Source organism: Tachypleus tridentatus, chromosome 7, assembly GCF_004210375.1.
Source record: "Tachypleus tridentatus isolate NWPU-2018 chromosome 7, ASM421037v1, whole genome shotgun sequence".
Taxonomy (NCBI): Eukaryota; Metazoa; Arthropoda; class Merostomata; order Xiphosura; family Limulidae; genus Tachypleus; species Tachypleus tridentatus.
The window spans coordinates 6587229-7163944 of record NC_134831.1 but is presented as its reverse complement, the minus strand read 5'-3'; the positions used below and the strand labels follow the sequence as shown (position 1 = coordinate 7163944).

The 576716-nt window shown below is 34.3% G+C and overlaps 8 protein-coding genes, 2 long non-coding RNA genes and 2 other non-coding genes across 20 annotated transcripts; 5 read left to right on the top strand and 7 right to left on the bottom strand.

Annotated features, from left to right (window-relative positions):
- The first annotated feature begins 3296 nt into the window (after positions 1-3296).
- On the top strand, positions 3297-27931 carry LOC143255049 (clusterin-associated protein 1-like). Of its 2 annotated transcripts, XM_076510088.1 has the most exons (11): positions 3297-3511; positions 6981-7092; positions 12250-12334; positions 12421-12600; positions 13732-13827; positions 15846-15929; positions 17287-17420; positions 19071-19212; positions 20760-20934; positions 23929-23993; positions 25794-27931. In XM_076510088.1, exons 1-11 carry the CDS (start codon positions 3490-3492, stop codon positions 25950-25952), a joined length of 1254 nt encoding a protein of 417 aa, XP_076366203.1. In that variant the 5' UTR covers positions 3297-3489; the 3' UTR covers positions 25953-27931. The 2 variants fall into 2 exon arrangements, with proteins under 2 accessions (XP_076366203.1, XP_076366204.1); XM_076510089.1 differs by lacking the exon at positions 12421-12600 and having other exon boundaries at positions 3316-3511.
- Positions 27932-54509: 26578 nt separating this feature from the next.
- On the top strand, positions 54510-112150 carry LOC143255048 (uncharacterized). Its single transcript, XM_076510087.1, has 3 exons — positions 54510-54853; positions 79371-79889; positions 105841-112150. The coding sequence occupies exons 2-3, from the start codon at positions 79440-79442 to the stop codon at positions 106861-106863; spliced, it is 1473 nt and encodes a 490-aa protein (XP_076366202.1). The 5' UTR covers positions 54510-54853; positions 79371-79439; the 3' UTR covers positions 106864-112150.
- A 9343-nt stretch (positions 112151-121493) lies between these two features.
- Positions 121494-151787, bottom strand: UQCR-C2 (Ubiquinol-cytochrome c reductase core protein 2). The gene is made up of 14 exons (XM_076510086.1): positions 151631-151787; positions 146726-146812; positions 144322-144471; positions 141635-141699; positions 141189-141245; positions 138715-138839; positions 135966-136063; positions 135453-135609; positions 131184-131247; positions 130740-130878; positions 126655-126735; positions 125200-125273; positions 122846-122999; positions 121494-121862 (listed from the first exon to the last, which is right to left on the bottom strand). Exons 1-14 carry the CDS (start codon positions 151676-151678, stop codon positions 121776-121778), a joined length of 1386 nt encoding a protein of 461 aa, XP_076366201.1. The 5' UTR covers positions 151679-151787; the 3' UTR covers positions 121494-121775.
- A 29993-nt stretch (positions 151788-181780) lies between these two features.
- Positions 181781-344190, bottom strand: LOC143255043 (BAI1-associated protein 3-like). 3 transcript variants are annotated; one of them, XM_076510077.1, is made up of 33 exons: positions 343990-344190; positions 251507-251594; positions 244689-244772; positions 241559-241726; positions 237211-237277; positions 231261-231519; positions 230766-230810; positions 229746-229823; positions 227463-227544; positions 225641-225847; positions 224100-224203; positions 221366-221489; positions 220510-220634; positions 219528-219618; positions 218768-218824; positions 218093-218190; positions 213186-213237; positions 212354-212386; positions 211106-211266; positions 209763-209886; positions 206065-206133; positions 203915-203989; positions 200583-200684; positions 199310-199525; positions 196467-196535; positions 193779-193919; positions 192563-192676; positions 191349-191432; positions 189255-189336; positions 187931-187969; positions 187430-187553; positions 185410-185603; positions 181781-183159 (listed from the first exon to the last, which is right to left on the bottom strand). In XM_076510077.1, exons 1-33 carry the CDS (start codon positions 344052-344054, stop codon positions 183074-183076), a joined length of 3507 nt encoding a protein of 1168 aa, XP_076366192.1. In that variant the 5' UTR covers positions 344055-344190; the 3' UTR covers positions 181781-183073. The 3 variants fall into 3 exon arrangements, with proteins under 3 accessions (XP_076366192.1, XP_076366193.1, XP_076366194.1); XM_076510078.1 differs by lacking the exon at positions 343990-344190 and adding an exon at positions 336649-336801; XM_076510079.1 differs by lacking the exon at positions 212354-212386 and having other exon boundaries at positions 343990-344189.
- TRNAT-AGU (transfer RNA threonine (anticodon AGU)) lies at positions 199783-199856 on the top strand. The gene has a single exon. It is a non-coding gene; the product is annotated as a tRNA-Thr (tRNA).
- LOC143255046 (uncharacterized) lies at positions 295500-309463 on the bottom strand. Of its 2 annotated transcripts, XR_013030427.1 has the most exons (3): positions 309327-309463; positions 307075-307246; positions 295500-296149 (listed from the first exon to the last, which is right to left on the bottom strand). It is a non-coding gene; the product is annotated as an uncharacterized LOC143255046 (long non-coding RNA). The 2 variants fall into 2 exon arrangements; XR_013030426.1 differs by lacking the exons at positions 307075-307246; positions 309327-309463 and adding an exon at positions 298169-298587.
- Positions 344127-397698, top strand: LOC143255044 (epithelial sodium channel subunit beta-like). 3 transcript variants are annotated; one of them, XM_076510081.1, is made up of 13 exons: positions 344127-344265; positions 354142-354421; positions 374478-374547; positions 380365-380498; positions 383781-383902; positions 386140-386300; positions 388216-388311; positions 389912-390014; positions 393225-393291; positions 393584-393641; positions 394112-394161; positions 396776-396851; positions 397236-397693. In XM_076510081.1, the coding sequence occupies exons 3-13, from the start codon at positions 374542-374544 to the stop codon at positions 397371-397373; spliced, it is 1011 nt and encodes a 336-aa protein (XP_076366196.1). In that variant the 5' UTR covers positions 344127-344265; positions 354142-354421; positions 374478-374541; the 3' UTR covers positions 397374-397693. The 3 variants fall into 3 exon arrangements, with proteins under 3 accessions (XP_076366196.1, XP_076366197.1, XP_076366195.1); XM_076510082.1 differs by lacking the exon at positions 344127-344265 and adding an exon at positions 352414-352638; XM_076510080.1 differs by lacking the exons at positions 344127-344265; positions 354142-354421 and adding an exon at positions 370901-371327 and having other exon boundaries at positions 397236-397698.
- An 18-nt stretch (positions 397699-397716) lies between these two features.
- Alr (Evr1_Alr domain-containing protein Alr) lies at positions 397717-424021 on the bottom strand. 2 transcript variants are annotated; one of them, XM_076510085.1, is made up of 4 exons: positions 423834-424021; positions 419849-420048; positions 408304-408498; positions 397717-399489 (listed from the first exon to the last, which is right to left on the bottom strand). In XM_076510085.1, exons 1-3 carry the CDS (start codon positions 423984-423986, stop codon positions 408336-408338), a joined length of 516 nt encoding a protein of 171 aa, XP_076366200.1. In that variant the 5' UTR covers positions 423987-424021; the 3' UTR covers positions 397717-399489; positions 408304-408335. The 2 variants fall into 2 exon arrangements, with proteins under 2 accessions (XP_076366200.1, XP_076366199.1); XM_076510084.1 differs by lacking the exon at positions 397717-399489 and having other exon boundaries at positions 406110-408498.
- LOC143254922 (protein FAM200A-like) lies at positions 398438-398986 on the bottom strand. Its single transcript, XM_076509833.1, has one exon. The coding sequence runs from the start codon at positions 398984-398986 to the stop codon at positions 398438-398440; it is 549 nt and encodes a 182-aa protein (XP_076365948.1).
- Positions 424022-483193: 59172 nt separating the features above from the next.
- TRNAI-AAU (transfer RNA isoleucine (anticodon AAU)) lies at positions 483194-483266 on the top strand. Its single transcript has one exon. It is a non-coding gene; the product is annotated as a tRNA-Ile (tRNA).
- A 25416-nt stretch (positions 483267-508682) lies between these two features.
- LOC143257934 (uncharacterized) lies at positions 508683-510681 on the bottom strand. The gene is made up of 2 exons (XR_013032034.1): positions 510615-510681; positions 508683-509606 (listed from the first exon to the last, which is right to left on the bottom strand). It is a non-coding gene; the product is annotated as an uncharacterized LOC143257934 (long non-coding RNA).
- Positions 510682-520423: 9742 nt separating this feature from the next.
- Positions 520424-535216, bottom strand: LOC143255042 (uncharacterized). 2 transcript variants are annotated; one of them, XM_076510075.1, is made up of 2 exons: positions 534636-535216; positions 520424-523267 (listed from the first exon to the last, which is right to left on the bottom strand). In XM_076510075.1, exon 2 carries the CDS (start codon positions 523132-523134, stop codon positions 521878-521880), a length of 1257 nt encoding a protein of 418 aa, XP_076366190.1. In that variant the 5' UTR covers positions 523135-523267; positions 534636-535216; the 3' UTR covers positions 520424-521877. The 2 variants fall into 2 exon arrangements, with proteins under 2 accessions (XP_076366190.1, XP_076366191.1); XM_076510076.1 differs by having other exon boundaries at positions 534631-535213.
- Positions 535217-576716: the final 41500 nt, after the last annotated feature.

Sequence of the window (576716 nt, the reverse complement as noted above, 5' to 3'; positions counted from 1 at the left end):
TTTAAACAGTTTAATCGTTTTTAAACAGATAATGTTGCTTAGTGACTAACGTAAAAGACTGGAGATACAAAAGTCTCGGATTCGAAACGTCTGTATCTCAATCTAAGGATGGCTGGTAGATCTCACATGTAGGATTTATCTAGGGTGGTTAATGTTTCTTCAATACTGAACTTAATTATTAGCCATGTCATGATCTTGGATGTTTCCATGTTGTCTTTCTTACGTTTCTACCAGCAAAGCAGGTGTTAGTAGCACACAGGTTTTTTCCTTACACAGACTTTTAGCACTCGCCAGCCACTTTTCTTGATGTTAGTAATTCTGTGTTTGAAGAGATACCGAGCTGTTTGTCATAGCTACTCCCACTTCTGGCTTTGAATTCGTTGAGTGTTATAAGATTCTCACTTCTTATATAAAAAATCTTTATTTCAATGATAGCTTGGACGATAGTTGTGTAGACGGTAGACAATACAGTGAAACCATTTTGAATGTGTTTTTGAGCATCATTAGTCGAATAGTTACAGCAACGAGGCTTTAATAGTAAATAAGTAATTTGTTTCCTGTAGCAAATCCAACTCCACCCTCTCTTCTTTCTCCTACTGGTTTCCTATGCTACAATATAGTGTACTCATTCTATTGAATAAAATCTGTATTTAAGAGCCGAGTTTTTGGTGATTCAACAATATCAATTCCAAATCTAACTAGTTCATAGATTAGTAGTGCCTTTTATTGAAAATCAAAATCAAAATTGAGTCCGAGAGGTCAGAGTCCAAACATTTCAAACATTATAAGTTGTTTTAGTTCATTTTCGGGCGAGATGAATATGGTTGATGTACAGCTTTTCGACCCTTCTTTTCTATGGTCTTCCTCAAAAGATTCAAGTAGGCCACCTCTAAATAATGCTCCTTGAACGACTTGGTGACTGCCTCAGTTTTCTTTTGACACTTGCAGATCGAAACCTTCGACATATCGGCCTAACCAAGAATATGAATGAAAGGCTGCTGCCCTTAGTTGGATCCACTCCTTTTAGACCATTGAGACAGCTTGCAAAGGTCCGATCAAATCCAGATGTTCAGTATTCCAGCAGCTGTATCTTCTGTTAGAAAGTAACAGATTAAAGCTGCTGCTAACTGCCTATCTTCTCAGCGACGGCACCATTCTGTCTGAGTGATTTTTAACCTGACCACCATTCTGTTAGGTTGATGGGTCTTAACTTTACTTCTATTCTGTCTGGATGATGCCTCTTAGCCTTACCACCATTCTGTCTAAGTGATTTTTAACCTGACCACCATTCTGTTAGGTTGATTGGTATTAACTTTATTTCTATTCTGTCTGGATGATATATCTTAGCCTGACTACCATTCTGTTAGGTTGATTGGTCTTAACTTTACTTCTATTCTGTCTGGATGATATATCTTAGCCTTACCACCATTCTGTCTAAGTGATTTTTAACCTGACCACCATTCTGTTAGGTTGATTGGTCTTAACTTTACTTCTATTCTGTCTGGATGATGCCTCTTAGCCTTACCACCATTCTGTCTAAGTGATTTTTTAATCTGACCACCATTCTATTAGGTTGATGGGTCTTAACTTTACTTTTATTCTGTCTGGATAATGTCTCTTAGCCTTACCACCATCCTGTCTAAGAGATCTCTTAACCTGACCACTATTCTGTCTAGGTGATGTTTTAAATTTACCGTCATTCTGTCTGGGTGATGTCTCTTAGCTTTAATGCTATTTTCTCTGGGTTATGTTTCTTAGCCTAACCGCCATTATGTCTAGGTGATGTCTTTTAGCTTTACCGCCATTGTGTTAAGGTGATGTTTCTCAATCTCACTCCTATCAAAGAATTCCCACAAGACAGGGGGCGTTTGAAGTTAAAGTTGCCCTATACTTGACTTATTCTGTAAGTTGCAGTTTTTAGCCATTTTATATGAGCTTCCCTTGCACGAGTATTCTCACAGTATTGCCTCTAAGACCTCCAGTCGAATGCAATTAAACAGTCGTATCATAAGACCAACTAGTTATAATCATTTGTCTAAACTAATTTAAAAAATGCTAGCAAGTTAACACTTTTGTATATTTAAAAAATATATTTGTTACACTTTCTAAATAACAGTAAACGTATTTACGAATTGCAGTGAATAAAATTTCAACATACAGAAACAGTTTCAGATATAAAACTAGACATGAATGCGAAAAACAGTTTATAGTATAACCAAAATGTCCTATTTTATTATGCAAGTGCTGCTATCTGCTGTTTTCTTTGAAAATTTAAAATTGTGTCAAAATGTCCTATCTCTTTGGAATTCAGAATTATTGAGTTTATTAAATCCATCAAGCAAGACGAATCGCCTTTTTGTCTTTGGTTGTTTTTGTTGTTGTTTTTTACAAATTTTAAATATATGTGTGAAAGTGTTTTTCCACCAATTGATGCATATAAACACCCCTCTGCCCCAAAGCATGTAAATGCAAAAAAAATATTTTAACTTAAGTTGGTTACATATTCATTACGATAGTTTAAAAGAGGGAAAATCAAGTGTAAAACAGCACTATTAGATGAATATAATAGTTTATACATATAACTACTTCGCAGGGTGTGGATGGATCTTCAACAAATTTGATATGGAGGTATATTAAGTCCATACGGGGATACAAACAAATTTTTGTGTTTTTCGGTTTTATAGGCGTTTTTTTTTATTTTCACTACTTCATCCCATTTGAACAGATCTTCACCAAGTTCGGCATGAAATTTTGTTATATCCGTGTGAAGATACATGAAAATTTGTCATTTTGAATTTTGTATTTTGCAATTTGTGCGTGTTTGTTTTCTTCAATTATACTACTAAATTAGAGACAACTGGCGCTGATATCTCTTGTGTAGACTTACGCAAAATTCAAGACAAACAAACTATTCAGTTTTTATGAAGGAAGATACAAGTATTATGCCTCAACTAGAGCACTTAAAGTATGGGACAAATACTAATGTAAAACATCATCTTATGTTTTGAAATTATAAGAGAAAAGTTAGGAAACCTAAAAATTGATAACTTCCCTAGATCAAACAACTTTTATCCTAAAATTTTAAAGGAACTTAAAGATTTTATTAAACACACATGTGTAGAAATATATATATATATATATGTTCCTCAGTTAGTCAGATAAACTTGATAAGGACCGTTTAGAATCCTTGGAATACTAGCTAGAATTTTTGTGAAGGTCTGGTCAGAAATTTTGCGAATTGCGGACCTTATGTTAACTTTTTTTTTTTTTTCATTTGCAGTATGATTTCATTATACACCTGCAGATGGCGAAGGAGTTATCTGGCGAATATTTTGTTTTGATTTAGATTTAGACATTTTTTTTACTACAATATATGTATGTTACTTATTACATAGTTGCATATGTAACAAAGGCTAAATTTCTAATTCATTGTTTTCTGTGAAGTAATATGTTTTGTATAGAGAAATCTGATTGATAAGAAGAAAAAATATGTCGTATCGAGATCTTCGAAGTAAGTGTGGAATGTTGACTTAGTCGGTTTGATGGCTGGCTTAGTCTTATCTTACGGTCTTATTGTTTACTTTAGAACAATTTAATTGTTCGACGTTACCTCAGTTGCATGCATTATGTCAAAAAAGTACAGAGAAAAAAATCCCAACTTACTTCAGTCTAGCATATTAGATCTGTTAATTGTCATGTTTTATGTCTTCAACAAATAATTTAAGTTTAAAATTATATGTAAGAAGTTTAACAATGGTTGTAACATCGTTGTCTAAAATATTTCCTAATGGAATTATATAGGTTGAAAATGGTATTTTCCTCGCTTATTCTGACGTCCCGTTGTGGGACAGTGAAAAGTTTATGGATATACAACTCCCAGATACAAGGCTCGATTCCCTATGGTAGCCACAGCAGATAGTTCAATGTGACTTAGCTTTAAAACATACAAACAAATTCTAATTATGAAACGTGAAAACCTAGTGAGTTTGCATAGTTGAAACTTTCTTATCACAGTACTTTATCAATTATGGATTAATTATTTAACATGTCTTGCTTTGTGCCATCCTGTTGAGTTTTGAACCAAGTACCTTGAAATGTGCTGGTTATGGCACGCTAGGCACGCCACAGGTTTAAACTTTTTTGTGTGTGTATCTATTGAATGTTTATTTTGGTTCTTTCAGAGGTCACTGTGACAGATGTTAGTATATTTCACTTTCAAAATGTAACAGACACGTGTATTTCATTTCGTAGATACATAGCTTTTTATTTACACTGTGTTCAATTAAATAACCTATTAATATTTAAGCATAATATTTAAGAAGCCAAATGGCTCAAGTAATTGTATATGTAATCAGTTGCACATTTGTTAATTTATTTTATTAAGGATGTTAGGTGGCCATACTCTTTTGTATGTACTCCATTTTCTTTATGGCCTCTGTACATTACATGATTTCTCTAATTTGGAACTTTTAGAAATTAGATGTATTGATAATATGTAAATAGTTTTTTGTTTCAGTTAGGTAAGAAATATGATAGATTTTTAAACAATGAAAATAATTTTGTTTTTATATTTTGTGCACACTAATACCATGGATTAAAAGTTGTAATTGTTTGAAGGCTGATATTTTTCATTTTTCTTTAGTTGGCTGGTATTTAAAATAGACCATTGATTTTCAGGTATTCATAAATTTTTATTTTTTCTTCCTGGATGTTCACATCACTTTCAAGCACTATACAAAATGGAAAAATATAGTTTCTATCTTGAATTGCTTCAGAATTGAAAAACTTGCATATGTACATATATATGTATGGCCAGGTGGTTAAGACACTCGACTTGTAATCCGATGGTCTCAGGTTCGAATCCCCATCACACCAAACATGCTTACCCTTTTAGCCATGGGGACATTATAAAGTGACAGTCAATCCCACTATCTGTTAGTAAAACATTTTCCTACCATCCTCTCTTGGAACTTAATATTTTCTTCATACAAAAAAACAAACAAAATGAAACACAAATGATTTAAATATTGGTAACTATTAGGAATTTGATTAATTCTATAAGAACATTTGTTTCTGAAGAGAAAATGTTATCGGTGACTTACATAGCAGGCTTTAAGACTATATTTTCAGAATCATAAATTGTGTTTTACATAATTTTTCATAAAAAGAGTTGCACTCAGCTCAAGTGGATACTGTTCACTGTGTGCTTAGCCTTAAGTTAATAATTAATTATATACCTTTACCTACAGGATCAGGGTTTGTCAATTCAATGCACTGTTGTACAGATAAATAAAATGCTTGATCAAGTAGCCCAAAACATCAAAATTTTTACTAAAAATTATGTAGCTTGTACAGATAAACTGTTTTTATATGTGATATTTTTATGAATTTGTAGTATAGAAGTATTTAAAAGAATTTATTGTGGTATGATTATTTTAAGAAATAAAAGTGCTTACCTTTATGTTTTAATTTATTCCATGTCTTCCTACATGCTTTTAAAACATTCCTGTTGAGATTTTATTTTAAAAAACTGTAATTGTTATCTTTGTTTTGATTTCAAAGGCTTGCACTGTTTCACTGTGTTTATTACCACTGAAATACAACAAATAACATATTTTTTTACCATACCATAAGCCCCCCCATTAGTACAGCAGTAAGTCTCCAGATTTACAATGCTAAAATCAGGGGTTCTATCCCCCTCAGTGGGCTTAGTAGATAGCCTTATGTGGCTTTGCTATAAGAAAACATGCAAACATACATCCATACCATAAATGTGATTGAACCAACCTTTTTATGTTGTTATATATATTAAACCTATTTTATATTTATTCATATGTTTTAATTTAAAATTCCTTTTGCCAATTTTCTTTACCCTTTCAATCAGTTACTTACACTCATATGGCCAAATTGTTAACCTGAAGATGGCCTAGGAAGGTCAAAACATTGTTCTCTGCTTATCAGTAAAAGTATTAGTACCTGTACCAGCTGTTCTGAGATACAACGATGGTATAAGACAGGAGCCTCACTGTTGAAATTCAATTTGATACTGATACAGTCAGTTGTAAAATGATTTAACAAAACCTACATCACCTAGTTCTATGTAAATACTTTTTCTTTCATACATTAATGTTATAATTCAATAATTCAAATGAATTATAAATGATAAACCAAGAACTTTAATAAAAGTCTTAAACATCAGGGCTGTAATTATAGCAGAAATAGTTCACACCCTATTTTTGTTTTAGTAATATATCACCACTTTACTCACATCTCTCTGCCAATATGGAAGTCTTACTGGCTTTCACAGGTCAAAGAAACAGAAAAAAAATCTTTGATGATGTGCTCAGATCAGTAACCTATGACTTCTTCAGTCTGAGATATTGGCAGTAACATCAAGTTCACAACAACCAAGTTTAAGAAACAGTTATTGGCTAGAAGTTGAGAAAACTATACTTGTATTTATGCTAATATGAAAATTCAACTTATTTTTATAAAACTTATGAATTTTGTCCATATTAGGCTTCAAAAAAATTCTGGAAATTCTCAGATACAAATGATACAGGTGGTGGAACTAAATCTGGCCTAAATGAGTATGGTTCTTGAAACTAGAAGGGAAGTATTTACTGAACATAGAGGAGAGTTTGTTAAAAATTTGTTTTTAGTGGAGCCGATGAAGTGACAGCTGAGAGTTTGTTATAATGTGTCCCCCCACTGGGACAGCAGTCATTGCACAGATTTACAATGCTAAAATCAGGGTATTCATTCCCCTTAGTGAACACAGCAGATATCGTGAGGTGATTTTGCTGTAAGAAAAACACACAAACGCTTGTTATAATGTACTAATTGTGAGCCTTGTATACAGTGTGGTGTTGAAAGTAATAGATTTTCTTTTACTTGTATTTACCACACTATAATGTTGTTATACTCTTGTGACAGTAGAAATGTTCATGTCTTCTTTCTTTTTGTCTTTTTCCTTGCAGATTTTACTGAAATGATGAGAGCCTTAGGCTACACAAGACTAATATCGATGGAGAATTTCCGCAATTCCAATTTTCCTCTTGTGGCTGAAATTCTTAAGTGGTTAGTAAAAAGGTGAGCAGAATTATATACAGATATTTCACATTTAGAATTTATTAAAGGTGTCTTGTGAGTGAAACAAGATGTATATTAAAAAATACAAATAATGGGTTTATTTTAATGTTTACATGTCTAAACAATAAAGTATATACATATAAACAATATATATATTGTTTACATGTCTAAACAATAAAGTATATACCAATTGGAAGAATAAAAACATAAATAATTTATTACAGTGACCAAAGTTGCACACAAACTCAAACACTTGATTGTTGCCTTCTACATGTGTTAGCTTTAATTTCAACATTCAACAATTTATCACTATAAAGTATAGCTGTCTTGGTTATCTCGTGTGATTTTGTGGATTAATGTTTTTGTTACTGCCTTTGTCTGATTAATTTTTAGAAGTCTGGATTAGATTTTTCCAATTAAATGTACAAAAGGAAAACTTTTTTGTGACAGCTACATGCAGTCTGTGTGGGTAGAGGGATAAGAAAGTGAAATACATTCCTGAATATTAGGGTTAGTTTATTTAGTTTGGGAAGCAAAGATGCTGACTTATTTGACATTTGTCTTTTATTATTGGGTCATTCCATGTCAAATCATCCAGGGGGTTGCAGATGACCCCTACAGGTTGAACACCATTCTGATTTTTTTTGTAGATCATATTCAGAGATGTATGAATATATGGTACAAATCTGAAAAGACTGAATAACTGGTGAGATGGTCAAACTGTGGCCTGAAGTAGGGCTATTTTTAGCTATGTCATAAAATGTTGCATGCAACTAAATTTTTTTACAGGGATCTAACAGACTTTTACTTACAACAATTGCTGATTTATCAACTGATGTGTTATAGGAAATTTGAAAAAAAATTCAACTTTGTATCATAATAAGTCTTAGAGTTATGGCTTATTAAATAAACCAATGTTTTCTGCAAATTTGGGTTTTCAGGTAATTTTACTGCCTCACTATGAAACTTCTAAGAGAGATAAACTTGGTTTGAGACCATTTTTGAATTCTGTGAGGTTAATTCAGTCAGTGTAGCAAATTTCAGCCTTCTACCACCATTACTCTTGCAGCTTCAAGCAGCCAAAGTTGCCCAAAAATGAATTCGCCAAAAATAAACAAAAATAAACTAAATTTTACAGTGCTGTAAATCAGAAACTATTAGAGATACTGATCTAATATTTGGTAATGTTTCATTATATGGGTAGATGAGCACATGTGAATTTTTTCAAAGCATTCTGAGGGGGTCACCTGAAAAATTTTCCAAAATCTGGATGATTTGACATGGAATGACCCTGTTATCGAAATTGCAACTTTGCCTAATGACTTGCTTCATAAAGTAGAATGTACAGTTAAGTTGTAGCTTTTGTTCTGCCTAAGCCTATACAGGTAAAAGACTTAATTTCATTGTATTTTGATTCTCGTATTAAAGGGTTACGTCAACAGGTCCAGTATTCTTTTATTACTGTGCTCTCATGTACATTGTTAAATAATTTTCTTGGACATATAAAGGTAAAAAAGGATTAATGTGCAGCCAGTTATTTTAACACCAGATGTCTCTCTCTACATTATTCTTTATTTGTCTATTAATGAATGAAAATGAGGGGCATATATAAAAATAGCATTTCAGTTCTATCATTTGTTACCTGCTGCCGAAGAGGATTTTTGTTCGTTACCACAACACATCATTTGGGCTGGACAGTAATAAGCAAGATTATCTGAAACTTTATTAACATCATAGATTATTATAAGTGTTGTGGTTTAAATCCAAAAACCTGGCAAAGCATTAGAGACCAGTAAGCCTAAAACTTGTGTAAACTATTTAAACTGCAGATGTTTTGTTCAAATTCTTCTTAATTTTGTTTGTTGTGTATTCAAAACCAGTGGCTTAATTTTTATCACAGATTTTAGTTGTATTGGTTCAAGTATTTTGCCAGTTTTTTCACTATTTAAGCTGTAACATACAATAAAGTAATTTACATAATTATCATCCATTATATAAAGATTTGTGTGAGAAGATTGCTGTTGAAAGTATGTTTTTCAATGTAAGATTATTTTTGATAAAGCCTATGGATATTTGTGTACCAGCTTGAAGGTAACGCGAATGAGTATGGGTCATTCCATGTGAAATCATTCAGATTTTGGAAAATTTTCTAGATGACCCACTCAGAATGCCTTGAAAAAATCACTTGTGCTCATCTACCCATATAATGAAACATTGCCAAAGATTAGATCAATATCTCTAATAGTTTCTGATTTACAGCACTGTAAAATTTAACTAATTTTTTGTTATTTTTGGCAAATTCATTTTCAGACAACTTTGGCTGCTTAAAGCTGCAAGAGTAATGGTGGTAGAAGGCTGAAATTTGCTACACTGACTGAATTAATCTCACAGAATTCAAAAATGGTCTCTAATTAAGTTTATTTTTCTTAGGATTTGGATAGTGAGGCAGTAAAATCACCTGAAAACCAAAAATTGTAAAAAACATTGGTTTATGTAATAAGCCATAGCTCTTAGACTTAATATGATACAAAGCTGAATTTTGTTTTCAAATTGCCTATAACATATCAGTTAATAAATCAGCAGTTGTTGTAATTAAAAGTCTGTTGGATCTCCTGTAAAAAAAATTAGTTGCAACTTTTTATGATCTAGCTAAAAATATCCCTACTTCAAGCCACAGTTTGACCATGTCACCAGTTATTCAGCCTTTTCAGATTTGTACCATATATACATACATCTCTGAATATGATCTACAAAAAAAATCAGGATAGTGTTCAACCTACTTTTTGAGTTATAATTTTTTAAAGTATCCTCTGACAATACATTGTTTACATGAAAAAGAAACTTCAATTCAGGTGTGTTATTGTGTGCATATCCTTACAATTTGAAATAATTTATGAATCCCATTGAAATATTCTAATCAGCCTTTACCATATATTCTTACACATCTGAACATGATCTTCAAAAAATCAAGGTTGTGTAAAATAATAAATTATCAAATATTAAGTGTCTCTGATATGTACCATTGGGCAAAGGACCACATTCAGGGCATTCAGTTCTTTGTTGTCAATCAGGAATCAGTCCTGCAGAATTGTGTAAAGTTTGATTCACTTGAGTGCTGTGAAAAATACAAAACTGTGGCAGGTATTATGTCACATCATAGCTTTATTCTACCAACAAATTGTATATAAGAAGGCTATCAGATGATGATGTGTACACAGTTGTAACTGTTGGTAGTAACAGTGAAAGTGATGCTGCAGCAGCTCAAATAGGTCTAATGATAGCAATGACAATTATCAGCCAGGGAAATATGTGGCATGCATATATGGTCATGAATGGTATGTGGGAAACATAAAAGATAGGTCAGATGAACATTCCGATGTGTTGGTGTCATTTGTGAAGAAATTAAGAAACGAACTGTTCCTCATGGCCTGCAAGGTCACGTAAAGATGAAAGCTAGATTCCTTTCCAACATATTCTTTGTCTGATAAGTGCACCTACTGTCTGTACAAGGCAGTAGTGCTTGCCACTATGTTCTAAGTCAAAGTGATCTCAACATAATCAAACTTGAATTTCAGAAATTTATTCAAGCTATCTGAACAAAGTAATGTTTATTTGATGTTGTTAAGGCTAATTTATCACCAAAGCAGTTTTTGAAACATTTCATTGTCACGATTATTGCAGTTTGGTGTGACTATAATCTTTCTCAGTTATCCCCTGTTGTAGCACTGTGCTTTTTGTGTCTGATTTACCTTTGTATTTATTACATTATAAATCTTAAACTCAGCCATATCTGCATAACTTTAATGCATACACAATATATTTGCATTGCCATGTGATCTAACTAGTTATGCCAATAAACTTGTTCAGAAATGAATTAATTCTTTCTTGTTTTTAACAACTTCATTATTTAACATTGTGAAAAGCTGGTTAGAATATTTCAGTGGGATTCATAACATTCTGACAGGTATTTTTCAAAATTGTATGGATATATTTGCACACAGTAACACACCTGAACTGAATTTGTTTTTAAATAAAAAACGTATGGTCAGAGGATACTTTAAAAATTATAACTCAAAATGAAAGTTGAATACCATCCTGAATTTTTTTTGTAGATCATATTCAGAGATGTAAAAAGATATGGTAAAAATCTGAAAAGGTTGAATAACTGGTGACATGGTGAAACTGTGGCCTGAAGTAGGGCTATATTTAGCTATGTCATAAAATGTTGCATGCAACTAAATTTTTTTACAGGGGATCTAACAGACATTTACTTACAACAATTGCTGATTTATCAACTGATATGTTATAGAAAATTTGAAAAAAAAAATTCAACTTTGTATCATAATAAGTCTTAGAGCTATGGCTTATTAAATAAACCAATGTTTTTTACGATTTTAGATTTTCGGGTGAATTTACTGCCTCACTATGCAAACTCTATGAGAGATAAACTTGATTTGGGACCATTTTTTAATTCTGTGAGATTAATTCGGTCAGTGTAGCAAATTTCAGCCTTCTACCACCATTACTCTTGCAGCTTTAAGCAGCCAAAGTTGCCCGAAAATGAATTCGCCAAAAATAAACATAAATTAACTAAATTTTACAGGGCTGTAAATCAGAAACTATTAGTGATATTGTTCTAATCTTTGGAAATTTTTCATTATACGGGTAGATGAGCAGATGTGAATTTTTTCAAGGCATTCTGTGGGGGTCACCTGCAGTCCCCTCTATGATTTTATATGGAATGACCCATATGTGATTTAGGCAGTTGTAAATTGTGAATAAAATAATTTTCAATAATCAGTATTTCTTAAAAATTAATGTGAGTTTATGCTAATATATGAACAGTTCAACTACTGAAAATATGTGTAAAAAAAGTGTGAAATGAAAGTTATATGTAAGTAAGCATTATTTTACTGGTTAAATGTACAGTGTACAGGGCACCAAAATGTAATAGGACTTATTTCTGTAAAGCAGTTTTTAACCATGAAATAGAATGAGCCAAGTGAAAGAGATTTATTTCTTTGTGAAAATTGTTGCCACTAAAATTTCCTGTACTGAGTGAGAAGACATAAATTGCTATTTAAGACTTTTGTTAGGGTTTTGTTACTTTTAGGCTTTCCTCTACATTTTTGTTTCTCTCTCTCTTCACACCATCAGGTACGATCCTAATTCTGATGCTCCAACTGACGTGGACACGGAACAAGATCGTGTTATATTCATAAAATATGTTGTACAGTTCATGGTGAGTAGGAACATTAAATTCTGTACATGTACTTTAACATACAAGTGAACCAAAGCTAATTTGTACACAAATTTATTAAATTTCAGGTAACTAAAGCTCACATCAAACTCAACACCAAGAAGCTCTACATGGCAGATGGATATGCTGTCAAGGAGTTGCTTAAAATATCCACCATCCTCTACAATGCCATGAGAACTAATGAATCAGGGGAAGGAGATGGCTCTGAGGAAGATACTTCTAATTTTAATGTAGATCTGTCATCAAAGGTACCTTTTCCTGTATAAATAATACAAAATATGACACCATCTGTAAAGGGTAAGATTGTAATGTATCTTGTTTGGTGGTGTGATTTTGTAGGAAAATGGATTTATTGAAAGTAGAAGTAGAGAGAATCATGTGTTGTCATGAAGAGTTAACACTAGGTGTTGGGTAGAAGTGGGACATTATGTTTTTATGGAGAGTTAACTCGAGATATTGGGTAGAAGTGGGACATCATGTGTTGTCATGGAGAATTAACACTAGATATTGGGTAGAAGTGGGACATCATGTGTTGTCATGGAGAATTAACACTAGATGCTGGATAGAAGTGGGACATCATGTGTTGTCATGGAGAATTAACACTAGATGTTGAATAGAAGTGTGACATCATGTGTTGTCGTGGAGAGTTAACACTAGATGTTGGGTAGAAGTGGGACATCATGTGTTGTCATGGAGAATTAACACTAGATGCTGGATAGAAGTGGGACATCATGTGTTGTCGTGGAGAGTTAACACTAGATGTTTGAAAGAAGTGGGGCATCAAGTATTGTTATGGAGAGTTAACACTAGATGTTGGGTAGAAGTGGGACATTATGTGTTGTTATGGAGAATTAACACTAGATGTTAGATAGAAGAGGGACAATGTGTTGTTACAGTTTGTTATTTAAAGCAAAGCTACATTGGACTATTTACTGTATCCACTGTGAGGAACTGAACCCTGGAATTTTGCATTGTAAGTTCATAAAATTACCTCTTTCTTACTAGAAGACACCGTTACAGAGAGTTAATACATCTACAGTTGGTGGACGGAAGTTATACGTTATGTTGTTACAGGGAGTTTTTTCAAACAGCAGTAATATAAGTAACAGAGTAGGAAAGGTGTAGTGTAATTTTTCATATATGGAACTAGCCTGAGTTTAACTTCAAATTTATACCTTAGACTCTCTCAGGTTAGTCTGTGTATGTAAATAAGTGGAGTGTTTTATTTAAAGAACATTGTTGATTTTTTCTTTTTTTGTATGTAGATAATAATATGTCAAGCATTACAGAGATTTGTTACCTTATTTAAAATACATGTTCTATGTTTACTGTCTGTACCAATGTACTGTACGAATGATACAGCTGCATTTGTTGTTTAGCTTAGTGACTTGAAAAGAACGAGACAACTGGCTTCCGAAATTACTACAAAAGGAGCTTCATTATACGACCTTCTGGCAAGAGAAGTTGAACTGAGGGTAAGCATTTGATGATTGAATATTTTGTTGTTTCAAGAACTGTTATTTTGTGCTAATATTCTTAATGGTTATTATAGTATGTGTCTCATAGTGTTCCTCACTGGGATCTGTACTACATACTAAAATACTATTGCTGTGTGAATCTTAGAGATTTTCTTCAAAATTATGTTGAAATTAGAATAGTTTGTTTATTCACACTTCACACTATCATTTAGATATACACATTAATTAAGATGGTTTTCTTCTACAAAGGTTGTGTTTCACAAACCTTGCCAAAACACTGAATTGAGTGAATGTTTTTGTTTCTCCTGTCATGATCTGCCAGTTAATTTAACTACTGTTACATGTGTTGTGTTCCTCCGACATCATCAGCTGGTTTATTTCACTTATATGCGTTCTGTGATCTGTTCTTAATGTAATCAAGAACCTCAATAGCTGACGATTTTAAACTTTCAACTGAATTTAGTTGTTATTTTTTGCCTTTTTAAAATCATATCCCCTGGAAAAATTTTATTCTTTCAAATTTGTAAATTTTGTCACTGACTCATACTGCTTTGAAAGCCTTTATTGAAATTTACACCTGTCTTTCCATCTTTCTCATGATGTTGTTTCTTTGCTTCTAATGTTTTAGATGAATGGATATGTGCAAGTCTTCACGTCACAGTTTCATTCATTCTCAACATCCCAGGTTCTAAGTTATTCCATCGGATACTCATGAACTCTGTTTGCTAGAAGGTTTTACGACTATTCTCATACTGTAACAATGTGTTAAACAAATATACATCCGACTATTCTCATACTGTAACAATGTGTTAAAAAAACATACATCCGACTATTCTCATACTGTAACAATGTGTTAAACAAACATACATCCGACTATTCTCATACTGTAACAATGTGTTAAACAAACATACATCATAGACAATCAGAGTTGATAGTAAATTTTGGAGTTAAACTAAGATTTTGTAAAGAGACGGTTGATGTAGTAAAGAACTTTTTTGGGCTAATAGCCCTAATTTTTATTGTCATTGTCTTAGGGAACACTTACCTTTGTTAAGTGTTATTATCTGTGAACATGTGAAGAAAAAATAGATTATTCATCAACAGTGTTGTGGTTATTACTAAGGTTTAGTTGGAACTAAATTATTGTTTTGTTTCTCTAATGTGTTTTTTCTACTTTTAAAATAGTTTTCTCCTGGTAAGAAATACGATTTTAACAAGGTGTATGGTAGATCTTGGCATTCAGCTTCATTAATAAACATGATATATTACCCAGGAATATTAATTACAGTGTTTCATATTAAATGGAATAATTGATTAATTGAAATTATGAGGAATTATATTGTCTTCTAACTGACATTAGTGTTTCTGGTTACTACTACTTTTTTTATTTATTTTGAGTATCAAAGTCTTGTGTAGTATTATTGATTAGTTGACTCCAGTGGCTAATGTCTTAATATGTAGTCTACAGTATATTTACCATGCTCACTAAACATATTTTTAACAAGATGTATGGTCTATGGTATGTATACTATATTCTTCAAACCCATCTTTTATCAGGATTTATGATATACAGTTTGTTTATTATATTATTTAAACTTATGTTTTAACAGGAGGTATGACACAATTTGTTATATTATTTAAGCACACCTTTTTAACAAGACATACACCATAAAGTTTGTTTATCACAGTCTTTAAACATGTTTTTACAAGATGTACAGTCTACAGTATGTTTATAATATTTGTTAAACATGTTTTTACAAGATGTACAGTCTACAGTATGTTTACAATATTTGTTAAATATGTTTTTACAAGATGTACAGTCTACAGTATGTTTATAATATTTGGTAAACATGTTTTTATAAGATGTACAGTCTACAGTATGTTTATCATATTTCTTAAAGATGTTTTTACAAGATGTATAGTCTACAGTATGTTTATCATATCTGTTAAGCATGTTTTTACAAATGTTTGATCTACAGTATGTTTATCATGTCTGTTAAACATGTTTTTTACAGGATGTACGGTCTACAGTACTCTCCAAGCAGCTAGAAATAACAGAACTTGAAAGAGGCTTGCGTAATGCAATAAGAGATGTTGAAGTAAGGAAGCATGTCTTTAAAATACATCTGTCTCTAAAGTAAATATACCTTTAAAATAAATCTATCTCTAAAGTAAGTACACCTTTAAAATACATTCACTCTAAATGAACTAAACACATATATTGTGTTATGTCTGGTGTGTGAATTATTGATTTTGAGAATTGTCTGATTTACTTTACAATGAGGTTCACATATTTTTTAGATATATTAACTGTTTTAAACAATGAAATGAGATCTCAGGTTTTAATGTTTTCTCAGTCTTTTGATAAAAAAAGAGCTATATTGATAGTTAGTACAAACTTTGTTTTCAATCATGAAAGTTGCTTGAAACGTGCAAGTACAATATAAGTTGTTTGCTAATATTTTTAGATCTTAGATACAAACTTGAAATGTTCTAATTAACACTTTTAACTCTGGCTTTGTTTTAGTCGCTTCTGTATTTGCTTTCATAAAAATTAACTGTTTGGTAATGAAACTTTAAAACACACTTCAGACATAGACTGTAATAAGTACTGAATTGTTTTGAGCTTGAATTTGATTTTTTGTTATAAAATAAAACTTACTATGTGAAAAAATTGTGTAATTCTAGAATAACCTGAAAACAGTTTCAATATTCTTATTTCCAAAATGAAATTGTAATAATTTAATGCAGTAATCTATTTTAATGAATAGAAATTTTGTAATAAAATGTATGTCATTAAAAGTAATATAAATAATAATTTTTATAACTATGTTATTTATAAACACAACCTTACGAAACCTTTAAGAAATGTACAGCTTTTTTAGGAATACCTTACTATATCTAAGATCATGCCAAAACTAAGTCTGTTCTAGTACCATTAATTTTTAATTACAAGAAGAAGTTTTTTCTAAAACAACAAAGAATACTAAAGTACTTACTTCAACAAAATAAATAAAATAGGGTAATCAGATAATTTATATATTAGTCAGTCTTTTAGGGTTAATGATTATTTCAGTTTTATAAGCTTGAAAATTGTAAAATATAAATAAAACTGTAGTCAGTTTGGTTTTTGTGAACATTATTTTCAAATATTCACTACTTTTAAGTTTTAAGTAAGTAACATTCCTGTGAAAAGATTGCATTGTGTTTTGTATTTTACACGTTTTATCTGTGGAGATATGAAGTCTGAATGCTTTTCTCCTGAAATAAAAAAGTACAATTTTTTTTGGAGGGAGGATGTAAATTTGGTTAAGCACTTTGGGTTTGTTTTTGTTACTTTATTAAAAATAAGTGCTAATAACTCACATTCAGAGTCTGAACACTGTAGTTATAACTTTATGAAGTGCATGATTTGCAAGAATCAAAAGAAGTTACATTTTATTGGTTCTTTTTCAGGAAGAAATTCAAAAAACAAACACTATGATAGAAAACGTAGCATCAGATGAAGCTAATTTAGAAGCAAAGATTGAAAAGAGGAAAATTGACCTGGAGAGAAACCAAAAACGTTTACAAACCTTGAAGTCTGTAAGGTAGGTATATGTGTTGTGTTTTCTCTTCTAAGAGTTCTGTTTTTTGGGTGTTTTTTTTTTTTTACTTTTCAAGGTCAGTTGCTTGACCAAACTCTACCCTTTGTTAAAATGCCCCCCCCCCCAATGACTTACAAAATTTAAATTCAGTGCACAGCTTTGTACTCAACAACAGCCAAGTCACTTACAAAATTTATAAAACTTAAGGTTAACATGATAAGAACTGACAAAAATATGTTGTTAACATAATACACAGATAATCTGTGTCACATAAGCTAAACAACAATAAATGTAACAGATGACAATAACATTAACATGATAAGAGCTGACAGAAATGTATAGCTAACATAATATTCAGATAATGTGTCACGTAAGCTAAACAACAACAAATGTAACAGATGACAATAACATTAACATGATAAGAGCTGACAGAACTGTGTAGCTAACATAATATTCAGATAATATGTGTCACGTAAGCTAGACAACAACAAATGTAACAGATGACAATAACATTAACATGATAAGAGCTGACAGAACTGTGTAGCTAACATAATATTCAGATAATATGTCACGTAAGCTAGACAACAACAAATGTAACAGATGACAATAACATTAACATGATAAGAGCTGACAGAACTGTGTAGCTAACATAATATTCAGATAATATGTGTCATGTAAGCTAGACAACAAAAACTGTAACAGATGACAATAACATTAACATGATAAGAGCTGACAGAAATGTGTAGCTAACATAATATTCAGATATGTGTCATGTAAGCTAGGCAACAACAAATGTAACAGATGACAATAACATTAACATGATAAGAGCTGACAGAAATGTGTTGCTAACATAATATTCAGATAACATGTGTCACATAAGCTAAAAAACAACAAATGCAATGGATAATAATAGGGAAAAAAAGCTATAAATATAGAAACTGAAATGTCTGGTTTATTTTCAGTAGAAAATTGTGTACATAGTTGGAACCTTGCAGCTTGGCCCTTATGTTTCTTGTTTCCTTCATAAAGGTATATATTTACTATTTATTTTTTACTTTAGGGAACTGAGACAATATTAAACATCTCTTGTTTTGGATAAGAGACTCATTTTTTTATTTGTACCTGTTACCAGTCCTCAAGATAACACTCAGACATTTGTTATTGTTATTTTAGACGTGATTATGATCTTCATTGTGTTGTAATAAGTAATCAATAGATTTGTGGTTTTATATTAGGTTTCAACAAGCAGCTATTAGCATTGGAAAGGTAGTTAATTGAATTTTCTTTATGCTAATGTTATATGGAAATTTTATTTTTCTGAAAGTAGAAAATTCTACATTATTTTTAACAATTCAAAAACACTCCATTTAATTCATAAAACATATTGTATGTTATATATCAGGCTGCTTCATCCATCACTACTGTAATGTCAGCTGTGGCTGTGTTGGTTTTGTTTTTCTTATGAAGAAGGATATTTCAGACAATGTTATCTGAACACTTCAATTATTTTATGTGTATAGAAAAACATTTAGCACAAGATTTTCCAAAGGATTCACTCACTTTATTTTATCAACAATTTATATAGAGAATGATTTAGCTAGTGAATAAATAATTGAGCACTATTGGTTCACTTCCTATGTCATTACATTTTAGGCCTGCTTTTATGGATGAATATGAACGCCTAGAACTGGACTTGGAGAAAACATATGAGCAGTACTTGATAAAGTTTCGCTGTCTTGCATTTCTCGAACAACACCTGGAGGATTTAGAAAAAATAGAGCAAGAACAAATTGAGGTGAATAGTTTTTTATTTCTGATGTAAAATTTAAAAGATATATTAATCAATTTAAAAAAAACTGAATTTGTTGTTTCTCTTAAATGATGTTAAACATTCCAATTGTTGAGCATTTTATATTTGTGTAAACTTTCTGACTATTATGTACATAAGGTCTCTGTAAATCTTCTGCTATTGTGCACATAAGGTCTCTGTAAACCTTCTGCTATTATGTGCATAAAGTATTTGTAAAGTTTCTGACTACTGTGTACATAAGGTTTCTGACTATTGTGTACATAAGGTGTCTGTAAGGTTTCTGACTGTTGTGTACAATTTAAGAATAACACAGTTCAAGAATTCTAATTAAATCTCTGTTAAAGGTTAGAAACTTGTGTACCATTGTTATTTAGTAATGAGTTTATTTTCTTTTACTATCTGAAAATATTTCTGTTGGGCTGTTGGCAAAAGATTTTGAATCACATTTTGGCACTTTTAATAGAATGTGTTTGATTAGGTTTAACAGTACACATCACTACCAACAGAAGGACAATACTTAATTATTTTATGCAATTATCACCTTCAATTGTACAAAGTGTATTCTGTGTAATAGAAACAGTCTCTGTTCATGAGTGAACAATGTTGTTATAAGAAATAGGTATAATGATAAAAACATATGATTTCAGATGACATAGTAAATCAAAAGTCATGTCTTTTTCAAAATCTTCTGAAAGTTAGTGCTTTTAAATATCTGCATCATAAGTTCATGAATTTGTTTTGATCAAACATTTGCACCCTATCTGTTTATTGACTTTTGATCAAACATTCACACCCTATCTGTTTATTGACTTTTGATCAAACATTCACACCCTATCTGTTTATTGATTTACTTATCTACTGTACACATATTTTATCTCTGAAGTGCCCAGAAATACATATAGTCACTAGTTATGTGTAGAATACATGTAGTCACTAGTTAGGTGTAGAATACATGCAGTCACTAATTAGGTGTAGAATACATGCAGTCACGTGTTATGTGTAGAATACATGCAGTCACTAGTTATGTGTAGAATACATGCAGTCACTAGTTAGGTGTAGAATACATGCAGTCACTAGTTAGGTGTAGAATACATGCAGTCACTAGTTAGGTGTAGAATACATGCAGTCACTAGTTAGGTGTAGGATACATGCAGTCACTAGTTAGGTGTAGAAATACAGTGCAGTTAGGTGTAGAATACATGCAGTCAGTTAGGTGTAGGATATAGTCAGTCAGTTAGGTGTAGGATGCAGTCATTGGTGTAGATGCAGTCAGTTAGGTGTAGAATACATGCAGTCACATTAGGTGTAGAATGCAGTCATTGGTTAGATGCAGTCATTAGTGTAGAGTGCATGCAGTCATTAGTTAGGTGTAATCACTAGTTAGATGCAGTCATTAGTTATATGCAGTCATTGGTTAGGTGCAGTCATTAGTTAGATGTAGTCATTAGTTAGGTGTACAGGGAATTTTTAATTTCCACTCTTATGTGTTGCTTCAGTACATTGTGTGATTACATTAAAATATTTCTTTGCAGGAAAGAGAAATTCAGATGAAGAAAATGGTTGAAAAGCTCCGTCAAGAAGAACTTTTGCGAGTGGATGATCCAGGCAGTCTGGAGAACATCACTAATGTTGGAGAGGAGGAAGAAGAGGTGGATCCTGGAGTGAGCCCAGAGGTTCGTGAAAAGCCTAAACGACCTCAACCTGCAGGTAAATTTAAAAAACAAAAAACATGGTACGATTAATTGTTCAGCTTAATCTGTATATCACCTTGTGTAAACTGATTAATTACACTGTTAATCTGTCTAGAGTAATTTTTTAAAGCTAGGTGTAACATTTTTTCGATTGATGATAAGTTAATGTTGCACAGTTTTTTTCTGTTTTCACTTTTCTCACTTCTTTGATAGGTCCTCAGAAAAATTAAAGACCTTTCACCCAAAAATCTGGAGTTTGATTCTCTCTGGTGGACATTCTGTTGATAGCCCATTATGGGTTTGCATTAAAGCAAAGAAACGAAAATTTTTCATGTATTTGTTTTAGTTTTCTTTGTCTGTTGCATTACATGACTAATATAATTTTACAAAAACTCTATACAAGTTTCTAACCTAAAGTATATCATGTTTTAAAACTTTCAACAATATGAAAACTCCAATTTAAATTGTAAAATCATTCTCATAAGTTGTGAAATGTCCTACAATACAACTAATGGTTATGTAGTTGTGATCTCTAGCTTTTACCATCTCAGTCATTTCAAAATGTGTCCAACTATATCACAAACAACAGGAGACAATTAGAGGGAGAATGAATGGGATTTGGCTAATTGTTGACAAAGACTAGGTTTCCACAGTGTATTTAGAAACATCATTGGTTAACTTGACTGAAACTTCTAAGTGACTCTGAAGTATGTGTAACTAGTTGAAAGCGACAAGGTGGATATTAGCCGAAAAGTTAGAAAGTATGTGATTTTAGTAACTTGTGTTTCTTCCTAAGCTCATGTAAAGTACATTAGGCTTAGCATGACATGAAACGTGTCTAAACTGAAAACGTTAAGATTTTAGTTGTACTGAGTAAGCTAAGAAAATTTTAAAAACTTATGAAAACCTAATCAAACTAGTGATGTAAAATATGTAAATCTTTGCTACTAAAAGCATTAGGCTAAAAATGTTTATTTTTTTGTCTTCTTCAAGTTTAAAATTATCTTTATATTAATGTTGACAGTGTAGTTTATGCAGAATTTGCAAGAACTTTGTGGTTTTACACTGAAACTTGTTTTACAGGTTTTAATTTCTGTGGGAAAGTGAAATTAAAAATGCATCAATTTTCCATTACATAAGTTTAGAAAAATAAGTTTTAGACATCATTTTGTTTCTCTGGGCAATATTTCTTCACAGGAGATTCACTTGTTGAAAGCAATGAACTTGTCTGTGTGCGTTACAGCCAGCACTTAATACAGCTTTGTCACCTTATTGTTTGCTGTTTACAGGTTATTATCAGCGTATAGCTTATTGAGAACAGTTACTGAAATCAAGATTTATTGGAGCATGTTTTCAGTGATTCTCATTCATACGTTCCCATTGGTTGTTGTGTGTAAATAAACCTGGTTTTCTAATGAACCCACACATGTCATTTACTTAATACTATACTTAATGAATGCAGTATATAATAAATAATATTTGTGTGAATATATCTGTTTCGATTTTATTTGTTACTTATGAAAGCTTTTTATTTCATTGGAACTATCGTTCACGGAAACATACGTACTGTGAAAATATCAGAAGTTAATTTGATGTGAATAATAACTGATTTTCAATATTGAATAGACTCAGTGTAAATGTTTGTGTTTCTGTGCTTATATACATGTTTTTATGGATTTTTTTTTTTTCATAAAATAAAAATACCAGTTTTGTTAAGCCTAGTTTGTACAAAAAATTCTTATCTTTGATATTTTCTTTCATTTAAAAAAAACAAACAGAAATGTGTTTTTCTTTTTAGTTACTGTTAAATTTGTAAATCTGAGTTATAGGAAGACAGTTTTATATGAAATTTATTATCCTGATTCATCATTGTTTTTGAAACTTTCAAACTCTTTAATAGTACTTTCTAAATGTAGGAAATCTTCAAACTGATTAACTATATATATAAGTCATTACAATTAAGTTTCCATTGGCCTGTGAGCATTTTCTTAGTTTTACACTATTTAGCCAGGTATACACGTCATTACAGTTAAGTCTGTATTATCTTACTTATAAAATTGTTTAGCCAGATATATGTCATTATAATTAAGCCTATATTTTTCTATAAGCATTATCGTAGTTTCAAACTGATTAGCCAGATATACAAGCCTATGAGTATTATCTTAGTTTAAAACTGATCAACCAGGTGTGCAAGTCATTAAAATTAATTCTGTGAGAATTATCTTAATTTCAAATTGATTAGCCAGATATACAAGTCATTACAACTTAAGTGTTGTTAGTATTGTTTGTTTGTTATTAAACAGTAAGTTACACAAGGGCTATCTTTGCTGCTCCCACTGTTGGTATCAAAACTTGATTATCAGTATTATAAGTCCTTATTAGACTTCCAGCTGAACTGCTGGTTAAAATCATCTTTGTTTCTCAAAGGAATATCTTAGTTTTATTTATTGACTAAAGAAATATGTTATGTTTTAAAAAGAACCAACATAACTGTGTTCATTATAGAGAACCTCAGATATCTGCTAAAAAAATAGAACACATCATAGTAAACCATGGTGTAGTATGATCACACCATAATGTTACAACTTTGTTATAGAGAGCCTCAGATATCTGCTGAAGAAATAGAACAGATCATAGTAAACCATGGTGTAGTATGATCAAACCAGAATGATACAACTTTGTTATACAGAGCCTCAGATATCTGCTGAAGAAATAGAACAGATCATAGTAAACCATGGTGTAGTATGATCACACCATAATGTTACAACTTTGTTATAGAGAGCCTCAGATATCTGCTGAAGAAATAGAACAGATCATAGTAAACCATGGTGTAGTATGATCACACCATAATGTTACAACTTTGTTATAGAGAGCCTCAGATATCTGCTGAAGAAATAGAACAGATCATATTAAAACCATGTGTAGTATGATCAAACCAGAATGATACAACTTTCTATACATAAAACAGAATATTTCTAGTTTTATATACTTGTTCCATCTTTTCTTGTAGCTTCAGGAGTAAGAAGAGAGGCAGCAAACAGACGAGTGTTTGGGTCAATGACAGGAGATGGAAAAGTTAGTGAAATAATTGTTTGACATGCTTTAAAATTCATTGCATTCATTTACAGAAGTAATAACCTAAATACAGATGATATTGAGTGCTTTTTATTAGAGTTAAATTATTTTATTTTTCTTGTAGTGATGATTTTATCTGTTACCTTTTGATATGTCATTATGTTTTGTTTACTTACTAAAATAACAATATAGAAACAGGTATAAGTTTCACTGTGTACAGTGTTTGGATTAAAAGTTTTTGAACATGAGTTTAAAGCTAAAGAGTAAAGTTTAAATTTTTTCTTCTTGACTAAAACAAACAAAGTTAACATTTGTATCATACTTTATTGTAAATTAACACAAAAATTGAGATTCATACTGACATAAGTATAAGATGTTTAAGTCTTAAATGTTTTTCTGAAATATACTTGTTTTAGTGCTACTCACATGACTTTTTGACTAAATGCTTATATGAGTAGGGTCATGATTCTGAAATGTATCGTTGAGTAAAACCTGTTAGTTTATTTGAGAATTTTAATAGTTATATTAGCTTGTTGACTGCCAAGTATTTCAGCTGCTACGGCAACTCCGAACCAAGTTCAAAATATAACTCTAATGCTTCTTCATTTTGTAACTTTATTCATGACACCATTTTGGATTGAAAGTGACACAATATGTAAGTCGGTCAAATGCATGTATGGTGCTGACATCTAGCGTTGAAGTTAGGTAGTATTGAGAATGAATTAACTCGTCCATGGCACTGTGTTACCGATTGGCTTGGACGAGTTATCTCGTCTACGGCACTGAACAGGTTAAAGCCAACAGATATATAGAGCGTCATTTATTGTGGTTTTTGCATGCTACTGGTATGAAAAGCTTGTTGTAACTTGACACTTACATAAAAGTGAACTTTGAGATTACATAGTACCTGAATGTTTAGACTGCCAGTCATTTTCAGTTTGAACTTTGGCTGGCTAAGTTGTGAATTCTGAGAAGTACACACATACACTTAGTCTAATTTCCTACAGTACTAAATCTTTCAACATTTATGTGAACCAAAGCAATCCTTCAGTCGTATTTAACAGTTCCTTCACAATACTTAACAGATTCTTTTAATCAATGGATGCTCTGTATTTGTGTTGCCTCAGAGTGTGATAACATGATTTGTTTTTATCACAGGGTCTCTGAAACAGTCTCAACTTCTCAATTCCATAACGTTTGTTTTTTTTTGCTGTTAGTATCTTTATTTATACAAGCTGTTTTGTACTTATGTTCCTTTAGGTTTGTTAGGTGAATAAAACATGAAAACCTGATATTTTGATAGAGATATAAAACTGTGACAGTCGATTTATTGTAAGTTGTATGACTGAAGTGAACAATGTGTGAACTTGAAAGATCTGAAATGTTTATTTTACCATAAAATAACCAAAGCTCTGACTCTGCTAAGTTTTACTCTAGTAACTTTCTTATTTACATACACAGTTGTTTGATGTTACAGATCAAAACAGTGTGGTCTAAGCTTAAATGTTAAAATAGTGACCCAACTTCAGTGATGTCGAGAAAACCCACTTGTAGAGAAATATATATGCAAACAAGCCATATTTGCATATATAGTGACCTAACTTGCTAAGCCTAAATGTCTGAAACTAAAAACTGTAACCTGTTAAAGACAGATTCACTATTTTTTAAAATACTTTAAAGATTAAAAACAATCTTTAAGAGTTAAAGTTAATAACAACATACTCTGAAATTTATCTGCTACTTTGTGTTTCTCGTGGGTCTTCCTGAAAAGTGCATATTTCCATTTTGTGTCAAATATAGGACAGTTTAGACACCGACTCAGATCTTGACCTAGAGGGTGAAGACGATGATGCATCAGATGCTTCAAGTGACGAAGAGATGGAGTTAAACAAAACACCTGGAAACAAGAACAAGGGTGCTCAGAATCCTCTTCTGCAGGACAGTGATAATGACTTTTAAACTTGGAAATTTAAAAGGACTTTCTTTCTCCTAGTCATTGTTTGAATGTTCTAATAAATATTTAAAAAAATCACCATTACAAAGTATTAAGTAAGTATTTGTAGTGAAATATGGTCATTCATTTAGAAATTGTTTGTCACATGATATTTTGGCTCACTACACAGATTTTCACAATGTATGGAAATCAGTACTTTTGTAAAAGCAGCTCCATATTGATTAAGCAGTTTCAATTTCTACCTAAGGAAATGTGTTACAACCAGAGCTATTTAATGTGTTATGTATTAAATGAGTCTGAGTCACTTGATTGACAAATGTTTTGATTTTGCCTTTATGTCCATGTGATAAATTATTAAAGAAAAACAATTTTGAAGTTAATTTGTTAAGTAATATAAATGGAAACATTAAGAGGTGGAAAGTAAGGCAATTTGAAGATTAAACTTGGTAACCTTCTTTCTAGTGGTTGTATCTGAGGAGATGTGTATATGTTTTGGTGGACCAATCTGTGGGATCAACTGTCAAGACAGGTATACTGTTTATCTTAGTATGGCTAGACTAGCTGTGTGGATCTATTAGTAAGACACATATTTGTGGCTGAACTTGTTAAGAATTATAATACTTTTTAAGTTAGCTGTTTTAAAAGAAAATATTAGTTATTAAAACAAACATTCATTTACTTTTTAACAATGAACCAATCCTGTAATAATACGTAGGAGATTTAATCAGATTAAGATAACAGTATCTTGAAGTTGTGTTTAATTGTTATGGTATGAATCCCAAATAATCAATACTATATGATCAAACAAAGTTTGGAACAAGAGTCACAACATACACTAATAATTTGTTTTTTTCCAAATCCAAGCTTGATGAGATCTAAATATATGTGTAACACAACGTTTATTTATTCCTTTTTAATGTGATTGTATCATTTAAAATATCCGTGTTTTCTGAATGCCTTTTTCCCTGATTTATGTAAGAATGGTCTTGTGGTTAGTTTGTAGACCTTTGAATTTCTAGATCCATGGTTTGCAGCTCTTTACATTAAAATATATTCTGTACGTAGGAGTTGTGGGTGGATTATATTGTTGACTGGCAGTAAAATTCCATTGTCTGACGACAGGTGATTTAATCTGTCTTTCATCTATCAAATGAATATCATGGATGGTTAGTGCAGTCAGCCTTTGTGTAGCTTTGTAAACGTTCCAGAAACAAGCAACGTAAGAAAAGTAGAATAACAATTATCACATGATGTTATGTAATTATAAACATGTTTAAGGAACAAAGTTGGATAAAAAGTTTGGTTACAGACATCATGACATTCTCAGTGTAAAGTGATTGAGAAAAGTAGAATTTATATCTTGGATTTATTTTTAATAATAAAAACGAATTTTTTTAAAGTTACTACAGGTGTGGGTCTTCACTCAATTTTTAGGCCCATTTTAACTGTTAGCACTGAATTTAAAACCTTTTTTTGAAAGTTTCGACAGGTGTGGGTTTTCACTCAATTTTTAAACCAATTTTAGTTGTTAGCATTGAATTTAAAACTCTTTTTAAAATTACTACAGGTGTGGGTCTTCACTCAATTTTTAAATTAGTTCTAGCTGTTAGCACTGGATTTAAAACATTTTTTAAAGTTAGCACAGGTGTGAGTCTTCACTCGATTTTTAAAGCAGTTCTAGCTGTTAGCACTGAATTTAAAACGAATTTTTACATACTTGAACTTTGACACCATCTAAACTTGATCACAATGAAGCTTTACCATTAACATCTTACGTTTTTTCGTGTAATTCCAAGGAACTCAGAACAGGTGTTTTTAAATATTGCAAAAGTTAAACCAAGTGATGGTTATGGTATTCTGATGGAATTTAATTATTATAAAAAATGTTATATGCTAATAGCACAACTTTGTTATATAAAATACAATGTATGTACATTCTTGTTTGTTGAGTAGAAAAATAAATGCAGACCAAGTAATCCTAAAAGATTTGTGATTATTTGATAGCTTTGTTGTAACAGATCAATCAAACACACAAAAAACACATGTAAAAGTAGAGAAATGGAAATGTTTAAAGTAAAAAACAAACAAACAATAGTTTGTTAATGAAAACTGTTTAAATCTCTGCTTATGAATAACTTTCATTATTTAAGTAGTATGTTACATAACTACATTGCTAACTTTTTGAATGAACCAGTTATTTTCTTGCATTCCAAAATTTTTCCCAGAGTTATAATGCTAAAATCAGGGGTTCGATTCCCTTCGGTGGGCTCAGCAGATAGCCCAATGTAGCTTTGCTATAAGAAAACACCCATGCACCTACCCAATATTTTTCATCTCAAGAACTACGTTATTTTTAAGGAAAAATATTCCACAGTCAATTGTTTTGTCACATTCAAGGAAAACACAAATATTGCAACTCATTTTATTTGCAAGGGTTGTTTGAAGACAACTAATGTAAGTAGTTTTATCTCAGCTGTGATCAGTGTGTTTAAAAAGTTCTTTCAAAAATGAAGTTTGATAAGCATGTGAATTGGTGTTAAACAGATGGTACAAGTAGGGAGATAAATTTGAAGATGGCTTCAGTGGATAATGTTCAGCAATAGCAAAATGTTTTGATGACATTTTACCATCCTAAGATACATTAGAGTGTTCTGTCACATCAGTGGTTTACACAATTTGGAAGAATTGGTTTGTGCTCCTAAGTAAATAAATTTTCCTCAACAACTCACATACCCTGTATAATATTTCAGAGATGGGGAGAAAAATGCCCCATGAGGGATGGTTTATTAGAAAGACTAAGTCCCCTCAAGGCTGTTATACCCACTAGTTCTGATCAGGCAGAAGTCTCAAAGTGGACTCATCTTTATCAAATATAAGAATAAATTGTATTTGAATAATAATGTTCTTAATGACTTTTTCTTCATGATGTAATGTTGTTCATTTCGGGTGTTTAGCCATAAGTCGGAGAGCTTGTAAATCAAATTTGGGTTTTCAATACGTCTGGCAGACACAGTACATCTGTGTAGCTATGTGCTTAACAATAAATAATTATTCTTGGTAAGAGAACAACGTGTTGTGATTTGTAGGAATGGTCATTCACTTTAGTAAGAGAAATAAAATATAAGGCTCATCATATCCACTTGTTCTTCTTTCTAAGAAGGGAAATCTTCATATCTCTTCATTCTTCTATGTAAGAAAGGAAATCTTTATATCCACTTTTTCTTCTCTACAAGAAGGTTTGGTTTGTTTTTAATTTCGCACAAAGCTACACGAGGGAAGGATATCTGTGCTAGCCATTCCTAATTTAGCAGTGTAAGAATAGAGGGAAAGCAGCTCATCATCACCTTCAAGTCTTGGGCTACTCTTTTAACCAACGAATAGTGGGATTGCCCATCATATTATAATGTTCTCACAATGGAAAAGGTGAGCATGTTTGGTGTGATGGGGATTTGAACCACGAACCTAGGATTATGAGTCGAGTGCCTTAACCACCTGACCATGCCGGGCCCTACAAGAAGGGAAATCTTTATGTCCAATCATTATTTTTTATGGAAAAGGAAATCTTTATATCCACCCCTTCTTCTCTGTAGGAAGGGAAATCTTTACACCCACTCATTCTTCTCTGTAAGGAGGGAACTCTTTATACCAACTCATTCTTCTCTGTAAGGAGGGAAATCTTTACACCCACTCATTCTTCTCTGTAAGGAGGGAAATCTTTACACCCACTCATTCTTCTCTGTAAGGAGGGAAATCTTTACACCCACTCATTCTTCTCTGTAAGGAGGGAAATCTTTACACCCACTCATTCTTCTCTGTAAGGAGGGAAATCATTACACCCACTCATTCTTCTCTGTAAGGAGGGAAATCTTTACATCCACTCATTCTTCTCTGTAAGGAGAGAAATCTTTATACCCACTCATTCTTCTCTGTAAGGAGGGAAATCTTTACACCCACTCATTCTTCTCTGTAAGGAGGGAAATCTTTATACCCACTCATTCTTCTCTGTAAGGAGGGAAATCTTTATACCCACTCATTCTTCTCTGTAAGGAGGGAAATCTTTACACCCACTCATTCTTCTCTGTAAGGAGGGAAATCTTTATACCCACTCATTCTTCTCTGTAAGGAGGGAAATCTTTACACCCACTCATTCTTCTCTGTAAGGAGAGAAATCTTTATACCTGCTCATTCTTCTCTGTAAGGAGGGAAATCTTTATACCCACTCATTCTTCTCTGTAAGGAGGGAAATCTTTACACCCACTCATTCTTCTCTGTAAGGAGGGAAATCTTTATACCCACTCATTCTTCTCTGTAAGGAGGGAAATCTTTATACACACTCATTTTTCTCTGTAGGAAGAGAAATCTTTATACCCACTCATTCTTCTCTGTGAGGAAGGAAATCTTTATACCCACTCATTCTTCTCTGAAAGGAAGGAAATCTTTATACCCACTCATTCTTCTCTGTAAGGAGGGAAATGTGTGAGGTTCTTTCAATGCAGTCAATCTCTGTGATAAAAGGGAAAATGTTTTACTTAATGTACAGTCATTATTCATGGAAAGAATTTTTTAGATTATTTTTATCTTCGAGGGGATAAAAGTAAGCAAATCTGAGAGTTTGTAGTACTGAAAATTGATTTTCAATACTTACAATGGGCACAGCAATAATAGTTTGTGTCTATATAATTTTGTGCTTAGTACAAATGCACAGTAGATTCTTGCATGGCATGATGATATAATTTTCTTTCTTAAGGGTAAAAAAGAAAAAGTGAGATTTCTGGATGTTCTCATCTGTAAAGGAAGAAATGTGATATGACATTTATATCTGTTTAGCTTGTGTTTTGAATTTCGCGCAAAGCTACTCGAGGGCTATCTGCGCCAGCCGCCCCTAATTTAGCAGTGTAAGACTAGAGGGAAGGCAGCTAGTCATCGCCACCTACCGCCAACTCTTGGGCTACTCTTTTGCCAACGAATAGTGGGATTGACCATCACATTATAACGCCCCCACGGCTGGGAGGGCGAGCATGTTTGGTGCGATCGGGCTTCGAACCCGCAACCCTCGGATTACGAGTCGAACGCCTTAACACGCTTGGAATGCCGAGCCTTCTGTTTAGCAAAAGTAAACAAGATTCTGCCCAACTGGTAAATGCTTAATATGCATTGATAAGTTACAAGTAAACCATGTAAGCAAATTATGTAGATTCTAGACGTAAAGCACAGTATATCTGAATACAATGGTAGAAAATGTCGACTTAATATTCGTCATGTTTATTTGGTATTATATTTTGATTCTTTTTTTTTAACTGTTGAAATTATAAAGGTGAAATTTATAGAATCCTATTGTAGTATTTGGTACTAGATGGCGCTACTAAAAACAGCAGGAATCCTACGAATATAGAAATAGTCTTAACTGTTTATGTAATGAATTCATGGTTAAACACTATAAAAAAAGGAACACCTTTGTCAGGTGTCCTCCCGGCAGATCGGCGGTCATCTTCAAGGTTTACACTGCTAAATCCTTGGGGATGTTTTCCCCGAGATGGATACAACATAATGTGAGTTTGCTTTTGAAACAAATTTTCTCACATTACTATTTGAAATCGATAATTTATAGCAGAAACTAGGAATAACAAGTATTAGTTGTATATTATCGTAATAAAGTTAATTACAGAAAACAGTTTTTCACTGATGCAAAATGGTAAAGACAAATCATATAATTAACTCTAATTAGCAAAGGCATATCATACAATTAACTCTAATTAACAAAGACGGATCATACAATTAACTCTATTCAGGAAAAGTTATTTGTTAATTTTAAACAAATCTGTTACCACAAACAATAAAAACTGTGGTTCAACGATATACCTAGATTTTGTAACGTTCAAGTTTAGGGTAACAATACAGATATTGTTAAAGAAGAGGTTTTAAAACATATTCGTTGAAGAAGCAGACACAGTATGGCAGAGCCAGACGATGGAAAATAATCGTGTTTTTATGGTTTAAAATTATCGAAATAACTGATCTGTAGTCATATCTTTACAGGTAAGCTTTCCATCGAAAGGTAGCCACAAGTTTAGTAGCGGTGTTTATTTACTGACTCTATACGTACGTATAAATGCTTTTATATCTGAAGTGAGACTTTTGTCCATTTTCTACCCTTACTGAAAATTGAAATAATTAGTTTTAAGATACGAGTGTAAGATTTACCAATTCTTAAGTTCATCCAACGAACGAGGGGAAGTGGAGACGAAAGACGACGAAACTTTCATGCGTAACTTAAGGAATGACTTACAGACGAAATGGCAATTGTCGAATCGATATCATTATGAAATATTGGAACACTGAATGGATCGATATGGTAAGTCAAGATGGCTAATCAATCAGGCTTCTATATTAGAGCAGAGTTAAAAAATCCCTGCATTTATACATTTAAAGGAGATTAGGTTTACATATTCAAACATGGGTCCCTAGATTTTTTTCCCCCCAACATCCTGACTAAAGCCCTCCACCTAATTTATCTATAAATACTTAGTGCCTTAACAGTAATTTATCTATAGATACTTAGTGCCTTAACAGTTGTTGGTATTTGTTGCCCCTTAATCTTACAGACTCTTATCTGCCATTGTACTTCGTGAGTTATAACACTATATCATTACAAAAGTTTTTTGTTTTGAATTTCGCACAAAGCTACTCGAGGACTATCTGTGCTAGCCGTCCCTAATTTAGCAGTGTAAGACTAGAGGGAAGGCAGCTAGTCATCACCACCCACCACCAACTCATGGGCTACTCTTTTACCAACGAATAGTGGTATTGACCGTAACATAATAACGCCCTCACTGCTGAAAGGGCGAGCATGTTTGGTGTGACAGGGATTCAAACCCACGACCCTCAGATTACGTAAAAATCACGTAGACTCTACATTTTTTTCATATTATTTTATATTTGTTGATTTCGGATTCAAATTCATGGATTTGTAAAAATATCATTTCAAATTTATCTTTCGTTTCTCACAAGTCACTGCCAAGAAGCCTTTCAGTCAATACCAGAACTCATCAGTTGGGCTAGATGATGATTTACCAAAGGATCTAGAGATTATATGTTCCACGTTCTCTGAAACGCTAATAATTCATATATGTATCATATAATATCCAGCCCATTACTGCGGTTGAAGTCTATCTGCACTATTCTCCCCAATAGTCTGTAAGACCAGAGGGAAGACAGCTAGTGAACACACCTCAACCGCCAACTTTTGGGTTACTTTGTTTCAGACCGAATAGTGGGGACTGACCGTCATATTATAATGCCCCAACAACTGAAAGGGAAAAGCACATTCGGTAAAGGGTTTGGATCCCACAACTACCAGAAAGCTAATCTGATGCCCCAGTTTGCGACGATTTACGTCTTGCTTTATTCATTTATGAACGACTTCACGATGAGGGGGTTCCAATGGTAAAACACGGGTAACCTTGGAAATGTAATGATGGAGCAGGAACAACTTGTTTCCTACTACAGTGATCCCCTAATTACGGGACTATAACAGCAAGTTTTATCCATCATTATTAATCGTTATTGGGAGCTGATAAGTAATGGACAGCAGATCTTTCAACAGTCGTTTTAGGACTGTCAATCGCCTCAGTTTCGATTCGATGGGTTAAGGGTAAAACAGCCGGTCAACAGTACCCACCGCCGACATTTGTTTGATCAAATAATGAGATTGTACATGTGCGGAACGTGATTGTTGTTGTTGTTTTTTTGCGACAACTGAACGCGTATGATGTTCAGATATATCCATAGTCCAACACGAGGTTAACCACCGAGTGATGGAGGCAGTGAATAGAAATATTAATTTTTTTGTTGTTTAACACAAAGCTACACCGTAGGCTATATGTGCTGTGCCCACCACTGATGTCAAAACCTGATTTTTTACCGTTATAACCCCATTGACTCACCGCTGAGCCAACGGGAATATTTTGTCTTGTGAACCATTGACAAATCAGATATCTAAAAACAAAGAAAATCAAGATGCCTAACTTGTTTTCTTTTTTTTTTTCAGTAAAGTTCATGTTCGAATCAAAAGAGCATGTGCTTTGTGTTGCACAACAGAAACACGCGTACCTGAAAGTAGACTACCTTTCGGGGGAAAATTACACTTAGTTCCAATCTCTCGTCTCGTCAGGACTGTTTGAAACTCCCTATTTTATTTCTCGTTTCTTGTTTGAACACGAACTTTGATAGTTGTTTGATTATTCTTGTCACGCTACAAACTAAACCTCATAAAGACAGATGCCGGGTGTTAGTGCTAATGGTGCTTACCCAGGCGGGAAATTTTGGGTTTTAGGATTATTATATAGTATATATTATTCTATTATATTTTAGGAGTATTATGTAGTTGTATTGATGATAAATTAAGAAAAACTTAAAACAAAACGACCTCTACTCTTCAGATAATAATAAACTTGTTATCCTAGTTAATGTTTCTCCATTGCAGCTAAGGCCTGACATGGCCAAGCGCGTAAGGCGTGCGACTCGTAATCCGAGGGTCGCGGGTTCGCGCCCGCGTCGCGCTAAACATGTTCGCCCTCCCAGCCGTGGGGGTGTATAATGTGACGGTCAATCCCACTATTCGTTGGTAAAAGAGTAGCCCAAGAGTTGGCGATGGGTAGTGATGACTAGCTGCCTTCCCTTTAGTCTTACACTGCTAAATTAGGGACGGCTAGCACAGATAGCCCTCGAGTAGCTTTGTGCGAAATTCCAAAACAAACCATTGCAGCTTCGACATTACGAAAATTGTTAGCCCTGATATTGTTGTTGTTTGTAATTAAGCACACGGCCATCGAAACCCGATTTTTAACGTTGTAAGTGTGCAGGTATGCCATTGTGAAACTGGAGGGACTGTTAGCCCTGATGAAGTTATGTTGTCCAAAATATAAAAAACATTGTTTTAAGAACAGCCCGAAATGTTTATTTTTTAAAAGGCTACCTTCATAACTTAACCTGTTTAAATCTGCAACATTCAGTCGCGGGTTTGAATCCCCGCCATACCAAACATGTTCGACCTTCTAGTCTTGGGGCGTTATAATGTGACGGTCATTCTCACTGTTCGTTGATAAAAGAGTAGTCCAAGAGTTAGCAGTGGGTGGTGATGACTAGCTACCTTCCCTCTAGTTTTACACTGCTGAATTGGGGACGGCTGGCGCAGATAGCCTCGTGTAGCTTTGCGCGAAATTCAAAATAAACTAGCAAACCGAAACATTCACATGCAAAATCTGCAAATTTCCAGACAGGCACTTCTTAATACTGTATGGAAAATATTGGACAACTACAGTAACAAACACAACACAGCAATTCCATTAAGCCATACAAATAACGTAAACTGTGCTTATTGGAGAAAATGCTTATCGTGGCTTCACGAAACTAAGTACATTTAGTCTTTGATTACACTATGTATCTGAGATTGACTCTTTGTATTATTATCTGAAGAGTAAAAACGGTCGTTTTTCTAACATTTCTAACATTTAATTATAGTTATTAATTATAATTAATTAATCTTTTCTTTATATAAATACGAAAGCCTGAAGTCTGACTCACACGACTTCAGTTCATACAGACATGAAAGTTTGAAGCCTGAGTTGTACGGCTTCTGTGCATTTAAGTATTCAAAATTTGAAGTCTGAGTACGAGAGTTTTCTCGCCCAGTTGTCAAATAGCTCAACTAGACCTAATTTCTCACTCTAATCTGTGTATTGACTGATTTCACGTTATTAAGCATCTTGTATTAACGATTCACGCTTTCTTGGTGTGTGTTTTTTTCAAACTTAAAAGCATATTGACATATATTCGGGTTTAGTGTTAATTGCTAAACTTCAACGAAATAAAAAACAAAACGGCGCATGTGTTTCACGTTCCACAATCAAAACGTATTGTTGAGTATCAGAAAATTGCACACACTTCGTTGGTTCGTTGTCAGAAATAGGGCAGTAAACATACAACATATACATAAAATAGAGTTTCCGGAAATTGAAACCTGTAAACAGAAGTTCCAGGAAATATTTGCAGCACACAACAGTGGCGATGTCTTTCTTTCCTGATTATGCGCAAAACATGTTTGTGTCCACCTAGAGTTTTTTTTGTTTTTTTTTCCACTTCCATGTTACGGCGACTTGATTGCTTAACCCTATTCACAGCTCTTCGTATCTTGACTTTACCAACTGTTAAAGGAAGATGATTCAATATTTACCAGGACGTTTCACTTAAAAGCTGCACTAGTTTATTGTACCAGGCTTTTGCCAACAAATCTATAACCGGAAGCTAATAAGAAAAGCCGGCTATGGCTGGAGTAAATGTATCGACTTTGGTATGGTTCGACCTTCTTGTCTACGTCGGTGGATGTTGGTTGTTTATGGATTCGATCGACTCACGTCGTAGGTAGATTTAGAAAACTGGGTCACTTCAGACCTGCCTGGGTATAATAACTAGAAATTTACATCAACAAAATTATAAACAGCGTTTAATGAATAGAACACGTATCTGGTTTTAATATCTGGACTTCAACTTAATGCGTTAATTATTACAAGCTAGGGGTATGGGAACACTTAAAAAGTGTTAGGTTTGGATTGGTTTGAATTTCGTACAAAGCTACACGAGGGCTATCCACGCTAGCCGTCCCTAATTTAGCAGTGTAAATTAGAGGGAAGGCAGCTAGTCATCACTACCCACCGCTAGCTCTTGGGTTACTCTTTTACCAACGAATAATGAGATTGACTGTAACATAATAACGCCCCCACGGCTACACAAGGGCTATATGCGCTAGCCGTCCCTAATTCATCGTTTTCCAATATTCAACCGTTCATCTAATCCGTTCTTTTATTTGTAAATAAGCAAAAGTACCCGTCCCCAGTGACGAGACAAGGTTACGTTAATGTACCAGTTTAAATTAGTTCATAGACTTTATAAAGGTTAGTTGTGTTTTAATCATTGGTTGTACTCAGAGACAAATCTCTAAACAACTCATACCACCCACTAAAAATGTAATTGTTGAATATTTCAATCATGCTGAGAGCCGCTCAGCGATAACATACAGTAAATCTACACTTTTATTCTTTATGTTACGTCATATTTTGATATGTGAATTATGGTGTAATTAATTCTTAACAAGTTGCTATCGAATATCCTGCTGTGGAATAGAATTTAGCTTCAACATTATTCACGTTTGTTTTCCCGTCACTTTAAAAGTGAATGTTTAGCTTTGTCTGCGTGCACAGCTTTTCAAACGGAAAACATACAAACTTTCTGATAGATGCCACGGTTTGCAATATATGCACGATTTAACCCTGTTTCATTTAATGGCCAACTAGACCTTTTCTCTTTAGCCCCAGTTTACTTCTTAATGAATATTTTAAAAATGTTTTTATTGTTTAAGTATTTCTCTTTTCCTAGATGCGCCTTCTACAGTTAAGATTTTTGTTTTACTTCTACGTTTTTTCAGTTTGATGGAAGGGTCGAAAATTTCCAAATAAGTCTTTCGAATGTGAAGATTAGCCCGATAAAAACAAGTTGTCCAGTTTCATTCTGCATTAATTATTTAGATCTCTGACAGTAAGTTGTCCAGTTTCATTTTGAATTAATTATCTAGATATGTGACAGTAAGTTGTCCAGTTTCATTTTGAATTAATTATCTAGATATGTGACAGTAAGTTGCCCAGTTTTATTCTGTATTAATTATCTAGATCTCTGACAGTAAGTTGTCCAGTTTCATTATGCATTAATTATCTAGATCTCTGACAGCAAGTTGTCCAATTTCATTCTGCATTAATTATCTAGATCTCTGACAGTAAGTTGTTCCCTTTCATTCTGTATATAGTTCTCTGACGGAAAATTGTTCAGTTTCATTCTGTATTAATTATTTAAATCTCCGACAGCAAGTTGTCCAGTTTCATTCTATATTAATTATCTAGTTCTCTGAGAGCAAGTTGTTCCCTTTCATTCTGTATTAATTATCTTGATCTCTGACAGCAGGTTGTCCAGTTTTATTCTATAATAATTATTTATGTCTTCGACAGCAAGTTGTCCAGTTTCATTCTATATTATTTATCTGGATCTCTGACAAGAGAATGCTCCCTTTCATTCTGTATTAATTATCTAGATCTGCGACAGCGAGTTGTCCAGTTTCCTTTCATATAAACTATATAAATCTCTATCAGAAAGTTATCCAGTTTCCTTTTGTATTAGTTTTCTTGATCTTTGACAAAAAGTTGCCTTCGTGTAACATTTCCAAGTTTAATGGTTATTTATCGTGTATGTTATTACGGGCTAATTACTTTGCTTGTCGTCTCTGTTTTGAAAGTGATAAGAACAGCATGCAGACACAGTAGTCGACACTACATCTTGGGTTTATGTGTTCGAGTTATCAACAGTCTCCCTATAGAAATATTTGTTTGTTTTTGAATTTCGCGCAAAGCTACACGAGGGCTATCTGCCCTAGCCGTCCCTAATTTTGCAATGTAAGACTAGAGGGAAGGCAGCTAGTCATCACCACCCAACGTCAACTCTTGGGTTATTGCTTTACCAACGGATAGAACGATTGACCGTCACATTATAACGATCCCACGGCTGAAATGGCGAGCATGTTTGGTGCGACGGAGATTCGAACCTGCGACCCTCGGATTACGACTCGAACGCATTAACCCACCTGCCCATGCCGGGTTCTCTAGAAATATTGTTGTTTCAAATTCAATATAAGGTCCAAACCTAAATCATATTCTGCATTTCATAACGGACATTTGTAATATTTATTTACTGTATTGTTGTAAAATATAAAGCATTACTCAAATTTATCTGTAAACAAATGCGGCACGTTTAACGAGCTCACTGAATCCACCGTAAATGCGGTACGCCTCTCGTGGAATAAACGTGTTAGAAATATGTTAGTTTTTCATTCATGAGTAAATTGAGATTGCATCTAATAGCATCCGATTTAAGCAAAATTATATTTTCTTCTACACGTTATCAGTACTTGAAGCTAGAAATAATATCTGATATTTTTCCTAGAGTATTCACTTGTTTTAATTTTATGTATTTCTCGCTAAGATATTACAGTATGTGTGGTTATTCTTATATTATTCAAAGAAATTTTAGCAATTTGAAAGGCATCTATTTTAAGTTGGATAATAACATCCATACATACAGAAGTTATTAAGAATCTGCAATCATATTTTAACTCGTAAAGATTGTTACAATAATGCATGCATTTTCCATCTGATAATATGGAGCCAATATTTGTTGAGGTATTTTTTTTAATCGAATAAAATTGCAATTGAAAGTTATTCATTTCAGGCATGTACGTCCCATTAATAAACCGAACAAAAGGTGAATGACTCACATTATAAAGTAAATTCTCCGCTTTTCCGTGAGCAAACATTTCTACTTGATTAGAGAGACGGCGGTATATGGCCGAACTCGTTGAAAGGCACGCTTAGTTTGATACCACGTTCTGTATTAAGGCCGTGTAACATTCTACGAGAACAGACGGTTTTTTTTGTTTGTTTGATTTTGAATCTGTTGATATGTTTTGTATTTGTTACTTTCCCAACTGCTACAAAAAATCAAGATCGTCTAATGTTGTCAGTCGAGGCAGTTCGTTCACAACCGTTTGCTTTATTTTCATCGATTTAATCAAAGTGTTTCGTCATTGGCCAAAGCAGTTGTTTTCATTATTAATATTTCTGCCTTTAGAGGGCTTTTGACTGCACGCAAACGGTACAAGCGTTTGTTTGGTAGCGACAGCATTGGACCAAAGGTGTGTTGTACTAACACTGTAATAACTTTATTAACAATTAACATTTTAAACTGGTAATGTACTTTTTATTCAAAACAATGTAAAGGCATGTTTAGCGTGTTGTGAGAAATTATTTTCATATATTTTATGTAAAAAAAAAATCCGTTCTTTTTACCAACGAATAGTGGGATTCACCATCGGGGCGTTATAGAGTGACGCGCACCTCCGCTTTGGAGTCCAACGACTTAGCCCATCTGGACATGGCGGTCCTTACAATTTCTTTTAACCTATATAATACATAGAAACGTTTCTCTAACCTAAAATAATTAAACACCACACGTTTATTATAATATATAAAACACAATCAACCATAATAACCACATAAAATAATTAAACATCACACTTTTATTATAACATAAAACACAATCAAAAATAATAATTACATAAAGTAATGAAACATCACAAGTTTATTATAACATAAAACACAATCAACCACAATAACCACATAAAGTAATTAAACATCACAAGTTTATTATGATATAAAACACAATCAACCATAATAATTACATAAAGTAATGAAACAACACAAGTTTATTATAACATAAAATACAATCAACCATAATAACCACATAAAATAATTAAACATCACACTTTTATTATAACATAAAACACAATCAAAAATAATAATTACATAAAGTAATGAAACATCACAAGTTTATTATAACATAAAATACAATCAACCATAATAACCTCATAAAATAATTAAACATCACACTTTTATTATAACATAAAACACAATCAACCACAATAACCACATAAAGTAATTAAACATCACAAGTTTATTATGATATAAAACACAATCAAAATAATAATTATTAAAGCATGAAACAACACAAGTTTATTATAACATAAAACACAATCAACCATAATAATAACCACATTAAAGTAATTAAACATCACAAGTTTATTTTAACATGTTATATAACACAATCAACCATACATAAAAATTACATCAAAGTAATCAACCATAATAAACATCACAAGTTTATTTTAACATGAGACACAATCAACCATAATAACTACATAAAGTAATTAAACATAACAAGTTTATAATAACATAAACCACAATCAACCATAATAATTACATAAAGTAATGAAACATCACAAGTTTATTATAACATAATATACAATCAACCATAATAACCACATAAAATAATCAAACATCACACTTTTATTATAACATAAAACATACGTAATTGTATTAAATACTTCTGGACAATTTGTGTGTTGGATCACTCGTGACCTTGTGGCTACTGTTTCGGTTTGTAGTCAAACTTCAAGAGGTGACGACACCTACTTATGGCAACAAGGCTTATTGGATAACTGCCCGTCTGCTGGTCATAGTTTCAAAATTCGTGAGGGCTATACTGAACCCTATGGGATGAAGGTACTGGTAGCTTATCTCACTTGTGCCTCAAATTCTGTTACGGTAAGAAACATATTTCTGGTTTCTAGAATATTTTATATCTCATTTGTGCCGTATTGTTTCTACGTATTTGGAATTATGGTGTTACGAATCGTATATATATAATAATTTTGTTTTTTTCGTACCTAACGCAATATTAAAGGAAGCCAAACATATCGATTTTTGTTTCTAATTTTAACAATCGAAATATTTTTATATTATTGGGTGTTGAGAACGCTTAACATACGTCAGAGCAGTTTCTCTTTAAAAAGTCATTGATCTGTAGTTTGCACGCCTTAGGAAACGCCAAACGTCTTAAAGCTTTGAATAATAACTGACATAGATTAGTAGAACGTAGAAGAGAGGAAGGAAAGACGAATAATTTAACAACACTCGTTGTAGGTTTTCATTCTCTCAACTGAGTCTGTTGCTTTCGGTTTTGTCATTCTCTTAAACTTTTCGTAATTCTAGTGTCTTGAGGAAAAGCTTTCATTTTCTACTTCTTTGGGAATCATCCAGAGAAAAGAAAGAAAGTTCTCAGATTTATCGATTAAATCGTATCGATTTTCGTGGAAGAAATAAGCGGTGCTTTAAGATCAAATAACACTAATTCACATTTTATGTAGATTCACATATATGTTTTCAAGTCATTTTATGTGGATTGGGCACTTCGAAATCTGTTATATAATTTTACTTTGTTTCAATTCTAAGTGGGAACTGTTACATATTTTTACTTAATTTTATCGATAAGTGGTAAATTTTACATAATTTTAAATAGTATTCTCAGTTGATGGTAACTGTTACATAACCTTGCGTGGTATTTACAGGAAGTGTGAGTCGTTATGTGATGTTTATTTCGTATCATAACCTCGCGTAATATTTACAAGAAGTATGAGTCTTTATGTGATGTTTACTTCGTATCATAACCTTGCGTGGTATTTACGGGAAGTGTGAGTCGTTATGTGAAGTATATTTCGTATCATAAGCTCGCGTGGTATTTACAAGAAGTATGAGTCTTTATGTGATGTTTACCTCATAACCTTGCGTGGTATTTTCAGGAAGTGTGAGTCGTTATGTGATGTTTATTTCGTATCATAACCTCGCGTGGTATTTACAAGAAGTGTGAGTCGTTATGTGATGTATATTTCGTATCATAACCTCACGTGGTATTTACAAGAAGTATGAGTCTTTATGTGATGTTTACTTCGTATCATAACCTTGCGTGGTATTTTCAGGAAGTGTGAGTCGTTATGTGATGTTTATTTCGTATCATAACCTCGCGTGGTATTTTCAGGAAGTGTGAGTCGTTATGTGATGTTTATTTCGTATCATAACCTCGCGTGGTATTTACAGGAAGTGTGAGTCTTTATGTGATGTTTACTTCTTTATGTGATGTTTACTTGCATCATAACCTTGCGTGGTATTTACGGGAAGTGTGAGTCGTTATGTGATGTTTATTTCGTATCATAACCTCACGTGGTATTTTCAGGAAGTGTGAGTCGTTATGTGATGTTTATTTCGTATCATAACCTCGCGTGGTATTTACAAGAAGTGTGAGTCGTTATGTGATGTTTATTTCGTATCATAACCTCGCGTGGTATTTACAAGAAGTGTGAGTCGTTATGTGAGTCGTATCATTATGTGTATGTTGACGTTATGTGATGTTTATTTCGTATCATAACCTTGCGTGGTATTTTCAGGAAGTGTGAGTCGTTATGTGATGTTTATTTCGTATCATAACCTCGCGTGGTATTTACAAGAAGTATGAGTCGTTATGTGATGTTTACTTCGTATCATAACCTCGCGTGGTATTTACAGGAAGTGTGAGTCGTTATGTGATGTTTATTTCGTATCATAACCTTGCGTGGTATTTACAAGAAGTGTGAGTCTTTATGTGATGTTTACTTTGTATCATAACCTTGCGTGGTATTTACGGGAAGTGTGAGTCGTTATGTGATGTTTATTTCGTATCATAAAATTGCGTGGTATTTTCAGGAAGTGTGAGTCGTTATGTGATGTTTACTTCAAGAAGTATCATAACCTCGCGTGGTATTTACAAGAAGTATGAGTCTTTATGTGATGTTTACTTCGTATCATAACCTTGCGTGGTATTTACGGGAAGTGTGAGTCGTTATGTGATGTTTATTTCGTATCATAACCTCACGTGGTATTCTCAGGAAGTGTGAGTCGTTATGTGATGTTTATTTCGTATCATAACCTCGCGTGGTAGTGTGAGTCGTTATGTGATGTTTACTTCGTATCATAACCTTGCGTGGTATTTTCAGGAAGTGTGAGTCGTTATGTGATGTTTATTTCGTATCATAACCTCGCGTGGTATTTACAAGAAGTATGAGTCTTTATGTGATGTTTAGTATCATAACCTTGCGTGGTATTTTCAGGAAGTGTGAGTCGTTATGTGATGTTTAGTATCATAACCTCGCGTGGTATTTACAAGAAGTGAGTGTTATGTGATTTCGTATCATAACCCTGAGTCACGCATCATAACCTCGTGGTATTTTCAGGAAGTGTGAGTCGTTATGTGATGTTTATTTCGTATCATAACCTCGCGTGGTATTTTCAGGAAGTGTGAGTCGTTATGTGATGTTTATTTCGTATCATAACCTCGCGTGGTATTTACAAGAAGTATGAGTCTTTATGTGATGTTTACTTCGTATCATAACCTTGCGTGGTATTTTCAGGAAGTGTGAGTCGTTATGTGATGTTTATTTCGTATCATAACCTCGCGTGGTATTTACAAGAAGTGTGAGTCGTTATGTGAAGTATAATCCTCGCGTGGTATTTACAAGAAGTATGAGTCTTTATTGATGTGTATCATAACCTTGCGTGTCAGGAAGTGTGAGTCTTTATGTGATGTTTACTTTGTATCATAACCTTGCGTGGTATTTACGGGAAGTGTGAGTCGTTATGTGATGTTTATTTCGTATCATAAAATTGCGTGGTATTTTCAGGAAGTGTGAGTCGTTATGTGATGTTTACTTCGTATCATAACCTCGCGTGGTATTTACAAGAAGTATGAGTCTTTATGTGATGTTTACTTCGTATCATAACCTTGCGTGGTATTTTCAGGAAGTGTGAGTCGTTATGTGATGTTTACTTCGTATCATAACCTCGCGTGGTATTTACAAGAAGTATGAGTCTTTATGTGATGTTTACTTCGTATCATAACCTTGCGTGGTATTTACGGGAAGTGTGAGTCGTTATGTGATGTTTATTTCGTATCATAACCTCACGTGGTATTCTCAGGAAGTGTGAGTCGTTATGTGATGTTTATTTCGTATCATAACCTCGCGTGGTATTTTCAGGAAGTGTGAGTCGTTATGTGATGTTTATTTCGTATCATAACCTCGCGTGGTATTTACAAGAAGTATGAGTCTTTATTATGTGATGTTTATTTCGTTATGTGATGTTTATTTCGTATCATAACCTCGCGTGGTATTTTCAGGAAGTGTGAATCGTGGTATTTTCAGGAAGTTAGTCGTTATGTGATGTTTATTTCGTATCATAACCTCGCGTGGTATTTACAAGAAGTGTGAGTCGTTATGTGAAGTATATTTCGTATCATAACCTCGCGTGGTATTTACAAGAAGTATGAGTCTTTATGTGATGTTTACCTTGCGTGGTATTTTCGGGAAGTGTGATCATAACCTGCGTGGTATTTTCAGGAAGTGTGAGTCGTTATGTGATGTTTATTTCGTATCATAACCTCGCGTGGTATATTAACCTTGCGTGGTATTTTCAGGAAGTGTGAGTCGTTATGTGATGTTTATTTCGTATCATAACCTCGCGTGGTATTTACAAGAAGTATGAGTCTTTATGTGATGTTTACTTCGTATCATAACCTTGCGTGGTATTTTCAGGAAGTGTGAGTCGTTATGTGATGTTTATTTCGTATCATAACCTCGCGTGGTATTTACAAGAAGTATGAGTCGTTATGTGATGTTTATTTCGTATCATAACCTTGCGTGGTATTTTCAGGAAGTATGAGTCGTTATGTGATGTTTATTTCGTATCATAACCTTGCGTGGTATTTTCAGGAAGTGTGAGTCGTTATGTGATGTTTATTTCGTATCATAACCTCGCGTGGTATTTACAAGAAGTATGAGTCGTTATGTGATGTTTATTTCGTATCATAACCTTGCGTGGTATTTTCAGGAAGTGTGAGTCGTTATGTGATGTTTATTTCGTATCATAACCTCGCGTGGTATTTTCAGGAAGTGTGAGTCGTTATGTGATGTTTATTTCGTATCATAACCTCGCGTGGTATTTACGGGAAGTGTGAGTCGTTATGTGATGTTTATTTCGTATCATAGCCTCACGTGGTATTTACAAGAAATGTGAGTCGTTATGTGATGTTTATTTCGTATCATAACCTCGCGTGGTATTTACGGGAAGTGTGAGTCGTTATGTGATGTTTATTTCCTATCATCACAGTGCATCTGACACATAATTTAAATAAAATTAATTTTTAAACAGAAACTTCTTTTTTTCCAAATGCCATTAATATGGTGGTGCCTGCTATACAACCAACCAAGTTATTTACCTCAACCATGTTATGGTGGTGGTTATCTTGTACTCAACCAAGTTAGAAAAAACTAAAAAAAAACTGTAAAAACATGTTTCATTTTTCTCTTCTTCACAGTTACCTTTTTTTAGTTTACCGTCATGAAGCTTAGAGATCTGGTCCAGTTTACTAAAATAATTTGTTGGTGTGTTTGAGTCAACCTCCTGTTCAGAATTCAGGAGATCAAAAGTGAAACATCTCAAAAATACGTTTTGGCCTGCTGTTCCTACATACTCTTTCAACCAAGGCTTAAAATTCGCAAAAATTTCTAATCGGTCCTTCACGAAGATTCTAACCGGTCCACTCAGAGGAACGTTTGTATGTTATTTCCTTTTTATCGACTGCAGGTATGAGTTAGAGAAAAAAACAACATAATATTATATACGTATATCCATATATTGTAACACTAAAGAAGACTATCTGAGTTAAAACGTCAGGTTTTTATCATATCACTCTTAAAGTATACATAACTATTATATAAACCCAGATAAATACATTAAACCAATATGGCTTGAAATTATTATTTTAATACTGACCAAAGAACAAAGCATTTCTCTACCGAGATATTTATACTCATCGTATTGATCGATCCCAGTGTTCCACGAACCTTCTTTTCATTTCCCATATCAAAGGGATTTTCCATAATGTTTAGAAACAGGCCAGGAATCCCCATAACCGAGGTTAAAGGGATTTCTCATAATGTTTAGAAACAGGCCAGGAATCCCCATAACCGAGATCAAAGGGATTTTCTATAATGTTTAGAAACAGGCCAGGAATCCCCATAACCGAGGTTAAAGGGATTTCTCATAATGTTTAGAAACAGGCCAGGAATCTCCATAACCGAGGTTAAAGAGATTTTCCATAATGTTTAGAAACAGGCCAGGAATCCCCATAACCGAGATCAAAGGGATTTTCTATAATGTTTAAAAACAGGCCAGGCATCCCCATAACCGATATCAAAGGGATTTTCCATAATATTTAAAAGCAGGCCAAGAAAGAGATTTCTCATAATGTTTAAAAGCAGCCGAGGAATTTCCATAAAGCTTGTGGGTCTATTTCGGATTTTGAAGTAAAAAAAATTCTTTCACCAGACGAAAACGCAAATATGATTTAATGGATGGGCGAGAGCATAAAAAAAGACATGATTCCCTGTCACACCAAACATGCTCCCCTTTCAGCCGTGAGGGCGGTATAATGTGATGGTCAATCCCACTATTCATTGATAAAAGAGTAGCCAAAGAGTTGGCGGTGGGTGGTAATAACTAGTTGCCTTCCCTCTAGTCTTACATTCATAAATTATGGACGGCTAGCGCAGATAGCCCTCGTATGGCTTTGCGCGAGATTCAAAGACAAACAATCATATAATACATTAAATCGGAGATACCGTTTGAGAAGAGACCTCGCGCAGATAGCCTACTTGCTTTGCGCCATAAAACACCAAACCAACCAAGAAGAGACCTTATTCGCCAAAAATGTTTTTGTAAAGTTTTCGTCATTGTTAATAAATCTATTTAGCTTGGGAGATTAATTTCTTATGTATTATAAATTAGTATTCTCCAATACAGAAGTTACAAGTTGATAATATATTAAGTGTCCATCGCTTTGGAATATACATGTTGTGCTTTATGCCTGGGCCTTCCATAAATACTATTCTGTCATAAAACGCATTCTGGCGACCTTATCGAATGACACTGATTGAGCAAAATATTGCATTTCTTTTCAAATGTTCGTCTTTATATTGATAACTTATATTCTACTTGCTGGGAATTCTTCGCTTGAACGAGTAACTACATTTTTTTTCACATGATATTCGTAAAGAAGTCAATAGTTTGAAACTTTTCTCACCAGGTGTTCACCTTGGATTATTAATATGAACTGTTCCATTTTAAGGTTATGTTGGTTTCGAATATTCCGATTTAGGTTTTATCATTTCCTTATACATTCGAAATATTAGACAAAATGTTCTGATATAAGTAGTCTCCCAGTCCAAGCGACCTTTCCACCTTTGACCTTTAACATTCTTGATGTAACATTTTTTTGCGAATAGCAACTCTTTCAAACGTGGTTTTATCGTGCTTCCAGCGACAGTATGTGTTGTGCTTGGCAAAACAGCTGTTTGTTTGACATTCTGAAAAATCCAACTCTTCCGTAACACGTATCATAGTCTATCTACTGGCAATGAAATTCTTTTGTATAAAATATATGTAGTTTCCCTGTATAAATGCTTTTTCTGCATTACAGGAAAGTAATACATTAAAGTATCAGTTATATAAGCAGGTTTGTTTGTTTGTTTTCTGCGGTTGTTAGCTCGTAATTTTAGATTGTGAAAATTTCTTTGTTATCAAGTACAAAGCTACCCAGTGGGCTATCGAGACACTTGCACGTGTCAGTCAGTTCCTAATGAAATGTTCTCTCTTCTATTTTGTCGAAACGAGTTGTTTTATTTCATAAGTATCTTGGTGACTTGCATTATCGTTTTTGCTGTGGTGACATAACAAGAGAACTTAAATAATTCACTTTTGAAAACATGTTCGAATAACTATTTTATTTACAGCGAACATAGAGAACATTGTGAAATTTAAAGGTTAATACGCGACATTTTATCGCTTGAATAAATTTTGTCTTCACTGTTATACACAAAACCAGCAACATGGTTTTCCGCTAGGTCGAAGTATTATGGTCTAGGAGATACTTACTCAAACCTAAACTCTCCACATCTGTTACAGTTGTTTTTTTTATCGATTATCGATAGGCCCGGCATGGCCACGTAGTTAAGGCACGCGACTCGTAATGTAAGTGTCGCGAGTTCGAATTTCCGTCACACCAAACATGCTCGCCCTTTCAGCCGTGAGAGCGTTATAATGTTACAGTCAATCCCACTAATCGCTGGTAAAAGGGCAACCCAAGAGTTTGTGGTGGATGGTGATGAGTAACTACGTTCCCTCGAGTAAGCTTACACTACTGAATTAGGAAAGGCGAGCGCGAATAGCCCTCGTGTAGCTTTGTGCGAAATTCAAAACACACCAAACTACATCTATAAATATTTGTTTTCTTTTTATTTCCGTTACTAGTAAACTCTCTGGAGTATTAAGTTATGATTTTAAGTACATAGGTTGAACACCTTTGTTAACTAAATTAGTTACTCAAGCTTATTTCATAAAGCTTCAAGCATAATGAATAAGACACACGTAGTTAATAGTTAGCATGAAGTTTGTTGTAGTGACTCAAACACACGTAGTTAATAGTTAGCATGAAGTTTGTTGTAGTGACTCAAACACACGTAGTTAATAGTTAGCATGAAGTTTGTTGTAGTGACTCAAACACACGTAGTTAATAGTTAGCATGAAGTTTGTTGTAGTGATTTAAACACACGTAGTTAATAGTTAGCATGAAGTTTGTTGTAGTGATTTCAAAAACACGTAGTTAATAGTTAGCATGAAGTTTGTTGTAGTGATTTAAACACACGTAGTTAATAGTTAGCATAAAGTTTGTTGTAGTGATTTAAACACACGTAGTTAATAATTAGCATCAAGTTTGTTGTAGAGACTCAAACACATGTATTTAATAGTTAGAATGAAGTCTGTTGTAGTGACTCAAACACATGTAATTAATAGCTATAGTTAGCATCAAATTTGTTGTAGTCATTTAAACAAACGTAGTTAATAATTAGCATCAAGTTTGTTGTAGTGATTTAAACATACTTAGTTAATAGTTAGAATGAAGTCTGTTGTAGTGACTCAAACACAAGTAATCAATAGTTAGCATCAAGTTTGTTTAGTGATTTAAACACACGTAGTTTGTTAGTCAAGTTTGTTGTAGTGATTTAAACACACGTAGTTAATAGTTAGCATCAAGTTTGTTGTAGTGATTTAAACACACGTAGTTAATAGTTAGCATCACGTTTGTTGTAGTGAGTTAAACACACTTTGTAATACTTAGTATCAAGTTTGTTGTAGTGGTTTAAACACACGTAGTTAATAGTTAGCATCAAGTTTGTTGTAGTGATTTAAACACACGTAGTTAATAGTTAGCATCAAGTTTGTTGTAGTGACTCAAACACACGTAGTTAATAGTTAGAATGAAGTCTGTTGTAGTGACTCAAACACAAGTAGTTAATAGTTAGCATCAAGTTTGTTGTAGTGATTTAAACCCACGTAGTTAATAGTTACCAAAAAGTTTGTTGTAGTGATTTAGACACACGTAGTTAATAGTAAGCATCAAGTTTGTTGTAGTGATCTAAACACACGTAGTTAATAGTTAGCATCACGTTTGTTGTAGTGAGTTAAACACACTTTGTAATAGTTAGAATGAAGTCTGTTGTAGTGACTCAAACACAAGTAATCAATAGTTAGCATCAAGTTTGTTGTAGTGATTTAAACACACGTAGTTAATAGTTAGCATGAAGTTTGTTGTAGTGACTCAAACACACGTAGTTAATAGTTAGCATGAAGTTTGTTGTAGTGACTCAAACACACGTAGTTAATAGTTAGCATGAAGTTTGTTGTAGTGACTCAAACACACGTAGTTAATAGTTAGCATGAAGTTTGTTGTAGTGACTCAAACACACGTAGTTAATAGTTAGCATGAAGTTTGTTGTAGTGACTCAAACACACGTAGTTAATAGTTAGCATGAAGTTTGTTGTAGTGACTCAAACACACGTAGTTAATAGTTAGCATGAAGTTTGTTGTAGTGATTTAAACACACGTAGTTAATAGTTAGCATGAAGTTTGTTGTAGTGATTTAAACACACGTAGTTAATAGTTAGCATCAAGTTTGTTGTAGTGATTTAAAAACACGTAGTTAATAGTTAGCATAAAGTTTGTTGTAGTGATTTAAACACACGTAGTTAATAGTTAGCATAAAGTTTGTTGTAGTGATTTAAACACACGTAGTTAATAATTAGCATCAAGTTTGTTGTAGAGACTCAAACACATGTATTTAATAGTTAGAATGAAGTCTGTTGTAGTGACTCAAACACATGTAATTAATAGCTATAGTTAGCATCAAATTTGTTGTAGTCATTTAAACAAACGTAGTTAATAATTAGCATCAAGTTTGTTGTAGTGATTTAAACATACTTAGTTAATAGTTAGAATGAAGTCTGTTGTAGTGACTCAAACACAAGTAATCAATAGTTAGCATCAAGTTTGTTGTAGTGATTTAAACACACGTAGTTAATAGTTAGCATCAAGTTTGTTGTAGTGATTTAAACACACGTAGTTAATAGTTAGCATCACGTTTGTTGTAGTGAGTTAAACACACTTTGTAATACTTAGTATCAAGTTTGTTGTAGTGGTTTAAACACACGTAGTTAATAGTTAGCATCAAGTTTGTTGTAGTGATTTAAACACACGTAGTTAATAGTTAGCATCAAGTTTGTTGTAGTGACTCAAACACACGTAGTTAATAGTTAGAATGAAGTCTGTTGTAGTGACTCAAACACAAGTAATTAATAGTTAGCATCAAGTTTGTTGTAGTGATTTAAACACACTTTGTAATAGTTAGAATGAAGTCTGTTGTAGTGACTCAAACACAAGTAATCAATAGTTAGCATCAAGTTTGTTGTAGTGATTTAAACACACGTAGTTAATAGTTAGCATCAAGTTTGTTGTAGTGACTCAAACACACGTAGTTAATAGTTAGCATCAAGTTTGTTGTAGTGATTTAAACACACGTAGTTAATAGTTAGCATCAAGTTTGTTGTAGTGATTTAAACACACGTAGTTAATGGTTAGCATCAAGTTTGTTGTAGTGATTTGAACACACGTAGTTAATAGTTAGCATCAAGTTTGTTGTAGTTATTTAAACACAAATGATTAATAGTTAGCATCACGTTTGTTGTAGTGATTTAAACACACGTAGTTAATAGTTAGCATCAAGTTTGTTGTCGTGATTTAAACACACATAGTTAATAGTTAGCATCAAATTTGTTTTAGTGATTTAAACACACGTAGTTAACAGTTAGCATCAAGTTTGTTGTTTGACTCAGACACACGTAGTTAATAGTTAGAATGAAGTCTGTTGTAGTGACTCAAACACAAGTAATTAATAGTTAGCATTAAGTTTGTTGTAGTGATTTAAACACACGTAGTTGATAGTTAGCATCAAGTTTCTTGTAGTGATTTAAACACACATAATTAATAGTTAGCATCAAGTTTGTTGTAGTGATTTGAACACACGTAGTTGAAAGTTAGCATCAAGTTTGTTGTAGTGACTCAAACACACGTAGTTAATAGTTAGAATGAAATCTGTTGTAGTGACTCAAACACAAGTAATTAATAGCTATAGTTAGAATGAAGTCTGTAGTAGTGACTCAAACACACGTAGTTAATAGTTAGCATCAAGTTTGTTGTAGTAATTTAAACACACGTAGTTAATAGTTAGCATCAACTTTGTTGTAGTGATTTAAACACACGTAGTTAATAGTTAGCATCAAGTTTGTTGTAGTGATTTAAACACACGTAGTTAATAGTTAGCATCAACTTTGTTGTAGTGATTTAAACACACGTAGTTAATAGTGAGCATCAAGTTTGTTGTAGTGACTCAAACACACGTAGTTAATAGTTAGAATGAAGTCTGTTGTAGTGACTCAAACACAAGTAATCAATAGTTAGCATCAAGTTTGTTGTAGTGATTTAAACACACGTAGTTAATAGTTAGCATCAAGTTTGTTGTAGTGATTTAAACACACGTAATTAATAGTTAGCATCAAGTTTGTTGTCGTGATTTAAACACACGTAGTTAATAGTTAGCTTCAAGTTTGTTGTCGTGATTTAAACACACGTAGTTAATAGTTAACATCAACTTTGTTGTAGTGATTTAAACACACGTAGTTAATAGTTAGCATCAAGTTTGTTGTAGTGATTTAAACACACGTAGTTAATAGTTAGCATCAAGTTTGTTGTCGTGATTTAAACACACGTAGTTAATAGTTAACATCAACTTTGTTGTAGTGATTTAAACACACGTAGTTAATAGTGAGCATCAAATTTGTTGTATTGACTCAAACACACGTAGTTAATAGTTAGCATCAAGTTTGTTGTAGTAATTTAAACACACGTAGTTAATAGTTAGCATCAACTTTGTTGTAGTGATTTAAACACACGTAGTTAATAGTTAGCATCAAGTTTGTTGTAGTGATTTAAACACACGTAGTTAATAGTTAGCATCAAGTTTGTTGTAGTGATTTAAACACACGTAGTTAATAGTGAGCATCAAGTTTGTTGTAGTGATTTCAAACACACGTAGTTAATAGTTAGCATCAAGTCTGTTGTAGTGATTTAAACACAAGTAATTAATAGTTAGCATCAAGTTTGTTGTAGTGATTTAAACACACGTAGTTAATAGTTAGCTTGAAGTTTGTTGTAGTGATTTAAACACACGTAGTTAATAGTTAGCATCAAGTTTGTTGTAGTGATTTAAACACACGTAGTTAATAGTTAGCATAAAGTTTGTTGTAGTGATTTAAACACACGTAGTTAATAGTTAACATCAACTTTGTTGTAGTGATTTAAACACACGTAGGTAATAGTTAGCATCAAGTTTGTTGTAGTGATTTAAACACACGTAGTTAATAGTGAGCATCAAATTTGTTGTATTGACTCAAACACACGTAGTTAATAGTTAGAATGAAGTCTGTTGTATTGACTCAAACACAAGTAATTAATAGTTAGCATGAAGTTTGTTGTAGTGATTTAAACACACGTAGTTAATAGTTAGCATCAAGTTTGTTGTAGTGATTTGAACACACGTAGTTAATAGTTAGCATCAAGTTTGTTGTAGCGACTCAAACACACGTAGTTAATAGTTTTAATATTATTGCAATACAATGTTAATGTGTGTACGTCCGACTCCGCTGTTAAATTAATTGGTTTTAACATTCATGTGATAGTTGTTCTTAGGCTTAGTGAGGAAACATTCAGTGTTACTTATAATATTTCTTCAATGATCCTAGAAGGAAAATAAAACTAAAAAGAAGTGAGATTATTTTTTTAAGTTCAATTATTTTTGTTTGAAATTAAAACAGGCAACGTTTTTTAAATCGTTAGTTCAAAACTTTGAACTCGACATTCCTGTTACATTTGTTATGTTTCAAATTAAAGTTCATACGTTATATATATATTTTTAAATCGTACCTAAATATTTAGTCATGACAGGAAATACGTTTTTCATTCGAGTGAAGACAGAACATATTTTGTGTCTGCCTGACGATACCTGACTATGGGACAGGAACTCTGGATCTTTCTGCAGATAGATAGAAAGTTAGAATAAGAAACAGATAAACTAATCAGTCTCCTTTTCTTTTCTTTTGTTTATTTAGCCCTAATTCCTAGGTTTTTGTGTCAACTATTAGAACAACTTTTACCATTCATTTATCTCCATAGCTATCTCCTTGTTTGAGTTTCATGTGATAGACGGACACTTTGAAAAGGAGCAAAATGGCGTGCTAACTCTATTTCTCAGGGTAATTCAGCAGCATGGCAGCTAGAGCTACGTTAATGATAACATTTATTTATATATAGAACACATGGATAACGTACACACACATATATGTATGTATATATATTGATCAAGCAAGCAACAACGTTACCAGCCGAATATCGGGTTTACACAAGCTGTCAGGTCGATTCGATAAGGTCGATATTTGGCGTCATGGTCCAATTCTCTAGCGGACCCTACAGCCTATCACAAAGCCACACGCTGCACGTGCCTGCTCTGCCCCTACGTTGCAGAAACGTTTCGACTCCCAAACAAACTGGCTCGTTTGCCGCGGTCTTCATGAAACGACGGCGTTGTCCACCTGTTTGGCAGTCGTGACGACGCTTACGTGCCATCGGCAAAGTTTCTCAACCGTCCAGCCCGTGCCTTTCCCAGCTTTTGAATGTATGGCGTTTTAAACTGAAACTTCGTATTTGGACTTTAAATAACTTAGCTGTGATTAGAAGTTAGAATGTAATTAGCAACACACGGGAAGTATGAATTACCCAACCAATTAAAGTTACGTAACTATTTCTAAGATCAATAGACTGTAACTAGCAAAAGCCGGTATTAATTACTAATGAACGTGCGATAAAATTAAAGGTACCAAAGGTAAGTCATTATCTACGTGTTCAAGTGTCTAGAATCATCTTAATGGCTTATGTGTACTTCAAATGTTAACCTTTAATTAATGTGTGATAACTCCATTAATAGTTTAACATTTCTTTTTTGTTAAGTGAACTTGGAACATGAATTATACCTCGACCCATTCCTAACGCAATGAAACTGTCATTACGGCGTTGAAAACTCAAGGGAAACAGGACAACGTAATGAAATATTGAATGTGTTTGTCACGATTTACTGTTAAAACATACTTATAGTTGAAAACTTTTAAAGAGTTTGTTTTGTTTTTGTTTTGCGCAAAGCTACACAAAGGACTATTCGTGTTCTGCCCACCACGGGTATCGATACCTAGTTTTTAGCAGTATAAATAAGTCCGCAGACATACCACTGTATCACAAGGGGCAACTATTAAGAGACAGCATAAACAATATAGTGTCAAAAATGTAATCGTAATGGTATTTCACTAGCTTAGAAAAAAAAACGCGTTCACACCATAACAGTTATTGTCTTCCAGTATAACCTCGGTGTTTGCTTCCTATTTGTTCCATACGTTTACCTGGTAAATGATAAAAAAACACCTAAATCTTATATTTTCGGTGAGATTTGGTTTACTTTTACTTTGGCTAAAATACTGAAAGTAATCTATCGTTTACCTCTGGTTGAATTGCTCAATGCATTACTTGTTACTTACCATGCAGGCCCAGCATGGCTAGGTGATTAGGGCGCTCTACTCGCAATCTAACGATCGCAGGTTCGAATCCTCATCCCAGGGTCAGTCCGAAATGCTCAGTTCTCAAAAATATACCTTCATAACTTAATGTGCTTGAATCCGAAACATTCAGTCACGGTTTCGAATCCCAGTCACAACAAACATGCTCGATCTTTCAGCCGTAGAGCGTATAATGTAACGGTCAATCCCACTAATCGTTGGTAAAACACTACCCCAAGAGTTGGCGGTGGGTAGTAATGACTAGCTGCCTTCTCCTTAGTCTTACGCTGATAAATTAGGGACAAATAGCGTAGATAACCCTCGTGTAGCTTTGCGCAAAATTCAAAAAACAAGGAGGAAAGAATAATTACAAGTGTACATGTTATTAAGCACGAAACTACACAAAGACTATCTGTGCTCTGCCTATCACGGGTATCGAAACCTGATTTTAACAGTATAAGTTCGCTGTGCAAATGAAGAGGGGGCGTATATGGGAAAAGAATGACTGAAAACACTTAAATGAACCACTGTTCGCTTTCTCATGGTATTTATAAGTAGTTTATAGTTTCTATTTAAATCTACTTGATTAAATACATGTATATGTTCTGAAAATTATCCATTTTAAATAATTACAGACTGAAATATTTGCTCGTTTGTTTCGAAATAGGTTTTAAGTCATATTAAAGGAAAATATAATACCAGACGGCTTAACAGTTGCACGCTCTACCGGCAATACGTTTGTCACTTTGTGATAAGAAAAATGTGCATTTTCTGTAGTGTAGAAAAGCATTCGTTTTCAACAGACCGTTACTAGGGGACTTTAATATACGCACGAGTCCAAAGATATTTCATGATATATATATATAATATACAACATGCAATGTCGTTTGACATGTTAAGTCATAAAAATGTTATGTAAAGTGATTACCAGCGTTGCCCTGCCTTATTCACTCTTCCTATGATTGGTAGATTTTCTGATAGATCTACTAATGTAACTTGTGTTCAGTTGAGCACCTATCTGTGTTTTAGTAGCTAATACACAATCATTAAGATCTACGTTTTGCTAGGCTTAGATTTCATTAGCTCTTCATTGTGGATATGATTAAATAATGGATCACAAACGTTACTTGTTGAAGTAAGAGTAATGGTACATTGCTAAAAACAATGAAAACAAGTTAAATACAACAGCTAAACAGAAAGATATTAAACAAGTTTTAATTTATAAATGAATACTGGTTACTGCTACACATTTGTCCTTCATTGAAAATTTCTTTGTTTCATCTCGCATTCGTGTTATTCTTTCTGCCAATGATTTCAACATCGAGTGAAACACGTTTTGAGCCACGTGCTAAAACAGAAAGGTTTGGTTTGTTTTAAATTTTGCACAAAGCTACACGAAGGCTATCTGCGCTCGCCGCTCCTACTTAAGCAGTGTAAGACTAGAAGGAAGGCAAGTTCGTCATCACCACCTACCGCCAACTATTGAGCTACTCTTTTACCAACGAATAGTGGGATTGACCGTCACTTTATATCGCCACCACGGCTGAAAGAACGAGCATGTTTATTCCCACTATTCATTGATAAAAGAGTAGCTTAAGAGTTGGCGGTGGATGGTACTAACTAGCTGCCTTCGCTATAGTCTTACCCTGCTAAAGTAGGGTCAGCTAGCGCAGATAGCCCTCGTGTAGCTTCGCGCGAAGTTCAAAACACAAACAAACATCCCTTTATGAATAAATAATTTTGATTACTGGTTTTTACTGATAATATTGTGTACCCCAGCCCATTACAAAGACAAGAAGTTAATAATTTTCTTCAAAACTTCGAATTAAATTTCATAAGCACTATGGTCATTAGGTTATTGCTAACATATGAGAAACTATTTCACAAACCTCTCACTTATTTATTTTACTTTTATCTAAGTCTTAAGAAGCTCCTCACGAAAGCATTTTTTTCGTTTGTTTCGATATAAACTTCCAAGCGGTATTTGCTTAACATGTTATGTTATAAGTCTCTTTTTCGGCCCACTTTCCTCGATTTTTCAGTCTTTTAATCAATAACGTAATAAACTCATCACTGTATCAGTAAATGAATTCACTCAAATTTTGATTGCAATAAAGACATCTACCTATTCATTATTACGAAACATATATTAAACGAATTTGATAATTTAGTAGCGTTTCGAAATTACAACTTTATTTTTCAAAAAACTCATATGTCCATTTCATTGTGCGTATATTTGGGAGATTATTTGAATATGTTTCAAAGTCGAAAAACCGTTTCTTATTCTCCTAATATGTATAACAAAATCTATAAACTCCTTGTTTGCTTCAAAACTAAACAAAAATGACAGTTTTAGTTTTGGACAGAATTAAACGTTTCTCTGTATAAATACACAAATACTTTGTCCGAGTACGTCTTATCTAATAAATCTATAGAGCTTAAATTAATGGTTATCCAAACTAAACGTCTCTGATAGAGGTTGCCCCTGTGGTAAAACTCAGTTCCGAATCCGTGTAGTATTTCAAAATTTTTCCTGCAGTGGAAAACCGTGGATGCATCATGAAAGTGATAACCGACCAATCCCTTAACGTGAAGGGTATTACAATACAAGTACAGTTGTTTTCATTAAAAGATTTAACTTTTAAAATTTAAAACAAATGTAACTGTTATTAATGAATTAGCCACTATAGAAACTGCAAAAATGTTGAGTTTTGTGTGCCGCGTGGCTATTCCAAGTCTGGTTCCGTGCCAAGTCTCGTAAATTCTCGTGCAACTGGCTCACATATTTTATCCTAATATACGATTGTTATTATAGTCAGTTCAAGCATCCATCAGTAGCTCCAATTAGTAAAAATAAAATGTATCTTGGCATTAGTTATACATTCATATCTTGACGTGGTTCTAAGTGTCCACTTGTGCTGGCCTTGTTGTGGTTCTAAGAGTCAATAGTTTTTATATTTTGTTGTTTATATGTATATTTAATTTTTTGGTTCTAAGAGTCAGTTTAGTTTTGTATATTGTTAGCTCTATGTCTAACTGTTGTTGTGGTTCTAAGAATCAATAGTTTTTATATCTTATTGTTGTTTATATGTATATTTAATTTTTTGGTTCTAAGAGTCAGTTTAGTTTTGTATATTGTTAGCTCTATGTCTATCTGTTGCTGTGGTTCTAAGAGTCAATCCGTAGGTGTTATCTTAATACGATTACCAAAAGCTATTCTTAGGTTTAATAGAGAGCTGTATAAAAACATTTAGGAATAAATAAGTTTCTGTGTATGTCACTTTTAACTAATTAAATAAAACTACCTGTTACGTCATAGCTGACGTAATGAGACCAACACATCTTTGCTTTGTTTCGTATTTTACCATATATCTTAACTGTGTGTTTTATTTTGAAGCCATACTTCTACACTTTGTGTTTCGTATTGAAGACACACACCTTAACATAGTGTTCGTTATTGGAACAAAACATCTTGTATTTCGAATGGAAACACATATATTATACTTATGTTTCATCTTGAAACCACATATATATATTAACTTTACGATTCATGTTGAAACAATATACTAACTTTCATTTTATATTGAAACCACATATATTTATGTTTCGTATTGAAACCACATATATATATAAATTTATGTTTCATGTTGAAACCGTATGTTAACATTGTGTTTTGTAGTGAGGCCACACCTTTTAATCCTGTTTTTTGTTTAAACCACGCATTGAAGCCACAGTTCTTCTTAGCTTAAAGTTTGTTTATGTTCACACCATACAACTAAACATTGTTTTCACTTATAAAGTTATTAAAATTCGATTCGTTTTAAAATGAAACACTGACACGTACTAAATGTGTTAACTAAGTATTGACAGATCACACGGTTGCGGGTCATTCTTAAGCTAGTCACGTGTTTTTCGGACTGAATCATAATGATTCATTTGTCAATTACAGCAAAAACCTGCGGTGTGTTCCGTTAGCTAGGCTCTGACGGATAGTTATCTTGTTAACAATGAGACTTAATTTTCTTATGCAATAATCAATACGAGTCGTCTTCTTACTGGAATGTTGTAATTAAAATGTCTTCACTGGTGATTTAAACCAGCAACTTGAAATTAGCAAGAAAAGTACATTACCTTTGACTCTGTCAGAAATACATTCTTTTCGGTAAAGACATTCACACACGCTATGAGCTTTTAAGCAACGGAATTTTTAAAGAAAGTTTCAATGCTAATATAAAAGCCGAAATGCTTAACGATTAGTGTTAAATAAATAGTTATTCAAACCAATGTTTATATAATATTCACAAAACAACTCTATTAAAATGTAAACCATTGTATAGTCATCATATATTCGTGAGAGAGACAAAAAGAAACCAAATTCTAGAACGTTTTATCATTCTGTTGTCTGGATGAGCGTGGTCTAGTGGTTGAAGTGCCTGGATTGTGATTTCGAGAATTTTCTGTTCGTGTCTCGTTACCGCTTAGAAGTTTAGTGGCGGAGGTGTGCTAGAAGAGTGACAGTCAAATTCTACTATTCGACAAGACAAAAGCAGTTAGTAGTGGATGCTGTGACTAGCTACCTATAATTTCGACAACGTTTTCCTCTCACGTATGATGATTAAAAGATGACGTGTGACCATCAGGGATGGACATTTTAAGTTTCTTTCGTCAAACAACCCCTTGGAAACGAAAGTTTTGATTCGGATAAGTATTGATCATTTGAGAGAATTTGTCCCGAAGCTCTTTAGTTCGTAAATCAATATTTAGTCTAATTTTTAGGCCTAATTATTTGTCTATTTAGCCAATGTTTAGGCTTATCTTATGCCATTTGGCTAACTTTTAGAATTCTGAAGTTTTTCTTGAGAAAACAACATAAATAATTGAATAGTATGCGATATGTCAGATGTTTATAGCAATTCTACTCATTCTGATTTTGGTACTTTCAACACAAACGGTATCTTATTGGCTAAGTTCAATTTTAGCCACTATTATTTTTAAATACTGACCAGAGAGTGTGCAGCCAATCAGAAGCAAATATCGCTTACGCCTTTACTCCAATATAAATAACGGGGTCGATTGTAGAAAACACACATAAATGAAAGCGTATGACATGTTTGGTGGATCAAGGCTCGAACCTTGGACTTTCTGATCCGTATCATTCCACGAACTTGCCACTACTTTAAAGTAATTTTTCACATTAAATTTTTACATATTTTATACTTTTGAAGTTAAGTTTAAATTAGAATAAATCTACATTATTTGCAAATTCGGCTCTGACAAAGCACAGAGACTTAACTAAGGGCCTGCCAAACATTTATAGTTGATAGTACATCTAAGAATATTAATTTATTTTGGAAAAAATTGTTAGGTTTATAAATTCCTAATATGTGCTTCGAGTTTTCTTTTTAACTTTATTTTTCAGTTTATGTTTTATAATAAAAATGACATAAAAAAAACTTTCCTAGACTTAAACCAGGGGTCAACGGTCCTGAAAAGTTCATGAATAGGAAGTGGCTATCCGTGGTCAGTCACACCCTAAGTGACATAGGAGGGGAGCACGTACTCACGCCAACTAATAATGACCATATTGACAGCCGGAAGTCCCGAGGCACACAGCACGTCACGAACCCTCTCACGCTATGTTGTATAACATGCCACTTTCCTATTGAGTGAGGAAATGAACTTGAGAGTTTACTCCGATAACTCCCAAGTGGACAGAAGATTAAACAGTTTAGTGTCTCACATGATTGAAAACGTTCGCCTGGGATAGCTAACACTAATCGGGTACTCCGAGTAGGAAATCGTCTGCCTGGAGAGGGCGGGGACTTCGGAACTGGTGATCAGAGCTAATTGGTGATACGGTATGCCTTAGCATCCTCCTCAGAGCCATAGGAAACTCAGGATTAGGTAGAGGAAGAGAGGCGGAGCTTTATTTTCTTGAATGCTGTATACCGATAAACATTCAGTTAACATATTTAGCATAAATCTACTTTCGCGGGTATTTTTATTCACGTGTTGTTGTATTCCAATTTGTTTAATTCAAAATGTTGAATACTAAACAGAAAAAGGCTAAAGGAAACGCACCTATAGGCATGGCTAGCTCAGCTGTACGTAACACTAGCTAGAAATATATTCAACACTGATGTTGTGGGACGTCTTCCCAACATGACTCGTTTTCTGTCGATCTATCAGAGAATTACTTGCTTTTAGACGTGTATTCTGAGTGTAACGGAATTGTAATAGATCGAGTCACCATTACGAAAGATGAGTCTTACGACATACATGTAAAGTGTTATAATATTAGTATTATAATTGTCATGCATTATTCACGAAGTTAACTAACTTAACAGTCCACTCCTGTCTTTGGTCACAGTTTCGGTTCGAAATAACACGCCTCTATTCTCATTTGATTTTATAAGTAATTCTCTAAATATATATATTCTGGCCAAGTGGGTTAAGGCGTTCGACTCGTAATCTGAGGGTCGCGGGTTTGAATCCCCGTCGCATCAAACATGCTCGCTCTTTCAGCCGTGGGGGTGTTATAACGTGACGGTCAATCCCACTATTCGTTGGTAAAAGAGTAGCCCAAGAGTTGGCGGTGAGTGGTGATGACTAGCTGCCTTCCCTCTAGTCTTACACTGCAAAATTAGGGACGGCTAGCGCAGATAGCCCTCGCGTAGCTTTGCGCGAAATTCAAAACAAACAAACAATATGTATATTCACAGATTTTAAAGCCAATCACATGAAAATCAACTCCTTCACTATGTTGTGTATACGTTACATAATAATTTATAAATTATTTTATCAGTAGGAATTATGTACAACCGTTTATGCCCAAACTTATTTTTGTCTTTTGCTATTACTGGAAATGGGCAATTTAAAACGCTTGTGCTTTGTTTTTGGTGTATGAAATATATTTCGACAAACGTTTTGATTCTCTAAACTTGAAAATCTCAAACACTTATTAAAATACACAGTTACAATTTCAAATTTTTCAACAAAACCAACATGACGTTGAACACATAAAAATACACCCAGTATTACCCGTTGGCGTTCAGTGTTTAAATATCCAGTACTATATATTTATATATATATATTGTTTATACACCCAGTATTGTATATAGGATATTTGTAATAAAATTTAACTTTTATTGGTTATTACACTGACTTGAAAACAGAGATATAAAGCTCTAATAGAGGGCCAAACCCCGCACAATGATGGCTCGTTATTATTTGATAGAAACAACAAGAATAACGTGAGACTAAGAATGTATTGAGATAAAACATATCAGAGAACTAAGTGTCAACTTGATCAAATTAACATTTTTAAAGAAGTATTACGCGTAAACATTATATTTTAAAACTCAAATTATCGACTTTATTTCCAGCAACCACCGCTAGGTTTCACGTTTTGCATCTCGCGGTTTTGTTTTTTGTTGCTTATTACAACACAATCAACGAAGCAACTGATAAAAATGAATGAAATCAGTCATTGCTATGCAAATTACATAGTCCTAGTAATAATTAGTGGAATTCATTGAAATATTAACATTATTTTAGTAAATATTTTTGTGTGTTCTTAAGGATTTTGTACACAACGCAGCTATTAAACTGCAAACAATTTGGAACATAATAATTAAAAAAACGTGTTTAAAAATCCGATAAGAACTTGTTTTAAATTAAAGTTGTTTATTTGTTCAATATGTTTCAACTAAGAACATGGTTTAGGCTTATATGGATATTAAGTTCTTATAGTATGTGTTTAGTTGGTTTGCTATAACTATATACTTCTTAGATGAGACTCGATCGGTCAAAGGTTAAATTCTTTCTTGGAATTATTAACTCTTTTGTATTCTGTTATTGTAAATGAAGTTTTCCCCATTCATATGTCAAGTTTATTTAAGCTAGAGGTTGTGTGTTATTTCTTATAACCGGAATGTTACATTGTATTTATATTTGATGAGTTATGTTTTCCAGTCATTCGTCTTTCTGCTTCATTTCTTCGGTTATGTACGTTTCGTTAAATACGTTCGCTATACGGATATAAAAGTCTTTTGATTCCAAATATACCGATAATGAATCTTTTTACATGTATTCATGTCTATATTATTTGGATTTTTAGATCATTAGAATCTAAAAACGACGTAAGAGCCACGTTTAATGTAAATTTTCATTTGACACAAACCAAGTGTCGATAGATCAAACGTGCTCATTACTGACACAAACCAAGGGTTGATAAATCAAACAATATTCTCATTACTGACACAAACTAAGTTGTTATAGATCTAACAATGTGCTCATTACTGACACAAACTAAGTTGTTATAGATCTAACAATGTGCTCATTACTGATACAAGTCAACTGGTGATATATCCTGTTTAGATTTAAATATGTTTCAAACATTGGGCACAGGGAAGTTGTCAATTACATTGACATTTCAATCGATTTAATTATCATACGGTCGACAAAAATCGAAAAACATGATCGTATATTTGTACTCTTATCTCCTCATTACACATATTTAATTATTTTAAAGTATACTCACTTAATTGTTCAAAAAACAGAAAAAAAAATTTGTTTCTCGAAACACGTGAGATGCACGATTCTGATTCAAATCTAATAAAACTAATTTCACACTAGTTTAAACTACGAATTATAAATCTATAAATTTCTTTTGTTGTAGAAGTAGATGGTTCTTAGTATTTTGACTATCCGACAGTTTTTTTCGAGAGGTTACATAATAAATTGATTTATTATTGTTTAAAATCGATCTTGTTGTCAATGATTGGTTTGTTTGTTTGTTTTGAATATCGCGCAAAACTACACGAGGGCTATCTGCGCTAGCCGTCCCTAATTTAGCAGTGTAAGACTAGAGAGAAGGCAGCTAGTCATCACCACCCACTGCCAACTCTTGGGCTACTCTTTTACCAACGAATAGTGGGATTGACCGTGACATTATAACTCCCCCACGGCTGAAAGAGCGAGCATATTTGGTGTAATGGGGATTCAAACCCGCCTTAACCACCTGGCCATGCCGGGCCGGTTGTCTATGACAAATACGAAATGCTGTGATGTTAGTCGTACTTCCGATATTTGGATGTATCCTTTACAGAACATACACTTAAAAATACAAGTAGTTCATACTATCTTTAATGTACGTTCGGTTTACAAGTCAACCACGCTCTCTATCTTTGACGCTCAGTAAGTGCACGTTGAACCTGGACAAGTGTAGTATTGATTCTAAATTACCTCGCAAAGTTTAACGATCATTTACACGACTACTGCTGTCTCGTGCGCTTCTGGAACCTCGCGGATTTGAGCACGAGGGTCACCAGGTACCAATAGCATTAGGGAGAGATATACAGACTTTGGAATACATGTAGTCTCGAGCGATGTTAACATTGTTAATGTTTTAATACATGTACCATTGACCGATGTTAACATTGTTAATGTTTTAATACATGTACCATTGACCGATGTTAACATTGTTAATGTTTTAATACAAGTACCATTGACCGATGTTAGCATTGTTAATGTTTTAATGCAAGTACCATTGACCGATGTTAGCATTGTTAATGTTTTAATACAAGTACCATTGACCGATGTTAGCATTGTTAATGTTTTAATACAAGTACCATTGACCGATGTTAACATTGTTAATGTTTTAATACAAGTACCATTGACCGATGTTAACATTGTTAATATTTTAATACAAGTACCATTGACCGATGTTAACATTGTTAATGTTTTAATACAGTGTTTTGTCTTATCAAAATACACACGTTGAAAGTTAAGTTGTTTTAAACATTGTAGGTTTGAGTAAAATGCACCTCTAAGCCTACTGATTTCTAATGCTTGGCCAGCTTACAGTGTTTAAACCGTAATGATGGTTTAACAAAGTAAAGCTCCAAACAATTTAAAATTATAACTCATATCAATTACCAAAGCACAGGAGAAATGTTAAAGAGCTATATATATGTATCACATAACATTAGAAAAATCAGGATTTACAACTAGCCGTTTTAAACGTTACTTACAATTCATTTCTATATATCATCTAATCAAAATACTTTCGTATCGATCTTACAATGTGTGTTGTTGTTTTTTTATTTTCGCGCAAAGCTACAAGAGGACTATCTGCGCTAGCCGTCCCTAATTTAACAGTTTGAGATTAGAGAGAAAGCAACTAGTCATCACCGTTCACCGCCAACTCTTGGGCTACTCTTTTTACCAAAGAATAGTGGGATTGACTGTTACATTATAACGCTCCAAAGGCTGAAAGGGCGAGCAAGTTTGGTGAGATGGAGATTCGAACCCACGACCCTCAGATTACTAATCGAGCACCCTAACCACCTGGTCATCCTTACAATGTAATTTGTGAAAAAGTAGGGTTAAATGAATAACTTTTTAATTCAAAATGCATTTGTGCAGGAATTCTCACCCTGCCCACCTGGTCAAAAAGATAATAAACATCTGTCCCCACATCCTTTCAAGTGGACATACCCCCCTCAAACATACAAAAAACAAGATAATTCCATTATTATTCCTTCCAAGATGCAACAGTAGATGTCGTTCATGATAACAGAAAAAAAAAAGAGAAAAACTGAAGGAAAGAGTCTGAATGTTGATCAAACTCAAATGGCTTTTCAGATCTCTGATATCTGGAATCAGCTGTTCACGTAACTAAATGGTCATGTACAAATAGAAACGCTGAGATTGTATATAATGTTTCGTAAGATCGACAGCCAGGGGGACAGAATGATGGATCAATGAAGGTCTAAGATTCAGATGTGAAAAGCCCACTCAAGCAGTAAAACACAAGGTCTTTCTGTTGAACCCATCACGGTAAACCCAAGTTTTAACCAGCGATCAGCAATCGGAAACAAGCAGTTTAACTGTAAATGGATCTTAACGTGAACATTGTTTCATTACTTGGGTACTAGCATTGTTAACAATATTTTCACAAGAGGGCCACCACGAAAGCATTAAATCAGAAAAATAGTTTGTTACTATGCATTAGTCCTTATAAATATGAGATTAAGTGTCATATAGGACTCACTAACCACGTTTAAGATGGGATTCACCGAGTATGTTTAAGGTAAGGTTCATTAAACATGTTTAAGGTAGGATTTGCCGAGTATCTTTAAATTAGGGTTCATTAAACACGCTTAAGGTAGGATTCACTGAGTATGTTTAAGGTAGGATTCGTTAAACATGTTTATGATATGATTTAAGGTATAATTCATTAAACACATTTAAGATAAAATTGATTAAACATGCCTGATGTATCAGGATTCAGTAAAGTAATTATTAATCAATGAGTTTTTCACCAGTTAACGCTAAAGTTATAATGAAGAGAACTATTGCTCTGTATTTAGATGTGAGAATATAAGATTTACACTCTGAAGTTTTGAAAATTTAAGTCGCAGTATTTTCAGTATATGGAAGTCTGTAGCCGATTCATAACATTTCATCATCGTGTCTCTGGAATCAATAGCTTTTAGTATATTTAGTCATTTTTAAACATTAGCAGCGACCTCTGTCCACAAAACCTGAACGTCTTCTTCGTTATTTAGTTCACTGAAACGAAAATAAAAGAAACGTAAGAAACAGCATTTATTTAAAATGTTACTTTAAATTATTTTTGTTTTTTTTACCGCTAGACAATAATAGTAGAGTAATTGTTTGTTTGTTGTTTTTTTTTGGAATTTCGCACAAAGCTACTCGAGAGCTATCTGTGCTAGCCGTCCCTAATTTTGCAGTGTAAGACTAGAAGGAAGGCAGCTAGTCATCACCACCCACCGCCAACTCTTGGGCTACTCTTGTACCAACGAATAGTGGGATTGACCGTCACATTATACACCCCCACGGCTGGGAGGGCCAGCATATTTAGCGCGACGCGGGCGCGAACCCGCGACCCTCGAGTCGCACGCCTTACGCGCTTGGCCATGCCAGGTCCACAGTAGAATAATAAAAGCTAGGTTAGGTGGTGTTTGTTCTATAGATTTACGCAAGATAACAGGAGAGTCATCTATGAATAACCGTTCCTGATTTTAAACTAATAGACTCGACAGAATGACAGTGCTAATCGAAAGCACCCACCGCCAACTCGTGATCTATTCGTGCTTGACCGAAAAACAAAAGGGATTTGACTAAACTCTTATAACCACCGTCCCTAAGTAAATAATATGTTTTTCTAGCAGAGAAACGAAAACTATGGATCGAGCACGCTACGTCATAACTGGCCGGCCCCAGCTGCACAGAAGTTCTATGAGACAAAGCCACGCGTATCTCCTTAATGCATTATATGATAGTCTACAAAACTCGTCGTCATGGGTTAGTAGGTTTTCTACTTTGTCATCTCAGTCGTTCACGTGACGCTTTAATTCATTTTATCTTTTTTTTAATGATAATTTATCTTCTTTTTTCTTCATTTCTACGCAGCTACGATAACCATTATGAGAATGATTATGGTTATGGCTCCAACAGATAGGAACTGCGCGTGCACGCCTCGATACCGGACTAGGCGCGTGACAAGTCTCCACGTGAGACAGTGAAAGCAAATTGGTTATGTGAAAATTCAGATGTGAGAATATGGGCTGTAAACTCATAGGTAGTCGAGTTTGGTCCTGTTCATCAAGTGAAAAGCTTAGTTCAGATTATGCATTGCTTACTGGCAGAGTAGAGCTCCCCGCGAACCGTTGTATGTAGGCGGCTTTGTTGAAAAAATCGAATCACGATGTATTATACTTCAAATCGTATTTAATGATTTGGGTATTGAGAGAAATACGCTAATGCTATTACACTGATATCTTTAGGACTTAATTTGATTGGGTTTAATCCTGTTTTGAACTCTATCAAGCACTGCTTTAGATTTTTGTAGCATGCTTTAAAAGCTATGTTTAACAATGTATTGGTATATTCATATACAACTTTTCTTGCTTTCCTGTATTAGGAATCGAACGAATTAAAGTATATATTTAGATGAAAACAGTAGTTTAATTACCAGTTTCCAGAGGTCGCTTTCTTTATATTTTTGTTTTATGTTCGAACAATTGCTGGTCATTACATATGATTATTAAAAAAAACATGTAGGGTCAAAAAGGCTGGAAATCCATCAACTTCAAAAATCCAGTGAAAATAGTTTTTTTTCAAGTATATGTTGAAAGTACTATGATTTTATTGTACTTGATTTTACTGTAATTTGAAAGTTTCAAACATGTTTAACCCTATATTTTAGTTTCAGAAAACAAACTCCGCAAATGTTTAATTGTAATAAGTTTTACAAACCAGACTTTCCCCAGTTAATGACTAGAGTGTTACATCGTGGATATGAAAGTCCAAGCTTGAGTCTCCTTGCCACAAAAAATAAACGATTGTGTTTTGCATTTTGAAGCCATGAGTGAGTCATAAGCGTAACAATCAAATCTCACTATTCTATTATAGTAGCGAATGCCTTTGACTCGCTACCTTCCTGTATATCAGTTCAAAATCAGCGTTGTGTAGCGCAAATGCCCTTTTTCTGAGCCAAAAATCGAAACAAGCGAATACCAATAGTACTGAGAAAGAACGAAACGTGCAACAAACAATACTTTTATAGGGTATTATCCTTTGTCATCTCATCTTTATTTTTAAAGATATTTTTATATGATATACGAATTAGCCACAAAAATGTTTTCAGACCCATTTACTTTGTCTACTATGTTTTAGATTATTCAAGATAATGGAAAACTAAATCAAAATTTCCTGGCTGCCAGTGACGTCTTTCCCTTTGGTGAAACAGAACGTTTTGTCTGCTCTCTGGACTTTGACAGCAAAAAAAATCTTCGACCAAATTTGCTTATATATGTGAATGTTCCTGCATGTGTCCAACGGATTTTCTTCTCTATTCAACAATAGGCAGTAAAGCACGAGAAATAAAGCATTCTCGAACTGAAACTTTGTATTCGAATGTAAATCTATCAAAACGAGGCTAGTTTCCTCCGCAAGCTGGTATTCAAAATAAATGTTCGATAACCTGCGGGTTAGCTCAAATTTGTTTTCTGAAAAATTATTAATGTTTGCTGTTCTTCTATTTGTGACAGAGACCCCCATTTATTGTTGTATTTAATTTTGTAAAAATTATAACATGACTGCTAGTCCTGTTACGCGTATACAGACACTACTTATAGTCGAAATTTTAGTTTAAAAATTGTTATATTTAATTATATTTTGAAACAAACAACAACAATAAAAACATTTCTTGGTTCTCAATATAATTTTGTCAGAGAAAATAGTATAAAAGCAGGAAAACAAACAAAGCTGTGCATAATAATATTTCATATGAAAACTTATTTCCATGTACCCCACATGTGGGTGTTTTCGAAAGGCTTACACACGCATATATCCTACTACATGACTTCAGCAACTTCATGACATCGCTGTATGTATATCTGTTTTCCCTTTCAACTCTCAACTCCTAATCCGAGGGTCGCGGGTTCGAATCCCCATCACACCAAACATGCTCCGCCTTTCCAGCTGTGGGGGCGTTATAATGTGACAATCAATCCCACTATTTGTTGGTAAAAGAGTAGCCCGAGAGACGGTGGGTGGTGATGACCAGCTGTTTTCCCTCTAGTCTTACACTGCTAAATTAGGAACGGCTTGAACAGATAACCCTCGTGTAGCTTTGCGAGAAATTCAAAACAAACCAAACCTCTTCAAGTTGTAAAGTGTAGTATGGCTCTCAGTAAACCTTTGAAACACGCACTTAAACACGTGCGCTAAGCTGTTTCTTCGTAAAAGTAGTGGGTTAATCCTTGCAAACAGCGATATACGGCTTTGTAATAAAGGAGCCTATTACATCCTTTCTTGGAGCACCATACAGAGAGTACTAGCTGGAACCCTAATAACGGAATATCGCCACGGAATAAATCTATAACTCAATGGGATCTGCAGCTATTAGGACCAGTACTTAACATTCTGAGCACGTAAAGTCGAACACGAAAACTAAAACCCATAAGGGATTTGGTGTGGAAGTGAATTACAGGGCAAACACATGATACAAGTATCATGTAACAGCATAATCGTGTTTGTCATCATTGTTATTACGACAACAGATTCTGTACCAACACCACAGGATATCAGGATTTATCTGACGTTCTAATTGCTATCTAACTGGTTCTGTGGATCGAAGACGCTAGAGGGCGTGCTCACTGATCAAGCCACCACGTAAATACATTACCAGTTTAAGTGCTATTTTTTTCCCTCCTGTGCAGAAAGATTTATGCAGGAAAAGTCGGTCATTTGGAGCGTTATACATAAATATAACTGGTTTATTGATTTTGTTATAGTCTATGTGAAGTATACGGTGTGTTTTGGTGATGTTGTACATGCTATAAGTTCTTTATGAACTAACGCGATGTTGCTGTGTTTTTTAAATATGAATATTTTTCTGTAAAGTTTTGAAATATACGGTTTTGAAAATAAAACTTTAAAACAAAATGAAAACACTCTAGATAACACTTTAATATTAAAGGAATCTGTAATTTATTGCTAATCAATAAGTGAGAAGGTCACACCTGAGGAGGTAAATAGTGTGGGGAAGGAAAAGTTGGGTCAATTTCTCGACTGTATGGATTTCCAGAAATCAGGTTTTTAGCGATCAATTAACTGCTAACATCCAGCGATTTTCACCTGATTAATTAACGTGTTTTACAGAGGAAAACTAGTACTATTGTTCAATTGAAATATCGATATTCGTGTGATTTTATACCAAGTAGGTTGTAGGCCAGGTTTTTAGCGTACCAGGCTGCGTATCATAATTTTCAAGGTTTAAGGCCGTGATACATTAGCTCTAGAGGCGTTATGAATGTGACAGTCAATGAGGATATCCAAACAATAAGTAAGAAGTTTCACTCCCTCTAGTCAGTTGTTGTAAAACAGCAGTGGCTATGTTCCAAGTTTGACCTTACGATTTAGCCTATTTGTTGCCTAAGGTGCCATTTACGTTGCAAGTATGATGCCCTCTATTATGTAACGTATATAATTACATAAACTGGTTATTAAGGAAATATAATACGTTATGATAAAGTATGCAAAATATCCTTTAATTTTAGGTAGGTAGAATAGCATTCGTCCCTAACACTTCTGAGAACCACGGTACATTTAGACCACTTGTATAATAGCATTCGTCCCTAACACTTGTGAGAACCACGGTATACTTAGACTCCTGTATAATAACATTCGTTTCTAACACTTGTGACAACCACGGTATACTTAGACTTCTGTATAATAACATTCGTTTCTAACACATGTGAGAACCACGGTATGCTTAGACCACTTGTATAATAGCATTGTCCCTAACACTTGTGAGAAGCACGGTATACATAGACCACCTGTATAATAGTATTCACCCCGAACATATGCTTCTAACGTTGACCTAACGTTCAGGAAAAAGTAATAAATTGTAGAAAGTTTAAAGTTTCTGAAAAGATAAATTTATCAAAGCGATAACAGAAACTACCCTCCCTAATACACACAAGTCTATATATATGTAACTTATTTCTGTGTTGAAACGAGCAATTTGGCAAACGGGTGTGTGTTTTTCTTGTAGCAAAACCACTTCAGGCTATCTGCTAGGTCCACAGAGAGGAAATCAAACCCCTGATTTTAGCATTGTAAATCCGTAGACTTATCGCTGTACCAGCGGAGGTCATTTAGGAAATTATAATTTATTCATGAGATATTCAATACACTGTAGCCAATTAGAAATTACACAGTTTGGATGCTTAGAAATTACTATCTTATGTATCTACGTATTCATCAAAGTTATGTAATCACTAATATTGTAGTCTTCAACTTGTTTGGTACCAACAGAAAAACATAATAAACTTCAGTGGATCTCATGCCCCTCCGCTACCCAGCTTTCATTATGTTATACACTAAAAAATATGAAATGTGTCCGTACGTTCACCATTTTCAACTGATACCGATCATGTCATGTAAGGCAACGAGAGATAATATTCTCCATGTATATTCCAAGTTTCATCAAAATCATTTCATTTTTGAATGAGCTATAAAGAAAAACAGTCCCGATGGTAATAGGCAGAGAGTTTAACCAATGATAGGGATGCTTTAACCTTGGCCCTTAAAAAACTAATCACTTTTGTGTTGGGTCATACTCCAAATGTATACCAATTTTCGTCAAAATCCATTCAAACGTTTTCGAGAAGTCATCATGACAAACACAGGAGCATAACATGTACCATTCCTCTTTGATAGTGGAGGTAGGAAATTATATTAATTAACAATCGTGTTTGTAGAAGTCGCTTGTGTATGGTAAATTTTGTTTTCATTTAACACAGTACCAAAAATTGTTTATTAGTATGTAACTTTCTTTGTTTTAGAATTTCACGCAAAGCTACATGAGAGCTATCTGCACCAGCTATCTCTAATTTAGCAGTGTAAGACTAGATAGAGAAGGCAACTAGTTATCACCATCAACAGCCAACTCTTGGGCAACTCTTTTACCAACGAATAGTGGAATTGACTGCCACATTATAACACCCTCTTTGATAGATTATTTAAGCAGAGTATTCATCCTTTCCTTTTGTTTGCCATATTTGAACTTTAATTCAATTTCAGTCTTGGAATTTAATGGGTCTGAGTGGTGACGTCAGACTGATAACATCTTCCATTAGAATAAATTAATAAAATATTCCTGTTATGAGTAGGATGTCAACACCTAGGGTGTTTATAACAAGGATAGCAATTAATGGACGTGTTGCTGGATCAGCATTTCAGGTATGTATCAGTGCTTAGGAACTAATATGTGTACCACTAGGCTAACAATTAAGACGTGTCCCTTTGACCTGGGCCCGGCATGGCCAAACGTGTTAAGGCGTGCGATTCGTAATCTGAGGATCGCGGGTTCGCATCCCCGTCCCGCCAAACATACTCGCCCTCCCAGCCGTGTGGGCGTCATAATGTTACGGTCAATCCCACTATTTGTTGGTAAAAGAGTAGTTTAAGAGTTGGCGGTGGGTGGTGATGATTAGCTGCCTTCCCTCTAGTCTTACACTGCTAAATTAAGGACGGCTAGCACAGATAGCCCTCGAGTAGCTTTAAAAAAACAAAAGAAACAAACAAAAAACAAATCCTTTGGCCAGAAAGTAAGAAATATTTCACTAAGCCTTAAAATAAAGAGTATATCCTTAGGCCAGAAATTAAGAAATGTTTTACTAGGCTAGAAATGAGGGTGAATCGTTTTGCTCAATACAATAAACAATGTTACATTCTTAAGATCTATATAATAGTCAGAGAGAAACAGTAGAATGTGTGTTAATGTAATAAATACCAATTGAAATCTGCAGACCAGTGTCGTTACTATAGATCTTGGTAAGTTTTCCCAAGCTTCAAGTATAAAACTGTATTAATATTAAAATTTCCAGTAAGTGTAAACCACTCTCCCATCAGGTCATACTGTGCTGTTCCCACGATGCATAGCTCTAACCCTAGTTTTAGTTTTCTGTCACGAACGTGCAGTACGTTTCTTCAATGTTTTGCTTGTTCTGGTCGTTAGATTTCATGAAAAAATAATCGAAATTTTCAAAATGTTTTTGAGACAAGTTCTTTTATTCTTTGGTGTCGCTGATAATTGAGAAAATACCTGCACGAAAGGTTGTGTGTGCGCCCTCTTTACAAGTGTTTTGTTATTGATAATATATTTGTTTGTTTTGGGTCAAAACTACGCAGTGCACCCACTGCGATCTGCCCGCCAGAAGGAATCGAATCTCTATTTATAACGTAGTAATTCCGTAAGTTTATGGTTTTGTGTTTGGTATTTCATTCGAAATGTAGGGGTTATAGGTTCGAATCTCGACACTAAACGTGCTCGCACTTTCATTCGTGGGGCGAGTTATAATGTCATTATCTATTCTACTATTCTTTAGTAAAGAGTAGCCCAAGAGTTGGCGTGAGGTGATGGTGACTATCTGCCTTCCTTCTAGTTTGTCACCTCAAAATTAGGGACTGCTACAGCAAATAGCCCTCGAGTATACTGCACGAAATTAAACACACAAACAAAAACTAAACTTATCGCTGACATAATTATAGGACAAAATTCGTGAAAAAGAAGGATTCGTTAATCCAAAACCCGACATGGCCAGGTGGCGCTTGACTCGTAATCTGTAGATCGCGGGTTCGAATCCCAGTCACACTAAATATGCTCGCCTTTGAGAGCCGTGTGGGCGTTATAATGTGACGGTCAATCCCTCTATTCGTTGGTAAAAGAGTAGCCCAAGAGTTGGTAGTGGGTGGTGATGACTAGCTGTCTTCCCTCTACCCTTACACCGCTAAAGTAGGGGCGGCTAGCGCAGATCGCCCTCGTGTAGCTTTGTACGAAATTCATAAATAAACAATCCGTCAGTCCATCAAGAAAACTGACCCCTTTGTATTATAAAGTAGTATAAACATCTACTTGTGGGGGTAAATGAGAGATAGGCTGAATAATAAAACTCAGGTTAGATAAATTGGAATATTTATCTACTCTATTACATAACACCGTATACAATACGAATGTCATCCTGAACACTATGTAACACAAATTTTTTCCTGGATGGTATGTGTTATTTCTTAATTGCTTGTGTTGTAAAAGTACAGAAAATGGTCATTATTCCCTTCAAACTTTGCTTTTGTGACCTGGATAATGAAATTTAAAAAGTAACCTATTTTCTATGTAAAAACGGGCAAATTTTTACATTTTCATTTACGTAAGGTCTGAATAAAACAACATATGAATCAAGATTTACATGTATTTATACTAAAATTATACAAAAGTGTCTAAAAGTGAGTAGTTTCTCGAGATTTGCGACTGTAATGTAAATAACTTTTACCTATCAGCTTCCAAATATAATCTCTCATCATGTTTTCGTTACACACTTCTTGGTAGCGGCGTTCAAAGTCCAGTATATTTTGGTGGAAGCGCTCGCTTTGCTTCTCTGAGTATGCTCCTATATTCTCCTTGAATTTATCAAGATCAGCGCCAAAGATATGGACTTTCAGGGACGTCCTGCAGCCCATTTTGCCATAGTTCTTCACCAGAGCCTCACCCAATTCCACATAATTTTCGGCCTTGTGATTATCCAAGAAGCCCCAAACCACTGCGACAAAGCTGCCCCAAGCTTTTTTCCTTCCTACTGAGCTTCTTGGAGAATTCTGTGCACTCTAGGATCTTCTCTATTTGTGATCCAACAAAGACACCAGCTTTGACTTTTGCCTTAGACAGTTTAGGGAAGAAGTCTCGAAGGTACTTGAAGGCTGCAGACACCTTATCAAGAGCTGTGACAAATTGTTTCATCATACCAAATTTTATGTGCAATGGTGGGAACAACAACTTCTGGAGGTCCACTAGTGGTCCACACTTGACATTGTGCTTCCTCATAGAGAACTCGGTTCGTTGTGGCCAGTACTTCCTGTTGTAGTGTGCTGCGGTGACCCTGCTGTCTCAAAGGTAAAGATAACAGGGGAACCTGGTAAAGTCTCCTTGGATACTTTATTAAAACTCCTATGTGTTTGCTTAGGCAGCTAGAACTAAACTGAAGTGGTGATCCCCTGTATATATATATATATTACTATGGAAAATTCTAGAAAATTCTAAAACATTCTTGAAAATTCTCGTAAGTTCTACAACATTCTTGAAAATTCTTGTATGTTTTACAATATTCTAGAAAGTTCTTGAAAATTCTTGTCAGTTTTACAACATTCTAGAAAGCTCTTGAAAATTCTAGTAAGTCCGAGAAAATTCTCTATCAGCTACTCAGCACTGAATCTACCTGGAATGTTCTGGAAAATGGGCAAATTTGAAACTTTCATTATACAGGTCAGAAAAACAAAGTTTGAAGAGAAAAACAGGTCTTTTCCATTTATTTTAGGTATAAGCAAATGGGAAATAACACTTTCTGCCCAGGAACAAAATAAAAGTAAAAATTTTGTTTGATAGTGTAATCTAGAACGTTACTTTTCAAATGGTTGTTACAACAAAGACCAGATAACTGCCGTTAGATCACTAGCATATTGTGGCATGTTTAGAGTTTGACCCTTTTATAAACATGATAGTTAAGCTAGGAAACAAAATGCTATATTTTCCTATTTTCCTTAATAGGAACTCAGAAGGTTGTTACTGTCCGAGTGTAAAAATAGTTCTCGGAATGAAGCCTCTATCGCAGGTGCCAGTCTAGATATCTCTGTCATTTCAGTGATGAGTCTAATATTGATCGTTCACAGATATCGAAACCACCTGCCAGCTTTCTTGTCAGAAGTTCTTTTAACTTTAAGAAAGACAGTTGGTTCTTCGACAGAGGTTTCTCCACATTCAATGACCTCTTTCCTAAAAAAAAAGAAAAAATTACTAAAAGTGACTTTTTTGTCTTTTGTCAATCATCAACCGCTCTCCTTTTCTTTATCTTTCAATTTATTTATTATTTGGTTTTAATTGGTCTGTTGGTTTGGTTTATTTTATATAATATTGCTTAGCAGTCATGATACATGTATTAGTGTTTTTTGTCCTGTCCCATTCTTCCTCATCAAACATGCCTTTTTTTGCACCTATTTCCATTCGACAAATCTTTGATTTTTCTTTGATCAGCTGGGCCTACTTTTCATTCTCTAACTGGCATACGCCCCTTAGCGGTTCAGCGGAGTTTCTGTGGAATCACAATAGTAAGCTGGTTTCATTATCCGTTGTGGGCAGAGCACAGACAGCGTATTGTGTAATATTGTGCTAAATTGCAAACACATTAATTAGGATACCACTAATTTAAATGAAAAGATATAAATTTTAGATATAGATTTTACCCAACTGTTCGTCTAAAGTATGTAGAATTGTTTTAAAATGACGTTTAACTTGGTTTAGTGTTTAACGTAGTGGAATGTGAGTTTGAGGATCTATGGTCCGTGTTCTACTCTTGGTCTGTGGATGTGTTGTAACAGTGAAGGTTACGTCCTGTTATTTGGGACTGTGGACTAGCTGTCTTTTCTCCAATCTATCTGTTAAAAATTTAGGACGGCCAGTTTCCGAAACAAACAGTAAAAAGCGTTTCAGCAGTTAATTGTTTTTGCAAATTGTATGGACGTTTATTACAAGCGTGAAAAACATATAAATTCGCGTTAGTTGAAAAACCAAAGCACAGAACTTTTTGGAACACGACAAGTCTAGGAAGGTGCAAAGAAAGGAAAACACAGTTAAGATTTGTTTAATTATAATTATTAGAATAATTATGAGCAAGTTGTTCGTTCTCACACTTAAAAGTACAATTTTCATATAAATTATAAATAATTCACTGTCATTACTACAAAAAATGTAATAAAGAACAGAAAAATTCGTATAGAAATAAAAGCTTATACTTCTCTTCACTGTACGCCATCCAACGATGCCGCTGAACGTAAAACTATGAGTTTTGATCGATGCCGCTGAACGTAAAACTATGAGTTTTGATCGATGCCGCTGTACGTAAAACCACGAGTTTTGATCGATGCCGCTGAACGTGAACTATGAGTTTTGATCGATGCCGCTGTACGTAAAACCATGAGTTTTGATCGATGCCGCTGTACGTAAAACCATGACGTTATGAGCGATGCCGCTGTACTTAAAACTATGACGTTATGAGCGATGCCGCTTTATGTAAAACCATCAGTTTCTAAAACACGCCACTATATTATACATCATACAATGACTTCAAAAAAGTGAGAGATTGTTAACCATCACGAGATAAATTTTCGAGATACGTGAATGTACCTCGTAGATGAAACTTGTTTAAGACTTATTTTTGAAGATTTATTACTTCTTTGGTTTTAACTCTCACTGTTTGTCTGGATAATGTTACAGAGATTGTCTGCCACGGATTTACAATAAATAATGGGGGTTTGAATGCATAAAGCTTGAGTGATTTCTTATGGATTTATAATAGGCTTAAGTAACAGAAAAGTGTGTCTTTGTGTCTTTTCTTACAGCAAAGCCACATCGGGCTATTTGCTCAGCCCACCGAGGGAAATCGAACTCTTGATTTTAGCGTTGTAAATCCGGAGACATACCGCTGTACTAGCGGGGTACAACAAAAAAGTATTTTATCCATGACTAAATATCTTACTTTAATCCTTTATAAATCCAAAATAAATCCGAAAAACTAGTCTTAATCAGAATTTTTTAAAATGTATATAAAATGTTTATAAAGTTTAGTTTTGAGATTAAAATCCATAGATTCATTTTAATAAGCTTGAAACTATAATAAAAACCAAAACTGTTTTTGTCTTTATCAATTTCTAATATAGTCAAATATTTTAATGGTTGTACGTTTCTTCTTCACTCTTCTAAAATGGACACACCTGGGTAAACGGTGGCTCTTTGTTTATCAGTGGGTATTGCTTGTTTTGTTTGTTTGTTTTTCAATTTCGCGCAAAGCTACTCGAGGGTTATCTGCGCTAGCCGTCCCTAATTTAGAAGTGTAAGACCAGAGGGAAGGCAGCTAGTCATCACCACCCACCGTCTCTCGGGCTACTCTTTTACCAACGAATAGTGGGATTGACCGTCACATTATAACGTTCCCACGGCTGAAAGGGCGAGCATGTTTGATGTGATGGGGATTCGAACCCGCGACCCTCAGATTACGAGTCGAACGCCTTAACATGCTTGCCCATGCCGGACCGCGGGTATTGTGTTTCCATAAAATAATAGCTTATACTTTCCAGTAATGACAGCTGTCAACAAGTGATTTACTCATGAAGTAATTGCATTAATGGATCTATTACAATTTCATATTTCAGCGTAGAATCTTCTTGGAGATGTGTACACCCGTCCAACCAAGTGCACTGATTTAGTAACCCTCAGAAGCCATGGATCCAAATGCCACGACTTTGTCCAAGGATGAAGTAGCCCTGCGATTCCAAGAGAACTGGAGAGCTAATAATCCAGAGGATGCTGTTTTCGAAGGGACCTCGCCTCACGTGGACGATGGACTAACCAGTTTAAACTGGTTGCAGAATCTCAATATTATGACCAAACTCGGAGCTCCGACTCCACCAACACCTCCTGCCAGCCCCGTGCCTCAGTTTATCACTAGAGAGAGTGATAAATCCGGTTATGACGAAAATAACTGGAAAGCTGATAAAGGTGGTGAAGAAATTGATTACAAGTCGAATGGATCTTTAAAGCCTCCATTCTCTTATGCAACTCTTATATGTATGGCAATGAAAGCAAATAAAAACAAAATGACACTGTCTTCGATTTACAAGTGGATACGAGAAAACTTCATGTATTACAAAAATGCTGATCCAAGCTGGCAGGTAAAATTCCAGAATTTTATATTGCTATAAATTTATCTCATAATGAATATAAGAACGTTTTATTTTGATGTTAAAGCTATGAGACTCCAGATGGTGTATAACAAAAATAGAAATAATATTTTCATACAGACTAACTTAAGTTTAACGTGAAAACGAATTTAAACGTCAGTATATAGTCCAAAGTTAGCTAATATTACTGAAATAAAACTGTGTCCAATAAAAACTAAGCGTATGTTATTAGAATTACACTACAATGTGGCTGTTTTAACATGTAGTCTTATATTGTTGAGAATGTCATGAAGTGTGTCTGTTTCTAATTTTACTTGTTTATTGTTATAATTACACTAGTAAGTGATTGTTTTCACACGTAGAATCATGTTTTGAGACTATCATGAAGTGTGACTGTTTCTATGTTTACTTGCATATTGTTAGAATTACATTACTAAGTGGCTGTTCTAACATGTAGAATTGTGTATTGTTGAGACTATCATGAAGTGTGTGTTTCTAAGTTTACTTGTATATTGTTATAATTACTCTAATAAGTGACTGTTTCCACATGTAGGATCATGTATTGTTGAATCTGTTATAATTACTCTACTAAGTGAATTTTTTCACATGTAGAATCGTGTATTGTTGAGACTATCATGAAGTGTGACTGTTTCTAAGGTTACTTCTATATTGTTATAATTATTCTACTAAGTGAATTTTTTCACATGTAGAATCGTGTATTGTTGAGACTATCATGAAGTGTGACTGTTTCTAAGGTTACTTCTATATTGTTATAATTATTCTACTAAGTGAATGTTTTCACATGTAGAATCGTGTATTGTTGAGACTATCATGAAGTGTGACTGTTTCTAAGGTTACTTCTATATTGTTATAATTACTCTACTAAGTGAATGTTTTCACATGTAGAATCGTGTATTGTTGAAACTATTATGAAGTGTGACTGTTTCTGAGGTTACTTCTATATTGTTATAATTACTCTACTAAGTGAATGTTTTCACATGTAGAATCGTGTATTGTTGAGACTATCATGAAGTGTGACTGTTTCTAAGGTTACTTCTATATTGTTACAATTATTCTACTAAGTGAATGTTTTCACATGTAGAATCGTGTATTGTTGAGACTATCATGAAGTGTGACTGTTTCTGAGGTTACTTCTATATTGTTATAATTACTCTACTAAGTGAATGTTTTCACATGTAGAATCGTGTATTCCTTGTCTCATGTTATGTGTAGGAATGAAGTCGTTTTTAAGTCAAAATCAATAATACCGTCAAACAACCAGATGTGTGTACATTAATAAAGATTCTGTAATTAAAATAAAGTACCAGCGATCAATTTTGTTTTTGATCACGAATCTCTTTACTCTGCAGGTCAATATCGTAATATCTGAAAATGTATTAGTAGAGATTTATTGTATTACAAATTAATACTTGATTTATTTTTATGTTGTTGTCGTCGCTACACGTTTCCCATCCCTTTTTTTATTTTCGTCAATTCGTTTTAAATTCCTGATGTGTGGGATTAATACATTTTCCGTTGTATTTCTGTAGCGCGACACCACAAACAGGTACGAACTCTGTTGCCTGTTTCAAAAAACTGAAGACGTTTCTCTGTGCTATGTCGTCCCAGTGCGCTTGCGCGTTCGTGTGATGAGTGAGGAGGTTTCGATTTGTTTAAACTGTGTGAACCAGCAGGTGCTATCTGCGTGCACCGTTCTTCTGGCGCTTTTCTATATTTTACTCTGTTTTAACTGGATCCCTCTTTGAAAAAAAGAATGGTGCTGTGAAAGTAAACATAGGGGAAGTAGATCGAGGAAATAGGATGTATCCTTGCAGTTTTCTGCGTGAAGAAATATATTCGACACGAGGAAACGTGGCATGCTTTTAGGGCGTGGCTCCCGAGTAACTGTGTTTATGATGTATTTTCCGGAGAAGGTTTTACGATAAACGATACATACCTTGGTCAAAAACCCATGACGTCATATCCAGTTAGCGAATATATTATTATTTCGTTATTTTTCTACTATTTTCCAACGTTTCTCAGTTTTTATCATTATGACTGGTTTCTTACATAATGAACCACGTAATTAATGTCACCTTATTGGACTTCTTTGATTCCTTTCGAATTTCTTACAAAGCTATTTAGGGGCTATCTGTACTATCCAGACCTAATTTAGCAGTGACAGACAAGATGGAAGGCGCCTAATCTACAGCAATCACTGCTAAATCTTGGGCTGCTTTTTAACCAATGAATAATTGGATTGAAAAAGCTCCCAAGACTGAAATGGCGAGCATGTTTAGTGATCAAGGTATAAAAGTTATTTCTATATCATTAAGTTCTTAAAACTACATGCATGCATTTCACATTTGTTTGTAACAAATTGATCAGCTAAACAGGCTTATCTTGCTAAAACTCAAGCATCGAAACCCGTATTAGACAGAGTACAGACAGTTCATTGTGTAGTTTTCTCTTTAACAAAATCATGTTCAACGGAGTAGTTTACTTTGAACTGTGTTAACTTCCACCGATCCAGTTAGAGCAATATTAAATAATGGACTATTTTAACTCTCATCAGCCCAGCTAGAGCAATATTAAATAATGGACTATTTAAACTCTCATCAGCCCAGCTAGAGCAATATTAAATAATGGACTATTTAAACTCTCATCAGCCCAGCTAGAGCAATATTAAATAATGGATAATTTTAACTCTCACCAGACCAGTTAAACCAATATTGAAGAATGGACTATTTTAACTCCCATTGGAGCAGTTGGATCAATATGTTATACAAATAGCCATTCTATGTTTTTAAATGAAATCTACATCAGAACAGAAACTGCTACTAATATCTAAACGTATTATTTTGATCTTTGACAAATTGTTCACTACAGACCTTCTAGTTTATATTGTTAGCGTACTTCCAAACAAGTCAGTGCTATTTCAAATATTCAAACAGAATAAGATAACATTCATTTATACTGGCTATATCGTCTAAAAGTTTTTTGTGTTTTTTTTTTGCTGTATAGTGTTTCTATATCTGAAGCAGAAAAACAGTGATTTTTGTCGTCTGCTTGTGTGACATACTTCAGAGAAACGATTATTTCAAAGTAAACTTCGAGAAGGCTTAAAACTAAATGTACTTTTTTCTACACATATTTTTCTGTAAATGTAAAGATAAAAAGCAAAGCAAGTTAATCAAACAATAACAAATTATCACAAACACTGAAATTTATACAGTAATTGGAACAATATGTATTTATTTGTGTCACTTTATAGGTTATTTGTGTCGCTATAGAAGGCCCGGCATGGCCAGGTGTGTTAAGTCGTTCGACTCGTAATCCAAGGGTCGCAGGTTCAAATCCTCGTCGCACCAAACATGCTCGCCCTTTCAGCCGTGGGGGCGTTATAATGTGACGGTCAATCCCACTATTCGTTGGTAAAAGAGTAGCCCAAAAGTTGGCTGTGGGTGGTGATGACTAGTTGCCTTCCCTCTAGTCTTACTCTGCAAAATTAGAAACAGCTAGCGTAGATAGCCCTTGCGTAGCTTTGCGCAAAAATTTAAAAAACAAACAAACGAATCGATTTCCCGCTGTGGACAGAGCGTAAACAGCCAGCCATGAAGTTTTCAGATTTAAAAATGTATATATATATTTCTAACAGTATTCAATATATTTTCATATTTTGTGTTACAACACTTAAATCAGGGGTTCGATTCCCTCGGTGGACTCAGTATATAGCCCAATGTGGCTTTGCTATAAGAAAACACAAACTCACACACACTTTGTATACTCTGTTTCTCATAATAATGCATTGCGTAATTTTTAATATACATAGCTAACAGTGTTTAATTTACTTACACATTTCTACACTTTACCAATAATAATTAATTATGTTTTAATTATTTCTTACATTTCATCAGTAACGATATATTTGTTAAAATAAAAGTTTTTTTGAACTTTATTTTCAAAGTTAATCAGTTTTATTTCGGTTCCAACATATTTTTGAAGGCTTTTTTGTTTACTAGAATCTGTGTTCTAAAATTGTGTGTGTGTGTGTAATTTTTTTTCTTATAGCAAAGACACATCGGGCTATCTGCTGAGTCCACCTAGGGGAATCGAAGTTTCAAAATTGAAGAGCGTTACATGGAAGAAAGTGATTTTATGTAAAGCGTGAACTGTAAGTTAACAAAAGCACTATGTTGATGGGTGCGCCCCCCTGTGACTCAGCAGGAAATCTGAAGATTTATAACGATAAAAACCGGGTTTTATTATCGGCAAACAGGTATATTTGTGTTTAATCTCAAGCAAACAAACTTAGTACTGGCAGATGCGACTGAAATACTCTAAAACCTTTGTTAAATTCAACATAATTTGTAGATGGATATTTGTATACGCAATTTTTGGTATAGTTTGTTTGTTCGAGATTTCGAGCAACTTTGCGCTAAAAGCTACCTGCTCATAGCCGTCTCCAAATTTTAGTTCATAGAATAGAGGGAAGTGTCCTGGTGAACAGCACCCACCGCCAACTCTTAGGCTACTCTTGTCTGATCAAATAGTTGGACTTCATTGTCAGTATCGTAGCGTACCCATAACAAAGCGCATTTTTACAACAACGAGTTCTCAACCATGAATCCTTGGATTTGTAGTTCGCGTATGCTAACACATCAGACTCATCTCCGTACAGAGACATAACAACCAATGTTTCTTAACCTTTTCTTAATAACTTACCAACAACATCTAAGTATTTTCTGGAGATATTTTTTTTTCTGAAATGATTAGGCTTGAATCAAGGCGTTTATACTTGTCTGTATATTTCTTTAATGTAAACTTATACGTAGGATAAGCCTAGCTGACTAACGAAGCTTTCTTTCTCTAATATCCTAATTGAACTGTCTGTCTCGGTAACAAAGTTCACGTGATTGATTGGATATAAATTACTTTTTGATTATCCGAAAACTTTTCGTGACGACATTGTACCTTTCTAGAATGAGGATTCGACCGGACTGAACGACGCAATTTTCCCAGACACGTGTTCAAAATGTAATTCACTATTTGAGTCACAAACTCCATTAGAGACCAGCGTCAGAGCTGACGATTGTTTCAGAGTAAAACCAAAACACTATCATTATATTTCTGTTAAATTTCCACCAGTTACTCGAAATATTTTACTAACAACTTAACAGGAAATACTACACACATACATAGAATCCCAAGTATTTGCAACTTACTTTCAACAATCTGTATGTAAACAGTGCGCATGAGTATAACAGCTTACGTCAAACGTGATCGGAATTCAGCTATTTATTTATAACCAAAATACACAATTTTTAGTTTGTGGTTACAGATATTCAATTAATCTCGTCAGAAGGTATTCTTTGATTATTTTACCAATTTCGTGACTTCAAAGGAGTTACAGTAAGAGTACTAAACGTTACTTTTAAAATTACACCCTGAAGAGTCACATCCTATAACGTCATGAAACCGGTAAAAGAAAATACAGAAGGTAAAATAAAAAAAAGTCAAATTTGTTTTAAAATATATAGTTTTATCTTGTTTATTTACTTCGCTTATAAACAAGAAGACATTTTTAATAAAGTTATTGTTTCGTAGATGAAATACTAAAATTTTGAAACATAAAGCTATCTACGGGATTCACACAAACAATATATAAATAACTTTTATTTATTATCCTTATTTATTATTATTATTATATTTTATTATTATTTATTATTATAACACGCAACATCAAATGGGGAAAAAAGAGCAAAACTGGAAACCGTGTGACTAAGCAAATATTCTTATGAATAATTAACACTTTTCGCCTGTGTCTGTTTTTCAATGAAACAGTACGTAGCTATTTTAGTTTAAGAGTTTAAAACTACAAACATTTCACGTAAAGTGGAGGCAAGTAAGGTGTTACACATTTTCATATATTTGACGGCACGTTATTTTAATAATGTACTAAAACAAGGATTCTAAAGATGGAACTGTTATCCGTTTGAGTCCAAAATCCCGTTTATTTATTTATAACTTGATTATTGTTACAGAAATGGTATTATTAGAGTAAGTTATATGTCTTATACGTACGTTAGTTAAATATTTAAGCATTACTGTTGATTAAAAATTAATTGTTGGTCTACAAATCACTTAAGATTTGTCGTAAATAACATGCCTGTTGAAAATTAGTCGCATTCAAATTGTTGCTTGCAGTCATGCACAAATCTACAGGACGGGCTATCTGTGCTCTGCCCACCACGAGTATCGTAATCCGATTTCTAGCGTTGTAAGTCTGAAGAAAGTTAAAAATATAACTTATTTTTAGTGCACCGTATTTAGTTACTTAAATATTCATCACCTAATACTATAGTTTCCTATTATTTAACACTAATAAACTTGAACGATAAAGCCGTTATTCGCCTAATATCGTGTTTTATCCCAAACAACGTTAGGCTTAATGTTTCACCTACTTTCGGCATTTAAATCTTGGATCCAAAAACTCACTCCTCACATTGGAGTTATATCAGTCAAAACCAACAAGTTGATTAATGCAGGACCCGAAAGTTGGTGGTGGGCGCTGTTGAATAGCTGCCTTCCCTCCAGTGTTTCGGTTCCAATTTAGGAACTGATACGCGCATGTAGTCCTTTATACCTGTGCGCGAAATATCAAAACAAATGAACAAAGTCATAGACAAGAAACTCGCAGAAAAAATCAGATCTTCGTTATTTGTGTGAGAACTTACTACCATTTAATGTTCTTTCAGTTTGTGGTATATGGCAATATAAACCATAGTTTATGTTCTTTCAGTTTGTGGTATATGGCAATATAAACCATAGTTAATGTTCTTTCAGTTTGTGGTATATGGCAATATAAACCATAGTTTATTTTGAGATATATACAAATATATCTTCTTATCAACAGCTGTAAAAAGTACAACCAAAATAATGCGATTCGTCTAATTACTGTTGGATTATTAAACCAGACATCTACGAAACCTTTGCGTTAACTTTAAAAATTTTCGTATAAAAGTATGCTGAACTACAGTGGCACTCAGTTAGGCACTCACTTCACCCCACAGCATTGATTACATTCGGATCTCAAAAAATACACTAATGTGTCCGTCCATCCGTCATTATTAACAAACTCAAACCGTTTGTATCAGAATAATGAACAGTAATATTCTACGTATGTCCACCAAGCTTCATCAGAATACGATCATTTGTGACTAAGTTATGTAACAAAAATACTTTGAAACATCGGCCCACTTCTAAACACACAGGATTTTTATTCGTTACCTTGAGCTTCCAAAAACTAATAACTTTTTAATTGTGTCGTAGTCCAAATGTATAAGAACTTTTGTACAAATTAATTCAGCTGTTTTCGAGAAATCTTGCTGACAAATGTACAATCAAACAATTCACACTCACAAACGCAAGGGTGAAGACCTAACGTCCACCTTCGGTGATGGAGTTAATTTAATATCATAATAGTACTTTACTATTAGAAGAGTATTAGCTTTATTATTAAATATTTTTAACTGTTATTTCGTAAGTAACATAAGAATCGATAAATGTCAAGTACAGACGATGACGTGCTTGGTAAAAGTTTGAATCTATCAGATGTGAAATTAATGTAGAGCTCAAAGACAGTTTATTATTTTCAAACCGAACAGCGCCTTGCACGTGGGTTAAACAGTCAGGTCAAATATTTCAAAGCTCAGGCATAAATAAACTTGAACTGAGAGCCATAAGAGACCAATCAGTTAACAGCACTTGACGCCCAATGGCGACTTTTAACCAAATAGGTAGACTGATATTGGCATAGTTCAAAGGATGGGGCGTGTTTGGCGACATATAACATCTCTGCAAGTTAACCAATGAGTCAAAACATAGGAAAAAAACACACTTTATTAACAAATGGAGATGAAGAAACGAGTAAAATTGATAATACTTGGTCATTCTTATTTTAAAAATTTAATAATCATTCCCAAAAATTATTGTCTGAACGGAACCATCATTGATTGGTAAATTTAAGGACTTACGTTGCTAAAATCAAGGGTTCGATTCTCCGCGATGGAGAAAACACAATATGGCGTTTTTATAAAACGTGGAGGAAAGAACCCAAATAATCCGAGGATTTCAAAAAGTTAAAGACTTCATTTCAACAGTTTATTATATCTTTGATTTAATTAATTGTTTTTATGGTTAATAAAAAACGTGATGATGCTATTGTCAATCATATGTATTCCATGTTGTTGCCTTTTTATGAATTCATATTGGATTGCCAAGGGTCGCGGGTTCGAATTCCGGTCGCACCAAACATGCTCGCCCTTTCAGCCGTGGGGGGTGTTATAATATGACGGTCAATCCCACTATTCGTTAGTAAAAAGGGTAGCCCAAGAGTTGACGGTGGGTGGTGATGACTAGCTGCCGTCCCTCTAGTCTGACACTGCTAAGTTAGGGACGGTTAGCGTAGATAGCCCTCGAGTAGCTTTGCGCGAAATTCAAAACAAACCAAACCATACTGGATTGGATGCTGGTGTTGATAAATGCAAAGCTTCACAATGGGTTTTCTGTGCGTTGCCAACCACGGGTATCGAAACCCAAGTTTTAGACTTGTGAGCCACAGATGGATATTTATATATGGATGTTTATTTTATTTTGTAAATTATTATTAACTGTTTACTGTTAGAGGGAGGGCCTTTTCATGAACATTCTTCCTGCGTTTATTCTGTATTCTTTTCATATACAAGATTGACTTTAGTTAATACTGATTACTTATTTACATCATGCTGTGTTATCCAGTATGGGAATAAAATCATTTCAAGTTAAATCATTTAAATCAATTACTTTCTAGAACGAATCCAATTTGTATACGGAAACATGGTTGAAATATTCATCTTCGGTTTCTAGGTAGTGATATCTAGATATTAATTCGCCACTTTTGGTCATACTTCTAAATTCTTTCTCCGAACCAATGTTTAGAAGAAACAATTGTATGCTCCAGTTATTAATCAATATTGAAATGCTCGCGTTTAATATTAGTTATGACAAAGATAAAAAAAAAGTTCAAGAGAACTCTTGAATCAATATAACTCAGAAGCCTTTTCACCAGCAATCCAAGATGGCGGACCTAGGTTCAATACTGGCTCTTCTTCTGCCATCTAAACAAATCTTTATTTTCCTCCTCGCGCCCACGCTCAACGTGTTCATAAATTATCGTGTTCTCCGAACTTATGTGGGTGACGTAGTTAAACTTTCAATTCTATCAGTTATGAGAGACATATTTGTTTATTGAGACTTTATATATACAGACATGCTATACTCTTTCCAAGAAGAGAGCCCGGAACACGGCATATATGTATACAAAATAATTGAGGCGGTTCTACTGTAGATTGTATTGGTTTTCTTTGTAGGCCACCATCTTCTACGAACGTAATAGGAGCATGTTTATATTTCATATATGTATACATCCCATACCGAGTTTACGGTTCTGTTTGTACATTTCATGTTCCTGCGTGTATGTAAATAGTTTTTGGAAATACCCGTGCACTGCAACCATAAAGTGATATTGCATCTATCTGTCTATCATTCTACACGCGCGCGTGTCTTTGTTTTCAGGATAATTAAATGCTGTTCGCTATTTCTTTCTATGCATATATATTCATTTTTTCTGCCTATTTATTCTAATGTCACAACCAATTACTTATTTCCATTTATAAAGACGTATGGATTGATGGCTACACAATAGACCCAAAATGTGTACGTTATAGGATCGAATCTCTTTATCATAAATGCTTGCCCCTTCGGCCGCAGGTTCGTTATATGTTTCGAACAATCCTACTGTTCGTTTGTAAAGAATAGTCCAAGAGTTGACGGTGGAAGGTGTTGACTAGCTGCCTTCCCTTTAGCCTAAAATTTTAAAATGAGAGATGACTTCCCGTGACTGTCTGAAACATAGAATCTATCCATTTTAAAGTTTCTAAATATTTGGTTCCCAGCTCTACATTTTGTAAATATTGTGACTTGTGTTTATTATCTCATGTCTTAAAGTTCTCTACAACGATGAGCGGCAGTCAATTCAAAGTAGGTAAAGTCGTGTAAAAATATAGATAGAACGCAATATTAAATTACCACGAAATAATCAAAAATAAAACCAAAGCACGCGACGATAAGCACCAGGTATTCTGTTAAGAGCTCTTCACGTCATATGCATAAACACAAACACGCATGCGCTATTGCTTCGAAGAAAACACTGGCTATTTAAGTTAGAAATGTCTACTTGAAAATAACACAACAAATTTCCAATTTAGAAAAATAACAAAAAAATAGGTTGAAGTAAAGTATTTGCTGTCTCCATCGCAGGATAATCGAACCCCGAATTTTAACGTTATAAGTCCTTAAATTTTCCACTGCCCAACCTGTAAGAATATTGTTTCAGAGCAGCTGGGAGGGAAAACACTAATATTTCATAAGTTGCACTAGTGACTAAATATATCCTCCACTGTCGATGATGAAAGCTATGGGCCAACATCGCGTTTTGTTTCACTGTAATATTTTGTGAAGAATTTGGCTAACTTTAGGCTACGCACCGTGACAATCTTTCCACATACGCCTATTGTATGTGGATATTTCAGCTTCATGTTGAAGCAGACCAAAGAGTAAAAACCTATTGAAGCCAAATCAAAGGACTTGACAAATATGTGACCAAAAGAAATTGCTGTCTTTTTTATTTCTTTTTTAGTAATCTTTTCCGTGAAAATAGCCGTTGATTCAGAAATGTGACTGAAGTATGTAAGCTTTAGGCTGGTGATCCGTCCTCACCTTCAAATTTTTATTTGTTAACGGTATCAAGAGGTACACGTTCACCACTATGAATATTTGGATTGGAAGGTCCTCTTGCGTACCCACAGTCTCATAAGAATAAGTGACTTACTCTGTATTAGGTTCAGATATGATTTTGTCGTCAGATATTTTGTTTAAAGCTCCGATTTGAGAATTTGTTTTCTTACTTAGATAACACTGAATATTCATTCCTTTTTGTGATACGTTGACTTTCGACTTAAAGTTATTTAATAGCACTGACCATCTTACCAAATTATAACCACCTCTGTTAGCAATAGATTTGCAATGTGAACTAAATATATAAACGTGGCGCCATAGCTAATATCTGCGCGACACGCAACTTACACTATTATCACATCATTAATATTAAGTGAAATTTACCTTTTATATTATGTTCCCCATGAGAAATTGTCCGACGAAAATTTTAAGGTTTTATCGCATGTACTTCTCCACAGAAATCGTACCGCATGTAAGTTTACAGTTATCCTAAACAAGGAATTATTTTACGTTGAACTGTGCACGATATTATGCTTTTAAAGCTTAAATTATATTTAACTGTAGGCTAAAAACTTATATATTAAATCAAAATGAACTTTCTATAAACTATATTTTTCATTTCTCTTAGAAACAAGTGTTATCAATTTTAAAATTAATAAATTAAAAAAGACTAACATCGATTATATTATTTAAAGAAGGCGCTACAAGCGTGTTTGGCATTTTTTACTTATAAAATTTATTACAAGTTCGTCTGCATAAGGTTCATTTTTCCGCGGGACTGAATTAAGGCATTTTTAGAACTTTTCTTTTTATATGAGAAATTCTAGGTGATGAAAACAGTTAATAACTAAAAGACACACATCTGATTCCACACCTTAATTTCTGCGAGACATTATCAACACCAACCTATTTTATGGACACTATAAGTAATGTTTGTTTGTTTTTTGGGCAAAGCTACACGAGGGCTATCTACTAGACGTCCCTAATTTAGTAGTGTAAGACTAGAGGGAGGGCAGCTCGTCATCACCATCCACCTCCAACTCTTCGGCTACTCTTTTACTAACGAATAGAGGGACTGACCGCAACTTTATAACGCCCCTACGTTTGAAAGGACGAGGATGTTTGGTGCGACTGGGACTCGAACCCACGACCCTCAAATTACGATTCGAGCGCACTAACCACCTAGCCATGGTAATGATCAATACCAACCTGTTTTATCGTTAGTAATGGTAATGATCGCTACCAATACTTACACACATGTTACGTCATAAGTCTGTAGCTTTTGTGACGTATTCGAGCCTTCCGTTATTTTACTTTAAAATATTGTCCTATTTCCACGATGTACTTGCAACTTCGTGTTTCACTAGCATTGAACTTCGAAGAAGATACCTGAACCGTGATAGTCAGTTTCATAATAATTTCTGGGAACCCTAATGAGAACAAATGTATCCACGTTTATGGAACGATTGTTCAGTTAGTAAAGCACCAGAGAATACAGAGAGACGTATGAACTTCGATCATTTCATTCGTTTTCCAGATATAAGTCCCGAGTGATTTACGGCGATGAATTATTTCTTGGTACAAGTGAAGAATAGACTCCAGTTCATTCGTATCAAATATCAGATATTTCTACTTCAACATTAATTTTTATAAAAATACATACGAAGATATTTCGTTAGTTTTAAAGAAGTGTGTTAAAAACACTGATCGAAGACTTCCTCGATATTCCAAAAACAGGTCAAATATATCAAAGTGTTTCCGGAACTAATCAGACAAATCAGTCTTAACTGGCCCACAGAGAAACATACAATAAGATCAAAGTGTTGATCGCTGGTATGAAAATGTATCAAACAGGTCGAAATATTGTTCATTATTTCAGAAATAGATCAAACAGACATATAAAGGTCTTCATTGGTGTTTCACGAGAAGACCAACTGTTTGTTTAGTCACATTCAGTGGTTGTTGTGATAAATTATTTTACCCTACTTCTAAATGTGTAGTTGTATCAAATTTACAATTACAAAAAACAAACTTTCTTTCTTCCTGTTACATTTCAATTTCATTCTTACATCTTTATACAAAATTACGAATTTATTTGAATTAATAATCAAAATCTGCGGACTTACAACGCTAAAAACCGGGTTTCGATACCCGTGGTGGGCAGAGCACAGCTAGCCCATTGTGTAGCTTTGTGCTCAATACAAAACAAAAAACAAACAACTTGATGACAAGAAACCCACTTGAAACAAACATGTATCTCAGAATGGCTGGTATGTGTATTAACACTTTTACTGATTAAAAGAGAACAGCGTTTCGACCTTCCTAGGTCATTTTCAGGAAGGTCGAAACGTTGTTTTCTCCTAATCAATAACATTATATACCTATTTTATATTTAATGCCTATACCAACCGTTCTGAGACAACAGTGTTTCGTTTGTTTCTGGCCCGGCATGGCCAGGTAGGTTAAGGCGTTCGACTCGTAATCCGAAGGTTCGCGGGTTTCGAATCCCGATCGCACCAAACATACTCGCCCTTTCAGCAGTGGGAGCGTTATAATGTGACGGTCAATCCCACTATTCGTTGGTAAAAGAGTAGCCCAAGAGTTGGCGGTGGGTGGTGATGACTAGATGCCTTCCCTCTAGTCTTACACTGCTAAATTGGTGACGTAGATAGCCTTCGAGTAGCTTTGCGCGAAATAAAACAAAACAAAATACTTAATGGGCTGTCAGTGCTCTGCTCAATACGGATATCGAAACTCGGCTTCTAGCGGTGTGAGTCTGTAAACATACTGCTGTATCACTGGGATAGTGAGAAACATACTGCACTGGGATAGTGAGAAACATATTGCACTGGGATAATGAGAAACGTACTGCTGTATCACTGGGATAGTGAGAAACATACTGTTGTATCACTGGGAGATTTAGATAAAAACTATTTTTCGTTTGTTTTGCTTGTTTGTTGACTTTCGTGCAAAAATTACTCGCCATTCATAGTTTGTGGTTGATAAACTAGAGAAAAGGCAGCCAGCATTACCCGTTGCCAACTCTTGGACTGCTTTAATCGAATGTGGATTGGTCGATACATTATAACGCCCCCATGGCTAGAAAAGAAAGCGTAATCGCTAACGGGATTCGAAGTCTCAACCCGCAGATTGCGAGACGAGCACCTAGTCTCTAGGTCTTGCCAAACTGTTTCGAACATTTCTTAAACAATGGCCAGGATGACGTGAAGAAGATCATCATCGGGTAGATCCCACCATCTAACTTCATATTTATAGATTTCTTGCAAGCATTATGTTACTCGTTTCAGTATTGGTTCCTTTATGTATCTTTAACATTGTTGTTTGTAATTAAGCACAATCCTACACAAAGAGCTATCTGTGCTCTACCCACCACAAGTATCGCTGTGTCACTGGGGGTAATTTTTGTTACATTTTTAGTATTTATTATGCGAAGAAAGAAAAATGAAAATACAATTTCCTCTCCTTTGTTAGAAACTAGATTTCTAGATTTTATTTCACTTGTCCAACGGACTGGTACTCTAGCTAGCTATTTATAAAGTTTATGTGCAAAGGCATTTTAAAACATCTATGAAATTATCTTGTAATATTATGTCTATATGAATTGGCAAACAAAACTGTACTACAAATTTAGTGTTTAATGATGAACAGTTATATATTTCATTTTTAAATGGTTAATTTTACATGCAACTCTATGAAACACACTTGCCGAACATTTTTTGCACTTGTCAATTAATTTCCACTTTTTACTTGTTAAAGGAGGTGTTTGTCATTCATTCCTTTCTTTAAGGCAACGTGTCATTAAAATTAATGTGAATAAAAAAAAAATGTAATTTGTTAAGGCAGCCATAACGTTCTACTATTGGCTACGCGGAATGACGTCTCAGAAGGCCGCGTTTTATGATGAAGATAAATGAAAGTTAAAAGAAAGGCTATTACTCTGTCACCTACAACAAACAGAAATGTTGATTGTCTAGGTTATTATGTTACTAAGAAAGTTGCCTAAAACGTCCTTAAGCCATCGTTCACATGTACATTTTATATACTTTATTTATGTATATATTTTCCAACTACTGAGTATAATTTTAAACGTTCGTGTCATCAATATACATTTACGTTCAATGTTTTCTACGGATGTGCCCTACAGAGTAGAATATTTGTGTGTGTGTATATATATACATACATATATATGGTACCGTATCATGGTTCATATGTAGTATTTAATTAGATAATTCATTAAGACTTATACAAAATATTGCGAATACCTCTACTGGTTCGTGACCTTCTTATGAAAAACCAAAAGCTCGCAACAAATTGAATTTATTCGAATAATTTTTTAGCTTAGGTTACGAGTATTTAGGAATAATAATATGCTTGGTTAATATTTATAAATTAGGCTTTTCAAAAGAAGATAAAAGATGAAGTCAGTACGATCTCGTCTGATATGAATCTACTCTGACAGCTCCTCAGCAAGCATGTTGTACAATAACTTAAATGTCATTTGCCGTTTCCATTATTGCTAACAAAATAATGCTTGCGAGGAAATGTTTGGAGAGTGAAACGTATGTCTGCTGACTTAGCATCATTAAAGCAACTACATATAGTTGTACAATTGCACTGATTCTACTAAATATGCTCCCCACATTAACCAACAATTAACTTGGTTTTTAGTTTACTTTTAGCGTTTGTTTAATGCAAAATTATTGTTAAAACTCAATATCGATCTAATCAAGAATGCCCCCAAGTGGCACAGCAGTGTGTATGCGGACTTACAACTCTAGAAATCGCGAATTTGATATTCGTGATGGGCAAAATATATACAACCCATTGTGTAAAGTTTTGTATTTAATTACAAACTGTCAAACAAATTAACCAAGGACTGACAAATAATGTAGTTAAATTCATAGTACATATTACGTTGGTGCCAGTGAAGGTGTACTTTCTTCGTTATATGTTTGTACAGGTAACAGACACTTACTATATATCCAAAACAATAAAAGCAATGCCTCGTATTTTGAAAACCATAAAAATAATAATTATCTGTTTCTAACATGAAAAAATGCCAGAAGGTAAAAATATAACTATGAAAGAACTGGAACATTGGTCTGAAAATACGGGTTTGAAATAATAATGAAAACAAACTTTTCATTACCAAATAATTACCAGCAGAAGCGTAATTTTAAAACTCTCCCTTGATAACTATGAGAGCATATAACACTAAAAATCGAGTTTGCATACCCGCGGTTGAGCAGAGCACAGACAAACCATGGAGTAGCTTTGTATTCAACAACCAACAACCAGTTTTAGAACGTCATTTAAAAGTTGAACTAACACTAAAATAATATGGTTGACAAAAATACTCTTACAGAAAAGCACCACCTAAATTAGCTTAGGTAAACAACCACTAAACCAGACCACTAAAGAGAGAAAGAATGAAGGAAACGACTAGTTATTTTAAACACCTTATTGTAAATAATAATTATAATTATTTTCTAAATTATGCAACTGTGCTAACTACAGGTGATTTAAGATAGTACTACATTTCTTCTTTGCGACTACAAATTTCTGAAAATTCTAAACTTTGTTCTGAAAGACGTCTGTTATTTCTGGCAGTGTCTGTGTTTCTAAAAACTAAAAATTCCTTGCAAGCTGGAGGATCAGGAGCGGTTCGATGCTTAGTTTGCTGCACTATCAATTCAAAGGTTCAAGGCTTTAGAAGCAGTTGTCCTTAGAAATGCACAACACATTGTAGAATGATGGATACATAATAAGAGTGATCGTATACTTCCACCTTTTGGTAGTCAGATAAGATTTTTCTTGGGTGGAATTGACTATATCCTCATTAGTTTCAAATAAACAAAAGAACTGCAAGTGTAACGTCACAGCAAAGTATCACGTGCCTTTATTCCACATGTAGGATTTTGGAGAGAGAACTTCCAGTATGTTCCAGCGTTTCTTTAATGAGCAGTTCTTAACATACTATGAATTAATCGTATATCACTAATCATGAAATAATCCAAGTTGAACTGATTCAAACAAGTGCATTATGAACACATTTACAATCACGTAAGACGGAGATAGAAAATAATTCATTTTCATGTAGCATACTCAGTTACACCCTTAACATAGTAACAAAAGTTTTAAGTGCTTCTATCTAGTTTTAACTCAGCAGCTGAGAAGCTGTGTTTAAAAGAAAGGTGATATTTAACTTTCTACAGTAGGATTCACTCACGCATGACATATACTACCTCATGACATATGATACTTCATGATATATACTACTTCATGACATATGATACTTCATGACATATGCTACCTCATGACATACGATACTTCATGATATATGCTACTTCATGACATATGATACTTCATGATATATGTTACATCATGACATATGCTACTTCATGATATATACTACCTCATGACATATGATACTTCATGATATATGTTACATCATGACATATGCTACTTCATAATATATACTACCTCATGACATATGCTACTTCATGATATATACTACCTCATGACATATGCTACTTCATAATATATACTACCTCATGACATATGCTACTTCATGATATATACTACCTCATGACATATGCTACTTCATGATATATACTACCTCATGACATATGCTACTTCATGATATATACTACCTCATGACATATGCTACTTCATGATATATGCAAATTCACAACATACAGAGCTGGTGGGCCACTAAAGGGTTACGTTTGGGCCTATAGAACTAGGAGGTCACTAAAGGGTTACACCAAAATACCCAAGGTTAAGACGCTGTTTATACTAGCAATGTTTAACAGCAACCATTATGGTGTGAACTATATTAAGTTGGTGAAGAACAATTTTTCAGTGGTTGTGTTTGTGTCACAACAAATCATAATTAGAACGTGAAGTTTTACGATGGTATCATTGATTTATTTTAATACTATAAAATTTTCGTTTCACATCACGTTTTACCTCTTTCGTTCAACCACCTACAAACTACTACTCAACTGCGTGTCTGGTCCACGAGCTACTTGTTGCGGTGATCAAATGGCTGCGTGTTTCATGTACTCTGGGTCTCGGATTACAGAGTATGCTAGGATCACAGAGTACGCATACATTTATTTCAAGACACAAGAACTCAACAAACCTAACTGTCAGTACACTTGGTCAATATTTTCTTTCAGAAGCACAGTGCCTGCAATATAAATGAGACCCAAAGACATATAAACATATCTGTTTTCACTAGCATGTTCTAATGTGTGAAAAGGTTTGTCCTTCAACGCCTTTTCTAAGTAGCGTTCTCAGCCACATTTGCTTTTAATATAAGGTATAATGATATTTCGATTACGGCCGACAATGTAATAACATTCAGGGTGATCAACTGATGATTAAATACATTCTAATCAGTATAAACTGTTGTTCTATGACTGTTTGAACACGTACTTAGAACGGTATATTAAGTTAGCTATTTTAGTAACTGGTTTAATATTTATTTCTCATCTGTCTAGGTTGGGTTTTTAGATGAAACGTCAATGTTTGAGACAAATTTTCTTAAAACAACGAATTTTTGAAACAATTTCTGTCGAATGAATTAAGTGTCTTACTGAAACAAACGTTAAAACAACACACCTTGTATGTTTTATTAGGTTCTCTCTTTCTGCGCTGATGTACTGTATTAGGTTCTCTCTTTCTGCGCTGATGGACTGTATTAGGTTCTCTCTTTCTGCGCTGATGGACTGTATTAGGTTCTCTCTTTCTGCGCTGATGGACTGTATTAGGTTCTCTCTTTCTATGCTGATGGACTGTAATTCTATACTTTTCGTCAATAATGATAGGTCCATGTTGTCAAAGGTTTTACCAAAAACCTTAAAAGTAGGCCCATATACAAGCGTCCTACTTCTAAAATAGCGTGATGACTACATTAATATCCTGCTTGTGAATCAAGTATGGAACTACACCGTTTCACAAATCATTAACGCCAAGTAAAAATAAAACATGTAATGATTTTCCTTTCGCCCATCATGAACTTTCCTCTGTTCCATGTGAGCAGTTAACGATACTTTTAAACAAAATACAGTTTTCAAATGAGTCACTAAAACATTAATAACACAAGCAACACGTATATATATATATATATATAGATAAAACATCTTTCCCAATCTATCGATACAACCCTCTACAGAGTTAGCCAAACAGCACGTGCTCTAAGTCAATTTCGTCCGTATATTTTATTACTGGTTTTTACGCCCTTCTTCTGGGAGTGTATGAATAATATTTTACAAAGTTTGACATTTAAACCTGCGAAGTTAAGATCGAAATATTAACAACTGACAATAACAGTTAAAAATAGTTTAGTTATTATACTATGAATAATAGCTATTATAGCGGTAAGTCTAGGGATTTACAACGCTAAAATCAAGGATTCAATTCCCCTTGGTGGGCTCAGCAGATAGCCCGATGTGGCTTTGCTGTAAGTAAAACACACACAATACTCTGAAGAAGTGTTTAAATACTCAACACGACACTCCTAGAAAAACTTGTAGACATTGGAAACTAATCACCAAACACTTTTCATGAAAAGTGGACGTCAACATAGAACCTTCTTTTGATAAGTACGTAATAACACAAAGAACCTTCTCTCGTGAAAGATAAGAACATGCAGAACTTGTATTGTGAAATCGGATAACAACACTTAAAAGTGAAACTGAATAGCAACACAAAGAACCTTTTATTGTGAAAACTAGATAGCAACACAAAGAACCTTTTATTGTGAAAACTAGATAGCAACACAAAGAACTTTTTATTGTGAAAACTAGATAGCAACACAAAGAACTTTTTATTGTGAAAACTAGATAGCAACACAAAGAACCTTTTATTGTGAAAACTAGATAGCAACACAAAGAACCTTTTATTGTGAAAACTAGATAGCAACACAAAGAACCTTTTATTGTGAAAACTAGATAGCAACACAAAGAATCTTTTATTGTGAAAACTAGATAGCAACACAAAGAACTTTTTATTGTGAAAACTAGATAGCAACACAAAGAACTTTTTATGGTGAAAACTAGATAGCAACACAAAGAACCTTTTATTGTGAAAACTAGATAGCAACACAAAAACCTTTTCTAGTGAAAAAGTAGATACAAACACAAATAACCTTTTCACGTCAAAGTGGATAACAACACACAAATTTTTTTTGAAACTGGACAACAACACAAAGAACCTTTTTTTATGAAAAACTACATAACAGACAAAATACGTTTCTTGTGAAAGACAAACTGTACCTTTCACAATAAAACCAGCGAACAATGTTTTAAAAATTAATAATGCAAAACACAATTCCTGTGATAACCATGGTAATTGAAGAATCTCTCTTAGTCAATGTTTATGGAAACAAATGGAGAGGTAAATATTTAAAAAAAGTTTAGTTTGTTTGGAATTTTCGCGCAAAGCTAAACGAGGGCTATCTGCGCTAGCCGTCCCTAATTTTGCAGTGTAAGACTAGAGGTAAGGCAGTTAGTCATCACCACCCATCGCCAAATCTTGGGCTACTCTTTTACCAACGAATAATGGGACTGACCGTCACATTTTGACGCCCCCACGGCTGAAAGGACGAGCATGTTTGGTGCCACGGGGATTCGAACCATTGACCCTCAGATTACGAGTCGAGTGCCATAACCACCTGGCCATGCCGAGCTCTTCAAAAAAATATTATTTAAGATTATATACTGTAAAATTACATTAATAATATATTTCATAACGTAACTGCTATTCTATCTCGAAATAGACTTTGAAGCTAGAAACGTTCGAATAATTACAGCTCATCCGTCGAAAGACACTATAATTTTTCACGTAAAAGATCTGTTTATATGTTTTACTTCGAAGTTTCCTTTTTCACTAAAATTTCCGAAATAATTAAAAAGGTTTATCTTTTAAGTTCTTTTAAGCTAGTAGTTTTAAACATATTTTGCATATGAACACAATGTGATTTGAAGAGAAGGTCCCTGAAGTCAGACAAATCAATAAACTTTCCTTCCTCATGTATCCCACCATTGTTTTACATCTGCTTTTTATACCATTTCATGGGTATGTTTTAGTAAGACCAACATTCTATAAGCACATAAAATTATTCCTTTATTATTATTATTATTTTAGTAGCTGAATACGTAGATCTTAATGCACGTGTGCCATAGTTGCACCTGTGTTTCTAGCGCAGCACGCAATCATAGCCAAATAAGACTCGTGTGACCAAGTAATTGCCTACTTACTGCAATGCCTTCCAGCACCATTACCAACGTCTGGACACAAGTTATTCCACAGGTCATACAGAGTTAGTTTACTACGTTACATGAGGAGTGCAAGACAATGGACGAAAATAACTAAATTAAAATGCAAATTGAAAAGAAACACATACACATAGATGTGATTATTAACAGCCAGCATGTCTATCACATCTCATCTATCCTTTACCTTTCTCAAGCTAACATGTCTATCACATCTAATCTAACCTTTACCTTTCTCAAGCCAACATGTCTATCACATCTAATCTAACCTTTACCTTTCTCACAGCCAACATGTCTATCACATCTAATCTAATCTTTACCTTTCTCACAGCCAACATGTCTATCACATCTAATCTAACCTTTACCTTTCTCAAGCTAACATGTCTATCACATCTAATCTAACCTTTACCTTTCTCAAGCCAACATGTCTATCACATCTAATCTAACCTTTACCTTTCTCACAGCCAGCATGTCTATCACATCTCATCTATCCTTTACCTTTCTCAAGCTAACATGTCTATCACATCTAATCTAATCTTTACCTGTCTCATGCTAACATGTCTATCACATCTCATCTATCCTTTACCTTTCTCAAGCTAACATGTCTATCACATCTAATCTAACCTTTACCTTTCTCACAGCCAACATGTCTATCACATCTCATCTATCCTTTACCTTTCTCAAGCTAACATGTCTATCACATCTAATCTAACCTTTACCTTTCTCAAGCTAACATGTCTATCACATCTAATCTAACCTTTACCTTTCTCAAGCTAACATGTCTATCACATCTAATCTAACCTTTACCTTTCTCAAGCTAACATGTCTATCACATCTAATCTAACCTTTACCTTTCTCAAGCTAACATGTCTATCACATCTAATCTAACCTTTACCTTTCTCAAGCTAACATGTCTATCACATCTAATCTATCCTTTTACCTTTCTCAGGCTAACATGTCTATCACATCTAATCTAACTTTACCTTTCTCAGGCTAACATGTCTATCACATCTAATCTAACCTTTACCTTTCTCAAGCCAACATGTCTATCACATCTAATCTAACCTTTACCTTTCTCACAGCCAACATGTCTATCACATCTAATCTAACCTTTACCTTTTCAAGCTAACATGTCTATCACATCTAATCTAACCTTTACCTTTTCAGGCTAACATGTCTATCACATCTAATCTAACCTTTACCTTTCTCAGGCTAACATGTCTATCACATCTAATCTAACCTTTACCTTTTCAAGCTAATATGTCTATCACATCTAATCTAACCTTTACCTTTTCAAGCTAACATGTCTATCACATCTAATCTAACCTTTTGCTTTTCGAGCTAACATGTCTATCACATCTAATCTAACTTTACTTTTTCAAGCTAACATGTCTATCACATCTCATCTATCCTTTACCTTTCTCAAGCTAACATGTCTATCACATCTAATCTAACCTTTACCTTTCTCAAGCTAACATGTCTATCACATCTAATCTAACCTTTACCTTTCTCAAGCCAACATGTCTATCACATCTAATCTAACCTTTACCTTTCTCACAGCCAACATGTCTATCACATCTAATCTAATCTTTACCTGTCTCACAGCTAACGTGTCTATCACATCTAATCTAACCTTTACCTTTCTCACAGCTAACATGTCTATCACCAATAATCTAACCTTTACCTTTCTCACAGTGAGCATGTCTATCACATATAATCTAACCTTTACCTTTCTCACAGCCAACATGTCTATCACATATAATCTAACCTTTACCTTTCTCACAGCTAACATGTCTATCACATATAATCTAACCTTTACCTTTCTCACAGCTAACATGTCTATCACATATAATCTAACCTTTACCTTTCTCAAGCAAACATGTCTATCACATCTAATCTAACTTTTACCTTTTTCACAGCCAACACGTCTATCACATTTAATCTAACCTTTACCTTTCTTATGTATAATAGAATTGACAGTCATATTATAACGCCTCGGTGATGGAGATTCGAACCTGCAACCCAGAAATTGCGAGTAGAGCGCCCTAACCATCAGTCCATACTAAGCCCTTATTTATCAAAAACATTATACACTGCTGGCCAAAATTTTAAGGCCAATGAACATAAAGAAAAAATATGCATTTTGCGTTGTTAGACTCAACCACTTATTTGAGTAGAGCTTCGAAAGATGAAAATAAGAAAAGGAAAAATAAAAATAAAAAAATAAAAAAAACTTTTTTAGCATTTAATAGGAAAATGTGAACACTATAAAATTAGCCTAAATATTAGCTGGTCAAAAAGTTTAAGCCCACACTGAAACGAAGCGTTAATCGGTAAACACATAATGAAATTTAGTCATTTGTGTTCAAGCATTAGCGTTGTCAACATCTCCCACTGACATTTCCTGTGTTGGATTGAGTAAAAACGTGGCAAAGGTTAAAAAGTTGACAGAGTTTGAACGTGGCAGAATTGTCGAGCTGTAAAAGCAAGGTCTCTCTCAACGTGCCATCGCTGGTGAGATCGGGCGTAGTAAAACTGCTGTTGCAAATTTCTTAAAAGACCCTGAGGATTACGGAATGAGAATTTCAAGTGGTCGGCCCAAGAAAATTTCGCCGGCGTTGAGCAGAAGGATTCGACGAGTTCTCCAGCTAGACACCAGCCGATCGTCGAACCAGATTACGGTCCTTATGAACGCACAATGCAGCTCAAGAACAATGAGACGGCATCTACGAGAGAAAGGCTTTAAAAACCGTAAACATCTTCAAAGGCCACGCCTCCTTCCACATCACGAAACATCTCGGTTAAACTTTGCTGAGAAGCACCAAATATGGGACGTAGAAAAGTGAAAGAAGGTTTTGTTCTCTGAAGAGAAGAAATTTAACCTGGATGGTCCAGATGGCTTCCAACGTTAATGGCATGATGAGGATATCCCACCGGAGACATTTTCTACACGACACAGTGGAGGAGATTCCATCATGATCTGGGGTGCTTTCTCCTTCCATGGAACAATGGAGCTTCAGGTTATACAGGGGCTTCAAACAGCAGCTGGCTACATTGCCATGTTGGAGAGAGCATCCTTATTGACTAGAGGCCCTCGCTTGTGTGGAAATGACTGGATTTTTCAGCAGAACAACGCTGCGATCCACAATGCTAGCAGGACAAAGGACTTTTCCATGGCGAATAACGTGCTTCTTTTGGACTATTCACCGTGTTCGCCCAAACTGAACCCCATAGAAAAGGTTTGGGGGTGGATGGCAAGAAAAGACTATAGAAATGGACGTCAATTCCAAACAGTGCACGATCTTCGTGAAGCCATCTTCACCACTTGGAATACCATTCCAGCTAGCCTTCTGCAAACCATGCCAAGGCGAATGTTTGAAGTTTATCGCTATGACGGCCATGCAACTCACTACTGATACCTCTTGTTGGACATTTTCTACCCTGTTTAGGACATCTTTTTGGTATGGTCTTAAATTTTTGACCAGCTAGTATTTAGGCTAATTTTATAGTGTTCACATTTTCCCTCTTAAATGCTAAAAATATTTTTTTTTTATTTTCCCTTTTCTTATTTTCATCTTTCGAAGCTCTACTCAAATTAGTGGTTGAGTCTAACAACGCAGCCCCCCGCTAGTACAGCGGTATGTCTCCGGAATCAGAGGTTCGATTCCCCTCGGTGGGCTGAGCAGATAGCCCGATGTGGCTTTGCTATAAGAAAAACACACACACTAACAACGCAAAATGCATATTTTTTCTTTATATTCATTAGCCTTAAGATTTTGGCCAGAAGTGTAATGGTGTTTCTCTGCAAAAGGAGCCATGTAAGAAATTAAATAATCAAGAATAATTTACTATTTTATCTAAAATTCATACTGTGTTCACATATACTATCATTATACCACCAATAAAAAAAAAAACCTTTACCTCCAATTGTTAAAGAATAAGTCGTCAAGTTAATTAAGTTTATGCTGGGTTAGAATTTTTTCTAATGCTAATAAACCAACAAACAAAACAAAATAAGCCCTATTGTAAGTCGACGATAAATTTACGGACTTTTAACGTAAGAATCAGCTAATAAGTTTCCCTAGGTTAACAGAGAGCACAAATTCCACTGTTTGGGTTTGCGCTAAAGCAAAAGAAAACAACATGTTTAAAACTCCAAAATAGGTTAACTCTTTAAATAATAATTTAGTCAATTAACTAGATCAAGTATCCGTTGTAATGAAGGTTATAAAATAAGTTCATAAGATTAATATGACAAACACAACGTTTTGTTTGTCGAATGTTAAGTTCACCAATGGTAAACTGAAGGTTTTTTTGTTTTACTTAACAATATAAATTTGTTGTTTAAGGTATTATGAATCTTCTATAACTTTTCAACGGCCCGGAATTGGCCAGGTGATTAAGGCACTGGACTCGTAATTCGAGGGTTTGAATCCCCGTCGCACCAAATATGCTAGCAAATTTTAGCCATAGGGGCATTATAATGTGACCTTCAATCCTACTATTCGTTGATAAAAGAGTAGCCCAAGAGCTAGCGATGGATTGTGATGACTTACTGCCTTTCCTCTGGTCTTACACTACTAAATTAGGAACGGCTAGCGCAGATAGCTCTCGTGTATCTTTGCGCGAGATTTTAAATATTAGAATGTGTAGTTCCACCAGTTGGTACCCTTGCTGTTAACGAGATTTTCGGCCGTAATTTCGGTATCATAATAGTAAGTTTCTTTATCATCTTAAGTAAAGAAGAAAAACGTTTAGCTGACATGTTAATTATTCCATTTTCTTTCTTTTTTTATTTTCAGAATTCTATTCGACACAATTTGTCTCTGAACAAGAGTTTTGTGAAAGTACCTCGCAGTAAGGACGAACCTGGAAAAGGAGGATTTTGGAAATTAGATCCAAATTACGCGAAATCACTGGTAGATGGTGTCTTCAAGAAGCGTCGTTCTGCCCAAAAGCAGACAAACAGCGTGTTTATAAAGAAAACCCGAAAAGATAGAAGCATCAAAAATTTGACTGAGGTCCGAAAGCGATCATTACCAGACTCCGTCCAAGACACTCCTCCAGCGTCGGCAGGGACAAGTGGAGAAGTCGATAAACTCGTTCTCAGTATAGGAGGTTTAACAGCAGCGTCTACACCTTCACTTTCTCCTGCAGTAAACGTGGAAACTATTAACTACAGTATAGACATTTCCAACGGACCAGAGACTTCACAACATAAGAACGTTGGAATTTCTTTTCTAAGCCAAGGCAAGACAGATATGTACACCATAGATGAGAGTGTACAAGATGATCTCAACGTTCTTTTAGATTACCAGTACTCTGACGTAGAAGCGCTTCAGAAGTTCCAGTCCTCAGAAGATGCAGTTGGCGAGAATCAAACACGGCCACTGATCCTAGATGACGACTTCCTCGAGATAAACGATTCACCTCTTCCCAATGATCTAGACCTTTCATCTACGCCAACAGCAGAGACGTTTCAGTTCACTGACCAGGTTACAAATCTCTTTTCTTCCGACTGGTGGTCAAGCTTCCAGCAAACTCAAAATGACCTTCTGTGTCTGACACCATCTTTGCTCAATTTCCCTCTGCCGTCCTCATCTTCATCCAAACCCAGTCAACAACAACAACTCGGTGATGGTTCAAACGTCTTATATCCAACAGAGTTGTGTCTACCAGCAAGCCCTTCCTGTGTAGGTTTCGACCATCAGATGGCGCTAGAGGAAACGAGTAATCAACCCTGGGCTGACTGCAAAGCCGCTCTAGAAGCTGCCGCCCTCGACCTCGAGAGATTTAATGATTATGATGCTAGTCAGGTCTTTTAATGTCTTCTTCTGAAGCAGTTTTAAATATTATAAGTAAATTTTGTAACTTTGTGAACCAATTGAGTGAATATTACTTTGACAGTCATTTCACCTCAATTTTTGCAAGAGCATATCGTTGTCAGATGTAAAGAGCATGGAAGGCACGAGCTACATAAGAACCTTTACGTAAGTATTGCCAGGTTAAAACTAGGAAAAAATGGACAAAACAAGGCAAGAAAAACATTTTGATAGGATTTACAGAAAAAAGAGAAATTATTTAGCTTAATCGTGATATTCCGTTGTGCAACTTACATTAATGTCTTGGTAACCTTTTGAGTAAACACTGGTGAATTGTGTATATATAAAGACAGGTATGCACTAAAACTACTGAAAAACATTCGTAGATAACTTATGTTCACAATTATCTTGTTAGTGTAATTTTGAGAAAACTTGATGCGATACTTTTCTTATTCATTTCCAATTTTATTATTATTTGAAATCAAATAGTTGATTAAAGTAGAACTAAAATCGATATCTAGCAAGGAATTTTTTGGATAAACTTGCATGTTTAGAAATATGGAAAAATGAACAGTTTTCACACAAGTTTTTATCAGTTATACTTAGTAATTTTTTATTTATTTTATTTACAACATTTTACCAGATTTATCTGGTGTTATCTTGTACGCCACCTGGTGACACCAGATGAACCTGGGGAAAGGTTATGAATGAATTAAACAAAAGTTTTACTATGTACAACCGAAAGAAACTGGTGTGAACTTTAAAAACATAGTTATATTTAATATTTACTATCAGTTTTTGTTGTTGTTTTTTTTCAAAGCAAAGCTACATTGGGCTATCTGCTGTGTCTACTGCAGATTATCTTATCCTGGATTTTTGCGTTGTAAGTCCGTACTCTTACTGCTGACACACGTGATACGAAGAGAGGAAAAATTTGTTTTGTTTGTTTGATTTTTGAATTTCTTCCAAAGCTACACTGGGGTTATCTGCGCTAGACGTCCTTTATTTAACAGTGTAAGACTAGAGAGACGATAGCTCGGCCCGGCATGGCCAGGTGGTTAGGCTATTCGACTCATAATTTGCGGGTCACAGGTTTGAATCTTCGTCACACTAAACATGCTAGCTCTTTCAGCGGTAGGGGCGTTGTAATGTTACAGTCAATCCCACTATTCATTGGTAAAAGAGTAGCTCAAGAGTTGGGGATGGGTGGTGAAGACTAGTTGCCTTACTCTACTAAATAAGCTCTCGTGTAGCTTTACGTGAAATTCCAAAACCAAACCGAAGACAACTCTTCATCACCACCCACCACCAACAGGAAAAGAACGAATATTTTAGGAGACCTTATTAGTTTTTACAATAATTAACAAAAGTAATGCATACAAAAATTAAAACTCGTGTATGGTTTCAAAACGTTGGAGCCTCATTGTTAATTTGTATCTTTAGTTAAGCTCAATATTATTTTTTCTAACCTGTAATTGGATAAAATAAAGTAGAAAATAGAAGAAACCGAAATATATAGAACCATAATATTTGACAAAGTTACCTAAAACTCAATCATTTACTTTCTGATTTCATTACTAGAGCTTTGGTTTAGATAATTTCAAAATAAATTTATAATCAACTTTTGACTAATTATAAATTTGAGCTAATTATGGTAGTTGTTCTATGTTTTGGTGGATTGTAGAATGCACACCACTTTTGTTTGCTAAATTGAGGATTCGTGCGTTTAACGAATTGTACTTACAACAAGTTGAGAATCCACACGTAAAATGGACTATAAAACTTTCAGCCCTTACACTGACGCATCACATTTTCAATGTCCTATATATAGAGTTTTTCTCAACCCAAACTAGCCGTTTTTACACATATATCTTTCTCTACAAGTGGGTTTTCTCATAATCACGAATTTCAATGCCATACTTTTCGAACTTCCACTAGCTAATGGGGCTAAATAATGGCGTAGGACCTCCAGATCTCTTCCGTACCCCATGGAGGTTAACTTTACTGATCAAAAAGGAACTGTTGAAATAATTTTAGTGATTCTCAAGTATACATAGACCATGTAAAAAGAGGGTCGCTACTGAATAATTATAGGGCAGTATATGGGGCTAATTGAAAGCCTGGCATGGTCTATTGGTTAAAGCATTCGATTCCCAAACTGCGGTTGGTGTGATCGAATTCCCTCACCGATCTAGTCTATGGCTTCCAAATTAGGAACGACAACGAGTATTCCTCGAGTAGCTTCGTGCGAAATTCAGAACAAATTTTTCTCGTGGTTTTGTCACGTACATTTTAGCAGATGCATAACGTTACTTATTAATGCTATTTTGCCTTCTAACGAAATTACGTAAACATTTTAAAGCAACTACAGTTTGTTTTTGTTTAAGAATTAATTGAAAGTTTTTCAAGATAAAGGATTTGGTTGGTTTGTTTTGAATTTCATACAATGTTGCTTGAGGGATATCCATTGCCGTACCTAATTTAGCAGTGTAAGACTAGAGGGAAGGCAACTAAACAGCGCCACCCCCGTCCACTATTGAATTGTTATTTTCCAACGAATATGGGGATTGTCCGTAAAGTTATAACGTCCCCAAGGCTGAAAAGGCTAGCGTTGTCAGTGACGGGAATTTGAACTCGCGATCCTTAGATTGCAAGTCAATTTATTGCCTTAACCTCCAGACCATGCTAAGCCTACAGGGGGTATATGAAAAACAATACACCCATACCTATATAATAAGGTACTCACGGCGAATAAACTTAAAATATTTGTGTTACTTTTAGTGGAATACTTAGTACATTAAAATCTATAACATTGTTGGTACATACTTTGACAGAAACCACTGTGTATGTAGCGTAAACGATTTAAGGTTTGTTTTTTACTGGATAACAATATTTACTTGTACTAGTCCTAACACATTGTATAGTCAATCTGATGTAATGGTTAAGGCAGAGAGTTTCAGTTACCCCACGATTGAGGGACTGTTTATAAACATTACATGTTTAAACACTGGCTCAGATAGTAAGCCTAACGGATTTCTTTTTATACCTGCAAGGGGAAGCAGCAAAGATAGCCCTCTGTGTAGCTTACTAGTTAACAACAATTAAACATGATTAATTATAGAAAAATAAGGTAGATAAAGTAATAAGATTTTGTCAGATTGAAGATAAGTGTAAAGGTTGATTTGAGATAAAAATTTACCTGGAGAGCGAGTTTAACCGTGATTGTTATGTAAATATATACAAAAAAAATGTTCCTTTTGTCTGATGAGTTATGGATAAATGTTAACACATGAAACTATTTTCCAAGTGATTTGACTTTCCTATGACACTGTAAGAAATAACCTCATCCTCAGGTCTCCTTCCTTTCTGTAAAGTAAATCTTTTATAAAGCAGTAGATGGATACTACTCATATATGATATTTTCATTGATAGAAACGTTACTGTTTATCCTCAAACTTTATCATTTTTGTTATTTTAAAAAAAGTTTTGAAAAATTCGACTTTTTTCATACCGAATAACAGAAAAATTCCCAAACATGTATTACAATTTTATTTTTTAGTATGGATAAAATTAAAAAAAATAATCTGTGACGTAAAGGGCTATTGCTTTTTCTGATTGGCTATACTCTGTGTTGTGGATTGTAGTTTCGCCGTCAGAAGGCTTATTATAGCTTGTGTCAGTAAACTAAAGAAATGCAGTTAGGCCTCTTATAATGGTGATGAATATATAATATTTATGAGTATGTAATGCATATAGTTAATTAAAACGACTCATAAACTTCATAAACAGTAAAAATCATTTAGTAGTTAGTTATCTATGAATATGCGTGTGTATACACAACAACCCGTCCAAAAACTAAAACATCCGTCCTATGGTCTCTAGATATTATTTTATGAATATTTTAATATATAAATGTTAACGGAGAGAAATCTGTCTCTGTGAAAGCGTATTGGGAATAATATTTATAACAAACATTTCAGAAAAAACACATTCGAACTTTTCATATTCGAATCGTCACTGTGTTTGGCTTCAGCCAATCAAAAGTCAGTTTGTAGTGTTTTGATGTCTTGAATGCTATTTTCTAAAAAAATATTTTTGTCTGCTACTGTCATTTTATTGTAAATAGCTATGCTGTTTGTATACAGTATACTAAATATAACGTAATATTATATTTGGTATTGTACTTAAGGAAAGACATTGTATGTATTAGCTAATTACTGTTTCCTTAATTCACTTGACGTCCATGTTAGTCTTAACGACACATCAACAGAAGGAGAGCATTATATGCTTTTAGAACCTTCAGCACGGTTTTTATTCTTCTCTAACAAAGTTAAAATTGTTAAACCTAGTAACTTAATATTGCAAAAAAAAAAAAAGGTTTGTGTTGCAAACACGCTAAATCTCGATATTCCCGCTAAAAATATAATTGTCCGGTGACTAAAATTTAAATATTAAGGTGTTTATGTTATTCACTAATTAATTTCTCGAGAACTGTGATGTGAAAATATTTGGTGAAACAATACCGATTATATTGTGGTGTTTTTCATAAGATTGGAACTTTTCTAACACAAAGTCCGTTTGTTCTTTTATGTTAAGAAATTTTACTATAAAAATTAGAATTCAAGTTTTGAACTAAACTTCACACGAGTGTACGTAGAGCTCAGTAATTATTGTTTTCATCCTAAACATCTACTGCAAAAAACAAAACAAAATTGCCCTAAAATGTGTTACATAAAAAATGAAGAAACTATAGAATAAAGATCACAAAATCTAAATATCACCCATGAACATAAGCAGTACATATACATTTCATATCGCACGTTGGCAGAAGGTGGATGGCAAACAATAACCATGGGTCATAAATGTACTTTCTGAGAATATATTCTTGATGTCACATTATCACGCAATGCCATTTAACTCGTTGAAGTCATGAAGTACTTAGACGAATATTAGTTTTTTTATATCATATAATCACCAAGATCCATATCACTCTGTTTTACATAAATTTACAAATAACATACGATCCGAGCTGTCCTTAGGCTTAGCTATATCCAACCAACAGGATACAATAAGCGTGTATATACCAAATACCCGTATGTTCTGTAGATGTGCTTGTCTTGCTCTTCTTACTTCCGTCCTTCTGTGTGGGTGTTAATGGAAAATCCATTGTATGGAAAGATTCAAAGTTTTATGTAGAATCTAGGTTGTAGATAAACTGTAAAAGATTATTGTTGCGTGGTTTGAACTTGAGTGCTTTTGGTGAATATTGTATATTTCAAATAAAGATCCTAAAATGAAATATTTATTCATTGAATAGTGTGTTTTTTGATTGCTCTTTTCTGTTTCAGTCTCTTACAGAAACTGACTCTTCTTCACCACTTTCCAATAGCCTACATCTTCTCACTGCCGTCATACTAATTATTATTAAGCCTTTCCTTTAATGTTGTGCTCCCGCTGGTACAACGGTAAGTCTGAAAATTTACAACGCTAAAATCAGAGGGGTCGATTACCCTCGGTGGACTCAGCAATTAACCATAGGTGGCTTTGCTATAAAAAAACACACACACCCTTTAATGTGTCTCTTCATTACTGGTTGTGGCAAAGACTTAGTTTTAGTGAAATATTTCCAGTACATTTAAGAACAATAACACACAATAATTCGGTCTTTAAGTTGTTTGTCCGACAGTGTGTAGTATCATAGTATTAGTGTTACAAGAACATTTCTACACAGGTACTGTCCAACTTACTGCCAAAATTTACAATTAAAGTTGCAAGAGCCACCTGTTTAAAACTGATTTGATAATTATTATGACGTAAGAGTTATTTTGCTAATACACCAATCAGCGTTAAAGGTTTTACGAATTGCGACACCTCAGCTACAAATTACAAAGTTATTTATTACTTTTCTTTACACGACATTCAATAATTCACGTTGAGTATCAAAAATGATGTATTTTAAGATGGTTATATTTTTCTTCACTATTTTTATCAAAAACAAGAAATAAGCCGTTTAAATGACAGTTTCTATTTCATGTCAGACACGTAACAATGCTTCTTTATCTCTACGAGTATCTACGTGGTTTGAAAGATTTCGACCAACTAATTTAACTCGTTTTCTACATATCTGTGTTCCAACCAACTCTCTCGTTTTCTACATATCTGTGTTCCAACCAACTCTCTCGTTTTCTACATATCTGTGTTCCAACCAACTCTCTGTATATTCATCTCAAGCGTCGCTACTTGGATGATATTTATTTATTTACTTCAAACAAACAGACGAATATGATAACAATGTTAAAAATATGGGAGTAACAGAAAAACAAATAGGATAAAAAATTTAGAGGAATGCTGTTGTTACTGGTGGCGGCGTGTGTCCTAAAAATGTTGAAAAACTCGATAACAGGGCCCAAAATGATACGTTAAAATTCCGATACTAAAAAAACGTATGAAAATGATAAAAGAAGTGGACAATACTTGAAACATATGAGTAGTGGCTGGAAAGAGTATAACTGATGTAAATGCTAAGGGATTTACCGTCACTTTTATAACGCACTTACAGCTTAAAGTATTGAAAACACTTACTGGTACCACAGAGATTCAAAATCGATTCTCCAACTCCAAATCACAGTGCACTTTTTTTTTTTCTTGTGGAATCCACATACATAGGGATCCTATACTAATCTACGTTTGGCAGATTGATGCATAAATAGCAAATAAAAATGTATTTAATACGCTGATAGGTCTGGAACCCATTTCAGATAAGTGAAAATTTTGTTTTGGTTTCCTGAAAAATGCCATGATTGTGACGAAAACACCACTTGCTGTTATTAATTATTTTGTTTCAAAATTGCGAGCGAAGTTACACACAGGGCAATATTTGCGAAGTCGTATCTAATTTTGAAACTGATAGACCATACTCTTATAGCCTCAAAGTAAGAAATGTATTTTTTACGGGAACGGGTCGTGAACCATGAACCCTCGGATTCTTAGACCGGGTATTCTAGATAACAGGTTCTACTTACCATATTGCAGTGTCAACATTCTCTTTTAATATGACGTTTTAGAACGTAGTTATGGACCAAAAGTTGAACAAGTGAAAAGTGGTTGAATTTTGTTAATTGTATAAATTTATGTCTACGAAGTTCAGGCACTATCCTGTGGTTGTTAGGTGTCTACGTATTAAATTCTCGTTTTCCTGCTAATGTAAAGTATCCGCAGTTATACTCCAAAGAGTTATGTCAACTAAATTGGTCGTTTTGCTATTAAATCTACGTTTTTATATTCCAAAGAGTTAATGTCTACGAAGTTGGTTATTTTTTGTTAATGTTAAGCCTATGTACTTGTACTCCAAAGAGTTGATGTCTACGAAATTAGTTATTTTTTATTAATGTTAAGCCTATGTACTTGTACTCCCAAGAGTTGTTGTCTATTTTTAGTTAATGTTAAGCCTATGTACCTGCACTCCAAAGAGTTAATGTCTACGAAGTTGGTTATTTTTTGTTAATGTTAAGCCTATGTATTTGTACTCCAAAGAGTTAATGTCAAAGAAGTCGATCGTGTTCTTGGTATGTTACGTATTAAATATTAACATATTGTCAGATTTAGATTTATATTATTTATGAACTCATGTTAAGGATAATTTACTTTTTATTACTCAATTTACTATTAACTGTAGCTTTGTTTCGATAATTACTTTACAAAGCTGTATGAGAAAAGAAAAGAGAAAACAACATAATTTTTTCAATATGACACTTTTCTGACCAACGAATTTTTGTAAACTACATAAGATTTTTGGTTTCATGATAACTATATATCTCACAAACTACTTCCACAGCCTTTAAGTGCAATTTTCTATGTTTCAAATTGATCAAGAACAGCGGCTGGTCTTTCTTTCTTTTTTAATGCTTGAATAATTTTTATTATCAAACTGTTCTTGAGAAATCGTATTTTAAACGATTCAAAATATTCCAGAATAACTTATGTATTTTTGCATTATATAGGTTCATTCTCATTATGTATCGTAAGCGCCTAACACATAGGGTAGAGGGGGTACTTACCTCCTTTTTTTTTACTTTAACATACACATATTACTCTTAATGACTATGTCAGATTTAGTACGTTTCTCCCCACTTTCCAACAATGGCATTCACGTCATGTACAAAGATTAAAACATTCTGTACTTATCTTACGAAAATTGTCTTTCTAGGAAATCAAAGTGTTACACTACCCAAATGTGATTATATCTTTTTGAATGAACCTAAGTGACTCATCTCAAATGTGTTCGATTATCCATTATTATTAGTGCAAAGATGTAAGAGAAATAGTGTAACACCCTTGGATGCAAATTATGTAACACCATGCGTTGCCACAGTTACCTCACAGGAAAATTCACTCCTTGGTAAAAGAAGGTATAGTCCAGAAAATTTCGCGTAATTTAACTGGAAAAATAACTTTCGCAAAGATGAAATCGATTACAGTAAAAATCGTAATACATATCACACAGGATTCCATTTAAGTAAAGTTGATTGGTTGACTTGTTGTTTTATGGCACAAAGCAGCTAGGCTTTCTGCGCCCCATTCAAGTAAAATTTGATATACAAATATTTGCCTTAAAAAACTTATCACACAGCACCATGAAAACAACAATTTACGGAACTGACGACCATTATTGTTATTTATATTTGTATCGGAGAATTTAGCCAATTAAACAGTCTTATCATTTATTTGTTATCAGGAGTCGGTGTTTCTACATCGTAAGATTAAATCACATTGTTGTATTGTTTGTTTGAGAATTTCGTGTAAAGCTACACGAGTCCTATCTGCACTAGCCGTCCCTAATTTAACAGTTAAAGACAACTAGTCATCACCACCCATTGTCAACTCTTAGGTTACTCTTTTTCAACAAATAGGGGAATTGAGCGTCATATCATAACGCTCCCACTGCTGAAAGGGTGAGCATTCTTGGTGTGGCGAGGATTCGAAGCCATGACCCGCAGATTACGAGTCAAGTCCCTTAACCACTTGGCCACATTGCTGTATCAGAAATCGATATTTATAGATTGTAAGTTTAAATCGCATTATTGTATCAAAAATTGGTACTTTCAGGTTACAATAACAAATCACATTATTTTATCAAAAATCGATATTAATGTATTGTAAGATTAAATCACATTGTTGCTATCAAGAGACGGTGTTTATACATTATTAGATCAAACCATACAGTTGCTGTCAGAATTAAGACTTTATAGAAAGTAAGATTAAATCACATTATTGGTATTTCAACATTACAAAATAAATCAAATTGTTATAAATATACTTGAATCAGAAAGGGAAGGTTTGGTCTTTCTTGTTCATATTAATTTATTTCTTCTTATAATTACAGTTTGTTTAACGAGAGTATTTTAAAGTTACGAGTTTATTTGCATGAGAATGATAGTTTAGTTTGTTTCTGGTTTTGTTTTTGCACAACGTTTAATCGAAGCAACACAATATTTTGGGAATTACTAATATTGGTTTGGTTTGTTTTGAATTTCGTGCAAAGTTACACAAAAGCTATCTGCGCTAGCCGTCCATAATTTAGCAGTGTAAGACGAGAGGGAAGGCAGCTAGTCATCACCACCCACCGCCAACTCTTGTGCTACTCCTTTACCAACGAGTAGTGGGATTGACCGTCAAATTATAACGCCCCCATGGCTGAAATGGCGAGCATGTTTGGAGTTATGGAGATTCGAACCCGCGACTCTCAGATTACGAGTCGAGTGCCTTAACCACCTGGCCCCTACTAATATTGACTTAGTGTACACACCTTACACTTTCTATCCATCAGTCATATATGAACAAGACTTCGTTCTGTCGGATTTGGAAAGAAAGAAAACACAAGAATAGAAATTTGTCATCTTATCTACAATTTAAAATTAACTCATCAGATGAGTCAACATACAAAATTGATAATAAAACATAGCGACTTATTACATTTTAAATTGGAGTTTGTAGCGCCTCTATTGACAACCCGTGGAACTAGAATGAAAACAACAACAATTAAAAGGTCCAACTGGATGAAGTACAGTCAGACACACATGGTATGATGCTAGCTATATAATCTGAACATACACACACTTACTCCTTTAGATAAGAAATAATTTTAACAAAGTTTCTGTTTATGAGTGAAACCTTTCATGAGATGTAAGTCACAGTTTTCTAGCAAGAACTGGCCTGTCGATTTACCAACTATTTTTACCAAACCCAACCCAGAACTCAGATTATGTCTTCTGGTAATCGTTTCAGAGTACTAACTGGTTACATCTAGTTTCGTGGACAATATATCAAAAAAAATTTAACCTATAGTTTGTTTCACGTTATGATGGTTTGTTTGTTTTTTTTTTGTAGAAAAAAGTCAATTTTCGAAATTATTTCCTTTCTCAAACTAATCAATTTCCATTCTTTTCAACAATCAGAAATTCAATATCGCGGTATTTGCGATTTATCGGAAAGGCCTTTGTGGACAAACATTTTTTACATCGTAAACACTGCCTATCTGATTCCAGGTTTTCCGAACAATTTTATATTGAAAACTTTCTTTTCTAAAAATATGGCTTTCGTTTCCGCTGGAAATTCAAAGAACTGGTCATTAAATCGGAAATCGAGTTATCTTACCCCTAATAGTTTTTATTTATTGATACTAACACAGATTCTAATAATTCTTAAGTCCAGAGGGCTCTGTATTAATTCGTTTTATATATTGTTGTGAAACAGTAATCGAAATCTTTAAAATTTAAAATATTTCTGCTTAAAAACGCTTAAATGAACAGTAGATTTATATTTAAACTTTTAATTTATAAAATTATTAATATTTTCGATGATGAATGTTTACTACAGAAATATCTTCCACCACCAAAAAAGGAAATTATATTGTATCCTATGCGACTAAACCCTTTTCATTAAAACAAGATACATAAATATGTATTATTATAGTACTGATCTAAACAGCAGTATGTATTACAACTGCCAGCAACGTTTTAGTATCAGAAATAGTCGTAGAAACCAACTTGAGAGAATGACATATTTACATCAATAAGCAATAGGATTACTACTGTCCATTGTTCTCTCTATTTAACTGTATGAGTACATGATATTTGACACGATTTTGTTTGAAGTTAAGAAATGTTTGAATGAAATTAAAAAAAAACTCGAATGAAGGCTTAGTGCTATCAACAAATGAATGAACAACCGAAAAAGGGAAAAATTAAACAATTGTTGAAATATATTTACATAAATATATATGTAAAGTAAAATATGCGAGTTACTTAATGTAAAGTAAAAAGTTCAGAGAGAGGAAACTAAAGTAAGTCAAAGTGAGACTTGGTAATGTTGTAGTAATTATTGTCTATGTATAACTTTTATTGTGACACCCTTTATAACGTAACGATAACGTTATTGACCACATACAGCTTTTATTGTTGAGCCGTTAATAACGTAATGATAATGTTATTGACCACATGCAGCTCTTATTGTTGCACCGTTTATTACGTAACGATAACGTTATTGACCACATACAGCTTTTATTATTGCATCATTTATAACGTAATTGACCACATATAGCTTTTATTGTTGCACCGTTTATAACGTAATGATAACGTTATTGACCACATATAGCTTTTATTGTTGCATCTTTTATAACGTAACGATAACGTTATTAACCAAATCTAGCTTTTATTGTTGCATCATTTATTACGTAACGATAACGTTATGTACCATATATAGCTTTTATTGTTGCATCATTTATATACCAATAAAAATGAGTTCAGTTGTTAGCACAAGACTTTCGTTGTTGTATTAATTTCAACACTGGTAAATAATGCCGTTGGAGAATGTACGAGGCATTTAGTTGTATTGTACGGTTTTTAGCTCAACGGATAAAAATACCAATTAATAATGTTTATGTTAATGGTATTCCAGAAATTTATTTTTAAAAATTCTTATTCTGTCATAACAAGTAGGTAGATAAACTGCACTTGGTAAATGAAATATGAAACATGCGCGATATACCACACACAAAAAAAATCGATATTTATAACTTAGTAGTTGTATTACAAGTATACTGAGTGGTGTATAATTTCCTGCTTTTGCATTTTATAGAAGCATTAATCGGAAAACAGAAAATTAGCTACAATTATTCTTAAAAGGCAATTGTATTAATTTTATTTTATCTGTCGCCGAATATATCAGATTCATCTACGCTGCTTTTACACATTTGTTCTAATAGCCGCAAATTTGACTTTAGCGTCACGTACAGTAAACGGGTTTGGAATTATAAATAGAACAATTTATTGTAACTATAAACAAATCCAATAATTTGTCTGCTGTTAACTACAATTTATTTGGTGGTTAGAAACTCAAACCAATTTTTACGACACATTAACGTCGTTCTTTAAAACATAATTGTGATAGAAAAAAAAGATAACAAAACTATCTTTAATTAGTTGCTTATCCCAACAGATAATATCAAGTTCAGTTTGCTCTATAAAACATGAGTCTAAATAACCAATGATTTCCAATTGCAAGGTATATCACATTTGTACAAGATCGTTCGGTAAAGCTCGCTACGACGAATCTATCGCCGTCTAGTATCGATAACATGAAATAAAACAAAGATCGTTTAAATCTAAACAAGTTATAAACATCAATTGCAGCTATTTACGAAATTTTGAAAAAATTAAATACTGATAATTAATGTGTAGTTTCAATTACTTGTTTCTGACGTCTTTGTCTACTAATAATTGTAAGTTTATTTTAAGAGTTCTTCTGTTAACCAAATTTACATTTAGAGGGTTGTTTTTGTAATATTTATTGCGCAATAGTTTCAAAATACTTAAAAGTCGACAACTCTTGCATGGCTATTATATGGAAAGTTATTTTATGGGAATTTCAGTTATTAGTACAAATGTTGAAAAATAAATTACCTTTGTAGGAACAAATCCCATTAAAAAAAAAAAAAAAGGTTTGTTTTGTTTTGAATATCGCGCAAAGCCACAAGAGGGTTATCTGCGATAGCCGTCCCTAATTTAGCAGTGTAAGACAACAAGGAAGGTACCTAGTCATTACCACCCACTGCCAACTATTTTACCAACGAATAGTCGGGTTAACCGTCACATTATAACACCCCACGGCTAAAAGCATGTTTAGTGTGACAGGAATTAGAACCCGCGACTCTCGAATTACAAGTCGAGTGCCTTAACCAATTGGCCATGCCGGGCTGTTAAAGAAAGGAAGACAACAGCAGAAGATTATTTCTATTAATAAGCAATAATAATAGTTCTTATTTGGGTCATAACTCAATGTATTTTATATTTCAACACTGATGTTATTTGGGTCTAATATTACAACCTACACAGGTAAGGTGTGTATTTTTCTTACAGCAAAGCCACATCGAACTGTCTGCTCAGCCCACCGAGGGGAAACGAACCACTGATTTTAGCGTTGTAAATCTGGAGACATACCGCTGTACTAGCGGGGGGCACACATGTAAGGATACTGTTATAAAAGGAATTTTCAAGACCACCATTTCGCATTTTTTGGTTTGATGTTAAGCTCAAAGCTACACAATGTGCAATCTGCGCCGTATCCACATTCCTGTACTTCTGCGTTGAAAGTTTGTACATACTGTGCAGTTTATTGTGTGTATATAAGTGGTGACCTGGATGTCACGCAAGAATTTAAATAATGAAACATACTTATCTCGATTATTTGGATACTAAAATTTCTTCTACATCGGGGCTGTTTGTTACAAAAGCATGAAGACTATTTTGATAACAGTCCTGGAAAACGTCAGATATTTTATGAAAAACAAAATTTCAGCCTTTCAAAAAAAACCAAACATGAGTATTTTTGTGCTTGGAAAGCAACCACAGTTGAAGATATTTTTTTATTTGTTACAGTTTGTGATAAATTATTTTAAAACTAATGTTGTTCCTAAAAACATTTGTTTCTTTTCTACACAAAGTCAAGTTGATAGAAGAGGTTATACTTATTAAAGTTGGTGGAAGAGGTTATTCTTGTTAAATCTGCTAGAAGAGGTTATACTTGATAAAATTGGTGGAAGAGATTGTACTGGCTAAAGTTGATGAAAGAGGTTATACATGTTAGATCTAGTGAAAGATAGTAGTGATATACACCTGTGGTTAACGTTTGCATTTTCTTATAGCAAAGCCACATCGGGCTATCTGCTGAGTCCACCAAGGGGAAATGAACCTCTGATTTTAGCATTGTACCAGCAGATTATGTGGTTAACGTGCAAAAAAAGGGCAGATGTGACACCCACTGTGAATACCACAGGTAGGTACACCGTGCTTATCATGGTACACTGATCAAGTGTACAACCACAAATGGTTTGAACTTGTTGTTTCCAGTATACTGAATATTTAACGGTTCCTTACCTTAAAAAATTTCAGTAACATAACTGGTTTTAAATATTTTTCAGACCACTTTATATTAGTGTTGTATAAACTGCTTAACACTACATGTAATAAAATACTGTATGTATGTAAGGTCAAAGTACTAAAGCTTTGAAGATTTTGGTTTGGGAACTTATAATTACAAAAAACGTTTCTTTAAGAAATTGTTCCAGATTACAGATGTTACATGTAATGGAAGCTTTACTTCTCTTTATTCAAGTATTAAACAAAGAAGGATAATTTATAAATACCTACAATAATTATGTGAAATTCATTAAAAATTCGTGTTTCTGTTACTAATCTTAACACTGTGATCTCATGTTTATCCATACAGATGAAAGAAGTGGAAAACAAGTTACATCTGTTAATACTCCTTTTACTGTTAATGCTAACAAACTTCTATTTCTGTGGCAGATCCTCCTGTTATAAATCAAACTAATTTCCAAGAATGTCCCTAATGTATCTTTACAAAAGATCCACTAGATGCGGGATATAGTGAAGACGACCTACGGCAGCCATGCTTGGTTTTGTTTTCATCACTTTTGCTGCTACCTAAAAAAACATGATTTAATATTTCTTTAACAAATTCTGATGTATGACACACAAAAAAACCCCGAAGGGAAACTAATAGTTCACATTTACTGTGACTGCTTGCATTATTTTGTTTAAATCTCAAAATGTGTTTTATGTTAAAAATATCAAACAAAATTAAATAACTCAGAGAAATCAGCTTGCTGTCCTAGAAACTAAAAGAAAACACTTTTAATGTTGTTTTCTTAAATCTATCTACTATCAGTTAATTAAATAAGCTATCTAAGTACCAGTGGATTGAGCAATAATTCTTTTTTCAAAACATTTTAACTTTTAAGCCAAATTCTTTCCTTTGGATAAACTTCATTTGCCAATTTTATTAAGTATGTATTTAAAAGAAACTTGTGAGAGACAAAAGACAGATTGGAAGTGTTATTTTTACCCCTGATTCTGATTACTAAATGTAGAAACTTAGGGGAATGTCATAACACATATGAAGTTTGATTTTTCCAACAGTTTTAGGTATATTGGCTTCTAATGTGTTACTATTTACACCACAATTTTTGGAATAAAAACTTGTGTTTATGTAAGAAACGTGATGATGAATACAACAAAGAGATTTGGCTGTTCAAGTAGTATTGAAGTAGGTTTGTCTTGCTTTAAAATTAATTGTTTGTTGATTGAATGCAGAGAATGTCCTAAGGATCATTTTTAAACAATATATAATGCACGTTTCATGTTACATCTTTTACAGTAAGGTTTGCTATAATATCAGGTACATTTTGATCACCAGTGTAATCTTTCTCAAAAACAAGTGTTCAAAATGTCGTACCTGAAAACAAATAATTTTAACAGTGAAACCGTAACGTGTAACATAATTAATCAGCAAGTAAACTCACCATGAAGCGACATGTAACACAGAACAGATGTTTACGATTAGACACGCAAAACCAAAACAATCAATGTGTGCAAGAGTCATGAATAAAGAAACAAAAGAAACATACATTTGCTACATCCTGAGTTGTGATACCATTCATGACCTTCATAAGGTCATCATGGTTGGTCAGCTTCCCTTGGACCAATGTCTGAATGCCCATATCGTGCAGAATATTAGCTTGGTTTTCTTGTGCCATGTTTAGAGTAGCTTCTAGCTGGTGTCTGAAATATCAGCAAACAAATATTACATATTTCATATGTACAAGTTAATAATTCCAGTTTCATTTTATATTATCTAAGTTTCAGTTTCAAGAGGCGATATTTAAAATGATTCTCGGTCCTTACTGCTGTCTTACGTGAAGTGTTTGATTTTCCCCTCTAGGTTTCATATCTTCCTTGATAAAGCTTTTAATAAGAGACACAAATAAAACACAAAAGCAAGAATATAACAGTTGAGCCTCCCAACTCCTCGACTAACAGAAACATCACTAAATCTGTCAAACTCACCAGAGAAATATCTCTCACTTCCCTCACTGGATGGACACACTGTGCACCATATTAATGTACTGAGTTACTTTGTCTGCAGTTGTTGTAGTTCAACAACAAGCAGCTAATCAGCTCATTCCAAACCTATTTATAGTTTAGTAAAAAAGCCAGTTAAACTACAGTACTTTTGAAACATTCTATTCTTGTACCTTATATGTTTATTGTGCACTTTTTATTTGAACAGTTGACTCATTGAAAATAACAAATGAGATCGAGGACAGTTACATCTGTCAGTGAAAAGAACTTACACATCATGCACTCTGCTCGTGGTGTTTATGACAGAAGAGCCCTCATCGTGACTTACAGTTCTGATGGAGGACAATGGTCCAAAGTACAAGTAATAAAATAACATTTGGTTTGTTTGTTCACCACTGGTATAAAAAATTATCAAACCAACTTTTAGTGAAAAATATTCTATCAAAAAGAATAAAATTTTTCTAGTGTACAATCAGTTTGTTAAGATGACCAAATCTTCCAAACAATGCACTTTGTAACTTCACAGTTATAGTACAACATCACAGAAACAGGTGTTGGTCCAATGGATTCAACTATTACTATTTGCCATGTTGTATACACAATAACCACTAATGACACTCAAACGTTTTAACTACATTACTATATATGGATAACATGTTACAACTACATTTTGATATATATATATATACATACAAATGGTTGGTCTTAAGTTGTTCTTTACTTCAACCACTAAATCTTTAAACACATACAAACAAGAGGTTGGTGTTAAGTCATTCTTTAGTTCAACATCTAAATATTTAAACACATACATACAAGAGGTTGGTGTTAAGTCATTCTTTACTTCAACATCTAAATATTTAAACACATACATACAAGAGGTTGGTGTTAAGTCATTCTTTACAACATACATACAAATGGTTGGTGTTAAGTCATTCTTTACTTCAACACCTAAATCTTTAAACACATACATACAAATGGTTGGTGTTAAGTCATTCTTTACTTCAACATCTAAATATTTAAACACATACATACAAATGGTTGGTGTTAAGTCATTCTTTAGTTCAACATCTAAATATTTAAACATACATACAAGAGGTTGGTGTTAAGTCATTCTTTACTTCAACACCTAAATCTTTAAACACATACATACAAGTGGTTGGTGTTAAGTCATTCTTTACTTCAACACCTAAATCTTTAAACACATACATACAAATGGTTGGTGTTAAGTCATTCTTTACTTCAACATCTAAATATTTAAACACATACATACAAATGGTTGGTGTTAAGTCATTCTTTAGTTCAACATCTAAATATTTAAACATACATACAAGAGGTTGGTGTTAAGTCATTCTTTACTTCAACACCTAAATCTTTAAACACATACATACAAGTGGTTGGTGTTAAGTCATTCTTTACTTCAACATCTAAATATTTAAACACATACATACAAATGGTTGGTGTTAAGTCATTCTTTACTTCAACATCTAAATATTTAAACACATACATACAAATGGTTGGTGTTAAGTCATTCTTTAGTTCAACATCTAAATATTTAAACATACATACAAGAGGTTGGTGTTAAGTCATTCTTTACTTCAACACCTAAATCTTTAAACACATACATACAAGTGGTTGGTGTTAAGTCATTCTTTACTTCAACATCTAAATATTTAAACACATACATACAAATGGTTGGTGTTAAGTCATTCTTTAGTTCAACATCTAAATATTTAAACACATACATACAAGAGGTTGGTGTTAAGTCATTCTTTACTTCAACACCTAAATCTTTAAACACATACATACAAGTGGTTGGTGTTAAGTTGTTCTTTACTTCAACAACTAAATCTTTAAACACATACATACAATAAGTTATAAGAAGACATAAATAACTTCTTACTTAGCATTCATTAAATCCTGATCAGTGACTTTCTTGACTGTACTACGCATCTCAGTCACGAGTGACTTTAATAACTGTTTAAGAAACAAAAGTATGATTTCTAAGGTTGCATAAAACAATGAGACTTTTAAATATATAAATATTTAGATAAAATTACAAAACTTACATTTACAATTTCTGTAAAAAGCTTTTCTTAACTATGATATAGAATCACTAACTTATCTGTTTTACAAAACATGTTCCGTTATTGTACATTACACGTACAATTGAATTTCACAAATAATGTAAGTGTGACATTCATTTAACCTATTATGAACATACAGTACTTTACAGAGTTGAGGAAGGAGAAGACAATATCACATTTCACAAGTACGTCGTTCATTACAACCACGGTTTTTCCACTAAAGGCATCATGAGGTCAAAAGCATTTCATACACTTTGCTATTGTTCCCACTGGAATGTCTTTAGAATTCTATTTCATAATACTGTATCATATACCACTATAAAATAATACACTTCCCACAAAAACCTGTATAACTTTAATATGATAAAAGCAATACAATAAGAGTAGAAAAGATAAACCAAAGGTAATTAAAACTCAGGGTAGGTAATCACTGTTTACAGAAAACTTGAAAAGTCTGGTATCAACAAAGGTTCATAATAATATGTGATGTAAACATACAACATTACTTAATTTTGTAAGTACAATTATATATATATGAGCCTTCAATATAAGGTTATGTTTGTTTTTAAACATTGAAATATCACTCAAACATCACAAAACTTGGGAAAACTACTGTAATTTATTGTATTTCATTTATATTAAATGAGTTCTTTATGACACTTTTATTTTTCAGATGTATTACTCTGTAAATGAGCCTGTAAGGACAAATCAAAAACAAAGTTTGTTCTGGTAGTGAATGACATGCTCTAAAAATCAATATTCAAATACAACATTATGTCTGAAACACTTCGAAACCAAACTGTGATAACTACTGAGTGTTTTAAAACAATAAGACTGTTTTAGTAAACTTAGTACTACTAATGAAGTACAAAACACAAAGTGACATATTGTACATTATACTGTTGCATTACATGCCTGTAACAGCTGATCTTAAATGCAGTTTATGCTCTGAACCACTTTGTTCTTAGAAATTATGCAACATCCTATATATTATTTCGAACAAACAGAGATAATATTCATCTGAACATATATTATTTATAAACTTTTTAAAAATTATGTACACATAAACATGTTTTATACTTCACACTATCACTTGTACAAAATACAAGATACAGGTATGGAAAGGGATACACAAATTTTGAAAAAAACTTTCTTTGCAAGTTTTTAACACTTGCACAGGTGTTAAAATTATACTTAACATTGCATAAAAGTCAAAGTAAAGTGAAACTATAAACAAAATGTACAACTGAAATATAAGTTAGAAACTTTACCTTATCCATACAGCTGTGTTGTCCAGTTACAACAAATCCAAACAGACCACTGTCCGAGTAACTGACATTTAAACTGGACACCTGCAACATTAAAAACTCATAGCATTACTTTGTTTATGAACACAAAACTTCTCACGGATACCGAATATTCTGGGATGTGAGTAACAAGTGAGTAAAGTGTCTACAAAGATTTAAGTATCATAAAAATTCATTACACGAGTTCTTACGACAATGAAAATCAATTTATTGCAGTACAATAGTGAATAATAAATAATGCCAAAACCTGCCAAATACACAACAAAATTATACACTGCTGCACTGAAATAAATGAACCAACAAGTAACGGAGACATTTGTTAAATGCTCAAATGAAAAAACTAATTATTTTCAGTGTATGACAAAAAGCACAATAAAAAAACAAGGTACCTGAAATGAACATGCATTCCTATAAAGCTTTAATTTAACGGGGAAAAGTAGCCATTTCAAAAATAATAAATGTACCTTATTCTTCTTTGTATTACTGGTTTATCGATTACCTGTGATTGCAAAATGTATATAATAAACAGAACCTTTTGATAACACATGGTCCATGGAACAAACATCACATAAGTTGGTACCTTACTTTATACATCGAACTACAGCCTATGAACCTCCAATTCACCATCCAAGCATGTTAATCATTAAGCCCTGCTGGGCCAATTATAACAACCTGTAACAATTTATATCTCATTCATAATGGTATAATAGCAATTTATTATTAAAAATATCAAAGTATATTTTACAAAGCACACATTCTTAATATAACCACAAACATAACAGTTATAGACAATGATTAGATCTACTTTAATGAAATACTCTCTGATCACAAACAAACATCTCCATAAAACTATTTGCTGGAAAAACAATCTTACAGTTTTTATACAGGATGTTCTACAGTTATTGGATTTGAAAATATTTTTACAGCTTAAACAACAATTACCTGACTGAGATAAGTACTACACAAATTACTAACATTCATTCATTTTACATAAATGCTCTTAGTTTCTCATTCCGATTGTAAATTTGTATACAACATCTCAGTTATCTCTCTCTCATCCTTCCTTCCACTGTATCATGGCTATTAATCACTCTGATTTCCTCCCACCATTTATATACACTGTATCTGTTATTTCTCACCCTGACTTCCTCCAACCTTTTATACACTATATCTGTTATTTCTCACACTGACTTCCTCCAATCTTTTATACACTGTATCTGTTATTTCTCACACTGACTTCCTCCAACCTTTTATACACTGTATCTGTTATTTCTCACCCAGACTTCCTCCAACCTTTTATACACTGTAGCTGTTATTTCTCACCACTCTCACCTCCAAATACACTGTATCTGTTATTTCTCACTGACTTCTCCAACTTTAGATACACTGTAGCTGTTATTTTCACACTGACTTCCTCCAATTTTTAGACTTCCTCCACACTTTAGATACACTGTATGTTATTTCTCACACTGACTTCCTCCAACCTTTTATACACTGTATCTGTTATTTCTCACACTGACTTCCTCCAACCTTTAGATACACTGTATCTGTTATTTCTCACACTGACTTCCTCCAACCTTTAGATACACTGTATCTGTTATTTCTCACACTGACTTCCTCCAACCTTTAGATACACTGTATCTGTTATTTCTCACACTGACTTCCTCCAACCTTTAGATACACTGTATCTGTTATTTCTCACACTGACTTCCTCCAACCTTTAGATACACTGTATCTGTTATTTCTCACTGACTTCCTCCAACCTTTAGATACACTGTATCTGTTATTTCACACTGACTTCCTCCAACCTTTAGATACACTGTATCTGTTATTTCTCACACTGACTTCCTCCAACCTTTTACACTGTAGCTGTTATCTCACACTGACTTCCTACCTTTAGATACACTGTATCTGTTATTTCTCACACTGACTTCCTCCAACCTTTAGATACACTGTATCTGTTATTTCTCACACTGACTTCCTCCAACCTTTAGATACACCTGTTATTTCTACACTGACTTCCTCCAATCTGTATCTTATTTCTCACACTGACTTCCTCCAACCTTTAGATACACTGTATCTGTTATTTCTCACACTGACTTCCTCCAACCTTTTTTACACTGTAGCTGTTATTTCTCACACTGACTTCCTCCAACCTTTAGATACACTGTATCTGTTATTTCTCACACTGACTTCCTCCAACCTTTAGATACACTGTATCTGTTATCACACTGACTTCCTCCAACCTTTAGATACACTGTATCTGTTTTCACACTTCCTCCAACCTTTTATACACTGTAGCTGTTATTTCTCACACTGACTTCCTCCAACCTTTAGATACACTGTATCTGTTATTTCTCACACTGAGTTCCTCCAACCTTTTATACACTGTAGCTGTTATTTCTCACACTGACTTCTTCCAACCTTTAGATACACTGTATCTGTTATTTCTCACACTGACTTCCTCCAACCTTTTTTACACTGTATCTCAGTCAGTTCTGACTCTGACTTCCATCTAGTGTAGACTCTTCAAGATCATGATTTCACCACTGTTTTTGATTCTTGCCACACATGGACTATATGTATAACTACTACTTAAAGCAACAAGCATGCCACCTCTATCACAATGGTTCATTTAGTTGAGAGTGAATGGTAAACAGAAAAATAAAAATGATCCTTAAAAACAATGGGTTAAGCACAAAAATCTGTCAATAGTACTGACATCTGAATGACTGGTTCCACCTTCAACTACTACCAAAGATTACTCTGTTTGAAAGATACGTTTAAACTCTTTCCAACAATCTGACCTTATTCAAAAATACATCAAAATGAAAAGTAAGTCTTCATTTGAATAAAGAAAAAGACATGAACCACAAAATGATGTATGTGATTTAAGAAGATGCTGGAAAATATACATCTATTTAATGACTGAAGGTTAATATAAATTATTTATTGAAAACCACCCAAGGTAATGGGATTAAGAAGTGCCATAGCTATTAAAAAAATATTCTGGTTCTACAGCTTAAACAAAACTTTAGTGTTTGGATTAAAACAGATTTCATTTTTGATTTTACAAACAATATTAATATTTACAACTAGAGAAACATAAATAATTTTTATATCTCTTCTGTATTTGTGTTTGGTAACAATATATTTGTTCAGCAGGTTACATTCAATTGTGAATGAATTAATCACATGCGCTTTAGTACAAAAGTCACAAAGCGTAGCTTTTACTTTCATATCGCATCCCAGTCACAGATGCTTGAATTTCCAGAAGTCTGTTAATTTACATAAACTTGACATCTGTAATGCCTTACGTGTTACCTTAAGTTGTTGCTGACTGTTTAACAAAGTTCTTGACAGGTTTTTTTTTAAATGTTGGGAAAGTTTCACCGACTAAGAAACCAATGGTGAATCGTAGAAATTATTGACTGCAAAGTATAGTTTACTCTTTCCCACTAATGTGAATTGCTTTAATTTTATTGTCAGAAACATCAACTGGTTTAAGTAAATTTTCTCACATTCGACTGTTGTTTTTGTTAACAATTACTGAACTTAGATTGGGAGAAGTCACAGAAGGATCACACGTGAAATCATATTGTTCCATATGTGCAGTGATAATAAAAACTCATTAGACATAAAATCTAATGATTTTCATTAGTTCTTATACCATTTGATATGATATCCTTAGTTATGTATTTTACACCCTTAATTATTTTTATTACCTAGGAAGATGACACTTGTGCAGCATGATAAAACTGACAAGTACTTGAGACTTCACCTGTACAGTAACTAGATGCCATGTTTTAACTATGACGTGAATGAATCACTGACATTCAAATGTCATAAAATGTAATTTCATTGAAGCTAAACGCAACCACCGAATACCAGAACCTGATTTTTAAGTCTTGAGACAAATAAATATATTTCATGCTAAATTAAAAGCACAGGAAGTAAATTACTAACTTAGATAGTTCAAATTAAAACCTTGAGTAACAATGATTGTATTTTAATGACCAAACATACATCAGAAACATGATGCTACTTACAGCAAATGGCTCATTTGTGACTTTAGCTCCTGCACTGCCGAGCTTCGAGTGCAGTCCCTCACTGTACTTTACAGATGGTGCTACTCCAAGGATCCTTTGGAGCAAGGCTAAACACAACATCTCTTTCAGATTTGTCAGACTAGAAATAATCAAATATTTCGTGTTTTGAATACTGCCTTATTTATCAATATTTGTGTAACAAGACAAAGAGGAAGAAGGGCTTCATTGGGTTTTTGCACATTATGGTAACGTCTTTTCAAAACACAGACAACTAGAATATAAATATAATAAATATTTATTAATATAATTTGTATCTTAAAAACCTTTCCCATTTCTTAAATACAAAATATAATTGTAATCAAAATAAAGCACGCTGTATCAACCAAAAACATAGCAGGCTATCAGGATAACGTATACACACACACACATAAAAAAGTAATTTACCTTGCACCTTCTGCTACGACAGCAGCATAACTAACAGGACCTGGAAACTCCAGACGGACTTCCCCTGTAAGTAATGTAGTAAAATGTATTCTAAACTATTAGGATATAGGATGGTCTGATGAAACATCTTTATATTCTAGATCATTTCACAAGTTTTCATAATATAACATCCCAAAGTACTTCTTTAAAAAAAAAAAAAAAATCAATGAACACTTATTTACATTTGTCTTAATATTGTGTAAAAACTAGCTTTGCCTGACCTGTAAAAAAAAATAATGGATTGGAGTTTTGTAACCCCCCCTTCCTTCAGTAAGTTTTGTTCATCCAGCATTCCCTTCATCATAAAACAAAAACAATCACACACTGAAGAAGTAAAAACAATTTTCAAATACGGTCTGAAAAAAATCAACAACAGTGGTACAACTACAATTAACAAATGACTCAAAATACAACCACAGATCTCCAAGTAAATGTGAAGGACTTTAATATTTGATTATTTTAAGGGTACATCTTTCCATATCTAACTATTTCGGGGGTTATTAATTATGGGAAGTTTAAAATATACCATAAAACAAAAGACAATTGTTTCATAAATCGCTGCATATTTTGAGAAGGTGAAAACTGTGATATGTTTTCTCCCAAATAATACATGCACTACAAAATATACTTTACATACAAGAAGCTTATTCCTGTAGTGTGGATATTCAAATGAGTTTGTAAGTGTTAATTATTTATTAAAAATAACAAAAATGATTTTATTACCTGAGTTAACCACTTGAATAATATTAGGTTACTATAAAATAAATAACATTGGTATAAAAAAAGAAAATAACACTTGGTATTATTAAGTTTAGAGCAGAACACTTAAGTTTGAACTTGAAAATTCACAATCACTGCTATGAAATGATGACTTCAATCCTTGAACTAATATATTCTTAGATTATACTTTTTTCAATGAACTGCTGGTATGTAATTTAACTTACAATTATCAAAACTGAAAATAAAACAAACAGAAACAAATCAATAAAAGAAATTGAAGAACCACAGATTATACAACCAACACCAGACTTGTTTTACTGTTATAAATAGTCATCAACTAACTATGTTAACAAAGTCTAAAAATCTTTGTGTCTACACTAATGAAAAATATCTACAAATAAAATATGTTGTATTGAATGTAGTATAATAATTTACATATAGCAACAATATTTCATTTATGATGGAACAGGAAATTTCATAACAAAGATGGCTCCAGTATTTAGTGTGACGAAGTCAAAACTAAATTCTGATTCTATTTGAGTTAAAAAATTTAATAGATAACAGATAGTGTAGGAGTCTAATCTAGTAAGGGTGGACAAGCAACTGGTATACAAAAAACAACTATACTTACACATACAGTTTATTATTTTGTATGTTCTCAAAAATTAAATAAACTGGAGTATATGCCACTATTTTCATGTAAATTAGTTTGTTAAAATCAGTGACTTGCTTAAAAAATACAAAATACAGAATTCATGCACTGCTTTCTTAAGTAAACAAACATCATGTTTTAATGCTGTCAATATTTTTACATCTATTTGTTTCAGAGTGGTGTGGCTTGACATGTTTCTAGTGTCACTCATACTAATGACCCATTTATATCTGTTGTAGCTTATATGTGTATGTACCTGCTAGGAACCTTGTTCTTATTGAAACTGTCATAACTTGATGCCCTCTGTGTGTACATGTGTTTCGTGTTCAACAATTATTAATTTGTTTTCTATTCCAATTGACTCCTACTTGACTCTTGTAGATTCCTGTAAAAATTACTATGGAAATATTTTTCAGGCTTAAGAAACATCTGTCTGAATTTTAAACATAAGTACACAAGTTCCAAATTATATTTATAGTTGTGAAAATCTTTGTGTAAGAACAGTATCTGAACTGTCCATGTCCAGATTAACAGGATTCACTGAATATAAACTGTACGTACTAAAGGATTATGTATTACGTACGTTGTGTAAGAACAGTATCTGAACTGTCCATGTCCAGATTAAGAGGGTTCATTGTATATAAACTGTACGTACTAAAGCATTATGTATTACTTACATTGTGTAAGAACAGTATCTGAACTGTCCATGTCCAGATGAACAGGATTCACTGTATATAAACTGTACGTACTAAAGCATTATGTATTACTTATGCTGTGTAAAAACAGTATCTGAACTGTCCATGTCCAGATTAACAGGATTCACTGAATATAAACTGTACGTACTAAAGGATTATGTATTACGTACGTTGTGTAAGAACAGTATCTGAACTGTCCATGTCCAGATTAAGAGGGTTCATTGTATATAAACTGTACTTACTAAAGCATTATGTATTACTTTATATTGTGTAAAAACAGTATCTGAACTGCCCATGTCCAGATTAACAGGATTCACTGTATATAAACTGTACGTACTAAAGCATTATGTATTACTTATATTGTGTAAAAACAGTATCTGAACTGCCCATGTCCAGATTAACAGGATTCACTGTATATAAACTGTAGGTACTAAAGCATTATGTATTACGTACATTGTGTAAGAACAGTATCTGAACTGTCCATGTCCAGATTAACAGGATTCACTGTATATAAACTGTACGTACTAAAGCATTATGTATTACTTACATTGTGTAAAAACAGTATCCAAACTGTCCATGTCCAGATTAACAGGATTCACTGAATATAAACTGTACGTACTAAAGGATTATGTATTACGTACGTTGTGTAAGAACAGTATCTGAACTGTCCATGTCCAGATTAACAGGATTCACTGTATATAAACTGTACGTACTAAAGCATTATGTATTACTTACATTGTGTAAAAACAGTATCTGAACTGTCCATGTCCAGATTAACAGGATTCACTGAATATAAACAATGCATTACTAAAGGATTATGTATTACGTATGTTGTGTAAGAACAGTATCTGAACTGTCCATGTCCTGATTAAGAGGGTTCATTGTATATAAACTGTACGTACTAAAGCATTATGTATTACTTACATTGTGTAAGAACAGTATCTGAACTGTCCATGTCCAGATGAACAGGATTCACTGTATATAAGCTGTATGTACCAAAGCATTATGTATTACTTACATTGTGTAAAAACAGTATCCAAACTGCCCATGTCCAGATTAACAGGATTCACTGTATATAAACTGTACGTACTAAAGCATTATGTATTACGTACGTTGTGTAAGAACAGTATCTGAACTGTCCATGTCCAGATTAAGAGGGTTCATTGTATATAAACTGTACGTACTAAAGCAGTATGTATTATTTACATTGTGTAAAAACAGTATCCAAACTGTCCATGTCCAGATTAACAGGATTCACTGTATATAAACTGTAATGCATACTAAAGGATTATGTATTACGACGCGTTGTGTAAGAACAGTATCTGAACTGTCCATGTCCAGATTAAGAGGGTTCATTGTATATAAACTGTACGTACTAAAGCATTATGTATTACTTACATTGTGTAAGAACAGTATCTGAACTGTCCATGTCCAGATGAACAGGATTCACTGTATATAAGCTGTATGTACCAAAGCATTATGTATTACTTACATTGTGTAAAAACAGTATCCAAACTGCCCATGTCCAGATTAACAGGATTCACTGTATATAAACTGTACGTACTAAAGCATTATGTATTACGTACGTTGTGTAAGAACAGTATCTGAACTGTCCATGTCCAGATTAACAGGGTTCATTGTATATAAACTGTACGTACTAAAGCAGTATGTATTACTTACATTGTGTAAAAACAGTATCCAAACTGTCCATGTCCAGATTAACAGGATTCACTGTATATAAACTGTACGTACTAAAGGATTATGTATTACGTACGTTGTGTAAGAACAGTATCTGAACTGTCCATGTCCAGATTAAGAGGGTTCATTGTATATAAACTGTACGTACTAAAGCATTATGTATTACTTACATTGTGTAAGAACAGTATCTGAACTGTCCATGTCCTGATTAACAGGATTCATTGTATATAAGCTGAACGTACTAAAGCATTATGTATTACTTACATTGTGTAAGAACAGTATCCAAACTGCCCATGTCCAGATTAACAGGATTCACTGTATATAAGCTGTACGTACTAAAGCATTATGTATTACTTACATTGTGTAAGAACAGTATCCAAACTGCCCATGTCCAGATTAACAGGATTCACTGTATATAAACTGTACGTACTACTATATATTTCATAAAACACAAAGAAATCTTACCTCCTCCATATTTTGATGAGCCCACATCAATAGATCCTCTTCTATTCTCAAAGTGAAACAAATTTTCCACTTGTTCAACAAACAAATCGTGATCCACACCTAGGCCTATCACTGTAGCTCTTTCTGCTGTAAATGTATCTTTTACATAGCTCTGAAGCTGGAAAAAACAACAACAAAACATTCTGAACTACCACAGGACAGTGTTACATCACAAATTATCATGTTAGTTTGGTGACATCATGAATGCTACATGTGTGTTATGTTATGAAATACAACGTCTTTGTTACATTCTGAACTACTACATATCTGTTACATTATGATTGCTACATGTCTGTTACATTGTGAAATGCTTATAGATTTATGTCAGCAGTAGATAATAAAATGACTGGCTTCTCATCTCAATAAATTAAACTCCATCAGAATTTATTACATTTAGTTTAAAACTAGTACTATGTCATCCAAAATCACTTAATGAAGACCATTAAAAATACAATAAAGATGAAAAATTCTCACCATTTCAGAATTGTGTTTTCCTATCATAAAATCTGGAGAATACAAAGAATGACTCAAACCTCCAACAAAAGCAGCTTGGTGGAGAGCTTCCATCAACACTATTGTAACAAACCAATGATTATTAGTAATAAAACACTTAACATTATCAGTAACAAACCAATGATTATCAGTAATAAAACACTTAACACATATCAGTAACAAACCGATGATTATTAGTAATAAAACACTTATCACTATCAGTAACAAACCGATGATTATTAGTAATAAAACACTTATCACTATCAGTAACAAACCAATGATTATTAGTAATAAAACACTTAACACTATCAGTAACAAACCGATGATTATTAGTAATAAAACACTTATCACTATCAGTAACAAACCAATGATTATTAGTAATAAAACACTTAACACTATCAGTAACAAACCGATGATTATTAGTAATAAAACACTTATCACTATCAGTAACAAACCAATGATTATTAGTAATAAAACACTTAACACTATCAGTAACAAACCGATGATTATTAGTAATAAAACACTTATCACTATCAGTAACAAACCAATGATTATTAGTAATAAAACACTTATCACTATCAGTAACAAACCAATGATTATTAGTAATAAAACACTTATCACTATCAGTAACAAACCAATGATTATTAGTAATAAAACACTTAACACTATCAGTAACAAACCAATGATTATTAGTAATAAAACACTTAACACTATCAGTAACAAACCAAAGATTATTAGTAATAAAACACTTATCACTATCAGTAACAAACCGATGATTATTAGTAATAAAACACTTATCACTATCAGTAACAAACCAATGATTATTAGTAATAAAACACTTAACACTATCAGTAACAAACCGATGATTATTAGTAATAAAACACTTATCACTATCAGTAACAAACCAATGATTATTAGTAATAAAACACTTAACACTATCAGTAACAAACCGATGATTATTAGTAATAAAACACTTATCACTATCAGTAACAAACCAATGATTATTAGTAATAAAACACTTAACACTATCAGTAACAAACCGATGATTATTAGTAATAAAACACTTATCACTATCAGTAACAAACCAATGATTATTAGTAATAAAACACTTATCACTATCAGTAACAAACCAATGATTATTAGTAATAAAACACTTATCACTATCAGTAACAAACCAATGATTATTAGTAATAAAACACTTAACACTATCAGTAACAAACCAATGATTATTAGTAATAAAACACTTAACACTATCAGTAACAAACCAAAGATTATTAGTAATAAAACACTTATCACTATCAGTAACAAACCAATGATTATTAGTAATAAAACACTTATCACTATCAGTAACAAACCAATGATTATTAGTAATAAAACACTTATCACTATCAGTAACAAACCAATGATTATTAGTAATAAAACACTTATCACTATCAGTAACAAGCCAATGATTATTAGTAATAAAACACTTAACACTATCAGTAACAAACCAAAGATTATTAGTAATAAAACACTTATCACTATCAGTAACAAACCAATGATTATTAGTAATAAAACACTTATCACTATCAGTAACAAACCAATGATTATTAGTAATAAAACACTTATCACTATCAGTAACAAGCCAATGATTATTAATAATAAAACACTTAACACTATCAGTAACAAACCAAAGATTATTAGTAATAAAACACTTATCACTATCAGTAACAAACCAATGATTATTAGTAATAAAACACTTATCACTATCAGTAACAAACCAATGATTATTAGTAATAAAACACTTATCACTATCAGTAACAAACCAATGATTATTAGTCATAAAACACTTAACACTATCAGTAACAAACCAATGATTATTAGTAATAAAACACTTATCACTATCAGTAACAAACCAATGATTATTAGTAATAAAACACTTATCACTATCAGTAACAAACTGATGATTATTAATAATAAAACACTTAACACTATCAGTAACAAACCAAAGATTATTAGTAATAAAACACTTATCACTATCAGTAACAAACCAATGATTATTAGTAATAAAACACTAAACACTATCAGTAACAAACCAATGATTATTAGTAATAAAACACTTATCACTATCAGTAACAAACCAATGATTATTAGTAATAAAACACTTAACACTATCAGTAACAAACCAATGATTATTAGTAATAAAACACTTAAAACACTTAAAACACTTATCACTATCAGTAACAAACCAATGATTATTAGTAATAAAACACTTATCACTATCAGTAACAAACCAATGATTATTAGTAATAAAACACTTATCACTATCAGTAACAAACTGATGATTATTAATAATAAAACACTTAACACTATCAGTAACAAACCAAAGATTATTAGTAATAAAACACTTATCACTATCAGTAACAAACCAATGATTATTAGTAATAAAACACTTAACACTGTCAGTAACAAACCAAAGATTATTAGTAATAAAACATATATATATATTACTGCAATACTTATTATTATTACTGAAACTTTGATAAATTCACAAGTGGGTGTATAAAGTTTCTAAAAAGAGTTGAAAGTTTTAAACACAGAATGAGTTGTGTACACAAACATTTCTGCTACTATTATTTACCGATCTCCTAACATAACAAAAAAATCAGAATGAAAAAATAACTTTATTATGTCTCTTATGATACGAACACTAGAACTTGGGGAAAAATAAGGAGCTTGCATTAAAACCTACCAGCTTGGGGTTGATCTTTAAAAAGAGTCAAATCTACTTTCATTCTCGAGGCAAAGTCTCCAAGCTCCCACGGCTTGAACACATGTTGAGAAGTAACTTCAGCTAGATACCACAGCCCTTTCTCACTAATGAAAACACATCAAGCGCACGCAAAGATAATATATAATGTGAACAGGACATACACAGAGTTTAACATTTTCTTAGCTGAACAAAATGTATAACAGTTATCTGTTAACTACTTCCTCCTCACAATAGAAATACTTTGCCAAATTTCTAGATATTTTTACAGAAAGTCACATAATTTGAGTCTTTGCTCTTTTTTATCATTTTTTTTGGTGTAAATAATTTGCCAAATTTCTAGATATTTTTACAGAAAGTCATATAATTTGAGTTTTTGCTCTTTTTTATCATTTGTTTTGGTGTGGAATTTGATATATTTTGAACACTATTCTGGAAGGAAAAACATTATGAGTAGTCTCTTGTTCATTAGGAAGTTCCACTTCATACATTCAGTCAGTTTCATTAAAATATTTCTTTTCAAACCATAAATTACTTCTCACAACATTTTATTCACTCTACACTATTGTAAACAGTTTATAATGTGCTCTATTCACTGGTACTAAAACATTCCCTGTAACCTTTTTCCAGGCAGTTTTAATTTATACACTTTTAAGACTCCACAGCATGTGATGTGAATCAAGGCCTGTAATAACAATACTGAGACAGAAAAGGAAAATAACAGAAAAAAGAGATATCTTTAGTTGTATTTTGAAGGAACAGTTTCTTAGAAAATAAATATCTATGGTCTGAGATAGGCACAAAATTTCTAAAAAAATCACTTTGTTGTTTACTGGTTGTGCACAAGTATATGGATGAATTTTTTTCATTTTGGTTTTAAAGTACTCTGTTTTTTAGTTTCTCACAAAGCTACACGAGGGCTATCTTCACTAGCCGTCCCTAATTTGGTAGTGTGAGACTAGAGGAAAGGCAGCTAGTCATTACTACCCACTGCCAACTACTGGGCTGCTCTTACCAGCGAATAGTGTGATTGACTGACACATTATAATGCCTTCACAGCTGAAATGACAAGCATGTTCAGTGTAACAGGGATTCGAACCTCTGACCCTTGGATAATGAGTCGAGTGCCTTAACCACCTGGCCATGCTGGGGCCTATTTCTCAGAGTATGTGTTACAAAATAACAAGATATAAATTCTAAAATTTTTTAAATAAAAAAACTTGTTGAAATAGAGTAAGAATTACTATTTTTACTTTACAATAAGGGGTTATAGGGTTTTTATTTCATTTCTATCAAGACATCTTCAATCTGTGTGTTTTTCCAGCATTGTGAATGTTTTTATTTAAACTTTGTACTTTGATATGCAGGTATCCACTAACACTTGAAAACACTGGTCTAGAAAAGGGTGAACCATATTTCACATGAACAAAACCACAAATTACAGAGGAAGTAGTTCTGCAGATGGCTCAAAACCTGGTAAATAATTTTAATAAAGTGTAATCACTAAGTGCATTAACTGACATATAGACTTGGGCTTAATAAGTCAATGTGAAAGAACTATGATCCCCAGATAAAACATAAAAATCCACTTCATCTGTGCCATTTGGATTGCTAAGACTTACCATCATATTCATTAGAAATTTAATACAAGTGTGCAGTGACAAGTTTATTTTATAAAATGTTATTACTTACGAATTTCGTTCTAAAAAAAGCATATATATTCAAACCCTTCATAGAAAAAACAGTTATCCTAACATCATTCACACAGACACACAAGTACACTTATACCATGAGGTCTTCTTCATCTAAGAGAAGAATTATACATTAAGTTATGGAGGTATCTTTCTGTATCTATTACCACAAATACCAGTGTTATAAATATTTTCATATGTTTATCCATAAGTTAAGCAGAGAGACAGAAGGAAAAGCTTTCACTTGAATAGCACTGTTTTTAATATTTAAAAACAATGTCAACTATACAAGTGTTGCTACAACTCAAACAGTGTCTATCTTTATAAAACAGAATATCAGTAACAAGTCCAGAATGTTAAATAACTCTTATTGTCATAAACACCATCAAATAAAACAATGCACTGTTATAAAACAGCAGCCACACTGTTAACACAGTACTGTTATATCATAATAGCCACCCATTTTCATTATAAAATAAGCCTTTATAACATTGTAAGGTTAAGGTACTATTTTCTAATTAAGTGTATCTATTTTTAAGACATGCAGTACATTCATATAGAACAGAGGTTCCCAACCTTTTGGCACTCGCAACTTGAAAATGTAATTGATGATATAAAATTAATGTTATCCCAAGCTACTTCTAACAAGGCTTTGTGACCCCCCAGGTGGTCATGACCCACCGGTTGGGAACCCCTGATACAGAAGTATCACAATCTTAAGATGTGGATTTTTTTTTTATTCTTAATAGAAAGATAAGAACTCACAGATTATCCCTGATGCAGTCCAAAGTGTACACCATATGTTCCCTTGAGGATGTAGCACTGTTTAAAGAGAACAAATGAGAAGTTTTGATATCTTATACAAATATTTATATAACAAGTTTAAAAACCTCTGTGTTTAAATACTATGTACTCAGAAGAATTCAGTCAAGCTCACAATGGCAGAAGGCCAGCAATAAACTGGACAAGCTACAAATGTTTTAGTTTTTAAGATACTGCTTTAAGTGGACATATTAACATATGTCTGTGCATAAGTAAATAAAAGACAAACAGATCTTTATCCACTGTCCTTGTACTCCAAATCTGTTTTAAGCTACTAACTAATTTTGCCACAAACAATGCTTTTGATTTATATCAATTGCTCACTTAGGAAAAGTTAACTTGTGTTTGAGGCATTGACAGTTATGAGTGTTAAATGATAAAACACTTACGCCAGGTTTCCACCCATCTGCTCTATGTTTCTTGTGATGCCAAAAACTGTTAAATTTTTTGTCGACTGAAAAAGGTAAGAGAAAGAAATATAGACAGCAGATAAACAAAAGGATTCTGTATAATGTACAAATATTATTTTAACTCGATAACATTACTTACATAAATTTCATAGTTTGAGTGTAATTGATTTTCTTACCAATAACCTTTAGATATGACAAAATTCTTTAATCAAATAATCAGGTATGGTGTTAGAAGTCTTGAAATATTCTTGCCTTCTTTAGATGTTTTTGTTATAATCACACTCGCTTCTTTTACTGCTTGCACAGATTCTCAAACTCGCACAGTAAACATTACAAATTGGTTTCTTCTTCATGTTAACAAAAGCTGAACTCAAGCATGTCCTGTAATTTTCTGTCCCTGTAAAGACTTTAGTGATGTAACAATCAATAAAACAAGGGTTAGTGAATTGACCTGTACAGTCACATGTGGCATGACAAGCATATGATCTGTTAACTGGACATGTCTGACTAGTTCACTCTTCATGTTAACACAGTTTGTAATGAGATAAACAATACTTTACTATCAAGCAGCTAACAGGACATGCCTAACTACTTCACTCTTCATGCTAACACAGTTTGTAATCAGACAAAGAAGATTTTATTATCAAAAATCTTACTGGACATGTCTCACTAGTAAACTCTTCATGCTAGCAGAGTTTGTAATCATAGAAACAAGATTTTATTATCAAACATCTTACTGGACATGTCTGATTAGTTCACTCTTCATGCTAACACAGTTTGTAATAGACAAACAAGATTTTATTGTCAAACATCTCACTGGACATGTCTGATTAGTTCACTCTTCATGCTAACACAGTTTGTAATCAGACAAACAAGATTTTATTATCAAATAGTTACTGGACATGTCTGATTAGTTCACTCTTCATGCTAACACAGTTTGTAATCAGACAAACAAGATTTTATTATCAAACATCTTACTGGACATGTCTGATTAGTTCACTCTTCATGCTAACACAGTTTGTAATCAGATAAACAAGATTTTATTATCAAACAGTTACTGGACATGTCTGATTAGTTCACTCTTCATGTTAACACAGTTTGTAATCAGACAAACAAGATTTTATTGTCAAACATCTTACTGGACATGTCTGATTAGTTCACTCTTCATGCTAACACAGTTTGTAATCAGATAAACAAGATTTTATTATCAAACAGTTACTGGACATGTCTGATTAGTTCACTCTTCATGCTAGCAGAGTTTGTAATCATAGAAACAAGATTTTATTATCAAACAGTTACTGGACATGTCTGATTAGTTCACTCTTCATGCTAGCAGAGTTTGTAATCATAGAAACAAGATTTTATTATCAAACATCTTACTGGACATGTTTGATTAGTTCACTCTTCATGTTAACACAGTTTGTAATCAGATAAACAAGATTTTATTATCAAACAGTTACTGGACATGTCTGATTAGTTCACTCTTCATGCTAGCAGAGTTTGTAATCATAGAAACAAGATTTTATTATCAAACATCTTACTGGACATGTTTGATTAGTTCACTCTTCATGTTAACACAGTTTGTAATTAGAGAAACAAGATTTTTAGGTGGTCAATAACAGACACTTCTTACACTCTTGGCAGTAATCAATGTGCCTGATATAATATGAAGCTTCACCTTTTGAAACTGACACAGACAGGAATTTCATCTCTAGTTGAAAATAATTTGGAAAATCCCACTTTATGTGGTAGCACTGTCTTTTATTTGAAAATATTGATTCACTTCTTTCTACTGGGGGTTCTGTACTAACAAACATCTACTCAGAGTAAGGTGTTCATGCTGTCTATTGCTATCTAGAGTAAGCACTGCTTCCTCTGCTACAGAATGTGTTGTTTGTGAGGAAGCTTCAGTACTTTTATAGCTAAATAAAGTCCATGAAGTATCACTTAATATTAGTTTCAATGATCAATTACCCTTGATCAGAAACAGAAGACACAACTCTATAATTTCTACACAGTTTTAATACTTACATTTTTAAGTTAATGAGTACAATTAAATAAATAAGAGCAGAAATAACTGTTTGTTATTCATGTATTAAACTAAGATATTTTCAATCACAATTGTCTATTTCTTGCATGTAATGACAAGACTGGTCAAGGTAATGAAATTAAAGCAAAACTAATGTCAAATATAAACACAATAAACCTACTAGCATCCATCTTATGCTCAGATATTATACTACACACTGGTTTCATAGGTACTGAGAATATCAGCCTAAAAACCTTTCTTAGTACTTATCAGCACAGAAACACTTGGCTTAAAAGCACAGAATTAGTGACTGTCCTTAAGCACTTGTCCCACATTCGAATAGTGTGACATTTGTATACACACCATTTTGTACACAAATTGTCGAATGTTCTGTATCTACGAGTGGACGTGTATGAAATGAAGCATCTATGAAATTTTTTAATGGACAACTGTTTGGACTAAATATTTTTTTTTAAGATACACTGTCAACATACCTGTTTCCTTGTGAAACAAATTTTTCTAATCTATTCAGCCATACAACTTGAAAACATTCAGAAAAGATACTTGTAAAAAAACAACAACATATCACTATGTTTTTAAGTCACCTTATAAATAATAATTACTAACATACACTTACCAAACCAGCAGAGTTACGCAAACAATGAGTAATACCAATATTTTCACCACTTTCATATCTGGCACCGGCTTTCACAAATACCCCAAGTCTAGTAACAGGTGAATAGTTCTCTACAGATGCAACAATCAGTCCATTGGATAAAGTACTTGTCTGAAAAACAGTTATCTGATATCTTTTTAATGTAACCTACAGAAATATTTAACACACTACTATCTCAATAACTACCCTCAAACTACATCTGTTGTTCCCTCTCACTTATAAATCTAAGTTTAAAGTAAGAACTTGATATTAACACATTGTTTCATATTTTACAAAATTTCCTAAAAGCTGCGATTACAAGTTATGAGATTTCTATATGACTGCTTTCTTGCAGAAAAGGAACGCTTCATATGAACAGCCAATATATTATTATATGTATGTTTTTTAAAGATGGATTACCTGAGAGACTGCTGATAAAAGAAGTACAGACAACAAGAAAATATGATTTTTTTACATAATAGATTCAATATCTATGAAATTAAATAACAGTATTCAGTAGAAAAAAGCAGAGCTCAGAGCTTGTTTCATTAAAATAACAGAGGAAAAATATAACTGTACTCAACGTTTTATGTAATGTAAGAGGTATTGTAACAACTTATTACTATTTGTTTTAAAACAAAAAATATTATGTTCTACAACATACACCAATATTAAAATCATGGAAGTAGTTGTGACTTGTTGGAAATGAGGGATACAAAGAAACCAAAAACTGTTTCAAAATATAAGCTTTCTTTGAAAACAGGGAAGATGAATGGTGTAAAGAAACAATTACAGTGTAAGTTACGTTACCTCTGAGCCTATTCCTATGTTCACAGAGATGCCAAACATTACAATTTGAGCATAATCATTACGATTTTGGTGTATACATTACGACTATATGCTCATACAGACAAATATTACGACTTGTTCTAACTCCCAAATTATTATATATTATATAGGCCTATACAATAAAGTGATAAATTGTTTCCCCAGGGTTTGAAAGGGGTGAAAAGAAAATTTCTAGTGAGATACAAATAAATTTTGATAATAAATAAAAGACAATAGTCCAAATGGCTACTTGTGATAAACATGTTTGTGCTTGAAATAATCAAAAATATTTATATCTCCAACGTCTACCAATAGTTTGCGTGTGGTGTTTCTCCATACTAAGTACATGGGGGAATCCATAGTTACGTCATCAGTGCTTGTCAGCCAATCAGCACTCGAGTAGATGGGTATTTCTCGTTTTCTAAGCTGCATAAAAACACCAATGTGATCGCTCACAAGATGGAAAAAAAGAGGCCTCGTTCACCAGATTGTCTTGTTTCTGGCAAATCTAACAGGACTAAAACTGTGAAAGGGCTCTGTCTACTGTCATTATGCTCAGTCATTTGAAATAGTTGGCATCTCTGTGTTCACATGCATTAGTGAAAAAAGGTCTCACACTTTGGTCCAATTAGCAGCTTTCTACAATGTACTCTGGATCACTGACCAGTAGGTCCAGGTCAAATTCAACATTACCTCAATCCAGAAAATACCAGATACCACAATTCTGATTTAATGAATAAAGAATTTTCTGGGAATGCATGCCTCAAGATCCCACCACCATCACCACACACACTCAGAGTCAAAGGACAATCCCATTCTGGTGCTCACAGGACTTTACTGGGCACTGAAATCCCATGTTTTCAAAATTTTTATATAAAGATTCCTAAACATTGTCTGCCTTGTATTAATCAAATACATATAAAAATGTAGCTTTTGAAATAAATATCTCTATTAAATTTTACTGTTCTACAATTCCTTTATCCTGTGATTAAGTCACATAATTTCTTAACTTTTAAAATTTCTATTTTTAATTGTAAAGTTGCTTTGTATACTTAAGATGTTTAACATACTGTTATGCAAGTTTCCCATTCCCCCATAAAATGTTGTATTTTTTTCCAATTCTTTGTTGTAAAAATCATTGTGGTTTGTTCCAGTAAAAGTGAACTGCATAGCATCTATCCATGACACTGGAATGATTTTTGTCTGTTACAACTAGTTTGTCTCAGGTTTTGAAACCCTAACATTAACATAACCAAACTTATGAACATTTGCATGCATTAAAACAAGTCCCCCTCTTGAATTATTATTTTTATTAATACTTGTAAACATAAAATTACAAATTGATAGCTTTCTATTCCTAACAGGAAATTTTATTCCTTAGAAAAACAAACAAACAACTTAAGTCACAAAAACTTTGTTTCAAAATTACTTGAATTTAAATTTAAAGGATTATCTCACTAGAATGTAAACTACTTATTTAACTGAAAAGTTAATGTTAACATTTGCGTACATTTTCGGTTTAAAATCACTGTGGCACACAAGACCTAAACATACTGACCTTAGCATCTTGTTTTGAAAGGATTACATGATCTGATTTTTGACCAGATTTGGCAGCTGCAAATGCCTGAGCAGAGTATGCTCGATACTGCAAACAACAACAAAACAAATCACATGAAATTTTGTATATACAAACTAAAATTACAAAAAGTTTTGATAATCGATAACAGGTAATACAAAAGAAAAGTTAAGAATGGGAAACCATCAGCATGTGCTACTAAATAAAGTAGAATCTAAAATTATTTTTTATGAATATTTTTTTAGATTTTATCTGCATTTTTTGAAATGTTTGGAAAGTTATGTTACTTCCAGTTTTTACAGTCACCTTTCTCTCCAACCATTCCTATTGAAACTTCCTTCTTACTGATATGGAAGTCTTGTTGTGAGAAGAGGAAATCCACTATACACTTTGGAAAAAAGTTCAGAGGTACAGCTTTTGGGTGAATTAAATGAAAATTACATAAATAAAAATGTCATTCGAAAGCTGTACTTTTGAACTTTTATTTGACACGGAGGTCTTTTAAGCTACTTTGCTTTGTTTTCCAGAAATTTTGTTATTCTCGTGAAGTGCACGAGAGGCTACTTCATCATGAAATATATAAATATGATGCTATTATACATTTTGATATAAATTATAAACTTTGCTCTTGTCTAGTTCTGGTGCAGCTTTTAAAATAAACAGGAGTTGGTATTTTAATTTTCTAAGAGAAACGTTTCCTGTGATAATAGAATATTTAGCTGTGGAACAGCAGCTAATAGAGTGGCTCCGAGTTTTTCATGTACAAACTTATAGCTCATAGCTCTGTCATCTTCTGACAAATTTGAAATCTAATTACAGTTCTGGACTCAGGAGGTCAAACTCTTTCAACTAAAGTATTTGACCATCATTTGATAATTTTTTTTTCTAATCCTGTCTAAAAGAATTTCAATTTGAGGGTAGACTAGTAGAGATCATAATTAGTATTCAAACCAAATTGAGTATAAGCACCTTTCATGCTTGGTATCACTTGCATACAGATATATAACTCATTAAAAATAAGATTTCACAGTATAATTTACTTTAATTCTGCTTGAAATAATTTCAAGTGTCTTAGCTACTGAGGATTCCCTCATGTTTTTATAAATAATTTCAAGTGCCACAGCTACTGAGGATTCCCTCATGTTTTTATAAATAATTTCAAGTGCCACAGCTACTGAGGATTCCCTCATGTTTTTATTAATAATTTCAAGTGCCACAATAACTGAGGATTCCCTCATGTTTTTATAAATAATTTCAAGTGCCACAGTAACTGAGGATTTCCTCATGTGTTTATAAATAATTTCAAGTGCCACAGCTACTGAGGATTCCCTCATGCTTTTATATATAATTTCAAGTGCCACAGCTACTGAGGATTCCCTCATGTTTTATAAATAATTTCAGGTTTTTTGCAATTTTTTTAAATATGCAAATAATTCTACAAGATAAAAATAGAATTCCACAGAAACCTTGTCTGTATCATGACAGAAAACTCTTAACAAATCAGACAGCTAAACTGACTACTTGATGATGCTATTACTACTGTGGATTAAAAACAATTTTGTGCCATGTGTGCTAAGGCCTAACAAAGTCAAGCAGCAACAGAGAACCATATACACTTTTCACCAGAAGTGTTGCAACGTATACACATCAAAGTGAATAGTGGGGTTTGAACCTTTTAGGAGTGTGATGTGACTAAGTCATATAATTTTAACAGAAATTAGTTTATGAAAGAAACACATATAAAGTCCAATAAGATTAATAAGATACTAATTGTATTTTACTGTCTTCTTCAATGTAAAAAATTGCAGCAACACTAGTAAATTTATGACACTAGTAATTTTATTTTTTCAAATTTAGTAAAACTAATACTGGCTTTTTAACTCCAGGAAAGACATGAAAATATAAACTTTTGGAGTTAAAAATATTTATAATCTGTACAATTATTTAGGTAATTACATATACAATAGTCTTCTGGTACCCATAAATAAATTAGAAAGAAAAAATATTTTAATACCTTCATTTCAATGAAAATTTATTCCACAGAGATAAATCTAAACAGGCCTAATATTTATAACATATTTATAAATCAAACACAGCCTCAGGTTTGGGACTGTAAAAGCTAGAATGACTATTAAAAGACCAAGAAGAGACCAAAAAAAAAAAAAAAAAAAGACTATAAAGTTGTTGGTACAAAAATACTTTTAAATTATAAAAAGTAAAAATTAGGGATAATCTGCTACATTTAAACAAAATGTAAAAATTAACCCTTCCTTTTTTTACTACCTGACCTACACTTAAGGTATCAATATAAACACTATCAAAACATCAAATTTTCAGATTCACAATTAAAAACTTGTGCATTTTTTTTTCTTCAAACAAAGTTCACTACACACGACTTTCCAGATGTTATTAACAAACTGAGACACTGGATTTATTTTGTCATTCATATAAAGCAGAATGTCTTACTGAGAAAGGCTAACATATAAAACATTTGTTCTGAATGCCAGACAACATAACAAACAGAAGACAACATTATATACACAGCCACAATACTTCTAACTTGTTCACTAAAAAAATATTACTAATGTAAAGATTACTTTAATTCAATCATTTCACTATTAGATTTCATAAAAGAAATTTCCAGTACTGTCTTAACATGCTTTTGGTATTGAATAAACCTACATGGTTCAGTTATATCTGCTGAGACTCTCACACCCAGAGAGCCACTGTTTATGTTATAGCTACCTAAACTTATCTTTTTCAATAACATTGCTCACTGTGAGATTAACAGTCAGGAGCTCTAAAGTTTGCTGTAAGAGATAAATTATTAAAATTCAATTTTTTATTAATGGTTTTCCCCAAACACTTCACCGAATTTTGTATATATACAACTGAAAGAAATACAATAAAAAAATCTTACACAATAAATATTAAACGCAGGAACTTGACCTAAAAGAGTGCATATGTTTCAGTGTCTATATAACACTCGTTTCAGATACACACATTTTAATAAAGGATGTTGTTTTTAGATATATAAGCCAGTAGGTAATGTAAATAAAATACAAAACATCATAAAATTATGTTATAAAACCATAGTTGTAGTTTAAACTTTAAAAATGAAATAAAGAACAGAGAATCTGAGAAAACATTTTTTTACTTGATTAATCATACTTTGTGAAAGCTACAGCCACAAAATAGTGCCAACTCTTAAATACTATAGGAACAATTAAATTGGCAGCCGCATGATAAAAATTTTAAATGTTTCTCTACCACAATAATATCTGTCATATTTCATGTTAATAAAATCACAGTTTCCTTTGAGAAGACAAATGCTTTGAATTTAAGAGCTATACACTGTCTGGTTCCACAAAGCCAGTGTTATAATACCATTCTAAAAACTCCAATGTCCAAAAAAATGAGAAAATATCTGAACTTGAACTACCTTCTTATTTACAAATATTTTTTTTATGGCATATAGACACTTTAGATTGTCACATTATAACACTTTCATGAACAAAACATGTTCAGTGATGGGTTATGAATTTGCAACCTGCATGTTGTGAATCAAGCACCCTAACCAACACATCCCCAAGAGAGCTGGTAAAACACTGAAATTTAAAAAATTTTTGCTCAGTAAATAAATGTTATACAGAATTTTAATCAGAAAATAAATTATATAAAAAATAGAAACTGTAGAATAATGCTAGAGATGTTTAATTTCTTAACTAAATGATAAACAATGTAGTTTAAGATGTTTTTATTCTTTTGTACATAAGTTTTCTATACTTATTCAAACATTAAACAATAAGCAAAAATCACCTCAAGATTGTCAATTTTGTGAAAACTTTCACCCATGTTTGAAAACATAAACCTGGTTAGATACGTACTAACAGCTATAGTGGTCCTTTATAAATATTTAACAGAGGCAAGAAATATGTGATATGGATTCCAAATGGGGTCAAAGATCAGATCTACAAGTCTATCTCTTTCTTTTTTGGCATGCTAATAAGCCTGATTATGTGCATTAGGGTTGAAACTGTAAGGTTGTTTATGTTATTCATATTATTAAGAAGTGGGAGGGAGGAGATAAGAGTTGATCTAGAAATTATAGGCAACTTAATTTTACCTTTGTAGTGTTTGTAAAACTTACTCAAAAGATCTTTAAAGTTGATGTTAAACTCCTATGTATTTCTAGAACTGTACTGATGATCTATTTACAGAATGACTAGGTCTATTAACAAGTTAGATAAATACTTGGCAAATTGTATATTAACTCAATCTGAAACTTTGTTTGTATGTATTTCCAGTTAACACCTTCTCTTCAATCTGAAGTTAGCAGGTTCAAAGTGTACTTGGTTTGAGCTACAGAATGTCTTTATGGGTTTATCTGTTTGGTCTAACCTTCCTGCCAAAGAGAGGTTAAAATGTCCCTGGGAGACCACCTGGTCATGATGGAGATTCCAGAGAAGGTTTTTATGGTAGCTTAACCTGGATCTGGAATTGGATGTTGTGTTACGGTCCTATCATCACTCTTAAAACTAAAAGTTAAAAATAACGTAGAATTTCACTGCTGTTTTTGTCTAACAATAACTTTAATACTTACAAAATATAAGACTTAATACTACACTTAAAATACCAATATTGGTACAAGTTATCTGACGCACTACGTAAACAAAATCGTCCTTAAATTATATCAATACGATTCGCAATATTAATAACTACTTGTGGTAATAGTACTATTACTATTCCCGTATGAATTCAAGCGTTAGGCCTATCTCATTCGGTCTTACTCCCTAACTGAACAGATCATTGAAATATACGATTAATTTAATATAGAAAAATTAAAAAAACATTTTAAAGTTATAAAGAAAACGAAAAGAATCATACCGAACTATTCCTGAAAAAACATGCATTAAATAATTTTGAAGTAGACATTATACCCCAATCTACAACACAAAACCCTCAGGATCTAACTTGAGAAAGGTCAAACTGTTTCAAATATCCCATAATTCTCTGTAGTACAGTGAAAATCGAAGTAGTTTTGTTACCGTCGAAGTGAATATGTGGCAATTTTATAAGAGATGCAGGTTACAAAGAAAGAAATACTCTAACGCCAAATTTTATATTTCAACAGTGTTTATTCTTTGAGGAAAGGGATGGATAGGTAATGCTGGCTATGTTTTAGGGTAAGTTTATAAGAATAAAACAAATATAATAAGTGTGGGACTTATAATATTAAAAATCAAGTTTCGATACCTACTGTAGGCAGAGCACAGATAGTCTATGGTGTAGCTTTACACCTAAAAACAACAAAACGAAAATCTCATTAAATAACAGCTGATGTTTAAAGGAGAGATACTGTGCAAATAACTTGAATTAAAATATATCTCATTAATACTTTACTTGAAAACTTAAGAATGAAGAGAAACAAGCTGCAGTCGTAATAATTATTAATTTTACCATTCCATAACTAGTATAGTGTATATCAGTTTAAGGGTATATTTAGTTAATATTTCTAAATATCTAACAGATGTTCTGCATTTACCTATGATATTCTTATTAATAGGATATTGCAGGGTCCTAAACCCACCTGGTCATGCCGGGTTAAGGCGTTAGACTCGAAATCTGAGGGTCGGGTCGCGGGCTCGAATCCCCGTCCCACCAAACATGCTCGTCCTTTCAGCCGTGGGGGCGTTATAATGTGACAGTCAATCCCACTATTCGTTGGTAAAAGAGTAGCCCAATGGGTGGTGATGACCAGCTGCGTTTCCTTTAGTCTTACACTGCTAAATTAGGGACGGCTAGCGCAGATAGCCCTCGAGTAGCTTTGTGCGAAATTCAAAATACAAAGAAAAACAAACAAGCAACCTTTGCTTTTAAATCTCAAGCTATAATGTATGAGTTTCTGGATGTACCTTTAGCTGGCCTGAGATGGCCAAATGGTTAAAGCGTTCGACTCCTCCTCTAAGGATTGCGGGTTCGAATCTATGTTATACTACACATATTCGCCACTTCGGTTTCGGGATATTATAGAGTGACGGTGAATTCTACTATTTGTTAGTAAAATGTAGCCAAAGAATGGATGTTAAATTAGGTACGACAAGCGCCCTCCGGTAGTTTTGCGTGAAATTCATTAAGCAAACAAACATTTTCAGCTGGGTTTGTTTGTTTGTTTTGGAATTTCGCACAAAGCTACTCGAGGGCTATCTGTGCTAGCCGTCCCTAATTTAGCAGTGTAAGACTAGAGGGAAGGCAGCTAGTCATCACCACCCACCGCCAACTCTTGGGCTACTCTTTTACCAACGAATAGTGGGATTGACCGTCACATTATACACCCCCACGGCTGGGAGGGCGAGCATGTTAAGCGCGACGCGGGCGCGAACCCGCCACCCTCGGATTACGAGTCGCACGCCTTACGCGCTCGGCCATGCTTTAATCTGTGTAAAGTCAAACAGAAGATTCATGAATGGCTTTTACAAACTGGCCCGAACGGTTAGATTTGTAGGTAAATTAATGGCTGAAGAATTTATCCTGTTGTTTGTTATACATCACACTAAAGCTGTGGTATCTAATTATTTCTATATTTTTATTTCTTCCCGTCTTTGTTCTTTTAGCATGGCCAAGCGCGTAAGGCGTGCGACTCGTAATCCGAGGGTCGCGGGTTCGCGCTCGCGTCGCGCTAAACATGCTCGCCCTCCCAGCCGTGGGGACGTATAATGTGACGGTCAATCCCACTATTCGTTGGTAAAAGAGTAACCCAAGAGTTGGCGGTGGGTGGTGATGACTAGCTGCCTTCCCTCTAGTCTTACACTGCTAAAGTAGGGACGGCTAGCACAGATAGCCCTCGAGTAGCTTTGTGCGAAATTCCAAAACAAACTTGTTCTTTTAATATTGTTGCAAACCATAGGTTTATCGTTTAAATTTATATATTCCTACAGAGGACGCCTGAGGTTAAGACTTAAAGAATTTTGTTGGTCAATATAGAGATGTACAAATATGAAAATCAGTGATCACCGAACTTAGTTCTCTGCTTGACAATCGAAGAGAAATATTTAGTGCGAAGATCTCGGATGTTCAGCAATATTAATCATCTATATTCTTCTATTAAATCACGTATTTGTTTACTGATCAAAATTAAGTAGCTGAGTTAGGTCTATGTCTTTGAATTTAAAATTAAACGTTCTTCTGGTTAGGCCTACTTTTAATTGCAGAGTTTAGGTTATTTAAAGTTCAGGTATCTAAACTTACGTGAAGGTAACCTATAGAAACTTTATACAAAGAAATAAATTAACTCGTTATTGTCACGCTGACTGGACTTCGCATTCTTTTCACCAAGTAATTTTTAGGAACCTTCCAAGCAATAGAAGATGTTACAACAATAAGTAAAGGAAATCCCCTTCCTTGCTTCAACGGCCAATAAGAGCTGAACAGCAGGTGAATAAATATTTATGCTATCTGTTCAGTTGTTTGTTTGTGATTAACTTGAAAGTTTTAAATTTATCGAATAGATGACAGTGCACCTAAATATCACAAGTTTAGTTCTACATTAAATTGGTATTCCGTCAAAATACTTTTTCAGGAAAATCAAGTCGTTGATTCTAAAAAAAAAACGGCTTTTTGAGAAAGAAAAAATATAAAACAACTAGGTTTGACAATACTGAGGTATTTCAATAAAATAAGAAAAAATTACAAAGCATCAGTAAAGCTCAAAGTCTGGTGAAAGAAATGGATGGTTAAACAAAATGATTATTTTCGTCTCTGCATTAAGATGTGCCGCTTCACTTCTGTAAGTTAAATATTCCATCCCATTCAAATGTTTGAAGCCAAAATGACAACAGAAGTGGTTGACAGTAGGACAAATCAACATCGGACAAGTAAGCACATTTCCATTCTTTACGGAGTGTAATGCCTAAAGTAATAATTCATAGGTCAGAAAATAGCGGTTATATAACTTAGTGAATATTTTTTTATTTGCTCTCTGCTGTGTGCTCTTTGATAGGGAAGTAGTGACATCTAGGACTGGTCTTTGTTATTAACTCTTTGTATCAAACCATAGTGCTGTAATTCCTTTTAATTCATTATTTTATTTATTACTTAATGTTTTGGACGTAATAATTGGTCATTTTAAAACCTAAATACCATAAGAGTATGTTAATCAAATTCTGCTTTGGTAACAAAGGCTGGTGTGTAGTAAGTTTAACTTTAATTATATATCGAATAAATAAAGATGTTTTTTATTAATTGTTTTTTATTTAATTATTTTTTTTCTGTTTTAGATCCTTTCAGTTTTTTTTGCATGCTTCAATAATATTACAAAAAAGATCAAACAATTTTAAGTTGACCGAGGAGGTAAAAGGCATTTCATTACTTCTTTCTCATGGTTTTGGAAGTTTAGAATATTAAATTATAGTTTTCAAAGTGTAGTGATATAAATATTATTAAATCAAACATTTGATGTTAAGGCAATGGCTGCTTAATGGAGTGATGTATGAAAAAAAGAAAATTTTCAAATAATTGTCGAAAGTCAAATAAGAAAAATTTAGAAACAAAACTGGGCTGAATACATCACGACATTTTTGTGAACATTTTAAGATAACCCCATTTCCGAATTTCCTAAACCCATCAAGAACCGCATTTTGTGGTTGCAATTCAATACATTTTGAATAATTTAGTTATTACAAAGTAATGCTTATACTATATATCAAGTCCCAAAAAATACACCATTATGATGTTATTGTTAGTGTGATAATTTTTGTTTACTTACATATAGCCTGCGTAATAAATTACACGGTTATTACTGCAAACATTTGAAATCAGTAACATAGATGATGATGAATTAACGCCCACTAATACCAAAAAAAAAAAAAAAAGTTTCGTTTAGTCTACAACAGAGTGCGGTTTAATCAATCCAAAGAAACTTTCAAACCATTTTTAATTTGTTTAATTTGTTTCTAAACAAACAGTTTAGAAATAAGCCCAAAACTACACACTGGCCTGTCGGTGCTCTGCCCACCACTGGTATCGAACGCTAGTTTTTAGCGGTGGGAGTTCACAGACATACCGTTGTGCAAATGGGGGGAGCTTTCGTCTTGTTAAGCGTAAGTTTACAAAATGTGTTGTCTCTGCGCTGTTTACCTGTATGAAATAAATTGCTTATTGATAAATTCGAGCGTTTTGAATGAAACGTGTTTAATTTAAAAGATTTTTGTTATTGAACCTCAAAGCAGTTTTTATGAAATTGCTACAAGAAAGAACGCGAAGAAAGTTGGTTCCTTATATGTATTGAATAAACAAATGCAAAATTGTTTGTAGTTAAGCACAAAGCTCCACAAAGAGCTATCTGTTCCGGTTTCTAGCGTTGTAAGTCCACAGACATACTGCTGTTGTCACTGGGAGGCTAAGTGCAAAACTAATATATTAATTACAGCTAATTAAATGAGCCAATAAATAAGAAACTTGTACTAAAGTTGGAGGGATTGAAAAGCGCCTTGCTGCATGTTAAGTATTTTAATTTAAATTCTTCCAGGATACACCACTAGGGAGCGCTAGTAGATATGTCCCTCCTTCCCCTAAAGGATAAAATTTCCAAATTAGTACTTAGATATTTCGACTCTTCGAGACACCGTAGTTCAATTGAAACAAATTTTTATTGTTAGGTTCTTATTAATTATTTATTTCAGAGTAAAAATCTTTCTTTTCGGTCTTTTCAAGTTTTTGAGGGGGCTCCAAAAATATATATAATTTTGATAATAATGCATATTTTAGAATATATTCGGTTTCTCACATTTAAAAACCGGAACTGATATAACCCAGGATAATTAATAACACCCCTCCCCGTGGTACAGCAGCAATTCTGAAGGCTTATAACTTTAAAAACCGGTTTTCGATACCCATGGTGGGCATAGAAAAAATTGGAATCAGCAGATACCCCGATGTGGCTTTGCTATGTGAAAACACACACACATAGAAAAGACAGCCCCTTGTCTCGCTTTATGTTTAACTACAAAAAAATTAACAACAAAATATTTGTCATCGGACATGGGAAATTGTTTGTTTGGTTTGAATTTCGCGTAAAACTAGACGAAAGCTATGAGCGCTAGCCGTCTCTAATTTAGCAGTGAAAGACTTACAACACACCTCCTCGGCTGAAAGAGCCCCGCATTGGCCAGGTGGGTTAAGGCGTTCGACTCGTAATCCGAGGGTCGCGGGTTCGAACTACCGTCGCACCAAACATGCTCGCCCTTTAAGCCGTGAGGGCGTTATAAATGCTACGGTGAATCCTACTATTCGTTGGTAAAAGAGTAGCCCAAGAATTGGCGGTGGGTGGTGATGACTAGCTGCCTTCCCTCTAGTCTTACACTGCTAAATGAGGGACGACTATCGCAGATAGCTCTCGTGTAGCTTTGCGCGAAATTGAAAAACAAACCCAAACAAATGAAATTTAGTGATAATGAAAAACTGCACAAGAGATTCCGGGTTCTGCAAATAAAAGAAGTAGAAAACTATAACGTAATATCATATAACTCAGTCAGAAAAAAAGAAGTAGGAAACTAGAATGTAATATCATATAACTCAGTCAGAAAAAAGAAGTAGGAAACTAGAATGTAATATCATATAACTCAGTCAGAAAAAAGAAGTAGGAAACTAGAATGTAATATCATATAACTCAGTCAGAAAAAAGAAGTAGGAAACTAGAATGTCATATCATATAACTCAGTCAGAAAAAAGAAGTAGGAAACTAGAATGTAATATAATATAACTCAGTCAGAAAAAAAGAAGTAGGAAACTAGAATGTCATATCATATAACTCAGTCAGAAAAAAGAAGTAGGAAACTAGAATGTAATATCATATAACTTAGTCAGAAAAAAAGAAGTAGAAAACTAGAATGTAATATCATATAACTCAGTCAGAAAAAAGAAGTAGGAAACTAGAATGTAATATCATATAACTCATGTCAGTAGAAAAAAGAAGTAGGAAACTAGAATGTAATACAATATAACTCAGTTAGAAAAAAGAAGTAGAAAACTAGAATGTAATATCATATAACTCAGTCAGAAAAAAGAAGTAGAAAACTAGAATGTAATATCATATAACTCAGGGAGAAAAAAAGAAGTAGGAAACTAGAATGTAATATCATATAACTCAGTCAGAAAAAAAGAAGTAGGAAACTAGAATGTAATATCATATAACTCAGTCAGAAAAAAGAAGTAGGAAACTAGAATGTAATATCATATAACTCAGTCAGTAATATCATATAACTCAGTCAGAAAAAAGAAGTAGGAAACTAGAATGTAATATAATATAACTCAGTTAGAAAAAAGAAGTAGAAAACTAGAATTAATATCATATAACTCAGTCAGAAAAAAGAAGTAGAAAACTAGAATGTAATATCATATAACTCAGTGAGAAAAAAGAAGTAGGAAACTAGAATGTAATATCATATAACTCAGTCAGAAAAAAGAAGTAGGAAACTAGAATGTAATATAATATAACTCAGTTAGAAAAAAGAAGTAGAAAACTAGAATTAATATCATATAACTCAGTCAGAAAAAAGAAGTAGAAAACTAGAATGTAATATCATATAACTCAGTCAGAAAAAAGAAGTAGGAAACTAGAATGTAATATAATATAACTCAGTTAGAAAAAAGAAGTAGAAAACTAGAATGTAATATCATATAACTCAGTCAGAAAAAAGAAGTAGAAAACTAGAATGTAATATCATATAACTCAGTCAGAAAAAAAGAAGTAGGAAACTAGAATGTAATATAATATAACTCAGTTAGAAAAAAAGAAGTAGAAAACTAGAATTAATATCATATAACTCAGTCAGAAAAAAGAAGTAGAAAACTAGAATGTAATATCATATAACTCAGTCAGAAAAAAGAAGTAGGAAACTAGAATGTAATATCATATAACTCAGTCAGAAAAAAAGGTTTGAAATTCGTGGTTAAATCTGTAAATTTACGACAAGTGTTGTAAAGCTTTATGACGAAAGTAAAACGTATAGATGCTTGGTGAAGCATGAAATTAACATAGAATGAGTCGCACCACAGAGTTCAGCGGACAGGTTATTCTTATAAGCCTTCAAGCTTACTACTAAACCATCTGAGGCAAATTTCATTCATATTTAGTTTTTAACCATGGTTGATTATGAGACGCAATACCATAAAAACAAAACTTCATAGAACACAAGTGTTAACACTGAAGTAATAAATGTAACTACTCATCCTATGATATTATACCATTTAAAAAGGCTTCAAACTTCGTGTCTGTAGGATCACACAAAGTGCTTTTGTTTTATATATAGAAATGTTTAGGTTTTATTTTTTTCAGATTTTTTTTATGAACAAAATATATCTGTCGTTTTTCTAACAAATAACTTCTTAGCCCTAACTGATAGAATAACATCCAATATTCAGTTCCCATCGTTTTGCTATTTTTGGTCAAAGATGTATTCTGTCTTGATTGAAGAAGTCTGTTTCGTTTTACACGCATATCTGTACCTGTCCAACGCTTTTTATTACCTTTCATTACGATAAAGCTATGTACCAGTTTTTCTTTTTTTATACAACTAAATACAAGAGGGCTATCTGTGCTAGCTGTCGTCCGTAATTTAGCAGTGTAAGACTGTAGCTAGTTTTGTTTTTTATTGGTGTGTATTTTTTTCTTATAACAAAGCCACATCGAACTATCTGCTGTGTCCACCGAAGGGGAATCGATTTCCTGATTTTAGCGTTGTAAATCCGAATACCCAGCAGGGGACCTGTAGCAAGTTATCACCACTTATCGCCAACTATTGGGCTGTTCTAACATCTTTATATATTTATACATCATTTAAACTTTTATAAGTTTATTTGTTTGTGTTTGAATTTCCCGCAAATCTACATGAGGGCTATCTGCTCTAACCGTCCCTTATTTAGCAGTGTAAGACTAGAGCGAAGACAGCTAGTCATCACCACTCACTGCCAACTCTTGGGCTACTCTTTTACTAATGAATAGTGGGACTGACCGTTAGGTTATAACGCTTCCACAATTGAAATAGCGAGAATGTTTGGTGTGACGGAGATTCGAACCCGCGACCTTCAGATTATGAGTCATTAGCGTTGTTTGTACCGTGAGAGGATTTGAAGAATGTATTATATAAATTATTTTAGCCTGCGACAATGTTCCTAATTTTTCTTGTTACCAAGTTAAGTGGTGGTGGGGGGGAAGAATGAAACCGAAGAAACACACTCCGTCTTTCATCTTCGTTTTTTTTTTATAGCCAATGACAAACGATTTATCATTTTTTCTTTCGTAGATTCCCTTAAGGTTTACATATACTGATGATCCGTTAATGGTACTTGCGTTGAGAAGTCGATAAATGCACTTCCATTTGTACTTTCATGTTCCCATGTTATTTTATTCCACTTACACTAAAGAAACTGGCAGGCCAGTCAGTGGTTTTGGTTTTATTGTTTCTAATCTTATTTCATACCAGCCCATTAGAGCTGATAGAATGTTTATCTCGATAATATGATATAACTAAAAAAGAAACATCGTAACTACATTTTTTTATTTCTCTTTCCGAACAGTGTATCTTTACTAAAGTAGTTTAATCTCGTTTCTTAATAAAGTGGTAGGGTTAAGTTTTATGATTGTTTCGTTCATTACTAAATCTCTTCATATTAAGCAGTTGTTTGAAAATAAGTAGTTTAACTCTTGTACCTTCTAATACATACTGCATGACATGCTTTTCTAATTAGTTGTTTAAATTAGTGTCCTATTGGATGGAATATGTGCTGTTTGGTTTTGTTAGTTTGCTTGCTGTTAAGCGCAAAGCTACACAATATACTACCTGCCCTGTATCCACCCACGACCAAACAAGAGTCAGCAACAATCTTCGAAAACATTAAAAACGCGCTGTCCTAAAATATTAAAAATCAGGTAAAATAGAAAACAGGAAATGATGTTGTAGCTCTCATTACCTATACAATGTTAACCTTACAAGCTTTAAAGAATCACATTTTTACAATAATCACACGATTTTACTACAAAACTTACACAATGCATACAACTCCATAATTTCTTCGTAATGGAATTTTTCTTTCTCCTAACAGTAATACTTACATCAAGGTTGTACTTTATTGCTCGGTACACGGAAATGCTTCGGTTTCTAGAAATACAAACGTTAATTTTCAGATAATCGTCAAGTAATGACAGTCCGAGGAAATTCTTAAGAACATTAAACGCAGCATATAATTTTTAAGTAATTCACTTGATGACGTGCTTGCACGTGCTTCCAATAATATCACATGAAGCCTCGTATTTTATTGGATAGAGACTGAACGCAGTGAACCATTGATAGAAAATGATACTGCTCAGTAAATGTAATAACCTGTTCGTACCTGTTGTGAGACTCCTACGTATAAGAGTGCTTTACTGGTTCCCAACTTAAAGTACCTGTAACCATATGCCACAACTTATGATTGACATTTATGAGACTCTAGTGCGATATTTCTACCTGAATTATTACTTTCTCAGATATTAAGTGAATACTTACACGTGAATTACTTTTATGTTTTTGTTTTTTGTAATATTTGCACCTATTTTTTTCTAAAATACATAAAGCTAACGTGGATGTACAATTTTACTGGTATGATTTATGTAATGACTTCAATAAAATTCATAGTTATTTAATCTAATGATTTAAATTACTATGTTATTATGTATTTTAGTCAGACTGTGAAATCTGGTGTTATACGAAAGGGCTCGTCGGCTCTGAATATGGCACATGTATTGTGGTTAATATATTATAATATATTCAGCTGTGTTCCATCCATAAATTATTGAACTTTTTTCCTTCAAAAGTTTTAAAACGAATATTTGTTTTTCAACAAAACGAACTATTTTTTTCAATTTAATCAGGAATTTTACGATCAGGTTAAGGGAATAATTGTTTGTTTTGAATTTCGCGCAAAGCTCCTCGAGGGCTATCTGCGCTAGCCATCCCTAATTTAGCAGTGTAAGACTAGAGGAAAGGCAGCTAGTCATCACTACCCACCGCCAACTCTTCTACCAACGAATAGTGGGATTTACCGTCACATTATAACACCCCACGGTTTAAAGGGCGAGCATGTTTGGTGCGACGGGGATTCGAACCCGCGACTCTCAGATTACGAGTCGAGCGCCATAACCACCAGGCCATGCTAGGCCTGATGATAGAAAAAGTATGGGCAGTCCATTAACACGTTTTTTAACTATTATCTTGATAAATATCCTGGATTATAAACTTAAAAACGGTTAACCTGAGATTATGTTTTGTTTTGTCATATTTGTTGACGATACATTTGTTTCTAAACTGAACAGTTTTAGTATTTTTAAATTTACTACACCCTAATATTAAATTTACCAATGAGAATGAGGCTTAGCTATCTTTTCTCAGTATCAGGGCTAGCAGGAATAATAAAGCTTTTAAAACGTAGTTATTTAGAGAGGAAACTCCTACAGATTTGTTCTCGAACTAGTTGGTCGTTAGGTCGTCATAAATCTCAAAAAATAGGGATTATACACACTTTAATGGTTATTTCAAAAACTAATTGCAGTTTGAGAGAAAAGTTGGATAAGGAAGTGGATTATCTGGTATATGTATTGGTGAAGAACGATTATCCTGTTAATGTAGTTAAAATGTACTTAAGAACTGATAAGATGACAGAAAAAAAGTAACAACCACTCAGATAATTTGGTTTATTTTGTAATTTCTTATATACCATTCCAGTTACCCGAAACATGCTTGCCCTTTCAGCCTTGGGGTCATTATAATGTGACGGTCAATCTCATTGTTCTTTGGTAAAAGAGTAGCCTAAGAGTTGGCGGTAGGTGGTGATGACTAGCTGCCTTTCCTCTTGTCTTACACTGCTAAATTAGGGACGATTAGCGCAGATGGCCCTCGAGGTGCTTTGCGTGAAATTCAAAACAAACAAACCAAACAATTCTGATGTACCTGATCTATCAAATGCAATAAAAAGACTTTGGAGAGAAATAAAAAAATATGTACAAACTTCCAGTTGTAGATAAATTTGCTTCTTTACTAAGAAAGAAACGTTGAATATAATCGTAAAAAATGAAATTAAGTCGACCACTGTTGAGAAATTAGTAGTTTACATTGTAGAATGTATGGACTGTAATAATCTATAATGAGGGAAGACAGGTGAAAATGATGTGCTAAAGTAGCAGAACAAGGACGTGCTCAGTTACATGTCTACCAACATCTTAAAGATGCGTTAACATTGTAATGAAAATAAATCTGTTAAACCTATTTGTCGAGAACCTAATTTCAGTAAACGTAAAATAAAAGAAGGCATTTTAACAAAGGTATAGTAAGCTTTAATACATAAAATACAAGAAGCAGGTTTATACTTATGTTAGCTCAAGGTTATATGGTTGAAATCACCAACAGGGTCTAAGTTAACAGTGGCGAAACGTTTTCTTTTTAATCCTGTAATATTTTTACTGTTTTAGGTGTTTTTGGAATTAAAATTTTGTGGGGTGTGGGATACCGCCAACATTGATATTTACAGAACTCTGTCCACTCGAGTTAGGCCTGATGAGTCGATACGAAATTTAAAGGGTGATACTTGCATTTTTCACATTAAAATTAATGAGATAATGGGACTCACAATGATTTGGTGACAGATCACGTTGTTAATCTTTTTTTTATCTCTTCTCATAATGTCCAGCGGTCAGTTCATGAGACAAACCGTGACACTCAGAACCCTGGTATGTTATATACTCATCTTTTTATTCATTGTTTTGTGTTTCCCTTGATCTTAGATTGATACTCGCGAAGTAAATTATCTGGGTAGATTCGTTTTGAACATCGAGGAAGCAGGAGCAAAGAAGTGCCCAAGATAATTCAGTAACTCTTAAGAGCCTATACAGTTTTTGACTGTTGTGATCTTTTCTCAGTTGTTTGGTATAGTTATAGGAACAACAATCAGCAACGAGTACGGAAGGGGCAGCTTTGGAGGCCCTAAGGCAGATGTTGTCCAACCACTCCAAGAACTAACTAAGTCTGTCGTAACTTGAAATGTTTGTACAAATGATGAGAGTATTATAGAAAACTATATAAATCCAATTAACACCAAGCTCAAATTCATATTCCTTGACAGAGGAATTTACTGAGCGTGTGGAACAAGCAAATACTGAAATATGCACAAAGAAGTCAGCTTTAGCCTCTCATTTTCTACACCTAGCACCAATCCAGTGTGAGTGGTCACATGATGAAGTTTCTAAGTCACTTGTGCATGTGATTTTGCCACCAGGTGTTGCACCAACATCGCAGGGGCTCTTTAGGTCAGTCGTGACTATGCCAATTTCACGGTTAAATATCAACAAAGACACTTCAGAAGACCAGGTTTTGTTGTGCTAATCATTAAGTTATACATCAGCACCAACAAAGACACTTCAGATGACCAGGTGTTGCTGTGCTAATCAATACGTTATATATCAGCACCAACAAAGACATTTCAGATGACCAGGTTTTGTTGTGCTAATCAATACGTTATACATCAGCACCAACAAAGACACTTTAGATGGCCGGGTTTGATTGTGCTAATTGAAAAGTTATACATCATCACCACAAAGACACTTCAGAAGACCAGGTTTTGTTGTGCTAATCAATACGTTATACATCAGCACCAACAAAGACACTTTAGATGACCGGGTTTGATTGTGCTAATTGAAAAGTTATACATCAGCACCAACAAAGACACTTTAGATGGCCGGGTTTGATTGTGCTAATTGAAAAGTTATACATCATCACCACAAAGACACTTCAGAAGACCAGGTTTTGTTGTGCTAATCAATACGTTATACATCAGCACTAACAAAGACACTTTAGATGACCGGGTTTGATTGTGCTAATTGAAAAGTTATACATCATCACCACAAAGACACTTCAGAAGACCTGGTTTTGTTGTGCTAATCAATAAGTTATACATCAGCACCAACAAAGACACTTTAGATGACCATGTTTTGCTGTGCTAATCAATACGTTATACATCAGCACCAACAAAGAAACTTCAGATGACCAGGTTTTGTTGTGCTAATCAATAAGTTACACATCAGCATCAACAAAGACACTTTAGATGATCGGGTTTGATTGTGCTAATTGAAAAGGTATACATCATCACCACAAAGACACTTCAGAAGACCAGGTTTTGTTGTGCTAATCAATAAGTTATACATCATCACCACAAAGACACTTCAGAAGACCAGGTTTTGTTGTGCTAATCAATGAGTCATACATCAGCACCAACAAAGACACTTTAGATGACTGGATTTGATTTTGCTAATTGAAAAGTTAGACACAAGCGCAAATAAAGCTGTTTTTTATAAAACGGTGTGTAAAGTTTTGTCAAGTTTTCATTTACGGTGTGTGGATATGGTTAATTCTTTAGTCTGCCAAAACTTGTAATACGATTTCATTATATGATAATATATGTATAAAAAAACTTGTTTAACACGCGTCCAGAACCATGTATCTTGTCCTTGATTAACCATTTCAAGTTGTGATTACCATATAACATTAATAGTATATTAAACTATTTCTTTATTTAAAATATCTCAAATCAAGAGCTAAAACTGTTTCGTCTTTGATAATTTCCTTCGTCACGTTGAATAAAATTAGAATAAACCAATATTAAAATACAACAGCTGTGAGGAGTCATCAAAATTTATAATTACCTCTGCCAAGGATGATGGATGGACGTAATGCTTTTACCCCTATGTATCTGTGTGTTTTTCAGCAAGATGTTTCGAAAATGGCTGAATGGATTTGAACGAAAGCTGGTATATACTTTTGGACTATGGCCAACTTAGAGGTCATTAGTCTTTGTAGGGTCAAGGTCAAAGCAAGATCATGAAAAAAAATCCCTATCTGTTAACAAAGGGACCGAATTTTCACACTGTAAGTAATTAGATTTTGATGAAACTTGGTGGACATATGTAGAATAATACTTTCCATTGTTCTGTCAAAAATAGTTTGTGTTCGGGAGTAAAGACAGAGACATTATGGTATTTATTTGAGAGCCGAATATGATCAACGCTACCCGGCGGAAGTATGCCTTCTAGTGAGTATCCCTGTAGTTATTATTATACCAAGCTAATTTATTTGAGTTGTCCATATTTATAATAAGACAACCATATGGGTACTTAAAGGTAGATTAATGTGTTTAGCTGAATTATTTTCTTCTGTATGTGTTTACATTTTGGTTATCTCAAGTGATTAAAGACAGACATTTTTTTATAATGGTGGTTAGTATTTCAATTAATGTTTCCTAGACTGAACAAAAAAGTATTAGGCCACAACGAAACACAATTAATATGAAATGTATTTCTTAAATCTAATAAGTGTATTGTCAAATTGTAGTTCATTCTGTGTTACCTCGTAGTGGTGACAATGGTACGTCTGCCGATACTTCTGGCGGACAGAGCATAGAGAACCCATCGTGTAGCTTTATGTATATTTACAAACAAATAAATCGTCCTATGCTTAAATCAATATTTAAGTTGTGAGAAATTATCCACGCTTAAGAAAACATATAATATGTGAAACAGTAGAGTCCGATAATTGATTTAGATATTAGTATCGGAGTGACTGTTAAGTATGACTATTCTTATAACAGTGATCAAACTCGAAGAACACAAGAAGTAGAAAGAATTAATTGTTCCCGTGGGTGACGGAGAACCGATTTCTAAAACCATCTCTTGCGCTCATCTTTTCTTCTAGAATTTATTCGGAGGTTATTACGATGAAAGTAACTGGCGATTATAATATGAAAAATGGCTTTTTAAATGAAAGAAGGTACCGTAGGTTTTCGTGAAATAGACAAATTACTGATCTTACATATACTTACAGGATAGGCCTGAATGTATCTTATCTTTCCACAAGAATAGTTCTTTCCATTTACTTCCTTTCGTAGTCACGTAAGTTTTAAAACTATATAAAAGCTATTTGCTGCAACTTTTTGATCACAGATTTATTTTTCATAACACTACTGAGGAAACTAAACAGGCGCGTAATGTTTCAAATTCAGTTTAACATTTTTACACTTCCCCCGTGTAAAATGTTTGTAAAGAAATTATCAGCGTAATTTACCAAACGAGCCTGAAAATTCAGTTAACTTAGATCTTAATAGAAAGCTAAGCCTAAAAATTTAGTTAAATGAGATCTTAGTAGAGAGATAAAACCTGAACATTCAGTTAAATGAGATCTTAATCGAAAGCTAAGCCTATAAACTTAGTTAAATGGGATCTTAATAGGGAGATAAAACCTGAAAATTTAGTTAAATTAGATTTTATAGAGGGACGAGCCTAAAAATGATTTAAATTAGATCTTCACAGAGGGACGAGCCTGAAAATGTAGCTAAATTAGATCTTTACAGAGTGATAATTTAAAATAATGTGTTAAAACATTCAAAAGTTCTACTTATAAAATGTATATTATGAATTTTAATTATTCACGTAGTTCTTAAAACGGTTCAACCATTTGCATCACATATTTCAAGAGGTAAATACTGACCAAAAAATGACAGAGTAAACAGAATGCATTAAATTCTCAAAATGTAGTAACTTTGTCCAGTAGGTATTAGTAAGATTTCTTGAGTCACCACTTATAAACTACATATCATTTTATGACTAGAGTATAGTTCGTCAAATTGACAGGGCAAGTACTACCACCCCATAGTATGCTTTAAAACCTCCAATTTCATTGCTAAATGCAATAAACAAACTTTGCAAAATCAAGCTTGACCAACAAAGAGGCAAAAGAATGCAGTCTAGCCGGTAAAACGTCGATAAATTCCTTAGTAAGCCAGTTAAAATTATTAACATTTTCGAAATTAATTCGTAGTGTATTCATTGAATAATTATGGTAAAAATCGGTTAGATAAACAACTTATAATATATACAGGGTGGCCCGTAAGTCCCTACCCATTCATATATTTTATGTATTCAGTGTATCTATGTGCTCTTCCTCATTCTCGCTGCATGATATTATGCGACGCCATGTTCTGTGAGACATTTTCCTCAACATAGCAGGGGATATTGTTCCCAAATGCCGCGGTAACAGCTGCCTTCAACTCATCATTAGTATTATAACGTTGTTTAGACACAAAATGGATGGGTAGGGACTTACGGGCCACCTTGTAAAAAAGCCAGTGGGGTTTGGTAACACTATGTTCCAACAAAGACTTTTATGTCATGTTGCTTAGTCATAAAATGTATAACCTAATAATATTGTTCGTCTATGTGCTGAAATTATAAAATAAAATGACAAAACTGGAAAATATTTGTTGATTTTTTTAATTGAGTCTTCGTTCATTAAAGAGGTTTTTTTATTAAAACATTAGTAATATAATAGTAAGTAGCTTAGTTCAGAAACGATTTAAGTTTAAAACTGAATCGATGTTTTTATTTTCATCATCAATTTTATGCACTTGGTTTTTGACTAGGTGATCCAACACTACGTATTTTCGTTGCACTAATATTCATCACTCTTATAAGGCTTCACGGCACCCATAACTCGCGAACCCCTTGTATCTCTGACACGAAAATTGCAATAAATATTCGAATTGTTCTATCTGGATATGTGCATTTTAGCTTTTGTGACTCCTCCTATTTCAGAAAAATCAACCTCTTCACTGGCTTCTATACAAATTAGATTTATGTAACTTTTAACCAACTTTATTCGAAAAAGCCAGTGTCAAAGATGTTGTCTGGCCACAACATAGCAAAGCTAAATTATTAAGGATTTTTCGAAAAACTGTTTGGTTTGTTGTTTTGCATTTCGCGCAAAGCTACTCGAGGGCTATCTCCGCTAACTGTCCCTAACGCCCACACGGCTGAAAGTGCGAACATATTTGGTGTGACGAGGATTTCGAACTTGCAACCCTCAGAATACGAGTCGAGTGCATTAACCACCTGACCATGTCGGGTCATTACCAAAGAAAGTGAAAACGTTTCTATTTCAGTTTATCGCCAGCTTATTAAGGTGTAATCTCGTCATATCATTATCAAAAATAATTTTTAATCCATATTACACAAACTAATTAGATCATCCCTCGACGTAATCACATGTTAAATAATGACTCTGCGACTGATTTTTACAATGAAGTTTCTTAAACAACAATTCCAACAACCAGCCACATTTCTCCTCATTATACCCTTTATTTTAACTTGCCCCCAGCTAGTACAGCGCCAAGTCTACAGATTTACAACGCTAAAATCAGGGGTTCAATTCCCTTCAGTGGGCGCAGCAGATAGCCCGATGTGGCTTTACCATAAGAAAACACACACCCCTTTCAAATAAAAAAACAAACAAACAATTTTCTTCCATAATTAAACCATTCTATCCTCATTTTTAGTTTGGAATAATATACAGACGGAAACTCCGTATTAAACACGTATTTCATAACAAAAATGAAGTACCTAAACCTCTGCGTTCATCGTTCGTGTATAAATATAAGTTTAGTGAATGCAAGGTCACGTATATTGGTAAAACGAAACGTCACATAAAAACTAGAGTCTATAAACATTTAGGAGTATCTAACTGAACCAACCTTTCACTACAAAAATTTATCCAATCATTCATTCTTACATTTTGAAACAAGTAAAAATATCATATTTAACGATTTCTCTATCATTATTATGGCATATTAAAACCTCGAATTCTACATCAAAGAAAGCCCACCCGTAGTTAAAAACCGAACGGCACTTACCGACTCACAAAGCTATTCAGTATCTGTTGTTTTTCCCATTTACTGCTTCTCTTAATAAGGCCCGGCATGGCCAGGTGGGTTAAGGCGTTTGGCTCGAAATCTGAGGGTCGCGGGTTCGACTCCCGGTCGCACAAAACATGTTCGCCCTTTCAGCCGTGGGGCCGTTATAATGTGACGGTCAATCCACTATTCGTTGGTAAAAGAGTAGCCCAAACGTTGGCGGTGGGGGGTAATGAATAGCTGCCTTCCCTCTAGTCTTACACTGCTAAATTAGTGACGGCTGGCACAGATAGCCCTCGAGTAGCTTTGTGCAAAATTCAAAAACAAACAATTCTCTTAATAACAAAGTGAGCTAGTGGTTAAAGTATCATTCTTGTTAAAAATCACGTATGTGACACGACCTTCAGGTTTATCTGAAGATGAAATGAGTGTATTACGAAACATTCGAACCTTGTAAATAAAATGTTTTGTGTCTTGATCTTCGTGACTGCAGCGACTCCATTTTCTGATGATAATTCTCATCAAGAGGAAATTTATGAAACGACGTGAGAAATGAAATATTAATTTATGGTACAGTAAATGCTTTGTTACATGATGCAGTACTTAAATACAAATACGTTTTTTTATAAAAAAATTAAACAGCTCTAGCGTTGCAGAAAATGTCCCAATACATAAAAAATTTAACATTGATGGAATATTGTCTGTACATTATAGCTTGTCATAAAGCTCAAATCTACATCAGAACGATTTCTTTAATATTTAGACTGTTCACACCACCTTTTTTAGCTTAAAGCTACTATCGTCATCACTTATTGGCAACAGTGAATGATTCTATAACATTCCTACAAAATAAAACTATTCTCAGCACCACTTAAAACATCTTTAAAATATTGTCTACAGTTTCTGTACTAAAGCTAAAGCTATTCTCAGCAACACTCATACCATCTTCAAAATATTGTCTACAGTTTCTGTACTAAAGCTAAAGCTATTCTCAGCACCACTCATAACATCTTTAAACTATTATCTACAGTTTCTGTACTAAAGCTACTCTCAGCAGTACTTATGACATCTTTAAACTATTGTCTACAGTTTCTGTACTAAACCTAAAGCTATTCTCAGCACCACTCATAGCATCTTTAAAATATTGTCTACAGTTTCTGCACTAAAGCTAAAGCTATTCTCAGCACCACTCATAACATCTTTAAACTATTGTCTACAGTTTCTGTACTAAAGCTACTCTCAGCACTACTTATCACATCTTTAAACTATTGTCTACAGTTTCTGTACTAAAGCTAAAGCTATTCTCAGCACCACTCATAGCATCTTTAAACTATTGTCTACAGTTTCTGTACTAAAGCTAAAGCTATTCTCTCCACTACTTATAACATCTTTAAATTATTGTCTATACTACAGCTATTCTCAGCACCCCTTATAACATCTTTAAACTGTTGTTTACAGTTTCTTTACTAAAGCTAAAGATATTCTATGCACTACTTATAACAACTTTAAACTATTCTCTGAAGTTTCTGCACTAAAGCTAAAGCCATTCTCAGCACCACATCTTTAAACTATTCTCTACAGTTTCTGTGCTAAAGCTAAAGCTATTCCCAGCATCACTTATAACATCTTTAAACTATTCTCTAAAGATTCTGCACTAAAGCTAAAGCCATTCTCAGCACCACATCTTTAAACTATTCTCTAGAGTTTCTGTGCTAAAGCTAAAGCTATTTTCAGCACCACTTATAACATCTTTAAACTATTGTCTACATTTTCTGTACTAAAGCTAAAGCTATTCTCAGCACCACTTATAACATCTTTAAACTATTGTCTACAGTTTCTGTACTAAAGCTACAGCTATTCTCAGCACCACTTATAGCATCTTTAAACTATTGTCTACAGTTTCTGTACTAAAGCTAAAGCCATTCTCAGCACCACATCTTTAAACTATTCTCTACAGTTTGTGTGCTAAAGCTAAAGCTATTCTCAGCACCACTTATAACATCTTTTAACTATTGTCTACAGTTTCTGCACTAAAGCTACAGCTATTCTCAGCACTACTTATAACAACTTTAAACTATTCTCTAAAGATTCTGCACTAAAGCTAAAGCCATTCTCAGCACCACATCTTTAAACTATTCTCTACAGTTTGTGTGCTAAAGCTAAAGCCATTCTCAGCACCACATCTTTAAACTATTGTCTACAGTTTCTGCACTAAAGCTACAGCTATTCTCAGCACTACTTATAGCATCTTTAAACTATTGTCTACAGTTTCTGTACTAAAGCTAAACCTAAAGCTATTCTCAGCACCACTCATAGCATCTTTAAAATATTGTCTACAGTTTCTGCACTAAAGCTAAAGCTATTCTCAGCACCACTCATAACATCTTTAAACTATTGTCTACGGTTTCTGTACTAAAGCTACTCTCAGCACTACTTATCACATCTTTAAACTATTGTCTACAGTTTCTGTACTAAAGCTAAAGCTATTCTCTCCACTACTTATAGCATCTTTAAACTATTGTCTACAGTTTCTGTACTAAAGCTAAAGCTATTCTCAGCACCACTCATAGCATCTTTAAACTATTGTCTACAGTTTCTGTACTAAAGCTAAAGCTATTCTCTCCACTACTTATAACATCTTTAAATTATTGTCTATACTACAGCTATTCTCAGCACCCCTTATAACATCTTTAAACTGTTGTTTACAGTTTCTTTACTAAAGCTAAAGATATTCTATGCACTACTTATAACAACTTTAATGTATTCTCTGAAGTTTCTGCACTAAAGCTAAAGCCATTCTCAGCACCACATCTTTAAACTATTCTCTACAATTTCTGTGCTAAAGCTAAAGCTATTCCCAGCAACACTTATAACATCTTTAAACTATTGTCTACAGTTTCTGTACTAAAGATAAAGCTATTCTCAGCTCCACTTATAACATCTTTAAACTATTATCTACATTTTTTGTACTAAGCTAAAGCTATTCTCAGCACCACTTATAACATCTTTAAACTATTGTCTACAGTTTCTGTACTAAAGCTAAAGCTATTCTCAGCACCACTTATAACAACTTTAAACTATTCTCCAAAGATTCTGCACTAAAGCTAAAGCCATTCTCAGCACCACATCTTTAAACTATTCTCTAGAGTTTCTGTGCTAAAGCTAAAGCTATTTTCAGCACCACTTATAACATCTTTAAACTATTCTCTACAGTTTGTGTGCTAAAGCTAAAGCTATTCTCAGCACCACTTATAACATCTTTAAACTATTGTCTACAGTTTCTGCACTAAAGCTACAGCTATTCTCAGCACTACTTATAGCATCTTTAAACTATTCTCTACAGTTTCTGTACTAAAGCTAAAGCTATTCTCAGAACCACTTATAACATCTTTAAACTATTGTCTATATTTTCTGTACTAAAGCTAAAGCTATTCTCAGCACCACTTATAACATCTTTAAACTATTGTCTACAGTTTCTGTACTAAAGCTAAAGCTATTCTCAGCACCACTTATAGCATCTTTAAACTATTGTTTACAGTTTCTCTACTAAAGCTAAAGCTATTCTCAGCACCACTTATAGCATCTTTAAACTATTGTCTACAGGTTCTGTACTAAAGCTATTCTCAGAACCACTTATAGCATCTTTAAACTATTCTCTACAGTTTCTGTACTAACTAAAGCTAAAGCTATTCTCAGAACCACTTAAAACATCTTTAAACTATTGTCTATACTAAAGCTATTCTCAGCACCACTTATAACATCTTTAGATTATTGTTTACAGTTTCTGTACTAAAGCTAAAGCTATTCTATGCACTACTGATAACATCTTTAAACTATTCTCTACAGTTTCTGTACTAAAGTTATTCTCAGCGCCACTTATAACATCTTTAAACTATTGTCTACAGTTTCTGTGCTAAAGCTAAAGCTATTCTGAGCACCACTTATAACATCTTTAAACTATTGTCTACAGTTTCTGTACTAAAGCTAAAGCTATTCTCTCCACTACATATTACATCTTTAAACTATTGTCTATACTAAAGCTATTCTCAGCACCACTTATGACATCTTTAAACTATTGTCTACAGTTTCTGTACTAAAGATAAAGCTATTCTCAGCTCCACTTATAACATCTTTAAACTATTATCTACATTTTTTGTACTAAGCTAAAGCTATTCTCAGCACCACTTATAACATCTTTAAACTATTGTCTACAGTTTCTGTACTAAAGCTAAAGCTATTCTCAGCACCACTTATAACAACTTTAAACTATTCTCTAAAGATTCTGCACTAAAGCTAAAGCCATTCTCAGCACCACATCTTTAAACTATTCTCTAGAGTTTCTGTGCTAAAGCTAAAGCTATTCTCAGCACCACTTATAACATCTTTAAACTATTGTCTACATTTTCTGTACTAAAGCTAAAGCTATTCTCAGCACCACTTATAACATCTTTAAACTATTGTTTCTACTAAAGCTACAGCTATTCTGCACCACTTATAGCATCTTTAAACTAAAGTTTCTGTACTAAAGCTAAAGCCATTCTCAGCTATTCTATTCTCAGCACCACTTATAGCATCTTTAAACTATTGTCTACAGTTTCTGTACTAAAGCTAAAGCTATTCTATGCACTACTTATAACAACTTTAAACTATTCTCTAAAGATTCTGCACTAAAGCTAAAGCCATTCTGAGCACCACATCTTTAAACTATTCTCTACAGTTTGTGTGCTAAAGCTAAAGCTATTCTCAGCACCACTTATAACATCTTTAAACTATTGTCTACAGTTTCTGCACTAAAGCTACAGCTATTCTCAGCACTACTTATAGCATCTTTAAACTATTGTCTACAGTTTCTGTACTAAAGCTAAAGCTATTCTCAGAACCACTTATAACATCTTTAAACTATTGTCTATATTTTCTGTACTAAAGCTAAAGCTATTCTCAGCACCACTTATAACATCTTTAAACTATTGTCTACAGTTTCTGTACTAAAGCTAAAGCTATTCTCAGCACCACTTATAGCATCTTTAAACTATTGTTTACAGTTTCTGTACTAAAGCTAAAGCTATTCTCAGCACCTCTTAAAACATCTTTAAACTATTGTCTATACTAAAGCTATTCTCAGCACCACTTATAACATCTTTAGATTATTGTTTACAGTTTCTGTACTAAAGCTAAAGCTATTCTATGCACTACTGATAACATCTTTAAACTATTCTCTACAGTTTCTGTACTAAAGTTATTCTCAGCGCCACTTATAACATCTTTAAACTATTGTCTACAGTTTCTGTGCTAAAGCTAAAGCTATTCTGAGCACCACTTATAACATCTTTAAACTATTGTCTACAGTTTCTGTACTAAAGCTAAAGCTATTCTCAGAACCACTTATAACATCTTTAAACTATTGTCTACAGTTTCTGTACTGAAGCTAAAGCTATTCTGTGCACCACTTATAACATCTTTAAAGTATTCTCTACAGTTTCTTTACAAAAGCTATTCTCTCCACTACTTATAACATCTTTAAACTATTGTCTATACTAAAGCTATTCTATGCACTACTTATAGCATCTTTAAACTATTGTTTACAGTTTCTGTACTAAAGCTAAAGCTATTGTCTCCAATACTTATAACTTCTTTAAACTATTCTCTTCAGTTTCTGTACTAAAGCTATTCTCAGCACTACTTATAACATCTTTAAACTATTCTCTGCAGTTTTTGTACTAATGCTATTCTCTCCACTACTTACACCCTTTTGCAAATTAATTGAAACGAGGCGGAAAATTAAGTTTTTTCAATGTTTTGCGTTTTATTTCTGAGAATCCAAAAATTATTCACAAATTAATACATGATATGACCACCTTTATTTTTCAGAAGATCATTAATACCCTTTGGCATCGAGTCCACGAGTTGAATGCAATCTTTACTAATTTTGGATCGCGGTATCACACCTCAATTATGGCCTCAATTAGCTTATCTTTCGTAGTACAGTCTTTTCCCCAAAGTCTTTCTTTAGAAATCGTCCAAAGATTTTCAATAGGATTTAAGTCCGGAGAGTTTCCTGGCCAGTACAGCACCTTTATTCGCGTTGTAGTCATAAAATTCTTCAGAAGTTTCGATGTGTGGCACTGAGCCAGATCTTGCTGAAAAATGCCAGATCCATCTGGAAATCTCTTTTTCAATTCTGGAACGACTCTTCTCTGCAAAACTTCGTTGTACTGTGGTCCTCGCATCATACCTTCTACGATATGTAAGCCTCCGACGCTATAGTAGCTGAAACAACCCCAAAACATCTTCTTCAAGGGATGTTTTACGAACTGATTAATGTGATGTGAGGTTCTTGAAGTTTCTCACCTGGAGATCTGTGAACATGCAGACTTTTTTGACCCTGTACGAAGAAATGAATAACACCTTCCTCCATTGTTCTTGCGTTCAGTTCTTGTATTTCAGACCCATTGATACCGTTTTTTCTTCATTGAGTTGGTAAGTTTTTTGACTGGTTTTTTTGCCCTTTGACCAACATCAAGAAGCCTACGACGAACCGTTGAAGAGCTGACTTTTGTTCCTTTGACCTCCAAATATATTTTTATGTGAAACTACATTAGTGCAGTGAAATACTTTAGTGACCAAAAATGGGAATTTTGATCTTATTGAACATAACCTCGAAATCTTAACTTCATGATCGTTTTCTGAGCTCAAACCATACTGACCTTTTGAGATTGGAATACAATCTTGCTGATCATCACCTTTAGTTCTTAACTTAATTACCATTATTTTGAGGTCAAACCATACTGACCTTTTAAGACTGAAATATAAACTTACTTACCATGATACTGAGCTCCGAATTTGGTGAACATGGTCTTTAGATCTGAATTTTGTCACGAAGATCTTGAGGTAAAAGCTTAATTACCCTTATCCTGTGGTTTGAACTTACCGGGATCTGATTTTATATACAGTACTGGTCAAAATGTTTGCATACTATTCTGTATTGGTTGTACAGTCTTTATACTTGGAGTAATTATTGAGTCACATAAAAGGTAGTGTTTGATCAGAAAAACATGTATGAGTTGTTAATCTGGTCTGTACAAGTTGTTTTGAGCATTTTTTATTAAACACACACACACACACACGTGTTTTGATTATAAATGTGTGTTATTGGTATAGTATTTTTTTCGAAACAGATCGACGCTTCGTCACGTGCCAGAAGTTATTCTGGGTTAAATTGTTCGATTGTTCAGAAATGGTATGAAGCAAACAACGTTATCATAACCTCATGGTACCACAAGTGTACTGTATTAAGTATCCTGAAACGTCATTGGATTGCAGAAAACCTTACAGGAATATCATGACTACCACAGTCTCCATATTATAATCCTAACTGAGAACTGTTTAGCAGAACTGAGCCGGAACATTTTAACCACGACTCTAAACGAACTACTTTAGCTGAGTTTCAGTGTCTTCTAGTGACAACCTGGGATGAAATCTCGGTTTATTACATCAATAACCTTATTGACAACATGCCACGTCGCTTTTTGGAAGTTAATAGAGTACTAGGAGGCCTAACCAAGTACTGAATGTTCAGTATGAACTGATATAAGGTTACAGACATTATTTATAATAACTTTATGTTATATTTTTTCATTATATATGTTTTGTTAAGGACCTGTCTCATTATACAAATTATATATGTAGATGTTTAATATAACGTATGTTTCTCAGTTTGTCAGCACTAAGTGTATTTGTACTCCATATTAACAATAATGTTCTTATTCGTTACAAAACACAGTAACATTATGACTTAAACTGTATACCCATCTATATATATAACACTTTGCATAGTTCATTTAAGGTGTTCACAACTAAATTCAATTGCCTCCATTATTAGATAGTATTTTATTTTTGTACTGAATTAGCGAGTTTTGTTTTTAAGTGGAACGACGCATTCATAGATAATCATTAGATTTATGTAAAATGTATATTAAATCATTAGGTTTATGTTATATGTATATAATCATTAGATTTATGTTATATGTAAAAATAATCATTAGGTTTATGTTTTATATATACACAGTGCTTGAAGTGGGGAGTAAACAGAAAGCATAATGGCTTGAGAAATATTTGAAACTGAATAAAATATTTATTGTTTTTCGTTAGTATTCTTTATATATTATCATAAAAGTCAATAAAATGAAAAACTGGAAAGTTATTATGTTAGATAAGGTTTAATTAGGCAAGATAATGAAAAAATAATTATTAATAATAATAAATCTTCATGACATATACTCGCAGGCGGCTCGTGAGACAGATAAGACATGGTAATAACAATAGCTGACATGGTAATAACAACAGCTGAGTGATTTATAGCTCAAATGGGGGATTTGTAATTAGACACAATTCAAATGACAATAAAACAATAAAATCAATATAAACATATGTATAACCGTTACGAGTTGTAGTATAGAAACTCAGATGGTTACAAATTCGGTCAAATCGATCGAGCCCGTATCGAACGGGTTGATTCGCTACGCTTTTGCACTAATTTGTTTCATTCCCGTCTCGTTTTTACATGATATCTTAAAAAATAAACACAATTTCTCTCCCCAAACCAGAAGTACTTAAATATTTATCCAATGTCTACCTAATCTTTACCTTTTGAGGAGCTTACAGTCTATTAAAAAGATGGTTTTAGGCCGTTCCCAAAATAAGTGGGATGGATTATGGCCTTATCTCGTCCCACCTCAAGCACTATGCTCCAATACGTATAATGTGTGACGATCTGAAAGGAAATAGATATTAAACAAGAATACGAAATATTTTAATGTTTGTGAGCATTGTGAACCATAATTAGGACCGAAGTGTCGGGTAAATGATTCTATATTGATTCTAAACTGATAGTTTGTAATCGGATTGCAACTCAGAAGAGAAAATGTTTATGACAATAAAAATAAATTAGTTTCTTAAAGCAACGTAGCATTCACTAAAAATTTATAAACCTATCATAGATTTTGACCCAGTTCGGTTTGGCTTGAATTTCGTGCAAAGCTACACGAGGGCTATCTGCGCTAGCCGTCCTTAATTTAGCAGTGTAAAAACAAGAGATGAGATAGCTATTCATCACCACCCACCGCCACCTCTTAGGGTACTTTCTTACCAACGAATAGTGGGATTGATAGTAACATTATAACGCCCCTACGGCTGAAATAGTAAGCATGTTTGGTGCAAGGGGAATTCGAACCCGCGACCTTTGGATTAGGAGTTGAGTGTCTTAACCACCTGACCAGGCCGGGCCTCCCAGTTTGGCGTTAGAATATTTAAACAAAATAATATTAGTTCGTATTTGAGGATATCGTCACTACACGAATTGTTATGGAATATAATTAATTAATAATAACAACATAATTCCGTTTGTTCAGCAACTCAGCGGTAAATGTGCGGGCTTACGATACTAAAAAGTGTGGTGGGCAAACGTAGATAGCTTATGGCATAGGTTTGTGCTTAAGAATAACCGTTGGGCGTTAAATATTATAAAACAGTGATGACTGTTTGTAGCATAACTATTAAAAATGATTACTGTTGTTAACCTTTATTCCAGTTAACTATTAGGTTCTGACAGATAATACATAACATGTACATCTCATAATTTATTACTGTTTTTCAGAAACACATTTTAGATAGATTAAAACTCTCCAGGATAATTATAACATTTCTTTTATTTATTTGTTTTTGAATTTCGTGCAAAGCAACATGAGGGTTATCTGCGCTAGTAATCCCTAATTTAGCAGAGTAAGACTAGTAATGACCACTCACCGCCAACTCTTGGGCTACTCTTTTACCGACGAATAGTGGGATTGATCTTCACATTATAACACCCTCACGGCTAAAATTACGAGCATGTTTGGTGCGACGGGGATTCGAATCCGCAATTCTCAGATTACGAGTCGAGCGCCCCCTAACCACCTGGCCATAAAGGGCTACAACGTTTGGAAGATCTTAATGGCGCTGAATTTTTTTGTATACACCTTTTTTTATGGGTAGCTCTAAACTACAAGTTTCAAAATGTTGTTATTTACTACCAGTGAGGTCGTATAATTGGAACTATCTTGTAACGGCAATAACTAATTGGTGGTATCAATAGTTTTCTACGTGAAATACACAATAGTAATTGGTGGGCTTAATGGCATTACTGATACTATATTTGTAATGTTTGATTTCTTAGCGTGAACCTGCACAAGGCTCTGTTCAGCGAGGGGGAATAGAACTCCAGAAGTTATCATCGTAAGTCCATAAACTTACCGTTGACCAACCGGGGGCCAGTTATATTTATATATATATGTTTTCCGCGACTCATACGTTAATTAGTGATCCATAAACGATATTATGTACAGGAGTTTTTAATTTGTTGGTTTGTAGACTACATTAGAATTACTGAGTTGACATGTTTATTTCTTTTGCTTCATATGTATCGTAAGTTGCTCATTCTAAAGATCATGAAGGTTTGAATGTTTGGTTAGCGTGTAAGGTACGAATCGAAGAGTTCGAGATTCTAGATCTATTTATGATGAACGCACTGAATTTATTTTCTTTAAACTGTTCAGAATCATTTTAACAAACGACCATACTGAATCACACATTTCTTTAACCATCTAGAAACTGACACGGCAGCTTCGTTTGTTCATCTACTACTGGAAATCGCTCCCAGCTTCTTAATATTGTAAACCTGCAAAGTACGACTTATCCACTGGGATACCACAGCACAATGAAGCTACACATTGTTAAATACTTAAAACAAAAATCACTACTGGCAAAATGTCTTTCCTTACAACCTGCATTGTCGTTGAAGTAGCGACGGATAATATTTTCTAAAATGGCGCTTAATTTTGAAATTACGAGAGTGCAAACGGGTGCGAAACTTTCACCTCGGACTTTCTGAACCTTACCAAATGTGGCGTGCTAAACCAAGTCCTATTTTATCATTGTTTTATCTTAAAAGTCTTAACTTCTATTTTCTAGCAGCTTATTGCTTAGTGTCATGAGTCCGTATCTAAAAATATTCACGTGACTGGTATCATAAGACAAGTGACTGTACAAAGTCTTTAAATTGAAGCTTAATGTCATTGTTATTAATTTCTTATTGATGAATATTATTATATTTGAAAGCTTGTATTTAACTTATCTTACTTTCAGATTTAGGTGACAAACTATAAAACTAACTTTTGTTTTTTGGGATAACACAAAACGTAATACTCTGGCTTTTATTGTTTTCTACACAATTGAAAAAAAAAAAAAGCTATAAATACCCGGATGTATTTTTTCTTTTCTTAGTTGTTTACCATTGAAAGTAAAGACATAAAGTTTAGTGTGATGATAAAGTTAAATAAAAAAGAGTATTTCGAAAATATTTTACGAACTTTACGAACGACTTTTAACTTGAATTTCGTGTAACTTTGGGTTGTTTTGCATATGAAAATAATTTTACATTATTTAAGGAATGCACTGGATTTAAAAAAGTACTAATCTCTCGAGTTTCGCGAGTTTATTGGGATTATCGTAAAAGTATTGTTAGTGACGAGTTATAATAGCTTTAAAATAGTTTTATATACAGATATATTCTATTGTAATCAGTTCGTTATATAATATTGTTTTCATTTACTTAAGAGCCAGTTTATACCTCAAATATATATAAATACTTTTTAGTTATAATCTATACAGCTACTTTATAGTTCTAATTTATATATTCATTGCATAGTTTTATTGTTTTTTGCTACATTACAGTTTTAATCTAAGTACTCACTTTATATTTTAATTTATTTAGCTTCTCTGTAGTTTTAAGTTAAATACAAAGTTTATAGTTCTAATTTATACAGCTATTTCATAGTTTTGCCCAGCATAGCCAGGTGGGTTAAGGCGTTTGACTCGTTATCTGAGGGTCGCGGGTTCGAATCCCCGTCGCATCAACATGCTCACCCTTTCAGCCATGGGTCAATCTCACTATTTGTTGGTAAAAGAGTAACCCAAGAGTTGGCGGTGGGTGGTGATGACAAGCTACCTTCCCTCTAGTCTTACACTGCTAAGTTAGGGACGGCTAGCGCAGATAGCCCTCGTGTAACTTTGCGCGAAATTCAAAAAACAAACTCCACAGTTTTGATGTAAATACTTTATAGTTCTAATCTAACCTCGACGTGTGCGATCAAAGTTATATAAATAGATACATGTGTGAAATTATTTTCTCACTTGCGTTGTTGATGACGACATAACTGAGAAACAGGAAAACGTAGAACAATATAAATTTAAATGATTTTAAGTTTATTTTCAAGCCTGTTTAGGCAGTACATACATGTATACAATTATCACTCGTTCCAGTTAGGGACTTTTACATACGAAATGCCGACATATCAAGTGTTCACATTGTACTCGTACACTTTACTGAACCAAATGTAGTAAACCTTTAGAGTTTCGAGAAGTGCTCCAAAGTTAAGAATTAACAGTGTTTTGTAATTATTAGATACAACTCTCGAAGGGAGTCCTGGACTTACTAAAGTGTAATAAAAAATAATAATAAATAGTTCTCATATGTTAACAAAACTCCACAAAAATCGAAAAATTTAAGGGCAATTATTTTCTCACTAAATAATTAATTATAATTCCACAGAAGGTCATAGTTCAAACACGTTTGAAGAGAAATTAAAGTATGAAAGACATTTCTGGAAAACGTTATGGAATTATCAAATAAAGAAGAAACGTTGAAGAGTAGAAATTACAGACGTAATATATATATAGCTCCATCAGTAAACTGACAAATCATTTTTTAAATTTCTATTATTAGTGTATCAGAGCTTAAAAAACCTGCCACTGCTCATAGGTTCAGCTGGTGCTGTTACGAGCTCTGGTATCTGATGTGAGAAATATATTTGTTACATCCGGTAAACAAAACAAAAAGGAGATAAGGTGACCAAGCTAACTATCAAATTCAATGCAGCTACTGTATAACAGTTATACAAAAATATTGATAGATTTTAATAACGTCTTTGCACGGAAGAGAAGACCACAAGATGATATGTTGAATTCTTGGCGTTAGGAAGGTAAGCTAAATATATTTTAATATCACAACACTGAACATAAAGTTACTGAGTAAGTGTGCAACAGAACAATGGATTTACAAAACATTAGTAGTTATGCATGTACGATAAGGCTTACAATAACGATAGACCTTGTATGGTATTTATTTAAAGAGTTGAAAGAATACTAAACACAAAAAATGATTTCGTTTGAGTTTACTGAATTTTGTTTTTTCACAAATTCGACCGTTTCCAAACTCCAAATCTTATGTAGCTATCTCAGCTCGGGTCCTGGTATTATGTGTTCACGACACTGTTACTTACTAAGTGAAAACCATATATGGACTTTATATTTATTAACATAGAAGCATATTCAGAGGCAGGTGGATTTCGATCTCAATAGAAACGGAACATAAGAAATGGGTGTCAAAGACAAAAAAGGTAAATTCCTACACAAAACAACAGTAGGTGGACGTCTCATAACAGAACAGTGCAACTCTTACAAAAACATCACATCGGATTACGATAATTTAGCCCTTTGTTCCTTAGCGAAGTCTTGGGCCGTTTTGTCCCAGGTTCGAGCCTCTAACACGGCCAGGATTTCATCTATAAAATAACAAGAAAACGTTTATTACAAACTTTTAAAAGTCGTAAATATAAAAGGATATCAAATATTCTGTGTTAAGTCGCCAGTTTCACGAACAAACTTTCTAAAGTTCCCTCCTAGGTCCCTGCCCATTGGTAGCACAGTCTGTGGGCTTATACTACATATAGACTTTTTGTGTACCTTTGTGATTAACAACAAACAACATCATCCCAGGTCCATACTGAAGACGTTTTGTTTGTTTGGAATTTCGCGTAAAGCTGCACGAGGGCTATCTGTGCTAGCCGTCCCTAATTTAGCAGTGTAAGTCTAGAGCGAAGACAGCTAGCCATCACCACCCACCGTTAACTCTTGGGCTACTCTTTTACCAACTAATAGTGGAATTGACAGTAACTTTATAATACCCCCACGGCTGAAAGAGCGAGCACGTTTGGTGTGACGGGGATTCGAACCTGCGACCCTCAGATTATGAGTCAAGCGCCCCTAAACCACCGGGCCATTAACTGTTAGAGTGTCAGAGAACATTCTGGCTGATTATGGTCCCTAATGTTACTTAACAGGAAACTTAAGAATTTCCGAAGATACGTTTTGACTAGTTTCACAAAGCTATCTTAAGAATGTCTCGACGAAGGACGACGTAAGAAAAATGTTAACAATATTGTGTATCCAGAACATCTGAACTTTTTAATGTATCCGCGATATCTGGACCTTTTAATGTATCCGGTACATCTGGACTTTTTATTGTATCCGTAATATCTGGATTTTTAATATATTCGTAATATCTGGACTTTTTAATGCATCATCAACACCCGGACCTTTTAATTGATCCGTAATATCTGGATTTTTTAATATATTCGTAATATCTGGACTTTTTAATGCATCATCAACACCCGGACCTTTTAATTGATCCGTAATATCTGGATTTTTTAATATATTCGTAATATCTGGACCTTTTAATGTTCCTGCACGGAACATCTGGACTTTTTAATGCATCGACAATTTTTTTACCTTGTAATGTATCCGTAATATCTGGATTTTTTAATGTATCCGGAATATCTGGACCGTATAATGTTTCTGGACAGAACATCTGGTCTTTTTAAATACAATCGGTTAACTCTTATGCCAAACAAAATTTGTAGCTAATATTTTAACGTTAATTAATCAAATTATTTATTATGTTTACATGGATGTAAAAAAATCCTTATTTTTACAATGTATTTTTTTCAGTTAATCAAGGCCTTCGGTGGCTCAGAATTAAACCTGGGATGTTATAGAACTAGAAACATTACTACCATGTTTTTACGGTTAGGGATAACACAGATATATCATTGTTTAACTTTTCACTTAACAACAGAAAAACTAATAACATAAATACGAAACATTAAAATTTTAACGAAAACTTGGGATCGTTGGCTATTCGAGCAAGTCCGACAAGATTTGTTTGTAATTAAGCACAAATCTATACAATGGACTATCTGTACCCTGTCTACCACAGGTATCGAAATCCGGTTTCTAGCGTTGTAAGTTTTAGGGCATATCGCTATTACACTAGAGGGCAGAATTGCTATAAGAAGTAACTAACACAAAACAAAGGCTGCAAATAAAAAATATACTAACAAGAAAAGTGATACCAGCTGGATATGTTTTCAAACGAGTTTTAGTCCCAAGTTTGGTTGGCATTGTGATCTATACAGCTAAATAACACAGTCTAAATTCTGTTCTTTTACAGTAAAAGTTTCTCTTTTATAGTTATCAATTATGACATAGAAGTTTTATTTTAAATATATTAAACACGCATTTCAGGTAAATGACGCTTAGAGTTGTTTCAATGATAAACCAAGTTTCGCTTTAAGTATTTCTGTTCAATAATTATGAAGATTTTTAAGTCGTTCACCAGTAACAAAGGGCCGGGCGTGGCCAGGTGGTTAAGGCATTCGACTCGTAATCCGAAAATCGCGGGTTCGAATCCCCGTCATACCAAACATGCTCGCCTTCTCAGCCGTGGGGGTGTTATAATGTGACGGTCAATCGCACTATTGGTTGGTAAAAGAGTAGCCCAAGAGTTGGCGGTGGGTGGTGATGACTAGCTGCCTTCCCTCTAGTCTTACACTGCTAAATTAGGGACGGCTAGCATAGATAACCCTCGAGTAGCTTTGTGCGAAATTCCAAAAAACAAAACAAACTCTCTTCTTATAAATAAAACAACATTTTTAAAAACTAAAGTTCTATCTTTAAATACCAAATGCACATACTCTTTTCTCTTGGTTGAATCAGAGGCAACTCCATCAGTTTCGGATCCTTTTCTTGCTCTTCGCACACTCCAGGAACGTTTCGTAACGGAAGATAAACTTCGCCCTCAAAGTCATTTTTTGTAACTACATCGTGATCCATAACAGTGAAGCACAGAGCTGAACACTTCAGTTTAGATCGATTTATGGTGATGGTGCTGAGTAGACGAACAGAGTCAGGTGTTATTTAAGTCTACTAACTATTCATAAGAGTACAATACCTTTAAACTAACAGAGTAAGGTGTTATATAAGTCTACTAACTATTCACAAAAGTACAATACTTTTTTATTCACTCAGTTTTATATGAAACAAGTTTTGTTTGATATATTATACAGAATATAAATTATTTTGGTTTATTAAGGAACACCTAATGTTAGGACAAATAGAATCACATCTCTCTTAATGAATTTTCTAGATCACAATTCCATTTAATTAAAAATATTAATATATTACCTTACATTATCAAAGTTTTTTATGCAGGTTTACGATTTTATGAAATATGATCCACTTAATTATAAATGCCAGTATAAAGAGACGGTTAAAGATATTTTAAAAATTACTGTGAAATACGTTATGAAAATATTTAGATAAGTAAACACAATTCTTGTTTTCAAGTTGAATCTCGCACAAAACTACACAAAAGCTATCTGTGCTAGCCGTTCCCAATTTAGCAGTGTAAAACTAACTGTTGTCATTATCACAACAGCCGCCACCTCTTGGTCTACTCTTTTACTAACGAATAGTGGAATTGACCATGATATTATAATGCCCACACGGCTGAAAGGGCAAGAAAATTGTTTGGTGTGACGGGGTTTCAAACCCACGACCTTCAGGTTACAAATCGAGCGCCCTAACTACCTAGCTATGCCAAACTGTTCAAAATTGTTCTCTAAAAGAAAAGTGGAAATTGACCATCACCCTTATAACGCACCTTCGTCTACAAAGGGCGGGACGCGAACATTGGTCCCCAGGATCTATACTATAGCATACTAAACACGTCTGGTCCAAGACAAAGCGAAACAAAAAACAGTTTGTCAACTCTTAGATTGCTCTTGTCTGGCAGAATAGTGGAATTTGTGCATCGCTTTTATAACACCCCCATGAACCGAAATATGCGAAAAGTTTTTTGCGACAAATGGACGCGAACCATGGACGCTTCAGATTCACAGACCACGCCGGTATCTCAAGAAAACAAAAATAATAAGTCATTTTGCTTCCATATTTCCATCATATTAAAAGCGAATGAAATTTACTCATGAATTATTAATGATTCACTTTTTTGGAATTTGGAAGTTATTTGATATTTATACTTTCAGAGCTAAAACCTACTTATTAAAAGCATTCAACCCTAAAGAAAACGTTTCATTTTTTGTGAAAGAAAAAACAAAAAAACAAACCAAACAAAGAAATCTATTGTGTATGAATGTATCTAGAATTCAGAACAAAAGGCTTTTTGCATTTAAAAAAAACCGAAACTCTTTGATGAACATAAGTATTCCATATCGTATAAAAGTTTTTAGCGATATTTCCGAACCTGATTCTTCTAAAGATGGCCCGGCATGGCCAAGCGTGTTAAGGCGTGCGACTCGTAATCTGAGGGTCGCGGCTTCGCATCCCCGTCGCGCCAAACATGCTCGCCCCTTTCAGCCGTGGGGGCGTTATAATGTTACGGTCAATCCCACTATTCGTTGGTAAAAAGAGTAGCCTAAGAGTTGGCGGTGGGTGGTGATGAATAGCTGCCTTCCCTCCAGTCTTACACTGCTAAATTAGGAACGGCTAGAGCAGATAGCCCTAGTATAGCTTTGGAGACGAAATTCAAAAACAACCAATAAAACAGCACAAAATTTTGATCCATTCTTCCGTGAATAACGCTAAAATTCGGGTTTCCATATCCTCAGTGGACAAAGCAAGTAGTCCAATTTAGTTTAGCTCTTAAAAAACAAACATAAAACGAACGAACGAACGAATAAGTCGTGAACTCACAATTCGAAGCTTTCGTCAAACAAAGGATATAAGGTTTTCTTTTGGACCTTGGTTCTCTGGGGTGGACACTCAGGATACAAATGACGTGGAACTAGCTCAATGATCACAAACGGATCGCTGAAACCTAGAAAATGGAAGCAGATGTTTTGGTATTTTACTTACATAAAATGGTTGAATTTAAAAATGTTTAATCTGATTAACAAGAAAACAAAGAAATTGATTACCTACCTAACAACTTTCGATATTTGATAAAATAAATTATTTTTATTCACACAATAAAATTTACTTTTTTATTCGAATACGTTAACGAAAATACCACTCGACGGATTAGTATGTATTTATTATTTTTTAAGTCGGAGAGTGTCGTAAGTTTACACTTACAGGAACATATATTGGCTCATTTACTTTATGAAACTGAGGCAAGTTTTTCATACTAGTTACGACTGCTAATCTCCACGACTACCTGGCAATACGAAAACGAACTTATAAATAACTTCTTACCGTTAGTGTCTAACGGTCTTAGCTCTCGAGCGTTCAATACTGAAATAAAGAAAAAAATATATAAATGTATTAATAGATAAATAGAATTCTTATTACAGAAAACGGTTCATATCATCTCTTAAGATTTTGCTCTGTTTAACTTTCATTTGGCTTTAGTTTCTTAAAATGATTTTTTTTTATTAATTTAAACTTCGGTTTGTTTCAGGTTTCTTTTCATTTCCGCGCCTTTAAGTCCTGTTAAGACATTACAAAATTATACGTTGATATTAAATAGAGAACGGATGGGTTTTTTTACTGAAAAATAACAGAATTGTTATTCCCAACCAGTGTTTCCCAACATGTATATCGTATATACATGTATATAATTTTATATAAGTCACACGTGCGATAAATAAATAAACGCAACTTATGGTTTATATCAATTAGTTTTATGGACGAAACCACAGTATATATTCTTTCTGTTCACAAGTGTGAGGCGCTACATTCCAAAGGTGTCGTTCTTCAAGTTCTGTTTACGTCACACACAACAGTGTACCTTTAGAAGATTGTTTGTTTTTGAATTTCGCACAAAGCTACTCGAGGGCTATCTGTGCTAGCCGTCCCTAATTTAGCAGTATAAGACTAGAGGGAAGGCAGCTAGTCATCACCACCCACCGCTAATGTATGGGCTACTCATTTACCAACGAATATTGGGATTGACCGTCACGTTATAACGCTCCCACAGCTGAGAGGACGAGCATGTTTGGTGCGACGGGGATTCGAAGCCGCGACCCTTAGATTACGAGTCGCACGCCTTAACACGTTTGGCCATGCCGGACCATCTTTAGAAGAATCAGGTTCGGAAAGATTGCTACAGACTTTAAAACGATATTGAATACTGATGTTTGTCAAAGAGTTTCGGTTTTTTTAAATGCAAAAAGCCTTTTGTTCTGAATTCTAGATACGTTCAGACACAATGGATTTCTTTGTTTGGTTTGTTTTTTTAAATTTCGCGCAAAGTTACACGAGAGCTATCTGCGCTAGCCGTCTCTAATTTAGCAGTCTAAGATTAGAGGGAAGGCAGCTAGTTATCACCACCCACCGCCAACTCTTGACTACTCTTTTACCAACGAATAGTGGGACTGACCGTAACATTATAACGCCCCCACGGCTGAAAGGACGTGCATGTTTGGTATGAAGGGGTATTAGAAACCACCACCCTCGGATTGCAAGTCGAGTACCTTAACCACCTGGCCATGCTGGGCCGACATAATGGAACATCAGTATGTTTGCACTCCCTTCAGTTGACGTTTCAAGGACAGGAGAATTTAGAAACATAACTTACCGTCCACGCAGAGGCTGTCAGAACCAGGATTGAAAATGGTTTTGACGGTTAGGTAGCCCAACTCTTCTTCCTTAGGACCCTCCTGTTAAATACGAGGATAAATAAACGTAATTTTAATTTTTAAAAAATAGGTGAAAGTTTTTTTGCTTTTTTTAAAACAAAACTGTGCCGTTAGGAAACAGCAACAATAACCAGGCGCTATGTAGGTATAACAAAGAAAGACGAGTCAGTTATAAATGGTCTGCTAGCTCCATTGAATTAAAGGTTAGATTACTGATATTGTTTACATTACACTAACGACTCGTGATCCAAGATGTCAACAGAATGTGTGCTCGTGATGACAGAATTGAAATGAATATATTTAGATTCATTGTCCTTGAACGAAGTTTACTGTATTTGTAGTTACGAGATCAATGCCCTCTTTTGGCAGGTTTCTCACCTCCTACCACTGACAAGACTTCAAATATCATTTTGCTTGCAATTATGCTTCATAGTTACGCACTCTCTGTAGAACTAATAAAAAACATAAGGCTTAGAGGGGTTCCCAACCTTTTGGCACTTGCAACTTGAAAATGTAATTGATGAAATAAAATTAATGTTATCCCAAGCTACTTCTAACAAGGCTACGTGACTCCCCTGCCAAGGCTGCGCGATCCCCTTGGGGGTCGCGACCCACCGGTTGGGAACCCCTGGCCCTTAGACGGACGATTTTCAGTTCAAGACTGGCCGTGTCACGCTTGTGTGACACACTTTGTCCCAGTTGTTTCAGTTCACCCAGATGCATGATGGATGCCAACTTTTTGTGCCAAATAAGCAGCAAATCCTATCAGTCATAAAGGAGTTGACCTCACCTAACAAGGAACGATGAAGAATTATACGAATACCTACTGATATGTTTAGAAAGTAGATGTGTGGTATTGAGAACGTGAACAGCATACTTATGTGCTCGAGGGTTAAAAAGTCAGATCAGAGAATCCTGACCGCATGGCAGTCAGTCATTCAACAGTGTAGGATTTATCAGACTCTTAAAAGCCCAAATCTTAAAGTTACATTTCTTCTTAAACGTTGGACCTCCCGACGCACTAAATACAAAGGCACACCCTGTCTAGTTAAAAAAAACAACCAACATGCTGACCTATTATTATTCATTGTTTTGTTTTATTCATTACAATCTTCTTGAAGAAGGCTTGTAGTCGAAACGTTGAAAATAATAAATCTTGTCTTAGCATTTAGAGCTCATTGCTACCTTAGTACCCTTTGTATCGTATATACCCATGAAGCAAATACAAAATGTAGATTTTGTCGAAACCTTACGAAGGGAGATTGTAATGAATAAAACAGAACAGTAAATTCCAATAAATAATAATTTGTTAGCAAGTTGATTTGCCCTTGATTTGTTTGTTTTTTGTAACCAGACAGGGTGTGCCTTAGTATTTAGTGCGTCGGGAGGTCCAAGGTTAAAGAAAAAATATAACTTTAAGATTTGGGCGTTTTAAGAGTCTGATAAATCCTACACTGTTGAATGACTGACCGCCATCCGGTCAGGAGTCTCTGATCTAACATTTTAACCCTCGAGCGCATAAGTATGCTGTTCAAGCTATCAATACCACACATCTACTTTCTAAACATATCAGTAGGTATTCGTGTAATTCTTCATCGTTCCTTGTTAGGTGAGGTTCACTCCCTCATGACTGATAGGATCTGCTGCTTATTTGGCACAAAAATTTGGCATCCATCATGCATCTGGGTAAACTAAAACAACTGGAACAAAGTGTATCGTTCAATCGTGACGCGGCTAGTCTCGAACTGAAAATCATCTCTGCACAAAAACACAAAATTTTATAACTTATAAGTTATATTTTTTGGATAAAGGTGAACTAAGCATAGTCATAAACTAAGTGCATAAGTGCTAGCCTTTAGCGTTCATGAAACTTCCTGGCTAACCGATGATTATTATTTACCTGAAGATGAACTATGCCTTCTACACAATATAAGTATAATTGCAATGCCTTTTGTTTTTCGGAAATGTAACGAAAATTAAATAAAGATACATAAGTGGATAAATTACAAAATGAACAAGAAACCAACTCTTACCTGTTCTTCTATTCTCTGGCAGACATATTTTTCTATGAGCTGATTAGTATCAGTCTTTTGCAGGCTTAGGAACTGCTCAAGGTCCTAGACAGATAAGAATAAGTAACACTTTACTTAGTTAATAATCAACTGAACATTACAATGAATCTCAAGTTACCGTTTGGCCGTTACAGTTCCAAAACAATCATGATTCGGTACTCTTTGATGATTAAAAGGGTTAACAACTATTCGTATGGAATTTTTATGCAAAAAACTAATAGCAAGACTACAAATTATTTATTGTACTAACGTAACTGAAAATGTAAGAAGAAAAAGGATCCTATAATGGTAAAATCTGTAATATTTTAGTACAAATGGATAATGTTGAATATTATAAAGCCACAACCATTATCTACCTCATGTAAACATAACTTCTTTTATGGAAAAATGAGTTAAAACAACAGTAACAACACACAAAAGAGATCATTTAATTGTATTACATACTTGGCATGTTTTCAGTTTTGAATTAAAGTTAACGTAACGTGTACGTCACAGAGAATAAAGATACACGAGTTAGATTATATTCAGGATTACTAGTTGATTATATAGATAGAGACGGCTTACAATACATTCAGGATTACTGGTTGATTATATAGATGGAGACGACTTACAATATATTGAGGATTACTGGTTGATTATATAGATAGAGACGACTTACAATACATTCAGCAATACTGGTTGATTACACACATAGAGACGGCTTACAATACATTCAGGATTACTGGTTGATTATATAGATAGAGACGGCTTACAATACATTCAGGATTACTGGTTGATTATATAGATAGAGACGACTTACAATATATTCAGGAATACCGGTTGAGTTAATAGATAGAGACGACTTACAATACATTCAGGATTACTGGTTCATTACATAGATAGAACCGACTTACAATATATTCACGATTACTGGTTGACTACATAGATAGAACCGACTTACAATATATTCAGGATTACTGGTTGACTACATAGATAGAACCGACTTACAATTTATTCAGGAATACTGGTTGATTACATAGATAGAGACGACTTACAATATATTCAAGAATACTGGTTCGTTACATAGATACAGACGACTTACAATATATTCAGCAATACTGGTTGAATACATAGATAGAGACGACTTACAATATATTCAGGAATACTGGTTGATTACATAAATAGAGACGACTTACACGATAGGCAGGACAATAAAGTGCATCTAGAGATAAACCTGTGTTTTCCGCATGAAAAAAGTCCACGATGTGTTTTAATGAATCCAGAAGTCGTTGGAAAAAGTTCATATTTTCCTGCAAGATTTTGAGAATGTTAAGTAATGTATATATTTATAAAGTTACAAAATCATAACTGATTTCAAGCTGGACACTTGTGTCATATTATGTACATTTGTTTCATTTCAATACGACATTAGTACATAAGTTTGAGACGAGAGACAAGAATATACAAACAGAACAATAAATATGGTGGATCAGTATTAGATTATACCGTACATTTCAAGAGTTAATATTTGGAATTAGTTTAAAAAAACAAACCGTATTAAAATTCAATTATGTAAAATAGAAGATTTTCATATTCGTGCTGATCTCACATGCTCATTGGGTTTTTTGTTTCTTTTCCTATCAGAAGTGTAGGGAACGAATGTTTTTTACAAAATCTGACAACGAATGTTCGTTTCAACGTACAGATGGTGAAGACCTTTTTATTTCAATTATACTATAAAATGAACAAACAAGTTTCTATGCAATAATCGAATGTTAAAATGAAACTCAAACTAACATAAACCAGTTTCACAAGTTAATATTTAGTCGGACTTTTCTTGGATTTCAGTACTGCTTCACAATGACGTGGCATGCTTCCAGTAACTTTGTACAGATGTTCCTCAGTGATGAAATGCCATCCTTCTTTGAGTACTCGAAAAAGTTCATCTGTGTTTGGCTTGTGATCTTTCGTCAATCAGTTTAACTCAGTCCAAAAATTTTCAATCACATTGATATCAGGTGATTGACCTGACCATTCCATAACGTAGATTCTGTTGTTTACAAGATATCTTTTAATGACTCCACAATTGTAGAGAAACTTGTTTGATCATTTTGTAAGTTAGCTGTAATAAAAATATCTAAGAAACTACAGCAGGTACACAACACTTTGTATGATAACACGTAACTAAAATAATAATAAGTTCAGATATTCAAGAAAGCCAGTGTTAAAAGTAGGATTTGAGATCATATTTGAACATATCTCGATGAATGCGTTCTAAAAACATGTAGTTTTATAGATTTTTCTGTTATCTAATAAAAGGTATAACAAATTAAAACATTTTAACGTAGGGCACTTGTTTTTTTGTCCAATCCTGTAAGTTAACTTGCACGAAAAGTCTCGTATATAGCTTACCCCAATATTGCTCTTAGCTGTTGAAGTGAGCTCTTGAAGTACCACTTTCCAGATGGACTCCAGAATACGGTCAAAGTTGGCTCGAAACATGTTGTTGTAAAGGGTTTTCAAGTTGTTATCCAGGTAATTTATCAGTGGATACTGTGAGTATGATAGAGTACATATTAATATAGTTTCAGCATTTGTTGAATATCTAACTTTCTCTGTAGGAACATCTTCTACCTTTTAGCAACGTGTTAAGTGAATATGACATTTGTGTCAGTTTACAAACGATAAATATGGTGTTTTTTATATATATCATGAAGGACATGATAAATATTTATTGACAAATTTGTGTACGATATTTTTCAACATGAACTACACCTTACGTGACACATCTTAGTAAACAAGACTCAGATATGGTAGTCTCTAGTTCAGAATTGTTGATAAGAGTCACGGCAACCAATCAGCGGCGAAGCACATGATTACTCTTAACCGAACAGTGGGACTGACTGTTTTCTTTATAATGCACCACAGTGTGGAAAGTGGAGAGATACATCGCACAGTTAAACCTACTAATCAATATTTTATCTGAAGTAAAATACTAAATATTTTAGCTTGTCTTTACTTGAAAAATTTATAATGTTGTTGCGTATGAAATGTCGGATTTTCATGTGCAAATTTGAAACTCGATTTTTAGTGGCTGAAAGAGAAGCATTATCATAACTTTGTCAGAATAATATGGTATATTGTTTGGTTAAATTAAAGTGTGCTTGAAATTACCAAGCTTGAACTTGTACAAGAAAATTACATGAATAACAATTTTATCCGTGGTGACAACAGCTCGTGATATTAATCATGCATTTGGTGATGGCATAGCTAGTGAGCGTTGGTTTAGCTTTCACTCTCGTGACACAAGCCTTCAAATTAAGCCTCAGGGTCACCCTCAGACAGCCATTAATGATGAATAATTTAAGGCATTAGTTGAGTCAGATATCTGCTAAACCACGATAGAACTTGCTAGTAAACTAATGTTTATTATTCAACTGTTTCCTGACATCTTGAAGCAATTTGTAAGATGAAAAAACTCGATAAATTGGTACCTCACGAACTGACCGAAAGCCATCAAACACGACAAGTTGAAATTAGTTCCTAACCTTTCACTCGCAACAAAAACTACCAATTTCTTCAAAATATTGTCACCTGTGAAGAACAATGGACACTTTATGTCAATCGACAACGATCCGGACAATGGATTGACTATGGAGAAGCACCAAACCCATCTCTTCACCCTTATGGTCAGTGTTTGGTGGTTGTCAGCAGGTGTGATCTATTATTCCTTCTTTAAACCCAGGAGAAACAATCACAGCAGAGAAATATTACTGTTAACTTGAAATTATGCATCACAAGTTGTCATGAAAACATCCAGCAGCAGTCAACTGCAGTGGACCCATACCACTTCATGACAATACTGAACCTCATGTCTCATACATTATTGTCCAAAAACTAAACGAATTTCAGAATGAAACCTTACCTCATCCACGTATCCACCACATCATTCCCCTACAGATAACCACTTTGATAAACATCTGGATTTTGTTTAAACGAAAAAAAACGTTTTCAAGCCAAAAATCAATTGAAAGTACTTTCGAAGACTTTGTTTCATCAAAGGACGTCCAGTTTTTAAAATATGGTATTCATGAATTTATAACTCATTAGCAGAAGTGTATTGAGTCTAAAGGAGCTTACTTTAATAAATAAATTAACCAAGACAAAGATTGTTTCACATTTTCCTATAAAAATCCGAAATTTCATATACAACACCATGAGAGAATTTTTCTGTGGCCAAAAGTACAAGCCAAAAAAAAGTTTTTAAAACCTATTCAGCTAATATTAATGCATATAATAAAGACTGAGCGATATTAAATATTTTATCCACAAAGACGTATTTACTACATTTATCTATTAGAAGCAGATATCGTAGTTTAATGGCTTAAGACTTTGCTTTACAATATAAAGTTCTGGCACTAAAACCACAGATAAGCAGTGAAATATAGGTAGGAATGAAAGAACTTATTTGTTGAGTTTTGAGCAAACCCACAGTGGGCTATTCGCAGGGAATCAAACCCCGGATTTTAGCAATTCAGTAAACTTACTACTTTCCTACGTGGGAACAGTAACGAAAGATTTTGTTTGTTTGTTTTGGAGAAAATCTACATTTGGCTATCTGCTATGACCATCGTAGGGAATCGAACTCAAGATTTTAGCAGGTTCAGTTCCTAAGCTCGCCGCTGTCACGCTGGGTTATTGTAACGAATGATAGACAATCGTGAAAAATATAAAATGTAGGCCTATATAAATTTCGAATGAACAGGTACAGGTATATATATAGAAAATTAGATATCAACCAGGTGGTTCGAAGACTTTGTTTGTTTGAAGTTAAGCAGAAAGCTATATAATGGGATATTTGCGCTCTTCCCATCACGGGTATAGAAACCCACTTTCTAGCTTTGTAAGTCCGCAGACATGCCGATGTGTCACTGAGGAGCAATTTTAACCAACAGTAATATATTGAAAATTACAGCTTAACCAGTTAGTTCTAATAGACACCAAATACAATGACGTTAACAATATCACCAGATAAGATAACGTCATAAATACCATTTCTCTCAGATTGTTAACACACATTATAGCTGGAGAATGACTTACCACATCAGCTTCCATCTTTTCTGGAGTCCATGCTAAATGGAAAATATGTGTTTTGATTTCTTGGCACATCTGAATTAACGAAAAAACAAACAATAACTTATATGTCGATAATATAACACAGAAAAACATGTAAAGTTAATAGTTCAATATCTAGCCAATATTAATTAATTTTGTAATATTGTTTGTTTTTTAATTTTATGCAAAGCTACATGAGAGCTATTTGCGCTAGCCGTCCTTAATTTAGTAGTGTAAGACTAGAGGAAAGACAACGAGTCAATATCACCCACTGCCAATTCTTGAACTACTCTCCCAACGAATTGTGGGATTCACTGTAACCTCATAATGCTGCCACGGTTGAAAGGTGTTTAGTGCGACGGGCATTCGAACCCGAGACCTTCGAGCTAAGATATCAGGCCAGAACGAGACGGGAATGAAACAAAGTAGTGCATACGTGTAGCGAATTAACCCGTTCGCTACGGACTCGATCGATTTGACCAAATTCGTAACCATCTGAATTCCCATACTACAACTCGTAACGGTATACATATGTTTATATTTGATTTTATGCCAGGCTTACTTTTTTATTGCGAATGAAAATAAAATAAATTTCTATTCAATAGTTAATACTGTCCCTTGATGGTAAGTCCAAGGAGTTACAACGCTAAAGATACGATGTTCGATGCCACGTAGTGGACAAAGTGTGGATAGTTCAAGGAAGTATTAATTAATATTTAAAAAGTTCTGATATTTGAAATATTGTTCTGTTTCTACCTATGTTTATCTGCCCCAGCATGGCCAGGTGGTTAGAGCACTCGACTAGTAATCTGAGGGTCGCTGGTTCGAATCCCCCTCACATCAAACATGCTCGCCCCTTTCAGCCGTGGGGTCGTTATAATTTGACGGTCAATCCCACTATTCTTTGGTAAAAGAAAAGCCCAAGAGTTGGCGGTGGATGTTGATGACTAGTTGCCTTCCCTCTAGTCTTACACTGCTAAATTAGGGACGGCTCGCGCAGATAGCCCTCGTATGGCATTGCATGAAATTCAAAACAAACCTATGTTTCTAAAATTAATTATTACATTAAAAAAGGAAAAAAGGAGAATAACACCGAGAACTGATGGTTCTGCTAGTAAATAAAGAACAATTTTACAAATTAAGAATAATAAAATTCGAAATTTCTTTTTTAGAGCCAGCTTTAGAATTGTAAACACAAAAATCCTTAACTGATACACAACCCCAGTAACCATAATTCAACGGTCTGTTGTTATGGAGAAATTACATTAGAATAAAATTGTTGTTGTGGAAACATTATATTAACAACGAAATTGTTTTGTTGTTATAAAAACGTTACATTAACAACAAAATTGTCTGTTGTCATGGAGACATTAGATTAGAATTAAATTTTTGTTGCTATGGAAACATTACATTGATAACGAAACTGTCTGTTGTTATGAAGGCAATACATTAGATATTACGCGTTGATTAATCGTGGAATTGGTTGCGAAACATAAAATTCGGTTTTACCACTTCTCTCAAATAAAACTTATTCTTTTATAGTTATAGAAAATGTAAAAAAAAACTTTGTCAAGTTCCTTCACTTCCTTAATCTATCTTGTCTGACTTACCTACCCCCTCTATATGTGATAATTTTCAATCGATAAATATGAGAAAGTAAGTCCACTTTCTTTTAAAACGATTTTTGAGAGTGTATCACACTCTGAGACAGATCGGTCACTAAACTCAGGTTACTGAAATGGTGAAAGTATCTGAGCATAACCAGAGTCCTAACGGAATCTCGCTTCTGAAGAGGATAGGCTGGTAGTGTAAATAAGATACGCCAGGTCCTTGTTGGCACGAAAACAGTGTTTACTCAAACATTTCACGCTCCTACCTTTCCTAAGGCAGTGGGTGGTGATGACTAGCTGCCTTCCCTCTAGTCTTTCACTGTTAAATTAGGGACGACTAGCGCGAAATTAAAAAAACAAACAAAGAAATACTTCCCTAAGCTATAATGTTCTATAAAAAAATGTTTACTGTCTTTTGTTAATAGAACTTTCGAGACTTAAAAAAATGTCACGATTTTTATGTCTTTTTTTTTATTTGATGATAGAATATGTGGACATAACAGACCCAGAATAAAGCTGATACAACGAAACGCTGGAAATAATCAAAATGAATTAATTTCACTTCATTTAGCGTTTCTTTGTTTTTGGAGGATGTGATTATTTTTGTAAAACTTGTTTAATGTATTATCCATTTTTAAAGATCGTTTGTTTTTAAAATGTTTATTTGGGACTAAACTGGTTGTATGTATCTTGTGAAATATCTTTAATAGCAATGGATTATTTGTTGATAAACCAGTCTATTCTTATCACTATGGATGTCAGTTTTCTTCTGTATTACTTTATATATGTGATAGTATATACTTCTGGCTAGTTTTCTTTAGAGAATGTAGTCCATTTTTTCTGGTTTACTTTGTTAGCTGCTTTCTTATCAGGACGAACACTCAGCAATAAGGCACGAGAAAAGAAAACCGGTTCGTTAGGCTACCTGCTAGCTTCACGCTTTATATGTGCAAACGATGTTATTACATTATTAGATTATAATTAAGAAAGACGTACTGGTCAACTGTGAAGTACCCCAGCGCTGTTTAAACCACTAATTTAAGATGTTAATCCCCACTGAAAAACCTTCTTTTTTTTACAAATAAATGATAATAAACAGACACATATAATAAGGATAGTCGGACAAAGTGAACAGATTAGACAGATAAATAGCCAATACGAGTAATGTTAGTGACATAAAAGACACGTGCACTCAAGTTGGTAAACATGAAACGTTACCTTTCCTGATACAGCGTCAGCGATGTAGATGATTTTGGACAACACTTGTTCCTCTGAGTTGTGAAGTAGGCTGTTCACAGTTTCACGGCATTGACTAGCAGATTTTTCTCCTTCCCTGTCTGCCACGTTTTTAAGAATCTCTTCTACACCAAGCTCGTCCAGTAGAGGTCGAATCGCTGTTCTCACGTGCTCTATGTTGTTGATGGTAATACAGAGCTGCGATTTGAAGAAAAATAGGTATATTTGTTGTTTATTTTTTGTAAATAGATCTAGCAAATTTTGTTTTGTTCTCTATTCATGCTTCTGTGATTTCTACTTGTGTACACGATAATTTAAAGCGATCCAAGTTAATCTGCGTACCTTAGTTAAAATAGAGAGAGTATGATATATCTTGTCAGAGCTCCGCCCCTATACACGTAACATCCATAACCAACAAATACAAATAATACCGAAGTTTCAAGATGGGCATCGATGGCACCGTGGCTTAGTTGGTTAAAGCGCCTGTCTAGTAAACAGGAGATCTCGAGTTCGATTCTCGACGGTGCCTTTAAAGTTAGAGTTTATCAAATCAACTTTATTTTGGGTGAAGAGAAAATTCATCTTTCTGAGCACTCCCGGTTATCTTGGAGATAGAGAATTTCAAATCGAAATTTCTGCCAGATTGTTTGTTTGTTGGCCTGGTGGTTAAGGTACTCAACTCACTATCTGCAGGTTGCGGGTACGAATTCCTGTCACCGAGCATGTTCGACCTTTCAGCCATGGGGGCGTTACAATGTAACAGTGAACCTTATGAGTAGCCGACGTCTTGGCGGAGAGAAATATTGACTCCCTTGTCTATCACTTCTCAACTAACGAGGACCAGTGCAGATAACTCTCGAGGTTAAAAACAAATAAATAAGTTCTGAATGTCACCAAAGATTTACACGCATTAAACAATCGATTTTACCATCGGAACAAAACCTGCTACTAGTTTAAGATCTATCATTTATTGTTCAAAGAAAAAAAACAACAACAAAAGTTACAATGAGTTAGACGTCAATTTTACAATGTGGCAAAATAATACCATAGGTTCTATAATTTTCCTAATTAAATCTGATTTAAATGCCCATAGAACAATAAAATACTGATAAATGCGGTTAAATCAATATCGTAATATAATAATTAACGTTTTGACAATAATTTGTACACCTACATTTACTTACCATATCAGTAATACAGCGAACACTAAATCTAAAATCGCCGTTAGCTAATCTAACTACATCATAATGACTACCTGTTCTGTGACGTCGAAAGGGCCTTCCTCGTCATAATATCCAGAGTCCACGAGGTTCTGATGACATAAATTTGCATAAAATTCTGCTCCACTGCAGATGTCCTGAGTAAAATAATTATTAAATAATTTATCTTCATAAAACATGTTACTTCATATCAGGTGACAAATCCTGCACCATTACGAGGTGTAAAAACTGCCAATTCACTGGTACTAGTTTTAAACTATCCAACTTTGTCGATCACAGGGAACATAACTAAACTTTATATATTATCACATAAAAAAAGCCAACAAAACAGAACAATGTTCAAAACACAATATCCTTTCAAGCGTTTTTCTTATTGCTAGAAAAATGTTATGAAATTCTTATATATGTGTATCAAAACCCTAAGCCTAGAAGGAAGTACAATCTCTCATGCTACAAAGAATAAAACAACTGAGCCTTAAACAGAAGAAATATTAGTTTCAGGCCTGGCGCTTGCTATTTTACTGCTTCAGGTCAGTTTTCAATCTGTCGCTCCCCGTTTCCTCAATTTTATTTTCAGTTGTAGAATGAAATCCAAGTCAAATTTATTTGTATATGTGTATTTATTAAAACCCGAGGAAACGTGACAGTAACTATTGGATCGGTCCAAGGTTCTACATTTAAGGAAATTGTACCCTTTTTTTTTTATTTTCGCTGACGCCAACTTGCAGATCCCTGGTATACAGCCCAATATTCATTCTATTTGGTTTTCAATCATATTAGTAATCAGTATGAACTTGTGGATACTCTCTCTTTACCTAACAACGGGGAATTGGTCAAGTAAGTTGTATTCTCAGTGACAAAAGTGTTGGGAAAGCAAAGATTTTTAATCTAGTTCATACTTTAGGTTCAAAGGGCTCAAGTCCGTAACATCAGCTCTGACGTCATCACGTGAGCCGATTTGGAGATCGCTGCATTACTTGAGCGAGTCTTTCGAGAAAACTCTTTCAATAAGTAAAAACTAGAACACAGGAAATTGGACAATAAGCTCCATGCCAGAAGATGCTGATTTATTTCTTCTATGAATTTAGGGAAAACGTCGACAGTTTTATTAAGAAGCTGGCATTGAAGTTTTGTTGTGGAACAAACAGTAGAATCATCACATATATTCTGTGTTCTTTTTTGCCACAAAGGAAGTTTTTTTCCTCTTGCGAATCGTTTTCTTTCACAACATTTCTTTCATCCGCTAATAACCTCTTTGTAAAATGTTCAACAGTCTTCTGGTGATGAACGAAATATTTATTTTTATTTTGAAGTTGCAAGATAACTTGAGACAATATTATCTTGCGTCAGTCTTCTGGCCTTATGCAACAAGTCGTGCACAATACTAGCCACAAGGTTAAAACTTAGAACCTTATATTCGCATCACTATTCAACTTTTTTTTCGATTAGCACCCTTAAAGGTGTTGTCTTCTGCAATGGAAACCTCTATCATCTGGTATCGACTACACCAGTGGCACCTTTCCCACTGCGTGCGAAGAATTACACAGTTAAACTGAATACATGTTGTAGCCATGGTTACAAACACTGACTTCCACTGTAAAAGAAAACGCCACTATTTCGGTTTATCAGAAGGCTACATCAGGATCCAGGGTGTACATTGCACGATAAATAAAAGACGCCGTTAATTCAATAATATTTTACTTATAGAACAATGCTTGTCTGTTATCATATTTCTGTGGTGTCGTATCTCGGCCTTGTAAGACTTTAACGACCAAATCGTCATTATCTGAAGTAAATGTGACTTGTCTGTGGAATACAGTAGAACAGTTACAAGTAGGTGTGACTTGTGTATGGAATACAGTAGAACAGTTACATGTAAGTGTGACTTGTGTATGGAATACAGTAGAACAGTTACATGTAAGTGTGACTTGTGTATGGAATACAGTAGAATAGTTACATGTAAATGTGACTTGTCTATGGAATACAGTCGAACAGTTACAAGTAGGTGTGACTTGTGTATGGAATACAGTAAAACAGTTACAAGTAGGTGTGACTTGTGTATGGAATACAGTAGAATAGTTACATGTAACTGTGACTTGTCTATGGAATACAGTCGAACAGTTACAAGTAGATGTGACTTGTCTATGGAATACAGTAGAACAGTTACAAGAAGGTGTGACTTTTGTATGGAATACAGTAGAATAGTTACATGTAACTGTGACTTGTGTATGGAATACAGTAGAACAGTTACGTGTAAGTGACTTGTGTATGGAATACAGTAAAATAGTTACATGTAACTGTGACTTGTGTATGGAATACAGTAGAATAGTTACATGTAACTGTGACTTGTGTATGGAATACAGTAGAACAGTTTATAACTTTCTTAACGATATGTTGAGTTTCGTGAAATCTTATCAAGGTTTTTTAAGTAAAGCTCACTATAAATGTGTTCATTGTACACTTCAAGGTTTACACATCGATTGTTCAGTTAATTTTCAGATAATATTGTTATTCCATTCACTCTTGAAACGTTTCGAGATGGTATGTTGATTTTTCATGTTGATTTAACAGTGCAAAGAAATTTTTTCCAGTTCTTTGTTTTCCTTCGACGAAAGTTAAAAGTTAATAATGTTGAAGAAACAAACAAGCAAGAACAACAACACAGAGGAATGAAATGCACGCGATCGAATATCGAACCGTTTGTTTTGATACTTCTTGTTCATCGACGACTTGTAATTTCCTTCCCTTGACGTCATGCAACAGTTAAATACCTGCATCTATAGATGACCAACTTTAGTTAGCAACTGTTGCGCCCTCTAGTTAGAGCACTTCTTTAAAACTGAAGATACTACGGCTTCTCACGAAGTTACAGTACTGGTTTATTCAGTAGCTTTACCTGCAATACCTTTTGGCTAGATATACGAAACTCATTACAAGTTTTAAATATAACTTTAAACGTTTTGCAGTTATGCAAAAACAAAACCTGCAGACGAATGAGAAGAAATATGTTATAGAATACATTCACAAAGTTTTTAATGTGAATGAAAAAACTGTAGATTTGTTATATCACTTAACAGTACCAGGAAAAGTAAACACGTCAGGCGAGGTATTCAATTTACTTGGTTTCACGGGGATGGCGGGACGGCGCGCACTTGCGTCTTTTGCAGCAAATTGGGGAGGGGGGGGGCAGCGAAATGAGTATCAAATTCATAAAGATAAGAAAACAAATTAAACAATGAATTTTAGAATCCCTCTGTGGCATATTTATGATTTCCTAAATGATTCATTGCGATTAAATGTTGGGAAATTGGAAAAAAATTTAAATACACGTCACTTTACTGTATAGTTTTTGTTATTTTAGGCTTACCTGCAGGAGTTTAATTATGAAGGGATACGAACCAGCAAGGTCAGGCCAAGAAAGTTGAAACCAAAATTGTTTAATCTGAAAAGTAAAGTTAGCGGTATCACATCAGCTGAAACCAGAAATATTAAGTCTGAAAATAAAGATACATAAATTGGATTAGACGAACCTGAAATTATTTAGTCTTAGAAACAAAGGTTAGATAAATCAGGTCAAATGAAACTGGAATTTTAATATGAAAAGTAAAGTTAACTACAACAGATCAGTTGTAACCAGAACTATTTAGTCTGAAAATAAAAATAGCTACATCAGATCGGCTGAAACCATAACTGTTTAATCTGTAAAGCGAAGATAAATCCATTATACCGTATTTATATATATATATATAACAACCATAAAATATTCAAGCCATAAACTACAACACATTAACATGAAATTAAAAAAAAAAAAAAAAATTAAAACACACTGCATATTTAAAAAGTAAAATATATAACACCAATTCCCAGCAGTTTTTGACGGAAATGCATGGAGACGTTGTCATGGTTACAATAACTTCAAGAAAATAATCGTTCAAGTTAATAGAGAGATAGGAAAAAAGAAAAAGAAAAGAAAAATGACTGAAATCGATACGTCACCAAGAACATTGTAACGCCCTTTTTCTTAAATCGTAGTAATTTAGTATTTGTCAGGCTTAGCTTTGAAAATGTTTGGTTTCTTTTGAATTCCGCGAAAAGCTACACAAGGCTTATCTGCGCTACCCGTCCCTAATTTAGCAGTATAAGACTAGAGGGAAGACAGGCAATCATCCCCATCCACCGCCAACTATTGAGCTACTCCAACAAATAGGGGGACTGACCGTTACATTATAACGCCCCCACGTCTGAAAGGGATAGCATGTTTGGAGTGACGGGGATTCGAACCCGAGACTCTCAGGTCACGCATCGAATGCCTTCACCACCTGGCCACGCCGGGCCTCTTTTAATATGTATCAGACAGTCTCGGTGATATAGAAACTCATAGCTTAGTCTATTGATGTGAGATTAGTTTCAATGATCTATCTAAAAGAAATATAACAAAACTTTAATGTAACAATTATTTCCTGAATGTATCTTATTTCATTACTCGGTTATTCCCTCCCCATCCCTCAGATTTCAGACTAATCTGAAAGTGCAAAAGTCCAACTAATTGAAAAAAAGAGCATTTTTGGCTACGTATGCAAATTGTCATCAGAAAATGTGACACGTAACTAAAACACAATTTGTGCAAAAACGTCAGTAACTGATCAACCAGAAGGAAAAAGGCGATTTTCATGAATACATGAAAGAGTTTCTTCTTTGTTGAACTTGGTGGCGTTACCGTCTTTAGGATTTCTGTTTTATTACTTTAATCAAAATAAAAACACGTTTAACCAACTTTCAAGGCTGAAACATTTAAGTACATTTTTTTTAACAATTAATTGCTTGACACATCATGGCGTTTACCTGACTGTGGAATGTATCAAATAACACATTATGACGTTACCTGAGCGAAGCATGTATCAAATAACACATTATGACATTACCTGAGCGAAGCATGTATCAAATAACACATTATGACATTACCTGAGCGAAGCATGTATCAAATAACACATTATGACGTTACCTGAGTGTAGCATGTATCAAATAACACATTATGACATTACCTGAGCGAAGCATGTATCAAATAACACATTATGACGTTACCTGAGTGTACATGTATCAAATAACACATTATGACATTACCTGAGCGAAGCATGTATCAAATAACACATTATGGCCTTACCTGAGTGTAGCATGTATCAAATAACACACTATGACGTTACCTGAGTGTAGCATGTATCAAATAACACACTATGACGTTACCTGAGTGTGGAATGTATCAAATAACACACTATGACATTACCTTGAGCATGTATCAAATAACACATTATGACATTACCTGAGCGAAGCATGTATCAAATAACACATTATGACGTTACCTGAGTGTAGCATGTATTAAATAACACATTATGACATTACCTGAGCGAAGCATGTATCAAATAACACATTATGGCCTTACCTGAGTGTAGCATGTATCAAATAACACACTATGACGTTACCTGAGTGTAGCATGTATCAAATAACACATCATGACGTTACCTGAGAGAAGCATGTAACAGTGTCTACAGCGGAAGTACTGTACTTCACCAGGTTATCCACACACTGAATCTGGATAACAAAAAAAATAAAAATTGTGTAAGTAAATATTGTATAAAAAATATATTTAATTTATTTTAAATTTGGTTAGCAAACAAAACGGATACTTTTCTTTTAGGTTAACAACATATAAATAGCAGGTAGAAACACGAGCACTGCAAAGATTTTTCACAAATTACACATCCCTTTACCAATTCTTTAAAGACATTACGATACAAACACCATCAGAAGTACTATTATTTAAGACAGACAGCTGAGTCTAATACAAGTTACTATTAAAATATCAAATGTTTTCATTCTGTTGGACGATCTGGTTTTAATCATAAGTCATTTGGCGCCATTTTTATATAGATAGAAAAGTGTTTTTACAAGCCCACCAATAGATGGTGCTGAAACAATTTAACCAATAAATCAGAATAATACTTCAGTGTTTAGTTTTTATTTATTGCATTTTAACTCGTTAATTGAGAACCTAAGGGATAATGTTATTCTTTTTTTATAGTATTTTATTAATTACATATTAAACTAATTGTCTTTAAGATTCAGGTAAATTTAATTTTAAAAAATTCTCTACTGAATTACCCTTACAAAATAAAATATTTTGGCGATTATCGAAGTAGTTTTGTAGCCCGAAGCTATACGAGGCCTATTTGTTAAGTTGTTCCTTACTTCTAAAAACTAGAGACAGGACACTTAGTCAGCAGGTGCCAAATATATATTCTTGGGTTTCTCAAGACGAACAGTATAATTAAGCTGTCATCCTTATAACGTATCCATGCCCGAAAAGGGCGGATAGTAATTCTTAGGTAACGGAACGCAAACCACTCGGTCGTTATGTGGTAAACTTGAGGGTTAATAAGGTTACAGATAACCCATTGTAGAGCATTGTGTTAAAAAAAAAAGAAAGAAAAGAGACAAAATATCCTGGGTGTATCTTTAAACGTTGAAATCATGAATCTATAATATCCTGATAAATGCGTCATTGTTCTAGATTTTTACGAACACAAAAACAGATAAAACATAGACATCTTACCTTCTGTTTAAGCACGAGTTTCGATGAACCACAAGAGAGGAAGAAAGAATGAAAAATGCAGCGGATGAGAAGCCACATTAGAGGAAGTAGTGGCAGCAAAGGCGAATGAGTTAATAAAAAAAACAAAACAGGTTAATATAACTATTACAGAACAGCATTTCTGAAATGAGGGGAAAAAATCGTGAAATTATTAGTAATGTAGCACGCACTAATGTTGAAAAATGTGGCGACATCTGTAAAAATATTTTGAGTATGGGAACAAAACAATATAAACTATAATATAATCTTAATATTCTGATTATGGGTAGATATAAACAGTTAACGTTTCTGCCAGTAAAGAAATGACGCATACCGTTTCATTTCTAACAATCTCACCCACCAGTGACACAGCGGTGTGTTTGCGAACTCACACCGTTAAAAACCGGGTTTCAATACCCATGGTGGGCAAAGCATAGATAGCCCATTGTGTAGCTTTATGCTTAATACTAAACAAACAAACAAACAAATTTTAACAATCTCAATTCTTGATAGCGCCGCACCAGCGGAACAGTGGCATGTTTCCGGACATATAACCACAGAAACCGGACTTCGATACCCGTGATGGGCAGAGCATAGACAGTCTATTCTAAGGCTTTGGCCTAACTACAAAAGATTTGCTTTATTTTTCTCTTTTTGTTAAAGTATATAACGTTGCATTTTGGCGAAGGTGAATACTGAATTTTTAAGTCACTTTGAAAGTAATTAAAGATGGCGTAAGCCGATAATTCCTTAAGTGTATCAAGCACGTTCAACAATGTCACGCGGAATGGGCCTGAAAAAACAACAACACATTACACGCCAACAGTTACGAGCCAAAAGTAACGTTCTGCAAGAAGCCTAAAGTGATATTAAATGTAATACAAATAGTACTTTTCAAATAAGACGGCGTGACTTTATTTACTAATTAATTTGACTGCTAACTGATGTCAAACTTTCTTTTTGATTTTGATCGATTGACCAATAACGTTTACTTTCTTTATGGTGTCAACTTTGTCAGTAATTTAATACTGTTTAAAAAAACAAACAACGGACCTTGAAATTAAGACTTAACAATTGCACCTAAGTTCTGACGAAACAAACAGACTGACCTGCAGACTTTGGATCAAAAAGTCTAAAGTTCGTGTATCGACAGTATTGTAAACGCTTCACAAACTCAGTTGTGGGTGCGTTTCATGTGCGTTTGTGTGATTTTAATTTTCTCCAAAGCTACACGAGGGCTATCTGCGCTACCCGTCCCTAATTTAGCAGTGTAAGACTAGAGGAAAGGCAGCTAGTCATCACCTCCCACCGCCAACTCTTGGGCTACTCTTTCACCAACGAATAGTTGGATTGACCGTAACATTATAACGCCTCCACAGCTGAAAAGACGAGCACGTTTGGTGTGAGGGGGATTTGAACCAGCGATCCTCAGATAATGAGTCGGTACCCCTAACCACCTGGCCATGCCAGGCACGTTTCATGAATGACAGACGTTTCGGATATTAGCTCAAATTCGAATAATATCCTTGTAAAATTAGGTGCTTCTCACTGGTTCTAGCCTGTCCATTTGGCTCTATCAAATTAAAAATAGCAAATGCCATAAGAAGTTCACTCTAGTGAAGATTCTTTTAAGGCATTTTGTTTTCAATAGTAATTTTTGAAAGAGGTGTACATGAGAAATGTACCGTTACGCTTGACGAATAAAGGCATACTTAAGTTAATAACTTATCGCTTCGTTTTATCATTACAAGAACAAAGGTCAACAGACAGAACCTTATTTGAGATTGAGATATATCGGAATCTAGACAGTTACAAGTTTTGTTTGATCACGTATAAACGAAAGTCCTGCACACCATAAACGTTTGAGTGTGTATAAGATGACAATGTTAAGGAAAAGTTATTATAAAATGATAGCAATTCACTGTTTTATATTAAAGACTGCTTCGTGAACTAAACGATGACTAGCGACAGACATGAGAGCAGTATTTAGAAGTAGCTCTAGTTTAGAGATTTCTTCATACCCATAACCAGATAAAGTTTTATATTTTTATCCTTACCTAACACTGAGAAGTCGTCAATGGAGAAATGTTCAGCGTCTTTACAAGAAGTCGTCAATTGAGAAATGTTCAGCCTACTTAACAATGGGAAGTCTTCCACGAAGGAAGGATCGGTGTAATGGTCAGTCTCTACCTTATCTAACTCCAGTGTAATGGTCAGTCTTTACCTTATCTAAGTACCAGTGTAATGGTCAGTCTTTACCTTATCTAATTACCAGTGTAATGTTCAGTTTTTACCTTATCTAATTTCAGTGTAATGGTCAGTCTTTACCTTATCTAATTTCAGTGTAATGGTCAGTCTTTACCTTATCTAAGTTTACCTTACCTTATCTAATTATCAGTGTAATGATCAGGTTTTACCTTATCTAATTTCAGTGTAATGGTTAGTCTTTACCTTATCTAATTACCAGTGTAATGATTAGTTTTTTACCTTATCTAATTTCAGTGTAATGGTCAGTCTTTACCTTACCTAATTTCAGTGTAATGGTCAGTCTTTACCTTATCTAATTAAAAATGTAATGATTAGTTTTTACCTTATCTAATTCCAAGGCTTTCTTAATTCGCTGCCTGGCTTTCACCTTAGCCACAGTGAACCACTGGTCGATAACATCGGAGAACCATAAATGATAATTGGAAATAACGAGTTGTGTTCTTTCACTGAAGGGAAAAAGCACAATTTAAGATGATTAGTGGAAGTCAAGAGTGTTAATATGTTGTTTCTTTAAAGACATTTTAAAAAGCCATTCATTAATTTTTTTACGTTTTGATGATATGCAAAATGGATAATTTCGAAAATAAACCCAACATTCTAGCTGCCCATAAGAATAGAATATAAGCTACAGTCTTGACACCACCTATTCGTTACTACACATTCATGACTGTATTTCATATCCAATTCACTTCGTTTTAACTCAAAGTATTACCGTGTGTTTCAAATTTTATTAAAATAAATTCTTCCAATATTTAAACATTTTTTACTGCTTTAAAAAAGAAAAATAACAGTATTTCAAGACAATTAGTTCAATAAATCGTTTTGGACAAAAACGCGTTAAGCAAAATGTCTTTGGCCTGTGTTCAAAAAATAAGTTTTCCAGGCGATTAAAATTGATTCTTGGCATTTGATAATCCACAGTTATAACGATTCAGGTTACTAACTAAACCACACACACACAATAACCAGAAACTACAACATTTCCACTATACCCTTCCTACAAATGGATGAGGAACCATGAATTAACTTAATATTAACCAAACATCCAAGGACAGCAATGAGTTGCTAGTGTATCTATGCTATTCTACAATAAACTATCGAAATTATTATAACGAACTATTTACCAAAACTTTTCTTAAATTAACTGCTCTCACCACACCTGAAGACAAACTAGCCCCAAAACCCTAAACTATTATAAAACTAAACCACAAATAATAAAACTGACCAGGTCACTCAACAGATTTAAATGTTTTTTCCAAAACTTTGAGTTTGTTTTCAGACATCTTTATGTTGGGGTATATTGTGATAATTAATTTCTAAAGGACGTAAAGAAGAGTACCATAACTCCAGCTGGTAATGAGATATGATTAACACTAAAGAAAGGTACTGACAGTAAACAATACTTAATGTGGTGGTAAGTTATAACTAAAGAAAGGTAATGATACTAAACAACACTTAATGTGGTGGTAAATTATACCTAAAGAAGGTAAAGATAGTAAACAACACTTAATGTGGTGGTAATTTATACCTAAAGAAAGGTAATGATACTAAACAACACTTAATGTGGTGGTAAATTATACCTAAAGAAGGTAAAGATAGTAAACAACACTTAATGTGGTGGTAATTTATATCGAAAGAAAGGTACTGACAATAAACAACACTTACTTTTGGGGTAATTTATCTCTAAATCGCACAAATTCCTGAAGATTCAGATAGAGTTCAAACATAGCTGTTCCTAGTTCCAGTGTTTGAGACTCAGCGCCTCCATCGGTGACTGAAACTTTGGTGCAAGTTTCCTGTACTTTATAACCGACATTCTCTTCAACCTACGATGAATAAACACTTCTCTAAGTTGGTACGAAGTGATACCTCCATCCTAAGATATCTAAGCTTTCACATAAAGATAAAGTTACTCTTTAAACTAGCGTACAGAATGAGGCAAGTACTACCACCCTTCCATCCCGTAATATACACTAATTATATTTAATAACCAACTGAAATTAACGAATTTTGCAATATGAAGCTTGACCAACAAAAAAGCAGAATGGCGCAGTTCAGGCAGTCAAACGTAAGTAAATTCCTTTGTGGACCAATGAAAATTAAGATCGCTCATAAAATTGAATTCGTGGCGTATTTACAGAATAATTATTGATAAAATTAGTTAGAGCAACAACTAACATATAGTTATGAAACTAACATAGAATATGAAGTTCCATTTGGTGAAACTACGTTTCAACAACGGCTTTTATGTCATTTTGCTTAGCAACAAATATATGATATAATATTGTTCTGTATACCGAAAGTATAAAACGAAATGTGTACGCAACAAAATATGCATGTGTCGACCGACGGGAATCGAATTCCTGATTTTAGAGTTGTAAATTTGTAGTCAAAAATTTGATTGATTGAAAAAGAATTTAAGTTTAAAATTGAATAGATAATTTTATTTTCATTATAATTTTTTTTGCGTTTAGCTTTAGGCTTGGAGATCCCACACTACGTATTTACTTTAGACGTATTATATCAACACTCACTACACTTATAAGGCTTCAATGAACCTCCCTCTCCTCATGACTCCCTCGCACTTTCGTCACTACATTTGTAATGGGCAGACAGTAATTGAGCTAATCTATCTGAATATATACATTGTGGCTTTTATGATTCCTCGTCTTTCGAGAAATCAAGCGTGACGTGACACACGCTAGGTCTTACATAGGTTGAATTCTCAAATAACACAGGAACATATGGATACATTTACAAGTAAAACACACATACAGTATTTACTCATTAATTAACGGGGTTAATTACTTTTTAATCTAATTAGGTGGCTTGTTTTAATTAGAAATAACTATTAATTGCTTAGACTAACAAAGGAATCACTTGAGAACAGCTGGGAATAGAATGAAAACAAACCTTGTGCAGTTTCTTAGCAACAAGATCCGCCAACTGGGAAGCAGCGTGCAAAAGAATAAATAAATAATGTCTACAATAGGAGATAAATATTCCAACAGGCTTTAGCTAATTAGACTTCAATATGAAATACGTTACAAACATTTGAAATTAAAAAGATTGAATTTCTTACAGAGTTAAACAGCATATCCACGTACTTTAATAATATTGTTATCCTTCTCAAAAAATGCTGTTTATTCAAAAGTTTCTTTTGTACTATAATAATTACATATTGCTGGTAGTCTATTTTAAGCTGAGCTTTTGTTGTACTGGTTTTCGAATGTGTACAATGTTTCAAATGACCTCTAAAATAAGTAGAACAGATAACTCAACTTCCGAAATAAAATGTTTATCAACTTGAATTTTAAACGTAGTTTTATTTAGCTGTAAGTGCGACTAAAAAGGTCTGATCAACACTGGGGCATTTCAGTTGGTGTTAAGTCCATGGGTGGATTAATCAACCCATAGAATGATGATGTAAGTTTTAAGTCGTGGCAGAGCGACTCATAGAATGGCCCTAAGTTTTTGTTTGTTTGTTTTTTGCAAATAAAAACTTTAAGTTTATACCTCCATCCCTTAACCGACTCGAGATCTAATAACAGCGGCGATTATTGAGGATTCCCTCTTGTGTTTTTGGATCGAGAACAGCCACTGTCATAGTCTTACCACACATTAACGTTTTAACGATATTTATTTCCGAACAACATTGTGAAGACTTTTCTATTTCACGTTAGTACAAGTATTTAATTGGTTAAAGGAGAGGAACAGAGGAAAGATTAAACAAATGGAAACTTACCAATTTCTCTAACTGCTTGTAGACGACAGTTGAATAACTGACTTTAACGTTACTGTTGATGGGGGAAAAGTTAAATCTATTAGCTGTCATACAATAAGTTTATTTGTAAAGACACTTCTGAAAGAAAATTAACGTGTAAAGACATATCTGAGAGAAAACTAGCGTGTAAAGATACATTTAAAAGGAAACTAAGGTGTAAAGATATATTTAAAACGAAACTAACGTGTAAATATATATTTAAAAGGAAACTAAGGTGTAAAGCCATCTCTAAAAGGAAACTAAGGTGTAAAGATATATTTAAAAGGAAACTAACGCGTAAAGATATATCTAAAACGAAACTAACGTGTAAATATATATTTAAAAGGAAACTAAGGTGTAAAGCCATCTCTAAAAGGAAACTAACGTGTAAAGATATATTTAAAAGGAAATTAACATATAAAGACATCTCTAAAAGAAAACTAACATGTAAAGACATCTCTAAAAGGAAACTAACATGTAAAGACACTTCTCAAAGGAAATGACAATCATAATAACTTTATCAATAAACCAGCTCTTTGACTGAAATTTATTTTCGTAGGTGATTTACTGTTTATGTGTAATACGTTTGATACGATAAAGAGTTATTTCAAAATGTAGTGACGTATGATTGTTTTCTTTTCCGAGTTTAGTACGTTTATAACGCTTCATTTAAAACTCGAACATTTTCTCGTGAAAGTGCTTCTAAACTGATTGTTTTCCAATTTTCGTTTTTGAACTATTTTAAGCCTAGTATGGCAGTGTTTGGGTTTTAATGCTTCTCACGACCGCCAGGGTTCTTTAACATGTTCAGTGCCGTAGACGAGTTAAGTCGTCCAAGCCGATCGGTAATACAGTGCCACGGACGAGTTAATTCGTTCTCGATAATACCTAACTTCATCACTAGATGTCAACACCATACATGCATTTGACCTACTTACAAATTGTTTCACTTTCGATCCAAAATGGCGTCACGAAAAAGTTACAAAATGAAGAAGCATTAGAGTTGTATTGTAGCAGCTGAAATACTTGGCAGTCAACAGATTAATAATACATAAAAGTTTACAAAATTTTATGAAAGCAGGAAATATACCGAATGTTTAGGCGTAAAACACGTCGAACATTTACCTGTTTAACTTGAAATACGAAACAAAGGAGTAACAGTTATAAAAGTTAAAGTGGACAACACGGACGATAAATGTATATTTTGATTTACACAAATTTGTAAACCTAATTATGAACAATTGTAATCTTTTGATGAAATGGTTTACTTTAGGAGGTAATAAGTGTTTGAACTTTGTAATTAAGTAACTGATAACAGATTAGTATGGGGTAAAGTTTAGCCTAATGTTTTGTTTGTTTGTTGCCGTTAAGCGCTAAGCTACACAAAGGGCTAGCAATGCCGTACCTACCGCGGGTGTAGAAACCAGGTTTCCAACATAAAAAGCTTTCAGGGAACGTGTACCCTAACAACGAACACGACTACACATAGATGACGGACAATAATAATATATTATATAAATAATATATTTATTTTACGTTTCGGAATATATACAGTAAATATATTATACGTCACTGTAGTTGCCGTTTCTCTGTGAGTCAGCGGTAGATCTCCTGACTTACACCGTTAAACTCTGGGGTTCGATCCTTCACGGGGTACAACTGTGAATCAGCGGTTGGCTAACTGACTAACATCGTTAAGCTCCGGGGTTCGATTTTTCACAGGGCACAGCTGTGGGTCAGCGGTACATTTACGAACTTATATTGCAGAAATCTGGGTTCGATCCCTCGCGAGGTGTAGGTCAGCGTTAATTTTACAGATTTACATAGCTAAAATCCGAGGTTCGAATCTCGCGGGCATGCAGCTTTAATATGAATACAAACAGATTTTTATCACCAAATAACCACTTATCTGTTCGTCTAAATAATTAATAAAGTAATTACAAACCAATTATAGAACTAATACATCGTAAATTAAAGAATTCACTAGTTTTAATGGTATTACAAATTAAACATTAAGCACTTCGTTGATTGGTCAAAATTAAATATATATTTTTTTAGGGAACAATTATGCAAATTTTAATACCTAAATCTTAATGAGTCTTTAAATTGAATGCAGTCTCTACATTTAACTAGCTCGTTATAAACGGTAAAAAAATCAGTTCACGTTTCTGGTGTGTTTCACGTGATTAAAAAAATAAACGTGTTAGTTTTCGGATTGGGTTCTTCTTTTTCTCTCACATAACTGACTTAACTATTTAATAATGGCAAGTTAGCGTACTGATTGTTTCGTTCTTGACAAAAAACGTTTACACAGTGTTTTGTATAAGTATTCAACGCCTTTGCTATGGCAACCTAAAGTTATTTCACGTGCAAAAGGTTAGTTCAAATGGTCACAAAACTGGTGTAATGGTCTCTGTCTGTGTGTAATCAAAGTGGTATAACTTGACTTTAGAGTAAATGCATCTGTTCAACCCACAACTCACACACTGATACGACAAACCAACCATGAAGACCAAGGAACTTTCCAAACAAGTCAGGTGTAAAATGATAAATAACACATTAGAAGGCCACAAGAAAATTTCAAAGTCATAGATTATCCCTTTGAATACAGTGAAGTCCATCGTTTACAAGTGCAATGTATTTCATACCGTCCAGATACTACCAAGATCAGGCCATCTTTCTAATATAATCAGTCAGTCAAGCAGGAAACTGGCTAGGGATGCTACTGTGAAGCCAACAATGACTTTACAAAAAATTGCAAAGTTCCATGTTTCAGATGTGCGTCAGTGTTCATACATCAACAATACCCCGGCCATTATATAAAGCTGGCTCGTATGGGCGAACGGCAAGAAAGAAGCCCTTACTGAAAAAGAATCATCTTAAATCTTGTGTGAAGTCTGAGACAAAACATGTAAATGATACTGCAGACAAGTGGTAGAATATTTTGTGGTCAAACGAGAAAAAAAAATTGACCTTTTTTTGGTCTAACTTCAAAGTGTTAGATTTAGCGCAAGCCAAACACAACAAATCATCCAGTCAACGCCATCCAAACTGTCAAAAATGGTGGCGGTAGCATCATGTTATGGGGATGTTTCTCATCATCAGGGACTGCGAAGCTCATCAGGACTCAGAGGAAGATAGATGTTGCGAAGTAATGGCGGAACTTAGAAGAAAACCTGCTTTAATCAGCCAAAAATCTAAAAGTGGTTCAAAAATTCACATGTCAGCAGAACAGAAGCACATATTCAAAGCCACATTGGATTAGTTCCAAACGAAGAAAGGGAATGTCCTGGAGTAGTACAATCAAAGTTCTAATTTGAATCCAATGGAAAATTTATAGCGAGATTTGAAGACTAGAGTCAATTCATGATACCTAACGAACTTTTAAGAATTGGACCAATTTTGCCAAAACAAATGGGTAAAAATTACATTATCCTATTGTGCAAAGCTGGTAGAAACATATCCAAAAAGTTTCACAGAAGTAATTGCTGCCAAAGGTGTTTCCACTAAGTACTGACTTAGGGCACTGAATACTGATGCAATCAGCACAATTTCAGTTTATATATTTCCTTTGAAGGGAATCCCTCGCTAGTACAGAGTTATGTCTACGAATTTACAGTGCTAAAATCAGGGGTTCGATTCTCCTCGGTGGACTCAGCAGATAGCCCGATGTGGCTTTGCCATACGAAAAACACACATGCCGTTGGAGGATATGCTGACCCCCTTCACACATAAGTGTTAACTTTGTTCATTAAAGTTTTCAGTAAAAACATGTTCATTACAAAAACATTACAATACCTACACTTAATCAAAATGTGATATTATTGGTAGATGAGCGATTACTTTTGCAAGGCACTGTAATTCTTTGCACTGGTTATTTTATTTTTTCTCTAAAGGATTATATGCTCGAGTGCCTTATATTGAGATCTAACCATAAAATAGGAAGTGCATTTTTTTTCCGTAGACGTGGAGAAGGCAAGTGTCACTTTTATCCTTGTTCGAAAAACAGTTCAAACAGTGACGTCATTTAACAGCAATCTTATTGATGAAGCAACAATGTCTTTTGAAACATGTATAATGACAAACTCATGATTATGATACCGAGAATGTTGGGTTCAAAGTTTTGATTCCTCACTTGAATCATGGGTGATCTCATATTCATAACTGAATTTCTTACATCGTAACGTAGCATAGTAAACTTAGGTACCAACAAATCTGTCTCAGACAAAGTTTGCTTTGAGAAACAAGATGTCCTATTCTAAGGCGATGAAATCTCTGTCTGTTGTTAAGTACAAAGCTATAAAACAAGCTATATGTGATGTGCCCGGAGCAGGTATCAAAATACGGATTTTAGCTTTATAAGTTTTTGGATTTACCGTTGAGTCACGGGGAAGGGCGAGTTGTGTAAAATTGGTTTCATGGTGACTGTTTGTTGGTTATTAAACTAAAAGCTACGCAGTGAGCTATCTGTGTTTGCCCCCGAGGCTATCGAAACTCGCTTTTTAGCGTTATACACCCTCAGACTTATGATGATGGATCTTTACCAAACTCAAAATAGTGTTTAATATAGCCATAAGCCCATTAGTGACTTTGCCGTGAAAGTGTTAACTACAGATTTATTGTTACCAAAGGTATGTTACTGTTTTCTATTATTGGTTCTAAAGGAAGAAACTTATAAAGAAGAAGACTTTAACCTGGTGAACGTCAGTGTTTACTTGACCAGTTAGATCTTTTCTTGGTTTAAAATTTCAGTACTCTAAAACAAGGATGGGAAAGGCGGAGTTCGAGAGACATTAGTGATATTAAAACTGATAAAACATATATCCAATTAAAAGGCTACATTAAAGGCACATTGTCCATTTAGAAACATCGAACCACGTGCTTCTTACCTTTCAAAGATTTCATTATAGACGCTAACACTTTTCTGCAGGTCAGAATTAAGAGCATTTGCAAGTTCATTCAGACCATTCAAGATGTTTTCCTCTGTCTATTCAGGACAAAACAAATAAATCACTACATTTCTATACGAAACAAACAAATAAATCATTATTTTTCTGTCATACATTCTCTTAATGATTTGGTTCGTTTTGAATTTCGCGCAAAGCCACACGAAGGCTATCTGCGCTAGCTGTCCCTAATTTAGAAGTGTAAAAATAGAGGGAAAGCAGCTAGTCATCACCACCCACCGCCAACTCTTGGGCTACTCTTTTACTAACGAATAGTGGGATTGAGTGTCACATTATAACGCCCCGACGGCTAAAAGAGCGAGCATGTTTGGTGTGATGGAGATTCGAATCTGCGACCCTCGGATTACGAATCGAGTACCTTAGCCACCTGGCCATGCCGGGCGCTAAGAGAATAATGTATAATAAAAGTAACAAGTAGCTTATAAGAGAACCAATCATCCATAAGAAATTATTGATATGAAGAATTATTTTTAGAACTTAATATTTCTACAATTGATTTCGTAAGAAGGAAAATTAATCAAAGGAAGGAAAAGGAAAATATAGCTTTTTAAAATTTAATGTTTAAATAACTGTTCGTTAAAGAGATTGGATACTTACTGGTACTTGTGGTAGAGTAAAGGCATTCATATTGTTGAACCAATCAAGTGTCCCTCTCTGAAAACAGAAACGGATGAATTTACGTAAAATAACGAAGTCTAAGAAAAAAAAATTAAAGAGTAAATTAAAACCTTATATTAGTTAACTATGTTGTACTTACATGAAAATAAATTCTGCAAACAAATAAGTTCGTTGCTACAATATTGGGATAATTTAGTTTTACAGAATATATAAACTCAACTCTTTTTATTTTGTTAGCGGAAGTATTTCCACTACTTCATTATTTTGTATAACAATACAAAATCACAAACTATTTAAAGATAAAGATTGTTATTATAATTATTATTTTACTTTGGTCCGGGTGTTTTTTCATGGCTTTCTGACAGATTTAAAGATGTGATAAAAACCTCTGAGTAATACAGAAATAGTGAGATTTTGCTCAAAATCAAATGTTAACAGTGCTGATGTCTTGTTAAAAATGTTGACATTTTTTTCCAAAACAAATGTTAACAGGTTTATTTTGAGCTTTTATCCAGTAATTCATTTCATACAACAATAACATCAATACTTTTGTAGCCATGTTTGTTAGGCTTAACAAGAAGCGGTACTGGAAACCAGAATAACGCTATCAGAAGTTTTCAGACGTATTACAGAATTCGTTTTTGTTCTAATAATTTATCATAAAGAGCAGAGACGTTTAAACAGAAGTAAATACATGCTTGTTAAATACAAAACTACAAAGGGGACAAAACAAACCCACTTTAATTGTGTTCGTTATTTCCACGTGAAGATTATGACGAAAGGGACAACATCGCTTAAAAACGTCCATATTATGGATCAAATCAAGACATCTGGAAAAAAAAACGAAGAAAATCAGAAAATCTCAATTAATACAATTAGAGTATAAAATGTTATTCTTAAATCAGTAATTTAGTTTGTGATTATTTAATCACCTGATCCAGAATTTCTTTTTCTTTGCTTGTTTGTTTTTGAATTTCGCACAAAGCTACACGAGGGCTATCTGCGCTAGCCGTCCCTAATTTAGCAGTGTTAGACCAGAGGAAAGGTAACCAGTCATCATCACCCACCGCCAACTCTTGGGCTACTCTTTTACCAACGAATATTGGGATCGACTGTAACATTTTAACGCTCCAACGGCTGAAAAGGGCAAGCATGTTATGGTGTGACGGGGATTCAAACCTTCGACCCTCAGATTACGAGTCGAGTGCCTTAATCACCTGGCCATGCCGGGACCATATTTTTTTTTTTTTCATTGTTTACATTAATTTCAATTTCTATGTTTACCTGGATCGATGAGTCAGTTTTTGGTGTTTATAAACTGGGTCAATAAAAAAAAGCTATATATTACAGTATGGATTGTTTAATAAGTTTTTGTGTTTATTATTTGATCAACAAATCAGTATTTGTACTTACATTTGATAGATAAGGCCTGGCATGGCCTAGCGCGTTAAGGCGTGCGCTTCGTAATCTGAGGGTCGCGGGTTCGCGCCCGAGTCGTGCCAAACATTTGATAGATAAATTAGTTTGCGTGTTTATATTTGGATCTATGAGTCTCTTTTTGTGATAAAATTTCGATCGATAAATTAGTTTATGATCTCATACTTTGAGTGTTAAATCAATTTCTATATTTATACTTCAATTAATAAGTTAGTCTTTTGTGTTTATTTATAATGGAAAATAAAATGCTTTTTCGTGTATAAGAAAGTAGAAACTTGACTCACTTCAGCAGGTAAATCAGTTTGTGATGACTTTGCTGGTTTCCTGGCGGGAACAGATCTCGACATTTACGGACTTGAGCCAGACAATAATCGATAAATACGTTGAAAGTTTCAGTTAAAGCTGCTTCCTGTAAGCCGACAGGAGAACATTGATTGACGTAAACACAATATCAACAGACTTCTAGTAAGAGCGAGAATACTAAATTAACAACCATTCAAAATTTACGTTAATCTTATCGTAATACGTCTTGGGTAGACGTTGTTTGGTCATGTTTATCAGTTCAAATCGTTTATTCTTGGCCATATTTATCAGTTGAAATCGTTGAGATTTAGTCATATTTATCAGTGAAAATCGTTTAGTCTTGGTCATGCTTATTAGTTTAAATTAGTTAGTGATAACACTTGTAATTCGACCAGTACTTTACGTATCGTTAACAGTAAATTACGACACTTGTGATCCGAGCAATGCTTTACGTATGGTTAATAGCAAATTAGAACACTTGTGTTCCGAGCAGTGCTCCACGTATGGTTAACAGCAAATTAGAACACTTGTGATGGTTTACAGTAAAGTTGAACAATTTTTCGTAATTAAAGTAACCCTAGTTTGCTTGTTGTTGTTGCTTTACCTTCCACTGGTGGTACTTTATGGTATTTACATCTAACGAAAAGGTTAAATATAATTATTTATTGTAAGAACTAGTAACATCGAAGATCCTTCGAAATCTCAACTGAATTTATTACGCAGCAGCGAATAAAAGATAAAATTAGTTAAGTTGTTTATGTGGTCAATATCAGACACACATGATATTAAATCCAGTTTCATGTTTGCTAGTTAATATGAGTGGAACTAAAAACAAACCTCATCTTTGGCCAGATTGGTGTCCGAATTCTTCCACGCAGTGTTTACCTCGTCTAGAAGTTTGTGAAGTACAGCCAAGTCCAACGGAACTTCTACATATTTTCTACTGTACATTAGCCAGCGACTAAAAGACCAAATGTAATGAACTCCATTTTCCAACTCACATATTCGAAAAGTCTTTGAAAACACTTTTTTTAAATCACTAAAATTACACATATTATCAGAACGTTGTAAGATTATAAAACCATTGTTTAAACGCAGTAATTGTCCGTCGAGACGAAAATGGCAGATATAGATGACTTGTATTAAAAACAATGAGATAAAATTAGAAACAAAATAAGATCAAAACTATAATTAAATGAAAGTCCATTTTATGGAATAGCAAAAAGTAACTAATCTATATATATTATTGCTACAACTATTGAAATCAACACTATCTGATTTTTTTTACAATAAAAGCACTTCAATTAAAAATATTTTCAAAAAAACGTCTGTTCGTTGTATCGTTTAAACATTATTTGGCCAACAAAGACAGAGAAATGAGGAAATGAACGAGTGACATTTGGCAGAAGTTAAAACTGAATGAATAAAAAAACATTTTGATGAAAAAAAAAGAGGCATACAGATTATTCTGTACAAAGTTCAGATGCAAAGTAAACTATTAAAAATAACATTATTATAGTTTGTTTGCTTTGGAATTTCGCACAAAGCTACTCGAGGGCTATCTGTGCTAGCCGTCCCTAATTTAGCAGTGTAAGACTAGAGGGAAGGCAGCTAGTCAGCACCACCCACCGCCGACTCTTGGGCTACTCTTTTACCAACGAATAGTAGGATTGACCGTCACATTATAACGCCCCCATGGTTAGGAGGGCGAGCATGTTTGGCGCGACGCGGATGCGAACCCGCGACCCTCAGATTACGAGTCGCACGCACGCCTTAACGCGCTTGGCCATGCCTGGCCCATTATTGTAGAAATACGTATGTAAAATATTATAACCAAATATAATTCTCTTATCTACTGCATTATCAAACTGGTAAACGGCCCGGCATGGCCAAGCGTGTTAAGGCGTGTGACTCATAATCTGAGGGTTGCGGGTTCGAATCCCCGTCATACCAAACATGCTCACCCTTTCCGCCGTGGGGGCGTTATAATATGACGGTCAATCCTACTATTCGTTGGTAAAAGAGTAGCCCAAGAGTTGGCGGTGGGTGGTGCTGACTAGCTGCCTTCCTTCTTGTTTTACATTGCTAAATTAGGGAAGAATAGCGCAGATAGCCCTCGAGTAGCTTTGTACGAAATCAAAAAAAAAAAAAAAAATCAACCTGGTAATGTTTATTACAGTTACAATTGTCCTTAGTAAAGGAACTGTTTATAATTTTTAACAAGTCTTACCGCTGGAGTTATCATACAGGGAATTTATGTGTGCTTGCATGTGAAAATCCATATTATCCTTGACTTGAATCAATGATATCAGCGGTCTATTTTTATTAATTTATTAGTATTATTATCAATAAAGTTAAAGGAAAAAGACACGAAATAAAATTAGATGAAAGACGAGAAATAAAATAAAACTTTCACATCAAATACAACAAGTATAACTTTTCGTTTTATCGAAACGTTTCTTTGTTTTGGTTTTAATTTTGCGCAAAGCTACACAGAGTTATCTGCGTTAGCTGTTCCTACGTTAGCAGTGAAAGACTAGAAGAAAGGCAACTAGTCATCAACATCCACCACCAACACCTGGGCTACTCTTTTACCAACGAATAGTGAGATTAACCGTAACTTGTATCGTCCCCACGTCTGGTAGAGCAAACATGTTTGATGGAACGGGGATTCGAACTCGAGACCCTCAGATTACGAGTCAAGCGTCCTAACCATCTGGCCTTGCCAAGCCTTACCATAAAGTAGCCTGACAATTTTGAAATGCTTTTGAAATTTCAGATTTAATTAACATTTTCTTTAGAAAAATTTAATGGGTTTGACTTTTTGGGCCACAATTTGTAAACTTGTAAAAATACATTTTTTACAGTAATTCGTATTTATTTACACTGTATAATAACATGTTGTTTGCATACTTTTTTTCACACTAGAATAATGTGTTTGATACTCCGATTTCCACCTTTTCAAGATTAATGTAAAAGTACTGATTCTACAGATAAATTATAAAATGAATACGATTTATAAATTTTACTTCGGTGTGATTACTCACGTTAACTTCGTTTCAATTTACACAACGCGGTATATATTATAATAATACTCAGTTTTGTTTGTCCTGAAAATGTGGATGCGCTTTATAAACACATTGCGCATGCAAAAGATATTCGTTTCAACGAACGTAAATATAATTTAGTATATATTTTGTACAACAGCACATTAAAAGCTTATCAAAGGTTTTAAAAATTTATAACGTTATGCCATAGAATAACATTACAAGTTTATTTATTGATAGTGTTGAGTACGGTAAAGCTCAGTTCTAACCACGCTAAAGCAAAACAATACGTACGTAAATTACAATATTAGTTTCTCTTTATCGAATATAGGCTTAACTAATGTTAGGCTTAAGACAGATGAACGTATAGATTTCGGCGTTTTCTATTAGAATTATTTTGTATTAATCTAGAAATCCTGTATTTAAAGAAGTACTGTTGCAATAAGGGTAATAATTTGATTTCAGATGTTTTGCGAGTTTCTGCTAGTGTTTAAAAATGTAAATTTATGGTTAAAACTACATACCACAGAACTTGTTGAAATTCTGTTACGTTTCCTTGAATAGCGTGTTGAAGTAAGATGGTTTGTGCTGGCTTCGGAAGGTCACCTGTCCATTCGTAACTTTTGCCCTTATATCGAAAATGGAGTGTGATTTCAAAATACTGAAGTGCAAGGACTAAACGGTAATTTTACAAATAATACCACTTGTCCATTTTGAAATGTTTTGTGAGATTATATAAGATATTAATACATTACCCTTAACAGCATAAAACATTTATATACATCAGTAAGTAAATAAGTGTAACACACAATCTACTTGAAAAATTTATTAATTTGAAAAAAGTACATATTACTTTTTTGATATTTAACTATTAAGCGATTTATTTTATTAACTCATTAATTTTATTTCACAACTCTAATGAAATACATTAAATTAAAACAATTGCTGGACACGTAGTTTCACTCCCCAGTCCCCATGTAAATAAACTACAATTGTCACAAGACATTACTTTTAGGCCTGCCACATTCCTCGCTGAGATACATAAAACAGTTGTGGTCGGAACATTAGTCACATAAACTGTTACAACAACAGTCGTTATTGGATGTACGCCATTTACAATCTGGTAAAGTGTATTATAATTACACTTGTCATAATTGAATGAATTGTTAATGATTTTCAACTAGTTTTATCGCTAGTTATCATTTAGATATTTTATGTTTTTAAATGTTTACACAAGGTAACCAAAGTTACTAATTAATAAATACACCGACCAATCTATACAAAGTTCATATGTGAAATAAACTTATTAAAGATAACATTATTATAGAAATGTGTATATAAAACATTTTAAAGAAATACAACTTTCTTATCTAGCTACGCGAACTGTATTATGAAACACTGACATTTACATCTATTGTGAGCCATATAATTTGAATCTTGCTATTCATATAATGGCTAGTTAATAATTTTGTTGACGTAAATTTGTATTTATAATCCACGTTTAAAAGTCCTCGAACAAAGCCACCTTACATTATCAAAAACATGCAGCTCCCTCTAGTTAGTAAATAAATAGGTTACAATTATTCAATTTCTTTTTGTCAAATTATCTTGAGAATCAAGCTCCACCAAGTACATTCATCGACAGGTTAAAAAAAACAACTTCTGTACTCTGTTCACAAAAAAGACTCCAACATAACTTTAATTCTATATATATACCCCTATGTATTATTAGATTGCTATTAATTTTAGCCTCTCTTTCAAGAACAGTTAGACAACCATGTAAAATTGAAATTTACGAGAATTTAGAGTTTGTAATGGCAACTGAAGAGTTATAATTATTGTCATAAAAATAAAAAGTAAAACACGACCTATTACACCAGAACACGTAACTGTTTTTATTTGAGGCAACGTTTCGCCGTAAATAAGACACTTGTTTTATTTGTTTGTTTGTTTAACAATACCGTTGAAATTTCTATATTTTATATAATTAAAATATAACATAAGTAAAATTATTAACAACAATAACAAGGCATTAAACTATTAACTTTTGAGTTGGTCCACAAACCTCATAATTTTTCAGTTCGTGTTCTATGAACAGCCACAGTAGTTGTTGATGTTCCAACACTTCCTTCCAGTTGTCTTCGGCAGCAGATGTTTCTCTATCTCCTCTCGTTCCTAAACTCAGCTTAAGCCTAATCTGTCCCTGAATAGTCGAACGAGCTGTCCGTCCTTGAAGAGGAAAGAACTTATCCAAGCCGTTAGACGGAATCTCCTATTAATAGCGTGTTTTGATTTACGAATTTATCAAAATCACTATGACACTGATAATCTAACACAATGTAACTGACTTAGGAGAATTTATCTGAGGCTTTATTTGAAGAAATACTACACAGTTTACCTATCAAACACAGGGCTAGAGTAAACTTAACCCTTAAACAGCGGGAATGTTTATGCAACAGCATCAGATGATAATGGGCGTCGTTTAAGGGTTAAGAAGGCTCAATTAAATTGGACTATGTTTTATGGAGTTGTCAGATTTATCATTTAAAAAGTGTTATAGAAGATTTGTAATAGTAGAAAATAGCTAAATATTCGTTTGTTTATTCGCTATTAGGCGTAAAACTACACAATATGCTATTTGTGTGTGCTCTGGCTGCCACGGGTTCGAAGCCTTATTTTTATCAATAAACGTATGGAGAGGAGAAGCAGAACTATTCGTGATTCTAATGTTTATTACATTGCAAACCAGAGAGCCAGTTATTCACACTATGAGATTATTAAGTAACATCACTAATTACATAAGACATAAATATAATTACAAAAATGATTTTATAAATACATGAGAACAGTATTAACTATGAACATTAAATATATGTTAGAGAAAACTAGAAATTATAAGGACATAATGTCAATAGAAAATTAAAAAAAAACAATAACTATTTGTTGTGAGTATAAACTAAAAGACATGCGCATGTGATGTCAGTGGGATCTGATAAAAACTCATTTAACTCACCCATGGTTCGAAAGTATGGAACACGATTTCGCGGCAATGAGTCGCGAACAATAAAGACTTTGATTTACAGTTCGTTATACTAAATCTCTAGGGCAAGTCCGATAATATACTATCTCAGAGAATGGTAACAAACCAACCAAGAAGCGAGGAGACGCCAGAATAAGCTAAAGATTATAAATATATAACAGTATTTGCTGATATAATAAACCTATGACATCAATATTATATGTGGTATATTGGTACGTCTGTTAGAAACCGGGATTCGTTTACTCATAATGGGCACAGTACAGATGCGGCTTTGTACTTAATAACAAACAACAACAATATGTAACTTACTGGTGATAGAAGAGAAAATATTTTAGAAAACACTAGAAAAGTATTCCTAAGTTATTTCGGACATTAGGTGTCTTCGGATGATGACCAGTTAGCCAAGGCTGAATGTTTGGTACGACATTTCCAGATATGGTAAGCAGTACTTTTGTAACATATGATCAGAGTGTGATCCACGGATAAAGGCTTGCCAGGACCTAATGTGACAAGTGAGCCGTCTGTTCTAGGGGTATTAAAAACAAACATAGAGAAGAAACCGATCGATACAGAGTGAAAATAACAGGACCTTGGATACTTTCGTTTAAATAAATTCGATAAACGTTTCTTATTTAAAACTTAATTAAAACTCCAAACTACGAAAGTGGAGTAGAAGGACTGGAACAGAATGTTTTTTATTAGCATAGGAAAGTTCTTGGTCTTTTATGTACTGTATTTGCACTTAGTAGAAAGTAGTACCTTCAGGGCAAATGTTTACTATAGTTTAGATCTTTAGTACAGAACATTATAAAACTAATAAACATATGATTTCGAAAGCTGTACTGACCTCAATTGGTATGGTGACGCAGCCTAAAAAATCATCTTTGTTTTCTTCACTTCTAGCTGATTGGTAAATCTGTTTGAAGTATCTATGGGAACAAAATCTTTATTACAGATTAATCTCTCTCTCTCTCTCTTTCCCCTTCGTTTTTTTTCCACTCCTGTTTTTTGTATTCTCGATGCAATTTGGTTTGATGGTTTACTCTTCTGAGTTATTGCTAAAATAACTCAAAATGAAATGACACTTATTCCTGATTCGCTGTAGGAAGAAATAAATAAAGATGTAAACAGTACTTCTGTTCCATCTGAGTTTGTGTGTGTGTCGTTTTCTTATACCAGAGCCTCTTCGGGCTATTTGCTGAGTCCACCGTGTGGAATCCGTTACATCTGAAACCCACCGTTTCTTTTACAGTGACCATAATATAATAACGGTTTAATCAATTATCAGTATTATTAAAATTACAAAACAAAGTTACTCATCTTTATACTTGTTTCTGTTACTAGTTTCTAGTTACTTATCTTTATACTTGTTACTGTTACTGTTACTAGTTTCTAGCTACTCATCTTTAAACTTGTTACTGTTACTAGTTTCTAGCTACTCATCTTTATACTTGTTACTGTTACTAGTTTCTAGTTACTCATCTTTATGCTTGTTACTGTTACTAGTTTCTAGTTAGTTATCTTTAAACTTGTTACTGTTACTAGCTACTCATCTTTATACTTGTTACTGTTACTAGTTTCTAGCTACTCATCTTTATACTTATTACTGTTACTAGTTTCTAGCTACTCATCTTTAAACTTGTTACTGTTACTAGCTACTCATCTTTATACTTGTTACTGTTACTAATTTCTAGTTACTCATCTTTATGCTTGTTACTGTTACTAGTTTCTAGTTACTTATCTTTACACTTGTTACTGTTACTAGTTTCTAGCTACTCATCTTTAAACTTGTTACTGTTACTAGTTTCTAGTTACTCATCTTTAAACTTGTTACTGTTACTAGCTACTCATCTTTATACTTGTTACTGTTACTAGCTACTCATCTTTATACTTGTTACTGTTACTAGCTACTCATCTTTATTCTTGTTACTGTTACTAGTTTCTAGTTACTCATCTTTATACTTGTTACGGTTATTAGTTTCTAGTTACTCATCTTTATGCTTGTTACTGTTACTAGTTTCTAGCTACTCATCTTTATACTTGTTACTGTTACTAGTTTCTAGTTACTCATCTTTATACTTGTTACTGTTACTAGTTTCTAGTTACTTATCTTTACACTTGTTACTGTTACTAGTTTCTAGCTACTCATCTTTATACTTGTTACTGTTACTAGTTTCTAGTTACTCATCTTTATGCTTGTTACTGTTACTAGTTTCTAGTTACTTATCTTTACACTTGTTACTGTTACTAGTTACTCATCTTTATACTTGTTAATGTTACTAGTTTCTAGCTACTCATCTTTATACTTGTTACTGTTACTAGCTACTCATCTTTATACTTGTTACTGTTACTAGTGTCTAGCTACTCAACTTTATACTTGTTACTGTTACTAGTGTCTAGCTACTCATCTTTATACTTGTTACTGTTACTAGCTACTCATCTTTATACTTGTTACTGTTACTAGCTACTCATCTTTATTCTTGTTACTGTTACTAGTTTCTAGCTACTCATCTTTAAACTTGTTACTGTTACTAGCTACTCATTTTTATACTTGTTACTGTTACTAGTTTCTAGCTACTCATCTTTAAACTTGTTACTAGTTTCTAGTTACTCATCTTTATACTTGTTACTGTTACTAGTTTCTGAGTTACTCATCTTTATACTTGTTACTGTTACTAGTTTCTAGTTACTCATCTTTATGCTTGTTACAGTTACTAGTTTCTAGTTACTTATCTTTACACTTGTTACTGTTACTGTTACTAGTTTCTAGTTACTCATCTTTATACTTGTTACTGTTACTAGTTTCTAGTTACTCATCTTTATACTTGTTACTGTTACTAGTTATTTATGCAGCTTTACGTTATTTTTGAACTTCAACCCAGATAAATGGCCAATCGAGGACAAAACAGATGACCAGATCAGATGTACATATGTGTGCTGATGTCCTGACTTGTGTATTAACAGGCCACACCAACAATAGGTTCAACCTCACACGCACGCTCAGACCAACCATAGGTTTCACCTCACACGTACACTCAGAGAACATGGACATTAGGAAGATTAGGGTTATAATTATCTTAAAGTTCGAAAGAAGACATGAATATCGTTGAGTGCGGATTGTAATACACACCTTCCGAGACCTTTAAATCCTGATACTTCGTTCAGTTTCCGTGCAGCGTCAAAAACAGATGATTCGTCGTCGTGGTCCCTGTAAAAGAAATCGTTCATAACTTCTAATTTCGTCTTAATTGATGACTGTTATATCTAGTCGTTAATTAAATGTGTAGCAGTTTTATCCGGTCTACTTAGAACACACTTATCATTCTGTGAAATTAAACCATTCCGTTTTACCTCAGTTTTAAAATTCAGTTTATATCATTGTAGAAAAAGTACAACTTCTAGGATTCCAACACGTGGTTACAGACACTTTGAAGCCTAAGCTACAAAATAAAAAAAATACGAATTTTAAAGCTGAAGTCAATTTATTTAATTGAGAAACTCAGTTGGAGTTCTCTTTAGATTAAAGTATTTTTGCACTTTCATTTATGAAGGTAAACGGAACAATTAGTTTTTCTTTTTACAGCGCCAGATGTTTTCAGAAGATTGAATGAAGTATTTATTCAGTTAGTCCCTAAAGAAATGGGCAGATAGATGAGTGATTAGAAAAAGTCAAAATAATTCTAATTTCCCGAGAAAATAATTCAATTTATTTAGTTCTTGTTCGTGTAGTTGTGACGTTTATAATAATAATAATAATTTCCAATTAAAGTAAGTGATAAACTTAGAGTGAAACTAAACACCAACCTGGCAATAAATATAGCTAATTAGTTATATATTCTTATGTTTTTCTTATAAAGATCTTATAACAGAGAAATTGTTGTTCTAATTAGTATGAAACGTATCAAACCTATTCAGTGAAGTTAAGTTTTGGTTGTTTTTTTTTCTTTCAAATTAATAGTGGTAACAATATTACATACATATATATATGTAAACTCATTTTAAAAATTATTTTACACGTACAGTTTTAAATGCAGAAGGGCGACAGGATGTATTAAAATGATTTAAAGGTTCTGTAATTATGGAAAAAACAATACTGCAATAACGCTAAACATAAAAGGTTTTAAATATTTATTGAGAATATTTAACGTACCATATATCGAGATGTAGTTTCTCGGTGTGAACATCATCTATGTCCCTAAAACGAAAGTAACAACATAATTATAAAATATTTTAATGGATTTTTGATTTTGTTCGATAACTTCGAAGGCGATCATGGTTTGAAAAATGTCAGGTCATAGAATAAAATTATAATATTATTTATTGATAATATTAGGTAGGGCCAAGTTTAGCCCTAACTAGACTAAAGCAAATAAACTTAACATAAGTTACAATGTTAATTTATTATTCTGTCGAATATAGGCTGTACTAACAACTAAAGGCCTATATTAATGTACTAATGTTAGGCCTAAGACAAGTTGCCTTATAAATATATATTCTCTGCTAGTATATCACATACTAGTATTTCTTACTTTGATTATATTTAAAGAGCACATATTATTTTTAACAGTAGTCGACTTTACAAAAAATACTTTGAAATACTATTTTATGAAGAATAAAAATTTAATTTCAGACTAGATGAGCTTACAAGCGAAACTGCTCGTTCCACTTTGGGTTCAGAGTATGTGGTTTGACTGTGGTGGTGCGAATAAACTTCGCAGGAAGGTTTTCTGAGATACTGTTACTTCGGGTTCGATCTCGACGTTTAAAAGAAGCCCCAAATTTCCTTAAACCCTGACGTCTTGGGCTACTTCGCCCTCGTTCCATTTCTTCGTCAGAACTGTTTCTTCTGCTTTCCTGTAGGCATCCTTGCAGTATCCCCAACATACAGTAAGGATCACTAAAACCTGCCGCGGAAAAACACGTTTAGTTAGAAAAGGATATACAATTAATATCACTGAAACCTGCCGCGGAAAAACACGTTTAGTTAGAAAAGGATATACAATTAATATCACTAAAACCTGCCGCGGAAAAAACACTCTCATTAAAGAAGTAACTGACAAAGTAAGGGAAGTTAATCGATTATTGTTTGTTTGTTTTTGAATTTCGCGCGAAGCTAATCAAGTGCTATCTGCGCTAGCCGTCCCTAACTTTACAGTGTAAGACTAGAGGGAAGGCATCTGGTCATTAACCCCCCCCCGTTCATCGCTAACTCTTTGGCTTCTCTTTTACCAACGAATAGTGGGATTGACCGTACCATTATTACGCCCCCACGGCTGAAAAGGCAAGCAGATTAGGAGTCGCACGTCTTAACCCACCTGGCCATGCCGGGCCAGTTAATTGATTAGCAGTTTAGGCTATTCTTGTGTAACTGGACAATAAGATGTTGTTGTTACATTTATAGCGCACTTATGGTTCTAAACTACAGTGTGCATTTTTGTAGAAACGAACCATGAATGCTTGGATTCACAGTCTGGGTACTCCAACCACTATATCACACTAGGACCGCACCTATCATGAAATACATATCAAATTTCAGGTTTGTTTATTACAATATTTCACCCGAGTGTGAATTTTAATAAGAAAATTCCTTTTCATTAAGGATTATAAGCAACAAATTACGTTCCATCATCACAAGTATAGACTTATATCAGGAGAAAAGTGACCATTGTCATCTAAATGAATATTGAATTATCTTTATTTTACACGTTACTGATATGATTGTTCTCGTTTAATGGGCATTCGATAGAATGAATCAAAAACATTCTAAGTTACTTATAATAATATTAAGTGAGTATAATAAGCGTTATTCTTCGATTACAAATATTTAGATAACGAACTTCGTAAACCTATCATACTTAGCGACCCTTAATTGATGGTATTATTTCAAAACTTTCGTTGCACGAATCTACTCTTACATGACCAACTAGAATGAAACACCAGCAGATAAACTTCAGTATCGAAAGTAAGTTGTGTGGTGTATAATCTCGCTCATTCTCACGTAAGCACAGCTGCACGTTCACACATTTGTGGTCAACTGTAAACCTTGTTGTAACCAGTATTATCACCAACCTAGTTGTAGCTAACATTGCCACTGGTCAATATTACCAACCTAGTTGTAGCCAACATTGTCACTGGTCAATATTACCAACCTAGTTGTAGCCAATATTGTCACTGGTCAGTATTACCAACCTGGTTGTAACTAATATTGTCACTGGTCAGCACTACTAGCATAGTTGTAGCCAACACTTTCACTGGTCAATATTATCAACCTAGTTGTAACCAATATTGTCACTGGTCAGTACTACTAACCTAAATGTAACCCATACTGTTACTGGTCAATATTACCAACCTCTTTGTAACCAGTATTGTCACTGGCCAATGTTACCAATCTAGTTGTAACCAATATTGTTACTGTATCTCATAACGGCTGGTATGGGTATTAACACTTTTACTAATAAAGCAGAAACAACGTTTCGACCTTCCAAGGTCGTCTTCAGGTTAACAAAAAGAGTTGTTTTTTTTTCAAGTGGGTTTCTCGTCATCAAGAAGGACAATGTTGTCGCTAAGCAATATTACCAACCTAGTTGTACTCAACATTGTCACTGGTCAATATCACAAACCAAGTTGTAACAAATATTGTCACTGGTCTATATTACCTTTAACCAAACACTTTATTATCAGAACGAGCTAATAATCACTCTAATGAAAAACGTTAAGTTTAAGCATCAGTGTAAGAAGTTACATTGAAGCTTGTCTATTAACATACAGTACTAACTGTAACTTTTATAGAAATGTTTACGAAGACACAAATCAGCTATCACGATTTTTACTTTGCGACATTTTTATATCTGTGCAAAATTACCGACTAGTGAAAATGTGTTGTTACTATCAATTTCTCATGTTCTTTATTGTTACAGTGTTGTTACTATCAGTTTCTCATGTTTAATGCTGGTGTTGTTACTGTCAGTTTCTCATGTTGTTTATTGTTACTGTGTTGTTACTAGCAGTTTCTAAAGTTGATTATTGTTACTGTGTTGTTACTATCAGTTTCTCATGTTGTGAATTGCTACTTTGTTATTAATATCAGTTTCTCATGCTGTTTATTGTTACTGTGTTATTACTATCAGTTTCTCTTGTTTGTTATTATCGTGTTGTTACTATCAGTTTCTCATGTTGTTCATTGTTATTGTGTTGTTACTATCAGTTTCTCAAGTTGTTCATTGTTACTGTGTTGTTACTATCAGTTTCTTAAGTTGTTTATTGTTACTGTATTGTTACTATCAGTTTCTCAGGTTGTTTATTATTACTGTGTTGTTACTATGAGTTTCTAATGTTGTCTATTATTATCGTGTTGTTACTGTCAGTTTCTCATGTTGTTTGTTATTATTGTGTTGTTACTATCAGCTTTTCAAGTTGTTCATTGTTACTGTGTTGTTACTATTAGTTTCTTAAGTTGTTTATTATTACTGTGTTTTCACTATCACCTTCTCATGTTGTTTATTGTTATTATCAGCTTCTCAAGTTGTTCATTGTTACTGTGTTGTTACTGTCAGTTTCTTAAGTTGTTTATTGTTACTGTATTGTTACTATCAGTTTTTCATGTTGTTTATTATTACTGTGCTGTTACTATCAGCTTCTTATGTTGTTTATTGTTACTGTGCTGTTACTATCACCTTTTCATGTTGTTTATTGTTATTATCAGTTTCTCATGTTGTCTATTATTATTATGTTGCTACTATCAGTTTCTCATGTCTATTTATAGGGTTTTGTGAGTTATCTGTTCGGTATTCTCTGTTGTTAATAGTAACTTTGGGTTCTTTATTGTGATAACATCAACAGATGTTCCTTTAATACGTGAAAGATAAATGCTGTATCTACTCATTACGAACTCAAATAAGTATGATTGTCAGAAATTAAAACTCTCAGGAATTTTAAATAAAAACCAAAACGTGAAGAAAATCGACACCTAGCGACAATTTAGAATAGTTGGAAACACATATGTTTCTTCTTTGATAGTAGTGTATTTGCTTTGTTTTGAATTTCGTGCAAAGCTACACGAGGGTTATCTGCGCTAGCCGTCCTTAATTTAACAGTGTAAGACTAGAAGCAAGGCAGCTAATCATCACCACCCACCGCCAACGCTTTGGCTACTCTTTTACCAACGAATAGTGGGATTGACCGTAAAATTATAATGCCCACACAGCTGAAAGGGCGAGCATGTTTGTTGTGACGGGGATTTGAACCCGCGACCCTCAAGTTACGAGTCGAGTGCCTTAACCACCTGGCCATGCCGGGGCCAGCAGAGTATTTGGACTTATTGAATTTTACTGACATTTAAACGAAACGTTATTGTTCAGTTCTCATTGGTGATTTTTAACATATTGTTTAATACAAACATAGATAACTTAAATTAGAATGTCAGTTTTGTAGAATTTTAGCCTTTTCGCCGACACGTATTGTAACATTGTGGACCTTTATAAAAGAAAACAGGAGGTAAGTTTGTTTTATTTCACTTGATGGTTTGTGAATCTTACGAAAATGTATTAAATGATGTGCGTAATGAACAGTAAAAGTCACGTGTGTTCACATCTCTAAGTTATATATCACACTACGCAGTAAGTAGTTAACTTTACACACCGAATTTTGGATTTAACATTCAAATTGGCGCTGGAGTGGTGTGACGAAAATGATCACGTTTCTTTACTACTTGATTTTGAAAAATATTGTTAACGTAGGGAAAATTTAAACGTTTGAAATAGAAATTATCAATTTCATGGACGATCTGCAAAACGTGTTTAAAGAAATATGAATTATGGTTGTTAGCACAGTTTGAAAGTTCCATTACATTCAAAGTGGGTAACATTTTAAAATCCGACCTCTGATAACAAATATGTAAGAAATGACTTTTCGAACAATATTTCATTTAATGTTGTAGCTATTGCTATTTGAGAGTTGATATTATCAGTAGATAGACATACAGATAGATAAAAAATACAGTAATTAGATATACATATATTCCTTGAATAAGTCGGCAGTCGCGTGATTGAGGTTTTAAATTGATGTAGAAAAGCACAGTTCGGCCCGGCATGGCCAAGCGCGTTAAGGCGTGCGGCTCGTAATCTGAGGGTCGCGGGTTCCCATCCCCGTCGCGCCAAACATGCTTGCCCTTTCAGCCGTGAGGGCGTTATAATGTTACAGTCAATCCCAATATTCGTTGGTAAAAGAGTAGCCCAAGAGTTGGCGGTGGGTGGTGATGACTAGCTGCCTTCCCTCTAGTCTTACACTGCAAAATTAGAGACGGCTAGCACAGATAGCCCTCGAGTAGCTTTGTGCGAAATTCAAAACAAACAAACAAACAAACAAAAGCACATTTCACCACATATACTTGTAACGAAATGTATACTATATTTATTAGAACATATTAATGAAATGCAAGTAATTTAATACCACATTCAATTAGGTAGGACGAAGTATTCAGTACGTTTAATTTTCTGTTGTCAGTTCGTAGAGCCCGGGAGAACGCTGAATTCACAGTGAAATCACCACAACTGATAGTTTTAGAAAGAAAACTAAGTAATATGTTTGTATTTTGAGTGAACGTCGCTTCTGTAATTTGAATGTCCTATGTAATCAAATTAGAAACTGGAAAGATTTTCTCCTTCCACTGAAAATAGCGTTCTTAAAAACTAGCTTTACTCTAGTAAAACATGTTGACTATTTACTTAGACCCGGCATGGCCAGGTGGGTTAAAGCGTTCGACTCCTAATCTGAGAGTCGCCGGTTCGAGTACCGGTCGCACCAAACATGTTCGCCCTTTCAGCCGCGGGGGCGTTATAATGTGACGGTCAATCCAACTATTCATTGGTAAAAGAATAGCCCAAGATATGAAGATGAGAGGTGATGATTAGCTGTTTTCCTTCTCGTCATGCACTGCTAAATTAGGAACGACTAGCACAGATAGCCCTCGCGTAGCTTTGCGCGAAATTCAAAAAACAAACAAACAGACTATTTGCTTCTCACCACGAACTGTCTTTTCACGTTTATTGATCGTGCACAATAATACTTGAATTTTTGTATCATTTTCTGCCGTTGAAAGAGTCAGAACTGAAACTTGTAATATGAGCTAAATATAAAAGTTATTAATTTATTTTTGTCTGCAAGATTTGTTTTAATTATATAACCCCCACGTTATCACTCTTTATATCTAGTTGAATATTGTTTATTTATCGTACACAGTTTAGTCTATTTCGATATCATAATTACAACGTCCATTTTTACCCCAAAGTACAGTAGATTTAACCCTAAACATGCAATGCAATAAATATTTCTGTTAGTATATTACACTATGGAACATCTACATCACACAGCACCCAAATTAAAGTGTTTTTTGTTAAAATAAGGCAATACTTTGGAAAAAAAGAATTCTATCGAATCTTTGTGACATGACTCTGTCCTTTAACCATCCTAAAATCAAACTGACTACCTTTGATAAGTTAAAATAAACACAGTTTAGTTATAAAAACAATGTTTCTTAAAGACAGATTCACATTTTTATCTAAATAAAGTAATAAGATATAACTGATTGGTTGACTGACCATTGGGGTCTTTAGCTTCCAGACCTTGGGCTTCAACAACGACAACGTTCAACACTGGTATAGGGGGCTGAAAGAAAAAATAAAGTTCAAGACTTTAGAAAATGAAATTATGATTAATTAACTTTTTGTAGAAAAACAACACCGTAAATAACAAAAAACTGCATTCGTTATTGTTAAAAACCCAAAATAGAGGTTCTATTAGTATTAAAGAATAAAACAGAACTTTTGTTAGTGTTAAAATATTAAAAGACAGGTTTTGTTAGGGTTAAAAGACTAAAACAGTGTTTGTTAGTGTTAAGATATTAAAATAAAGCTTTTGCTAGTGTTATAAAACTAAAAGAGAGGTTTTGTTAGTGTTGAAAGACAAAGAGAAGAGCATCTGTTACTGTTAAAGACTAAGACAGAGCTTTTGTTAGTGTTAAAATATTAAAACAGATGTTTTATTAGTGTTAAAAGACTAAAACAGAGCTTTGTTAGTGTTAAAATTTAATGGGAGTGTACACAAATAACAACGTTTATAAGGAAATAAAAACAAAACAAAAACATATCTTAATGGTCCTTCCTACGTTGCACGTTAATTTTATGACGTATCCATGTAGAGTAAGAATCGAATACCAAAAAACTTAATGTTATCGTTAACCATGGAACTTAACTCATGCAAGTAGTCGTGAAATATCAGGAGAATAAGAAAACCGACAGAAGAAAATTAATGATTTTCTCGTAATCTTCAATCACATAAAAAAAACATAGAAATCAATACTCAGTGGCAGATTCTAGTGAAACATTAACCCAGACTCCTATTGATTATTTGGATTCAGATTCAATCATTCGAGCTCGAGGTAAGATGTTTTTATAGTTAAGTACAAAGCAACACAATGGGCTATTTGTGGTATGCCTTCCACAAGTATCGAAACCTGGATTCTAGCTATGTAAGTCGCAGACATACCACTCTGCCATTGAGGGGCAACTGAGGTAAGAATGACTTCAAAATTAGACATTATTATTATTATCAGAAATTATTATCTACAGAAAATATGTTTTTTTCTTTCTTTCTTTCAAATGCATGTCTCGTGGTTTTTTAAGTTAAAAAAGGTAGATGTTGAGAATCTCTCGTTTCTGATACACTACAACAGGTGATATCTTGAAATAGCAGACGAACACAGAATCACATTATTATCCAGATATTACTAACTGGAATAACTTGATGATGGTGAATCAGTGGAAACAAAGTGTAAAAAGAAAAGTGAAACATATCCTGACTTTAAAATAGTTTATAAAAATAACTAAAGGATATAGTGGTGATGATTGTTAAATAGTAGGCCCGGCATGGCCAGGTAGTTAGGGCACTCGACTCGTAATCTGAGGGTCGTGGGTTCGAATCGCCGTCACACCAAATATGCTCGCCCTTTCAGGCGTGGGAGAGTTATAATGTTACGATCAAACCTGTAAATAAGAGCATTCTGACATCAACATTTTATTAGAAGGTTATGTGTGTAAACTGAAACCTGTAAATAAGAGCATTCTGACATCAACATTTTATAAGAAGGATATGTGTGTAAATCGAAACCTGTAAATAAGAGCATTCTGACATCAACATTTTATAAGAAGGTTATGTGTGTAAACTGAAACCTGTAAATAAGAGCATTCTTACATCAACATTTCATACGAAGGTTATGTGTGTAAACTGAAACCTGTAAATAAGAGCATTCTGACATCAACATTTTATAAGAAGGTTATGTGTGTAAACCGAAACCTGTAAATAAGAGCATTCTGACATCAACATTTCATACGAAGGTTATGTGTGTAAACTGAAACCTGTAAATAAGAGCATTCTGACAACAACATTTTATAAGAAGGTTATGTGTGTATACTGAAACCTGTAAATAAGAGCATTCTGACATCAACATTTTATAAGAAGGTTATGTGTGTAAACCGAAACCTGTAAATAAGAGCATTCTGACATCAACATTTCATACGAAGGTTATGTGTGTAAACTGAAACCTGTAAATAAGAGCATTCTGACATCAACATTTTATAAGAAGGTTATGTGTGTAAACTGAAACCTGTAAATAAGAGCATTCTGACATCAACATTTCATACAAAGGTTATGTGTAAACTGAAACCTGTAAATAAGAGCATTCTGACATCAACATTTTATAAGAAGGTTATGTGTGTAAACTGAAACCTGTAAATAAGAGCATTCTTACATCAACATTTCATACGAAGGTATGTGTGTAAACTGAAACCTGTAAATAAGAGCATTCTGACATCAACATTTTATAAGAAGGTTATGTGTGTAAACTGAAACCTGTAAATAAGAGCATTCTTACATCAACATTTCATACGAAGGTTATGTGTGTAAACTGAAACCTGTAAATAAGAGCATTCTTACATCAACATTTCATACGAAGGTTATGTGTGTAAACTGAAACCTGTAAATAAGAGCATTCTGACATCAACATTTTATAAGAAGGTTATGTGTGTAAACTGAAACCTGTAAATAAGAGCATTCTGACATCAACATTTTATAAGAAGGTTATGTGTGTAAACTGAAACCTGTAAATAAGAGCATTCTTACATCAACATTTCATACGAAGGTTATGTGTGTAAACTGAAACCTGTAAATAAGAGCATTCTGACATTAACATTTTATAAGTAGGTTATGTGTGTAAACTGAAACCTGTAAATAAGAGCATTCTTACATCAACATTTCATACGAAGGTTATGTGTGTAAACTGAAACCTGTAAATAAGAGCATTCTTACATCAACATTTCATACGAAGGTTATGTGTGTAAACTGAAACCTGTAAATAAGAGCATTCTGACATCAACATTTTATAAGAAGGTTATGTGTGTAAACCGAAACCTGTAAATAAGAGCATTCTGACATCAACATTTCATACGAAGGTTATGTGTGTAAACTGAAACCTGTAAATAAGAGCATTCTGACATCAACATTTTATAAGAAGGTTATGTGTGTAAACTGAAACCTGTAAATAAGAGCATTCTTACATCAACATTTCATAAGAAGGTTATGTGTGTAAACTGAAACCTGTAAATAAGAGCATTCTGACATCAACATTTTATAAGAAGGTTATGTGTGTAAACTGAAACCTGTAAATAAGAGAATTCTGACATCAACATTTTATAAGAAGGTTATGTGTGTAAACCGAAACCTGTAAATAAGAGCATTCTGACATCAACATTTTATAAGAAGGTTATGTGTGTAAACTGAAACCTGTAAATAAGAGCATTCTTACATCAACATTTCATACGAAGGTTATGTGTGTAAACTGAAACCTGTAAATAAGAGCATTCTGACATCAACATTTTATAAGAAGGTTATGTGTGTAAACTGAAACCTGTAAATAAGAGCATTCTTACATCAACATTTCATACGAAGGTTATGTGTGTAAACTGAAACCTGTAAATAAGAGCATTCTGACATCAACATTTTATAAGAAGGTTATGTGTGTAAACTGAAACCTGTAAATAAGAGCATTCTGACATCAACATTTCATACGAAGGTTATGTGTGTAAACTGAAACCTGTAAATAAGAGCATTCTGACATCAACATTTTATAAGAAGGTTATGTGTGTAAACTGAAACCTGTAAATAAGAGCATTCTTACATCAACATTTCATACGAAGGTTATGTGTGTAAACTGAAACCTGTAAATAAGAGCATTCTGACATCAACATTTTATAAGAAGGTTATGTGTGTAAACTGAAACCTGTAAATAAGAGCATTCTTACGTCAACATTTCATACGAAGGTTATGTGTGTAAACTGAAACCTGTAAATAAGAGCATTCTTACATCAACATTTTATTAGAAGGTTATGTGTGTAAACTGAAACCTGTAAATAAGAGCATTCTGACATCAACATTTTATAAGAAGGTTATGTGTGTAAACTGAAACCTGTAAATAAGAGCATTCTGATATCAACATTTTATAAGAAGGTTATGTGTGTAAACTGAAACCTGTAAATAAGAGCATTCTTACATCAACATTTCATACGAAGGTTATGTGTGTAAACTGAAACCTGTAAATAAGAGCATTCTGACATCAACATTTTATAAGAAGGTTATGTGTGTAAACCGAAACCTGTAAATAAGAGCATTCTGACATCAACATTTCATACGAAGGTTATGTGTGTAAACTGAAACCAGTAAATAAGAGCATTCTGACATCAACATTTTATAAGAAGGTTATGTGTGTAAACTGATACCTGTAAATAAGAGCATTCTTACATCAACATTTCATACGAAGGTTATGTGTGTAAACTGAAACTTTTTCAAAAGTGTGTTCGAACTTGAGAATTTAATGTGATGGTTAAATTTTATTACCTTTTCATCTTGGGCCACGACAAAGAGCCGTCGGTGATGTTCTGGCGACATCTGGAAAGCTTTCTGTGCATATTCGTATAGATCTGTGGTATATGTAACGTAATCGGCACTGCTCGCTCCAATCTTGTGTTTTATTGTATACAAAACCTCCACATACAGACGTTCCCACTATAAGCCAAAAAAAATTATTGAAAACATAGAAGTTTCGCGGAGATGTTCTTGTTAGATCAGAAGACAACAACAAGAAAAAGAAATAACAAAAATTATGTGTACGGTTGTTTCTTTTAGAGAAGAGAGAAAAATAATACAGATAACAAAAATTATGTGTACGGTTGTTCCTTTTGGAGAAGAGGAAAGATAATACAGATAATAAAATTATGTGTACGGTTGTTCCTTTTGGAGAAGAGGAAAAATAATACAGATAATAAAAATTATGTGTACGGTTGTTCCTTTTGGAGAAGAGGAAAGATAATACAGATAATAAAAATTATGTGTATGGTTGTTCCTTTTGGAGAATAAGAAAAATAATACAGATAATAAAAATTATGTGTACGTTTGTTCCTTTTGGAGAAAAGGGAAATTATATAAATAACAAATGTGCTGCGTACGGTTTTTCTTTTTGGAGAAGAGGGAAATTATATAGATAACAAATGTGCTGTGTACGGTTGTTCCTTTTAGAGAAGAAAAGGGAAAATTATACACATAACAAAAGTTCTATGATAGTTTTTTTCTATTAAATACAAAGCAGAAAAATTACTGATGACACATGTTCTTATTAAAAATATTGCTAATTTGCAATAATACGAGGGACATTTATTGTGTTTCATTTAACACGACAATTTTCAACGCTATATATTTTTGGGGGAAACGGACAATGATACAGCAAACCGAAAAAAAAAGGTTTTTCTTTTTATAATTAATAAATGGAAAAGCAAGTGTATTACACGAAGAAAATTTTGTTTCTCTTCAGTTTGAATTCCCGAAATTAGTATTTTGTTAACTTCGTTATAATTTTTCCGTTATGCGAGAAATTTATGTAACGTCTTAATAGAAACCGTTTAAGAAAGATACAACTTATCTGTAATTGTGACCTTTGAGTATTCGTATATTTGGAATGACAGATGACCCACCCAGTAGGTCTGGGCAAAGCTATAGGTCATACAAAATTGTAAGAGCCTAAAGTCAAACAAGATGGCAGGATGCAGTTATACAGGATAATATCCAAAATGGCGGTATCATGAATGCAGCCATATTGGATGACGTTATTTTGTGACGTGATTAACTTCTGGTAGTGTTGGGTCATTTATCGTTTTTAATTACTACATGACAATGTCTAATGACGTTATTATTAATTATGTATATTAATATTTTATTATTATTAATTATTGTTAATTATGCATATTAATATTTTATTACTATTAATTATTGTTAATTTTGTATATTAATATTTTTATTATTAATTATATTTATTAATATCTTATTATTATTAATTATTGTTAATTATGTATATTAATATTTTATTACTATTAATTATTGTTAATTATGTATATTAATATTTTATTATTATTAATTATTGTTAATTATGTATATTAATATTTTTATTATTAATCGCTTACCTTCTGTATTTACGATATCTCTTGAACCTTCTGTAGTTGCGCAGACCTAATGCTCACTGTGACAGTAACTTTCAAGTACACGTTTGTAACTAGCCCATCAGCACCTATTTTAAATAGTTATAAAGTACCCTGCCACTAGATGTAGGATTGAGAAGTCACTTTTGAAGAAATACCAAAAGACATGTTCAGGCGCACTTTCATAGTTCATCTCTGTCGTTCTTCCTACGACCCATCGTAGTGTTATAAAAAGAGTCCACAATGGTGTTTCTGTCTAGATAGGTGTATTGATACAGTAACAAATATGTATATTTCCCTAATAATTTGAACTAGATAATTGCCTTACTATTCGCTAAGCATAACCTGTCGGCTTTTCCACTCAGATATGGCTTTACTCATTATGTTCCTTTCAACACTTTCCATAATTTCACAAACTCTGGAAACCATCTACAAATTTTTCCGTAATTTGTTAACCCGAAATAAACTACCAAATGTGTGTTCGCATTTTAAACCCATTTTAATGAACATTTCGAAGGGATATTTCAAGACATTTTGATATATATTCAGTTGAATAACCAATGTCTGTACACTTTAGCAACAATTCGGATTTTATCCCACGTTTCTTTTGGCTCACTACTCAAACAGGACAGATCTCAGCTTGTTAAATTCTCTCAGTTGAAAAGAACCCTTTATATTTTCAGGGAGTTTAACATGCAATAATTTACATGTCTAGTTTCCTGTTTTGTAGAGAACGTAGCCACGTTAATCACTATGGAAAGCTTGAAAAAGAATAAGGAGGTAACAGAAAGTATCACTTCTCATCACTCACGCTACACTCGATCCTAAAATGGATTCCCACACTTGGCAACAAATATACAGAGATTTAATAGAAATATATGAACTTAGTCTACCACTTACACCGAGATGCTGTTGGTTCAACTGAGGCCTTGTGGTACTTGAAATTCCAAATAGCATTTTCTACTCACTATCTACAGATAATATGCAGTCCTTCTCAGGGCTAACCACTCTATTCCTATCTTCACAACAATCACTATTCTACGAGACATGACTGGGCTTGTACCAGGAAAATAATAACTAACTTATATCTGGTCATGATTAGTGACCAGTAATGATCATGTATGTTTAGAGGATGATCACGTTGATTGGTTCTTATTTAAAACCTGGTGTCTGAACATGATTTGTTGTCCAAAATAGCATTAAGACTGCACAACTACCAATGGTTCAAAACATGCTGTAAAACCAGGTGGTGTAAACAATTGATACGCTTAATACGAATGCGTTAATACAACTTGTCTGGAAGTATTCTAGTGAGATGAACAGCGCAGGAATGATTCTAGAGCCAGAGGTTAAGAGGAAACACTAATATCGATAAAGTATCATAACCTTGTAATAATGTTACGTTTATTGATTGCGAACCTTTACTTAGAGACATTTTCAAACCTTTGGAACAGCTACGCATTCATACATCAAATCTATCAGACGAAAAACAAACTTACATCTTTCTTGCCAATTTTAAATTCTGGAGCTGTTATCCCCAGGTCAGGCTCTATAGGAGGTAGATGCTCTTTCTCTGCTTCACACTTAGAAAGTTAAGTTTTATAAAAAAAGATTAGAGAGACATACATATAAGCATATTGTCTGAACACTAAAACATATAGTATTTGTTTTACAGTCTTTAACGTAAAGAGAGAAATATTTGCTGTGGTCTCGAACCTTAGATCCTGATAATGCACGGAGAAGTAATGTAATAAGGGATACGATTTTTTGAGACAGGAATTACAAAGTATTGGTTATTGCAGTCACTCAAGACTAAGACAAGAGTCTTAATTTCTTAAATATGTAAACAAGTCTTTGTTCATCTATTGCTAGGGTTTTATTAAACTTTCAACATTAGCTATTAATATGCGTTAATTATCTAACTTGTTGAAAAATGGGAATTACTTAAAACACCTATTTATTGGTACTAATTAATAATTATTCAACCAGAGAACTCTGTAATATTGGTAAAGGTATGATAATTTATTTTTGTATATTATCATTTCTATCGAATTGTTTTTTTTGGGGGAAACAAAACCTAAATTCTATTTCTATAAGCTCTTCAGGCTACCGCTAAGTTCAGGGTGATCTGGAATAGAATGTCATTCGACATTTATAAGCACTTTATTATCTTGAAGTCCGGAAAAAATCATTAATTTCATGAGAAACAAAGGTTAGTTTTCGCTCGGCTTGACTATTTTCGTTGCTACATCGATTTATTGGCGCTATGGCTGTACCAATAAAAATCCGTCACGATTTCGCTTACACTGAGTAAAAGGACACATCTTTTGTCTGAAGTGTATCCTTGAGGTTTAAATAAGATTTTTTTTTCAGTCTAATGTACGGCTTAAAGACTTTATTAGTGTTGTCGCGTGGCTTATGAAATTATGGTTTCAGTTTTAGTTATGCAAAAAACAACAACTATGACAAAATTTCTATAAAATAAATTTCAATATTTGTCATCCTAGTTTTTCTCAAGATAAGAACTGTAGTTGCTAGGGAACGGTATCAGCGTTGGTGTTAATAGCAGACGATAAAAGATATTGAACAGATACTAATGCGCGAACTTCACATTAAACTATTGAAACGTTTTAGAATAATGTAAAATCAAGCGTAGCGAAACGTGTTGATCCTTAGTTTACGTAAAGTAACTGAAACATAGTAATGATAATTTATGGAAACTCTGAAGTTATTTCTTTAAATGTTACTTTTTATGTCTTTTATGACAATGTTTGTCACACCGTATTCTCTGGGCTGTGGGCTTAAAACGATTTAATCAGTTGCTTTGTTTGTATACCATGAGGGATTACTCTTTTATTAAAGATGCTGATAACACTAATGAGAAATGTTATATAATTCATAGTAATTACGTCTGCTATGCAAAATCGTTCAAGTATTTCAAGTTTCAATATTTATGAAACCAAACAGCAGATGATAAATAAAACAGGTCAATATTACTAATAGGTTAATATTTTATTGTACAATTTATCCATCGTACCACTTGTAATGGTGTCTAATATGTTAACTAGTCAAAAGCTGCCCCCCGCTAGTACAGCGGTATGTCTTCGGATTTACAACGCTAAAATCAAGGGTTTGATTTCCCTCGGTGGGCTCAGCAGATAGCTCGATGTGGCTTTGCTATAAGAAAACACACTCGTCAAAAGCTATTTCTTTCCAAGCCAGCATGCTTAGACGTCTAACTTTATTGTACAAAGTTTAGTTGGTCGATATGCAATATGGAATTTTAACTTCAGTAAATAAGGCAAATAATCGTTAATAGGTCTGCATCAGTAGCGCCATCTAGCAATTTTTGTATTTATAGTAATTAACCACAACCAAATTCAGTGTTGTACAAGACCTCCGATGGCTTAAAACATTAAAAATTGGAGTTCTATTCCCGTTATAGGCACAACGTGCGACTTTGTAATTAAATACAAGCAAACAAAGCGTTGTACGTGATAGAAATAAATTTAAGTGTCATAAATTAATTTTCTTTTTTTCATACAGTAAAGAAACACTAACAACTTTTTGAGCTTCGTGTCTGCACGTGGAAAACAAAAACACCAACGGAAAGAATTACTTAAAGCGTACGAACATATTAGTTTACCAATAACTGTGTGAGAAAAAGATATATACATACACAATGTTCAATTCGTATTCTAAAAACTATTTTCTTTGTTTGTTGTTAAATACAAAGCGACACATTGGACTACCTGCGCTCTACCCGCTGAACAAATTGAACATTGAACTGTACCGTGATTTGCGCTCAGCCTTGCTGCCAAGTCACTGAAGAAGCTAGTTATAGGTTTAAGATTACTGAGTTGTAAAGCCTAAATAGGTTCCAGAATAATGATTGCTGTGAAATAAATGGACAAATTATTGAATATTTTTGTATCAATTTTTCTTCTTGTTATGGAAACTATTCGACTTTGGTACCAGATGTTTTACGCAATATTTGTGAGAAAACTTAGGGGAAATTGCTTCTAGTTTTAATTCTTGTTAGAAGGGAACAATTCCTTGATACCCATAATCCTTGGATTAACAAAAAAGTATGGAATTTGCTTCTCTCTCTCTCTTGTTTTTTTAAGTACGGTGTCACATATTAACCTCCGTACTAGGAGACAATGAGAACAAATATCACTGAAACCAAATTTACATATTCTAATTGTATTTGTGCCGGAAGAACAACATTTGCTCCATTTCTTTGTATACCTTCGTTCCACTTCTATGTTCACAGTGTCGTAACAACTATCTGCACGTATACGTGAATATATGTGTATATATATATATAGAGAGAGCTAAATAAACGAGGCTTAATGGAAACTTTATGTTCATAATTACTGTTAAGCAAAGGTTGGTATTTCCATTAGTCCATGCCCTAACTGAAGAGGGTTAGGTATATATTACTAGTATGACAAGAACCTCAACTGAAAGCAAATTAACGATAGATAAATATGCATACTCACAACTGAACATCCAGATAGATATAGTGAAAATACAGATTGAAAGATAAATATATACACAGATAGAATATATATACATTAAGACAGCTAGAGAAATACATAGTTATATCGACAGATATAATATAGACAGAAGGACAAAACGATAGATAGATAAATGGAGTATGAAGAGAAAATGTTGTTTGTTTCTAAACCCAAAGCTACACATTGGGTTTTCTGTGTTTCGGTCATCACGGGTATCGAAGCCCCATTTTTAGCGTCCTAAGCCTATCGACTTACTGATGATCCACTAAAAGGTGGGCAGAAAAGAAAATAAGGAAAATAAATGATAAATAATATTTTTGATATAAAACCAAATGTTTCTAGTAAAATTTAAGATGAAGGATAAACAATTTTGGCCGTCACAAAATTTCTTTGAAACAGAAAATAAAATGAAGACGACAACAAAACTTTTTTCTTATTGATCTTCCGACGTAAAAGACATTAATAATCCGAACTAAATGAAAGATAGCACCACTTTTATGCTGAATATATATCTGCCTACGTATGGTTGACTGCGCACTGATAATTTAGTGAAGTCAGCAATTTCATTGTCATTGAACCAAAATTCCATTTTAAACGTACGTATTTATAACCAGTATCCACGAAGCTTTATCTTCGACCCATGCAAGTTTTATATAGTAAGTACCAAGAACTTCAACACAGAAACCTATCTTTCATTTATATCACTTTTCCCTTGGTGTCACACGGTATTTAAAATGATTTATAAACACTGATACTAAAGCTATTACTTCTCATGAAGTATTGCAGGATAATCTCAATTCATTACTACACGATTTTTTGTGTGTTAGTAAGAACTTTTCCAGAACTGAAAGCTAAAGTGTAGTTTAAAACTGATAACTTTTAAAACTTGATTCTATTATTAATTGCGATATTTCGAAATTGCTGCCACCTAACGGAAAATAGTTTCGTAAAAGTTGGCTTTAATAAATAATTGTGATTAAAATTTAATGCCAGATTAACAATTATGGATTTATAAACAATAAATTAGTGTAAGTAGACAGTTAGCAAAGATTTAGATACTAACAATTTATACTCTTCAGGCCATTACACTCTTCGTCACATGTGAATATTGTTCCTTCCTTACATACAGAACCCGGCAAGGCCAGATGGTTACAGCAATCGACTCGTAATCTGAGGGTCGCGGGTTCGAACCCCGTCACACCAAACATGCTCACTCTTTCAGCCGTGGGGCGTTATAAAGTGATGGTCACTCCCACTATTCATTGGTAAAAGAGTAGCCAAAGAGTTGATGGTGGGTAGTTATGACGAGCTGCCTTCCCTCTAGTCTTACACTGCTAAATTAGGGACGGCTAGCGTAGATAGCCCTTGTGTAGCTTTGCGCGAAATTCAAAGAAATCAAACCTTAACATGATATTTTTATTATAAAAACGAATAGCAATTTGGTTTTAAATTCGAGTCTGCTAAACAGAAGTTCAGTCCTTCGGGTGTCAATCCTGTAGTAAATTTAGCACCTTTGTCAAACTCGGTTTAAATTTATACCATATTAGACTGATATAGATTTAGTGGATTTTAGTCTCTTGAAAAGAAACTTTCCTTTACAAGCAAAAAATATTAACTCTGTTTTAAGCCGCCAAACTAACATAAGCTCTTCCCCACTTCTTACACCACATGTCTCTAGGTGGATATCAAATTCCTTGCCCGGTATGGCCAGGTGGGTTAAAGCGTTCGACTCGTAATCTGAGGGTCTCGGGTTTGAATCCCCGTCGCAGTAAACATGCTCGTCCTTTCAACCGTGGGGGACGTTATAATGTGACGGTCATTCCCAATATTTATTGGTAAAAGTGTAGCGCAAGAGTTGACGGTGGGTGATGATGACTAGCTGCTTTCCCTTCAGTCTTACACTGCTAAATTAGGGACGGCTAGAGCAGATAGCCCTCTTGTAGCTTTGCGCGAAATTCAATCCAAACCTTATATACAGTTTAAACGGTGTTAAGTACTCATATATAAAAATATATACATATTTATTTTCGAAGTAATGAATTAAGGATGCATAACGTTTTATATTGTTAGGTTTTGGTTTCGTTTCAGTGTCATTTAAAAAGACAAATAATGTTCTTAGTTTTAACAAAAATTTTTATTTCATCGATGGCACAATTTCTTGTGTATTAGAAGAACCAACGTCTGTAGTAATATATGATACACATTTTCTGAAAGGTTTCTTGGTTTCTTAGTGCAAAGCACTATCTACAATTGTCTTCCGCGGAGAATCGAGCTCTGGATTTTAGTGTTGTAATCCCTAAATTTACTGCCGACACACAGGGAGAGGGGCATATATGAAGAATATTTCACTTGGTTAAATAAAGTTCCATTTTTCCTTTATTATCTCTGGAAATCTTAGAATAAAGTGGTGAATTTTATTAACTATATTCTATATTAAAGTGCATACGGTAGTGAGTTAAGTTTCTTTATTTTTACTAACTTCTTCGAAAGAGAAACATGAGGTTCTATATAACATATTCTTGGACGAAGACCAGTGAATAACACGACACTCAAAGCCCACGGCTAAGAATACAAAGGTCAATAATAAGCACAAAATAAAAATAAAAACGTGATGCGGCACATGGTTGATGTGGGTGGTTAAAGAGCTGATATATCATCAGGAAACGCCATCTATATTAGGAAAGTATGAAACGATATTTCAGGGAGAGTTTTGAGCGTTTTATAACGGACACAAAGTGCCTACAAAAGAACAAATTTTAGGGTAGGAACCAAAGCAATTTGGGTGATAAATTTGGAGGAGGCTTGTCCATCCAATTTAAGGAAGGTAATAAAAGCGAATCTGTCTATCGAGATAGTTTCTAAAATAATATTTTACAGACATTGAAAATAATATTAATATATGTACATATATATTTCAGTTATTTATAATAAAACCGTGATCGACTTTGGAAATAGTAGATATTATAAACTCCTTTTAGTAAACATAAGAACAAAACTTGAAATTTTCAACCTGAACTTTTAGGGTTTGTAAAGCAACAAACAGAATCGATTGCTACTTTTATAACGCAATTTCAGCTGAAAGTGTGAAGACGTTTCAGCGGTATCATATACTAATATTTGGGCCACGCTTGGCCCGGGGTTTTATAGAGTGTTATCTCTACCTGTTTACGTGTGTGTGTGTGTGTGTGTGTGTGTGTGTTTCATAGCAAAGCCACATCGGCCTATCTACCTGTGTCCACCAAGGGGAATCGAACCCCTGATTTTAGAGTTGTACATTTGAAGATATGCTGCTGTCCCAGCGGAGGACACCTGCTCACATAATAAGATTATCAGCAAGCCATGCCTATGGTATTTTAATTAGTGTAGGTATATGCGGCGTAGTATTCAATCTTCGAATTAATATATATTCCCAGTAGCACGTGTAACCTATATAACGAGCTTTAAGTCATCAAATAATAAGGTAATATTATTTATACAACATGATCTAAGGGAACAACTACAAATCCTTAAATTGCTGATCATAATGGTTATTACGTATTTCAAAAACGTGAGGTAGTTTATAACGTTAATCTCAACATAGAATCTAACGTCTCAAGGTTGTTAATATTCAAGATAACCATTTCAAACACAGTTAATTAAAAGGCAAGACAAACAAAATCAAATTACGAGATAGATAACATAAGACTCTACGTATTAGTTAATCTAACTTTCAAGACTTTACCAGTTGCTGCTCCAGCTTTTTATCATTTAACAAATTATTATCCTAACTGTAGGTAGAAAATTAGGAAAAATACCACTCTTGACGCCTGTAATCGTCTATTTTCCTGTTTCCATGACAACGCTGTGAAATTTTCAAAGAAGCCTCCGTCAGCATCTTTAACACTAGAGAAATAAACAAAAAAGTTGACAATAAGAATCTATTTCTGTATATGGATAAGTAACTTCACAAAATATTGCAGCATTTAAAAAAAAAAAATGGTTACTTTCATGAGTAATCTATTTTCTACTAAAACTGGTCGTACTAATCACTGGATATACAACTTTTTTGTTTTATAAATTGTTTTGAGGTGAAAACTATTTCAACGTATTCTGGAGCAGGTTTTACAACAATATATCTTTTCTAAATCGTTTATTTCATGCTTGAATTTATAAAAAGGAGATAAACTTAAGATATTTAACCATTTACTTAATTCCTAGGTTAAAAATCACGGGTGTTTCAGTCTCTTATATTAAGAATGATGGGTCCTTCAGTTTCTTACATTAAGAATGACGGGACTTTCAGTTTCTTACATTAATAATGATGGGTCCTTCAGTTTCTTACATTAATAACGATGGGTCCTTCAATTTCTTACATTAATAACGATGGGTCTTTCCGTTCCTTGCATTAAAAATAATGGGTCCTTCAGTTTCTTACATTAAGAATGACGGGACTTTCAGTTTCTTACATTAATAATGATGGGTCCTTCAGTTTCTTACATTAATAACGATGGGTCTTTCCGTTCCTTGCATTAAAAATGATGGGTCCTTCAGTTTCTTACATTAAGAATGACGGGACTTTCAGTTTCTTACATTAATAATGATGGGTCCTTCAGTTTCTTACATTAATAACGATGGGTCCTTCAATTCCTTACATTAATAACGATGGGTTATTCAGTTTCTTATATAAAAAAAGGATAGGTCCTTCAATTTCTTACAATAAATCAAGGATTTTTAAGCATTATGTATGTCCAGCCTCTGTTTTTCTCAACAAAATCTTGCTAATGTCTGGATGCATATGGCGTAAAGTGATATACATTTAATTATAAATATTCCTAAATATGGAACGATTATGAACTCAATAAACGAGTTTACTTAGGATTACCGAATCGACGTATGACCTCCTTTCTCGCTAAAGTACAGAGCAAAGAATAAACAACTGATGAAACGATTTGTTTTCTTGCAAGATAATCGAACAATCTGACCTCGTAACGCTGTAAGAACTTATTTCTAAATCACAGAGGTTTATTGAAATTAACTGATATATCATTACTGATATTCCATTGAAAATGTACATAGAATTGAAATTTCACAAATCGCATATCTCGTGTGATCATAAGTTAGAATACTACAATTATTTACAAAAATTAAAAAACGAGCCATATTTGAACTGTGAACAGTTCATCTGGCCATATTTGAATTTATCTGAACATTGCATCCACAGGGGCCGGCACGGTCTGGTGGTTAGGGCGCTTGACTCGTAATCTCGATCTGACATTGAACATGTTCACTCTTTCAGCTGTCTGAGCATTATAAAGTGACAGTTAATTCTACTATTGTAAATGTGTATTCCAAAAGTTGGCGATGAATGGTGTTAAATAGCTACCTTTCATCTAGTCTTGAGCTATTGAATTAAGGACAGCTACCTGCTGAAAGGAATGGACAGCATTACGTAAATCTGTCCACGAATCATCGACGATACGTCACGACCCAAAACAAAATATAGATAAATGATCAGTTAGGTGTTATTGCAATCCAGTTTAGAATATTTTAATTGGATCCTAATTTGTATTTGTTGTTATGTAGAAAGCTACACAACACGTTATTTGCGTTCTGCACACAGGGAGGCTGATAGGGTTATAAATAATTCATGTTTTATAAACTAAACTATAATGTACGATGATGAAATGTGTTTTATAACTTAATAATTTCCCAGACAATCACCAAGTAGTTCATTATCGAACTAGTAAGAACAGTTTCTTGTCTTCTCACATACCTCAGTCAACATATCTATTAGTATCTATTTATCACGATAGATAAACATCGGTACAAACACCTGAATCTCTTCTTTACCTCTCGTACAAACCTAAAACTCAGCGAGAAATGATAAATTACTAAAACGAGTTTGTTATATATATATTTTTTAAATCAGTTTATTTGATTCGCTGATCTTACGAGCTAGTGATTTCAATTTCCGTCTGACGTTTAAAAGTTCAACAGTTTACTCGAGTCCATCTTCATTAACTCGACTTCACATATTTAAGAACATATTGGAGGTGTCGTTGTACTTCTGTGACAGCCCGGGCCTAACTCCAGAAATACTTATTGGATTTATGTATGAAGGAAACGACTCGAGTTAGAAAACAGACACATGCGGCTGCAACAAAAGTTTTATTTTTCAGCTAAAAATTTGGTAATTTGATAGGAAATGTAACTGGAACTCAGGAAGACAAAAGAGAACCTGCTGTGTAAGCGACGTTTGATTCTTTCTCCTGGACAACTGAATTGTTAATAATTCATTAGATATGACAACTCATGCCATGCTCTCTATCCACTCTACTGATCAAAGTAACTCCAACCAACTCTATTAATCAGAGAAAATTCAGTCAATTATATTAATCAAAGTAACTCCAGCCCAGTCTATTAATCGGAGCAACTCCAGCCAGATCTTTGGATCAGTAAAGTGAAACTGTAATTGTCCAATTATCGGTTAACGCGAGTAAATAGGTTGTTGCAATGAGGTAAGTTGTTGGTTATTGTAATACCGTAGGTATTAGGGTTAGTGTAATAGCGTGGGTATAGGTAGGTTTATGAGATAGAGGTAGGCAATAAGGATACTGGAAGGTGTGAAAGTTACTTAGCATAGGTTACTGATATAAGCTGGATGAATAAAGATGTCTTATAGTGACATCGAAAAATCACATGGACTGTAGTTTACTCCACTATATTGGACATCAAGTGCTAGTGCTTACCAAAGGCGAAGCATGACAAATATGTCTTCTAATATCGTGTTATCTCTTGTTGAAGGTCATCTCAATAATGTGTGTAAAGATAAGTGTTTCCAGAAATGGAACAGACATGGAATTTTGGATCCGTATCTATTACCGAAAGCAATGTTTTACGTCATTTACATCATATAAAACTTCAGTAAATCTAAAAATGATGTGCATTATTGTTAATTGTTAGATTAAATGTTTGACGTCCAATATGGCGGAATTGGTTAAAACAAGAAATTTTTATGACGTCACTCACAACTCCTCCATAGATTACTGATTTACCGTGAGTAGATGTTAAAAATATTTTACTTCCTGTACAAAAAGACGTTGGCCCTACATGGCCAGGTGGTTAAGGCACTTGACTCCTAATCTGAGAGTCGCGGGTTCGAATCTCCGTCACACCAAACATGCTCCCCTTTCAGCCCCGGGGGGACGTTATAAAGTGACGATCAAGCCCACTGTTCGTTGGTAAAAAAGTAGCTCAAGAGTTGGCGGTGGGTGATGATAACTAGCTGCCTTCCATCTAGTCTTACACTGCTAAATTAGAGACGGCTAACCCAGATAGCCCTAGTGTAGCTTTGCGAAAAATTCAAAACAAACAAACCAAACAAAAGGAAGTTTGCTAAACTTAATACTTTGCGAAAACTGCAGATCAAAACATAATTACGTGAAAAACAAAATGGCGAATTATCAACATATCTGTACACTTTCTTTCTCATCCGACATAGTAAAGATTTCCAGTCGGAAACAGTGAATGATTGTATTAGCTCTTGTATACTCCTGTATTCTAGGATTTCAGTTTATCAGCAAAGCTTATGAAGTTGCTTGGGTTACAACATCCGATACATTCATGTATTTGCTACTATATGAGATCCCCTAGAGAGAGGACAAGCTGTACAATGCCGAGACTAATGAATAGTAAAGACTAGAGAGTTACGCTTTGTTGCTACGCAATAAAAAAAATCAGTCAATTTCCTCTTCACGTTGCTACGATGTCCAAATGTTTTTGAAAGGTGATGTTAAAGTATACTTAGTAGAAACTGAAATATAATGTTAGTCTATTCACAAGTGTGGGAAAATAGAATCAACTCATAATTAACCCTAACTAGCAACAGTTATTAGCGTAGGAAAATCTATACATTACAAAGAAACGTTAGCGTCGTGTAACCAACATACTTGAAAGTTGTTGTGTAACCAGCACACATGTAAGTTTTCGTGTAACCAACACCCATGTAAGTTGTTGTGTAATCAACATCCATGTAAGTTGTTGTGTAATTAGTACACGTGTAAGTTGTTGTGTAACCAGCACACGTGTAAGTTGTTGTGTAACCAGCATACTTGTAAGGTATTGTGTAACCAGTCCACGTGTAAGTTCTTGTGTAACCAAACCAACACACGTATAAGTTTTTGCCTTATACGTTTTTCATTTGTTCCTTAACGTAAGTACGAAATCAAATACATATATACATATATCAAATACATATACCACTAATACTACTAATTTAAATCCTATCGCAAGTTTTTACTTCATATTTTGTATTAAAAACTATAAAATCATACTTTTTGTGGTCGTAAAAAACTATTAATTTACTTTAGTGTAAAGTTACAAAACAGGCTGTGCGTTCTGTCCATCAGAGGTAAGTTAAACTCACCTACCAACACTGAGAAAACTATTAAATAATGAAAATTAATATAAACATTTCATCAGGTTGGGTACAATTTAGCATGTGATTTAAACCTCTTGTATTAGTTATAAAATTTAGTATAAACATTACCATGTTTTGAAATACAATAACAAGTGACTTGTTTAGAACACTGAGTTCAGTCTCCGTGTTTTATTCTCAACTCTCCTGTTGTTCTTCAATGTTTGGTTGTTCTCATTATTGAATAACTTAAATTAGTTTGGCATTTAAAGTTAATTTACTGACCTTTAAGTTTTTTTAAACAAGAAATAAAAACTTGGATATAAATTCCGACTGATGGTGTTGTTTGAAGTTTTCTCCAAGGTTAATAACAAACCACGAATTTTAATAATGTCAAAATAAAAACAAACAAACAGAAACTGCAGTTTTGTTATAGAACATATCTTTTTAAGTTATATTTTAACAGCACACCCTGGGATATGCAAAGATTAAATGCCCGGCATGGCCAGGTGGTTAGGGCGCTCGACTTGTAATCTGAGGGTCTCAGGTTCGAATCCCCGTCACATGAAACATGCTCGCTCCTGCAGCTGTGGGGGACGTTATAATATAACGGTAAATCCCACTATTCGTTGGTAAAATAGTAGCCCAAGAGTTGGCGGTGGGTGGTGGTGACTAGCTGTCTTCCCTCTTGTCTTACACTGCTAAAATAGGGACGGCTAGAGCAGATTGTCCTCGTGCAGCTTTGCGCGAAATTCAAAATAAACCAAACCGGATTAGGTCTCTATATGTTGGAATTTGATATTTTATTTATCTAATGTATTAGACAGCGGAATCTTATCAATATCATTCTAGAAAACGAGAAAATATTCAATTATCTATTTAACTGTTTCTTACACATATGAGAAAACTTCATTTATGTTTTGGAAACTGAAAAACTCACAGTAATCTTATTTGCCATATAAATAAAATTAATTGTAATATTACTAATTACTTTGATTGTTCTGGATCGAGTAAGTTACATTAAACGATTTAAAAGGAGTTTGAATATGAAAAACAGCAAGTCGCATAAGGAACTACATTTTGACATCTAATGTTATGTATGTAGTGTGATGTCACGATGAAAATATTCATACACACAAGTCATAAAAATGAGTACTCAGAATTAGAAAGATTAACAAATCTTTAGAACTTAAAGGCACTTTAAAAGAAAGGAATACAGATAAGATGAGGATATTAGCATCATCAAGAAAGAACACAACAGAATATCCGTCTGGAGACGAGATCAACAAGGTATGGGTTCATAAGATCAAGTTTACCAGTCACATACTTGAACTAGCTGAAGAATAAAACGGATACTTATATTATTCCATGAAGAGAGATATCGGTCAAGCCCCGATGTAATTTTGTATAACAAGACTGTTGAAATGGACGTTGGGAAGCTTTTGTCCATATAGATTAGATGGATTTTGAAAAGTCACAGGGAAGAGTGATGTGCTTTGGCCTTGACATTGGAAGTTAATGGAAGCTACACTGTAGAGCTATTGTCAAGAAATGTAGTCAGCTGGTACAAGTTTAGACGTTACAACAAATACTCTAACGAGTTTAGAGTCTCACTGCTAAGATTATATAAAATAGGTATATGGCTGAAATAATGGGAGTCCTCTCTTTGGTTATTCTGTTAAAATCTAATAATTAATAAGCATCTAGAGTAAAGATCTAAAATGTATCTAACAGCTATGTCTAAATATTAGGTTTTTACACCATTTGAGACAAGTCAACAGTGTACATTAGAAAAACAAATTTGGTTGACTGCTGTTAGCCTACATAATGAACCTTCTATGCTCTGCTTACCGACTTCAGAAGAGAAGGTTCACACGGTAAAATAAAACGTGAACTCGACCATTTTTGAACTTTTAACCCTTCTTTCTTGCATCTCAATTTATTTTGTGACGCAAAAGACGTTTGTTAGTTTGTTTTTTAATTTCGCACAAAGCTACACGAGGGATATCTGCGCTGGTCGTCCCTAATTCAGCAGTGTAAGACTAGAGGGAAGACAGCTAGCCATCGCCACCTACCGCCAACTCTTGGGCTGCTCTTTTACAAACGAATAGTGGGAGTGACCGTCACATTATAACGCTCCTATGGCTGAAAGAACGAGCATGTTTGGTTGACGGGGATTCGAGCTCGCGACCATCGAATTATAAGTCGAGTGTCTTACCCACCAGATGAGCATATTGTTTATCTGATTTCTTATGTTTTTATTGTAGGTTACGTTACGTACTATAATTAATAACACGCTTTATTACCAACAAACTTTTTATCTTCAGTAAAAACAAATAAATTCTCAAGTCCTTTCAGAATTAATACATGATTAAGATATTTCTCAAAGAATACACATTTATACTCTACTGACAATTTAAAACTATACTTATTTGTATTTTGATAATTATTATTACAAAAGCAGAACAGTTTGTTGAATCTCAGTTTTCTTCTAAACAACTAGAAACAGATAATGTTTTCAACACAGCTACACGACCTGCTAGTTTTATTTGTTTTCAGTCTGACAATAACAGCCTAAGCAATGCGCGAAATTCGATAAAACAAACAAACAAACAGAACACGGCTGTTTACTGGGAGAAATACATAAACCAAACAAACAGAGCACGGTTGTTTAATGAGAGAAATACATAAAAGAAAAACAGAACACGGTCGTTTACTGAGAGAAATACATATACCAAACAAACAGGGCACGGTTGTTTACTGAGAGAAATACGTAAAAGAAACAAACAGGGCACGGTTGTTTACTGAGAGAAATACGTATCAGAAACAAACAGAACACGGTTGTTTACTGAGAGAAATACGTAAAAGAAACAAACAGAACACGGTTGTTTACTGAGAGAAATGCATAAAAGAAACAAACAGGGCACGGTTGTTTTCTGAGAGAAAGACAAGTAGCCTTGCTTTCAGATAAATAATAAAATATTTAATAAAAAATCTGCACAAGGCTATTAAAATCCGTATTGTTTAAAATTAATTCGTGAAACTTGGATTTTAGACAATAAGAAACATTCACGTCATCCTTTGTCTCTTGTAAACAGCTACTATTTCTGGAAAAACCTCTTGACGAAGAAACAATTATTATGTGATGCTCCATCTGATGGCAGTGTTTTATTGAAAATCTTAATTCTTTCTATAAAGTTCCTTTTAAAGGTACTTTATATTCTCGTCTTATGTAGAATTATTAACAAGCAGAACAATGAGTCTTTTAAAGTGGTTAGCTGGACGTTGAGACAGCTCATTTATCTCGAACATAATTAAATTAATAAGACCTAGACAAATGTCTTGTTAAACAACTTTTTAAGCATTTTATCATATTCGTCTCTAACGGACCTTTACTAATTTCATCGTCATGATATGTAACGCACGTGCTGACATTCCGTGTTTGTTACAGACGAATATCACGTGCAGAATGTTTGATGATAAAAAGAGTAAAATAAAACTGATGTGAAATATGTTTGGAGTAAGGAACCACTAACTAGGTAAACTGTGATAAATGACCTATCATCTGAGTTACGAGGCAATTACCAACGTGTATGGTTTGATTTCTGGCCTCAGCCATTGCTGTCACTTCATCAACATAGACTATATATTACACACTATGGATAATTCTGTAGGTTTTTGTCGATGGTGTTGGATTTCGGTGGTTGACTAATGATAAAGTTTATAAGTACTTCATTTATAAGAGCTTAGCAACATTCTGAGCTCGTCTGTCCCAATGCTTTTAGGGATCTAGGTGGAAAACCTAGTTTTGTGATAAAGATTTATGTTCGAAATATTTCTTCGACCAAGCCTCACAACTGGCATTGCACTAAAGAAGTCTAGATAACTGGCCATTTCAAAGACAATAAACTTTTCACGGAAATAAAAGTCTTTACTTTCGGCATTTGACGTAGAATTCATCTTTTTGATAAACGTTCTGAACTCGTTGTTAGTGATACAGAAATATTGATAAATCTTTGTCTTAAAGTGGACCTCGTGATATACTTGTTTCATAGTATAAACAAATTAAGCCCTCAACTCAACTTTAATGGCGAAGATATGCCGTAAAGTGAGATACATATTATATAACGTTAAAGGTCAACCCTTCAAGGTATACCTTAAAGAGAGAGGACATATTCTATATTGGTGAAGGCTGATCGTTTAAGGTACATCTTAAAGTGAGAAGACATATTCTATAATGATGAAAACTGACCGCTTAAGGTAACCTCAAAGTGAGAAGGCATATTCTGTAATGGTGAAAACTGACCAGTTAAGGTACATCTTAAAGTGAGAAGACATATTCTGTAATGGTGAAAACTGACCATTTGAGGTACATCTCAAAGTGAGAAGACATATTCTATAATGATGAAAATTGACCATTTAAGGTACATCTCAAAGTGAGAAGACATATTCTATAATGTGCGCACGAACAGTGATAAGACGTTGAGATTTGAGACAGCGGTAGAACACAATTAAAAATACAAGAAAGATTTAACTGAAACAACAATGAAAGATAAAATACACTTGACGAATACGGTTTAATATACAGCAATAACCGAATTGTATGAGCAATGTAAAGCAACAATACAATGGTATAATACAACAAGAAACAAAACGTGAACTACAACAGCAATATAAAAGTAGGACGATATGGAGAGGTTTAAAAAATAGCCAAAACGAAAAGATAATCCAGACAATTTTTGGAGGTATAATATCAGTGTTTCTGATGCTCCAGTAACAGCACAAGTATTTGGTGTTAGACAAAATACAAAATATTATGTAGCCTGAAATCATATGAAACTACGGAGCATTTACACAACAGCACTGATAATGAACCTAATAATTCCAAAACATAAAGGGAAAGCAGTTTCTCTTGTAAAAATATAAAATACATTTTACTAGTACAATTTGCATCAGCAAATTGATGAATCCTGATGGTAGTACCTATAACTTAGTCTCGTAACGTCTCTAACTTTCCGGATCTTTAATGTTTCACGAATGACTGTAAGAATCTCTTTTCTTCAGAACAACATCTCTGGCTATGGAAGCTATGTATGGTTATAAAACTAGAGCTCCACCAGTCTCAACTAATTTAGTCTTCCGGATAACTTTAAGAGTGATATGGTAAAATTTCAGATGGATATTTCACGAAATTATACGCCATTTAGTGAGGAAACACGGCTACAGATTATATGACATATTATGATAAATATATTTCATTTTTGCTTTAGCATGGGAACCAAGGGCTCCGCATGGCTAGATGAGTTAAGGCGTTCGACTCGTAATCTGAGGGTTGCAAGTTCGAATCCCCGTCACACCAAACATGCTCACCCTTTCAGCTGTGGGGACGTTATAATGTGTCAGTCAATCCCACTATTCGTTGGTAAAACAGTAGCCTAAGAGTTGGCGGTGGATGGTGATGACTAGCTGCCTTCCCTCTAGTCTTACACTGCTGAATTAGGGACGGCTAGCGCAGATAGCTCTCATGTAGCTCTCCACGAAATTCCAAACAAATAAACAATCTTATTTCTGTCTTGATAAATAAATGTACATACTTTAACGTTAAGAAATTTTCGGCATCGAGTTCTAGCAAAACACTAATATAAAATAAAGATAATAGATTCATCATGGATCAAGGATAACAATACCTAAATTATAATCATTGACCAGCTATAGGTCAAGTATAACCATACGTAAGTTATCATCATTGATCAAATATAGGTAAAAAATAACCATACCTAAATTTGAACTGTTGACCTACTAAGGGTCAAGTATAACCATACCTACGAATTGTTGACCGATGCAATTCAAGCATTCAAGGGAAATAATCTTTCAAAATATTTGACCGGCTCATTGAACCTCATATTTTGATTGATTTCCACTTGTATAACACACCTTCAGATAAAAGTGTATTCAACGATAATACGGTTCGAGTCTTGCCCAACACGTTAACTGTTAGGCCATATCTGACTCGAGATTAAACCAAAAATGATTTATTAAATATTTATAATGATTTAAGAGTCTACTTTAAGATACTGAGAGAAACCAACCTTTTTTATGCGATTAGTATCATAGGTTTTTCTAAATAGTATATTTCAGTATTCTGTAAGGAACAAAAAGTATTAAATTTATCAACGTTATTAGATTAAAATATATCACTAAGCATTAACTAAAGCAATTACACTAGCGACTGTTTAGCTTTCGTACTTTCGAGTCTATGTATGTTTCTCTTGTAACAAAGCCACATCAGGCTATCTGCGGTGTCTACCGAGGAGAAACTAAACCCTAATTTTTAGCCTTATAAATCCGATGACTTACAGCTGTCCCACCGAAGGACAATTTCTAGATTAGAAATAGAAAACTAAATATTACTTTTGAATATTTTAAGTAAACAGACAGACAAGTTAATTTCGTTTTTATCAATCCCGAGACACCGAAACGAGGTCTTGTGCAACTGATCCTCGTGGGTATTTAAAAATTCAACATACCCAAATACCCACAAAGAAGGTGCGAAGCGACTTCGAAACGACGTCAACAATGTCATATCTTTATCAGTTTCATCTTGATTGTAATAATGCAAATACATTATTATTGGTATGACATTAATAAGGTGCCCATCTTCTGTATATTTTGTATTCTAAATACAAGGTGGAATAAATATATGAGAAAAGCTAGAATCAAACAATGCTTCGAAATTACATGTGTGTTGTGATAACAACAATGACAAGAATCCACATACCGGATTGTTTTTGTAACAATAACAATCAAAAGAATGCATATACCAGATCTTTGTTATAGTAATAAAAACGTGAAGAATGCATATACCAGATCTTTGTTGTAACAATAACAATGAGAAAAATGCACATACCAGATCTTTGTTGTAATAATAAAAACGTGAAGAATGCATTTACCAGATCTTTGTTGTAACAATAACAATGAGCAAAATGCACATACCAGATCTTTGTTGTAATAATAAAAATGGGAAGAATGCACATACCAGATCTTTGTTGTAGTAAGAAAACGTAAAGAATGCATTTACCAGATCTTTGTTGTAACAATAACAATGAGAAGAATGCATATACCAGATCTTTGTTATAGTAATAAAAACGTGAAGAATGCATATACCAGATCTTTGTTGTAACAATAACAATGAGAAAAATGCACATACCAGATCTTTGTTGTAATAATAAAAACGTGAAGAATGCATTTACCAGATCTTTGTTGTAACAATAACAATGAGCAAAATGCACATACCAGATCTTTGTTGTAATAATAAAAATGGGAAGAATGCACATACCAGATCTTTGTTATAGTAATAAAAACGTGAAGAATGCATATATCAGATCACTGTTGTAACAACAACAATGAGAAAAATGCACATACCAGATCTTTGTTATAGTAATAAAAACGTGAAGAATGCACATTCCAGACCTTTGTTGTAGTAATAAAAACGTGAAGAATGCATATACCAGATCTTTGTTGCAACCATAACAATGAGAAGAATGCATATACCAGATCTTTGTTGTAACAATAACAATGAGAAGAATGCACATACCAGATCTTTGTTGTAATAATAAAAATGTGAAGAATGCATATACCAAATCTTTGTTGTAATAACAACAATGTGAAGAATGCATATGCCAGATCTTTATTATAATAATAAAATCATGAAGAATGCACAAACCAGATCTTTGTTGTAGTAATAAAAACGTGAAGAATGCATTTACCAGATCTTTGTTGTAACAATAACAATGAGAAGAATGCATATACCAGATCTTTGTTGTAACAATAACAATGAGAAGAATGCATATACCAGATCTTTGTTATAGTAATAAAAACGTGAAGAATGCATATACCAGATCTTTGTTGTAACAATAACAATGAGAAAAATGCACATACCAGATCTTTGTTGTAATAATAAAAACGTGAAGAATGCATTTACCAGATCTTTGTTGTAATAATAACAATGTGAAGAATGCATATACCAGATCTTTGTTGTAATAATAACAATGCCAAGAATGTAGATACCAGATCTTTGTTGTAGAATAAGTGAAGATTGGTAAAACTAACAACTACTGATGCAATAATAACATGAACGTAAATAATATAGAACTGGTTTCGGAAATTTCACCGTGATCGTCATCTTATACTCATGTGGGATAAACTGGCCAGAGAAGAGACATCCAGCCGGCAGAATGCCCCCTTCACAGCCCAACAACTTTGTATGGGTTTTTTTCTTTCAGTTCAAAGAACGATAGTATCCGTCACTTTCATAGTGCGCATACATCTGAACGAAGCGTATTTAGGGGTATTATGTTTTGAACGTTGGACCTACCGATACACATAACCCTACGTTAACCGTTGAAGGACTATGCATTTGCGTTTACATTATATCATGTGGAGTAAGGATTATTTAATTATTCGATGTAGTTAATTAATTAAACAGAATTAAACTAAACATTATTAAATGTGACGGTCAATCCCACTTTGCGCGAAATACAAAAACAAAACAAACAAACAAACAGAACATATAAGCTTTCCAGTTATAGTTTTGATGTTTTGGCTGGAAGTAATACCATCACAATACTGTGCGTCTCTAAGGGATGGTTAATTTTGAGAAGACTCATATAGATCACTGATACGTTGAACAATCACCCGTTGATGTGTGACGTCACACGTTTTCCTTTATATGACTTCGTAAACATCATTAGTTCAGTTTCCATGTGTCTATTTCCATACATTTTAGTTTATCAGATAAATTCCGGTTTCACTTATTCGAAATCCCACCACAGTACCACGTGCAAGTTAAGGTTTCAGTTTCTTTGTTACTTCCAGACGATTGTAAGTGTTACAAAATATTTATCAAATGATGAAGTTACAAAACCCAATTATAACGCAACTCCTAGTCAGCTAGTCATCATCACCGACCGACTCTTGGGCTACTCTTTTTACCAACGAATTGTGAGATTGACCGTGACGTTATAACGCCCTCGCGGCTGAAAGGACGAGCATGTTTGGTACAACGGGGACTCGAACCCGTGACCCTCAGATTAGAAGTCGAGTACCTTAACCAATTGGTCATGCCGGGCCCTTTTAAAATATATCAGCTAAGCCTTACGAACGACGTATATTCGAAACGCAGCTAATAAAATAATTTATTTGTTATCGACTCGAGTTTCAACTTTTTACGATGTCTCATGCAACATTTTCACATGTCTTGTGATCTTTTCCTCTATATTTTAATAGATTCCAGGAACTGGAAATGTTAATAACGGTGCTATGTTTTGTTCAATTTTCGTGCTAAAATGACCACTCGTGGTTATTATTAAAATATGTTACCGCTAGGTTCACTGTCGTAATTAATAACTGTTTTAATGCTGGTTAACACATTTATTACACTGTATGTAAGATGCAGACTGTATTAAACTTTATTATTTTATCATCACTTGAGACATGTACAATTTAATTAGGGCTTTTATTTTTATTCCTACACTATAATGACACAAAAATCGATAAGCCCTTAACTTCAAATTCTTAGCATGGCTTTAACGCTGTAACACTTTAATTATAGAACTGACAAACATTATAGAGTGAGTGATTTTAATTGTTATTGTCGCGTTATTCAAGATTTTATGGTAAAAATAAAACTGACCGATAAATCCTATTTCAGTACTATTTGTTTGCTTGGGAATTTTAGCACAAAGCTAAAAAAATAAGTACCTGTACTCAAACCCTGATTCTAGAATTGTAAGTCCGTAAATTTATCGTTAATCACACTGTGGAGACTGTAAAGAATGAACTCTTTTTAACACAATAATTTAACTGTGAATTTTCTGTAGCATACGGGAACAGGAAAACACAAAATAGACATACCTGCTAAAAATAAGTGAAATTTATTTATTATAATAATCACCTTCAAAAACCGTTTTATCAAGAAAATAGTGCACAAACCACCAGGTCAAGTAACTATTATAAGTCACATTCAAAAACTATTTTATCAAGACAATAAATGAACAAGCTACCAAGAAAAGTAGTTGTTATAAGCCACCATCGAAAACTGTTTTGTCAAGACAATAACGTACAAACCAACAGGTCAAGTAGCTGTTATAACAGTCATCTTCAAAAATTATTTTATCAAAACAATAATAAACAAACCACCGGGTCAAGTAGTTGTTATAAGTCACATTTAAAAACCATTTTATCAAGACAATAACGTACAAACCACCAGGTCAAGTAGCTATTATAATACTCACCTTCAAAAACCATTTTATCAAGACAATAATGAACAAACCACCAGGTCAAGTAGTTGTTATAACAGTCACCTTCAAAAATTATTTTATCAAAACAATAATGAACAAACCACCAGGTCAAGTAGCTGTTATAACAGTCATTTTCTAAATCCGTTTTATCAGGACAATAATGAACAAACCACCAGGTCAAGTATATAACAGTCACCTTCAGCAACCATTTCATCAAGACAATAATGAACGAACCACCAAGTCAGGTAGTTGTTGTAAGTCACCTTGAAAAACGGTTTTATCAAGACAATAATAAACAAACAACCAAGTCAAGTAGTTGTTGTAAGTCACCTTGAAAAACGGTTTTATCAAGACAATAATAAACAAACAACCAAGTCAAGTAGCTATTATAAGTCACCTTCAAAAACCATTTCGGCAAGAATATAATGAACAAACCACCAGGTCAAGTAGTTGTTATAACAGTCACCTTGAAAAAGTGTTTTACCAAGACAATAATGAAAAAACCACCAGGTCAAGTTGTTGTTATAATAGTGACATTGGGCATAAATTCTCCTTTGACATTGCTTTCTATTAGTCCTTTATATATTCTGAATCAATGAGTATTTATTAAGTAATATTGAAGTCTATTTTCTGCATCCCACCGCTCACTGTCCAGTAGGTCTTTCACACGATATCAGAACTCGTTAGTTGAGATGAACTGTGGGAGACAAAATTGTATCCGAAACACCACTAATAAATCAGAATAAAGCACTTTAAATAATTTACTATTTCAATTCGCATTGTATTGAACAAATAGATGAATCTTAAAAGAAACAAAAGAGTTTAGAAACGAACTTTTATAAATAGTCGAATGCGATTTTTAACGAAAGGATTGAATGAGCCTTTTTATCAAATCCAGTAATTACTGTTAGAGCTTGAGCTATTTTGACTTGATTAGAAGTGAATGACTGTTACCATAAAGTTTAATATAACGGCTATCTATACAGTTACTCTGGACTTATGCCAGTAAAAATTAACTTATTAAGAACTGAAAAAAAAACCTTTTATTGATTAATGTTGCAATAAAACTTCTTTTAGATAGAGGGCGATTTCACCAGCTTAATGGGAAAGATGTGTTCTCAACTGCACGTTCAAGTGGAATGTATTGATGTAAGAGTACTTGAATAAAAATGCCGGTTATCCAATCTAATTTCTGGTATCATGTATTTAAGAATAGTGAGTGTGGGAAGTAATTTTTAAGAAAAGAAATTTGGTCTATTGGTTAGCACATTAAGCTACTGATCTCACGATATGTTTGTTACTGAACACGCTCCGCAGCTTTCTTGTTATGGGCTAGTTCGTTACTATACTGTTTGTCCACTGTTCAATAATACCTAGTATCGTAAATAATAAAACATTAAAAAAAAGAAAACCGATCAGTGTTTCTGAACATGCAATTAAAAATTATACATTTCATTTAAATGTTATTTGCATACAGATATTTAACAAATTCATAAAACGTCCATTAAGTTATAAATTTTGTTTATTATTATGAGTTTTTACACCATAACCAAACAATGATGCATTACCAAGACGTGACACCGTGTTGTATTCCAAACAATGATACTGTTAACCACTTATCAATCACAGTTGCTTCAAACTGTTCAGGTGATACTGCTACAGGAATCCGTTTAGAAACATGATTTTAAGAACCGAGTATAATAATTATTTCTCTTTTTTTTTTTAAATGAATCGTTAACGAGCTCAACACTTTGAACTGGTCTATTATTTACCTGCACCGTTCAAGCTGATTTGGATAATTAAGAGCTCAGATTATGGTAAATTTAAGAAGTAATGACGGTTAAGTAACCATTATCTCTCATTTGTCTTACTGATGCCACAGGTCATTCATAGTAACGAATTTCTTTTGGATTTTACCACATACAAACACACGTATTTGATGAGCAAAATCTAAAAGGTAGTTCGGTCGAACCACATCTTCCACTTATCATTTGTTACTATCTTGACAACATTTCACTAAGCCTTTTTTGTTTTTATTTTTTCTTATCATAGACTTCTGGATGGTGAACCTGCTATGGTAATCTTCTAGTTGTTTTGATACAAACTGTTTTTCGTAGATTAATATTAAGTTCTGGTGATGTCTTGTGTCTACATCTCATCACTTGTGTTTTCACTTGCCTACCACGATCTGTCCACCTAGTTTAGCGACTACTATATATTAATGCTTGCCTGATGTGGTTTTATTTTCCAACATTTATACGACGTCACTTCTGACAATGTTCCTCAGAATACATTCATCATTCCCTGTGTTCGTGACATCCTGAATCCAGCTAGAATCTCACCTAACATCACACTTCTTTAAAATTTGTCCGATCTGTATTAACTTGATATTATAGACTCTTTCTCTAAAACAAAACTTTAATATACTATTTGTACAGTAGAAAAATTTAAACTAATTTAATACACGGTTTAAATTACCTTATGGCTAAACATTGAATTATTGCATACACCATAAAACAGAGATAGAAAAAGATAGGTTTTCTATAACTGTGTTCAACCTCTGTGTGCGATTGCTTAAAACAGTGTGACGTAAACAAATCCAAAAAAATATTATTTATAAAAGAAAAAAATTCATAAGCACTTTTTTAAAACACTTATATAAGTTTTAGTGTAAAAATATGGTTAAAGTTATGAAATAATAAGTTTTAGAAAAAGGTTGTTAAAGTTTCAAAGTAATTTGTTTTAAAAATGTGGTTAAAGTTACAAAGTAATTTATTTTGATGGTATTCTATTTCATTCTAGTTCTTTTCTCTCAGTTCTAAAGTTATGGGTTAGATTCCTCGCGGTGGACAGAACGCAACACATCGTGTAGATTTGGGCTGCAACAACAACATTGGTGCAGTAAAATGTTTCAGAGTAAACAATCTTTTCGCGAAGACTTACAAACGGCAAGATGTGAGGTTAAATCACAAGGGTTCAGAAATCAATTTACAATAAACATATTAAACCCTATAATAAGAGCGCTTTGTAAGAGTGAGCCTTTCTTCTTCGTGGGCAAACTGGAAAAAGGAGTGACGTCATGATGGTACCACTCTTAACAATCCCCTGTTTGTTTCCACTGAAGAAGGGCCCTCTTTTCGAAAACCTCAGTTTATGGTTTTCGTATTTCTATAATATGTTTATGTTGTTTTGTTTTTCTAGCTATTTCTAGAAATACGAAGAAACAAACACTTTATATCGCTTGTGCCGGTCACTCCTACAAATTAGGTAGTGACTAACTCTAGCAGTTGGTTTACTTTGAACCTGAGAACAGACAGGAATTATTAACAGCAGTCTAATTCACACACACAAAAGAAAAAATTCCGAACAAAATTAGTTAAGCTCTAATTTTTTTTAACCCGTAAATAATTTGTTTGTTTGTTTTGAATTTCGCGCAAAGCTACACGAGGGCTATCTGCGCTAACCATCCCTAATTTAGCAGTATAAGACTAGAGGTAAGGCAGCTGGTCATTAACATCCACCGCACACTTCTGGGGTATTCTTATAAACGAATAGTGGGATTTAGCGTCACATTATAATGCCTCCATGGCTCAAAGTGCGAGCATGCTTGGTGTGACGGAGATTCGAGCCCGTGATCCTCAGACTAAGAATCAAGCGTTCTAACCACTGGCCATTCCTGGGCCCAGCAAAGAAACTGGTAAATAATACGTCAGTAACGTTTGGATCATTGTTCTCTAAAACTTTCCCCGATCGATAAGCAATGTGATAATAATACTGCACAACAAAGTGTTTGCTTCTTGAATACTGTTGGGTGTTCCTTATAGATTTTTGGCTGCTGATCACGAAAATCACATCCAGATTTGCCCATCACGTACCGTTTCATAGAAATCTTCAATTTCACCAGGACATTGCTTCAAAGGAAAAACGATATCAGGGCAACTGGAGTCCGTCAATGCTTGCTGACTACTGTTGGACACTGCAACATGATGCACCGGACATTGAATACAAACGAACATCAGGAGCAAAACACTTTTAATTATGTTGAACTTAATAGCGTATTAGAAACATAAACGCAATTAAATACGTTATTGCCGGTAAACAGTTAACTGTCTATTTCTCAGAGTTCCTACGTGATGAAGCAAAACCAAAACTATATTTGTGCATCCCCACCAGGTACCTGTCACAATCAGCAAATACTTTTCAGGAAGCAAAACTTTTCAAAAAAATTGTTGTGCAGTGTAATTGTTATGTTGTGATTGCCTCGAAGAGGCAAAGGGTTTTCGTAATCAATCAAGGCATTATTGTTAGGCTTACATTATTAACATTCGGGACGAAGAGTTCTTATTCTTATTTCAATCGTACTATATTCGTCATATTCGTTCTCGACGACGCATTTCGCTTAAAACCAGAGCTCATGAAGACGAGTGGTATAACGCATCAAACACAGCAGTGATCGGAACACCTTTTGTTAGAACACAAGTGCTATTGTCTGAACATTTTTTTTGACAGGATATATGGCTGATGTAGAGAGGTTGAAATTCTGTTACACAATCTTCTTTCCAAAAGAATGAAAAATCAAAGGGTCTGTTTTTTTTTTAAATTTCGTGCAAAGCTACACGACGGCTATCTGTGCTAATCGTCCCTAATTTAACAATGTAAGGCTAGAGGGAAGGCAGCTAGTCACCACCACCCACCACCAACTCTTGAGTTACTCTTTTACCAACGAATAGTTGGATTCACCGTCACATTATAGTGCTCCGACGGCTGAAAAGGCGAGTATGTTTGATGTGAAGGGGGTTCGAACCCGTGAACCTTGGATAACGAGTCGAGTGCCTTAACCACCTGGTTATGCCAGGCCCAACCCAAAGGGACCGAATAAAAACTGTAGTATTTAAAAATACAACAACTATTGTCTTATGGCAAACAATTTGATGATAGTTTTCTGTGTTTTAGTATCCTACCGGCCACAAAGTCAACTATTTATATATTTTTTATGTATTTCTTTATCGTATAAACATATGAAGTAGTGTTTTTATTTTACGGTAGAGTCTGTTATTTTTTGTCACTGATACTTTTTGCGACTATGATGCCCCTCGTGGTAAATATTGAAGAACATTTTAATTTTTACCATATGTATTGAATCTTTATTTATGTGAATCAAAGCGCTTAACAGTTTTATTTTATCGGTAGTGTTGTTAAAGTTATGATCTTTGGTTTTTATGTAACATAAAATCTACGCATGTTTGAAATCAGTACATTAAACATTTTATAATGCAGTAAAAAAACACGATATCAGAAACGTTAAGGTACACTATTTCTTTTCATCATTTATATATCGCTTACTATAAATGATAGATAGAAAACCAAATGGTCAGTAACGTGTCAGTAAATGTGAGAAATAAATGGTCAGTTATACATCAGTAAGTGTGTTTGTGTGTGTTTTGTTACAGTAAAGGCACATCGGGCTATCTGCTGAGCCTACCGAGGGGAATCGAACCTCTGATTTTAGCGTTGTAACTCCGAAGACTTACCGCTGTACCGAAAGGGTACACACATAGGTAAGTGTGAGAAATAAATGGTAAGTTACGTGTCAGTGAATGTGAGAAACAGTCGGTCAATTACCGGTCAATAAATGTGAGTAATAGATGGTCAGTTATTGGTCAATAAATATCGTAACTCATATATTAAGATACCTCTTATCATCTCATACTACTCCCTTTGCAAGTTTATATTGTTGAACTTAATAAATATTCCTACCCATACTTTTATGTATCATTTTTATCAGTCTGCTTCAAAATAGTTATTTTAATTCCGAAGCAAAGAAAAAGTTAAACATATTACAAAATACGAGTATGTTGTTGTTTAAAGACGTAATAAAAACAGTAAAGTAAGTTACAATCAGTTATTAGGAGTGTGTTGTTTTCCATGAGACAAACCAATTACCTTACTAAACAAAATATGGTTAGGGCATGTTTCGTTCTTACAAATGGTGAGATAAAATTCAGTTGCTTACAACTGTCTTAATGAAAAGAAAGTAAAACAGTTTATTAAACATTATAAATGCCAGCTAGCTTTTTTGTTATACGAACATTTATTTACCTTCAAAGAGAGAGGGCGTGCTTGACTTTTGCTCCACAATATTAAGATTTTACTAAGAAAAGCACACATGTTTGTTTGGCTTAGAATTTCGCGCAAAGCTACTCTTGGACTATCTGCACTGGCCGTCCCTAATTTAGCAGTGTAAAATTAGATGGAAGGCAGCTAGTCATCACCACCCACCGTCAACTCTTGGGCTACTCTTTTACCAACGAATAGTGGGATTAGTCGTCACATTATAACTCCCCTGCGGCTGAAAGGGCGAGCATATTTGGTGTGACGGAGATTCGAACCCGCGACCCTCGGATTACGAGTCGAGTGCCTCAACCACTTCGCCGCGCCGAACCCAGTTGTTTGTTTTTATCATTTGTTATAAGGTTCTTAATCAATCACGTCATATGACGCAAACAGAAGAAAACCTGATACAAGTTAAATGATTTAAAAACGCACTCTTCTAGAAAATTATAAGCAAAACTTTCCTTTGCCAGTCCACTAACAAAAATAAAACAAATCATTCCTGAAGTAGTGATAAGGGCAAGAGATGCTCGTATGCGAAACAGTTTATTTCTAAAAAGGAACACGCCACAGACATTTCTAATATTCATAAGTGAACGTTAATTGAAAAGTATACAGTGTGTTGTGTTATACAATAAGAATCCGTAAAATTAGCTTGAATGAAATACGTTTTTGAAAAACGCGTAGTAATAGGATAGTTTTCAGGAATGTTCTGTTCTTGTTAGAAACCACTTAAATGTTATTTATGAGCCATTTGATAAGTTATATGAACTCTTCGACTTAATATTTCATTGTTTTTATGATAATAAGTTGTTTTTCTTAAGTATGCTCTTGAAGAAGCTGTGCCGAATATGACTGAAGGTTTATTTGACGTCATAATAAAAACCACGGTTTTGATAATTATTATGATTGAACAAAAGAATGTTGAACACATCCATGCCACGCATATTGGACATCAGAGTCAATCTAAGGTTATAATTTAAAAGCTTTTTACGTGATGGGCTTGCTGTTAACGAGAATAGTTTACCAAGAAACTGATATAATGTCGACGCCCTACCTTCAAGTTCCTTGTATTTATATGGATATCACTGATGTATAGATGAAGTCTTGTAAACGATAGACATGACAGCCGTTTCTATCGTTAAAACAAAATACTCAAACTGGCGACATATGTACCTCATGTATTCTGCAATACTTTCTTCTCTTAATGAGGGACCCTGCATTTGTTATATCTGACCAACAATAACACGAACAAACAATCACATACGTTGTTACAAAATAATATACAAAGTTCGTTTTTTTTTTCTATCGGTTAGGCCATTGTTAACTATTTGTTATATCTGACCAACAATAACACGAACAAACAATCACATACATTGTTACGAAACAACAGTTAGATCATTATTAACTAAAAGTTTTAATACAAAAATTACTTTTTTAACAGTCAAACTGGAATCGCGCTGGAAATTATATCTAACTGTTCTTTAGTTAACCGGTTTGTTATTTAATTTCAGTGACCTTTTACGTATTTGAAATCGCGTAAACCATAAACAAAACTTTTATATTATTATATTCATGTTATTTAAATAGCTCTAATAAGCCTAGCGTAACCAACGTTTCTAATAATTGCAAGCAGTGTGTTAATGAATCATTAGTGGTCTTTCGCGCTATCTCGAGAAAGTGCAGATGACTTTAGTTTACTAAAATGAAGTGGAAATATCTCTCCAGGCCTTCCTGCCATTATAAAGCCATACAATCTTCCTTGATAAATTAACGAGCGCCGGCTTGCAGTGACACTCTTGTGAGATGTGACGTAGCGACATCTATATCAGACTGTATTCGTGCCTGATTTGAGCAGATAGCAGTATGGAAATATAAATACTGATGCAGATTTGGCAGGCATTGGAGTTCTGCGCGAAGGCTGTGTCTGAAGAACAGAACCAGTGTATGGTGATCTGATATGAGATAACGTAATAGCCAGATGGAAAATAGCTACTGATTCAAGACCTGACTGATAAATTCTGTATAATATTTTTCTTTGGAAAACAAATACTGCAGTACCATAAATGACAGTCGACAAACTAGCTGCCACCAAAACAATTGATAAAATTAAAGTCTGTCGGCACACCCAACAATTTCTGAAGCTCAGGCGTCTCAATTTCTAATGATTTCGACTCAACTTCCAGATAGTAGCTATAATTTACTAAGAGGCTTGCGAGGTGTGTTTAATGAGTACGGCTCGACTGAAGAAAGATTTTCATTCGACTTCCAAACAGACACTCTGAAACAATGTTAATGGAAAAACTCTGTATCATTAAGTTTAAAAAAACGTGTTAGACTTTACAAATTCCGGGCGGTGAGACAAACGAACGTTCTACCTATGGCATTTTTTTCTGATCAGTTAGTGCTGACGAAATCTGAGATTTTTTTATCAAAATAAAGAAAAAAATACAAAAGGAATATCAATACTATCAAGATCGAAACCATATAAGAAAAAGATAGAAATTCTTGTACATTATAAAACAGTCCTCATTTAACAGTTAAAAATACTGATATTCTAAAAGAAACTCCCCTAACAATATAAAACAGTCCTGAATTAGGTTAAATATACTGATATTCCAAAGGAAATTCCTTAGAATATCAAAACAGTCCTCATTGAGGTTAAATATACTGATATTCTAAAAGAAATTCCTTAGATTATAAAACAGTCCTAATTTAGGTTAAATATACTGATATTCTAAAAAAGAAACTCCTTACATTATAAACAGTCCTAATTTAGGTTAAATAGAATGATTATTCTAAAGGAAATTCCTTACAAATATCAAACAGTCCTGATTGAGATTAAATATACTGATATTCAAAAAGAAACTCCTTACATTATAACAGTCCTGATTTACATTAAATATACTGATATTCTAAAAAAAAACTCCTTAGATTATAAAACAGTCCTAATTGAGGTTAAATATACTGATATTCTAAAAAAGAAACTCCTTACATTATAACAGTCCTGATTTACATTATATATACTGATATTCTAAAAGAAACTCCTTAGATAATTAAACAGTCCTGATTTAGATTAAATATACTGATATTCTAAAAGAAACTCCTTACATTATAAAACAGTCCTGATTTACATTATATATACTGATATTCTAAAAGAAACTCCTTAGATAATTAAACAGTCCTGATTTACATTAAATATACTGATATTCTAAAAAGAAACTCCTTAGATTATAAAAAACAGTCCTGATTTAGGTTAAATATACTGATATTCTAAAAAAAAACTACTTAGATCATAAAACAGTCCTAATTGAGGTTAAATATACTGATATTCTAAAAAAAACTCCTTAGATCATAAAACAGTCCTAATTGAGGTTAAATATACTGATATTCTAAAAAAAACTCCTTAGATTATAAAACAGTCCTAATTGAGGTTAAATATACTGATATTCTAAAAGAAACTCCTTACATTATAAAACAGTCCTGATTTAGATTAAATATACTGATATTCTAAAAGAAACTCCTTTACATAAAAAACAGTCCCAGATTTAGATTAAATATACTGATATTCTAAAAAAAGAAACTCCCTTGATATTATCAAACAGTCCTGATTTTACACAATACTAAATATACTGATACTCTAAAAGAAAACTCCTTACATTATAACAGTCCTGATTTACATTAAATATACTGATATTCTAAAAGAAACTCCTTAGATAATTAAACAGTCCTGATTTACATTAAATATACTGATATTCCAAAAGAAACTCCTTACATTATAACAGTCCTGATTTACATTAAATATACTGATATTCTAAAAAAAAACTCCTTAGATCATAAAAAAACAGTCCTGAGATTCTAAAAGAAATTACATTATAACAGTTAAATATACTGATATTCTAAAAGAAACTCCTTAGAAAAAACAGTCCCTTAGATACTCCAAAAAAGAAATACAAACAGTCCTGATTTACATTAAATATACTGATATTCTAAAAAAAACTCCTTAGATTATAAAACAGTCCTAATTGAGGTTAAATATACTGATATTCTAAAAGAAACTCCTTAGATTATAAAACAGTCCTGATTTAGATTAAATATACTGATATTCTAAAAGAAACTCCTTAGATTATAAAACAGTCCTAATTTAGATTAAATATACTGATATTGTAAAAGAAACTCCTTGCATTATAAAACAGTCCTGATTTAGACTAAATATACTGATATTCTAAAAAATCTCCTTACATTATAAAACAGTCCTGATATACATTAAATATACTGATATTCTAAAAGTCCTGACTCCTTACATTATAAAACAGTCCTGATTACATTATAACAGGTTACATTAAATATACTGATATTCTAAAAGAAACTCCTTAGATTAGGTTAAAATACAGAAACTCCTAATTTAGATTTACATTAAATATACTACATTATAAAACAGTCCTGATTTAGGTTAAATATACTGATATTCGAAAAAAACTCCTTACATTATAAAACAGTCCTAATTTAGGTTAAATATACTGATATTCTAAAGGAAATTCCTTACAATATCAAACAGTCCTGATTGAGATTAAATATACTGATATTCTAAAAGAAACTCCTAACAATATAAAACAGTCCTGATTTAGGTTAAATATACTGATATTCTAAAATAAATCCTTAAATTATAAAACGGTCCTAATTTAGGTTAAATATATTGATATTCTAAAAGAAACTCGTCACATTATAACAGTCCTGATTTAGATTAAATATACTGATATTCTTAAAGAAACTCCTTAGATTATAAAACAGTCCTAATTTAGGTTAAAAATACTGATATTCTAAAAGAAACTCCTTAGATTACAAAACAGTCCTGATTTAGATTAAATATACTGATATTCTAAAAGAAACTTCTTACATTATAAAACAGTCCTAATTTAGGTTAAAAATACTGATATTCTAAAAGAAACTCCTAACAATATAAAACAGTCCTGATTTAGATTAAATATACTGATATTCGAAAAGAAACTCCTTAGATTATAAAACAGTCCTCATTTAGGTTAAATATACTGATATTCTAAAAGAAACTCCTTACATTATAAAACAGTCCTAATTTAGGTTAAATATACTGATATTCTAAAGGAAATTCCTTACAATATCAAACAGTCCTGATTGAGATTAAATATACTGATATTCGAAAAGAAATTCCTTTCATTATAAAACAGTCCTGATTGAGATTAAATATACTGATATTCTAAAATAAATCCTTAAATTATAAAACGGTCCTAATTTAGGTTAAATATATTGATATTCTAAAAGAAACTCGTCACATTATAACAGTCCTGATTTACAGTAAATATACTGATATTCTAAAAGAAACTCCTTACATTATAAAACAGTCCTGATTTAGATTAAATATACTGATATTCGAAAAGAAACTCCTTACATTATAAAACAGTCCTAATTTAGGTTAAATATACTGATATTCTAAAAGAAACTCCTTACATTATAAAACAGTCCTGATATAGATTAAATATACTGATATTCGAAAAGAAACTCCTTACATTATAAAACAGTCCTAATTTAGGTTAAATATACTGATATTCTAAAGGAAATTCCTTACAATATCAAACAGTCCTGATTGAGATTAAATATACTGATATTCTAAAAGAAACTCCTAACAATATAAAACAGTCCTGATTTAGGTTAAATATACTGATATTATAAAATAAATCCTTAAATTATAAAACGGTCCTAATTTAGGTTAAATATATTGATATTCTAAAAGAAACTCCTTACATTATAAAACAGTCCTGATGTAGATAAAATATACTAACATACATCAGGTGGAATACTTGTTTGTTTGGAATTAAGCAGAAATATACACAATGGACTTTAAGTGCAATTTTGACCACTTTTATCAAAACCCGGTTTCTGACATTGTAAATCCGTAGACATAATGTTGTACTACTAAGGTGAGCGGTTCTAGTGTATGTGAAACTTGTCATGTAATTAAGAAGAATGATAAAATTTTGATCAACAAATTCGATGACAATATACACAAAAATATATGATATAGTCTTATTCTAACTCGGCGAAGGAAAAACATTACGTAAGTTTAACGTATCTGTGTTTTAGAACTCTGAAAAAGAAATATAAAAACTAAACAAAGAAGTATAGGTGAAGAAAAGAAACTGAAAATAATTTCAAAATTAGGTGTCTCTTGAATCTATAAGATCTCACTATGGTCCTTCAAGTTTTGTGAATAAATAAAGTCTCAAAACAAAAGTCGATACTGGGATTTATTAGTACTCCCTGTTAGGAGAAAATAAACATAAAACCTGCTGCAATTGTTTGACTCGCGTCTAGCAGGGTACGTTGAAAGAAAACTTATTATATCTCATCTCTGTAGTATTTTAGGCCTAGCATAATCTGATGGTTAGATCTCGTATTAAATCCTCGTATTGGAACATATTCGTTCTTTTAGCAGGAGGAGGTTGCATTATAATGTAACGGTCAGCTACGCTGTTCGTTGTAAAACATGTCAACATTTTCTAACTGTTTGTGGTACGTTCAGCTTTGGATCATTTTCATTTTACAGTTTATGGGCATTAGATACATGAAAGCTATGACGCTTCTGAGAAATAACCAAAATGTGGTCTGAAATACGAAGTTTAAAAACTGATGCTGATATAAAGACGTTTCTCTCACTAAAGATTATAATGTAAATCACATGTTGCAGTCCCGGGGAAAACAGATCCGTGGAATGTATTTATTAACGATAGTGACTTCCGATAAGATAAGCTACGCACATAGAGCGAAACGTAAAATTAACCTTTCTATCTGTAGAGTTAGTTAAGTATACCTTACTTGTGTTCCTATCTATAGAGATCAGAATGCATTATTTCATCGGATGAGTACTCTCGATGTTAGCGATATTTTCGGCCATAATCCCAATAATATCTCATGAGGTTTGGCCAGCTTAGGAGATTTTAGTTAGTCCTAAATACAAATTCTAAGCGGATAACAATCTGTGATATAATGATATAAAAGTATAATAATGAAAAAAAAAAAATGAAATATAAAGGAATCAAAGGTAGCCTATATTACGAAAGTTTGTAAGAACTATTATATGTGTGTGTGTGTGTGTAACATGATAACCAGTCCATGCGATAACATAATGAAATAAATGCTATGGTGCATTAATAAGACAACGCAGTAACACAATAATTGAAAACTTGCTATGGTTACTTTAGATTTAAACCATATTATTTAAAAGTGGTGCTTGAGGAGCAATGTTTCTCATTACACCTTATTTCTTACCATTAAAGCAGCTAAAAGATATTCTGTTTGTTTAAGCCTAAAGAGGCACAATGGGCTGTATCAAACCCCAAATTCTAGCGTTGTTAGTTCTCAAGATTACCAGTGAGTCAACAGATGTAGAAATAAAGCATATCTGGCATACTATCCAAAGAAAGAGATTTTAATATCTTAAATTATATCAATAGTTAAAGCTGGTTTTGTGTATATCTTCAGTTAGAAGTACATGAGAGTTATTCAAATATTGTGACTAACAGCAAACCAATACTAAAAGTATTGTTTCAAGGCAACAGTTAACCAATACTAAAACTATTGTTTCAAAGCAACAGTTAACCGATATAACTATATCTGTTGACAACTTAACATCATGGATTCTAAGTTATGAAAGATAAAAAAACTTTCCCTGTTTATGTATTGGTACATTTTTTTTTTTTAGGTTAAACGCAAAGCTACTCACCACAGGTATCAAAACCCTCTTTATAGCGAAAATGTTTGTTAAAAAAGTCAAAAACATTGTTTAATTCTTAGATTTTGCACAACACAACAAACATTTGTATCAAGCTTACTTCTCTCCGCGTTCTTCTAGTAACAAAATAATAAATACCGTCTTTCTTGTGCAATCGTTCACCCTGATTAGTGATCAGGGGAATAGGATGGGGTGGCATTCCCTCATTAGTGTCAAACGTTACGCAAAGCACGTGACAGCTGACATTCCTGGTAAAGCAAGGGTGATTCGTGTACCATAGAACATCTACTGTAAATATAACACCTTCTAACCTTGGTTCCTGATCTTAACAAAATGAAAGTCTAACATGCTTTGATTAGCTACGGGCACGATACTTACGCTAACATTAGCGTAAATTATAACAGTGTAATATGTAAACTAGTTGACGCTTTTTCTTTAGCTCCAAAACGACCCGAGAGACAAGTCGGTTTCTTTAAATGTGTTTTTTTTTTTTTTTGTAATTTGTTTGAGCACCAAATTGCTCGAGCATCTGTAACTTTTTGTTTTGTTTGTTTCTTGCATTTCCCACAAAGCTACTCGAGGACCATCTTTGACAGCTATACCCAAGTTAGAAATGATAGACTAGAGTGAGTGACACTAATTATCGTCAACTCTCGGGTTATCGTTTTCGAATGAATTGTGAGAATGTATCTCAAGACGCCTGATATGGCATTGAAACTTTTATTAAAATAAAGTAGAGAACAACGTTTCGACCTTCTGAGGTCATCTTCAGGTTAACAAAGAGTGAGTTTGCTATTTTTTGTTTCTACAAGTCATTTAGTTCTTTATATTTCGAGTTTAACCTGGTTTTAATGTGTGTGTGTGTGTGTGTTTTTTTTCTGTAAATTGTGGATAATGTTTATATACTGATTAAAATTCTTGGATAGTTTTATCTTCCCCGAACTAGGGATTAGTTTTCCCTTTCTTCACTGTTGGATGAAATAAATATCATTTCTTCTGTTGTTAATTTTTTTGGTTTAATTTTCTTAGTTTCGTTAGGATCCCACGAGCGCGTACGGTTAACAATTACGTAACGTTGGAAAGTTCACCTAAGGAGGTCCAAAAGTCGTTCTCTACTTTATTTTAATAAAAGTTTTAATACCCATACCAGCCGTCTTGAAATACATTTTTACTTCAAATGGGTTTCTCGTCGTCACGAAAGAATAGTGAGGTTGACCATCACAATATAACAGATTGCGAGTCAAGTGCCCTAACCACCGGGTCATGCCAAGCGCTACATAACTATAAATTACATGAACCTTAGCAGCACACGAGTCATAATGTTGCAACCAGCATTGCACTAACTACAACTGTTTTTTTTTTTTCTATTTTTACATACATAATAAAAGACTTCGACTAAGTTCTTTGGTTATTCAATAGGATGCGCATATGGACCTCACCGTTAGTGACCGGTGTCAGTGATTCGTGGTGGGCAAAACACGGGTATTCAATTGTATAGTTTCACTCTTAAGTACAACCAATCGAACTATTATATTATTTTATTGTTATCACATTATAAATAAATCCAACTCACTTACGTATAAAAATAATATGTTTTCCAATAACATATTTCAAACTTTTGTGTGAAGCTGAACAACGAATACCTCTACCTAATGCTTGACTGATAAACTGAGATAAGGCAAGTGGTTCATAACACACACCGGCAATTCTTAGGCTACGCTCTTCGCTCATTATATTGGGACACTTGACCTTACCTATTACAGTAAGCCCAAAGCCACAAAGTATGAACTTCGTTTATTTTGTTCAACCTCCAGACGAATTTTTGAAATCAGCTGATTAAAAGTCCAACCATTTTAACCACAAGGTCACGCCCTGACAGTTTTTTTTAAAGTACCTAACGCCTACGTGTTCGTTTTTATCATCATCTGATACCTGGTGACTTTATACTTTATTATATTGTGAGGTGGATATTGTTCTGGGGTCTACCAATCATGTGTATATATATATATAATTAGTTGGTTTGTTTTCCTGTCATGGTTATTCGGTTACTTGCTGACTTTTATCGTGCGACTTAGGGCTGTTTTGTCATCTAGTGACCATGCATTTTTTAACATCTGCCTGGTAGATTTTGAAGTTAAGCACAAAGCTATACAATAGGCTATCTCTACTACGCCTATTACAGGTATCGAACTCTGGTTTCTAGCGTTTGGAGTCCTCAGATATAGTGATGTGTCACTGGTGGCCTCTGTAATTTTGTTAACCAGTTTAACCACACTTCCTTCTCCAACCACCTCTAGATGCATTTATCTTCCACTTAGAAACTTTCTGATAACCTAAGGCATATTAACGTGTCCAAACTTCACACGTTATTCTGCAAACACAAGACACATTCTCCAGTGGCACAATAAAATTTCGATACCCGTGGTTGGTAGAGCATATATAACCAATCGTGTACGTTTGTGTTTCATTCCAAACAAATCAAATTAAAACTAAACATAAGATGTTTAATTAATAAATGGCAAAATAATGTTTCGTTTCTCTCTTGTGACTGGTTTTGTCAATGGACGCCAATCCAGAACACTACGCGTTTTTGATAGATAGCTTAATGTTTATCTTGTCCACATCAGTCGGTTTCTTACATAAGATTAATCAGATATCTCACCTGATCGATAATAACATGTTCACGATTTGGCAAAACGCTAAAGGTGTTTAAACTGCATTGACTTATCACGATTTTCAAAATCGTTCGCTTTTTTTTTCTTTCTAACGTATGATAAGCAACTGGATTCACCAATTAAATGGGACAAAAAGTGGAATAGAAATATAATAAATGTGTCGTTGGCGATTTTAACCATCCTATAAAGTTTCGAATCTCTGTCGGTGTTTGGGTAAGAAAAGTTCATACCCTGGAGGGTCAGGTGCTCTATGACCTCTTCTTCCTCCCCGTACTTATGTTCTTGACGGATTGGTATTTATAACTGTTGAACTGAATATTATTTTGATCCTTTTCATTGCAATGTCCATGTATTGTGGCTCATATATAGTGATTATTTTATTCTATTAGCAGAATGTCAAGTTTGTTGGTGGCATTTTTTTTACTGTTTAATACATATATTTTTATTATTTTATTATTATTATTATTATTCTTGTTATTTAATATATATATTTTTTATTTATTTTTATATTTAAAATATAAGTTAACTGGGGAGAGATATTTAGGTCTAGCTTCATCATGTATGAGGTACCTGTCTAGTTTGCATAGTAATTCGTTTTTCATCTAATTGTTATTAAAGTACATTATTGTACTATGTAGTAGTTTGTCTGGTATGGTTGGTATGTTCGAGTATTTGTGAATGAACTGAGATGATATAGTTCTTGGAACTCTGTATGCAGTTGTGAGGAGTGTGTTTTGGATTGTTTGTAGTTTGGTTTTAATTATTTTATTGCTTACAGTTATCCATGCTGGAGCTGCATAATCTATTACAGGTCTAATATATGTTTTATAGATTTTTAGTATGCTATCTGTAGATGTTCCACTGTTTTTACCAGTTAGATTCCTAGCATAGTTAGTTCTTCGCCAGACTTTATTTTTAATTTCGTTCACATGATTGATCCAAGTTAGTTTTGAATCATAGGTCAGACCTAAATATTTTGCCGATGGGGCAGTCTGGAGTAGTGTGCCATTCATATATAATTCTGGCTGTTGTTTTTTGTGTTTTTCAATTTCGTAAAGACTACGAGTTGTGTTTTTGCTGTGTTTATTTTTATTCTATATTTTTGACAGTATTCACTTATTCTATTTAGTTGCGGTTGTATGTTAGTGGCTGCTATCGTGGGTGTTGCGGCACTTTTCCAGACTGCCACATCATCTGCGAACTGTGAAGAGAATCCATGATTTGGATCCTTCAGTGGCATATTGTTTACATACATGATGAAGAGTATAGGGCTAACCACCCCTCCCTGAGGGACACCAGCTTCTGGAGTAAAGTATTCAGAAAAGGTTCCTTCAACATTTACTCTACATTTTCTGTTTTCCAAAAAGTTAGATAACCAGCGAATAATTCCTCGCGGTAGTTCCATTTCATTCATTCGGAACCTTAGACCATCGTGCCACACAGTGTCGAATGCTTTCTCGATATCGAGAAAGCAAGCGACAGTGCATTCTTTTTTATTGAAGCTGTTTATTATACTTTCGGTTAATCTAATTAAATGATCTGTCTTTTGTCTAAATTTCCTGAATCCATTTTGTTCTTTTGGTAATTTTAATGTTATCTTCAAGAATGTGGAGAGTCTATTACTGATTATTCTTTCAAGAATTTTGCCTATACAGCTGGTCAGGCTGATTGGTCGGTAGCTATTAGGTTTATTTGCTGGCTTTCCTTCCTTATGGAACATTAATATATTTGCAAGCTTCCAAGAAACTGGGATGTATCCTGAGGATAGTGATAGGTTAAAAAATGAATTTAGGTGGTCAAACAATTTCGGAGTGCCCTTTTTTAGAAGGATAGCTTGTATTTCATCTTCACCTGGTGCTTTGTTTTTTATTGCTTTGAGTAATTCTTGAAAGGATATTTCATTTGTTAGTAACGTGCTTGTATAATCTGTGTCGGAACTTGTATTTGTATTAGTTATGTTTATTGGAAAAATTGGTTCAAATTGATGTTTATTGTTTAATATGTGATTAGTGACTTTATTGTAGAAATATGTATCCATATCTGGATCAGTGTGAGTTTTAAAAGTATTTTGAATTTGATCTTTGAAAGCTTCGCCTATTTCTTTATTTGTGTGTGCTATAGTATTATTATGTTCAAGTGAAGGATATTTCTTTGTGTTTGTTTGTTTGTTTGTTTTTTGAATTTCGCACAAAGCTACTCGAGGGCTATCTGCGCTAGCCGTCCCTAATTTAGCAGTGTAAGACTAGATGGAAGGCAGCTAGTCATCACCACCCACCGCCAACTCTTGGGCTACTTTTTTTACCAACGAATAGTGGGATTGACCGTCACATTATAACGCCCCCACGGCTGAAAGGGCGAGCATGTTTTGGCGCGACTGGGATGCGAACTCGCGACCCTCAGATTACGAGTTATGGTCCCTTAACACGCTTGGCCATGCTGGGCCATTTCTTTGTGTCTGTATTTTCATTGGTGAGTCTTTTAAGATGTGACCAGAATTTTTTCGGGTCAGTTAGATTGATTATTTCTGTGGTGGGTTTCTATGTGTTGTTTTGGTATTGTTAACTTGGCTGCTTTCTGAAGGCACTCCGTAATTGTTTGACAGTAGTTATCCATTTCAATATGGGTTTTAACTTCTTTTATAACTTTATTAGGTAATAGGTTGTCTAATTCCTGTTTGTAATTTTGCCAATTTGCTTTTCTGTAATTAATTTTTTCTTTCCTAAATGTTATATTTTTATGGGGGGAGAGATCGAAGACACAATATATTGGAAGGTGATCACTGTCAACATCTTTTCCTGCTTGAAATTTTATTATTTTTTGGCTCAGATTATATGTACACATACACAGGTCTAGTATGTCACTGGAGTTAGTGGCATACGCTGTATGTGTAGGGGTGGTATCATTTAATAAGACTATATTGTTATCGTCTATGAATTGTAATAGACTTCTACCATTGTAGTTTGAGCTCCGGCATCCAAAGGTAACATTTTTACTAATTAAGTCACCCATATCTATGGAGTTTTGGTTGTGGGAAAATATGTTGCTGAGTATTGCTATATCTAGTTGTTTATTAGGTGAGCAGTAAATTCCTGCTACAGTTACTTTTGTTTTATTTCTTTGCAGGATATCGACAGTAACATGTTCGTTGTTACTGCTCAATTTAATTTCTATTACTGATAGCTCCATTTTTTAGAGCAGCATAATGCCTCTATTTTCATCATTCTTATTTGTTCTGTCTTTCCTTATTGTTCAATAATTTGGTATTTTAAATCTATTGTTATTGTATATCAGAGTTTAGCTTACTATTATAATGTGGGGGTTAGTTTCTTGTATTAGGTCTTCGATCTCATGTTTCTTGGAAGCCATTGCACCTTGGATGTTGATATACACTACTGTGAACATTGTGCTGTGAGCATGTAACCAGTAAGTGTTGATATTATGTAGGGTATGTGTGGTGTGACGTGTTTTTTGGAGATATTAATCAGTAATTCGAAGCAGTTGTTTGGTTTGGTTTTGTGTATTCTGTTACAAATTCTGTAAATATGTTTTTGATTATGGTTGTGAAAAGGCTTGTTTTATCTGGTGTGTTAGTATTCGTTTCTTGTATGGTGGTGCTGTTTTCTTGTGGCTTTTGTGTTTGTGTTAAGGTGTTATTTTCTTGAGTAATAATGTTCTGCTCTTGCTGTTTGTGGGGTTCTTTTCCTTTTAACATTTCTGCATATGTGGTTTCAGTTGTTTTATTAAATACTGTTGATATGTCTGTCTTTGGTTGTCTGTTTGTATTTGGTTGATTCTGTTCTGATGATGGTGTTCTTATCTGATAAATACGTTGTTTTATTTGTTTGTATATATCGCATCCTTTATAGTTGGCTGTGTGGGTTTGACCATAGTTACAACATTTGGGTGTTTCTTTATCTTTTTTGCATTGGGTGATATGGTGTTCCCCGCCACAGCCGCAGCACCTCGGTGTTGCTAAGCAGGCTGCAGAAACATGTCCATATCTTTGGCAATTGTAACATTGTGTTACTACAATTGCCGGAGTTTTTAGCTGTTCTACTTGGTATTTTTGATACCAAAGCGTTATTCCATTATTTATTAGTTTTAGAATGTTGTAACGGTCGTCTATGTCTGTACGTATAAGATTAGTGGGTGCCTGTGTTTTCTTTGAGATTATTCGCTGTATATTAGTATGTGGAATGCCTTCTTCGTCTAAAGCTTGTATAATTGATTTAAGGTTAATGGTTTGGTGAACCCCTCTTACTACAATGGCTTTAGGCTGCGGCTTACTTCCTGGCAGGTGGATTTTAATTTTACCTGGTGTGAAAGCATCTGCTGGCCACTCTTTTACTAATCTGTTTAGGTCAGCAGCGTCTTGTCCTTGAACAAAGACACCGCCTCTGGGCAGACTCTTGATATTAACAATAGTTACGTGCGGCTTGCAGCGTTTAACCTCTGTCGCAAGTAGGGGTTGGTTGTACTGGCCTGGAATACCTTCTATAATGATTGAGAATTGTGGTGGTTTTGTTTTTTGTGCCATATTGTTACTTATTTTTTGTTTTTTCTGTAATGTTTCTTTTTTTTTTTCTTTTGATGTGACTGTAATAAAGCCTTCTTGATCTTCGGTGTCTGGCTTACTGTCTGTGGTACTTTTCACAATATTATTTTGAGTGTTTTCGGTAGATCTGTCAACATCCACGGCGTTTGTTTTTACTTCTATTTCTTTCACATTGTTAGTTATTTTATTATTAATGTTACTTGCAGGGGAAGCTACCTCTACCTCGGTATTAGTAACAACAACTGCTTCTTCTTTATTTTCGGAATTTTCCGTAGAGTTAGTTAGTTTAACTATAATTCTTCTTTTGACTTTTCTTCTTTTTCTTACATTATTTTCAGTTGTTTTTTCTGCTGTACTAAGTTCTCTTTTAGCTATTGTACATAGCGCTGCACTGGTAATGTGTTATATATTTTTTCAGCTGTATTAGTTGGGGGGAAGCCTATCTATTCAATCTTTCCTTTTTAGCGTTGAGAGAACACATCTGTATCTTTCTCACTCTCGCCAAAAGCTCCCTATAAAGTTTTAATGACTTGTTTTTTGTTTTTGAATTATGAGCAAACCTATACGAGGGCTATCTCCGCTAGCCGTCCCTAATTTAGCAGTGTAAGACTAAAGGGAAGGCAGATAGTCATCGCCACCCACCGCCAGTTCCTAGGCTACTCTTTTACCAACAAATAGTGGGATTATAAAGCCCCACGGCTGAAAGGACGAGCATATTTGGTGCGACGGGGATTCGAACCCACGACCCTCATATTACGAGCTAAGTGCCCTAACCACCTGATCATGTCGGGTCAAGTTTTAATGAAATGAAATAAAAATATAACTGCAAGTAGAACAGTCGGTCAAATATTTTCCTGAAATACCATTGGTAAAATAATATGTCAATTAATATTCCCTATAAATATCGTTGTCATATCAATTATGATGATTTATTTAACCCTACTTCGTTGTCGTTTGTTGTTTGATATAAAATAACCATGAAAATAATAAAAAAATTCCAGTTACATACACATAGAAGTGTGTGAATGGTTCGCGTATAGTAAAGCCATACCGAGCCATCTTCTGTGTCCACCGAGGGAAATCAAACCCTTAGTTTTAGCGTTGTAAATCCATAGACTTACCGCTATCTCAGCGGAGGACCACATAAACGTATTGTACTAAAACCTACATACGTAAGACACGAGCATCTTAACTACTAATTTCGTCAATTAGGTGTTAGGCTTAAAATTTGACTTTACTAGCTGTACACAATACGATAGTGTAGACATAGATACCGATATTATTACAATGCCTGAGAGAAACGGTTAATTTGACACATTGTCTCAAAATAAATACATAAATCAGTAGAAATGAAAATGTAGATTTCACAATTTTCGCGAGTTATATGAACATTGAGATTTGAATAATGAAAAAGAAAGATAGTTTTATTGTGTTCTTGTTGGTTTTGCCCTCCGCCAGTACAGCTGTATGTCTCCGGATTTACACCGCTAAAATCAGGGGTTCGATTCTCCTCGGTGGGCTCAGCAGATAACCCAATGTGGCTTTGCTATAGGAAAACTTACTCACTCTTGTTTGTTTTGTTTTCAGTTTTAACTCAATTCAGTTAAACTTGGTTAGTCCTACTTTCTAATTATTATAATAATGTTTCGCTAAGATTGTTTGTTTGGTTGGTTTAATTAATTTTGCGCAAAGCTACACGTGGGCTATCTGCGCTAGACGTCACTAATTTAGCACTGTAAGACTAGAGGGAAGGCAGCTAGACATCACCAGCCACCGCCAATTGTTGGGTTACTCTTTTACCAACGAATGGAGGGATTGACCGTCACATTTTAACGCTCCCACGGCTTAAAGGGCGGACACGTTTGGGGTGTTGGGAAATCGAACCCGTGACCCTCGTATTACGAGTCGAGTGCTTTAATCACCTGGCCATGCTGGGCCATTTCGTTAAGAATGGAAATGTAATTAATTACGAGATATTAATGAAATAACATAATTATAAGAGCCAGCTACGTGTACTTTTACTGTATTCTCACTAAGATAGCCACAATACAACAGCATTTAGATGACATCTGAATGTCAGTGTCGATAATAATATAAAAGGTAAATAAAGGTAAAAAATTTTTACAGTATAGTGATGACGGATGAATTACTAATGTCAGTACACAAATGACAGCTAAACTCACCAATATAAGTAATAACCAGAGGATTAGATTACACAAATGACAGCTAAATTCACCAGTATAAGTAATAACAAGAGAATTACAGTACACAAATGACAGCTAAAATCAACAATATAAGTAATAACCAGAAAATAAGATTACACAAATGACAGCTAAAATCACCAATATAAGTAATAACCAGAAAATTAGATTACACAAATGACAGCTAAAATCACCAATATAAGTAATAACCAGAAAATTAGATTACACAAATGACAGCTAAAATCAACAATATAAGTAATAACCAGAGGATTAGAGTTCACAAATGATAGCTAAAATCAACAATATAAGTAATAACCAGAGGATTAGATTACACAAATGACAGCTAAAATCAACAATATAAGTAATAACCAAAGGATTAGATTACACAAATGACATCGAAAATCACCAATATGAGTAATAACAAGAGAGTTACAGTACACAAATGACAGCTAAAATCAACAATATAAGTAATACCCAAAGAATTAGATTACACAAATGACAGCTAAAATCAACAATATAAGTAATAACCAAAGGATTAGATTACACAAATGACATCGAAAATCACCAATATGAGTAATAACAAGAGAGTTACAGTACACAAATGACAGCTAAAATCAACAATATAAGTAATACCCAAAGAATTAGATTACACAAATGACAGCTAAAATCAACAATATAAGTAATAACCAGATTACAGCTGAATGTACCAATGAAAACTACTTGAAATAGAATAACTAGTTAGTCGTCAAATTAAAAGCATTTTAATAACAAGTCAACACAACAAGCTGTCTTTCTGGAAAAAGGTATTGACAGTGGTTCATCGATCATTCATTTACTTTGACACATTGGTTGAGACATTCTACCGCACGCGCAGCACGATCTCTTACGTTGTTGCACGTGGCATCTGTCTATTCAGTAGAACGAAATAGCGATCAATAAATCACATTATGCTATATCATCTTGGAACACACATCCGCACCCGCAGTCTACTCACAATGACAACATATTTTTTTAAAACACGGTCAGTCAGGTAATTTGTTAAAATTAGTAACAAACATAATTTAAAAGGAATGTGGTAAAACTCCTTATGTTACTATGCCTCTGGTTACATTTTCATTGCCTCCTTGTGCCTAAACACAAACTTTCTGAAAATATTATGCATTTTGTATAACTCTAGGAGTTTGAAATAGTTGCAGATCTTTCTTATTTCATGAAAAACAACCATTAATTTAGACATCGAACTCTCATCCTCAATATCATGAGTTAAATCATATCGAACAAAAGCATAATTATCTTGTAAGACAAATGAATATTCAATCACACCTTACATTATCTGTTAATAATATGCAATTATCTGACTGGAAGTCGTATGTACTGAATATCTTTTTCAACGTCACTTTATATTATCTAAGAATGAAGATTCTATAGTACTGGCATGATTCCAACATTTTAATTTTGATATTTTATCGATCCCAATTTTACACCGAAAGTAAATAAACATTCAATTTTCAACCATCATATTTTTTTTACGTTATTATACTGACTGGAACTCAAAATGTCAATAGTTTCATACTACACAACTTACTGGAAATCAAAGTGTCAACAGTTTGATGCCACACAAGTGACTGGAACTAAAAGTATCAGTATTATGATGGTACACCAGTGACTGGAGCTAAAAGTGTCAATAGTTTGATGCTTCACAAGCGTCTAGAACTAAATTTATCAATAGTTTAATGCTACATCACAGACGTGAAATAGTTTGATGCTACATCAGTGATTGGAACTAAAAGTGTCAATAGCTTAATGCCACACCAGTGAACTGAGCTAAAAGCGTCAATAGTTTGATGCTACACCAGTGACTGGAACTAAAAGTATCAGAAGTTGGATGTTACACCAGAGACTAGCACTAAAAGTATCAGTAGTTTCATGCTAAACAAGTGACTGGAACTAAAAGTGTCAATACTTTGATACTACACCAGTGACTGGAACTAAAAGTATCAGTGGTATCGTGCTAAACCAGTGACTGAAACTAAAAGTGTCAATAGTTTGATGCTACACCAGTGACTGGAGCTAAAAGTGTCAATAGTTTGATGCTACACTACAGACTGAAGACAAAAGTGTCAATAGTTTGATGCTACAGCAGGGTCTGGAACTAAAAGTGTCAATAGTTTGATGCTACACCACAGACTGGAACTAAAGGTATCAGTAGTTCCATGCTATACCAGTGACTGGAGTGAAATGTGTCAATAGTTAGATGCTACACCACAGACTGGAGATAAAAGTGTCAATAGCTTGAGGCTACACTAGTGACTGGAACTAAAAGTGCCAGTAGTGTGATGCTACACTAGGACCTGGAACCAAAAGTGTCAATAATTTGATGCTACACCAAAAACTGCAACTAAAAGTATCGGTAGTTTCATGCTATACCAGTGACAGCAACTAAAAGTGTCAATAGTTTGATGCTTACCAGTGAATTGAGCTAAAAGTGTCAATAGTTATATGATACACCACAGACTGGAGATAAAAGTGTCAATAGCTTGAGGGTACTCTAGTGCCTGGAACTAAATGTATTAATATTTTGATGCTACACCAATGCCTGGAACTAAAAGTGTAAATAATTTGATGCTACACCAGTGACTGGAGCTAGAAATGTCAAGACTTTGATGCTAAACCAGCAACTGGAACTGAAAGTGTCAATATTTTGATTCTACACCAATTACTGAAACCAAATGTATTAATAGTTGAACTGAGCTAAAAGTGTCAATATTTTGATTCTACACCAATGACTGGAACCAAATGTATCAATAGTTGAACTGAGCTAAAAGTGTCAATAGTGATATGATACACCACAGACTGGAGATAAAAGTGTCAACAGCTTGAGGGTACTCCAGTGACTGGAACTAAATGTATTAATAGTTTGAAGCTACACCAGTGCCTGAAACTAAAAGTGTAAATAATTTGATGCAACACCAGCGACTGGAACTAGAAATGTCAAGAATTTGATGTTAAACCAGCAACTGGAACTGAAAGTGTCAATATTTTGATTCTACACCAATGACTAGAACCAAATGTATCAATAGTTGAACTGGGCTAAAAGTGTCGATAGTTTGAAGCTACACCACAGACATAAGGCAGAAATGTTAATAGTTTCATGCTACATCAGTGACTAGAACTAAAGATATCAGTAGTTTCATTCTGTACCAGTGACTGGAACTAAAAGTGTCAATAGTTAGATGCTACACCACAGACTGGAGATATATAAGTGTCAATAGCTTGAGGCTACCCTAGTGACTGGAATTAATGTATCAATGGTTTGATGCTACACCTCAGAGAGGAACTAAAACTGTCAGTAGTTTGATTCTACACCATCGACTGGAATTAAAAGTGTTAATAGTTTGATGCTACATCAGTACCTGGAACCAAAGTGTCAATAATTTGATACTACACCAGTGAATGGGGCTAAAAGTGTCAATAGTTTGATATTAAACCAGTGACTGGAACTAAAAGTATTAGCAGTTTTATTCTATACCAGTGACTGGAACTAAAAGTGTCAATAGTTTGATGCTACACCAGTGGCAAGAACTCAAAAAGTCAATAGTTTCATGCTACACCAGTGAACTGAATTAAAACTGACAATAGTTTGATGCTACACCAGTGACTGGAGCTAAAAGTGTCAATAGTTTGATGCTACACTACAGACTGAAGACAAAAGTGTCAATAGTTTGATGCTACAGCAGGGTCTGGAACTAAAAGTGTCAATAGTTTGATGCTACACCAGTGACTGGAGTTAAATGTTTCAATAGTTTGATGCTACACCACAGACTGGAACTAAAGGTATCAGTAGTTCCATGCTATACCAGTGACTGGAGTGAAATGTGTCAATAGTTAGATGCTACACCACAGACTGGAGATAAAAGTGTCAATAGCTTGAGGCTACACTAGTGACTGGAACTAAAAGTGTCAGTAGTGGATGCTACACTAGGGCCTGGAATCAAAAGTTTCAATAATTCGATGCTACACCAAAAACTGCAACTAAAAGTATCGGTAGTTTCATGCTATACCAGTGACAGCAACTAAAAGTGTCAATAGTTTTATGCTACACCAGTGAATTGAGCTAAAAGGGTTAATAGTTTGATGCTACACCAGTGAATTGAGCCAAAAGGGTTAATAGTTTTATGCTACACTGGAACTCAATGTGCCACTAGTTTGATGATACAGCACTGACTGGAACTCAAAATGTCAATACTTTGATGTTACACTCTCGACTGCAACTAAAAGTGTCAATAGATTTAATGTTACACCAGTGACTGGAGTTAAAGTGTCAATAGTTTGATGTTACACCAGTGAACTGAGCTAAAAGTGTCAATAGTTTGATGTTACACCAGTGAACTGAGCTAAAAGTGTCAATAGTTATATGATACACCACAGACTGGAGATAAAAGTGTCAATAGTTTGAGGGTACTCTAGTGACTGGAACTAAATGTATTAATAGTTTGATGCTACACCAATGCCTGGAACTAAAAGTGTAAATAATTTGATGCTACACCAGTGACTGGAGCTAGAAATGTCAAGACTTTGATGCTAAACCAGCAACTGGAACTGAAAGTGTCAATATTTTGATTCTACACCAATGACTGGAACCAAATGTACCAATAGTTGAACTGGGCTAAAAGTGTCGATAGTTTGAAGCTACACCACAGACATAAGGCAAAAGTGTTAATAGTTTCATGCTACACCAGTGACTAGAACTAAAGATATCAGTAGTTTCATTCTGTACCAGTGACTGGAACTAAAAGTGTCAATAGTTAGATGCTACACCACAGACTGGAGATATATATGTGTCAATAGCTTGAGGCTACCCTAGTGACTGGAACTATATGTATCAATGGTTTGATGCTACACCTCAGACAGGAACTAAAACTGTCAGTAGTTTGATTCTACACCATCGACTGGAATTAAAAGTGTTAATAGTTTGATACTACACCAGTGAATGGGGCTAAAAGTGTTAATAGTTTGATATTAAACCAGTGACTGGAACTAAAAGTATTAGTAGTTTCATTCTATACCAGTGACTGGAACTAAAAGTGTCAATAGTTTGATAGTACATGAGAAACTGCAACAAAAAGTATCAGTAATTTGATGCTACACCAGTGACTGGAATTAAAGTATCAGAAGTTTGATACTACATCAGTGAACTGAGCTAAAAGTATCAATAGTTAGATGCTACAGCAGTGTGTGGAACTAAAGGTATCAGTAGTTTGATGCTACAGCAGTGTCTGGAACTAAAGGTATCAGTAGTTTCACTTATACCAGTGACTGGAACTGAAAGTGTCAATAGTTTGATGCTACACCTGTGACTGGAACTAAAAGATTAAATAAATTTATGGTACTTTTAGGAAATGAAGCTACAGGTTTGTAAATTTTTTCACCTTATAGGTTGGAATTATAAAGATAAGTAGCAAACATGCAAATGACAGCAATGCTGTAAAAAGAGCAAAAATAAACCAGATGGTTTCTGTGAAATCGGCGAGGATTTATAAAATATTCGTCTGTTGGTTAAGATGGAAACTTTATATTGATTGATAGTTGGAAATAAATTATCAGTACAATAGTGGTTAGTAGGTAAGAATGGGCCGGGTATATAATGGCCTTCAATTTAATACTTTATAATGCTTACACATAACTGCTAAGGCTGAGATATAGCCTTATGTGAGCACTTAATTACAATTATCGAATGTTTGACAGTTTGTAAGCAGTAACATGTTTAGAAATAATAACAAAGGAAACCATTATTTAGTAGTGGGTTTAATTTCTAAACATATATTATTTCCATGCTTCATAGATAACAGTTCTATTTCTGATCGCTAGATGACAGCACATACTGTTCTTATATAACAACTGTTTGTGACTTCATCACACAAACATGATATCTGGCGACACAATTTCGGTAAAAATAAATAAATAAAAAAGAAGAATCTTAATATGCAAGGTTTTAAAGAAATCAAGTATTTATGTAACTGACAGATTTATGTAAGAGTTATTAATGTACGAGTTCAAAAACAACATATTTTTAGACATCAACAATATATTATATAGTAATATATTTTTCTCAAAATCTTCACTGGGTACCGAGCCTGGCGTCTGTGAGTGTGTGCGTGGTCTTCTATTTCTGCCTTTTGAAATGTTTATTATTATTGCATTATATATCATTCTTTTAAAGTCATTGGGGTCTGTGTGATGTCCTTCCTACTAATCAACATGACTCCAGCGTGTAGTGGAGTCGATTGTATGCACATACTGTAAACGGGGGGTGAAGATGGAAAACATTGGTTTTGTAAATAGTCAGTTCAGCGCTCCAAGTAACTTATATTGTCCTGGAAGAATCATCCTATGTTCAGTGAGCTTACGGTAATCCAAAAGTAGAATAGCTGACAAATCTGACATGATATTAACAAGATATATATATAACACTGAATTATAAAACAAAACAAGTGTTTCATTATCTATCTTATTCAGTAAAATTGTTTTAAAATAGGAGAGAAACAAGTACTGAAAAAAATGTCCAAACCTGAAGTATGACGTACCGATAAATACAGAAAACCATATAAAAAACACTATATAAGTAGCCAGTAAGAGCTGAGTTAGTCTAAGAAGTTTATTATGGTTATTCGTCACTGTAAGACTGTATAACGCTATTCAGTATAAATGCTCTCATTCAAATTTTAATTGAAGCAACTGACAAGAATTCAACATTTAGTTGTAAATGAATGTTTGGCTACTTACGTAGTAAGTTTCGTGTGCCCATCTCTACCTTGTTTCTGTATCTTATTAGCATTGCCATCATACTCAAGTTTTGCAATAGTTTGTTTTCTTATTTTTCTTAAATAAACAGCCACATTTGCTGTGATGTTAAAAATTAAAATACACAAAATTCGTGGTACATTTATCTTACATATCCCTACATAACCACCGCGATGGTTCAACAGTAAGCTTAAAGATTTATAACGATAAAGTTTAGTGTTCAATACCTGCGATATAAGTAGCACAGCTATCCCATTGTGAAAACGATTGCTATTAGGCTTAAATTATAACTTTGTCTTTGCGTGTTTTTCTTCTTGCAAGAAGTCTTTCGTATTGTTTAACTCTTTAAGTAACAGTGAATTCGATATTATTTGAATAAACGTAGGTTTATAGCTCACTTATTATGCTTTTAAAAACGTATTTCGCCACATAGTAACAGGCATTTAAATGAATTCAATTAACTGTCAGAGTCACTAGTAACGTTCCTAGAGCTTAGTGGAATTTCAACAAATATTTTATAATCTACATCATTAGCACAGACTAAAACTTGCATATAAAAAGCTCTCTATTGAAATGTATATACATAATAAACTATATTTCTTTTCTCTCTTCTTTATTTCAGACGAACTACACACTTTTATCTTAGGAATATCACTTTACTTTAATTATAAATATTGAATAATGGAACTACGCCCCTTTAATGCTAGCTAATAGAACTACGCCCCTTTAATGACGTTAGATGTAGTTAAATTGCAGAAGAATTATCTAATATGGTTAGTTATACATTTCATAAAATCACGATACTTCTAAAGCCAGTCGTTACATTAATTACGTCACATTATTGTTAACTGATGTCAGAGCGTCATGTATAGAATGTAATTTTGTTTGTTTGTTTGTTTTTTTAATTTCGCACAAAGCTACTCGAGGGCTATCTGCGCTAGCCGTCCCTAATTTAGCAGTGTAAGACTAGAGGGAAGGCAGCTGGTCATCACCACCCACCACCAACTCTTGGGCTACTCTTTTACCAACGAATAGTGGGATTGATCGTACATTATAACGCCCCCACGGCTGAAAGGGCGAGCATGTTTGGTGGGACGGGGATTCGAGCCCGCGACCCTCAGATTACGAGTTATGGTCCCTTAACACGCTTGGCCATGCCGGGCCCCTGTAATTTGGAGTTTCATTTATTATGCGTAAAAGAACAACAGTGTTTGAAACACGTAAAACATTTCACAATCATTTATGTTCTAACTAGTTATTAATACGTAATTGAATTCAGGAACATTTGAAGTCATGTTCCCATGGCAACGGTTCTAATATAATGATATCCTTTTAATAATATTAGTGTATTCTATAATTTTACAATGGGTCGGACTTAAATACAGGTTATTCGGATATTCTTATTATATTTGTAATATTGTTGTTATACATTAAAACTTAGAAATACTTTCTCACACAACGAATTTGTTGTTTAAATTGACGATAATGTCTTAATTTAAAATTTGAAATATCTCTTCAAGTTAATACTAGGCTAAAATGTACAGACTAATTTGACCACAAAATCTGTTTGTTAGGGTTAACAAAATCTAGTTGTTAGGGTTTATAAACTCGAGCTGTTAGTAAAGTTTTAACTTATATTTTTGTTTCTTTCTTACACTTTCGGATACGTGAAAATCAGAAGAGGATGACTTTGGAAGTAAACATTTTTCTTTCTTATGGGAAACGCGACTGTGATCTGAAAACAAAAGGTCAATCATGTCTCTTAATTTGTTCAAACCTCCTTTAACTGCAAGTGATCTGAACAGAAGTTAACGAAAGCTAAGAGAAGTGGAACTCCAAAGTACAGTGTATTGATAGCGCAACCATGAAGTTGGCTTTGATTCGGTGAAAACGCTATATGCGAGTTACACACGTCACTTGAACAGAGCAGAGTTTATTGGCTGGCTATCCGAACAGTATATACATCCGGATACCTACATCAGCAAACGATGCCTCCTACTTGGTCACATTCACAGCAGAAAGGCAAACAAAAAAAAAGGTTTCTAGGCAACAACTTTCAGAATGATATATGTTTCGCAACAAAAAACAAAACAAGGAAAATTTTCCAAGTTACTTTGGAGAAATATTTGGATCACAAAGAAGCATATTGAACAAGTCCAAAGAAGAATGGTTGGTTTCGAGGAAAAGAGTTACTTTATAAAGTTATTTTCATTCTTGTCGTCTCAGTATAACTCAAAGACGTTTCTAGGGGCACGGTCCCCAATCTCCAGACCAGGAGACCAGAACTCACTTTGACTCCTCCATAAGTAAGCTTTCGCTTCACAATAATGATGGCCTGACATGGCCAGGCGCTTGACTCGCAATCCGAGGGTTTGAATCACGGTTACACCAAACATTCTCGCCCTTCAGCCGTGGGGGCGTTATAATGTTCAGTGTATCCCGCTATTTGTTGGTAAAAGAGTAGACCGTGAGTTGGCGGTGGGTGATGATGACTAGCTGCCTTCCCTCTAGTCTTACACTGCTAAATTAGGGACGACTGGCTTTTCGCGAAATAAAAAAAACAACAAAACAATAATCATCCTTTATAAATGGATAGATTATAAAATGAAATCAACAGATGAAATATAAAGACTGTAAAAGTTTAGACAATGAGATGATGGTTAATTAAAACGGAGGTTAAATACGCGGGTCATCAATCTACTCATTGTCTTATTAAGTTCCATTAAAATATTCTCAAATTGATACTTCACAAACTCATTTCTTATAAGTTTGATTCTCTCCGAACTTTATCAACACTTGCACACTGGCAGCTAGGTAAGAAGTGTGACCATCTAACGGGTAAGAAGCGTGACCATCTAGTGAACCAGAGATGTAAATAGTTCGAAACATGTTGTTTCTCTCCCTTTCATTTCTAACTCTTGGTTTTCTGTCTTTGATGAATACAGTATAAAAACTTCGTTCATTTAATGAGCTTCTTCCTCACGTGCGCACAAATATAATTAAAACGCATGAAGGAATTCGCGCCAAGCATCACCACTTCCCACATCCGGTCGATGAAGAGATTTTATTCAGTGTCCGAATGTATAGCCTCAACCGGACTTTTTTCATTCATTTTGGTTCAGGCTTCACAACACTTTTTTGGGAATATGGATCGGTTATAAGAAAAAACTACAAGAATTTATCCTTGTTTAGAATAAATTGTCGCACTATTTTGAATAGGACAAACATCTAATCTTTCTTTATTTTCGTAATAAAAATACAAGAAAAGCTACCCAAGCTTTGCAGCTTAGAGCAAAAATAAAAAGCCCCACCGGTAAGTTGACGGACTTAGAACGCTAAAGACCGGAGTTTGATAACTAAAATAGTCACACAAAGAATGAGATTTAATTTAGTACTAAAACTAGGCTTAAAGTTTCCTAGCTATGAGAACACCTGGGATGGAGATTAAAACATACATTTGAACCTCAAAGTATTTTCTGAAATCTCCATGGGTAGTTTTGTGGTAAGTCTCAGGGATTACCCTGCTAAATATCAGGGTTCGATTCCCACGATTGTCACAGAACACATAACCTACTGTGTAGCTTTACACTTAATACCAAAAACACAAACAAAAATTTCTTGAAAACGAGATACACAAAACCATAAGTCAAGTGGATATGACAGGTAAAAAAAGTCAATAACATCTTATATAACTCAGATTACAGACTTGTTCTGATATCGTTCAATACTAGTGCGGCAGGGTTTGCATATTGAATCCATTATAAAGAACAGACAATGTGCGTATGTATGTGTGACTCCTGTGTTATTCGGGGCCCTGCAACCAACAAAGTTAGAACCCCAACAAGCAATCTGGTGCGTAGACAATTTTGTTTAGAATGCCATCAGTGGTTTAAACTTTAAGCTGATGAAACTGCTACTGTTACGCTACACTTCCTAAAACACAGATATCGAGTGCTCTTCGCTATCCAATGATTACTGACTTTTAGATGAAACGACTCTTTGTTATCCAACAAAACGCCATTCAGACGAAACGAAACTCTGTAAAGAAAGTAATTTCAACTATAAGATGGTAGGAAACATGACCAAGTATATAGCGGGGGGAGGGAGCACATTAGAAGCCAGAATTAGGAAGTAAAGATGGAGATAATTATGATAATTGGTTAATTCCGGTAATTTATTTTCAATATTTTATGAAATACTTTACAGTCAAACAGACAGAGGAAACAGTAAAGTCAGTTCTACATAATGGTAATTATTTTTTTAACGAATGAAGCTTCATTATTACGTATTTTCCATTCTAGTTAATGTACCGGTGGTTAGGGGACGCTCGATTCGCAATACGAGGATCGAAGGTTTAAGCTCTCCTCATCGAATATGCTCGCCCTTTCAACCGTGTAGGCGATATAATATGATGGTCAACTCCATTATTCTATGATGAAAAGAGTAGCCTAAATGTTGGTGTGGGTGGTGATGGCTAGCTGCCTTTCCTCAAAACAATCGCTACTAAATGAGGGACAGCTAGTGCAGATTGTCTTCTAGTAGCTTTATAAGAAATTCAAACCAAACCTTCTCAGTGAATTATTCACATGTCGATTGTAAAATTTACATCAGTTTAGTAGAATAATTATCAGATGGACGTTTTGTAATGTCTTCAAGATTAAGAAACATGTTAAAGTTACACAAGTATAAAACTATACAATGCTTTCCGACTGTTTGAGAGAAAAAAGCCAGTAACATTTGTATATAATCTTCGTTACCCGAGTGACTTATACACAATGAAAAACTTTACAAATAATATACAGAACATATGAATATAAAGAAATGGAAATAACGTGGGAAGTTTCCAGAGACTCAGACGGAAATTTCACTCCCTTGTAACAAAAAAATCGGTGTGAGCATGTTAGCATGTAGTGTGTTGTTTCTGGTATTGGCTAGTATGGTCAGGTGTAATGGATATTTCATGTTTTTCCTTTAAACACAGATCTGGTTTTTACATGTTTGTTTTATGTGAAACCTCTATCTACGAAGGCTTTAAAATACGGTAGCGACTTCTGTGGTTATTTTGAAATTAACGAAATTAAATTGTACACAGGAAACAGGGTTAAAATTGTCTCGGACGTAGTTTAGGTAGTTCGTAACTTGCAGCAGTTAATAGGTCTTAAACAGTGTAATCAAACCGAGTGCTGACACTTAACGATATTTTTATCACCTCAACAGCACCTTATTGTCCTTGTGAAGGAAACTTAACCGTAGGACCCTTGTGGAACCACTATACCGCTCGAGACCCTCATGTTCATAGGCTGATATTCTAGATACCAGAGCGTTTTCTCGAGCTAATCTCAAAATCTATAAATAAAGAGGTAAAGCCTTATAAAACAATAGTCGTATGTTACTGTATTATACCATATCCAACCACATTACGCTGTATTATACCATATCTAATCATATTACAATGTATTATGCCATATCCAATCATATTATACTGTATTATACCATTTTCTTGTTGAACGTAAGACTGATTTTCAGGGATAATAAGCATATTGGTACAAAAAAAATATTCCGCACGATACAAGATGAACACAGCCATCTGTAGTTTTGATACAACTTTCTATATCTTGACTTCAATATGTAAGATAAACCACACGTACAATATCAATAACTTTATCTGTATATTAAGTTGTGCGTTTTATGAAAATTAATCGAACGATGAGTTACCACTAATAAGACATTTGACTGTTGTAACTAGAATACAATTACTGGGAAAACAGACGCGCTGACAGCGAGAGAAATAAATAGACAGACAGATAGGTAGATGAGGACTTTGTCTAAAGTATTAACTCTCGTCATTCTATAACACCAAGTGTTAAAATGTTACCTTATATCTAATTTTCTTATACACACACACACTGATAACATCTATAAGGTTAAGTTCTATTTATACCTCGACTGTTGGATCGCGACTGAACTTTACGTTCTGTTGTATTGATCACTGACAGGAGACACCAGCGCCTGTTGCTTGAATGGTTGTTCTGTCTTCCTTCTGTCTAGCAACGCGAGGTTTATTTATCCTTGTGTGTATAGATAAAAATTAAGTTGGTAAGCCTGGTCCTATATCGTAATGTGCAACGTGTCCGTAAGTTCTGAGATCAGGGGTTGGAAATTTCGGATGAATACGTGGTATGGTAGTTAGGACTAAAGCCAGTTAATCAACAATGGATGAGAAACCAACAGCTAGGACTTAGACGAAACGTCGGGTTTGTTGCCACGAATGACAATATAATTTTACACTAGACCGACTTTAATTAGGAACTTCTTGCAATGCGCTCGCTGTGGCGCTGAATTACAGAAGCGACAGTAACATCTACTTCTTTCAAAGAACACTTATTAGCATTTAATGTGATTTGCTTTTCACAGCTGGCTGCACATGGAGATTTTTCTTTCTTTTCGGCACTGATGCTATAGTTAATCGGTGCAGGTAATCGATTGATTCACCAATACACAAAAAAACGCAGCATTCATTCAACATCAGAAAACATATATTTCTTATGATATTAAACAAAAACAAAACTAAAGTGTCAGGAACTCGGAGCATTACGACTGTCTCTGATAACATACACGTTCAAATACTGATATACACACATATATACACACATATGTATATACATACAGTAAAGCGAGCAGTTATATGAGGTTAATTTAACCAGATCTTCCATTTAGCTATTGGGTTTGACAGCAGCAGTTATTTCTTTCTCTGACAGTTATATCTGAATCGCCTCTAAACATGCTAGGCCTCATAAACAAAACTGATTTTTCTTCATCTTCATTACTATCTTTCTCCGATTTACTTATTTATTTTGTGAGAGAAAGTAGTTTTGCAACCGATCCAGATATGATAGGGGGACTGGTCCCCTAGTTAAAAAAGTAACCCATTACGAAAGCAGTCTATATAAGAATAAAAAGAAGACAACTCGCATGTCGATAAAACAAAACGATTCCTTTAATAAAACTAAAAAAAAACATTTATTTTTATCTTACAAGCTTTCACAACTTTTAACAATGTTTTTTGTAGCAAAGAAAGTATTTTTCTGTGAATCTAGTTTTAAACCTTTCGCCCTAAACTTTCGGCTGCACACTCAAACGTATCAAAACATTATTCATTTTTGTTCTCAGCAAAACTTTGTTTCATGAGTTTGTTTGTTGTTAAACACAAAGATACACAATTGGTTATCTGTGCTGTGTCCACCACGGGCATCGAAATTTGGCCTTTAGCGTTATAAACTTGCAGACTTATCACTGATGCATTGGGGGAGGCTGTATTAAAAGATTCAAGTGAGATGAAAACAGGGAAAATATAGATATATTCAGCATAAAGTTCGTTGTGATGTTTTCTTTATAGAAGGCACCTAAACGGGACGTAGGTTGAAAGGTCAATAGCTAGGTAAAAAGATCCTTTGATAGTTAGGTGTAGCCACTCCTAATGTTGAATTAATGACCAAAGAGGAAACAGCCAGCTAGAAACACTTACTACTGCAAGTACGTTGTCCACTTTCAGTCAAACGATGGACTGAACTATTACCCTTACAATATATCCCTAGGTCCGCGCAGAACTGGATAATTCAAAAAAACTTTTAATAAAAGAAATTTGAAGTTCCGAACATAGTTCATTCTCCAAGATGTGTTCCCAGCAAATAGGGATTCTCACATGTAACACATTTTGAAAGTTAATAACGAAATGTAACTGTCACGCTTATACCGCACAGTTGTCCCCTAAACGAGAAACGCAATTTCTTAGCAACGAGACGCGAACCATGAATTGTAAGACTTTATCAACGTTATCATAGAGTCGGTAGACTCGATATATACTCAACGGGTATAATATAAATTTACGTGCCAAAAAATAAACAATGACAGAGAGTCTTACCTTAAAAGATGACTGCTACACACTTTCATTTGTTTCTCTACCCAACAAATCTCAAAACAAAGCAAGAAACCATCGCTAAGATAACAAATCAAAAAGTGACAAACCTAAATATTTCGTCTCTCTCCTTGTTTCAATCGAGATAACTAAAACTGTTTATCACTAACGTCAGTTTAAACCTAAATCCACTTAGTGTGTTTTTGGGCAATACACAATGCCATCTCTTAGTCATAATAACTAGTAGAAATTAAAAAAAATGTGATTAAAGTGTAAATAATGTTATTTTTATCCCTTGAATTTACCGTTTTTAGGGAAATTTAATGTTCCTTTAAAAACTTAAGCATAGGGTGACCCAGGAATTACCACCCAATAATAGATGAACATTAGATGCCTATAAAATGTAGAATGCTCAATGCTTTGTACACTGTACAATTTGTGTCTTTAGGGAACCAACCCGTATATTATGTATGAAGTGAAGGAGTAAAAAAATCAATACACATAATATTGAATTTTGTTATACATATTTATAACCTACATTAGCTTTCAGTGAGGACAAACACATCACAAAACAAGTAATAAAAACATTTTGTAAATGTAAATTGATGGAGGGTGGCAGTGCCAAAACGACTGAAATAAGAATAGAGGAATGATACAGCAATAGATAAGTCATCTGTATATGTATTTCAATATTAATATTTAATGTTACATTGTAAACTGTATATAACCTATAGGTTATGTGTTCCTGATTGTTGGTATACGGTTTGTTTATCATAATATTACGGTCATTTCAGGATAGTCATTAATGTAGTGTAACTAAGAACCTGAGACTTATGTAAAAGGAAATACAAGTTGTGTCAAAGCGTATCTTAATTATCAGAGATTATTACAGACTCACGCTATGAGGTCGGTCGAATTGATAGACCTCGTAACCATTTTATACTCGCGAATTTTATAGTGTAGCATTACATTTTAATATTGAAATGAATGTGGAGATGATCTATGTATAGCTGTATCATCCCTAAATTTTGGTTTGCATTACTTTTGGCACTGCCATCTCTACACCATTTTACAATATGTTTTTTGTTAATTGTAAGCGAAGTGAAACTATACCAGGCCAGGCATGGCCAGGTGGTTAAAGCGTTCGACTCGTAATCTGAGATTCGAGGGTCCGAATCCCTGTCACACCAAACATTCTCACCCTTTTAGCCGTGGGGGCGTTATAATGTTACAGTCAATCCCACTATTCGTTGGTAAAAGAGTAGCCCAAGAGTTGGCGGTGGGTGGTGATGACTAGTTGCCTTCCCTCTAGTCTTACACTGCAAAATTAGAGACGGCTAGCACAGATAGCCCTCGAGTAGCTTTGTGCGAAATTCAAAAACAAACAAACTACACCAAATAATTGAAACGACTTTACTAGCAGCGGAAAAAAGTCATGGCATTGAGTAACATAAAACCAGTTTAAACAAAACTGATATATCTTAAGTGCTTTATTCAAGATGTTAGGAACACATGTAGGTTAAAAAAACTGTTAAAGACAAAAATACGAAACCCTTTAACACTAGTGAACACTTTCCAAAAGTAGACGTTTCTTCATCAGAGACAAACTGGAAATATTGTATCTGATAAAGAAAGAGCCAACTTCTGAGAACTTTCGGATAAGAAGGCTTCATCATTTTATCTTTAAGTGTCGTTATGACAAACATCTGCTTTTACATCTGTCAATAAAGTGCTTCTTCAATACCGAGACAAGTTATTTATAAAACGTCGATGGTCGTACTGACGTTATCGCAAGGTCTTTTCATTATGCTTATTTCTAGTTTTTTTATTCGAATGCTAAGAACCTTATTCATGAGACCATGTGCTATTTAAATTACAAGCTATGGTTTTAAAACTCACAACAATTTTTCCTAAAAGAAAAGCTCTCCAAATTGTTTTATTCAGTATTGTTTGTATACCTCACAATATAATGCTTGTTAGGATCATCTCTGATGTTAAAAGAAATGAGTATGCTTTATAAAGTGGTGTAACGACTTAAACTCCTTACAATACATGTCTGGATACTAATTCATAACGGTATGAATTACATCCCCCCCCCGAAAACTAATAACTTCTCAGTTGGGTCATATTACAAATGTATACTAACTTTTGTTCAAATCATTTCAGCCATTTTCTAAACGTCTTGTACACAAACACATACACACAGGGTTGAAAATATAACCCTCGTCACCTTAGTTGGCAGAGTGTACTAATGTTGATTCGTCGTCATCAGGAGATACAAATAAATTGTATTAAAATATAATATTAGACCTATATTCGAATAGCATTACCCAATTGTTATACTTAGGCGTATTTAGCCGGGCCCGAAGAGAATCTCTGCCCGTTAGAGTATTCATTCATTAAAGTTTTTATGTTCAGAATGTAACAATGTCAGCGTCCTGAATATGTACACATATTTCTAGTAAGCTCTTATTGAAATAGCGGATTCAGACAAGTCTACAAAGTGCATTGACAGTGATATTAAGGTCTCATATATTTCATTCTTTTGATTTTAATCGTGAACTACAAAACAGGAAGTGAACCACTCAACTTCCTTCGATAGTAGATATGAGGAGTGACTATTTCTTACAAACTGTGAAGTCTTACCAAGATGAATCGTCTTCCTTCTGGCTAGTTCCCGCTCCGGAACGAGTGCCTTGTCCAGGCACGATCTTTACTATCAAATCCTCATAATCGACAGGTGGCACAGAGATGGAACGGAGCCTTTCCAAAAATGACTTGAAGGCCAGTCTGAAACAATGTTGGCTATCGTGGAGGCCTACAAGTGGTCAAGTTTAAATGGTCATTTGATCGGGTCAGACGTCCTGATGTTTTTTTTTTTGCTTTTTTTCAGAACTAACGATAATGTAGCACAATCTATGTAAAAATTTACGTCCTATCAGTTTATGTACACAATAATTTAAAGACTTACGTCCTATCAATTTATGTACACTATTATTTAGAGACCCGTTTTTAATATTTATTATCGATATCATACCACATAAGTGTAATGAAAGAAAATTTAAACCTTTTCAAGAAGTAGATACAATTTCAAAAATATTCTAGCAAACCAACTATTCACAATTGAAATGAGACAGTGTATTGCGAGACAAAACGAATATCGTTTACAAAAAGTCAACCATGCGATTTATGAAAACCAAAGAACGTATAGACACATATAATGTAATTACTTATGAGTGGTTTCACAGAAATCTATAAGAATTATTAATTTCACAGTAGTACTAAAATAACATACACTATAGATAAAGTAGTACTAAACAGCTTACACTACAGATAAAGTAGTACTAAATAACATGCATTACAGATAAAGTAGTACTAAATAACACACTACAGATAAAGTAGTACTAAATAACATACACTACGGATAAAATAGTACTAAATAACATACACTACAGATAAAATAGTACTAAATAACATACACTACAGATGAAATAGTACTAAACAGCTTACACTACAGATAAAGTAGTACTAAATAACACACACTACAGATAAAGTACTACTAAACAGCTTACACTACAGATAAAGTAGTACTAAATAACATGCACTACAGATAAAGTAGTACTAACTAACACACTCTACAGATAAAGTCGTGCGAAATAACATACACTACAGATAAAGTAGTACTAAACAGCTTACACAGATAAATTAGTACTAAAAGCTTACATTACATGTACTAAATAACATACACTACAGATAAAGTAGTACTACAGCTTACACTAAGATAACACACTTACATTACAGTAGTATAAAGTAGATAAAGTAGTACTAAATAACACACTACAGATAAAGTAGTACTAAATAACATACACTACGGATAAAATAGTACTAAATAACATACACTACAGATAAAATAGTACTAAATAACATACACTACAGATGAAATAGTACTAAACAGCTTACACTACAGATAAAGTAGTACTACTAAATAAACACACACTACAGATAAAGTAGTACTAAACAGCTTACACTACAGATAAAGTAGTACTAAATAACATGCACTACAGATAAAGTAGTACTAAATAACACACTCTACAGATAAAGTCGTGCGAAATAACATACACTACAGATAAAGTAGTACTAAACAGCTTACACTACAGATAAATTAGTACTAAACAGCTTACATTACAGATGAAGTAGTACTAAATAACATACATTACAGATGAAGTAGTACTAAATAACATACACTACAGATAAAGTAGTACTAAATAACATACACTACAGATAATGTAGTACTAAACTACTCAAACTATTGATAAAGTTCTACCAAAAACAAACCTATACAACAACTTTTCAACCACATATCCTCACTTAAAGAGACCGTCGACAGATTATAACACATTCAAACGTCGTAAAATATTTTAATAAGTAATAACACATGATTTATATCGAAATGAAAAGAAATTCAACAGGTTATAGCGAATAGGAATTTTTTGACATAAAACCAAAAGGAACAGCTGATAAAAACAATCTGACTGTAATTAACTTCCCATACGATATACGTGGATATTTTCTAACACGATCTCAACACAGCAGTTGCAAAGAAAGAGAACGCATTAAAACACAAACCGACCCCCCTCCAGTGGATATTAAAGACCAATCAGATGATAGACAGCAACTAACTGTAAAACCTGACATTGGTGAAACAAAAACGTCGTTGTTTTAAACAAAGACAAAACAAACACACAACACCAGTTCATCTGTTTACAGGAACAACTCTTTGGTATTCACAGTGGAATTTTTACCAATTTCGAGAACTTAGACTCATTGCTGCTTATGAATATATTTAAATAGAAAAGTAAAAAAAGAAATCACAATTTTCATGTGATAAATATTGTCACCTAATACATCTATGGAGAGTAAAAACAGTTAATAACCGAAAGACCAGCCTTGTTGTTAAGTCACAGATGTAGATCAGCGAATCCGTGTTTTCACCAATAAGTAGAGCGATCACATACATCAAGTCCTACCTTTCTCTTTCACCTATCAAAACACCCTGAAGAACCCGCATGCAGTCAACACAAAACGGACAGCAAGTGACGTCATATTCCCTGTGCGCACGCAGATTTATCTAGTTACTATGGCAACAACAGGTAATTTATACCGTGAATGACCATTAGAGATTTCACATCTCACATCAACCGATTCTCTGATATATCATTGATCTCTCACGTAGCTGATTAGGAGTTATATATTTATCACACTGACAAGAAATGTACTCTAATTTGTCTTAACTAAAAGAAACTTCCAAAATTTTACTCTCAATGAAACTGACTTTAGAATTTTCTAGAACAATGTGAAGTCAATACATTTTTGTTTCTGTATATTACGTGACTGACCTTCCTTGATGAACTGCTGTGTTTGTTTCGTTTGTTTTATTATTATTAAATACTTTAAAACAATTGGGCTTGTGTTAGCCAAAAACTAAACAATAGGCTACCTGCCCTCTGTCCACGAGGAATCCAGCTTCGTTGTTTAGCGGTGTTAGTCTATAAACTTTCCACCAGCCCATCTGGAGACGCAACATCAGAGAAAATAAAATGTGAACATAAATCAGTTTTTACTTAAGTCACGAAAACCTTGTTTAGTGACACGTGTATTAGACACCCAAATATAATATTCTGTACAATCAAATTATTTATAAAAGTGTTACATATTCGTGACGTGGTGTGATCTTCAGGTTTCGGTATCGACAAATTTCAAAATTGAAAACTATTCTCGAATATTCTTGCTCTTCCATTCGTGGAGGAATTATAATGTGACAGTCAATTCCACTATTTGTTCGAAAAGAGTATCCAAAGAACTGGTCGTGGACGGTGTTGACTACTTGAAAAGGCCCGGCATGGCCAAGCGTGTTAAGGCGTGCGACACGTAATCTGAGTTCGCATCCCCGTAGCGCCAAAACATGCTCGCACTTTCAGCCGTTGGGGCGTTATAATGTTTCGGTCAATCCCACTATTCGTTGATAAAAGAGTAGCACAAGAGTTGGCGGTGGGTGGTGATGACTAGCTACCTTCCCTCTAGTCTTACATTGCTAAATTAGGAACGGCTAGCACAGATAGCCCTCGAGTAGGTGGGTGGTGATGACTAGCTGCCTTCCCTCTAGTCTTACACTGCTAAATTAGGAACGGCTAGCACAGATAGCCCTCGAGTAGCTTTGTGCGGAATACAAAAACAGAAACAAACTACTTGAAAATTAGGGAAGTCATGCGCTCTAATAACTAAAGAATGGCTTTGCAGATCACAGTTTCCGCTGTGTGTCTCTGCACAAACACACACAAAAGAAACAAAAAACAAAGTTTGCTGCAACTTATTTTTTACAAATTTACTTTTGGATAACAGTAAGTAAATACCAAAAGTCCTGCAGGGGAACGATTATCAGTAGTCCTTCAGGATAACTTTACCAGTGTTTACTTGTACTGACAGATATCTGTAGTGGTCAGGCAAGGCTAGGTATGGTCAGCGACCTTTTCTGTTAAATCGAATATTGCCTTTGACTGTTTACGTAAAACGATTTTTATGCCTAATTGCTTATTGAAACTTGGGTTGTTGTTTTTTTCAAACGTGAAACACCCTCTCCCATCAGACTCCTAACCGGTTCGGGGTTAATTTTGAATGCTTATAACGCTAAAAACCGGGTTTCGAAATAAGTGATGAATATGACACAGATAAGCCCATAGTGTAGGATTAGGCTTAACAAAAAGAAGAAAAAATCCTTTGTTTACTTCGCAACTGTAGGTGGCACTACCTTCATTTCTCAGCCTCATTTTCGTAGACGATACCGGTGGTCCGGCATAGCCAGGTGGTTATGGCGCTCTATTCGTAATCTGAGGAGCTCGAATTCGAATCTCCCTCGTACCGAACATGCTCGCCCTTTCAATCGTGGGAGCATTATAACGTGACGTCCAATCCCCCTATTCGTTGGTAAAAGAGTAGCCCAAGATTTGGCAGTGAGTGGTGATGACCAGCTGCCTTCCCTTTAGTCATACACTCCCAAATTAGGGACGGCTAGCGCAAATAGCCCTCGTGTAGCTTTGCGCAAAATTAAAAAACAAACAAACAAGCAAACAAAACGATACTGGGAATATATAATAAAGAACGATCTACTTGCCACTGGCTGATTTTCGAACCGATCATGTCTGAAAATTATGGAAAGCAGCATGGAGAAACAATTACTTATCCTTTAGTACAGGCTGTCTCTTGTTTGTGTTCACGTATTCATGAACAGTATCTACAATTTTTTTTACAGAATTCTCGACCAACCTATCACGTAGATCGCGTTACACACATCGAGTGAAAATACCGTTTTCTATACTTGGATGTCATAGCTTCCAGACATTAATTCATTTGAAGGAATTTCTATCAAATGAAACTGAGTTTCCGAGATATTCAAATAGCTCGTGGAAACGTGAATATTGCGTAGTTTTTGTTCATCATAGAAGTAGCGTGAATTAAAATATGAATGAGAACATAAATTAAATAATAAAAAAAAATGTTTCCGAAACGTTCGCTCAGTGTTACGTTCTTAAAGTTTGTAACATAAAAAGGGAAAAAATGTTTCCGAAACGTTCGCTCAGTGTTATGTTCTTAAAGTTTGTAACATAAAAAGGGAAAAAAATGTTTCCAAAACGTTCGCTCAGTGTTACATTCTTAAAGTTTGTAACATAAAAAGGAAAAAAATGTTTCCGAAACGTTCGCTCAGTGTTACGTTCTTAAAGTTTGTAACATGAAAAGGAAACAAAAATGTTTGGATATCGGATTTAAAAACATTTCCTGAATATTTTTATAAATTATTTTATGTTAAACGTTTATAAAATCTAAGAACAAGAATTTAGTTTCAATCTCTCACTTGTGTTAAGAAATTCATAATAATTTGATCAACAGTTTGTTTGTTTTGAATTTCGCGCAAAGCTACTCGAGGGCTATCTGCGCTAGCCGTCCCTCATTTTGCAGTGTAAGACTAGAGGAAAGGCAGCTAGTCATCACCACCCACCGCCAACTCTTGGGCTACTCTTTTACCAACGAATAGGGGGATTGATCGTCACATTATGCCGGGCACATTGACGAACAGTAATAAGCAAATACCTTATAAGGAAGTAAGAACTTGAAAAAAGTGGAAAATTATTTACAGCGATCAGTTATTATCATATGTTCAAACAAACACTTGACTAAATACAACGTTTTTAAATTCAAAGCCTATTTATCTATTTAAGTGTGACTACTTTGAGATTGGAGTCATTAATCGATATTTATAAATGAGCAAGATTCTCCGAAATAATATTAAAACTTTTTTTTATGAGGAGAATAGTAAAACTATATTCTTATATAGAATGGTAGAACTACATTTGTATCTGGAATGGTGAGAGTACATTTTTATATAGAATGGAAAACTAAATTTTAATATGGAACGGAAAACAACATTCTTATATGTATTAGTAGAACTACATTTTTATATGGAATGGTAAAAGTATATCTTTATATAGAATGGTAGCGCTAGATTTTACTATAGAATGGTGAAACTATACTTTATATAGAATGGTAGAAGCACATTTTTATATAGATGCAAAACTATATTTTTATTTAGAATGGTAAAATTATATTTTTACATAGAAAGATAGAACTACGTATTTATATAGAATGGTAAAGCTACATATTTATATGGAATGTTAAACTACATTTTTATATAAAATGATAGAACTACATTTCTATCTGGAATGGTAGAACTACATTTTTATATAGAATGGCAGAACTACGTATTTATATAAAATGGTAGAACTACGTATTTATATAGAATCGTAAGACTACATTTTTATATATAATGGTAAAACAACATTTTTATCTACAATCGTTTGTTTGTTTGTTTCGGAATTTCGCACAAAGCTACTCGAGGGCTATCTGTGCTAGCCGTCCCTAATTTAGCAGTGTAAGACTGGAGGGAAGGCAGCTAGTCAACACCACCCACCGCCAACTCTTGGGCTACTCTTTTACCAACGAATAGTGGGATTGACCGTCACATTATAACGCCCCCATTGGCTGGGAGGGCGAGCATGTTTGGCGTGACTCGGGCGCGAACCCGCGACACTCGGATTACGAAGCGCACGCCTTAACGCGCCTTAACGAAAAAATACATTTTTATATGGAACAGAGAACTAAATTTTTGCATGGAACGGAAAACTACATTCTTATATAGATTGGTAGAACTACATTTTTATATGGAATGGTAAAAGTACATTTCTAGATAGAATGGTAAAACTATATTTTTACATAGAAAGATAGAACTACATATTTATATAGAATGGTATAACTTCATTTTTATATAGAATGGTAAAACTACATTTTTATATGGAATGGTAGAACTACATTTTTTTTGTTTTAGTCTTTTGAACTCTCGAGAGCCTTAGCCGTAAGTCTAAGAGCTAATGACGCTATATATCGGGTTTGGATACCCTTGACTGGCGCTGTCTAGGTAGTCCGTTATGTAACTTTGCATATTACTACAAAGAAAATTATATTCTTTTTTATTTTTCTGTTTTTGACAGCTAGTTGCCACCTAATCGGCCCCGCATGGCCAGGTGGGTTAAGGCATTCGACTCGTAATCTGAGATTCGCGGGTACAAATCCTCGTCGCACCCAACATGCTTTCCCTTTCAGCCGTGGGAGCGTTATAAAGTCACGGTCAATCCCACTATTCGTTGTTAAAAATGTTGCCCAAGAGTTGGTGGTGGGTGGTGATGACTAGCTGCCTTCCCTCTAGTCTTACACTGCTATATTAGAGACGGCTAGCGTAGATAGCCCTTGTGTAGCTTTGCGCGAAATTAAAAAACAAAACAAACACCACCTAATAACATATGATAGTTGCATGTCATTGAAATACCAGCAGCAGTTTTAGCAGCTCTCCTTTGTACTGTCCTTACATGAACGCTGTTTCTCAGTTTGACTGTGTGAAACACTACTTTACTATGCTGTTACTCGTGATGTCTTACAGTGCGAGTTTCTGATGATGAGGCATCATCTGTAATTTGAATGTCTGATGAAGAAGACATACATGAAATGTGATAAGATCGAAACCCATAATGCAAGTTTCTTATTGTTAAACGAGGCCTAGATTGTAAGTTGCTGAAGATAGATCGAGGCCTGCAGTGTAAGTTAGTGATGATAAACCGAGGCCTTTAGTGTGAGTTTCTTATCGTTAAACCAGGCCTAGATTGTAAGTTCCACATGCTATCCCTCTTTCGATCCATCCATCTGCCTATTTAATTTATACCAACAAATTGTTGTTATTATTATTCAAACATTTTAACTCCAAGCAACTAATAAAACAATCGTTTCTATGGAAACTCATCTATCAGCTGTGTAGTCACTTTATCCCCTAACGGCACAGAGGTATGTTTGAGGACTTTCAACGCTAGAAACCAGGTTTCGATACCCGTGGTGGTCAGAGCACAGAGAGCTCATTGCATACTTTTTTACTTAATTACAAATAATCATTTCCCCAGTTGTACATGGCGTTCGTGTGATGACAAGGATCTAATGTAAACTTCGTTCTCCATATTTAAGTTACATCTATAGCTGAAAATCAAAATATGCTTCGTAGTTTTGTGGAAATGGACAACTTAAGGTAAATAATTTAAACTTAATACGTATTTACAAAAGTTATTTTAGTTTACAAACATTTATATAGCCCACATACATCGTTACACATCAAACTCTACTCAGATGATATTCACAACGTAGGAAATATTCCATTTTAGGGTTATATTATTGGACACAGATAAGACTGGGTTCAAGAACGACCCAGTAATTAACATTCCAGAATGAAACTCGAAAGGTCTGAAGTTCGAGACGTAACGACTTTAAACACGTTATGGAAGCGGTATAGGAATGATAGTCAATTGAATTATTAGTTTTAATCAGCCAAACAAAGCTCTTATACATCTAGATGTCTGGTTTTCCTTTCGTTCTAGTCATCTGCTCAAAATTAAGGACGAATTATCCGTTCTAGTTAGGCTTAACCGACTTAAAACGCTGAGCATGGCTTTCCAACGTTAACACTTCTGGAAAATAGAGTCTGTAGATTTCACAAGTGCCATATCATGAACCTTGCTTAATCCTTTCACTGATTGGTTATTGCTCAGATTGTTCGGAAGATCAAAGAAAGTTCTTAGGCTTATCTTTCATACATTCTATAGGCTTAGCTTATTGTAAAGACATTAAACTACAGGACGGTCTTGGAGTCCTTGGTGAAGTTTAGATTATACCATGGTGAGCACATAATGTAGCTCTAGATAACTAATTTATCGTGTCGTAAATCATGCGGTATGATACATGAAATTATAATCCGATAATTGTTAGCTATACCTAATACCTGCAATGGTACTTGTTTGTTTGTTTGCTTGGAATTAAGCACAAAGCTACATAACGGGCTATCCTTGCTCTACCCACCACGGGTATCGAAACCTAGTTTCTAGCGGTGTGGATCCGCAGTCATACCGCTGTGCCACTAGGGAGCGTTAGCTTTGAACGTTTTACGAAAATGTTTCATTTTGAATGAAAATACATCTCAGAACTCTATTTTAAATTCTATATTATTTTGTATTTAAAAAATAAAACCTCTGATAATGTTTCTTAAAATGGGGACTTAAGACTTGTATCTTTGTTTGTTTTATTGAATTTCATGAAAAAAACCCTGCGCTGACAGCCTCTAGTTTTGAATGGTTTGTTTGCTTGCTTGTTGTCAAGGGCTTAATTACACAATGTGTGCTAGTCGTCCCCAGTTTAGAAGTGATAGACTAGAAGGCAGCTGGTCAACACCAACCTACAGCCAACTCTTGGGTTACTTTTACTAGATCCAGATCATCAAATTTGATCATCAAATACCATCCACAACTCCCTAATTCGGAGAGGGATTTATTTATTAGTGGTGACAAAAGGCGAACTTCAGATCCCCAGATTCACAGCTCGACATTAAGGCAGAAAGTTGTAAAAAAGAAAATTGAAATGTTCCTCGAAATCACTAAAATATTTCAGTGCGCGTTATTTCGCGGGCTCGAGACGCAAACCTAGATCATTGGGACTCATATTTTAATGATCTCTTTTGAAAAATAGCATTATCGCAGTAGGAAGTGTTTGGTTTCTTTTGAATTTCGCACAAAGCTACTCGAGGGCTATCTGCGCTAACCTTCACTAATTTAGCAGTGTAAGACTAAAGGGAAGGCAACTAGTCATCACCATCCACCGCCAACTATTGGGCTACTCTTTTACCAACGAATAGTGGGATTGACCGTAAATTTATAACGCTCCTACGGCTGAAAGGGCGAGCATGTTTGGTGTGACGGGGATTCGAGCCCGCGACCCTCGAATTACGAATCGAGTGCCTTAATCACCTGGTCATGCCTGGCCCTGTAAGAAGAAATTCGAAATGGCTGTGAAACTCACAAGAATGAGAAAACAAATAAAATAATGACTGAAAAGAATCGGTCTGCATTGTACCAAATAACTCCTGTTGATTACAATTTGGAAACTTTCGTTTTAGACAGACAAACTGTCACCAAGACACAAGCTGACTTATTCCAGAAATATCTGATAGTCTTCTGAAGCTTTCCGGTAAATCAACTTGCAACTTCTGGTATATATTATACGAAGAAATAAAAGCAACGGACAGTCTTATACACACATTATAACTACAGCACAAGTGTAGGATTGTAAGGATTGTTTCACAGATAATTAAGACAAAACGTGTTTAAAGTGTTGTTTATTTAAAAGAAATTTTGACTTGTTTTGTTTTTCATGAAAGAAGAGAAACATTAATCGAAGTAACTATTTCAATCATCATAAAATGAATCTTTCTAAACTTCCAGACGATAATTAGAATTTCGAATCATTTTAAATTATATTATTTTCCACTAGAGGACGACACTAGTTGAGTAAGATATATTCCTTATCGGCAAGTTTATTGCTAAGCGCAAAGTTATCTGTGATAATACTGAAACTGAATTTTTAACGTTTTAGGTTTCACCCTGAGCCATCGGAGAACTTATTAGCAAATAAAATAATCTCAAAATACTATGTTAATTGAAAGCTTAATTTTTAATCTTGACGACGAGAAACCCACTTCAAGCAAAAATGTATCTCATGACCACTGGTATGGGAATTAAAACATTTATTAAAATAAAGTAGAAAACAACGTTTCGACCTTCTTTGTTAACCTAAAAAGGTCGAAACGTTGTTCTCTACTTTTGGTAAAAGTGTCAATACCCGTACCAGCCTTCCTGAGATAATTTTGAATTGGTTTAATTCGTTTTGTTTCCACTAGATGGAACATCTAGTCGATTAACTATAGTAATTTTGTTATTAGACTGTTTGTTTGTTTTGAATTTCGCGCAAAGCTACACCAGGGCTATCTGCGCTAGCCGTCCTTAATTTAGCAGTGTAAAGCTAGAGGGAAGGTAGCTAATCGTCATCACCCACCGTCAACTCTTGGGCTACTCTTTTACCAACGAATATTGGGTTTGACGGTCACATTATAACGCCCCCTCGGCTGAAACGACGAGCATGTTTGGTACGACGGGGATTCAAACCCGCGACCCTCGAATTACGAGTCGAGAGCCTTAACTACCGGGCCATGCCGGGCCTTATTAGAGAGTAAAATCCTGTGTGGAATCAGTTCGTGAGTAAACTGTCTTTTACCACCATAAGAAATAATTATTCGAAAAGCTTCGTCTGGTTAACATCTTTTCATATTCCATAAAAAAATATTTAATGATGAAAGATATTTGACACCATTTGTCACATCAGATATGGAAGACAACAATCCTGATAGAACTCAGTTAAATCATTTTATAACTTACAGCCTTATGTAATGTTTGTATCTGATGCCTTAAGTCAAAATAAGTTAAAATTTTATGCGTGTAAAAAGCCTAACAAGTAGCGATAAAAAACTACTTTATTTGTTATTGAGCACAAGAGTCACAATGGGCTGTCTGCCTGCAACATGTATTGAAAACAGGTGTTTAGTGTTGTATGCTTTTATTTATTCACGTATATCTTTCTCGTGAAAATGAGATATCCTTATCACCCTGTTACATTACTTATGGCATAGACTTCACAATGATTTAAGTTTGTGAGTGTGCTAAACAAAAAGTGATACTGAAAAAAACTACAACAATGTTTTGTAATGTTCTAATAATCATAAGCGATATTCTGGTTGACAACAGTAAACAGGACGGGAAACATTTGTCACAGATTTCAATTCTTAACACAACTACACATTTCAAGCGTTTGATTCATTTTAATACTGTTTCTTACCTTTGCTTTAATTATTCTGCCTAAGTAAACAAATTCAGACATGCCACGTGCTTTGTCTTACCAAAAGGCATCTTTTCATCTAATGTCCATCTGCATCTTAAAGGCCCCGGCATGGCCAGGTGGGTTAAGTTGTTCGACTCGCAATCTGACGGTCGCGGGTTCGAATCCCCGTCGCACCAAACATGCTCGCCCTTTCAGCCGTTTGGGCGTGATAATGTCAGGTCAATCCCATTATTCGTTGGTAAAAGAGTAGCCCAAGAGTTGGCGGTGGGTGGCGATGACTAGATGCCTTCCCTCTAGTCTTACACTACTAAATTTGGGACGGCTAGGGGAAATAGCACTCGTGTAGCTTTGCACGAAATTCAAAAAACAAACAAAATAACAAACAAGCATCTTAAAACACACCCACTATGTAACTTAAACATGCAAGAACTTAGGTAATCTATGATCCTCACAAGGAAATAGAATTGATATAAAATAAAAAATGTTTTTGTTTATTTTTGACTGTACCCTGAGTGAGTCAGGGTAGGTCCGTGGGTATATACCATATAATTGTATTTCGATGCCCGCAGATCACAGATAGTCTATAATGTAGTTTTGTGCTGAAGAACCAACCTTTTAGGCAAAACTCTAATTTTTGTAATTTAATTTGCAACTAAGACGAAAAATGAGCATTTTTAAAACATAACTACACTTTTAGTATAAAAAATATGATGTCAAAAAAAAGCTACAGAAACACTTGCATTTGATGGAGAGAGTTTCTAACACGGTTTTTTTATTTAACTTTACCAAAACTTCGGAAGCAGATAAGAGAATAACAACCAGCTGTTGATCACGCTAGTTGGATACTAAAACTAAATATGTTTATTTCATAAAATAAAACGTAACCTTTGCTCTTTTAAGTCCAACTAAAACGTGCTGGAAATCTAGAGATCTGTTTTTTTGACATACAAGTCTGAGAAACACTGAACATTATGTCCATGCACGCCATGTCGCTTATTTCTTATTTCTAGGCATAAGTCGTTTATCGGAACATAATTGGATGTACTGAAAATTCCTATCCTGTAGTTGCCCTAATAATACCATCCTGTCACTTTTTGAATTTCCTATCCTGTGTTGACTTAATAATTCTTAATACAACATAATGTATGCTTATGGTTACTAACGCAGTATAAAATTCGCGTCCAGTCTTTGAAGTTTTATATTTTTAACATATTGTCCTTGTAAGGAATAGCGAAACTTATATGAAGTAGGCATTAGCTCTGTTTTTTAGCTGTGGTCCTCATAATATTTCACAAAGTTCGGCTTGCTTAGAATATTTAGGTTAATTCTAAGCTCAAATATAAAGTACCTATCAAAAGTAATAAACATAATATATAATATCGATAGTAATAGAAATTATATATATATATATTAATAATTGCAAATAGAATACAATTTCTTTAAACCCATGACACTGCCATCTATTCAGTGATGTCGAGAAAACCCACTTGTAGAGAAATATATATGCAAAGACGAGCCGTTTTTGCATATATACTCATCTATTGTTGAATAATATAATTAGTACAAAAAATCTATTTGCAAAAAATATCAGATATAAATTTATTATGTAAAACGATATTCACCCTTTCAAGGTTTACGTAATATAAAATGTCAATAATCACACTTGAATTAGTTAGCTATAAAGCTTCTAATATATGAAACAATATATTGTAAGTGTAGCTTGCTAAATTTAACTCTAACAAACACGAGCTTAGAAATCACGGATGAAAGTGGCTTTGTAATAAAAAAGTATCTCACATGTCTTGGACGCACTCTTTTAAAAATTGCAAGAGAAACGTAGTTTAGACTATCACTAGTAGATAGCAGCACCATACAGTTTGCAATAATTGTTTAAATAATCCCAAAGTTGGAAAATAAGTTCTTTTTCTAATATTTACGGATTACTTGAATACACGATGGTTTGTGTGTGTGTGTGTATTCTAGAAAAATTGAGAAATTTTAATTTCAGTCACAAAACTTGAGTGGTGAACGTGAACTCGTAGAAATAACATTTTAAAGTGATCTGTTTTTTGTTCTCTATTGCATAGTTACTTTTGACATTTTAAACTTGTAAATCAGTGTCATAATTGTTATACTTTAACTAACCGCTTTAAAATTAGATTCTTGCTTTACAATGTGCTAATTTTAAGTAATTCAGAATATTAGTATAACTTGAATATTTTTTGATCAGATGTCCATCTAGAAATTTGCTTTAGTGATGTGAAAATATTTCTGAATTTAAAGAATTTCTTTAAATATTAAATGTTGAGCTATTATTAACTGCATGACAAACAAATTGTTATGTTAAGACATTAGAAAATCTACGACAAACAAACTTTCATGTTAAGACATCATTAAATCTACGACAAACGAACTTTCGTGTTAAGATATCATTAAATCTACGACAAACAAACTTTCGTGCTAATACATTGTTAAATCTATAACAAACGAACTTTCATGTTAAGACATAATTGAATATACGACAAAAGAAATTTCATATTAAGACATTATTAAATCTACGAAAAGCAAACTTTCGCGTTAAGACATCTTTAAATTTACGACAAACGAACTTTCGTGTTAAGACATTATTAAATCTACGAAAAGCAAACTTTCGCGTTAAGACATCATTAAATCTACGACAAACGAACTTTCGTGTTAAGACATTATTAACTCTACAACAAACAATGTTTCATGTTAAGAAGGAAAGTATTAATACACTTATCGTGGTGTCAAGCTGCGGCCATCAAGTTTATAAATTATAGTGAATCTCGTTATTCGTTTCAGAAAGATGGACAAAACCTTGGTTGCCTGTCATCATCATCGGTAGAAGTTGAGACGGTTTTAAGTTAGTCCTAAGGGCTTATATTTTGGTCGTTTAATCAACGTGACCTAGCCGTTTTGTCTACCTGACAATGGTCGTTTAGCCACGAGGGCTATCTGCACTAACCGTCCTTAATTTAGCAGTGTAAGACTAGAGGGAAGACAGATAGTCATCACCACTCACCGGCGACTCTTAGGCTACTCTTTTACCAACGAATAGTGGGACTGAAGTCACGTATAACGCCCCCACAGCTAAAAGGCGAGCATGTTTGGTGTGACGGGGTTCGAACCTGCGACCCTCGAATTACGAGTCGAACCCCCTAACTACCTGGCCATGCCAGACTCCTTGATTTTAGCGTTGTAATTCTATAAACTTACCGCTTACCAAAGAGAGGTAGTGGATAGTAAGATATGAGTTCTTCATGTCTAAAGATATCATTGCCACCTGGATCCCTTCAATAAAACATGTCTGGTGACGTCATCTTCACATTCCAAAGATTTTACTTTTCATTTTTTTTACTGCAAATATTTTGTTTACTTCTCGATGATATATCAACAACCGCGTTTTGCTGTTAAAGTGAACTTAACGTAATTCGAATTTAATTAATCATACAGTTAAAAAGAAAACCAAAATTATATAAAATTAATGTATTTAAGAAGAAAGAGTGGAAGGTCCATAATGGACAAGTTCAGTACTAGTTCCAAAACCAGTAATGTTAAATCCACGATTTTTATCAGATCCAAACCCAATTAAACTAAAATTACGTGTACAATGTAGAAATTGTGTAATAGTTCCAAACAAAGTACTTAAAAACGTCCATACAAAACGAATAAGTTTTATATCAGTTATAAATGAAATTGTGCTAAAACTATGTGCACAATAAACAAGTACCATTCCCTTAGTTTCGAAGGTTATTTTTATCTTTTACACGTTGGCTGATAATAATATCTCTACACTATTGAAATTTATGTTCTAAAACGGACTAGTGTCACACAAGCAGGATGACACATCTCTTTAGACAAACAGGGGGCTTTATACCGGTCAGATAAGCCACTTAGACCTACAAATGGTAACCAAATACCCCTGTACACTCTGGAGTCCAGATAAATGAACATCTAACCATGTTTTGAGTATCCGTTAGTTCTGTGTAGTTTAATTCGAATGACTTGTTTCATTCATGCTTCACAACATCCGTCACTCGCCATTCTACCAATCCTAGTTTTCGTTACCTTGATATACAACAAATGTAACTTAAACAAAACAATATCCCAACTTCAGTGTTATGATCGTATAGTGTGTCACGTTCTCCTTCGTTCCATACCAATAGACGTTAACAGTTTTAATTCTGAATCACACAGAGCTTGTTTTGTATAACCTATAAACAGGATCAAGTTAAGCCTTTTCTTTCGTTACAGCTTTCTTTCAATTAAAATGGTCAGGTGGTTAGGTTGCTTGGCTCGCAAACTAAGGGTTGCGCTTTCAAATCGCCGTCCTGTCAAACGTGTTTGCCCTTTATAACGTTAATAAACGTTATAATATGACATTCAATCCATGAGGTGGCTGTGGGTGGTGATGACTATCTACCTTCCCTCTAGTCTTTCACTGCTAAATTACGGACGGGTAGCACTTATAGTCCTTATGTAGCTTTACGTGAAATTCAGTGATTTTATTAAATCTTTGTTTTGTTCCACAGTGATTCAGTAGTAAGTCTGAGAATTTATAATGCTAAAAATAGGGTTTCAATACCCGCTGTGATAATAGAGGTAATCTATTGTCAGAATGTCAATAAAACTAACTAGATCACATACAGGTATCAGGTTGGAGCTCCAAAGATATTATATATTACAAAATAAAACTGTCTAACATAATTGGCATAAGCACTTAAAATCATGAACTATCTGGGTTTATGGTTAAGTTGTAAAAAATAATTACAGAACAGTGTGGTACGTTAATTGTCGAATTTGTGAGTGTTAGCGATGTAGTAATTACATTATGGTGTAATATTATTGTGTTATGTTAGGCCCAGTGGAAATGTAACAGATTACATTACCCTTTGATATTTTTGTATTTCTGATAGACCTAATGGAACTGTAACGGATTATATTACCCTTTGATATTTTTGTATTTCTGATAGACCTAATGGAACTGTAACGGATTATATTACCCTTTGATATTTTTGTATTTCTGATAGGCCTAATGGAACTGTAATGAATTATATTACCTCTCAGATTGTTGTGTTAGTGATAGGCCTAATGGAACCGAAACACTACATTATCATCTGAGATTGTTGCGTTACTGCATATGGAAACATGTCCGCCATTTTACTACCCGCGAACAAATATGACCACCGTTTTAATTGTCCTCATAGATTTTGAATGCAACAGAATTTGAGCCAATATTCTGAATTGAATGTCATACGTGATTCATTCTGTGGTTTGCAGCATCGAATCACGTATTAGTTACGTGTATATGTGTTTACGCTAATCACATGCAATTTACTTGAATACAAACTAGTACCTGTTACACAATAGGATGTGGACACGCCTGACCTATTTTCCTACCAACGGTACATAAGTAATAGGAGCAAGGTACTTGGTGTATAATGCATGTAACCTTGTGATGTCCTAAGAAAGTTGTATTTAGCGCAAGCCTAACTACCGCGCCTAACGAAGCGAAATTACAACAGCTAAATACTGTATTAGAGAATAAAAAATATACATACTGATCATAAAGAGAATTGTAAAATTGTTTGTTTAGAAAGCTGTACCAAAAAACCAACAACAATAAATTTTAATCATTAAATCACAGCTCGATTTATATACTGCACAGACGACGTACTACTAATTCGAATAAAACTGTGTTAAGATTTATTCGGCAAATTAAAAGCTGAAGTGCATATTTCACATTCTCTTACATGTTTATAAAATTTGTGCCCACTGCTTTAACGCGGTTAGAATGCTGAATTATCAGCCTCAGAACCAAGTTTCGATACAGGTGATAAACACAGCACAGAGAGCTTATTGAATCACTTTGTGCTCGAAAACAAATAAACAAGCAAACCGTCATTACACTCAATGAATATAATGAAAAAAAAATGTGTAACACAGTTCCTAAGAAAATACTGGAAAGACAGAATCAATACATACTGTAATTTAGTATATTATGCATAAGGGAAACATCAACATTTGGAATAATTTATCACTATAAAGATCTCAACTAGATATGGCATTACTGTGCCAACATACAATCTGAAAGTACTGTGGTAGTGTTAGGCCCAGTGGAAATATAGCTTATTATTGTCTGAGATTATTGCGTAATTGATAAGCCCAGTGGAAATGTAACAGATTATATTACGTGTAAGATTGTTGCGTTATTTCTAGGCCTAGTAGAACTGTAACATATTATATTACCTCTGATATTGTTGTGTTAGCGCTAGGCCTAGTGGAACTGTAACATATATTACCACTGAGACTCTTGTGTTAGCGATGTGCCTAATAAAAGTGCAACATATTATATTACTTGTGAGATTGTTTGTTGTGTTAGTACTAGGCCTAATAGTTTCGGAGAATAATTAGTGTAGCTTCACTAATAAATCAGACTAAACTAAAAACACAATTCATTTAATTAAGTATAATTAAATAAAAACAAAGTCCAGTAGTTTCATAATGTAAAGGGGATAACGAAAACAGCAAGATATGTTAGAAAATATATAATAGATATTTTACTATGTTACCGTGAAGTATATCTTTATTAATATATGTTAGAAAATATACAGTAGATATTTGACTATTTTATGTTTATTATTATGATTCAGATAAGGGGATTCCTAATATAATGTATCTCAGAACGGCTGGAATGGGCATTAACACTTTTACTAATAAAGCAGAAAATAACGTTTCGATCTTCTTTGTGTTGACAGAGAGAGAGTTTGCAACTGTCCGTCTTAGGGACGAGAGTAGAAATAGTACGAGACTGTAGGGGGCGTTGCAATTATATGTTAAGCTATTCATTAGCATAAGTATAAAGGTGTTTCTTTATATAAGTTTAATATCGGTTCGTTTAAATGTGCTCAACACCTTGTTTTGTTAAGGTTTCTTGCGATGTGACCGTTTGTGCTGTTGGGATTTTTTAATGTAATTATGTATATGTTAAGCACATTTCTCGGTCGGACAAACGCGTTGCGTATTTACTTCAGTGACATCTAGCTGTGGACTTAGTGGTTTCAAAATAGCATGATAAGAACGGTAAGGATGGAATATTTCCAAGAAGATATTTCGAAGGAATTATCTTCCTTTACGTAAGATTTATCTAAACCTTTAGACAGTGCAGCGTGATGTAATGTGTACATCAGCGATGCTCAACTACAGGTCCTTGGAACGATGGGGGTCCATGGGTATATTCCAGCCATGACCTTCAAGACGGGTGAAACTAAACGCATGTGATTTAATGTATTACGTTAAAAAATTAATGCTGTACGAGGCGATACATGAAGTTTTGAGATCGGAAAAGAGTTAGTCCTCAGTTAGAAAAAGACCTAGCAGCATGTTCAGGAGGTTAGGGCTCTTGACCTGAGGGTCGCGGGTTCGAATCACTGTCGTACCAAACATGCTCGTTCTTTCACCCGTGGGGGAGTCATAATGTGTCGGTAAATCTCACTATCCGTTAGTAAAAGAGTAGCCCAAGAGTTGGCGGTGGATGGTGATGACTAGCTGCCTTTCCTCTAGTCTTACACTGCTAAATTAGGGACGGGTAGCGCAGATATCTCTCGTTTAATTTTGCGCGAAATTCAAAACAAACAAACAGGTAGAAAAATATTTGTAACTACCGAGCTGTCTATTGTATACACAATCGCAGACTGAACCCATGTGTTCTGTATTGCCACGTGGATTCTTTAGAAATATCAGTACCATTCAGTGAGCTAGTTTTAAGTGTTAATCCTTTCAATCCAATAACATTGCAGTTTTTTTGTCAATCCTTTCAATCCAATAACATTGCAGTTTTTTATATTACTGGTTTGCTTTAAAAATCATTTGGTGATCAGATTTTTCAACATCAACCCTAGTGATTAATTTTGAACTATATCTCCATAACTAATCTGGTTTTAAACGGATGATTTGATTTTATTCCTGTTTCTGAAAATAAAATTACATATAAGTTTCTGGGCACTGTATGTCTTTTTTTTATAATTTATTCACAATTGTATTTTATCCTAATAATACTATATTTTTTATCCCTCGATGGATGAGCAAGTATAAGGATTTATAATACTAAATATCAAGGTTCAATCCCCGCGATGAAATAGCTGAGATGGCCCATTGGAAAGCTTTGCGCTAAACAAATAAGTTAAGCCTATCTTAATCGGCCATCCTCATCCGTTGCTGGTTCTTTCTCTGTTACACAAATAGAATTTGATCTTGCCATAACGTATTCCTTCCGTTGGGTATCTACCAATATATCTTTCTTTCTTCATTTCAACGGTTTTGCTTTACTGTAGCTAGTCTTTGTTCATATACAGATGTGACCTAATGGTTAACATACCGCACGGTCGATTTGAGGGTTTGTGGTTCGCATTTCTTCATCGCCTCATGCTTAGAGTCGTTATATCTCACTAGTCGATTACAGCAATCTGAGAGTTGACGATGGATGTTGTTTACCAGCTTTCTTCACGGTTACCATCACCATGTTTTGTCCATTACCTTGGTAACAAGATCTCCGGTTGTTAGTTGTAAAATACAACGTACTATTATGGGTTATTCAAACCAGTTTATAAGTTGTAAGCATACAAAAGATATTGCTGTCCTAATGGTGAGTGACATCAGTGAATTTTCTCTACCAGTAACGTGACAAAGTTTCTCTTTTTCCTGATATATTGATAGCTTATTGCATTAATTATTGATGTTTCTTGCACTAAGATATAAACTTCTAACATTTCCCATCCCACCCAATATTGGGTTGTATCACTATTATTTGTTATTATAGCCAAAACTCGGTTGGTGTAGTAATGATTCATGGTTCGTGACCAGTTGCTGCACACAAAAAAAAACGGATTTTGTCGTTTGGGGACATACATACGTAACAAGAGTAGTGGTCAAACCGTATTATTCAGTCAAGTAACTGTAGCTCATGGTTTCATGGTACGTTCTAATGACTGGCTATTTTCCATCTACTAGTTCATAGGAGCAAATTTAGGGTCGGATAACCTATTGTATAGCTATGTGACGAAATTCTGAAACAAATAAAGAAATTACTTTCTTTTGCAAACACATTGAGGGGCGTCACTTCGCACGTAAACAACAGCTGGACAATGACAAGAAGTGATTATAATTTACATGCATAATTTATTACATACCACCAGGCGGCGTTACTTCCCTCGCTACGTAAGGCCAATAACTGATATTTTACTAATACTGCAGCTTAGTTATCTGTTATAATTCTATGAATTGTTTGATTTGGTTCGAATTTTGTGCAAAGCTTCACGACGGCTATCAGCGCTAGCCGTTTCTAATCTTGCACTTACAGACCAAAGAGAAGACAGCAAGTCAACACATCCGCTGACAACTTTTGGGACTACTTTTTTGACAACGGGTAACGAGATTGGCCGACATATATGTGAAAGGGTGAGGAAGTTCTTTGATGAGGATTCGAGTCGTCGAACCGCAAATTCTGGGTCAGGTGCTCTAATCACGTGACTGAGCCACGCCCTCCAGAAACTGATCTTAATGGAGTGCCATCATTTTATTAAAATAGTGCAAAAGTGCTTTATTTTAAGAGCAATCCTGCACAGTGGACTACATGCGCGTTATCAACTGCAAAGGATCAAATCTCGGATTTTATCAAATCTGGAAACCTTCTGCTGACTCAGCAGAGACATCCTGAAAGAACCCTATGAAACTAATAAAAACTCTATAATGCAATATTTAAGATCACTTTAATTTGTTTTCAAGATTATTGTAGGTTTCAAGTTATCACAGAAAGTATCTCAAGTGTATGAGCGAGTCACATTCTTGTTCTTCTGAGAAATAAATTTTCTATTCGAACAGTAACTGGAAGGATAAGGTCCAAGAAATGATTGTACAATGTTGAAAACATCCTTGTTTTTATCACTCTGCACTTCTAGTTTAATTTAATAATGTCCTGTGTAGTTTTAATACATAAAAGAAGTGAGTTAAATGGAATTAAAACGCCCTCTGTTGGTGGGCGTATATTGTAAACGTTTTATAAACATTTTAGTATTTTTATGTTTCTAACTATTTTTAATGCGTAAACAAAGTTAAATTGAATTGAAACACCCTCTGGTGGTCGACATATGTCGTAAAAATCTTATAAATATTCAAACGTTTTATGCTAAGTAAATACCAAAAAGCAACCTTCGGTCTTAATTTAATATGTAACGTTTCCTGGAACTCGTCTTCTTGGGATCTGTAACGATTGGTTTATCTTATTTGCGAAATTCAAGTTAAGGAGCAACAAGGGGATATTTAAATTATTCTCAGTTGCGCCACCTTTAGGTATTATAACATTTAAGAAAACCATCCAGCCTGTCTCTCTATTTGTTTAATTTAACTTCATCGTATCTTCGACCCGACATTATAAGTACACGAATGTATACTACTAAGTGCGCGAACCTTCAACTTTTTATTGCAAACAAAACTTCTAAATGACATTTCCATTTCTATTCCCTTTGGGTTTTGTCTCTTCGAACAATAACGTCACTAAATATCTATCTATAGTATGTTCTACGTCGGAATCTCTTCCGAATATTTCACATCCATAAATCAAGGCAGCGTGTTTCCTTAATGTTTGTTCTTATATTCGACCCCTCCCCTTGTATTTATTATGACTTGCGACATTCTTGTGACATTTTAAGAGTTAAGGGTGAACTCTCATGTATTGATCCAGTCTATAATACTTGTATTATATATCTATATATATATATCTTACAATAATTTAATTTATTGTTTATTTATAGTATTGAAATGAATTCGTTACATATTAGCTTAGATGCGATGAACGAGAAATAAAATGTTTTAATGTTTGTTTATTTTTCAATTTCGCGCAAAGCTACTCGAGGGCTATCTGCGCTAGCCGTCCCTAATTTAGCAGTGTAAGACTAGAGGAAGGTAGCTAGTCATCACCACCCACCGTCAACTTTTATACTACTATCTTACAAACGAATGGTGGGACTGACCGTACATTATAACGCTCCTACCGTGTTGGGTGTGACGGGGATTCGAACCCGCAACCCTCGGATTACGATTAATATGTTCTACAAAGATGTTTATTTCAAGGAGGAATATTATCCCTCGTTTTCATAGGAAAACGTGGTTAAAATGATAACAAAGCATCGCATATTTGTCAAAGTTTTAGAAGTTATAACAGCGAGTTGTTAAGACATCGAATTAGATTAAATTAGATTATAGTTACTAATGGCTAGGGTATTCGTATTTTCAGTATCTAACTTTGATGTAAGGCTGCTGTTTCTGTATTTATTTTTCAGTATCTAACTTTGCTCCAATGCTACTGTTTCTGTATTTATTTTCAGTATCTAACTTTGCTCCAATGCTACTGTTTCTGTATTTATTTTCAGTATCTAACTTTGCTCCAATGCTACTGTTTCTGTATTTATTTTCAGTATCTAGCTTTGCTCTAAGGCTCGTGTTTATGTATTTATTTTTCAGAATCTAATCAACACCGAGGCAACATAGAGCACAAACACATTTTACAGTGTTTCGTCAGTGGCGGTTTTCAAACACAAACCAAGGTCGTTTAAAATATGCCAAGTAATTCACATGCGATTTACACAACCTTCCAGACTGTTGCAACCAATACGTATTTCATGTCAAACAAGAGCTTACTCAATATTTAGTTTCGAAGTAGGGCAAGCTGTAATAGCAAATTGCTGTATAATATTCTGACAAAATATCACGCATTTTATCAAACGCACAATTCCGCTGACTTTGGCAAGAGACGAGGCCAGTTTATTTATCGAACCATGATAAATTCTGATTGTTAATAAGTGTCTATAAAGGCAATTTAAAATGGTACACTTAGGTAAATTCTAATTAGCCTGTTTTCTTCAAGACGAAACTGTGCACTGCTTACTTAATATGTGACTTCCTCATTTGAAATTTCTACCTATTCGACAAGTCATTAATGTCGTGATTGATCTCAGTGTGGAAGAACTTCTTTTTTCCGTGGGCAACGGCAATGGGCAAAGTCAGCAAAACTATTAGCCCGACAAAGGTGTTAGGAAACGACGATGTTTATTAACATTTACACACGTATTATAATATGCTTTTGTGAACCCCGTATGTTCAGATGGTTAGGCGTGAGTTCGAAACTCCGCTCCACTAAACATGCTCGCCCTTTCAGGCGTTATATATGGTAGTAAATCCCACTATTCGTTGGTAATAGGATATTTTTGTTTGTTTGTTTTTGAATTTCGCACAAAGCTACACAAGGGCTATTTGAGCTAGCCATCCCTAATTTAGCAGGGAATGACTAGAGGAAAGGCAGTTTGTCATCACCACCTGCCGCCAACTCTTGGACTTTCTTTTACCAACGAATAGTGGGATTGATTGTAACATTATAACGCCTCCACGGCTGAAAGGGGCGGACATATTTGGTGTAACGGGAATTCGAACCAGCGACACTCACATTACTACTCGAGGGCCCTAACCACTTGGCCATGCCTAACCTAATAATAGAGTGGGTGATGATGACTAGCCGCCTTCCCTTCTAGTATTTCACCGCTAACTTAAGGACAGCTAGCTTTGTGCGAATTGTTAAAAAACAAACAAGCAAATAATCTAACATACTTTTCTGTGTCATTATAGTCACTCTCCGATAAAGGACTTGAAACTCATTGCACATTATCAATTCTACTTTCCGATCTCGTGTTAAGAAATATGTTGCAATGATACTTCTCAACACTGTCTTGAAACAGGAAAGTAGACATATATCCTTTGAAACATATAATAGAAAATTTCCAACTCAGTCCACCACATGACTTTCACTGTTTGGCAAAAGATTCAAAGTGTCTCTATTGCATGATACAAAAAACATTTCTTGGATTTAAGTCTCCAATTCAATTATTTCATTATTCTTGCCTTTAATTTTGACTCCGTTTTCATACCTTTAACAACGTACAGGAAGTCTTACAGAAAGTCTTAACAACGTACAGAAAGTCTTAACAGTGTACAGAAAGATTTAACAATGTACAGGAAGTTTTAACAACTTACAGGAAGTCTTAACAACTTACAGGAAGTTTTAACAACTTACAGGAAGTCTTAACAATGTACAGGAAGTCTTAACAATGTACAGGAAGTCTTCAAATTTGCTGACACTGCCTTTTTATTTCGGTAACAAAAGTCTGGGATAATGTTTGTTGATAATAGCCGTAACAGATCGAAATCAAATAGTTATTGTCTACAACTCTGTAGGACTTCTATCTGGGCTAGTAGAGAACAACTAAGTGACAATAGACATTGCTGGCAACAGTCAAACAGGGATATGGATCTCGTTGGAGAACAATTGAATCACCTGACTCGTGACGTTTTTTTTTTTTATGGAACATTTCAGAATATTTTCAAATCTGCTGAGGCGTTCTATCACGACAATATCAAACATCGTATAATGAGCAACGAAATTTATATTTTCTGGATGTAAAAAAACTGTTCCATGACTTTCACAAAGACGAATGTATTTGATTTCCAGAAACCTTTACCAAGGCAATAAATATTTTTAGCCGCGGCATAACGGCTCATGAAACGACTCTCAGTTTTTCAAGTAGAAACTATTAGCTTATAGCTCCGTCATGTCTTGACGGATTTGAGATCTAATTACAGTTTCGGGCTCAGGAAATCACACCATTTCGATTGATGTATCTTTCCACGCACATGGTCTCAGGGTAGACTGCAAGAGATCCTGATAAGTAATAACATCGAATCGGGTATACGCGTGCCCTACGGTTGGCATTGCTGGCGCATAAAAATAGAACTAATAAAAAGTAAAACAAAGGTCTCATATTAATTGTAAATATTTACGTTGTTGAAATGTCTCCAAATGATCTGTTAATTTTTTGTACTGACTTCTTATAATCTTCAGTTTCGATCAAGGCCAGTAAAAAGTTGGTTATGTCTAAAATGCCACAGTAAAACTAAGTACTGAATTCACTGTGACCCAACACTTAACCCAATATCTTGGTTCGTCTTTTCTACTCATAAGCGGCAATGAGTAACAGCTTAATATAAAGTTCTTTTCTTGTCGTCTTCAGGAAATCCAAATGTCTTCAGTTCTTTTTCATCAATTTTGGCTAATAAATGTCAAATCTTCCATTAAGGTTTCAGCCATATAGCTTTGTAATCCAAATCACGTAATGTGAACTTTCGCTTTTTGTGTCTGTTTTTTATATTTATTTTCGTCTTTGTCATGGAAAGCTCTTATTTCTTCAATTTCTAAGATGTCGTTTCACTGACTAATAGCACTGACTTATTCATTGATTTTAGAAGCAGAATTTCGTTGACTGTTTTAATGTAGTTGTTTCCCTTTTTGAGACTTATCTCCAAGAAGACAGTGACTTCCATTAGCCTTCCCTTTCTGACACTTATCTTCAGAGAGACAATGATTTCCACTAGCTTTCCCTTTCTCAGACTTATCTCCAGGAAGACAGTGACTTCCATTGGTTTTCCTTTTCTGAGGCCTATCTTCAGAAAGACAGTGACTTTCACTAGTTTCCCTTTCTCAGACTTATTTCCAGGAAGACAGTGACTTCCATTAGCTTCATCTTTCTGAGACTTATCTTCAGAAAGACAATGGCTTCCACTAGCTTTTCCTTTCTCAGACTTATCTCCAGGAAAACAGTGACTTCCATTAGTTTTACTTTTCTGAGACCTATCTTCAGAAAGACAGTGATTTCCACTAGCTTTTCCTTTCTAAGGCTTATCTTCAGAAAGCTATATCTCGCTGAAATTCATAGTTTATGCACTTTTGAACTACGACTTATTTAATTGTTTCTATTTTGATCTATTTTTTGGTTTATAGTTACATATATCTTGAAACTTAAAAACAGTAGCATGCGAATATTGTGCGCGCCTCGGACGAAGGGGCGACAAATCATTTCGGTTTGCACTTCACTTCTGTACACCACAATGGCCTAGTTTTAAAGATGACGACGATATTTGTAGTTATATATTTATGAAATATTATTATTCAGTGCGCTTTCTAAAAAACAAAACAAAAAGTAACCAGGAAAAGAACTAATCTCTTTGTTTTCTTTCACATTTGCTATCCGCAACAGACGTGCACAAGTAAATAAAACATATATAAGAAAAGTGATAATTTAAACACATATGAAACTTGGCAAATGACATCATCATATTTTTGTGTCCCTTTTATTACGATTCGCTAGGGAATATCTTACCTTTACCTATTTGGTGCCACTGTTGTATTTAGAATTTTCGCAAAAAGCTACATAAGATCAACCTGAGCACAGTTGTCCCTAATTTTGTGTTGATAGGCTAGAGAGAGTGCAACTATTTAACAACACTCACCGCCACTCTAGCACTTGTCTGTTTCTGAGCCACATTTGACAATTGGTTGTGTCTACCATGGGGAATCGAATCCCAGATTTTAGTGTTGTTTTCTGCTATCCCACCAGGGTATGCTACTCTAAAACTATTCTTATCTGACTGAATAATGGAAGAATCTTATAGAGTAACCACAGCCCCAACATTTTTAACGCGTTTTGGGGGCATCGGGACACGCGCTACAAGCTCTTAGATTCGGAATCCGGGCGTTATAAGTTTTAGAAACCTCTGTCCTGCCTTTGTGAAGTGCATCTGCCTTTGCAATACAGAAGAAATTATGACATTAGAGGTTATGAAATACAATACCGGAAATGACGTACTTACTCCAATAAGCCACACCACGATTTGTTAAGAACGTGAAATATGAAAAAAAAATTTATTATTGTATTATACTATGAAGCATAACGAAAAAAACAAATTGAACACTTCCATATTCTATAAAGAAAACGTCCATTTTCACATTTCATAGAACGCGAGACAATTTTAACGAGGTTGTAAGACACAAGTGAAACGCATCTCACTACAGAGTCATATTTTGGTTGTCTGAGGGACCATTTTTACATATTTATAGATTGTTTAAACTTTAATAAGTTTGTTAGTTTGCTTTTGAATTTCGTGCAAAGCCAAACGAGGGCTATCTGTGCTAGCAATCCCTAATTTAGCAGTGAAAAACTGAAGGAAAGGCAACTAGTTATCACCACCCACAGCTAACTCTTGGACTAATCTTCTACCAATGAATACAGAAATTAAAAGTAACTTTATAACGCCCATGCGGTTGAAAGGGCGAGCATGATTGGTGTGATGGGGATTCGAACCCGCAAACTTTTATAATATACGAGTAACCTTCTACTTTCCCAACACGAAACACGAAATGAAATGTTTGTTTTAAATACTGTGTCTCGCAATATTTTCCAACAAAAAATGTTTACTAGCGATGTTTTATTTCAGTAATTTTTATGGTACAATTATGAGAGTTACTACACTTGTTCACTCAACTATTTATGAAGTACAGAAAGTACGTCATTTTACATACGTTTAATACACATTTAACTATATGTTAATATAAAACGTATGTCGTATTACACACATTGAGAGCACGTTTAACTCTGTAGTAATGAGACTAGTCATCCTAAGCCAACAAAGTTCACAACGGTAACGCGAAAAGGACACCATTTTGTTGTGTATTTCTGTACTCGATTGCGCTCCCTCTGTTGAGTGTTTTTAAATTAGGAATGGCAATACTTAAACTCCAAAACCTCTGACCTGGTCACATTGTTAATGTGTTGTATAAAATACGATTCACATTTAAAACGCCAAATACCATTCGAAAAGTAAACAAACAATAATAATAATAATAAATTACACGTGGATGAATGTGAAAGCAAGTGAAACGAAAATTAATCAAAGCTGATTTATCCTTCCGAAACGTCCTTCAGCGGAAAGTTTACAGTCACTACAATGTTCAAATCCGGGATTCGACTTTTTACAGATTTATACACATTTTTACAGATTTATACAGAGCACATATAGTCCAACGTGGTTTTGCATGAAAACAAACAAGCAAAACCTACTGACTCTAAATATTCACTTTGGACTACATCCTGTTGTAAAAAATAAATGTTTTACATAAAGAGCAATATTTGAATCGATGGAGTGCACTCTGTGAAGCACAAACAAAAACACACCGAAAAGAAATGTGTGTTTTATAGCAAAGCCACATCGGCATATCTGCTGAGTTCACTGAGGAGAATCGAACCCCTGATTTTAGCGTTGTAAATCGCTAGACTTACCGCTATACCAGCGGGAGACAAGAAAGAAAAAAAATCCACTAACAATGTGAAACATTGTACTTAAATTTAACTTAAAGGATCAAAAATATCTCTTTCCCACAACCCGATGGACACCTTTGTTTGAGTTAATATACACCTGATGATACACAAACACGCACACATATAGATTGGATATGTGGTGAGACAGCGGAAGAGTGTTTAGATTTTAAACAGAATTTGTTTAATCACATGAGACATGCTATACAAGAGTTTTTCCCAGTATAATTGGCCCGGCATGGCCAAGTGGTTAAGGCACTCGATTCGTAATCCGAAGGTCGCGGTTTCGAATCCCCGTCACACCAAACATGCTCGCCCTTTCAGCTGTGTAGGCATTATAATGTGACAGTCAATCCCACTATTCGTTGATAAAATAATAGTCCAAGAGTTGGCGGTGGGTGGTTATGACTAGCTGCCTTCCCTCTAGTCTCACACTGCTAAATTAGGGAAGGTTAGCGCAGATAGCCCTCGTGTAGCTTTGCACGAAATTCAAAACAAACCCAGTATAATGTTTCCATAATAGGCTTTCGGCTATGTAATAATCATCGTTTTTCTACAACAATAAAAAAAAATTAAAACTCACCGAAACAAACGACGCAGGAAGTGCTTGTTTTTGTGCTTTCTCGGCATTTTGTGCTCTTATAATTCGGGACGGTAGAGTTGGTTAAACTGAAAGAAACACGTCCTACAGCTACGGGACGTCTCGCTGACTAAAGGCATGGGGGTAGGAAAGGCGCTTTTATTATTACTTAACAGTTTCGCCCACTAGCTGTGTATACACATGTACCATGAACAGGCCACATTTCTATTAAAATCCTGCTTGCTGTACTATGAAAAACGCCACCACATAATTCACGAATATTTCACAACTGACAGGACTTGTTCGCACGGTCCAAGTCATCGTGTTTGTTAACTTGCATTCAAAGTTTTATTGAACTACTATTTTATGAGTTTATGACAATAAGTTTGGAATCAAATTGTACATTATAATCCAAACTTTAATATCATATACAAGTTAATTTCTTAATTTAAAAGTAAATATTAAAATGACACATTCAAATATAGATTTAGTGAGTCACGTGGTATGTTGAATGTAGCACTGTTTAAAATTAGATGTTTGTGATGTCAAAGTCTGTAATTTCGTACAAATTAGGAATTCAAATTACTAATATTGACAAACTAGAATATAAAATAAAGACCTCATATATTATTATTTTGTTGAGATATAGATTACGTATGGAAGCAAACATGGTGGCCCCATCCACCTCTTTCCATTTTTTTGAAATGGTCCCTTACATAATCTTACTATAGTATATGACATGTGAATAACCAATCAACAGTTTAGAATGTTCCCAGAGTGGTTTTCTCAGCCATTGTAATCTATGAAAAAGCTACCACGTTATTTTGATCCAAGATTTGCAGAAGATAGATTGTGTCTTTAATCTGCTGGAAGTTTCACATTTTTTAAAAATCTAAATACATCTTACTTTCTAAGCTTAATACATTATAGTGGAATTCTATGTTATCAGTGTAATTATTTATGATTTTTTGGTTATTTGACTGTATATATATAAAACCTAAAAAAAATGTGTTTGATATCCTCCACGTGTGAAATTTTAAAGGCTTAGCAGCCTACGTCCAGCAATAACCGATTATAAAGTTCGTAGAGAAGAGTGTGTGTGTGTGTTTTTTTTATAGCAAACCCACCTCGGGCTATCTGCTGAGTCCACCGAGAATAGATAATTGTTTGCTTTATTTCTCGGTTTATTGTTCTATATTTTAATAAAAAGAAGTTTAATAATTTATTTCTAAATAGTAATAATCTATATACGTATATAAAATGTATAATAATTGAAATGTGATTGTACGTTACAAAATACTAGTCTACTAAAACACAACCATGACAGGTAAAACTAAAGGTCAGTTTTATATTACTGGATACGTGACTTAATCACCACATCAATGCAGATTACGAAATGTTAGCTAGCCGTGATTAGAAGGTTAATATAATAAAAAATATATATGTTTGTTTTGAGGGCTATCTGCGAGAGGGAAGGCAACTAGTCATCACCATCCACCACCAACTCTTAGGCTACTCTTTTGCCAACGAATAGTGGGATTGACCTACATTATAACGCCCCCACAGCTGAAAGGGCGGGCATGTTGGGTGCGACCGGGATCCGATCCCGCGACCCTCGGATCACGAGTCGAACGCCTTAACACGCTTGGCCATGTCGGGCCAAATATATGTGTAAGTACATAGTGTTATGAGACTTAAGCTACTTAGACTAAACATGTGTATTTTCGTTTTAATATGTAACCATTCTAGCACGAGAAAAACATAATTTAAATTTATTCTCTATTTTTTATAAGGTTAGTCAAGTGACAGACACCACATAGTTAGGAGTATAGAAAATAACATAGTCTTACTGAAAAGTTACGTTTGAAATGTGTTTAGGAGGTTTCACAGATTACTTAAATAATATTCGAGAATTTAAGGATAAATAACAGATTTCTAATCATCATATGAAATCACTTCACGCTCAGACTAGTAACAAAACAGACTTTAGCAAAAATTGTAAGTAAAAATATTTCATTAAAAATCTGATTTTTTTACCTAAAATACTTGTACTTTTTACTAAAAGCCTCTCAAATTTCACGAAGATACACATGTTATATCAAAAGTTATATTACAAATACTTAATATGTGCAAATGTGTAGATAAATCTGTGTATATTATACTTAGGCCGTTGCGAAACGGTTAATTAATCAATAACCGAATCTTTAATTGCCAGTTTTGTTTCCTGACTTCTTGGTTTCGCTATACGAGATAATTAGTTTCTTTGTTTTAAGAGCAAACTACACAATGAAATATCCAAGTCTCTAGATTTAGTTTTGATGGTAACGTATCCTAAACTAAAGTTTACACTTCACGGGATTGTTGAATTATATCATTGTTTACACTTCACGGGATTGTTGAATTATATCACTGCATCAACCGACTGTCATGTCTTCATATTGTTGTTTGTTCGACAAACTGTTGTTTGCCACACTATTATGTGTTCAACAGACCGTTATTTCCATTTTAAATGTTTGTTCTGATGTGATTCAAACACAGGTAATCTCACGACCACCGACCTAGTATGTGACGTAATGATTTACGCACAACGAAAGAACGAACTAATCACAACCGACACCGGATGTATAATACATATACACTAATGATATCATCTAAGTATCTTTTAATGTTTATTTAGAACGTTTCAAGCGCTTTATATTGCGTCCATTCGAAAACAAATTTACTAGTAGTGCAGGATATATTTAACACTTAAAATGTCATAAAACACCTATCAATACAAACACAATTGTTATAGTGTAAGTAACATGTAAGAGGGCTGTAATTACATGAAATAACACTTCAAATGTTCAAGCCAGTGATAATGAAAATTATTTCCTTATACTGTAATAAAAAGCGAGGTAGTAAAAAATTATTCTGGAGAACCGCAAACACTTGATAGCTACACGAGGGCTATCTGCGTTAGCCGTCCCTAATTTAACAGTTTAAGACTAAAAGGAATGCAACTAGTCATCACCACCCATCGCCAACTCTTGGACTACTCTTTTACCAACGAATAGTGGGATTGACCGTCACTTTATAACGTCCCCACGGCTGAAAAGGCGAGCATGTTTGGTGCGACGGGGATGCGAACCCGCTACCCTCGGATTTCCTAATCGCACGTCTTAACCCACCTGGCTATGCCGGGCCTTGTATTCATTTCCAAATACCAAAAATATGAGTAGGTTAGCAAACAGAAAAAAGAACTAATGCCACTAGGGTAAACAGACCAAATAAAGAACTAGTCTAGATAAATTCACGGACTTTTCTACTACATTATACTCAAGTCTCTTTTAATGTCATTCCTCGTGTTATAGATGTTTAATCCCTGTTTTCTGTTATTACAGCGCCATCTATTCTTTAATGACTTTAGTTACCCCCTTTTGGAGGAATTTTCCAACTTTATTTTGAAAATTCATCTCCATAGCTCTCTTAATGTACACAATTCCAAAATATCCATAGCTCTCTTAATGTACACAATTCCAGACGGATTTAACGTACACCATTATCACAAAGAAGAAAATAAATTAAGTTTGGTTTCGTTTTGTGTGAAAAAAAAGTTCAACTTTTTGGATTAAAAAAAACACGATAACATTTTAAAATAATAGTAATTAAAACACATAGGTGTCACTGTACGAAGAATCTGATTAAAAGAGCCAATTGTTATGTCTCTGAATTTAATTGGATAACATATTTTCAAATTTAACTGCATTTTTACAACATGAAAGCAATTTGGTCAGTGAGGGCGCCACACGTCAAAATTACTTTGGACGGAAGGCTCTGCTTATAAGTGTCACAGAAACAAAGTTTTTTACGAGAAATATTTATTGAACACATCTGCACTTCTTTTCAAAGAGATATAATTTTGAATTTACTGACTAGAAGTTTTAGTAAAATCTTGAATAAAAAAGTTGGTTGTAAATGTCACAAGTGCAAAAATCTTTAAATAAAAACTTTACGAATAACAAGGCCTAACCAATTCGAAAATTTACCAGTCATGTTTGGGTTATATAGGATTTCAAGGAATAGGCAATCGAAAAAGTTATAAGATTTTTTTTTCTGTAAAATAAATTAGTAGATGGAAATTAAAGTAAAAGAAAGTTTCAATAGTCCCTCAATACGAAACACAATTCTTAAAATAACCCAGTTTCACAGAATTACTATATAATCCTATTTGTAGCAGGATAAAACTAGCATTCTGTCTAAAGTTTCATGTTAGTTCCTGAAACGGCAAAGAAGAGCAAAACAACTTATTCGTTATTTCCATTTTCGTGAGATGTCTAAATCCAATATTTAAGATTAGTGCAGAGTCTGCTACAGCTATAATAAATGCCCTAAAGATATCCTGGGTTACCAGTTTCATTAGGGGCAGAATTCGCAGAACAATCGCTTTCTCTAGACCTAATTTAATTAATTAAGTAATTCCCTCCAGAAATTGTTGTTTGTTCGTTTTTTTTTTAAAGTCTAGAATGTTACTGAATGCTTTTCATCCTATCGAAGTTTTGTTAATTATTTATGAACAACCTTCCTTATAACTTCATCCATGATTTTGTTACAAATAACAAGAGAGTAGCCCAATAAAAGATTTAACGTGTTCGTCAACATATCAGTAACTGTTGGGGCTATCCTCAGCTACATACTGTTCTGCATAATTCGTCAATAATATTAAGGAAAATGTAATTAAAATCGAGATAATAATGATTCTTCTCAGAGATGGAGTTTTTGTGATCTCTGCTCGAGTTAAGCCTAGTTCTTGGATATATTCTTCGTAATCGCTTTTCATGTTAAACCTAATTTTCTTAACGATTCCTCTTTTGGATGTAATCTATCGTATAATTGCTCGAGTTAAGCCTAGTTATCTTGATGGTTACTTTCTTGGGTGCAATCTGTCGTACGTCTGTTTATGCTGGGGGTAAGCCTAGTTTTCTTGATGGTTACTTTCTTGGATGCAATATATCGTACGTCTATGCTCGAGTTAAGCCTAATTATTTTTACAATTCCTCTTTGGATGTAATCTATGGTATAACTGCTCGGGTTAAGCCTTGTTTTTTTATGATTGTCTCTTCGGATGTAAACTATCGTACATCTGTGCTCAAGTTAAGACTAATTTTCTCGATTATTTTTTTTATAAAACTTTTCTGAGATTTTTCTGATTGTATTTGCTAAGCATTAGCTCATTTACAAAATAATGGCATTTGTGATTTTTTTTTCAGTTTTATAATTTTGTACAAAGCTGTGTGCGTTGGCAGCTCCCAGTTTTAAAGCAATAAACTAGAGGAAGTCAGTGAACTCTACCTCTCATCAACTCTTAGGCTATTTTTTACGAATAAATATGTGGGATTGACAGTCACATTATAATGCTCTCACGGCTGATAGAGCGAGCATACTCTGTGATGAGATTTGAACCCATGACCCACAAATTTCAAACTGAGCGTTCTAATCACTAGGCCTCATGATTATTTACTTTTTAAAGTATCAAAGTTCTTTGTAATTATTAAAATTGATCTTCCCTTTATAATAATCAATGATTTCTAATAAAATCAATGTAATTACTTCGATCAGAACTATAAATGTAACTCACTAAGTAATGTAACGGATATTATATATTGCAATTACTAGAATTTTATAATTTTATGAAAATATTAAAAATAGAAAGTACTTATTAATAAGTTGTGTACTTTTCTATTAACGACCGTTTCGTCCGTAATCCTATGCAAATAACATTTTGGGGGACATTTCTGCACGAGACACTTTTGAATAACTTTTCTACGGTGTTTACAGAATGGAATCACCATATGCCAAAAGTATATAAACACTAAACCTAGCAAAACTTCGATACAGAAAACTTGTACTCGAAAGAGAAAAATAATAAGTTACTCAGTTATCTATGTGTGATAGAAAATTAAAAGACTTGTTGTTTTGTTTTGTTGTTGGAAGTTCGCACAAAGCTACTCGAGGGCTATCTGTGCTAGCCGTCCCTAATTTAGCAGTGTAAGACTAGAGGGAAGGCAGCTAGTCATCACCACCCACCGCCAACTCTTGGGCTACTCTTTTACCAACGAATAGTGGGATTGACCGTCACATGATAACGCCCCCTACGGCTGGGAGGGCGAGCATGTTTGGCGCGACTCGGACGCGAACCCGCGACCCTCAGATTACGAAGCGCACGCCTTAACGCGCTAGGCCATGCCGGGCCCATTAAAAGACCGAAATTGGATAACGTTGTGAGTGTTATTTTAATGTGTATCAAAAACATACGGAGTCAAAGGTGAATTACAACAGATATTCGGGCTGGTTGATAAAAACCCGATTTAGGAAGGCCAAAAGGAGTTATCTAATTGTGAGATAATATTGTAGGTGGCATTTATAAAACCGTCTTAAAACAAAATGTCAAACCAGTAAATGCTCGTTAACGTGTATGGTTGTTATTTGATTATTCTGTTGATACAAAAAGGAATTGTTTTGATGCTTTCAGTAAGCCTTCTCCCTATTTACAAGAACAAGGCTCGTTCAACAGTCGATATATTAGTCTGAAAATCACATATTACTAGGTTTTTAAATTAGTCCACAATTAAACTCTAATTAGAATGCGTAATTACATTTCTACCCAATTCACGATATAATAGTGTAATACTAACTACGGTTAGAGTGTTGTAATTCTAAACGATACTTAGTTTTACCGTATTTTAGAGTTTTATGTTTTTAAATGAATATCGCTTACCTTCTGAACACACACCTATATAATTCGTTAACAATATTTCTTGAATGAAACACGTCTAACTGTCTTTTATATTTACATGCAAAATTTTCACGCAAAAGCTCTTACGTATTTCCATTTCAATGCTTTGTCAGTAGCAGAGTTTCGTGCATAAACAGCGTTTGTACTTGTTATTAATAAATTACGTGCGGCATGACCAGGTGGATAAGGCACTCGACTCGTAATCTGAGAATCGCGGGTTCAAATCCCCCATCGCACCAAACATGCTCACCCTTTCAGCCGTGATGGAGGTATAATGTTACGGTCAATCAATCCCACTATTCGTTGGTAAAAGAGTAGCCCAAGAATTAGCGGTGGGTGGTGATGACTAGTTGCCTTCCCTCTGTTAAATTAGGGACGCCTAGCGCAGATAGCCCTCGTGTAGCATTGGCGCGAAATTCAAAACAAAGCACAGCATTAATAGATTATGGATTGGAAATCGTATGTTCAATTTATGTACCAGTTTTAGAAGAAAATTCTTGTTTGTTCATTATCAAACATATTCGACTTGGTAATTTACGAAACCAACTTAAAGGAATTATGTGTCTCACCTCTTATCAGGAGGTACTTGTTTACCCTCAGCCTCAGGGTGGTTCTGCACGTCTTGTTTTTCCATTCCTAACAGTGTATTCAACTTCTCGTTCGTCTCTGGACTCGTGTGAGTTTTACTGTTAACAGTTAAACGTTTACTTGATTACCAGTATGTTGCAACCTAGTGTAGCTCTGTACCTACAGTAACGAAGTTGCGCGGAACAGCGGCGTACCCTAACGTTTCTTTCTCTACGTCACACGTGATATCAAAACACTCAGAGATAAAAATGTCACAGGTAGGTATTTGTTGTAGAAGGTTTCACTACAGGTAACAATGGAAGAATGCTTAGCACGTAGAAACTACTTACGTAACCTTTAGACTATTATTATAATTACGTCATTTGTCTGTACATAAAAATAATAGGCCCAGCATGACTAGGTAGAGGTTAGAGCGCACGACTCGTAATCTGAGGGGCGCGGGTTCGAATCTCCGTCACACCAAATATTTTAGTCCTTTCAGCCGTCGGGGGTTATAAAGCTACTGCTAATCTCTTTATTCGTTACTAAAAGAATAGCCCAAGAGCTGGCGGTGGGTGGTGATGACTAGTTGCCTTCCCTCTAGTCTTACACTGCTAAATTAGAGATAGCTAGCGCAGATAGCCCTCGTGTAGCCTTGCGCTATATTTTGTCTTAATATTTACCTTCAAATTAAGAATTTAATTAATGTATAACATTAAAACTTGAATCCAAGTGTACAAACTTATTGAGATGCATTCATAGAATAGTAGTCCAATAAAACTTTGAACGTCAGTCGCACATTCTAAGAGTTAGAAATTCTCGAACATCCTCAAAGCAAGATAAATTTAACCCTCACCTCTCCAAGGCTTTTCTATTCATTTGCATTCGACATCGCATTGATTGAATGAATTAGGCCTCATTCTATTCGGTCCACGTGACTGAGTTTGAGAACACATCTCTGTACGGGGTAACTGTATGAGATAATTTAGCACAATATCTAAAAACTTAGATGAATGGAATTTATTTTAATTACCTTTCATCACATTAACACATTACCAGTTCTCATAAGTATGGAAATTCCTATCTCTCTTTTATTCATTTATTCGCCGAAACAAAGCAGAATTTACTAAGCTCTAAGATTTCTTCAATGGATACGCAGACGCTGAGTGTCTTTCTATTGTAACTGTCGAAAACTTTCATGAAGTGTGCGGTTTCAAATTAAAAGCTCAGTTGAACAAAAGAAGCTTTTGCTAAAACACGTAAACCTTAAACGCTTAAGCCAAATCAATCGAATTTAAAATAAGCAAATGAGTGTACATTAAGTTTGAAATTTTCGCTTATTTAGAGGATTCGAACTTTTAATTTTCTCATTCAGTCGAGTGTTTTATTCTTACATTTGAAACACAATGAAGGCTTTGTTTAAGACTTCAATGTTTTTATTTTTTAAAACTGTTTTTCAAAGGCTAATCTGTGTCAATATTATATTCGGAGAAAAACAAATCTTGCAAGTGTTGTGAAATAAAGTACTGGCTTTAATGTGTCCTCGCTTATTCCGCCTACCCCCAACACTATAATTTGGATTTAGATACCCGCGATGGGCAGAGCACAGATAGCCCATTGTGTAGTTTTGTGCTTAATTACAAACAACGACAGGCCCGGCATGGCCAGGTGGTTAAGGCGCTCGACTCGTAATCTGAGGGTTGTGAGTTCGAACCCTGTCCAACAAACATGCTTGCTCTTTCAGCCGTGGGGGCGTTATAATGTGACGGTCAATCCCACTATTTGTTGGTAAAAGAGTAGACCAAGAATTGGCTGTGGATGGCGATGACTAGCTGCCTTTTCTCTAGTCTTACACTGCTAAAGTAGGGACGGCTAACGCAGATAGCCCTGGTGCAGCATTGCGCGAATTTCTAAACAAACAAACAAACAATCGTTTGGAGTATTTTTTGGAGGGGAGATTTGAACAATGTAGCCTCCCCGCTAGTATAGCGGTATGTCTACGGATTTACAACGCTAAAATCAGGGGTTCCATTCCCTTGGTGGGCTCAGCAGATAGCCCGATGTGGCTTTGTTATAAGAAAACACTTAGACGCACAATACTGCAAAAAGTGAACTACTGATATAAAAAGTACTGTTCTTAGAAATAATTTTACAAACTGTAAAAATGGACTCTGTGAAGCTTTTTTGATATAATGCGTTAATGGTTTGGAATCTAAAAATTTCAAGGTAGACTTCTCAAGATTGTGTAAATATGTAGTGTCGTTCCTAAGCTAAATATATAAGTGATAAGACACAAAAACAACCACCGACAACAACGGAAACGTACCGTAAGTTAATAATAATATGAAAACATTGGTGGTAAATTGGTAGATCGGCTAGATGTATGAATAATGGTGACCCATGATCAGCTAGATGTATGAATAATGGTGACCCATGATCAGCAAGATGTATGAATAATGGTGACCCATGATCAGCAAGATGTATGAATAATGGTGACCCATGATCAGCTAGATGTATGAATAATGGTGACCCATGATCAGCAAGATGTATGAATAATGGTGACCCATGATCAGCAAGATGTATGAATAATGGTGACACATGATCGGCTAGATTTTCGGAAAATGTGACACAAGTTTCTTTTAGTTAAATATATATTTAGAAATGCACGTAACTTTTATTGTTAAATGTGTATTGTGAAAGTCCCACCTATTCTTTAAATTTGTAAAATATTTTTTTTCATTGTTAGCAACTGAATTTTCGAGAAAATCACCATAAAAACTTATAAATCGACGCACCAAGAGTCAGTTAATTATTGTTGATTTGCTATAGTCAGTGCACTATAAGCCTCGGAAGCTGAACTGTGGTAAACGCTTAGTAATTGAAAACTACCTTTATTTCACTAGGAACGTTTATAGATTTCGAACATTATAAATCGTTTAACTTCTGTGAATTATCTTCGGCCGTTAGTATTTCTACAAAGACGTTATATAGTGTTGTCGATGTAAAATTTACACGTGTTCAGTGAAACAGCTTGCAAGCTTGCCGTCAAGGTCGTGGACCTGCGTATCAGCATTGAACTAATTCATCATCAAGAATTAATTCGCTCATCGTGAACCGTCGATAAAATATTCAATTCCTGATCAGATATAAAACTCAGTACTGTTTGTAACTTTGTAAAGCCCTTGTATATAAACCATTATTTGTAGTAACTATTTGTAATAGCCGTTATTATAAATTGTATTGTTGTTTGTATATTAAAATATATTTACGTTGAGAAAGAAAATTATGTGTATCAATGTTGTTGGAAAATATTATACATTTCACACAAAGCGTCATTTAATTAATTTTTTAATTCAAAATCAGATTTTCAGCAATTTGAAATTGTAATACGCAAAGCATGTAACATCATAAATCGCAGGATTGTCCGAGATAAATTGTAATACATAACATTGGGAGGAAATTCCATTTAAATCAAATATCGAATAAATCCCCTCTCTCTTGGTTGAATAATGATATGAAATGTTTATTTCGTTCTCTTAAGTTTATGTACATATTTACTGCGTTTATTTGTTTCAATAATTTGACATAAATTTGCTTTACAATTGTGTTATAGTAAGTTATAGTTAAACGCCAGTTAGGGAAAATTGTTTTGGTTTGGTTTGTTTTGAATTTCGCGCAAAACTACAGAAGGGCGTTTTAGCATGTAAGACTAGAGGGCAGGCAGCTAGTCCTCACCACTCACCGCCAACTCTTGGGCTGCACTTTAACCAACGAATAGTGGGATTGATCGTCACATTATAACGCCCCCCCACGGCTGGGAGGGCGAGCATGTTTGGCGCGACGCCGGCGCGAACCCCGGATTACGAGTCGCACGCCTTACGCGCTAGGCCATGCCAGGCCCAAACTTATCAAGGGTAATTACTAATTTTATTAATATTTGAAAACGTAATTCATGCAATGAAAGTTATCAGTAACCTTGTCAAGTGTAATGGCCATCTTTTATACTGTGCAGTGTGCAGGAATAAATTCATGTGGTAGTTAATTTGTGATACATTTGTCTTTATTCTATTAACATTTTGAAAACTGTTCACAACACCTCGCTTATACAAACCTACATGGAAACCTTGAAGTATCGTGGCAACAAGATTACTCTGTGACTGCATGTTTACAGCTTTCAGGTTCACGTAATCAGAGATTACCAATTTGCAAATTGAACAGCCCACATAAGTGGTTGCAAAAATCATCCCCCCATCGGGTGTAAAAAAAATCTATGCCCCTGGCGCAAAGATATATGAGGGCTATCTGCGCTAGCCGTCCCTAATTTAGCAGTCTAAGACTAGAGGAAAAGCAGTTAATCATCACTACCCGCCGCCAACTCGTGGGCTGCTATTTTACCAACAAATACGAATAGTGGGATTGACCTCACATTATAACGCCCCCACAGCTAAAAGGGGGAGCATGTTTGGTGCGACGGGGATTCGAACCCGTTACCCTTGGATTACGAGTCGAGCGCCCCCTAACCACCTGGCCATGCCAGGGCCTCAGAGTTTTGAAACAAGAATAAAGTACAAAATGCTTTTGGTGTTTATTATATTTTATATTATATTATATTTTCTGTAGAGAACGATATAGAAAGACACCTACCGGTTTTCTGACGTAAACTAAAAACCTTCTCTGATTGGTCAATAATTATTTTACTGCAGACTTATAGCGCTAGTGCGAAGACATTATATTCTTTCAAAGAGAACTTCAACTCCAAAAGGATCGTTCAAACGCGAGCTGTTTACGACACATACGTTTAGGATCTGTTACAATAGGCTCTTGTCAAGCGTGTGTACTAAATCATTATCTGGAGTCCATATAAGAAAAACAAATTTCGTTCTAAGACTAAATGGTGCAAGAATGCTTGAAACATACCCTCAAGGTTTATGTACAGTCTTTTGTGTACATCTTGGTTGAGCTATCGTCTGCCCGGTAAAGTGTCACTTAACGTCATCAATCATAACGATTAATTATAGAAATTCATTCTTATCACACTAAGTGGGTTCACCTTTACAACGAAACATTCGGGTTCATATTTGATTAACGCATAAAAAAAATGATAACGATAACCTTTAATATAGATAAAGGTACAAAAGAACACGTGTACGTTAACCAGACTAAAAACTGCAATATGAAACAGACAATAGAAGATCTGCGAAACGTTGTCGTCAGAGAAACTGAAACAATACCAACTTTGTCGTGTATTGTTATTTTACAAAAAAGCTCCGTATTGTAAGCAATAGATCCTTTGTCGTTGTAAAGAAAGCGGGTTTGTTTCCTATTGAATTTTCAATACTTCATTGTTTGTTGTGATAATATCTGGGAAGAAGCGTCAATATGGACACTATATATAGCACGTTGTATATTATTTTGATCTGTTCTGTAATAATGATTTAAACATATTATACAAATACAACACACACACAAACACCGAAGCGGATATGTGACGGTTACTTGTTGAAATATTCAATAGCTAACCCTAATTTTATTAAAGAGTAAGTGACTGTAGGTAATCGAAATGCAGCTCAAGAAAAAAAAAATGGTCGGGAACTTCCCCTACGTCCGATAAACTCTCATAAATTTATATGATTAATGAAAGGTTATCTTAGGACATGAAAAGTTGCTTCATTTATATGTAATTGTAAAACTACAATACATAAACGTCCATAAAAACTACAAGACACATTGTAAAACCGTAAGTCTGTATGAACCACCGCATGTGGACAACAAACTTTCATGCCAAAATTTCTGAAGATTCATCAACAAGGGGTAACTAATGGTAAAAAATGCACGAGGTCCACAAAAATCACCAAAATCAATATGTAAAACCGGAATTTGTTTTTTTTTCTCCTAAACAGAAAGGACGTCAATACCACATTTGGTAACGGTCCATCTGAAAAGAATGAATTCGTGGTAAAAAAACTGAAAGTGTGTAGGTGCTCTCGAACGGACCTAATGAACCTCTATATCAGTCTTGGTGAACGTGAGAAAATAGTTAAATGTATAGTCAATAGACAGTTTTGTGATACTTATATAAATAAATAGTTACATGGATAGACAAAAGACAATACTATTATATTTATACCAAAAATAGTTACATGGATAGACAAAAGACAATACTATTATATTTATACCAAAAATAGTTACATGGTTAAACAAAACGATAATATTATATTTATATAGATGTATTACATGGGTAGACAACAGACAATACTATTATATTTATACAGATAAATAGTTACATGGACAGACAACAGTACTATTATATTTATATAGATAAATAGTTATATGGACAATACTATTATATGTAAATACATAGTTATACAACAGACAAGACAATACTATTATATTTATTTATATAGATGACATTTTTATGTAGATACATAGTTAGATAAATTGACAACAGACAATACTATTATATTTATATAGATACATAGTTGCATGGATAAACAACAGACAGTACTATTATATTTATATAGATAAATAGTTATATGGATAGACAACAGACAATACTATTATTTTTATGTAGATGCATAGTCACATGGATAGACAACAGACAGTGCTATTATATTTATATTGGTAAATTGTTATCTGGATAGAATACAGACAATGCTATTTTATTTATATAGATAAGTAATTACATGGATGGATAACAGACAATACTGTTATATTTATATATATATATATATATATAGTTACATGGATGGACAACAGACAATACTGTTATATTTATACAGACAGACAACAGAAAGTACTATTATATTTATATAGATGCCTAAAAACGTATGAAATATACTCACCGTAATCTAGGTACACATGTAAATAATTTAAATGCACATTGAATAACGATAATCATAACTACACACTAAACATATTTTTAACGAAAGTGAACGTAATTTTAACGCAGTACACCTCAATATTCATTTGATTTACACTAACCATAGTCTAAACGGATATGAGAATAGCTTTAATATACACTGAACAGAGCTTCAGTACATATGGGAGTAGCTTCACCACATAGTAAACATGGTTTTGGTTCACATTAAAATTAGTGTGTACTCATTTACTCCAATTATCATAGGTTTTAATTTTTGTGTGTAGTGATTAATGGTATTATTAACTTTTAATTTGATATCCGTATATTTACCTTTTATTTCTTAATTATTAATTGCTTTACTTTTGGTATGAAGTTATTAATGATAACTTCGCTAAACACCGATTGTAGTGTTAAGTACACTAAGAGGGTAACAATGTGGAACAACAACAGATGGAACCCCCGCACACACCTGGTAACGTACATTGCATACAAGATGACTGGACACTGTGTTAAAATATTGTTAAGTAATTCATAGTGTGATAGGTTACTTTCGTTCAAAACCAATGTGCAACGAGTCTGTATGTAAAATCTGAAGTTCGATTCCCCGTGATGGACACAAAAGATAGCTTGATGTGAAAACAAACAAAATTGCAACCTTTCAATATACTTGACAGATTATGTTTTATCTCGGCGTTTTTTCCTTTCCTTTCACTCCCTGGTGAATCACTAATGAGATTATGGATTCTCAATATAAAGTTCCCCGCTAGTAGTATAAAGCGCTAAGTCTATGGATTTATAACGCTAAAATCAGGGGTTTGATTCCCCTTGGTGGACTCAACAGATAGCCCGATGTAGCTTTATTATAGGAAAACACACATAGACACAGTACAAAAAATCTGGGGTTCGATTATCGTGGTGGATAGAATGTAGATATTCTATTTGTAGCTTTACATTAAGAAAACAAATGTTTTTTATTTGTTTATTTAGAACACTAAACTAAGGAAATATTCCTTCCTCCAATCAACTTGACAGAACGCGTTCCTGTGTTTTCTGTTTATTTGGGGTTGAAATAAACTCACAAGATTCTGTCTGTCAGTATGTTTGAGAGAGCCTCCTAGTGGCTCAGCGGTATGTGTGCGGACTTACAACGATAAAATCCGGGTTTCGATATTCGTGGTGGGTAGAGCACAGATAGCGCATTGTGTAGCTTTGTGTTTAGTTCAAAACAACAACAACATGTTTGAGAGCGATTTTCAGCGCCTTGTTCTTTTTTTTTGGAAGTTCTAAAAATGTAATTTAATGTTTTCTGGATTCGGTTTATTGGTGTTTCTTATTTTCCAAATAAAAAATTATATTGTTCTTTATGCAGTTGAAATTGTAATTTTCAATCTAATCGTTACACAGTGCGAGTATGTGGGTTAAGCGGTCGTAACAACAAAAGACTTTCAGAACACAAGTAAAGCCTGCCCTGACTTTGAACTAATGAACAAAGAGAAATTAGCTAGTAGATGTTACCCGCTGCCTCAGTGACCCTTTGAACTGAATAATAGGATTCCTTGTCAATTTTATAACGTACCCACAGCTGGGAATATAGAAAGTTTTAAAGACAGCTCATCTCGAGCCTTGGACTCCTTGATTAATTGCACCACATAACTAGCCACTAGGCTACCCCCAATTCGTTAGTGTGCAGGCATTCACAATGAATTTAGACCTGTTTTTATCTGGGGTTGAGAGAAGGAAGTCGTAGACCTTGGACTCTAGTTGCAATATTCGTATCCATAAGTTGATGAGGGTGAGTAAATTGTATGTTATTGTACATTAGTTTTCGAGTTTTTACCGTAGGAAAAAAGAAACGTTTTGTGTCGTTTGTTTTAAATCGTAAGTATTGTTTACTTGTATGTTGGTATTGAAAAATGCTCTTTGTAATGTATAGCCTTATACATCGTAGAATGAAGATAGTTTAAGATAACGGCAATATTAGGTTTTCCGTGACGTCCAGTAAATAACTATTTCGTGGAGAATAATTACCAGCAAATGATTTTAAAAAAAAGGAAAAATTTATTTTCCAAAGCAACAGTTCGAGGCACGAAGTAATTACGGTTGGTGTAATATATTTTTTTTTTTTTTTTGTTCTCTATATCGGTGAAGGTTCTTCTGAAGTCACGCAATTTCGAGAAAGTAAAATTACTTTACGTTTTCGGAGCATAAGCGCCATCTATATACACAAATACACAGTATGCATTGTTTAGTCAACAATTTCATATCAATTTTTATTCCTTATTAAACGTTTATAAAACAATCATTACTCAAAACAGTAAAACTGGTTTGCTTAATAATTTGACTTAGGAATGGATAAGTCTTTGTTTTCAAACAGTTGCTCTACCTAAGTGTCACAAATTACCAGTTTGAAATACGCTTGTGTTAGTAGACCCAAATAGTGTTATTCGAACAACCTTGTGATAAATTATTTATGTTCTTGAAATTGACATAGAATACGAAATACTCATATTAAATATTCATATACAATGTAATATATTTTTGTTAGCAGGCATCTTATATAAAATATGGTGTATTTATTATGAAGCAACTCAGAAAGAAAACGACATACTTGCTAATAAGCTAGTCATATGGAACATAATATATTTTTAACAGAAAGCCGTTAGAAGATTCAATATTTATTGCCACGTGAGATATATGGAAAATGATATGATTATTTGCAAGTATGTCACATTTCCGATAGTATATTTGTTTGCGAGTAATAAATGATATACTATGTGATATAATTTTCGTCAGGTAATTTATACGGAAGTCGCTGTATTTATTGATATGTAAGTCACATATAGTTATTTTCAGGTAATAATAATTTATATGCAATATTATATATTAATTGGCAGGTAATTCATATACAGTATTACTCATGTTTTGGCAAGCACATGAAATGGAAGATAAAATATTTATTGTGAGGTAACTCACGCGCAATACCATATATTTATTGGTAGGTAAGTTATTTGCAATATATTTTTCTACAGATAGGTTATATACAATATGATATATTTGTTGGCAGGAAAGTTACATACAATATGATGTAGTTGTTGGCAGATGAGAGATTTGGGATAATGCAATCAACCTGTATCGGCTGTTTATGGCAAATTTCCTATAACGATATAACATAGAACATGATCTAATGTAGGAGGAGGTTTCAAAACGTTTAATTACACTTTATTTTACAAAACCTTTCCCTGAAAGTTTGATTTTATTTTAAAGATAATTCATTAATTCTTTTGTATACCTATAGATGGCAGTGTGTCCACAAATGGCAAGATAAAAGTTGAAAGTTACCAGTGCAATTTCAGATCAACATGTCCTGTGAAATAGCCAGTAAGAATCAACAACAAGCTGAAGGTCATTAATCTAATGACTGTTTTGTATTGAAGATTCCAGAACAAGAAGACAAAGTCAGTGAAAGTACAAATGACAGTGACGTAGGTCTATTATTGATGACTTATATCCAGGACATGAGATCTTAAACGTACCCAGGAAAAGCTTTTACGATGAAAGAAGAAAAATTAAAAATGGTGAGTTGTTAAATAAAGATCGTTCAGCTTAGAGGTCAAGGTAGTTATTTCAGGTGACAATCAAGAGATTCGAAGATAGCTAGAAGAAAGAGAAATAATCTTTTTAAAGTTTGTAATTGGGAACACCTAATGATGTTATAGTAAAACAAGATGCACATCTTATATTACAAGTCGATCTACTGGGCTTAAGATAAACTCTGTTTGGAGAGAGGAAAATTAAAACCATCTGAATATAAAGTACAGTAGCTATCATTTTTGTTAGCAAAAACCAAGTCAATTAAATGTAAATTAGAATGAATAACTTATATGGTACAAGATATATATATGAAAAACGTATTTTCTAGGTCAAATAAAACTAATTATGTGTTGGAACCTCTCCTGACGAGGTCTATTGCTCATTACCAGAGCTCCATAGACTGTGTAGCAATAAATCACAATAATCGATAATTTGTATGGTATTACATCACACCAAGATGGTCATAATTCTTAACAAATCTTTGTATTACATTACATCACACCAAGATGATCATAATTCTTAACAAATCTTTGTATTACATTACATCACACCAAGATGGTCATAATTCTTAACAAATCTTTGTATTACATTACATCACACCAAGATGGTCATAATTCTTAACAAATCTTTGTATTACATTACATCACACCAAGATGGTCATAATTCTTAACAAATCTTTGTATTACATTACATCACACCAAGATGGTCATAATTCTTAACAAATCTTTGTATTACATTACATCACACCAACATGGTCATAATTCTTAACAAATCTTTGTATTACATTACATCACACCAAGATGGTCATAATTCTTAACAAATCTTTGTATTACATTACATCACACCAACATGGTCATAATTCTTAACAAATCTTTGTATTACATTACATCACACCAACATGGTCATAATTCTTAACAAATCTTTTGTATTACATTACATCACACCAACATGGTCATAATTCTTAACAAATCTTTGTATTACATTACATCACACCAACATGGTCATAATTCTTAACAAATCTTTGTATTACATTACATCACACCAAGATGGTCATAATTCGTAACAAATCTTTGTATTACATTACATCACACCAAGATGGTCATAATTCGAAACAAATCTTTGTATTACATTACATCACACCAAGATGGTCATAATTCGAAACAAATCTTTGTATTACATTACATCACACCAACATGGTCATAATTCGTAACAAATCTTTGTATTACATTACATCACACCAAGATGGTCATAATTCGTAACAAATCTTTGTATTACATTACATCACACCAAGATGGTCATAATTCGTAACAAATCTTTGTATTACATTATATCACACCAACATGGTCATAATTCTTAACAAATCTTTGTATTACATTACATCACACCAACATGGTCATAATTCTTAACAAATCTTTGTATTACATTACATCACACCAAGATGGTCATAATTCTTAACAAATCTTTGTATTACATTACATCACACCAACATGGTCATAATTCTTAACAAATCTTTGTATTACATTACATCACACCAACATGGTCATAATTCTTAACAAATCTTTGTATTACATTACATCACACCAACATGGTCATAATTCTTAACAAATCTTTGTATTACATTACATCACACCAACATGGTCATAATTCGTAACAAATCTTTGTATTACATTACATCACACCAACATGGTCATAATTCTTAACAAATCTTTGTATTACATTACATCACACCAACATGGTCATAATTCTTAACAAATCTTTGTATTACATTACATCACACCAAGATGGTCATAATTCTTTGTAACAAATCTTTGTATTACATTACATCACACCAAGATGATCATAATTCTTAACAAATCTTTGTATTACATTACATCACACCAACATGGTCATAATTCTTAACAAATCTTTGTATTACATTACATCACACCAAGATGGTCATAATTCGAAACAAATCTTTGTATTACATTACATCACACCAAGATGGTCATAATTCGTAACAAATCTTTGTATTACATTACATCACACCAACATGGTCATAATTCGTAAGAAATCTTTGTATTACATTACATCACACCAAGATGGTCATAATTCTTAACAAATCTTTGTATTACATTACATCACACCAAGATGGTCATAATTCTTAACAAATCTTTGTATTACATTACATCACACCAACATGGTCATAATTCTTAACAAATCTTTGTATTACATTACATCACACCAACATGGTCATAATTCGTAACAAATCTTTGTATTACATTACATCACACCAACATGGTCATAATTCTAAACAAATCTTTGTATTACATTACATCACACCAACATGGTCATAATTCTTAACAAATCTTTGTGTTACATTACATCACACCAACATGGTCATAATTCTTAACAAATCTTTGTATTACATTACATCACACCAATATGGTCATAATTCTTAACAAATCTTTGTATTACATTACATCACACCAAGATGGTCATAATTCTTAACAAATCTTTGTATTACATTACATCACACCAAGATGGTCATAATTCTTCACAAATCTTTGTATTACATTACATCACACCAACATGGTCATAATTCTTAACAAATCTTTGTATTACATTACATCACACCAAGATGGTCATAATTCGTAACAAATCTTTGTATTACATTACATCACACCAAGATGGTCATAATTCTTAACAAATCTTTGTATTACATTACATCACACCAACATGGTCATAATTCTTAACAAATCTTTGTATTACATTACATCACACCAAGATGGTCATAATTCGAAACAAATCTTTGTATTACATTACATCACACCAAGATGGTCATAATTCGTAACAAATCTTTGTATTACATTACATCACACCAACATGGTCATAATTCGTAAGAAATCTTTGTATTACATTACATCACACCAACATGGTCATAATTCGTAACAAATCTTTGTATTACATTACATCACACCAACATGGTCATAATTCTTAACAAATCTTTGTATTACATTACATCACACCAACATGGTCATAATTCGTAAGAAATCTTTGTATTACATTACATCACACCAACATGGTCATAATTCGTAACAAATCTTTGTATTACATTACATCACACCAACATGGTCATAATTCTTAACAAATCTTTGTATTACATTACATCACACCAAGATGGTCATAATTCGTAACAAATCTTTGTATTACATTACATCACACCAAGATGGTCATAATTCTTAACAAATCTTTGTATTACATTACATCACACCAACATGGTCATAATTCTTAACAAATCTTTGTATTACATTACATCACACCAAGATGGTCATAATTCGAAACAAATCTTTGTATTACATTACATCACACCAAGATGGTCATAATTCGTAACAAATCTTTGCATGACATTACATCACACCAACATGATCATAATTCTTAACAAATCTTTGAATGACATTACATCACACCAACATGGTCATAATTCGTAAGAAATCTTTGTATTACATTACATCACACCAACATGGTCATAATTCTTAACAAATCTTTGTATTACATTACATCACACCAACATGGTCATAATTCTTAACAAATCTTTGTATTACATTACATCACACCAACATGGTCATAATTCGTAACAAATCTTTGTATTACATTACATCACACCAAGATGGTCATAATTCTTAACAAATCTTTGAATTACATTACGTCACACCAACATGGTCATAATTCGTAAGAAATCATTGTATTACATTACATCACACCAAGATGGTCATAATTCGAAACAAATCTTTGTATTACATTACATCACACCAACATGGTCATAATTCGTAAGAAATCTTTGTATTACATTACATCACACCAACATGGTCATAATTCGTAACAAATCTTTGTATTACATTACATCACACCAACATGGTCATAATTCTTAACAAATCTTTGTATTACATTACATCACACCAAGATGGTCATATGTCGTAACAAATCTTTGTATTACCTTACATCACACCAAAATGGTCATAATTCTTAACAAATCTTTGTATTACATTACATCACACCAAGATGGTCATAATTCGTAACAAATCTTTGTATGACATTACATCACACCAAGATGGTCATAATTCTTAACAAATCTTTGAATTACATTACATCACACCAACATGGTCATAATTCGTAAGAAATCTTTGTATTACATTACATCACACCAAGATGGTCATAATTGGTAACAAATCTTTGTATTACATTACATCACACCAAAATGGTAATAATTCGTAACAAATCTTTGTATTACATTTCATCACACCAAGATGGTCATAATTCGTAACAAATCTTTGTATTACATTACATCACACCAAGATGGTCATAATTCCTAACAAATTTTTGTATTACATTACATCACACCAAGATGGTCATAATTCCTAACAAATTTTTGTATTACATTACATCACACCAACATGGTCATAATTCTTAACAAATCTTTGTATTACATTACATCACACCAAGATGGTCATAATTCGTAACAAATCTTTGTATTACATTACATCACACCAAGATGGTCATAATTCGTAACAAATATTTGTATTACATTACATCACACCAAGATGGTCATAATTCGTAACAAATCTTTGTATTACATTACATCACACCAAGATGGTCATAATTCGTAACAAATCTTTGTATTACATTACATCACACCAACATGGTCATAATTCGTAACAAATCTTTGTATTACATTACATCACACCAACATGGTCATAATTCGTAACAAATCTTTGTATTACATTACATCACACCAACATGGTCATAATTCTTAACAAATCTTTGTATTACATTACATCACACCAACATGGTCATAATTCGTAAGAAATCTTTGTATTACATTACATCACACCAACATGGTCATAATTCGTAACAAATCTTTGTATTACATTACATCACACCAACATGGTCATAATTCTTAACAAATCTTTGTATTACATTACATCACACCAAGATGGTCATAATTCGTAACAAATCTTTGTATTACATTACATCACACCAAGATGGTCATAATTCTTAACAAATCTTTGTATTACATTACATCACACCAACATGGTCATAATTCTTAACAAATCTTTGTATTACATTACATCACACCAAGATGGTCATAATTCGTAACAAATCTTTGTATTACATTACATCACACCAACATGGTCATAATTCTTAACAAATCTTTGTATTACATTACATCACACCAACATGGTCATAATTCGTAACAAATCTTTGTATTACATTACATCACACCAAGATGGTCATAATTCTTAACAAATCTTTGTATTACATTACATCACACCAACATGGTCATAATTCGTAACAAATCTTTGTATTACATTACATCACACCAAGATGGTCATAATTCTTAACAAATCTTTGTATTACATTACATCACACCAACATGGTCATAATTCGTAACAAATCTTTGTATTACATTACATCACACCAACATGGTCATAATTCGTAACAAATCTTTGTATTACATTACATCACACCAACATGGTCATAATTCTTAACAAATCTTTGTATTACATTACATCACACCAAGATGGTCATAATTCGTAACAAATCTTTGTATTACATTACATCACACCAACATGGTCATAATTCTTAACAAATCTTTGTATTACATTACATCACACCAAGATGGTCATAATTCGTAACAAATCTTTGTATTACATTACATCACACCAAGATGGTCATAATTCTTAACAAATCTTTGTATTACATTACATCACACCAACATGGTCATAATTCGTAACAAATCTTTGTATTACATTACATCACACCAAGATGGTCATAATTCTTAACAAATCTTTGTATTACATTACATCACACCAACATGGTCATAATTCGTAACAAATCTTTGTATTACATTACATCACACCAACATGGTCATAATTCTTAACAAATCTTTGTATTACATTACATCACACCAAGATGGTCATAATTCTTAACAAATCTTTGTATTACATTACATCACACCAACATGGTCATAATTCGTAACAAATCTTTGTATTACATTACATCACACCAAGATGGTCATAATTCTTAACAAATCTTTGTATTACATTACATCACACCAACATGGTCATAATTCGTAACAAATCTTTGTATTACATTACATCACACCAACATGGTCATAATTCTTAACAAATCTTTGTATTACATTACATCACACCAAGATGGTCATAATTCGTAACAAATCTTTGTATTACATTACATCACACCAAGATGGTCATAATTCTTAACAAATCTTTGTATTACATTACATCACACCAACATGGTCATAATTCTTAACAAATCTTTGTATTACATTACATCACACCAAGATGGTCATAATTCTTAACAAATCTTTGTATTACATTACATCACACCAAGATGGTCATAATTCGTAACAAATCTTTGTATTACATTACATCACACCAACATGGTCATAATTCGTAACAAATCTTTGTATTACATTACATCACACCAAGATGGTCATAATTCTTAACAAATCTTTGTATTACATTACATCACACCAAGATGGTCATAATTCGTAACAAATCTTTGTATTACATTACATCACACCAAAATGGTCATAATTCGTAACAAATCTTTGTATTACATTACATCACACCAAGATGGTCATAATTCGTAACAAATCTTTGTATTACATTACATCACTCCAAAATGGTCATAATTCGTAACAAATCTTTGTATTACATTACATCACACCAACATGGTCATAATTCTTAACAAATCTTTGTATTACATTACATCACACCAAGATGGTCATAATTCTTAACAAATCTTTGTATTACATTACATCACACCAAGATGGTCATAATTCTTAACAAATCTTTGTATTACATTACATCACACCAACATGGTCATAATTCTTAACAAATCTTTGTATTACATTACATCACACCAACATGGTCATAATTCTTAACAAATCTTTGTATTACATTACATCACACCAACATGGTCATAATTCGTAACAAATCTTTGTATTACATTACATCACACCAAGATGGTCATAATTCTTAACAAATCTTTGTATTACATTACATCACACCAACATGGTCATAATTCGTAACAAATCTTTGTATTACATTACATCACACCAACATGGTCATAATTCTTAACAAATCTTTGTATTACATTACATCACACCAAGATGGTCATAATTCGTAACAAATCTTTGTATTACATTACATCACACCAAGATGGTCATAATTCTTAACAAATCTTTGTATTACATTACATCACACCAAGATGGTCATAATTCGTAACAAATCTTTGTATTACATTACATCACACCAAGATGGTCATAATTCGTAACAAATCTTTGTATTACATTACATCACACCAAGATGGTCATAATTCGTAACAAATCTTTGTATTACATTACATCACACCAAGATGGTCATAATTCGTAACAAATCTTTGTATTACATTACATCACACCAAGATGGTCATAATTCGTAACAAATCTTTGTATTACATTACATCACACCAAGATGGTCATAATTCGTAACAAATCTTTGTATTACATTACATCACACCAACATGGTCATAATTCTTAACAAATCTTTGTATTACATTACATCACACCAACATGGTCATAATTCTTAACAAATCTTTGTATTACATTACATCACACCAAGATGGTCATAATTCTTAACAAATCTTTGTATTACATTACATCACACCAACATGGTCATAATTCTTAACAAATCTTTGTATTACATTACATCACACCAACATGGTCATAATTCTTAACAAATCTTTTATTACATTACATCACACCAACATGGTCATAATTACATTACATTACATCACACCAAGATGGTCATAATTCGTAACAAATCTTTGTATTACATTACATCACACCAAGATGGTCATAATTCTTAACAAATCTTTGTATTACATTACATCACACCAACATGGTCATAATTCGTAACAAATCTTTGTATTACATTACATCACACCAACATGGTCATAATTCGTAACAAATCTTTGTATTACATTACATCACACCAACATGGTCATAATTCGTAACAAATCTTTGTATTACATTACATCACACCAACATGGTCATAATTCTTAACAAATCTTTGTATTACATTACATCACACCAAGATGGTCATAATTCGTAACAAATCTTTGTATTACATTACATCACACCAACATGGTCATAATTCTTAACAAATCTTTGTATTACATTACATCACACCAACATGGTCATAATTCTTAACAAATCTTTGTATTACATTACATCACACCAAGATGGTCATAATTCGTAACAAATCTTTGTATTACATTACATCACACCAAGATGGTCATAATTCGAAACAAATCTTTGTATTACATTACATCACACCAACATGGTCATAATTCGAAACAAATCTTTGTATTACATTACATCACACCAAGATGGTCATAATTCGTAACAAATCTTTGTATTACATTACATCACACCAAAGATGGTCATAATTCACATCAAGATGGTTAACAAATCTTTGTATTACATTACATCACACCAACATGGTCATAATTGGTAACAAATCTTTGTATTACATTACATCACACCAAAATGGTAATAATTCGTAACAAATCTTTGTATTACATTTCATCACACCAAGATGGTCATAATTCGTAACAAATCTTTGTATTACATTACATCACACCAACATGGTCATAATTCTTAACAAATCTTTGTATTACATTACATCACACCAACATGGTCATAATTCTTAACAAATCTTTGTATTACATTACATCACACCAAGATGGTCATAATTCGTAACAAATCTTTGTATTACATTACATCACACCAAGATGGTCATAATTCGTAACAAATCTTTGTATTACATTACATCACATCAAGATGGTCATAATTCTTAACAAATCTTTGAATTACATTACATCACACCAACATGGTCATAATTGGTAACAAATCTTTGTATTACATTACATCACACCAAAATGGTAATAATTCGTAACAAATCTTTGTATTACATTTCATCACACCAAGATGGTCATAATTCGTAACAAATCTTTGTATTACATTACATCACACCAAGATGGTCATAATTCGTAACAAATCTTTGTATTACATTACATCACACCAAGATGGTCATAATTCGTAACAAATCTTTGTATTACATTACATCACACCAAGATGGTCATAATTCGTAACAAATCTTTGTATTACATTACATCACACCAACATGGTCATAATTCTTAACAAATCTTTGTATTACATTACATCACACCAAGATGGTCATAATTCTTAACAAATCTTTGTATTACATTACATCACACCAAGATGGTCATAATTCTTAACAAATCTTTGTATTACATTACATCACACCAACATGGTCATAATTCTTAACAAATCTTTGTATTACATTACATCACACCAACATGGTCATAATTCTTAACAAATCTTTGTATTACATTACATCACACCAACATGGTCATAATTCGTAACAAATCTTTGTATTACATTACATCACACCAAGATGGTCATAATTCTTAACAAATCTTTGTATTACATTACATCACACCAACATGGTCATAATTCGTAACAAATCTTTGTATTACATTACATCACACCAACATGGTCATAATTCGTAACAAATCTTTGTATTACATTACATCACACCAACATGGTCATAATTCTTAACAAATCTTTGTATTACATTACATCACACCAAGATGGTCATAATTCGTAACAAATCTTTGTATTACATTACATCACACCAAGATGGTCATAATTCTTAACAAATCTTTGTATTACATTACATCACACCAAGATGGTCATAATTCTTAACAAATCTTTGTATTACATTACATCACACCAAGATGGTCATAATTCGTAACAAATCTTTGTATTACATTACATCACACCAAGATGGTCATAATTCGTAACAAATCTTTGTATTACATTACATCACACCAACATGGTCATAATTCGTAACAAATCTTTGTATTACATTACATCACACCAAGATGGTCATAATTCGTAACAAATCTTTGTATTACATTACATCACACCAAGATGGTCATAATTCTTAACAAATCTTTGTATTACATTACATCACACCAACATGGTCATAATTGGTAACAAATCTTTGTATTACATTACATCACACCAAAATGGTCATAATTCGTAACAAATCTTTGTATTACATTACATCACACCAAGATGGTCATAATTCGTAACAAATCTTTGTATTACATTACATCACACCAACATGGTCATAATTCTTAACAAATCTTTGTATTACATTACATCACACCAACATGGTCATAATTCTTAACAAATCTTTGTATTACATTACATCACACCAAGATGGTCATAATTCTTAACAAATCTTTGTATTACATTACATCACACCAAGATGGTCATAATTCGTAACAAATCTTTGTATTACATTACATCACACCAACATGATCATAATTCGTAACAAATCTTTGTATTACATTACATCACATCAAGATGGTCATAATTCTTAACAAATCTTTGAATTACATTACATCACACCAACATGGTCATAATTGGTAACAAATCTTTGTATTACATTACATCACACCAAAATGGTAATAATTCGTAACAAATCTTTGTATTACATTACATCACACCAAGATGGTCATAATTCGTAACAAATCTTTGTATTACATTACATCACACCAAGATGGTCATAATTCGTAACAAATCTTTGTATTACATTACATCACACCAAGATGGTCATAATTCGTAACAAATCTTTGTATTACATTACATCACACCAAAATGGTAAAAATTTGTAACAAATCTTTGTATTACATTACATCACACCAAGATGGTCATAATTCTTAATAACTCTTTGAATTACATTACATCACACCAACAGGGTCATAATTCGTAACAAATCTTTGTATTACATTACATCACACCAAAATGGTCATAATTCTTAACAAATCTTTGTATTACATTACATCACACCAAGATGGTCATAATTCTTAACAAATCTTTGTATTACATTACATCACACCAAGATGGTCATAATTCTTAACAAATATTTGTATTACATTACATCACACCAACATGGTCATAATTCTTAACAAATCTTTGTATTACATTACATCACACCAAGATGGTCATAATTCTTAACAAATCTTTGTATTACATTACATCACACCAACATGGTCATAATTCTTAACAAATCTTTGTATTACATTACATCACACCAACATGGTCATAATTTTAACAAATCTTTGTATTACATTACATCACACCAACATGGTCATAATTCTTAACAAATCTTTGTATTACATTACATCACACCAAGATGGTCATAATTCTTAACAAATCTTTGTATTACATTACATCACACCAAGATGGTCATAATTCGTAACAAATCTTTGTATTACATTACATCACACCAAGATGGTCATAATTCTTAACAAATCTTTGTATTACATTACATCACACCAACATGGTCATAATTCTTAACAAATCTTTGTATTACATTACATCACACCAAGATGGTCATAATTCGTAACAAATCTTTGTATTACATTACATCACACCAAGATGGTCATAATTCGTAACAAATCTTTGAATTACATTACATCACACCAACAGGGTCATAATTCGTAACGAATCTTTGTATTACATTACATCACACCAAAATGGTAATAATGTATAACAAATCTTTGTATTACATTACATCACACCAAGATGGTCATAATTCGTAACAAATCTTTGTATTACATTACATCACACCAAGGTGGTCATAATTCTTAACAAATATTTGTATTACATTACATCACACCAACATGGTCATAATTCTTAACAAATCTTTGTATTACATTACATCACACCAAGATGGTCATAATTCTTAACAAATCTTTGTATTACATTACATCACACCAACATGGTCATAATTCTTAACAAATCTTTGTATTACATTACATCACACCAACGTGGTCATAATTTTTAACAAATCTTTGTATTACATTACATCACACCAACATGGTCATAATTCTTAACAAATCTTTGTATTACATTACATCACACCAAGATGGTCATAATTCTTAACAAATCTTTGTATTACATTACATCACACCAAGATGGTCATAATTCTTAACAAATATTTGTATTACATTACATCACACCAACATGGTCATAATTCTTAACAAATCTTTGTATTACATTACATCACACCAACATGGTCATAATTCTTAACAAATTTTTGTATTACATTACATCACACCAATATGGTCATAATTCTTAACAAATCTTTGTATTACATTACATCACACCAAGATGGTCATAATTCGTAACAAATCTTTGTATTACATTACATCACACCAAGATGGTCATAATTCGTAACAAATCTTTGTATTACATTACATCACACCAAGATGGTCATAATTCGTTAGAAATCTTTGTATTACATTACATCACACCAAGATGGTCATAATTCGTAACAAATCTTTGTATTACATTACATCACACCAAGATGGTCATAATTCGTAACAAATCTTTGTATTACATTACATCACACCAAGATGGTCATAATTCGTAACAAATCTTTGTATTACATTACATTACATCACACCAACATGGTCATAATTCTTTATAAATCTTTGTATTACATTACATCACACCAACATGGTCATAATTCTTAACAAATCTTTGTATTACATTACATCACACCAACATGGTCATAATTCGTAACAAATCTTTCTTTACTTATCCTCTACTACTGCGAGTTTCTAATAAATAAGTAACTGTAATGATTTTAAGATCTCGACTGCCCATCTTAATTGTTGCAGGTCATTTACTGTCAGAGTTAAAGTATTAGTTACTGAGTCCATTAAGTTTAATGGCAGAGTTAAAGTATTAGTTACTGAGTCCACCGAAGAGGTCTATCATATAACACCAGAGTTCATCATATCAGCTAGGGATTCAGCACACAGAGTCTTTATTATATATCTTCACCAACCTGTAATAACAACAAGAGACTTTAGAGAAGGCACCATTCACCTTATCCCTTGGTCAATGTTTACTAACGAATAATATAATCGAGCGACATATTGAAAGGGTGAAGATGTGCGGTAGCAGGATTCGAATTCACGACCCTGAGATTGTTTATCGAAAGTCTTAACCACTAATACCTATGGGGACGAAACGTGAAGCATCAGTAGACGTGTGTATGACATTATCAAAAAATATAACTCATAATAATAAGTTTTAGAAATTACTTTTCTACCGGCTCTAAAGTCCAACCCCTCACCGAAAAAAAAACAAACAACAAAAATAAACATAATACGTTATGGAATATCCACCTTATGTGCCACAAGCCACTGTGGACGAAGACTGTCAACTTTTTTATATTTTAATTAATGTGTTAATTCTATAGTAGTACCAATGGAGAGGACTTTAATAACTTTTGTTTTTTGCAGAAGTTGGTCGTGACATTTGAAGCCAAGTCTCTTGTTTGTTGTTTCTTTTTATAACAGTAGTTATAGAACACGTATGTCAATTATAGAACGTAGATGCCAATTATGGAACACAGATGTCAATTATAAAATGCAGATGTTAGTTATAGAACACAGATGTCAATGATGGAACACAGATATCAGTTATAGAACACAAATGTCAGTTATGGAATACAGATGTCAACTATGGAACACAGATGTCAACTATGGAACACAGGTGTCAGTTATGGAACACAGATGTCAATTATAAACCACAGGTGTCAGTTATGGAACACAGATGTCAATTGTAGAACACAGGTGTTAATCATGGAACACAGATGTCAATTATAGAACACAGTTGTGAATTATGGAACACAGATATCAGTTATAGAACACAGATGTCAATTATAGAAAACATATCACTTATAAACCACAGATGTCAATTATGTCACACAGATGTCAATAATGGAACACAGATGCCACTTGTAAACCATAGATGTTAATTTTATTGAATTGTCAATTAATTTGGTTCTTTAACATCATTCAACATCAAGTTTCTCAGTACATTTAGAGCATATTAATTTTTTAAGTAACAAAATCCAATGATGTGTTAGTTGTTTTAGTTGGTTAATAATATTACTGAATGAAAGTAAACTAACACATCATTGGTTAACAATACATTTAATGAAAGATAAATAACACATCACTGGTTAACAATACACATACTGTATTATACTACAATAAGACAATGTTCTACAAACTGATTTTCTTATTTTGTTAAATCGAGCAACGCTTTCAAACTCAACAGTCTATAAAAAATGAAGAAATTTACACGCAAAACCTTCACATAAACCCTGCTGGGATTCTAACGGATGACAGACCCATTCCCTTTACAATGAATAGCACTAAAGCACACCTACCTTCCCTTGTACACATAATGATGCCGTACATACTTTCCTACTGGTTTCATCTTTACATAACTTGATTAATTAATTAATGATTTTATTAAAAAAAAGCTTCCCACGCACTCACACCATTATCCCATTAATTACATATGTCATAAGACATTAGCATTAAAACTATTTTTTTTCTTGAAAATCCCTAAAGAATCAGGCAAAGAATTCAACATTAGGAAGTGTAGTAGTTTTAATAATAACGCTTTATCTCAAGTACAATAAATTGTAACTTGCAGAGTTGTTTTAAAATTAGGATGAAAACAAATAACACGCTAATAAGGCTTAACTCTCAAGATTAAGGAGCAACGTGCGTTTTTTATTCAACTTTTATGGTTCTTTTTTTTCAAAACTTATCGGTTCTTCTTCAACATAAATCTGTAGGTTCTTTGTCAGATAGGAATACTTAATTTGTATTTGAAAGATAAAAAACTGAGTCATATAAATTTAAAGTCCTACATAAGAGCCTTATCATTTCCAATTGAACTGTTACTGTATTGCTTAAAACGAAAATATAGTGAATGATTCTTTGTGTATGCATTTTTATAGCAAAGCCACATCAAACTATCTGCTGCGTCCACCGAGGGGGATTGAACCCCTGATTTTACCACTGCCCCACTGGGAGGACTAGTGAAACACACAATGAAATTTCTAAAATCAGTGCTCGATTAACAACACCACCATTTAAAATTAAGTACGTGGTTGGGTCTGGACTAGAGGTTAGCGTGGACGATGAATCTGAGGATCCATGATTCGTGTATCGTTGATGTGGTTTCTCTATAAGAGTGATGTTTAAATTCCACTATTCAATCACAGTGGTCCAAGCTTTGGGTTTGTTTTGAAGTTAAGCACAAATTTACACAATGGGTTATCTGTGCTATACTCACCAAAGGTATTGAAACCCGGTTTCTAGTATTGTAAGTTCACAGACATAATGCTGTGCCACTGAAGAACTCCAAGCTTTGGCAGTTGATACTACTGACGACTTATGATCTTCGTTCATTGGCTTAAAATGAGTGACATAGATAGTACACTCGTTGTGTAGCTTCGTGCGGATTTTTGAAAGAAACAAAACACTCTTAAAAATAGATAAAATAATACTGTTTTCTAGTAGTCACAGAAGGATGTTCCAGTTTTTGACTGCATAATGAGAAACGGTAAATGTTTGGCCACTCCTACTTTAACAGAATCGTTCTTTTCTCACTTAATAACAAAAACATGAGCGATAGGTTTATAGATTTACACTGTCCTATAATTATCGAATAAAAGCTCAAGTTGAAGAAGATATAAATATATAACCAGAAAAGAAAGTATCAAAATAACAGTGGTTTACACGTAATGAATTTCCTGCCAGATGTTGAATGTCACATCGTTATTTTACTATTGTTAATTAAACATTTATGAGCAATATCCTACACGTTATATTGCTGTTCTGTGTATAAAATTGTCGAAAATGAAATATTTCTTTCATTGGCGTCACTTGAAACCAAATAATTTATACAAATTTATTAATCGAATTCAGCTCCAGTCCCAACCAAGGACCATCATAACCGTTTCGTCTCTCAATGGCCAGCCTGTAAGTGTGACGACTAATAAAGCTTAAAATCGAGCTTCGATACCCGTGGTGGGAAAAGAGCAGATATTTCTCGTGGTGTTTTTTTTCTTCTTAACAGCCACCAAATACGTTTTTAAGAGATGAAGCACAAATGAGAATGTGGCGTGTCGTCATCACACGTATCCTCAGCTGTTGATCTCTCTTTTGAGGTTAATATATTGCATGACGTTATAACCGCATTAATATTTGATGCGTTTATCCGATGAATAACAATATAAACTTGCACCAAGTAGGCTCGATCAATTTCATCGATACTGCTAAAGCGTGCTGGAAATGACAACGCATATAGTTTATCGTTTAGGATGATACAAGAGGAAATGGAAAACGTCTTTGTAATTGAGTAAAGTATACATCCCATAATAAGTACGTTTTCCAGTTTACGGACAGCCTTTCTCTAATTATATATGTAAAAATTGAATCTTTTATTATTGGAACAAACGCTACAAATGGACCATGTGGTCACAGAAAATATAAATAAAACTATTGTCTATATAATCATAAAAGAAAGTTTTGAACTGAGTTCTCTTCGAGACTTCATTCTTCGGGTACAACAATGAGACGCTACTGTCCGCCACAGATAGACAACTACATACCAGAAAGTAAACTTTCTGGGGTGAAGGAAGAAACATTCTCTGGGAATGTCAATCCTTCTCAGAATTCTAAGAAGCTCGTTATATGTTCGTTGTCTAGGTTACGAATGATGGTGGTCATCATCTGTTTATCTGGGTTTATCTGGCACAGTCTGGAGTTTCTTATGCTTTTCCTGGAGTATCCCACCGTTGTTGAGATTAAAGTGGAGAACAGGAAGTCAATGGGTCTCCCAGCCATAACCATTTGTAATGACAACCGGTAACGTTAAAAAATAATGAAATGTTTATGGTGGTTATACAGACCTATTAGACATATTAATTGTGTTTATAGTGGTTATACATACCTACTAAAGGTATTAAATGTGTTTATGGTGGCTATACAGATCAATTATAGGCATTAGCTTTAATTATGTTTGTTAATACAGACTTATTAGAGGTATTAAATGTATTTATGGTGGTTATATGTACCTATTAGAGGTATTAAACGTGTTTATGGTGGTTATACATACCTATTAAAGGTATTAAACGTGTTTATGGTGGTTATACATACCTACTAGAGGTATTAAACGTGTTTATGGTGGTTATACATACCTATTAGAGGTATTAAACGTGTTTATGGTGGTTATACATACCTACTAGAGGTATTAAACGTGTTTATGGTGGTTATACATACCTATTAGAGGTATTAAACGTGTTTATGGTGGTTATACATACCTACTAGAGGTATTAAACGTGTTTATGGTGGTTATACATACCTATTAAAGGTATTAAACGTGTTTATGGTGGTTATACATACCTACTAGAGGTATTAAACGTGTTTATGGTGGTTATACATACCTATTAGAGGTATTAAACGTGTTTATGGTGGTTATACATACCTATTAGAGGTATTAAACGTGTTTATGGTGGTTATACATACCTACTAGAGGTATTAAACGTGTTTATGGTGGTTATACATACCTATTAAAGGTATTAAACGTGTTTATGGTGGTTATACATACCTATTAAAGGTATTAAACGTGTTTATGGTGGTTATACATACCTACTAGAGGTATTAAACGTGTTTATGGTGGTTATACATACCTATTAGAGGTATTAAACGCGTTTATGGTGGCTATACATACCTATTAGAGGTATTAAACGTGTTTATGGTGGTTATACATACCTATGTTTTATGTATGTAAATAAAACGAAACATTATTTTCTTTCTTTTTTCTAATTCATTTCACTTTTGGTGATCCTGTGTAATAACCGTTCAGTACGTTGGTTAAACTGAAATTGTTAAAAAATAGATTAAAATAGATTTACAAAGACAGGTCACGAACAATGCACTTAGAACAATCCTCAGATATTAATTTGTCAAATGATAAATAATTGTTCGATGTATAAATCTTACCTTTCGTCATCATAAGAGAACTATCCATTTTAAATATTAACACATTCAAACTAGTATTTGGTTTAGAACTGTCCATTTTAAATATTTTATATAATAACACATTTAAACAAGTGTTTAGTTAGCACTATCCACATTAAATACTTTAATATTAACACATTTAAACAAGTGTTTAGTTAGAACTATCCACTTGAAATAATTTAGATATTAACACATTTAAACTAGTGTTTAGTTAAAACTGCTCACTTGAAATACTCTAGATATTAACACATTTAAACAAGTGTTTAGTTGGAACTATCCACTTGAAAAACCTTAAATAATAACACCTTTAAACCAATGTTTAGTGTTCCAAAATGATTTGTCTGAACTAGGGTAATACTGACTCTTTTGTTGGAAAGCAAATACAAGCCCTCGTGCTATTCACATCTGAATTTTACTGAACTATATTGGTTTGTTGTTATTTATCGTAATACAACATGATTCACCACCATCTAAATACTATAATATTCTACTCTATATTCAGCATAACTTTCCCAAGTGAAAGAACAATAAATTGAAAGAAAACGTCCTATATTGATTGAAGTTTGGGTCTTAGATATTCGACGATAGTTTGACTTGCAAACCCTATTATATGATTTATGATTAAGACCTATGATGCCGATAAAGTAGAATGAAATCAAGTTATGACTTGTAGGTAATCAAAGATGTTTCCAAGTAAACTTTAACTTTGTGTTGTTGTTGATTTACTTAATTCAAAACTAGACAATAGGCTACATGTACCTGTCTACTGCGGGGAATCGAACGTTGGATTTTAGTGTTGCAAGTCTATAAACTTAAATCACTGGGGACTTGACGTATATTATAATTAAAGCAGCAACCATATTTTCACATGTCTTTCATGAATTTTGTTTTCATTCAGATTAATAATACCAATAGCTTTTTCTTAATATTATTATTACTGTCGGCTGGATATGGCATATGAAAGAAGACGGGTGTTTCTTCGCAGAATTTTAAGAGAAATCACAAAGAATTTGGTTCTTTGAATGAGTTTCACTCTTGTTAATAATCTACAAAATTTAATAAGTTTATTAAAGGAGTGGTTGAAAAATAGAGTGTTAAAATTGGAGGTGTTGTATGCCAGAGACGTTTAAATGAGTCATGATTTAAAGTACTGGTTTTACAATCAAGACTTTATAAGCATAATATTCTTGTTTACAACCAGAACTGGTTAAAATATTGGGTTTACAACCAGAACTGGTTAAAATATTGGGTTTGCAACCAGAACTGGTTAAAATATTGGGTTTACAACCAGGAATTGTTAAAAATTCTGAGTCCCTAATCGAAAATATTTTATTAAATTTTCCTCGAAAAAAATAAGTTGGACTCCGTATAACACAGGCTTCACAGGTGTTCATTTTGAAAAGACCTGGCATGGCCAGGTGGTTAAGGCATTCGACTCGTAATCCGAGGGTTGCGGGTTCGAATCCCCGTCACACCAAACATGCTCGCCCTTTCAGCCGTAGGAGCGTTATAAATTTACGGTCAATCCCACTATTCGTTGGAAAAAGAGTAGCTCAAGAGTTGGCAGTGGGTGGTGATGACTAGCTGCCTTCCCTCTAGTCTTACACTGCTAAATTAGAGACGGCTAGCTCAGATAGCCCTCGCGTAGCTTTGCGCAAAATTCCAAAACAAACATTTTGGAAAGTTTAGAGTGGAAATTTTATCAGTAGATTTATCTGATTTGTAACTATATAATCTTCAAACAGATAATAATTCTAACATAGAGTTTTTATTGGTCAGTCTTCACAAAATCTCCACCAGATATGAAAATAAAACATGACTGCCTAGTTCTGGTTGGAATACACACGCAGAGATGTAAATATATATACATTTAATATAACATGTATAATAATAGTACAATAATACATTTTTAACAGCAGTTACATCTGGATTCAAAACTGTTCAATTATTATTAATTACCTTGATGTAGTCTTTTTTTGTGTGTGCCTTTTACAGGATAAGTAAAAGGGCTTGGTGTAAAGAAGATCCAAGCACGTGCCATCCAGGACCAAATGAAACAATGGACGTGAGTTAGTGATTTTAATCAGTAATGTTTCAATTTTATTCTTACTAAAGTATCAGTTACCTACGATACGGATAACTATCAGGCCATGCCTGGGCAGCACGAATTAAAACGTAAATTTACAAATGTTTTATCATAGATTATAATTCCGAAAAATATCGTCGACTTAAGAAAACATATTAGTTTCTGATATTGGTTTTAAAATATTATTCTTTGTGTAAAGCACTAAAATTATAAGTAAAATATCAGAGACATTGTACATACACCGCTACTTTCGTCCTACCCCTACAGATATCTTTCCTCTGAAGATGTATTAAAACTTCCTTCCCAACTGTTTAGGCCCCTCATCGCCAGATGGTTAAGTCACTCGAGTCGTACTCTGAGGATCGCGTTTTCAAATCCCCGTCATACCAAATATGCTCGCCTTTTAAGCCGTGGGATTGTTATAAGTGGCCGTCAATCCCATTATTCGTTGGTGAAAGAGTAGCCCAAGAGTTATTGGTGGGTGATAATGACTAGCTGCCTTCCCTCTAGTATTACACTGTTAAATTAGGGACATCTAGCGCAGATAGCCCTCGAGTAGCTTTGTGCGAAATTTAATAACCAAACTCAACTGCTTATATTACAGACCAAAATTAACGTAATCGTTATCGTGCCAGGCTGCTGAACGTAAGGTCTAAGGTTCCGGTTTTTTATAACTGAGAACGCTTTCTGTACTTTTAGTCAATCCAATTAAACGGTTAACAGTAGCTATGTAGATGGCAGGTGCTTCTTATTGGCTTCTTTTTATCATTGTGCTGACGCACTAGTTGAAAAAATGGAAGATTTTAGGAGAAACTTACTTTATAGATGGTGTATATTCGAGTTATACACTGCTGGTCAAAATCTTAAGGCCAACAAATATAAAGGAAAAATATGCATTTTGCGTCGTTAGACTCAACTACTTATTTGAGTCGAGCTTCGAAAGATGAAAATAACAAAAGGGAAAATAAAAATAAAACCTTTTTTTAGCATTTAATAGGGAAAATGTGAACACTATGAAATTAGCCTAAATACTAGCTGGTCAAAAGTTTAAAACCACACTGAAACGAAGCGTTAATCGGTAAACACGTAACGAAATTTAGTCATTAGTGTTGTCAACATCTCCCACTGACATCTCTTGTGTTACAATTGGTAAAAACATGGCAAAGGATAAAATGCTGACAGAGTTTAAACGTGACAGAATTATCGAGCTGCAAAAGCAAGGTCTCTCTTAACGTGCCATCGCTGGTGAGATTGGGCGTAGTAAAACTGCTGTTGCAAATTTCTTAAAAGACCCTGAGGATTACGGAACGAGAATTTCAAGTGGTCGGCCCAAGAAAATTTCGCCGGCGTTGAGCAGGAGGATTTGACGAGTTCTCCAGCTAGACACCAGCCGATCGTCGAACCAGATTACGGTCCTTACGAACGCACAATGCAGCTCAAGAACAATGAGACACATCTACGAGAGAAAGGCTTTAAAAACCGTAAACATCTTCAAAGGCCACGCCTCCTTCCACACCACGAAACAGCTCGGTTAAACTTTGCTGAGAAGCACCAAACATGGGACGTAGAAAAATGGAAGAAGGTTTTGTTCTTTGATGAGAAAAAATTTAACCTGGATAGTCCAGATGGCTTCCTACGTTACTGGCACGATAAGGATATCCCACCGGAAACATTTTCTTCATGACACAGTGGAGGAGGTTCCATCATGATCTGGGGTGCTTTCTCCTTCCATGGAACAATGGAACTTCAGGTTATACAGGGGCGTCAAACAGCAGCTGGCTACATTAGCATGTTGGAGAGAGCATCCTTATTGACTTGAGGCCCTCGCTTGTGTGGAAATGACTGGATCTTTCAGCAGGACAATGCTGCAATCCACAATGCTCGCAGGACAAAGGACTTTTTCATGGCGAATAACGTGATTCTTTTGGACCATCCAGCGTTTTCGCCCGAACTGAACCCCGTTGAAAATGTTTGGGGGTGGATGGAAAGGGAAGTTTATAGAAGTGGACATGAATTTCAAACAGTGCATGATCTTCGTGAAACCATCTTCACCACATGGAATAACATTCCAGCTAGCCTTCTGTAAACGCTTATATCGACCATGCCAAAGAGAATGTTTGAAGTTAATCGCAAATACGGCCGTGCAACTCACTCCTGAGACTTCTTGTTGGGCATTTCCTACCCCGTTTAGGACTTATTTTTGGTATGGTAATAAACTTTTGACCAGCTAGTATTTAGGCTAATTTCATAGCATTCACATTTTCCCTGTTAAATGTTAAAAAAGGTTTTTATTTTGACTTTCCCTTTTCTTATTTTCATCTTTCGAAGCTCTACTCAAATAAGTGGTTGAGTCTAACAACGCAAAATACATATTTCTTTTATGTTCAGTGGCCTTAAGATTTTGACCAGCAGTGTATATTGTATTGGTTTGTGTTTGTGTTTTTTTTTATAGCAAAGCCACGTCGGGCTATCTGCTGAGCTCACCGAGGGGAATTGAATCCCTGATTTTGCGTTGTAAATCCGAAGACATACCGCTGTACTAAAGGGGGCTGTATCGTATTGGACGACGAAATTATTTAAACTTTCTTTTATCCTAGGTTGATAACCAGGTTAATTTATAATAAAAATAGGATACTGTGTTACTGTGTGACTTGTTATTCTGGGTGCTAAATTGTTTATTTGAAATCCATAAAACTTTCATTTATATTTTCTGTATCGTATGTAAGACAGAAACTAAAAAAAAATATTTTTTATTCACTTTGTAATGAAAGAGTATATATAACTGTGTACGGAAAATAATTTATTTTAACACATAAATAATCGATTGTGCATCTAGGTGTCTGTGAAGTGAACATCTGGTTCATTATAAAATGTGTTAATATTCATCATGACCGGAATACTCCATAGACCAAAACAAAAACAAGTTAATAGATGTGGGTAAGGTATACGATTTTCCAATCTAATGATACTGTTGCGTGCACTTCGAATTTTGTTTGTTAGATGTTTTAAGTGCAAAAAAAAAATCACACTGAGTAAACTACGTTCTACTCACCGCGAATATTGAATCCACGATTTTTTATTGTTAGTAGCTCTAAAGCTGACCATCGACTCACTACGATTCCACAATATAAGGTAACTCTTTCGAAGAGACCCGTTGATAAACGTCATTAGGCAGGGGTAGAGACCCCAAACCATTTCATCTGTTGTGCTTAAACCATCTTCTTCTTCATGTGTCAAATCTGCGGCAGACATCGACGACCATGGCATGCCAGACTTCTCTGTTGTCAATCCTCCTTATCAACTAGATGTTGCTGATTCAGTTCTTGGTGACATAGTTATTGAGGCTGTCGATATATTTAGTTCTTTGACGCCCTCTGCTTTTTCTCCCTTATATTTTTCCACATAGCATCTGTTTCTCTATCCCATTCTTCCTACAGATGTGTCCTAGAAATTCCATTTGTCCCTTTCTTATAGTTTTCATGAGGGACCTTTTGTATCCTGCCAGTTCCATGACTTCCACATTTGCTTAAACCATAATTCACACTAAATCAGGGCCGTGAGCGGAAATTTAAAATTCCTCGATAAACACATGCACACACATCTTATATATACAAATCGTTCTAACACACACACACATATATAAGCTGTACTAATACAAATATATTATATAAAACCGTACTAATACACATATGTAAACCGTGCTAATGCATATATATATATATAAAAACCGCACTAATACACGTATGTATATATAAACTGTAATAACAGTATGTAACAAAATGTTTAATTTTCTTGTTCCTGGGCAGAAAGTGTTATTTCCTAATTGCTTATGCCTAAAGTAAATGGAAAAGACCTATTTTTCTTTTCAAACTTTGCTTTTGTTACCTGGGAGCGTATAACAAAAACATGATAGGAGACTATATTTAGGAGCTGATACGTGAAAACGATTTACATTACAGTAACAAATCTCGAAAAACCACTCACTTCTAAACGTTTTTGTATAACTTTAGTATAAATACATGTAAATCTTGATTTATATGTTGTTTTATTCAGACCTTATGTAAATAAAAATGTCCAAATTTGTCCGTTTTTTCATAGAAAATAGGTTAATTTCTAAATTTCATTATCCAGGTCACAAAAACAAAGTTTGAAGGGAATAATGACCATTTTCTGTACTTTTACAACATAAGCAATTAAGAAATAACACATACTATCCAGGAACAAAATTTGTGTTACATAACGTAATAAACACACACAAATATATATATATATGTGTGTACATCAAAAGTGCTAATATAAACACATCTAGTCAACGTAGAAATGAAACATTGAAAATATACAGCTTATAACAGTTTGTAGCAACATACATATAAATTTAATGGATATATTTATATACACTCATATGTATTTAGAATATATAGTTTATAAATTACACTTAGGACAAGGTTCTACACGATCAATAGAATAAACAGCGTGAAAGTAGAAACAGTTGTGACTACAAGTTAAACATAATGACGTCGCATTAATGGACAATATTTCTTGTAATCAATAATCAATCAGTAACAGGCGTGCAGCAATAAGATCCAGGATTCGATTCCCCATGCTTGTCTCGCCCTTTCAGCCGTGGGGGCGTTATAATGGTATGATCAATCCCACTATTTGTTGTTGAAATAGTAGCCCAAGAGTTGTCCGTGGGTGGTGATGAGAGGTTGCCTTCCCTCCAGTCTTACAGTGCGAAATTAGGAACGGATAGCGCAGATAGCCCTCGAGTAGTTTTGCGCGAAATTAAAAAAACAAAATAAAACCCATGCTTGTCGGAGAGTAGTTGGTCTATTGTGTAGTTTTGCGCGAAATTCAAAACAAACAAGTCGTTGATTTATGACGTATTCAAACTGAGTTGGAATGGCTCTTTATACTTTTTACTACCTGTTTATTTTAGCGCAAAGCTACACAATAGACCAACTACTCTCCGACAAGCATGGGTTTTATTTTGTTTTTTAATTTTTCTTTTAATTTTGTTCCTGGATAGTATGTGTTATTTCTTAATTGCTTATGTTGTAAAAGTACAGAAAATGGTCATTATTCCCTTCAAACTTTGTTTTTGTGACCTGGATAATGAAATTTTGAAATTAATCTATTTTCTATGAAAAAACGGACAAATTTGGACATTTTTATTTACATAAGGTCTGAATAAAACAACATATAAATCAAGATTTACATGTATTTATACTAAAGTTATACAAAAACGTTTAGAAGTGAGTGGTTTTTCGAGATTTGTTACTGTAATGTAAATCGTTTTCACGTATCAGCTCCTAAATATAGTCTCCTATCATGTTTTTGTTATACGCTCCCAGGTAACAAAAGCAAAGTTTGAAAAGAAAAATAGGTCTTTTCCATTTACTTTAGGCATAAGCAATTAGGAAATAACACTTTCTGCCCAGGAACAAGAAAATTAAACATTTTGTTACATACTGTTATTACAGTTTATATATACATACGTGTATTAGTGCGGTTTTATATATATATATATAAAACTGCACGAGAACTGTCTGCGCTAGCCGTCCCTAATTTAGCAGTGAAAGACTAGAGGGAAGGCAGCTAGTCATCATCCCCTACCGCCAACTCTTGGGCTACTCTTTTACTAACTGTTAGACTGTAATGTCCTACAACTGAGAGCGCGCGCATATTTTGTTGGATGGGGATTCGAACCTTCGATTCTCAGTTTCCTAATCCAGCGTCCTAATCACCCGGTGTTGTTAATTACTAGAACATTTCGTACGTATTTTGTTCTTTAAGGACTACACAGATAGACTGGAATATCTCTACAGTAAATTAAGCAAAGAATCCCGGGTTCGACTTGGAATACAGAAAAGAAATATTATCTTAAAATGTGACTATGAGGGAGATGAAGAAGTGGACTGCATGGACAAGTGAGTTTAGTATTATTACATGAGTGTGTATTACAGTGTTATTACATTAGCGTGTATTACAGTATTCCACTTAGATTTAACTTAAACATTCATGTGATGCTATCAAAATACTAACATATATATATTAGTATATATTGTTATATACTATATAACATATTGTATTGTGTATCTGTATGGTAAAGTAATATTATATATATGTTTGTGTGTGTGTGTGTGTATATGGCAAAGTAATATTATATATATATATATATGTATATATGTATTTGGTAAAGTAATATGATATATATATATACACTGCTGGCCAAAATCTTAAGGCCAATGAACATAAAGAAAAAATATGCATTTTGCGTTGTTAGACTCAACCACTTATTTGAGTGGAGCTTCGAAAGATGAAAATAAGAAAAGGAAAAATAAAAATAAAAAACTTTTCAGCATTTAACAGGGAAAATGTGAACACTATGAAATTAGCCTAAATATTAGCTGGTCAAAAGTTTAATACCATACTGAAACGAAGCGTTAATCGGTAAACACATAATGAAATTTAGTCATTTGTGTTCAAGCATTAGCGTTGTCAACATCTCCCACTGACATCTCTTGTGTTACAATTGGTAAAAATATGACAAAGGCTAAAACGTTGACAGAGTTTGAATGAAGCAGAATTATCGAGCTGCAAAAGCAAGGTCTCTCTCAATGTGCCATTGCTGGTGAGATTGGGCGTAGTAAAACTGCTGTTGCAAATTTCTTAAAAGACCCTGAGAATTACGGAACGAGAATTTCAAGTGGTCGGCCCAAGAAAATTTCGCCGGCGTTGAGCAGGAGGATTCGACGAGTTCTCCAGCTAGACACCAGCCGATCGTCGAACCAGATTACGGTCCTTACGAACGCACAATGCAGCTCAAGAACAATGAGACGGCATCTACGAGAGAAAGGCTTTAAAAACCGTAAACATCTTCAAAGGCCACGCCTCCTTCCACACCACGAAACAGCTCGGTTAAACTTTGCTGAGAAGCACCAAACATGGGACGTAGAAAAATGGAAGAAGGTTTTGTTCTTTGATGAGAAAAATGTAACCTGGATAGTCCAGATGGCTTCCTACGTTACTGGCACGATAAGGATATCCCACCGGAAACATTTTCTTCATGACACAGTGGAGGAGGTTCCATCATGATCTGGGGTGCTTTCTCCTTCCATGGAACAATGGAACTTCAGGTTATACAGGGGCGTCAAACAGCAGCTGGCTACATTAGCATGTTGGAGAGAGCATCCTTATTGACTTGAGGCCCTCGCTTGTGTGGAAATGACTGGATCTTTCAGCAGGACAATGCTGCAATCCACAATGCTCGCAGGACAAAGGACTTTTTCATGGCGAATAACGTGATTCTTTTGGACCATCCAGCGTTTTCGCCCGAACTGAACCCCGTTGAAAATGTTTGGGGGTGGATGGAAAGGGAAGTTTATAGAAATGAACGTCAATTCCAAACAGTGCATGATTTTCGTGAAGCCATCTTCACCACTTGGAATAACATTCCAGCCAGCCTTCGGTAAACGCTTATATCGACCATGCCAAAGCGAATGTTTGAAGTTATTCGCAATAACGGCCGTGCAACTCACTACTGAGACCTCTTATTAGGCATTTCTTACTTTATTTAGAACTTACTTTGGGTATGGTCTTAAAATTTTGACCAGCTAGTATTTAGGCTAATTTCATAGTGTTCATATTTTCCCTATTAAATGCTAAAAATGTTTTTTTTAATCTCCCCTTTTCTTATTTTCATCTTTCGAAGCTCTACTCAAATAAGTGGTTGAGTCTAACAACGTACAATACATATTTTTTCTTTATGCTCATTGGCCTTAAGATTTTGACCAGCAGTGTATACATGTGTGTGTGTGTGTATACGTGTATTTGGTAAAGGTATGTATTAAAGATGTGGCTTTATTTCATCTTTCCCCCATACTTTCAAATATCTATTATAATTCTGTTGTTTTTTTTTTACATTGGAGCTTTTCGAGTGATATATTTTAAAATCTGCCTATTGAAAGTGGTGAACATAAATATTCTTATTTGTTAGACTTTCTCATATTGTTTTTAAACTGTGAGAAACTCGTAATATTATAGAAAAAAGTGAAAGGTGAATTTTTACAGGATTTGTACAGTTTTGGACATGCGCAGAGTAGTGCATAAGTACTATAAGTATTTGAGTGAAGTACCTTGGAAAATGACAGTTATTCAATCAAATTTCACTGTGTTCTTTTGGATATTGTTCCGAGTTTAACCGGGTTAAAAAGGAATAGCTACAAATAACTTCATTATCTGAATCATTATTTTGCAATTTTTTGTGTGTATGTGTGTCTTCTTAACTGGCGAACCACTTGACCGATTGTTACCAAAACTGGGAAGTACGCTGAAGGCCTAATGGGAAGTGACTCAATGGTACAGTTTTTGGATATCATCCATACAGTGTTACCTCCTAGGTTCTACGACTTTCACCTATTTACATGTATCTTGGAACCCTTAGCTGATTGCCTCTATCAAGTACAAATGTGTTTATTACTGGGTTGAGGAATAATTCGTGAGCGTTTTTTCAAGTGAAAAAATACATTCATAAATGAAACGCTTTCGCAAAATATTTCATGTCATTTGGTAGATAATGTTTTGCTCTAATAGATGGTGTGCTTGATTTTCATATGTCTTTAATTTTTGCTTTCATTTTCAGCTTATTAAAGGGAATGTCAAGTGGACAAAATCGAGCATTTTCGACACCATCTGCTTTTCGCATTTAATTTCTTGCAATTTCGTTTAAAACAATGCATGCTATATACCTAGGTATTACATGAAATAAAGTATCATAATAAATGTTTTGGGTGTAATGTGTTCATGCATTGAAGTATTGTATAGTCTTGCATGTAATGCTTGAATGAAATTATTTAAAAACGCTCACGAATTATTCCTCAACCTAATATTTGACTCATTAAATTATTTCTGTAATTACGGTCTTACGCTTATTACTTCTCCTGTTCTGGATGTAATTTATGCTTCGCGTAATTATTAATATCAACACACTAGCAAATAGCGAAGTGTGCGATAATTACGAATTTTATGGCAGGAATATCTTTCTCCTTAACTAGAAATGAACGAGTGAATCTTGTTAAAAGTTTTGAACGTTAAAACAAAATTAATAAATATAAATATATATTATTGTAGCTTTCAGAAAATGTTTGCAATATATGAATATACATTTAAATTTTTATCTGCTGCTTTCTTCCAACCCCTGGCCTCATCAGCATAACTCAACTCTTCGATTTCCATAACGGCAATTGTTACACTGCTAACGCCATCTGGGGAGAACCTTCTAAAACCGGATTTGTCGCCACTCATTGGAATCCCAAAAATTCAGATCCGTGTGGTAAGTTTTATATTTGATGGCCCTGAACGTATAGAGCTCGTGTAATCTATCTTAACGTTTTCTAGATCTTAATAAATTGAAATTTTGAGTACCTGGATTTTTTTTGTTTTTAATAAGACGCTTACTTCAAAATTACACTTCAAAAAAAACAACAACAACAACAAAACAACTAAATGACACAGCGGCAAGTCTGTAGAATTATTACGCCAAACAAAGGATTTCGATATAATGTGATGGGCACAGCTCAAACGGCCCTTAACATAGCTCTGTGCTCAACTACAAACAAATCTTAAAACGTTAAAATATTTGGCTGCTGAAATAAATAGTGATTCTGTTGTTTTTTTCTAAATGTAAATCTTGTTGTGTAATGAAACTTAATGTGGCGTAGAGAGCGTGACTTTAAGTTATTAGTGCTCAATTAAGAAAAGATTGAAAAATATATTAGTATTTGCAGAAAGGTTTTCCTTAATTTCATATTGTATCTCCATGACGTCTAATATTAAGTTTGTGTTAGGTTTGAGTACGTGGTTCTAGGCTTGTAATAAAAACAACTATAGCATGTCAACTGTCGTGTAAAGGAATTTCTTTATTTGTCTTGTTATTTCCTTATTTATAAAGATATAGTTCTTACTTCTTTAGAACATATATATACTCTATAATAATATTTTACTAAATTTCTCATGATTTCACGAGTTTTACTGCTCGTTGAAAAAATGCTTTATAAATACATTTAATTTTTGATTGAATTTATAGTTAAAAAATCTAGGATCATTAATTTTACTATGAAAAATCTGAGACAATTGACTTCACTATTCAAAATCTGAGTTTTATTTTCGCTATTCAAGATCTAAGATAATTTTTTGACTATTCAAGATTTGAGATAATTGATTTCACAATTCAGAATCTGAAACCATTGACTTCACTATTCAAAATCTAAGATGATTTATTTCACTAATCAAAATTTGGAGCCATAAATTCCACTATTTAAAAAAACGTTGATCTAATTTACTTTACTAATCAAAATCTGAAATCAACTAAGAGACTTCAGTACTTTGCTAAATCCAAGCACTTAGTAACTTGTAAGTTATTATTGAAAATGTATTTGTTCCGAGAAAATGTTGTTTCGAGTTTTTTTTTTTTTTAAGGATAACTGGAATATTAACGCAGTAAAACAAATGTTACATTTATGTACGTCTTTTCTTGTCTGAGAACAAGTAGTCAATTTAAATATTTCATATTTTTACGCATAATCAGTTCCAAACTCTAAGATCGGGTTTTAATACCCGCGGTGCACAGAGCAATAAGCCATTGTGTACCTTTGTGCTTAACAACTAAAAATAGGATCATTATATTTCTGGCATAGCAATTAAATAGCTGAGCAATTCTCAGAGCTTGTAACGCTAAAAAAATCGAGTTTTGATACCCGTGGTGAGTATAGCACAAATAGTCACTTTTATAGATTTGCGCTTAACAACAACAATCAATATATTCGATACTTAACAATAATATTGGGTTGAGGAATAATTCGTGAGCGTTTTTTCAAGTTAAAAAAATATATTCATAAATGAAACGCTTTCGCAAAATATTTCATGTCATTTGGTAGATAATTTTTTGCTCTAATAGATGGTGTGTTTGATTTTCATATGTCTTTAATTTTTGCTTCATTTTCAGCTCATTAAATGGAATGTCAAGTGGACAAAATCGAGCATTTTCGACACCATCTGCTTTTCGCATTTAATTTCTTGCAATTTCGTTTAAAACAATGCATACTATATACCTAGGTATTACATGAAATAAAGTATCATAATAAATGTTTTGGGTGTAATGTGTTCATGCATTGAAGTATTGTATAGTCTTGCATGTAATGCTTGAATGAAATTATTTAAAAATGCTCACGAATTATTCCTCAATCTAATAAAAGGTAGCCACTAAAATATATTGTTTACCGTGCTTAGTTCCTACTGAGCTAATATCGACTACATAAAGGGAAATTGTGAATAAAGTTTCTTTAAAATTAATAATTCTTATAGTGTTTCGTGTCTCATGATAAATTATATTAATATTATGTAAAGGAACAGTAAAGTTATATCTTTTAGTTACCAAACTAGCTAACCTCTTGCTGTCTTAATAAAAATAAAATTAACATGAAACTTATAATAGATTTTTTATAACCACTGTTCAACTTTTCTCTAACATTTAATGCCCTCTATGTCATTATAAATAAATTATTATTTCAGAGATAAAATTGTACGTAAACATGGAAGCGAACGACTACACTCCCATGGATTCAACTGTAAGACTAAACTTCATTTTGCACTCCCCTTATATCATTCCCAAGACTAACCACCAAGCTATGGAGTTTTTACCTGGATTTCGCTACAAAATGAGAATTGATAAGGTTAGTTTTAAGATATACTTGAGAAGATGACAATGATATTCTGAGAAATATTCCCCAAAATGTTTTCCTATTTTACTCATGTTTTCTTGTCTTTTCTAAGGAAATCTCTTAACATATACTACACTTAATTTATTATTCTTCAGTTGTGGTTTCCAAGGAAATTACTAATATATACTAAGCCTAAGATTGTTATTGTTTAGTTTTTGTTTCTTATGAAATCTGTTATATACTAGGCTTAAGACTTGTTTAGTTGTGGAATGATCAGCATAAAACAATTACCTAATAATTGGAGCTTTATTTTTGAATATATTTACAAAGACACAATATGTCCTCAAATGCAAAAACTAAATGACTTTATAACGGTGATTGTAATCTTGTTTTAATTATTCTTATATTCTATTGTGCAGCGATAAGGTTAAATAAATTCTCACTTGCTTCTTTGTCTTTCTTTTTAGTTTCTAACGTCGTAACCAGTTGTTAGAATAAGAGTCGAAGACTGTGGTAATGTTATGAAAATAATAAATCTTAAGTTTGCTTTAAAAAAAATACTTTCATGGGTTATATATTCACCCAAAGTATTCAGTAATAAGTAACCCATGGCGCTTAATAAATGCGTTTTAGCCTCATTCATGTGAGAGCCCCCAGTGGCTCAGCGGTACGTCTGCGGACTTACAACGCTCAAAACCGGGTTTCGATATCCGTGATGGGCAGAGCATAGATAGCCCATTGTGTAGCTTTGTGCTTAATTAAAAAAAAAACCAACAAAAACATTCATGTGAGAAGGTGGCGTGTGTCTATTTTCTTACAACAAAAGCAACATTGAGCTATCTGCTAAGTTCACCGATAGTAATAGAACCCTTGATTTTAGCGTTGTAAATCCGTAGACTCACCGCTATGCTAGAGGGGAACAGAAGGTGGCGATCCAGTTGGAAAGGAAAGAAAAACATATTGTACTTTTGAAACTTATTTTTTCCTAATAATGTTTAAATATCTGTGAGAATGACATACTAAAATACTATCATTAGCTTTTTGAAAATCGTTTTTCTATTGACGAAACAATACGTGCTTGTGACGAGTCTTCGGAAGGATTATAAAAGACGTCAGGTGACAAGAGTTAACAACTTATTTATAATGTACTTTCTCATCCTAATTACAAAATAACTATACATTCACAAAGTAAACATCATGATCTCAACTCATTAAAAATATATTACAATTTGAGTTGAAAACTAACCCTGAAATAAATACATTTGTAGGCCTTAAATAAGAACTATATTCTCGTGTTGTAATGCAATACTTTATACACTTACGATCGTTATAAATATGCTACGTTTATTTTTACATGGCAAGGTGGATAGAGCGTTTGACTCGTAATCTGCAGGTCGCGGGTTCGAAACGTCGTCTAACCAAATACTCTCGCCTTTTCAGCCCTGATGGCGTTATAATGTTACAGTCAGTTTGTTGTAAGAGTAATGCATAAGTCGACGGTGGGTGATATTGACTAGCTGCCTTCCCTTTAGTCTATCATTGCTAAATTAGGAACGACTAGTGCAATTAGCTTTCATGCAGTTTTGCGCGAAATTAAAAGTAAACCAAAACAAATCTTTTAATAATTACTTTTGATAGATTATTTCAAGGGAATCTATCTGTTAAGACCGCCCCCCAGTGGCACAGCGGTATGCCTGTGAACTTACAACACTAGAATCCGGATTTCGATACCTGTGGTGGGCAGAGCACATATAGCCCATTGTGTAGCTTTGTGCTTAATTTAAGACCATTTTCACTGACTCTTTGTAGTTGTTGTTTTTTCATTCTGAGGATTTTGAAAGAAATTTTATATCTTAAAAGTTTAATCACAATGTATTTTGATCGGTTGATTGGATTACCTAAGTAATTTATGGTGTCTGTTTTTTAGAAAATCTTCCGCTTTCTACCTCCTCCATACAAGACTGCGTGCTTTGATTACAGTTCCTTGAAGGAGAAAAGAATGAATGCTACAATGACAGAAGAGGTATATGTATTTAATAACCTAACCATATGTTATTAAACAAACAAGAATATATGTAGTAAATCATTTACTAAATTGGTGAATCTTAATGTCCAATATAAACCCGTATCATATAAAAATAATTTCCAATGACAAACAAAAATGGCATAATTTTTAATGGAATGCACACTAATTTAGTAGTCAGTTAATTGATTTTAATTAATAGTAGATTGTATTATTATGGTTTTACGTGTTCATAAATATATTATGAAATTCTAGAATCAGTTTCGTATTATTTAAGTGGTACGTATAAAATATTTATTAAAACTCAAGAAAAAGTTCGTTTTGGAGGAAATTTAGCTTTAAACTATTGGATTAAATTAAAAACGTTTGTTAACCAATCAACGTGTATTCCTAACGCTCCACAGAAGCAAACATTCCAATCATAATTGTAGTCCCCGTCACACCAAACATACTCGCTCTTTCTACCGTAGAGGCGTTATAATGGTTTGGCCAATCCCACTGTTCGTTGGTAAAAGACTAGCCCAATACTTGGCTGTGGGTGGTGATGACTAGCAGCCTTCTCTCTAGACTTACATTGTTAAATTAAGGGCGGATAGCGCAGATAGCCCTCGTGTAGTTGTGCGCGAAATTCAAGACCAAAGAAACTGTTATGAGACAGACACCCTAGTTTTCAGCAACGACAGAATAATACAACGGTCCTAAAAATAAAATATGTTTATCCGCTTCTTGGTGCAATAACGTTCTAGTAAACTGACAAACAACCATATATGAACGTAACGAGGCGTTTTTATTTTGGAAAACATACAATGTGTATTCTTCAAGTACGAATACTTCATTCGTTGTTCTGAAGCCCGAAGCTATACAATGGGCTATCTGCGCTATGCCCACCATGGGTATTGAAGCCTAGTTTTTAACTTTATATGCTTAGAGAATTATTTCTAAGCTACTGGGTCTCAGGTATGAAGAAGACAGACCAATGTTCTATCGAAATATGTAGTATGTTTTCCAAAATAAACCACTTTGTGACGTTAAGCTAATAAACCGTGATTTGTCATTGTACTATTGTATTATGGTCCGGCATGGCCAAGCTTGTTAAGGCATTCGACTCGTAATCCGAGGGTCGCGGGTTCGAATCCCGGTCGCACCAAAACATGCTCGCCCTTTCAGCCGTGGGGCGTTATAATGTTACGGTCAATCCCACTATTCGTTGGTAAAAGAGTAGCCCAATAGTTGGCGGTGGGTGGTGATGACTAGCTGCCTTCCCTCTAGTCTTACACTGCTAAACTAGGGATGGCTAGCGCAGATAGTTCTCGAGTAGCTTTGCGCGAAATTCAAAAACAAACAAACAAACTATTATATTAACACAATATGCTTCCTGACATGAGAATAACCCAAAGTCAGTAGTAACAGGATTTATAATTCAACCATTCTTTCAAACAGCAACGTTTCTCTGACTTACACTACTAAATTTGGGTTCGATTCCTCGCGGTGAACACATCAAAGTGGCTTTGCTTTACAACAAAGAAACAAATTAATCTATGCTGTGGAACTCGTACCTTTTTGTGATTTCTTATAAATTAAGTATAATTACTTTACTTAGGACTGTTTCGACGAATGTTTCTGGAATTCAAGCCTGCACGTCTGTGGCTGTACGAACGAAAGGCTAGGTGTTTTGTTAGGAGGAAAAGTCTGTGATGAAAATGGCAAGTTGTATGGATGTTTTGTGCTTTTCGCTCTTTGGATTGAAATAAAAATACTTCCTTTTCTCCTGTCGAGCAAGTAGATAAAGAAATTTACAAAGAAAGAATTGGATTGACTTTATGTTATTGAAACCGTGTACTGGGTTAACTTTATCTTGTCAGAAGTGGTGTTTCTCATCTGGTTTCAAGAAGATATTCTTGAAAATGGTGTTACGAGTTTATTTTATATTTTTGAAACCGATATTTTGAGTTCATTTTACCTTGTTAAAACCGACGTATCGCTTTTACTTTATGTTGTTGAAATCGATGCTTTTGGTTAACTTTATGTTCTTGAAATTGATGCTTTCGGTTGACTTACGTTATTGAAACTAATGTCTTTGGTTGACTTTATATCGTTGAAATTCATGTATCGGTTTGACTTTATATTCTTGAATCTAATGTTTTTTTTATTTATGTTGTTGAAACTAATGTTTATAATTGACTTTATTTTGTTGAAACTGATGCTTTTGGTTGACTTTATGTTGTTGAAACTAATGTGTTTTTTTATTTATGTTGTTGAAACTAATGTGTCTGTTTAACTTTACGTTGTTGAAATTAATGTTTTTGGTTGACTTTATTTTGTTGAAACTGATGCTTTTGGTTGACTATGTTGTTGAAACTGATGCTTTTGGTTGACTATGTTGTTGAAACTAATGTTTTTGGTTGACTATATGTTGTTGAAACTGATGTTTTTGTTTTAATTTATGTTGTTGAAACTGATGTATCTGTTTAACTTCATGTTGTTGAAATTAATGTTTTATGTTCTTGAAACTAATGTTTTTCGTTGACTTTATAAAGTTGTTGAAACTAATGTATCGGTTTGACTTTATGTTGTTGAAACTGATGCTTTTGATCGACTTTATGTTGTTAAAACTAATGTTTTTGAATGACTTTACGTTGTTGAAACTGATGTATTGGTTTGACTTTACGTTGTTAAAACTAATATTTTTGGTTGACTTTAGGTTGTTGAAACTAATGTATTGGTTTGTCTTTGTGATGTTGAAACAGCGCTTTTGGTTGACTTTATGTTGTTGAAACTAATGTTCATGGTTCACTTTATGTTGTTGAAACTGATGTATCGGTTTGACTTTCTGTTTTTGAAACCGATGCTTTCGGTTGACTTTATGTTGTTGAAACGAGTGTTTTTGATTGACTTTATGTTGTTGAAACTGATGTATTGGTTTGACTTTATATTGTTGAAAGTAATGCTTTTTGAATTTGTGTTGTTGAAACTGATGTATTGGTTTGACTTTATGTTGTTGAAAGTAATGCTTTTTGAATTTGTGTTGTTGAAACTGATGTATTGGTTTGACTTTATGTTGTTGAAAGTAATGCTTTTTGACTTTGTGTTGTTGAAACTGATGTATCGGGTTTATTTTTTATTATTCAAAGTAGTGTATCAGATTAACTTTATCAAGTTGAAAATGACGTATCAGGATGTCTCTGTTATGCTAATTGGGGTGAAAAGGGTTAAACGTTATCTAATTTCTTCAAGAGACCATATTCTTGTGGACTAATTTATTTAGACATAAATAACAAAAAATGAAATAAACTGTCTGAAAATGTGACGTTGGAGAAACAAATTTCGGCATTAATATCTTCTGAAGAAAAGGTGAGACTAAAAACAAAGTGAGACTAAAGACAACGTGAGACGAGAGACAAGATGAGATTAAAGAGAAGGTGAGATTGAAGACAAGGTGAGACTAAAGACAAAGTCAGATAAAAGACAAGGTGAGATTGGAGATAAAGTGAAACTAAAAACAGGGTGAGACTTAGGACGAAGTGAAACTGGAAACAAAATGAAACTAAAGACAAAATGAGACTGAAGGCAAGGTGAGACTAAAGATAAGGTGAGATTAAAGACAAAGTGAAACTAAAGATAAAATGAGACTTAAGACAAGGTGAGACTAAATAGAAGGTTAGACTGAAGACAAAGTGAAACTAAAGACAAGATGAGACTGAAATCAAGGTGAGACTAAAGATTAGGTAAGACTGAAGACAATATTAGGTCGGAGAGAAGGTGAGACTGAAGAGAAAGTAGGACTGAAGATAAAGTGAGACTAAAGACAAAGTGACACTAAAGACAAGGACAGACTAAAGAGAAAATTAAACTGAAGACAAGATGAAACTAAAGGCAAGATGAGATAAAAGACAAGGTGAGACTGAAGACAAGGTAATCTAAAGAGAAGGTGAGACTGAAGATAAAGTGAAACTAAAGGCAAGAAGATAAAGACAAAGACTAAACAAGGTAACTAAAGAGAAGGTGAGACTGAAGACAAAGTAAGACCGAAGACAAGGTGAGACTAAAGACAGTGTTAGGCCGAGGAGAAGAGACTAAAGACAAGGAGAGACTAAAGAGAAAAAATACACTGAAGAGAAGGTAAGACTTTAGACTAGGTAAGGCTAAAAAGAAGGTGAGACTGAAAACAAAGTGAGACAAAAGAAAAGATGAGACAGAAGGCAAGGTAAGACTGAAGACAAAGTGAAACAAAAGACAAAATGAGACTGGAAGCAATGTGAGACTAGAGATAAGGTGAGACTGAAGACAATGTTAGGCCGAAGAGAAGGTGAGACTAAAGACAAGGTAAGGCTGAAGATGAAGTGAGACTAAACACAAGGTGTGACTAAAAACAATATGAAACTAAATACAAAATGAGCCTGAAGACAGTGTAAGACTAAAGACATGGTGAGACTGAAAACAAGGTGAGACTAAAGACAAAAGATCAAGGTAAGACTAAAGAGAAGGTGAAACTGAAGACAAGATGAGACTGGTGACACGATGAGACTGAATAAAATGTGAGACTAAAGACAAGGTGAAACTGAAGTCATTGTTTGGCTAAAGACATGGTGAGACGAAAGAGAAGATACGAATCTGTTTAAACCAGTTTCTCCTATATAACGACTTCTCATAGTTTGTTCTCCAACTGCTACACACGATACTATGTTATTTTATGAGCATGTGTAAACTAACCCTTCAGTTTAAAAGTTTATTTTAAATTTATTCGTATCTTTACTCCAAGTTACATCTAAGTATATGTGTAAATAATTATAAGTTCGTCAAAACAAGTCGTTATCTGTATTATGCAGAATACTGTTTTCACTTTAAACGTATGACATGTTTGAACAAAACTGATTATTATCCAAACGTTTTTAACCAGTGTTTATATTTTGCAGACTGTTTAGATGAAGTTTACAAAAGACACTTTAATTCCTGCTTCTCGATGTGCCCGAAAGCTTGTAGGTAAGTTCCTATTTGGGATTGTTTACTTAATAATACTTTATATAAGCTATAAGTAGGATTATATTACATCACAATGGTAAAGGAAGAATATACGACGTCATCCTTAATTAATGTCTTTCGTATCGAATGTTATAAAAAAAATTGAAAACCCCCACAAACTTGTGTGTGTTAAAAACTTTATTGTTGTCAAAAGTGAATACTTTTAAATCGTAGCAACGGCAAGTTTTCCAAGTGAAGTGAATGTTTATCGTGTGAGACTAGTCGTAGATGACGTTGTTCTTTTACTTTCCAGTGAAGAGAACTACAGTATAACCAGTATGGACGTCCTTCCATGGCCATCTTTCAACCACGTACGTATTCAAAACACAAACATGACAATACTGAGTATATGCTAAACATATCCAAGTATTTGTTCCTTTATGATAGTGTAACGTATGAGTGAAAACTGTGATGATAATTATTAAAGTTTTCCCTTTTTCACTATCCCCTGCTGGTACACCGGTAAGTCTACGGATTTACAACTCTAAACTCAGGGATTCGACTCCCTTTGGTCGACTCAGCAGATGTGGTTTTGTTATAAGAAAATAAACACATACACACACTGACATTTTTAAATATTATTTTTTATGTTCAGTCATATAAAACAAATTGTATAGATCTTGTTCTATACTGTTGGTAAATATTCGTGCTTATTTTCTTTTGCTATATCAAATTTAGAACTTTATAAAAGACCTTTCTTTATTTCACTGAATAATTAAAGACAGACAATTATAGACAAATATTAAAATACCTAGATATTGATACTTCATTTTTTATACAGCAATATGAAGAGTTTCCCCAGGTTCACTTTGACAACATTACTCATGCCAGGTGAGAACCAGCCTTTGGTAAAAATTTCAATTATGACCTTTCTTGTAAATTGAGTAAACTTAACATATGTTAGTATGTAATTTGCCATATACTAATTTCTTTAACTAACCCTATATATGTCTCTGAACATTTTTAGGTTAGTTCTCAACATCTTTAGGTTGACATTTGATATATTATTTAGCATTTAACATCTTTACATTGAGTCTGGACATCTTTAAATGGGAATTGTTTATTTGTTAAGTTAGCTTGGATGAATACTGGATATCTTTAGATTAACATTGGGCATCTTAATGGACATTGAACATTTTTAAGTCAGCTCTGAACATTTTCTGATTAAACAGTTAAGTATTACAAAGTACATCAGATTTACTAAACAAAATTTGCAATTATTAATTACACTTTGTTCAGTTCAGTTGTTCTGTTTTTAAACGGTTATCATATATGACATGAAAGTATTAGGTTGTCCAGAAATAAATGTCATTTTTTAACTGCGAAGTTTGGAAAAGTATAAACCAGTGTTGTAAAACATGCTTTAATCAAAGTAAGCACCATTTCCTTCAACACACTTTTGCCAACATGTAACGATGCTGTTTATGCCCCTGATGTAGAAATCAGAGTCTCTGTGGTCAGTGAACTCCCTGAAAGTTTCTTCTGTAGCTGCTTGGTTTTGAGTTTATTGTTTAAAAAGTTGTCAAAGTGCTTGAAAAATGAAAACCTGTAGGTGAAAGGTCTGGGGAATAAGGTGGATGAGGCAGAACCTCGATTCCCAATTCGTTCAATGTTTAGAGCGTCATCCTTGACAGGTCTCATTGCATTGATTTTGTTGATCTTCAGTCAGCTCATGCAGAACCAACTTATTCAACTTTTTTGTTTTTCCAATCGCACTCAGGTGGTTGACATGCTTGTGCTTAACTTTTTTTGCAAGTTCACGTACTATTGTGTGAGGGTCTGTCTCAACTGCCTCTCTTAATGTGTTTTCATCTAAGGATGGCTTCCTTCCACGACCTTCGTGGTCTTCAAGACTTTCATCTCCATGTCGATACCTTTGGAACAAAGGCTGAAATTGTACATTCAGTAACAGATCCATGGCCGAATAGCGGGTTGATGTTCTGTGTAGTTTCGGTAGCTTTTCGTCAACAAGTTTGAAGTCGTAGAGGAAAAATCAGACGAAAGTCCTTCTTGTCCATGCTGTCTTGGGGTTTGCGAAGCTAAATCTGAGTAGAGTTGAAACAGCAGACAATTAAGACACCTTGTAAGTGAGAAACGTTGAATTAAACCAACCAACCAACCAATGATAAGTTACTTAGTATTCAGCTTCTAAATGTCATCGTGAAAATTTCAACATTTATTTTTGGACAACCTAATATACATACTGTAAAAAGTTTTATAATATAACGAAAATCAAAAGAATGCATTCTTTTAAACACCTACGCACTGACAGTATATTGCCTTCTAAGAAGTAAATAAAAACACACTCCAAAAAGAATGGAGCTTTATGTAATAAACAAACAATGGCTACAAAAAGATGATCTTAGTCTATCATGGTTCTGCTCTTTGCATATCTTAAGGTGGGTATATGGTTACACACCATATTTACAAGATCTGAAACTGTGGAGTCACTCCTAGATTATTGTTTTTATCTCTAGATATTTCTTTCTTGTTGGATGTTCCCCTAGGAACAATCAAGAGTGATCCAAACATAGTCGAAGAAGTTCATATCTAATCACTGACCTGTTTACGAAAGATTGGTTGATGGTTTGACTATTAGACCCTTGTTTTGTCACTGAAGATGAACGAACTAGAGCCTAAGAGTGCACGACATCGTCAGTTTGTCATATGTGGAGACAGTAGGTCTTTCCTTAGAACAATATATCACTTATCACTAAGTTGTGAGCGTCCAGATGCCCAAATGGCTACACCACATCGTAACAGGAACTCCACCGTCTCTTGTCGTGATTTGCAGACGGTTCAATGAAATTTTTTGGAACAAAAAGAAAATCCCTCCATTGTTTGGGAGTTGTGAAAATTTCAAGCTCACCAGAATATATGACAGTGTTCCTAAAGGCAGATTGTGTGGTAACGTGTGTGACGCACATTATAATCACATACTGTTAGTTTTGGCACCCGAACCACGTGGCTGTAACTACATCAGCACCTTATTCACTGAACACAGGAACATCGCAAATGACCTCTAGACAGTAGTATTAAAACCAACCTCTTGATAGCAATATTAGATATGATCTCTGGACAGCAGTCTTGTAAATGACCCGTGGGCAGTGGTATTGCCAGTAATCTGTGGACAAAAGTATTGCAAAGTATCGACCTTCAAAAATTTGACTCTTTGGATCGTTTCGTTCGTGACATCACTGTTTATATTCTTTAGTCTTTCCCAAACTGTATCTGAATTTATACGCAAGCATATTTGCATAGTACGTTATAAAGATGTTAGATTTTTTTTAGAAGTACAAATTTTTGATAAATTTAAGCTATAATAAATTGCTAGAAGAAAATTCAAAGAATGTTTTAAATTGGGAATGTGTTTATTTTTTTACTTTTTTTTTTTACATTTTGTTCTTTGAAGCGTACTGACGAATTCATTTCTTTTTCTGTAAAGATCGAGCCTGTTACGTTTGAGAATTTGGTATCCTCGGATGATAGAGACTACTTATTCTCATCAGCCTAAATACGAGGTAAAATAATGTAACGTACTTTTTCCATTCTTCTGTGATATATATATATTCTCACGTTAACAACATGATAAAATATATACTGAGAAGAAAGTCCTGTATATTTATTATTTCACTAACTGTGAGCTTGTTCTCACTAAAGAGATAGCCCCTTGTAATCGTGATATTAAAACTTTGTGACTGTAATAAAATACACTTTTCCCGGTCAAAAACATTTATTGTTTGGTAAATAAGGATGTGTGAAAATGAACGTGTAAAGTACACCCTTTTACCTGGCTCAATCCACTAACATACTGCCTTATATCTTTTCACGTGTCTCAATCCAATTACATCTTATTTTATATCCTTTTACTGATTCTGTCCAGTAACGTATTGTTCTTTCATCAGGGTATAGAGTTGTTTGGAGCCCTCGGAGGATACATTGGGCTGTGGTTAGGAGTCTCCTTGACTACACTGTACGACATCATGGTACCTCTGTGCGCTCGAGGACTCAGAGCCACGAATAACTTTTTGTTTCAAAAGTAATCGACTTATTCAACATTCAAGACAGTAACTCAACTGGTGCCCCTCACTCAGTGACGTCATTTACCTCCGGGTATTCTTCCTTTATCTGCCTCCAGATATTTCAGTTATTATTTAATTAAGAAGTTTTAGAAAGTTTCATAATGGATTATCTGTCATCCACGTAGATTTCAAGTTTAACGTATTTATAATTCTTTATAATTTTCTGTGTGTATCTCAGTACTACCTACAATCTTATTATGGAGATGTTGTGTGGGATAAATATATAGAAAACGAATGTTTGAGATTAACATGAATTACGTAGATTGTGGTCAATGCATACACAGCTGAATAAAATAAATCACTATACAGACAAACTACGATAAATATTGACTTATTCAAACAGTTTTGTTTGTTCTTACAACTGAATTCACATTCATACTGTCCGCTTTCGGTTGAATATATAATTTTAGTTAATATTTTAATAGAACATATAATTTATGCTTTCCGTTAACATGGGTTTGGTTTTTGTTGCTTGTTTTTTTTTTGTTTGTTTGTTTGTTTTAAATTTCGCGCAAAGCTACACGAGAGGTATCTGCACTAGCCGTCCCTAACTTAACAGTCTAAGACTAGAGGGAAGGCAGCTAGTCATCACCACCAACTCTTGGGCTACTCTTTTTACCAACGAATAGTTGTATTGACCGTCACATTGTAATGCCCCTATGGCTAAAAGGGCGAGCATGTTTGGTGTGACGGGGATTCGAACCCGAGACCCTCGGATTACGGGTCGAGTGTTTTAGGTTTGAGAAATAACTAAAAGTTCCATCATAAACATCATTTTAAAAATTTTCAGTTTGAGTTCAAAAGTTTTTATGTTATCAAACATAACATCAGGTGTTTTACCAGATTCCTACAATTTAGTGTTCAAGTCATTTAAATGTGAGGAGATATGTGTAAAAAAACCAAAAAAAAACCACCAGTCTGCAAATCCACACAACATTATATAATTCTTGACAAGAAAATTTTTCATTCGTCAAAAAGAGACGAATTTCATGAAACACTCAACAAATCGTTTAAGGACAGAACCTCTACTTAGCCAACGGACACTGTCGTACATAAGTAGTTCTGTGTACAGCGAATTCGCCTCTCTCAATAAATTCTGAAATTGTCTTTTTTTTGTAAGCAGGCATAGAAGTAAAATTAACTACTTTGGTTACAATTTCCATCACTTTTTTAAGCTCCTTAAGACCGGTCTTTGCATGCAAAACTTCCTTGTGTATAATACAACGAAAGCCTAGCAGTGGGTGTCTAACATATTTTGCAAACAGATTTACAAAACCTGCTTCTTTACCAGTCATGCTGAGTGCACCATCAGTTGTCACGGAAAATATTTTTGAAAGGTCAACCTGTCGACTGGATAATTTGTTTACTAGTGCCTTACATATTTCAACGCCTGTGGTATGTTTAGGTAACGTTACCAAGTTAACCAGTTCTTCACATATTTCATCACCTCTACATAATCGAGCAATAATGGCTAGCTTAGCTGATGATGTAACACCAGTGCTCTCACCAAGACAAATGAAAAATAATTTATATGAACCAATATCTTTGTTAGCTATTCTGCTGTTTGTTTCCATCTTAATATTCTATCTTTTACTGTGTTTCTGTTCACTGGCAATTCCTTAAGGCGCTAAATAATTCTTTTCTTTTTCCGGAAAACCGTCAAAAAGGAAAGGATCACATTCTAGACATGATTCTTTAATATACACCCCATCACTAAGTGGTTTTCCATGTTGAGCAGTAATGTTTGAAATATCAAAACTAGCAGCAACCAAGTTGGAACTACCTGAAACAAATTTCATTAAAATATTTGACTGCATGTTGTTGTTGCTGACTTCTCGAGAAATGTGTTCCTTTTTTTCTTGCTCACTCTCATCACAAAACCATTTATGAACAGTATCATAATGCCACTTTACAGAGAAAGTCCTGCACACCACTGTTTCAGAACATAAGATACATAATGCTTTATCAGCCTTGTCACGATAAATCTTTCGGTCCACGATTCTTGAAGATCTCTTCTGCTGCTCCTTCCACTTGAATGTTTTAGTTTCTTTGCTGGTTGAGCTGACATTCTGACAAGCTAAAAGGAGTAAATATACAATTTTTAAAAAAATTATCATCAACTGACTTAAATACGATAATTTAACTTACCGTAACATAACAGCAGGTGAAAATTTGTCATTGATATAAAAAGAAATATGTAATTAACTAATTGATCAAAACTATACGCATGCCACGCCAAATAACAATTTTAGCAATGTAATTCATATATTTATTGCAAAAACTAAATACATATTTATCGTTATTATCACTAAATATCCAGTATTCACTCACGAACAACAGAAGAAAAATATAAGCAGAGTAAGCCAATACCAACAGTATATTTCTATTTTTACCCAAATACTGATGTGTACACTGGGTCTGCGAGGAATTCAAAACGTGTCATTCGATGTAACATGTTCCCGCAAAGCTGGCGCCAAGAGGGCGTCAGACGTCTCCTGTGAACATTTCTCACTGCTTCCGGGTTGAAAAAAAAAATCTTTCGCTGCTGTATTTGGTAATAATGATAATCATTGTATTTATTTATCAGGGTTAGCCATTTTTCGCGTGTCATTGGTTCACCATCACTTCTCTACAGGGTAATATAAAGATACTCTGCTATTGATGCTGAATAAGTAACAAAATTACATATTTTCACGACACTTCACTTAAATAGTGTTACAATAAAAGTGAAGTGTATAGAATATTATTTTAAACTTAAGAAAACAAAATTTGCGACGCTTAACATATTTGTACTGATCCGTTAGTTGAAGAATTCTAATCTATTTCATGGGTATTTCCTCCACAAATACGCATACAACTATTATTGGATACGAACTGCATCTGGATGTACGCATAATTTACTACCTCGCTGCACAGAAACTGACAGTATATTCTGCTATATGTATAGAAGGTATCAAATCAATAATATACTTTATAGCCATTGCTACTCATCGACTATCAATAAATACAACTACAAATTAGAGTGATTTACCTGCTTGATATATTAGAATTTCAAATAAGCACGTTTGTCGCATACCGACTCACCACTCTCAGCTACAGTGACGACGAAACAAACACTTCTCTTGAAAACAGTATTTAGATTCATCTGTCATCTTACGTTAAGCCCATAAACTCGGGCAATCCTTATGCACGCTCTTTATATCACTCCAGAAGCTTAGAAAAATGTGCTTAATGCATAACTGTTTGTAATATTAAGGTCAAAAACAACATAAGACGAAAGTGTAACAATGTATACAGTTCATCTATGGTGGATTACAATGTACATTTACATTACTAATTGTTACAACTGAGGAACAGAACTGAACACGGAAAAAAATTCTTATTGTTTCTTGGTGTATTCACGCTAACTACACAAGGGTTATCTGCGCCAGATGTCCCTAATATTAATGCAATACATTAAAGGGAAGACCTTCAACAACTTCCACCACCACTAAGAGCACTTGGGTTATCATAATCAAAATCATCCATCAACAACTCTTGGGTTACTATAAACAAAATCATCCACCACCCTAACAGCTTTTGGGTTACTATAACCAAAATCATCCACCATAACCAAAAACTTTTGGGTCACTGTAATCAACATCAACAATTCTTGAATTACTATAATCAACATTATCAACCACCACCATCAACTCTTAGGTTACTGTAAATGAATAATGCACACCACAGATTTTGTTTGTGGCAGTGGGGCACGAACTATGGATTCTAGGATTCACAGTTAAGCTAACTCTTAGGTCATGTCTAACCCACAAGGAGAATGTACAGTACGTTCTATAAAACGATGCATCAAACTAATGACTGATCATTGGAAGCACTACTAGGTTCCATGTTATTATAGTATCTTATCCTACCCTGTCACTTTTGGTCACTAAATGGTCATTCTGCCCTTTAATTCTTGTGCTCTTCGATCTTGGTGTCACATCCATCATCTCCAACTGAACAGTGAGTTTCATCATATATGACCAGAGGAGCAAAGATATGAAACATTTAGGTCAGAAATAGAAAAACAGAGACACGACTAATTACGATTTCTGTTAGTTATGAGTAAGAACAAAATGTAACATTGCTGAATAACATGCTACTTCTTTCACCATTAAAGACAAACACAACATCAGACAACAAAGGTCTTCGGTATTTAACTCGAATAACTGTTTAATTAAAGAATGCTACTTTTTAAACTTCCTGAAACAGTTATGGTAAAGTTTGGAATATAAGGATCGTTCAGTTTTTGTTTTTAAATGCAAAGCTCCACATTTGTCTACTTGTAATGTGGCCACTGAGTGTATCGAAACCATATATTTTGCGTTATAATTCTTCAGATTTACGACTAGAGGGTAGCATACGGAGTTCTTTATTGTGCTAAAACATCAAATGAAAATAACACCATATAACTGTGACATAGGCAGTATTTTAAGTGGAACAAAAATACTGTTTTCCAGCGTTCAAAACATCAAGTCTTTCAAAACCGAAATCTGTACAATTACACTTTCATGATGCATGCTTTTAATACTTATTTGAGAAAAAACATTTTTCAATGTCGATTTTCCATTTATATAGTCTAAATAATTTCTTAAAATTCATCTAATTAGTCGAAAACCGTTTATAATATAGTTTGACTGAAAAACTCAAAATTGAACTTCTATACCAAAGTACTACCACGCGTGAAATCATTTAGCGCCATCTGTTGGAGTGAATACTCATTATGTTTAAGTACAAAAAAACAAACCAGTTTCTCATACAATTTCTCACATCTACGAGCCATAGAAGTAAATTAAACCCATCTATACAAGTAAAACATAACAGGTATTCCAAACACACCAGCTAAATAATAGATCCAACAAAGTACTTAAAACGCAGTCCAATAACACCCTATATAATCACTGGTTTGAAAATGTACTTACTATAAGGTACAAAAATATACCGGGTAACTGGAAAGCCACATTTCTTAAGTAAACATTTTAAATTTCGAGGTATTTTGTAAGCTACAAAAGGAAATAGTTTAAGCTGCAAAGCAAGTGGATTGAAGCGATAGATTATTGTACAGTTGGGAGATCCATCATTCTGAAATGTATGATAAACCTTAGAAGTAACCAGTTCTCAAAGGGAAGATTGAAGCTTAAACAATGTTTCATTCTACGTATCAAAGTAACAATATAATTGTATGATCGATGTTCTTGTGAAAAAACAACAACAATTAAACGTGTACCAAACTTTTTGACCAAATGGGATGACTGAGAGTAACTATACCACAATGTCAGGAGCAGAGTTGAAATAACCCGCACTACAGAATCCATGACTATCGGGCAATTTGTTTCTGAAAAGCCTAACCCTAATCATGAACTGATAAACCAAAGAAAGAGAAGGCAGATGGTCAAACTACCGCCAACTCTTGGCTGGTTGGTTTGGCGTTTTATGGCGCAAAGCAACTAGGCTATCTGCGCCAAACTTCTGGTAAAAAGTTAAAGTAAAATTATTGAAATTCGTAAAAAGGAATTAAAGTGAAACAAAAAGTTTAATTTTTAAATTAAAAATATCAATAGCATTAAATACAATTTTTATATCTAGTCTACAGCAGTATGAGAGAAACTACAGTAATATAAATTGTAAAGAACTTTCTGTAGCATAATTCTAATTATCATAACTCGCCAGGATGCCTAATGGGTAAGTTCCAACTCTTGGCCTTATCTTTTTGATAAATACTTAAACTGATAAACCAGAGAGAAAGAGGGCAACAGGTCCAGCCACTGCTAACTCTTGGCCTTATCTTTCTGATAAATACTTGAACTGATAAACCAGTAAGAGAGGGCAGCTGATCAAACTACTGCTAACTCTTGGCCTTATCTTTTTGACAAGTACTAGGTTCTAATGATTACTGATATAAATAGACCCAAAGTGTGGGCACATTTTTCAACACAATGAGCTGTTAGCCATGAACCTGCTAAAGTATACTCATAATTAAACCATGTTCACTACCTTTAGAGAAGTTTCTTAAATGAGTAGTAATATAAAAATGCCAAGAAATGTGTGATGTAACTACTATATCAAAACTTACAAACATAACCAGTGGAGGTTTGGGGATAAGGAGCAATTCAGAACTAATGGTCATAATTCGTATTGTGTTGAAAATACAAAACCTTCATAGTCATTATCAGTACAAAATGTTTCTTTGAGAAGAAATATCTGTCCTTAATTTTGGACCAATAGACTAGCATTACTCTGGAACTATCTTCTGATTAAATAGCAGAATTTGATAATCACTTATTTTGTATTCTTAGCACCAAATTGCAGAATATACTTTTGTGGCAATGGGCAATGAACCTATTGAATCAGAGTCTGCCCATTTTTAACTGCCAAATCATATCTTGCCCTGATTAAACACTAATACACAAATTACCAATGGAAAAGGTTCTGAAACAGTATTAATATAGAACCCTGCCAGAAATTACCATTGGAAAATAGTTTTTAATTCTGGATTTTGTGTAAGGCTACTCTAATTCTATCTACACCTAATTTTAAAACAATATAATAGAGGGAACACAGACAGGCAACACAACCCGTTATTAAGACTTTATCAATAAATAGTGAGATCAACTGTCCTGCATTATAATGGTCATGCAGGGAGAGTGAACATGTTTGATGACTGGACCTTTTAAACAAGGATTTAGTTGAAACTTTTATTGAATAATAAATGAACTCTATAAAACTAATAAGAGTAGACTAATTATTAACATGTGACAAATCTTCAATGGAATACATCTTACCAAATGATCTTCTGAAAGTTTATAAATATACATATAGAACCACCACTACATCTCAGTTGTGTTGAACAATCACTTTAACGTGGCTGACTTAATCTTGCACAATTTGACAACTTATTTAAATAGAACAGTTCTGAAATACAACATACTCAGATGCTGTTTTTCTCAATTAACACTTCACTGTTTCAACTAAACGTCAAAATGTTTTACCTAAGTGTTTGTGTCTTTGAAGTATAAATACATTGAAAAGGTGCATCGTGACAGTGTATGTTGATGTGTCAAACTGAGCAGATGTAAAGGTTCACATACAAATGTGATAAAAGAACTCCCAGTTTAATCACAAAGGAGAAACTAAGTAATACCTACACAGTTATCACAAGGTTAACTGGAAGTACCTCTCAACATTAGAGTGCAACTGAATGGAAAAATAAAGTACTTTCCACAGACTTTATATATATAACAAAACTATTATTGTATATAATGTTGAAGTGATGACCCAAAATATAAGATCTAAGAAATATTACTTCAGAATACACAAATTGTTTTACAGATGGTGTACAGTCAGCCTTGTAAGATCTTAATCATTACAGAAATATTACGGGCAAATAGTAAAATGTGAAAGAAGATATCACAGTGGACATGGAAGTAATTGTTATAATAATAATAAAAAAAAACCCAAAATGATACATCAGAAAATGAATATTAAAGTGCAATCACAACAACAGTATAAATATTAAGGAATAACAACAATAAACACTTCAGAAGTACTGGTCCCATGGTGAACAAGGAATGTCAACTATCGTTCCAACATTACCGTATAAATACACAAAACATATCAATAAAATGTTTATTGTGTTAGTAACTCACATTTGTAAACTGACAACTAGTCCGACTAAGACTTTGATACGGTGGAGTTCAAGGTGACGTACACACAAAGAATAAAAATCATTTTGTCCATCATACACTTGTGTAATCACGAGAAACTCCAAATTTCATGTCCATTTTTTCAGTATCCTTGTATATTGTTCCTCATGTTTACCTCAATCTACTTTAAATTGTTGCTAAATCAGGAATTTTGGTTAAAATGACTGTAGATACTCTTAGAAGAAATACTTAACACCATGTTGAATTGTATTTTATAAAAGATCATAGCATGTGTACTCTAACCCTCACCTGTACAAAAAGGTTACTCTTTTCAGTCAGTGAAATCATGTAAATGTAAGCACACATAAAAATAAAAGTTACTAATACAGCAATTTCTCTGTTAAACACATTTCTTCACCAAGTGTGATCATAACTGTTTCTAAACTGAATAATATGGTTAGTTTCAAGTTGATATGACAGACTCAGTATGTAATACAACTGATACTGTAACACTACAAAACAAAAACATGACTGGTATTAAAAAAAAGAAAACTTAATCTGCATCATGTCATCACCAAACTAAAAGTACATCTGACTAAAATGATATTAACATCATCTGCAAAAACCAAAAATCTCAGAAAGAACAGTTGAAACAAAAACCACATGATGTTGTACACATCTATAAATTAGATCTCATGGCAATTGTGACTTATGTTAGGCCTAATATTATCACAAGATGCCACACTCTCTATGAATTTAATAAAACACAAAAATATTTTAAGTTCTACGTTAAAGGATTTAACGTTCAATTGTACATATTCTGTAAAACATTTCCACCACTTGAGGTCACTAATTAAACAATAACCACAATGACTTTCAAAATTAGCATCCAAGAACATGTGGCTATAGGAGCAACATAATATTCCAATTTACTTTGTGGCCATTAACTACTAGTTCAGCTTCAATAATCTGACTGAAAAATATTCACAAAATGCTATAATAAACAATCAAGTAGCAACAAATATTTACTTTCAAAGGTAACACATGTAACTGCACACAGAAAGTGAAACAAATACGAGTGTTAAAGAATACATACTTAACCCTAAAAAAGGATTTGAATTATGTTTATCTCAAGGTCATTGTAATGTAATAAATGTGATGCACACAAATACACAACAGCAAAATAATAAAACAAATATATAGATTTAGCCTTAAGTTAAAAGTTTACAATAAGTATACTTGGGATAACTCTTTGAAAAGGAATTTCCTATGCATTACATTAAAAGTCCACCTGTATAAATGTAGATGTAAATTTAAATTCTATGTAGCTTTCCAAGTTCCATGATAACCTCAACTGTTTACCTACACTTCTGATATTAACATAGAAGTTTTGTGTCAAACAATAGCAAATATTCACTAAACTACTCCAGATATTGTTATACAAATTAATTTGCTGCTGGATATCTAACAGATTAATTGATGTAACTGGTTATGAAGGAGCAGTGATATCAGTTAGTGCCATATAAAATGAACTAAAATTATAATTTAATCAATCAAAATTATTTTTTTTATTATTATAACAGTTTACTACTCAAAATTCCAATTAACTTAATTGTTACACAAAAAATCAACTCATTCTAATTAGGGTTTCTGATTATTACTATTTTTAATTATTCCAACAATTCAAGTAATTGAAACATTACCAGCAAATTTGTTTGTCCCGTCTTTATTGCAACAAAGCTACCATTACATTTGCTAATTTTTAACTGTTGACTAGAGGGAAACAACTGACAGGTAGCACCTACCATGGAACTGTCCATTTAAAGAAAGACAATTGGTTGAACAGTGTCACCAGATTTTTGGCTTTGCTTATATATGCCATAGTTTAAAAAAAACACTGTATTGAATGACTAATCAAATGTCAATGAAAACAGGGCTGTCAGTTTATCAATTAGTGACTAATACATAATGGCCAGCTCAACAACTAACACATGTATTTGAATCAATACAAATTATTTGTATTTCCTTTTAGTGATATTATCTGCTGCCATCCCTGATTTTGAACTACTGACCTGTAGGAAGGCAGTCAGCCAGCAACACCCTTCAGCTGATCATATATAAATACACACACACACACACACACACTGAAGAATTAACTGTCACTCTTATAATGCATTATGACCTAAAAATGTGGGGAATAATATATAGTATCATATAGGTTAAAAAAACAACACAGTTGCAAGGCCCACTTGAGCCACATGTCGATACTGTGTTTACAATATAGGAATTAAAAGAATCATTAAAAATAACCATTCTTGAATTACTGACACAAAGTAACAAACTGATTTGAATATTCTTATACAGACATACATGTGTTACTGATTAAAATATACACCACAAACCTTCACACAAAATACAAGAAGTAACCAATCACATATAAAAGGAAGGTGTAATTAGTACTTTATTAGAGGAAGAGATATTAGTACAACTAAAAAAATTACATTTTATTATATAAGGAGATAACTAATTGAATATTATTTATCACAAAGAGCCAATCTTGTTTGCCTGTAGCTTTTATCTTCTGTTGTTTATATGCCTTGAACTTATCTACTGTTGGTTACTTTTCGGGCAGAGCTTAATAATATATTCTGCAAACTTCTGTTAAAACCAAAAGTGAACAATTACACTCTTGTAACAAAATTATCAGTTTGTTGTATTCTTATGTTAATAACACAATCTACACAAGAAATATGTGATATAGGTCTATAATACAAACAAAATTTGTTTCAGACAAGTCATTAAAAAAATATATGAATTTAAGAAATTATTAAACAGAACTCTACTTCAGCCACTTACAACAGCAATGAAGTGATTAATATATTCTAATAAATTTGTATACATTATTCATCAAAGAAGTTATCTAATTACTTAGCAAGGTGCAACTTTTATTATAAATGTAAATAATTTTATTGGTTATATGTCATCTGTCTACACAATTCTGAACTTGATTGTCTAATTACACGTAATTTCAAAATTCTTGTGCACCATCATTAATACTTGGAGAAGTTTGGTCAAGAAACTAGAGTTTTGAGACTTGTGTAACTGACTTTCAGCAGTCTGGAAATAACAAATGAAAGAGTTATAGAAATTTACACAATTTAAATTAATGTAAAGTTTAAAGAACAAAAATGAATTAAAGAACCAAACACTTTTTTCTATGTTGAAAACAAAACTCAAAGCATCATCCACACGATCCATCCCTCCATCCATGTAGCCATCTCTCCTGAACCTTACTGCAGTCAAACACAGGTTTGCCTAGTTTCTTATTTATGCTATTGTGCAGCTCACATAACCACTGACTCAAGTGATACTTGTTCTGGGTGTTTGGTTGGTTGGTCTTCAAACTAACGAGAATAAACAGAGCATATAATTATATCTTTACATTGTTTCTGAGTCTTAAACTGAGAATACTAATAATACAGCTAGTGAAAACAGATTTTTACATAATCAAGACACTTTCCAGTTCCATACATCAGTTTTAGTTGACACAATGTTAAAAGGTTGATTTATTAAATCTTAAAAACATATATAAAATTTAAAATTAAGAAAGATATTACTGAAATATTTTCAAAACTTGTGTAAAACAGTAAAATTTTGCACTGTATTATGATTACACACAAAATAGTCCTTAGAAAAATAAACATGTAATTCCAGTGGTTGGTTGATTTAGTGTTTCACGGCACAAAGCAGCTGGGCTATCTGTGCCAAACATCCGGTTAAAAGTTAAAGGTAAATACAGTAAAATTCATAAAAGGAAATTAAGGTAAAACAAAACAAAGTTTAAAAAACAAACATAAACCGCATAAAACCAATGTTTACATCTAGTCTACAACTACAGTAATACAAGTTGTAGACGACTTTCTGTAGCATAACTGTAATTATCATAACTCGCCAGGAAGACTAAGAGGTAAGTATAAAAAACCACCATCAATCACCTGAAGTTGGCCTTTCCAGTCCTGGTTATGAGTAATTTGATGTTATAGCAATTGTCAAAAAGGAAAGTAATAAAAAGGTTTTAAAAGACTTGTAACAAAACTGTAATAATAACTCACCAGGATGACTAATGGGTAGTTCAAACAGCAGCATTAGTCACTTGAAGCTGGCCTTTCCAGTCCTGGGTTTGAGTTATTTAATGTTATGGTCAGTTTCTAATTTCAAATCAAACTAAATGAACAGTGATTTTTAAAAAGGAGCCACATTAAAAAAGATTTAATGTATAAATTAAAAAAAAACTTAAATGACATTAAAAAGATTAATGGCCTTTGAAAAACTAAAAACATTATCAAAGTGGACAGTGTCAACATCACTAATAACACTGTCTAACATTATGGATAAACCTTGGGACAGAACATGTTTAAAATGGTGCCGTCAATGAGAGTTGTAACGACGACAAGAAAATAAATTGTGGCTTATTGTGACCTGAGTGTTACAGTGGTGCATCAGTCCCAGATAAAAGTAAAAAAACTGTGACAATGTGTAGTCTAGTTAGAACTTCCTCTTTCCAATCCTTACAATAGCAAGACAGCTAAAGTCCAATAGAGGGGTTTAGTTGGAAAAGCTTGTTTTCGCATTACTCACTTCAAGTTGACTGCCAGCTGGCACGGAGCTGAGCCTTGAATACAGGACCATAGTCCATGTATAGGACAGGCACAGCAGTGATAGTGCCAGAGCAAATAGACTTAGCTGTGGTGTCGCCAACCTCATTCTCACAAATACCAATGAGGCCTGGTATCTAGAAAAACTGAATAGAAGTAGATGTTAGTGAAATGGGCCAGTTGGTTTTGAATATCTGTGAGAACAGGGTGTGAGCCAACGTGAAGCAATTCCAGGGCTAGTATAGAACTGAGTGAGTCAATATAAATAGCACAGTTTAAGTGCTGCTTAGCTTCTATGTGATCCAGGGCAAGAGATATGGCATACAGTTCAGCAATGAACACAGAAGATGTAGAGGGGATTCTGCATGCAACCACCAAACCACAACAAACCATGGCAGAGCCCACACAGTCACCTGATTTTGAAACATCTGTATAAATAGGAATGGAAGGATGGTTCGAAAGATGTTCAGCAAATAGCAGACAGTATTTCCAATCAGGAGTGTCTGCTTTTCTCAAATGACTTAAAGAGAAGTCACATATGGGGACTGTAAGAAGCCATGGTGGGATGGACTCACCAGGGGATACAGCAATGTTATCCAAGGACAGACCTAATTCATCAAACTGCGCCTGGATACAAAGGCTAAAAGAAGCAATGTCAGACTGTTTGTTCTGAAAAAGTATGGCCCACCAAGGAAGGAAAACACAACCCCAGGTAAGATGCTTTGGTAAGGAATGAAGTTCTGAAGCATACAGTAAAGACAGCTGCAAACGGCAGAGGTGCAAAGAAGGTTTATGAGACTCAATGTATAAGCTCTGAACTGGGAAAGTGCAGAGTCAAAGTCCTTGATGATGAATGGGGTCCAGCATCTTTAAGGCCGAGGGTCTGGCAGAGCCGTAAACCATTGATCCATAGTTGAGTTTTGAACGCATAAGAGCATGATATATCATTAACACAGAACATCGATCCGCTTTCCAACTGGCAGTAGAGAGGACATGGAGGATGTTCAGTGCTCTTGTGCATTTGATCCGTAAGCTGCTTTAAGTGTAGTATATAGGTCAGCTTACAGTCAAAAGCCCAAGAACTTTGTCTCAAGGACCACTGGCAGGGTGGATACCCCATTGGGGCAAAAGTGCATGCAAACGGTTTTAGAGAGAGAAAAATTAAAGCCGTTCACCGTAGTCCACTTCAGTACACGATTGAGGGCAGTTTGTAGTTGCTGCTCAATATATCTCATGTTTGACGACTGACACGAGATGTGAAAGTCGTCAACATAGAGCCCGTTTCCAACAGTGAGAGGAAGTTGTTCAGTGATGGCATTTATCTTTATACTGAAAAGTGTGACACTCAAAACACAGCCCTGAGGGACCTCAAGTTCCTGTACAAAAGAACAGGAAAATATTGAACCTACACGCACTTGGAATCTCCTGTCCATTGAAAAATTTTTAATAAAAATGGGTAAATGGTCACGTAACCCATATATATGGAGGTCTCGCAAAATGTCACACCTCCATATTGTGTCATAAGCCTTCTCAATGTCAAAGAATATTGAAACAAGATTTTGGCATTTGAGAAAGGCTTCTCTGATTGACATTACAAGTCTAATTAGGTGGTCCATGGTGGAGTGCTGTCATTGGAACCCACACTGGGTGGGCAAGAGGAGGTTGTTCGATTCAAGGAATCAAACAAGACAAGCATTAACCATCCTCTCTAAGATCTTACAGAGACAGCTCGTCAAAGCAATTGAACGGTAGTGTGAAGAAATCTTGGGATCTTTCCCAGGTTTAGAGAAAGATAAGATAATAGCCTGGCACCAGGCATCAGGAAAAACATTCTCCTGCCAGATCCGGTTAAAAACAATTAGAAGAATATCAAGAGAAGCAGAAGAGAGATAGCACAGCATGTCACAGTGTACATCATCAGGTCCAATAGATGTACTGCCTGACTGATGAAGGGCCATTTTTAGTTCCACCGGTGTGAAGGGAAAATTATATTAAAAAAGACAGTCAGTTCGAAAGGAAAGAGGTGAACGCTCTGCCCGAGTCTTGATGGCCAAGAAGGTGGAGGAACAAGCAGAAGTGATAGATACCCTGCAAAAGCTTTCACCTAGAGTATCGGCAATGTTCTGGACATCAGCTACCTCTTGGCCCTCAGAGAGTAAGATGGAGAGGGGGACAGAATTGTAGTGCTCACTGACCTTTCAAATCCTGTCCCATATGACCTTGGAACTGGTGGTAGAAGATAATCTAGTTGTGAACTTAATCCAAGATTCCTTCTGGCTTTGACGTCTTTCCCACCTAGCATGTGCACAGGCCTGTTGGAAAGCGTTGTGGTTCGAACGTGTGGGATATATAGAGAAAGTATCCCAGGCCCGTTTTTGAGCCTTCCGTGCCAAGCAGGATTCCACCATGGACGAGGATATCATGGAAAACGTGTCGAGATTTTGGGAATACACTGAGCAGCTGCTTGTATAATACAGTCAGTTACCACTGCCACGTTGACTGATTGATTGATTTAGTGTTTTATGGCACAAAGCAGCGAGGCTATCTGCGCCAGACATTCGGGAAAAATGTTAAAAAAAAATAATAATAATAAATGTAGTAATAGACATAAATGGAAATGAAGGTAAAACAAAAAAGTATAAAACCAATGTTGACACCTAGTCTACAATGTTAAGATAGAAGGCAGAGTATAAGAAGATGTAAGGTATTTACTCTAGCAAAAAGGTAATGATCATAACCCGCCAGGAAGACTAACAGGTAAGTTCAAGAACCACCGTCAGTCACCTGAAGTTGGTCTTTCCAGTCCTGGTTCCGGGTTATGTGTCATAGCAACCAGTATCAAAATGCAAAAGAATAGAAGTTTTAAAAGATACATAGCAAAATTGTAACAATGAGTAGCCAAATGTCCAGTAAAAAGATAAAGTCAAGTAAATGGAGTAAAATTTGTAAAAGTAATTGAAGATAAAAGCAAAACGGCAATTAAAACAGAAAATGGTGTAAAAACCAATGGTGACATCCAGTCTTCAAAGTTGTAAAATATTTACTCTAGCAAAATGGTAATGATCATAACCCGCCAGGAAGACTAACAGGTAAGTTCAAGAACCACCGTCAATCACCTGAAGTTGGCCTTTCCAGTCCTGGTTCCAGTTATGTGTCATAGCAGCTATTATCAAAATGTAAAGAATAAAAGTTTTAAAAGACACCGCAAAATCGTAATAATGAGTAGCCAAATGTCCAGTAAAAGATAAAGTCAAGTAAATTGAGTAAAATTTGTAAAAGTAATTGAAGATAAAAGCAAACGGCAATTAAAACAGAAAATGGTGTAAAAACCAATGTTGACATCCAGTCAACAAAGTTGTAAAGAACTACCTGTAGCAGAATGGTAATGATCATAACCCGCCAGGAAGACTAACAGGTAAGTATAAAAACTACCGTCAGTCACCTGAAGTTGGTCTTTCCAGTCCTGGTTCCGGGTTATGAGTCAATATGGCCAGTACTAAAAAGTAAAGTAGTAAAAGTGTGAAATGATATGCAGCAAAAGTATAATAACAACTCGCCAGGACGACTAACGAGTAGTTCAAACGGATAGTTCAAACAGTAGCGTTAGTCACCTGAAGTTGGCCTTTCCAGTCCTGGTGTCGAGTTATTTAATGTTCTGGCCATTGTCCAATGTCAAATTGAATGAGAGAGATTAAAACTGTAAAAAAGGAACCACAATTAAAAAAGGTGTAATAAATAAATATGCAACACTTAAATGAGATTAAAAAGATTAATGGCCATTAAAAAATTAAAAACATTATCAAGGTGGACAGAGTCACCATCACCAATAACTCTGTCCAATGTTACAGACTGACCCTGTGAAAAAATGTTTAAAATATTGCCGTCGTTGAGAATTGTAACGATGGCAAGAAAGTAAAACGTGGCTGATAGTGATTTGAGTGCTACACAAACTACACATTGGTGCATCAGTTCCAGATAAAAGAAAATGATGAGTTAAAAAAACTGACCAATGCGTAGCCTAGTGAGAACAACTTCCTCCTTCCGAACTTTACAGAAGCTAGATGGCCAAAGTCCAATTTTGGGTTTGATTTGAAAAAGTTTGTTGTCACTTTGCTCCCTCCAAGTGGACTGCCAGCTGGCACGGAGCTGAGCCTTGAAGACAACACCATAGTCCATGTACGGAATAGGCATAGGAGTGATGGTGCTGAAGCAGACATATTTAGCTGCCATGTCTGCAAGCTCGTTCCCACGAATACCAACATGGCCTGGTATCCAGAAAAAACTGGATTGAAGTAGCTGCTAATGAGAAATGGGCCAGTTGGTTTCGAATATCAGAGAGAATAGGATGCGAGCTAATGTGTAGCAATTCCAAGGCAAGTATAGAACTAAGCAAATCAGTATAAATAGTGCAGTTGGAGTACTGTTCAGCTGCAATATGATCTAGGGCAAGAGATATGGCATACAGTTCAGCAGTGAACACAGAAGCTGTAGAAGGGATTCTGCACACAACTACTGCCCCATAGCAAACCATAGCAGAGCCCACTGAATTACCTAATTTGGAACCATCTGTATAAATGCAAACTGAATGATTGTTTGAAAGATATTCATTGAATAAAAGACGGTACTTCCAATCTGGTGTATCTGCCTTTTTTAGGTGACTGAAAGAAAGGTCACATTTGGGGGGCTGTAATAAGCCATGGTGGGATGGGCCAACCTGTGGAATCTGCAATGTTATCCAAGGACAGACCCAATTCATCCAATTGTGCCCGGATGCGAAGGCCAAACGGAGCAATGACAGATCGTCTGTTCTGAAAAAGTACTGCCCACCGAGGAAGGAAAACACATTTCCAGGTGGGATGCTTTGGTAAGGAATGAAGTTTCCAAGTATATTGTAAAGATAGTTGCAAACGGCAAAGGTGTAGAGAAGGTTCATGAGATTCAATGTATATACTTTGAACTGGAGAGGTACGGAAAGCCCCAGTGCAGAGTCAAAGTCCTTGGTGATGAATGGGGTCCAGCATCTTTAAGGCCGAGGGTCTGGCAGAGCCATAGACCATTGATCCATAATCGAGATTCGATCTAATAAGAGCACGATATTCCTTTAACATTGAACAGCAATCTGCCCCCCAACTGGTAGAAGAGAGAACACAGAGGATGTTCAGTGCTCTTGTGCATTTGACCCGAAGCTGCTTTAAGTGTGGTATAAAGGTCAGTTTACGATCAAAGATAAGCCCCAAGAACTTGGTCTCCGGTACCACTGGCAGCAAAACTTCACCGATATAAAGTTCAGGATCAGGGTGAATACTCAGTCGACGGCAAAAGTGCATGCATGCAGTTTTGAAGAGAAAGAAATTAAAGCCGTTCACCATAATCCACTTCCGTACACAATTGAGGGCGGTTTGTAGTTGCCGCTCAATATATCTCATGTTTGATGACTGACATGAGATGTGAAAGTCGTCGACATACAGCCCATTTGCAACAGTGAGAGGGAGTTGTTCAGTGATGGCATTTATCTTTATACTGAAAAGTGTAACACTCAATACACAGCCTTGAGGGACTCCAAGTTCCTGTACAAAAGAATGGGAAAGTGTCGAACCTACACGAACTTGGAATCTCCTGTCCATTAAAAGTTTTTAATAAACATGGGTAGATGGCCACGTAACCCATATGTATGGAGGTCTCGCAAAATGTCATACCTCCATGTTGTGTCGTAAGCCTTCTCAATGTCAAAGAATATTGAAACAAGATGCTGGCATTTGAGAAAGGCTTCTCTGATTGATGTTTCAAGTCAAATTAGGTGGTCCGTGGTGGAATTCTGTCGTCAGAACCCACACTGGGTGGGCAAGAGGAGGTTGTTCGATTCAAGGAACCAAACAAGACAAGCATTAACTATCCTCTCTAAGGTCTTACAGAGACAGCTCGTCAAAGCAATTGAACGGTAGTGTGAAGGAATCTTGGGATCTTTCCCAGGTTTAGAGAAAGATAAGATAATAGCCTGGCACCAGGCATCAGGAAAAACATTCTCCTGCCAGATCCTGTTAAAAACAATTAGAAGAATATCAAGAGAAGCAGAAGAGAGATAGCACAGCATGTCATAGTGTACATCATCAGGTCCAATAGATATATTGGACCTGACTGATGAAGGGCCATTTTCAGTTCCACCAGTGTGAAGGGAAAATTATATTAAAAAAGACAGTCAGTTCGAAAGGAAAGAGGTGAGTGCTCTGCCCGAGTCTTGATGGCCAAGAAGGTGGAGGAACAAGCAGAAGTGATAGATACCCTGCAAAAGCTTTCACCTAGAGTATCGGCAATGTTCCGGACATCAGCTACCTCTTGGCCATCAGAGAGTAAGATGGAGAGGGGGGACAGAATTGTAGTGCTCACTGACCTTTCAAATCCTGTCCCATGTGACCTTGGAACTGGTGGTAGAAGATAATCTAGTTGTGAACTTAATCCAAGATTCCTTCTGGCTTTGACGTCTTTCCCACCTAGCATGTGCACAGGCCTGTTGGAAAGCGTTGTGGTTCGAACGTGTGGGATATATAGAGAAAGTATCCCAGGCCCGTTTTTGAGCCTTCCGTGCCAAGCAGGATTCCACAATAGACGAGGATATCATGGAAAACGTGTCGAGGTTTTGGGAATACACTGAGCAGCTGCTTGTATAATACAGTCAGTTACCGCTGCCACACAGTCGTCTATTGATGGCTGATTCACAATGGCAGGATCAAGTTCTGCAAGAGCAGTAAAAGTGGACCAGTCTGCCTGATCCAACTTCCACCAGGGCACGCAGGTAGGGTGGCATAGACCAAGGCCAGTCTCTCTCAAAAGTATAGGAAAATGATCGCTGCCTAGTGGATTATTATAAACCCTTCATGAAAAATGGGAAAATAATGAAAGGGAGCAAATCAAGAGATCAATAGCGGTAAAGGACTGACTAGGTGCATGAAAATAAGTGGAAGAACCAGTACTGAAAAGAGAAAGATTGTGATCAGAAAGCATACGCTCTACAGAGCAACCCCTCCTATCAATAACAGCACTTCCCCAGTGGGGATGATGTCCATTAAAGACCTCCAGGATTAGAAATGGAGACGGCAACTGTTCAACAAGAGCATCAAGGTCTGATTGATCATACGTCTCTCCAGGGGACAGGTGGAGGGCAACAGGTAAAGAGAACAAACAGTGATAGTATGACCCAAGGAAACATGGACAGCTATGGCCTCCAACAGTGTGTCAAGTGGCAAAGACAGGTTGGGCACATCCTGATCAACCAACAGTGCCATCCCTCCATGCACTCATCCATCACACAGCCTGTCATTTCTGTACAAAGAAAACTGCTGAAAGGTGACTATCGGCAGGTTCCAGAATGTTTCCTATAAGGAAAGACATACAGGATGGTAGGAAGCAATCAGTGTTTTATGTCATCCAGATTAAAGCGTAAACCTTGACAGTTCCATTATATCAGGGTGGTCATTTTTATTTATGTGTAGGCAAACTAGATGGAGAATCCTTCTGTTTATGACAACGTCTTTTTTCCTTACTGTCCTTATTCGAGGGAGGTCTATCAACCTCCATGGATCCTGCCCTGGGCCGATTGGGTAGGTCTTTGCTGTTGAAAAGGGATTCCAGTGACTGATGTGAACGAATGATTGTTTTACATCTTGGGGTGAGAGAAGAAGATGTATCCGAGGAAATGCCTGCCCGGAACCAAAGGATGTGGATCTTGGGGTTTGTTGGAATGTATGTAAGGGACAGAGATAGGTGTTAAGTTGATTCATCAACTTTAACCATGGAGGTCAAAAGACTTTATTTGTTTGGAGAATGATTATTTTGGAGGCACAGAGAGATCCATCTGCACTCCCACTGTAGTGATTTTTATCTGATTTTTTCTTCACAAAAGAATTATAATGTTTATTCAAAGCTTACCAGATTTTGTGAAGATACAGAAATTGTGTTGGATAATGTACTGATATAACCATATCACAGCTTCAGAATGATACATGTATTACTGTATTACAACACCTATAATTTCTAACCAAAAATTTCTAGCAGTAATTTAGTTCTATGAATCTTAATCTATATGCAGATACCAGGAAAAGAACAAATCACATTTAATGACATTGTAAATATCTATTTAAATATTGCATTTTTCTAACACATCTTCATAAAAATTCACACACATACATACAGGCTTAACTCTCATGAGTAAAACCTATCAAATGAAACCTGAAATAATAATCAGTGATGTCGAGAAACCCACTTGTTGAAAAATTTATATGCAAAAACGGCTCGTTTGGGTTGAGAAAATATTTTACATAGAAGAGCGAACAACGTTTCGACCTTCTTCAATCATTCGACCAATAATGTCCACATATGAATCGTTTAATTACAATCTTGGCAAATACATAGCATGGGCATTCTCCAAATATGTAATATCAGCCAGCTCATTCATCAAAGACTCTTTTAATTTCAAGTCTAATCTAAATCAACTTAATCATAGAGCCTTAATGGCCAGTTTCGATGTTATATCCCTCTTTACAGAAGTTCCAACCACTGAAGCCTGCAAGATAGCCTTAGAACTCTATATCCAAGACCCTAACCCAACTATAGAAATTCCCAGTAACCAGTTAGCAACCCTCATAGAATTCACCACGATAAAGACAAACTTCATGTTCAACAACCAAAACTATATACAAACAAATGGCCTAAGCATGGGCAACCCAGTATCACCAGTCCTAGCCAATATTTTTATGACACAAGTTGAAACACAAGCAATTAACACAGCATTACATCCACCACTATACTGGTACAGATATGTAGATGACACGGTTGCAGGATTCAAATCTACAGAACACATACTTAATTTTTTCAATCACATTAACTCTATACATCCCAACATTAACTTCACATGTGAACAGGAAGAAAGCAATCAAATATCATTTCTTAACCTCAAAATTACAAGAACTGACACACAATTCAAAACAGAAATCCACTGAAAAATCATCCATACTGGACTATACATTCCTTGGGACTCAGCACATGAAACAAAACAAAAACTCAACATACCAAGAAACCAAATAAACACAGCCATAAAACTATGCTCACCAGATAAAATTAACGATGAATTAGACAAAATAAAACAATACTTCATCAACATCAATAAGTTTCCTCCACAAACTGTAGAAAACATTATAAGCACACACCTACACAGAAAGCAAAATCAACCAACTAAAGTAAATACAGCTCACGAATCAAAAAACCACGAAACCATATACTGCTGTATACCATATATTCCTCACATCAGCAAACAAATAACCAACATTTGGCAAAAAATTAGTAACAAAATATGACATTCCAGTTAATACCAAATTTATTCAAAAACCCGGCACAAAACTGAGGTCTATACTATGTAAAAACTACACTGACAAACACCACACCAACATTATTTATAAAATACAATGTGATAACTGCCACGACTTCTATATTGGAGAAACAAGTAGAAAAATGGAAACCAGATTCAAAGAACATAAAAAGTCACCTTCACACGTTTTCGAACACTGCAAGTCAAATAAACACAACATAACCATAGAAAACACTCAAATACTAAATAAAGAAACAAACATAAACAAATGCAAAATTAAAGAAGCCTTACTTATACAACTTAAACCCAAAATAAACCAATATAAAGGAATGCCTTTATACCTATATTAATATAATAAAATAAATAAAATTATAGATTCAAACATCTAATACCGCCCTCTACATTTCGACACACAGTTACACAACCCCTTTCAAACATGTGGTCAGCTTCCGGTCAGTTACCTCTTTCTTTGTGAACCTGACGATGACCGAAGAAGGTCGAAACGTTGTTCGCTCTTCTATGTAAAATATTTTCTCAACCCAAACGAGCCGTTTTTGCATATAAAAATGAAACCTGAATTAATCAGAAAACGTTTCACACCAAGTAGAATTATATTTCACAAAAAAACCTTTAACATCAGTATGTTTTATTAATATTTAGAAACATTTCAATTTTTTAAACTATGAGAAACAGACTCATGCAACAGAAGTAACTTAGTATCAAAGTTCTATAAAAAATTACTTTTCTCGAAGATCAGATGCACAGTGATCACATGGATAAAACCTCGAGAATATCATAATAAATTTCTTCATGTCTTCCTGATCTGTAAAACTTGGTTTATCTGGGTAGTATGCTGCCATGGTATGGAGAAAAGACCATGTGTTGCGTCCCAGTTCATCCTTGTCAAGAGGACATTCATGATTTGGGATTGTTCGAGATGACTATAAAACAAAACAAGAGTTCTTTACCCAATTTTAACTCATACCATTCTACACAAACACTATCTAGTATTATCCATTAAGAAAAGTAACGTATCTCAACAAACTAATGTCACGGCCATTTAAGATATTTAAGGAAATGCCACAATATATGCATATTTCTCATACATTGTAGCAATTAAGTTCCTAACTGAAACATTGGATTTTAGTCTGATACTATAACACGTGTAATTAGTCCAGACTATAAGAGGGAGTGACATACATTCTGGCATACAGACAAGCTCAAAAAAATGTTGTACTCTGATGTGTAGGTTCATGTTAAAATATTAACATGTTGGCTTCTACTCGACCCACTGGTGAGTTGTGCTCTATCTTCTTTTTAAAGGGCCACTTATTGGCTGGAACACAGTAGCTACACATACACTCTTCCTAGAAAAAAGTAATTGTAAAATGACTAGTGAGATCCTGGAAAGTATCAGCAAAATATGCTTGGGAGCCAAGTGTTAAAGACTAGCCAACATATCCATTTGATGCATGTGGAAAGAGACAGAGATATGTGATGGTTGATATTGAGATTAGATTCAAATGCTGATCAACATGTCACTTACAGGGAGTCCTAATCGTATATGCCAGATTTGAAGACAATAATCTTGGTATTTTGGCACTTATAAGTAGACATACACACAGACATTTTGTCAAATAATGGTTTAGATTTGATCAACAGACCAGTATTATTAGTAAAGTAAATTTTTCACTATTTTCATTTCATGACAATTTACTTTTCACTTGATAACATCTGTAGCATTTCCCCAAGAATTACATTTTCTGTGAAACCTCTTATACAGAACACTCAAAATACCCTCATACAGAACACCAACAGTATTACCTTTATTCAAACAGTAGATAGATTGTGAACTAAATTAAAGGATTACATTACGACGTACATTGTACTGTACAGTATGCTTTCTCGTAGTTTCATCAGTAAAAGGGTTAATAATACATGGATGCTGGAATAGATTAGTATGAAACTTGTATAATATATGAATATAATTAAGGATGAAATAAATTAATTGGTCTAATAATAGAGAAATATTTCATGTCAGCACCATACACAATCTATCAACACTGATAAGACATCCACTAGACACACTTAGTATAGTCATAAAATAATTTGTTAGACCATGAAGTAGGTACATCATGGAGATAATGGGAAAGGTTACATAAAAAGTAAAAGAGACACCAGGGAAAGTGAATATCATTACAATGGTTGATTAAGTCCATTCTTAGAAGATGTAGATGAATGAGGATACATATTTGTTTGACATCAATGTTCTTTACTTTTCTTCAATCTGTTTGTATTTTTGTTAACAAGCATAATAATAAAAATTGTTCATTGTGGTAAATGTAATAATAATTTAATCCAAGTTTTTCTTTCCCAAACTTTAAAAAAATCCTCAACATGATAAAAAAGTATTACTTTCAAACACCGTGTAGTTGAATTATGTAAAATTAATTATTAAAACCAAAACAGTATTTATGAAGTTTAAATTTAGAGGCCTGTGTTATTTTACTCTTATTCATTGAAAGAATCCATCTAAGTTGTAGTTAGTAGTTATTTGGTATACTATTTTAAAAATTGCATACATTGAGGTTTATCTTTAAAATATGTTATATAATAAAGTTTAATAAGGAACTCTTTGCTTTTTAAATATAAGGCTGTATGTCTCTACCATAATCACACAACAGATTCAAAATATATTCCATAACTTTTCTATATTGGACCTCACTCTTAACTTTTTGGGATGGCTCCTTACAATATTTGTTGAGGTCTGATATACGTGATTTATATACACCAAAATTATATTATTAAGAGAATAATGTTAATAGCAAGTAGTATTTTAGGTAAAGTTATAAGTGACCAACTGAGGTAGTTGTCCAAGATTGATCTGAGAAGGTATATTAGTTCTTCAAAAGAAATGCAAGATAAAATATTCAATCATTTCTTAGAAGATTCTGAAGTGTTCATTACAGCCAAATCAATTAATTAAATCAGTTTTTCAACACCATCAACTTCAACTGCAGTCCTTTCCCATCAATACATTTATGATGTCCACTACATGGACTTTCTCAATTCAACAATCATGCCAGTAAATACTCATGTAGGAACATTTTGGTTTTTCAAGACTGTTCTCACATTACCATCCTGAAGATGTGTAAAAACTCAAGCTCACCTTCTGTTTTGTAATACAGCCCATACATTCCTAGAATTCATCCAAGTAGCCTTTCTTTAAACCCAACAAGTCAATACCCTTTCTTGGATAAAGGCTAAATTGAATTGGTTAGTGCAAGTAAAGTACAACTAGTGATTCTAATACAAATAAATTTATTTTGAGCTATAATCAATGTCTATGGGAAAAAAAAAACATTTTTATTTATTCATTACTTGCAACAGTCTGAATGATCTAACCACTACTGTACCAAGAATATATTTAAAATTTATACTACTTAAACAAAATCTTACCATCAATATTAAGTGCCCACTCTCAATTTTAGCTTATTGTTTACCTTAAATACACCTTAAAAAAAAAGTATGTGGTTAGTTTCAACATATTTAGAGAGATTTTTCTCATAAATTCTTCTAGATTTCTTAATTTCATTTTCAATAAATTCATGGCTTTATAAATCTTCATTCCACTTATCAACTTAAGTTTCTTAAAAACAGAGCATTTATGTCAAATTTTCTCATTTACATATTTAGAAATTCAATTATGTTCAACCATTTTTAGTAAAAGTGACATCAGAAGAATTCTACAGTACAACATGGAATAGATATCAACTGACATCTACCATCACTAGATCTCAGGCCAATAGAAGAATCTTATGTTCCACAAATTTGTGAAAGGACTATAAACAGACTAAGAAAAGGCAGCTAGTTAAAAATACCCAACAATAACTCTTGAGTTATTCAAATAATTAAATTTAACCACCCCTCTTATAAAACACAGTTCAAATGTTTGCAACACCATTTGTACTTTTTCACAGTAAAATGGTCATTAGATCCAAAAGCTAGCACACACTAGGCTATACACATCACACTGTAAGAAATCAAAATATTCTCTCATAATATGAAGCAGATTCCAGTGGAAGAATAAGAGATAAATTGATACCCTATCTTATAATATCAAACACACCAAAACTTATCTTGTAAAACCACGAAACAAAACCTATTAATACCAAAGTAGGAGTTTTAGAAGAAATGGATACATCACCGATCACTTAGAATTCTACTAGAACTATGGCCTTCCAAGAACCTGGTTACAAAAAGACTCTGGGTGCTCTATTACTGTTAGTAGCGTTTGTGTAAATCTGAATGAGTAAAACTAAATCGTAACGTTAAGGAAAAACTTATAAACAATAAAAACATTAACAATATTTGGAATAGAAGCACAAAATTTGAAAAGATGAATTAAAGAAATAAAGAGAAGCCACAATTCTTGTTACGCCTGCTTCCCAAACTTTAAATTTCATCCAACTTTAACGAAACACCGGCACGCTCGAAAATTATCTGAAGATGTCCTTAGCATTTACTGTAACTATAATTTAGAACACTCAGCACTGTTTTTATTTGTACTTGCATCTTATTTTAATAGTTCACAACAGTTCTTTTTAGGGAGACAGCGAGTAATCACCGATATCAACCATGTTCAGAAAAGCTGATTTGGACATTACAATTCTGTCCTTATTCTGAGTTAAGGGATGATTTTCAGTTTATATTTTTACATACTTACCCCTAAAAAAGATGAAAAATTCATCCCTTGTTGTTTTGCCCAAGTTTTAAAATCCGTACATGCTCGACATGGAACTTTTCTTTCACCTTTTACAATAAACGTTTCATTATTTACATTATCCTGCCCACTAACCGTAGACCTCGAAGTTTCCATGCTTAATGTTCGAATGATGCATTATATAAAATATAATTCATTGGTTTTGTGTGAAGAGGCCGCATGAAAATTAGGTTTAAATATTATTCTAAAAACAGTTACTATTTATAAAAACAACTTGAAACAAATTAGAATTTTAGTATAAAGCAACTTAAAATACTGAATGATTTTACTGAATAAATCTAAATGTTTGAACGATTTAAATGTATGAATTGTATTTTGTTAATGCTTCATGATGGAAATTAAAATTAAGATTTCTTCTTCACTAAAATCACACGTTTCAGAAAATAAAAAATAAAATGTTTTAGGTTATAAATGGTAAGTAAAGAACTCCAAACAAAGCAAAAAACAAGCAAAACAGTTTACATTCCATAATGACATAATGTCTAATGAAATTATTTATTTTGCTCTCCATAGCAATAAAAGTAAGGTGTAAATTTGTCGAAACGCCATTTGTAGATTTTTCTTTTTCTTCACTAAAATTATATGTTTTGGTAAAGAAGAAACTCATAAACTTGAAGTACGTTGTTTCTAAGAAGTCAAAATATGTTATTATTCCTTTACCGATGATTGGGAAAGCCTTCAATTCAAATCGAAATTGACAACAATTTCTTAGTTGAGAATGTCTCGTAAAGAGAAAGTCCTGGAGGACTAACCTACAAAAGTAGCTCAGATGAAAAATACGACGTTTCGAAAGACTTCAATCTTTCGTCTCCAGGTCAGTTTTCACTTGCGTCGTTACCATCTCTTTGGCTGTTGTTCGAGAACGATGCCCTGGAGTATTCTCCCCTCTTGAAGTGTGTTTAGAATACTTTTACTTCATGACGTGAGTGAAGAGAAAATATTAAAAAAAGGAATCAACTGATTTAAAGGTGGAGACAGGGATGGGGTCAATGATCCAGTAGTCTAGTATTGGAATCAAGGAAAATATAAAGTAATCCAAAGAAAAAACAACTTCCATAATCATCAGCGTGCGTCAGATTTTACAGTGTCCGAAACAGCGTATACAAGAGTAGAAGTTTGCGACGCGACTGACTAGCTGGTGGTTCTTGTTTCATAATGTTGGTGTAGATTCTACTCAGGGGCGTAGATCCTGGGGGGGATGGAGGGTATACATCCTCCCCTACAGTTTGGTCTGTTGAATTGTTTTATTGCATCACAGGCCTACAAATTGTGTTTGTTCTTGTGAATCTCGTGTTCTTACCAATCGAATTACATAATTAGGCATAGATGTAGGCTTTTTCAGTGGCCGAAATGTATATCTTTAATATAGGCGTGCTTCTAAGTTTTTCACTCTGAGCTATAGTTCGTAACTTCGTAAGTATCAATCAGTAGGCCTAAGTATACATCCAAGTATCGTAGCAACAAGATTACTCTGTGACTGCATGTTTACAGCTTTCAGGTTTACGTAATCAGAGATTATCAATTTGCAAATTGAACAGTCCACATAAGTGTTTGCAAAAATCATCCCCCCCCCCATCGGGTGTAAAAAAATCTACGCCCCTGAATTTCTACTCTATGAATATCATTTTTCTTCATTTTCAGAATTTATTTGAATCATTGAATCACTGTGTCTGTAATTGTTTAATCCGGTTTTACGAGTATGTAGAATTATACGTTTCCTTTAGCCTTGTGCATTCTTTATATTATTTTATTCTTGCTCTAAAATGTTTTCAATTTATCCGACAGAGGTTTGTTTACAGAAACATGGTATTTCATAAATGAAGTTTGTTGTTTTTTGTCGCCAGATGTTCTTTTTCTAGTTCTGATATAGATAAATATTACTGTTGTGTAAGATCTCTAGTCAACATCAATGTTGAATTTTCTGGCTACGTGTTTGGTTTTTTTACCGATGATTTGCAACAACTAGTAGTAAATAGCGTTGGACTTGTTTTTTTCTTTTCTTTGTTGTAACAGTTTCTACTTTTATGCTCTTTGAGCTATTATTGATAAAACTGGAAGGAGCGCTCATCCTATTTCAAAGATGTATGATATATCGGCATTCGGTTTGATGAAGTTTACGTCGAAGATTTATTTCATTTTTGTTCCTTAAACATTTCATAACACTGCGGATAATAACACAAATGGTGAATTGTAAGACTGGAAATGCACGTATCTATCTATAAATATGAGTTGGTTTCCATGGTAAGTTTCTTATTCTGCCTGTTAATTAATATACCAAGAAATGGCAGCCTGTTGCTACTCATGAACTATATATTGAAGTAGATTCTATTGCCAATGGAGTTAGGATTTTCTAAGGAGGCTAATAGTGAATTTTGTTGACTTGATCAAAAAACATGTATCGTTAATCCAGCGTCTAAAAAGTATGATTTTTTCTTTGGTAGAGAATAGGCCTCTGTTGAAAATTATCCATGAAAATATGTATTAAAACTAGATAGAGTGGTTATTCCATGTAAAGGCTCTCTGCTTATTCAAAGAAGTCACTGTCATATTAAACGTATGTAGATTGCAAACAAATTGTGGTAAGTTCCGTTATTGTTCATATCTTAACCTCAACTATGTGTGTAAGAAATTAATTATTCAATAGTCATTGTTTGGAGAGTGTGGTGCATTTGAACGTTGGTCAACAGGTCTATAACGAGGACATCGTGGACTCTGAGATATTTAGTGACATGTTTTGAATTACAGATGTGATGTGGTTATGATGTTTAAAGAAGTGATAATAAGATAGGCTACTTAATGAACCTAACTTTGTATTATTATAACCCTTTAAACAGTATTTTACAAATATATCAGAAACATGGATTTAGAAAAATGTACAGACAAATTGTGCAACATACGGGAGAGCTATTTTATGTAGATGCATAAATGTTCAGTTTGTGAAATACTTTAAAAATGGTACTAACTGTACCAGCGACAGTACAATTGAACTAGCGTTGTAAGGTGATACTACTAAAGATTCAGGGTATGCAATACTTTAAAAGTGCTGCGACTAAAGGTTCAGAATGCGCAATACTTTAAAAGTGGTAGTACTAAAGGTTCAGGATGTGCAATACTCTAAAAAGTGGCACTACTAAAGGTTCACGGTGTGCAATACTTTAAAAATGGTAGTAGTAAAGGTTCAGGATGTGCAATACTCTAAAAAGTGGTACTACTAAAGGTTCAAGATGTGCAATACTTTGAAAGTGGTACTAATAAAGGTTCAGGGTGCGCAATACTCTAAAAGTGGTTGTACTGAAGGTTCAGGATGTGCAATATTTTAAAAGTGGTACTACTATTGCAGTTATTTGATTACACTGTTTCTCCAACGTAACCCTTTGATTCAAACTTAATGTTGTTCTATGACTTCTACTATTAACCACAAAGTAATGGTTGCTCGCAGTATTTGGACTATCCTGTACGTATTATATTATTATGTTCATTTATATTTACGCTTAAAAACATTCACAGCGTCTCTAGTGTCGTTTCCAGATACTGATATAATAAACAACACAAAATTCTTAATGAATGTGGTTCCCAAATAGCTCAGTAATGTGTCTGAAGGCTTGTGACGTTAAAAACCGAGTTTTACTACATACGGTGGGTGTTTTGCGCTTAACACCATAAACACCTAACATGCATGTACAAATTGGTTTGACCTGTCATGCGATACTCCATATAAACTGATTCAAATAGGGTTACTGACTTTTATAATCACCCCTTGATTGTCCACTGTTAGTACGGCGGAAATTGTGTGTGTGTGTGTTTCTTAAAGTAAAACCACATCGGACTATCCGCTGAGCGCAGCGAGGGGAATCGAACCCCTGACTTTAGTGTTGTAAATTCATAGACTTACCGTTGTACTAGCGGGGTACGGCGGAATTATACGGATTTACAACACTAGAAACTGGATTCGATTCTCCTCGGTGCACACAGAAAATAGCTCGATGTCGCTTTGCTATAAGAAAAACACACGTACACACACACACTAAGTACCTCTCCCGTATTAATACTGGTCGCAGTTTCAAATCCCATAGCGTTATAATGTAACGGTCAATCCCACTATTCGTTGGTAAAAGAGTAGCCCAAGAGTTGGCGGTGGGTGGTGATGACGAGCTACCCTCTCTCTTGTCTTTTACAGCTAAATTAGAGACAGCTAATGCAGATAGTTCTCCTGTAGTTTTGCGCAAAAACAAAACCAAAGACCTTAATTTGTTTTTTCCATATTTAATGGACGAAAAAATAGAAACATAGATCAAGGTTGAACCTAATGGTAAAGACAGCTCATTTTTACTTCGTTAGAGCACAATAATTTGTTAATCATTTTTGTTTTTGAAATGAAAAAAATTAAAAACATTCTTGACACTACCTGGTTTAATTATTTTATATGCAATTTATGTAAGGCATATTTTGCTAAGAAAATGGTATGTAGTATTTTTATACCAAAGCTACATTGAACTATCTCCTGTGCTCACCGTGGAGACTCAAACCCTTGACTTTAGTGTTATAAAGCCGTGTACTTACCGCTGTCCCACCGGGGAAGACAAACAAATGAGAATGTTATTCTTCAGTTGGTGGGCATTTTAAAATTTTATGAGATATTTACACACAACACACACATACACAATTGTCGCGCCATTCAAGTTAATATCCGGGTACTAAGCTTAACTGAGTTGTTATTTGTTGATTAAGTGTTGTTAACTTATAAATTCTGCATCATGTTTAGACTTATATAAGTGTTAAAGTATCTAGTATTTCAAATTTCACAAATATCGATTTTTGAAAAGCGAGTCTGATGAAGTCGAAACGATACAAAATTTAGATTAAGTCTTCGAATTGGCATTTTGAAACTAATTTCACATCTATCTTACAGCACTGGCTTGAAGTCATAAACATGTACCGTACATGTAAATATTTTCAGCTGGCATTTCCATATTTCGTGTTGTTTTATGTGTCCTTGTCAACACACCACGAACGAAGATGTCACATCTGAAACAGCCAAACTAAAACTTTAACAAATCAATTCTCAGATCACCTCCAAGTTCCCGCCTCTGCATCTGGCGGGCTTTTGTGCTTATAAATGAGTAGGCGTACACATTCACGTAGAAACTCAAGATTAAGTGTGGGTGTTTTGATCAAACATTCTATGAATCTCTTGGTTGTTTCTACTATGCTATAAGCACAAAAGGCGTGGCTGTAAACACGTGAAACACAGTTTTACCGTATATGTATCTTAACCATTTCGTCTGTTTACACTAGACTGATATGAAAGGGTCTTTTGATAATCTGGGTTCACATAATACGCTGAATAGTTTCAGATAAACATTTTTTTTTTTTAAATTGTCACGTCGTTCAATAAAACTGGTTCATTGCTATCAGTAAACATCTTTACTTTAATAGGCTGCAAATACACGTTAAAACGTTGCTATTAGATATCCCTCTTTGAGGTGGTATTCTAAAGTAAAATTAAACAGAAAAATTATAATTTTCCTGAATAATTTTAAGAGTCAACAGATGGCGCTAGTGTAACATAAACTTTCGAGACCCATTTTTAAGATTGCTTTCTTTATTTCACGATTTTTTTGTTCCAAGCTAATCTCAAAGCTGCACAACATTCTTATTTATGCTTTGTCTTCCACGGGTTTCGAAACCCGGTTTGTAGCTGTGCGAGTCCACAGATATATTGCTATGCCACTAGAGAGGTCTTTCTTCAAAAAACGATAAAGTACCCTAATTGTTGCAATAAACAGTAACATCATAAAAGGCAGACAAGAGTTTCTAACTCTGTTTTCTTATTGACGAAATAGCTATCACCATTTATCCTATTACAACTCTTTAGTTTCTTCCAAACAAGGATAAGTGTTAGTTACCATATCACTATAAATACATACAGTTTTGTAAGCGAGTCTATACAAATATGTATGTATATTATTAGAATTTAAAAAAAAACTTGCGATAACTAAAAATAAAATCGTACGATTACATTTCAGATTTTGTTCTAAGAATGTGTGTTGTTTACAAAAAATAATATTGTGTCGAGCTATGAAAACTTCATGGTGTTATCTATGTAGTGTATAACACATCATTTTTATTAAATTGTGTAAGTTTCTGTTTTTATATTTTGCTTTAATAAAATTTTCAAGTATTGCAGTAAGAAAATATTTTGTTAAACAGAAATTAAGTTATTAATATTTAAGATAGCAAATATGGCATCTTGTACGCCATACAAGATATTCTGATTGTGCAGGCCAGGCATGATCAGGTGGTTAAGGCACTCGACTTGTATCTGAGAGTCGGAAGCTCGAATCCCCGTCATACCAAACATGCTCGCCCTTTCAGCCGTGGGTGTGTTATAATGTGACGGTCAATCCCACTATTCGTTGGGAAAATAGCAGCTTAAGAGTTGGTGGTGGGTGGTGATGACTAGATGTCTTCCCTCTTGTCTTACACTGCTAAATTAGAGGCCGTTAGCGTAAAATAGCCTTCGTGCAGCTTTGCGCGAAATTCAAAACAAACCAAATCTGATTATGTATAATATGATGTATAGTTATCTATCGTTTAAGTGCTTGTAACGCATAAGGAGACAGGACAAATATTAGTTGTGTGCAGCTACAGAGGTTATTTAAATCTTTGAGGCATATTCTATTTTATCGGACTTTGTATTCGATTACATACAAGAGTAACCGTTAACAGTCATACTAGAATCAATTGTAATTATTCTTAAAACGTTCACAGTCCAAGAATATCAATGTGCAGGGTTATTTTTAACCAGAAAGCAAGTTCAATTCTTTTAGAATTTATTTTTTAATACTGACATTAAGCACCCTCTATATGAAATGCTGGCATTAAAACGCATAGAACGGCTGAGTGATTATTTTATAAGTTGATAGACGTTTGAGTTTGTGTGTGTGTTTGTTTCCTTATAGCAAAGCCATGTCAAACTATCTGCTGAATCCACGAAAGGGAATCGATCTCTGAGTTTAGCATTGTAAATCGGTAGAGATAAACGTTCGAACCACGAGATGAGCTTTCGCCATCTAATTTTGTTGAACGTAACGTTCTTCACTGGACACTTGGGTATGTCGATGAGGTCAAATACCTTGAAAGGTGAAATAGAAAATTACTCGTGTTTACCAACCAGGAGATCCTTGAAAATTAAAGGGGTGAAAATATAGGTTTCGACTGAATGATTTTTCACTCTCCCACTGTTTCAACTGGAATGATATGGGGTTGTGACACAAAACATCGGGTTTGAATACCTTTAGTGAGCAGAGCTTAGACTGTTTAGTTTTGTGCTTAAAAACAACCAAACAAATAACTTTCATGTAATTGGATTTCTGAGAAGTTCTATAAATGTCGAATGAGAAACGCTTACTAGTTATGGTGTATTGCTAAAAATTGTATATACTGGTTTGAAATGTTAGAAAGTATCATAACTTCAGTTTTCAAATATTAAAAACGTTTTACAAACGAGACGTGATTTTGGTCAACACTGTGGCAGAGCTCTAAGATTCAAAGCTGACCACCCTGGTTTGAATACACGCGTTACCACAAAACATTTCCTTGCACTTTAAGCTTTGGGTGCGATATAAGAATGACAGTCAATCACATATCGCTGATTGTGAGTGCTAGATATCTCTGACTGATTTCCTGTCTGATAACTAACTTAAAATTAGGAACGGCGGCAAATAGCCTAAGTAGCTATGCCATTATTATAAATACCAACGCGTTAGGCCTAGACAAAAATGAATCTGTTTTGTTGGTATAAATTAGTTTTATAACTTTGCATAGTATCATGTTTAACATGAAACTCCATACTGTTTTAGTTCGTTGATAAATTATCTTTCGTTTTCAGTGTGATGTATGTATATTATAAGACATATTATAGTAATAACTCCCCTACTCCCAGAAGGCTTGTTTGTTTTGTTTTTTGAATTTCGCACAAAGCTACTCGAGGGGTATCTGTGCTAGCCGTCCCTAATTTAGCAGTGTAAGACTAGAGGGAAGGCAGCTAGTCATCATCATTCACTGCCACCTCTTGGACTACTCTTTTACCAACGAATAGCGGGATTGACTGTACATTATAACGCCCCCACGGCTGGGAGGGCGAGTATGTTTGGCGCGACGCGGATGCGAACCCGCGACCTTCAGATTACGAGTCGCACGCCTTAACGCGCTTGGCCATGCCGGGCCGACCCTGAAGCTGTAACTTTACGCAATTACGATGCTTAAGTCTAATGTAACCTTACTCTAAACGAAACAAACATAAAAGCAAAACTTTGGTAGAGCACCGAATTTCAGCACTGTGAGACTTGAAACTTCCAGCTGACCCATAGAGGTTAATTTTTCTTATATGAGTTATTCATGTGTTTCATATATGTACGTTTATGTATTATTTGTAAGTGCTAAACCGGATCAGATCAATATAAATCGTTTCAACAGGTAAAAATATCGTTTAAAATGTATGGATTGTTATTGGTCAGTGACATTTTATTAAGTGTTTACTTGTATTACTGTTTAAGCTACACTTTTTTACTAGGTCCCGGTATGGCCAGATGGTTAAGGCTCTCAACTCATAATCTAAGGGTCCCGAATCCAAATACCCGCCACACCAAACATGCTCGCCCTTTCAGTCGTAGGGGTGTTATAATGTCAGATCAATCTCACAATTCGTTGGTAAAAGAGTAGCCAAGAGTTGGCTGTGGGTGGCAATGACTACCTGTCTTCCCTCTAGCCTTACAACCCTAAATTAGGGACGACTAGAGCAGATAACTCTCGAGCAGCTTTGCGCAAAATTCCAAACAAACAAACAAACAAACTTTTTACTATTGTTTTCCTGGCAATTAATTTCAAAAGTTTAACCTAAATTCTAGTGGAACGCATTAATATCTTCTTACATAGATTCGTAGGTGCATATGTACTGATTGGATAGAAACACCAGAAATGTATGCCACGTTTGTAAACGTCATTATTGTCATATCTTTGACAATTTTATGTATATATAAATATATATATATATATGACGAAATAATCCACGAAGCAGTAAAGATATATGCACACTGCCTTTTGATTTTTCACACCATTATAAATATACGTATGTATATATCTACAGATACAGTTAAATGACTTGGCTCAACTTATGACTCCAATTACAAAACCTGTGTTGATTCTACATACGAGAAGACGACATATATTGTATTTGATAGATACGATGGTTATTTCCTCCTCACTGTATATCACATTCTAAGTGAAAAATACTTGCTATGAGCTCATAGGGCTGGTAATGTATTATTCAACGCAAGGAAACAGAGAACTATTTTCTTTCATGTAAAAACTTTCAGCAGTCTGTTAGAAACGTAGACTACGTCTGATTTTCACTTCAGTTGTCTCTACAAGGAATGCGACTTTTTTGTTCCGTTTTTTTATAATTATGAGGCAAATAGTAAGATTTCTTCACCGATTTGGAAAATATTTCGAAAAGATTAATATTAGTCAGCTTAAGTCTAATCTATAAAACGACGATAACAATATATGAGTTCGTAATATCAACTTATGACCAACACTTGCATTGATCATAAATAAAATTATAATGTATTACTTGATCACTTGGGGACCATCACTGTTAGCAGTATTTTCGGCCGTAATCCCAATAATATCTCACGAGATTTGGCCTGCTTAGAATATTTAGGTTAGTTCTAAATACATATACTAAGCCAAATGAGCAGAATGATAATTATAACACAATAACAAACAAAATGAGCCACATGAAGGACAAACCCTTCGGTACTACAACTGGCGTATTAGTAAGTTATTTCACGTGTACCCCAGTTAAGGAAGATTGAATACATTATTTTCCCACACCTGCATTTTAAGCTGGTATTTTTTGGTTTGATGTCCGTCAGACATAATATGGTGAACACTGCAACCCAGCGAAATTGTGTGTGTTTTTGTGGGTGTTTTCTTAGAGCAAAGCCACAAAGGGCTATCTGCTTAGCCCACCGAGGGGAATCGAACCCCTAATTTTAGCGTTGTAAATCTGGAGACATACCGCTGTACTAGCGGGGGCCCCAGCGAAATTAAGAAAGATAATTCAGAGAGTCTTTCGTGGTCACTAGCTAAAGGAATGGAAATCCACGAGTTGTGGTGATATTGAAGTAGAGGTGGGCAATTTTAACATTAAAGTTTTGAATTTCGACCAGTTAATATATCACCCAAAATACTAAAACATCGTAAAGATGAACTATTTTAATCTCGAAGCGTGGTTTTAAGATTTTCCTAAAGGATGCAACACCACGTTCTCTTTTGAGGATTATATCTTTAAAATAGACCGTGTACTCGCTTGAATGCAGGTAATTCATTATCTATAAAGCGAGAAAATGATAATTAATTGAGATATAACCAGTGTAAACGAATGAATTTGCATTCAGAAATCAAAGACTTTAAACAGTTACAAGAACGCGGAGATAACACTTTCATTCAGACATTGGGGTTGTTATGATAAAAGGTTTGACTCTTTAGCTATAATTAATGCAGATAAATCACTTTACAGCTTTAATTAATTAAGCCAAAGGAATGTCATGCAAACAGGCGGTAACACAGAGGAATAGCTTTTAGTAAATGAAACAGGAAACGTTTCTAAACTTTTTGTTTCAGAAGAATCGGATGGTTTTCCGTTAAGACTCGTTCTGTAATCGAGACTGTGATCATCTCCTATTGAAAGATCGATGTTATGCCAGTAAGTAGCTGCTAAGAAAGCAATACCGACTTTAAAGAAATGAATGCATCCTATATATTTGGCTCAGTATGTGTCCCCGACCATATATGAATATATACTTCACGCCTTTGTCTTTCAACACGTGCCTGGTCGCACGGTGGATGAATATATTGTTTACGTTTATTTATAAATTGTAAAGAAGTAATAAAATTAATTTTTCTTTGTTTGTTTTTCGTGTCACGAAGCAGCGATGTTACGTTTCACTTGGTTTGCCGTGTTGTGTTGCATATCTGTAAATTTGCTGATTCAAGGTTCTATTTCATCTCCGCGTAGACAGAAATCATAATACACCAAATAAACCAGGGAAAGAATACATCAATTTCCTCATCTCTGATGTTGGTCACTATGCAGATGTAACTTTAGCACAAATTAGAATGGCTGTTGACCCCACGAACACGATCAAGCATTGTGGGTACAGAACATCTTTCAGTTGCTGTCACAACTGATTTTCATAAATTTGAACATGACCCATACAACGAATTTTTCATTTCCTGTCGCATTGTTATAGACTTCGATTCCTGCCAATAAAAACTCAACTGATTAAGAAAGAAAACAGATATAGTGTTTATTTCATCAAACTATGCTAGAGAAAACACGTTCACTATACACAAGTGCTTGTATATACATTGACTAAACACGAACCTTACTGTATCAACTAAGCAATGCACACACACTAATAAATATTAAACACGAATATCTTAAAAACATAGAAATGTATTATTATTGAAAATACATTCTAGTTTCTATTTTTATTTTATCTTTTTCCATTGGTCGAGTTCGACGATATACTGATATATTTATTTACCCGGACTATTTTTTTTTTTTTGACGGGGGGGGGGGGGTTATGGCATGAAATCCATCTTGAAATAACTGCAGGAAAGGACGATAAATATTAAATATAGAAAAAAAACAGCTGAAAAACGAATAAAACATCACTCCAGCACAGTTCCCATTTACAACGAAGCGCATTTTGTAAATGTATTGATCCTGTCATGGCGGGCCTACTGATTTTATAAGCCCGATTCGTTTGTCTCGTGTAATCTCGTTAAGTGCTTAAACAGTCTATCATGCAAAAACATGTACGAGAGTCAGTCTCTGGAGTTATACTTGAGTGACTATTCTGTCTTTCTATTTTCATAATCTAATAAAATCTTTGTCGGTTATTCTTTAACAAGTCCGTGTATAGTTTTTATCAATGCGTATAATTTAACATTAGAAATATATTAACTTTTTGTAAACTAGTGACATTTCTGACACTTCGTTATTAAAATATTTAACTTCTCTGTGATTTGGACTTTTTTATTTCTAATTTCCAGCAAATGTTTGACATTTATTCAAACGTTAAGCAAAATGTACGAAAACGTAAACTGTATCAAATTCAGAAAAGTTTGAATGTATTTACGATGACGAAAAACCCACCTGAAGTAAAACTATATTCTATAGAGGGCGTTTTGTACTTCATTTTAATTAAAGTATTAATGCCCATATCAGCCGTCTTTAGAATACATTATAATACAAAGGGGGATAATTGTACGATTGGGATTCACTGGAAAAATTAACTTCAATATTATTAAACATTTTTATTATTACTTTTGATTATCACTAATTATAATAGTGGCAGTGTAGGACTAGAGAGAAAGCAGATAGTCATTACTGTCTCCCTTGAAAGGTCTTCCCATTTCTCTACTTTATGTTGAAGTATTTAGACGAGATATATATATTTTTATTAAATTACAACATCAAGTGAACCTCGGAGATCGATTAACTGTGGTTTAAGAAACTTTTATTTAAGGCCTCGGTACAGCCAGGTGGTTAAGGCACTCGAGTCGTAATCTGAGGGTCGAGGGTTCGAATTCCCGTCACACCAAACATGCTCGCCCTTTCAGACGTGGAGGCGTTATAATGCGACGGTCAGTCCCACAATTTGGTAATAAAAGAGTAGCCCAAAAATTGGCGGTGCGTGGTGATGAATAGCTGCCTTCCCTTTAGTTTTACACTGCTAAATTAGGGACGGCTAGCGCAGAAAGTCCTCGAGTGGCTTTGCCCGAAATTCAAAACAAACGAACCAAACCATCACCACCTACTGCCAACGCTTGGAAAACTCTTTTACCAATGAATAGTCAGATTAACTGACACATTATAATACTACCACGGCTGAAAGGACGAGCATGTTTGGTGTGACAGGAATTCGAACCTGCAACCCTCAGATTACGAGTCGAGCACCCTGATCATGTGGAAATTATGTGTGGAATTGAGGTGTAGAATAAAGGACACCATACATGTTACTAATACAGTTAGTTACTTGATATTAGATGACCGTAGAGTTAAGGACACCATACATGTTACCAATACAGTTAGGTACTTGATATTCGATGACTGAAAATTATAATTTGAGAATTCATATTACTTGTTGAAAGTTCTTAAAATAAATTGATGTAAGTAATAAATCAATGCTTTATGATACTTTTATTCGTCTGCACCAAAGTTATTTTGCTCCTCCCCCAAACGGACACCTCCCCAAAAAACACACACACACAACAAAATTCCCGCACGTGCTGACAGAACGCCACATTAACTTTTCCTTTATGACTGTACTTTTTGTCGTTGCATAGTGATGAAAAATTCTTCGGAAATACATAGAACACCCTGAACTCTATTTTTAGATAGAACAGGCTCCAGAGAACGGAAGGAAGTCAGATGGTGAATGCCAAGGTCGTTCGATCCCCTTGTTGGCGCTGGTTAAATTACAGTGATTCAAAAATGTATCTCTTCAGAAACCGGGTCGTTTGCCGTGAAATATGAGTACAGCCTTCCGTTTTATTGGAACAATAATAAAAGTCATATTACATTCTATAAATGGATATTAATTCACTTGAATAGACCGCGTTGAAGTCGTGAATAGTATTAATATCAGTATCTGATATCTCGAAATGAAGTCCATTAAACCTTAACGTTAAATTTGTGCAACAACGACAACACAAATATTCAATATATTTTACAACGCTTACGTTATTTAAGTTGTTCAATCTCTCTTTTACTTGGGTCACTTTGTGGACTTACGGGAGAAGAAGGGGTATTTGTCCCACCAATTCAGGTTTGTTTTTGAATTTCGCTCAATGATACACGAGAGCTATCTGCGCTAGCCGTCCCTAACTTAGTAGTGTGACGCTAAAGGGAAGGCAGCTAGCCATCATTACTCACCGCCAACTTTTGGGCAACTCATTTACCAACGAATAGTGGAATTGATCATAACATTATAACACCCCCACGGCTGAAAGGGCGAGCATGTTTGGTACGTCGGGGATTCGAACCCGCGATCCTCGGATTACGAGACGAGGTCTTTAACAACCTGGTCATTTCCGGACACCATTTCAGGTCTCTTACTTGGTCATCAGTTTGAAGGTACACAATAAATATTATTTTATATGTGGGGGCGTTATAACGCGACGGTCAATCCTACTATTCGTTGGTAAAAGAGTAGCCCAAAAGTTAGTGGTGGGTGGTAGTGACTAGCTGCCTTCCCTCTAGTGTTACACTGCTAAATTAGGGACGGCTAGCGCAGATAGCCCTCGAGTAGCTTTGGGCGAAGTTCAAACCAAACCAAACTAATCTATTGGCTTAAAATGTGTGTGTATGTATGTGTATATATTCAGACACACAATTCAATATATTTATCGGATTCAAATCTCCGTGGCACCAAACATGCTCGCTCTTTCAGTCGTGGGGGGCGTTATAATGTGACGGTCAACCCCACTATTTGTTGATAAAAGAGTATCCCAAGAGCTGGCGGAGGGTAGTGATGACTAGCTGTTTTCCCTCTAGTCTTACCCTACTAAATTAGGGAAAGCTAGCGCAGATAGCTCTCGTGTAAATTTGCGCGAAAATTCAAAACAAACAAACAAACAACATGTTAACTTCTTAGTGGTAAAAGAAAGATTAGAAGATTAAAAGTAGAAACATAAGAAGTTTCCCAGAGGCTATGTAAAGGAGGTCAAAGGTCAAGTATGAGACCCTCTTCCTGTTCTTTTTCATTGTTGGCAGGTAAAAATATAATAGGTGGTAGTCTCTGGCTGTGAACCATCGACCAGTTTATTCATATTTGTGTTGTGGATACAATTCTAGAGAATCTTGTGAAAGATGATGCAAAATCATGATGCCGTAAAAAACAATCACTATGAATTTAGTAAAGGGAAATCTTCTCTTGCTTACCTCGTAAAAATTTTTCAAAGGCATTTCTGTAGTTTTTGATAAGGTGCAACACAAACGATTAGAATCATATCAGCAGAAGCTGGATAAATGAACACTAGTCAGTTAGAGTGCAGTATGGTTGTGTTTGAGGGAAACCTTATGAATGCTGTTAATGGAGTCCAGTCAAATTGAACCCTTGCTGCTTGTGAAGTACCTCAAGGGTCAGTACTTGGACCTATGTTTTATTTTTATTTATGTTAAGGATATTCAGGGGAGAATAAATAGTAAGTTAGTAAAGATTTTGGGCCTGGCATGGCCAAGCGTGTAAGGCGTGCGACTCGTAATCCGAGGGTCGCGGGTTCGTGCCCGCTTCGCGCTAAACATGCTCGCCCTCCCAGCCGTGGGGGCGTTATAATGTGACGGTCAATCCCACTATTCGTTGGTAAAAGAGTAGCCCAAGAGTTGGCGGTGGGTGGTGATGACTAGCTGCCTTCCCTCTAGTCTTACACTACTAAATTAGGGACGGCTCGGTGCAGCGGGCTAACAACCTACTCACTTAAATACCTGTTGAAGAATCCGCAAGCGATTGCGGCCCTATGTTCCTTGATGGAATCTAATGGTGATAACTAACTAGTAAAGATTTTGAATAAATATAGAACGATTTGATTAATATGTTTATTTTTATAAGTGATATTCAAATACGAGATATTTTAGTTGGGTCGTTGTACTTTGGATCGTTGTCTGAAGAGAAGGATCTTGCATAGTGAAAAAGGTAGACAAGCTATCGAAACAATGCCGTATTGCTACAAGTAAAGGTAATATAATTTTTGGGTGTGTTTATAGGCATACTAATTGTATGTTTATATGGTCTGTTTATCTAAGGAAGGAAACTGATTTATTGAAAAAAGGGTCAGAGAAAGAAAGATAGGGCAGCAGTAATTGTAAACCTAAACACTTATTTGGTTGTGGAACATTTACTATGTGTTCGTTTTTAGGATATATAAGCCTAACTGAAAACGAAAAAGTAGTGTTTTAGAATACGTCGTGAAATCAACGATTTTATAAAAAAATTTCTATAGAATTTCTGTGTTATAGCTACTAAACATGGGTTAGTCGTATGTTATGTTTTGTGCAAGCAATGACTGATATTAAGTTTGGTATGAAAACATAGTCTTAAGTTCCATTCTTTGAAGTTCTTAAATGCCTAGTTTCGATTTTGGAAATAACTTATTCTGACCACAAAAAATAATTATACGTTCTCTGTTTACATATGGATTCCTTGAGAATTACTAGCAATGGCGAAAAGAATACATCTTTTGTCCAGGCAAATTATGGAAGACAACTTTCACCCGGTGTTATTTGTTTGTTATTAATTTTCCATAACAAATTGTTGGTCAACAGACAGTTGTCTTTAGAGAAAAGCAAGTTCATTAGTGGTTAAGAGACATTTCTCGTTACTAACAAGAAAGTTCATTGTTGGTTAAAAACATTTGTCGTAATTAAAAAAAGTTCATTGTTGGTTAAGATACATTTGTTGTTATTAAAAAGAAAGTTCATTGTTGGTTAAGAGACATTTGTCATTATTAAAAAGAAAGATGGTTGTCGGTTAAGAAACATTCGTCGTTATTAATAAGAAAGTTCATTGTTGGTCAAGAGACATTGTTGTTACTAAAAAGAACGTTTATTGTTGGTCAAGATACGTTGTTGTTATTAAAAAGAAAGTTCATAGTTGGTTAAGATAATTTGTCATTAATAAAGAGAAAGTTCATAGTTTGTTAAGAGGCATTGTTGTTATTAAAAAGAAAGTTCATAGTTGGTTAAGAGACATTTGTCGTAATTAAAAAAGTTCATTTTTGGTCAAGAGACATTTGTAGTTATTAAAAAGAAAGTTCATTGTTAATTAAGAAACTTTTGTCGTTGTTGAAAAAAGTTCATTGTTGGTCAGGAGACATTCTTGTTATTAAAAAGAAAGTTCATTGTTGGTTAAGAAACATTTGTCGTTATTAAAAAGAAAGTTCATTCTTGGTCAAGAGACTTTGTCGTTACTAAAAAGAACGTTTATTGTTGGTCAAGATACGTTATTATACAAAAAAGTTTAATGTTGTTTAAGAGGTTTTTTGTCGTAATTAAAAAATAGTTCATCGTTGGTGAAGAGACATTGTTGCTTTATTGCTGGTTAAGAGAATTTTTCATTATTAAAAACGTTCATAGTTTCTTAAGAGACCTTTGTCGTTACTGAAAAGAAACTTATAGTTGTTTAAAAATCATATTTCATTATTTAAAAAAGTTCATTGTTGGTTAAGAAACATTTGTTATTATTAAAAAGAAAGTTAATTGTTGGTTAGGAGATATTAGTCATTATTAAAGAGAAAGTTCGTTGTTGGTTAAAAAACGTTCGTCGTTATTAAAAAAAATTTATTGTTGGTCAAGAGACAATGTCGTTATAAAAAAAACGTTTATTGTCGGTCAAGAGACGTTGTTATTCAGATAAAGTTTATTGTTGGTTAAGAGGCATTTGTCGTAATTGAAAAGAAAGTTCATTGTTGGTGAAGAGACATTGTCGTTAATAAAAAGAACGTTTTTTGTTGGTCAAGAGACGTTGTTATTAAAAAGTTTATCGTTGGTTAAGAGGCATTTGTCGAAATTAAAAAGAAAGTTCATTGTTGGTCAAGAGACATGGTTGGTATTAAAAAGAAAGTTTATTGTTGGTTAAGAGAATTTGTCGTAATTAAATAGAAAGTTCATTGTTGGTTAAGATACATGTGATGTTATTAAAAAAAGTTCATTGTTGGTTAAAATACATTTGTTGTTATTAAAAAGAACGTTTATTGTTGGTCAAGAGATGTTGTTATTCAGAAAAAAGTTCGTAATTGGTAAATAAACATTTGTCGTTATTGAAAATAAAGTTCATAGTTGGTCAAGGGACATTTCTAATAATTAAAAAGAAAGTTTATTGTTGGTTAACAGACATTTGTCAATATTAAAAAGAAAGTTCTTGGTTGATTAACAAACATTTGTCGTTATTAAAAAGAAAGTTCTTTGTTGGTCAAGTGACATTGCTCTTACTAAAAAGAACGTTTATTGTTGGTCATGAGACGTTGTTATTAAAAAAGTTTATTGTTGGGTAAGAAGCATTTGTCAAAATTAAAAACAAGTTCATTGTTGGTCAAAGGACACTGTTGCTATTAAAAAGAAAGTTTATTGTTGGTTAAGAGAATTTGTCATTATTAAAAAGAAAGTTCATAGTTTGTTAAGAGACATTTGTCATTGTTGAAAAAAAGTTCATTGTTGGTCAAGAGACATTTGTCGTTATTAAAAAGAAAGTTCATTGTTGTTTAAGAGATATTTTTGTTATTTAGAAGAAATTTCATTGTTGGTTAACATACTTCCTGCTTGTTAGTGTCGCCTGGTTCAAGAAATCCCGATGAACACTGTTTGCACTCTAAACAACCAGAAGTCGTTAACTTATACCATTCGTTGCTGGCTGAAGGCCCTACTTCTATGTTATTATTTTTTTGGTTTGATCTTCGTTTACTAAATAGGATTGTGAAGAGTCGTCTGGCCAAGAATACAAACAGAAACTCACAATGGTTTTAGTTTGTTTTTGTATTTTGTCTGCTCTTCGATCTGAGTCAGCTAGATGAAACAACTGACCACTACAAGCAAATAGCGAATGTGTTGGACATTTACGTCAAGACGGTGTCCAGATCGTTTAGATTCTGTCTCGCTCTGCTTATTACGGACTCTAAGAAAAAGAATAAAAAATTGAAAGTCGGAGAAACATTTGAATTAACTTCAACTGTCAAAAGTTATTGTCAGATAGAATTGTGCAATTTAGTTATTTTAATGGCCCTGTAGAGGCCAGGTGGTTAAGGAACTTGACTCGTAATCTGAGGGTCGCGGGTTCGAATCCTCGTCGCACCAAACATGCTCGCCATTTCAGTAGTGGGGGCGTTATAATGTGACTTTCAATCCCACTGTTCGTTGGTAAAAGAGCAGCCCAAGAGTTGGCGGTGGGTGGTGATGACTAGCTGCCTTTCCTTTAATCTTACACTACTAATTACGGACGGCTAATGCAGATAGCCCTTGTGTAGCTTTGCGCAAAAATTATAAACAAACAAACCAGTTATTTTAAGGAAACTTTGAAAACTGAAGCTTGGGAACTGATATAGGAACAAAGAATAAAAGAGAAAACAAATTTGTGTGGGTAAATATTAAAACACAACACTTTTGTTATGTTGAAGTTGAAAGCTATGACATTAAAGAGTTGATTATAACTTTTGACGTTTTAATGAAAAACTGGAAAACAAATGAATGTTATGGTCCTTTGTGAGGACGAACCGAAATGATAAGCATATTGGTGTCGAGCTTGTTTGGAGGTGATCACTTCTAGTGTCATCCCCTAGTTGCACAGCGGTTTCAATACTCGTGTTGGGTAGAGCGCATATGCTTGATAACAAACAACAATAACTTCTACTGCCATATAATGAAAGCTAGTTTAATTCTAAATTTAGGCATATAACTCATTTCTGATATAAGTTGAACATATTTCAGAAAAGTCTTACAAAATTAAAGACCCACAAAAGGTTTGTTCAATGAATTGTTTAGATAACAGAAATAATGACCTAAGTAAACCTTGACAAAAGGCCTTAAGATTTGTTTATTCATAGAAAAATACGAAACATAAATCAGAGGCTAAAAAAATCTGCAATTACTTTAGTTACAGAGAATGTAGAATTACGTCTCATTGTATGCAATGCTAGGACTCAGTGACATGAAACCCTATTGATGACAAGACATTTGAATAGCCACAAACCAGCATGGAGTCGAGAGCGAAATACCATTCTTCTTTCTTTCCAGTTTGGGAGTTTCTTTTTGTGGCTTTCAATACATCTCCGGATTTTCCTCAAACAAAAGCTTTCTTTAAGACAACTTTTTTAAATTCAGTATATCGTTCCATTTTCATTCTTAACGACACAGTGGTATGTCTGTGGATACCAATGATGGACAGAGCACAGATAACTTTTTATGTAACTATACGCGTAATAACAAAACAAATAAACAGTCTATTGGCCATAGAAGCTGCATCGTGTCTCTCAGATGATCCAATCACAATTTAAAGAAACAGAAAAGTGACTGCTTCACCTTTCCACATGACTGTTGCATCGCCTATTTCATAAATCAACGTGATGGTTATCGAGATCCAACACAACAATGAGAAGATAGAAACAGCCTAGACTGAAAATATCTAAAGAGGTAACACACCTAAGACACGTTTAAAGGTATGTATTAACAAATTTACTGAATAAAAGAAATAGGTAGAGCAATAAACGGATGTCGTAACAACTCACAATTAATTATAGAAGCTATAATAAGTTCGAACTAGCAGAAAGTAGTGTTGTTAATAGTGGAATTCAACACAGATAGATGTTCATGAGACATTATGTGTATGGCTATAGAGCTGGAATGCGAGCTGTGCAACGACCACCACTTAAACATTATTTAACGTAATTCAATTAAAATAATCTCCATGACAACATTAAGGGAAATAACAAAATCAATGGTGGTGTCTCACGTGACCACAGCACGAATGGTGTCTTGTTTTGTTAACGAAACTAAAACAGTTTCCTGATGAATTTGTTTATGACACATTCGTGGAACCAAGGGTGAAAACAAAACAAAGAATTTAAATATTTTGTCACAGAGGTGTCACAGGATAGGTTTAATTTTGCTTAAAATAGATTGGAATGATTCATAAAGAAGTTGACATTGGGCATGCCCATAATAGGAGTGAATATCACTTGGTTTCAGTGTGCATAAATATGATGGCGTGCGACTCGTAATCTGAAGGTCAAGGGTTCGCATCTCCGTTGCGCCAAACATGCTCGCCCTTTCAGCCGTGGGGGCGTTATAATGTGACGATCAATCCTACTATTCGTTGGTAAAAGAATAACCCAAGAGTTGGCGGTGGAGGGAGGGGTGATGAGTAGCTGCCTTCCCTCTAGTCTTACACTGCTAAATTAGGGACGGTTAGCACAGATAGCCCTCGTGTAGCTTTGCGCGAAATCCAAAAAACAAAACAAACATAAAATATTTAAGAGATAACACACATGTAGATAAACATTTTTGTTTACCGAATGAAGTTAAAGTATTTGTATACATATGTAGATATATGTAAATCCTTTAAAAAGAGATTTTTTATTTGATTTGATTAACGTTGTTAAGGATTGGAAGTTTATACACCAGTTCAATGGATACAGATGCAGGACATGGCCAGGTGGTTAGGACGCTTGACTCGTAATCTGAGGGTGGCGGGTTCGAATGCCCGTCACACCAAACATGATAACAGTGGGAGCGTTATGAAGTTACAGCTAATCCCACTATTCATTAATAAAAGAATAGTCCAAGAATTGGCGGTGGGTGGTGATGACTAGCTGCCTTCCCTCTAATCTTATACTACTAAATTAGGAACGGCTGGCGCAGATAGCTCTGGAGTTGCTTTGCGCGAACTTCAAAACAAACGAAACCAAATCGGTATTTTCGAGTTTTTTATATCTATTATATTCGTAAAGGCGTTCGACTCGTAATCCGAGGATCGCGGGTTTGAATCCCGGTCGCACCAAACATGCTCGCCTTTTCAGCCGTGGGGGAGTTATAATGTGACGGTCAATCCCACTATTCGTTGGTAAAAGAGTAGCCCAAGAGTTGGCGATGGGTGGTGATGACTAGCTGCTTTCCCTCTAGTCTTACACTGCTAAGTTAGGGACGGCTAGCGCAGATAGCCCTCGAGTAGCTTTGCGTGAAATTAAAAAAAAAAACAAAAAACAAGTAATTAATAATATTCCCAAGAGATGATTTATTTGTTTCGAATATTAGCACAAAACTATCTGAAGGTTATTTGCACTGATTGTACTGAATTTTTAGTTGATAAGTTAGAGAGAAGATAACTAGTCGATAATATCCACCGTCAGCTTTTAGGTTACTATAACTAAATAGAGGTATTTGATAGTCACTTTTATAACGCATCTAGAGCCACAAAGTGTGGGCGTGATTTTCATTTCCATCAACGGGATACGATCCATGAACCTGTAGATCTACTGTTCTGTACGATAAACAGTAAGCCACGCCCAGACTGCCAGAAAAAAAAATATGTTCACTATGTAAACAGGTTTATTAGGTCTCATGTCGGGAAAAAAATTAGGGTATGTTTATGAAGCACAAATCTATCCTATTTACTCATTATTTTCGAAAGTTAGAAGTGTGAAAACGTGAAAAATAGCATTCAAGGGTTATTATTTGTCTTGGGTGTATAAACCTTACCACAATGGTCAGGTATCCGGGTCTTATGATTTCCGCTCGGAAAGATTTAACAGTGATCAATCAGTATCTAAATGCTTGCCCCAAAGGTTTTATTTATGCCTCCTGATTTAGCAACTAAATCTCATACAGTGACAAGACAAGCTTTGAGGAGATTTGGAAGGCCTAATGAGATAAAGAAGTTTCACCATAACACAAGTGGTTATCTTGTTCCCTATTTGTTAGATTAACCTTAGGCAAGATTATTTATATTCAATAAGACGAGATGATTTTGGAGGACTGAAAGCATTAGACCTTCCTTGCGAGGATACTAGAGACCAGAATCTTAGACTTTTGAGCCAAAGAATTCGTATTAAGAAGGCCAAAGTTTCCCGAAGGCATTGATTATTTTATAGGGATTTAAAAAGTAAGAGGGGTGGAATGTGTGGTGAAGTTGGTTGCCCGGATTTTAAGGACGAGGTTTCTAAGTTAATTAATGGATCACTACATTTTGAAATGTGCTGTTTTGCATGAATTATCTACAAAAAGAACCATGAAAGGTGCTGGTAGAAATGGCGTCAAAAATATGACACAATGGAGATGATTAGCAAGGCAAAATCCTGTACATTCACTGTTGGTTAGTGCGTTCTCTTAAGGTATAAAGCTGAAATATATAACGTACGTACCTATACGCACAATAATAGTGTGCATTTAATGTCAGTGAATTCAACAATTTGAAATTAAAATATTTTTCTCGAAACTAGGGTGCCATAATAATGGTCCCGCAGTGGCATAGCTGTAAGTCAGCGGCTTTGTAATGCTATAAAACAGGTTTCAATACCCGTGATAGGCACAGTACATATATCCTTTGGTGTAGCTTTGCGTTTAACTAGAAACAAACCAACGACAGAAACATTTATCGTTTTACGATACACTATACCAGTGATCGGTAACCATTCAAAAAGTGGGACAGTTGTAGGTCTTCGGATTTTCAACACCAAAATCAGGGGTTCGATTTCTCTTCAACAAATGTTGATATTAAATATTTAACACCCAGTTTGTCCGAAAGATTTTCAACTTTTCTTCACCAAAAGAGTAAAGCCTAAAACACCACACAAATTAAAGATCTCCCCAGCCACTAGTTGCTGACGCCTTCAATTCTCTTTTCCTACCCCACCTCCAGTTAAGTGACTCGTTCCAGCCACTTCATTAGCTTTCATGTCCGTACTTCTATTTCCTCTTGAGGCAAATGAGCTGTGAGGGGCGTTGACAATCGTTTGGTTGAGGAGCTAGATTAATGATGATGTAAGCTTGGAGTTTATAACAATAATCTAATAAGCTTATCTATTACCGGGTAATCTGTGAATAACGTACACTAAATAACTGTATAGTTAGAGATATTATCTATCTGGAAGAGTTATTAGTAGAGTAACTGATAATTTAGTTTGTGACCAAAATGACGTAAAGGCATCAATACGTAGGTACTTATTTTAGGCACAAATGTGATAGGGAAATAACCTAATAATGAAGCGTGTAACACGTGCTCAGTTGAAAAGGTTTTATTTTTGTGACCAGTTGAGTGAAAGTCTCAAGCGCCCTAACCATGCTGGGCCAGATTGTTAAGCTGGAGTTTTTATAAATTTATTTAGATTGACAGATCTAATTCATTATTACTGTTTGGTTTAGATTTTGTTAATGTTAATAAAATGCCTCATTATCATTACTTGGTTTAAGTTTTATTGTTAAGTAAATGCTTCATTATTAACGGTTTAACGGTTGGTTAAAGTTCTTATTTGTAAAATGAACACCTTAATATTAAGAGCTGGTTTAGGTTTTGTTTTGTTAAATAAACATTCTTAAACATGTGTGTGTTTTCTTATAACTAAACTACAGCGGGTTATCTACTGAGTCCACCGAGGTTAACCGAACACTTGATTTGAGTGTTGTAAATAAATGATAAATAAATGTCTCACTTAAACGTACGACATTTGCATCTTAAACGGATGTTAAAATTACAATAGCTAATGTTGAATATTCCAAAATATAAATTGGGATGCTCTCATATAAGAGCGAGCTATCGATAAAAGTAGAGTTTACAAGAAATATGGCGATTTATATTCTGTTGTTGAAGAAAATTTATTTATTTAGAGCGCAGACCGTAGATCGTATTTCTAAAAAAACTGCTACAACAAATCTTTCTTCGTTTATTATTCACAACTGTCATGCCAGCAAAAACCTTTAATGGGGTAACTTTATTTCAAATTCTGTTAATATTACAGTACACAGCTATAAATTTGGATTATGTATTATACTGGATAGAATCTAAAGAAATATATATACGGTGGAATAATATTTCTACTAAACAGTTTATAAGTAAAATATTTTTGGAAGTTATATGAGACTAGCTATTCACATTTTCTTGATGGACTAAACTATATTCACTGTTAATCCGAATTCAACAGATTTGTTTTTGTTTTGTTTTTTATTTCGCGCAAGATTACACAAGGGCTATTTGCACTAGCCGTCCCTAACGGCTGAAAGGGCGAGTATGTTCAATGCGACGGGGATTAGCGCCCTCACCACCTGGCTATGCTGGGCCACCTAATGCAATGAAATAATGCGTCAAAGTCTGTGTTCCCCTTTAGCTAAACGTACTTGTCCCTACAAGGCAAGGATTAGACCTAGAATAATTATCAGCATTTCGGTCTTCGGATCGGAAAGTCTAATGGTTAAAAATAACACTGTGGGCGAAAGGGGCTGTAGAGAGGCTACTGTCCCTTTGTTCACCAGTTATAAATGATGGTTGTTCATTCCTGTTGCTTAGAGGTCTAGGATTTTGATGTTTAGCTCACGCGTCTCATAACGTGCTGTGAAGGCTGTTTGTTTTGAATTTCGCGCAAAGCTACACGAGGGCTATCTGCGCTAGCCGTCCCTAATGTAGCAGTGTAAGACTAGAGGGAAGGCAGCTAGTAATCACCACCCACCGCCAATTCGTGGACTACTCTTTTATCAACGAATAGTGGGATTGACCGTCACTTTACAACAGCTGAAAGGGGCGAGCATGGTTTGGTGGGAGAAGAATTCAAACATACAACTCTCAGAATACGAGTGAAGTGCCCTAACTATCTGACCGAAACGTTTTTAAAAATAGTCTTATATAAATATGTATTATGTTTTCTAGTGTTGATATGCGTCTTACGTCATGTCTTTTACGTTATCTTTTCTTGTAGTCCTAATTCTCTTATCAATTAATTAACACTATCGCCTAAAAACGACAGATCAAAAACATTCTTCTGAATATAAAGATGAAAGTTGTTTTTCTTGAAAGTAAAGTATGATTCTTTTCTGATTTATCTGTAGAAAGAGTGGCCAGGATGTTTGGGAGAGCTCGAATCGCAATCTGGAGTCGCGGGTTCGAAATTTCGTCCTACCAAACATACTCGCCCTTTCAAGCCGTGAGGGCGTTATAATATGACGATCAATCTCATTTATCCTTGATAAAAGAGTAGTCCAAGAGTTAATTGTGAGTGGTGATGACTAGCAGCCTTCTCTCTAGTCTTTCATTACTAAATTAAGAATGTCTAGTGAAGATAGCCCTCGTGTAGCTTTGCTCAAAATTCATGACAAACAAAACAGTTTAAAGATTTGATTACAATATTGTACTTTTAAAAAAAAGAAATACAATTAGCGTTATCTACAAAAATTAATATACAGGAATTAGAACTTTTCACCCGAAAAACATCTTTATGCGCAGTTAGGCAAAACTTACATGTTCGTAAAATTTAGGCTTATCTGTCACTAGCTTTGAATTATTGTTGAAAGGGAAGGCAACCAGCCACCAGCAGCACCAATCACAAGAGTTTTGTTCGTCTCTTTGGAGTGAATAATGGAATTGATTGTGACTTTTATAACGCAACCATAACTTAAAGTGACTAGCCTTAAGCTACAAGTTTATTAAAATTGTTTATTGAAAGTCATAGAGCCTCTGGTTGGAAAGTAAACTTGTCTGCTTGCTTAATTTCGCGCAAAGCTACGCAAGGACTATCTACCCTAACATTCTCTAATACTACAGTGATACATTAAAGTGAAGACAGCTAGTCAATACCACCTATCTCCAACTCTTGCGTTACTCTTTCACCAAGAAAAAGTGGAATTAACAGTATCATTATAACGCCCCAATGACTTAAAGTGACGGTCGCAAACTATTTATTCAGAACTCTGCGATTTTATTTTTATACCGCTTGAAACAATGTGATTTTTTTTAAATAGCATTTAAAATACACAGTTGTTTAATAGAGCTTAAGCCTAGATGGTTTAGGACGTCGTAACGGCAACCACCCTAATTTGAGTGATATTATACTGAAATTACGGCTATTAAGTACTCATGGCCCGACATGGCCAGGTGGTTAAGGCGCTCGACTGGTAACCTGAGGGTCGAGGGTTGGAATTCCCGTCACACCAAAAATGCTCGCCCTTTCAGCCGTGGGGGCGTTATAATGTGACGGTCAATCCCAATATTCGTTGGAAAAAGAGTACCCAAGAGTTGGCGGTGGGTGGTGATGACTAGCTGCTTTTCCTCGAGTCTTACACTGCTAAATTAGGAACGGCTAGTGCAGATGGCTCTCGTATAGCTTTGCGCGAAATTCAAAAGCAAATCAACGCTAAAATCAGGGGTTCGATTTCCCTCGATGGACTCAGCAAATAATCCGATGTGGCTTTGCTATAAGAAAAACACAAACACATAAAAACAAACAATCAGTTGTCGTTGGTGGGTTTGTAAACGTAAATCTACACAATGGGCACTCTACACTCTGTTCACAGCGAGAATCGAACCACACATTCTAGCACTGTGAGTCATGAAAATTGTCACTTGTCCACTAGGTGGACAGACAGAAAGAATAAAATTTTTACGACAACCGTCGCGGAATAAAATATATTAATTCTTCCTTTTTAAAGGGATCAAAAGATGAATCTAGTAATTTTAATAATTATTCACTCAGCTGATCTGTGAAGGGCAGATAAGTCAAGAAGCAAAATTTATTTCTTTTTATGGAAGATAGTACTTTAAACGAGGCTTAAAAGCGGCTTCGTCATCATTACATTTATTATAAAACCAATGATTTTTTTTGGTGGTGGATAATATTATTACTTATTCACGCCAGTTTTAGTGATACATAAGTGTAATATTAAGCTATATAATAAATTATTACCTTACGTTTTCCGTATGTATTCACCTGAAGTGTGTGGGAAAGAATAAGAAACGATTTAAAGGAATTCATTTCGATAATAAAATACCTTGCACGTTAAAATAAAAAAGGTTTAAAAAACTACTTGATTCCCCACAAAAGAATAATAATAAAAAACGTCAAAGCTTTATTGAGTGAAATCGGAGACACAGAGAAGTGTCATATCAAGTGAAAGATGAAAATGTAATTGAATTAATCTGGTTAACTTTTATGTCACTCGTATTCCTTCTCGGTGGCTCAACGGTAAGTCGTGGGCTTATAACCTTAAAAATTAGATTTTGATACTTGAGGTAGGCAGAGCAAAGATGGCCTATTGTGTAGCTTGGCGCTTTAAAATATATATAAAAAAGACATTCTTTATTCATGAGTGAATTTCTAACTCCCATATAATATCCAATATGCTAAATATCTAAGAATACATGTTAGGTAATTAATATTTTCATGTTTATTTGTTGTTGAGAAAAGCATAATTTAATATATTCTGAAGTCCAACTGTCTTACAGATATGGGATATAATATGATTTGTTTTGTTTGTTTGTTTTGAATTTCGCGCAGAGCTACACGAGGGCTATCTGCGCTAGCCGTCCCTAATTTAGCAATGTAAGACTAGAGGGAAAGCAGCTAGTCATCACCACCTACCCCCCAACTCTTGGACTACTCTTTTACCAACGAATAGTTGGATTGATCGTCACATTATAACGCTCTACGGCTGAAAGGACGGGCATGCTTGGTTCGACGGGGTTGTTTATTTTTAAACACAAAGCTACACAATGTGTTTTTCGTGTTGTGCCCACCAAGGGTCTCTAAACCCGGGTTTTAACGTTGCAAACCTTCAAGCTTTCTGCTGTGTTCTTGGGAGACAACTTGATTTGTCGTGTAGGTTTCTCACATCATTAAGAGAAATATATATCTTGTTTGAACGTATAAGTAAGATTATCGTCATGTTATTCTTCGTCTTTAGAAAGTGTAATATGTTGTTTTAAAACACAAAAACATATTTAATTACAGTAAATACTGTTGGTTTTTGTATTTCACAACAAGGGCACAAAATGTTCGTTGATATCCAGACTAGATTTTAAAATGCTAATTGGAAATGCTTTTTCGGTGCTCAGTGTATTTTTGTCACTAGCAAGCTGAGTATGACCTGTTGATTAGTTTACACAAACTGTGAATCCTTTGATTCATGGTTCGTGCCGCCAGGAAACAAGAGTACTCTGGAATTTTGGGCTTTGGGTGGGCTATAAGATATTAATTAATGGACAAATCTCGTTATTCTGTCACTGTATAGAGTGTGTGATGTTGACCAGCTGCCTTCTCTGTGCCAGAAAAGGATTTACCAGATAAACAAAATATCTTTACTCTTACAACGTTCCCAGTGGCACAGCAGTATGTCTGCGGAATAGCACTACGCTAAAAAGCCGGTTTCGATATCCACCACATACGTAAGCACAAACAAACAACCACAGTCACTGATAATTGAATTAACTGTCAGATTTCTATTGATTCATCTAAAGCATCATGTAAAGCATCTTGAAACGTTGGATTTTTTTTAATTTTACATCTTTCATGACCGTGTTAGATTTTTTGACACATAATGAAACACATGTTGGGATTTCTCGAAGCAGTCGGTGTGAAGCATGTCCTGATAACGTTATGGGCCAAAGCGTGGCCTAATGATTAACGTATCGGACTGTGTATCCGAAGAAATCTTAGGTTCGAGACGTGTTGCTCGAACGGGCATGTTTCATTTTTTTTAATTTGTGGGAGCATTATAAGAGCAAGAGTCAATGCCACTTGTTGGTTAAGACTATATTGGTTGTCATATCGCTGGTTTGAATGTCAAAGAAACTGGTATGTTTGAGCCGTTTAGCCTATACAGCTGAATAAACAAACCCGATAAAGTGGTTAAAGTCACATATTTGCTTGGTTATAATTTTTTCAGTAACATTAATAATTATTGTACGGTTCGTACGGCCCATGTTTGTTTTAACATGAAATAAAAATGTAAGGCAGATAAAACGTTCAATACTTTAATACCGTGAGTTGATACTTCTAGTGTTAAGACTAACACGTGGTTTTTAATACACTTAGTATAGTAACGTGAGTGTCATGTCTACAACTCGTAAGCTTGTTTAAGTGGACGAAGCTTTAAAAAGGCCTTCCAGTGGCACAGTGGTAAGTCTGCGGACTTGCATCCTTACAAACCATTTTTGATACCCCTTATGGGCAGATCACAGATAGCCCATTGAGCCTTATACTTAATTCCAAATAATGAATAAATCAAATTGTCAAGCTTTAAAATGATCTTATTTGAAGCGCCTCCTATGGGACAACGGTAAGTCTTCGGATTTGATTGATTTTGAATTTCGCGCAAAGCTACACGAGAGCTATCTGCGCTAGCCGTCCCTAATTTAGCAGTGTAAGACTAGAGGGAAGGCAGCTAGTCATCACCACCCATCGCCAACTCTTGAACTACTCTTTTACAAACGAATAGTGGGATTGACCGTAACATTATAATGCCCCCACGGCTGAAAGAGCGAGCATGTTTGTTGTGACAGGGATTTGAACCCGCGACCTTCGGATTACCAGTCGAATGCTTTAACCACCTGGCCATGCCGGGTCATCCTCGTTTTTACTACGCTTAAATCATGGGTTCGATTACCCTCGGTAGACAGAGTAGATAGTTTGATATGATTTTGCTATTTAAAAGCACAGGTCATCACAATCTTTTTTTTTCCGTTTGAATTCCCTCGAATTTTAAGTCAAGTCATCTTGCGAATTAGTTCTCCAAATCATACGAATCTTTTAAAATTATTAGAAAAATCTGTAACGAGCACTTTTACATACATATATTGTGCTGTGTGTCTCATAATACCACATTGGGCTAGGACATGTCAGAAACGTGGAGTACGAGTTGTACCAGAACGAGATAAAACTTCTATCTACTGTAAGTACTTCGTTCAAATTACTAACACTAACATGTTTTTCATTTCCAAACCTGCCTCTAAAGGCACTTATCCCTTGTTCTGTTACATTGAGAAACATTCCCATAATGTATGTGTAGAAACGGCTCGTTTGGGTTGAGAAAATTTTTTACGTAAAGGAGCGAACAACGTTTCGACCTTTTTTGGTCATCGTCAGGTTTACAAAATATGACATTCCAGTTAATAACAAATTTATTAAAAAACCAGGCACAAAACTGAGGTTTATACTATGTAAAAACTACACTGACAAACACAACACCAACATTATTTATAAAATGCAATGTGATAACTGCCACGACTTCTATATTGGAAAAACAAGTATAAAAATGGAAACCACATTCAAAGAACATAAAAAGTCACTTTCACACGTTTTCAAACACTGCAAGTCAAATAAACACAACATAACCATAGAAAACACTCAAATACTAAATAAAGAAACAAACATAAAGAAACGCAAAATTAAAGAAGCCTTACTTATACAACAACTCAAGCCCAAAGTAAACCAATACAAAGGAACACCTTTATACCTATATTAAAAATAATATAATAAATAATAATAATAAAATAAATAATATAAAATTATATATTCAAACATCTAAGCACGCCATCTACATCCCGATACTCAGTTACACAACCCCTTTCAAACATGTGGTGAGCTTCCGGTCAGTTACCTCTTTCTTTCTTTGTGAACCTGACGATGACCGAAGAAGATCGAAAAGTTGTTCGCTCCTTTACTTAAAAAATTTTCTCAACCCAAACGAGCCGTTTCTACATTATATTTTTCTAAACAAGTGGGTTTTCTCGACATCACTGATTATTCCCATAATGTGTTTAATTTTGTACTGAGCCCGTTTGACAAGCTAATTGTGTGTGTCCACCGAGTTGTTATTCATTGGATTTCTATCTGTGTTTATAGTTTTTTCTATCACGAAGAAATCACAGAAGATATACAAACACTTTGTTTGGTTCAGTTCGTTTTGAATTTCGTACAAAGCTGCACGAGGACTATCTGCGCTAGCCGTCCCTCATTTAAATGTGTAAGACTAGAGGGAAGGCAGCTAGTCATCACCACCCTCCGTCACCTCTTGAGTTACTCTAATAGTGGCATTGACTGTACGTTATAACGCGCATCATACACTTGCTGAAAGAACGAGTATGTTCAGTGACGGGATTCGAACGTAAGACCCTCGAAATACAAACAGAACCATTAAAGCTCTAAGTAACGGATACGACAAAACACTGTAGTGGTATAAGTATTGAAATAAAGAAGTATATGTAAGTAACGTTCTGAAAAAATAAATACGTTTACGTTCATTTATTAAAGTACTAGGACGCGTGACGGTGGTGTATCTGCACAGTTGTAGAAGTATCAGGTATCGTTTCTGTTGTTAGAGCTTCTAATACAGTCCTATATGTGAGTGGACTTTTTTTTTTCTCCTATTTCTTGACACTTATGTTAAATTTCCAGACAAATCTACAGGTTTTGAAAACTTATGATGCGGTTCGATGATTCTTTATTGGAAGACGATATTTCACTCTTATTTGTACTACATCGTCTCATTTAATTCATTAACCACATTTCTAGAAAAAAAATTTTTTAAATATTTTTATGGTTCGAGGCTAAACGTTAGTTGTTATCCTCATGGCAAGATAGGTAGGTGTATTATTTTTACGTGGTACATTTATCATATATGGGTTGTCTTAAGTTGTTTCATTTTTTTGTTCAATATTTTTTCTTTCCGTCTACATAAGGCCTTCTCTGAGATATCTACGCGTAATGCACGTGTCTCAGCGTATGTTTTAGTATCAAGAAACGTGGAGCACGTTGGCAGTCTGTTGAATACAATAAATTGAAGTAAAGTACCAGAAGATATTGAATTCATGTAGCTACCCTGAAGTGGATACCACTGCTAGAAGGATAGAAGCTATGTGCGTTGACTTTCAGAACGTTGTTTTAGTGGAAAGCCATAGAATCAGATTTTAGTGCTCTGTTCATCGCGTGGAAACGAACCCTGAATTTTAGTAATGTTAGCCCATAACTTTGTACAAATAATAATATATGATACTTAACCTACATTTAACGTCAGTTTTTCTCTTCACGAGATCGATATTTTGCGACGGTTACTTTACTGGATCTCATGTTTTAATAAAGTTTGTTTTATAATTTCGCGCAAAACTACACGAGGGCTATCTGCGCTAGCCGTCCCTAATTTAGCAGTGTAAGACCAGAGGGAAGGCAGCTAGTCATCACCACCCATCGCAAACTCTTGGGCTACTCTTTTACCAACGAACAGTGAGATTGACCGTCACATTATGACGCCTTCACGGCTGAAAGGGCGAACATGTTTGGTGTGACGGGGATTCGAACCGACGACCTTCAGATTACGAGTCGAACGCCTTAACCCACCTGGCCATGCCGGGCCTTTAATAAAGTAAGACACTGATAATAAAATCTTATTACATAACATAAGGAAGGTAAATAGAAAGTCTGAAACGAAATTATAACTGACCCAGCATGGCCAAGTAGTTAAGGCACTCGACTCGTAATCTGAGAGTAGGGAACTCGAATCCTTGTCACACCAAACATGGTCACCCTTTGAGCCGTAGGAGCGTTATAATGTTACGGTCAGTCCAGCTATTCGTTAGTCAAAGAGTAGCCCAAGAGTTGGTGGTGGGTGGTGATGATGATGACTAGTTGACTTTCTTCTAGTCTTACACTTTCAAATTAGGGACGGCTAGCGCAGATAGCTCTCGTGTAGCTTTTGCGCAAAATTCAAAAGAAACCAAAATATATAACTCTGTTATATTTATGTTCATTTAATGTTTCAACGCTACAGTTGGCACTTAAATACAGCGGTTTATATCTGAATAAACATTCAGTAGCAGGTTATCTTCAAAATTTCTAAAGCGAATATTCTAGTAAGACGTTTATTTAAACACTTCATGAAGAATTTTTATATTAGAAATTTAACATATGTTATTAACCAGAACAAACCTTCAAAGAATAACATGGAACAAAATTTAAACATATTTACATACTACTAGTTGTGATTTTGTTCAATTAATTCAAATACAACAATTTACATAAAATATATTAATAATACGGTAAATTAATGAATAGTATAAGTTAGGTTAAGTTACATACAATCTACATAAAGCTATGCGAAATAGAAAAGCTAAAACATTTTCTTAAATAAAAAAATAATGAAAAAATTACTTACTTTATAATGAATAAAAATAAAAGCCAAGTGGCCAAAAAACTGATAAAATTCTGTTTGGTTCCTCTAATAATTAAATGCAGTCCAATTTCTTTACCATACGTGGGTTACCATAATTTATGTAACTTGTAGTAGGTGCACGGTAATAAAATTAAAAGCGCTTCATTAATTTTATACCAGAATTTATGTAACTTGTAGTAGGGACACGGTAATAAAATTAAAAGAGATTTATTAATTTTATGCCAGAATTTATGTAACTTGTTTTATGTACACGGTAATAAAATTAAAAGCGCTTTATAAATTTTACAACCGATTATAAAGATAATTATTACATATCCATGCTGCAGGGGTTGGAGGAGCTTTCCAATGTGGCCTGGCATGGCCAAGCGTGTTAAGGCGTGCGACTCGTAATCCGAGGGTCGCGGGTTCGCATCCCAGTCGCGCCAAACATGCTCGCCCTTTCAGCCGTGGGGGCGTTATAATGTGACGGTCAGTCCCACTATTCGTTGGTAAAAGTGAAGCCCAAGAGTTGGCGGTGGGTGGTGATGACTAGCTGCCTTCCCTCTAGTCTTACACTGCTAAATTAGGGACGGCTAGCACAGATAGCCCTCGAGTAGCTTTGTGCGAAATTCAAAAACAAACAAACTTCCCAATGTGGTTAGATTTTTTTTTATCAGTTACTGAATTTTTTGTGAGGAAAAACTCTGGTACGTTGCTGGAGTAAACATAAAACACCAGAACACGTCATCGTGTTCCTTTTCTCCAATGATATGCTCTGTACTCCTGGATATTTTTTAGCAACACAACCATGAGGATTACTGATCATCGCTCAACCATTTGTTAAACATTAGCAGCATTCTATATGAGATGAAGAAAATCAAAAATGAACCTTGACACTCGAGTCGTAGAAACTAATTCTTTAAAAAGCAACTTTTCGACATTTATAGCGACAACGAGCAGACAACTTTGAGCCTTCTAATGTCTTCTACACATTCCTAGAAACTCCAAGCAATCAAACAAAGTTTCCGATGCTGTTCGACAAGACTCCAAATTTTTACACGCTCGTAGAAACTCAATCTGGTAGAAAGTCTTATCGCCTACCCTGCACTGAAAAACACTTTTATGGCAATAAGATCCACATATCGGTGTTTCTGTGTTTCCCTGAGAACATAAATGTCCACAATCATTCTGCTTAGGTGTGTTTGGTTTTGTTACAAAAATAATTAAAATCCATTGCATAAGATTTAAATAACAGCCATCTGTGTACTGTATCTGCGTACAGATGTTTTTACTTTTCAACTGCAGACCTGTCGGAAGAATATTGATCAACAGAACCTCTTGGATTTATTTCATCTGACCGAATAGTTGGATATGAGCGTCTCTCTTGTAGCAGATATTTTTGAAGCTACGGGAAGCGAGTCCTGAATCATCAATTAAAGTTCGATAAGAGTAGCCAGTACTCTACGTCCGGCTCAATTGTTTTTTTGTTTTTTTATCGCTTCAGCAAGAATGAACCGAGAGTACACCAAAATAATTGTTCTGTGCTACATGTTGTCAAGAACAGGCTTCATTAACTTCTAGAATATTTTCTACTTATGATCTAGAAAGCTTATTTATTCTTGATCAACGACTGTTATTAAATATAAATTACATTACATGGAAGATGTGACCTACCAAGTATGACGTGCGAAATAATTTGTTGAACTTTTTTATCTTTTACTCCATTCAAAACGAGAGTTATGTAGAATGTTTAATGTATTATCTACTTAGCTTTACTTATATTTTTAACATCACGTTATGACATTAACATTACAATCCAGCTATAAATACCATATCAAGGCTGACAAAAGACTATAAGTTTAGTCACTATCAGACTAAAACAGATCAATAGTATAACACAGCTTCGTCAAGATAAACACAGGACTACAAGTTTATTCACCATCAAACTTAAACAGATCAATAACATAACATACTTTCTTCAAGATAAACACAATACTACAAGTTTATCCGCTATCAGACTTAAACAGATCAATAATATAACACAGCTTCGTCAAGATAAACACAGGACTACAAGTTTATCCACCATGAGACTTAAACATATCAATAGTATAACATAGTTTTTTCAAGATAAACACAGTACTACAAGTTTATCCACCATCAGACTTAAACAGATCAAGCGTATAACAAAGCTTTGTCAAGATAAACACAGGACTACAAGTTTATCCACCGACATACTTAAACACATCAATCACGTAGCAATACTTTATCATGAATACATCAGAACTGTATAAGATTAATACAAGTTTATGAGGTAGCAGTGCTTTATTATGACCACCTCGAGACTGGAAGCTGGGATAACGTCAGACTGAAACATTTTAATTTGTTCGAAAGACCCCAAATTGCTTGTTTATTTGTTTATTGTTAATAACAAAGCTACGTAATGAGCTAACTGTACTGTGCCCATTATGAGTATTGGATATGCAAGCGATATGAGTTGGTAGACTTCTCGCTGAGTCACTGGGGACGCCACTAAAGCAAGCCTAATATATGTCCATTCTTGCAAGACTTGAACACTTGATTTTGTTAAACATTCGTTTTGTAACAAAACAAAGCATATATATTTTAATTTCAAATATAAACTCGTGCAGATAAATTGTTTCCAGTAACAGTGGTTTATCTAGAATTCATTCAATCTTCTGTGGGCATAGTACGAATATATTGTTCATCTGGACTGTTAATGTACTTTTACAAGGCTTGTTTACAGTACAAAACTTTGTTCAGAATTTTTGATTAAGTATACGTTCAAAGTGCACAGAAATGTGGTAAAGATGTATTTATTTAGGAAGTCAAATTTAACATTTGTTTGTTCAAACAAGTGGGAAATAATTGTCTACGTTTCACAAGTACTTTACATTTGTTTACATTCAATATTTATTTTATCATCTCATCAAACTTTGTTTATAGCGCAAAACACCGTAACCTTTCTGTCGTCTAAAATAGAAAGTTACTGCTTATTGTCTCAGAAGGTTACTTACTTTTCTCTAAAATAAAAACTTACTTCCTTTTGTGTAAAATAGGGAGTTACAGTCTGTTGATACATAATTTCATAAAACAAAGTATTCAGCACCGTATAACTTTTGTGATTTAGTTTTCAAATTTAATGGCACAAGTCACTTTAGTACTAACATATTTAAAAGCATCGTTCTTAGATATATGTAATTCCATATATCAAGTTATTTGCCTGTCTTTTCTTCCAGCTAGCTAGCTATCATAAAATATACCCAGTAAATGTATACATCTGAGCTCGTGTTCGCGTTACTGAAATTCAACTAAAGTGTAACTTATCTGCTTCTGTACCAGCGGGTATCGAACTCCGAATGACAGTTTGTTGTTTACAAGTTCTCGTCACCGACGATCTCTCATGATTTATAACTATTTGCCATTAGAAAAAATGTAGTAGTAGTAAACCATCGCTCTCTAATTATCTATGTTGACTCACTTAAGCCTCATTTCCGACACCATGGTTAAGCTATAACAGATTTACATTCGATCGGGTCATACGTGTTAAATCGTAGCCTCTGGTCACTAGCTATTTTAAATAAATATAAAAACCTGAGATGAAGTTGATTTTTAATTAAGGCTGCAGAGAAAAAACAACAACATTTCTTCAACATTTAGCGGGAAGATTTTTCCATTGCTTCATACCATAGATGTTAGGATTTGTTACGATGTTTCTTCGTGGACATAGGAGGCGCTTCTAGTCTGAGATACTAATTTTCTTGTGCCAAGAGCGAACGATATTTTCGTTTGTCATGATTGGATGATAAGTAACCGGATTTCACTAATCGGTAACTCCGCTGATTTATCTTCCCAATTAAATCGTCCTCCTTCATTACAAGAGCGGGAAGAGGCCGAAACCCTTGGGTAAGCAAGAAATCAAGTGTAACTGGCAAGGGTCCAACGAACTTTCAGTAGAAACTCAGGAAGTGTACAACTGGGGTATTATTACCTTGCCGTTCATCTGGTGATTCAAATTTGTACCATTATCAGTCAGTCTGGTTCTATCTGGAATATCCACACGTCTACACCAATAAGTTATTTTGAGAGTATATAAGTTAACTTACACAAATGAGGAAATAGAAAGCCCTGTAGCTTAATACTTTGGTAAATTAAATGACATCTATATTTATTGTAGTTCAATTTTTTTTTTACTGGACTTTGCGTCACCGCTGTTATTCTTTTCGCGTAAAATTTACTGTGATGACAGATTAGTTATTTTATTAGCTGTAGAATTAACTGATAACAACAGGTAATTAAAGGGGTCACGTGATCGCCCGCAAACGCTAAGTTAAAAAACAAAAGAGAACTTCAAATATAATTTGATTAGTTTCTGAGTTATGCTACGTTAAAAAGAGTGAAGTTTTATCTAGCGACATGAACTCGTCACAGAAACAGTAATAGAAAATGGATTGAAAAACGTTTAATGAGATCACGTCATTAAAATACACGCGTTAAAAATAAAGACATTATCACTTAGGGACTGTACTTAGATGTGTGAAAATACAAGTTAATTACATTCTCTGTTAACGTGGATCTAAAATACAGAACCCAAATAAATCAACTTGGAATGTTTGAAAACAAAAAAATACAACTAACTTCGCACGACACCTACATGTATTTTCTATCTGTGAAACACGCGTGGAAATGTAAACAGATGGATTAATTTACTATCCAATTTTTATGAAAGTGGTTATACCTAATGAATTAAATCGTCGATTTCCTAATATCGTTTTTATTTTAAAGAGATCACAAAATATGAACACAGTTTTTTATCATTTGAAAATTAGCATATTGATTGTATGCAATCACTTTAGACGAAAAACTAAAGTTATTTTGTTTAGATTAATATTACTCTAGTAATGAATCGTAGCGAGATTATTTTTAATTAGCCTCAAATGATCTATTAATATTCAAATGAAAAATATTGAAAACTTTCGTTCAAATACAGACAAATAAATCAGAACAACTTATGATATAAAATATCAACTCAACATGAAATACAAGTAGTGGTAGTTAGTATACTCTAATATATACCGAATAATGTATAGTGTAAGTGGTACTTAATATATTCTGATCTATACAAAACAATGTATACTCAAAGTGGTGCTTAATACACTATGATCTATATAAAATGTATGCTGGAAGTAATAAAACCTAAGGTATACCAACAGTCACACTTAGTATACCATAATCAATATGTAATAAGATATTTGGAAGTTATGTACACTTACTATTCCCTGATCCACACGGAATAAGCAAGGTGACAGACAGTAGCTCTCTTGTGGCACAACGGTATGTTAGAAACCGTGTTTCAATGCATGTGATAAACATATATCATATTGTGTAAGTTTGAGGTTAGCTACAAAAGAAATAAAGATAGAAGGCATATTAAGATTTATAGTAATTAGTGGATGTGTTGAGTCCATGTATTCTAAATTTAACACGAAGAATATTCTAATTAATTAATTATCTTCAACTTATGTAGTCAGAGGACGTTTCTACAATCAGAACTAAAGACCAGTTTAGAACTTTTTCGTATGAAGCAACAAAAGACGTGTTTAACTTATCTGATCAGGTGGTCATATATTTATATCTACATACAAGCATGGAGAATTGAATTACACCACTCAAAGTTTTTCACTCCTTTTGTCAGACTCATCGACAGTTTTGAGACCCTAATAATGTCAGATTATCACCACAACAGCTTTACCATGGTCAAGGTAGCTTGTTAGGATAATTAAATTTGACCCGTGTACAGTATGCCTCTGAGTGCAGAAGCACCGCTGACCGTAGATATGTGTATATAAAGAGATACAGACTGGATGTGTAGCTTGGTGGAAAGAAATGAGTAAGAAGAGAGCTTCCCGAGTAGTTGGTGTTTTGAAATACGTGACCCTAAAGTATCGTTGATTGTCGTCCCACAGATCTCACAAGAGCATGATAATAAACTTCAGGGATCACTATAACCAGGTGCATCGTCTTGTATTACCTGTGCTTAGCCCAGTTTTTCAGCCAGAAAGCCTAGAAAGAAACCCCCACTTACTGTGAAGCTGAAGGTCAGCTAGGTCATAGAGCATTCTGACTGGACTGAAAATATGGGGAGCAATTTGCTCTTCTCAGACGAATCAAAGTTCATCCTGCACGTGTTTGAAGGACAGCACTTTGTGCGACGTCGAAATGGAGAATGAAGGGTTTTATTCAGTGTGTTGGAATACAACTGTTAAACATCCGCGGGGTCAAGTGATATGGAAAAGCATCTGTAACCAGGATATAGGACAACCTCAGTTCATAAAAGGCACTGTTAATACCAACGAGTGCATTGAGATCTTCGAGCTTCAGTTAGAGTAAACAATTTGGGAACACTTTGGTGGAGCTGACCAGTGGGCATTCCGGGATAATTGTGGTCCATGCTACAGAGCTAAAAAGACTGGTAACGTTCGTGTACTCTGTACAGTAGGCGAGAAATAAATTGTAAATTACACTATGCATGTATTGAAAATATATCTTAGGTTATATTTCATTGCTTCAAGTGAAGGACAATCGTTAACGAGAGAGGATCAAGATACCAAATTGACCAGGCAATAAACCAGATTTCAAGCCTATCAAAAACTACTGGAAGATAATAAATGAGTAACAAGAGAAGGAAAACGAAAATAGTATTGGAACTGCAGGAAGCCCTAATCCTTGTATTGCGTTATGAACACACTCCTGTATATACTCAGTTCTGCGTGTACTCTATGTCATGGCGGAGTGAAGCTGTTATCAAGATGAGAAGAGTCATAACCAAATATTAAAACAAACTCTGTAACCACTTTATGTTAGGTACATTAGTGACACTGTCTCGAAGTTTAGGTTTCTTACTCAGAGAACATTTTTCTACTTGCCAAATATTGATTCATTATCTACTGTATTTAATAAGTCTGTCACGGTTGTTTTTTGATGAAGATGCACATATATATATGTGTGTGTTTTGGTGACTTTAATACGAATCAGCTTGCGCCAAACAATGTCCATAGCCGATTAGTTCAGACATTTCCATAATGAAAAATCTCATAGAAAAGTCGAGTATCAGCCGTTTAACCAAAATAAAGTACAGAACAACGTTTTGACCTTCTTAGGTCATCTTCAGGTTAATAAAGAGAGAGTTTGCAACTGACCGTTGCCTGATATAATAATTTTCAATCTCTCTCTCTCTCTATATATATATATATATATATAGTGTGTGTATTATGAAGACCCCCATTCTACCACTATATATTTTTGTGTGTTTATATTCTGAAGACTCCTACTTCACCAGTATATATTTGTATACGTGTGTGCATTTTGGAGACCCCTATTCCAATTTAAATTGGGCGATTTTAAGATGAGAGAATTTACAGAACATTCACTATAACCATCAGGAATAACTCACACCTCCTACTGAATATTTACGAGTTTTTATGTGCACCCATTCTTGATGGCTTACAGAAGATATCCTGTCTATTTGATGGTGTTGACACGACGCCAGAAGAAACGATAATATCGAAATGATGATACATTAATATTCTTAAAGGACTGATGAAAAGTACGGTTCTAGTTAATGGTTCTTGTTCAGGACTTTGAAATCTACGATAGGCTAAAAGCTATATGCTAGAACAGTTAATTCAAAGAACGTTTATAATGCTTGATGGCTTTGAATTTCTTTGTTACTTAATCATTGGCGTCCCAAAATTCTAATATCACATAGCGTAATACAGATGAAAACATAAAAAGCGAGGGTTTAAGCCAATTATGATCACATCTCTATTATGCTAAAGTCAAAGATAAAAAGCATAAATATTTTTGCTATTTGTTTAATAAAATCTCACACACTGTGGACATTTAATGTAACGGATAAGCAAAAACCATTCATTTTATTGTGATAAATTATCTTCGTATCCTAAATAGTTCACTGTAGTTTAATCTTAACTTGCAGATATTTAGCTATAGATTCAAAATGTAAAGGCAATAACTATTACCTTCACAACGTGTTCGTTTTAGTATTTTATAAAAGTTGGTTTTAGGAAACCGTTTCTTTTTAAGGAGAGCTTTTATTTGTTAAAATCGTTTCACTTTAAAAGTTTTAAGATAATTTTTCTGTTTGCTTTGAGGTTTTAAGTCGTTTCATTTTCAAAGGTTTTTTTAAAACTCTTTTCGTGTTTTTTTTAGGTTTTTAATGGGATTCGTAGCATTTGTATGACGCGTGGATAAAAATACAGAATTACAGACAACAATCTAATGTACAAAACCATTTAATGGATACAGTACTGAAAGTTTCGCTGAAAATTTAAAATCCAGGAAAACAGGGTAACAACTACACTACAAGATTTACTTGTTTGTACACAGGTCAGAGTTGTTATTTTACGTTGCAATATATTTTAATATAAGAAGTATTAATGTGTTAAATTTTTGTTTGTTTTTTTTTTTAATTTCGCACAAAGCTACTCGAGGGCTATCTGTGCTAGCCGTTCCTAATTTAGCAGTGTAAGACTAGAGAGAAGGCAGCTAGTTATCACCACCCAACGCCAAACATGATCGCCTTCCAAGTCGTGGGGGCGTTATAATGTTCGGCGCGACGGGGATGCGAACCCGCGACCCTCAGATTACGAGTCGCACTCCCTAACACGCTTGGTCATGCTGGACCAATGGTTTAAATGTAATAACAAAGCGTAACACAAAGCTACATAACAGGCTATGTCCACCACAGGTATTGAAACTCGAACTTTAGCGTTATAAATCCACATATCTTCCCAATATTCCACTGGTGAAGCATTTTGTGTAGTAAATTACCCCTTTTCAATATACTGCCAAATTACAGTTGTGGCCACAAGTTGTATTATATTTAATAATGTTTCGTGGTTATCTGTTACATCACTCAGTGTAATAACTCACAAAAAATTGTGCGGAAACACTCATTTTCTGCGTGAAACATATAGGAGACCCCAACAGCAATTAGTTGGATTAATTGGAATACCGATAACACTTATTTATGGATCTTTAACAAACAAAGTTATGATCTTGTGAGTATTTGGTGCATAGATTGTTCAGAAAAACGAATAAAAGCTGAAGGAACTGACCCTGCTGGTAAGTATAGGGTTAAAATAATATTAAACATTATATTGTAGTTGTGATATTGTGTCACTGGCAGAATAGAAAATGGGCAGTATCTCTTCTTCCAGCACTGATAGCCTATTGTGCATCTTATCATAGCAGCCTAGCAACGCAACCTTTGGTTCCACTTTGGAACATTTGTGGAATAATGGCGTAATAATCAGTCATGACCGCTTATTATGACGATCTAGCCCTACGTCCCTAGCAACGCACTCTCTAGTGACACTTTGTCATACATACAAATACAGATTTGTGGAACACAAACGACAGATCCAAATTGTTATTTTTAAACATCTTGGTTTGAAGTCAGATATTAAGAGGAATTTATAAAAAAATATATCCACTATTTATGTGATTTTTACCACAAAATTTAGGCTTGTTGGTTTTTAATTTCGTGTCATCGCTTTTGTTATAATGGTATTGTTTTTCCTATAAAGGACATAGCTAGCAAGAATTCTTCTGGCCACAACTGTTTTTGCGTTATATACAGTTTTGGAGCTTTTTCATGTCCCAACAATCCAGTCATTACATCCTATCATACTCTGTCTTGTAGCTGTGCAGCGTAGTTTTCATTATAAAAGGTTACGTCGTAAGGAATTCAAGTCAAAAGCACACCACTACTCCTTGTTGCTTCCCATAAGCTACTTAGTGTATGAGGATAACAATTTCTCAGCATTCCATTAGTAATGTAGCTTAACTGGTATGTTCTCGTATGGAATAGCACAAATACTTGTTTCAATATCCAGTCGTTTGAAGTATGTGACGGTTAAACGGATATGTCGTAAAAACAGTTGGTGTGCGCGTGACATTTTTGACTTTTCTTCCAAAGAGATCCTTCTGCGTTATATTGTGTATCTGTTGTCTGGGACACATGACGGATTTATTCACTGACCTTTGTGATTGTAGATTATTATCTATTATTGAACGCTTCACTTTGCTTACAACAGTGGGGGTAAGATTTGTTCCATGTCTAAGTTTGGAATGGATGGTCATAGCGCCTGACCATATAATAATGATAGTATATAGTAAACTCTAGCATTACTAAATGAAATTAGTTGCTGTGTTGACTGTATTTTTGTGTGTATGTTATTAAGGATCCCTATTACTAAGAAAGCAGTGGATCTTTAAGCACATAAGCGTTTAGAAAAATGTCTTTAAAATCTCATGAAATGCATACTGACGCATCACTAATCACGTGGTTAGAGGTTGTCTATAAAAAATATAAAAAAAGACAAACCAGCATGACCCGGTGGTCAGGGTGCTCGGCTCGTCATCTGTTGGTTGAGGAACTGAATCTTGTCACTGTTATAATGTTTCGCTCAATCCCACTATTCCTTGATAAAGAGTAGCACAAGACTTGGCGGTGAGTGTTTCTGATTATCTTTTCTTCTCGTCAATCAGATTCCAATTGAAGATAACCAGTGCACGTAGCCATAGAAAAACCTTGTAGAAAATTCAACAAAAAAAGAGCTTTCTATATAAAAATATTAATTTAAACCTAGTGGGTGTGTTTTTCTTATAGTAAAGTCACGTATGACTATCTGCTAACCCACCGAAGGAAATCGAACCCCTGATTTCAGCGTTGTAAATCCGTAGGCGTACTGCTGTACAAGCGGTGGGAAGGGGCATTTAAACCTAAAAGGATAGAACATAACAGTATTATTTGATACTAAATATACATCGTTATAAAGTATAGCAGTCTATTAATATAAAGAACTCCAGTCTTAAATAAAGAAGGATATATCTGAAGTATATAATTCTAGTTCTGCTGGATTTGTTTGTTTTTCACGAGCATTGAAGAATCATTGTCAGAAATATACCGCTGAAGTTAAAAGACACAAAGTTTCTAATTTCCTACTAGCAAAACACTACAATCCAAAGTTAAACTGTTCTCTCAATCCTCCGCCTCTGAGGATTGAAATATTCTGTGTATTACTGGTATTTATTCCAAACATTTTTACAGCATATTGTTCTTTTCAATAATTAAAGTGTTTTTTTTTTTTATGAAAGCTTACTCCATCTTTACGTTATTGTGTTCCGATTATGAGTATAAAACACCTAAGAAGGCATTTGTTCAAATAAAGTTTATTCAAAAGAGCCAGAAACAAAACGTGATTTAAACATGTAGAATAAACTGGATCGCCTCTCGTTGTTCATTCGTTTGGACTTGTTGCAGTATCTAATTTTAACTATTACGAAGATGGTGCTAAATGAATGTTTAGCCGATCTCGCGTTTCTATATCACGTGACTTAGTTGCGTCCGCTCGATGATGATGGTGCAAGAATCTCGAGGCTAGCGAACAAAGCGCCCCCTACGTTCAGTTATTTAGCAGGAAACTACTCCGCGTTACCTTGTTAGGGACGACTTCTATTCTGATATCTCACGTGATACAATACTAACTACGTCAGGAGCACATGAGCACAGGATTCTGTTGCATTTATTTACTCAAGCGACGGTTAATGAACAAGTGTTATACGTGTTACTCGTTTTCACAAAACTTGCACAGACTGCCTATTATAAACACCAAACAATGAGATTCCTAATTATTTTTAAGGCACGCGCTGCTGGAATATTAAATGTAAGAGATTACTTTTATAAGGGTTAGTGCTAAATCAAACCAACATCACATTCCACACTTGTTTGTAAATTTTGTTTCTTTTCTTTCAAATGGCCACATAGTAATTAATGACTGGATGTTTGTCTGTTCTACTGGGATCAAAGTATTAGTTCCCATAATGAATATTTATATTATCCTTCTTCGAATCCAAATAATTAGGACACAACAGATGACCTGGCATGTATCAACAGCAAAAACACCTTAATGGAGTAATTCTTGATGTCGAGAAGCCCAATTGAAATAAAAATGTATCTCACAACGGCTGGTGTAGGTATTATCACTCTCACTGATAAGGAGAGTACAACGTTTCGACCTTCCTAGGTCATAGTCAGGTTAAGTAAGAGAGAGTTTGAAAGTGATCGTTGCCGGACACATGTCTTAGGGACGAGAGTATAAATAGTTACAGGATTGTAGAGGGCATTATAGGTGAATGTTAGGTTATTAATTAGTATAGATATAAAGGTGTTCCTTTATATTGGATTAATTTTGGTTTTAGTTGCTGTATAAGTAAGGCTTCTTTAATTTTGCGTTTGTTTATGTTTGTTTCTTTATTTAGTATTTGAGTGTTTTCTATGGTTATGTTGTGTTTATTTGACTTGCAGTGTTCGAAAACGTGTGAAGGTGACTTTTTATGTTCTTTGAATCTGGTTTCCATTTTTCTACTTGTTTCTCCAATATAGAAGTCGTGGCAGTTATCACATTGTATTTTGTAAATAATGTTGGTGTGGTGTTTGTCAGTGTAGTTTTTACATAGTACAGACCTCAGTTTTGTGCCTGGTTTTTGAATAAATTTGGTATTAACTGGAATGTCATATTTTGTTACTAATTTTTGCCAAATGTTGGTTATTTGTCAACTGGCATGCTGCATTAAACCAGAGATTTTCTGGTTTCCATTTTTCTACTTGTTTCTCCAATATAGAAGTCGTGGCAGTTATCACATTGTATTTTATAAATAGCCAACATTATTTATAACGTTGTTCGCTCTTCTACGTAAAATATTTTCTCAACCCAAACGAGCCGTTTTTGCATATAAATAACTGACCAATAGCTGACCAGATGTTTGAAGGGGTTGTGTAACTGAGTGTAGGAATGCAGAGGGCGTATTTAGATGTTTGATTATATTTATTAATATAGGTATAAAGGTGTTTCTTTGAATTGGTTTATTTTGGGCTTAAATTGTTGTATAAGTAAGGCTTCTTTAATTTTGCGTTTGTTTATGTTTGTTTCTTTATTTAGTATTTGAGTGTTTTCTATGGTTATGTTGTGTTTATGTGATTTCCAGTGTTCAAAAACGTGTGAAGGTGTTTTTTGTGTTCTTCGAATCTAGTTTCTATTTTTCTGCTTGTTTCTCCAATACAGAAGTCGTAGCAGTTGTTGCATTGTATTTTATAAATTATGTTGGTGTTGTGTTTATCACTACAGTTTTTACACAGTATGGATTTCAGTTTTGTACTTGATTTTTGAATAAATTTGATGTTTACTGGAATGTTATGTTTTGTTATAAGCTTTACCAAATATTGGTTATTTTTTCGCTGATGTCAGGAACATATGGTATACAGCAGTATAAGGTTCTGTAGTTTGTTGTATCTTGGGATTTATTGTTGTTTGTTTCTTGTTGTTCTAGGTGTGTGCATATAATTTTTTTCCACAGTTTTTTAAGGAAATTTGTTGATGTTGATGAAGTGTTGTTTTAATTTGTTGATTTCATCATTAATTTTATCAGGTTAACATAGTTTTGTAGCTGTATTTATTTGGTTTCTTAATATGTTGAGCTTTTGTTTTGTTTCATGTGCTGAGTCCCATGGAATGTAAGGAGCATACTTGTATGTTAATGGCACAATTGTGGATTCACATCTACAGAACACACAATTAGTTTTTTTCAATCACGTTAACTCGATACATCCCAACATTAAGTTCTCATGTGAACAGGAAAAAAAAACTAATCAAATAGTATTTCTTAACCTTAAAATCACCAGAACTGACACACAATTCAAAACAGAAATCCACAAAAAAAATCACCCATACTGGATTATACATTCCCTGGGACTCAGCACATGAAACATTTACACTGCTAAATTACATTATGTGACAAAATTTTTACTTTTTCTTGTTTCTGGGCAGAAAGTGTTATTTTACAATTGCTTATACCTAAAATAAAAACTTATTTTTTCTTTTCAAACTTTGCTTTTGTGACCTGGGTAATGAAATTTTCAAATTTACCCACTTTCCAGAACATTCCATGTAGATTCAGTGCTGAATAGCTGAAAGAGAATTTTCTCAAACTTACTAGAATTTTCAAGAACTTTCAAGAATGTTGTAGAACTTACGAGAATTTTCAATAACCTTTTTGAATTTTTCAGAACTTTCCATAGTAATATATATATGCAGAGGTTCACTACTCACCACTTCAGTTTATTTCTAGCTGCCCAAGTGAACACATAGACCTATGTGATTTTATCAGAAATGATATCAAGAAGCTGTAAGCATTCTCTAGACGAATTCTGCTATGTATGTGGCCAATTTATCAATACAAGAGCAAAAAAGTACTCTGTGACAGCATCTTTTAAATTGTATGAAGCCTACAAGGCATATTTCTGCATACTTGTCGGGGTTCAAGACAAACCCTGGGCACCTCATTTTACCTGTGAGCACTTCAAAAAAACTCTAGAAGGTAAGACGGACAATTTTTGCTTGCTTGAATAGTAATATTTTATATTATACACATTTTGGACCTTATAAAATTTAAATATATTTTTTTAAATTTCCAATAGTATAGAAAAAATATAACATAAAATATTTTGTATGAACCTCTTACACATTAGTTGTGGATGAAATAAATTTATTCTTCATAATAACAATTATATTTTGCTCTTTTGCAGGATGGTACAGAGGGGAAAAGAGAGCCATGAAGTTCGCTATTCTAATAATTTGGCGTGAACCCACTGACCACTCAAGCAACTGTACTTTTGCATGGTGGACCCTTCCAAACATTGGGCTGGTAAGAATGCATCTGCTATCATGTATCCGGACCTTCCATCATCCATCGTCCCATTAGCACACTGCCCTGAGCTCCTTGTACCTACTCTGCCAGAGAGAAAGCACCATCCTCAGAAGAGAGCAGCAAATCAGAAGAGGAGGTAGACGTTGAATATCAAGATTACAATTTCAGAGGTACAGCTGGTGAGAGAAACCCATACTGCTTCAGCCAAAGAGACCTCAGTGACTTGATCAGAAATTTTGATCTAACAAAGTCGAATACCGAGCTTTTGACATCTAAGCTTAAGGAGTGGGTTTTGTTAGATGAAAATGTGCAAGTCGCAAGTTAGGGAAAGTGCTACAGACGCTTTACAAGCTTCTCACTCGTCAAAATGGGCTCTGCTTCTGCCACAATGTATCCGGTCTGTGTGAGGCAATTGAAATTGCCTGTAACGCGAACGAGTGGAGTCTCTTCATTGATAGTTCATCCAGAAGCCTAAAAGCTGTGCTGCTCCATAATGGGAAATGGTATCCGTCTTTTCCCCTGGCTCATTCGATGCACCTCAAAGAGGAATACAACAACCTTGCTAGAATCCCTGAAGTATGATGAGTATGGCTGGCATTCCTGATGGTTCTCCAAGGAGGTTTTACCAAGTTTCCCTGTTATCTTTGCCTTTGAGACAGCAGGGACATCGCAGCACACTACAACAGGAAGCATTAGCCACAAAGGATCAAGTTTTCTGTGTGGAGGCACAATGTCAAGTGTGAGCCACTAGTGGACCTCCAGAAGGTGTTGTTCCCACCACTGCACATAAAATTGGGTTTTATGAAACAATTTGTCACAGCTCTTGATAAGGAGTCTTCAGCCTTCAAGGACCTTTGAGACTTCTTCCCTAAGCTGTCTGGGGCAAAGATCAAAGCTGGTGTCTTCGTTGGACCACAAATAAAGAAGATCCTGGAGTGTACAGAATTCTTCAAGAACCATAGTAGGTAGGGAAAAAAGCTTGGGACAACTTTTTCGCAGTGGTTTGGGGCTTCTTGGGCAATCACAAGGCCGAAAATTATGTGGAATTGGGTGAGGCTCTGGTGAAGAACTATGGCAAAATGGGTTGCATAATGTCCCTGAAAGTTCATATCCTTGACGTTGATCTTGATAAATTCAAGGAGAACATGGGAGCATACTCAGAGAAGCAGGGCGAGCGCTTCCACCAAAATATACTGGACTTTGAACGTCGCTACCAAGAAGTGTATAACAAAAACATGATGGGAGACTATATTTGGGAGCTGATACGTGAAAGTGATTTACATTACAGTCGAAAATCTTGAAAAAACTGCTCACTTCTAAACGTTTTTGTATAGCTTTAGTATGAATACATGTAAATCTTGATTCATATATTGTTTTATTCAGATCTTATGAAACTGAAAATGTGCAAATTTGTCCGTTTTTACATAGAAAATAGGTTAATTTCTAAATTTCATTATCCAGGTCACAAAAGCAAAGTTTAAAGAGAACAATGGCCATTTTCTGTACTTTTACAACATACTATCTAGGAACAAAATTTGTGTTACGTAATGTTAGATACAGCTAGCGCAGATAGCCCATCTGCAGTTTTGCGCTGTGCACAGCGACAGAAATATTTTCAAATTCCTGTTGAGTTAAAAGAGGGCGCTTTCTGTGCTATGCGATGCTCATTTAAAACAGCTCGTCTCTCAGATATGAACAAAACAGCGTCTCACTCTGAGAAGTGACTATAGAACCTCAAATTCAATTACAGAAATTGTTTTTCTATTGTAAATTATTCAACTTTGTGATAGGTCCATCGTCGGACTTGCTCTTTGATAGCAAATTCTGTGCAAAAACTAGAATGTTTCTCGTCATTCTGTCCGTAACCGTAAATCAATAAACGAAATATTATCTGTTTCTTCGTAGTTGAGGAAATGTTTAGTTTGGGTTTATTTTGAATTGTGGTTTTAAACATGAATAGTTTATATAAAGTACCTACTAATCTTACCATTTAACGGCCTTTTTTCCTTTGGTTATACAGTTTATATTGGCAGCGCTTCCTGGTGGCTGTGTGATATTAATCACTTCTAATGCGCTCTTTTCAATGTAATGACATGTGTTTGAATTTAATGTAATGATTAGACAAACGTCGGTGTTTGTATATGAATATTATAAAAAAGTTTCTCTTTGTTTTTGATTTCGCACAAAACTACTCGAGAGCTACCTGCGCTAACGGTCCCTAATTTAGCAGTGTAAGACGAAAGCGAAGACAAGCTAGTCATCACCACCCACCGCCAACTCTTGGGCTACTCTTTTACTAACGAATAGTGTGGTTGACCATCACATTATAACGCCCCCACAGCTGAAAGTGTGAGAATATTTGGTGCGACCGGTATTCGAACCCGCGACCCTTGGATTACGAGTCGAACGCCTTAACACACTTAGCCCTGCCGGGCCTATTTTTCTTTGCAATTGTAATTCTACATATCTTCTTTGTTCTTAACGAAAATTAACTATTTGTGCTGTTCCATAGACAGGGATTGAACATCATGTTTTAATGGTATAACTTCTCAAGATTACCGCAGAGCCACGAGGCTACTATTCACGTAAGAGGTTAAATTACGACTGCATGTGCAGGGGTGGGACAGAGTGTCTTTTCTTAATCGTTCTATTTGACATTCTCATGTTTAACCATCAGTACACTGCACAAAGTTTTGGTATCGACAAAGCAAAATAGTTAATTTTGAAAGCTGAAGTTAGAATCTGTTTTCCAAACACGTAGAGTCAAGACGAAACTTGTTCAAGTCCACTTAAGATTTAATCCTGAATACACACATGCTTCGTTGAGCAAATAATAATTTGTCTTAAAACACATCGCGATGTAAAAAAAAAAACAAAAAACTACACTGCAGTGGGTATATTTTCCCCGGAAAGTTTTGTTTGTTTGTTTTTTACCAATATCGCGTAAAGAAGCTACACGAGGCCTATCTGTGATGGTCGTTCCTAATTTAGTAGTGTAACACTAGAAGGAAGGCAGCTGGTCATCATCATCCACCACCAACTCTTTGTCTACTCTTTTACGAATGAATAATGGAATTGGCCGACACATAAAAATATTTCCACAGCTAAAAGGGTGAGCATGTTTGGTGGAACAGGATTCGAGCCCCTGAGTCTGAGATTAGGAGTCGTGTACCCTAACTAACTGGTGATGCCTGGCCTTTCCGGACAGTTTGTTTGTTTTTAATTTCGCGCAAAGCTACACGAGGGCTATCTGCGCTCGCCGTCCCTAAACTAGAGGGAAGGCACCTCGTCATCACCATCCACCGTTAACTCTTGGGCTACTCTTTTACCAACGAATAGTGGGATTGACCATAACATTATAACGCCCCCATGGCTGAAATGGCTTGCATGTTTGGTGCGACCAAGAGTTGAACCCGTGACCCTCGGATTGCGAGTCGAACGCCTTAACACGCTTGGCCATGCCTGGCCAGTTTCCCGGACAACCTCTCATAAACTATTAATACATATTTAAGGAATGTAAAATTTATTCTGCTTGGCCTTTTTAAACTGGTAAACAAAATAAATAAAGCAATACTTCATTTTTCTGAAATATTATTGCTATTATTGTGGATAAAAAAATTAAAACTATAGGTTTCTGAACTGTACATGGCTGTGGTATGTTTTTTATAAACTGTTTACATAGATAACAATAGTTAAGATAATAAACAGAGGAGAGAACGGATTTCTTAAGATGTGTAAATTATTTGAACTATAAAACAATTTCTCTGTTACGCATTACTCATTTTACTCTTTTAGTGGGTTTCTAGTTTTCATTTTTTCTTTTTCTGGTTAGGACTCTTGACTCACAATCTGAGGGTCGCGGGTTCGAATCCCCGTCACACCAAACATGCTCGCCTTTTCAGCCATAGGGACTTTATAACGTTACGGTGAATCCCACTATTCGTTGCCAATATAGTAGTCCAAGAGTTGGCGGTGGGTTGTAATGACTAGCTACTAGCCTTTTCTCTAGTATTACACTGCTAAATTAGGGATGTCTAGTGCAGATAGACCTCGAGTAGCTTTGCGCAAAATTAAAAACAAACAAACTTTTGTTTCGTTTGTGGTTGAATGAAAAAAACGATTTCATAATTTTTAAATAAAAAATTAGTTTTAGGTATAATTGACGAAACAAAGTTAAAAATAAACATGAAACATTAAATTTAAAATATAAAGTTAGTGAAACATTGAAGTTTCTTGCAAGTGTTCGTGAAGTACAAAAGTAGAAGTGCTCGAAAAACTTATGTATATCATGAAAAGGATTTCTTGAGTAAGCTGATTTACAGTCGCATGCTGTTATATTATATATATTATTTAACAGTCTTCTTATACACAAGGAGTAAGAAATGGTACAATTACAAGATTATCCCTAGTTATTCTCGTCGATTAAGCCCTTTACAGTAACTTCTGTATTCGTTATCACCTCATTAAAAGGTTTAATCCTAAAGCTAACACGGATATTGAGAAATTCTAGGACGTTTACAAAGTTTAGTCACGAATAAAAGTCCAAGAAAACAGTTTGTTAACAGCCATTAAATTTTAGTTAAATTAAAATCTTACGTACAAAACCTGAATATCGAAAATATTAAGTTAATACCAGCTGGTCCATGTTATTAGGCTTAATCAGTAATACGCATTGTTTTTTTTTTTAATGTATAAGTTATTAAAAACGTAAACCAAAGGCCAGGAAATATTAATTATTCATATCTTGTATTAACAGCAAAATAATTAAAAGGAAACGTTTTCTTGGTATCTACCTAACCGAAAATGTATTAGTTAATGTGTAATATTAATACCAACCCAATGCTGGTCGATGGTCGACATTGTTTCGTATCATAGAAGAATTGACAAAGCTATCTAAGATTATTAGAAATTTAAGATGTGACGTAATTACATGATTAATAACATTATAGACCCAAGATGATATAACTATCTAGTATTATTAAAAATACAAAAACATTTGACAAAATAGTTCAATATGCTTACACATAATTATTTAATTGTTTTATAAAACATTTCATAATATATTTCTCTTGTTTATCTAACCAAGCTCGTGCGCTGTGTAGTCCAACATTTCCTTTAGCAGAATGATATTTTTGGTTCAGCTGCTTCTGTATTGATAGAAGAGTCAAAGATGTGGCCTGCGGCTCAGTAAACGAGTCACTAGCGTTAATGGTTCTGTAATGTACGCTACATAAAAAAAAAAACATCCTTCAGTTTGAACGTATATATTAATATCTGTATTTCGCCACGCTTTCCAGTTTTTTCCACAACGTTTTCTGAAGAGTTTCCATGTTTATAATACTTCCAAGAAAAGTTTCCATTCTGAACATTACACCAATCCAAATTAAGTGAATCTGTTTTCTCTAAATATCCTCCTAGTGGCACAGCAGTATATCTGCGAACTTAGAACGCTGTAAATAGGGTATCGATATTCGTGTTGGGCAAAACACAGATAGCCCATTGTGCAGTTTTATGGTTAACTTCGTAACAAACAAACAATTTCCCAAAGTTTGGTGACTTAAAGAAGCAATTTGACAACAACATAACGTGTACAAAATAAATTAATATTTATTTCTGATTCGAGTAATTTACTCAACGCAAATCAATCTGCTAATAAGTGTAGCCAATTATGTATAGTTTTATTATATTATCACTTATAAAAGTTAGAACAAATTGTTTCATAAGTTGGGTATCTTGCTGTTTACGATATTGTCTTCCATAAACCCAAAAATATCTCACGAGGTTTGGCAAGACTGAGAAATTTTACTATTCTTACACAATCTAAACTAAACTAACAATAAATAACGAAAGCACTTCTTTCTATTTTTGTGATAAGTAATAAACTGAAGATTAACTAGAGAAGATGAAACCATAGTTCCACCCATCCCATTTTACTGTTTAGGAAGTCAACTATTCTAAGTTCTTTATGACACCAGTTCTTTAACATTAACACAATGATTGTTTAAACTTAGCATCAAGAAAGCGAAAGAAGATAATACTAAAATAAGTTTTTCCAGGAAGAGAAACATCAGTTAATTACTGGTAACTCTAGAGTGACTAATAAGTCATTCCAGAAATATCTTTATACCCACTCCGGTTTCACTTATCCAGGCTAAATAATAGCCCCTGATTAACTAACTTTTGAACTAATATAATTCTTTAAAACTTTAAACTCTCAGATAAATCTTTGTAAACGAAAGAAGTGAAATATAACTCTGTGCTTTTATAAATATCTCGCCTTAACTTGTTTCAGAAATTAGAAGCCACGAAATATATTTCATGCTGTTTACGTGATGGTATGGATTTAAAACGTTTTTGTTTATCGTGTCTCATACTGATTAATTTGTTTTTTCATTTATTCTCACTTAAAAAACAAACAACCTTTCTTTTACAACTCTGAATTCCGGTGCTTTTAACGAATTTTAATGCATCTCTTACAAGTAGCTAATAAGCAATGTGCTAAAACGACCTTGTACACTTAACCAAATCTAGTTGCTTGGTTTTGATGTATAGCCCTACACAATTAAACACGCGTAGCTGTTGTTATTGTTTTATTGAGACACAGATGATACCCGTAGTTTAGCAATACGAATCTCTGCGGTACAGAAATATCCAGGATACGTGTGAGAATACGAAACATACAGCCATAAAATCCTATCATATTATCCTTACTTTTTATTTATTGCAGGATTATAAATGTAATTAAAGTCACGTGCTTACTGGCTGAACAATTCCCTCTGCTACTTTAAGTATAAAAAGCTTTTACGCTTAGCTAACGTATCCTAAAGGCTTGTTTTTATTAATAATATATATCTTGAAACAAAGGTTGAGGCGACATTTGCAACTACTTATTTCGAAATATTATGTAGAGACACATATTCAGAAGAGAGACTTTCAGCATTTTTAAACGAAACTGAAGACAAAGATGTCAAGTGAATAAATAATTGAAAAATATTTATCTGAGTCCATTAAATCATCGTCTTCCTACGTGATCTCATTTCAAACATCCATTCTGGATATTTATCATGTTTTCAAATATCTTAAGATCAACTGCTTTTTTCTTTAGTTCGTCTACTATCAGTAAAAAATATGTAATACAACAAACAGTTAGACACTGCTATTTTGAAAGTGAGGCTACCTTTCGGTTTCAGTACATGATTCTAGAAAAAAAACTATTTTCTCAACGAGATGTAAGCAGCAGCATAAGTAAACCTAACATGTTTAAATTATTAGATACAAATAAGCACACAAATAAGCCTGTCAGAAGCAATTGTACATGTTTAATTTATTAGATACAAATAATCATACAAATAAACGTGGTGAAATCTGGTGTACATCTTTCCTTTACCAGATATAACAAACCATGCAAATAAACCTGGTATAATTTAGTGTACATATTTCCATTACCGGATATAACTAACCACACTATTTATCTCACTGATAAAAGTCCTAAGCAAACATATTTTACTTTTATCCATTTCAGTAACCGTTTACACACCAAACTAGAAAATGTTTACCAGGATATTCATGAAGTAAATATTAAATAACATCATGTATCAAATAAACTGAAAAAATCGGAAACACGTGTTTAAGAAACGAATATTATATAACTTTAAGTATTAGTTAGCTAATTAATTAAAATGGAAAATAATTGATAAAATATCTTGATAACTGTTATGAATAATTTATTATCAAATCAACTAAAACCTTACGTAAATATTTTTATCCTTGGTATCTGTAAGAAGAGTTGATTCTTCACTAATGGCTTAAGGGAATTGTACTTTATTAATGGAAACTGAAATAACCTACGCAAAATAATAATAAATTTACTACGGCTCCAGAAGGACAAACAAAGGTTACCTGTTCCTGTCCGTTTACACACGACCTGTCGTAACCCATTGATCAGTAAACTTGGCTAATAAACGGAAGATATATGGTTCGAGTACAATACATACCTCTAAAGATCCTTCACACTTTTAATCACATAGAGGGCGGGTGTTGCTGGTTGATAACATTCCCGCTGGTGGTGAGTGCTCTTTGGTGGTAGAGGTTGTGAATATCTTTTTTCTAGATCAAGGAAAAATGTTTTTTAATAGTGTGAACGCTTTTCCAAGAAGGCGAAGGGTCAGTATAATTAATTATGTTTGTTATAAAATATTATTAAGTTTATTATATCTTTCATACAATATTTTTCATTTGGTCTCTTAGGAGTTTTCAAGAAATAGAAGTTTGTTTGTTTGTTTCTTGAATTTCGCACAAAGCTACACGAGGGCTATCTGCGCTAGCCGTCCCTAATTAAGCATAATTATAATGTTATGATCAATCTCACTATTTGTTGGTAAAAGACTAGCCCAAAAGTTGGCGATGGGTGGTGATGACTAGCCGCCTTTCCTCTAGTCTTATATTGCTAAATTAGGGACGACCAGTGCAGATAGCTCTTGTATAGCTTTTTGGGAAATTCAAAATAATAAAGGTTGAGGTTTGATCTCTACAATGAAACAGACAAGATAGTCCATGATGTTGTTGTCCTCTTGTTGTTTGTTTTACAGCAAAGCCACATCTGCTGTGTCCACCGTGGGGAAATGAGCCCAGAAACATTCCGTTGTCCCAAGGGGTATTTACTATGTAGCTTTGCATTTAAGAAAACAAAGCTATCATTTTCTGACGCATCTTCGTGTCCAAGAAATAGTAATAAACATTTTATGTAACTAAGACAAAATGGCGACATACAGCTATGTGGTATCTAAGTTTCCGGATATCGTTAGAGGATTCCAGGGGAAACAAAAACTGAACGTTGGATATATTTTTCACTTGAACGCTGAAAAGATAAAGAAGGTCAATAACCACATTTTTTTCGTTTTTTTTCTTATGTGTAAGGGGTGTTTGTAAAATAATGTATCAGTTGAAGATATTGGATTTTCTATGTTTACTGACGCTACTTAGGATCCGACGTCTAATCCGATTCTGAAGGAAACTGAAAGAAAGTTTGCGTTTGTTTCCAGTTTTATTTTTGTGTAGTTTCGGAAATACTCCACTAAGTCTACACTCATAGTTTGTAAGTCAATAAATAATAAACTTTATATAAGTTTCTTTCTCTATTGAAATTTTTAGAGTATTTTCACTAGAAAAAAATTGTGTGTTTTTGTTTAAAAAAACAAACAGCACATTTGTAGATGTTTATATATCCTAAGTTGTTACCTCTTTGTTTGTCGTTAAGCATGACGCTACGCTATGAGCTATCTGTGATCTGCCAAACACGGGTATCGAAACCTGATTTCTAGCATTGTGAGTCCCCAGAAATACTCTGGGGCTCAAGTTGTTACCTAAACAAATGTCTTATAAGAACATTACTGGTCCAAACGCTACTTAGTTGTTAGGGTATCGAACTGGTAATATAAGGACCTTGGATCCGAAACGAGGTGCTATCACTCACTTTTCACACTTTTATCTGTAGGTTTATTATAAAGCTTACAGTCAGTTCTTCAATTCGGTTAAGATTTCAGGCAGTGTGTGATTTCCACTGATTTCCTTCCATTTGGTCCGTAGTTATATACATTAGGAATAACTGGGACTGAACCACAGAAGATTTTTCAATGAGTAAATAAATATTAAGTTTAATGACGAATTTCCTATTCATCATTTATTATCTGTAGAAATTGTCTCAAAGTTTGCAGTTATAAATGTATTATAATGTAATGTCAGTGATAGAAAATCTACCTTCGTTTCTTAGGTCATGTTAGATGATTAACCTTATCCGAACTGATTTCATCGAACAGTATTGAAGTGAGGGGTCTCGCGGATTAAAAGTCAGTTCATTTTGGTTGCTATTCAACAGAATTGTCTAATGAAAGCGAATATATATAATATATAATATTGGGTTATTGTGGTTCTTTTGCGAATATTGATTCGAGAGATTTTGGACCGACCAAAAGAAGTAATTGAATTTTTATACCTTAGAGCTTTCTTCTGAACAATCGAACGATAAAGACGATGCAGTAAGAAAAACAAACAAACAATAGTTAGGTTATTTGCTTAATCTGACAGATGATAAACCACTGGATGGAGGACTCGACCGATAGTAAAATTAAACAGCAAGAATACTGCAGGAGTTGAACAGGATAGTTGTTCTGTTGTAATGTTTAAATTTCTCAAAAGAAACGCCAGCCAGCTTCACGACCTTTCCCACGTGACAAGACCAAATTCACAAACAAGAACTAGCGTTGTGGTTATGTAGGGAGAAGTTCCAAATGAACCTTTGGTACATCTATTGTTTGAGTCATTACCATTTGTTCAACAAAAACTAGAAACATTTCATACACTAAAATTTTGTTCGAAAATAATGTTTGCAAATATGTGTGAAATGATTTTTTGTCTACATTTACTTATACTAAAGATTTATTTATTGCGTTGCTATGACTGACGCCTTATTAAACAAAAAAACATCTTGGAACGTTTCCATAATTAAGTTTTGAGAAGACATGTACAATTACTTTTAGAACACACTTACAAGAAGTTATATATAATTAGTTCTAAAACATAGTTATCAGAAGTCATGTATAATTAATTATTTAAAACATATTTATCAGAAGCCATGTATAATTAGGTCTAAAATATATTTGCTAGAAGTTATGTGTTATTAGCTCTAAAACATATTTACGAGAAGAGCTTAAAATATTCAAAATTAAGTTTCGATATCAAGGGTTTGATACATAACGCCTGTTAGCTCAGTTGGCTAGAGCGTTGTGCTAATAACGCGAAAGTCGTGGGTTTGATCCCCATACAGACCATTTCATTTATAAGTGGTTATTTTACCGATAAAATTTCGGAGGAAGAGGTCATAGAGAACCTAACTCTCCAGAGTATGAACATTTCTTACCCAAACACCGAGAGAGAGAAGGAGTTGACATTACTCACAGTGTACCTTTGTGTTTATCAACAAATTAATTAATTTAATTTAATTAACAAATAAATTAATTGTCCAGCTGTTTCAAGCATAAGGTGCCGTTCGGTTTAAAATTAACATGTTGTACAAGGACCAGTTTTATAAAGAGCACAATATTAGTGTTTCTTGCTACTCTCAATACTATAGGACTGACTATCTTTACAGATTTTTATTTAGATCTTTTGCTGGCTTTTAAAAATGTGTTAACTAAACAAAGATGGAAGTAGTTCAAGTAAAATATATATATAAACAAAAATAGAAATAGATAATGGTATAAATGTCTAATAAAAGGGGGTTGTTCGCTTATCACTGCACAACAAAGTTTTTGTTTCTTAAACACTGTTGGGTGTTCCTTATAGATTTTTGGCTGCTGATCACGAAAATCACATCCAGATTTGCCCATCATGTACCATTTCATCGAAAGCTTCAGTTTTGCTACAACGGAAAACGATATCAGAGCAACTGGAATCCGTCAATGCTTGCTGACTACTGTTGGACACTGCAACGTGATGCACCGGACATTGAATACAAACGAAAATCAGGAGCAAAACGCTTTTAATTATGTTGAACTAGCGTATTATAAACATAAACGCAACTAAATACGTTATTGTCGGTAAACAGTTAACTGTCTATTTCTCAGAGTTCCTACGTGATGAAGCAAAACCAAAACTATATTTGTGCATACCCACCAGGTACCTGTCACAATCAGCAAATACTTTTCAAGAAGCAAAACTTTTCAAAAAAATTTTTGTGCAGTGTTATTTGTCTTGTGCTACAACTTGTTGTTAGTAAGTACTTAAAGACTGATTTTAAATAAATAACAAGACGAACTATTCTAATTTGACAATTTCAAATTATCGCCTCAAAGTCACGAGGCTCAACAGAACGAGAAAGTCGGTTGCATAATACGTGAAGCCGATGCCAAACGAAAGTGAAGTATATTTCTGTGCCTAGTAAAGGTTCCTTTGCATCATAGCAACGGTTACAGCTCAAAATAGCGGATGGAACGGCCCATGCCCACGATTTGTAATAGAACATTTTAACTGTTTCTTTGTCGGGTGACTTGGTTAGAAATTAATTAATTCTTTTACTCATTATTTTCTAAACTCTGCATTAAACCTTACACCCCTGGAGGCGCGAAGAGAAAGCTGCTAGACTCCCAGAATACTCCTGCCATGTTTGCGTTCCGTTTGTTTGTTTATTTTTTAATTTCGCGTAAAGCTACACGAGGGCTATCTGCGCTAATCATCCCTAATTTAGCAGTATAAGACTAGAGGTAAGGCAGCTGGTCATTACCACCCACCGCACACTTTTGGGGTACTCTTATAAACAAATAGTGGGATTTAGCGTAACATTATAATGCCTCCATGGCTCAAAGTGCGAGCATACTTGGTGTGATGGAGATTCGAGCCCGTGATCATCAGACTACGAATCAAGCGCTCTAACCACTGGCCATTCCTGGGCCCAGCAAAGAAACTGGTAAATAATACGTCAGTAACGTTGGGATCATTGTTCTCTAAAACGTTCCCCGATCGATAAGCAATGTAATAATAACACTGCACAACAAAGTGTTTGCATCTTGAATACTGTTGGGTGTTCTGTATACATTTTTGGCTGCTGATCACGAAAATTACATCCAGATTTGCCCATCACGTACCGTTTCATAGAAATTTTCAGTTTCACCAGGACATTGCTACAATGGAAAAACGATATCAGGGCAACTGGAATCCGTCAATGCTTGCTGACTGCTGTTGGACACTGCAACGTGATGCACCGGACATTGAAAACAATCGAAAATCAGGAGCAAAATACTTTTAATTATGTTGAACTTAATAGCGTATTAGAAACATAAACGCAATTAAATACATTATTGTCGGTGAACAGTTAACTGTCTATTTTTCAGAGTTCCTACGTGATGAAGCAAAACCAAAACTATATTTGTGCAGTGTTATTAGTTCTAATGTTTTCTAATCAACGTAAAATAAGAGAAACTTTTCTTTAAAATAAGTGAATATATGATTGTTTTATATTTAGGTTCATTTTCTTCTTGACTTTTTTAGAATCGGTTTCGTTCTGTTTTTGTCATGGTCTTAATGGTCTTAACAATAATATCGTTATATTGTTGTTATTATGTTATAACAATTTCTTTATTGTGTTATATTAGCGACATCCTCTTGTTGCGCTTATTGTGTTTCAACAGTGACGCGGATATTTTGTTTTTATTCTGATTTAACAATGAAACAATTTTTTAACACACAAATGCCCTATCTGCTTGAAGTTAGTTCTTGAAAACCATAATTAATGAACTACTTCATATATTATCTGGGAAGACAATGGGTAGTTTTAAATATATTTTACTTTTTTCATTTCTTTATTTTTTTAATCCATGAAGATCTTCAGGCATAAAATTTCTGATAAAATATTTCGAGCTGTGGAGTTACGAAAGGCCTGTTGGACAGTGGCTTGTGTGAGATAAGAGACTGATCTGAAATGTTAGGTTTACATGCTTCTGATTTTCAATTTGAAATTAACAAATTGAGAAGACTGCAGTGAAGGAAAAAAAAGATGTGTAGTTTATGTGATTTTTATCACATGTTTTAGGCCTAGTGGTTCTTCATGCTTACTCAATTTTTGGCATGTAAACCGGAACTAGATCTTTGTTTATTATATGGAATCTCTTAGTTGTTAGAGTTAATACCAGTAAGATATAAATCGACATTAAACACAAGATCTTTTCTCAAATCTGCTTTTCTAATTACGAACCCACATAGTAAAATGTCCGTTAGCTGTCCTATATGTCGATATGATTATTGTTTGTGGTCGAAAGCCACAAGAACGTAGATTAACCTTACTGATATAAATTATTGTAAATTAGTAGCTGAATATATAAATAAAAGAATTATAAAACTTCTGTAAGAAAATGGAGTGTTGTCGATATTTATCAATAACTTTGTTTCACGATATATTTATGAAGCCTATCATATTTGTGAACAAAGCGAGCATCTATCTCAAATACGTTAATTTGGTTTAATTAGGTGAAAAATACTGAGCTTTGTTATTCGAATGAAACTTCTCTTCATCCTATTGTCTGCGTTACATTTGTTATACGTACTCAGCCTTATTATTAGGGACATGAACTGACTAATATTACATTACTTATTATGTGGATGAATACGTATTTTACATGGATTAACGTGTATTTAAAGAGGATTAAGATGCATTCTATAACGATTAATGCGTATTTTACAGGGATCAAGGTGTAATTCATAAGGATTAAGGTGTATTTTATAAATATTAAGGTGGATTTTTAAGGATTAAAGTGGATTTTATAATGATTAATGTGCATTTTATAGAGATTAATATGTATTTTATAAGGATTAGAGTAATTTTTAAAGATTAAGGTGTATTTTATAAGGGTTAAGTGGATTTTATAAGTTTAAGGTTATTTTATAATGATTAGAGTGAATTTTTAAAGATTATGTGATTTTAAAGATTATGAGAATTAAAGTAGATTGTATAATGATTAAAGTGTATTTTATAAGGATTAGAGTGATTTTTTAAGGATTAAGGTGTATTTATAAGAATTAAAGTGGTTTTTTTTAAGAATTAAGGTGTACCCTATAGTTCCGATTGAAATGGTGAAACTCCTAGAGATTAAAATGGATTTTCAGCCAAGAATCTCCCTATAACTCAGAGCACACAGTTAAATAATTAATTTCTGAAGTTGTTTAGCGCGTCTTATATAGATACAGTTGTAACAGTGGTTACTTCAAAGTTTATGGTCAAAGATAATGTATGCTGCTTTCACATTTCTTATAGAACATGTTAAGAGACATGGAATATTTATAAGGAATGTTTTACAATTATGTTAATTAATACTTGTCAACAAATATATCAGTAAGATTAAAAGCAATTCCAAAATACAAACAAAATGAATATCTAGGGAAGAACTATTTTATTTCACGGAATATTTATTCACAACAAACCTTGTGATAAATTTCTGTTTTCACTCAAACCATTCAGCCCAAAACAAATGTCTCTATTACAAGATAATGTAACACATTTGTCAGTGTTATAATCAAACTTTAACTACGTCTGTCTCGAATTGCAAACATAATAAGCTACTTAAAATATCACAACATAAACTAAAAACTTACTATTACAAAACTACTCAAGACATTTGCTTATCTTAATGGATGTAATGTCGCCGAAAGTATAATTTCGGGAAGAAAAATCCTTCTAAGAAACCGATGTTGTGGAACCTGGAAAAAATTAAATAAACTGGTGGAAATGGTTTGAAGAAATGGTTCACGTAGAAATGTTGTTACGTAAAAGACGTGAACATTTTCATACATACAAAAGGAAGGTGAAATGTTTTTAGAAATATATGTACTCGTGAAGAGAAAGTACCATTTCAGTCCTAATTGAGGACTTACATCATGTACAACGTTAATAACAAGGACTTAAAACTTCCAAGACTTACATCATGTACAACGTTAATAATAAAGATATAATACTTCCAAGACCTGTTCTTCCCTTTACATTTTTGAGGGTTTGTTACATAACATTATAATCTGAAGATGTGTGACGTAACACAATGTACTTGAAAACTAGCACAAGTTTTCTGCCGTTGTCGGATACTTAATACTCAATGGCTTAACTATGTGCTGTTTGTCAGTGGAATAGAGTCCCGGATTTTGAAAGATCCCACCCAAGTTTTCAATAAATATGTACTATTTCTGTACTTCTCATCCAAAAAGATGTCAAAGTTGTGGTCACTTGTCATAATTCGTATCATTTAAATGGTTTGTGACTTAGGCTTAGGTTTGATGTGAGCTTCAGGAACAACTGTTTCCCTATGAACAGTTGAGCGAAGTATTTCTTTCTATATTTATAGAAACAATTTATTTTATTCGTTTTATCATTGTAATTTATTTGGATGAAGAAAATGTTTCCATTATTAATAAAGTTATTATATGTAATACGAGAATTTCAGACACAGGATTGGTTTGTTTTTGGATTTCGCTCAAAGATACACGAGGGCAATCTGTGCTAGCCGTCCCTAATTTTGCAGTGTAAGACGTGAGGAAAGGCAGCTAGTCATCACCACCCACCGCAAACTCTTGGGCTACTCTTTTACCAACGAATAGTGGGATTGACCGTCACATTATAACTCCCCCACGGCTTAAATGGCGAGCATGTTTGGTACGACCGGGATGCGAACCCGCGACCCTCAGATTACGAGTCGCACGCCTTAACATGCTTGGCCATGCCGGAGCCTTTTAGAGTTTATCTTAAAATGATAAATGTATGAGCGCCTTAAACATCCTACTAAATGATTGAGTAATGAAATATAACACGATAACCTTTTGAGGTAGTTAAAGCGTAGAGAAGATTCTCAAATGTTTTAAGTAATATATATATATTACCCAGAAAAGTTTTACAAGATCCACCTATCATATTCAATGCGATTTTGTTTTCTCCCAAATGCTTAGTTCTAATTTTTCCAAAAACAAAGTAATTACGTATGTGAATCAGACACGAGATACGCGAACCAATCAGACAAACGAATGTAATAGCGAAAGAACAAATGTATCTCAACGATCCTTTTCCGTTTATAAGACAGGAGCTTAAAGTTATATATGTGTGTGTGTTTCGTTCATTTGTTTGCTATCAATCACGACATTAAACAATGGACTTTCTATGCTGTATCCACTAAGGTTATCGAAACTCAGTTTTAGCGGTATAAGTCTTCACGATTGCCAGCGAGTCATCTGAAGTGAAATACATGCGTTTTGCCTATACGAACAATTTTTTTAAAATTATACATAAATAGTTTTGTTTGTTTGTACGTTTATTTGTTTGGCTTTGAATTTCGCGCAAAGCGACACTACCTGTCCCTAAGCTAAGAATGCAAGACTAGAGCTAGTCACTACCATCTACCGTCAACTCTTGGGCTACTTTTTTACCAACGTATAGTGAGATTGACCGTCACATTATAATGTCTCCACGGCTGAAAGGGTGAGCGTGTTTGGTATGACGAGGATTCCAGTTGAGCGCTCTAACCACCTGGCCATGACGGGGCCTTTGTTTATATGTAGTTAAGTACAAAGTTACATGGTGGGCTACCTTTTCTGTACCCACCACGGGTATAGAATTTATAATTTTAACTTTATAACTCTGCATAATGACTGTTGTGTCACAACTTAAGTTAGATATTTTGATAGGAGTGTGTGTTGCAAATGTATTATAGACAATAGATGGTTAAAATTACCACATAATAGATAGATTATTTTAAGAGTGTATTTAATTGGAAAGGGATTTACTTTTAATTATTACTTTTTGTGTGACGTGATTGTTATACATGACTTTCTGTTTATGAAAGAACGACCAACAAAGATACGAGATAGAAAAGTGACGTCACGCTCAAGTTATTATTAAATGGTTTAACTTTACTAATGCACAGATTGCGTGACGACAACCGCAATCATGAAGATGTGTGTAGTTTTTATGCTCTTACAAATATTAGCTTTTATATTTTTCTCTTCACTTAAATATCTTTTCACAACTACAGTGGTTCTTCACCATACATACGCTGTAAAAACTGAAAGGACTGTGTGATGAAACCTTGTAGAATGGACGGCAACTGCCTGTTGTGGAGACACAAGTGTAGAGGACAATGTTTTGAAAGTCTTCCGCCTTTCGTCTTCAGGATTGAAAATATTGTAACTCTAAAATCTGAGGTTCAATCTCCGCATGGACAGTCCATTTTGCAGCTTTGTGGTTAAGTAAGAAAATAAGTGAACTTTGAATGATTTTTATACATAATTCAATGCATCGTGCTTTTAAACCACTTGGTTGGTCAGGCACGGCATATTGGTCAATGTGCTAGATATCGGTATGGAAGGTCTAAGGTTCGAGTCTGTGGCATGCAGTTGTAAACATTTCGAATTTATAGCTGTGCGCGCATTATTGAAAAAGACAGACAATTCTACTGTTTAAGAGTAGCCATATAGGCGGCGAGTGCTGCGGTTTAATTGTCTCTGGCATGCCGTTAACCCATGCTCCACTTCAGATGTCGTTCAGCTTGAAAATACTAATCAACTCACGTGACAATTTGCTAAAATCTTTAACAGTTTTATAACTGTTATTTATTGAGAGAATTCTGTGAGTTCTTCCGTTTTATGTGTGTGTTTTTTTACCTTTGGTTATTGGAGGTCCATAACACTGGCACACGAAACACTGTTTAAAATTTAAAAAAAACAAACGAATAAAGAAATTGAAAAAAATGTCTCAGGGTGATATAGCTTTGAACTATCTGCACCATCACATCATCTGCTTTCTATTGCTGCTTTAAGCTTATCTTAAAGTATCAGTACGACCAGAAGGAGTACACATAAGGTATTCGATTCTGAGAAAAGGTTTCCTTGAAGTAATAGCTAGCAGTTTGTTATTTTTCCTAAGAAATGCATCACTTGGACAGGTGCCAAGATATAGTCGCATATGCTATTTTATATAGCTACACTACAAATATCGTATGTAGGTTACTGATACTCGACAACAAGTAGGTGGGTATCTGTGTACAGGTCTCGAACCGCGTACGTGTACTTACACCTACGGATGTGAACACAGCGTTGTCACAGCAACGAATACTGCAATATCGAAAACAGTTTACCTCTCTTTTGATTTTAAAAGAGAAATTTTATCTGAGTGGATACTACAATATTTTGTTAACCGCTCATTTCTAAGTGAAAACAGAAAAACTGTATTTAAACTATTACCGCTGCCTTTACTAAATATTCAATTATTTTGCACATTTCTGTACACCGTAAATGTTTAACTATCTTAAATGTATATACATTTTAAAACTTATTCCTAGTGCTCATCTCCTAGCTAAGAGTTCACCTCTAGACACCTCAATATCTGGAGTGTTCTGTTTAATCCGACGTCGGTGTTTTTATTTTCATGGGTTTTCAGTAACATATGTTCTTTTTTTTTCCACGTTTGATATCTTGAGGTTCTTGGAATCAAAAAATAAAAAATAAATAAAAAAAAAGTCTTATACAATCAACACTTTTTCCTTGGGAAAATCCTAAGTTTGTGACTCTGAGAAATGTTAAAAAATATTCAAATTGTTTTTTCTTTCTGTTTTTATCAAAATAAGATGAATATTTTAAGAGACGCATTTTTAACATTTCATTGTTAAACCTTTGTAATTAATAATTTCAGACAAAGATTTTCTCTGCTGTTGTTGGGAATAATGGTCATTCCATCTTCCAGCTCCGGGTCTGGTTTCATTAGTAATAGTAGTCATTCCATCTCCATGACTGATATGATTAGTAATAGTAGTCATTCCAACTCCATGACTGGTATGACCAGCAATAGTAATCATTCTAGCTTCAGGTCTGGTATGATCAGCAATACTGGCTATTCCAGCTCCAAATCTGGTAGGATTAGTAGTAATGGTCATTCCAGCTTCAGGGCTGGTATGATTAGTACTATTGGTTACTCTAGTTCCAGGCCTGATATGATTAGAAATAATGGTCATTCCAGCTCCAGGTCTGGTATGATTAGTAATAGTGACCATTTCAACACCTGGACTCGTATTATTAGGAATAGTGATTACATAGTTAAGTTTGTGTAATATTTTAACACTTCTTATCCAGCCAGCAACAAATTTTAGTTCCCAGTCATTGTCCAGTGCACAAAATAACGTTTCAAATCAAGCGAAATGTCTTTAGGACATCGTCACGTATAAACCATAAAAAATATTATAGTTGGAAACTAAAACTTGGACGGCAACTCAAAACGTTTTTTTATGTCAATTACATTTAAGAAGTTCTACGTAAAATAAATGAAATTGGACATAAAATAACAACCACTGATGTGATGAAATACGAAATATGCCAAACTTCAGTTCTTTAAAACGATGACATCAGTTCTAGCTGCTCTCCAAACTTCATACTTGGTTACCATAGTTACTAAAATACATTAAGAAAAAGTAGTTCTTCCTCAAGTCTTAAACATCGAGAAACTCAAACATAGAATGTAAAATGCCAAATTTCATTTCTAAACGTTCGCATGAAGGAGACACTTTCAAGGTTTTAAACAACCTGTTTTAAGGCTTACCAAAAAGAACTAATATAGATTGTTATGTCTGTTTATGCTATAAAGTTTATTTTTCAAATTCGATTTTCATTTATTTCCTCACAGTAGATAATGACGTTAATGTTTGCGTGTTTTTTGTTCGTTAAATACAAAGCTACAGGCCCCGGCATGGCCAGGTGGTTAAGGCACTCGACTGGTAATTCGAGGGTTGCAGGTTCAAATCCCCGTCCCACCAAACATGCTCGCTCTTTCAGCCGTGGGAGCGTTATAATGTGACGGTCAATCTAACTATTCGTTGGTAAAAGAGTAACCCAAGAGTTGGCGGTGGGTGGTGATGACTAGCTGCCTTCCCTCTAGTCTTACACTACAAAATTAGGAACGGCTAGCGCAGATAGCCCTCTTGTAGATTTGCGCGAAATTCAAACCAAACCAAACCAAAGCTACAGAATGGACTTTTTTGTGTTGTATCCACCACCAGTGTCGAAACCCTATTTTTAACTTTATAAGCCTTCATAGTTACCGGCTAGCTACTAAAAGTCATAATAGAAAGTAAACGAATTTAACGAAATTAGTTTTTGACTTACCCTTTTCTGCCATATTAAATGAAGTACAAGTTAATCTGATTATATTTCTTCGAATGTTATTTCTAAAGGGTTGATTAGGAATAGTATAACTTAGTTTCAGCAAGTCATACAAAGAACCTTTAATTAAAAGAAATCACTCATTCATCATCGTTTCACAGAAGTCATTATTAGATTATTCAAAGCAAGCAAAACGAACTTATTGACGTCCCTAGTTCAAATACACTGTTTTATATTTTAAAGTGAAAGACGCAAACCAGTATAATTTGTGTCACGTCCATAGACCACTATATTCATTGGTTTACAATAAATTAAAAAAAATTAATTAGGCATAGTATTAATGAATCTTGTGAAGTGAAAAACCCGTGATTATCAAACTATAGTGAAATTATAAGTGGTTTGTCAAGGCATTCGCTTTAATACATTAAAAGACAAACGTAAGAAAAACAGACAAATCATTTTTTATATTATCCCACTCTTATATCATTAAAGAAGTAGTGTAAACAAAATTAATCAAATGTATATTATTTTTCTTTGGTCACGTGAGCTCTACAGATTACATTTATTCTGGTCTACTCGAAGTATCTCAGGAGGCATACCAAATATATTCGCCTTTTCAGCCGTGGGGGCGTTATAATGTGACGGTCAATCCTTCTCTTCGTTGGTAAAAGAGTAACCCAAGAATTGGCGGTGGATGGCAATGACTAGCTGCCTTTCCTTTAGTCTTACACTGCTAAATTAGAGACGGCTAGTGCAGATAGCCCTCGTGTAGCTTTGCGCGAAATTCAAAACTATTCCATTATGGACTCCGAGAGATTTGGAAGTGTTTAAGTCAGTGGACTTTTTTTTTAAAGAGTTAGTGAGTAAAAAATAGTAAACTACAAATTATAACCTGAACACTGGTCGTGGAAGTTACCAGAAAAGTCAATCTACTCTCTAGTTCAGAGAATTCTGTGTTTCCAGAGCTTTGGAACCAATAACCAACGTTTCCTGGTTAAAAACGAGTTAAGAATCGAATTATACCTTTTTTACAAGTCTGTTTAAAACGCTTAATAAACAAACAATAAAAGAATATACTTCCTCTATGACAAATTAAGATAAATATCTTAGGCCCACACAAACTATGACAACAGAGTTTTCCAAGCACAATAATGGCACGTCTAACTTATATCAGAAACAGTGTGCAGCGAAAGTTAAAGGAGAGGTTTCTGTTAAATAAACCCAGCGTGTTCCCCACGAAATAATAATCACCGCAGTTCTAGTTAGGTTTATCTATAAAATTCACATGTGCTCAAGAGTTTCCAATGACGTCATTGTGCTACTCCCAGATGCTCGCATATCATTTCGTCTCAGCTTGTTTGGTGTTAAACAAAGCGGATATTGAAATGCAATTTTTAATGCTATAAGCTTCCAGACTTTCCACTGAGCTCGTTGTTACCTTCTGTCTTCTAATACGATTTTATTCAATTCGGTTAGTGTTCATTTGAACATTTAAACTAAAATATTATGTACCACAACTGTAACTTAATACATCGGTTTTAACAGTGTCTTTAGATAGCAGCGTTTACTCACCTTAAGATAGTGTATACTGTTGTTAGTTTTCTTACAGTGTATTTAACCTGCAACGTTTTCTCTCATTAAAATGTTGTATAGCGTTGTTAGTTTAGCTTACAGTGTCTTTAGCAGTCATAAACATTAACACATTAATATGATCTACAGTTGAGTTAGTTTGGCTTGAAGTTTCTGTACAACCAAATATCTCTAAACATATTCAACTGTTATAATTATCACGATAAAATGTTTGTCAGAATGATCTTTTCTGCTTGACTTTTCAACCAACAACAGTCAAAGTGTGGAGTTTGTTTTATAACCATGTTTGTTTACATTGCATACACCCGATCTATATAGAGATGTTTGAAGTTGTATGTCTGTATTATATACATTTATAGTATAAAGGTTTCTTTGCAAGTATTTGGCAATCCAACATGTACATACACACGCGTATACAATCAGACCAAATAGGATTATTGAGCGACGTTTTGTAATCTGACAGATGTGTATTTATTGCGTGCAATCAATCTAGTTACCTTTGTTTTTAAAAATAAATGTGGTAAGTTGGAGTGTCTGTTATACATTTACACATCGCAAATAAGTACACATACATTGTATTGAATAAAAAAAATTACAGTCAAATAAGACGTGCGAAGCATTTTTCACCCCTGAGCAAGTGTTGTTTCCTAATGGCACGACGATCAAACGGAAAAGTTTCCAGACAAATAAACATATTTAACGTAGATGTTGAAAGTAGAATTCTGCGACGCGTAAAATTCGTCTTAAATGATAAAATGTAAAACGAATTGTCATACTTTAAAAACAAATAACTTGTTTGAAAATATAAACTAGGCGTTAGAAGCAGTGATATAAACAGAGAACATATAATTTCATTTCATACGTGGATCAATGGTGACTAACACCTTTCAGCTTGAAAGTAATAAATAGAAAGAAAAACAATGACCTATAGATCACACAATAACAGGTTTCGCCACTATTAGATCTAAGAGTGATGTAAGCCATACAATAACCGGTTTCAACACTATCTAGTTTAAAAGTTATATAAGTCTAACATCAGCTAGTATATATAACACGCTCGTGTAATATCTCACCGCCGTGTCTTGTTTTCTCAGGAGATATCATAGAGTTGGGTACGTTTTACAATGATTAAAGCTTACAACATATTTTACACATTTTAACACTGATAAAAACCACTGGTAACAGTCTTATGAAGTTCGCGAAAACTTACGTTGAATAAAAATAAAAGTTACACGTAACTTAAGTAATAATTTTGATAATTACATAAAATGTGTTTTTGCTTCTATTCATATAAAAATAACGGTGGTATTATTCCAGGTTATTTGTACTGAAACGAATAAACATGTAGGTGTATATATAAACACAACTATGTACCTTTAAACTAGTGATTACCGATGAATCACAGAACATCGTAATCCACGTATACCAAACTTAAAATGAATGTAGAAAACACCACATGTCAGACAGTGAAAATAAAACAAATTGAACGTCATTTCTCATCCTAAATCAAAATTCTTAATTAGTGCCAGTAATATATACTGAGGCTTAATGTGGTAATTAAATAGAAAACATTATGAAGTGAGACAAGAGTTATTTATGGCAAATGTTAAGATGCTATAGATGGTTCTGATTCATTTCGTAAACATTGTAATTCAAGACGATGTAACGACAACACCAATGAGATAGGGACTTCTTAGGTTTTAAGTTCTTTTGAAAGATAATAAATACTTGAAATCTTACTAAACTAACTATGTATATAGAGAGAACAAAGCTATTCAATATCCATTGTTGCTAATTTATATAGAGAAAAAAGCTATCCAATCTTCATTGTTGCAAAGCTATACATACAAAGAACAAACCTATGCAATCCATATTGTTGTTAAGCTATATATAGAGAGAACAAAGCTGTTCATTCCCCATTGTTTTTAACCTATATATATTTAAAGTTCCCCGCCAGTACAGCAGTAAGTCTACGGATTTACAACGCTAAAATCAGGAGTTCGATTCCCCTCGGTGGGCTCAGCAGATAGCCCGATGCGGCTTTGCAATAAGAAAAACACACATACAAACACATACCTATATATACAGTGAAGAAACCTATTCAATGTCCATTGTTACTAAACTATATATACAGAGAACAAAGCTATTCAATGTTCATTGTTATTAAGTTATATACACAGAGAACAAACCTATTCAATGTTCATTGTTATTAAGTTATATACACAGAGAACAAAGCTGTTCAATTTATATTGTTACTAAACTATATATACAGAAAACAAAGCTATTCAATGTCCATTGTTATTAAGCTATATATACGAGAACAAAGCTATTCAATGTTCATTGTTATAAAGTTATATACACAGAGAACAAACCTATTCAATGTTCATTGTTATTAAGTTATATACACAGAGAACAAAGCTGTTCAATTTATATTGTTACTAAACTATATATACAGAAAACAAAGCTATTCAGTGTTTATTGTTATTAAGCTATATATACAGAGAACAAAGCTATTCATTCCCCATTGTTATTAAGCTATATATACAGAGAACAAAGTTATTCATTCTCCATTGTTATAAAGCAATATATACAGAGAACAACGCTATTCCTTCCCCATTGTTGATAAGCTATATATACAGTGAATACAGCTATTCATTCCCCATTGTTGTTAAGCTATGTATACAGTGAACAAAGCTATTCCTTCCCCATTGTTATTAAGCTATATATACAGAGAACAAAGCTATTCATTCTCCATTGTTATAAAGCAATATATACAGAGAACAACGCTATTCCTTCCCCATTGTTGTTAAGCTATATATAGAGAGAACAAAGCTATTCCTTCCCCATTGTTGTTAAGCTATGTATACAGTGAATACAGCTATTCATTCCCCATTGTTGTTAAGTTGTATATTCAGAGATCCAACATTTTACTAACGTATGTGCCCTTATTCACATTTTTGTTTCCATATTTCTTCGTTTAGAAATCAAAACTGCAACAAGTAATTCTCAAGTGAACTTGGACCTTTGCTGTAAAACGATGTGTTGAGAACATACTACGTCTAACATTGAACCAACTGACATTCGCATCATCTACATATAAAACTAAGTTGAATATAGCTTTTTAAACCCCAAGATTTTCCCAACGATATAACAGTTTTGGTTAATATTTTGTTACAAGTTTAACCATTTATCTCACCAAAAGAAATAATTTAAAGACCATAAACAAACTGTGAATTAATGGCCCGCACTCTGCAAAGATTAAAGTCGACTGTCATGAAATATTTGTTCATCGATAAGTACGCAGCTTCATGATGGGCTATCTGTTCTGTTCTCACAACGAGTATTAAAACCCGATTTCTATCGTTTTCCGACATACCTCTGTGACACTTTGGGGAGGGAGGCAGTTGTAAAGCAAAATTTTTTAACAATTTTATTCGGATAAGAATAATTTAATAATTTATAGTAAGCGCCTAACTGTTGAATCTCGTAATCTTGAAATTAGCAAAAAACAAAAGAAAAACTAATTCATTATTGAAAGTGTCCTCTAGTGAGACTGAGGTAAGTCTATGGTGAATAACAGATGTGTAGATTTATGTTGTGCACCGTTATATAAAATAGTTTGTAACACCGCCTAGGACTTTTAACAAGCTATTTTTTTTTTAACCAACCATTCCTAGTCAACATTAATAACTTACGATCTTTGACATTTTGAGTAAATCATCTTAATATGGATAACAACACTCAGTGTACTGGTTTACGCATACGTAATGAGCAACTAATTAAAATGAATGATCTGAGAAACTGCTTTTTGTAAATGTTCCATCAGTACTTTTACTTAGCTGTGTTTGCTAAATTCGTTGTAATTAACCGAGAGTTGTGGCATTCCTAACGAAATACACGTCTCGCTTAGTGCAGGAAGGGAAGTAGACAACAAGCTGTATTTTATTTTTATTCACAGATTCTAACTTTTTATTTTTACTGCGATAGAAAATTAGATGATGTAAGAGCTGTAATAGAGCAAGTTAAAGTCACATCTTATGTAAAACAGGATAACACAGTTAAAGGTGTACAGAACTCCATCACTAACTAGTGCAACGAAAAAACTCAAATTAAGGACTAAACAAAATTTTCTGTTATCTTTTTTATGCAAGATAATGAAAACAAGAAAAACGTTGCAGGTTAGTTTTATTTGTGGAGAAAGAAGACAGAGAAGAGCGTTGCAGGTTTGTTTTAGTTGTGAAGAAAAAGACAGAGAAGAGCGTTGCAGGTTAGTTTCAGTTGTGGAGAAGAAAGACAGAAAAGAGCGTTAAAGGTTAATGCTAGTTGTGGAGAAAGAAGACAGAGAAGAGCGTTGAAGGTTAGTTTCAGTTGTGGAGAAAGAAGACAGAGAAGAGCGTTGAAGGTTAGTTTCAGTTGTGGAGAAAGAAGACAGAGAAGAGCGTTGCAGGTTAGTTTCAGTTGTGGAGAAAGAAGACAGAAAAGAGCGTTGAAGGTTAGTTTTAGTTGTGGAGAAAGAAGACAGAGAAGAGCGTTGCAGGTTAGTTTTTGTTGTGGAGAAAGAAGACAGAAAAGAGCGTTGAAGGTTAGTTTTTGTGTGGAGAAAGAATACAACAAGAAAATATAGATTAAACTTAGTTTATTGAATGTCTAAGGTTAGTAAGATATTTTGTTTAAAGCTGTTACTGATATATAATTTTTTTACATTATCCACATAAATAATATTTCTACTGTCGCTAATAATTGTTTCATCGTGGGATTTTGTTACATAGGGTAAAAACTGCAGGTTTCTTTTCAGCCTAGGGAGTTTAATGTATGAGGAAATGAAGAAAAACGAGTTTCGTTCTGATTGGCTGTTGCTCGGTCTTCATTGTTGTGAGGAGTTAAAATAAGCAAGGAAAAGAAAGACTTCATGTCAAACTCTTAATATGAGCTAAATTATCAGCGACAAGTTAAAAAGAATCATGTGTAAGAATGTTAGAAAAATGTACTTTACAGAAGACTCGGTTTCTTATAATAACGTTTCCTGGTTTTAAAAACTCAGAAAATCGATATTATGCAGAAATAAAATAGAAACTTATTTCAGAAATCTTTTAAAGTGAAACGGTTTGTAAATAAATAAACAATGATAACACTTGGTAAATTTGCTAACATAACGATTCAGCTGTTTGTTTTTGAAAAGGTTAAGATGGTTCTTCAAGGAACTTTCACACTACTTCAATAGCTGCGACAAATAAAATTGCATTTATTCTGTCAGAACTTATGGAATAATGTTAACCTAATAATGAGCTGGACAGGATTTAGCCATGATAATTGTCTTATTTTGAATAACATTATCTTTCAGTTGTTCTATAATATTTATTGGTCCTAGCTAGTCAGATGTATTGAATGAAATATTTGTTTTTGTTTTTGAATTTTGCACAAAGCTACACGAGGGCTGTTTGCGCTAGCCGTCCTTAAAGGTTTTCAGTTTTTTCCACTAATTTCAATTTGTCGATTTTTTCAATATATCGTGATCTCTTTCTAATAGCTATCATTCCTGATCATCACGTAAAAATGTGATTTTCGCAACAAAAAAAAAAACCCAGCGGTTTTAAATTCAATATTCGATCTCAGTTTTTTCCCTACCTTCCATCGAACACTCACAAATTGAATGTAGTCACCTATTTACCAGAGCTGCTTTTAGCGTTTTAAAATACCAATAACATATTTTGAATTCATCAAGTGGTCCGACAGGGATATCTGAAAATAGTGTTTCTTTTACTACGTTTTGAAAATTACATTAACAGTTTTTGGCGTGCAAGTGAAGGCTGTTATAAAAAACAAACAAACAATTTTTCATGAAATTATATTCCCGATGTTTTTCACCTGCTGTTAACGTAACTTGATCATTGCATTTGACAGACATAAAACATTGAATCAACTTTTATTTAAAGTTTTTCCTATCTGGATAGAAAAACTTAGTTACTCGAAAATTATTTTGATTAATTATTTTATTCATTTTGCTGACGAAGTTTATAAACTTTCTTTTTGTTTTGTTCGTTTTTGAATTTCGCACAAAGCTACTCGAGGACTATCTGCGTTACCGTCCCTAATTTAGCAGTGTAAGACTAGAGAGAAGGCAGCTAGTCATAACCACCCACCGCCAACTCTTGGGCTATTATTTTATCAACAAATAGTGGATTAACTGTCACATTATAATGCCTACATTGCTGAAAGAGCGAACATGTTTGGTGTGACGGGGATCCTAATCCTGCGCTTTTATTTCTGAGCACGATATTTAATTAACAAGATATATAAAATAAAACCTTTTGTAAAGATGAAATACCATTGACCATCTGATCAGTTTAATTCTTCATTCATTTGCTTGTAGTTAAACACAAACTATACAAATGGGCTATCTATGCTCTGACCACCACGAGTATCGAAACCTGCTTCCCAGCATTGTATATCCGAAGACAAACCGCTGTGCCACTTGCACTGAACTTGTGTCCTTTCTCAAAGACCCGAAATAGCCAGTTGGTTAGGAGGCGCTCGATTCATAATTTGAGGGTCGCAGGCTGGAATCCCTGTCACATCAAACATGCTCATCCTATCAGCCGTGAGGGCGTTATACGTGACGTTCAATCCCACTATTCGTTGGTAAAAGAGTAGCTCGAGAGATGGCGATGAGTGGTGATGACTAGCTGTCTTCCACTGCTAAATTTGGGACGGCTAGCGCAAATAACCCTCGTGTAGCTTTGCGCAAGATTCATAAAAAAACGAACAAACAAACAGTTAAACCTTTTCAAAACCATCCCATCTGATTAGTTCAGTTTCTTAAAATACAAAAAATTCAGAAAATAAATGTTTAAATCCTCCAAAAATCCACTCTAGAATAACATTGTTAAGCCAACTTTTAAATTTCCTTTATTGATAAACTGAAAGGATATTCAGTTGTAATAACAAGCCACAGTATACCTTTATTTGAATAATAAAAGGATAATTCTAGTTCCGCCCTCTCAAACAAAAACTGCGATTTGTGAATGTGCGCAGCATTAACATTCTAAATCCATTTACAAACTAGAAATATGTAATTTTTAACAGGTTGCTCTATTTTATGAAAAACGAAGAAATATTAAACAGTTAAAAGTTGAAGATTCCGAGTGGAACCTCAGTTCCTTATAACTACCAGGTTTGTGTAAAGAGTGAAAATATATATGCATTTTCCAGAGGCTTTATTTTTCAAATCAACGAAGATTTTTCTTTGAGTGGTTTTATTTGACATTTTTCGTCCCTAGTTTTATAACAACTAGTTTGCCTGGTGCGTAGAATCTTAATCAAGCAGTATGTTAAAGGGAAAGGTGGCGCTGAATGACTAAAACATTTCGTGTTGTGAATCGTATTTCGCTGTGACTTAGTCTGATTACAAGTTCAGTTGTCGTACAAGAGATGTAGGCAGACACACTTTACATATGAATTAAATACCACTCTTTCAACATGGGAGCCAGATGTAAATAAGACGAGACGGAGAATTCAGACCAAATATGAAACGTGGTAAATGCTTTAAGTGTGTACTCTCAACAACAAAGCGTTTTCTAGATGACCTTTTTGTCATCATCGTCCATGAAAAGCTAGCTTCTTCTTATAAAGGACTAAGTGACTTAACCCTAGTTGACAGCCAGCTTTTCAGAAAGAGCTTTTGTCATTGTGCCAAAAAAGGCTTACATAAACGTTTGCCAGTGACACTAGTGTTAAAAACTCGTTAGATTAATTTCTGAGTTCGCTGTTATCTTAATCTGTAATGTCTGTTTTATTGTTTATTCCACGTGTAACTGAGCTGCAACAGAGGAAGTGGATGTTCCATGAATCAATTAACGTAGGTTGAATGTCTATACACGTTTACAGAAAGTACTCAAAATGTCCGTCCTCAAAAAAATCGATAAAACATTGAAGACGTTCTAACCAGATCACCTCTACACATTTAACAACCATAAAAACAACCATCTAAGAAATCTGTAAACATACAAGAAAATAACAAGCGACTTTTGGTAGAGATCAGTTTACCACATTAAATTCGCTTACACAATACAAGAGATATTTTATGCTGTTTGGTATCCAAAAAAGTCCTAATTAAACGAACGTTGTTTTACGCATGGATTTAGTAACAGTGCTGCACATGAGAACTCACTTTGCATTTCTTGGCTTGATGATGTGAGAACAAAGCTTTGTGTTTAAGCAAATAATATTTTGTTTATCACGACTTGAGCTTTTGCAACTAATCGACTGAATCTAAATAAAATGAAAAAACAAAACTGAAACCAACCAAACACGTTTTAGCTCAGAAGTCCGCATATCAATCCTTCAAATTTAAAGCTACTTATTTAGAGTCTGTTTCGATTCCTGATATTACTGTATCTTTCTAGAAATCATTCAAATTTATCAATTTGGACCCTGGATCGGTTGTTAGCGTTTATTAAAAAATAGTAGAGACATTACTATTGGTACTTTATGTTTATTACGACTGTTTAGTTTTAAGAACTATAAGGGCGTAATTTCACTCAGTTTTAGAGCTCTGTATTTCGGAAATGACAAGTAGGGTTCGAATTCGTGCCGAACGCAAAACATTAGTTGCATTTTGAGGTGTGTGTACGTTATCAGAGTGACAGTAAATTCCGTAGCATAGATAGTGGACGAATAGTTGCACAGGTTCAGCGCATACTGTCATCGCTGATGTACTTCCAATAAAACCATAAAAGGTTGACGAGTGATGTATTTCTAAAACAGCCATGAGTGGATGTTAAAGGGGTGTTGATTGATCAATTCAGTTTCTATAGTTGGAAGATTGTAAAAGGTTTCCGAAATTCGTTAAATATTGTGTTATTAACCTGTAAAGGTGTTAACTGGAGACTGTGTTAAAGTAAGTAACAAAACTAATGCTTGTTATTTACGCGACTTCACGTTTTTTCACTAACAGCGATAGGTATGAAGAATTATAGCGCTAAATTCCAAATTTTGATACCCGTGGTGGGCACAGCAGATACGTCCATTGTTGACGTTTGCTCTTAACAACATAAGTTCAACAGAAATATATGGTTTAGTAGTTCTGTTGTAAATTATTTACCGTTAAGCACAAAGCTACACAAAGGGTTATCATTGCTTTGCCCACCACGGGTATCGAAATCCGGATTCCAGTAGTTCAGATCTGCAGACATTTACTTATTTTATTGTAAAACCATTAGGAGCCACATGCTGTGTCTATCTCGGAGAATCAAACCCGGATTTTAGCTTTGCAAGTCTATAGACTTACCGTTGTTCCGTTGGAGGACGGGTTTTCCTACACCATAATTCAACATGTGATATAATGAAATATGAGGGTGAATTCTTGGAAACGAACAAGTCGCCCCAGGGGTAGATAAAACAAACTTTGTTTTTTCGGTGTTAATACGTGTTTAATTATCAAGGGCTTTTGTTTGGGCTCTTTTATGTTTTATTTGTATAACACCTTTTAGAAGACTCATCCCCTTATTAAAATAACACACTACATTATTTTCAGATAGAAACTGTATGGTGGGTATTGAAGCGTATTAGTGTATCGTACAGGTGAACATAGAGATGCTATCTCAGTAAACGGTATTTCTGGTTTAAATTTATTGCTCATAAGTCTTATTATGTAAACACTTTTAGAAGACATTTGAAGTGACTGTTGTTGTTTTTTCTTTTCCGTGATAATGTAAGGACACAAGGGCTATATACCGCTATACCAATTCACTTAGAAAATTATTGTATAGATAAACACATAAGCCCGTTATGGCCGGGTGGGTTAAGGCGTTCGACTCGTAATCTGAGGGTCACGAGTTCGAATTCATGTCATACCAAACATGCTCGCCCTTTCAGCCGTGAGGGCGTTATAATGTGACAGTCAATCCCACTATTCGTTGGTAAAAGAGTGGTCCATGAGTTGGCGGTGGGTAGCGATGACTAATTGCTTTCCCTCTAGTCTTACACTGCTAAATTAGGGACGACTGGCGCAGATAGCCCTCGTGTAGCTTTGCGAGATATTAAAAATATATATATATATTTTTGAATTATGTAAGACTTAACTTGGTTTCAAACTGATAAAGTTTCAAACTCGTTTGTAATTAAGCAGAAAGCTACACAATGGGCGATCTGTTCTCTGTCTAGCACGGGTATCGAAACTCGAATTCTATCATTGTATGTCCGTAAACAAATGCCACTAGGGGGCGAGATTTTAAGTCATTTTGGATTAGTATACCTTTTTCATTTGTTTTTGGAAGGGGCAAGGCGGTCAAAGTCTTTAGCAGTAAAACCTTTAAGAATACTTGTTTCCATAATCAAAGATATATGTAAGGAAACAAACTCCATCTTACGCCCTAACTCGCCCTGATACTTCCTCTGAACACCTTGGTTTGCTGAACGTTACTGTCATGCTCTATGGCAGGAATGCGTAGGCACACACGCGCGCCCCCTCACGTAACGCACGCGTCTCGTTCATCAAGGAAAAACTTAAAAGATGCCAACTATAGTTGTAAAATATCAAAGTTCAAACTTGGAAAGTTTTCCTTTTGTGAAGTCTCGAAGATGACCCGTGCACGTACGATTAGAACAATTGTTAATAAATAATCGAGAAAGTAAAATATTCGATTTCCTTTTCTTTTAAACTTTAAATAAAAAAAGGTAAAATTTAAACGCAACAACTACCACAGCACGTCAGCTTTCACGTAATACCCAACGATTAATGACGTAATCAAATCGCATCAGTCTGTAAGCAAAATTTATACTTGTATAAAATGAAGTCATTCATTTACTTTAAGATCGTTTTCTTCTCGGTGGGAAAGCGGTGAGTCTGCGGATTTACACAGGTTTGATTCTCCTCGGTTGACACAGCAGATAGCCTTTGATGTAAGAAAACACACACATACACATGCAGATATTATTTTCTCCTTACCATCATGGAGAGAAAAGAAACGTCTTGAAACAATGATCTAACAATAGGACTAAGTAATGGACAGTAAGTGTTTTTTTCTTATAGCAAAGCCACACTGGACTATCTGCTGAGTCCACTGAGGGTAAGCGGTGGATATCACTATACACGATATGAATATATGTTCGAAGATATTTCTTCGTGTCTTACAAAGAGAACAAAAGGTACGTGGCCTGTCAACATTATCAGAATACAGTTAAATATTAACTGTTGAGTTATGCTGTTGCCGTTTGCTGGTCTCGTGATACTCTGTGATTAATCAACACCTGCTTCGCTGATCGAAAATAGTCGAAAAAAGTTTTTGTCCTTCTGCCTCTAAACTATAACTGTTAACTTTTAGGGTAAGTTTGTAATGACGTAATTCTTACTCTATTACGGAGTTTACAACTTAGAAGTGTTGTACGCCGTTTGTGCTCTGCCCACCACGGGCATCGAAACACGGTTTCTAACGGTGTAAGTCCTGTGCAACTGGTGGCATGTTATAGAATATCAGAAAGACCAAATTCCTTTTCATTTTAATTGAATAAAAGGTAAAATTGCAATGTGTGTGTAAAGTGTGAAGAAGTGTGTTCCTTTATTTTCAAAACTGTATGTTCCTGCTAAGGAAAGATGTCGCTGCATGTCAGATTCTTGCAGCTGTGAAAAAAGGATACCAACGAAAGTGAAGAAATGTTACTTAAACTATTTAACCAAATCATTCCGTATTTAAAAGAACGGGTGTCTATATACCTCTGACATTTCTAGAGTGCTTTATACGAACTCTATCATTAGAATAATAAAAGCTGATAATGGTTGTAAAAAATACTTTGATCATCGAATAATATATATTAAGAATATAGATAATGTAAAAAACTTAAAACAAGAAGGAATCCTCAGTAGCCGCGGTACTTAAAATTATTTTAGGCATGATTAGAGTAGATTAATCTATGAGACCTTTGACGTGATCAAATACATCAATCGAAAGGGTTTGACCTCTTAAGTCCAAAATTGTAATGAGATATCGAATCAATCAAGACGTGAGAGAAATATATGAGTTAAACGTTGGTACTTGAAAAAGGCCTGGCATGACCAGATGGGTAGGATGCTTTGACTCGCAATCTGAGAGGTGGTGGGTTCATTTTCTCGTCCCGCTAAACATGCTCGTCCTTTCAGTCGTTGTGAAGATATGATGTGAAAGTCAATCCCACTATTCGTTAGTAAAAGAGTAGCCCAAGAGTTGGGGGTGGGTGGTGATGACTAATTACCTTCCCTCTAGTCTTTCACTGCTAAATTCAGAACAACTAGCGCAGCTAGCCCTCGTGTAGCTTTCAGGGCTCAACAAGAAGAAGAATTTATTAACACAAACACAACACTAAGATATATATTGAACGCAAACACAAATAACAAAAACCAAGATCAATCAACAATGTGTCATAGATATTAACAATTTAAATATTATTTCAAATAACGAAATGAGGTAAAAGAATCAGAAGAAAAAACATTTAAATGCAGCAAATGTAATATTCCAAAAATATCTTTCAACACCAATAGCAATTCACAACTGTCTCGTGGCTCTCATTCTCTTAGTGAAGCTTCTGGTAGGTTATTTATTCACTGAGTAGAGCACGAGAGTACACCTTATGTGGTCAAAAATTTACATACGATTCTGCTTAATTAATAGTACCTGCACGTCACCGCTAGAGAGGCTGCTGTCAGTTTCATCATACACATACTCAAAATATAAATCATTGGCTGGAGGACGAGTTATCGCTTTAAAACAATTAAAAAATCATAGATAAACTAAACGATAGAAATAAATAATAAATGAACGATAAAAACAATCTTAATCATAAAAAAAGTAGAATGTGTAACATTTAGGTTTCTTTCAACTTTGAATGAACTGAATTTTCTATTCACCTTGAATCTAAAGTCATATATAGATAGCTCCTGTAGTTACCCTGAATATGAAGGTTTTAGGCTTAAGTCTATTTGACCGAAACATTGGTGTCTAAAGTGGTAAATGAGTTAAACAGTATCAGTCTTGAAGGAAAATTTCGAATCATTTACTGATATTTTTATTGTTGTTACTTCATATCTGACGATTGTACCAGAGACTGACCAGTGTAGAAATAACTTTTTTGAAAAAAGGAACTTCACTTATAAGCATCTGTTTATCATAGAAGTGGATCGAGTAACTTGATTAAGTATCTGTTTACAATAGCGTAACTTGGCTAAGTATCTGTTTAACTGGGTAACTGGTAGAAAACATTCTGTACAAGCACTGAGTTGAGAAGGCTTAACTGATTTCCTTTAACCCTTTACGGTGTCCAGAAGAATTACTGTAATACAACTGATTGTGGAACGAGGACTTTCACATCCTAGTTTGTCTACGATAATCGTCTTTGGTTGGATGTCATATTTTCCGTGTTGATGCTTGTTGACAAAAAACAGATTTAAAAATCACGCATACCGTACGAACGAGATTATATCTAAAATATATTTTCTCACTGGCATATGGCTCATGTTTATTTAGATAGAGTATAACGAAGACCCGACATGGCCAGGTGGGTTAAGGCGTTCGACTCGTACACTGAGGGACGCGGGTTCGAATCCCCGTAGTATCAAACATCTTCGCCTTTTCAGCCGTGGGGGCGTTATAATGTTATGGTCAATCCCACTGTTTGTTGGTAAAAGAGCTGGCGGTGGGTGGTGATGACTAGATGCCTTTCCTCTAGTCTTACACTACTAAATTAGCCCTTGTGTGTTTGAGGTTTTGCGCTAAGTTCAAAAACAAACAAACAGAATATTACGTCGACGTTCATCTTTTTATAGGGTTTTTATTCTTTCAGTTTGTAGTCGTGTTTTTTCTCGTATTTAAAATGTTTCATATTGGAATATTGATTTATGATATTAGTGTAAATTAATAAAAAAAATCAAACGTATTCTATTATAAAGTTTCGCACATATAAAATGAAGGTCATGTCAGGTTAAATAATGAGACAAGAACTGGAACATTATCGAATGATTTTTTAAGTTTTGTATTAAATTTCAAATTATTTATTGTTTGAAAAAAATAACCTAAGAATTTAAGGCAAAATTAACGATAGAACAAAATCAGATTTAAAATTCGTGCCAGAAACATTTGCTTTAATGTTACTAAGCCTACTCTCCTACTCCAGGTCAATGTAGGTATTACAAACATCTTCAAAATATCTCAAATATCTGGGACAATGGTAAGTATACGGAATTGCAACTCTAAAATCCGAGGTTGGATTCCCTCCGGTGAATACAGCAGATAGTCCGATGTCGTTTTGCTTTATAACAAACTAAATTAATTGAAATATCAACTAGTTGAATCATTAGAGCGAAATAATTCATCGAAACTTTAATAAAAGTAACATTTGGTCAGTTTTCTTCAGTGTTCCAAGAGGACTCTTGTAACACGAGGTTTGAGTCCCCCAGTGAACAAATCGTAAATAGACAGCTATGAAGGTGTTCGCTAAAGCGAACCAAACGTAACTGCAATAAACGTTTTTGTTTTAAGGGACACCTCACTGACTGTTCTTTAAGTACCAAAAGAAAAAAGTACAAGTAATTATAGTATTTTTCCCTCACTTGTACGAATCTTTAACGTTTCTACATCGGTTAGACCTGATACGGTCATGGATACACCAATCGATTCGCAACCTGCTGGTGAGATGTTCGAAGTCCCTTAACCAAACATTCTTGCCTTTTATCGGACGTTGGAGCGTAAGAATATGACGGTCAATTCCACTTTTCATTTAAAGAGAAGCCCAAAATTTAGCGATGGGTGGACTTAATTAGCTGTCTTCTTTCATTGTTTAAATTAAGAACGGCTTGCTGGAGAAGAGAAGAGGGCGCCACCAGATAAATCTCCCCAAGAAATCACCAATGAAGTATTAACTTCAACGGTCGTAAGCGCCTTCTGGATTAAACAACAACAACAAAAAGAGTTGTTTATATATATTCTATCTTCCTGTGTGGTAATGTAAAATGCAACTAAAACAACAGTCTCTTAAAGTAATATATATTCATGACATCATAATAGCCAGGAAAGAGAATTGTCTACCTTTCGAAAGCTTTTTTTATTTGTTTGGAATTTCGTCAAAAATACACCACGAGGGCTATTTGCGCTAGCCGTCCCTGATTTAGCAGAGTAAGATTATAGGAAAGACAGCTAGTCACCACCACCCACCGTCAACTCTTGGGCTACTCTTTTACTAAGGAATAGTGGGATTGACTGTCACAAAAAACGCCCCCATGGGTGAAAGGGCGAGCACATTTGTTGTGATCAGGATTCAATTTAACCGTCTGGCCATATCGGCGTCTTTCGAAAGTTTTTGTATGTTTTTCTTATAGCAAAACCACAGCAGACTATCTGCTGAGTCCACCAAGCATAATCACTCTTCCTTTAAAGGCCCGGCATGGCTGGGGAGGGAGGATCTATTCGTAATCTGAGGGTCCCGATCAACCAAATATACGCTCCCTTTTAGCCGTGGGAGTGTTATAATATGACAGTTCATCCTACTATTTGTTGGTAAAAGAGTATCTCAAGAGGTAGCTCTAATTTTACACTGGTAAATTAGGGACGGCTAGCGCAGATAGCCCTCGTGTAGCTTTGAGGGAAATTCAAAACCAAACAAACTTTCTTCAAAAATTTATCTTAAATGCTAACAAAATTTATATTTCTGATACACAAAGTGTAAGATAAACGTGTTAGGCTTAATATTCCAATTATCAACTCTTAAGATGATAAATATTTCTTTCTAAATCTTATTGGATACTCACAAACGGTAAAGGTTTTGTTTTTAAACTCTTTAGTGATGTCACGAAAGATGTTAAACTCTTTAGTGATGTCACGAAAGATGTACACATTATCAGGTTGGATGGAATGCAGATAATTCATTTAGTTTATGTAATGTCATAATCTTACCCAATAACTCTTGGTCGCTTTTATGAGCCAATAGGGAGTCAGTTGTGTTAGCGCTCAAACGACTTCGTAGTTTAGTGAATATAATGTACATTTTATCAGCTATGTTTGTATTGTAATAACCGTGATGCAATAATGGATTCCGTGTAACTACTGCATTATTTACTACGTATCATCGCACTGGGAAAGAAACATGTTTCTCTACTCCTGAATAAGAAATAAAAAGTTTAAGGAAAATTACCTTCTAAGTATGATAATTATGCATGAGAAGCAAGTTTATTTGCTTTTAAAATAAAGCAAAAATATCTCAGTAATGTAAATTCATCCTAGTGTTTTTGTTTGCGCAGATTGGCTTGGCCTTCTACAGCAGAAGTTCCATTACAATTATCTGTTGTGTAAAACTGCAACAACCGCCAAGGTTGACTGAAAAATTTATTTCGGGATGTAGGTGTTTAACTCTGCTGTGAAAAGGCGCATGCGTTGTATGCGGTTTACTTGAACGCGTCTTCAAGTCGTGTACGATAAAAATACAAGTAATTATACAGTTTTTCTTTTTTCATTTGGCCGTAAAGTTTTTATCCTAAGCAATAGAAACTAGTTTATGGAAAACTTAACAGTGAGTCCGGTAATCTCGAACCAGAGAGAACGGATACAAACCGGATAAAATAACTAAAAAACAAGACTTATCCTGTGGTTGAGAGTAACCATGAAACATCTTGACAGCTGTACACGTACAGCTATACATCTAGTCCAAAAAAATACATTGTGCTTTTATCTGTAAGGAGAGTTGTATTTTTATGACAATACGTTTTGTCAAAAAACCAGACTGTACAGCACCGAAGCCGTACACTGTAGAAGTGATGTTTTAACTTTACGGACTGCTATATTTTAAGGTTATACGTTAGAGGGTTACATCAAAGACAAACGTACGGTGCAGAAGAACGTGGCCAATTGAATGATTGACGTACTATTTGTTGTATATTTAAGGTGATAGGGTGAATTGTAGTCTAGTTTTATTTTCTTATCAACAGGGACACTGAACTTATACATAGCACCTATATAGTAACGTGGAGTTTTCAGCCAAAACACTGTATATCAGAAAAATCAGTAAATGATTTTAAAGTGTTTTTTTTTACAGATATACGTGTTTAAACTTAATTTTATTTTACAAACAAAGTCTCTAAATATCTAGATCCAACAATGACTGAAAAAAGAGTGTACCAGACTCTACGTATCGTTTTCCACTAGACATTTTGTTAGCAGGACGCGTGTGTTTAGTGATCGATACAATTATATCATTTGTTACGTTTTTAAGTAAAAGCACGTGCGTTTCACGACGCTAGCTAAGCGAAGTTTTGTTTGTTTGTTTCTGAAATTCGCACAAAGCTACTCGAGTGCTATCTGTGCTAGCCGTCCCTAATTTAACAGTGTAAGACTAGAGGGAAGGCAGCTAGTCATCCCCATCCACTGCCAACTCTTGGGCTACTCTTTTACCAACGAATAGTGGGATTGACCGTCACATTATAACGCCCCCATGACTGAAAGGGCGAGCATATTTGGCGCGACGGGGATGCAAACCCACGACCCTCAGATTACGAGTCGCACGCCTTAACACGCTTGGCCATGCCGGGCCGCTAAGCGAAGTTGGATGCCAGTTGTTGTTGTTATTTTTGTGTAAAATGTAATGTTAAACTTAACTTCAACTATGAGTTTATTATAAATTCATCGAACGTCCACAAATACCATTCCTCTGAACTGAAAATAACAGTTGTTCGATGGTCGTTCTTGTTCGAAGATTATTTCGAATAAAACCAAGAGAAACGTTTATTTAAAAACTGAATATATATATAGTGGTCATTCTTTTTCTGGATTTGGAAATAAAAAAGGTTTTAATTGAGGTAGTTACAGCTAACAAAGCATGCTGAAGCTTTCGAAGTATCTGTCTCTTTCGAATTAAGGTTTAATTGACTGACATTTTAAAATATAAATAAATTTGCTTTTAATACTATCAAAATTATATTGATGTAAAAGGTGTAAAATTAAGAAAGATCGTGACAAAAAAGTACAATGACATAGCTAATGTTATTTTTAGGATTACAAAGATTTTAGGTTTGGATTAGGCCTCTGTTCGTAATGGCTTTTGTTGCACCCACTTGTTTAGTTTTGAGTAAAATAAAAGTACAATGACATAGCTAATCGTATTTTTAGGACTACAAAGATTTTAGGTTCGGATTAGGCTTCTGTTCATAATGGCTTTTATTGACCCACTTGTTTATTTTTGAGCAAAATAAAAGTACAATGACATAGCTAATGTTATTTTTAGGACTACAAAGATTTTAGGTTCGGATTAGGCTTCTGTTCATAATGGCTTTTGTTGACCCACTTGTTTATTTTTGAGCAAAATAAAAGTACAATGACATAGCTAATCTTATTTTTAGGACTACAAAGATTTTAGGTTCGGATTAGGCTTCTGTTCATAATAGCTTTTGTTGACCCACTTGTTTATTTTTGAGCGAAATAAAAGTACAATGACATAGCTAATGTTATTTTTAGGACTACAAAGATTTTAGGTTCGGATTAGGCCTCTGTTCGTAATGTCTTTTGTTTCACCCACTTGTTCAGTTTTGAACAAAATAAAAATATAATGACATAGCTAATCTTATTTTTAGGACTACAAATATTTAAGCCTAAATTTCACAACAGCTTTTGTTGCGCCAACTTGTTTAGTTGTTGAACAGAATCGATGCTACAGACAATGAGAGACAACAGATGAAAGTTTATAGATCTTACTGATAGTGTTACGTAAATACGTCTATATTTGTTCACTATATTTTATCTTTTAAAACGGGCTCGAATTTCCGTCACACCAAACATACTCGTCCTTTCAGCCTTGAGGGAGTTATAAAGTGACAGTTAATCCCACTATTCGTTGGTAGATGAGTAATGCAAGAGTTGGCGGTGGGTGGTGATTACTATCTGCCTTTCCTCCAGTCTTAGACTGCTAAATTAGAAACGGCTAGCGGAGATAGCTCTCGAGTAGCTTTACGCGAAATTTAAAACAAACCAAAACAATCTTTTAAAACAAAAAATGAACCTATGCCACTTGCTTTATCCAACTTAGTGACTTACACCAAAAATCGCCTCCCTCTAGTACAGCGGTAAGTCTTCGGATTTAGAACGCTAAAATTAGGGGTTCGATTCCACTCGGTGGGCTCAGCAGATAGCCCGATGTGACTTTGCTATAAGAAAAACACACACCAAAAAATCTTAGTTATTTTTAAATTTTTCTCTCTTTAAAATTATCTGAAATCTCCAAATGCAACTGGCTTCACAGTATAGTGTTTAATTAATATACTTCAAATATTTATTCGTTTGGGAGAAACATTTCATAGATATTTATCGTCGCATTTTTAACCTTTAATCAGTAGAAACAAAAATGGCGAATTTTTTGTTGTTCATTGTCTCTAATGTTCATTAGTAGCAACAAACACAGAATTGCTTCAACATTTAACATAAAAATGTGTTTGTTTTTGGCCCACAAACGTCTGCTTTAAGTTTGTGCTTCTCCGATACATTAAACTTTGGCATTATTGTTCTGTATGTTCATTGTAAAAAAAGATATCTATGAAATTATATTATGCGTCAAAGTGGTATATATGAAGAGAAAGTTTGGTTTCTTTTGAATTTCTCCAAAGCTTCTGAATGAGGGCTATTTGCGCTAGCTGTCCCTAAGTTAGCAATGTAAGACTAGAGGGAAGCCAGCTAGTCATCAACATCCACCGCCAACTCTGGGGCTACTCTTTTTACAAACGAATAGTGGGGTTGACCGTAACTTTGTAACATCCCCACGGCTGAAATGGCGAGCATGTTTGGGGTGACGGGGTTTGAACCCGCGACCCTCAGATTATGAGTCGAGTGCCTTAACCATCTGGCCATGCCGGGTCGTTACTAGAAGGAAACTAAGGTATTTGTTGCTAATGTTATGAATTAACTTTCAAAACTGTGATGGAAAATACATTGGAAAATATCTATATCTTATACAGAAACGTATGTGAGCGTATTCCGAATATAACAAGAGACGTAGCTGCGAGAGATGACATATATTACACTTTTACATTCTAACATATATCAGACAGCTCAAGATGATGAAAACATTTGGAAAATCCAAATTCTCAAAACGAGTCCTTGTTCTTTCGGTCTTATCTTCGTCCTATTTTATTATTAACGTTTACAACTCAATCAATACGAAAGGAATAGTTGAATGTACCTGGATTCTTTCAAATTATCTTTACAACAACTGCTTGTAAAGTCTTTGAAGTTAACGTGAAGTTACTTTGGAAGCTAATTCATAACAACCAACTTCTGTTCATGTCTTCTTTCATGTTCTTGATACGAGGAGTAATGATTCGCTAGTCTTATAAATGTTTAAATTTTATATTCTTCAAGTTTGTAAATTCACTTTCGTCCTACTAGTAAGAGAAAATTCGGCATTATTTTTGTACTTAAACTTTTATCTTAAATATTTCGTGACGTGTATGATATATTTTTCACGGAAAATTTTAATAACATTTTTATTTTAATAAAAATAAAGAAATAAAGGAACAGTTTACGTTTAAGCCCTTTGTATTAACCATTTCTCGAAGAATCTATTGATTTTATAAAATAGAAGACAGCTCGTTTTATATCGGGTATTGAGCCCTCTCCTGAACACCTAATGGCTCAGTGGTAAAGTCTAGGGGCTTATAACGCGATGGGTAGAACACAGATAGCCCATTGTGTATGTTTGTGCTTAAACTATTGAAAGAGTAGCAAATGGCGCTGCCTGTTTATTCATTTATTCAAACAGGGCCCAGCATGGCCAAGTGTGTAAGGCGTTAGACTCGCAATCCGAGGGTCGTGGGTTCGAATTCCGGTCGCACCAAACATGCTTGTCATTTCAGCCGTGGGGGCGTTATAATGTGACGGTCAATCCCACTGTTCGTTGGTAAAAGAGTAGCCCAAGAGTTGGCGGTGGGTGGTGATGACTAGCTGCCTTCCCTCTAGTCTTACACTGCTAAATTAGGGACAGCTAGCGCAGATAGCCCTCGAGTAGCTTTGCACGAAATTCAAAACAAACAAACTTATTAAAATATGTGTATTCAACTGAATAACACCGCTATCATTCGATGCGTGACTTTACTGAAAATAAGATCCGTTTAAAACGGATAACAAGGAAACCCAGTTCTTCTGGAAAAAAAAAAAATACGTAAAAAGAAGGCTATGTACATTAAGTTCTTGGAGCAGTAATTTCTCAGTTAAGGCCTGCATCATTAGGAGAATAGAAAAACCTAACAATTATAATTCTAAAGAACCGTCCACGGCCATTGCTTTCCGTCTTATTTGGAAGTCAAGTTAGAGGTAAAGCTTAAATCGTATTGCGTCAAAATAACAAATGGAAGCAGGTGTAAATGTACGAGTAAGTTTGTTTGTTTGTTTTGTTTTTGGAATTTCGCACAAAGCTACTCGAGGGCTATCTGCGCTAGCCGTCCCTAATTTAGCAGTGTAAAACTAGAGGGAAGGCAGCTAATCATCAACACCCATCACCAGTTCTTAGGCTACTCTTTTACCAACGAATAGTAGGATTGACCGTCACATTATAACAAACAACGCCTGAAAGGGTGAGCATGTTCGGTGTGACGGGGATTCGAACCCGCGATCCTCAAATTACGAGTCGAGTGCCTTAACCACTTAGCCATGCTGGGCAAGACTAGAGGGAAGGCAGCTAGTTATCATCACCCAACGCCAACTCTTGGGCTACTCTTTTTATAAACGAATAGTGGGATTGACCGTTACTTTATAACGTCCCCACGGCTGACAGGGCAAGCATGTTGGTGTGACGGGGATTCGAATCCGTGACTCTCAGATTACGAGTCGAGTGCCTTAACCACCTGGCCATACCGGGGCCTTAAGAATTAATATTTTTTAGATTTAGTATTTTACTTCAGTAAGGTTGTCTATCAGCGCTCTGTTGTGGGAAATCGAATACCGAATTTTTAAGTGTTATAACTCTGTAAACTTAGATCTGATCCTTCGGATGTTGGGGCTTGAATGAGCATTTTTTAAACCGTTTAATGTAACTTACAGAAAGAATGAATACTGTTTTGGGCTTACTTTTTTATGTATTTATATAGAATATTTAAAATATAAAAGAAACAATTCATATATCATCACAATTTTATAAAATAATGAAAAACAAAGAAACACGTATATTCTACTTTTGTCGACGTTCTTGCAACTAGCCCTTTTTAGTTAACCTAACCCTCGTGTAGCTTTGCACAATTCAAAACAAACCACACCGATTTATTCTTAACGTTCTTCGAGTAATGACCAGCGTAAAAGGAAGAAATAGGTCTGTGTTTATCGTAGAGTGAAACAAAACTGAATTGTTTATTTTTATCTCCCTTTTCATCCTTTGAAATGAGTTTCAAATATTTAATATTTTTTGACGCAAAGAAATACGAGTCCTGTTCAACAGAGAGGAAAGACGATGACAATATTTTTCTGCTAGATGGCAGCACAGATGTTCAAGGATTACATTTACGAGCAAACTATTTGGGTGAAGCATATTACATAGAAATATTAAAGTTGAAAAAGTCATAAAAACGGTTTAATAAATCTGAAATTATTTGATTTATTTATAGCAGTTTGTTTTCAAATAAACAGGAGCAATTATTTAACCAATCAACAATAAAATAAAAATACGCTATGAGAAAACTTTTCATATGTTAACATGTTCCTCATACTTTTAACATGGAATTGCCTTAGTAGTTATAGCTGAAAGACAGTTTTAAAGTTGATATATTATTATATTGTAAGTGAAACGTTATCTTGCGTACGGTGGTTCTAAATGCCTTCCATGTATATTATACAATATACATATTATATATACACAACCAGTATATGAAGTCTAGTTTTATTTCTTGGATTTACCCTTGTAAAGGAGTAGTGGAACTCCTCCAAACCGTCATACCTCAGTGACGAGAGGTAAGTGAAATTACAGTTTCGGTTTCATATTTATTTTCCAATTTTAAACAGCTGTCTGCTTAAAAATTCTCAAGAATAACTTAATATACTCAGTGTTGCATATTCTCAAAATCTGTATACGAGTACCAAGTTACCATATAAATAAAAGACAATTCAAGACACCAGGGGGCGTAATATACGTTACATCACTATAGGATTAAAAGGCACGTGTAACCTGTTAGTGATCTTCCATCTTTTGGATGGATTGAAATGTCTTCCTTGTTTATATTGTCCTTTTATTTGCCCTTTTTCTAGGCTTAGCTCACGAGGAATGGAATCCCTGAAAACCGTTGCAATTCATTTATTTCTCAGAAACCCATTCGTACTGCTCAGATTCCATCGTTGGAAACTAAGTTTTATTTTTAATTTATATGTTTAAATCCTCCAGGCTTACCTACGTGTAACCATCAATACTTTGTTGGATTTCAAACTCCAGCTTAGTGTTGAATTATCATAGCAACGTCCTTAATTGTGATCAGTGCACCTACGTGATGGGAGAATATTTGTAAGGCTCTACACTGACCAACATAAAGATAGCCGTGACCTATGATCTATATCTGGGAGAATATTTGTTAGACTACTACATTGACCAACATAAAGATAGCCCTGACCTCTGACCTAAATCTGAGAGAATATTTGTAAGGCTACTACACTGAACAACATAAAGATAGCCGTAAAGACATAATTATAACTGGATTGTTTTTAAATTGGAATTTCGTTCAGTTTCTACTGCATTATTTTGTTGGTGGTGGTTAGACTGAGAAAGAACAGATTATAATGTTATGTTTAGTTGTTTTTTTAATAAAATAAATTTATTTTCATTATAATTGAATTATTAGATGATAATATGTTATTCGTGTCCCCGTTAATAGTTGATTTAATAAATATCTAACTGAGAAGTAGCATTTATCATCCTGGGTAAGTTTTACTGATACTAAATATAACCCGTAGTTTGATTTTTAAAGCCATATTGTGTCAAAGTTTTGCCTTGGTAAACGATTAACGATTTTTTTTTACCCGTAAATAAATGTTAGTTGTTTATGAATCTTTAAAGCCAAGTCTAAAACGTGATTTACTTACAGCTGTGGTTCAAACATCGTATTATTACTGCATTGTTTTGGTACCTAATGGTTTCTACAACATACAATAAAATGTAATGTCAGCCTTGTTTTCCAGTACAGGTATTACGGTGCTAACAGGTATCTGATTCAACACGATTCCTTCAGTGGATGTTGGCGGCCATGCATGGCCAGGTGGGTTAAGGCGTTCGACTCGTAATCTGAGGGTCGCGGGTTCGAATACCCGTCGCACCGATCATGCTCGCCCTTTCAGCCGTGGGGGCGTTATAATGTAACAGTGAATTCCACTATTCGTTGGTAAAAGAGTAGCCCAAGAGTTGGCGGTGGGTGGTGATGACTAGCTGCCTTCCCTCTAGTCTTACACTGCTAAATTAGAGACGGCTAGCGCAGATAGATCTCGTGTCGCTTTGCGCGAAATTAAAAAAACAAAAAAACTTTTGGTACACTTACTAGGGTTGAGTACCAGCACAAGTGAAAGCTAAAACTCAATTTGATTTGTACAAAATTGGTTCTTTTTTTTTCAAACTATCGATTCTCTGCGTTGTGTATTCACTCTAATCTCCAACAAGAAATGTCGTCTTTTTCCACTTTTCTTGTAATAGATCACACAGCAGAACAAACCTCCATCCTGGACATCTCTTTTATATTCATTGCTCTAATTGGTAATATAAAATTTAGGAAGTTACCGTCATGAAACATTGCTTGCATTTGATGCCATTTTAAAACTCTCGCTGAATACAACGTTTAAAGATTTATGAATGACACAAGGCAAATCGCAAACATAAGACCACTATGTATTTATGATGCGCATTCTCGGAACAGCGAATGCCTTACGACATAGAATACGGAAAATAGATTTCTTTTGTTTGGTTTACGATGCAACTTGTGTTTAGAAATGAATAGTTTCTCCCCAAGAGTCTAAAGACCAGATTCTCGCTACAGAGAAGAAGTTGTAATTATACGCAACATTAATTTTCCAGCTGGTATTCAAACCTGTGGCGACAAAAAGCACCACTCACTGTGCAAAGCACGTCATTGTTGACCCACAAATGTTAATGAAATTCTTTCATAAACTCTCACAAGTGCACTCGCTAAGAGTATAGACAAAATCAATATTAATGTTTAAATGCCATTTCTGTTTTTACTCCAAACTTATGAGTTTTGCACTCGTGCCAAGTTTCGAAACTTTCGATCGAGACGGTCTTTGGTTAACAGTGAAAGGTTCTTGTTGGGGTTCCAATGACGGCTATAACCAAAACAACGCAAGATTTATTTATGTCAAAACTACTAGGCTACAGTTCATCCACCATGCATGTACTTTAGACAGGTTGCTATATAAAGACAACCAGCACTTTTGTAACTTTCAACGATTTTCAGGACTTTTAATTGTATTTGATGTTTTAATTTTAGCTTCTCCGGTTTGCGATGTTCAAAATAAACAATGTAAATATATCTTCTATTATGAATCTTTGCTCTTACTAGAGTCCTAAAAGGACAGACATATCTATCTATATTGATTTGAAATGTTTGTTTTGAATTATCGAATCCACTTCGGGTTTTGTTTGCGTGGTAAATCTGACTCTAATCTCTAAAGATGACGTGTCGTGTAATTATGTATTTGATTGTAAATGTTTGGTAAACCTCAACCGAAAGACAAGAGACAGGACCACATTACGAAAAAAGGCGAGATGTTTATTACAAACTTAAAAATCTAAGAAGACACTAAAACGGGAACCTAAATAAGTACAGACGTCGTAGGACCCGCCAAGCGCGATAAAATATGAGCGAGTGTATCAAGAGAAAAACTGTACACACTTTATTCGATAAACGATTTCGAATCTATTTATTACAACATTTTACAAGTGTTAAAAAAATGTAACCAATAAGGAAAAATCTAGAACATCTTTTTACAAACCACACATACACACACTTATAGTAATGAAATAACGGTAATAAAAACAAGCAGTTCTCGTAATCATTGGCAATCGACATAGTTATAAAAAAGTAAGGAAACATCACATACGGGTTCTTCAAGTACAAAAGATAAAACACCTTTAGTATACACAAACGTTCTTTAGAAAGAATAATCAAATATAGTCTGCATCTCTTAATGTTTAAACTGTACACATAAGGGGTTAGCTATTACGGAATTCAACTTACTAGGCAATAAGAAAATATAACCCCCTACCCCAAACTTACGTAACGAATCGATGAAAATATGCTGAACACGAATTTGGAACGCGCATCAATAAGAACACGCAAAGAATTTGATTGAAATATTTCACAAACACAGCATCGTCAAAACCTAACCTAAAAGATGTTAGAAACGGAACTCAGCGTTCTCCTAAAGATTTCCTTCTGGTATCCTTTTTTCTCTCTTCACTCGTTTAATTTTAAAACCTCTTCTACCCTTGGGCAATCGCGCTCTTTAATTATTTTGACAAATTCATGCTTAAATATTTATTCTTCGAACACTTTCAAGCTCCTTGTTACAATTTGACTTCAATCTGAAAAACACGGGTTCTGAATACCAATTGTTGATTCTCAAAATTTGAAAATATATATTTTTTCTCCTTTATTCTGTTAGCAAATTCCAAGGAGAATTAGAAAGTGTGCTAGGATGTCTTGCGTGTACGACAGGGCCTAGAACGGATAATAAACGATGAAAATGTTAGATAATTGTAAATTATTTTTTTCCAAGCCAGTCATAAATATTTTTATTTTATTTTACACGAAAGAAAACTTAACTTTTCATGTTTTTTATAGCTTATGCTTTATTTTACTCAAATAAACGCAACCGAAAAAGATAAAATTCTGTTTATCACCAGACTTCTTTGATTTGCAAAAGCTCTTGTTTATCAAACCCTTAACAATTTTTCCTTTTTGTTTTTGCAAATTTCGTTTTACATGAGATGACAGATTTCACATTCCACATTCATTACATCAGAAACTTAGAAATTTCACAACCCAAAACTAAGGATTTGTCAATGGTTTCGTATCACATGACACGTTATCCCAAGGACGCCAGAAATCGAAAATGTTTCGTAAATGTCGTATGTCTTGACAACCGACAACCTACTGAACGCAAGCGTCGTGGATTGAACGATTCGAAAGAAATGTCGATTCTAATTGGCTACCAACAAATGCTGGTACTGGTTGGCGTAGGGCATGCCACTGAGGTTGAGATTAACAGCATCTACTCCAAATGTTGCGGTGTTAGAATCTCCAGAAGGTAAGTTTATATTCAAACCCCCAGCGACGTTCACGTTACCGCCATAAGACTTATCGAAGAAGGAAGAAAACCTGCTGTTGATGGCGGCCATGTTTGTTGGAGCAGAAATTGACTGGCAATCTATCTTAGAGATACAGCTCACTGGAGCAGTTGATACAGCTGCGTTTATATTGGAGGATGAAAACAAGTCATTTGTATAGCCATTCAGGTTAATGTCGACCAATCCAGAGTGAGGAAACGCATGCTGGGTTGAGTTATGTGTAAACTGAGACTGTTGTAAGGAGGCCATGAGGAGAAAACTTGCATCGAGTTGAGGATTTGGTGAAAGAGACCTGGGTCGCTGAGGGACATTGACGTTAGCATTTCCTTCTGCAGCGAGGATAGCTGCTGCAATAGTTGCTGACTGGGGATGAGAAGAGACGAGCTGTTGTTGTTGTGCCAGTTGTTGAACCTGTTGCATCATAACTCGCTGCTTGATTGAATTTCCAAACTCTGTTGGAGACAAGCGGTAGGATCTTTTGGTATTACTTTTCAGTTTAGTTGAGCCAAATTTGGTCTGAGCGAAAGTAGCTGTTGTGAAAGTGAGGGGAGTTGTCGTCTTGGAAATAAAACCACTTACAGGACTGTTTGGTTTATACTTGGGTGAAGGAGAGCTCCTATAGGAGTTAACTGCACTGGCTGGGGAACAGCTCAAAGAAAGTCCCTCCAGTTGGGACGCTACACTGTCTATTGGCTTAAAGCACTGAGCATCAGGGTTAAAAGCGCGTGACATTACGCGTTCGTTATTCTTTTCAGGGTTGTCACATTGACTGTAAAGCCCCTTGACCGGACCCTTTTCTCCCAAGCGGTAGGACACCTCTCCAGGATCAATCCAGATGCTGAGTTCTTTTGGTAAGTTTTCCTGGATATCACGCAAATCAACCCCACAACCTAGAGCAGCTTCTTCAAAAACTGGGTCTAAAGGAAACGTTGTTTTCAAACAGCGATAAGCCGATCCCTTCATGGGCGTGTCAGGGTACCAGTGACCCTGAAATTTCTGTCTTAGGGCCTTTTCCAACTCCTCACCAAACTGATTCACCCGTCTCCTGGGTAACTTGTTGTAAAGAAAGGATATCAGAAAATTTAATGCAACTTGGACCTCCACGTGCATTCTCAAGTGTCGTTTGAACTCGACGAGACCTTTTCTTTACTGGTGTTCGAATCCTTGTTGCTAACGTCGCTGCTCCTGCTTACAGCTACACCAAGTTTCACTCGATCAAAATGTTATCGACGTTGTGGTGTTTCTGTAGAAGACATAAAAGAAAGAAGTTAGTTCACAAACTCATCTTGATTGCGAAGACAAGGTTATAGATATAGATACTTGCGTTTTGTTTTTATTTTTTTTTGAATACGTTAAACAAAGGTGATCTTATCGACACAACAATGTCACGAGCTGTGGCTGGCCAAGCGGCGATAAGCCTTTTATTGTTTCAGTGCAAGATACTTTGAACAGTAATGTATTTTGTTAAACAATAAACTAAGAATACTGTTGTCATGGGTAAACAACGGCTTTGTCTTTTAAATGAAAGAGTAAAAACTAAGACAACACAAACACGTGCGCGCACATGCATTCTTGATAAACAGAACAAAGGAGAAAATATTTTTGTTAGAATGTGTGTAATTAAAGATCAGTGATTATTAAGTCTATTAATTTGTTTAATGACACTGGTGGACAGTAATGAGACGTTTCGGAATTCAAATAATCACGGATATTGCGGAGCGAAAAGTTTGACGTTTCAGTTTTATTCTAAGTTCTTTTTCAAACTGAAACGCAAGCTAAAGATCTTATGGGTTTAAAACATTAGCTTACATAATCACTCCTCCATCAAACAGGGTTACTGAATATGTCTTAATGAATGAGTCCATTAAGAGGTAATTAAACCGCACCCAGTTCTCCCATACATCTAGCGTTAAAACTGTTTGACTCGCACACTTTCCTCACCAATCCATCCTTTCCTATCTGTCATCAGCCATGAAAAGTTGGCTAGGACCGAACCTAATCGATGCCCTAGTTCTTGGCGCGGCAATAATATAGCTTTGCGCTGCGAGGAACAATCTTTTCAGAAACCATTTGAGTTTGTACAACTGTTTAAAAACCCAAATGGCTTTTCGTGCGCAGCACTGACCGCATACAAGATTTTTTTTTTGCGGGGAATTATTACTCAAGCTTTTTTACTTTCAGATAAAAAAGTAAAATGAATGGAAAGAATCCAATGTTACCTGCGACATTAAAAATTAGCAAAAGAATTATTTAAAGTGTTGTAATCTAGCTGGGTGTTATTTTAGTTGTACTCGACCTGTATGTGATCTCAATTAGTAAGTTAAAGTTATCAATAGAAACAACTTGCCCACTTTAAGAAGTGAATTACGTTGATTATCCGGGAACGTGAAATGTGGGTCTGTCTTAAGATTATCGTTGAACACGAAATAAGAGTGTGTGTATTATTCGGGGGCGTAAATTATAGGTGTGTAGATTTACGTGTGAAATATGGGTGAACTCTTCGTGTATCGAAGTGTAAAGTCGAACTGTCAATTGGACTATTATTTGTAAAGTGATTATTTACGTATTACGAACAAGATAGACATTGAGGGATCCACGAGGTTCCTAAACACAAAGCGACAAATCCTTATTTTACGAACTGAATGTTGGTGTGTCGGATTGTGAACCTAAGGTTCCGTGGCTCGAGTTCCATATTTCACTATCTCTATCTTTGGAGCGGAACTATTCGATCTGACAGGAGTAAAGCCAAACGTTGACGGTAGTGGTGTTGACTAGCTATGTTCATTTCGAAATTAGAGTCGACTAGTGAGAACAGTTCTGGTGTAGCTTTGTGTGAAATTTGAGAAACAGATAAACAAGTCCCAGTACTACATTATCTCGCCGGTCCGATATACCCTTGACTTCGTTAGCTCATCAGAAACGAACTACAGATGCGCATTGTTTTCTCATATATCTAACGATTATTTATGAAAACTACGAAATAAAGGCAATTTTCAGTGTTTCAGTTGTTAATAACACGATCTCGTCCACCATTCTCAATCAGCGCTACTCATTTTCTCACATAAGTTAGTTTAAAGCTGTTCATCTGAATGGAACTGCTTAGACATGCCCTAAAAATAATTGTTATTTTATAAATGTCAGATTGACCCCCGATATCTCATTAATAAGTCAATGGGTTTATAACGCTGAAGATAGTGTTTCGATAACCGAGGTGGGCAGAGCACACATAACCCATTGTGTAGTTTTGCACTTAGCAACAAATAAACATGTTAGGGTAATAAAAATATTCGAAGATGGTTACAACAACAAGTAGTTTTTATTCAGTCAGGATAACATAGCAAGATATTACAGCGTTGTAAAATTATTATGTTCACTATTGCAGCGTTGTAAAACTATTATGTTCATTATTGCAGCGTTGTAAACTCAGTATAAGAATCTGGTATTCTTTGATGACTTATCATGGATTTTATACACAGAACGTGGCAATTCTGGATTATAAAGAGAGAAAAAAAATCATAAAAGCCTGCTTATTTGTTGGTTAAAATGACTGACGTTATAATATTCGTACACAAAGGCTACGCATCTGTGACATTCGCGACGTTCTATCTCGTTTTCCGGCTGTGAAGAACCGATAAATGCATTGTAAATATTTCCGTAAAAGGCTTCGAAAGAGTATTGTAACTAGTAGATTCCACATTAGATCAAAACACGTCTAGTTCGTTCAAACTTTCCGTTACGTTTATTGCACGTATTTCGTTAGGTTAGGCATAGCTAGTAAAAACTGGCATATAAAGAATTATTGGTGACTGAAATCGTTTTATATAGTTAAAGCTTGTTAATTTATTCAGATCATTTAAAAAAAAACAACAACAACAAACTATTATCATTTTAAAGCTAAAGGCTTCGATTATTTTGACTCTCACAAAGCCAGGGATCGAGCCTGAGCTTGTTACCAGTAAATCATTCCCATAATTCAGTTTTCTATTATTCGATCACAGTGTGAGCCCTAATTCAATAGCGGGTTTGGTTTGGGTATTTTTTTTTTTTTTTAATTTCGTGCAAAACTACACGAGGACTATCTGTACTAACCGTCCCTAATTTAGTAGTGTAAGACTAGAGGGAAGGCAGCTAGTCATTTTGACCCACCGCCTACTCTTGGGCTTCTCTTTTACCACCGAACAGTGGGATTGATGGTCATATTATAATGTCCCCACGACTGAAAAGGCGAGCAAGTTTGGTGTGACGGGGAATCGAACCCGCGAACCTCGGATTATGAGTCAAGTGCCTCAAACTACCTGATCATCTAAAAAAAGAAAACAATTGAAATTTCTGTTATTTATAACGATTATTATCTTTACGTTATATTTTCTGCGCATAATAATTTTCATCAGACAGAATATTACAGATAAAACTTCCTATTTCACTTTACAAATAAAACTTGTTAATAACAATATGATTATAGAGACAAAAACACTAGCTATAGAAATTCTTTGATATACGTAGTACTAAACTCAGTTACTGCACGAGTTTTACAACAATATTTAAAATCAATCACGTGGTCCTAGTGTAAATTTCACTTTTAGATATGTACGGAAAACGGAACACAGTTGAATTTCCTTTTTCAGAACGTAACGTTTGCTGGGGTGCACCAAACCGAATTGGAATTTTTAATCCCTTTAGGAAAATCATAACGTCACAGAACGAGGCACATTTCTTCAAATGTCTGTATATTATTAGCAGAATATGTTAACATTATTCATGAAACGGGACTCGTTTAAAACATTTAAAGCGGAAATATTGTATGGCTAGCACGTGGGTAACCCGCTTAGCACAGAAATGTGTAATTCTCATAGAATAACTTCTCTCAACGGGCATTTTTCTATGTGATAATGGGTAGCATTCTTCTAAAGATCCTACGGTAGAAAAACACACTTTCACTTTGAAATACTTGATTTATAACTGAGCGAGAAATTTTAATGTAGATTTCCATTGCTACACCTTCCCCCTTTCCCCCACAATACTGTTGGAAAATAAAAAGCAACAGTTTTTCCTAACACTTTGAATAGAAAAGGAAACTTGGGTTGAACATTCATATAAATATTTACATAGAAGCCAAGAAAGAGCTTACGTGTGAACTGTGTCTTTTAACAAAATAAAAGAACGTTCTTGTGTGGAAAATTTACAAAACCCCAAAACTAAACTCCATCTTCTTTATGGATGTTTAAAATATATATAAATACATAGATAGAACAAACGGACAAACAGAAACAGGGAGATATATCCTCGCAAATACAATAACTTCCTGCTGAGTCACTGAAGGCTTATAACGTTAAAAACCGGGTTTCGATAGTCGTGAGCACATCAAAGATGGCCCATTGTGTCATTTTGTTTGCGACTAAAGAACAAATAAACAAATCAAATGTGATAAACATGTTTTATCTCATGCCCTCCTTCACTTCTCGACAACTAAGAACCCATAGGTTTTCTTCAGGTATGACTAATATAAAACAGATGGTCAACCTTGTGATGACACCACAGCTGCTAAGCCTGCATGTTTCTTCATCTTTCTTTTTCATCGTTTTCTGTGTTAAAAAACACGTGCAGCTGTTCGAATGTGCGTGTTTATCACAGAAAACTTCCGTACAGCAGGTCGTTCACATAAAGCCCTATATTTCAAAAGCTCGATTTCTTCTTCCTGGCTATGTTCATGAACCGAGTCAAAGACCTGCTATTCAGTTACTAATATTTCTATTGTTTCCACTGATCAACAATAGATTTTCATTGGCCACAAGATGTTAACGGTTGTTAAGCCTAATCTTTGTCATCCTTGGATGTTATACATATACTTCCTTCGTTTTCATTGAATTTACAAGACACTGATTTAAATTTCTTGAAAACTTCGAACTGCTTACTTTATACTTTATAATGACTATTGTAAACTCAAGATGGTCCCTAAAAATAATTACTACGACTTATTTTTGTTACTGTGTTGTCCATTGCTGTGATTAATCACTTCTCTGACGTGAGCTTGCAAAGGTTATACGTTTAATTCTGTCTTTACATTCAAATATCCTGAAGTACTAATTTTCTTCGACTTCGAAAAGCAATTTCTAACCAATTATTATACAAAACTTGGTAGAAAGTTTTAAGTTCATGCAAGAGATAAAATACGTAGGAGTATGAGAGACATCAAATAATATCAGAAATCGAAGGTCCAGACAACAGTATTTATTTAAGAGATTGTTGTGCATAGTAAGATATAACACAATGTTAACGGTCTCGCTGTCACAAGCGGAAAGAAATAATCCGTTTATCTTACAACTGTTAGGAGACAGTAGAGGTAGTCCATTCCTGTACCCACCATTTGAAGTACAATGTGTGTGTGTGTGTGTGAATACAAGAAGTTTCACAATACTTGATCCACTAACTAGACACTGTAACAATAGTGTACTGAAGTTACAATACACTATTACAACGCTAAAATCAGAGGTTCGATTCCCCTCGGCGGACTCAACAGACAGCCTGATGCAGCTTTGTTATAAGAAACACATACACACGCATACAGTAAACTCAGCCGTAAACACTATATTGGGATACTAGCGTGGTGAAGGAAATAAAAGTTTCAGGAAAAGTCACAATTTTGGCTAGTAAAAAAGTCACATTTTATTTAAAGATCATAAATAATTAAATTAATAAAGGTAAAAAATATTTTAAATTAGTTATTAACTGACAATACATGACATCTACACCTTGACAACACAACTTATGTCAATGTGTAGAAGTCATGTATTGTCAGCTAACAACTGGTTTTAATTTTTTTGGCTTTATTACTTTAATTACTTATGGTATTTAAATAAGATGTGAGGATGTGACTTACTTCCTAGAAAAAATTGTGACTTAACTACGCTTGGCTCAGTTCTAAAAACAAACACACTGCGGCAAAGTTTTAATGATGCTATGTAACACAGAGACCACCATAAGATTACTGATAGTTATTCAGTTGAAAAAAGTTTGTTTGTTTTTTGTTTTCTTTTGCAGTTGGCGAAATAACACCACTAATATTATTATTATTAGAACTAAAAAGAAAAGAATGTTTGTGTAAACACACGAGCATGACCTATGCTTACACTTATCTCTATTTTTCATAGACGACTTTTGGAGATTGTTATTAAGAAAAGACTATTCCTCTGACAGTTACCTCTGTCCTTCTCTTGAGATAGTGTCTTGTGATTGCAACTGACATTTTGTTTGTTTGTTTGTTTCAGAAGTTTAGTGCAGAGCTACACAAAGCACCTTCTGGGCATAGCAATCCCTAATTTCGATTTTGTAACAAACTAATCCACAATGGACTATTTTTCTCTGATGGAACAGCGGAATTTGACTGTCACTCTTCAAGCGCATCTCTGACTAAACCAGGTTCCGGCATAGTTAGGTGGTTCGGGCGTTTGACTCGTAATCTGAGGGTTCGACACGCTAAACATGCTCGACCTTTCAGCCGTAGGGGCGTTATAAAGTTACGCTCAATCTCACTATTCGTTGGTAAAAAAGTAGGCCAAAAGTTGGCGGTGGGTGATGATGACTAGTTGCCTTCCCTCTACTCCTATAATGCTAAATTATGGATGGCTAGCGCAGATAACCCTCGTGTAGCTTTGCGCAAAAATTCAAAACAAACAAACCAACTAAACCAGCAGTGAACCATAAACCCTCGGATTAACACTAACAGTTTGCTAAATAGGCTCGACTAGCTCTGATGAGATGAATAATGTTTGTCATTTCATTTTTTTATTCTGTCTTTATATGCCTGGTAAATATACCGTTGTTGACGTCAAAGCAAGGCTTTGTTTACCTATTTTCTTATATCTTGGAGTTTAGAGTTCAAAATCAGTTCTAATGATTACGTCGGGTTAATTTACGAAACACTTTTTTACAACACAATTGATAGTCGGTACTCTGAAGTGTGGGGCAGTTTCCTCATGGGTCATAGTTCACATGCATAAGTTCCCTCATGGGTCATATTTCACTTGCATTTGCATTTCATGGATCTAGTCACTTTGAAACGCCCCAGAGGTAAATCTGCGAACTCGTATCGCTAAAACTTCAGTTTCGATACCTGTGATGGGCACAACACAGACAGCCCATTTTGTTACAAAGAAACAAAAAAGTCCGAATTCTTTATCAAAAGAGAAATAAATGAAAGGAGGCATTTTATGATTTATGGGATGTTATTGACCGATGATCTGCAAACTAGGGGGCCATCTTAACATAAAGTTTGTTTGTTTTGGAATTTCGCGCAGAGGTACAAGAGGGCTATCTGCGCTAGCCGTCCCTAATTTAGTAGTGCAAGACCAAAGGGAAGGCAGCTAGCCATCACCACCCACCACCAACTCTTGGGTTATTCTTTTACCAATGAATAGTTGAATTGACCGTAACATTATAACGCCCCCACGGCTGCAAGGACGAGCATATTTGGTGCGACGAGGATTCGAACCCGCGACCTCAGATTACGAACCGAACGCCTTAACCCACTTGGCCATGCCGGGCTGTTAACATAAAGTACAAATTCTTTAAAGTTTCCAAATTTGGAGGTCTAGAAAAAAACTGCCAAATTTCTTTGACAGACAATGTAGAAAAAATTTTGACTAAAACTTTGTTTCACGTTCTTGTCTCGAAGATTAGAGAAGACAGCTCTCGCACTTGATTAACCAGGTTTAACTAACCGCACTATTTAGTTGTCTATATGTAACAGAAATATACATTCATACCATCTAGTATATTGCAAAGAAAAGGAAAGGTGTAGGTGTTAATGCTAGAAATTCGAGCCAAGTAATGATAGTATTTTTAAAAAGGTAATTACAACAAAAGTTGTTAAACTTATTATTATTATCTTGAATCAGAATATTCTCGATCAGGTCTGGAATGACCATAATTTTTATCGTATTGCAGAAACGAGCCGTTTTATTTTTGGACTATTTATTTATCAGCACGAATCAGCTCATTGGGCTACCTGCGCACTGCCAACCTCTGGTATCGAATTTTGATTTTTAGCGTCATAAACCCTTAGACTCTTCTCGGGTAGCCTCAAACATTCTTTTCTCTGAGGGAAATTAGAAATAGTATTTATTTTTTAAGCTGGCGTACTGTTTATTTTCAATTTTTGCCCAAAACATGAAATATACTTTACAAACAATAAATGTGGTATGTTGGAATACGTTGCTGTAATTACCAACAGCAAAGTTTCCTGTCGATTGTACGTGTATGGTCCATGGATTTGTAAGTGCCTCATAACTTAAGCTTCCTAGGGCTGCCTTTCTATTTTTGTTACTCCTAGCTCCTAAGTCGCTGGAGAGACACAAATACTGGCATGTCATTCAACGCTGCCAAAAGACTACACGAGACCGTAAGAAGGGTAGTGGAGCCTAAAGCAGAAAGTAGTACAGAAATAGCTCTGAGTCGGTGCCAACTATTTTAGTAATGTTCCTTCTAAAATGTTGCTTATAAAACCATAACAAGTGGTTCGTGGTTATTTCAATCTCTTCTTCCCACAACTCTAGCCTTCCTAAAATGAACAGTGTAGGATACTTATATCTCAACCTGATTTTTATTTCTCAGAAAATATAGTCATGTGGCCCACACAGCTAACGAAGGTATTACGTCCGATTACAAACATAGCAGTAAAATTTGGGTAGGCCCGGCATGACCAGGTGGTTAGGGCGCTCGCCTCGTAATTTGAGGGATACAAGTTCGAATCCCCGTCATTCCTACCACGCTCACCCTTTCAACTATGGGGGGTTATAAAGTGACGGTCAATCCCACTATTCGTTGGTAAAAGAGTAGCTCAAGAGTTGGTGGTGGATGGTGATGACTAGCTGCCTTCCCTCTAGTCTTGCCCACATGTCTAGGTGATAAAGGCACTCGACTCGTAATCCACGTCACGCCAAACATGATCGCCCTTTCAGCCGTGGGGGCGTTATAAAGTGACGGTCAATCTCACTATTCGATGATAAAAGAGTAGTCCAAGAGTTGGCGGTGGGTGGTGATGACTAGCTGCCTTCCCTCTAGTATTACACTGCAAAATTAGGGACGGCTAGCACAGATAGCCCTCTTGTAGCTTTGCGCGAAATTCAAAAACAAAAACAAAATTGGGTAATGCTAGAAATTTGTTAAGGTTGTCGTAAATCATAATTCTCTCCCATAACGTCAAGTGTTGGAATAAAGGTTTCTTTGTTGAATAATTTAAAACAACCCAAACTCAGTGTCAGGCATGTGGTTTTAGGAAACTGTTTGTGTTTGTGTGTTTTTCTTATAGCAAAGCCTCATCGAGCCATCTGCTGAGCCCACCGAGAGAAATCGAACCCCTGATTTTAGCGTTATAAATCCGGAGACTTACCGCTGTACTAGCGTGGGGCGTTTTAGGAAACAATAACCATTTTGAAATGGTATTTATTGTATTGTTACAGGCGTGTGGTTTTGTTTCTTAATAAATAAGGCAAGGGGAAAACAACATGAGCTGCAGATCGAACAAAGAACAGAAATATATATATTACGGAGTTTTATATTCAAAGCACCCTGGTGTTATAGGAGACTGTCTTAATATTGTTAGCCACCTTTTACAATGTATTGTTCTTAGGAAGTATTGAGGTTTATTATCAGTACCATGAGGCCCTTTGAAAGCAATACCAGATAAAATCATACAAAACTCAGTGTACGGAACTAACACCGATAGTAATATATACTGAAATAGGTATCTTGAACATGTACACACGTACATATATATATATATATATATATTACACGTAATTATTATTTGAATATTTATGTTTAGATATATCTACTTAAGTAAAATAATAAACCACCTTATACTTTTGAAATATGTAATCTGAAAGAATCCAATGTATCCAGTCAATAAAATGGGATTGACAGAATGGGATCAATATCATCCTTTTCCTGAATCCTGAAAACACGAGAGTTAGAAAGAAATATATCCTCATAAGTTGTGTTTGTGTGTGTGTGTTTTTGTGTTTTTTTTCAGTTAAGAACGATAGAACACCTGACCTTATTCATGTCCGGAAAACAAATACGACAAAATAACTGAAACTGACATAAGCAAAAAACAAAGAAAGAAAGAAAAAACACCAAAGCGAACAAAAAACTAAGCCTTTGAAATTGAAATATTCAGTCTATTGAAACATTACGTTTCACTCGTGTGGTGTTAGCTGTTTTCTAGCGGCGTAGGTATACATACCGCTGTATTAAAACACATGAGGCTGTACCACGCACGCGCTTGTCCATAGGTAAAGACTCAGTTCGTGTGTTTAACACAGCTGACTTAAGAGAAGACAACATTAGTGAAGATAATGTAGACGTAAGTCTACGACAGAATGTCTTCGGTAAATATATATATTTTATTGTCTATGACAGTTGAGTAACAAACCTGAGTTTTCCGAATCGAATAAATATATTAGAGAAATTAAAAAATAATAATAATTACATAACCCCTGCACTAAAAGCAAGGGCAGTTTTTAACCCCCCCTTACCCTAGCATTTTCTTATAAAACCCTCAGTGTTAATTTATATAAGAATACTCGTAAATTTAGTTGCAGGATATTCGGTACAATATTCTCGATGTATTTAAATAACACGTAAAATAATACAAATATAACACTCTTAACAGTGGCGACGTCCATTAACTAAAAATATCGTATCAGTAACGGTGCTGGCGCCCATTATATACAAATATGGTACCGTAATAGTGGCGACTTCCATTGATTATAAATAAGGTACTCACACAGCGGTGATTTCCATTAACTAAAAGTATGGTATTCATAACGGTGTTAACGCCCATTGACTATACATATGGTACCATAACAGTGGCGGCTTTCATTCACTATAGTTCCCCGCTGAGACAGAGGAATGTATTTACAACGCTAAAATTAGGGTTTCGATTCCCTTCGGTGGACATAACAGATAGCCCGATGTAGCTATAGTGTAAGAAAACGCACACATTCATTGACTATAAATAAACAAGGTGCTCACACAGTGGTGTTTTCCATTAACTAAAAATATGGTACTCATAACGGTATTGACGCGCATTTATTACAAATATTCTATAAGAGTGGCAAAACCTGTTACTTATTGTGACTAAGCCTTTTTTTTCTTATAATCAAACACATTATAAATAGAGGTTCAACGAGTAAATAAATAAATAGGTTTAATATGGATGGTTAACGAGTACGTTAATTTTTATAAACATGTAAGGCTTAGCCACCTAGGAAGTTTTAAAACGTACGTTCACTTGGTAAAACTGTTTAAAGTATCTAGTTTGCTTGTCTTTGTCCATTTATAATAAGACGTAAGACGTTTAAAAATAAATCAATTTCCCGAACTCTTTTTTCATCTCCTTAAGTCAGTTAATTAATGATAGCGACTTAAAAGAAAAGTAAAACGGACGAAAAAAATTAGGAAAACATTTGTTATATCACAAATCTAGTATATGATATATCGAAATCTGAACGGAACGCTTATATTAAGTTTTGGTTTCCATTCAAGAAATCTATCTTTAAATAGGCCGATCTCATCCAATTAGTAATAAGTATGTTAATTATTTACCTCACCTTTTCAAGTTCGTTTTCAGGTCAAATATAACAAATGCTTCTTTTAATGGGGAACTGATGTCCAGTGAGAAACGAAGAATATAAAAATAGAAAAGTACAAAAATTTACAGAATTAAATGGAAAGTCCCCACGAGCTCGAACGTTGCTTTCTTACTGCAACATAAGCTTCTATGGTCATATTATATCTGAGCCTTATCACTCGTTGTATTCGTACGCAAAGACATTCATTCGACCTATCAGGAAATATGTCCTCATCGCACTTGATTTAGTCATCCTCCGCACACGAAATGAGCTTCGAGTGAGTTACTGCGTCGAGAACATAAAGCTAAGGTTACAAAAGACTGTAATCTAATGAAAGCAATTCTATTTCCAAAGTAAGTTCGTAAATTACGCGTTCGGTCAGTAATGAAGAACAAAGAAGATTGTGATTCCACGTGTAGGTGTAGATGCGCGGGCTCTTTCTACGCATATACCACGTGGATAATGCTCGTGCAGCCGGCATGCGGCACGAGCATCAGCTGGGGAGGAAGTTCGATTGTCTTTTTACCACCTTCGGCTTGTGTCGCACTTTGCTTAAAATAACTTCAAATACGAGCAGATGTTTTGCCTTTATAAATAATCCGTAGGCCCAAGAGTCTCACAGTTCTTGTCGTCAGAGGAATAATCAACTAACTTCAACAGTTATGTATTTTGTGTCAGCCAATTAAGGCTTCGGTAAAATATTGATTTTTGAATACAACAACTCGCAAAAGTCACATGTATGCGAAAAAACGAACCACACAAGTATGTTTTTTATTATTTTAGCTCTTGCTGTAGAAATTAAAGTTGTAAGTAACTCTCAATCGTAAAGTAATCATATTTATAGCCATTCGGAGCTTCCACTGTTGTACGAGCCGTATCTATGTCATACTGATGAACAAAAATTGTCATTGGTTGTCATTTTCTCTCATACTTCACGGTATATCGTCTAAAGTATAACTTAGTATTTGATGGTGATTATAAACAGTTTCTCGTTTGAGTGACACAGTAGGTCGTAATGAACTCATCTTTATATTGTGTAGCAAGGTACCACCAAAACTTAACGCATGGAAAACATTATATGCATCTTTCGCGCATTTCTTTCTGATATTATAAGATCTATGATTAATGCGATAAGCAGTCGTGGAAAAGTTTTTTGTTTTGTTTTTATCAACCTTGGTTGTTGGCGTTTCCTTAATCGTATCCCTAATACAAAAATTAGCGCTAAATATACATTTTACCTGTAGTAGAAAAAGGTTTTTGGCAACGTATATATATAGGTCAGTTGGCGCATGTTTAATATAAAGGTTAGTGCTATATATACGTGTTACCAGTAGTAGACAAGATGTCTGACAATATATATATATAGGTCAGCTGGTGTGTCTTTTAATGTAAAGGTTGGCACTACACATATATGTATGTGTATATATATATATATATGTGTGTGTGTGTGTGTGTGTGTATTACCAGTAGTAAAGATTGTTTGTTTTGAATTTCGCGCAAAGCTACTCGAGGGCTATCTGTGCTAGCCGTCCCTAATTTAGCAGTGTACGATAGAAGGAAGGCACCTAGTCATCACCACCCACCGCCAACTCTTGGGCTACTCTTTTACCAACGAATAGTGGGATTGACCGTCACATTATAACGCCCCCACGGCTGAAAGGGCGAGCATGTTTGGCGCGACGGGGAAGAGTAGTAAAGAAAAAAATGATTCTGACAATATATATATATCAGCTAGTGTACCTTTAATCCATATATTGGCGCTGAAAATATATTATCCATAGTAAAACGAAGACCCCCTCCAGTGGCACAGCGTTATGTTTACGGACTCACACCACTAGAATCTGGGTTTTGATACCCGCGGTGAGCATAGCACAGATAGCCTTTGTATAGCTTTGTGCTTGATTCCAAAGACTCAAATACTCAGTAAAAAGGTGGGGAAAAGTTTCTTGCAACATGTGTAAATCTCTAGCATATCTTTAACAAAGTTTGGGCTATGTTTGCATTATTAATAAGAAGGTATGTGGAAGAAACATCAGCAACCTTATCCTCAGGCTAAAGGTTTTTGGTCAAGTCAAAACTATGGAACACTTTACCTGTACGTACTACGAGGCAAGTGGTTTACTGCAAAGAAAAAAAGAGTATTGGCATTCTTTTACCTTATTAAACTTTGACCTGGAATAGACAATGTAGAATTACGAATGCTGAGAAGCAGCCTCGAAACCGAATTCCTATCTCGCCTGATTAAACAGTTTTGACATGAAGCTTGTACCATGGATAAGTTAAATAATTAAAAGTGACAGATCATACAAGAAAGAAATTAATTGAAGATAGCTTTGACTAAGGCTAGAATTAGGTTTGGTGTGTGTCTGAAATCTTTATTACTTACCGACAGTTTCATTAGGCTGTTGGGTTCTGTTGTACTGGTACATTCCTTCCAAAGGTCCAACCTTGTTTAATAACAACTAGCGGTTATCCGGTCTTAACGGACAATAGTCGCATTTGAAACGTTTTATTTTTGGAGTAGACTCGTATACTGTTAAAACTCACACCGCCTTGTTACTGTTAAATAGATTTATTCTTTGGTTTTAAACTAAATATTAATTGACGGTTTACAGACTGTTAAGAGCGACAGTTTTAAGGCGATGTTAACCTTGTTTATTCGCTTGTAAAATTAAACGAAGGTGAAATATATAACTTTTCGAGGACTAGCTTGTTTGTTTGTTTTTGAATTTCGCTCAAAGCTACACGAAAGCTATCTGCGCTAGCCGTCCCTAATTTAGCAGTGTAAGACTAGAGGGAAAGCAGTTAGTCATTACCACCTACCGCCAACTCTTGGGCTACTCTTTTACCAACGAATAGTGGGATTGACCGTCACATTATAACGCCCCCACGGCAGAAAAAGCGAATTCCATAGCCACCAGACAAACAACAATGAACAAAAATATGTTTCTTTGATTATAGTTAATGTTGTTTATGGTATTGGTCGTAATATATTATGTATATATTACACTTACGAAGATTAATCAACTTAACCCCTGAATGTGTGATTAACCTAAGCCATTTAATCTGAACTAATAGGTTTAGTTATTCTCAGGATAAGGTACGAAAGGTTCCACATTAACAACAATGCCAAACGCTCACTTTAGTCATTATAAGCGTTTATTTTGATGTGACTTATTTTGTGACATTTCGTACTACTAGTAAGACTAGATTCAGAATTAGCTATGTTATTTACGAAATCATTACATTTAGTTCTCGTTTATTTAGTTAGGGCACTTTAATCAGAAGTTACTAATAATTTCTCAAGCGCTGTTTTTCTGTAGTTTCCAATGCGCAGTTCCGATAGTAAAAGTCAGTAACATGATCCAATGTTCGGGCTCGAGAAGCAGATTGGCTCTTCAGGCGTACAGATTGACCGATGAAGTGAAAGCTCAAAGTTACGTAAATCAATCATTATAGTTCGTCAAAAAGTCACGGGTTCGAATCTTAATAGTTTTTAGTTTTCATTTCTTCAGAAAAATTTCTATCTAGCTCACACCTTGACAAAATTAGCTCTAAGAACTATATTTATTTTTTGTCCATCTGGTCGTGAAGTAAAGGTTAAAGATAGACACTTTATTAAAAACTGCAAGTGAATATCAAACATCTCAGCCAGGGTATTCTTGTGACAAGTTTTGTGTGACGTAATGTACCTTACGTCATATTGCTTTGAACGAAAATTGTAACCAACACTGGCGAACAACAACAAAATAGTCACAGGGTCGTTATAGTGGACGGTCTCTTGATAAGGGAGTAGATCAAGGCTTGGTGGTAAATAGTGTTAACTACTTGTCTTACACTTAATCTATCACTTCAAAATTATGGATGGCCAGTGGAGATAGCCCTCACGTAGCTACGCACTAAATTTAGTAAACAGACAAATCTAGTACGTTTTGGTTCACAGTTTGTATAAAGTATAAGGTACAGTTTGTTTAATCAACCAGGTTGCATTCTATATGGTAACTGAAGCCAAAAACAACATCTCTTTTACTATTATACAAATGTTAATTAAGGAAAAATACAATATTCTTTTGTGTGTTAAACACGTAAGAAAATGCTGTCGAGTGTTGCTCGTGTAATGCGTAATAAACACGTACTCAATATGGCAGTTCCGAGAAAGAAACAACTGAAGGCCAGAATATATGCATGCACTAACTAGTTTGAAACTGTGGCTCTTGTTTCTATCGAGGAAGAATAAAAATATGAATGACTGTTATTAACTATATTTTGTATCCGTGCTCTTAAAAGCCACGCCCCAAACCAAATAAAACAAAAGTTTTCGACCTATTATTTTTGTCAGAAAGTGTTTTTAAAATAATCTAAGCCTAATTTCCCGAGTTATTTTTCTGAGACGAATAAGAAGCCCCAAAATGAATTACAATCGAAATATTGTTCTAATTCTATGTGCACCCCGAAGCCTCATAACATTAAAATCTGAGTTTCGATACCCTTTGTGGGTGCAACACAGATTGTTTGTTTGTAGTTAAAGCACGAAGCTACATAGTATGCTATTTGTGCTATGTTCACCACGGGTATTGAGAACCGGTTACTAGAGTTGTTAATTTGCATACACACTGATGTGCTACAGGGGGCAGCACAGATAGATCATAGTGTAGTTTTGTGTTTAACAACAAACTAAAACTTAAAGTAAAGCTTCCATTAAATTGTCCTGAAAAAATGCGGCTTTAATGGACAAGGTGATTCTGAATGACCTTTGACTTGAATATAACAATGACACCTCTTGCTTTAAACATTAAACAGGAACGAAATATGAACTGCTTCCAATATGTGCTGTTTAATAAACTAAAATGCGTCCATTTGTAACATGTTAAGAAGTAGATGTTCCCAAGCGGCACAGTGGAATGTCTGAGAACTTATAATGCTAGAAACCGGGTATCGATACCTGTGGTTGGCAGAGCACAGATAACTCATTTTGTAGCTTTGTGCTTAACTTCGAAACAAACGATAAAAGTAGAAAAAATTAATTCTATATGCAGCTTTCACTGCATTGCTTCACTTAATATTAGTTATGTTTAATTAGTTTCATGTGTGTACAAAAAGATGAAATAATGAATTATTATGTCATAGTAACAACATATTAAAATTAGAATGACTGTAGACGCGAAGTTGAAACCTAGTACTATTTGTTCCTATTTCTTCTCTTACACAGCTTTTTTTTATCTGGTCCGGCATGGCCAGGTAGTTAAAGCACTTGAATCTGAGAGTCGAGAGTTCGCTTCCCCGTCGCACCAAACATGCTCGCCCTTTCTGCCGTGGGGGCGTTATAATGTTCGGTCACTCCCACTATTCGTTGGTAAAAGACTAGCTCAAGAGTTGGCGGATGGTGGTGATGAATAGCTGCCTTCCTTCTATCGTACACTGCTAAATTAGGGACGGCTAGCGTATATAGCCCTCGTGTAGCTTTGCGCGAAATTCAAAAGAAACCAAAATATTTTGATCTGTTTGGGTGTGCAGTAAGTGACGTAATGAGTCAACTATCCTTTTCGAGGTAGAAGTGAAGAATTCTTTGTTTAAAATTAAGTACTAGCTACACAACTATCTGTGCTCTGCCCACCACGGGTATTCAAACACGGTTTTTAAAGTTGTAAGTCCGAAGACATACCACCGTGCCAGCGGGGGCAGAAGTGGATATATATATGATATGAGTTTTAACAATTAACTGCACAGAAGTACAGCTTAAAGAAAGATAGACGGCTTGTGAAGGAAAGTTTGTAATAACCATATATCGATAAACATTTTTTTTTGTGTTAAATCTACACTTTGTTTATAATTTTACATTCTAGTTTAATCCAAGTTTGATAATGCAAATATTAACTTCCGGTTATCTGTGAGCTCTAGAAATAGCACGGTACAGTTCTATTAAAAAGGGTTGGACTGTGAATCATGGGTAACGAGGCTATTGTTGTCTGCTGTAACGAAAGGTTTGGTGTGAGGGGAAATCTATAGTTGGACAGCTTTTCTTCAAACTTTTATAAATAAACCTTTTTCTCGCTGTGCTTTAAATCTTGTTTAATGAATAATGGCCGAGCGATCTCGTGTGTAAAGTTTTTATGGCTTCGGAAAGTTGTGAAAAGAAGTGGGTATACATATATAGATACAGTATTTTAATGTTTAGCTTAAATAAGGAGATAGCCCCTTCTTTCTTGTTTTTCATTGCGGCGAACGGACGAGAGAGCTGGAAATTTCAAGCAATTTATTCCAAACTAAAAAGCTCCAAACATTAACTAGTTAATTAAAGGAAAGTTGTTGAAAGGCGTCCTTTATTGTATAGATGTAAAAGATAAGTGCTGACTTAAAAATTAGGATTTAACTTAGAACACGTGAAGCTAACTGGAATTTATGCGTTATAATTTTCTTGCAGACAATAGGTGGCGTAAGTGTTTCCCTGAATGAAGCAAATGTTGTATTTTTAAGCGTGTTGTTTTAAAGAAAATATCGTAAAGTCGTGTACGTCTCGAATTGAGGGCTTTGTAGAGTATCTCAAGACAAAGGTGGTTCGTGGTGAAAGTGTAGAACATTCTGTTAAATGTGTGTGTGTGTGTGTGTGTGTGCGCGTGCGAAGGCATTAATATACTTGTTTTGACATTTGACCTATGATCTTAAGTGGCGAATTTAGTGAAGTTAATCAATTCGGATAACATTGTTTAATTATTTAATTAAATTTTATAAATAGACTCTTACTTTCACTTTTGCTAGTTTTGTTTTACTTAATTATTTAAGAATTGGAAACTTTTCGTTCGGTACAAACAGTTGATCAACGCTGTTACTTCTGGTTCCAGCTGATCACTTGGCTAATCAACAGCCATGAATCCATAAAATCAAAATGTTGGTCATGTGAAGAAAACACAAAACAGGCCCGGCAGAACCAGGTGGTTACGGCAATCTGAAGGTCACAGGTTCGAATCCCCGTCAATCCCAATACTCTCGCCTTGTCAACCATGGTTGACGATCAATCACACTATTTGTTGGTAAAAGAGTAACCCTCTAGACTTCATGTGATGTCTAACTGCCTTCCCTCTAGTCTTACGCTACTAAATTATGGACGGCTAGCGGAAATAGCCCTCGAGTAGCTTTGTGCGAAATTCCAAAACAAACAAACATTAACGTGTTCTTTAGAAATTTTATTTTAATTAAAATGTTTACAACGTGCGTTAGAATTGTTGGTTAAATAATATAAAATTCCTTAACATTTTTGTTTCCACGTGTCGTTTTCTGAATAAATTGTATTTTCTATATTTAGCCATAGAAGAATAAGGACTACTTATATCTCTGGAATTATTTTTTGTCCTTAAATGTAGTTTAAATCAAACTTACTTTTTCTGAATGACGACACGTGCTATGCAATGTTACTAAAATTTAATGACGAAACTAAAGAAAAATCACTTATTATTTGATAAGACATCATGACTGTAAGTCGGTGCCATGTGATTTAACTATCAATCGTTATGTGACTGCTTTCTGACCAAGTTACAATTAATTGTCCAACATGTCAGTTTGCGCTGGTAAATATATTTATAAAAGAATAACATAATACACATTTGAAAACCAATCAGTGCTTATATTCATGTACTCACCTAAACACCTTTACATCCACTAACTTTGAGTTTTTTTGTTGTTGTTTTTTTTACACCCGTTTTCAAGAAGTCACAGCAAATGTCTAACTTATGAAGTTATCGGCACACAGTATTTCTGGTGGAGATGAGTGCTGGTTTTCTAGCCACTTTACGTCAGGTGGCGCAACGATGACAAAGAGATGACGAAGTAGAAGCGTTATGGTGTGATGGCTAATCCCACCATTCGATTAGAGTATCCAAATAGTTAGAGGTGGTTGGTGTTAACTAGCTGCCTTCAATTTAGTTTAGCACTCCTAAATTAAAGACAAATAGTGCAAATAGTTTTCGAATAGTTCAGCACGAAATCAACAATCGATCATAAAGACCAAGGAACCAATTCTTTAGTTCTCTGACTTGTTACGTAAATTTTATAAGATGCATTAGTTATTCAAAGTGAAATAAAACACGGAAAAACGTGAAGTTCTATACTAAGTAAATATAACTTGGAAGCTAAGGATACGTACAACTTATTTCCTCAAACGAAAACGTCTATTAAGTGTTTTCAATATCAAAATTTTCCTCAGACATTTGAGGCTTTTATATTACTATTATTGTTTCAGTTTCGGCAAAACAAATTAAAATATTAAGGAAAAGGGAGAATCTTTAAAAAGGTATAATATAATTTACACAAATTTTTAATGAAATCGTTAGTATAGTTACCATACAGCTATATAATCTCTTCAATTTCAAACACAGAGGATGAACTTGAAGGTTATAATTTTAGGCTTAGGAAACAAAAGATTGGGAACTTAATAAAACCTGTTTTATAAAAATAAAAATATTTATCTTGCGAAAATGTATAACACAGACAAGAAGTTAGTAAATGTAGAAATATATTTTTTGGCTTTCGAACAAATAAATAATTCTTATTGATTCGATCTCACCTTGAGTAATGTAGGTTTTCTTAAGTATTAGTCCTAACGTTACGACGAATATAAGTAAAAAATATATATATTTCTTTCGTCTGTTTATTGTTGAGCACAAAGCTACACACGGGGCTTTTTGAGTTGTGCCAACTGGAGGTGTCGAAAACACGATTTCTAGCTTTATAGTCCGTAGACTCGCCGCTGTACCGCTAGGGGGCAATGAATATTTACATAACAATCATTGTAGTCTTGAAAATAATGTCATAAATTACGATGGCTTAGTACTCCTTAGCCAGCATAACAGAGAGGCTTCCAGACTTATTAATAAAGTGATTAAATTCGTGCTATTTTCATCACATCCAGTTTTATATCAAAAGATTGCAACAAGTCACTGACCAATAAGCCTTTCGTTCAATACCAAAATTCGTTAGCTGATATTCCAATTGAAAGAATCATTTAAGAGTGGTCAATAATTGACCAACCGTCCGTATGACTTTACAAAAATTATCACAACAAAGGTAACAGGTAAAGATATTTTTATTTCATTCAAGCTGAAGTATCCATCCTTTTTACGGATTATGATTTTTTTTTAAATATGTAGGTGGATGCTGTGATAAATGCCACAAAAATCCTAACTTTCACACAATTTATTTATAACATATCGTTACGATGTGCATTACTATCTCACCAAAGGTTTGGAGTAAGAACTCAGTATTTATATAACTAAAACGTGGTATACACTGTGATGTTCAAGGTGACTGTGTAGGAAGAGATATCGAACAAAATAGTGGCAGTAGGGGTGCTTTCTACAGTGTTTCACATGATTAAGTGAAACTTCGCAGGCCGAAGTTATAAAGTCATGGGTGAAAGAAGTGGGTATAACTCAAGAAACTATTCTTCATATCAGCTTTATGGTGGCTGTCGAAGTAGACATTTCTGCTGAGTTTATATATTATAGCAACAGCAGTGTTGTTTTTTTTAGTGTATATTTGTTTTACAGAAAATTTAATATCCTGTTTGTTTTTGATGTAAGGACGTGCCATTATCTAACGTAGTTAACGTTAACTTACGTCAAAAATAATAGATGCTCAATAACAACAGTAATAGGGAGCTGAGGTGTACCGCCTATTAACACATGCACCTTGTACTAAACTAACATCCTATAAAGTTTGGTTGAGATTGGCCCAACGACTGAGTAGTAGATAGATAATGGACAAACAGACAGACACAGATTTTTGTGTTTATATATACATGATGTTAAAAAAACACATAGGTGCACCGTTAGAAAGCGCTCGGGTTGCGATGTTTACACATATTAAATTTTAAACCAGTTAGAAAAACAAATGAACAGTCAAACAAGTAATATTAATTTCTTTATATGGCCCGACATGGCCAGGTGGATTAAGACGTTCGACTCGTAATCTGAGGGTCGCGGGTTTGCATCCCCGTCGCGCCAAATATGCTCGCCCTTTCAGTCATGGGGGCGTTATAATGTGACGGTCAATCCCACTATTTGTTGGTAAAAGAGTAGCCCAAGAGTTGGCGGTGGGTGATGATTACTAGCTGCCTTCCTTCCCGTCTTACACTACTAAATTAGGGATGGCTAGCGCAAATAGCCCTCGAGTAGCTTTGCGCGAAATTCGAAAAACAAACAAACAAACTTATTGAACAAGCCTTACAGGGTTTTCTTCTTTTGCTTCTTGTTGAGCAAAACTCGATGGGCTATCTGCGTTTTGCCCATCATATGTATCGAAACCCTATTTTTAGTGTTTTAAGCTCTCTGTCTTACCGCTGAGCCAATCGGATGGGAGGTGGCTTTATTGGAAGTTAGTCATTCTGGATATAATGGTAACGTATTGCCCTAATACAGGTTTTACTGTAAGTTTAAATAAAGTCAGAATTTCTAACTTGAACGGAATATTTGGCACACATCGACTAAATCAGTTACCTCCGTCCATTAAGATCCAGGTTTGGTTGTCCAAAAGTAACACCTGTCGCTACAAGAACACTGGTGGAGTCTTTGAATCGAATTACCATTCGAGCGTCATTTAAATAACGTATCTAAAACCATCATCGAACCTTGGACCATACGATTTGAAGTTCGAAACACTGATTATTAGGCCACGCCCCACCCTTGCAAATGATTATCAAGCTGTTTTGTTGTGCAAAAACTGGCATAATTTATTTAAGATCAAGGGTATTTATATCACCAATGGATGTCACAGAAAAAATTACATAAGTTGATATCAACCTCGTATGGAAAGAAACAAAAGACAATAGTATCATTTGCATTGAACATTTTTACAAACGTTAAGAATAGTATTTAAATGAAAGGCTTCTGATTCCCTTTGGGTTTCTTTGTCTTTAATTTCGCGCAAAGCTGTTTGAGAGTTATTTGCGATATCAGTCCATAATTTTGATGTGATAGATTATAGAGATAGATTTGCTTTGATTTGAATTTCGTGCAAAGCTATACGAGGGCTATCTTCGCTACCCGTCCCCAATTTAGTAGTGTAAGACTAGAGGAAAGGCAGCTAGCTAGTCATCAACACCCACCGCCAACTCTTGGGCTACTCTTTCGCCAGTTAATAGTGAGATTGACCGTCGCATTATAACGTCCCCGAGGCTGAAAGGGCGAGCATATTTGGTTTGACAGGGATTCAAACCCGCGACCCTTGGATTGAGACTAGAGAGAAACCAGCTAGTCAATATCACCCACTGCCAGTTTTGTGGTTACTCTTTACCAGTGAATAGTGGGATTTACTGTAGCATTATGACGCTTCTACTGCAGAAAGAGAAACATATTAAATGACGGTATTCTAGCCCTCTACCGCATGTTCCGATTTTAGCGCCCTAAACAGCAGACTATATCCTAGATCCACTTAAACAAACTGAAAGTATGAAAAAATGCCAGTCAATACGACGCCATACCGTCTGTCACACGGTATCGTCAGAGTTCTTGTCTTGATTTGAGGATTGTAAAAAATCCAACAGTTTCTAAAGGTCTTTTTTATTCTTTATCGTTTACGTAATCAACATGTAGGTCTCAAGACCGATTCTTACTTAAATAGTGTTTGAAATACTTTAAACATTTGAACGTCACAACCCAGTCTGCTGATGAATTCTGATATTCTGTGAAGTTATTGCCAGCGGCACACAACAAACAGTATTCACACTCAAAACTTTCATTTATGTCATATCACAAATTTTACAGCTGTTACACATGAATGTTACTACAGTTACACATAAATATTACTACCGTCTCACATGAATATTACTACTGTCATATATGAATGCTACTACTGTTACACATGAATCTCACTTCTGTTACACATGAATATTAGTACTGTTACACATGAATATTACTACTGTTATACATAAATATTACTAGTTACACGTGAATGTTACTACTGTTACATATGAATACTAATGTTACACATAAATATTGTTACTGTTATATATGAATACTAATAATGTTACACAAATACTGCTAATGTTAACATATGAATACTACTACTGTTACACATGAATATTACTACTGTAATATTTATATATTATATGTTACTGCTGTTTCATATTAATACTACTACTGTTACACGTAAATGTTACAACTGTTACACATGAATGTTCCTACTGTTACACATGAATATTACTACTGTCACACATGAATACTACTTTTGTTACACATAAATATTACTAGTTACACATGAATGTTACTACTGTTACACTTGAATGTTACAACTGTTACACATGAATATTACTACTGTCAGACATAAATAGTAATAATGTTACACATAAATATTACGACTATTAACATATGAATACTACTATTGTTACACATGGATCTCACCTCTGTTTCACATGAATACTACTACTGTTACACATGAATGTTATTACTGTTATTCATGAATGTTATTACTGTTACACATAAATATTACTACTGTTACACAGGAATGTTACAACTGTTACACATGAATGTTACTACTGTTACACATAAATATTACTGATGTTAGACATGAATATTGCTGCTGTTACACATGAATACAACTAGTGTTACACATAAATATTACTACTGTTACACATGAATAATAATAATGTTACTCATAAATGTTACTACTGTTGCATATAAATACTAATAATGGCACACGAATATTACTACTGTTACACATGGATGTCACAACTGTTACACATAAATCTTACTTCTGTTACTCATGAATACTGCTACTGTTACACATAAATACTACTGCTGTTACACATAAATGCTAATAATGTCACACATGAATACTAATACTGTTACATATAAATATTATTGGTGTTACACATGAATGGTACTACTGTTATACATAAACATTTCAACGTGTAGAATGTTCTAAGTGTATGGTATGGAATACATAAGCAACACCTTTCAACGTGTAGAATGTTCCAAGTGTATAGTGTCGAATACACAAACAACACCATTCAACGTGTAGAATGTTCTAAGTGTATGGTGTCGAATACACAAACAACACCTTTCAACGTGTAGAATGTTCTAAGTGTATGGTGTCGAATACACAAAAAACACCTTTCAACGTGTAGAATGCTCTAAGTGTATGGTATCGAATACATAAGCAACACGTTTCAACATGTAGAATGCTCTAAGTGTATGGTACTGAATAGATAAGCAATACCTCTCAACGTGTAGAATAGGCTAATAGTGAAACTTTGTTTCAGTTTTGTGACCGCTTGAGCTGAAAATTCTACTTTTAAATTTCTACCTTGTATAAGTTTTAGCGCGAAATTCAAAACCAAACAAACCAAACCTTATGAAGTCAAAGAACGCATCGCTCGATACCAGCCAAGTACGTGTCTCAGTCTGCTATGTAGTGAGTGCTTAGACACCAAGAACGAGGGCAGACGGCGTGAGTTGTGTGGTAGATCAATTCCATTTAGAGGCTGAAGGGTTGGGTTGGATTACTGTCATGCCTATTACGTCACTTTATTTTATAACTATCAGCACTAAAAGATTGTATTCATTGTTTTATTTTCACTCCACGGCTTCTAATAAAAAAAACCCAAAACGAATGTAATTCATATTATACATATACAAGAATAAATCTGCTTAATTAGTCTATTTACATACGCCAGAAAAACAGAACCTAAAAATAAACGTATCCTCTCTCTCTCTTTGGACTCAATCAGTGAGTTGTATGTGTAATAGTCGTTGGGCTTATTAATAATTCTGTGCAAGGCTAAAGGAGGGCTTTCTGCGCTAATCGTTTCCAATTTAATAGTGATAGACTAAAGAGAAGGGAGCTAGTCAACAGCGCCCACCGCCAACTCTTTGTCTACTCTTTTACGAACGAAGAGTAGGACTGACCGTCACAAAATTGTGAGTCGAGTGCCATAAGCGCCAGACCATATGAGCTACAAAGCGGAGCCCACGTGTTAAAAACTTTAAACACCAATCAAACGCCGTCTCCAAATTACATTTTGAAATGCGTGTTTGTTTTATATTGAAGCCACATTGGGCTATCTGCTGTTTCTACCACGGGGAATCGAATTCCGGGTTTTATTTGTGTAAGAATCTGGGTTTACCGCTATCCCGTCGGGGAAACATTCAGTAGTGAATTGTTTCACGTGGCTATTCTTGATTGATGAAGAGAAACGTAAAACACCAAAAATTCTCAATTTTGCTTTCAACGTTAAAAGTTTTAGTCAGAAGAGATAAAAAGGATTTTTTTAATAGGTGTGTTTTGAATTTCGCGCAAAGCTACACAAGGGCTGTCTGTGCTATCCGACCCTAATTTAGCAGTGTAAGACTGGAGGGAAGGCAGCAAGTCATCACCACCGACCGCCAACTCTTGGACGACTCTTTTCACCAATAGTGAAATTAACCATCGCATTATAACGCCCCCACGGCTTATAGGGCGAGTATGTTTGGTGTGACGGCGATTCACTATTATTAAAACGCAGAGTATATCATTATAAATGTGCAGACTTACACTTGGGTCTTCGAGGGAAAGCTTTATGAAAAATGACCTTATTGTGAGTAAAAAGGATGCTGCCCTTTGTTAACATGCCAAGCTATATGCCTTTGAAAATGCTTTCTTTCAAGTTTTCATAAAATTGTCGACAGTAATAACTGCCAATAATGTTTAACAGCACTCTGAAATATTTCCTACAGGAAACTTTATAAATATATGAAAAACAATATGCCAACAAACAGCAGCGGTTATATTGTTCTCAATCACGTTATTTGAACGCACAGGCAGTTTATTACATTACTAAGCAGATAAGTAAAAAATTACACTCCCAGTTACGGCTGTTCCCCCTAATAATACACTGCAAACCATTTTAAAATATGTCATCTTCTCTGTGTTATGTAAGTTCGAAATTCCTGAAAAATATATTTCCATTTACACTTTTAGTAAGGTCAGCCCATTAAACATTGTCATATTTTTACGTATATATATATTTTAAAGTAGTAGTTGCAACTAAACGCAATAGACGTTCTGTTCTTTTGAAAATCGACACATCTGTTTATGTACCATTAAAACAAGCAGGTTTGGTTTGTTTTGAATTTCGCGCAAAGCTATGCGAGGACTATCCGCGCCAGCCGTTCCTAATTTAGCAGTGCAAGACTAGAGGGAAGGCAACTTGTCATTATCACTCACCGCTAACTCTTGGGCTACTCTTTTACCAACAAATAGTGGGATTGACCGTCACGTTATAACGCCCCCACGTCTGAAAGGGCGAGCATGTTTGGTGTAACGGGGATTCGAACCCTCGACCTTCGGTTTACAAGTCGAGTGCCTTAACCAGCTGGCCATGTCGGGCCTAAAACAAGGAGGGAAATGCTTTATACAAACAAATATAGGAATGTCACTATCAAGCACACTTATTTCTGTCCCGCACTGGTACAGCGGATTTACAACGCTAAAATCAGGGGTTCGATAGCCCACTGTAGCTTTGCTATAAGAAAAAAACACAAACACTTTTTTCTTGCTATGTCTTGAAATTATTACTACACAAAATACTGACACAAGAGCTAAACTATTTGCCTAAATTTGTTCATTTTCAGGTCATAGACACACTGAGCTCTCTTCTGGGTTCATCGAGGAGAATCGAACCCCGGATTTTACGTTGTACGTCTATAAACCTATCGAGTGACCAATATTATTTCTATTTTAACTGTTTCGTTTGTTTTTTAGCAAAACGATGCTTAATGGGCCATCTCCAAAGTATCAATAGTAAGGCTCTAACCTCGGATTTTAGTATCATAAACTCTCAAGTTTATTGATGAGTCATCGGAAAAGAGAGGGCCTGTTTCGATGCAATAATAAAAATTCATCCTGTTCCGTAATTTTTTCTTCAGTGTTTAGAAGTTAAAAGAATAAACCAAGAATGACAAACTGAACACTCAATGTTATATTGAGTTCATCTACCAAAAATGCAATAAAATCCTCCCCAAAATTACAAAAAAAATATGAAAACTTTTCAAAGAAAGACTGATATACTTTTTTGTCTGTTATATTACTTAGATTTGTCACGATTTATCTGCTATGAAATTAAATAATTGAACTTGTACTGAAATACCAAAGAACGTATAAAATGATTAGTATTCTAATATGATTGCAAATATATTGGAAACTAGAAAAATCTTCAAATCTAAAGTTTCACTGTGTCGGTATTTGGGTATTGATGTTAAATACCCAGGAGGGTCAGGTACATTTGACCTCTTCCTTCCTCCCGAACGATTATAGCGTCTGTCTTTAGGGTTGTTTTTTTTTTTTTGTTTAAGCTTTGAGCCAGAGTAAAAGTATAACATCATACTCAGGCCCATTTCAGGGCTCAGTCCATGCATGGACGAACAAGAAGTTTTTTTTGTTTTTTTTCTTCCTTTTATTATTTCTCTTGTGTTTTTTTTTTCATTTTTTATTTTTTTTATTTTTTTGTATTTTCATATATATATATTTTTGTATTTTTCTCCTTTTTTCTCGATAGAGAGAATGCTACTACTACTTATAGTAACACACACAAAAAAGAAAAAAGAAAGTAATAATAATTGAATAATAATTCAATAAGAGAGAGAAAAAATAATGATTAAAAAATAAAATAATAATTATAATAATAAAAAGAAACAAGGACTAAGTGTCTAGTGCATATTTGTCATAGTGGTGAGTATCCCCGCCTGTCAAATCTAAACATTTGTCTGCTTGCTTGTTTTTGAATTTCGCGCAAAGCTACACGAAGACCAGCTGTGCTTGCCGTCCCTAATTTAGCAGTGTAAGTCATCAACCACCCACTCCCCAACTCTTGGGCTACTCTTTTACCAACGAATAGTGGGGGTTGACCGTAACATTAGAACGCTCCTACCGCTGAAAGGTCGGACAGGGAGTCGAACCTGCGATCGTCGGATTACAAGTCAAACGCCCTAATCATATGGCCATACTAAGCTCAAACCTAAACATCTAACCATTTTATTGTTTCTTAATTTTTATTTATGTATATCTTAGAAAATAAACATATCTTTACAAAATAGGCTTGAAAGACACATTGATCATAAAACAATTTAAAAACCACAGTTGTAAGTTAGTTTTATAGCCTAGTTTATATACTTTCACACTAGTTTTGTAAGCCTAGTTTATAGAATTTCACGCTAGTTTTGAAGTCTAGTTTTTATAATTTTACTCTAGTTGTGTAGCTTAATTTATGTAGTTTCACGCTAGTTTTAAAGACTAGTTTGTATAATTTTACGCTAGTTTTGTAGCCTAATTCATATAGTTTCACTCTAGTTTTAAAGATTAGTTTGTATAGCTTCACGCTAGTTTTGTAAGCCTAGTTTATATAATTTCAAGCTAAGTTTTGCTGACCAACCTAACGATGTCATTTACGTAAAATTACATGGAAAAAAATGGAAATAATAGTCACTAAATTTCTAAGTAATTAAATATTCAAAATTTAGTTTTACCCACTAGTTACTATAGTTTCTCCTGTTACCAAGAACAACACACGAGAGAACAGAGCTAGAAAAGGAACCGAATTTGACGTCAATGCTGGGGTTTGAACAGTCCAATCGCATTTGTTCACTAATACTTTAATGATTTCTACTATTTGTCAAGGATAATGTCACTATGTTATTTATAAAACATAAAAAAATAAACAAATGTTTAAGGACAGGGATTACTTTATTTGTCGAGAAATGACGTCAAACAGTCAACTCGTGAAGTTGGGTATTGGTACGTTTGTATTTACAGCAAAGTTACTGAGGCTATCTGATGCCCTCTAGTTGAGAACTACTGACCAGGATGTAAGCAGCCAATTAGCTGCGTCCTATCATCCATCATCCAAGCTAAGGGATTGACTTTCACTCTGACAAGTCAATCACAGTTTAAATATAACCAGAAAGTTCTAGTAAAAACGATTCGTCACAAACAGCATTCATTAACTGAAATAATAGTTCCAAAGTGTTTATTACCTGAAATCAATGCTACGATTTATCAAAAGTTTGATTATGTTATAAATATTCCGAAATCAAATATTTTATTAAAGTGCAGATTCTTTATATTTGATAGAATAACTTACAAATTCAGTTTCGAAAGTTATTAATCTACAAGTTGTAAATGAAACAAAACTTCTATGAATCTTCTCTCTAAGCTAGTAAACACAATATCACCAGAATCATATTGTTACCATGTCGTTAGAGCTCAGCTGAAAAATACAATAACAGTATAATTCATTAGTGACAGTCGGACTGATTCGACATCCAGTCACACCTGTTAATTAAATAGTGATGTTATCTATCACTGCAGTTTTTTTTATTATTTACAAAACTTCACACACGCATATATATATAAAGAATTATACGTATTGCACCTTCACATAATGAACATCACTCTCGAACAAGGAAACGTCTCTTCCAGGAAAATTGTCCTCAGTATGATTTCTCGTTGATAGAATTGGAATATGGCCTTCTCTAATGAGGCACCTCTATAATGTGACCTCGTCCACTAAAGCATGTAGAATGTGACCTTTTATACTGAATAACCTCTGAAATGTGACCTTCTGCACTAACTGACCTCTGGAATCTGACCTTCTATATTGAAACACCCCTGTAATATGACCTTCTGCACCGACTAATCTCTGGAATGTGACCTTCTGCACCGACTAACCTCTAGAATGTGACCTTCTCCACCGACTAACACCTCTGTAATGTGACCTTCCCCATTGAAGTATCTCTTTTCGTCCACATCGTTCTCTTCTAGTTAAGCAAAAGTCACGAAGCCCTTATAACACTTTTGAATGTTTCAGTCTTATTATCTTATAGAAACTGACAAGAGAGGGCACTTACGTTAATAAGAAACATCGTTTAAACAGTCATTGGCAGAACGGGGCGTTATTCAAAAGTCAATGACAAATACAGTAATCTCAAATCTTTAGACTTTGTTTGCTAGTTTTTGTTAAGCACAAAACTGTATAACGAGCTGTGCCTTCCCACGGGTATCAAAATCAGATTTTTAGAGTCATAAGTTTTGAGACTTATAACTAACCCACTTGGGGGGAGTTAATCTTTAGAAAGTTTCAGCTGAGTACGTTGAATGGACGGTGTCGATAAACGCCATTTTTCACAACTCTCTAAGACATTAAAATTACTTACAACCAATAGAGATATGACGAAGATACTCATTTATAGATTCATACGTTTTTGTGTATAAGAAACACGTGGTTTTTTATTCCGTTTTCAACCAATTTTGGGCTCAGTTAGCATTCGTACAGCTCTCTCTACTTTGATAAATGTCTCTTATGTAGTCCGTAGTATATACTAACAGTAACATTGCTGTCCTTTAATTAAATGGGTTTTATAACATTATTTCAATGGTTTTGTGTAAGTTTCACAAATTCAAACATATAATGTTATTCTAATTCTTCGCTTTATGAAAAGAAGAATAAATATATCTTGCTAATTATTTATTTTATTTTTGAAATATACCAATATGCTCTATTAAATTAATTTAAAAAAAAAACATGGAAATATAACGTAATTAGTGACAAAATTCCAAACTCTGGTGGTGGGTTGTGAAATAACAACGGTGCGAGAGTAACAAAAGTGAAATATGACGTCACTGAGACGTTCTATTTTAGTGTTAAGAGTTTTCACTTCTAGAGTCTGAAATAAGCCACCTAAATAAAGTCCTCCAACATCAGATTTGATTATGATGTTGAATATAGAATTCAGTACATTATAGAAATAAAATAACATACAATAATCTGTAGCATCGGTCTGTGTGTAGTAGCCTTTCATGCCTGAAGTGACCATACGATAAACTAGAATAATATAATAAGATGTGAGCACACACAAGAAAAACTAGGATCGCTCCTTGGCTATCACTACCACATAATCCTTCTCAGGACTAGAAAGCGAAAACACTGATATAAAAGCAGTTAGTAATTAGTATGCAATAAATAAAAAGTGAAAGTGAATCAAAGTAGGTAATCATATAGGTAACTAGCCATGACAATGGTGACGTCATAGCAACTGTTTTGACGTCACTTTTACCATTGCCAAATATAAATGTCTTGTTATTTCTCTCTTTAAGTATCCACTGCTACGACGTCACAGCAACTATGTATACACGTGAATATCTTATATCCGGGAGGCCTACCGGTGGCTCAGCGGTATGTCTGCGGACTTACAACGCTAAAAACCGGGTTTCGATACCCATGGGCAGAGCACAGATAACCCATTGTGTAGCTTTGTGCCTAATTCAAAACAACAACAACATATCTCGGAGAAAAAGTACCACTGACTTAAAGTATAACATTAACGTCCTATTAGTTCGACGTCGCCTACACTACGGCGACGCGTGAATTTTTTAGTTTACGCTTATGTAATAATCAAAAGATAATCAATCGACAGATAAAAATTGTCAAATTCCAATTCAAATATTTTTAATATTTGTGACAACACGAGGTCTGGAACTAACTATATTTTGTCGTCTTATTAAACAGTTCTTATATCCCAACCAATTAACAGGTTAGGAAATTAATTTCAAGAATTGTGGATAAAAACTTTGAATATCACTCCACTTGGAGTTTGCTTTTGAGAACACGTGGCTCACAGGCTTTAGTAGTCAATGACTTCCAACCGAGAGATTGTAATAACTATATTAGGGTTATCCGGAACTTTAAGCCGATAGCAATCTTAAACTTAAGTAAGTAGTGCGTGTTAATCATAAAATATGTTATGGGGTGGTATTTTGACTTCAAACTTTGGATCATTATAGAAAAGTCCAGAAGTCAAAATCATAATTTTTTTCTATCTTTTGATTAATACAATAAAAATATTTCAAATATTAATATAAATACAACTTATGGGTCACCTATTTTAACTCAAATCTACACAATATTCTTTCCACGGATAGGAATCGAACCTGGTTTGTAGCGTTGTAAGTTCTTTTGAGTTTGCATGACTCACTATGGAACTCACAGTTTACACAATTACGATTAGGGTAAGAGATTTCTATTCGTTAAATGCGACAGTATTTGTTTGTTTGTTAGAAGTCAAGTACAAAGCTACACAATGGGCTATCTTTTCTCAGCCTACCACGGGTATCAAAACCTGGTTTCTAAATACGACAGTATAGTCATAAGAATGTGTTTACTGTGACTGCTCCTGTGTACAAGTTTATCAGAACGTATGAAATGGTCCGCCTAAAGTATATGTTATTCAACGAAAGTAAAGTAGTAAAGTAACATGGTGACACAAAGATCTTACTCTTGGTTTGTTCCAATCGAGTTTTAATGTCTCGAAAGATATTAACGTTCATTGCTCGAAATACTGTAGAGGGAGGGGAGGTTACAAAAATCATCCAATGACAACAAAAACAGTCAGGTTTACATTTAGAAGGTAGAACGTTTACTTATTTCCTCAAATACCAGTTTTACCAACACCCTTGAGTAGAAAGCAGTAAGGGCTGTTTATACAAATGCATTTGTAAAAATATCTTATTTACCATTCGCAATATTTCGTAAAGCTTTTCCGTGCTTACTTATTTATGTAGTAATATGTTTAAGTTGTACTTCCAAGTACAACTGCACGCTTAGCCTTCTTTTGAGGTTCTTTCGACTATATTCTTGCAAATAAACATGTACTGTTTTATGGAGTGTTTTATCTGTTCGCAGACCACCTTGTTAGAGGTAACCATGGAAAACAAATAACTCAGAAAATCTATTTCCGTCGGAGATTTAGTTACTAGGAAAGTGTGGCTTATTTGTAAGACATGCGATACGAAGAAACTTTTCAAAACTCTTTGCCAATTTATATATTTAAATATTGAAACGTTATAAAAATCTTTTCGTCCTATACAATTGTTCATAGCTCGTTTCGTTTGTTGGTTGGTCTCTGTTCTCTTGACAAACGGAAAATGGCAGAAGATAAGAACATCAAAAAGGGAACATTGATTTTTCTCAACCCATTACCTGGACATCAAATCGGATTTTCTGTCGAAACCCTCAAAATCTGGGTAAAGACTGGATCTGACTTCAGAAAAACAGTTTGAAACTTAATATACTTCACGACGTATTACTTCGAAAAGAAATGGAGAAAAACTGAAACAATAATTTTCAAATTTTGAAGGGTGACGTCAATGGTAATTGTAATTTGTCGATAGGCGTTTACTATCAGAAACGCGTTGCGTCTATAACGTTTACATCTATTTCAACAGTTTGAGATACAAGTTCTCGTTGTGTGTTGAACTTCGTACTTGGTGGCCAACGAAATACTTCGCACTTTACTTTTAGGTTTATAGGCAATGTGTTTTGTCTTCATACCTTAACATGTACTGAATCAATGTAAAATTCAAATTTTCTGTTAATTGACACGTCAGTGAAATCAATTAAAGATACTTATATACATTTTGCGTAATTTAGACTGTTAAATAGACAAAAGTTGTTATATGTGAACGTTATTATGTGATATAGGGATATAACACAAAGCATGAAAAGTAAATTTTAGAACGATCTAAATATAAAATGTTAATTCCTTTTGGACAATGGGGGACAAAACCTGATACAGGAATAAATTATATAACCTAGTTCAACACTTGTATTTATAAACACATATCGCTTATGTTTACATCTATTTGTTTGTGGGTTTTTTTATGTTTGCTTGTTGTTTTTTTTAATTTCGCGCAAAGCTACACTAGAACTATCAGCGCCAGCCGTCCCTAATTTACTAGTGTCACGCTAGAGGGAAAGCAGCTAGCTATCACTACCTACCGCCAGCTCTTGGGCTACTCTTTTACCAATTAATAGTAGGATTGGCTATCCATTTGTAACGCTCCCATGGATGAAAGGGTGAACATTTTTGGTGTGATGGGGATTCGAACCCATGACACTTAGATTACAAGTCGAGCGCTCTAACTCCCTGATCATGCCGGGCTTAACAAGGTATCTATTGGAACAAGTTGATTGTAATGGTTAGCGTGCTGAACTGTAAAGACAAGGATCCATGGTTTATGTACCGTCTCACAAAATCGTTCTTGTTACTTTGAAGCAATAGATGCATCATAAAAGTAATGGTAAAAACCACACTATTCACTTAAAGTATCTATGGAGTTGGCGATGGGTGTTGTTTGACTACCTTCCTTTAGTATTATATGACAAACTTGGATTTTAAAGTTTTCAAATGTTTCGCCATTTCCATAGACCATTCTCTCTCTAGTGGCACACTAGTATGTTTGCGGACTTACACAACTGGAAACTGGATTGTGATACTCATGGTGGGCAAAGCACAGATAGCCAAATGTGTAGCTTTGTGTTCAGCTGTGGACAATTCGAATAAAAAATTCATGTTTTATAATGATTGTTTTGTTTTCTTACTGCAAAGCGTAAAACAATAGGCTATCTACACTTCGTTCATTTGCGGGGAATCAAACCCCATATTTTAGCGTTGTAAGTCCATAATCTTACTGCTAATCTACGAAAGAACTCGTATAATGTTGAAACAATAGTTGCGTCACTAAAGTTAATTTTTAAACGAACAAAAATGCACCTGAGCGAAAACAGAGATATGTTTTAAAAACTGGTTGTGATACGAACCATGAAATGTACTTTAACGACGACATGCATCGGAAATCGTTGCTGTATATTACAAAAAAATATACACATTTTGATGCCAGTACACCAGTAAAACTGACAATTCACTGGTAATATTGTAAAGTAATTCCACTACGAATCTAAGTCGGATTAAAGAGATAAATTTGAATTTGAATGAATTTTGAAACCACCGAGCCAAAATGCACACCCTAATAGTCTTAGTCTAAGGCTATTAAAGGCAACAGAAAAGACATACAATCTCAAAGTGTAATATATTTTGAGGATAAATATGGCAGAATGGATTGTTGTGAAATTTTATTTTTGTAAAAATAGAAGTGAAACTGATAAAAACGTTTCTTTCCAGCATAAAGCTTCTTTTAAACTGAACAAAAAGAGAAGGGATTTAGATATTGAATATGTACATTGAAATTTTATCTTATTGATGTAGGTTCTCATACAGTATTTCCTGTAATGTAATATAGAAGCTAAACTGCCAGGTGAGAGGCTCCAAGGTTTAGGCTTAACGTAATTCAAAAGCTCAGCTAATCGGAGAGAAGAAACCAATCAGAGATCGCTACGTCTGCGCTTCGAGGGATGACTCTTACTTTTATTATTCGCCTACATCCAGAAGGGAAAAGTATACTTACTATATATCGCGAGATCAAACCTTAGACTCTTAGCTAACAATTCATAATGTCTGAAATTGGGTTTCAGTACCCATTGTTGGCACAGCACAAAAGTTCTTTCTGTGGCTTTGTGCTTAACTACGAACAAACGAATGTTCTCTGTAAGAGAAGTAACATAACGGTGTTTCTTGCAATTTTCATTAATAGTGTATGTGTTTTCTTTTAGCTAAGCCACATCGGGTTATCTGCTGAGTCCACCGAGGGGAATCGTACCCTTGATTTTAGCGCTATAACTCCGTAGACTTACCTTACTCAGCTCAGTTTACTTTTTCTTATCAGGTGAAAAAAAATTCCCCAGATAAAATAACATAAGAAGTCGTTCAGTTAGTCTGATAAAGCGACTGATTCACAGCTACTACGCCTCTTGTGTCCCTATTGTCTCACTGTTTCAGTTTTCTTTGCCAGTCTTTTATCATCGGATCTCCTCTAATGTTCTGCCTTTTCTAAACTTCCCCTTACATTAGCTAATTTGTTGTATAACTCTACTTCTATTAACCTCCCTGTCCTTGTTACACGATCTTCGTTGGTCAGACACTGCCTTCTGTACAAATCAGTCGTGACACTGACAAAATGCTCGGTTTTTCTCCATTGTACAACAAGCCTCTGGCCTAATTTATCAGATGCATCAAATATTCTTGAATTCTTTGTCGAGAAGTAATGACACGTGGACAATATTGCTTTTAAGGAATTTCATAAGGGCGTATATACAAATGTCGAGCAACTTCGGGTGTGCGTGTATATATTTAGATGCATATGCTATAAAACACCCTTGTATTTCTTATTGTGTAAAAATATTTATCCGGATTGAACCAGTTTTATGACTTGTAATAATATTCTGAAAAGTCATAACGTACAAACTAAGCAATAGTTGTTGAACAGAAAACCCCAAAATCATAGAATTTAGAAGTGTAAAATTTGAACAAAAACGCTTTAAAAGAATAAGGGAAAACCAATCTAACTGATATACGAGGGCTGTTCAAAAAATACGCGGACTGTTTGAATTGCGCGGCTCCAGTTGGTTCCAGGGAAATCCGCTTGGTGTCGCTAGGTTCGCACAGATCAGCTGATTACGACGCTATTTCCCCATTGCAGATATCTTCAATTGTGTATTTATTAGCCACGCGGTTTTAAGTGAAGTGCGATTTTTTCGTTTGGCGGGTTTCAGAATGAATGACCTGAAGGAGCAACGACTCACTGTAAAATTTTGTGTTAAACTTGGAAACTCTGCGACTGAAACTTTTGCTATGCTTAACACGGCTTACGGTGATGTTGCTATGAAGCGTACGACATGTTTCAAGTGGCATGAACGTTTTAAGGATGGTCGACAGTCCATTGAAGATGATGAGCGTCCTGGACGTCCTTCCACGTCAACTGACGACCCACACGTCGACAAATTCAACACCCTGGTGCGGACAAATCGACGTCTGACTGTCAGGGAGCTTGCTGAAGAGTGTGGGATATCAGTTGGATCTTGTTACGAAATTTTGACCGAAAAATTGAAGATGCACCGCGTTGCTGCGAAATTTGTGCCTCAGAACTCGTGAGTTTTTGGCCAAACACTCGATCTCTGTTCTTCCCCACCCCCTACTCACCTGACCTTGCTCCTTGCGATGTTTTCTTGTTCCCCAAACTCAAAAGACCCTTGAAAGGAAGAAGATTTGAGACGATTCCCGAGATTAAGGCAAATGCGACGAAGGAGCTGGAGGACATTACAAAAGAAGCGTACCAGGACTGTTTCAACAAGTGGAAACACCGTTGGGATAAGTATGTGTGTTGGGAAGGAGAGTACTTTGAAGGGGTTCCAGACCTGTAACTTCTAAATAAAGTACATTTTGTTTTATGACGTCAGTCCGCGTATTTTTTTAAAACTGGTTCGACTAGATTGTAAGAAACATATTTTTCTGGTTTGAAACTGTTTCTATCTCTAAGCCGTAGATTAATTGCAAAATTGCTATTTCATGATGTAAAAGGTGCCCAGGTAGTTAAGGCATTCAACCCGTAATCTGAGGGTTTCAGGTTCGAATCCCCGTCAGACCAAACATGCTCGCCCTTTCAGCCGTGGGGACGTTATAATGTGCGGTCAATCACACTATTCGTTGTTAAAAGAGTAGCCCGAGAGTTGGCAGTGGGTGGTTATAACTAGCTGCCTTACCTCTAGCCTTACACTGCCAAATTAGGGAAGGCTAGCGCAGATAGCCCTAGTGTAGCTTTGGGCGAAATTCATAAACAAACAAAACTGGATAAGGTCTAATGAAAGGTTATTTAATTAGGAAAACTTGTTAATCTGTTTCAGGACTTTATGTACGGGGGTTGAATTTACACTATCCCTAATGTTTAATTGTCAGACTTCAAAGAAGACGCAAACTTCGGGTTAATTCTTGTCCAACCGAAAGGAGGAACTTCACTGTGCTATTATAATCCACCTACGATCCCAACTTGTGGAGTATGTTTGTACAGAGAAAAAAGGTTTCGAAACTTAAATCCGCGTATTTATAGACAGGACACCCTAAATGTTAGCCTGACCCATAATGAATGTCGTGTAAAACTGTCAGTTGGCGGCACTCTGCGACATAAACAAGACGATGCGATAACCTATTTCAGTTCTTTTTTTCAGCAGCCATACTTGAGAAATGTAAATACTTAAAAAAACATTTTTTAAGGAAATTATCGATTCTCAAACTGTTGTAAAGTTTCGAAACTTATTCGAGACAATCAAATCCCGTATCGGTAAAAAACAAAATTGTCTTAATTGAAGAACACATTGTCTTCTCTAAGCCTTAACTTTGAGTACTCTAATATTATTGTTTTCAGAATACGACATAACGAAACCAAAAGCATTTATTCTATTAATCTTCTGGATAACCATATAAATTTGTATAATATCATTTCTTTCCCTTCTTTTCTGAAGAAAAATTAAGTTAAGATGTCTTAGCCTTCCTCCACATCCCTTTCATTTCAATAAAATAAAGATGTCTTAGCTTCCCTTCATAACTATTTCATCTCAATCGAATAAGTTAAGATATTTTAGCCTCCCTCTATAGCCCCTTTATTTCAATAAAATAAGTTAAAATGTCTTAGCCTTCTTCCATAACCCTTTCACCTCAATAAAATAAGTTAGATGTCTTAGCCTTCCTCCACAACCCTTTTATCTCAATAAAATAAGTTAAGATGCCTTAGCCTTCCTCCAGAACCCTTTTATCTCAATAAAATAAGTTAAGATGCCTTAGCCTTCCTCCACAACCCTTTCATCTCAATAAAATAAGTTAAGATGCCTTAACCTTCCTCCACAACCCTTTTATCTCAATAAAATAAGTTAAGATGCCTTAGCCTTCCTCCACAACTCTTTCATCTCAATAAAATAAGTTAAGATGCCTTAGCCTTCCTCCACAACCCTTTCATCTCAATAAAATAAGTTAGATGTCTTAGCCTTCCTCCACAACCCTTTTATCTCAATAAAATAAGTTAAGATGCCTTAGCCTTCCTCCACAACCCTTTTATCTCAATAAAATAAGTTAAGATGCCTTAGCCTTCCTCCACAACCCTTTTATCTCAATAAAATAAGTTAAGATGCCTTAGCCTTCCTCCACAACCCTTTTATCTCAATAAAATAAGTTAAGATGCCTTAGCCTTCCTCCACAACCCTTTTATCTCAATAAAATAAGTTAAGATGCCTTAGCCTTCCTCCACAACCCTTTCATCTCAGTAAAATAAGTTAAGATGCCTTAGCCTTCCTCCACAACTCTTTTATCTCAATAAAATAAGTTAGATGTCTTAGCCTTCCTCCACAACCCTTTCATCTCAATAAAATAAGTTAGATGTCTTAGCCTTCCTCCAGAACCCTTTTATCTCAATAAAATAAGTTAAGATGCCTTAGCCTTCCTCCACAACCCTTTTATCTCAATAAAATAAGTTAAGATGCCTTAGCCTTCCTCCACAACCCTTTCATCTCAATAAAATAAGTTAAGATGCCTTAGCCTTCCTCCACAACCCTTTTATCTCAATAAAATAAGTTAGATGTATTAGCCTTCCTCCACAACCCTTTTATCTCAATAAAATAAGTTAGATGTCTTAGCCTTCCTCCACAACCCTTTCATCTCAATAAAATAAGTTAGATGTCTTAGCCTTCCTCCACAACTCTTTCATATTTGAAATTGTCCTAGTAGCTTTTCTCTCAACCCTTTTTAATGAGTCAACATTCTTTCCTAGATGCGAAAATCACAAGTGCATCCAGTATTTCAAATGTGGTTCAACTAGTGATGTCCATATTTCAAGAAATATATTGAACAGTATGCTAAAAAGGAAGGAGTACAACATTCCCTGAAATTATAGAATTTAATTCAGGTAGAAGTTAAGTTGTAAAACTTTGTCTTAATTATTTTGGGTCATTGAGATATGTCTTAGGACAAAAAACACAACTGACATATGTGACATCTGGTGGAGAAAATAATTCGTTAATGAACTACAATAGACAAATTGTAATAGATGTTATTTTGATTAATGAAGAATTTACAACTCTTTATTTGAAACATAAACATGAAAATTTGACCAAAAAAGATCAAACCAACATCTTTCTGGCATCCTTCACATCTTATGCTGGTTTGAAATCATATGATATATTAGAGAAACTAGATTAGTCTCTCATGTATTATGATACAGACAGTATTGTCAACATTTCAGACAAATCAAACAATCCACCTCTAGGATATTGTCTTTGAGAGATTACAGACGAGCTGGATGGTCACTATTTAAAATTATGGGTCAGAGATGGTCCAAAAATCTTCACTGATTTACACAACAACGGAAAGTCATGTTGTAAAATCAGAAGGTTTACCCTTAATTTTATCAAAAGTGAAAAATTAAACTTGTCTTCAATGAAATGTTTTATAACTAATATACACAGCCCTCCTTAGCTTCCTATAACAGTGATTAATTATAAGATTTCACAAATTTAAAGATACTGACCATTTATAACAAAGAAGAAAAGAAGAATTATTGTCCAGTCGAAACCAAACCATAAATCCTTTCAGGCTTTAACATCTTTCTGTATAAATACTTTCATGATGTTAGAAAAACAGGTACGTTCAATAAATCTTGATAGAAAGGAACAAAAATTACGTAGTCCAAGTGCTTTCAAAAAGTGGACTTTTCCTCTTCGGGTATGAATACTGATTTTTGCATTCCATCAAACATGGGAATAACTCCTCGCTATGGTGTATGGACCAGCAAAGAGGATCATTGCAAGGTCTTGGTGTGGTTCCCAAGTGCACTCAAACATGATCTATATATGGTGAGTCCAGTTACAATATTTTATCACTGGAGTTCGAGATGGACAACAGTCCACTCATCCTTTTGCATGTTTAGTGTCAGGCCTGACAGGAAGTGGTGAGTCACAGTTTGTAATTAAAGTGTTAACTTACCATCGTGAATTAATTTATCCTGTTCCTAAAAATATCAACTGGTTTTATGGTGAACTTCAGCAATTATACACAAAACTAATACAAAACGTTTCCAGGATTAAATTTATCAAAGGGTTTCCTAGGAATTTCCATGGTAATTTACAGTCTGATAAACCAGATCTCTTCATCACTCATGATCTTATGAATGAAAGTGGAGAAAATATACGAGTGTCTCAACTTTTTACACGTAAAAATCACCATTTCAAAATATCAATATTCGATATTGTAGAGAATCTATTTCATCAGGATAGAAAAAAATGTATTATTAGCTCAAATTCTCAATATATATTCGTTCAAAAATGTTAGAAACAAATCTCAGTTGAATATTTTAGCAAGACAAATGTTTCCATCACGTATCAGATATTGTGAAGAAACTTACGAAGATGAAACCAGACAAACATATGGTTAGTTACTCATTGATCTGAAACTGATCTGTCTGAGAAGCAGACTTTCTCGTAAAGATAAAGTTATAGTGAACATACCATAGTATGTTAAAAATAGTGTTTAACTAAATATATACTCATTTATTAGCATGACAACAATTGCCCTAGAAGTAGAAGGATTTCATAATTCTTTAATCTCACTCCTACACAAACAGTGATTGAGGAAGGTCAGTGGACTAAATGTTACCCACCATCTTCACTGACCATCAGATGTCTTACCAAATTTTCTACATCAGGATCAGGAGATAAATATTTAGATCTGGTCGAATCATATCTTTTCATGTAAAAACAAAGACTATTAAGTCTGATGGTACCAATGTATATACCCCAGTACCTGTAAACTTGTTAATTCAGTCTCTCTTTTCTCAAGTAGTTGTACACCTTAACGATAAACTCATTTTTTTCTTCTCACAATCTTTATGCATATAAGGCCTTAATAGAATCTTAAATAAGTTATAAAGTTGAAGCTAAGAGAAGGCATTTGACATCGTCCATGTTACATAGCAAGCAGTTTGATGATCTCGTTTCTAATGATGGTGAAAACGATGGAATGCAGTATCAATACATAGATACACGTGGTAGTTAAACAGTCGACATGATTGTCTGTTTACATTCAGGTACAGTTTCACAGAACAAGTTCTTGTTTAATGGTGTAAGTTTACAACTGTGATTCTTATGAAGTAAACATTCGTGTTTTTTTATGTCCAATGATGAATCGGGATCTAACATTCTACTACAATATGTTTCTGTGTACACTGGAAAAGTTAACAGTATTGCTTTGGTCATTTTATCACATGCTAAAGTGTTTAATAAAGGAACACCTGAATATCCTTTAAAATATATAATGTGTAAAGGGAAACTTAGAAACTTCTTTTAATAATACATTTTAGGTGAAATACCAACACGTCTTGTTATAGAATGTGTTGATAATTATGCATTTAATGGATCTTGAAAGAAAACTATTTAGAACTTGAAACATTACAATATCAATGTGGATAAAAAAACGGGTTAACACTCGACCTTTACAGTCAGAGTTGAAGCTGAGATGTAAGCAAGAAGCTAACGGAACTGGAAAACAATTTCAAGATCAAGGACTTGATAGAGGGATGATGTACAATCTTTGATCTTACCCCAGATCTATCTACTGGAGAATCTCACTTTAACATGGTGAGTCATCCACCATTACCGCCTAACCTGGAGACCTAGTAACACGTCCCTAACAATACGTCTTCTTGTGATAACTGCTTGCTCTATGGCCGCCCGCAATGACGGTGTAGCAATGCTCACCAACGGTTGGTTGGAACTGTGACCACGTCATCTTTCATTACGTCATTTCCTCTCCTGAGGAAGCCAATCAGCGTGAGGTAGCATCCTTTGGTCGCTATAGCAATGGGCTTACTACTCTTGTATAGTATCCTGAACCTCGTAAAGAAAGTTTAGTACTAGTCTTTTTAGACTCTCCATTACAAATTTATTTGTCAGTATACTTAATTAAAAAGTTCCCCACTATGTAAGTCTCTTGGTTATTTCGTTCTTTACTGCCAGCAAAGGTTCAAATATATTATAAACTGATTCGTGAATGTTAATTAAAACTGGTTTTATAACCTGGACTTATTTTTGCTTCTCACTCTTACAAACCTAATCACTCATATTCTTACCCTTCGATTTCACTCCACCAACTCCTTGTGTTGTTTCTTTGATCTTTACTCTTAATTTGCTGCTGTTCCACTACAATGAAGCAAATTTTCTCGAAGTTAACCCTAACTAATCCTCAAAAAGACAATGGATCGTGGTTCTAAAGATATTGCACAATGGTTCAAAAGACGGAGCATCACGTTCACGTTTTAGAAGACCGTGATTCAGAATGGCAGAAGACGTCCTGTCAGGCACACGTGACTCTCGCATTCTTGGGAAAAGTAACATAATGGTAACGAGTTTGATGACAAAGCGGTAAGCTAACGTTCGAAACTGTTTGTTTTGAATTTCGTGCAAAGCTACAAGAGGGCTATTTAGCATGTAAGACTAGAGGGAAGGCAACAGGTAATCACCACCCATCGCTAACACTTGGGCTACTCGTTTACCAATCAATAATGGGATTGACTGTCACATTATGGCATCTTTCATGGCTAAAAGGACGAGCACGTTTGGTGTGACTAGGATTCGAACCTGCGACCCTCAGAGTACGAGTCGAACGCCCTTACCACCTGGCCATGCTAGGCCTAACTAGATATGCAATCAGATATATTGAAGGATACGTCGTTTATCCTATATCAGTCTCAAATAAGAAGTTTAGAAGTAGTTTTGATAATGTATGTATAGTTTTGTTCTTACAAAGTTAATTCGAGTTTCTCCGTTCGTATAATAAAGAGATCGAATATGAAATGACTATTATTTTCAAGTTCATTTTCCGACATACCAAAATATTTTAGGTGTAGCTGAAAAGATATTATGACAAAATTGTGATGGTTTAAAAAATATTAGAAACATGAGGTTGTGAAGTTGGCTTTTGTGAAGTTGTTTCTTTGTTTGTCGAGTCATTTTCCATCTTTTTTAATTAAATAAAACACCGATTTTTTTCGTTTGTTTGTTTGTTTGTTTAAAGTTAAGCACAAACTGCACAATGAGCTATCTGTCCTCTGCCACCCACGAGTATCGAAACTCGGTTTCTAGCGTTGTAAGTTTTCAGACATACCGGTGTGCCACTAAGGAAGGAACACCGAATTAGTTTATAAAGAAGAAACAGAAGTTTCCATGTTTCTCTTGAACTTCTGGTTGAAAAAGTACTAGCGACTATCAGGCTTAAAATATTGTACTTTAAGCAAATGTTTAGAAAACCACGCTTCCTAGTGGCACAGCGGCATGTCTGCAGACTTGCAACGTCAAAGACCCGTTTCGATATTCCTGGTGGATAAAACACAGACCACAGAGTGTCCATTGTGTAGCTTTGTGCCTAACTACAAACAAACGTGGAGATCCGTATATATATATATATATATTATTTAGGTTCTGGTACTTTGCTATAGTTTTCCGAAACCTTAAAGGATACTTCACATAGAAACTAACGCAATCATGAACTACCACTGCAATAATGAAACACCTAACACAGACATTACAAAGATCTACACAGATTCAAAACAAAGTGATTTGTGTTGCAACCCACTATCAAAAGACTATCTAACCTAATTAGTACTAGTATTGCGCGAAAGGCCTCGCCGGCATTGGATATGACAGTTGTTGATGACATATTTCTCTTTGCTTTCTCGTAAGTTCATCGAATAGCTGGCAAGAAGAAAATCAAGGTTGTATATATATAATAATTATTATAGTTTCAAAACTAAATAACGTACATTTACTAAATATTGTTAAAACTTATTGTTACATATTAATAAGCTAAGTGTACAAAGTGACGTATTGACTTTCAGCCGTCTGGTTTGTTTGTTTGTTTGTTTTGAATTTCGCACAAAGCTACTCGAGGGTTATATCTGATAGCCATCCCTAATTTAGTAGTGTAAAACCAGAGGGAAGGCAGCTAATCATTACCATCCACCGCCAACTCTTGGGCTACTCTTTTACCAACGTATAGTGGGATTGACCGTAACATTATAACGCCCCCACAGCGGAAAGGGCGAGCATGTTTGGTGTGAACGGGATGCGAACCCGCAACCCTCAAATTACGAGTCGCACGCCTCAACACGCTTGGCCATGCCGGGCCTTCCAGCCGTCTGGAGTAGTACTTATTTTATATTCTATAACCTTTCAGCAACAAATTAACGTAATCTGACGTAAATCTAAATTAACATCTAACAACTTAAACAACTGAATAGAAGAATACATTAAAGCTGTCACCAGTTGTTCCACTCTTTACCAGTGTGCCAATATGTTGAAGCTAAACCAACTTCATCATTATTTGACAGTGAAGTTATAACCATGGATGAGTTATTTACACTTACATACAGTACGTATTTCTACAGTATTGATTTAAATAAAGTAATTTGTTTGTTTGAAATTAAGCACAAAGCTACACAAAAACGGTTTCTAATGGTGTGAATCGACAAATATACCGCTGTGCCACTAGGGGGAGGGCTAAACACTATTTATAACACCATATATATCGACTATAAGGTTTAAATTATTATATTTTAAAAGAATGCCAAGACTCATTAGGTTAGACAGTCTTTTGATAGTGGATCACAACATAAATCATTTCGTTTTGTACCTGTGTAGGTCTTAATGATGTATATATACACACACATTCGTACAGTTTTTTAGCTTCACTTGTACGTCTCGTGCTTGAGCATAAAACCCTTCGTTTTATGTGATTATAACCCACGTGGCTCTCTAAGGTAGCCATTTTATTCGTTCTCAAAGTGCCTATTGCTTTTCTGACACAGAGCTTACGGTTATTGAGTAAACGTTGCTATGTGTAATACATTTTTGCAAAAGAAAGGATTTTTGTCTGTTTTCAATAAAGTTGCGCCATTACGATATCGTCGAGAAATAAAGACGCTGAACAGCAAACGAATAATTTAGCTGCATCACCATGACGTAAACGCTCGTGTACACTCATGTCACGCGCGTGCACGCAATAAAGAAACACAAGCAGAGATTTGAAACGCTTGAAGCAATGTGATGTCGGAATTTGAACTGTCGTGAGTGACAGAGTGTAAAAAAAAAAAAAAAATCGTACTGTTACATAGGATCCTACGTGATATATGTACGAGAACCGTTTTTGATATCGTCTTTTATTAATGAGCATCGTAAAAATATATAACATGCAACAAAACAGATTGAAAACTTATAAACACTATTTAAAATGATTTTCCCCTATAGTTTTTGCACCGTATTTATACATTTGTAAACTTTTTCTCCCGAGTTAACTCTGCACTGTTTTATTATCGGACTACAACCGTGGACCCCTGCTAGTACGGCGGTAAGTCTACGGATTTACAACGCTAATATAAGGAGTTCGATTCCCCTCGGTGGGCTCAGCAGATAGCCCGCTGTGACTTTGCTATAAGAAAACTCACACACACACAGATACACTACAACAGTGTGATTTTAATTGGTTTGTTTCAGGGCAAAGCTACAGAAAGGGCAATTTGCTCTTAGCCCAATTTTGAGCCAACAGTCTAAAAAAAAAAAGGCTACTAGTCGACGTCACTCTCCGCCAACTTTTTTGATACTCTTTCCTGATCGAACAGTGATATTTCACACTCACTCTCATATCAAAGTGTGAAATGCTATTCTTAATCAACGGGACATGAAGAAGGAACCATCAGATTCACAATCACAGCAAGCTAACTATTAACACAATGGATGTTCCATTACATTCAAAGGTTAGAAAGAAAGTAGCTAGTCAATAAAATGTACCGCCCTCTCTTGGGCTACTGTTGCTTAAATAAATAGTGGGATTCTTATAGCACATCTACGGATCCAAAGCGAGAATCGCTGTTTTATGGCTACGGATTGTCGGCACGAACTTTCTGATTCATAGTCAGAAAATACTACTCATTAGGCTACTTCTGACCCGTAGTTTTGTTATAAAATTTAAATTGTGTTACCAAGATAAAACGGAGAGCAGTACTGCTTTTCTTTTAATATGTTTCGTGTCAAGAACTTCTTTAAGTTTTAGATATTTTAATAAAACAAACAGAATGGTTTGATTCTGTAGACGTCAATGACAAACTCTTCTCTTTTTTATTTTATGCAACTAATTCCTACTATTATTTTCATTATTATACCTGTCCCACTGGTGTCCATATACCCTATGTTTAAGCATATAGAGGGCGCCAGTGGAATGTTTGTTCATTTATTTTGAATTTCGCGCAAAGCTACTCGAGGGCTATCTGCGCTAGCCGTCCCTAACTTAGCAGTGTAAGAGTGGAGGGAAGGCAGCTAGTCATCACCACTCACCGCCAACTCTTGGGCTACTTTTTTACCAACGAGTAGTGGGATTGACTTCGCGTTATAATACCCCCACGGTTGAAAGGGCGAGCATGTCTGATGCGACCGGGATTCGAACCCGCGACCCTCAGATTACGAGTGGAACGCCTTAACCCACCTGGCCGTGCCGGGCCCCAGTAGAGTGTTATATAATATTGTTATATTCTGACTACAGTCTATTCATAATATGCTTTTGTATCAATTAGTTACGTCTTATGAGAATAACCAAAGTCTCCCTCCCCCTCCTCGAATTGGGTAAATAAAACTTTGACTATAAGATATTCCTGCCTTTGTTTCACTTGAAAAGGCCCGGCATAGCCATGTGATTAAGGCACTCGACTCGTAATCTGAGGATCGCGGGTTCGAATTCCGGTCGCACCAAATATGCTCGCCCTTTCAGCCGTGGGGCGTTATAACGTGACGGTCAATCCTACTAGTCGTTGGTAAAAGAGTAGCCAAAGAGTTGGCGGTGAATGATGATGACTAGCTGCCTTTCCTCTATTCTTACACTGGTAAATTAGGGACGGCTAGCGCAGATAACCCTCGTGTACTTTTGCGCGAAATTCAAACAAACCAAACCAAGTCGCTTGAAAATATGTATGTGATATGTTTCCATAAACAGCTGTTAGAACTTATGTAAACCCAACAACAATGCCTGTTGGGAGACGTAAAATACAACAACTATGCTTGTTAGAGGCTATGCAATCCAACAACAATGTCTGCACGTTTGGAGACGTATAACCCATAAATCAATAATTCCTATAAGCAATGCCTGTTGGGACACATATGTCCCAAATGCAAGTTTCATGCACCGAACAGGAAAAAGAAAAAAAAATCCAAAAACAGAGAAATTATTGTTTATGTATTTTATTTAATTAATAAGTACAAATAATGTTTGTATATTCCAATTTAGTTGTTATGTCACCTGAATCATATTCTATTGAATGAACTTTAAAAATGCGAAATTGGTAAAGGAAGCTTGGACAACAAATTTTTTATTATTTATTTTATCATGTGACAATCTGGTGTTTACTACATACATATCAGTACAACAAGAGAAATATAATATTTTTTTATTGTTATTGTTGTAGGGAATTGCTTGTTATTGTAACTTATATTGGTCTTTTATTGGCGGGATTCGGAAAGTTTTAAAAAATATATCACAATTCATGGATTTTTGTTAATGGAATATCTCAATGAACAGTTGGTTATAACCCAGAATTTCACCACTTTTTCGGTTATAAATTTCTGATGGTCGTTTTTGTTAAAAACAAAGTTAAAGAACAATAGCGTGACATAGAATGGAAGGGTTTGATTTGTTTGTAATGAAGCTCAAAGATACGCCATGGGCTATCAGTGCTCTGCCTCCCACGGGTATCGCAACCCGGATTATAGCGTTGTAAGTCCGCAGACACATCGCAATGCCTCTGAAGGGAGTACAAGGAACTCCTCGTTTGATCATTTTATTCTGAGTGCAAATCTGAACAATGAATTGTTAACACTAAGCCTGCTACTAAGGGGTAGGGGCTCGAATTTTATCGTTATAAGTCTTGTAGCTATCGGAATATTCGTGTATGTTTTCTTTATTAAGCATAAAACTACACAATGGGCTAGGTGTTCTCTGTTCACAACGGGTATTGAAACTCGGTTGCCAGCGTCGTAAGTCCGTAGACATACAGCTGTGCCACTAGGTTGGGGGACTTGTAAGTCTCAATCCAGAAGAATAAATTTATTTAACTGAATAATTGAATTATTTTCGTAATGGCATTACAATGATTAAAGGATTAAATAACACATAGTAGAAGTTAGTGTTGAAAGATTTTATAAACAAATAAAGAAAGAAACAGTTACCACTATTTCTATACTGCAAACACTACCACTAAACTCATCACACAACAAATAAAGGTATATCGTTGCTAGAGAGAGACTTTATCAATCACGTGAGCTGCGATGATGAAAGTTGTAACTACGTTGACGTCATGACGTTGAATATGACTTCTTAAGTCACAACTCGACAGAGAAATTGTATAGGTGTTTTTCATTCATAGCAAGAATTATTCTATTATTATCTACTTTATTAAAATTCGACATCCTTTGCTTTCAGCTAGTTAGATTATTTCATGCGAAGAGACACAATGTGCTGACGTCATTGCATGTGCTTGACGTCAGAGCTCCACGTGAATATCATACCTGATGTGCTTTCACCATATATTGCAATACTAGCGACACGTGTTGAATACAGTGCGTGCGCTCGTGAAAACAATTGAAGCAGCTTCAGTTCCGACTGATACTGTAAAGAAACGTTGCACAGTTCTGATGAAATCCCTTCATAAATTTGAAGTAATATGTGTTGCCATTTTAACTACATTGATAACAAAGCTCAAATTGTTTTGCTAGTGTTTTCACCCTTGTAAAGCAATCTGTTCTAGTCTTAAGCAAATAAGAATAATACGTTCGTTTGTTTTAGGGCAAAAGGCACAATGAGTTATGTGTTGCCCATTGCGGGAATCGAACCCAGGATTTTATACTTGTGCTCTCTTAAACGTACCGCTGTCCCTCCGGCGGACAAAAAGGATAAGTAATCCAGATATGGTGTGTTTTATTTGTTAATACAACGTAAAAGTTCATATACTTCACAAATTCGCTTCTTGCCAATTGTAAACTAATGTTTGTAGTTTTTGTACTATCGGTTTGAACTACATAAATGTAAATGAAACTACGTCAGTATTTTAGTCACGTATAAAAAAAATAAAGCTTTGAAATGTATCACCTACACACAAAGACAAATAATTAATTATATTATACACTTGTTTTAATATGGCTGCTTTCATATATTCATAGTAAATACGCGTTAATCATTGTACCACAACTGCAGCAACTGAGCAAGAATATTCAACTCGATGCAAATTAGTCATAAACTATAAAGCGCCATCTGTTGGATGAATGTCGCTCGGTGCCAGCATCGATTAATATAGCTTGTACACATGGAAATTGTCTAATATTATTACATCGAATTTCATTTTTTATTTTCTTATTCTAAACACACAACAATATATTATTCTACAACATTTGTATAAAAATAAATACCTACTATTAATAAATAGGTTTTGACACCACGCATAGGTCGGGCCTAATCTGTGCTAACTTAATATATTAATAATAAGTTATCTTAATTCAAAACGTTTTTTGTATCGTAAACTCCATTAGTTATTTTATTCTAAAAATAATTATTTGTAACGTAACTTATTAAGTTAAGAAAAAATACACCATTTGTTAGTTCATCGCAACGGGTTCGTAATACACTCAGTTGCTTTGAAAACAAACTTCACAAGGGTCTAACCACAGCACTATAAGCTCTCAGGATTATCGATGAACCACTTGTAGCGATCTAAAATGAGTAGTCCACTTCAGCCAGGATTCAAAATCAATAAACAAATTAGTCAACAATAACAACATTTAGGAATAAATTTAACAATTACCAACAAACACAGTTAATAAGAGTCTAGCCAGTAGTACTTCACAACAATATAAATAAACAATATATTGTAAATACTAACAATGTTAATATTATTTAAAAAACCCACTAAATCAGGACAAAAAAATCTAAAGAAAAACCGAATTCCAACTACAGGTGTGTATCTTTGTGTTTTCTTATAGCAAAGCCACATCGAGCGATCTGCGAAGTTCACCGAGAGGAATCGCACCCCTGATTTTAGCATTGTAAATCCGTAGACTTACCGCTGTACCAGAGGAAGACCCAAATGCAGGTACTGATTTATAACGCTAAAATCAGGGGCTCGATTCCCCTCGGTGGACACAGCAGATAGCTTTAAAAAGCTTTGCTATAATAAAACATAAACACACACACACTCCAAATACAGCAAATACAATATTCGAAAATTACATTTCACTATCGAGTGATAAACAATTTGATTTGTTTGAAATTAAGCACAAAGCTATACAATAAACTATCTGTTCTCTGCCCACCAGGGGTATCTCTACCCGGTTTCTAGTGGTGTGAGTTCGCAGACATACTGTTATGCCACTTGGTGGTTGACAAAATAGCAGTAACTGTCTTCTCTCTCTTAATGAAACTTCTGGCAGATTATTTAGTCACTGAGTAGGTCACGAGAGTGCACCTCATATGATAATAAATTTACATATTTTTCTGCTTCATTAATAGTATCTGTATCAACGCTAGGGAAGCTTGATAATACACAGACATATTTACTCTAAATACGTAAATGAGTCAGTGTTTTAATGCTATCAAAAATTTATAGATAAAATAAACGATAGAAGGAAATAATAAATGAACACAATAAATGATAAACACAACCATAATCATAAATAAAAATAATATTTGCCATCTTATACACTGACACGCAGACTCACCAGAAAGAAAAAATAATAATTTAAAAATATTAAAGAGCGTCACCTAGTGAAACAAGAAATAGTTATTTATAATTGGAGTGACTTTGCACTGACACAAAATGGGAAACACCCTCCCCTTCTTTGCTCACCTAACGGTACGTTTGAGAGGATCACAACATTAATAACAAGGTTTTACTGCCTGTGGTAGGCATACCAAAGATATATTATTTTTAAATAAAAAAACTGATACTGTAACCTGTTTTTGCTAATATGAAAGGTCAACGACCTTCTTTAGCCTAATGGTTAGATTATAAACACGCTCCGCACTTTGTGGGTGTTTTATAGTAGCGATACTGAAACACCACTATCTGGTCAGGCAATAAAGAGTGGTGGGGGTTCTGACCAGCAGTCTTCCCATAAGTCACTAATTACTGCAACTTTACGAAAACATTTTGAACCAAACAAAACCTACTCAGTCACTGAAGTTAAATTCCAAATGTTTAAAGTTTATGTCAGAATTAACTTTTCAAATTAGGAAACAACAATAAGAGTGCAAAGTTCGTAAACTGTGCGTTTCGTATCTACATGTTTATAACTTTCATATGTTATTTATTGTGAAAGAAATACTGATTTTGTTTTCATTAAAGCCCCAGTTTATCAAAAACTAATTAACAGTCGTAATTACTTTCCTCTAGAAACACAACAGCATCTTAGAGATTGCTGGGATTAATGCCATCTCACTATTCAAAATAACCATTTTTTTGCCACCACGTAAAGCATTTATTTGTACATAAACAGAGAACGAGTTATACATTAAAGCACATTTCCTTTTCAAATTTTGTCTCAAGACACAGGTAATTAAAACTGTAAATTTTCAAAGGATGTTTGAGGGTAAACACTATCAGTTACTCCAAGTAAAAACGAAAATCGTGACAAGTGTAAAGGTGAGCCGAAACATTTGGTTTAAACATGCACGAGCGGTGGAAAAAAAATGGAGTAGTTTCGGCCATTTTTAGCGATTAAATACGTCAGTATGTGGTAGTAAATATCAGAGGCCGTTTCTACCATATTTCTTACTTCTAAACTAACTGTACTTTACACATTTCTAGGATGTGTACCGTTTATTAACAATTAACTGTTCTTGAATAAGATACATAATATTCTTGGTATTCTACATTTATCATGGTATTGTTGGTATTGTATACTTATCATGTTATTGTTGGTAGTGTACACCTGTTATGTTACTATCGGTATCGTTCACTTGCCATGGTATTGTTGATATTGTATACCTGTTATGTTATTGTTGGTATTGTACACTTATTAAGTTATTATTGGTATTGTATACTTAACATGTTATTGTTGGTATTAAACACCTGTTATATTGCTGTTGGTATCGTATACTTATTATGGTATTGTACACCTGTTTTGTTGTCATTTTATTGTACAGTTTATATGTTATTATTGGTATTGTACACCTGTTTTGTTGTCATTTTTATTGTACAGTTTATATGTTATTATTGGTATTGTACACCTGTTTTGTTGTCACT

Coding starts and splice junctions, on each gene's coding strand:
- LOC143255049 (XM_076510088.1), top strand. CDS start 3,490: ATGTCGTATCGAGATCTTCGAA. Junction 12,601..13,731: donor ATGTAGATCTGTCATCAAAG/GTACCTTTTCCT, acceptor TTTGTTGTTTAG/CTTAGTGACTTGAAAAGAAC. Junction 23,994..25,793: donor CAATGACAGGAGATGGAAAA/GTTAGTGAAATA, acceptor TGTCAAATATAG/GACAGTTTAGACACCGACTC.
- LOC143255048 (XM_076510087.1), top strand. CDS start 79,440: ATGGATCCAAATGCCACGACTTTGTCCAAGGATGAAGTAGCCCTGCGA. Junction 79,890..105,840: donor ATGCTGATCCAAGCTGGCAG/GTAAAATTCCAG, acceptor TTTTATTTTCAG/AATTCTATTCGACACAATTT.
- UQCR-C2 (XM_076510086.1), bottom strand. CDS start 151,678: ATGTCTACTTCAAAATTATTTAATGCATGTTTTTTCAGGAATAGTTCG. Junction 141,246..141,634: donor CAGATGGGTGGAAACCTGGC/GTAAGTGTTTTA, acceptor CTCTTTAAACAG/TGCTACATCCTCAAGGGAAC. Junction 136,064..138,714: donor TAAAGATCAACCCCAAGCTG/GTAGGTTTTAAT, acceptor TTGTTACAATAG/TGTTGATGGAAGCTCTCCAC.
- LOC143255043 (XM_076510077.1), bottom strand. CDS start 344,054: ATGGAAAAACAAGACGTGCAGAACCACCCTGAGGCTGAGGGTAAACAA. Junction 225,848..227,462: donor GCGTCACCATACCAATTGAG/GTCAGTACAGCT, acceptor CGCTATTAATAG/GAGATTCCGTCTAACGGCTT. Junction 191,433..192,562: donor TTTATTGTCCTGCCTATCGT/GTAAGTCGTCTC, acceptor TTATCTGTCTAG/GACCTTGAGCAGTTCCTAAG.
- LOC143255044 (XM_076510080.1), top strand. CDS start 371,032: ATGAGACGCTACTGTCCGCCACAGATAGACAACTACATACCAGAAAGT. Junction 380,499..383,780: donor GAAGTGGACTGCATGGACAA/GTGAGTTTAGTA, acceptor TGGCCTCATCAG/CATAACTCAACTCTTCGATT. Junction 386,301..388,215: donor ACAAAATGAGAATTGATAAG/GTTAGTTTTAAG, acceptor TCTGTTTTTTAG/AAAATCTTCCGCTTTCTACC.
- LOC143254922 (XM_076509833.1), bottom strand. CDS start 398,986: ATGGAAACAAACAGCAGAATAGCTAACAAAGATATTGGTTCATATAAA.
- Alr (XM_076510085.1), bottom strand. CDS start 423,986: ATGGAAACTTCGAGGTCTACGGTTAGTGGGCAGGATAATGTAAATAAT. Junction 420,049..423,833: donor ATTTTTCATCTTTTTTAGGG/GTAAGTATGTAA, acceptor TTTGTTTTATAG/TCATCTCGAACAATCCCAAA. Junction 408,499..419,848: donor GCATCTGATCTTCGAGAAAA/GTAATTTTTTAT, acceptor TATTCTCGTTAG/TTTGAAGACCAACCAACCAA.
- LOC143255042 (XM_076510075.1), bottom strand. CDS start 523,134: ATGCACGTGGAGGTCCAAGTTGCATTAAATTTTCTGATATCCTTTCTT.